Below are 527,637 nucleotides of genomic sequence, written 5' to 3' on the forward strand. Positions count from 1 at the left end.
TGGCAGGTCTAATTTTTTCCTATAGTTGTCTGTAATTTTTTGTTGTTGTTTTATGTTTTTTTTAATTTCTAATCTTTTTAAAAAAATATATTTATATGTGTGAGTGTCTGCTTATCCAAATGTGCACCATGTGCATGCAGGTGCTTGAGGCCAGAAAAGGGCAGTGGATTCCCTAGAGCTGGAGTTACAGGTAGTCGTGAGCTCCCATGTGTGGATTTGGGGAGCTGAACCCAGGTCCTTTGCAAGAGCAGTATGTCCTCTTAACCTCTGGTCCCATTCCTTCACCCCCTATTTTTTTTGTAAGTATAAATATGTGAATGTTACAGTGAGGCCCATTATTCTGTACAATTAACTAGAATCTTAAAAACCAGGAATCCCTTGAGACCTGCTTGATCTCTCCTACCACACAAGGACACAGGAGAAGACAAGATAGGAGCCCTCACCAAGGACTGGACTTGCCAATATTGAGGATTATTATTTTAAGGTATGTTAATTTTGTTTATGTTGCATTTGTTTTAACTCTGTGAAGCTGTGTTATTTTGCCTGTGTAAAACACCTGATGGTCTAATAAAGAACTGAACAGCCAATGGCAAGGCAGGAGAAAGGATAGGTGGGGCTGGCAGGTAGAGAGAGTATATAGAAGAAGAAGAAGAAGGAGGAGGAGGAGGAGGAGGAAGAGGAGGAGGAGGAGGAGGAGGAGGAGGAGGAGGAGGAGGAGGAAGAAGAAGAAGAAGAAGAAGAAGAAGAAGAAGAAGAAGAAGAAGAAGAAAGAAGAAGAAGAAAGAAGAAGTAGCTAGGGAAGGAGGAGTACTCCAGGGGCCAGCCACCCAGCTACACAGCAAGCCATGGAGTAAGGGTAAGATTTACAGAAGTAAGGGAACTTGAAAAAGCCCAGAGGTAAAAGGTAGATGGGATAATTTAAGTTAAGGAAAGCTGGCAAGAAACAAACCAAGCTAGGGTCAAACATTTATAATTAAGAATAAGCCTCTGTGTGTGATTTATCTGGGAGCTGCATGGTGGACTCCCCAAAGAGCAAAAACAAACAATAACATTCTGGTATACCAACATGGCACTTGGATTTCCATAGTGCCTGAGAAAGGGTTTTAAAAAATACGGCTCCTTTAAGAGTTTCTGCCAGACAGTGAGCTCTTGAGCACCTAGTATATTAAGTAGGAACAAAAAACTAAGTAAAAATACCTGCCACAGGGCAAGCATTGGCATTCTAGAACCCTAGGAAGGTTGAACACAGTCCTCGGTCATGAACCTTCAACCAGGCCATGAGCTTTAGGCCTGGCTTTCATGACCCAAGAAGAGGGCAGAGCCAGCCAAGAGAGCCACTCAGAGGATCCAGGTGTAGGTTAGCAGTTTAAAGGTTTTCCCACACAGTCAAAAAAACGCCTAAAAGATAGGCAGCAAAATAGGTCCAGATTGGAAAGCAACAACAAAAACCCTCTAAACAGATTCCAGTGTGTTTTACAATGTGTGTAGGCTTAAGAAAGAAAAGAAAATGGGTATAGGCAGTTATAGAAAGAGTTTTAAAAACTAAAGTCTTTAAAGAAATAGTAAAAGTAATATAAAAGAAAAAAAGCCATGTAAGATGGGAAATACACAGGAAGTCTGGATCCTGTATATTATTGTGCTGATTTTTATTTATTTATTTATTTATTTATTTATTTATTTATTTATTTATTTATTTATTTATTTATTTATTTATTTATTTATTTTGGTGTGTCAGGGGGTAGGGGATCAGTCCTTCTTGGATACCACCTTCCTCATGGCGGCCAGCACGTTGCTCAGCTCCTCCGCTTCCTCTTGGTGCAGATGTGCGTGCCCACCCTCTTCTTGACTTCTTGATGAACTTGAGCGCGCACTTGTCCTTGGACACCTTGAGCATGGCAGCTGCTCGTAGGGCGAGAAGCTGCACACCTCCCGAATCATGTCCCACATGAACTTGGTGTGCTTGATGAGGCACCCGCGGCGCCGGCTGTGTCTCGGCTTGCTGACATTCTTCATCACCTTGTGGCCCTTGTTGAGGCCCACGGCCATGGGGCAGTGTAGGCCATGGCTGCTGCTCTCCCATGGTGACCGCAACAGGAAGGCCAGCACCGCAAGGAACCCTGGGATATCTCAGGAGACATGGGATTGTGAACTGGACTGCTAAATTGAACCAATCTAGACACTTTAGAAATGCCTTAACTTTAAAAAGAAGTAAAAAATGTATTTGTCAAATGGGAGTCAAAAACGCTTTTGAGTTTTGTTTCTACAGGAGACAAGGGGTTGTGGATTCCTTCAGGAATGATATTGATCAGGTGTGATCAAGGGAGATTTCCTGAATCCTGACGGGTGTTATCTATCAGCAAAGGTTAATGCTGGTCTTCCCAGGACTTGACCATTATCTCAACATTTTCTCAGGGACTCTAAAGATGCTTCATCCAGAGACAGTGGGGAGCAGTTTGGAGAAAATGACGTCCACATTCCTAAGAGCTGGGGTGTGGGTGGTCTTTGGTTATTTGGTGGGTTATGAATGTTTGTTATCATTTAGGGGAATATAGAATATTGATACTAATTTAAAGTTATTTTTATTACACTGTGCATGTTTCTACTCTTGTTTTAAAGGATTTGTGGATATGTTGGGTATGCTTTCTAGATCATATAGAGATATATTTTGGATAGATGGTCTTCAAACCTTTCAAAGACCTACATAATATAGAAATTAAAATGTTTTTGTAGCTTAGGACTTTCCAATGACAATGAGATACATCTTCTCCTGGCAGCACTAATTTACTTCAGAGATGATGGACATTGAAGAAACTCCTTATGGAGTTTGCTTTCAATGTGGCAAGGCTAGCCATTTGGGCAAGAAGCTGCTCTTGTCTGGACTGATTGACAGTATTTTGTATAAACTGGACATGTAGGACCCACAGGAAAGTGACTGATGGACTTTGCCAAAACAAGGCAGGATGGTCCTTCAGGCTTCCTGCTTCACAGAAGAGTCTGTCAGACATTCAGCAGGACACAGAGGAAAGTGACTGACAAACTTTGCCAATATAGGTGGGACAGTCTTTCAGATTTCCTGCTTCACTGAAAAGTCTGCCAGATGCTGTGGCCTGTAGGCTGAAGATGGATGCCCCAACATTGCAGAGGAACTTTGGGTGACTGTCCAGGCAGTCAGGTGTCTCTGTCATTTCTAGAGTTTTTGGAAGTTGTTTACAATGCACTTTTTGTTACTCAAATAATATTATATCCTTCTGAGGCCTTTAATGAAGGTGAAGACTAGTTGCAGTTTTCCTTAGATATGATAGAAAGTAAATTAGATATAAAGTAAATTAGGTATAAAATTTTGTATTTACTAAGGTAAGATAGATTATGGAGTATTTCCTTTAAATTTACCAGACACAAATGAATTGGAATTCAGTACATTGTGAGTGTAATCTTTACTTGATAATTGTTCTTATTGTATACAGTCTTACTATGTTAAAGTTTAAATCTTTCATTTTTGTTTAGGAAAGAAGGAGGAAATATTGGGGAATATTATTTTAAGATGTGTTACTTTTGTTTATGTTGCATTTGTTTAGCTCTGTGAAGCTGTGTTACTGTGCCTGTCTAAAACACTGATGGTCTAATTAAGAGTTGAACGGCCATGGCAAGGCAGGAGAAAGGAAAGGTGGAGCTGGCAGGCAGAGAGAAGTATTAGAAAAACAAATCTGGGAGAAGAGAGAAGAAGAAACAAGATGGGAAGGAGGACTTCAGGAACCAGCCATCCAGCTACATAGCCAGACACAGAGTAAGAAGGAAAGAAGAGGTATACAGAAATAAAGGTAAAAGCCCAAAGTCAAAAGCTAGGATAACTTAAAATTAGGGAAAGCTAGTTAGCAATAAGCCAAGCTAAGGCCAGGCGTTTATAATTAAGAATAAGCCTCCATGTGTGATTTATTTGGGAGCTGGGTGGCAGGCCTGCAAAAGAGTAAGAAACAATCAACCACATGCCAATGCCTTGATTTTGGCTTCCTCCACTCTAGAGCTGTGAGACACGGGCGTCTGTGGCCTGTATGTACCCAGGTTTCAGTATTTCAGCACAACAGCTTGAACATAACAAGACCCATTCGGAACTATCTGCTTTAAGAGGCTTGGAGACAGCCAGCTCTGGTGGCATGTGTAGGTAATCCCACACCAGGCAGGCAGGGGCAGGAGGGCCACAAGTTCAAGCCTGAGCAACTGATATACTGTCTCAGAGTAACAAGTTAAAAGGGGGCTCAGGGGCAGCCCTAAGGGTGTGAGAGCAGGAAAGCTGACACTGCTCCCCCAACGCCACCCCTGTATATCCGTACAGCAACCAGGAGAGAGGACCCCACACCTCGCCTGAAATAGACAGTGGAGAGGGCGCTGGTGGTGTGCGTGTAGGTGAGCCAGACCCGAGGGCCCGAGAGCAGAACTGGCCCTGCTCCTTGCTGCGGGCTGCATTGGGTGAGCTAGCCCAGGCAGTGCTGGAGAGCTCACCAGGGTGGTAATGAAGGCAGAAAGCTGGTGGGCTGACCAGCCCAGGCCCAGAACCAGGGCTAAGAGTTACCCCACCCCAACATTCACCTCATCTGTGAACTGTTGGAGCACGTGAAGGGGATGAACCTACAGATCCAAAACTGCAGGATCTCCAGGTCACAGGACAACAGGATATTCAAGAGGAGCCCCAGGGAGGGCCTACTGTTGATGGTGTAGCAGAGGCCAGAGGCCTGGAACCAGACCAATGACTCATGGCCATGAACACTTGCAGGGGAAGATGAAAGGATTGAAGGGTGAACTGTGTGACTCAGCAGGCCACACCACAGCCTCCGCTATGAGATCCTTCTCTCTCTCTTTGTTGTTGTTGTTCTTGTTGTTTTTTGTCTGTTTTATTTTGTTTGCTTGCCTTGTTTGTTTTTTGTTTTTCTTTTAAATTTTGTTTCATTTTTTGGGGGGAGGTTGCAAGGGCAGAGGGCAGATTGGGGGGCGGGGCAGAGTTGGGTAGAATCGGGATACATGATGTGAAATCTGCAATGAATCAATAAAAGCTTGAAGAAGAATTTTAAAAAGAATAAATTATTTTTAATTTAACAAAAAGTTTTAAAAGGGCTAGCTCAGTGGCAGGGAGCTTCCTTAGCATGACTGAGAGCCTGGGTTTTGTCCCTAGCACAAGAAGAGAGATTTGGAGAGCAATGTGTACACACACCAGATCTTCATGCTGTATATTGTAAATATATGCAGTTTTTATCTGTCAGCTGACAGAGTGGGAGTGCATGAGGGACAGCCAACACCACTCCAAGTTCCTCTGACCTCTGTTCAGTCTGCCATCCAGGTGGACAATTGTCATTTCCGGCCCCTGTTGCCTCCACTGTTTACTTACACATAACATTCATCCAACTCCAGGGTTGTTTTTCTTTTCAAACTGTAAACTTCATAACCACAAAAGTGCCGCTAAGTGGCCTGGCCTTGATGTCTCCTCTGCTAAGCACCGTGCGCCCCGGCCCCGTGAAGTCTTTTGCAGGAAGAAGCCTGAGTGAACAGTTGGGGGCGCAGGTCTGGAGAGGCAGAGTGGGTGTTTGTCAGGCCAGGACCCCTCCTCCCCCCGAAACCCAAAGCCGAAGCAAACTGACCAAAGCCACAGAGCAGCTTCTGAGCCTCCATTTGCCTAGCTGAAAAATAGGCCAAATGGTCACAGCACCCTGCCTGGTGTGTGTGTGTTTGGGGGGGCGGGGCACGGTTCAGAGGCTGAAGATGAAGGGTGAGGGCTGGATTCCTGGCCCTGACTGGTCACGAGTGGAGGCTCCTTGACCTTGTCTGTGTCTGACTTGTCTCCCTCCTGTTCTCAGACACTATAACATGCCAGCTGTGTTCTTTCCATTTCTAGCTGGGAAGAGAGAAGACGGCTGGGTTTCTTGTCCTGGGCTAGGAGGGAGGGAAGCTGGAAGCCTGGAGAACAGAGTTCTCACCCTGTGTGGCCCCCAAACTCACGTGACCTTGTCCACACAGTGGCCTCTGCTGCAGGTTGGGGAGATGCTCTGGACTCTGCTGGAGTGAGAGGGTTGGGTGAGGGGCTGCTGAGCACTTACTAGAGTTCCCAAGCTGCCTGCGTTTCTGGCCCATAGCTCTCTCTGTGTCCCAGGGCTTTGGCCGATTGAGAAAGAGTGGGCTGTAGGCTGGCTTGGCTTCAAGCTGTTACTTTCCCTGTGGAAGAGGGAGAACATGGGCATAGTAGGACCGCACACGCTGCTGGCTGGTGTACTGAAAGCAGAAGCAGTGAGTGTCCATCCAGACAGGGCGTTGAACAGCCCAGTCTAGCACTGCCTGCTGGTGCCTGGGGAAACTTTACAGACAGGGTTTTCATCTGCATCTCTGGGGGAAGCTCACAGGCATCTTTGTGAAAAGATAAAAAGGAGGGGAAAAAAAGCTTTTTAAAAATTTAAGCCATCAAAATTGTGTGCATGTTCTCAATGTTACCACCGCAAAATCTTGCCTATCCTGAAGGAACCACATTCTCCTTTTCAGGTAATGGTTGTGAACATTCAGTTGAACTAGGGAGATAATAAATGCTCATTGAACGGTAACTGTGATTACTATGAAAGCATGTGTGTTAGCTTTCCATGACTGTAACAAAATACTGGATATAAACAACTTATAGAGAGGAAAGTTCGTTTTGAGTCACAGTTTCAGGAGACTCAGACTGTGATCAGTTGGTCGTGTTGCTTTTGGATGATGGAGAGAGACACGCTGCTCACCTCCAACAGCCAGGAAGCAAAGAAGATCCCTTTCAAAGGCTGACCTAACTCTTCCCACTAGGTCATACATCTCAAGGTTCTACCGTCTCCTGACAGCACGTTGGTGACCAAGCCTTCGACACGTGGGCCTTTGGGGGACGCTTATAAAAACACAACAGTGACAATTGCAAGAAGTGGGTGGGTTCAAATCTCAGCTTGATCTTGGCCCTCTGTGTGGCTTTGACCAGGCAATAAATAGCTCCTGTCCCCAGCCCCGGGTGTTCCATGAGGACCCCAGGAGAACAGAGGTGGTACTGCACTGTGGTGTGAGCCCCCATCATGCTGCCTGGCTTCAGGCATCTGCTCTATGGCCTTAAGGACATCACTTCATCACTGTACCACTGTTCCCCCCATCTGTCAAACGGCAAGGATAGAGGCCCCTATAGAAAGAGCTATTGGGAAAATCAATTGCTTAAAAGCCCATCTGACTTACAGCGAGCACAGAATTCCAATGTCATTGCTATTGCCCGCGGGGTGACCTGCAACAGTGTGTGGGAGCCAGATGTAAGCCCCAGCCTTGTGCTTCACCAGTCATGTGGCTGTGGGACTGTCAGTACTTCCTCAAGTCTCACTTTGCTCCTTCACTAAACAAGTACGATAATACCTGCGCATAGGTACTGCCGAGGTTAAGGAGGTTGGTATGAGGCACTGACAGCGTCTACGGAGCCAGCCACAGGGCCTCGGCCTTTAGCAAGGGCACAGTTCATGTCAACCATGATGATTGTGATAGCAATGAACAGCTCACACAGCCCAGGAGCTTGTTTTCGTCCATTCACCACTGCTGCACCAAAATCCCCGACACTGGGACTTGGCTCTGGGGAGGGCCCTTGACTCTCCTGTAACAAGCTGATCTCTCAGGACATAGCTCACTCCTGAGATCCTACCTCAGCCTATGGAACTAGCAGCACTTCGTTCATAATGGGGCACCCCCAATAACCTAACCACCTCCCAGCAGACCCCACCTCTCAAAATCTCTCCGCCTCAGCATCCCTCACTGGGGACCGAGCCTCCAGCGCCTGCACCTTTGACATGCTCAAACATAACTAGCTCATGGCAGTGTTCTAACAGTGTCTGTCCTCCACCACGTCACATCCTGCGCTCTCCTCCCCGCAGCTGTCACCACACCTACCCTCAGCCCCGGGACTGGTGTGAGGCAAGTGACGACGGGGGTCATCAAGACGCCACAGGCAAGGCTCTGTCCTCTGATCTGGTGTGACTGGTGGCTGTTGAATCCTCCTGTCACTTCCTACAATAGCAAAGGCTAGCCTGCTGGTCCCCACAGGCCCCCTGCACACACCCATGCTTTGTGTGGGACGTGAGCAGCAGCTGGGCTCCGTGGGCCAGGTGGCTGCGGGTACATCTCCCCTGGGCATTGCAGCCACTCTGATTACCCTCTTGAATTGCCCCTCCCCGACTGTATATTGGGTGGGTATTCGAGGCTGCTGGCTTCTCTCAGCCTTGGCTGCAGCTTGCTGCTCCGGACCTCTGGGGTGCCGCTGGAGTTGGATCCAGCCAGAACAAGCATGCAGAGAGACTGTCCCCAGAGAACCTGTTCCCAAAGGCCAAGATGGGGTTGTGAGACTCTGTCTTTGAGGAGGGAGCTGAAGTCTGGGAGCTGTCTGCAGCAGCCAGGTAGGAAGACCCAGTGGGCAGGTGAGCTGTCTTCCCCACCAGGGGCTTCTGCCAGGACCCGTGAGAAGGGCTGCTGGCTTCCACCTCTCTACCTAGCCGTGCTGAGGCTTGAACCCAGTGCAGGGTAGAGGCCTAAGAAGGAAAACAAGCAGTGCTAAGGTGTGTGTGTGGGGTGGGGTATTGGCAATCCTGTTTTTTAAAAGCAGTCCCCATCAAAGTGGACATGCGTTCTGTAACAGAAATGTATTAAGTTTGTATCGGGGTGGACACAGGTGACATCCATCAGGCTGGGAGCTTCCAATGCAGGCTAGAAGCTGCCAGAGGTGCTCCCTATGGCTGGCTCTAACTCGGAGATACCCACTGTCTCATAACGTCCTCACAGTCTTCTCTGTGCTAGCGGGGGAGTGGACTCGGGTGGCTCTCTGTGTATGGATGGAGACCTCACTCTGATGGCCTCTCTGAACTCTCAGTTCTTCCAAGTGTCTCCAGACAGCCACGTTGGGGCATGTGAAGGACAAACACTCGATCACAAACAGACACTAGAGTCACGTGTCAACATCATGGCTCACTTGCATATAGGAGCGAGCGTTCCTCCCTGGGTGTAAGTGTGCACAAGCACACTTGTCGGTAAGCAGTAAGCACACGGCTCATGGGCTACCTGGAGCCCACTCTCTGGTTCTCATGTCCTAGCAGGGTAGTTAAGGGTGCGAGTTCCAGAGTCTTCAGAGAACCTGGGCTCCATTACGGAGTTCGCCTCATCTGAGCTGTGTCCTTAGGCTTGTGGGAGGTGGGGATGGGGGAGGTTGTGCCTGTGCATATATGGGGGTCAGAGCAAGATGCCGGGGTCCTGCTCCATCATATTTATTGAGATAGGGTCTCTCTCTCTGAGCATGTAGCTAGACTGGAGGCCATTGAGACCCAGCAATTCTCCTGTCTCCACCCTGTAGGGCTGGGTCATAGGCAGGGGTGCAGCTGCATCTGGCTCTTTACCTGTGTCCTGAGGCCCAAATGCTCTTCCCATGGGACCATCCCTCTAGCCCTGACTCCACCTCTCTCTGTGTCAGCTTCCTTATGTGTTTAGTAGAACAACAATACATGCCACAGAAAGCGGCCGATGTAGCGGGAGGGGGGGGGGGCGGGGGGGGGGGGGAGGACAGGCTAGGGTCTGGAAGGCCCGGATTTGGGAAATAAGAGGGTTGTCATCTCCACTTGAGAACAAGGGTATACTGCTGGTCAAGACAGAAAGAATCTAGGCTGTGAGGGCAGACATTGGAAGGGCTTAGCCACGGGAGGTCCAGCTATGGAGTGAGGATGACCAGGGAGGTACCTGCCCCCCCGCACTATGCTTAGTTGAAAGTGTCAACACATGCCAACAGGCGGACCCTCAGCAGCCACCATGCCTCACTGCCCAGTGGAGAAGCTGGGTGCATGTCATCACAGTGACAGAGGCTCCGCCCAGCCTGGAGCCATGGGAGGGCAGAGCACTGGCTTACCCTAGCCCCAGCATGGGGAGTGTTTTCACAGTGGGCTTAGGACAGCTGCAGCCGAGGTAGCAGGGGGTTAAGGGACCCACACAGTCTGCAACAGTGAGGTTCAGTCATTGCGGAGTGAGCTGGGGGTTGGCTGGGTGGCTCATGGTCTCTCCAGTGTCCACTGCCCCTGCTGTGGCCGGCACTCATCCTCAGCACCAGGGCTAGACCAGTGAGTGAGATTCCTGCTCTTGGCAACTGAGTCCTGGCAGGCAAGCCGATGGCGAAGGAGTGCCTGAGCAAGTGTAGCGCAGGTGGGTGAGGGCTGAAACAGCTCGGAAGCAGAGTAAGGAGGGAGGGAGTGGGGTGGTGAACGGCCCGGTGGGGGGTGGGCATCTTACAGAGTTTTCTATGGTGATGACACCTGAGCATGGGCTGGAGAGATGCCAGGGGCTGAGCTAGGCTGAGTGTTCTGCATAGAGGCAACAGCAAACACTCTAAGGCGGGAACAGGACCTGCAAAGACCCAGGAGGCACGGCAAGGAGGCAGGCGGGACCCAGAGGGGAGAGGTGTGGCGCTCGGATTGAAGGAGCCGTGGGGGCTCACATAAGGATACGGATTTTCCTCTAGATGGGCAGCATTAGAGCAGGGCCAGCAGGAGAAAGACATGTTCCAACTGACCTTTCAAATGGACCTGCAGTAGAATAAACACACACACACACACACACACACACACACACACACACCCCTCTGATCTCCACACACTGTGAAAATGGAGCCTTGTTATAGGGAAAAGGAGTTCACGGAGAGGGAGAGAATCTTCTGGATACCCAGATGTGTCCACAGCTGGAATCACAGGTTTCATTCCAGGAACAACTCGGGGAAGTGACATCAGAATCGAGAAGTTCAATGCAGGGCTTCCTGAAGCCAGAGAAGGTGAGAGCTGGGACCTCTCCTCAGTTCTGGAAAGACCCAGCCCTCTGCCCACCTTCGTGTTAGCTCAGCAAAGCTGAACTGGTGTGCCTGGCCTCCAGGCCTGTAAGAGAATTAATATGTGTTGTTTTAAGCAACGGATGGGGGAAATTTGTTACTGCAGCAGTAGTATACCTATACTGACCCTTCCGGTTCTGCAGAGCACAGTGAACAGGGGGTCGCATTTAATCTATCCCCAGACAACGGGACCTGGGCCTGTGATGGCAGTGGTGAGAAGCAGCTGGAGTCTGGATACAGTTCGAAGATAGGGCAGAAGGGCAGGAGATGCCAAAGATGCTCCCAAGACTGTCAAAGTAGCTGAAGCTAAGGGTAGGGGTGGAGAGAGCAGGAGTGAGTTGGAGAGGGGGCAAAGTCAAGTCTGAATTTCGTCTGTTGTCAAGTGGAAGCTGATTGTGAACGACCCTCTAGGTGGTCCTCCAAGGTGACATGGGATGGCTCACGTGGGAGGGATGGGGTTGGAGCTGCTGCTAGTTAAGTATGGGGTCACCAACTCAAATCTTTCTAGCGCATCAGAGACCTCCCTACCGCAGGCCCTGTGTGCTTGACAGCTAGTGTCTCCAAGCCTTAGAGGCCTGATTATCTCTACAGATGACAGCAAAGAGGAAGTGAGACATGGACACCAGGAGCATGGAGCTGAACAGGATTTGAACCCAGGGCTGTAGGGCACTGGGAACTTTCAAGGGCTAATCTAGACACTGGCCTGTTAGACATCTTTCCACCCCAGCATCCTTAGAAGGGGTGGCCTCTTCCTGGCTATTCTTTCAAAGAGAGCCTGGTCTGCATTGGTCAGGAGCCAACAGGTGAGAGACAGAAGTCAGTGTCCATGAATTTACTCAAAGTTAGATCCTCTGCCTTAGGTATCATCACAGCCTGCTCACTAAATTCTACATCAGCAGTGACTCTCAAAAGCTGGGCCCAGGCCAGCTCCATCTCTCTTTCCTCCCATCCCTTCATTCACCGCCCTCACCCACGGGAGATGAAAGCATGGTGGGAGCAGGTATCCAAACTCTTGTCTTTTGTGCTCGGGTCCTTCCTTCCCTTTCCAGGCCTTGCCAACAGGCCTCTGACACCCTCCCATCTGAGCAGCCAGCCAGCAGAGCTTGGATGTGACTGCCACAAGGGCACGGAGGCCAGGATGCAATGAGAACTCTATCCATCTGATCTTGTCTGGGACAGATGTCCAAGCTGCTGCCTGTGTCCTCCTAAGAGAGGCGTGCTGCCCAGCAAACTAAAGGGCCTTTTGTTTCCTTTGTGGCCAGGGGAGTCCTGCTGCCGCCTGTCTGTTCAGCTAGTGGGCTCTGGCTGATGGCAGATCATTAACAAATGTATCTGCTTGTGTTTCACTAGTCCTCACTAGTGCATTTGAATTCTCATCTTCCATGGCATACCAGGACACAGTCAGTTAGCCACTCGCTGGACCAATACTGCCAGCCTGAGTGGTCGGGGCAAGTGCCTGGCATGCAGTGAGAACCTACTGTGAGTTGGGTGAGGTGGGCAGAGGCCTGCATGGCTGAAGACAGATCTGAGTTCTAAGCTGCTGACCAGCTGTACGGCTTTGGACAAGACCTTTGTCTTCCAGCTGTCAGTGTCCCCTGTGTGCCTGGCCAGTGCCAGGGATTATGTGGTCATCTCACTTACTCTTTGTTCTGGGTACAGGTGTGAGCTACCACTGCTTTGATGATAGCAACGTGAGATTCACAGAGGAAGGCGACTGCCCACAGCCCCTGACTAGGGATATTCTTCAGGCCTCCCAACTCACTGCTTGGGTGACACTGGGTGTCTCCCTAGGGACTAGAGAGAGGGGACTTGGCCCAGGTCTTCCTGCTGATGATGCTGGTGGCACATGCTGAGCTGCGGAGGGGATTGTATGGTCTTCCCTGTGAACTTCAGGCCTCTCCCACAGACAGGCTCAGGCCTGGGGATGGCTCCCCTTACCTTCCCTCACTGGCTTCTCTGGCTGGCTTGGTTCCCTGTATGAAGTATCTGTTTTCTTGGTTTCAGCAGCCAAGACCTCCTCCACACTCCCACCCCACCCCACCCCACCCCACCCCTGTGCCTCCCTGCCCTGAATCCCCGTGAATGTGAATTTCCTTGTAAGGACTCAAAGCGGCTAATCCCAGACCCCAGGCTGACTTTTTGCAAGTGGATGTCTTTGTTTTCCCCTCTCTCCCGCCTCCTGGAAGATAGCCCATTTGATTTTTATAGGCTGTCGTTGTGATTGTCCTCTGTTGCAGGTCTGTGTGGGGCTGGCTCCTGGCGGCAGGGAAGGAATAGGGAAGCCATGTTCCGTTTCTGCCTCTCACTGAAAGAAAAGCACAGCTCCTCTGAGGGGTTTCCTCTCCCTCAGCCTCAGTGTCCTCCTTGAGAGCATCGGTGAGATGCCCTTCCTTTCCAGGAAGACAAAGATGCCACACACTGGCTGTGGTAGTGTGGGCATGTCTTCAGGAGCATGTGGCAGGGCCAGGCAGCTCCTGCTTGGCTGGTGAGCCTGTCTATCTCTATGGTTCTGTTTAGTGCCGCATAGCCTGGGGAGGCAAGGAGATACCTCTGAGGCATGAAGTGTTTAATGAGGCCCATGCACTCAGGTAGCATGCTGTTCAGGAGTACAGGCATCTCATCAGTCCAGGGTGTACCGAGGGAGTGGGTACAGATATGGTGTCACCAGGGTTTGGGGATCACATAGATCGGGGGTCCTACTTGAGGACCGTGGCTTGTCATGGCTGGGATGCCTTGGGCAAGCTCTCAGCCTGTACCTCTGTTTCCATGTCTATAGAGAGGTAAATGGTGTTTGCAGCCTTGGGGTGTAGTACAAATGCTGGTCATTTCATTTAATAAGCTGGAGACTCGGCTTAGCGCACAGAGGCTGCCCCGCGCCCAGGGCCTGACTTCTAGGTCAGCTCTACCTGGGGTCTGCTGGAGCTGACACCGAGTGGGTTGGTGCATGTACTTTAACAGGGGCCTTTCAAACAGGCCTTAGAGCTGGGCATCAGGGAAGCTATTCAGCTGCTCACTGGGTTTGGGTTTGGGGTGCTGCTGGACCTGTCACCCCCAGGGCCTTCATGCTGGAGCCAATACAAAGGGTCTGGGATCAGACACAGTGGGGGCATAGGGGAGTGGGTGGACCCCAGTCCAGGTGACAGGGATGAAGCCCAGGCCAGCTCTCTCCTGGGCTCGACAGCTCCGGAGGTAGTGAATGTCCATCTGGGTGGAGCCACCTTGAGCTGGGCCTCTGCCATTGGCCACCCAAACTGCCCTGGCTCATGTCATCAAGTATGGAAGACAGCTAGGGCATGAAGTTATGGACCTGGGGAGGAGGGGCATCTCTGGGACGGGGGAGATGACACAGGGGCTGAAGGGTCCAGGGATGTAACTGAGAGATGGTGTGGGTACCTCTCTCCCATCAGGACTAGACTTGAGTCTACAGATAGCTGAGGGGTCTTGGCCCTGGCTGACTTCAGCCCCCCACATAACCTCTGGTGCACTGGCTCTGAGCACTGGGAGACATGGTCCTATCTTTCAGCTGTGGCAATGGCTTTCAAGGGGCTTTAGAGGTGTCATCGGGGTTTGGGGAGCACACAGAGCTGGGGGCCTACTTGAGAACCTTGCCTTGTCATGGCTGGAGTGCCTTGGGTGAACTCTCGGCCTGTACCTCCATTTCCATGTCTATGGAGGGGTAGATGGGGTTTGCAGCCTTAGGGGGCAGATCAAATGCTGGTGTTCACTTGACAAGCTGGAGACACGGTTTGGTGTAGGGAGGCTGGCCCCTTGCGGGGTCTCACCTCTAGGTCAGCTCTACCTGGGGCCTTCTGGATAATCTATGTGGCCTGTTCCCCAGGAACACGTGACTGCTCTCCAAGGAGCACACAGAGCAGAGAGCCTGTCCCCTCCCTCACACACTCAGGCTGATTTTCCCTTCTCTCTCTTGCCCTTCTCTGGCTGAGAAGATAGTGGGAGCCCTGTACTCAGGTTTGGCTGGGCCAACGGAAGTCAGTCAACTGGCTGCCTCCACCTTCAGGCCCATGGGCTGCCTGAGGAGAACCTTTCCCAACAAGCCAGTGCTTCTCTACACCTGTCAGCGTGTCCTGGGACAGGGGCATGAGGGGCAGGGTCAGTGTGCAGGGTCAGTCTTGCATCCTCAGCTCTGCTGAGCCAGGGTTAAGCTGATACACCGAAACCATAGGATCGGACACCAGGACCACCAAGCCCTGTGAGTCCTGTTCTGGGGGCTCCTCTTCCTCATGGTAGGGGATCTGCTGTGTGAGAGGAACTCAGAAGCTGGAAGGGCTGGCTGGTGACTTTGCCCAAGGGCCAGTCCCTTCAGGAGTGTTGGCAGGTACTGCCTGATGCTTAAGGGAGTCGGTGAATGTCATCTCAGAGTGGCACCTGTCCACACATAACCCAGCCTGGGAGGTATGATCCTGTGGCCTGGGGTTGGGGCTGAAGGCTGTCCAGAGAAGAAAGCCCTTGACTAAGCCTTGAGGAGTAAAAAGTCATGCAGATCCTACCAACCAACTTCATCAGCCTGGGTCCTGTTAGGGTGTACATTACCAGAGACCAGAGAGGTTGACCAACCTGCTCAAGGACACATAGCTTTCTGCATCTGGTCACTGCTCTACTACCTCCTGGTCATGGCAGCTGTACTGCAGGTCCCACAGGCCTCCTGGGGAGTTGATTCAGCCCAGAGTGTGTAAAACTCTGAGGCTACACTGACTTGCTGGTGAGTGGCTCAGTAGACCACATGTAAGCCAGCTCTGGAGGCTGAGCACACCCAGGAGCCCTCGCCCTTCAATAGAAAGCTTTCCTCTTCTAAACTACAGCTCCACATGCTACAGGCTCATTTCCAGACCCCACAGCCCAGGAGACAGGGTGTGCCACCTTCTCCTCTGTGGCCGGAAATCCCCACAATGTTTCCACCTCCATGGGGCCTCCAGGACTGATGGTTGTGTGGGAATAGAACAGTTTCTCCCAGCTACTTGCCCTCCCTAAGGAAAGAGAGCAGAGAGGAGCTTGGAGACCTGGGGGTGGGGCAGATGGAGGGGGACCATGCTCCGGACTCCTGTCTCTTCCTCTAGGCTTGAAATGTAGGGATAGTGATGCCCTGCAGCATGGACGGGGGCATCCTTCTGTCCATGTGACAGAGGCTCCAGAGACTTGTGCAGCTGAGACTGGAGACCATGGGGACACAGCCCTGACTTGCTGGCCCTGCCTGGTGGGACAGTTTCTCTGTCGAGGCTCTGGGGTAGTGGGGCCGGGTGGCTGAGCACAGTGCCTAGCTGGAGACGGCTTGGCATCTGGTCTGATCCAGCTGTTGGTTTTGGCTCCATATCCAAGACTCCTGTGCCCTAATTACTCACTGTCTTGGGAGCCTGGCTGGGAGCCTGAGAAGGGAGAAGCTGGGCTGGTTCTCATCTGATAAGGAGTCAGAGGTGGCAGAGCGGGACCCAGGGGCCTGGCTGGAAGGAGTCTTTTGCCTGATGTTGCCTTGACGGAGATAGAATCTGCATACAATAAAATTCACAGTTTGGATAAAACACCCATAAACCCGTAACCCATAAAACCACACTACAATCAAGATGCAAAACACTTCCAGTAAAGTCGGCTCCTGCCTGGATCTGCTGGCGCCCACCTGCCCGCCAGCTAGCAGCCTTCCCACACACTGCCTCCCTTCTGGGAACTTCAGTGAATGGGCTGGGTAGGTGGGACAGACTTCTGTGCCAGACAATTGTTGAGAGACCTATGAGAGTCATCTGTGTTGATGATGACTCTGAGGTCCATTCCTTTTCATTGTTGAGTTGTATTCCATTTGTGTGGAAGGGACACCACACATTTATCCACAAATTTGTCAATAACATGTTAGGTTGTCTAGGTCAGCATGATTTTCCCCTTCTCTCTGGTTGGTGGCAGGGAATAGAATCACTGGGGTTCATGGTAAGCATGTATTTAGTTGTATAAAGCAGAACAGGCACACCGACTTTCTTTCTCCTTGGCAATGTTGAGTGTGGTAGTTAGCACATCCAGGGTCACTGAGCTGTGCACAACAGTATCTCACTGTGGGTTCAATTTGTGCTTGTTAGGTGATTAAAAGTGCTGAACACTTTTTAATAGGCTGGTGCCTTTTATATGACTTTGAACTCAAGACGCAGGGGTCCTGGATGAGGTACTCAACCTTCCCTAGAGAAGATTGTGGACACTCTTGCAGACAGAGCTCAATAGGAACACAGAAACATCTTACAGAAGATTCTGGAAGCCCGTGTCCACACAGTGGGCTCCTCACAGGTCTTTCATCAGAACATTTCAGACAGGTGTCAATGGAAAACATGTCTCACAGACTGGTGTGACTCTCAGTCATTCTCCAGTGTGCCTTTTGAGGGACCAGGTTCTCCAAAGGTCTTTCTATGTCACCCTGTATGACTTAGCCTCATCCCTTACATGGCTTAGAGTCTCACTGTGAGGAAGAGCCATCCCTAGTGAATCCACTTCCCTGCTGATGCTGGGTATTAAGGGTGGCTTGCCACGTTTTGCCAGTGGTGTGGTCCAGTGAGCACGCTTGACTTTGTCATCTCCTCTGACTTGTGCTTCTCAAGGCGAGCTTCAGGGAGTAGACCCACCAATCTTCTGTATCAGTCATCCATCGCCATGGCGATGCTGCCTAGCAACCTGAGTCTTAAAGGCCTAAAGTATCAACCTGTTATTTGTTACCAGGCAACTGATATGGGGCTGGTCTACTGATACAGCTTGGTCAACCATGGGGTTGAGGTTGGCCTCTCGTCAGCTAGGGCTGGCCGGTCACAGCTCATTTCTCTTTTGCGTGGCCTTCCTTCCTCCATCAAATGGGCTTAGCTTATTCTGGTGTAGAGCTGGGGCTCAAGGAGAGGAGAGTCATACAGGTCTTGAAGCCTGGGCTCAGAACTTCACATTCTCATTGCTGCACCATTCTACTGGCCAAAGAGTCCCCAAGAGCAGCCAGGACCTGCAGACAGGGCGTCTTCACAGCACAGCAAGTCCCATCGTAAAGGGTGTGGTCACGGTGAGGAAGGACTGGGAACACACATATTTTATAGGCCGGCACAGTTTTAGAGTCTGCATGTTTCCCCCTGTTGTTGGGTATTGCCAGACTGTCTTCCTAAACAGGGTGCAGGCTGTGGTCCATGGCAGTAGCAGGAAGTCCATGGTCCTCCAGCCTCACCTGCTCAGAGCCAGGGTTCCAGCCGCCAGCCCCTGGGCCAGATATGGAATTTTCCAACACGATGCAACAAGAGAAACGAAGCACACCTTCCCAAAGTATCGATTCTAATCACTTTCTTGAGAGGCAAACACTTGTCCTCAAGACTGAAAGTGCTCACGGACGTGGTGTGTGACATCGCGTGACATCGCGTGACATCGCGTGATGCTTTAAGAAAGAGTGAGACTCAAAGAAGTGGCTGCCTGGCAAGGCGGCCTCCTCCAGACTCCATCGCGTGCCCTTGCAGTGTGGACATCAGTGCTCCACCGAGACCGAACATCCTCTGTGTGCTGGGCACAGCTCCCAGTGTGAGGACAGGATGGTGGAGGCAGGGTCCCTGCCTCTCAGAGCCGAACACTCAGGAAAGGAAAGGGACCATTGACGTAAACAATGCCACTTCAGAGACAATAAATACCAGGAAGGAAGTCGCACAGGGTAATGCCACAGAGACACTGTGACCCTAGACTGGGAGTTCTTCTAGGTGACAAGCTGAGTCCATGGTGACAGGAAGGAGATAACAAGGAAGCAGTGGGCCAATCCGACCGCTGAAGCCAAGGTCCCAGAGCAGAGGTGGGGTTGTCCAAATGAGAAGGTCAGGAAGGCCAGAAGAGACGGGCAGGGGCAGGGGCTGGCAGGCACCAGACATCTACTGCATGCCTACTGTGTGCCCAGCAGGGTGTTCTCCACCTCTGCCCCCTTCTGCCACCAAAACAGAGAAAGGTCTGGGCTCCCCCTGCTGGTCCTCCATGAGCTGTGACTTCAGTTACGAGGGCCAGTGGGCTGGGGGTGTCTCATGCTGGGGGAGTTGAGGATGCCAGCGGCTCCATGGGCACAGTGGGAGAGGGACAGCCTCAGGCCATGGTTTGGTCCAAGGAGCCGGAAGGAAAGGAGATGAGTTCAAGGTCAAGCAGGAGCAGAGGATGTTGGGAGCCTAGTTCCACACATCCAGTGCCAGTCAAAGTCACCAGCAAGTCAACGGTGGCCCATGCGTGACTTCACGGAAAACAGAAAGGAACCACCTGCCATGACAGGACATCCCTGTAAAGCAGCATCTCCAGGGAGGTCCCTGGGTACTGTTGCTAAGGGGGAGCCTCTGGAAGCCAGGCAAGTCAACCCAGTTCCTAGCCTTGAGTTCCTTGTAGTCCCAGCCTCAGAGAGGAACCAGAATGTCCCACTGCAGAGGAATTGAGTCCAATTCCCCTTGAGGTCTCTGCTCAAAGCTTGCCTAAGGCCAGCCAGTAAGTCCTGCTTTCTATCCAACCTCTTGTGACTTTAATGATTACTTTAGCAAATACTGAGTAACTTCCGGGAGTCCAGGAGCCATCAGGGTCTGGGAATGTGTGTGTGAACAGGACCAAGACCCCTGACCTGTGTGTACAGCTGCCGTCTGTGGGGCAGGAGGGCAGGCACAGGTGGCACCTTGAAGAGAATGTGTGGCTTCTTGGATGTCAGCTGGTGAGTGCTGAGAAAGGCAGGGGGACCAGCCCAAGACCGGGGCAGCAGTTGCTGGAAAAACAGATGGGCGCCCGAGGGCTCTTGACAGGCCCAGGAGCAGCTGTGGCAAAGGCCTTGAGGCAAGCTAGTGCTTAGTAGAGACGGCATTCAAGAGGAGGCCAGGTCCCGAGGGAGCAGGGTGTAGTCACCCTGGCAGGAAGAAGGTAATCTAGAGATGTTTGCACCCCTCCCTTGGCTATCAGAATACCGAAACTGGCCTCCAAAACGTTGGAATTTCCCAGGAGTCTCGGGCTGGAAGAAAGAAAAGGCCTGCCTGGTGCCAGCTGGAAGGGTGATTTCCTTCCAGAAAGACATTCCACGCCATTCTTACACCTTGTCAGACCATGTGGCAGGCAAGAGAAACTGGAGCTGAGACAATGACGATCAGTGATGGATGAGACCTCACCTTGACCAGGGCTGCTGAGCTGTACCTGCCTCTTGCCCTCTTTTTAAGCAAAAGCCTCGTATCAGGACCCGAAGGATGAACTTGGGGGTCCCTGGAGCTTCTCATTTGTTCTTCACAATGTGGCCACACTGACTAGACCTCGGCTTCTCACCATGTTTCGTTGGCCTATGGGTTGCCACGCCTAGCTTGTTAGGGCTTCCAGGGACCTAGATTCTTACCTGAACAATCTGGTTATGGGGGAGGGAAGAATGGGCAGCTGAGGTGGGGGTGGGTGGGCTCTTCTGGGCCATTCCAGAGCCTCAGCCCTCACTCTGCTTCTGTGGGGCCACTGCAGGCTTTGGAGCCAGGGAGGCTCAGGCTCTGGCTGCTGCTTCCCGAGGGTCCCTGTGGTGCTAGGTAGAGAAGAGACTTGAGGTCAGGGGATCTCAGGGAGACCAGTGGCCCGGGCGATAATTAATGGTGGCTCAGGTCAAGTTGCTGGTCACAGAGGCTCGAGAAGAGGCTAGGGCCTAGACTCCTCCTGTGTTAGCTCATTTGTTATTCCTATAACAAAATCACAGGGACTGGGTAACTTACAATGGAAAAGAGCCTTTTAAGCTTACAGTTTAGGATGAAAATCCAGGATCGGGCAACCCTCTCGGTTTGGCCTTCAGTGACGTCTCATGTTAGTGACATCATGACAAGAGGGAGAGGTAACATAACCAGACAGGAATCAGGACAATTCTAGGGTTAGGTGTACTAGGTCACAGCCCACTCTTGCAGGACTGAGATCACCTCACAAAGCCGGCACTATGCTCCTCAGAGGGCACATGCCTCCCATGAAGCTCCAGCTCCTGAAAGTCTTCTTAGTAGTGCCATAGGGGACCAGTGCCCTGATGTGTACAAACCACACCCCAAACTGTGCAGCATCCTGACTGAAGCCTGTTGCTGCCACTCAGTTCCCAGGAGTCGGGAGCATCTCCCCATCAGTGTCCTACCCTTCCCAGGATAGATAGGTGTTCAGGACAGGGATTCAGGATCCCAGGCTCGGGACAGACAGTAACTTGGATGGGAGGCTGATCTGCTGACGTGATGGCTTCCTGAAGGCGGGGTGTGTGTGTGTGTGTGTGTGTGTGTGTGTGTGACTAGCCAGGAGTGAGGAGAGAACACAGCCCTTAGCCTGACCCAGCTGCTCTCCTTGTGCTGAGTGGGCAGCCTGGCAGGCCCGGCTTCTTTCCTGAGCAGCTCTCATGGGCCTCCATATCCACGCATACCAAACTAGGGAACTTTTCATCTCCGACTTCCAGGGGGGCTAGCTCCCTTCCTAGCTCAATACAAGGACCTAGGGAGATGAAATGTCAGTCGGCTCCTCCACATCTCCTCAGGCAGCGCAGGGACATGTGGGCTGGGACAGAACCCACAGACAAGCATCCCTTGAGATCACAAACCAAGCAAGCAAAGTGGCCATACCTGCTTCATGCACAGCAGAGCAAGCTGGATTCCCCTTGAGTTTGTTCAGGGGCTGCCAGTCTGGAATGTGCCGTCCCTGCAAGGCAGAACCCGGGAGAACCCACATGTACCCCTTAAGTTAGCTGGACCCATTCCAAAACTCAAGTGGGGGACCGATAGGCACTGTGCCCAGAAGGGTGGCACATAAACACACAGGGACAGGCAAAACTCTGGTCCACGGTGTCAGACAGGCAAACGCTTGTTTGTTCAGGCACAGGCATTGCTGGGCACCTGCCGTGTGCCAGGGGCCTTCAGGTACAGCTTGTCATTCACCGCACAGCATGGGAGCCAGGAGCAGCCTGGCACAGCAGCCACTCTTGGTTTGTTTTACACTCCAGCCTGCGACCTGGCAGGGTCAGACCTTTCCTCCTTCAGTCCGTGAACCAGCTCCTCAAAGTGAGGGTTTTCAGCCCCACTACTGTATAAATGAGGGCACCAAAGCTCAGAGAGGTGAGGTGACTTTTCCAGAGTCACACAGCTAGTGAGAGGCAGAGCTGTGATCTTGCGGTTTTTGTCAGTCTGGGACAGCTGGGTGGCTCACAGCCATGGTGAGTGTGGAAATGGCACTGAGGGGGACTGTGTGGGGTGTCACATTGAGTGTCTGCGTGTTGACCAGGTGTCAATGCGGGCTCAATCTGGTCCTCGCCCATCCTCACCCTGAGGCTTTCTGTCTCACAACTCTGTAGGGAACACTCAGGAATATTGTCTAGAAACCAAGACTCCTGGTAAAGACCTAACTCTGGTGGAGAAGGCAGCTGGTTCTAGAGTGTTCAGAGATGCTAATGGCTGAGGTTGCTGTGACAAGTTCGTCTTGTCCCTTGGCATCCATGGCAGACTGGCTCCAGCCCCCACTGACATTGGAATCAAAGGTCAGAGATTTGCACGGCACACTCCGAGTCACAAGTCAGCTCTGGATGATGACATGTGGCAAAGGCAGTGTGGGTAGCTGTGCATGGCATGGACGCCTGTGCAGCTTGCAGAGGAGAGGGCACGGGTCTGTCGTGCCCTTCAGACACAACTGTAGGACACATTTTCCCTCTGTGTTTGGAACCTGCGGATCCAGACGGCTGATCCCACCAGAGTGAGCCACACATCAGCTTTGTCTTTTAGTCTCGCACTTCCAAAGACCAACAGACCAAGGACAAGGGTCTTGCTACATAGCCCAGGGTAACCCAGAACTCGTGATCAACTTCCTGTTTTAGCCTCCAGAGTGCTGGAGTTGTGGGTACACACCACTACGCTCTCCTCATCTTAAGCACCCCATTGTGTTAGATTGCAAGCCACTCTGGAGTGTGGGCACACATGTGTTTGTGTGGGGTAGGATGGGGGTGGGCATGCACATTTCACAGCATGCATGTGAGAGTCCTGTGGAGGTCAGAGGACAACTTCAGGTGGAGGTCCTTGATACACCCCTTGCTTGATACAGAGTCTCTGTCACTGGGCAGCACACTCTCACGACCTCATTTTAAGGTGGTCACTTCTGTCTGTATTGTTCAGAGAAGAGAAGCAGGAGAAAGGCACCCAGAGGCCAGGGAAGCTGTCTCTTCTTCCCAGTGGGCTGGGACGAGGCCAGCAGAGCTGCACAGGGGTGCTCCGTCTGCCAGCATCGGTACCTGGTCATGCATCTTTGGAAAGCTTGTAGAAAGGGCTAGCCAGGACCAGGCTTCCTGGAGTTAGTCTCCATCAATGGAATGCCTCAGCACCTGGAAGCTGATGGAGTGTTCGCTGGCATAGCTTGGCACAGGGCCTAGATGGAGGCAAAGGGTACCACCCTTCAAGTCCTTGTCTTATCTTTCCGTTACTGTATGTCTGGGGGCAAATTGCTTAACCTCTGTGAGCAAGCACACAACTGGTCGGCTCCATATCTACCTTTGAATGTCATTAGAAAGATCTGCCAAGAGGACGGATGTCTACGAGCCTCAGCTCTTAGACAGGGAGAGGTTCACAGCAACCACTCAGACCTGTGGATGATGATTGATTATTTGACTGTAGGGCTGGATGAAGGGAGTGGTTCTTAAATTGGTTGCTTTCCTGGACATTTGATCCTTTGAGGATCCACGGCATCATCTTTGGATTGTGTTGGCACCAGACCTAGATTCCAGCCCGATCATTTGTTAGATGCAGTGGTAAGCGAGTGCTCACAACAGGTACGAGCAAATTATCGTTATGTCTCAGCTTCAGGGGGAGAGTGGTCTGTCCTCTTTGTCATTACACAGATGTGGTGCTGAGGGCTCTCCCTGATGAACCTGGCACATGTTCTTGCTCAGGGCCTGCTGAGACTGAGGTGGAGGTGACCAACTACAGGGGAGCAGAGAGAATGCCTTCCTGAGCTGGCTCATGCTCCCTGCAGCACTTCCACGGGACAGGGGCAGATGCTACTGTTACAGACACATTAGTGCAAGATGGGCCTCACCAAGTCGCAGCTTCAACAAGGAAGGTGCCTGGAGGGGGGGCCTTCAGGGGTACTCTGAGCTGGTTTCTGCTGAGCTGTGGGGATGTGTGCCCTGTGAGCTCATGGTCAAGAGGCCTCCTCCCCCTCCTCACTTCCCATCCTGTTCTTTGTCCCTGTATGAGCCAAAGAGGTGGCTTCCACAGGCTCAGCCCCCAGGCCCCTTGCCCATGGTTGCTAGCTGGGTGCACTCCTGAGAGCCTGGCAGGGCCAGGACATGGCTTCCCTGGCACTGATCTGCTCCCTTCCTTGTCCCGGGGAATGATGGCTTCCTCAGAGATGTCTCTGTGGTCCCCTATGCCAGGTCTGTTTCCCCAACCCCGAACCCCCCTTCTCAGTTGCCCTGCTTGAACATACCTCCCTCCCTTCCCCTGCTCCCTTCCTTGTCCTCCTCTCTTCCTGCATCCTTCCTCTTTCCTCTCCCAAAGAGTAGAGGCCTCTCAGGAACTGTTTCGGGAAGCACCGTGGATGCTGAGTCCTTTCACGGAACAGCATGGAGGTACACGGACTGTATACATGGGGCACTCTGCCAGCCATACTGTCTCCCCAACACAAGTAAGTGCTGTGTGTATGGTGGCTGGACAATGGCACGAAAATAAAGCCTAGAGGTGATCAGTCAAGACCCAGCTCTCCCCCTCCCCCAGCCACTGTCTCCTCCACCTGATGTTCAAACGGAACACAGGCTGGAGACCTAATAATAAATGAACCCAATTCCAGAGAGTGTGAGCACTAAGAGTGAAACCCAGAGAGTGAAGTGGGACAGACAGGGCGAAGGGGGTAGGGCGGAGAGAGTCAGGGAAGGCCCCCTGGAGGCGGGGATGCAAGCTGGGCTGAGAAGTTTCCACAGACAACAGGAACAGGAACAGGAGGAAGGGCGTTCCAGGTCGGGGGAGGAGCAAGTGCAAAGGGTCTGAGGCAGGCTCAGCTCAGCTTGTCTGGGGACTGAAATAACATCCACGTGACTCTCATGAGGATCCATGCCACTTTCTCCTGAGTCTCAGCCAAGCTGTTCCTCTGCGGTCTCTTCTCCAGGCAAGTGGAATTGTTCAGGGGGCAGCTCAAAGGCTTGCTCTCCAGCCCCGCACCAGCAGGGTCTGAGTCTGTGGGCTCTTGTCTTCCTCCTCAGGAGGGGCCAGGAGCTGCTTCCAGATCAACCTATGACCAATCGCCTTCTAGCCCTTGAGCCTCATTCAGGGCCTGGCTGAGGGTAGATGCATAGTGAACCTTTATTGGGCTAAATGGATAGGTAGACGACAAATGTCTGGGTTTCAGAGGATGACACAGGCACGAAGCAACCAATGAGGGGTCCCTGGAGGAGGTGAGTGGGGCCTGGTCCCAAGAGAAAAGGCAGGCATGAAGGGCTTCCTACAGGCCAGGACTCAGATAGAGGATGCCGGCATGGGCCAGTGACCCACTGATGACTCTGCCAGACCCAGGGGATACAGTGAGAAGAAGTTCACTGGCCCTCATGGTCAGTGTCCCTGAATGGATATTAATGCTGCCTCCATAAACCACGAGGACTCAGGGACACTTGGTATAGCACAGGCCTGGCCCAGGTCCCTCAGCATGTGAAGGACCCAGCTCCTGAGTTCAACTATGACAACCCATTCTCAGCATCTCAAACCACTCCGCTTCTAAGAACACAATGAACTAAAGCCAGCCTTAGGCTCATCCACACTCCTCAAAACCCCAGCCCCCAAGAACACCCTGGTCCCAATAGGTTCCCCCCAAAGTGGCTAGCAGAAGATTCCCAGGTCGGCCTGCAATGTGAGCTTTCATGATTGTGTTAGAAGCATCAAGAGACCTGGGCTGAGGAACCCTCAAGGTACACGGTGCACTGCCAAGGCCCACCCCAGCCTGTGATGACCCATTAAATTTTCTCACGTCTTAGGAAATCACAAGAGAAAATTGACATAATATATACTGGTGTGTTTGCTTCTATTTCTACGATTATAAAATGCAGTCTCAATACATTTTATGGACTAGGGACCATAGGGACCAATGGCCGAGTGCACACCCAAGTCCTGATGTCACCTTGCTCACTGGGGAGAGGAAAACGGAAGTTCAGGCCTAGAGAGACCGAGGTTACACAGTCCTGGATGCCGAAAGTGGGGTTTGAATCCAGGACTAGCCGGCTTCTAAAGCTTAACTGGATGGTTGGAAGGCTTTCATAGGCTAGCCTACGAGGCTTTGATTCAGTGTCATCCTCTGGGCATCAGAGTTCCTAGCTCCAGCGGTCAAGGGTGTGGCAGCTATTCCTTCTCCGCATGTGCAGAGCAAGGCTGCAGCCCTTCAAGCGTGGAGAGGCAGGAGCATGCCTCCTTCAGCCTGTGTAGCACAGCTCGTGAGCCCAGGGTGCAGCGAGGGAGAGCCTGCCCGTGATTCGGGGCACCCCAGGCTGCAACCTCCTCGGAGCCCGACCTGACTCAAGAAAGACACACTATCCAAATGGAAAGGCACCGAGTTCTGCCTGAGAGGTACCTTGCTGGGGAGCTACTGGAGGCAGCTGTGCTCATGGCTCTCACATCTGCTTTCTCTCCTGCTTCCATGCTCCCCGACCCGTCTGCCAAAGCAGCCTGAGCCAGCCCAGGGGTCAGGGAGCCCCCCTTCCTCAAGGAGTCTTTGGTGCTTGAGCCAGGGTGGCTGTCTCCCTGCACCCTGACAGGAGACAGCCCCCTCTTGAGTGTCTGAATCCCACCAGCTGTGCGCCATCCTGAGCTGAAGCCTGTCACTGGGCATTCCCTTTAAAGGCAAAGACATTTCTGCCTTGGAAGCTGATAGAGGAGACTGAGTGGGGGAGTCAGGAGGGGTATCCCAGTGGAAGTTTTTGGGATACTATGAAAGAACAGTGATAAAGGCTGGGGGGTGGCCTTTGGTACCTATCATAGACGCTGCACCCACAGATTCAACCCCACAGAATATACTTGGGAATAATAAAAATAACAGTATAATGATAAAAAAAATCATAGAAATAAAATTACAGTAAACCAGCTGTTCACACAGTGTTTACACCACCCAAGACACCATAATCGTCTAGAGACGAAACAAAAGGCTGGCAGAGAGAACAGACCAGCATCACACTAGTTTACAACTCAGACCAACCGTGGCTGCTCACCAGGCTTTTACCCCCTGCAGAGATCCCTCCTGCATTTATAGAAAACGAGTCAGGTATAGGGGGCAGGCCTGCATGCCAACACACAAGAGGCCGCCCTGAGCTTCACTACAAGAACTCAGCTCAAAAAAGATAAAGGACAAACAACTGCACTGATAAGGCTTCCCTCTTAAAGACACGGCATTAAGAACAGTGGGTCGCAGTGGGGGCAGTCGCGCAGGATGCCCACTGCCGGTCTGCTCTGGGGCCTGCCTTCCTCTAGCTTCAACCTGGGGACAGGGCTAAGGGAAGAATGCAAGATGAGAAGCATGGGTGGGTGTAGAAAGATGCTGTGAGGACCCAGGGCAGGATGGGGCCAGCTGCCTGTGGCTGTGTGGCCTTTGAAGGGCAGTTGTTCTTGTGTGTGTGGGAGGGGGGAGAGGTAATTGCAGAAGAGGTCTGGGAGCTCTGGTTAGAAGTTGCTTTTCAGCTGCTTGAACACATGCATGCCAGGAGGCCTTTCTGGGGCATGGGCTTGAGGTTCTTGGACATTCTGGCCTAGGACCACAGTGAGGGAAGGAAGGAGGGTGGAGTCAGTCAGATCCATTGCCTGGCCAGCGCGGCCCTAGATAGGCCTCCCTGCGGGAGAATTTAGAATGTCCAGGATGGTTGTGACGTCTCTGGAAAGGGTAGTCATCCCCAGGCATGGTGGTAGTTCTCAGCAGGAGCAGAAAGCAGGCTCCTTTCTATCTCCCTTCAGAAGGTGCCGGGTCCCTTCCGATCAGCCACAATGCGGATCCTGATGGACGTGAGCTAGTTGGTTCAACCAGCAAGGACAGGAGCCAAGTCCTTGCTGACCCCAGTGGCTCACCAAAGAGGCTTTGCCCGGTTATGCCAGCGTGCTGCAGATGCCTCTCCAGGACCCTGGCCTCAGTTTCTTCTCCTGCTCTGCTACCTCCAACCATGTCCTCTCAGAATACACATCCACAACCCCACTGAGGGACAATAGTGGTCACCTGGTATTTGTAGGGCACCCTTGGGGAAGGGCTTTGTTTGGTTGTTCTTGGTCATGTGTCCATTCCTTAGCCCAGTCACATTCGCTGGGGACTGAGTATGTAAAGTGGCCAGAGGCATGAGGGGCTCTAGCTAAAGGCTCGAGAGCTGCCAAGCCTGCCCTTTCCAGCATAGCCTGGGATCCACCCCCCCATCCTTTCTCTGCACACCATCCTCCCTCACTGTGCCCACCCCTAACTGTGAGCTCCCCCAGGCTACCAACTCCACACATCTGCATCTTGGATGGCATTTGGGCTGCCAGCCTGGACACAGTACAAGGCAGTATACACAACTGCCTGTGCCCCAAGGCTCTTCTCCATTTCTTCCTCCTTCCCCTGCCTCCCCTCCCCCTCCCTGCTTCCTTCCTTCTCTCCTTCCTCCCCTCCCTTTCCTTCCCTCTCCTGCCCCGTGCTTTGCTGGTCCTCCAACAGATCCAGGGGACCGTCACAAAGGGGCTGGGCTGTTCCAGGTGCCCCCCACCTCTAACCCATCCCTGCATCCTGCCCCTCTCCCACCCTCCTGAGGGCCTGAGGCTACGGGTTTCCCAGTCCCTTTTCCCCCATAGTCCTGGAATGGGAAGATATCCTAGGGACGCTGGCTGATCAAAGGGCCCACTGACACCAGGCCCTTGCAGACACCTCCCTTCCCTGCCCAGGGGTTGGTACCTCCGTGCAAAGAGCCTTGTTCCTTCCCCCGCCCCCTCCTTTTGGTGCTGTTAAAAGAGTAATGTAACTCTCAGATCCCCTCTCATCATGTTAATGTTAAAGTGTAACTAAAAATAAACCTCAGGTTGCCATGGGAACCCCGACTGTTGCTAGGCTCAGTCTCTGGGGATTGGGAGTCCTGCTTTTTCTGGCCCTGCTGGAAGGTGGCCTTTGTGGCCTGCAAAGCACCTGGGAGGGGTCCCCAGGGACTGCCCCTCCCCCAACCCTCTGAAGGTGGGTTGAGAGTCACCTCTGGCTGAGAACTCTGGGCTCTGCCTGGGAGGTGGACTGGGTCTCTCCGAAGCCTCAGAATGAAGTCCCCAAGACTGGGGGCAAGAGGGGTGGGAAACAGAATGCCAAGTCAGTGAAGAGAGAGAAGGCAGGTTCCGGGAGAGGGAGGAGGGCAGACCCCATCTGTGTGTTGGGACACAGAGCTGATCCTGAGCTAGACAGTTCTGAGTCCCTTAATCAGAAAGTGTAGCAGCCTACAGAACCCGGCTTTCTGACCAGGCCTGAGCTGGGGCCTCAGCGCCCACCTTCTTCCCCTCCGCTGTCTTTGTACAGGCCCCCCGCGGATCCCACGCATACAGTGGGCAGGGCCAGGCCTATGTCCCCTACTGGATTCCCAACCTCTCTATGTGATTAGGGACCAGAAAGGACAGAGTCTACCAAGCCAGCGCGTTCACAGGCACTGTGGGAGGTGCCGGATGATCCCTTCTCCCGCACTGTTTGCTGAGCTTGGTGGCCAGGATCAGGGTTGAGTACCAGCCCCGCCCCCTGTGCCTGCCATGGGACTTTGAGCTGTAGCTTCCTTCCGGGCTTCCATCGCCTCCTCGGCAAGGTGGAGGTGCAGGCACCACCCTGAGGGGTCGCCGCCGCGAGAACGGGGTGAAGTTGCTGGCAGCCTTGTGCTACAGAAGGCACAGTGGTGAGCAGCAGCTGCTGCCCTGAGTTCCCTCAGAGCATAGCATCTGCCGCCTGCTGTGGACATGCAGCTGCTCCAGCTGCTGTCCCACGGGGGGACACTGCCCCCAGCCAGGAGGCCCAGTGATGCAAGGGAACACGTGTCCCCTGTGCCCAGCTGTGGAAGGGTGGGAGACACTATACTGGTCTAGCAATGTCGCCTCCCCAAGCGGGACCCCCAGCCCCAGGCGGTAACCCCCACATGTATCCTCAAACTCAAACACTTATGGGGCCCAATGGGTGCTATGTGCAGAGAAAGCCAACCTCAGCTGGCAGCCAAAAAGCCAGTCACCATGCAAAGTCATTGTTACCAGGAACTCCCCCTTCCTCGGCCTTTTCTTATAGGACCTGAGTGCCAGCCCAGGGCCAGCTCAGCACCAGTCCAGGGCTAGCTCAGTGCTGCTGCTCAAGCCATGAGCATTTATTGTCTTGTCAGTGACAGTAACATAAACAGAGAAAGAGGCCACTGGCAGGGGGATTCCAGAGACTCTTATACTCATCCCCAGGGACATCCAGAGAGCAAAGGAAAACAGCGGTTGTCACCACGGCTGAGACACAGACACAGTGTTCTGGATCCCGGACTGGAGCTCGTTATTTTCCAGGCTCAGTGACTGTAGGATCTCTGTGGGTCTTTGGTCAGTGCAGGGGGGGGGGGGGTGTCCACAAAACCAGCAGGGCAGGGCATGGAGAGAATGTTTACCTTCTGCAGAAGCCTCGAGAGGAGAACGTGATGGCAAGGATTCAGAGATCCCCAAGATCACGCAACTTGCTACGAAATCCCTAAGTCTGTGCTAATCCTGTTATACCTGGCCTAGGAAGAGTGCAAGAAAGATCTTGATGGGGGCATCAAGGAAAAGGGAAGCAAGCAGCATTCGCTGAACACTTGTGTTCTGTCCTCATTTAACAGACAGGGAAGGCAAACACTCAGAGAGGCAGAGCACTCGTGCCAAGGGGCAAAGACGTCTCGTTCAGCTCCGTCTCTAGCACCCACTTCAGTCTGGAGTGTGTCCTAGATGGCTAGTGTGTGCTTTCTGAACTGCGGGACTACAGTGAGTCTACTTCCTGGCCCTCGGCAGACTGGAACCTTCCTGGGATAGAGGAGAAAGCTGACGGCACGATACTGCAAGAAGACAGAAGTGGTAGTCCATGCAGAGGCACCCCCTCTCCGGAGGCCACTGCCCAGAGCCCAATGGTCCCGGGAAGGCAAGGAGGCAAAGCCTAGTCCCCACTCCCCCCCCCCCATCGCTGCCAGCTGCTACCCTCGGGACCACCCAGTGGGAAGGCACAGGTGACACCATGAAGTGGGGGGGTGGGGGTGGGCAAGAGACATGGGGAGACAAAGGCAGATGTCCAAGCCAGGCTTCTCATTGGTGGCCAAGGAGGAAGAGGTGGGATGATCAGACCTTGGTTTTCGCTTGACACAAATGGTAGAGGACAAACCAAACGGAGAATGTTTCCAACAACACTAAATTTATCCTTTATAGTAATGAATGCCCTTCATAAATAAACGAAGGGTGGCCAAGCCCAAAGCCTGCCCGGAAGTTAAGGGAGAACGTACTGGGTGCCAGGCAGCTGCGAGAAGCCCAGACTGCTCAGAGCAAGCCCAAGCCACCTCCCAGCCACCAAAGAAGCCTGCTTGCCTGGAGCTGCTGTCTAATTTTCGGTCATTTACATATCTTGAAACACAGTCTTGACCTCCAGTGTCCCAGAACAAGGTGAAAAGACTTAACGCAATCTCCTACCCGTGTTTTCAATATTTACTCTCGTCCCAGAACCTGTGCAAAGATCAGGGACTGTATATTAAACCACACTATAAAAGACGACAGCCTGGTGAGAGAGAGCTCCCACCCTGGACCAAGCAGAGGTCAGGAACGGGGCCCAGGAACAAGGGCTTCTCGGGGAGATCCCGAACCAGTGAGTTCCACTGAAGCAGATATATAGACTGTGGGGTGGGGGGTGGGGTCTCAGAGGGAGTGATTGTCACTGTCACCTCGTGACCCCTTTGGGTGGGGTCAAACGACCCTTTCACAGGGATTGCCCAAGACCATTGGAAAACACAGGTTTACATTATGACTCATTATAGTGGCAAAATTAGTTATGAAGTAGCAACAAAAATAGTTTTATGTTTGGGGGCAGGGTCACCACAACATAAGGAACTGTATTAAAAGGTCACAGCATTGGGAGGGTTGAGAATTCACTGCCTTAGACCAAGGCTGGACACATTTGGGTCCCCAAGAGCTTGCTGTGTGTTTTATCGGCTGTGAAGACTCGGCATTCATCAGGCCGGCCTGGGGGATCTAGAAGAATTGATAACAAAAGCTGCCGTTTGGAGACGGTGGTGAGCAAACAGAGGGAGATGGTAACCCCAAGAGAATCAGAGAAATGTGCAGAGGGACAGAGAGGCTGGCAAGATGGAGAAACATCGAGTGGCCATGCCTGCATCTGCTGACTGGCATCCTGAGTCCGGGAAGTCCCCTCCCTTCTAAGGTGCTCCCCACTTCCCGGCTACGGCTACTTCATTCATCTCCATTGGGCTTTGACGTGAGTAAGCCCTGACCAAACCAAGGTGCCTGCAAACCATGCTCTACCATGTGACTGTTTAACCAGGAAAAACAAAAGCTGTTGACGGAAACCCAACTTGAGGACAAACGCTTCTCTGCCTGGCTTCCCCTCACTGGCTGGACTTGGTCACTGCACCTCGTGGTTTTTGGTGTAGGAAAAGGAAAGAGGCGTGGAGAACAGAGAAGGGCCACCACATCTAAGAAGGAGGATCTGATTCTCATTGCTCTGCCAGGGCTGAGGGGAGACATCCAGCACTCATTAGTGGGGTCCCAGGGCACTTCCTGCCATTCTTCAAGGCTGAGAAGGTCACCAGAGGAACAAAAGACACCTGCTGCCTCTTCCCCTGGAGAGAGTTCTCCTCAGCTAAGAAGCCTGGACACATTCCAGCCCATCCCCCTCCACCTCTTGACCAAGAAATCTGAGCAGCTTGGAAGTGTAGGGAAGGTGAGCACACTAGTCTCGGACCTGAGGTGCTGGAGCATTGTGGGGGGCCTGACATGATGTCTCAATGCTGTGTAAGGGCTGAGGAGCTGGTGAAGACAGTTCAAGAACACGGAATGGTCTGAACCGTGTTCCAGGCCAACTGTGCTAGAAGCAGCCTAAAGGCGTTATCAATGACAGGATATAGCTTGGTCACAAGGACAAGAAGCTGGGCATGTGTGAAGGCCATGTCGATTCTGGTGTAATGGAGTGGTCGGTTCTGAGGACTGCTAACTCCCTGCCTACCTTCCTAGTGACAGCTTCAGTGCTAGGTGGTGGGGTGGTGAGCAAGCCATGCTGACTGGGAAGGTCGGTGGGGAGACGGAAGTAAAGATGGCTTCCAACCCAGGAGGGTGATTTGTTCAGGCAACAGCACTTTCTGTTCTGAACCTTAGCCTCAGGAGCCATCTCAAGCCCTCCCTAAGCTGGGCTTGGGGGTGTCTCTCCTCCCAGGCTCCTGTCAGAGGGCCCTTCTTCCCTCCTGCTCCTGTTCCCTTTTCTCAAATGTAAACTTGGGTTCTTTCTGGTATTCAAGTAAGACTCACTGTATTATCTTCCTGTGGTTCCCATGACTTTCAAAGACTGAGTGTCTTTATGCTTGGTTCTCGTGAGTGAGTGTGTGTGTGTGTGTGTGTGTGTGTGTGTGTGTGTGTGTGTGTGTGTGTATGTGTGTGTTCATCTTGTTTGACAACCTAATCAAGACCCAGGGCTTAGGATTCCAGCGGGAGGGGGGGGAGGGAATGATGAAAAATAACAGTGAGGGGATGAAAACAATGTTCAATTAAAAAACAAAACAACACATGAAAAACTTGCACCGCCCAGAGGATGCACTCTAAATGCTGAGGTGTCCTCTGTGCAAATCCCTGCTGTCTTTGGGACACCCCAGCCATTCAGTGCTCAGCCTGGGCGCCTGCTGACCCCACCTGCTCATGGCACAGTCCTGTTCCCTGGGCTCCACCCCGGCCCAGGCCTTCCCTGCTACACCCAGGAGCCCACCTACCAGCCCTTCTCGCTGTGGAAAGACGATGGTGATTGGGTGCCTGAGAGGTGGCTCGGTGGTGAGGCACTTGTCGCCAAACCTGACAGCCTAAGTTTGTCCCTGACACCCTAGAAAGAGAGCCAGCTGCTGCAAGTTGTCCTCTGACCTCTACACACATGTCATACAAAGCACATAAACACACACACACACACACACACACACACACACACACACACACACACGTGACTGCAATAAGTAAATGCAAGAAATTAACAACAACTTATAGTGATGAGTTGTAACTATGGCTTGGGGACCGTGTCACTGGCAGGGCAAGTCCCAGAACACACCACGTTCGTGTGCATATGCATATTATACCGCCCTGGGGCAAACAGTACTTTGGGCCCCACTTTGCAGTCAAGGGCATAGATTCAGGAGGGTCAAGTACCTTGCCCCAGGTCACACTGGCACACTTGAGGATCTGTACCCGAGCCTTTCTGTGGGCACAGTGCCTCTGTATTGACACTTGTCTCCTTTCATGGGACTGCCTAGGGAAGACTCACCTTCTGGGTCCTAATGGGCATGCACGAGAGAGAACTTCCAGAGGTAGAGGGGGCAGATGAGGCACAGATGGCCCACCCTGGATGCTGCAGTGTGAACATGAAGCAAGGTGTGTGGGGAGAGGCAAGAAAGGTCAGCAGGGTCCTTCAAGAGCCCAGACGTTTCCCAGAGAGCAACAGAGAGTCCCCAGACTAGGCCAGCAAGGAGGGAGCTTGTATTCTGGAGGGTTCATTTGGGCTGTGGGCAGAGAATGGCAGGTGGGTGAGGCTGCCCGGAGAGAGGGCAGGAAGCTGACTGACTTCTGAGGAAGCTGAAGTAGGAACCTGCCTGCCTTGAAGGGAGAGGAGGTATGGCGGGCATTGCTACAATGTTTCCTCTTTCTTGACAAGGCCCCTCCTGGTGTAAGCCCGGCTCCACACCAGGGTGAGCATAGGTAGAAATGGTGTGAGAATCCAGGGACCGACGGAGGAACTGACGGAGGGGGACTCTGCTGAGGGTGGGCCTTATGCAGGAAGGGTGGCCCAGGGAGAGGGCAGTGCCCTCCTCCTGGTGGGAAGCAGGCTGATTCTTGCCTTTGGCCCTTCTTCTCTGTACCCCAGATATGCCTCCTCCTACCAGGGACCTGCCTTGCGTCCGTGCCCAGTCTCACCGAGTCCACAGGGCAGAGACTGAAGTCCTGAGTATCTACCTGGGTGTGGGCTCTTGGTCTCTGGTTTAGATGGCTGAAAGAACAGAGCTATGACCCCACGGAAAACGGGGAGTCCACTCCAGCGGGCCAGCCCAGCCTAGCCCACAGCACTACTGAGTACAAGGAAGTTGGGGAGGGGGCATGATGTTCCCGGAAGCCACCAAGCTGACTGCTTGAGGAGTTGTGGCAGGCTGGGGATGGGGACACCAGCGCAAAGTTCCCCTCAGTGGACTCCGCGGCTCGCACCACCACCCTAGACAGACAACGGATGCCTTCCAAACTTCTAGGCTGGGTGGGTCCTCTGACTTAGGCTGCCAAGTGTCATTAAGAGCCAGAAGTATCTGAGGACAGGCAGCCCTGTCTCTCTGGTTCCTCCCCTGGCCGGCCTGGCCCTGTGCATGGTCTCTGGGGGACCCAGTCTTCCAAGAAGAGGAAAAAACAAGCATTGTTAGTCAGCTTCAGGGTCAGCTTAAGAAGTGTCTGCAGGAGGAAGGAGATGAACCCGAGGATTAGACCTGGATGGCCTGAAGCAGAAGGAGCAGGAGGGCACCACCATGGATAGGTGGACAGATTGGCAAACACACACACTGCACAAAACTGACCTGGTAGCCATTAGTAAGATGCAGTTCAGAGGCATTACATATTTGTATACTCCTCACTGTTTGGCGCTCGAACTTTCTATCAGCCCTGATAAAACCCCACAGACTGCCCTGATTGAAGATCTGCCATGTGTAAGGTGCTGTGCTGGGCACTTTACCCTCATCGGCCCAGGTAGCCTTCACCAGAGCTTTGAAGGGCTGGCACCTCACACACGAGTCGAGTTAGGCTTGTGTCTGGGTTTGTCCAGCTCCAGTCCATGGTGCTTGATGGGCAGCAGGAGACGGTCAGTGTGACAAACACCTGAGGGAATTGACTCCATAAAGCTTATGGTCTCAGAGGTGCCAGCCCATGGGTGTCATAGTCCATGTAAGGTTATGTCCTGCTGAGCCTGGGTGGCAGAGGGGACTTATTCCCATGGTGGCCAAGACACACGGAGAGAAGAATGCTAAAGACCCCACCATCCCCTTTAAGGGCAAGCCCCAGTCACCCAACTTCCTTTCACTGGGTCCTACCACCTCAAGGGTAAATTTCCCAGGCTCGTCACCGGACGTAAACACATAGGGCTTTGGGAAACACTCCTCCAAACTGTGGTGTGGAGGATGTTGGCCATCTGGGTGCTGATCCCAGCCATCCACTGCAGGGGCATCTGGGCCTACTCTCACACAGTCACAGAAGACATGGGTGGGTGTCATGAGGATGTCGGGTATACGGGGAGCCACCTGACTGACCAAAGGAGTCTGTGTGGAGACAGGGCACTACTGTCAGAGCCAAGGAAAGGCGGCATGGTGCCAGGCTCTCTGATTAAGGATATCCCTGATGAGGTGCTGACAAAGACCTCGTCCTTAGGGACAGTCCCAGCTGCAGCTCGGCAAAGGCCAAACAGGAATCCGGAAAACCTGCTGGCCAAGGGTGTGTAGTGGAAAGCTGGTGTCAGGAAGTCCTATGTGGTCAGCCAAGGGACCACTGATGGCTTCCAGGAGCCCCAGAAGAAGGCCAGGTCTAACCCTGCAGTCAGCCCCATTCTAGCTGGGCTCTGAGTCCAAGTGGGAAGTGTCCAGGGCCCTCTGTCTACGACAGCAGTGGACAGAAACAGGACTGCTGGGATGGCACCAGCAAGTCCTGTCCAGCAGGAAGGCAGGGACGCTCTTCCCTTTCCCACCACTCACATCTGTACAGCCCACGGCCATGTGGAACGGGAACCCTATACATCTGTCTCTGGCAGCTGTCTTCTCTTTGGCCTACTCAGAAACATGGCTGAAAGCTCTCACATCACTCCACACACCTCATCCTTCACACAGGGAACACAGCACTGCCTGTGTGTGGCTGTGTCTCTGTGGATGTGACCTAGTGGGTCTCATCTGGCAGAATCTGGTTACATTTTGATTTGTCTTGATCCAGGGAAGTAGAAGTTAGGTGTGCTGTAGGCGCCTAGTGAAGAATTTTCTAACTTATCAAATCCCCGACTATGTGTGGCATTCAGGCCATATCTAGTGACAAAACCTTTTTGTTATCATAAGGTTGCCACTGTGTTATGGCTAGTGTTAACTGTTGACCTGACAGAATCTAGAGTCACCCAAGAGACCGGACCTTTGGGCTTGCGTCTTGATTGTGTTAATTGATGTGAGAAGACCCATCCTGACTGTGGGTAGGACTATTCCCTGGGCTGGGATCCTGCATAGAAAGCCATGGAGAAAACGAGTGTGTGTCACGCTCTGCTCCTTGACCGTGGATGCAGTGTGGCCAGCTCCCTCAAGTTTCTGCACTCCGTAGAGTTGCTATGTGTATTGAGCTGGCACACAGCGGGAGTCCCACGAGCCGCTGGTCTTACCCACAGGTAACCTTAAGGCATGTGTATTTTAAGAGCTTATTCTGAGTCAGCGAAATGGCTCAGTGAGTAAAGACTCTGGTCATCCAAGCCTTATGACCTGGGTTCAGTCCCTGAAAAACCACAGTGGAAAGAGTGGACTGACTCCTGAAAAAAAATCTCCTCTGATTTCTACATGTACACATCATGGCGTGTGTGTCTAATCACACACACATAATAATAATAAAAATGTAAGAGTTCATTTAATGTAGGTGCTGGGTGCCTCCTTCTCTCTTTTCCTTTCTCCTTTCCTCCCTGCCCCCTTTCTTCCTTCATTTTCCCTTCTGTTTCCCCCCATTTCCTCCCCTTCCCTTTCTAAACAAGATCTCACTATCTAGTCTGGGTAGCCTGGAACCAGAGATCCCCTGCCTTAGCCTCCCCTGTGCTGGGACTCCAGGTATTTGCTCCCATACCTTTGAGATTTTCTCCTCAGAATGGCTGAGCTACAGTCACAGGTGAGGGCAGGTGAATGGGGTCCCTGACCCGTGAAGGGTGAATCTCAGGGCATCTTTCAGACATACTTCATGGCCACTTCAATCTAAAGCACTAGATAGATGCATTAGAATAAAGGTTCCTATTATTGTCCCTTCAAAATGGATTCATTTGAGAGAAGTGTTTTGCCTGCGTTTATTCTGGATGTTTTACCTGCTGGGGCTCCCTTGGCATCGACCTCTTCTTGTGGTCCAGTCTTCAATACATTATATGCATGACACAATCAGAATGTTCTCATTTTGTAACTGCTGTTTGTTGGTGATTTTGAGAGAGAGGGAGAGAGAGAGAGAGAGAGAGAGAGAGAGAGAGAGAGAGAGAGAGAGAGAGAGAGAGAGAGAGAGAGAGAGAGATTGAGTGTGTGCACACGAGCCTGGTCTACTCTGGCCAAATTTCAAAGCATTTGTATTGGGTTCCTGAGTCTATACAGCTTCTCTCCTGCCTATCAGGCAGTCCCGTGGTGCTGACAATAGCCCTGTGGCCCCAGACTTCTCAGTCTCCCTGGCTGAACGCCATGGTTTGCCATCCAGTTCCTTACTTTTCTCTGCTTATCTGCTGCCTGGAGCTCCGTCCATGCGCACCTGTGTGCTCAGCTGATGGCTTCTGTGAGGGAGAACTTCCTGGGTCTATGGTTGAAGCGGTTGCCAACAACAAATACAGTTCTCACAGAAGCCTGCTGTCCGGTTTTGACTGACAAGTAGGCAGTCTGGTGGCCCTGGCCAGTTCCTACAGGATCATTGCAGGTCTATCCCTGTAAAAAGCAGTCTCCCCAGGAACCTCTCTTGCATTTCCCCCATTTGCCAGATCAGCCTGGGCAGATTTTGAATTTGCAACCCCTGGTCTAGCTCTCCGTGTGCCAAGGTGTTCCCCACGTGTTCACGTGTTCCAGGGGATTGGCACAACTGAGCATGGCTTTGCACTGTCATCAGCCCGCCCCATGTCTGCTGTGGCTGGACTGCTTACGTTCTCTCCTCCAGTTTTCTACTGGTTGCCCACAGCACTCTTTATCCCTTTAAAGCTAGAAGAAGAGAGGAAGATGCTTTCCTGCTCAGAATCAGCCTGGTGTGGACAGAAGGCAACTGTGTACCAGCTCTTGCATTCTGGGAGGCTTCTGAAGTTGCATAAGCCCAGATTCAAGGGGCAGGAGTGACAGGTGGGCAGCCATTAGCCATACTTGGACAGGCCTTGGGCTAGAAAGGAGCCACAGTCTGAAAGCAGGATCCCAGGGAAGTGCTATTTTAGGCCACCCTCCTGTCCTTTGATGTGAGCGCCACTTTACAGCCAACGGAGACTTCTGCAGGCACAGAAAGCTGCAGGGCAAATGGATTTAGGTCTCCACCAAAGCTCTGTTAGCACATTGCTGTGTGCTGCTGGGTGGAGGACTTCACCTCTCTGAGCTTTCCCCCTCCTCCACATGGCTTCAGGATCTTCTGAATGCCAGCAGGACTGTGTACTTGTGGGTTCAAAAATGAAATGGGATCCCAGCAGTAAAGAGAGCCAGAGTGCTTGCCTAGACTGTGTGAAGCCTTGGGTTCAAGCCCCATCAGACAGAAGGAGGGAGGGGAGGGGAGGAGGTGGGAATAGAGAAGAGGACAGAGGAAGACTCAATACTGTGATTTAATCCCAACTATGACACTCCATGTCTCTGGTCCTTGGTTTCCCCATTTGGCATGAGGGGCTGAGATGATTCAGTCTATTAAGGATTCATCTCTGGCAGGGTGGGATTCAAAACACCCCCTACCGCTTTCCCCCACCGTGGTTAGCCAGTAACATGCTCATATGAATTTGGAGGGACTTACCACACTGAAACAGGGCCGCAGTGTCCTCGGGTTGCAAAGACACGAGCGTCAACGCATCGGAAGCTCTTGGCTAAGACAACGGGCCCTGGCCCCAGCATGGCAATTCACCAGCTTGCAGCCAGCAGGGAGCTTGCCTTCTTGGCACAACTTCCTGGTCTGCAGAATGAGAGTGATGATGTCTGTGTCCCTGATGCTTGGCATGTGCTGGGGACTCTGCTGTTCCCTCGGTGACGTGCTGGCTGGTGTGGAGAACTGGTCGGCAGTGGCTTCAAGACAGCTTGCAGAGGTCCTCACCTTGGTCCCAATTCCCTAGGCTGCAGTCCCTGGACTCTCCTTCTTTCTGTCCCCCAAACTGGATCCCTTCAGGGCACGCCTTCCTCTGTTATGGCTGTGTGACCCAGAGCAGTGCCCAGGGAGCTGTCCCTAATTTCTCAGACAGTGTTGTGGGTGGCTCTTACACACAATACGCACACACACACACACACACACACACACACACACACACACACACACACAGCCTCTAGTCAGCATCAAGCTCCACTTGAGGATGACACTGTGGCTCAGGGTGAGGTGATCTGTCCTCCTCTCTGCAGCAAGCTGGACCAGTCAGGACCACTGTGCGGCCTCTGGATGGAGGTAACGGGACTAAAGTCCAGCTCACACAGCTTCAGGCTGACAGGAGCATGCCATCAACACCAGTAGCACCAGGGCTTTCAGGCCAGGCCACTGTCCTCTCGCCTTGTCCTTAGACAAGAGGGTAGAGGCAGATGGTCTCCTCAAAGAAGAGGAGTCCTGGGGTCTGGGAAAGGAGTCACCTCAAGGACACTGCTGTTCTGAGCAGGGACCACATCTGGGGAGGCTGTAAAGGCCCTCCCCCCATGTCAGGTGCAGCTATAAGACATGTCACTCTCCACACACAAGCCCAGTCTCTGACCTGAGCCATCTCTCAACCTGTGCCCCAGCCCAGGCCCACACTGAGTCCTTCAAGGATGCTGAGTGGTGTATGGCTATGAGACAGAGAGATGAATGAGTCCCAATTGTGGGTGCTGTCTACAAGGGGGTCTCATTTGTCATTCTGAAGCGTGTGGGATATGGCTCCCACATTGTTTGTGTCCTCTGAGTGGGCTGGGTGTCCATATTGGCCAGACTTGGAGCATTTGGTGTGTGGGGACAACCATGTGTCACCTGCCCAGGCCCAGAAGCAAGTCCCCTCTTCTTGGTCATTTTTCTTTCTGGTTCTTCCCTAGGCTGAAGCTTCTCTAGACCCTCATGTGAGGGAAGAGGTTGGGAACAACAGGGATACAGCCTAGGAGAGGAAGCATGGGGGGGGGGGTCCTCATGTGTCGTTTACCAATCTGTGCTCTTCCTAGGGTCTGACTGTCCCCTAAGCTTACTTCTTGGAAGCGAATCCTCAGTGTGGTGGTGTTGGCATGTGGGGCTGTCAGGGTTAGTGGATCAAGAAGGACTGGGGACAAGTGGGAAGATGTGTCACTGTGTGTCTGTGTATGATTGTTGAGTGTGTGTGTGTGTGTGTGTGTGTGTCTGATGGTTCTGTGTGTGTGTGTATCTGTCTGTCTGTCTCTCTCTCCATGTGTTCTTTGTGTGTCTCTCTCTGTGTGTGCCTATGTATATTCTCTCTCTCTCTCTCTCTCTCTCTCTCTCTCTCTCTCTCTCTCTCTCTCTCTCTCGCTGATCTTGGCTATGCGCTAATACAGCAGGAGGAGCACATGGTCCCAAGGTTCTTCTCAGCCTCCAGAACTTTGGCACCTTTGTTACAGTACCACAGCACCAACTAAGGCAGTTGTCCTCAGAACCCCGTGAGGAAAGCCGGGGGAAGCAAAGGGACCCCAGAAGAGCCCTGAGCTGTAATCACAGGGAGCAGGTGCCCCCAGGGAAGGTAGGGAACAGTGCCAGGATGTGCCAGGCTGTCCTGGAGCCCAGGCTTCCTTTAACTACTACTAATGTTGCAGGGGGAGCTGAGACACCTCCTCCCCCTTCCCCCCTCACCCCTCCAGGCACCAATGACACATCCTGTTGATCAGCCTTCTCCTGCTCAGAGTGTTCAGAGGCCTGGATGATGCCATGGTGACCACGTCCCCTCAGGGCTCAGAGTGGGCTGGAGGAACGGGAGGAAGGGGGTCTGAAGGGTAAGCAGATGCTCTGGCAGTTATCAGCCTGTCCTTAGGAGGGAACACGGAGGCTGAGAAGAGCAAAGCCTGACACTCAAGGTCCCTAGAAGAGAGGCCAGGATGGAAGCCTTGGGCTAGAGGACTGGGCCCCCCCACTGAGAGTCCCTGGGCTGGTTGCTACCTTCCCTGAGTGTCCCGTCTCAGGATTTCAGGAGCAGAGGGGAGATCCCAGGACCAGAGTAGGGGCCTGTGGAAAGGTTGCAAGAACGATGTTTTGAATGCAGTTGCTGAGAGCCGGCGGCGGGGGAGAACTCAGGTAGTGACATGGGAAGGAAGGCAGAGAGTGGGAAAGAGCCCAGAGAAGTTCTGTGCTTGCCATAAAGTCACACAGTAGATCTGGACAGATCCTGGTCAGGGAGCCCTGTTGAGGGTAGAAGTCCCTCTGGCGTGTGCATGTATGTGTGCGTGTGCGTCTGTGTGCGTGTGCATGCGTTCGTGCGTTCGTGCGTGTGTGTGTGTGTGTGTGTGTGTGTGTGTGTGTGTGTGTGTGTGTGTGTTGCAGTCCAAGGCAGGATTAATGTACATTTCCATCAAAAAAGTGAGGGAACAGGGCACGCTTCTTAGTGGACTATGAGGGATGCACTCAAAAATCAAAATGGACCTCTGACAGAGAGCAGCCTCCAAGATAGTAAGTGCAGAGTCGGCCTGCTTGTTAAAAAGTGAGACACCGCTCTTCTTCAGCTGGGATGATCGTGGCCCAGAAGACAGAGGACAATCATGGGAGAGGAGTGAGAGAGAGGATGCTGAGCACGGCAAGTGAGGAAGCAGTGAGGCAGTCCCTCAGAAGCCCCACAACCAGCCAGTCCACTCCTAAGAGAAAGAAAAGGAAAAGAAAAATGTAAATGTAATTGTAAAGAATAATAGAAAAGTAAATGTCCACATAAAAGACGCTGATGCTCATAGACAGAATGTAGAACCCACTTAAACATCGTGACTGGAGAGAGGTAAATAAAGTGTGGTCTGTCCACACAACAGAATATTATTCAGCCATGAAAAGGAATGTAGTGTTGATACACAATAGAGCCCGGGAAGGTCCCAGAAAATGTTATGTCAAGTGAAGTCCATTTACCAATGGCCATGGGAGGCATGGTTGCTCTTGTGATATGTCTAGAAAAGGACTTCATAGAAACAGGAGGCAGGTGATTGGCAGCCTACAGGTGGAAATAAGGAAATAAGGGTGAGGGCAGATAGCTAAAATCGAGTTTTCATTTTGAGGTTCTAAGACTGATGCTGGCAACAGTTATGAAACCAATGAGACTGTCAGCCAACATGTTGTGAGCTTTGAATGGGTGGATTTATGATATGCAAATTGTCTATCAATAAATATGGTTTTAAAAAATAGAGCTGCACAAAGCCGGGTGCATGTTTGTGGATATGTGCAGAGCCTGGGACATCTGGGAAGCTGTCACTCACCCCTGTCTGCTGTGGTGCTCTGGGAAACTGCCTCGCACTATCAAGGGCAGTGGGCCAAGTTCTCACCCGTGGTTTCAGTACGGCAGAAAAGTTGCGTCTGCACGTAGATGTTACCCTGGGTTAGTCCTCCTTTAAGAGGCTCTGCTGCTGTGGGGCTGTGACACAAGAGTTCAGAAGCCCAGAAACTTGCAAACACAGCAATAGGTGTCTGAACACAACAACAAGGACAAGTCAGGGGCACAGGCTTCTGGAATCAGAAGCCAGCACTGCAGAGGGGCAGCCATGTTGCCTCCCTCCAGCTAGCGGTGTGGGAACTGACAGCATCATATACATGAGGAAAGAAGCTGAGAAAAGGGACGTGGCCACTGAGGCCACCATAGCTGAGGCTATTGCCTGGCCCTCCTACATTGCCTTTCAGTCACAGACTAGTGACGCAGAGTAGTGCTCGGTGAGGTAATGAAGTCTCCTGAGGCTGAAACAGGGAGTTCAAGCAGCCTGGGCTACACAGCAAGACCTTAATTAAACTAACAACCCAAGTTGGGCAAGCACAGGCATCAGGTGAGGCTGGATCAAGGTTCTGCTCCCCCTCACCCCCCACCCCACCCTCACCCCTGTCTTTAGCTGGGCTCGGGATGGCTCTCCTTCCTCTCTCTGCACCAAGTTTCCACATGTGGTCACATGGCTTCTGTCAAGGTATTGTGTTCTCAGTACCTCCAGAGGGAGAACAAGTGTGGCCACTTCAGTGCAGCAAGTAGACCTCAGACTTCATGACTGGGGAGGTTTGTGCCAGCCTTTAGAGAAAAGCACCATGGCCAGGGCTCAGGCCTGAAGACTCCAGAACCCAGCCCAGAGATGGGAGGACATTGGCCTTGGGTGTAGTGGGGGGTGACGTAATAGCGGTGGCTGGGTGCAGGGATATTGCAGCTACTCCAAGAGCAGCATAGCAGGATGGGATGTGGTGTCATGGAGTCCTGGCCAGCACCTGGGAGGGTGGGGCTGCCACCCTGCACCTGAGGGATGCAGCCTTCCCAAACCTCTCCTGCTCCTGGTGGATCGGGGACAGAGAATGGTCACCAGCCACGTGCTCAGCCTCACGTCCCTGTGGTCACAGAGTAGAGGGTAGGGACTCTGATGGGGTGGAGCTCCACTGTGCTCAGCTAACGTTTTCTCCTGCTCTCTCAGATCACTGCCTCCCCAACTAGATTTCACCATCCTGCCCCCATTCCACTCTGCCCAGAATCTCTTCACAGGCCAGGCCATCCCCAACAACCAGCCGAGCCTACAGAGCCAGGGGCTCCCACTCGAACCCAGGGGCTGTGAACCATCTCTGCCTGCAACCTGCCATTTCCTTAGGAACAGAGAACAGGGCACAGGGAGGGGACAGAGAGGCCAGGCAGGCAGTTTCCATGAGCGGCTCCCTTCTACTCCCCAAAATAACCACGGTGTATATATCCATGGCCTCATGCTGTAGACGCTTAGGATAAACCCTCGTAAATCTGTGTCCAGGACTGAAAACCAGAGGCCATGCCAAGGGCCAGACCCTCAGAGCGCTCTCTCTCTCTCTCTCTCTCTCTCTCTCTCTCTCTCTCTCTCTCTCTCTCTCTCTCTCTCATCTGCCTCCTCTATCTGTCTGTCTGCCTCCCTCCCCACCACATCTCCATGGAGCTTCCCCCATCATGGAGCTGTGAGGCCCCAGCCCAGCTCACGCCCACGGACCACATATTTTAATGCGCCTTCACAGTCTTCCAGAAAAACAGCTACAGCATCTACGACATTCTTCCGCCTCCTTGGAACAGCAGTGAGGGATGGGCCTGGGGGAGGAGGGCCTGGGAGACGTGGGGGAGGAAGAAGCAAGCTTCCTGCCCTCCTCCCCTGAGGAACCAGAGAGAGCAAGGCTCCTGCCTCCTCCCAGGTCCCAGACATCTAGAAAAGCACCTAGAGTGCAGAGACAGTGCAGAAACCTTGGGGACAACCTTTATGCAAACATTACAGTGGGAGCCTCAAGTTCAAGTCCGTGAACAAGCTTCCCGGTTCTGCTTTTCAGGTCTACGTGAACCCAGCAGCCTCCAGGCATTCTTTCACGGGAAACTCAACCACTCATTTAATGTGTGCCTAGGACTGGGAAAGGGGACACACCACAGAGGAAACAGTCACAGGCCACCAGGAAATGTGTAAAAGTGGCCCTCCCTCAGGTGACCCTTGGGGGCTAAGGCAGGTCTGTGTTGAAGGGCAGGAAGGACTTGGCTGAACAGAGATGGGAGGAAGGCTTGAGCTCCCATGTAGGTACTGCAGTGGACAGGAAGCTGGAGGTGCAGAGGACAGGATGACCCAGGAGGGTCACAGGTTAGGACCTTCAGCCAGAGTCCCCATGGCAAGCCTCTCATTCTCAGATGTAGAGTGTCCGGTGGACAACTGTCTTTCTAGCAACCCTGCTCACGACTCCTCCTTGGAGGGCGCATTAGCCAAATGTTGCCTTAGCTATTCAACAGATCCGTCTTCCAGCCACACTGAAGGCAGCCTGCTTACTAAATAGTGAGAGGAGCGCCTTGGGAAAGGTGCAAGACCAACTCTCCAGGCCGAGGGGAGTTCTCACTGAGTTTCTGGGTTATGGTAGGAGAGGGGATGAAAGGTGAACCCAGAGAGGTGGCCAGATCCTGAGGGGAAAGGGCACAGAAAGAAAGCTGAACTCCGTGTGCTGGTTAATTTTCTCGACATTAGCTTCCCTGGAAAATGTGTGGTTTCAAGTGACTATCATAGAGTTGAGAGCAGACCTGAGTCATCGGCTTGTTAAAAGGACGGATGTGTGAATGGACGGGTAAGATGGATGACTGGGTGGCAGACAGACAATGGGTGAATGAGTAGGGGACGGGTGGTAGACGCCTGGGTGATGGACAGTGCACAGGCGGGTGTTGGAGGGTGGTGGATGGGTGATGAGTGGGTGCTGGGTGGATGGGTGATAGAGGAATGGTGCTGGATCGGTGCTGGATGGATGAATGATGGATGGGTGATAGATAGTGCATCATGAATGAATGAGTAGAAGGCTATACGTTGAAAGCCCCAGGAAGCATCTCAGGCCAGGGTTACTGATTGGAGGAAGGACAGGAGGCAGGGGTCCCATCACAATGCTGTCCCCATGCACACAAGGCAGAAGGGACCAGAACATTGGAGAAAACCCCTAACTGTGCTCTGAGAAAGAATTGTTGTGTTTGCTCAAATGAAGGGTCTTCAGTGAGAGGTTCCATGGTGGCCAGGCCATTCTCACAAAAACTGTTTGGAGCTGGCTGTGTGAGGTCTGTGCTGACCACGCTGATCCACACGGTCAGGGGAGGGGAGACCTGGCAGATAAGGTGCAAGGGACCTGTGGCTCAGTACACTCCCACAGTGGGGCAGGGATGTGATGGATGCTGGTGGTTGTATACTGTCTTAGTTAGGGTTTTTATTGCTGTGAAAAGACACCATGACCATGACAACTCTTATAAAGGAAAACGTTTAAGTAGGGTGGCTCGCTTACAGTTTCAGAGGTTCCGTCCATTATCATCATGGCGGCGCGCAGGCAGATGTGGTGCTAGGGCTGAGAGTCCCACATCTTGTAGGCAACAGGAAGTCAACTGAAAGTCACACTGAGGGGAAGCTTGAGCAAAAGAGACCTCAGAGCCCGCCCCCACAGTGACACGCTTCCTCCAACAAGGCCACACCTCCTAATAGGGCCATTTTCTTTTGGACCCACTGAGCGCTAAGGCCCTGTGCCAATCTGGAAGCTTCCTTGTTCTCCCACGGGCTCTGCTGCCAGAGGTCCCACTTGTCCGATCTGTAAATGAAGGCAGATGATCTAACTTGTCCGAGGTCACACAGCTGCAGAGAGCAGACTGTCCTCCCCCATGCCACGTGGTACACATGCACACATGTGTGTACATGTTCACGTTGAAGTGTGCGGGTGTGAGGGCATGCCCGCATGCGGAGTTCAGAGGGCAGTGTCAGATGTCCTCTGTGACTCTCCAGCTCTCTGTTTTGTTTTGGAGACAGTCTCTCATTGCATCTCATTGCCTCTGCTAAGTTGACCAGCCCCTGAGCAATAGGAATCCTCCTGTCTCCACCACCCCCTCCACTACCCGCACGCGCGCTGGAGTTACAAATGCGTGTAGCCATGCTGGGCTGCTGGGAACTGTATGGATCCTGGGAATTCAAACTCGGGTCCTCATACTTCATGGCAAGGCTTTACTGACTGAACCGTATCCAGAGCCACTACCCCCCAGTTAGGCCCCTCCCACCCAGCTCTCAGACAGTGCCGTTTCCCACAGCATGCCAAGTGGCTGCAGTGGCAACGCCAGGTGGCTTTGCCTGAGATAAAGGTAGGAGGCTGGTGACGGCACAGAGGGTGGGGTGACCGTGACAATAAGGGTTTGAGCAACGCATCCAGGTGTCTTCTGGGAAAAGGCAGGCACTGTATGGGGAAAGAGCAGCTCTCCAGTTTGTTCTCATCAATGAGTGAAGCAGGGCTCCAAGCCAGGACTCCCAAATGGCTCCTGGACAGTGTGACCTCAGAACCTCCACCGACTGAAGGTTCCAGATGGCTTTTGTGCTGCGGCTTCAGCCTTGATGGTGTTTGTTCAGAGCAAATGAACAGAGCAAGCGGCTGCCACTGATGGAGGATGCAAAGGGAAACAGGCTCATTGGAGGGTGGGGCAGGACGAGCAGCTGCCATTCCCCCGGGCTGATGGTCTGATAGGTGATAATACCCTCTGAGGCTGGCTCTGCTCACGCAGCCTCCGGCTGTGTTACGTGGTAACATGCCAGCTTGCTGTGGGGAACTCATTCTAAGGGAAGGAAGACAACACACAGCGCCAGACAGCACCATGGGTGGGACTTGGTGTGTTGAAAGCCGCTCACCCAGACGAGCCAGGACCAAGCTCTATTGGGAACACGCTGGTGACGTGCAATCGGTACTGGTGTGGGCATGGACATGAGGAGCTCAGGAAGCCAGCGGATCTGGAGCCTGGTCATTTGTAACTAACCTCGCTGGATGGCCTTGACCACGGGTGACTAATCGAAAGACAAGTGTCCAGCAATCAGATACTGATGCCTGAAAGGGAGGTTCAAACCCAGCAGAGTGGCAGTGGCCAGGAAACGAGCTTGGTGCTGGTCAGCAGGCATGGGGCCGCAGTCCTGAGGGAGGCTGCAGGAAGAGAGGGTTTCCAAACACACAGCTGACAGCAAATCTGCCATCATGCGCACATACGCCTGGGTACTATGACAGTAGCATGGTGACATTGAGGTAGGGCCTGCAGGAGATAGGGTGAGGGCCCACCTCCTTGCCTCTGGCCATCCTTGCCTCTCTGGAGACTTTCCTATACTGTGCCTTCTGTATTTGAGATTAGCTCCTCAGACATGTCCCTCCCCAGCGTAGCTCCAGCATAGGAAAGACAGATACACAAAGCTGATGGTTGCACTTGGCCCCACTCAGCCTCAGCCATGCTTGTTCGTGGGCTGTCTTGGTTAGTGTTCCATTGCTGTGAAGGGACAACATGACCACGGCAACTCTTATAAAGGAAAACACTTCACTGGGGCTTTGCTTATGGTTCAGAGGTTCATTGCCATCATGGTGGGGAGCATGGCAGCGTGCAGACAGACAGGGTGCTGGAGAAGGAGCTGAGAGTTCTGCATCCAGATCTGCAGGCAGCAGGAAGAGAAAGAACCAGCCTGGCTTGAGGTTTTGAAACCCAAAGCCCACCCCCAGTTACGCACTTCCTCCAACAAAGCCACGCCTACTCCAAGTAGTGCCACTCCCTATGAGCCTATGGGGGCCGTTCTTACTCAAACCACCGCGTGAGCTGATTGGCTGACTGGGTTTTAGCTTTGCTTCGTTGCTTTTCTGGGCTCTCTGTGTGTGAGCTGCATCTTGTATTTGATTCATATGCTACATCCTTTTATGGAGCAAGGCAAAGGACTGTTTCAAAGAGAGACTCCAATTTTAAGAGGTGCTGAGTGTCACCCTTGCTGGGAGATGCTCTGAGAACCACATAAGCCGTCACTCCAGCTCTACAGAGGAAGAACGAGGCTAGGCAAGAGAACAAAGGGGTGCCTTGCCTCATCGGTGGCCTGTGTACGTCAAGAGCAGAAGGGCTATATGTGCACCGTTTCCTCCCAGAAGGCCAGAGGTCCGTGTGGTGGAGAAATGGCAGCCCTCTGTGCTGGCTGAGCACTGAACAGCTACACCACGGAGTCAGCCTGCATGCCTGTGGAATACAACGCTGCCCTGAAAACAAAGCAACACCCGCCATCAGCAACAACACAGAGGAGGCTGGAGGACATTATGTTAAGTGAAATAAACTAGACATGGAGAGACAGTTGTATGTATGGTTTCACGTGTGGAATCTGAACAGGCCAGAGGAATCAGTTTAGCAGACATGCTGCGTCTATTATACAGACAGTATGAAGTATGTTTAAAAAGGCTAAGAGGAGATTGTAAGTGTCCGTCACCAAATAAAAGAGTGTGTGAGACAACTGGCTGTGGGCTGTGTGCTTCTACTGTGCACATGTCCCTCAGAACAGCTGAGGTATGCCACACATGTATGCAGCATTTGAATTAATTTTGAAAATTAAAAATTTTAAAAACAAATGCCAACAGATGCCCTGCCCGCTCTGTCTAGAGAAGAAAGCTTCAATGTTCAAGACGCAGGAGGAAGGGTGCAGGACTGACCAGGGAGAAAGGCCTCTGGAGGCGGGGCGTAGTGCGGTGGGAGATCACGTGACAGGCTGAGCGGGTCCAAGCCCTAGGCTGGATCCCCAGTGCATCTCCACACGTGAATGACCTCAGAGACAGAGAAGCAGATATTATCCAAAATGAGACACAAAGATAAGTTTCATTTGTTTGCTGTGCTGGGCATTGAAGCCAGGGGAGCTCTGGTACTCTACCACTGAGCTACAGCCCAGCCCTCAAAGGTAATTTATAAGGATATCAATCTCAGTGACCTTCAAAGGGCTCAGCACGTGTAATCAGGAGGGCAGCAGGAGGAATGATAACGGAAGAAAAGGGGCCCCAAATTTCCACACCCACATAGACCATGATCCGAGCTTACCGGTCCCTCTGTGACATCCGCACCTCGACGCCATCCTTTCTTCCAGTGCTCAGGGTCCTTACAGGCCACTTGCTCTTCTTGCAGGTGTGGCTGTACTTGTGGCTTCCCTGGGAGATCCTGGGGCTGCTTCACAAGGGCGGGATTAGAAGGTAGAAGCCAAGAAACAAACTGCTCCAAGTCACCAGCCTCTAAAAAATGAAAGGTGTTTTGAACCCCTGGATCCAAGATGTCAGAAAGGGAACATGGGGGTGTCCCAAAGGGCCACAGCTGTGTGCAGCCTGTTCACTACCCAAAGTGCACCAGAGGCATGCCCAAGGCTGTAGTTGATATATTATGCACCCCATAAACTTATCTGGGGGTCAGAGAACAGAACAGCCACTATATTAAACATAGAGGTCAGGCAGTGGTAGCACACGCCTTTAATCCTAGCATTCTGGAGACAGAGATCCATCTGGATCTCTGTGAGTTCAAGGCCACACTGGAAATAGCCAGGCATGGTGACACACACCTTTAATCCCAGCACTTGAGATCTCATGTCTTGCTTGGGAAAGACACATGCCTTTAATCCCAGGAAATGATGGTAGGAAGCAGAAAGGTATATAAGGCAGGAGGACCAGGAACTTTAGCTTTTTAAACTTTTAGGCTTTTAGCAGCAGTTCAGCTGAGATCCATTTGGATGAGGACTCAGAGGCTTCCCGTTTGAGGAAACAAGATCAGCTGAGGATCTGGCAAGGTGAGGTTGGATGTGGCTTGTTTTGTTTCTCTGATCATTCATCGTTCATCCCAATACCTGGCTCCGGGTTTGTTTTTATTAATGAGACCTTTTAAGATTCCTGCTGCCCAAGGGAAGGCCATCAAGAGAAGTTCCACTGGGAACATAGTTGAGGCTGTGCCACCAGGGACGATCCTGAAGTGAGCATCTTCCTGACTCGGGAGCTTCTCTGTCTCTGTGTGAAGCAGGGTTACTTCATGAGCTGCGCCATTCACAGCAAGGTGGACAGGAATCCATCTTGTGAAGCCTGAAACAAGAGAACACCCATCAGAGTTTAGACCTGCTGGTGATGCTCCCACAACCTTCATCAAAGCCCACGTGGAGATCGAGATGGAAGGAAACCCAGCTTTGGGAGAAGTAAAGTAAAACAAAAAATTTAGAAAGAGGAGGACAGGGAAGACTAGAGATCACATCCCAACAAACATGTCCCCTCAGCCTTCCGCCATCTGTGACATAAACCTGGGCTTCTGGGGCGAGCAGGAAGGGACTGATATCATGCAGACCTGTCAAAGCAGCCATTCCCCAGTTTCAGCAGGCCGTGGCCCCTGGGGCAGGGCCTTCTTCCCTTCCCTGGTGTGTGGTTCAGCATAGGTCTGCTTGCTGTCCCCTCATCCACTCACCGTGTGTACAGAGAGAGGCTTCCACAGCTCACTGTTGTCCTCAAAGGATCCCCTGAGGGACAGCCAGAGCCCACACGCAGGGCTCCCTCCAGCCAGGTCCCACTCCCTCTCTGCAGGTTAGGTAAGTGATTTGTGACCATCTGTAGAGGACCACCCAGAGCAAGGCCAGCTGTTCCTTTTTCAATTGACCATTGGTAGACCACTTGCTACGTGTCAGGACGTATTCAGTTCACTGTGTCTCCACCTCTCCAGCAGCATCTGGATGTGGCCTGAGCTGTCTGGGGTCAAGTCATCCCTTAGCTAGAAAGTGTTTCCTCTTCAAACACCTGGACCACACAGCTGTGCATGGGCCCAGGAAGGGCTGGAGAGGGGGCAAGGGCTGCATACCATAATAGGTAGAACTGTAAGGGATGGGACAAGTAAAAAGGTCTGTCAGCCTAGGAGGGAGGGACTGTGTTCGATGGTGGCACAGGGTTGCTTATTTTGTCCCTACCTTGTGACTCACTACTAGACTGTCATTAACTGCCACTGCATGGGGCAACCACGGGGTCAGGATTGGCTCAAAGCAACCCTTTCAGTGTCCCACAGCAGAATCATCGGGCAGGGTGACATGAGGAGCTGGTCCTCCCTCAGACCTGTGGAATAAGAAGTTCCAAAGGCCCAGCCTCTCTGGCCCCTTATGATGCTCCTCACATCCACTGAAGTCCTAGACTCCCAGGGTATTCCATCTATGTCTCTGATGATTGGCAGGAGGGGATAAGCCTGCCCCTGATGCATTTGCAAGTCTGGTTCCCAGCAACACACAAGCGAGAGACCTATCTACAGAGCCAAGAGGGGAGGGCCGTGGCAGGGATGAATTAGCTACTGGGGAAGATGGACAGTACTTGGGCAGCTGAATGGAAGGTGGCAGTCCAGGTAGAGACCGCGGCACCAGGGAGGAGATGATGGGCAGTGTGGAAGCGATGACGTCACCATTGTAGCCCTCACTAAGCCCCTACATCTCAGTGCCCCGTTTCTAATTGAAGGTATGCCGTGGCTCATTTCTCTGAGGTTCGCTGGTCCTCATTGCCATGTGCCTGGAAGCAGGGTGGGCATCGTGGGGTGGCAGTGTTGTAGGCCACGGGTTTGGGACAGCAGGGGGAGGGAGGAATGGAAGGAGAGCGTCCATGGAAAGAGCTGCCTTCCGTGAAGCTGGTGAGAGTCCTGTTTCCCTCGGCTCCTGAGCCTTCATGGTGACAACGGTGCCCATCATCAACTGAATTTACAACAAACCAGAGAACTGCTAGTCAGTTAATGGCCTCGATGACACAATCTTATGGATGCCATTCCTGTCCCATTCTCTGTGGGCTACAACCAAACACCTGTCCTCACGGCACGGTGCCCAACGGCGGCTAATCAATGATGCTATTCAGCCTCTTCCTGACTGCTCTGCAAAGGGGTGTCCACCATATTCACAGAGGAGGGAAGGAGAGGGTGGGATCAGTGCTGGGGGCACTCCCAGCCCTGGCCTCACTTGGGAGGATCCCTACATACAGGCTGTGTGATGCTGGGCAAGCCACTAACCTTTCTAAGCTTCCGCTCCTTCATCTCTAAGGTAGGAAACAGCTTTGCTGGGAGCTGGGAGGGATTGCTCGTTCATTCATTCAGTGGGTATTGATGGAGCAGCTACTAAGGACGCATCAAAGAGTGGAGGTGAAAGGCCCACTCTTACATTGCTGGGTTCAGGGGGGAAGGAAGGTAGCTGGCAAGCCACCCTGTCGGTGTGACAGAGAGCCTGGTATGAAAGTGAAGCAGAGGGCGGAGAACACACCAGGCTCCGGAGAGGACGGAACAGGTTGCGTCAGCCTAATCAAGATGGTCAACTGCAGGACTTTCAGAGGAGACGACCCGAGCTAAGATCCCAGCCGTGAGGTGAAGCCCTGAGATTGGGGGAGGGGCACCCTTGGGGAGGGGGATAACAGGTGCAGTCGCCCCGATGCTACAGGAGGCCCAGTGTGCCTGCCGAGCCCAGCCATGGTGGTTGAGGTTATGGGACTCCTCAGGAGCCAGGTCAGGAGGAATCTGATGGGCAGGTGGGAAGGCGGGCTCCACCCACTGTGTAAGGTCACAGCAGAAGCTGTGGAGAGGGAGTCTGCCTGTGGGCCGAGGATCCAGGGACTGGATCACAGTGGCCTCCAGGCCTCCAGGCTTCCCTACAACTGCCTTCCCTGTCCAAAGATCAGGAGAATCTATCCCTGAGGCAGACCACCAGGACTGCACACAGCTCGCACATTCACTGAGCCCGCCCATCTCGCCCCCATATCCCGACACCCCAAACAGTGACTCACAGAACAAGATGGCAACCATGCACTCAGGTTAAAATTATGCAAGCCACGTGTGTGATATTAAAAACCCAGGGAGCGTGTGTTTCTAGTGCATGGGGGGTGGGGGGGATGCCAAAATGTAGCTGTTTTATTTAAGGAATTTATTGGGCTAGTGTGAACGGATGTTTGTTGGAGGTTTTTCTCCCAGTGGGGGAGAAGCAGGTACCTGCAGCTTGATTGCTAAAAATAGGGGGAACCTCAGCCTGCTCCATGAGTCCCAAAATACCACGTCTTCCCTTCTTCCCCAACAGCAGCTCCTCAGTGGCTGAGCCAGCTCTTGCAAAGCCTGGGCTGGGGACCATCTGAGACCCCAGGGCTTCACTTCAGAGCTCCTTCTACACTCCCTGAATCACAGGCGTGGTGTGTACCCATCCCAGATGCCTCAGGAGGCAAGCCAGGGTGTGTGGCATCGAATCCCCGGCTTGGCCCTGATTCTGTCTTTCTATGTAACCTTGACTTTGGATGCTGGAGCACAGACTGTAGTGCTCACTTTGGGGGCCCTTGAGGGGCTGCAAGCACGGCTGTGCAGAGAGGGGATGCATCTGTCAAGAGTGGGGCACAAGAAATGGTAATGGGGGCCGAATAATACGACCAAAACTTATCACAAAGATTACAAAGATGTCCTGGCCCGTGGGGTCTATTATTTCAGACAATATACACCTTTTTTTTTTTTTTTTTTTTTTTTTTAAAAAAAAAAAAAAAGAAAGGTCTGCAGAGCCTGGCCCTTCTTGGCTTTCTCTCGGCCTTCCCACTTCAGGCAACCTCCACCTGTCTGCCTAGGTGTCCCTCGGCTGTTCGGCTACTCCTCACATCTGCTCCTCCCTCACAAATATCCAGCAACTGTTCTCAGACCATTTTGCAGGCCTGATCTAGGATCTGTACTAGACCCTCATTGCAGGGGAGACTAGACCTGGGGATGGGGGGCTTTGCCCCTTAGATGGACCTGAGAAGGACCCAGAGTGACCAGGAGCTTCTCTGGGGTCCAGCTCAGGGCGGCTCTTGTCTGCACAGGAGATATGAGGATCGCCCCGTGGAGTGGCTGCTGAGCAAACGGCCCCTGCTCTCCAGGGCCATTCAACTCCTTTTGGGAAGGCACACCAGTCAGCCTGCTTTAGCTGGGACACCTCAGAGTCCAAGTCTTGAAGGTCAGAAGGACCAGCTGGAATCTCTTAGCCTGACCCCGGGCCCCTGTGTGGCCCTGAGCTGATTGATGTGCCTTTTTGAATCGTTCTCCTAGAAATGCCTGAGTGAGCCGGGCACGGTGGTACAAACAAAATAGGAAATGCCCATATGGCTCTCAGATACCCCCGTCCCCAGCAGCCCCTGTGAGCCCCCCAGCCAGGTCACACTTGATCAGACGTCCGCCTGCTTCCGTTCTTCCCAGAGCTCAGCCTTGCCTGTGTGCCTTGGAAGCTGTCTACCTGCATGCCATGTTGACATGGTTCCCTCACCCAGCTCACTGGCTTGGTGTTACATCACCCGCACCCAATTTTTCTGTCACCCACCAGCAGGGACCTCCCTTAGGAACTACAGCTGCCCTCACAGGAGGAGGTAGTGGCCAGTGTGCTCTCTCCTCCATCGTGGGACATAGTCAGTGTGTGTGGAGGGGACTCATAGTGTGTGTTGGGGGGGCGGGGCTCACACCATGGAGTGTCCTGTGCAATGAGGTTCAGAGAGGTAAGGAATCTGTCCACAGCAGCACAGCAGCGCTGAGATACACACCCCAGCTGTCTGTCAAACTCTGGCTCTTTTCTCTGGAACACACAGCCCGTGTGTGTGTGTGTGTGTGTGTGTGTGTGTGTGTGTGTGTGTGTGTGTGTGTGTGTGTGTGTGTGTGTACCTACTCCCCTTTGTACTGACAATTTTCTGAAGAGAGATATAAGGGACAGAGTGTCCCTCTCCTGCTGCACAAAATGTTCCTGCCAGTGTCTGTTCCCTGGCCAAGCGATGGGCTAGCCTTCCACCTCCCTCTTCTGCCCCTGACCTGATGAGGATAGACCTGTATCACTGTGGCAGGACAGACGTGGGCCTCTCAAGGCAGCTGCTGTGGAGGGAAGCTGCTTTGTCCGGTCTTTTCAAGAGGGTAGCTTCCCACAGTAAGTGACCTGGGGCACCTCTCTCTGCTTTCTGCCACACCCCTGGGCCACCTGTTCCTCAAAGGGCCCCTCCCCCTGACTCTAGGCCTCTGCTTCCGCTCCCAAGGTGGCCCCACAGCCCTGGCAGACCTGCTCTACTGTCCATAACAAGCATCGCTGCCACCTTTGCCAGGAGGGGTCCCATGGCCCCTGAGACTTGGGGACAGCACTCCTGACACGTATGGCTGTATAGCAGGATGTGAATGAACCCTTAGCATACATGTGAATTGTCTCCTGAGCTGCGTCAGAGGCGTGGGCTTCACACACATGCTGAGCTCCAGGGCTTGGATTCCGTTTCTTTACAGAAATGTCCTCTGCAGCACCCAAGCCCCCCTCCCCAGCTCTCCGCCCTGGCCGGAGGGTGCTGGCCAAGAGGACCATGCAGCTTGGGGCAGCTTTCCTCAGCCCCAGCTCTGACTCCGTGAGGCCACCTTGCACCTCTCTGGCGGCTGTCTGCCTTGGCTGCCAGGAGAACCTTTGCTTTTGGAATACTTTCACTGTGGAATTGATTGCTCAAAAAGATAACAAACTCCCACAAGCCCCCTTGGACTGACCTTGGTCACCATACCATGCCCAGGCAGCCACACCCGATGTCACTCTCCTCCTCACTCCACGCCGTCTGCTCTGTCTGCATGGCTTGACTCAGAGCGTGACCGTGTACATGGTCAGTGTGAATGCTGCATCGCGGGGTAGGCTTAGCTACAATAGATACTGCTAAATAGATATCTAAAAGATCTGGATAAATAGGGATGCATACTAAGTAGGTGTAAATAGGCACTAGATAGAAATAGTTCAATTTATAATAGATAAAATAGGTTTCTAAACTGTAAGATTCCCTGCTGTTCCACAATTTAGTCAACACTTAGTATTGTCAACATAATTTTAGCCAGTCAGTTGGGGTGCTGTGGCTATCTCTTTGTAACTTTTTTCTAATCATTGATGAGATTCAATACCTTCATGTTCATTGCCCACTAAAATACTCCTGTGAAATATCTGAATTTTGCCCACTTTTACCTTGCATTCATCTCCCCCCATCCCGTGTGTGTGTGTGTGTGTGTGTGTGTGTGTGTGTGTGTGTGTGTGTGTACCTCTTACACATTTTTGGAGTCCAGAGGTCAATGTTGGGTGTTGTTCCTCCATTTCTCCACTTCATTTTTTGAGGCAGGGTCTCTCATTGAACCTGAGTCTGTACCCCTGCACCCCACCCCAGTGCCGAGGTTACAAGCACCTGCTGCCATGCTCCCCTTTGCACACGGACTCTGGAAATCCAAACTCAGGTCCTCACGCTTGTGTGACAGTCAGTTTACACACTGAGCCATCCCCACAACTCTTGGGCAGTTTTTTGGGGGGTTTTGTTTTAAATGTCATATGAACAAGAAGACTCTCAGGAGTGGGTATTTTGAGACAAGGGCTCATGTAGCCTAGGCTGGCCTTGAACTTGGGGCAATCCTTCTGCTTCAGCCTCCCTAGTGCTTAGGTTAGAGGGCTGAGTCACTATGTCCAGCTACATTTTTCTTTTAAGGAGGAATTGTTTTGTTTGGTTTTACTATTATTGTTTTTGAACTCCTTATGTAATGGACTCCTGCTTCTGCCTGGTGAAGGTGGCTTGCAGGCGTGTGCCATGCTGACGTGAAGATACTGTGTTTGTGTCGGGGTTTTGTTATTGCAAGTGGGAGGGGTAGGGTCTCATGTAGCCCAGGCTGGTCTCCAAATCCATGTAATCAAGGATGACCTTGGACTTCTGACTCCCTTGCCTCCACCTCCCTAGTGCTGGCACTGGGATCACGGGTGTGCACCACCAAGCCGAATTTATGAGGTGTAAGGGATTGAGCCCGAAGCTTTGTGGAGCTAGGCGAGCAGGAACTGACCTGCACTCCATCTCCGAAGCTATTCCTCTGTGACATTCTCCTTTAATCTAGATCCTTCTGCCACCACTGTGGTGATGGCGTGGGGCAGCAGTCTGTTCCTGTACGGACGGCCAACTGGACCAACAAGAGTCATTAAAGACTGTCTTTACCCTGTGCTTGGTGTAAACCACATGTCTATTTGTGTCTGGCTTCTGTCTTATCCCAACAGGCCTGGCCATTTATCTACACACAATGCCACACTGTTTTAGTTAGTTTTATAATTGGCATTAATATCCAGTAAAGCTGGAGAGGGCGGGGTAGATGGAGAAGTGGGGGGAGGGGGATCAGGGAGAGACAGGGGAGACTCCACCAAAGAAAAGTAGGTATAGAAATTCTGTAATGAAACCTGTTACCTTGTATGCTAATTAAAAGAAAACTAAAATAGCACAAACCCAAAAGGTACCCACTAGAGGAACTTTTCCCACTTCATTCTTCCTCTTTTTCTTTGTAAACAGCTGTCTTTCATCCTGTAGTTTCTACAGTTTTTGTGAAAATTAGGATGTATTTCGCACGCATGCACTCATGCGTGCACACACACACACATACACACACACAGACACACACACACACATACCTCAGAACTTCGTTAGGGTTTGTATGCACTGGATCTGTCAATCACCTTGAAGCTGACTTCTTTAAAACACTGAGCCAACCAGGCGGTGAATAGCGTGTGCCCCTTCGTTTATTTTAGCCCATTTGGATTCCTCTTAGCATGTCGATAGAGTAGTTCTTGGGTGATCCACCATTTGATGAAGGGTGGGTCTTGCTGCAGGAACGCAGTGAAAGCCAATGCCTCCCTTTTCATAGGGATGTAGTCCTGGAGCCCTGGAATGACCTAGCCAATTGCCCAGCCAGAAGAGGGCAGAATGAGGCCTCAGACCATTTTGCTTGACCAATCTGGACCTCTCAATAGACGATGCTGCAGCAAGCAGGCACACAGTGACAGGTCCAGGGGTGGCTAGCATCCTGAGGACACACACTGGCTGCTTCTCATGCGGTGGCTCCTGTGCCTGGCTGATGACCCACTCCTCCAGTACCCAGAGGCCTGTGTACCTGGACATCTCCACTGCACAGACTCAGAAACAAGGCGGACAGGAGCACGTGACCCAGCCAGGTTCTGCCAGTCCCTAAGGGCAAAGCTGTGTTTGAAGCTGGGCTCTTGAGTGTTCTAGCTTTTCTTTAAAAGTCGGTAACTCTGGGGCCAGTTTTCTACACCTCCAGGAAGCCGTCAGGACTCTGGTTGCTCCAGATAGGACAGGCTGGTCCCTCTGCAAACTCCCAGTCACTTTCAAGGCCAAAAGAAAGAAAGCAAGGGCTCTGGGTCAGACTGAGCGGGCTTCTAGGTTTACTTGTGCCACAGCTGGCTGAGTGACCTTAGATAAGTTTCTCTCCCTCTCTGAGCCTCCTAACATAGAGCAGAAATAATAGTCCCTGCCTTGCTGTAGGAGATGAGGATCAAAGGGAGGGATGACTAAGGGGGGCTCAGAAGCAAGTCTCTCAATCCCTGGTTCCTTTTCTTACCTCACTGCAAGAGTTGCCCTGAGAATCAACAAACAAACAAACAAACAAACAAACAAACAAACAAAGCCCAGATGTTCACGGTCTCTTCCTGTATGACCACAAGCGCTACCCACATGTGCTGGTTTTTAACTTTCCTCATCTGGAAAGGGACTCCTTGGTAGAACTACCTCCTTGCATGATTGCGATCTTAGCCCATGCAAAGGGCCTTGGGGAGCCTGGTGCTCACTCAGTGTGGGCCGCCTTTGCATTGTAACTACCCCAGTAGTGACACAGCCAATGAAAGCCAGGGTCATGGGCTGACTCCAGTCCACTCTGCCTCAGGCTTCTGCCCTGTGCCCACAGTGAGTCAAATTACCTCCACTCTGACCTTGTATCATGGAAACATTGAGTCTAAGCACTCATGACCCAGGCTCCAGCAGAGCTACCCTGATTGGATTTTAGGTAAATTCCCACCTTGGTGTCTCCATCCATCTGAACATGGTTGATATGTCTTCGGATAAGAATGATCTTCTTGTGGGCCTTAGGTGAGCTCCCATTACAGCTGTCTTGAGGACCAAACGTGCATCCATAAACAAAACAAGGAAAACCATGGCACAGGCTTTCCCTTTTCACCTTGGCTGCCAGGTGTGCGGTTGATGGGTTCTGTGCCATGAGAAGCGGTTTGCTCAGAGGGCAGTACAGCAGGAGTGAATCCTGGAGCCAGAGAACTTCAGACCCCCTGGCTCCTCTGATTAGCGCTGTGGCAGGTGGCTTCATCCCTCCGAGCCTGCCTCCTCCTCTAGAGAGAAACGAGAACCCTCTGAATTCTACCTTCTCCTGACTGGGTCAGCCTGACAGCGACTCCACCTCATCTCTGAGGCTGTTTCCTTCCCTGAGAGGTTCCTGGTCACCTTGGCCGGTGGTGGTGAGGACTCACGGGGTTGCTGCCAGGTTCCTGCTCCCCAGCTGCTGGCACTTTGTAAACAGCAATTGATAAAGTGAGGGGTTATGACCCTGAGGTTAACTGAGGTCTTTTCTTCAGTGCTGAGGACCAAATCCAGGGCCTTGTGCTTGTCAGGTGCATCTCTGCCTTGGTGGTATGAGACACGGCTTTGCTCTGGAGCCCAAGCTGACCAGGAGCTCACAGGCCTCCTGCAGCCTCCCTGTGGCAAGTTTGAAGGAGCTTTGTAATCTAGCTGCAGCCTGGACTCTGGCTTCCTGAGCTGGTGGATGTGTCTGCGGTGGGCAACCCCAGCTCAGGTGAGTCTTGGCAGATGTTCCTACTGCTGCCAGGGCTGGACCTGTCAGAGCCGGCCCCCGCAGGAGCAGAGCCAGGGCCGCTGCTCTAGAGGCTCCCAGGGCCAGGCCTCCCACTGCCCACTGCTCTAGAGGCTCCTGACGTTGTGTAACTACAGTGCCGCTCACCCAGAGCCTACAGCCCATGTGATGCCTAAGGAGGACAGCAGTCCCTGTGCTGGGTGGGGCAGGCAGCTGCGTGATGAAGAATAGTTAGACTGACTGGAGGCGGTGGCCATAGCCCGATGGTATCCCATGTGCCCTGTCTCCTGGGCCCTGTGGGGATACTTCCGGCCCACCACTCATTCCTGTAAGCTCCAGTGCCTTGGCCCCTGGTAGAGCTGCCTTTCCTTACTTTCAAGGCACACTCTTTGGAGCCGTCTAAGTTGGGTAGTTATCCCCACTCCTCTTAGCAGCCGAATGCCTGAGGCAAGAGTCTCCTCTTTCTGAGGCGCTGCATCTAAGGCTGAATTTGCAAGCTGTCTTCTTTGGTGTGGTATGTATGATCCCTATGTCTGGAGAGGTGGGAAAGGGTCACAGGATGCATCTATGGTTACAGAGCCCCGGGCACAGCAGGGCCCCATGTTCTCCCCCTCCTTTCATGCTTCTGCCCCCAGGTCTGGTGCCCGGTCTCCTAACCCAAGGAGACAGAGGTCCTATGCTTTCTCAGCTGGCCCTGCTGAGGAGCTGGATTAGCAGGGCCACAGGAGATCAGCATGGACCTGCGGTTTTTCTAGAATGGCCCACCACAGTGCACCCCTGCCACTCAGTGAATTCTGGAAACCTGTGGAACCCAGAAGCCCTCACAGCAGACCTCCTCGCTGTTTCTCACCTCCTGCCACAGAGGTCTCCCCACCTGGCCACGCCTCGGGCCCGCCCTCATGCAACAGCCTAGGTTTCTTTCGGGGTGGGCTCCAGAGCCAAAGCAAGTCCTAGAATGAGCAAATCAGCCCATCCTAGAGTGGCCACACCCCTGGTGTGACTACATTTGAGTTTTACTGCATTGGGTTTGCTTCTTTTGCCCGCAGCTGTCACTCTAGATGAGGAGGCGGGACTACTGTCAGGGCAGCTCCCTCCTTTCCCACTCTTCTCTTCCTCGGCCTTCTTCTCTGTCTTCTCCCAGTCACAGCCAGGCCCCTCTGCAGATATTTTATTCAATGGGCACCGAGTGGGACCAGCTCTGTGTGGTGAGCCAGGGATGAATGTAGCTGAAGGTGCAGAGAGACCTCAGTGAATGAGCAATTACCGTATATACCCCAATATAAGTCAGTCTACATCTATCTGGACTCTAGATAGAGGGCCACCTCCATTTTCCCCCAAGAGCCCATGCATGTAAAGCTAAGTGGTTCAAAAAACAAGAGGGAAGAGGGACAGTCAGACGTCCCCTTAGAGGCTTACCGTCTTACTTACACATACGTATTTTAAGTTCATGGTATTTAACACACGGATTTGGAACTCTGGATCTTCAAGAAATTCTTTGATTCCCAATTCTTTTCCATGTGGTTTGTCGCTATGTCACCACCATGGGGGAGGGGGCAGCATTTTCCCAAAGCACATCTTCACGGAGAGGCTCGATCTCTGCCTTTCAAACCCACGATTCTCATGGGGGCACCTCCTGCACTACACCAGGACAGTAGGGTCTCGGTAGCTGCAGATGAGCATTCTCGAAAACAGCACAGCCTCTTGTTGGAGTGCTCTGAAAGTGGCCTTGGAAGGCCGGTGGACAGCAGCCCCGACCCGGCCATCACGAAGTCCTTCTGCCTCGAGTCTTTTTTTTTTTTTTTTTTTTTTTTTTTTTTTTTTTTTTTTGGGTTTTTTCGAGACAGGGTTTCTCTGTGTAGCTTTGCGCCTTTCCTGGAGCTCACTTGGTAGCCCAGGCTGGCCTCGAACTCACAGAGATCCGCCTGGCTCTGCCTCCCGAGTGCTGGGATTAAAGGCGTGCGCCACCAACGCCCGGCTCAAGTCTTTTTATCTGAGTGAAATTCCTCAATTCCTTTTATAGCAATGGCGACCTCGTTAAGTACCCCAGGCTCACAGAGAGTGAAGGCCCACCCAGCTAATGTACCTTGCCCCCATCAGAGTTTGGGGTGAAAAAATAAATTACCGAGAGCGAGCACTTGCAATTGAGAATTAGAAACTCAGTACAGAGTAGGTCTGGGCATAGCTTCCTGGAGGTGGAGGGTTTGAGGACACCTGAGAAGCCAAGGCAGGGGCTCTCCTCGGAGCACCCCGTTTTATTCACACGGCTTCAGAAGGAGCTCGCCCTCAGCAACTGGGAGATAGGTTTGGGCATCTCTTCCACTCACTGAGCCTCAGTTACCCTGTCTGTGACGTGGCGGTAACAACCCTGATAAATACCGCTATGGGAATGCAGCATATGGGAGCTAGAGTCTGCATGCCAAGGCTAGGGGCTGGGTCTCCTCACCCGATCACCACACCTCCTCCACCGTGGTGTTTCAGCCTGTGAGTCTGGACTAGGGAGGCCCAGGATAGCTGACTTCAGTATGGGAAAGCAGCCAAGGCTGAAAGGTTCTGAGAAAAGACCTATGGGGTGGGCTAATCCACGAGGAATGCTTGCCCCCCTCCCACACACACACATTCTCCACCTCATACACAACCCCGTTCTCCCCCAAGCCCCCAACCAGTGCTACCTGACACCCTCAATGTTGTTGCTGGCTTTGATCACTGTGATCTTGATTGCTAATCTTTCCTGTCTCGACCACTACTGTCCCTTCCTGGAGAGCAGGGACCTTAGAGTTCAGCACAGGGGCTGGTACATAGGGTGTAGCCAGTATTTTAATGAAGGAGGAATAGTGAGCTAATGACTGAGGTCCACCCCCCTCACCCCCCCTCCCCCTCCCTGCCACCCTTGCATACCACCGAAGTCTCTCCTCCTAGGTAAGTGGTCTAGGGAGTGGAGAAGTTCCCAGGCTCCCCAGCTCACCCTGGCTGGACTGCCATGGAGCCCTTGACCCTGTCCTGCGCGACCTGCCTGTGTGACCATCGCCCCTGGAGTCCGGGCACCGCCCAGAGTGGCCCAGCGCCTGGAGGAGGCCTCAGTGCCCCGTGGCCCCTCCCGATTGTCAGAAAGAACCCGCGCACCCCGCGCGGGAACGTCAAGGACAGGAGGCCAGCCCCGCCTCTCCCGCGCCCTGCCGGTGCAAACTTTCAAAAGACGCGGCGGTGGCGGCGGCCCCGCCCCGGCACGGTTGGCGGCGGGCGCGGGGGCGGGGCGGGCGCGCCCGGGCCGGTGGCTCCGCCTCCTCTCGCCGCCGCCCGCGCCGCCCATCTGCCGCCCGCCGGTCGCCCGTACAGCGGCAATGCCCCGCAGCCCGGCCGCGGCCCCCGGCCCGCCCAGCTAGCCCCGCGCCGCGACTCTCGGAGCAGCGATGGGCAACACGGTGCACCGGACCCTGCCAGGTACGCGCGGAGCCGCGCCCCGAGGTGGTGCGGAACGCTCGGTCCTCCCCGGGCAGCCCCAGGCGCGGAGCCCCGGGTGCACGCGGGAGTCTGGCTGCCTGAGCCTGATCCCCGGAGCCGCACCCCTGCCGGGCCGTGCAGCCCCTGCCTGGTTCTCCTGGCCTTGGCCGTGCGCCCTGCGCCTTTGTTCCAGCCCGAGGTCGCTAAGGAGCAAGCCCGGGGCCATCGGGGCTTCCCCCGGCCGGAGCCTCCAGGGGGGCTGCGGGGCGCGGGTGTCCCGGGTCCCCGCGCGCATCCCGCAGGCGCCCCCACCACACGTGCTACTTCTTGGCGGCGTTCCCACGCGCGCCGGGCTGCGCCCAGCTCGGGTGTCCGCTCAGCTGGGGGTTCTCCAGCCCCATCTGAGCCGCTGCTGCGGAGCGCATCGCCCCCTAGTTAAAAGCGCCCTAGAATTTCCCAGACCTGAGAAAGGCGGTGGGCGAGGGGCGTGGGGCGGGCGTGCGGAGGCCGGGGGGACACCACACCTCGTTGACAAAACGTACTGATGGTGGAACAGGTCAGCTCGCCGGGGCTCTGTGCCACTGCCTGTCTGCAAAGAAGCGTCCTCGTAAGGAAGGGCACCCCGATTTTACACACGAACAAGTTGAAGCTCAGATGAAGAGAAATGACCCGATACCGATACCAGGCAGTGGTGGGAGACTGCAAGGGCCCTGTCAGCCCGTTTGTCCCGCCCCCCACCCCCCACCCCCCGCCCCCACTGCCCCAAGTCTTCAGAAGTGTTTGGGCATAAAGCTGGACATTCGCAGCATTTTTGGGCAAAGGCTGAGTGTGTGTATTTGGTGGGGGAAAGCTCAAAGAAGCAGCAAGTTGGCTCTAGGTCAGATTTAGTGCAGTTCAGCTGACACCCGCCCTGCCCCCCCCCCCAGCCCTTCCTCCATCAGTTACCAGAAAAGAGTTGTCTCCTCGCCTAGGGCCAGCCTGAGGTCCAAAGGCTGCTGAGGAAGGAGACAGCCCCTTCTACTAATAAGCTTTCCCTGGATGGTTCCTACTGTCAGCCAAGTGGAGTCACAGGCTGCTCAAAACGCAGAGGTGGCATTAGAACCTGGGTCTGTACTAGAGGAACAACTGCTTCTTGTCACCTGGCTACTGCTAGGATGGGGAGACCCAGCCACCCATCCTGAGGGAGCTGAGGTGTCATCCGAGCTGGCAGTCACAGAAGACCGTGGGTGGGACACCACTCCACTGCTCCGTGCTCAATGGCTTCATCCAGGATGCCTGTGCTGGTCTGGTTAGTTTTTAAAAAGCCATCCTGCCACCTGTGGGTCACACTTGGAGTAAGGGAAGGGATAGGCCAGTCTCACCAGGTGGCCACACATTGCTGGAGACTAGTGCTGTGTCCACTCCCCTGGGGCCTGGTGCTGTGGGTGGGGCACTCTAGGCTGGGGGCTCAGGGTCAAGACAGGTCATCCCATGCTGTATGTAGGTGTGGGAGCCCCCTAGTGTCCGAGGGACCAAGTGAGGGGAAGAGAAGGCACATCAGATATAGCAGGTGCCAGAAATGTGAAGGGCTGTGTATTTTCTCCAGTCTCCCGGCCATCAGCTTCTTGAACCTCTACACCCAGCCCCTCACGCCTGGAATGTTCTTCCTTGTCCACTCCACGCCTCGACATCAAGCTCCGTGGTCACTGTTTCCAGGATCCCTTCTGCAGCCCCACTCTCGGCTCTAACGCCGGGACACCCCCCTGTGACCGTGCGGCACTGCCACTGCCTCTTGCTGTGACTCTGTGTGGGGTCCCATGAGGACAGGGCCCAGGCTGTGATCATCTCGTTCCCTTCCCCGGCTTGCCCATCCCAGAGCCTAGCGCCTGGCACAGGCTCAGCACCGGGTGGTGGAGCGCAAATGGAGCCTGCATCTTTGGCTGAAGGAGCTCTTGGCTCAGGCTTGCCCTGAAGAAGCTTGTGCTTCCCTTCTCAGGGAAGGGACACGTGCGTGGGGTTCATTCCACAGGCCTGGAAATAGAGAGCTGGCATTGGCTGAGCACCTGGGTTCCATGCCAGGCTCCCTACATGTGTGGCTGCAGTCACACACCAACACGATTCTTATCGGGCTGCCTGGGGGTCCCCCTCTGACCTCGTGCGGTTCCCCCTTCCCTCCCTCAGGCCCCTGCTCTAGACTGGGTCTAGACACTGTCATTCCTCCCAGCGGTTGGGGAGGGGGGAGGCTTTTCTTTCTGCCTTGTGGTTCTCCTGAGCATATGCCACTGTGTGACGTAACATGCGTGTGTTTGGTCACCGCTGTATGTTAAGTTCCTGGAGGAGGGCTAGGATGGTTAGTGAGTGAATGCATGGGCTTATTCTCCCAGCAACCCTGGACAGCACAGTCATCACTCCCATTTAATGGATGAAAAATCAAGGTTCAGAGAGGTCAAATGATGTGTCCTTGCCTACAGAGCTCCTCTAGCTTGGCAGCGCCAGAATTGAAATCCAGGTTTATTTAGCTCCAAAGTCCTCACTTCTCAGGCATTATCCTCTCAACCCAGGTCTAGATAACACTTATTAAGTGCCCCTGGTTCAGATAACATTTATTGGGTATTCCACCTTGCACATGACTTGTTACAGGGCACAATAAGGAAATGCCGAAGAAAGGGAAGTGCCCTTTGATTGGTGGTGGGAATCTCCTTGGCAGCTCATCCAAACTGCACCAGCATATTCCGATGTATACCCTTGACCCCGGAGTGAGCACGGGGCAGCAGGAGACCTTGCATCTGCTAAGCTCCTACTGTGTGCTTCCCCCCCCCCTTTCCAGATGCAGATCCACCCTGCAATGTAAGGTATCAGTCCCCTCCAGTTTAGAGGACACAGAGAGACTGGGTAAGTCCAGCTCACACAGGCTTCAACTAAGCTGGGACTTAGCTGCCTGAGATCCACCAGGTTCCTAATGCCATGCGGTGACTGTTCTTCACTTCACCAGCCTTTCTCTGGGTTTTATACGGGGAAAATCAATATATAACAGGTAGAAATGGAGGAGGGCAGCATTCCAGAATGGCGTGGGTAGAGGAAGAGTTCTCCCCTTTTCTCCTAACCATTCTAGACCCTTCCCTGTGCACCTCTGGGGTTCACCGAGCACTGGTTGGAGGAGATGCTGAATTCAAACAATAGGCCAAGCCAACAGCTTTCAGTGTCTGCTCAAATGGCCAGTTGTCTGGGAGTTTTAGTTCAGTTATACTGAGTCTATCTGGGCAGGCTGGACCAGACCTCCAGTGGGTGTGTTTGAAAGGGCCATCTTCGATTTCACAGGCAACAAATGGAGGCTCAGAGAGGTCAAGGGCAGCGGCACTACCGTAGGGAAGAGAGACTGACTCAGGCTTCCTAACTACCACATAGCTGGCGGCTGCTAAGTCTAGAAGGGGTGTACTCATACCTGCCTTAGACCACCCTTCCCACAGAGCCCCTCTCCCCATCCTCCTAGACTAGACTGCTTGGACCGGTGTGCCCAGACCAGGCCCTCCTAGACAGCGCAAACTAGTGAAGCCCTGTAGCTGCCTGGTCCTCTGTTGCCCAGAGCCCTGTCTGCTCACTGAGATGGTGTTCCTGAACTGTGACATTTTCAGCCCCTGGGAAGGTAGCAGTCTTGGTCACCATGCAGTAGCCAGCCAACAAGTGACAATGGCTTTTTCTTCACACCATCGGCCTCCTCTCAGCTGAAGTCTGGAGCTGCGTTGAGTGTCCTTTGTCCTCTTGGCCATATACATCGGCCATTAGGATTTCTTTTGTAGTGTAGCTGAGTCTCTCAGTCACAGCAGCCCCTTCAACTTCCCTGAGACCTCATGCTGCTGACTAATGCTCAGGAGGACTGAGCAAGACCCCTTGGTGAGGCCCTGTAAGGACGCTGGGGGCTGGGCTATGCAGACAGTGGATGTAGGAAGAGAAACGGGGGGTCTGTCCTGTGTGAGCGCGTGGTAGAGAAGTGGTCTGTGGTCTGGACAGAACAGGTGGCTTCTGCTTCGTCCTCTCTGGTTCCATTCTGGCCCTCCCCTACTGTGAGAGATCAGGAAGGCTTCCTGGAAGAGGTTACCTCTGAAAGGAAGTCAGCTGAGTATCTGCTTGCCCTTGGAGTCTTATGTGGCTTGGTGATTTGGTTACTCTGTGGCCACCAACACCTGTCATGTGCCAGGCATGGGGTACACTCTTGAATGTCACAGTCAGAAGGGACACATGCCCTCGTAGTGTAGAACCAGCTTAGTGCCACCCTATCCCCAAACCAAGCCCTATCCTCAAGCCAGGCTGGGCCACCCAAGTGCCTGTCCACTGTGGGTCAGCACCAGCTACTAAATGCTCTTTAACGATACAACGTGGAACAGGTACTGGCATGCACTCGTTATAAAATGATTGTTTTTTAAAGATACATCTTACTATTTTAATTATGTATTTGCATGTGTGTGAGATTGAACACAAGCGCAGGTGTCCTTGGAGGTCAGAGATGTCAGATTCACTGGAACTGGAATTACTATGCTTGTAAACTCCCTGATGTGGGTGCTGGGAACCAAACTCAGACCTCTTAGGAGAGCAGCATGTGCGCTTAAATGTTGAGCAGTTTTTCCAGCCCTAAAAGTTTGTTTTTATTTGTGTGTGTGTGTGTGTGTGTGTGTGTGTGTGTACCACATGTGTGCATTCCGATCCCTTGGAGCTAAAGTTATACAGACTTAATAAGCCACCTATTATGGGTACTAGGAACCAAACACTGGTCCTCTGCAAGAGTGGTATGGACTCTTAACCACACAGCCATCTCTACAGTCCAAGTGGATTCTTTCGAGACAGGGACTCGCTCTGTACAGTCTAGACTGGCCTTGAACTCAGCAGTCCTCCTTCCTCTGCTTCCTAAATGTTAGGGTGTCCCCACCACCTGCTAGGTTCATGCTCACGTCCATGTGACAGGTCAAATGTATCTCTCTGATGGGCACAACCTGTGTTGACAGAGGCTACTTGGCCCCAGGGGCGGTGAGGGCAGAGCCCAGACCTTAGGATAAGGCCACACTGCACCCCAGACCATGAGCAGGAAGCAGGAACGTAAGGAGCAGCTCCCAGGCTGGCGGGGTAAACCGAGTAGTATACTGGGAGCAGTAAGCAAGAAAGAGCATCATGGTCATGGTTGTCATTGGGGAAAGACCTTCCCAGTCCTGCTCCTGGGGGCCATAAGAACTGACTGGCAGGTGCCCAGGTGACCCTCAGCCTCATACCCAGGACTGGATTGGGGGACTCCCTTCAAGTGCCTTGGTCTCAGGTTCTCAGGCCCTTTCCAGAGCACCTGCTTTTCAGACAGAAAGCTGCCCATTGGGCAGTGGGCACACTCAGCGAGGGCAGGGACCGTAGCCTGGTTTTAAGGAGCTGGGTTTTAGTGGTAGAAACCAGCAAAGACACAGCAAGTGGTGGTGACAGAGGAGACCCGAGGAGGATGTGGGGAGGACTTCCTGGAGGAGGCACACGCTATCCAAGGAAAAAGACTTTGTTGGGAAAGTGGGAATGGCTGGCGAAGGCAGAATGCCTCCAAGTCCAAGACCCCAGGTTTGAGAGGAGGGTGGGAGCAGAGCTGCCGAGTTCTGGGAGTGCTCATGGGGTGACGGAAGGGTTGTGGCGGTAGGGGGGTCTGCAGATGGGGTGCAATCTGCTCTCTGGCTTCCCCGTCAGGGTCAGGCTGTTTAATCGTCCACAGGTGGGAAGAGGCGACTCTGTACCTCGCATCTGTATTTAGTGCTGTGCTCTGAGGGAGTAAAACAGAAGCGTGGGCTGGCAGTGGTAGTGTTTGAAGCCGAGGGTGAGGGGCAAGACAAGGAAACAGACCCAGAATGGTAAGGACACCTACCCTGGGTCAGGTGACTAAGAAGTGGCAGGTGACCAACCCAACCCCAGGCCTGCCCTCGGGAACCTTTGTCTCTCATCAAGTGGCTGCCCCTTGTCCTCATCCTAAGCATCCTGGGACACACCTTGTCTGTCACCTGGAGGTGATGTCCCTATCTCAGGTGCCTATGGTAAAAATGTCCCCTCCCAGCACCCTTGGCTCCGCATCCACAAAGGTGGGTGTGGCTCTGCACTGGTCTCTTAGAGGGTGTGTGTGCCTGCCTAGTGGAACTCGAACACCAGGGTGACTATGGCGGACACCACAGGCCCACATTTGCTCACCTGAGCTCCGTGAGCAAAGCTGAGAGCCTGGCTGCCACGCAAAGGCAGCCTGTCCCCACGCTGGCCATCACTGACACACAGGCCAGGGTCCTTGATTATCTCCTTGGATCTGTGACCTGCTTGTCCTTCAGCCAGCCAGGTAGTATAACCTTCCAAGCCTCAATCCCTTCCTGGCACACTGAAGTGATACTTCCATTCAGATGTGCCAAATTCTGGACCAGTAGAGTGCTCGCCTGGCTCCTTAAATTGTGAACCCGCCCAGGCAGCAGGCTGCTCCATGCTGAGCCTGGATCAGGTGAGGAGACAGACGCAGAGTAATAAGAACTGCTAATGTGTGTACCGCAGCCTGCCTGTCCAAACACTGTTCTAAGCTAGCACACTTGTTTAACCCTCTGCCCAGGCCCTAATACCCACTGTGGTTAGCCCCATGTAACTGGTGAGAAACAGGTACCAACAGGGACGGTCTCTTGCCCTGGGACACACACACAGCTTTTGCCAGTTGGCGTGCAGGCATGCTCTTCCAGGGACTGCCGGGTAGAGGAGGGCGCCCCCTGCAGGTGAACTCTCAGCAGCGCTCTGTTCTTTGGTTGGTTGTCCTGAATCCTGGCCCCCTCCTCCCCTGCAGGAATGATGGGTGGGCGGGCATGCTCTGGGTGGCCTGTGGGTTCACCACAGGGACCTGCCTGAGAATCCCTCAGGTCTTTGTACATATCTCCAGCCCTTGCCAAAGCCAGTCAGGGGACAGCCACTGCCCTGGGGCTTTCTGGAGAGCACAGCTGGGTGGAGGCCCACACCATCCTATGGAAGTACCGCCATTGGCAACTTGGGGCCTCCAAGACCTGTGAGCTGTTTTCAGACACGATGGGCAGGGCAGTGTGGGCAGAGAGAGGCCTGCTGTTCCAGAGAGACAGATTTTAGCACTGGAGGACTTCCTCATGTCAGGGCCTCCAGGGTGAGGGAGTGCTTGCCACAGGAGTAGCTTAGCAAAGCCGGACATCACAAGGACCCTAGGAAGACAGTCCACTCTCCAGTCCTGGGAAGAAATTCCCTGGTGAGCCAAGGAAGCCGCCTGTGCCCCCCTAATAGTCTACAGGGGTTAGACCCATTTTACAGATCTGGAGACTGAGGTAATGGGAAGCTGCCTGCTTCACCTAATCCAGCCAGCCTCTATGTAGTTCAGCTCAGTGGTTCAGGTGTTGGTGAGCATATCCTGGAACCTCCACCCAGGACAGCCGCCAAGCTTCCTAATCCTTCCTCATTCCTTCTTCTCACAGGGACTCCACTGGCCTAGTGATACCCTACCTCAGGCCTTTCCTCCCACTGGTGGGGAAAGCTCTTTAATGAGTAAGCCATTTGGGGAAGTGGATGGGCGGGGGCATCTGGCTGTGGGCTGGCAGAGTGCCCAGGGCATTTTGTTTACACCCTCAACACCACCCGGTTTATACCACAGTTATAGCCCTTGGGCATGTGTTTTTTTCCCCTTGGCCCCCCAGGATGATGGATTTATGAGATGGGTAGGCACACACTCCACCTTGTGCCTCTGAAGCTGGGCTCGGTAACTTTCCACTGTGGGCAGCAACTCCTTGGGCCTCGAGGGAGCTTCCTTTCCCTCAAGGTTCTTGGTGTTCAAGGGCAGGAGATGGCAGAGTGGAATTTCCATGTGTCTGGGGTATGGCATAGGGCTCCATCCTGGAAGGCAGAGGCTTTGTTCTCAGAACCAGGGAGTTCTGCGTCACATCGCCCCATCTCCCATTTGTCAGACTGGACCACTGAGGTCTGGAGCCTGGCCCAGGGTCTCAGAGCAATTACAGCTGCACTTTGGCTATAATCCCCAGAGAGATGTTTGAAAGAGCCCTGGTCTTAGAGGCAGTACTGAGTTCAAACCTCTGTCTGTGTGTCCTTGGGCAAGACAGTTGCCCACTCTGAGCCTCCATCCCCCCACCCCCCTTTATCTTTAGGGTGAGAATAATGATGGCACCGTCCTCCTTCTCAGGGTCTGGAAATGAATACTGCACACAGTAGGGCGCCATGAGTGTCCTTTATTCTTGGAGGCAAAGAATCTGCACTCCCAAAAATTTTGAGAGGAGGGGATTAAGACCAAGTTGCCCTGTCACACCCAACATCCCATGTCCTGTCCCATGGAAACAAGCGTAGTGTGTGATTTACCTGTGCCCTCGCCGTGGCCAGCCTCTCTCCATCTCCAGAAATGGGCTTTGAGCTATAGAGTGGCCACAGGGAGCCAAGACCCGGTAGGAAGGAGGCTTTCACAGGCCCAGCACATGCCATCACCTCCTAGGGCAGCAGGCTGTCCTCAGGGGCCTGTGAGACATGGGAAGAGCCAGGGTGGGGTGCAAAACCCGGGTGCGGTCAGGACATCTTGACTCCGGCTTCAGCTGGCTGCTCAGAACCTCACCGTCAGTCCGCCTCAGCCTGGCGGGCCTTAGGCAGTTCCTCTGCCTCTCCAAGCCCCTGTTCTTCAGGAGCAGGACTTCTAGCAGCCACCTGGGTCTCAGGGGCAGGTGGTGGGCCTCAGCTCCCAGGATCTGCCTTCCAGCAGGCTCCTCTCTACTTCTTTCCTGAGTCGTCGTCGGGGCTGCAGGCCCTTGGGACTCCCCTCCCCCACGGTCACCGCTTTCCCTTTTTAGAAACTTTGCCTTTGTTCATCCCAAGTTCCGCCAAACCGTGACCTTTTTTTGAGGCTGCGAACCAGCTGATTGATGGCTTCCACTGCCACCCTGCCTGCCCCAGCCAGAATCCCTTTCTGTGCCAAGCTCCACAATGGCCTCGCTTACATCTGCGGCGGTCTCCTCGCAGGCTGGGATGTTAGGGAGCCCTGGGGTGAGCATGCTGTGTGCAGTGTGAGTCTGGGGAGAGAGGCGGCAGCCTTGATGGAGATCCTGTTCCACCCTCTGCTCCGTTTCCACCCTGCACGGTGATGAGTGAGTGTTCCCGAGAACACCCGACTCTCAGAAGGACCTGCAGGTGCTCACCTGGTGCAGTTTCACCCGGGGTGGGGGAGTGGCTGTCTGCAAGGCAGAGGGAGAGGGAGAAGCACAGGCCTGGGCAGCTCTAGCCAGCTTATCAGTGAGCGCTGCCACGGCTGCCTGGAGAAGCGCCACTGGGGTGGGGGGTGGGAGGGCTGGACCAGGCAGGAGTGTGTGGCAGTTAGACCCGATGTTCAAAATCTTGGCTGCCTTTCTCATGCCTGTCCTACTGGGCCATTTTGATGGGCAGGGAAGAAAGGAAGGGTCACAGTTTGAATCTCCTTCTTCAGAGAGGTAGACCCACTGGGGGCGTTGTCCAGCTTCAAACTCCCCAGCAGCCCCAAGCTTTCTTGGAGACCTCCTTTGCCCGGCCTTTATGACCCTTTGTGATGCACCCCTTGACTCTCCCTGCATCCTCCTGCTCCCTTCTACCCCTGGAAGGCTCCCAGTGCAGGCTGCTCATCCTCCCCTCTAAACCTTCCCTGGTGCAGTTCCCCTACCTGAACATGCTTTCCTATCCTGTTCTGTGCCCCATCCCTTCTTCTGTCTGGGGTGGCTCTTTCCGACTTTTCCTGTGCGCTTTGTCTGTGTGTCCTTCCTGCTGCTTTCGGCTCTAAATCTACCTCCAGGGGGGAAAGGCATGGCAGGGGAGTCCCGAGTGTGACTCACTGGGACATGTACCCCACAACCCACACAGGCGCTGGCACAGAGCAGATGCGACAGAGCTGTCAGAATGAGGAGGAAGTGACACACTGGGGAAGGAATGAGGGACATTCCCTCTGGCCCTCACGGCCTTGGGGCCCTAACCCTGAAGCCGGCGCCTGTAAGGCTGGAGTTTCCTGGGTCCTTTCATCAAGCGGCAACCTGGCCAAAGGGCCCATGGAGTCAGAGGGACAGTGAGATGACACTCTGCCTGGGCTCCCATCTGGGTCAGCGCCGCTGAGGGGCTGCTACACTGAACAGTCCCCAGAGAACAGAAAAGACTTTCTCCCCAGCAGCCTGGAGGGACCCCCGGTCCCCACAGCTGTTGACTGTTGATAGTTGTTTGCAGAGCAAAGGGGAGGCGGCCAGTGGCGGTTTCCAGCGCGGGCTGGCCCTCATCCACCCCGGGTACTGGCCAGCCAGGGCTCTGAGGCCAAGAACAAAGTCCCTTGTGCGCCTGTTGCTGTGTTTGGCAGGGGAGCCTGGGAGGGTTTGTCTTTTTCTAGCCACTTCAAACCCACCAATGGAAAGGTCCCTTCTGCTGCCAAGGACACCCAAGTCCGTGCCCTTTTGGTATGGCGGGAAGCCTCGTTTTTCTTATCTCTGAAGCTTGCCCTATACACACCTACACACGCCAACACTCCATGTTTGGGGCTGCCTGCGAAGCTGGTTTGCATTTTGAACTTGAGCAAGTATTTCCTGAACCAGACGTTTCTCACTCAAGGTCTACAATCTAAGGATTGATGATCCAAGTCCAGGAAGCCTCAAAAGTTGAATGTCAGATTCTGTGCATGGGGGGTGGGTGTGTTCCTGGGGAGAGAAGGCTGTGCACTGTTTATTGCTCTCAGTAAGGCCTGTGACTCTGCCCTGCCCTTACCCGGTGTTTCAACCAGCTGCCCTGAGGAAGGCCAGGTGGGAGCAGGGCCCTGAGCCTGGCCTCACAGCCTCACTTTCTCTTCCCGGATGGAAATGGAAAGTAGTGAAAACAGACTCTGTTGGGGGCGGGGGTGTTTCCGGCTTAAGTCCTAGTATGGGGGCCAGTGTCCAGCACATTTTAGGAACCCAGCAGGGATTCCCAGCGAAGGGCAGGCTCTTGTCAAAGGTGGGTGAGCCCTGCCCCTGGCTGCAGCCAGAATGCAATCACTACCAGCACTGTGAAAACTCCCAGCATACCTGGCAGTGGGTGCTGTTTCCTCAATGTAGATCTAAGGCTCAATGGCATGAGGTTTGGGGCTGATTGACAGGACACCTGTGCCTGATATGGGATGGCTGCTTAAGAATAGGCCTCTGTCTGTGGACAGGAGAGGAGCTAACCCTAAGAGTTTGGGGTAGCATTTCGTGGTCAAAGCCATGGGCCCTCTGGAAGAAACTATGTCCCTGTACACCAATTAAAGAAAGAACAAAATGTTTTACAGACACCTACTGTGTGCTACACACTGCACATCACGTGAGCCTGTCCTGTCTGGGTCTACTTGAGGCTCAGAGGTGTTAAGCATGGAGTTTAAGGTCACACAGCAGACATACAACAGTCCCTGGTTTGAGCTGGGTGTGTATGGCTGCAGGCCTGTGCTCTGGAGCCCCAGGAGATCTAGTTGGAGGTGAGGCACTTGCCCACTGGTTGTACTTTGATGGCGGGCATGACTGCTTACTACCTTTCTGCTAAGTGCCAGAACTTTGGGAGGTATCTGGGTATGTTCTCATCATCCTTGCCAGCCACCTCAAAGTGGAGAGCTAAGGTCACTCACCATTTGCAGGTGACAGGGCCACATATTTGTCAGTCGAAGGGACTTGCTCAAGGGCCCTCAGGCAGATTAGTAGCAAAGCACAGCCTGAACCCAGAGTCACAGCAGGAGCCACCCAAGGAACGTTCACAGGCTTGCCTGGGACTGGGCAGTGGGGATGCCTATGCCTAGTGTGCCTTCCCCAGTCTCGAATCTGCATGCTTTAGTGTCAGGCGTTGTTGCTCCAGCTGAACTCTAGAAAGACCCCCACCACACCCCAGAGTGGCGCCCGAGCTACTGGCTGTGAGGTTCAGGCAGAGACTGTTCCTGTCCCTGCTGTCAACCACAAGGGTGACTTCGGAGATCCGCTCTGTTCCGCTTATCAGAAATCCCCTCCCCGACTGGGTCTCATAGTTCCTAGAAGGGCCTCACTAACCAGGAAGCTTGGCTGTGTGGGGGGGAGGAAAGGGACATGAATTTGTGCTTGGTGTGATTTGGGAACCTCATCCCAGCTGAATGCCCTTGTCTGATTCTGGTCCTGGTGTCGGCAGCTGTGACATTCCACAATGAAGTGCCAGGTAGGCCCGAGCCGGGGCAGCGTAGGATGTATGTCAACAGAGCCTTAGCGAAGGTGGTGAGTGACTGGGTCCTCTGGCTGCTGCAGAGAAGGGGTCGGCAAACTGGGTCTGTCTACCGGAAGTGGGGACGGTAAGGAGAGGATTCATCTTAAAGGCCAACTGCAGTCATGCTGAGATGCCTCCATCATGGGGCATGCAGAGTGGGGGACCTTGGCTTGCTGTGGGACCAGCACAGACATGAACTGTTCAGTGGGTATGGGGTTGCCAGGATTTGTCTCTCCCAATTTTCTTCTATTGACTGTCCCTGCTGAAGTGACTGAATTCAGTTTCCTGCTGACATGCCCAGAACCTTGGCTCTCTTGCTAACTCCAGTCCCCTGTGTCCCTGGCCCCGGCAAAGCAGGTGCTGGAGGTACATCAGGACACCCGTTGGCCTTTATTAAGTGTCTTCACTTGGTGTCATGAACACATCCGTCCTACCCACCACCGCTCTGGTGTTCTTTGCCTCTCATCAAGCCTCTGGCCTCAGTGGGGGGAAAGTGGAGTGGTTATCCCTCATTCTCTGAAGGGAGTTGGGTTGTGTAACCAAGATTAAACGACTGTGTCAGCCTGGGACCTATGGGTGAGTGCTATCCGAAAGCACAGTGGTGTCTGCAGAGAGCTTACCCTAAAGTCACAGAGGCTGGATCTCCCCATCTGCCTGCCCACCCACCTGCCCACGTGACCAGATTCGGCGCTGGAAGCACCTGCTGAGGCTCCTGGGCTGTTTGATGGGGAGATCTGATGAAGAGATAAGACGGGTGCCCAGAGCGGAGCAGGAGAGAAGTGGTCACCCAAGGTCACAGTACACTTGGGTGCTCTGGAGGCTTTGATCTGTGGTCCTATTAATGTTTCCTGGAGAATTCAGCAGATGCAGGGGACCTTGGTCTTTAGGCCCTGGAGGAAGCTGTAGCCCATGTTTATTGGCCTCCCCAAGGCTGTAGGTACGTGCTGCCCCTGCTCGTGGCCCACATTGGGCATCCTGCTTGCTTGGATTTCATCTTCTAAACTCCTACAGGTCTCTAATTGGTGGGTCTTCTTATTGCATTGGTTCCAAAGATGGCTGCCTCTCCAAAGCCAGCCCTCCCTGCAGGCAGTACTGGCTGGCCAAAGGCTGGTCTGTGTTTGCATAGCCCCTTTCCGCCTTGGGTCATGCCATCTGGTCTGAGTCTCCTGGCTTGGCACTTATGGCCGTCCATCTGAGCCCCAGGACATGGACAGCACATGTACCAACCCTTCACACAGTGGCTGCCCGGCCTTGGCACCCTGAGCCACCACTGCCGCAGCCCGCTGCTTTTCCCACCGCAGCCAACTCCCTGCTCTGCCCACAGCACTCCCCTCTGATCTTTAAGACCCATCTCTGTGGACATTACCGCCACCCACAGCTCCTGGGTGCTGGCGCATGTGCTGGCCCTCAACTGCTCCTTGTTGGAGTGAATCCAGCTGGGACGCTGGAGAGATGCCAGTCGCTCTGTGGGGTCTGCAGAGGGTATGAGCGGGTGAAGAAAAGAACGAGTGAGCAGCAGCGGACGGAACACTTTGTGTGCCGCTCTCTTGTGTCACTGCAGAGCCTCTTAGGAGCAATTCCCGCAGCCCTCCTGCCCGGGCCCCTGTTGCTTTATTGTGAGAATGGAAGTGGGGATACAGGGCAGGTATGACAGAGTAAGCGACCCCTGGATGTTGGCTGGATGTGTGGTAACTGCCCAGCTTGCAAGTAAAAGCCAACCCCAAGCAGAAAGGTCCGTATTGGCTAACCACCGGGGTTGCACCCCAGCTTCTGGATTTGAGGGCAGACACCCCAGGAGCTGGACACAGTGATGGAGAAGGAGGGACCCTTGTGGGCAGACAGAACAGCAGGTACATGTGACTGACTGCAGGTGTGTGGAGAGGGATGGGGTCTTACTGCAGCCCAGCCCTGGTGGCTGTGCCTGAACAACCCAAGGCAATAGTGGCCCTGACTCGTGTGCAGCGGCACTGGGTAGCTTAGTAGAGTCCACAGAAGGGGGTTACGCCCTGACTGACCTAAGCTGGCACCTTGCAGTCCCTCCATTGGCCCATGTCCCTATCTGTAAGCAGCCTGTGACAGAAGCTAGTCCCTAGAGGTAGCTAACATCTAGGCTAGCAGGCAGCGGCTAGCCTTTACCAAGGACCTGATTTGGCCAGGCCTTGGATGGGCATGGAAGGTGTGATCGAAGTCCTGCCCCTGGGTCCACACCTGGCACAGCCCTACCCTTCCTCTTCCCTCTGCTCCCCTTCAAACATACGCCACAGAACCAAAACGCCTTTAAAAAGCAGGTTCTAGTCATTGAGTGTTGTTTTAATGTTCAAAGCAAATATATCAAGTGTTTTTATTTCTGTGTGGAAAATTTCTTAGAATCTTTGTATCTCTTCTGCCTTCAAGACATACTTAGAATCTGACCCTTCTCGTCACCTACTGGCCTCTCTCCGATCTGAGCCTCGTGATCTGGCAGGCCTGTCCAAGCCCACAGCCCACCCTGCCCCCGTATCCAGGGTAGTCTTCCTCTCTCAGCACTGAGCTTTCCATAACGAAGCTCCCTCCGCATTGTTAAAGAAAAGGCAAAGCTCTATAACCCCCCACTCCCCCAGCTCCGGCTCACCCAGACCGGCCCCCCAGCTCAGGCTCACCCAGACCGGCCCCCCAGCTTGCCCACGCTGGCTCCTTGTTGCTCAGTCTTATCAGCACTTTCCTTTGGGGGGCGGGGGGTTTGCACTGTGTTCCTGCCTGGAGTTCTCCTTCCTAAACCCTCAGGGCTCATTCCTTCTCTTCCTCTGGTATTCTGTTCCAGTCCCCCACAGGGAAGCTCTCTATGCAAATCCCAGGGCAGGTTCTCAACTCATTGTTCTCTGCGGTGTGCCCCGCCCGCCAGCCAGCGCACCACACTTCATTAGTTGTCAGACTCCTCAGAGGGGGACCTTTGTCTGTCTCGGGACAGGTGTATGCCCACTGCCTAGCATGCTGGCCGACCATAGTAGACCTTTGCTTAACATTTGCTAAGCAACTGGTTGACAGCAGCCCCTGAAGGTTTTTTTTTTTTTTTTCTTTTTCCCTAACGAGGGACTCTGTCCTGCTCCTTGGCCTAGCATCATCTTCAGCAAGTAGGTACCTTCTGTCTGAAGAGGGTTGCTTCCCTTCTCAGCTTTTAGAGGGGCCATGATGTTTTTTTCCCCCTTGTTCTGCCACCCGTCAGCCTCAGGGTTAACCAAACCCTCCACCTCCATCCCCGAGAGGACCACAGCACGGTGCACGCTGGGTTGAGCGTGGGAGGAGTGTCCCCACAGTGGCCTGCCATTCTTCTCGGAATGTCCTGTGGTGGCCTGCTTTGAGAATGGCCTCTGCTGCTGTAGTAAGTGCAGGACTCCTCTCTGCAGTGGCCACCCACCTGCCACCTCCCTTGGAGTGGGAAGAGGAAGGAGGAGGGCAAGAAGACTCCCACTCCATTCTGGGCCACCTGGGTTCTGGCTGGGTTTCCTGAAAAGGCCCTCAGAGCAAATCTCCATAGAAATGAACTCCCAGAAGGTACATTCTAGAAAAGCTAACCACCTGACCTTCAGTGAAGGGGGGAAGCCAGAATCCTGGCTGAGACAGCTCTGGAGAGATCATGAGGTTACCAGTGGTCCATCACAGACCCTAGGTGTCTCGCCATATTTGGGCATTTGATCCACACGGCCTTCCAGCAGTGATGGGAGTTTACCGGACCCATTTGGAGACAAGGAAATCAGGTGGAGAGAGTGACAGGGTTACCCCCACTGTTGCTGGGAGCCTGGGGCTGCAGGCTGCTTTAGGGATCTCAGACGAATGTGTGCACCCCAGATCCCTAGCTCGCTGTGAACACAAATTTTGAGGAAAGCAGCCAGGCGTCCCCACGGTTCCTCACAGAATCCCAGCACTCTGCAGCTCAGATGTCATCCTGGGAGGAAGCTTCTTGACTTGGGGGTGGTTTGCTGGACATGAAGAGGTCATCTGACCCCCCAGGCCAGGTGGTGATAAGCTAGGTGTGGAAAGGGAGCTCTTCAGTGCACACTCAACATTAAACCTTGGGTTGCTGTGAAGTGTGTGCAGTGACCTGCCATGGTTGGGAACAGGGGTAGGGGAGCTCCTTAGGTCTAGGCCAGAACCTTCTAAAATGTATCCATGACCAGTCTAAAGTGGAATTTATGGAAATGGTTAATAAAATCCCCGGCGACAGGAGTACCAAGCGCTGACATGCTTTCCCTCTGCCCACAGACTCCAGCCCTCCCGCACGCCTCCTAGCCTCCCGGCCTTGTTACGGCCCTGGCCCCGAGAGGCGAGCGGTCCTGGGCGAGGCACCACGCTTCCACGCTCAGGCCAAGGGCAAGAACGTGCGGCTGGACGGCCACTCGCGCAGGGCTACGCGGCGCAACAGCTTCTGCAACGGCGTCACCTTCACGCAGAGGCCCATCCGCCTGTATGAGCAGGTGCGGCTGCGCCTGGTGGCCGTGCGTCCTGGCTGGAGCGGTGCCCTGCGCTTCGGCTTCACCGCGCATGACCCGTCACTCATGAGCGCTCAGGACATCCCCAAGTACGCCTGCCCCGACCTGGTCACACGACCTGGATACTGGGCTAAGGCGCTGCCTGAGAACTTGGCGCTGCGGGACACGGTGCTAGCCTACTGGGCCGACCGCCACGGCCGCGTCTTCTACAGCGTCAACGATGGTGAGCCGGTGCTTTTCCACTGCGGCGTGGCCGTGGGAGGCCCACTCTGGGCACTCATCGACGTCTACGGCATCACCGACGAGGTGCAGCTGCTGGGTAGGTCGGTTGGCACAGCCTGTGTGACCATAGCATTTACAGCCCCGGGGGCTCTGCTCACCTGTGGGCACCCAGCTGCCCAGTGTGCCCCCATGTGTCTTGATTCTCACAAAAGCAATGATGGTCAATTTCCGGAGGAGGAAACTGAGGCACAGCGTTACTGTTTTGTTACAGAACTGGGAGGGAACCCACGTGGGCTGGGCACCGAGCCCATGCCTTGGCCAGCCAGCTTGTCACTCTTAGACCACTACTCACTCGTTCATTCACTCCCTCTTTCACTCATTTGTTCATGTATCACCTCCTCCAATCCCGGCATGCATTTCTTCTGCTGGCTTTTATTCATCCAGTAGATGAACCTATGCCAGTGGGCAGTCAGGGGCAGCATCCAGAGCCAGGCTAACTGTGAAGAAGCCCAAGGTGCTTTGGGAAGGCCCGTGTAATGCTGAAATTCTGACTGTGGATGCTCCCAACGTAAAAGTTTTCTCCCATCATCTTGAGACACTGTATGTGGTCATATATATATACATATATATATATATATATATATGTGTGTGTGTGTGTGTGTGTGTGTGATGTATACATGTGTGTATAAACATATATATGGCCCACCCTACCACTGAGCATGAAGGAAAGACACACACACACACACACACACACACACACACACACACACACACCATCTCCTGAGCATCTCCAGGACTTCCCAGATATTTCTGTTTCAACCTGGTCACATGGCTATAAGGACCTGCCTAAGAACATTTGTGTGTGTGTTACTTTTAAAAAAATCGATGTAGAATTTGGCCAGGAGTAAGGTGGTACGTGCCTTTAATTCCAACACTTGGTTGGCAGAAGCAGGTGGGTCTTCATTTATGAGTTTGAGGCCAGCCTGTTCTACATAGTCAAGTTCCAAGCCAACCAGGCTGCGTATAAGATCCTGTTTCAAAAACAAAACAAAACAAAACAAAACAACAAATGATGTAGACAGCAAAGTGGTCATTTTAAAAGGCAAAGTTGAGTGGCCCTGAGTTGGTGCCCATGGCCTCTGGTTCCATCGTAGTTACTCTTCTCAAAGGGCACCAGACCTCTTGGCCAGTCTCTGTTCTCTCCTCCAATGAAGGGCAGACACTTCTGGGGCTGCAGCCTGCATTTGAAATAACCAGCCTAGATTTGGGAGGTATGAAGGGAGAGTAGGTTTCTCAGGGAAGCTGGACACAGCCCTGTGTGTAATTTACCTGCAAGGAAATACGCAAGGGTAAAGTGAGAAGGTGGACGGATAGACACCTTTACCCACCTGTCTGTAGCCTGAAGCTTCCCCCTCCTGAGGGGTTCTTCACTCTGATATTTCTGCATAGCCTGTTTCTTAATGCCCTGTGACTGGACTGGTGCATCGCCCTGGAGATCGATGCTGATTGCTTCTTTTTATGGGAAGATGGTTTATACACAGCTAAATGTTTGGGCTGTTTTTGGTTTGCTGCCCCCCCCCCCACGCATACCACTGGGCATGGGGGGCAGATTCAGTGTCCAGGAACTGACTCTCCTCCCTCCCAGAATAATGAGGCCGAAGAAGTTCTAAGTGGTTTGAGCAACTGGGGACATGAAAGTCACAGAGACGTGTGCCTAGACCCGGATCTCCACATGCCATCTATGTAGAATCTAGACCCGGATCTCCACATGCCATCTATGTAGAATCTAGACCTTGGATCTCCACATGCCATCTATGTAGAATCTAGACCCGGATCTCCACATGCCATCTATGTAGAATCGACACAGAGACAGGCCCTCTCTGAGCCTCGGTTCTTTTTATCTGTAAAGCAGATGCATGATGGCACCCACCTCATGGGATTATTGGCAAGGTTATAGGACATGGTGTCTAGAGGGATACATGGGCCTGAGACACTGGTGGCACTTGACCAGCAGCTGGGAAGCAAGGACTTCTGCTGGCTTGCTTGTGGGCAGGGCCTGTGTCCCAGTTTTGGGCAGATCAGACCGGACAGCACCACTCCGAGCTGGAGCTTCCCTTGGGCATTCTAAGCACACCCCTGCCCACCCTTACCCCTTAAAGGTTTTCCATGAAGGCTCCAGAAACTACAGCTTTCCTAAACCTCAAAAAACCTCCCACCACTTTATGCCTGTAGAGTAGGAAGCAATCACGCCTGTTTCCCCAGCCCCTGTCTCTGTGAGCAGACAGGAAGCCACAGCCACACATGAACAGTGCAAATGGGTTAGGAATGTTTAAAAATACAGATTGGAGGCTGGCCTTGATGACTAAGTGAGGCTGAAAACACCTAGGGAGCACACGGATCCCTCCTTTCATTTTCTCACTCAGCAAACTTGCATGGAAACTCCACCACCACCACCACCACCACCACCACCACCACCACCACACCATCACCACCACCACCACCACACCACACCATCACCACCACCACCACCACCACCACCACCACCACCACCACCACCACACCACACTATCACCACCACCACCACCACCACCACCACCACCACACCACACCACCACCACCACCACCACCACCACCACCACCACCACACCACCACACCATCACCACCACCACCACCACCACCACCACCACCACCACCACCACCACACCACCACCACCACCACCACCACCACCACCACCACCACCACACCATCACCACCACCACACCACCACCACCACCACCACACCATCACCACCACCACCACCACACCACCACCACCACCACACCACCACCACCACACCATCACCACCACCACCACACCATCACCACCACCACACCATCACCACCACCACCACCACACCACCACCACCACCACCACACCACACCACACCACACCACCACCATCACCACACCATCATCACCACCACCACCACCACCACACCACCACCACCGTGTTGTATGACCCTTGGGAGGAAGTGGGCAGAGCCCACCATGTAACGGAGCAAACCTGAGGCTGTCTCTTTATTTGCAGATCAATAGCACACCCAGAGCTGTGCTAGCTGATGGTACAGAACCGTGTTCACACAGACATATAACAGGGGCAGGAAGAGCAAGAGCTCTGTCTCTGGGTCATGGGGTCATGAGGTCATGGGTGAATGTCCCTTCCTCCTAAGAGTCGCCTAAAAGTATGTGTATGTGCACATGTGTAGTTAACTGTATTGCTTTTGTTCATATGTATGAGTGCATACCTGAGTGTGTGCATGTGGTGGAGGCCAGAGGAGGGTGTCAGATCACCAGGGACTGGGGTGACAGGAAGTTATGAGCCACTATGTGGGTACTGGGATCTGAACCAGTCCTCTGCAAGAACAGTGAGTGCTTTTAACCACTGAGCCATCTCTTCCAAAGTTAAAGTTTGGGGGTCTCTTGCAGGGCTGATTAAAAATAAAAAGAGAAGCCTGGTATGGTGGTGCACACCTTTAGCCCCAGCACTCAGGAGGTAGAGGCAGGTGGATCTCGGTAACTTTGAGGCCAGCCTAATCCATGTAGAAAGTTCCAGGCCAGCCAGAGCTACATAGTAAAACTCTGTCTCAGAAAAAGGGAAAGAGATTGTAGCTGTAGCCCAGCGAGAGAGCACTCACCCAGGATGTGAGGGTCCAGGTGTGATCGCCAGCACTGAATAAAAGGTTTTAAATAACAGCAAATAAATGGATGCTAAGCCACCTTGACTTAATATTAAGAATGGGCAGCGGGTAAGAGATGAAGTCATGTGCAACTCTGAGAGATCCCTGGGAAAACTTAGCTTAGGAAGAGAGGTACCCCAGGACCCACCAATGGCTACCTCACAGCAGCCAATGTCTGATTTACTCTGTGCACCCTAGACTTCTGAGGAGGCAATATAATTGCTTTAAAATTTTCGGCATTGAAATCCCAGAATAGAAAAAAACAAAACAAAAACCCAGGGCCCTTAATCGCCCCCTCACTTCTCATACCCCACTGAATAAAGCCTGCAAAGCAAAACCCAAAGATGACATCAGGGTAGAGCTACCAAGTGGAGCAATAAAAATACAGGACATCTAGTTAAATTTAAATTTAAGATAAACAAAACAAAAATTTAGTATGACTATGTCCTGTGGCAGTATTTGGAACATGCTCATACCAAAAAAAATTGTTTATCTAAAATTCAAATGAACCCAGGCTTTATTTCATCCAGCACCACAGGCCTGGGAAACACGGTCCTCGGCTTTAGGGACTGCCCCGGAACCTGAGCCAAGACAGAGTGGCCCCAGGCTGCATACGGCTTTTGGCCTGGTGGAAGTGTGTGCCCTTCTCTGCGTCTTCCTGACGTGGGTTCAGCTCCCACACTGGTGAGGCCAGGCCCAGGCTGCAGTTCCCTGCTTAGGTAAGAATCCGGGTTCTGGGAAGGAAGGTGACCAGCCCTTGAGCTCACAGTCGTTGAGGCTGGATTTGTCTGTATTTGGCTCAGCAGCTCTCAGCCCTGGCTGTACACAGAGTCCCCTGGGAGACCTGGAAAGTCTCTGCTCAGGCCGCGCCTAAGCCAGTGACAGCAGGTCTGGCTCCCAGCACCAGGCTTACCCAAGACTCTCAGGTGGTCCAGCCTGCAGCCAGGACTGTATTTCTGAGGAAGGCCTTTGCGTTGGGTGCCTGCCCCTCCCTTCCCCCTCCCTCCCCCTCCCTCCGAGCCACCCTGTCACTCTGAGACAGAATCCCTTTAGATCCCATTTCTCCCTACTTGTATTTGTGATCACGTCACATGTGCCAGGGCTGTCTCATCAATTAGTGCACCCCGGGACAGCTTGCAGATACGGAAAACGAGGCTCACATCTGCTAAGGCATTCCAGCTGTCCTCTTCCCCCAGAACACTGTACTGTCCCAGGGATGCTGGCTGAAGGAGATCCATCCCTCTTCCCAGCACAAAGGGTCTGGGTCCGAGAGGTCCCCATCCTTCCTCTACCCAGTGGCTGGTCAGATTAAACAAATACCACGCCAAGGCCATGGCACTGCAGTCTAGATAGTCTGAAATAGTTGGTTGCTTCAGTATCACTTTAGTGGAAAAAAGGACATAATAATGCCTTGCAGCCGCCTGGTGAAGGGCAGTGCCTGGGAGGCTCTTCACTTCTTTCTTTGCTGTCATTCTGTCAGCTCCCTCCTCAGCTTGACTGTCCTGTGGGGCAAACCAGGGGCCACCTGCAGATGACAGCCCCATGTCCTCACAACCTCTTTCCGGGGTCTCAAGGCTCACTGGCCTCATTAGGGTTCAAACCCCATCTCTTGACTTGTGGCCATAGGCAGGGGGTGGGGTAGTAGTGACTGGCCAGGTTGAAGGACCCCCGACTCCTCCGGTCACAGCTGTGAGGGTGGGTTGTTCTTTCCGAGGGAGACCTGGGTGTGGGTACAGAAGCCAGAGCAGCAGTCCTGCTGGGCCTTGCAAGGCATCCTGTACCTGACTGGAAAGGCTTCACACCGTCTGCTGAGACAGAAGGCCCTGGGTTCTATGCTAGCTGCACTCACTTTCTTAAAGTGTGTTACAGCGTACATAAAACACATGTAAAAACTACATGAGGGGCTCTTGAGCAGTTAAGAGCACCGGCTGCTCTTCCAGAGGACCCAGCCAGATTCTATTTCCATCACCCACATGGTGGTCCACCAACATCTGCAACTCCAGTTTCAGGGATCCAGTGCCCCCTTCTCACCTCTGCGGGCAGCAGGCACACAAGTGGTACACAGACATGTACGCAGGCAAACACACACATAAACATAAAAATAGCAAAAATGTTTTCAAAGTACACATAAACATATTTTAAATATTTATTCAACTCTTAGAGTCACCCAGAGTATGGAGATGTGTGTGTATGTATATATGACATCAAGATAGGTACGTATATACAGCTACAGACTTAAGCTCTCATTAAGACCATTTCTCCTTGAGAACATCAGCAGGCCTTGAATGCCATCTCTAAACTGTTGGCTTCCATGTTAGCCGCTCTTCTATCCGCTATAACAAAATAGCCGAGGCTTTGCCGTGAAGTCTGTTTGGCATGTTGTGTAGGTTGGAAGACCAGATTAGGCTGCCTCCCTGATCTGGCCTCTGGTGGGGCCCCTGGGAGCTGCCATCACGGGAGCTCAAGCGGAAGAGATCACATAGTGAGACCAGAAGCTGGAGAGCATCGGGGGTCAGGCCTGTCCTCACAGGACAGAGTTACTCCTCAGCCCAGCCTTCACCCTTGGGGACCAGCACTTCCAATAGCGTGCACTGAGCCCTGTCTTTCAGAACTTGTCCTACATCTGAGTCATCCGGGACCTAGTTCCCGGCACAGGAACCCCAGGAATCCCAGAAGCACACCCCACCCTGCCTGCTGCCTATCTGCTTCTTTCTGACACCTCAGCCTTACACTGAGCCTGCTAGATGGAACTCTTGACTCTCCCCGCCCCTTACTCTTCCAGGACCCTACTGTCAGCAAAAGGTACCTCCCACACCAGACACTGGCATCCACACTTCCTCTCCCACACCAGACACTGGCATCCACACTTCCTCTCCCACACCAGGCACTGGCATCCACACTTCCTCTCCCACACCAGACACTGGCATCCACACTTCCCCTCCCACACCAGGCACTGGCATCCACACTTCCTCTCCCACACCAGGCACTGGCATCCACACTTCCTCTCCCACACCAGACACTGGCATCCACACTTCCCCTCCCACACCAGGCACTGGCATCCACACTTCCTCTCCCACACCAGACACTGGCATCCACACTTTCTCTCCCACACCAGGCACTGGCATCCACACTTCCTCTCCCACACCAGGCACTGGCATCCACACTTCCTCTCCCACACCAGGCACTGGCATCCACACTTCCTCTCCCACACCAGACACTGGCATCCACACTTCCTCTCCCACACCAGACACTGGCATCCACACTTCCTCTTTCCTCACCATTCTGTCATTTCTGTTCCCACTGTCATCGTATTGAAGAGTCCTGACAAGACAGCTTGGGTTCTGTGCCAGGTCCTGCCCCCTACACCCAGTGCCTCAGCCTCCATCTTTGCCAAACGGCAGTAGTAATAGTTTGTACCGGTCAGTTGCAGTATTAAATGAGATACATGAGCTCGGGTTAACCTGCCACCTGCTGGGGCCCCATATAGGATTTGCTCTTTAGGTTGATGGTATGCACTGAACTAAGGAAACAGTAAAGGCTCTTTAAATGCCCAGACTTGCAAATGTAAGAAAACCTCTGGGGGATGGGAGAGAGAAAAGGACAAAGGAAGGAGGCAAGAAGTTGGGCTTGCTGCACAAACCCCAGGACTTGGGAGACTAAGACAGAAGATCACAAGTTCAAGAACAGCCTGGTCAGGGAGGGAGAAAAGAGGAAGCAAGGTGGAGGAAGAGACGGCCCTTTCAAAGCAGTAGGAGGTCAGGTACAGCAAGGATGGAGGACCAGGTAGAACTCAGTCCGGTCTGACCACCTGAAGCCCTAAGGTCGGGGGATCTGGGGCCCAGAGACAGAGGTCGGGAGGTTCTGGGGTGAGGTCCAAGGGAGTTTGGGGCCAGGCAAATCTGGGGTCCAGGGCACTAGGTCTAGGAGTTCAGGAGTGGGGTCTGAAGTCTGGGATGAGATCTGGAGGAGCTGGGGTCTAGAGTCTCATGTCTGAGATTGAGGTGTGGGGGTGCTATCCAAGGTTCAGGTTCTGAGGCTTGGGGTTTAGAGGAGTGTGGAGTCTGAGGTTGAGGAAACTTGGGGTTCAGAGTCTGAGGTTGGGGGTCTGGGGAAACTGGAGTCCAGGGCTCTAGGTCTTCAGGGACTGGGTCTGAGGTCTGGGGGTGGGGTGATGGGATCCAGGGTCTGGAGTCTGGGGTCCAGGGTGCCGGCAGGCCTCCTGATGCTTCCCCTCTGTCCCGCAGAAAGCACCTTTGCGGACACGCTGACACCCCTGCGCCTGGGCCAGGCCCGCCTCAGCGCCTGCCCCCCTCCCGGCAGCCACGACACCGCCAACTTCGACAACAATGAGCTGGAGAACAACCAGGTGGTGGCCAAGCTGGGTCACCTGGCGCTCGGCCGTCCGGACGCCACCGTCCCGTGCGTGGCCCGCGAACGCGCTCGGCCCGCGTCGTCACCCGCGCTGCTCGACGCCGAGCTGCGCTTCCACGCCACGCGCGGCCCCGACGTGAGCCTGTCTGCCGATCGCAGGCTGGCCTGCGCGCCCCGACCCGACGGCGGCCGCACCCTGGTGTTCTCCGAGCGGCCGCTGCGGCCGGGCGAGAGCCTGTGCGTGGAAGTGGGCCGGCCGGGGCTGGCAGCACCCGCGGCGGTGGCCTTCGGCATCACGTCGTGCGACCCCGGCGCGCTGCGGCCATCCGAGCTGCCCGCCGACCCCGCTGCGCTGCTGGACCGCAAGGAATACTGGGTGGTGGCGCGCGCCGGGCCGGTCCCCAGCGGCGGCGACGCGCTCAGCTTCACCCTGCGGCCGGGCGGCGACGTTCTGCTGGCGGTGAACGGGCGCCCGCGGGGACGCCTGCTGTGCGTGGACACCTCGCAGGCGCTCTGGGCCTTCTTCGCGGTGCGCGGCGGAGCGGCGGGCCAGCTGCGCCTTCTGGGTGAGTGACCCAAAGTCCCCAACAAGGGCTGGGAGGGCGGGTGTAGTTTTTATTTCCCGTATGATTAATTTTATTAGGGTCTTTTTTATGTAGAAAATGCACAATGCATATTAATTGTATGAGAGAGAAGGGGAAATCACTGACATGTGCAAGAGAAACAGCACCCCAACACGTCCAGAGAGTGGAGGGAAGGGTTGAACCATTCTGTTTTGAGATGATTCTTGCCTTGGCCCTTAGCAGAAAGACAGAGGCCAGAAGCTGTGGGCCTGGCCAGCAAAGGACAGGATACCCACCCACTGTGTGTGAGATGTGGACAGGGACAGCCGCACAGGGTGACATTTGCTGCAGCAGAGGGGGTACCTTTCAAGTTTGGGGGAGCGAATGGTCCAGAGAGCACAGTGCCACCCTCACAGCCCAGCTCATAGCAGCTCATAGTGGACACAGCCGCCATACCACCACGTTGCCCTCGATGCTCCAAGCAGCCTGTGGATCCACGTGATTATCCCCATCTACACACAGGACAAGAGAAAGGCAGATCTCACAGTCCAAGAGTCACACAGCCCTGAAGTGCTGAGCAGATACCATTCTCCTAGGTTTCGGTATCCTGGGTGGAAGAGAGTGCTGTGTACATGGTGAGGTTGCCATGGGGATGAAATGATGGACTAGCATGTCATAACTGTAGCTACAACCTGGGTGTCTGAAGGAGGGCAGAGGAGGAGCAGGGTGTCTGTGGTTGTTGCCTAGGATTACTTTGTTTTAATTCTTGTTGTTGTTGAACTACCTAATGTAATATTTCATTCTGAGACAAGGTGCCCAAGTTCCTGCATCGTTAGCTGACCTTCATCAAGCAGAGTAAAGGGGGCTTCGCTCTTCTTCCTAAGGAGGGACATATTTTCTGAATTAGCATTGAGCTTGGGCAGGGAGAAATATTCACCGCCCGGGATCCTGTGGCTGTGACAAAACCCCCTTCTAAGTGCCCCAAGCAACAAAGGGTAGTATAACTCACAAGTGCGGGGGTCTGTTGGGTAGATTCAGGAAAGCTAGGTCTAGGTGGTGAATGCGCATCATCAGGACAGCCCTGTGCGGGCTCCACTCTCAGTCAGTCAGGCCCTTGCCACAGAGGGGCTTCACCCGTGCCAGGCTTCCCTCACAGTGGCACGAGCCTTTCCTTTCCCGGCAGTTCTAATGGCGGCGGCAGGGTGGCCTTGCTTGGGCTATATGCTTTTCCTTGGCTCGCAATGGGACTGAAGAATGGAAGGTTCTCTGGACCTGGCCCGGCATCCTAAGGCTATTTCTGAGTTAGGAGTAGAGCGATAGCCATATTGGTGTCAATGCCCCCGAGGAGGAATGGAGGCTGGGCAGGCAAAACACAGGTGTCGCCACATTGTCAGAACCCTGACAGTCACTCCAGTCCACTCCCTAGACAGAAGGGGTGCAGAGCGATGAGGACTAGCAGGGCTTGTGCCAAAACCAGTAGCGTCTCTCTGGCTCCCAGGTACCCTGCAGTCCAGTCCTGAGACCACAACTCCATCGGGGTCCTTCAGCGGCTCCCAGGATGACAGTGATTCAGACGTGACCTTCGGTGTCAACCAGTCTTCCTCAGCATCAGAGTCATCTCTGGGTAAGGAAATAGAACCCCCCACCCCAGGGGACAGGGGTTCCTGATGGCATGGGGAACCCGGGGTGGCAGGGGTTCCTTTGGCTGTGCCAGTAGCCTTGGCCTTTGCGGGCTGAGCAGCCCTGCTGGGTTGTCCATGGCACCTGATCTTTCCTTCTGCTGTCCTCGGCGGGAACATAGATATGGAGACTGAGAGGCCCAAAGGCTGCTGAGGAAGGCAGTTTACCTTTGTGCTTTTGGGGGCAGCAATATCAAAAAACGGGTAAAACTCAGGAGGCAAACGAAGACGGGACTGTCCCCACCCTGTGCCCCATTTCCACCATGGGAGCACTGCGTTCTTGGGCTCGCCCAGCAGAGCCCTCCTGAGAGCCATGCCATTAATGGTGTCCCGTCTCCCTTCTGGCAGTGACAGCCCCCAGCTCCCCGCTGAGCCCCCCGGTGTCGCCAGCCTTCTCTGCACCTGAACCGGCAGCAGGCAGCAGGAACGGGGAGTGTACCGTGTGCTTCGACAGCGAGGTGGACACGGTCATCTATACGTGCGGACACATGTGCCTCTGCCACAGCTGCGGCCTGCGGCTCCGAAGGCAGGCACGGGCCTGCTGCCCCATCTGCCGGCGGCCCATCAAGGACGTCATCAAGATCTACAGGCCATAGCTCTGCAGCTGGCTGGGCCGCAGCGAGGTCACCTTTCTGAAGCCCCTGTGAGGTGGGCGACACCATGGCTACCAGGGAGCCCAAGGTCAGAAGCCATCTCTCATCTGCCACCCGCAGTGATGAGCAAGGCAGGACAGGTGTGGAGAGGAGGCCCCGGGGGTGGGGGCAGAGCCCAGGCAAGCATTGCTTCTGGCTCAAACACGTGTTGTCCCCAAAAGCCTGTCCCAAGATTCAGCTCAGGAACTGCCTGGCAGATCACCTGCCTTCTTGGTGACCTTCAGCTGGGAAAGGGTGCCCTCTGTCTGTGCAATGCTTCTTTGGGGTTGGGTTGAGTGTGTGTGTGTGTTGGGGTGGGGGGAGACAGCACAGAGAATGGGTGAGAGAGAATGAGTGAGAGAGTGTGTGTGGATGTGTCGTGTGCAGGGATCTGTCGTCTCCCGGAGGGTATTTAACACTAAGGAATGTGCAATCCGGGCCTAAATGTTAATGTGACGGTTGTCCACTTTCTGGGGATGTGGTTTTCTGCAATGAGCTAGCTTTGAACACACGAGGCCTGAACCTACACAGAACTCCTTCAATGGTATAGGAAGAGGCACTCACATTTTCTAAAGGAAAGCAAAAATAACTCACTGTTTACAGCTCCAGGCAGCAGCTCCTGCTGAGGGGGAAGGTGGGCGGAGAACAGCCCAGCACAGGTGGCTTTCACTGCTTACTCAGACTGGGAGGCGCCTTCCTTCCCATGGCAGCCGAGGACAGGTGCCCCAAGCTCCAGCATCTAGGATTCCTCCATCCCCAGTCTGAACAGTAAGCTCCTCGCCCCTCAGCCCCACGTGCTCAGGAGTTTTGTGATGCTCCTCCTGTTCTCCGGGGCGGCTCCATAACTCCCATTATGAATTAAGAAGAATTAAGGAGAGCTGTGGGCATGTCCCAGTGACCAGCTGGCAGAAGCCAGAAGACCCAGTCTCCCTATATGGACCTTGTCCTGGCCCTCTCATTTTCCTGTTGATTATTAAGGTGTTAACTAATACACTTGTTAGATACTTGTGAAGAGCTGACTGAAATGCCCCCCAGCTCCTGGGCCTGTTTGCTGGCATTTCCCAGGACCCTGGCCCTGCCCCCTCTCCCTGAGCCAGACCTGTTTCTGTAGGCTCCCAGACCTTCCCATTGCTGATGCTCTGGCCAGGCATGCTCCTCCCTTCCGAAGAGCTGCGGGCTCGGGATTACACCTACATTCTGTGAGCTGTACCTTTAGAAGAGTTCCTTGGCCTCTCTGTTTCTTGGTTCCTACTTGGAAGTCTGGTACCAGGGCACTAGGGAGACCCCCACACACTGAGAAAGCTTGGGACACCTTGTGAGCAGAAACTTTTCCTCACAGCTCCTAGTCTGTCCATCTCTAGCTGTGAGGGAGGAAGAGGGGGAAGAGAAGCATTCCAGAAGTGAGGTTCATGGAACAGGCTTTGACAGGAGCCATGGACCACTCGACAGCAGCCCAAGCCGGAGTCAGCGTGCCCGGGTAGCTGGAGGCCGTGGGCCTGCGCCGCCGATGCGTCTCTGGGAGTGTCTGGATCTGGCCCAATCACAGCTTCCCCATTCCTGTCCCCAGCAAGAGCCCCTGAGAGCTGGCTTTTCCTTAGGGACTGCAGGGCGCGTTCTCCACCCTTTCACTTTGCAGCTGTATCTTTTTCTTCTTCTTCTTTTTTTAGAGAGAGGGTTTCTCTTTGTAGCCCTGGCTGTCCTAGAACTTATCTGTAGACAAGGCTGGCCTCGAACTCAGAGAGATCTGCCTGTGTCTGCCTCCTGAGTGCTGGGATTAAAGGCGTGCGCCACCACTACCTGGATGCAGTTAAATCTTTCAAAGAGCCGCTGGAACCCTTGTTTGCCTGGAGGAGAGTGGGAGAATCAGGCGCATTGGGTACCCTGCTCAATTTACTCAGCCAAGCTTTCGGCTTCTCCATGTAGTGGGCATGGGAGAGCTACCTTGTCACCAGTGATGGTGACTGGGTTTCCCGGCAGCCATGGCCCTGCCTGGTCGTAGTCTCTAACTGCCACGGTCTCAGTGGCCTGGAAGAGCCCGCTCCACTTGGCCTCCTGCTTTCCCAGCTGGACCCTAGTGTTGAAGCGGGCGCCACCCACAGCCACCAATCAGTAGCTGAGGTCCTAGAGCCAGGCGTGAACCAGGCATGCTCCTGGTGACCTGCTAGCAGGGCAGAAAGGCATCACGGGCCTGTTTAACCTGCTCGGCAGCCACTATAAATAGCTCCCTTGTTCCCCACAGAGCAAAGGGACCGTTTCTGTTCTAAATGCCAGGTGTTTGCCAGTGCTCCGAAAGATGGAGTCAGGCCCTAGAGGCAGTGTATGGGTCTCATCTCAACAAGGGGCAGGAGGGGAGAGAAGCCGGTCACATTCCTTGCCACCTCTCACATGCCTGCACACTGAGTTAAAGAGACACCTCTGACGGGACCCGTGTACAGGTGTTAGTGCCCATCTTGAGTCCCATCTGAGACCTGGCTGGTTAGAAGGCACACCATCTTATGAGGAACTGCAGAAGCCACACACCCCTTAGCCACAGGATGCTGGGATGCAGCTTCCGGGTTCAAAGACATTCAGCTGCGGGGAAATGGGTACTCAGGATCTAGGAAACACAGTATTGTCCTCATTTGGCGGGTGAGACCTGAGATCCTGTGAGAATCTTAAGGTTCACACAACAGGAAGTGGCAGGGCTAGGATTCAAGCCCCCCACCCCCAGCCCCTGCATCTAGTCCTGGCCTGTCTGCCCCACTTCTCAGGAAGCTCTGTGCTACCGGAGTCTTCTTTCAGGCAGAGCCTGGGCACCTGCCTCTGTGCGGAAGGCCCTGGGCCACAGCCCCTCTGCTGCCCACACCCGAGCGGGGACGTGTGTTCTCTGAGGCTCATGCATTTGCCTCCCTTCTGCAACGGGGTGTCGGGTGGGGCTGCTTTGGAGAGGGACCTTAAGCCACCCCTTTCTGGGATCTTGTGGCCACTCCCCTCTCGGGCAGCACCCCACCCCCTTTTTCCAGGCTCACTGCCCATTTTTTGCCCTGTGAGCCTCAAAAGCTAAGAGGAGGAGGGGGGAGGCCAGGTGACCCCCCAATTCATGGCAGCCATATCCCTGCCCACTGGAACTTCCTGGAATATGGTTGTTTCCCGAGCAAAAGTGGGCATCTCCTCTTACCGCATCCCAGGAGCCTTGGGGTTGACTTCTTGGGCAGCTGTCCTTCCCGGGCTGTGACACATGTTTTCACTTGTTCAACATCCACTCACCAGCATGGCTCGTGATCAGGACACGAGGTTAAGGACGGGCACCAAAGGCAAAGCCTGTGAGCAGTTCTCAGACCGGAGGCCAGAAGCCAGATTATAAACTGATTTGATCACTCTGGAGTTGGATCGGGTGCTAGCACACAGTAGGTTCTTAGTGAAAAACTGCAGATTAGATCAGGAGCCAGGGGACACGTACCTGGGAGTTCAGCGAAACAGCATCACACATATGGACACAAAGTCATCTGACAATCATTTGCTGGGTGCCCTCAGGATGTGAAGAGGGAACATAGGGTGTGCCCAGCCCTGATGCCAGAGTGGTGCCATCAACAGGGTAAGACAGGGTGGAACACGTGGGCTTTCTTGACCGTTCTGTTGCCTTGGGTCCATTTAGTTAAATGCCCACAAATCTTCCCACGCCCACATTAGATATGTGGGGGTCCCTTGTAGTAAGTGAGCCCTTGCCAAACAGCCAGGACCCCACCAGTTAATGACCACCTTCAGGTCCAGCATGGAGTCTCTAGGGAGACATCTTCCTGCTACTTCCAGGCACTGGGGGCCACAAAGAGCCCCGAGTCCCAGCTGAGAGTGGCATTGTGCAGGCCTGGAGCATGGGAAGCAGTGACTGCCCTGCTCCATCCATCCCGCCCGCCCTGCCTGGGGACACGGCTCAGGACCACACGGCCTCCCAGCATTTCTCAGTACTTTAGTGTCTCACTGTCTCACCCGAGTCCCTGATGGAACCACCCATCCGACAATCTGTCTGTGCCTTATGGAAGTGTGTGTGCGCGTGCACTTTTTCTCCTTTAAATTTCAACCCTTCAAAGTGGACAAGAAGCTAGCAGATGCGGTAGGTCTCCAGCCGCCGGCGAGGAGTCTCTGAGACCCTCCTGCGGTTTGCTGTTGGACTGATAGTGTTCGTCCCCACCCTCCCCACTACCTGTGTACAGACCCTTTGAAACATGTCTGTCCTTTCTGATCCAATACTGTGACTGTCCGGTACTGTCTAGCCTTGGGGGACTGTACTAAAGGCCTGAGAGCCTGGGGAGTGAGCGGGGAAGGGTTAGCGCTGATCTTTGTGTGTTGTGTGTTCTGATATCTGTCTGTTTTTATCTGTTTTATATTAACATAACTTTCCTGTTTGAAAAACAAATACAACTCTGGCTTGATTTAAAAAAAAAAAAAGTCTCATCGGAATTCAGTTTTTGGTGTGTGTGCCGAATGTTGTGTGGGTGAGTGGAGGGGGGCTGTAAACCCTGCCAGCCTTTACACAGGTGACACCGTGTCCTAAGAGCCTCGACAGCCCTTGGTCCTTTCACCACGTCACTGCAAAGATTCTGCAAAGAAATCCTCTCGTTAAGGGTGAGCTCCGAGGGTGGTGATGTTGGTCGGCAGCAGCGTTGGTTAGCGCAGCAGGAAACCAAGACCCTGAAGTGTGCAGCAAACGGGGTGCCGCCTTAACTTTGGAAGGAGCACACTGCCTCAGGTGGGAAGAACAGCACACAGGCCCTGCTGCTGAGCAGATGGCTCTGCATCCTGCCCTCCTTCGCTCTCCCCTACCAGGGAGGTTCTCAGAACTGCCTGACTTCTCAGCCTGCATCCTGCCTTCCATCATGGCTTAGTGGACCAACATGTATGGTCGTGTATGGTGTCCCTTCCTGAACCTTAACACCAGGGCAATGTGGGCCCTGATTGGCCAGACCCAGGACATGCATTGGTCTTTTCCTGGGTCCTGAAGACCAGAAGTGTGGTATTCCCTTTTCCCGGAAATATCAGAGCTGTGAAGGAGTGCCTGGACAGACAAACTGACAGACATCTCTGTAGGAATGGCTGAGTGAACCATGAGGCGGTACTATGAAGCTATCGTGTGGAGACAGGGCAACCTGACTCTGGTACCTTGGTTAGGCCTCTGCACCTCAAGAGTCACTTGATTTCAGGGCGGGTGTGATTACTGTTGTGGTCATGCTTGGAGATGCTCTGTGCACTAGGGTCCAGCACTCACAACAGGAAATAGATGTTGGGGGTTACAACACAGGGACATGTGAATGTTAACAAGACATGGGGACAGAAGTCAGTTCAAGGCCACCCTGTTCTACATAACAAGTTCCAGGTCAGCCAGGGGAAAACGATATAAAACCACACACACAATCTGACCTGATGGATGTGAGGAAGCAGCCCAGAGGCCCCACAACTGACCATGCATCACAGCCACCACAGAAAAGTAGCCAGGGAGGGCCGCCCTGAGCAATCACTTCATGGTGGCTGCCTGCAGGGCCCACCTTTTTTTCTCATTTCTTTTTTTCCTATTCCTTTCCTTTTTCTGCTTCCCTCCCTCTTCCTTCCTTCCTTCCTTCCTTCCTTCCTTCCTTCCTTCCTTCCTTCCTTCCTTCCTTCCTTCCTTCCTTCCTTCTTTCCTTCCTTTCCTTCCTTCCTTCCTTCCTTTCCTTCTTTCTTATCTCACTATATAGACCAGGCTGGCCTCAAACTCAGAAATCCACCTACCTCTGCCTCCTGAGTGCTGGGATTAAAGGCAGGCGCCATCACCTCCCAGCTGGTTCTAACCTGTTCTATAGCAAGCAGGTATGGCTGTTCATTTAAGCTGGGAGTTAGAGCGAAAATTACCTCCCATTTCTGCAAAACCCACTAAGAGCAGTTGGCCACAGCTGGAATTTGTTGGAATTCCCAGGCAGCCAGTGTGAGTTTAGGATCTGCATTTAGTCATGGTGAGATAAGGCCAGACTGGCTGGCTTGCTTGGGTTTCCTTGTAGTCCAGGTTTAGGACCTGGATGATCGCGTGGGCTTGCAGCAGCACCAGGAACGGAAGGGAGGAGGTGAGGGAAGTCCAGAGGCCTGCTCTTCCCAACCTATCAGAACATCCCAGCTGGACCACTGTGTTAGGAACAATGGGGCAAGAGGAATGTGCCAGCCTTTAGCTAGCCACAGAAACCACAATATCCATAGGATGTCTGCAAGGCCTCTTTGAGGTTCTCATTAACAGCGGAAGAGACCAAGGACTCCCCAGAGGAAGAAGTCTATCTTGTCAAAGCAAAATCATTCACAGTTGTGTTTGCTTCCTTTCAGAACTCAGGCCCTCAATTCCCCCATGATACCACCTGTTTCTTAGGGGCTGGGGGACATTTTCATGAACACCAGGACTTTTTTAATAAAGAAAAATCAATCACATTAACCTGAGTTCTTTGGACCTGGAATACATTGTGAGATCTTGTAAAATAAATGAATGGAGATAGATAGATAGATAGATAGATAGATAGATAGATAGATAGATAGATAGATAGATAGATAGATAGACAGATAGACAGATAGAATAGATGATGGATGGATGGGGGAGAGGGGAGAAGGAAAGCCAACTTCAGAGCAAAAAGGAGGGAGGGAAATTTTATTAATTTAACACACTGAACCTGTCAGTTCTCGCTGGCTTCAGGGAGAGCTGGACTCAGGTATTCGTCTACATCTGCCTGCCTCTGTTTCTCTCTTCTGCTTTCTTCTAGGTTAGTGTCATGTTGGCAGGTTTGCCTGTGGCCATTAAGGTGGCCCCAGGGGCACCTAACACGCCATGCCAACTTAGTAAACATGTTAGAAGTCTGTTCTATTGTGGAGACAAATCCCTGTTAAAAGCAGCTTCAGAAGGAATGGTTTGTTTTAGCCCACAGTTTCTAGGGATGAACAGGATATGGTGGCAGGAACAAGAGAGCGCTGCTCAGACTACACCTGCGGTCAGGAAGCAGAGAGCAAGGAATGCTGGGACTCGGCTTGCTCTCCCATTTTTTATTCAGTGTGACAGTTAGGTGGGTCTTTCCACCTCAATTAACCTAATTAAAAAACCTCTCATAGACACATCCCAAGGTTTGTCTCCAAAGTGATCCTACATCCTGTCAAGTTGAAAGTCAACATTAACCATCCCGAACCCACCCCCTGTCAACTTGATACGCGAACATAACACGTTTACGCCTTGATCTTCAGCCCCATTGTACCTGCATGCTCATGGACATCTCATAACACAACACACATCCAGTCCAACTCCAGAAGTCCCGTAGTCTTTAATGGTACAGTACTATTTAAAAGCCCAAGTCTCATTTGAGACTCAAGGTAATCACTTCAATGTGAGCTCCTATAAAAATAAAAAGTAAATAAAACAAATTGCATACTTCCAACACACAACAGAACAGAGTACACATTCCCATCTCAAAGGGGGAAATTGAAACATAGCAAGGAATAACTGGACCCAAGCAAGACCCAGACCCATCATGGCAAACACCAAATCCCGCCGCCCCATCTCTGCCATCAGGGACTCGTGACGGAACCATCTGGCTTCCAAAGGGATTAGGGAGACACACTCCCGGCCTCGCCCCTTGCGTACACACACCCTCTCTCTTGAGCGGGCGCTGCTCCATGCCTTCAGGTTCTTCAGTGGACAGCGCATGGTTCCAGCATCTGCCCTATCCTGGAGCCTCCACAGCTGCTCAGGCTTCACCTCTGCAGCTTCACACGAAGGCTTCCTGGGGCCTCTTGGCAAGGATTCCAACCCTGACACACATTATCTGATCTCAGCATCTCTCTGGAACCACGGTACAAGACTCCACGATCCCCCTCCATCTTAAATCTTCCACATGTACAAAGCCATGCAGATGATGCTGCCAGAGTCTGCCGCTGGCTGGGGATGGAGTCTGGCCTTTTTGAACCACAGTTGCATCCTTTCTGTATGCTGACCCTGGGCAGCCTCTCCCATGGGCACTCACCTTCCAGGAGTAGGATTCTCCGTCAGCATATTTAGTTTAGACTTTCCCTCTCAAATGAAGTTGCATTTCACAGGAGAGGACATTTGGTAGGTGAGCCTAGTCATCAAAGCCCCTTTCCTAGTGTCCTGGTACAGCGAGAAATCCCCCTAACAGTGACAGCCTCTTCTGCAGTATGTGCCCTGGTTGTGACTTTAAACTTACTCAAGATCTTTTCTTCAACAAACTGGACTCTTAAATGTTTCTCCTTCCCCTTGTTGCCTTTTCCCCCTCACTGCAGACCTGGATAAGAACGCTGAGCAATAACCACACCACAGCCTGAGTGTTGTCCTGCTTTGGAATGGCCTTCGCCGAACAAATGACTCTTCACTCTTGTGTTCAGTCCCACTCAACCCATGCCGCACATAGAGATAAAACCAGACTCTCTGTCAGACTACCACATGAGTGACCCCCAGCCCAGCTGTCAATAAAGCCCGTGTTCCTCTCAGGCCTCGCGAGCAAGGCCTCCACTTTCAATATTTCTCTCAGTCTCCCAGTCTTCCAAACCCCCGCCAGAACAGCCCATCAAGTTCCGCTGACAGCGCCTGAGGGCTTTTCTAGATCAAATTCCAAATGCTTCCACACTGTTCCTAAAAACACTTCCAAAGGCCTAAGAGCCACATGGTCAGGTTCCTTACAGTAACAAGTCCCCTTCTTGGTACCAACGTTCTGTATTAGTGACTGGTCTCACCGTTGTGAAGAAATACTTGACAATGGAAGGGGGTGTCATTTTGGCTTACAGTTCCAGGGGACACAGTCCATCGTGTCAGGGGCAGTATGGTGGCAGGATCAGGAGGGCACTAGCCATACTGAGCCCACAGTCAGAGAGCAGAAAGAGATGAACGCTGGTACTCAGCCCATTTCCCTCTTTTTATTCCGTGTGTCAGGAGCTTCCCACTTCAGCAGCTAATCTAGAAAATCTCTCACTGGCTTATCTGGAGTTTTATCTCTAGAATTCTAAATCTCATCAAGCTGGCAGTTAATATTAACCATCACAGTGACTCTACAGAAGTTTCTGGAAAAAGCCTCAAAGCTTTCTTGTCTTTGACCCAATGGAACAAAAGCCCCGTCCCTGAACCAGTCTCTGTCACATGCCCACGCCTGGCACCAAGCCAGGGTCCTTTGCTCTCCAAAGCCCACCTCCCTGGAGGGGTGAGCGGACCCGTAAACAGACCAGTTTGGGCCAGTGTGTTATGGGCTGAGGGACAGGTCCATCCAGATACAAAGGCCATGGATCGTTTAGTGACATGCTGGTTGCTGTTGTTAACTTGACACAAGCCAGAGCCATCTGGAAGAAGGGAACTGCATTCTTCCAGCAGGATGGCCTGTAAGCAAGTCTTTGGGACATTTTCTTGATTAATGACTGATGTGGAAGGGTCCAGCCCACTTTGAGCAGCGCCAGCCCTGGACAGGTGGTCCTGGGGTCTATAAGAAAGCAGGCTGAGCAAGCCGTGATAGCAAGCCAGCAAGCAGTGTTCCTCCATTGTCTCTGGTTCGGTTCCTTCCTCCAGGTTTCAGCCTTGAGTTCCTGTCCTGATTTCCCTTCATTGTGAACTGTGAACTGTAAAATGAAATAAACGCTTTCCTCTTCAAGTTGTTTTTGGTCACAGTGGCTTCGTCACAGCAATACAAATAAGAAGCGGTCAGTGTCCCTCTTTCTCTCTGTCAGGCACACTTCTCGGTCTCCTCTCCTATTTCTCTTCGAGTGCTTGAATGTGCGAGGCCAGCACCCCGGCCCCACCTCCTGCAGCTGGAAACTGGGCCAACCTGGAGTTTGCCCATAGCACACGCACACAAGCTTCTCTTTGCCTCACCCCTCGGGTCCTACACACTGAGTACCACACAGAACTAATAATAAGGGGTCATTTAGTGAGCACTTCCTACATGTGAAAGACTTCCATTTCATCTGTAGGTCCTTACAAAAACTCTGGAGTAGGCCTCACTGTCACTTTGCATTTGACAGAAAAGAAAACCAAGAAAGACATGGTAACTCTATGCCTTTCTGCGAAGCCCAAAGGGTTCTTCTCTGGCGTCATAATTATGCCCCGGGATCTAGTCCCAGTGAGGCATCTTATCACAACACACACACACACACACACACACCCCTGCCTCCCAAGTGTTCTCATCTGTAGTACAGAGGAAGAAGAGGGGACTCACGGAGGGCAGAGCTGTGAGGAGAGATATGAGGCAGGCTTAAACAGGCTGGCTCTTTCACTGCATCCCAGCTGGCCTGTGGGTAACTCTCCAGGAGAGAGGAAGGGAGGGGGAGGGAGGGGAAAAGAACAGACTGACCCCAACCAGTCTAGAACACAGATGGGCATAGAGCAGCAGTAGACCATGTCTGGACCCCAGGGTACCACTGCATCTTCCCAGAGCCAGGGTCTCACCTAGGTTTCCTGTAGCTCAGCCTAGTCCTGGAAGTCGTTTTGGCTCCTATATGGGGGTGTGGAAAATATGAGTATTTCAGGCATCCAGTTCTGGGAACAGAATCTGACCTTGGCTATTAAATGTACCCAGGGAAAAGCTTCCAGAAATCTGAGGGAGGAGACACCAGCCATGGTCCCTTTCTCTTCCTGCTGTCCCAAATGTGGCCTGCCTAGGCCTAGACATCTTTCCCCAGACTGTGGGTGAGGCCCTTTCCCACACCCCCAGCTGCTTGGGCAACCCAGGTTCAGTTCCAGAGTCGCTAGCCAGGCCTGAAGCCTGTATACCTGCTCTACCCCCTAGGGTGGGAGGTCTCTGCAGGGGTCCCGGAAACCACTCTGTGTGTGTAACTGCACCCTAGAGCCATTCATGAAGAGGAGGCCCCTCACTAAAGTTCATCTTCTCACCTCTGGGTGGGCATGTAGCCTAGGTCTTGGTGGCCCGGCTAGCACTTGGGCTCTGAGCATGGAGGACTAGGGAGCAGAGACACACAAGCAGGTCCAGGCTGCTTCTGGGTGAGACCCTCCCTGGACAGGTTACTCCCCTCTCTAAGCCTGTTGGATCTCTGAGGAGGGAGGGGCACTTCCCACCTTGTGGGTTATGTCATGGTGATGTCATGTAGTCAATGCCAAGCACAGGGCTCTGTTTATTCTTTCTGTGGTTTCAGTTACCCACAGTCAACGCTGGTCTGAACACCAAATGGAACATCTGGTAATAAGTAACCCATATGTTTAAACTGTTCATTCTCCTAAGTGTCCACAATGTAACTGCCGCCCAGCCTGAAGTCACTGCAAAGTTGACAGGCTAGTCAGAGCCACTGTCCCAGTAGGGCAGGACTCAGGCTGAGTACACCCGACGGGCTTCATGATGGAACAAAGCAGAAGCAGTTAGGTGAAAGCAGTACCTGGGACAGGAACCAGGAGGGCAAGTGACTGCTGTCCCCGAGGCTGCAGGGCCGGGAGGAAGGGTTAGCGCAGCTCATGTGCCTGGATATGCATCCACGGGGTTGTCAGAAGACGTCTCTTGTGGATATAGGGGACGAGGCAGTTGCTTGCTCACCCAACCCTCTACCAGCGACAACCCTGCTGGGCTTCCCTTGTCTAGCTTTGTGGCTGCACTGCCCGGATGATGCGCAGCTGCGCTCCCAGCGGTCTTCCACAAGGTGGAGCTGTTGAGTTCCATCCCACCCCCACCCAACGGAGCCTCTGAATGTAGCCCAGCTCCTTCCCACGAAGAAGGGAAACTGGGTGCCGAGACAGGGGCTTACCAGGCCTGCTTCTGAGCTGGCCCTGGCCCCTTGCCCCCTGTTTGTTTTGGCTCCTGGTCAAGAATGCTGGTCCAGGCCTGGGAGGCTGACCTCCTGACTCCAGAGGGAAAGTCACACTTTCGCTCAACTCCCAGGAGCAGCACCGCATTCCAGGAGAGGCGTGGGAAGGGCCAGGCCTTCCCCAGCGAAGGCAACGGAGCTGCCTGCGCTCCAGCCATCGCTTCCAGCCTCTGTACTGCCCCCGGGGATAGCCAGCCCACCTCAGTGGGAAAGAGATGCCCATGCCCGGGGAGAGGCAGAGGGGGGCGGGATTCCTGAGCCAGCCCGGGACAGACATGGGAAGTCACTAGAAGGGAACCATCCAGACACTCCCCTTGCTTGCTCTCACCCTCCTCCCTCTCTGTGCCAATCTTGCCTCCACATGGGCCCCATTTGGCTGTCCCCTGACAAGTGGGCCTGTTCAAGGGATGCCTTTCCACGGGTGCCTTGTTTGAGCTGCTGTGGCGGCTGTACAGATGCCCGAACTTGCGGGGAGACTCCCCTGAGGCTTCAGAAAAGCCAGGCGCTGGAGGCAGGGCAGCCGCTGGCCAGCAGAGAGAGAGTCCTGACTCCCGCCCGCAGAAAGGGGATGCCAGGCCAAGGGGCAGAGGGCAGCAGGTTGGCGCGCCGCTGGGGCTGAGGCAACAGTCCAAGTTGACATTCTCCTGCCTCACCAGGCTCTTCTCCAAGACGTCCCCAGATGCCATTCCCTGGTGGCTTTCGAGCAGGCTTCCTCCCTGGGGCGACACAAGGGCCCCTCCTCGGGGACAGCCCGCACTTTGGCCTCGGGAAAGCCGTGAACCTTAAGTTGGAAGAGGCTTTGGGCCGTTGGAAGGGAAGGAACTGGGGCTCTCTTTTCGGAAGATGAGGCATTATCGCCCTCTTGCGGTCAGGATGAGATGTCGCACCTCCTCCCGCTGGCATAACAACCTGATGCTCCAATCAAATCCCGAGCAACTCTTCCCCGGCATCCAGCACACCCTCCAGGTGACACCCAGCAACCAGGAAAGCGAAAATCCCGTGACTGACTTCTCAGGTCTATGTTAACATGAGGTGGGAATGTCAGGGTGACATTGGGACTGGTTTTGGTTGGCCTAGCAATGGGGTGGGAGCCTACTGGAGGAACTGAGACCAGTGTAGGATCCCAGGATTACCATATCCTGAGGGACCAGGAAGTGATGCATGCACTTGATCTGGTCCTTGCATCAGGCCACCTGACTCCGGCTCACTTTAATTCACCCAGACAACCTATGCCAGGAAGCTTGAAGAACGGCAGTGGGAAACAGGGGCATAGACAGTCACGGGAAGGGTGCTAACACCATAGCTTTGGCTATGGGAATATGAATGTCTCAGAACTTGAGGAATTTGTCACCCAGGACCCAGAGGTCTGCTCTGGGTGTGTGGCAGGTCTCTGGGTAGCAAAACCAACTGCTTTTCAAGGCGGCAGTTCAAGCCCAGTGTGCATGGCTTGAATGTTGTTGACCTCTGCACATCCCTAGAACGGGACTGCAAAGCCCCTGAGGCAGGCTGGGTGGCCACAGCCATGACAGTGCCAGCCTGCTCTCTCAGGGACACAATGGCCTTTGGGCAGATAGGCCACATCCTCCAAACATCAGGCCACGGGCCCCTCTCTCCAACTTTACAGTGGCAAGTCTGAGATTCACTCTCATGGGACTAACTTTGGTATGACGTCACAAAACATCTGTGCAATATGATGTGATTAAAATAAATATTATATTCATAAAAAAATCAAAATAAAATAGATACACAAGAGGCTGGAGATGTAGCTCTAGGTGGGGGAGGGGGGCACACATGCTCAGCACACTGGAAGCCTCGAGTTCAATCCCCGGTACTGTAACAATAAAACAAAGAGATGTGTTCATAAAAACACATGAATAGTGAGTCATGGGGAGAAAGCTGAAGGCCGGCCAGCAAGATGACTTAGCAGGTAAAGGCACTCACTACCAAGGCTGAAGCCCTGAGTTCGATTCCTGAGACTGCGCGCGCACGCGCACAAGTATGTAGGTGTAGCCATCTTATTAAATAAGAAACACAGAGCCAATACAAAGATGAAAGGCCAAGAGGTCAGAGCAATAGCTAAGAGCTAAAAACCTTACCCTTCACTGTCGCTTCTGTCCTTCTCAGCAAGAGACCTACTTCCTGTTTGTTTGTCCTTTTTATAGACTTTCTATTCTGCTTTCTCATTAGTTGTAAACCCAACTTCCTTGTCACTGCCTGTCTGTACAGACCTCCAGGTCTTCTATGGTTGGTATTGAGATTAAAGGCGTGTGTCTCCATCCTGGCTGTATCCTTGAACACACAGAGATCCACCTAGCTCTGCCTCCCAAGAGCTGAGATTAAAGGTGTGCACCACCACCACCACCACCACCACCACCACCGCCCGGCTTCTGCTATGGCTTGCTATTAGCTCTGACCCCCAGACAACTTTATTTATTAACAGACAAATAAAATCACATCTCAGTACAATTAAAATATCACCATACAAGTAAACAAATGTAATAATGCTAAAGGTACTTATTGAAGTGTTAACCAAAGTGGTCTTGATAGAGGAATGGCGGAAGTAAGTGAGGAAATGTTTTATTTTCTTAATTTGTTTCTCTGCAGGATTTCAGCAACACATTCATAGTTGTATATGGATCAAATACTGTTGTCATATTATGAAAATGATGATTGTTTAATTCAAGACTGGATGAGGTACAGTCTGCCCTCGGGCCTCACTGTCCAGGGCAAGGATAGATGTGAAGCGGATACTACAAGAAGCCAGTGCTCTGGCTCAGGTAAGCCTAGGACATGAAGGGGCCCAGACCTAAGCTGAGTGGGTCACAAGAGCCTTCCAGAGCAGCCTTGAAGTGCTTCTTAAAGTATAAGAGGAATTGCTAAACAGTCTTATTAATAAAAACCCCGGAGCCAGGTATTGGGGTGAAAACCAAGAGATCAGAGGAATAGGACAAGCTACAGCCAACCTCACCTCACCAACACCTCCAGAGAGACCTACTTCCTGTATAACCCCCCCCCCCATATACCTTTCTGTTCTGCCATCTCACTTCCTCTCTCCGCCCAGCTACATCACTTCCTGTCTGTCTGTACAGACCTCCAGACCTCTATGGTTAGTGCTGGGATTAAAGGCATGTGCCACCATGCCTGGCTCTGTTCCCAGAGTGGCCTTGAACTCACAGAGATCTCAATGGATCTCTGCCTCCTGAATGCTAGGATTAAAGGTGTGTGCTACCATTGCCTGACCTCTATGTTTAATATAGTGGCTGGCTTTTTCCTCTGATCCTCAGATAAGCTTTATCAGGGTGCACAATATGTTGGGGGACACAATGTATCATCACATTAAAGTGTGAGCAGTTGGTCCTCAGAGAGAGACAAGCAGGAAGGGTGCCAGACACACAGCACAGCAGATGCAAAGGCCCGGAGGCAGCTTCCTCCTGCCTGGATCCATCCTTACCCCCTCCTTTGAAAAGGATTTGGAGAAAAGGTTGACCCTCTCGGGAACTGTTTTTAAATGCTTCATTTTAAATAGTCCCTTTTTATTACCCCCCTCTTTACCCTAAACAAGAAAAGGTTTGGACTCACCAATGAGGCCTCTCCCTTGAGCAGAGGCCTGCTAATGCTAAGACATTGTGTCAGATTGAAGGAGAGCGACTCCCTGAGGGCCACTCACCCATCCCCACTTGTCTGCAAGAGAAGAAGGAGCATGCCCTGGGGTGTGGGTAAGATATAGGCACTGGACTCTACATGGTGCCAGAACTCCTACCCTCGGATTCTCCAGCAGCAGAGTAGTAAGACACCCAGACCACCCAGACCACCATGCACCTCGATGCATGGTCTGGCCACAGTGAAATTGTAAGGGTCCCCAGTGGTGGGAAAGAACTGGGGTTGGAGCGTGAGAAGTCAGTACGCAGGGTTTTTTATGGCTTTCGGCCATTTTTTAAGTGTTGACAGCTACCTTTGGCGTCAAGATCAAATCCAGGCTCCCGTGCACAGGACACTGAGGTTCTGCAGCCTGATGCTCCGACTTCCCTTGTGCTCCTTTTTCTGCTTCCAGCACCTGGCTGCATCTCCCTGAGCCCATCTGGAATGAGCCCCACTGCATGCCGAAGGCTGTCACTTCCTCCTTGTCTGGAACAGAAAGATGCCCCAGGGCAGGAAGCAAATAGGAAATGGGGGGGCCACTAGTCTGGATTACCATGGCAACAGACAGAAATAGAAAATGGACTCTGGGTTTTCTGCCTATTTCTCATCAATACACTGGTACTATCCAAGCCCTGAGCTGTGACCTTGTGAAGGCGGAGAGAACCCCAGGGGGAGGGAGTTTCAGAATAGGAAGTAAGTTGAAGAAAGTTCATGTCATGCATGCCTGGGTTTGTGGATCGAGAGTCATACCTGTTGGTCACATGCTCCTCTCTGTCTGGAATGCACACACACACACACACACACTGCCTGGATCACCTCCACTCACTCACTTCTATTAACCCCATTTCTATATGACTTCTTCCAGAAGCTCTCTGCCCGCCAGGCTCCAGCCAACCCACTCCATCAGGCTGAGTTAATCTATAATCATTCAACATTCTGCTCCTCAGGAACAAGGCTGGTGTCTAATTTGCTACTGAAGCCCTACTGTGCAAACAGCACCTGGTTCTCAGTAGACACCACATAAACGTTCCCTCACTTCCCTAGCTGACTACCCAATGGGTGAGGGAGACAGAGATGGGGACGAAGTTCCAAGACGGACTTAGGTCTCATGGTCACAGACGCTGGCTTCAGCCTCGTGGTGTGAACGCGCAGCCTCTACCGCCTGCCTCTGGCCGGCTTCTCCCTCAACTCTGGAAGGGTTCTGGGGAGGAAAAGCAGGCAGGAATCGTGGAGCATGCCAGCTGTGCCCAGGGGAAAGATCTTTCTGAGTCTAGAAGCCTCTAAGGACAGGAGACAAGGTCAGGCCCTTCATGGTGACTGAGAAGTACGCCATTTCAACACTGCTTAGTTTCATCTGTGGGTCTGGCTCCTGATCCCACCATGGTGGGTTCTCAGAGTGGGTCATGTGGAGCACAGCTTCATAAGCATTCTAGCCTTGAGAACCCCTGGCAGACAGCTCCCTCCTCTTAGTGTATACCTTTCGAATCCAGAAAGGATTACTCTGTGTTAGCTCCCATTCAGTAAACACGCCAGTGTCCACAGCCCTTTTTATGTTCTCGGTCTGCAGAAGACAGACACCCCAGGATCCTGGAGGGAAAGTGGCACCAGGACCCTTGGGGATGCCCGAAAAGTCAGGATAGTGTTTACACACCTGCCTGCATCCCTGAGGTCATCCCTGGAATGCTTCAGTGGTTGTCCCTCCTTATCTACAGTTTGACTTCCCACACTTTCAGTTGCCCACAGTAGACACAAATTCAAAGCAGCACTCAGTGTTCTCAGGGGAGCTGCCTCCCAGTCCTGCCCAGCGGCTCATGCAGGCAGGTCCCATTCCCTGGACCAAGAGCTGAGCAGATGGCCTGATGCTTCCTGAGTCTCTTGAGTCCTTCCTAAGTCACTGTCCACCCAGCAGTGGAAGGAAATTACCTCAAATATAAACCAGATTATAGAATTGCTAGACTTGTAATTCTTCCCAGCTTCTCATACCAGACCAGAAGCTCTCAGGGCCTGAGAAGCCTGCACTATTTGTATTAATGCCTCAGTCTAGGCATAGCTGCTCCAGAGCCACCTCACGTGACCACACCAGCAGCCTCATGTCCCTTCACATTTACCTCGTGTAACTGGGTCTTTCAAACTTACCCCATTAAAAGAGAGAAGCAGGGACAGGTGGGTCTTATCTGCATTCTCTGCCCAGCACCTAGTCCCACAGGTGTCAGTCAGTCTTCGGAGAAGACTCTCATTGGGGTTCAAGGGCAGCCCTCAGGGGCCAGAGTCAAGAGACACAGTAGGCGGAGGAAATGGCAGTCACTTCTGGCTGATGTAGCAGAATAAGATGGCTCTCTTCTGTATTTGTGGTTCCACACCCAAGGGTTCAACCACCTGTGGGCTGGAAACATTTAGAAGAAAATCACATCTATGCTGAACATTTGAAGACCCCTCTTTTTTATTTTGTCAAGTTATTCCCTAAGAAAATATAGTCTGACAACTGTTGGCAACGCATTTGCTTTGTATTAGGGCGGATTCTGCAAAGATGCCCTGACATTCGGGAGGATGTATGTAGGCCACACACAAATCCTTCACTGTTTGTAAAAGGGACGTGAGTATCTAGGATGCTGGTGTCTTCCGGGGCCCTGGAATAATTCCCCGCAGGGACTAAGGAGTGAGTGTACTCTGACCTGCGTGGCTTACCAACAAGAGAAGTTATTTCTGGAGTTAGGAAATCCAAGACTGGGGTGCTGTAGACCCCTTGATGTGCCCTCATATGCCAGAGGGCATGGGGAACTCCCCCAGAAGCCCTTTAATAAAGCATTGATCCCACTCTCGAAGGCCCCATCTTCACAGCAGAAGCGGTCTACAAGGTCCCATGGCATAATATTCCCTTCCTTGAGAGGTTTGAATTTCAGCATGTGAGCTGTGGGGAGGGTACAGACACTCGGGTAATAGCTAGAAATTTGTGTTTTGCGGCAGAGATAACACAGAATATGCTGGGAGGACTAGATGGGGAAGGAATCAATTATGAGCCCTGGAGGCGGCAGAGAGACCTGAGATGCCCGTGAGACTCTCACTATTACTATGGGTCTGGAGCCAGGAGGAAAGTTCTAGAGACAAGATATAGAGGTGAGGGCAATGACACATGGGAGGTATTTAAAAAGTCATGGCTTGTGTGAGATCAAAGGCTAGAGTCAGCAGAGGGAAGGGGGCCTCGGGATTGAGAGATTAAGCAGACCGTGCGGCATCCAGGAGTCAGGAGAGAATGGCCTCTCGGAGTCGGGAAGCCTATAGCAAAGATGCCGTGGCGGAGGGAGGCGGGACTGTGGCACCAGCAAGGACAAGGGCTCCAGGGAGCTGCACAAGCGATGACTTGATACCCAAATGTCCTGCAGAGTGACTGGGGGAGCTGAGATGAAAACATGCATTCTCTCTCCTGGGTTGCTGAAAGGAAACTGGAGAAGCAGGTGATGACGGAGTCATACAGCCTTTGGAGGCTCTCGGTATGAATGGCTGATTGCCCTTCATGACATGAGAAGCTGGTGTTTGAGGTAAGGAGAGTCAGCACAGTGACCATCCGGGTAGTGTCAGGTATTTAAGATACACGGCTCCTCTCACACAGAGCCCTAAAAACAAAGACAGCCAGGAGTCACCCCCATCCACAAAGTCTGCTCATGAGCACTCTCAAAATGTCTCCAACAACTAATGCTCCAGTATAGAAGCCAGAAAGCTTTGGGTGTCCAGGGTCTGCTGTAGCCGAATTTCTAAGCGGTCTTATTAAATAAAAAACATGGAGCCAAATATAGGGGTGAAAGCCTTAGAGATCAGGGAAATAGTGAGAGCCACCAACCAACCTTAACTCACCAGCTCTGCAGCTTCCCAGTGCCATGACTTCCTGTCTGCCCAGGCTTTTGTTGCCTTGCTGTTCTACCCTCTCATTGGCTATCTTAGCCCAGCTACCTCACTTCCTTGTTACTGTCTGTCTGTACAGACCTCCAGGTCTCTATGGTTGGTACTGGGATTAAAGGCGTGTGTCACCACGCTTGGCTCTGTTCCCTAGTGTGGCCATGAACACAGAGACCCTTCCTGCCAAGTGATTGGATTAAGGGCATGTGCTACCACTGCCTGACTTTTGTGTTTACTTAAAACGGCTTGCTATTTCCTCTGATCTCTAGGTAAACTCTATTTATTAACATACAAATAAAATATCACCACAGTCTGCTGTTTTTGTTGACATCTAGGACCTGTATAGAGTGATGGGTTTCATTGTGACATCTTTACCTGTATATGTAGCATAGTTTGTGTTCACTTCCATCTCCATCCCTTATCCCTTACACACACACACACACACACACACACACACACACACACACACACACGTCCCTTTCCTCTTCCCAAATAACTCAGATCCTGCTTTCATCTCTTCCTCTTGATTCTGCATAAGAGAAAAAACAGCTTGCAGAATGGTGACTCTCCGTCCAGACTAGACTGGCTTTGAAATCACCTAGGAGACACACCTCTGGGTGTGTCTGTGAGAGTGTTATCCTGGAGGCTTAACTGAGTGGGGAGACCCGAGTGTGCAAGGCACCATCCCACAGGCTGGAGGCAGGAGGCTCAACTGAATAAAAAAGAAAGGGCAGCAGCATTTTTCTCTCTCTGCCAGCTGCAGAAAGAGTGACCAGCTGCCTCATGCTCCTGAGGCTAAGAGCGGATCTCATCCCCCCACTTTCCCCACCAGGATGGGCTGCACCCTCAAACTGTGAGCCAGAACAAACCCTTCCTCCATACTGTTGCTTCTGTCTGGTATTCTGTGGCAATGAGAAAAGTAACTAATGTATGTGATGTTCATCTTTTGGGGTCTGTCTCATTTGTCTTAACGTGATGTTCTCTAGTCCCACCCACTTGACTGTAGATGATGTGTTTTGTTATTATTGATCACGGAGTGAGACCCTCTGTGTCTTCTTTCTAGTTTTTATCTTTCTCTTTTTTTGTTGATTTTGGTTTGGTTGTCAGCTAATTGTTTTAGTTTGGTTGGTTTGGTTTGGGGTTTGGGTTTTTTTTTTTATACGTGTATAAGTGGTCTGTATGAAGGTAAGTACCCCACATGTGTGCCTGGTGCCTGAAGAGGCCAGAAGAGGGCACTGGACCCCTGGGAACTGCAGTTACAGAGAGTTGTGAGCCACTATGTGGGCACTGGGAACCAAGTCCCGGTCCTCTGCAAGAGCAGCAAGTGTACTTGACCTCTGAGACATCTCTTCAGTCCCTTGGTTTTTTTTTTTTTTTTGAGGCAAGATTTTACTCTGTAGCCCAGGCTGCCCTGGAACACACTATTTAGCCCAGACTAACTTTAAATTTGCAGCAATCCTCCTGCCTTAATACCCCCACCCCAGGGGCCGGGGTCACAGACCTGTCCACAGACAGGCACCTGTGCCAGGTCCATAACTCGATTGCTATGACTGCTACGGCAGCACCACGGGCATGGGGTTCTCTGCTGCAGTCTGACCTTGGTTCTTGAGGTTGTTCTCCCGAGTGGTACAGATGCATCACATGGGAACTCCAGCTTTAGCTTTGGAGCACATTTCTACACTGGTTCCCATAGTGGCTGAACTAAGTTACGTTTCTACAGGCAATGTGTAAGCCATACCTGAGCCCCGAAGCCTCACCAGCCTGTTCCTTTGTTTTCCTGGTGGCAGCCACTCTGATGCCTGGGAGCCGGGCTTTCGATGTAGACAGGCCTGCATTTCCTTGATGGCTAAAGATGCTGGATTTTTTTCTTCATGTTTTTGTTTGCCATCTGTATCTCTTCCTCCTCTTCCTTTATTTTCTTTCAAACAGGGTTTCTCTATACAGTCCCAGCTATCCTGGAACTGACTATGTAACCAGGCTGGCCTCAAATTCAAGAGATCTGCCTGTCTCTGCCTCTCAAGTGCTGGGATTAAAGGCGTGCGCCACCACACTTGGCTCTATTTCTTCTTTTTAAAGTGTCCGTTCAGTGTATTTGCCCATTTATTGGCTAGCTTATCTGTTCTTTTGTGTTTCATTTCTTTGTATTTTAGATATTAGATATTAGCTGCCAGATAAATAGCTAGGAAAGGCTTTCTCCATTTTACGTCCTGGCTCTTCCCTCTGGGCAAGCTGTACCAAAGCTTTTTATCTGATGCGATCTCATTTGCCAATCCTTGTTTTTCTCTGGCCGACTGGACAGGGTCATTGCTGTGACTGTGTGCTGGGGAGTTTCCTTCTAGGAGTTTCAAAGTTTCAGGTCTTATATTAAGGTTTTGGATCCACTTTGAATTGTTCTTTATATAAGGCAAGAGGAAGGGATCCTGGCTCATTCTTCTGCTTGTGGATATCCAGTTTTCCCACATCACCTGTGTGGGATTTTCCCCCCCCCCCCATAACATGTGTTTTGGGAAACTTTTTTAAAAAGACAATTTCAGCTGTGTGGGTTTATTTGTGAGGCTCTGCTCTACATGTCTGGTTTTTCTGCCCTACTGTGTTGTCTCTGTTACCATAGCCCTGTAGTATAATTCGAAATGAGGTATCATGACACACACAACATAGCACCCCCAACCACCCCAGATCATGTTGGCCGATCTGAGTCTTTCATGCTTCCATTTGCATTTTGGGATTATTTTTTCTAGTTCTGTGAATGGTGTCTTCATGATTTTGATGGAGAGTACAATGAATTTGTTGATGCCTTTAATTTTTTGAAAACCGTTTGAGACGGGGTTACATATGCTCATTTTTATCCATAGTGTACTTTATGTGTGTGTGTTCAGTTTAAGCACATACCCACCCCCAGGCCACTACCTCCTTCTCATCATCCCTGGCCCTCTCAATAGTTCCTCTTGTTGCTCAGGCAGTTTCCTGTTTTCCATACATCATCTTACGCATCTATGAACTCTAGGCCCCACAAATGAGAGAAAACATACACTATTTGTCTTGCTGAAACTGACCCAGTTCCCTTACCATGACTCTCTCCAATTGTATCTATTGTCCTACAAATGATACACATTCACCCTTCTTTTCATCTGGAAACATTTCATTATGAGACCGGGGGATGCCTCAGCTGGCAAAGTGTTTGCCACACAAGCATTATGGTCTGAGTCTGGATCCCCAGCACCCACACAACCAGGTACGGTGGCACACATCTGTAATCCCAGCTCTGAGAAGGCAGAGACTAAAGGGTACCTGGAGCTTGCAGGCCAGTCTAGCCAAATAGACAGGGTATAGGTTCAATGGTAGACCCCATCTCAAAACCAAAGACAGAGTGATTGAGAAAGGCTTGTGACATGAACCTCTTGCCTCTACACACACACACACACACACACACACACGCATATGAGCACCCATATATATACAAAAGATTCCACTGGGCTGGAGAGGTGGCTCAGAGGTTAAGAGCACTGGCTGTTCTTCCAGAGGTCCTGAGTTCAACTCCCAGCAACCACAAGGTGGCTCACAACCATCTGTAATGAGGTCTGGTGCCCTCTTCTGGTGTTCAGGTACATGCAAGCAAGCAGAACACTGTGTATAGATAATAAATAAATAAATCTTTTTAAAAAAAAAAAAAAAAGAAAAAAAAAAAAAGAAAAAACAAAAGATTCCACTATGTGTATACAACACTTTATCCATTTCTCTGTGGTGGGGCTTCTAGGTTCCTTCCATAACTGATCTGTTGTGAATGATGCAGCATCAACAGCTATGTCTCTGTGACATGTTGACGTGGGGTCCTGTGGAGTGTCATGTCTAGGTCATGGGGTAGGTCTGTTTGTAGGTCCTTGAGTTACCCTGTGCTGATTTCCTAGTGGAGGAACTGGCTTCCCTTCTCACCATCAATGGATGAAGGTTCTCTTTCGCCCCAGACAGCATTTGTTGTTGTAAGCTGAAGAGGACAATGTGGGTGAGCTCATCCAGCCTGAGGCTTTGCAGGTAAAGGAGATGGCAGAGGCCAGTGGAAGAGTGGGGGCCATGGACAGGGGAGCCGATGGGGAGGGCAGCAAGTGATGGAGGCAGGGTGGAATGAACTGTGGGAAGAGGCTGATGGGTGGTTGGAGGAGGAGAGTGTACTTCCTCAGCACATGGGCCGGGTAAGTGGGAAGTGATGGTAAATTCGGAGACAGTTGGAGTGAGGTGTCAAAGGTGAGGCAGTTTCTGAGGACAGGGTCCCTGTGTATGCAACAGAATAGCGGTGGCTGCTGACTTGGAAAGAACCAGAAGGTCATAGGGGAGGAGACCAATAAGAGGCAGAATTTTGTAAAGCCAGTTCTGGGTGAGGGAGAACTATCTTCCATTCTGAGAGATGGGGGATGCCATGTCTCCAAGGCAGCCATCAGAAGGCTAGCTCTCAAATGGACTTCTCAAAGGATCTACTTGGAGAAAGTGGGTTGCTGACTGCTTGCCTCTGAGAGCAGAAGGCACAAGGGAGAACCTGGGGATAAGAAAGGATCGAGGATGAATATGTGAAAGATGCAAATTATGGTAAGGGTGGGTAACGGTGTGGGAGTGGGGATGGAAGTTGGTTAACATTGCTGTGGGTGTGTAATTGAGGGTGAGTGTGTATGAGGCTTTTAAGTGAGTAAGGAGTGTGTCACAAAGGATACACTCATAAGTGTGGAGCATATATATATATGGGTATTCATAGAGTGTGTATGTGTGTGAGAGAATGGTGTCATTTAAGTGAGCAGAGAATTGTGAGAGTTACTCACACTTTATGAGTAAGTTTGGAATATGTCTGTATGTGATAAAGAGTGAGTGAGTGCATATGGAATGCATATGTGTGTGTAAGTAGAGTGTGACTACTGTGTGTATTTCTGTATGAGTGCCTGGGAGTGTAAGACGTGTGTATTCGTGTGACTGAGAGTATGTAAGTCAGCATGTAACTGACTTACATACTGTGTATAACTCAGTTACATACGTGTGTAACTGAGGGTGCATGTGTGATGAAGTTTATAGGTGAGAGAGTGAAGAGAGAGACGAGGACAGGAAGTACTGGGCAGGTCAGCTGAGTTTCCAGTACAGGGACATGCTAAAGACTCTGGAAGGCAGTGCAGCTAAGAGCTGAGATGAAATTCCCCCAGGTGTGAAGTGATTACTTATATTGTCTTATTATTAAATAAAACTTTGGAGTTGGATATTGGGGTAAAAACCTAATAGATCCAAAGAGCGACAGAGGAATCATCAGCTGACCCTGCCTCTCAACACTTCCAGGTCGAAAAGGCAGGGCATCATCCTAAGCCCCTCCCTACTACTTCCTGTGCCCTCCAATCTCAGTCCTCCAAAACCTCTATGGCTAATTCTGGCCAGCTGAACGTTGACTCCATCCTCTAATTCAATATTTAAATTTATTGGCAGTCTCAGAGTGTCAATGTGAACAAATCTCCCACAACACGGGTGTCTCCAGCAGGAAGGGCTTCAGCCATCTCTGCCACATGGACCACCACTACCTCCTCTATGACAATGGTATCCAGATTGCACAGCATTTCTGGGTTGCTGCTGTATCATTTTATCATTCACTTTAAGAAGTACACAGTAGTCCATCATCAAGCACCCCATAGCTCAGTCACCACCCCTGTTGGTAAGCGCTAGAGGTGCATACAAAATGTCTCAGCTGTCTAGAGTGCTCCTGTGCCTTAAAGCTGTCCTTTTAGCTCGGCTGTTTACATAGGTTAAAACCTGAAAGGAACTGTTAGTTCAAAAGAAACACAAAGATGCCCAGGCATGGTAGTGCAGGCCTGTAATTCTAGCGCTAGGGAGTCTTAGGCAGGATCATTATGGGTGCCAGGCCAGCCTGGGCTACAGGATGAGGCCATGTCTCAGAATTCCATACCTATATTATACACACACACACACACACACACACACACACACACAGACAGACACACACGATACAAAGGTCTAAGAAGTGAGATCTGTGTGCTGAACATTCCACAAATGACTGAAACAACTTATCATTTCTCCAGCAATGTAACATTGGCCACTCCTCCACATTCTCATTAGCTCTGGGTGTTAATTATTTTTTGAGCAATTAATGAACAGACACTTTACCGTCTGCTGCCTCATTGCCACTGCAATGCATCACTGGTCACTGGCCGACTAGTCCCTCCTACAGGCTGTGGTGGCTGCTGTGTTACTATGGATTCCTTCTCGCGGGCCTTTGCTGATGTTTTGGCAAGGTGCTATTGGCTGGTAAGAACATGATAATCAGTGGGTGCAAACACACACACACACACACACACACACACACACACACACACACACACACACACACACACACACACACACACTGGCTTTACTCTAGTCCTCCCCTAGATAAAATGGGTCTCAGAACCAGCCCTGGCTCATCGCTTCAGCGATTTCTCTCGTAGTGGGATCCTCACCTCTGCCACAACAGCCACCTTCACTAAAATGACTTTCAATCCTTTCCTGACCTGGGCCACTGCCTCTCTGGCAGCTCCTCCAGGTCACTGCTCAGGAACTGCAAATTGTCCCTCCCTTATGCATACCAGCCTCCTTCCCTGCCAGCGGTTACTTCATCTGCCCTATCCTGTTCTGTCCAGTTGCAACAGCTTTGGGAGTCACAGTGACAATACAAGCTCAGACCACCAGAAGGCGCTGTGTCACAGGAAAGCACCCAGCTGGTTTCCTTTTCAGTTCACCCTATCCAGGCAGGAGACCAAAACCTTCAATGAGTGGCTGCTGGAAACCCTTAACTGTACCAATGAGTTTACACTGCAAGCTGCCCTGTGCAGTTTCCCAGTGTGTATGCCTTTCTCATCCCTCCACACACTGTAGCCGGAACTTTTACAGTTCCTTCCTTTGAAAATTCACAGGCAGATTTGTTCTTGAGGAACCTTACCAACCTCATACTTTTCCTTACTGTGCAGGATTGCACCTTTTCGCTTGAAGGAAGCGCCCCACAGCTCCTCTGTGATGTTTTGAAGTTGCAGCCTCGTCTCTTCCCATTAAGTCTCCTGTAGCTGAAGTTTTCTCCAGTCCTGCTAAGACCGTTACATCTACAGTCTCCGAAGGGTCATTTAAAGCGAGCATCATCAGGATGCACAGTTGATCTGAAAACCAAGACAGTTACTCGGCAGCTGACAGCATAGCACCCAGCATGGAGCGTGGCCGAGGGATGAGTCTTATCCCAAGTGGGACAGAGTGGGCTAGTGTGAGGTTCCCTTGGGCTGCTCTTCCCTATCACCTGATGGAATATTCTACTGGATGTGTTAAGGCTATAGTAACTGTAGGTAAGGGATAGAGGCTGCTAGCGTTGAAGGGGTTCCTCACTCAGGAGGAGTAACTGGGTTCCTGGGGTCTCTTCCTTCAGGGCTAAGCACAGTTGGTTAACTAGAGACCAAGCCCTGGCTTGGCCCCTCCTGTACCACTTCCCATCCATGACCATAGGACCGTCTGTTCCTCAAGGCAGTGGAAAGATCCATTCTGTCCATAGGAACTGGAGCCTGAGGATGCCGGAGAAGAGACACAGTGCTTGCTCAGCAGACATTGGTGAAAAGAGCTAGGTGGTATGAGCGTCCTGACCCCTCGTGTGCCCTGCAGGCCTTACAACCATGACAGTAGGTAGCCTGCTGTTCACGTTCACAGATGAGAAGACAGCCCCAGCAGTATCCAGTAGAGGCAGTGGCCTTCAGCTCTTCTACCACTCACCTTGGACCTGGCTGCCTCCACACCAGTGATTCTCAAAGTATGGTCCCCAGAACAGCAGCAGCAGCAGCAGCACCTGGACTGGCCAGAGACTGGGACGTGGACCAAGCAATCCATGTCTCCCCACAATATGCCAGAGTGCTCTGATACGCTGAAAGCCAGGAGAACCACTGCTCTGTACCAGCCCTCTCTGGATGTGGGAAACACACTTGTGGGTGGAAAGATGAGGACAGTGGCATGGGATGGCAGCTGCAGAGTCCAAGGAAGGTTCTCCACCACCCACCCACCCCCAGACAGGGTTTCTCTGTGTAGTTTTGGTGCCTGTCCTGGATCTCACCCTGTAGACCAGGCTGGCCTCGAACTCACAGAGATCCTCCTGGCTCTGCCTCCCGAATGCTGGGATTAAAGGCATGCACCAACACCGCCCGGCCCAAGGAAGGTTCTTAACAAGTCAAGCTGCTGCAGGAGGGCCGGGCTGGTGGCCTTTGGATGAACAGAGCCCCATATAAATATTGAGACTTCTGTGTCAACTGGAGGTTATCAGGCAAACCATCCGGGCTGGGAAGGACTGGAGGGTGGTCAGACTCATCCCAGAAGACCACCAATGAATGGTACAGGTGCTTGGGCCAAAACCCTCACCTCCAGGGTGGGACCTGGGAAGCTGCCATTTGGACAGGACCTGCCACCCAGTGCAGGCTAACACTTGGGAAGCTCTGCATGGGAGGCATTAGACTAGACAGACCCATGGGGACTGGTTTTGTGACCTGGTGTAAGCCTTGCCCCTCTGTGCCCTGGAATTCCTCTCTACAAAAGGTAATCCTGGTAGAAAGAGTTGGATTCAGGGATCAGAATAGCTTGTTAAGTCTAAAGGGGAAACCAAGCTAGAGGTGAGGTAACAAAGATCAGGACATAGCATTTGAACCCGGGGTGGTAGGGAGCCATGGAGGAAGTTAGCCCCAAACAGGTGCCATCAAATTTGCATTTTCCAAGATTACAGCCTGAGGGGGCTGCGCTGAGGAGGAAGGAGAGGAGGTGGTACTGGTTAGCTTGGGACACCACATCCGGGCCACATTGCCTAAATTCAAATCTCTGTTCCACCCGAGCCCACAGCTGTGGGACCTGGGACAACTGACTTAACCTGTCAGTGTGTCAGTGGTCTAATCTGTCAAGGCATATGAAAGGCTCATGAGAAGAATTCCAGGGCCCATGTGAAGTCCATGGTCAGTGTGAGTGCGCCATCAGCTCCACGGGCTCCATCAGCTCCACGGGCAAAGCTCTGACCATTTCTTTGCGAGCAGAAGCAGGAAGCCAACTACCATGGGAATGTAAGTATTCTGAGGACCAAGACAGGTAGTGTGGTCACTGAAGGTCCTCTGAATAGCTCTGGGGACAGTCGGACCCTCTGTCACATTAGAACAGACCCCCCCTCACCTCCCAGGAGTGTAGGCCACCTGCTAGAAACAGAGCTCTGGCGGGAATGCTGACCCCGTCCTCCCAAGCCCTCAGCCCAGGCCTGCCCACATGACCCAGCTTCCTGTTTGTGATACCAACATTGGAGGGAGGAAATCAACACCCCACCCAGGGCTAGAGGGCAGGAATGTGGACCTGCTGACGTCAAAGCTTGTCCCAGTTCTGAGGCGATGGGATGGGAAGGGTTTCCTGCTGAGCCTCTGAGCCGGCCTGCTCTGCAGGGGTGAGCTGAGCTGGGGGAGCCCACTCAGAACTTTCTCTGTGGGGTGCTGCAGGGGTGAACGCAAGCCCTGCCCCAACACAGCTGTAGGACCTGGGCAAATTACCTGATGCTTGCAAGCCACAGTTTCCTCTTTTGTAGGATGGGAACACCAACACTAACGGAGCCAGCGTACCCATCTGGTATAAGAGAAACCCCCCACTACCGTGAACCGTGAACCTGCTCCTCACTGCAGGGGCCGTAGAGATTCTTGTCTTCAAGAAAGATGCAAGCCCCCCTGGCGTGGACCCTGCCCTGACTGTCATGGGCTCCTGTGCCAGTGTCTGCCTGACTGGCAAGGCAGGCAGAGGAAGCCAGTCACCTAGGTGTGAGGTATTTCCGGGGGTGGCTAGGAGGAGCTTTACCAGCATTTGGGCTGTGACTCAGGTTGAGGCCTGGTCTCAGGCACTTCCTGGCCCAAGTGACTCAGTTTCCCCAGCTCTCCAGAAGCATCACAACACAAGGCCTGCTCTTCAGCCTTGAAGAGGCATTGAGGCAAGGCTACTGAGTGTTGGTGGGACCCTCCAAATACCATGCGTGGAGGGCCTACTGTGTGCTTGTGGCTTTATGCGTGTTTGTACTTGAGTCTCATTTGAGCCTAATGAAGTTAGGGATACTATTGACCTCACTGTGTGGAGTGATAAACAGGCCAAGGACAGGAAAGAGATTGCCCAAGATCGTGACGCCAAGAAACGGCAGAGCCTGGAAAGGATGTGCCCTCCATTGAAGGTATTACCTGGTAGTAGTCGGCCGTGCCCTTGACCCCAGCTGGTGGTTGTTTCAGGGCCCCCCTCCCCACCTCTACCCAATAGAAGGTCTCCTGGTCCACTCTCCAACATGACCCCCTGTCTGCTCTCAAATCTGGTCACATAAGCTGTAGCAACTTGACTCAAGTCTGGCCTCCTTTCTCTAGATGACTGTTAGTGTGCCCAGGCACCAGGGCTGGGTCTGGAGTCCTGCTGTCCTCTGTCCCACGTGCCTGGAAAGGCACCATTTGGTTCTCCACCCTATGAGACTGGACTTCCCAGCTTGGTACTGGAGGGGAACTGGCTGGCATGGAGGACGGACACAGAGAAGGCGGGTCCACGGATGCCCCTAGGAGGGCAAAGCGCTCGGGAGGGGCCCACCTGGGGCCCCGCTGGGCCCTCACTGGGCTGTCTGCTCTCCTTCTCCATCCCCCTCCATCTTTCCCAGGACACCACTTAGCCCCACTTCGGAGCTAGAGATACCTGGATTAGGATCGGGTTTGGCTGTTCTCCAGACTTGCCACCTTGGCCATGCCCATCTATCCCCTGCGTTCCCTGGTACTGCTACACAGACACAGGAGCATCCCAGTTTCTGAGAAGACATCACGTCTTTAAAAACCCTAGTAGCCTGCTGTCCGACAGAGCATCCTCTTAATAAACTCTGGCCCTAGGTAGCTGGTATGTAAAGGCTTCTACCTGTAAGTATCCAGGCTCTGGGAGGGGCTCCATGGGTGACCGTAAGAGCCCCTTCCGCAGGTGCCCAGCAGGTGGCAGCATCCGCCCCTTGTTGGCGCACAGTCACGCTCTCTCAAAGAAATGTTTTGTAGATTTTGCATGATTTCCCCAAGTCTAGGGGTTGGCGCTCTACCCTCCCCATCCCCCTACCCCCTCGAGCTACACCGGCAGTCCCTACAGAGTTTCACGCCATTGGTGGTGAGGAAATAGGCTTAGGAGTCGAAGTCTCCTGGAGGATTTCCGGCCTGCTAATCCCACAGGCCCATGCTTCCTGCGCTCCCCTCGCAAGGCTGCCAGGTCTAGCTCTGTGGGAAGAAGCAGAGGAAGCTTCAACCTGGATACCCCTCCTCCTGCTACCCTGCCTGCCTCCCTGCAGCCCGGGCTCTCTCGCCTTCCCCACCCGCTTCCTCCCTCCCTTCTATTCTTCCTCTTTCATTCGGCTCCTGTGTGCGTCACATCTACGGTGCACAGGTTCTTTGCCAGGACAGGGCGTGCAGGGTGCAAGACGTGTCATTTGGAGCCTTCAAGCAAAAACTGCAAAACAGGCAGTACTGAGGGAAGAAGGGTGGCTCAGATCCTGGCAAGCATCTGTCTGTGGTGGTGTGACCTGACCCGGCGACCACTGGAAGCAAGGAGGAGATGGGGAAGTGGCCAGGGAAAGAGGAGCCAAGCAGAGGCGCCGTGTTCAAAGGCCCTTGGGCAGCCAGTGATGTCTTGGGGCTATAAGGAGGCTGGGGCCATGCTTTTCCAAGGTGCAGACTCAAGGGTGCATCACATCAGCTTGCAGCAACCCACATAGCCCCAGACACTGACGAGCACTCGCTTGCTTCCCGGAGGAAGAAACTGGGACCCCCGGGCAAAGCAGGCACAGGGGGTACCAGGAGAAAAAAGAAAGGAGAGTGGATAATTTCGCCCGTGCTGAGTGCCAGGTGTTCTGCTGTGCTGCAGCTGTAGATTATCACCACTCAAGAGGATTCCAGAGGTGACAAAACGGGGGTCTGAGAAGGAGGTGACCTACCCAAGGTCATAGTCAGGGAGTAGCAGACCTGAGGCTTGAACCTGAGGCTTCCCTGTGGAGGTGGGTAGCTGGTGCCCTGTGCCCGGGACACCTTCAAGCCATCAGGAGGACCTCTCCTTCTTGGGCCCTGCAAGTCACCTTGCAGAAGGTTCTCAGGGTCCCTGAAGTCACCCAACAAGGTCTGTTCTAATCCCACTACTTCCCTGTAGCAATGCTCCCCCATGCTGTCGCTGCCTCCACACCACAGCAGCCCTGTCGCCTCTCCCTGGATGGCTCCACTCTGTGACTAACAGCACGATGTCTGTCTCCCACCCCAGCCTGCACCTGAACCCCCGTGGAAGTCTCTAGAGTCACGAATCAACCCTACACCTGCCCCCTCACACTGATAACACTAATCTACTCCTACCCAGAGCTGAGCACTATGTGTATAGAGAAAGGCTCCATGGATGGAAGACCTTCACTTAAGCCTGTGCTAGGCTGTTGACCTTCAGGGAGAAGGTCAGAGAAACAGTGGCTGCAGTGACCCAGGCCAGTTCATCCAGTGTGGGGCCATCTGGGTCATGGGTAGGGTCAGTAGTAGGGATAGGACATCAGCAGTCCTAGTGATGTCGTGTGCACAGAATAGTGATGAGTGAACCCTAGGACGTGACCTAGAACATCTCCTAGGGTGTAGGGAGGGTGGAGTCCCCAAGGCTCAGAGCAGGATGGCGAAGTGTGTGAGGGTCTGACTCAGCCAGGAACTATGGGGGAGCATGGGAAACTGGGTACAGACACCATCCTTGCACAAGCAAGGCTTGAGCACAGCCATCCCTGAGCCTCACTGTGGTCCATGAAGCAGGTGGGACTCTACTATGGTGTAAACAAGGGAGCTGATGCTTCTAGAAGGAAAGATACTGGTCTAAGAGTTCAGAGCCAGAAAATAGCAGAGCTGGATTAAGGGACAGCTGTGGAATAGTCCTTCTGTACACTGTGAAGGTTTGTCACTCGGATGGGTTTCCTAAAAAGCTGACTGGCCGGTATCTAGGTGGGAATTATAGGCAGGACAACCAAACTAGGAGAATGATGGGAAGAAGAAGCACAGAGTCACAGGAGACGCCAGTCAGATACCAAGGAAGCAGGATGTGTAGAAAATGAGGCAACAAGCCATGAGCCACATGGCAAAGCATAGGTAAGAAATATGAGTTAATTTAAATGTAAGAGTTAGGTAGTAACAAGCCTGAGCTATTGGCTGATGATTTATAATTAATATTAAGTATCCAAGTCAGTTATTTGAGAAGCAGCTGATGGTTATCTAGAAGCAGGTGGCTAGGACAGGAAAACTCTGCCTACAGGGGACCAGATCAAGATGACCCAGTGACCCTGTCTTTGTTTAGTAACATGAACTCACAGGAGGTTCAGGGGTGAGTTAGTGATGTCAGAGTCTCTGAGGGGACGGAGGCTTGGAGTGCAGGGTCTATGGAGTGGAGCTAGCCTCAAAGGAGTACTCAGGAACATACTCCAGGACTGGCCCTCCAAGCAGCCCAGAGAGGTCAGTGACCTTCTCACATACAACCTGACATTACAGACTGTTCGCTATGACCTTTTAGCAGGTCCCATCCTAGGCTATGACTTGGCCCTTGAGTTCCTCTGCCCTTAGCAGACCTCTCCAGTCTTGTACCCCGCAACCCAAACCTTTCCTGACCCCCATATCCACAACCTGACAGTTTGCTGAGTGAACACCACACCTCCCTCTGAGGTCTATGCATCTTTACCCAGGCTGTGCCCTGTTGCTCTGTTGGGATGACTCCCAGAAGGCTCCTCAGATACTTCAAGAGCTGCCTCTGGCTCTGTGGCCTCTGACGATCCATTCACTGGGAGGTGGAGGGCACTCCACTCTGCTCTGACTCCAGCAGACTCTGCCCAGCTCTCCTCTCTGTGGGTGGTCCTGCTCTCCACCAGGCTATCAGAGCATCTCCTTAGTCAGCCTCAGCTAGATAGTCTGTCAGGGCCTGGCTTCACCTCTCCCTCGCTTGGGTGTCTATAGCGCTGGCAGCATCTAGCAGGCATCTCTGCCTTTGTTTGTAGAGGGAAGGAAGGAACACTTTGTAAATGGCCAAGTATTCTGCCATGGCAGTATTTGACTGAATGGCTGGGCAGCAGGGATGTTTTAGAGAAGAGGACAATACATGAAGCCTAGCCAGCAGCTTCATAGGCAGGACATCCACAGGGCAAATCAAAGAAGATCGTAGTGTAAGGCTGGGAAATGTGGATGTAGACATGCAGAGCAGATTATTCCAGGAGAAAGACCCACGTTCTCAACTCTGTGGGTGATAGAGTGAATGCCCCTGTATGGAAGATAAAGCCCCCACATCTCCCCAGCTTACACGATAACAGGGTTCATCGTCTGCTATATATGAACACTGAATGGGCAGCCTCGCCCTGGACTCTGTGCACATCCTCAGTGCCCATGTGGCCCCTCAGTCTTGCAGGGTGGGAGACAGATCCCAGCATCCATACGAAAGGCCACCGGATAGTTTCTCTGATTGGATTAGCCTTTATCATATGACCATCCCCCAAACTAACGTCTATAATATCGATTTGGACAATTTTGGGTCACGTGATCACCCCTAACCAATGCCTGTTAACTGGTTCTAGCCAGCAGAGCTCAAAAGCCTTGGCGTTTGTGGCACTGATGTCAACAGCTTCCTCTAGGCTCGCAAGCTGTGGAGGGAGCGGGCAGATGCTGGAAGGTCCCAGTGCCCCCAGCCCCTGTGTTTTAATTCTGTGTCTGCCTCCATTACCTCACTTGGGGCAGGACAAAGAGCATCTCTGAGCCATGGTATCACTGCTTGTAACGAGAGCACCGTGCTTCTACCAGAGTGGCTATGACGACCCTAGAGTACCAAGCAAAAGCCCTCAGGGTGGCATCTGAGAAGTGTTGAGATATGAGCGAAAATCCCCCCCCACACACCATGGGAGAGGCTGGGGAGCAGGTTATCCCAGCAAGGCTAGTCAAGCCACTCTGAGGCAAGAAGGGCATTTCACCCCACCCTGCCGTACTCAGCAGCACACTAGTCCCCATACTTAGTCACACTTAGGCTGATTAAATGCAGACCCCCTGGAGCCCTGCCCCACTCCTTTTTTGTCTGGGTCTCAGTATTTCCCTCTGCAAAATGGCCTGCCCACGACACAGGCTCTGGAGCCAGGCAAAGTGCATCCCAAGTGGGCAATTTGGGGCCAGTTAATGGCCTCTCTATACTTCAACCCTTCCTTAAAAAGAAGTAATATAACATTTCCTGCCTTGTAGGGCTGGTGCAAAAATCCAAGTCAAATTTGTATAAGGGACTTGGTGGCTGGAGGGGAAGGTATCTGAGGGGGGTGACGCTAGGCAGTGTCATTGCTGAAGCTCGGCTGGCGTCAGGGGGCTTTGCTAATCTTTGCTGCTACATCTGTGGGGGGCTTGCTTTACACTTAACTTTTGTTACTAATTGGGTCAGTGAAGCAAATGATTCTCAAAAGGATATGGTGCATCCCCACCCGGTGGAAAACTGGAATCACTTCCCATCCATGGACGTTGCCAAAATGTTAGGTCGGATAGCTGGCTCCGTGCTTAGGAGCATTGGCTGCTCTTGCAGAGGACCTGGGTCCAAGTCCCAGCACCCACATGGGAGTTTACAACCATCCTTAACTCCTGTTCCAGGGGATCTGACTCCCTCTTCTGAACTCCACAGGCGCCAGGCTTGCACATAATCACATAGATACATGAAGGCAAAACACCCCTGTTATACATAAAATAAAAAAAAATCTTACATTAATGACTATAGCCAGCACTCAGGCCTGATACTGATGTGAACTCCTGTGTCTTCATAAGAACCCTACTGAGTGGGTTGGTGGTGGCGCACGCCTTTGATCCCAGCACTTGGGAGGCAGAGGCAGGTGGATCTCTGTGAGTTTGAAGCCAGCCTGGTCTACAGCATGAGATCCAGGACAGTCAGGGTGGTTGCACAGAAAAAAAAAAAAACCTGTCTCCTAAAACCAAAATACAAAAACTAAAAAAAAAAAAAAAAAGAGCCTTGTTGATGAGCTTTATCTCGGTTTTACAGATAGGGAAACTGGGGTGCATCAACCTTAAATAATTTGCGCTGGCATCTTAATTTGAAGACAGCAGCATGACAATGCCATGTCTTCCATGTGGATATTGTTGGCTTCCAAAGACTCTGTGCCAGTGGTCACATCTCTTCATTAAAGAGTATTACCAGGGACTGGGGATGCGGGCTCAGCTGGTAGAGTACCTGCCTAGTATGTGCAAGACCCTGCATGTGATCCCCAGTACCACATAAACTGAAATTCCAGCACCCAGGAGGTGAAGGGTCAGCTTCTATGACCTAAGGAGACTGAGGCCAGCCTGGGCTATCAATCTACAAAGGGGAAAATCAGTAAGTATAAAAGGACATTAAAACCATGGTCTCAACAGCCTGATACTTTGTCCTTGAAATCATCTGTGGATGGGAAGAGACTCCGAGAAAGAATAGATTGCTCACAGTGGGATTTACCATTCTTTAATGAAGAGTCTAGTGTCAAAATGTCTCCGCTCATGCACAGCCCACGCTGTGGGAACCCGAAGCAGACACAGCCCAGACACACCGGCAGCACTCTATCTATCTATCTATCCCTCACTTGTAGCACAAAGCAGTGTCTCTGTGAAGCAGTGGTCCTCACCCTTCCTAACGCTGGGACCCTTTACTACTGCTCCCCATGTTGAGGTGACCTCAACCATAAAATTATGTTTGTTGCTACTTCATAACTGTCATTTTGCTACTGTTATCAATTGTAATGTAAATAGTTTTGGAGACAGAGGTTTGTCAAAAGGTTCACAACCCACAGGTTGAGAACCACTGCAGTTGAGGGAGGTGGGAGCCAAGAGGGGGATTAAGAAAGGTGTTAAACCCAATCAGCAAGAACAGACCAAGTCCCATGCCACATCCAGCCACACATCACTGTGCATGAGGCTCTGTCTGAAGAGACACATTTGGAGGAGGAGTGTCAGGGTCCACTGAGGCCAACTAAACTCACCATCACTGTCTAGATAAGCCTTCCATTTCGGCAATGAAGCATTTGAGAAAAGAGAGCTAAGGAAAGGAAGGATTTTGGCAGCTCGTGTTGGTTTGAGCCTGTGTTGACGTGGTGTCAGCTGTGGGCTTCCACACACACATCCACACAGGTGTATACACACCCCACGTACATATACGAGTGCCCACATACATGTGAAAATACATACATACATACACACACACCTATAACACACACACACACACAGAAACAAATATCTGGACATACATATGATATGTGTGTGTGTGTGTGTGTGTGTGTGTGTGTGAGAGAGAGAGAGAGAGAGAGAGAGAAAGAGAGAGAGAGAGAGTGACAGAGAGACAGAAAGAAAGAGACAGAGATTAAGACAGACAGAAAGACACATATGGACAGAGGCACAGAGAAACAGTCACATAGAGAGATAAAGTGACACAGAAACAGAGATACAGAGAAAGACAAAAAACATAGACATAGAACACACAGAAAGACAGAGATGGAGAGACAAAGAGAGAGTTCAGAAAGAAACAGAGACAGGGAGGGGGAGACATAGAAGAGATAGAGACAGAGACAGCGGGAGACAGGCAGAGATAACTGAGGCAGGCAGAGAGATAAGTGAGACAGGTAATGGTTTGGGGCGGGGCCTCTCAAGCTGTCACTCTTGTCACTTTGGCCCAGACAGTTCTCTGATGTGAGAATGATCGCCTCCCTTGCCTCTACCTACTAAGTGCCAGCCGCACCTCTGGCTGTAACAAAAGAGCCCTGGACATGTCCCAGAGGGGCCTGGCTGAGGGCCAGGTTCAAGGCGAAGGGCAGAAGCATAACTCTATCGGTGGTCTTGCAACTTTTAAGATTGAACCACATAAAACTTGAAGAAAGGATCCACCCCACCCCACAGGAAGCGGTTCTGAGTAATGACTGTGGATGAAAGGGGGGGATGTCCTCTGTCCCCCCAATGAGTTTATCGTGCCTGTGGCTACCTTTGAGGGCCGAGGGGCGTGCTGAACCGCAGCCATGTATGTTAGTTAGCGTTGGGCAAGTTGGCAACACCTGTGCCTGCACCTGGGCTCAATTAACGGACCATCGCGTGGACCATGTCACCAGCTGGCATGCCGACACCAAGAGTCAGCCAGGATGGGGAAGAAACCAGAAGGCCGGCCCTGAAGAGCAGCTTGGGGGAGGCAGCCTTAGGTCTGAGCAGAGAGATGGCAAGGGAGTTCAATGCCAGTGGCATGGGACCATAGCATGACCTGGAGGATAAGAGAACTCTCTGGGAAACGGGCTGCTCCTTAAGTACCAGATCCAATCTGATGGTGTCTGAGCACAACTTCAGCACAGAAGAGCAAAGCTGAGAGAGGAGCCAGCCTTGTCTGGAAAAGCCATTCAGGCAGAGGGAACAGCCAATGGGAAGCCTCAAAGCAGGACCTCGCCAGCACTGCCCAGGGGTGGGGCTGGGGAGCCGTGCGGCCTGAGAGGATGAGCAAGGGTCCATGGCAGGAGACATGTGACAGGGCAAGTGTGTTCTACCAGAGGCCACACAGGACTGTCCCTGCCCCTCAACGGTGATTGAGACACAGTAGTACCACCGTAGTACTACTGCAGTACGGAGGAGGCACTGAGAGCCAAACCAGGAAGGTGGTTCCTGCAGTGTGGTAGCCCTGAGTGAGGCTGACTTGGGGAAGATATTGTTGATTTGGATAACATTTGAAAGCCAAGAGTGCCGGCTAGTCTTAGGTCAAGTTGACACATCTAGAGTGATCTGAGCCTGAGCGGAGGAAACCTCAATTGAGAAAATGCCTCCATAAGATCTGAGTGTAAGGTATAGTGATTGATGGAGGGCCCAGCCCACTGTGGGTGGTGCCATCCTTTGGTTGGTTGTCCTGGGCTGCTGATGCTTCTTCTTCTTCTTCTTCTTCTTCTTCTTCTTCTTCTTCTTCTTCTTCTTCTTCTTCTTCTTCTTCTTCTTCTTCTTCTCCTCCTCCTCCTCCTCCTCCTCCTCCTCCTCCTCCTCCTCCTCCTCCTCCTCCTCCTCCTCCTCCTCCTCCTCCTCCTTCTTTTTGTGGCAAGGTTTCTCTCTGTAGCTTTGGAGTCTGTCCTGAAACTCACTCTGTAGACCAGGCTAACCTTGAACTCACAGAGATTCACCTGCCTCTGCCTTCCAAGTGCTTAAAGGCATGCGCCGGCGGCGCCGCCACCACCACCACCACCGCCCAGCTGTCCTGGGTTTCTATAAGAAAGCAGGCTGAGAAAATAATAGGAAGCAAGTCAGTGAGCAGCCCCCTCCATGGCCTCCGCATCAGCTCCTGCCTCCAGGTTCCTGCCATGTTTGAGTTCCTGTCCTGACTTCCTTTGATGATGAACTGTGATGTGGAAGTATAACCCTTTCCTCCCCAAGTTACTTTTTTGTTTGTGGTGTTTCATCACAGCAATAGAAATCCTAACTAAGATACCAAGCCAGCTAGACCCCCTGACAGATCACATTAGGGACAGACACCTCCAGGGTGCCGCTGAGGTGCCCATCTGAGCTACACTAGAACTGCCAGCTATTTTCAGAGAGGGAAACCAAGGCCGAGACAGTGGAGTAGCCTGCCCATGGTCACAACGCTTGTTGATTTGAATCCAGAACTCTGGCTTTGAAATCCAGTTCCGTCGTCAGCTCCCCGGTCTGCCATGCTGTTCTATTTGTCTCTTCCTTTGTCTTGTTTTATCTGTGACAGGATCTCGCCATGTAGCCCAGGCTAGCCTAGGACTCAGAAATCCATCCTCCTGCCTCAGCCTCCTGAATGCTAGGACAGCAGGCTGTTCCGTTACACCCAACTTCACTGAGCTTGGAAAGAAATGTTTGTCGGGAGTGACGGGAAGAATTATAGCCAGTCCCCTGACCTGAGGCTGGTTTCTGGGCCATGAGGAAAGTGTACCTGCAGAGTTCACAGTCCTGGGCTTACACAGTACCCATTACCCACCAGTCCACCAGCCCTGGAACATCCATGGTCCAACTCAAGAGAGTCAGGGGAGATGGCCGACCTAGGCTCGTTCCATCCAACCCATCTACTCCTCCTAGTCATATTGTAAGGCCAGGGTTGACATCGGTGTCCCACTGATAAAGAGCCTGGTCAGACAGGCCCACAGCTCCAAGCCAGCCACACCAGGGTCTGAGGCAGAAGAGCACATCCTTGGGGCCTGAGTATTAACTGTCATCTGTCCCCAGACAGACCCTGAGGACAGAACAGACAGCGGTATTCAGGAACCCTCCCCCCAGCAGTGCCTCTCCCTCCCACGTTCCCCACCCGTGGCCTGCTCACCTTGGCCTTTTACTTGGTGGTTTGGGCTTCACTAGGCCAGATGCTTCCCTCAGTCCCCCAGGGATAGATAGGGACAGCACCTCGGGATGTCTGGCACAGATCTGCTCCCTCGCCCCCATCCAGGTCGGAACGCTGTTGCCATGGAGAGACATCAACAGGCCTGCATAATGTTTGGGCAACACAAACTGGAAGATTGCTCTTCTTCCCGGAGCCCAGGCCCAGACATGCCAGGGTGTGGGCTGGGGGTGGGGCAGGGAAATTCTGGGGCACCGCATGACAGTCTTGGACTAGAGTAGAGCCAGGCAGCTCCCCCCTGCACCCCAGCACAGAACTTCTCTCACCCACCACACTGAGACTGGTGTTCTTGCCTCTACCACGGGTCTCCACTAAGCCCAACAAATGGCTTGGGTGTCCCATCCACAGCTCTCTACCCACTGTTCCCTGAGAACCTGAAGGCTCCTCACAGGTTTCATTCCAGGGCTTTTGTCAGGTCCCTGGCCTGGCCACTCACTATCAATGAGGTCCTGCCTCTCTGGGCATCCACTACTCTGTCCTCTGTAAGTGGGGTTGTGACCACACTTCTTTACCAGATCCACTGGGTACAAGTAACCATGGCTTAGGGAGCAGTATGTGTTTAACCAGCTTCCCAGGGGGTTCTAGGATATGCTTGGATTTGGTCATTGTTTTATGACATTTACCAAACCATGACACTTCTCTGCCTTCTTCCATGGCTCCCCATTGCCTTCTGGATAAAGTCAGAGCGTCTCAGTGAAGCTAAGTGAATTAGGAGTGGTGTTCACTCTTAATTCAGCGTGTTAATCTATGGAAGTGCCTCACTAAGTGTGTTAGATAATAAGTGAGTTAGACTTCTGAAACTCTGTCGCCCGGAGTTTGGGATAAGGGACTGTGACTCCCAGGAGTTTTCCGGGGTCCAGCCTGAGCGCTTTGACATGTGATCTAGTTTCAGCCACATGGCTGCCAAGCCAGATGCATGGCTATTCTCTCTGGAGAATGGAGGGCACAAGAGGGTCAGTGGGTTGAGGTTCCTTGAAGCATCTTGCTAGATCACCCAGCCAGAGTGAGGCCAGCCTTTGAACCCCTGACTGTCATAGTCTTTTGTGAATACAGTCTTCCCTGGATGCTGGCCTTGAGGGGGGGGGGTGCCAAGCAACAGGTCCAAGGCATGTGTCACAACACCGTCTTCCAGTAGCTGTCATCTGGTGAGAAAACAGACTGACGGCTCAAGTCACACAGGGCCGGAGGGGAAGGCCACTGAAGCTTGTCAGGATCCTTCAGCTTTATACAGGAATCCCTGAGAAAAGCCAAGATTGAACCCAGACACCAGGCCCACCGGAGTTCCCATGCAGCTGGACTGGAATAGGGCCCTGGGGGGACAGCGCTGCCGGTGATGCTTTGGGGACCATACTTAGAGAAATGACACTCAGGAAGGACCTCACAGCAGTGGGGAGCAGAGATGGGTACCCAGGCTGTCTGTGGCGTAAGAGCTACCACGGAATTGGGAGGCTGTGGGCCAAGGGCCTCTTCTGTCTTCTATGAACTACCCTGCCTCAGGCAAGTGGTCCTGAGTCTATGGGACAGAGGGTATTGCTATGTGCTCCTCACCCCTGCAGGGGACAGCCTGTCCTCACTCTCTGTCCCCAGCAGACTCAAGTGGATCTGACAGAGGAAGCATTGTCAGGACAAGTCCAGGGTCCTGTCCTGCCCCAGAGGCTGTATGTCAGGAGAAGCTGGATATCTCCCCCGGGGTTCACGTTCTCAACAGTCTCGTCCCTAACACTCCGTTAGAAGGACCCACCCCGGAAAGTCCTCTTCCCCCTGCACCTTGGAGAGGGACAGCTGCTGGAGCAGGAGAGCCAGGAGAAAGGGCTTCGGCCTCCACTGGCCACAGGAAGCTCCACACATCTGTCCCAGAGGTCAGGTTCTACCTCTCAAGGGCAGACAGACTGAAGTCTCCAAATGGCCTAGTGCCCGGAAGATCATCTCTGGCAACTATGGATAGACTGTCCCAAATGGCTCAGGGCCCAGGATGGCCTGTCCTCAGTTTCCACCTGGCCGAAGCCCTCCCTACCCCTCCCTCCTCCCTCCCTCCCTCCCTCCCTCCCTCCCTCCCTCCCTCCCTCCCTCCCTCCTTCCCTCCCTCCCTCCTTCTCTCAGAGCTTACACTTTACAGGGAAGGGCAGTGATTCATGCTTTATAAATAATTGGTTTATACATTTCATAAACAAGTTATAAGATCACTTCAGGTAGAGAGGAGCATGCTGAAGAGGAGCTAAGGAGAAAGGGGACTAAAGAGGAGATGCGGTGTGAAGAGGGAATTGGGGGCAGGGTCTCTCTAAGGCAGTGATCTCTGGGTAATGACCTGGAAGGGGAAGTGCAGGCCCTGGAAGCACACTGGGGAGGGCAGGGATTGGGTACAGCATCTCAGAGGTAGGCGGGGAGGCCTGAAGGGTGTAGGGAGGCTGGAGAAGGTCCTAGATGGTGGAGGCAGTGGGAGGGATGTTGTGGGTGGGGATAGGGGAGGGCAGGGGGTCCAGGGCAGCCCCTAGGTTTGGGACTGAGGGCTGAAGGGAGGGATAGCGAGGCTCTGATGAAGAGATGGAAGGGAATAGCTCTGTCCACCAAGACCAAGAGCTGAGTGTGGATTCCAGATACACAGAGCACCAGAGTTCAGAAGCAAAACTCAGCCCTGCTCTGGGACAGATCCCAGAGCATCAGAGCGGCTCCTGGTGAGTCTGAAGCAGGGAATTCTGGGACAAGAGATGCTGGGCCCCTCTGAAGAGCCACCTGCTGCAAGTAGCCTGTCTCTTACAAAGTTGCTTGTTGCAATCGTGACTCAGTTTCCCCAATATTTTTAATTCAAAAGATTTTGTTGTGAAAAAAAAAAAGATTTTATTGTGTGCCAAGTAGCAGGTCTATTTCTACACACTAGTGACAAGGATAGTCTAGTTACCAAGTACCAGGTCTGTTCCCACACACTAGTGACAAGGATGATCTAGTTACTATTTGGTTCTTTCAAAGAGAAGAGAGGAGTATTGTGTCTGAGATTACATAGCTGAGAATTTGGGACCTGGGAAGTCTGGCCCCAGAGTATATGAGTCTGACCACCATACTCAGTGTCTGAACATGCAAGTGCATGTACACACACACACACACACACACACACACACACACCACAGTGCATTTGGAGAAATGAAGTGGTGGTGCAGGATTCTGACCCAACTTGGTTTTACCTACAGGTTTGAATTCTATTGTCCTCTGGATAAGCAGGGGCCGGCACAATGAGGAGAGGCCTGGGAAACTACCCAGGCAGAACAGTCCGTGCCCGGAGAGCATGAAGCTGTACATGACATAATGTTCTGGCTACCCTCGATCCTGTGAGACCTCAAGCGAGTCGCCCCCCCAGCCTTCCTTCCTACCTCCCTATGGTGGGGACAATGACACCACCCCTGGGAACTGTCGTGGGAGCTCCATGAGAATCTTCACAGCATCCATCCATAATTGCTGACTTCTTTTTGTTAGTAGCTCTGCTACTACTCACTGAAGAAAACTCCTTCACTGTCTGGGAATACTGTCTCGAGTATCTGTTGATGGCTGACTGACTGACTGAACTCTGGGTCGTTCTTCGGCATCTCAGAGGTGCTGGGGAAGGAGGAAAAGCATGAAGTTGAGGGGGGTCCTTAGCTGCTTTGCACCCCAACCCAACCACCGTCACTGCAGAGACACCAGTCTTCACTTGACATAGAAGATCCAATCCCTGCCTTAGAACCTGTGCAGGGGTGGGCAGCCCCACCGTCCCCTGCCAGTGTTCACATCTGCTCCTCTGTGTGTACCCAGGCCAGAAAGCGGCCAGACAGGCTCAGCCCACCCTCTAGAAGCCTCGCTGTCACTGACTCTACCACTGCAGGCCACTCAGACAGACAGAAGGGTAAGGGAAGCTTCCTCCAGGAAGGAGGTACGCTGTTACAAAGCTGTTTTCTCCAGCTGAGCCCCAGACCCTTCCCACCGCATTACACACCCATAGACACCTGCATCTCCTAGAGAAAGGCATGATGTAGCCAACATCTGGGAGGCGTGGATGGAGAGACAGCAGCCTGGCACCTCCCGCCTCGAGCTAATTGTGTTTAGATTGATTTTTATAGATTTTCCCCCACTGGAGATGAATGCTCTCGAATCACAAGGAAGGAAGCTCCTGGCTTTGTTTATTTGAGGGTTATCTTTTTTTTTTTCCTGTTTTGTTTTCTTGAGACTGGGTCTAACTATGTATCTCTGGCTTGTCAGGAACTCAGTCTGTAGACCAGGCTGACCTTGAACTCAAGAGTCCTGCCTGCCTCTGCCTCCTGAGCGCTAGAATTAAAGGTATGTGTCCCAACACCTGGCCTCAAAATACCTTAGTTCTAACATTGAAAAGCAAAAGTAATTACATAAGTTTGCACACACACACACACACACACACACACACCCACACACACACACACGACCTAGATTATGATCTAGGTGGGACAGATCATGACTTGTGACTAAGAATCACACACATGTGTGTACAACACCTGTATTCAAATGAGAAATCATGAGTAAGTCAGCATGACATAGATAGGCTCCCAAATTGTCACTGATCCATCCAAAGATAAGGCTCTGATTCTCTTGGCGGACTGTCCTGGGACACTGTCAGGCCCTCTGTGTCCCTGTGTGAGGAGCTGGCACTTGGTAGAGGACACAAATGTTTCTGAATGGGCACATAAACAATGCCTTTAAAAGATAAAGATGTTACTGTAACTGTGAGCAGAGAGCATGCTGGAAGTAGCTGAGGGACGTGCCCCACAGGTGTGTTAACAAAAGCTACACTCTCATACAGGCCCCCAAGGGTGGCTCTGGCACCCATGGCATCCTGCCCTGAGTTGCAGTGGCTCTGTGCAGTGTCTGCCCACCAGGTCAAGGTGGATAAAACAACTTTGTTCATCTCTGAACTCTCGGCTCCCAGGTCCACTTGCACAGAACTCAGGAACTGTGGAACTGTGGGAAATAAGTCAACGAGAAAGGGCAGTGGACACAAGGCTTTTGATTCCAGAAGTAAGTCCTCAATATATAAAAGAGGGGAGTAAGGAACCCCAAGAACAAGCCTTGGAGGGGCCCCCAAGGTCCCCCCGAAGACACGATCTTTTCTCGTTTCTGTCCTGGGAATGAGAATTACATACGAGGTCTCCCGAGAAGGAAATGCCCAGGACAGGGGGAAATGATGCCATTACTTCCTCCTGTGTCGGAGTGCAAGGGTTTCACCTCTGTTTCCCCCTCTAGCCTGAGTTCCTGGTGTGTGGGGTGAGCGTGGAGCCTTCTCCAGCTGTGTCTAGGACACCCAAACAGCATCTAAGTACCTGCTGCAGTCTACTGCACTTACTGGATGAGTGAGTGAGTGAATGAATGAATGAACAAATGAATAAATGAGATCTGCTGTCACCACATGTCCACCTCTGGACCTTTTCTCTGAGGAAACGAGAAAGAGTTCGGGCCTTTGTTCACTGATCATCTAGCACGTTCCAGGCCCAGCTGTTGCTGCCATCCAGGTCACGTGTTCCAGCATAATTATGCCGGCATTTTAACCCACCCTGCACAGTGCGTGCTTTGACTCGGGGGCTTTATTTTTCCTTTTAAAAGAAGTTTAAAAGTTGATTCTACTAAGTGTGCAGCCAAGAGAAATAAGAACACAAAACCACACGAAGACTTGAACATGAATGATCATGGCAGCGTGATTCATCACAGCCCAAGTGGAAAACAGTGCAGGGCCGTCATCTGCCAGAGAACCAGTAAAGAGAATGTGGCACAGCCATGTAACAGAACATCATTTGGCTATGAAAATGAATAAGTACCGAAACATGCTACACCATGTATGAACCTTGAACACAAGAGTGAGATATGAGAAACCCACCCCCAAAGGCCACATACTATGAGAATCTGTTTCTACGAAATGTCCAGAATAGGCAAGCTACAGAGATGGAAGGTAGATTCCCACTGCCTAGGGCCAGGAGAGGGATGTGGGTGGGGGTGGGGTGGGGGAGCATAGTGAACACTAACAGACAGGCATGTACAGCTGTGATATACGGAAAACCACTGAAGCTTGTGTTTTAGGAGGGCAAATTGCGTGTCATGTGAATTTTTCAATGAAGTTGTTATAAAACCCAAAAGAAAGCAATTAGAGAATTCCCCTTTTCAAGCAGGCACACTCAGAGAAACCAGTTTCACAATCCAGTGGTAGCTCTGGTTTGCTGATGGCGTTTCTATTTTTCAACTATCTTGAGCCCACTCTGCAAGGCAGCTTTCCTCAAGACTCATATTGTCCCCACACGCCCCATGCTGCTGGCTGCCGCCCGTCCCCAGTCTGGGTAAACCCCATCTGTTGCCCTTGGCCCCCTGGCCCATGCCCACAGCTGCCCCTCCCGCAGCTCCCCTCTGCTCGGCAAAGCCAGCTCCAAATGCCAGGGCTGCCTCGGGAGCCTGGTGACGCGGGCCTGTTGTGGTGTGTTTGGGCACAGAGGCCTTCACTGCCAGCGTTGCCAGGCACAGAGGGTGACTAAGCCAGGCAGCGCGCTCAGGTTTCAGTGCCGACCCGGGAGCAGGGGGAGCTGAGGCTGTTCAGCTGCTTGGGGAGGGACAGGATTGCTTCCGTCCAGTTATGCATGCTGTACCCAGGCCGCCCTTACAGACACATGTGCCCGGCCAGCACTGTCAGCCACCTGCTGTGAGCCAGACAGCCAATGACATAGAAGTGCTGAGAAGGGGTTCTTGGGGAGATAGAATCAAAAAAACAAAACAAACAAACAAAACGCAAAAAGGGCTGGGGCTCCAGACCGATCAACATCGAAGTGATTGTCACAGCTCACTGCTGTGCCCGTGGGTTCCACATGCACAGGCCTAGCCAACTACAGATCAAAAATAGAGACTTTTAAGATTGTGTCTGAGTCAAGCGTGGTGGCACATGCCTACAATACCAGTGCTGGGGCGTAGAGGCAGAAAGGTGACAAGTTCGAGGCCAGCCTGGGCTCCAAGAATGAGAGAGGCTGCCTCCAAAAATAATTATGTCTGTTCTGCACACGTTTTTCTTACCATCATTCCATAAACAATACAGTACGGCAGTTGTCACACGAGTGTGCAGTGTGTTAGGTGTGACGTGTCATGCAAAGCCAGTATATAGGAGGGTGTGCTCAGGCTCTGTGCAGACCTGTGCTATATGGGTGAACTTGATCTCTGTGGCGCTGGAATGATTCTCCTGCTCCCATCCCCAGGATATCTGAACTCAGAACTTTCAGCCTAGCTAGGGATTAGTGTGAGGGTGGTCTCTGGGAGGGGCTTGACCATCTATATGTCAGTAAGGGTGACCACCAGCGCAAAGCAGGCTGGTCCTCAGCCTTGGGGGAGCTTCTGCAGGCAGGCTGGGTCCTCGTTATCGTCTGTGTAACAGAAGCCTGTGTAACAGGGCTCGCAGTGGGGCGGCGGGATCTGGTCTAGCTTCTATTTCTCAAAGCTTCTGGCTGCTAGATAGGGAATGGACAAGTTGAGGGGACCAAGAAAGTCTGCCATCCTCTTTCTACAAGAGGCCACAGGCTGGCAGGAAAGTCCCTCTCATGGGATAGGACATTCAACACCATCACTGTTGGCACTTGAAATTTAAATTTAAATCAAGCACTAATCATGTCAGTAAACTTTACCTATGTAATTTAAAACTTAAGGAAATAAACCCCAGGGGCTGGAGAGATGGCTCAGCAGTGACTTGCTGCTCTTGCCGAGGACCAGCACCCACATGGCAGCTCACGATCATCTGGCGGATTGGACACATTCTTCTGACCCCTGTTGACACCAGGCACACAGGTGGTCTGTATACATGCTTGCAGACAAAACACTCAAACACAAAAAATCAAATAAATAAATCTTTTCTTTTAAGTAAGAAAAGAAAGAATGACCCCAGCCAAAATGAACAGTTCCTTAGTTCCTTTTGCCTTTTTAAAAAAATCATATTAGTTAAAAAATAACTAATATAAAAAATTTGAGCGAGATTGGTGGTGCATGCCTTTAGTCTAGAGGCAGAGGCAGGTGGATCTCTGAGTTTAAGGTCAGCCTGATTCACATAGAGAGTTCCAGGCTAACCAGGACTGCATAGTGAGACCTTGTCTCAAAATAACAAAAATAAATAAGATAATAATTATTATAATAAAAGCTTTTGAAATGAATGAACAAATACAGACTTAAGACTAAAGAGGCACAGTGAAGTATAAATTGTAAAAATTTACCAGGAGCACATGGGTTTGCTGTGGCTTGTTTGTTTGCCTTTGTTTTTTAATAAATACTCAATTTTTAAAAATTAACCCCCAAACCAGTTCAAACTCTCCAGAAAGCAGGCGTCCAGCTGCTGACCACACTTCCTGGCTGTGAGCTTGAACAAGTTTTCACCTCTTGTCCCAGTTTGGTCTCTGTTGCTTTGACAAATTCCATGACCAAAAGCAAGGTTGGGAGGAGAAGGTTTATTGCATCTTACAGTCCGCGGAGGCGGGACCCTGGAGCAGGAACTGAAGCCACAGAGGAGTGCTCCCTTGATGCCCTGCTCTTCAGGGCTTGCTCAGCTTGCTTTCTTTACAACCAGGACCATATCTGCTCAGGAATGGGACCACCCACAGTGGGCTGGGCCCTCCCACATCAATCTTTAATCAAGAAAATCCCCCCCACAGACTTACCCACAAGGCAATCTGTTGGAGACATTTTCTCCATGATGTCCTGGCTTGAGTCCAGTTGACAACACACGAATCAACACACCTCTGGAAGGTTTGGTTGCTTTAGTAAGGTAGGAGGAATAAAGCCAGAACAGATCACAAATGCTTAAAACAGCTTCCACAAGGACTGTGTAGCTACGCCAATCAAAAAGCCTGGGGTTTAATTCTTCTAGGATTTCCTGACACCTAATGTGAGCTGGGCCTGAGTAAAGGCTGGAGTTCCAGGGATAGGCATAAACAGAGAAGCTTCCATGAATCACAACTTGGTAAAAAGGGGCCCCGTTGAAGACTGTTAAAATGGGTCTCGGTGGCCCAGAGGGAGGATGCGTAGTTTTGCTTAGGGCAAAGTCATGTCCAGCTTCTGTAGAAGATACTGTTTACGCTGGGTTTTAGTGGATGCATAGGAGTTTTCTAGGTAGACAGACAAAAACTAGAACATCCAAACTGAAGGAACAGTATTGGGGGAAAGTGCAGAGGCTTGAATTGGTAACCATCAGAACATCCAGTGCAAGGTTGACCAGAAGGACCTTTCTCTAGGTATTGCCTTTACTTTACACATAGAAGGTGCTTAAGCCAATGGGGCAGTAAGACTGGACCCCATCTCCTCATTCTCAGGAGCTGGCTACAAAATACTACACAGAGAGAACACTGACTTCTGCAGCCACTCCAATGAGTGAACTTACGGCCTTCTTGCCTGCAAACTGGACCTGGGGTTCTACCTGTAGCGCATCCCAAAAGTTCAAGGGGATAAAGGGGATGGTGGCCAGATACAGGATAGCAAGAGGTACTCAATGCCTATTTCCATGACCCTGCCCCACCCAACTAGCCTGTGGGAAGCCAACTAGCCAGGCTGGTGTGTCCGCACCCATCTGCTTCATGCCCCATGCACACCCAGCAAGCTCTTCTAGGCAGACTGGCTAAGCCTGACTTGCTCAGAGTGGGGAGGTATAGTGTCCAGGGATCCATATTTGTCCTTGGCAGGGACCCTTCTGTTAGATCTTATCACAACTCTTTTGTCTGATAAGGTCACTCAGCCAGTCAGAATGTCCCCAGAGACAGACCCCTCCTTAAAATTCTTCCTCCCCCTGACCCCTACCCAGTAAACTCTTACTGAGTCTGTTGGGCTCTGCCTAGCTGCCTCCTCCTCTGAGAAGTCTTCTTTGATTCTCAGCCCTGTCAGCCTGAACCACAGGTGCCTCTAAGTCACAGTGACTGAGAGCCACACAGAGGCACAAAACAGACTCTCAACTCTGACATCACCAGCATCTTTGGGTAACTTTGTAATAAGTGAATGAAAGAAAAATTGTATCAACCAACGAACTGCTTTAGTGCCCTGCTGTGGAGAGCAGTGATGTGGGCAAGAGTGGAGTGGACTCTCTCGGCCGATGCCACAGTAACCTCGCACACTGCCGGTGTAAGTGGCACCTCTAGAAGAGGCCACAGAACCATCCAGAACATCAGTGCTCGTACTGGGTGCTGGAGCTCAGAGGACACAGGCTTTGCGCTCCGACTCACTCGGCTCAAATCTTAGTTTTGCAACTACCAGCTATGCACCTCAGGAAGCACGTTAACCTCTCTGATCCTCTGTACTAAGATGAGAACAAGTCCCCGCCCCCTAGCACTGAGGTAATAGGAAATGCCTAGCATAGCACGGGCTTAAATAACTTCATTCACTTCCCTGGACATCAGGAATCCTCGTTGCTCTCCCTAACATCCAGGGGTGTTCACATCCGCACTTGTACCAAGAGCCTAGGCCAAGGTGTCTCCTGACTGGCTGTGAATTCTTGGTGTCCATGCTCCCAGGGCCAGCTCCAACCAATTCCCTGTGACACTGGGCCAGAAGAAACTCACGGGTACCCACATACTCGTGTGAGAATCCACACTGAAACGTGGCAGGTGGGGCCAACCCATCAGAAGCAGCAGGGCCGGCACCACTGAGCCCCAGCAAGAGCAGGGGCCAGCAGCGCCCAGCCACTCTGGATCAGGGACACATTTGGTGTCCCCACAGCAGGTGCATACTGTTTATGCTGTTTCCCAGGCAGCAGAATCCAGCAGCCTTGGCCAAGAGTTCTAATTTTAAACATTGGGTTCTGGGCAGGCAGAATTAAAGGTCAGATCGTGGAGGGCTACCCAAAAGATGCACACACTAAAAAAAGATTACCCTCAGTGCAAAAAGACACCCTGCCTCTGTCCCAGTGTCTACACTGCCTGATGTGACAAGGACACACCTGTCAGGACCACCTAAGAGGTCGCAGGAGGCATTACCAAGGCCAGTCCTCCCCTATCCTAAGCCAGGAGTCTCCAAACTGCTGGACTCCAAGAATCCCACTCGGGAACCCCAGTGACCGACTCCACACAGGGGATTCCTGAGGCTCCATGTAGGGTGTCTTAATGCTTTCATTAATTGAGCTTGTTTCTATCGGAGTCCTAATCGGGTCCCTTGCAGTGAATCTGTTGCACACGCTAGCTCCTTCCTGTAGTCCCACATCTGATGTCTTCTAACAGCGGCACATTTTGGTGGTGTCATTTGCCAAGGTCCTTTGTCTGGTGGCTCCTGCCTAGCGTTGGGAAATAGAAGGGTCTGGTGGATTCAGGTGTGATATGACAAACCCCCACCTTGTGAGAAGTATCTATGGTGTGAGATGGCTGTCCAGTGTTCCCTTCAAGTCATGGATTAGTAGAACAATGGGACTTGTATTTATCCATCCTTTCACATTTCTAAGCAGGACTGAGTCTAACAGAACTCCTGTCGCTCGCCATCCGGTTGCGTGTAAGCACTGTTCACACAACTGAAGAGGCACAGTAACTTAGGATCCCCCTTTATTTGGTGGCACACTCCTGTGTCTGAGCAGAAGCCTAGGCACAAGCATTCCAACGCACAGACCAGGGCCACAGATCTCTGTCCTGGACTCCACCCTCACCCTGGCCACAGTCCCTCAACGCAGCCCCCACCGCGGGGCTGGTGACTATTGTTCTGCGGCTTCCGACTCAAGACCGGTGGGAACTGGAGGCGCCTGCCCTTCCTGCTCGAGGCCGGAGGCCCTCGGGAGGAGCCTTGTTCCAGCGCTGGGCTGCATGTCCGGCTGCCAGATCGCCACTGCCCGGGGCCAATGGGGGGCGCTGGGCTGGAGGACGTGCCCCTCAGCAGCTAAGGAGTCTGAAAGCCACCTGATGGGGCCACCTCAGGACAACTGCAGGGGTTGAATCTCACGGCCAGATGCTCGCTTGCTATCCCCAAAGATGCAGGCATGACATCTCTTAGCAACAAGCCGGTCGAATAGGTACAAAGTGACTGAATTCAGACTTACCAAGGATGGAGGGCATTATTTTTCCACAGAGCAAAATGTGGCCCAGTGCCGGAACAGCCCAACAAGCTGCAAGCTTTCCCACTGCACAGCCATGGGTAAGCTGTAGCCTCTTTTTCCCTCAGTTTCCTTGTGAGATGGAGACAGCACCCACTACACCAGTTGTGAACATTGGAGAAAGCACAGATAGTTCAATCTTTGCTTTTCTAAAGTAACTTCTAAGACCCAGAGGGGCTGAAAGAGAGCCAGGGTGACCAGCCAACCCTACAGGGCTTCCTGGATGTGGATCTTTGGTACTAAACCCAGGACAGTCCTGGCACACTCATGAGATGGTTTCCATCACCAAACTGATCTGGTAAAGCCCCAGTTTTATGTTCAAGGCTATGGTTTCTCCCAGACACCCTTGGGTCTTTGATCCTGGTCTCTGCACCATGTCCTTGCTTAGCCACAGGAAGACCAGACGTTCTTAACATACAAAAATTTTCCACATCCTTCAGGGCAATCTTTTGATGCCAGAAATAGTCATCAGGATTTGGGAGTTAGCCCAGGCCACTAAAAATAGCTCCACTGCCCCCTGGAAGGCCTGTCCATTTGGGCCCCAGATGCCCTGAACCTAACGAGATGCCTGTCCCCAACCAGCACCTTACATGAAAAAAGAGTGCTGCTGGACTAGCTGGTTGGGTACTCACGAAGGTCAGCACCACTCAGCTTCCTCAGACCTGGACACGCCCTTCTCTCCACCCAGGAGAGCCCGACACAGTCACACTAGTTCATGCCTGGACAGTCACAAGGCAGCCTTACCCTCCTTGCCCAGCCGCACCGCCACAGACCTTAACACACTTTCATACATACATAACAGCACAGATGCACACCCACGCCGAGTGTCACGGAACCCAGCTCTCCTGTCTACATTCCCAAGGCTGTGTCTTCACTCTTGTTCCTCTCCAGTTTTCACCTGGCCTTCAAGAAGATGGCCTTTTTAATTAACTTACTTTTTATGTGTATATATGAGTGCCTGTGTGAATTTATGCAGACCGTATGCACGTAGGTGTCCTCCAATGCCAGGAGAAGGCATTGTATCTTCTGGAGCTCAAGTACAGGCAGTTTGTGAACTACCTAATGTGGGTGCTGGGCATCTGTCCCATATCTCCTGCAAGAACAGTCAGTGTTCTTAACTGCTGAGACATCTCTCCAGTCCCATGGTCTGTTTTTTTTCTGGCATCCAGGATTGAACCTAGAACCTCAAGTATGCTAAGTATGTGCTATACCACTAACCTATGTCCCCAACCCTCTTTTTACATTTTATTTTGAGACAGTCTCACTATTTTACCCCAGGCTGCCCAGAGCAGTGACTCTGGGGCTCCAGGTCACCTTGTGCTGTCCCTGGTCAGCAGGGTCTCTGCCACTGGAGGGGCTACAGCTTTTCCTGTGACCACCCTCTGGAGCTGGAGCCAGAGCCCTTATACTCCCTAGGGCAACCTGGTCTCTGAGAAGGACAAGGCAGAAGGGGACAGCTCTGGAAGGAAGTCACCTAGGAGCCAGGAGAGAGGATGTGGGTCTATTGTGCATTCGTCCCAGTTCACGGAAGTGGACACTAACATGAACTGTGGCCATTGGCAACAGATTCACCAATCTGTCAGACAGAGATGGTGGCAGCCTCTTTGGACCTTGGGACAGATGGGAACTCTCTGCACCCTCTTCAGTTTTAGTCTGAACCTAAAAGCACTCTAAAGACTAAGTCCATGGAATTAGTTTTAAAGATCTACTCAGACAAAGTGGTTAAACTAAAAAGTCAACTGTGGTGGAAAGAGTGAGGTGAGAGTGATTGCCTTAACAGAAAACTCTAGAAAACACTGCTTGGCTAAGGTGGGTGGGAAGGGTACAGAAAATGAGTGAGTGTGTGTGTGTGTGTGTGTGTGTGTGTGTGTGTGTGTGTGTGTGTGTGTGTACATCCTGTATTTAAAACATGTTGGCAGGAATAATACAATCTGTACTTTTCAGACTTCAAAAATATGTAAAACCAAGGCCTGGAAAGATGGCTCAGTGGCTAAGAGCACTTACTGCTCTTGCAGAGGACCAGAGTTCTGCTCCCACATCCACATCAGGAGTCTCAGGACTCCTGTGACTCCACATCCAGTGAGATGTGACACCTGTGGACACCTGCACTTTCCTATACACACCCACACACAAACACATATACAGTTATGAGCCAATTTTATTAAAAATAATAAACCCAAGTGTGGTGGTGCACCCCTTTAATCCAAGCACTCAGGAGACAGAGGCAGGCAGATCTCCGAGTTTGAGGCCAGCCTGGTCTACAGAGTGAGTTCCAGGACAGCCAGGGTTACACAGAGAAACCCTGTCTCCAAAAAAAAATTTCAAAATAAAATAATAAAAAGGTATCTTAAAAATACGTAAAACTTAGCCGGGCGGTGGTGGCTCATGCCTTTAATCCCAGCACTCGGGAGGCAGAGGCAGGCGGATCTCTGTGAGTTCGAGGCCAGCCTGGGCTACCAAGTGAGTTCCAGGAAAGGCGCAAAGCTATACAGAGAAACCCTGTCTTGAAAAACCAAAAAAAAAAAAAAAAAAAAAAAAAAAAAACGTAAAACTGTAAAAATTTGTCAGCACTCATTAAACTGCAAAGCTGAGACTAGATATGTTTGTTGCGATCAATTTTATGTCACCAGGTTACAGAGGGGGCTCACTAGGACTAGCGACAAGGACTCTACCTCATGGGGTAGAGTCTAACACACTTTGTCCCTGCTTGCAAACTGACGCCTGAGCCTGCCTTGGTTACTGACAGAAGACACAGCAAAGGACTTGACCACTTCACAGCACAGCGCAGGGCACATGCTCCGATTTTGTATAGGTTCTCTAGAACTCAATCTCCGTGGGGCCAGTGCAGAGGGCCAGGTGGATACTGCTTAGTCTGTGCTGGAGTCGAGGTACCAAACGGATACCTGGTCTGCAGCTGCATCAGTCCAGGGCATCCCCACTGTGTATGCCATCCACCAGCTAGCTGCTCTGTAGCTGCCATGGCTGCGGATGCCGTTCTCGGGGACCGCTGTGCTAAGTGATTACAGCGTCAGAACAAGGCTGCCACTGTCTCGGGACAGGCTGCGTGCAGACGGAGGCTGGTGTTGCCTCTGAGCAGCACAGTTATCTCATCTAAACACTAACCAGAACAAGCCCCAGCCGCGACCTTAGCGTGCTGTGGTCATGCCGCAGGGTTCCACATGTCAATGAGCAGACTGAGTGAGTTGTCACATCCTCCCCATAACCAGTCCCAAGGAGAAACAACTCACATTTCAAAACTTAGTCCTCAAAAAAGAGATGGGGTATCAGCGAGCTACTGTGAAAAAGCTTATCTGCCTTCCCGGCAGCCCGATCCCTTATCTGGGTGGCACTTGATTTCTGCTTGCTGGTTCTTGGTAGACTCTTTTGCACCTCCCACCTCTCCAGTCTGCTGCGTGCTTTCTTGCATGGTTCAGGTCTACTGCTGTGGTGTCCCCAGACTTGTGATAAGAACATCCCAAACTGAGCTCGGCGATGCTGCTGTCCATTCACACATGCCAGAGACGCTATCGTGGGTTTCCTGTAAGTGGGAAGGTGGACACTCACAGGTGCCTAAGAAAGACACAATTCAGAGCCAGAGAGACGGTCCTGTGGTTAAGAGCACTTGCTGCTCAATCATGAGGGTTGGAGTTTGGCCCCAGAACCCACATCGAGAGATCGAGAGGTTCACAGGGGAACCCACACATTCCTCTGGCCTCCACAGGTACCCACATTCTCTCTCTCTCTCTCTCTCTCTCTCTCTCTCTCTCTCTCTCTCTCTCTCTCTCTCTCACACACACACACACACACACACACACACACACACACACACACACACATAAATAGAATAATTTTTTAAATTTAGTCATATAGTACTTATACACTCCACAGCTTCACATACCACGATGGGGGGGGCATGGAATGCAACATCTATAGATGGGACTTAGTCTAAACTCAGCCCCTGCATATAAGGGTGAACTACTCTACCAGGCCATGGAACTCTTAATTTGAGGAGGAAAATCTATCCTGACTTATACTGGAGAAATCCTGATCCATTTTGTTTTGTTTTTGGAATAGAATCTTACTATGTAGCCCAGGCTGCCTTCCTAACTCTGCGTCCCAAATTCTGGGATTAAAGAGAAAGGCATTATCTTTATTACCCTGGTCAGGAAATCGATCTGCCTCTGTCCCGGGCTGTATACCTGCAAAACACCCTTGAAGAGATGGTTTCAGGAAGTGTCATGCCATATAAGAACTGTGGAGACTCACTCCTTCCCACACTTCACCGTGACCCATTCAGAGTCCTTCTGTCTTACTGTCCTGTTGTCATTCCCAATGTTACCTCATGGTTCACAGTTGCTGCTCCAGCTCCAGGCATTATCTGTTAGATGGAAACAACGTACCAACCCTCTTTATGGCGACTCCTTGCAAGTGAGACACATCTTTAGCTTGACCCATTCAAAGGGCTACAGGACAAGCTGTGGAATACAGGACATACCCTTGACTAAAATCTGTTACTAAGAAGAACAGAAGTAGAGAGAACTCAGCCAATAAGAGTTTTTACTGCTCTTGCTAAGGACCTGGGTTCAGTTCCCAGCACCCTCATCAGGCAGTCACAACCACCTATAATGAGTGGTGCACATAAACTTATGCAAGAACCCATAAATACACACAGATAAAGTCATTGGACATGGTGGCACACACCTTTAACCCCAGCACTCAGGAGGTAGAGGCCAGTAGATCTCTGTGAGTTCAAGGCTAGCCTGGTCTACATAGTGAGATCCAGGACAGCCAGGGCTATATAAAGAGACCATGGAGTGGGACGGGGAGGTGGGGATAGTGGGGAATTTCTGAGCACATGGTCAGCTTAACAATGGTCTGTGGAGCTACTGAGCAACAAGGACACAGAGTAGGGCTCTGGATAGTCAGAGGCTTTGCCGTCTAGGCTGAAAGAGGGAAGCTGAGTGTGTTACTTCCCACATGGCTGGGACAAAATATCCAGCAAGTGCAGCTTGACGAAGAGCCACTTCTGGCTACAGTGACTCAGAAGTCACAGCATCAAGGATGAGGCTGCTGATCATATTTTGTCCACAGTGAGGGAACAGAGATCGAGGATGCTCAGCTCACTTTCTCCTTGTTGTTCAGTCTGGCAGCTAGGGTGGCCCTCCTGCCTCAGTTAACCTAGAAAGTCCCTCAGAGACCCACCAAGATTTGTTTCCGATGTGACTCTAGATCCTGTCAGGCCGTCCATCAGTCCACACCATGGCACAAGCCAATCCTTGGCTGAGGGTAGGACTCATCCTTGACTGGTGTGTGGTTGGGAGACCCAGACAGACCCAGATGGACTCACAGGCTGTGTCCAGCACACACAAATACGTCTTCCACCCGCCAGGTCTCAGCACTGTACTCCTGGAGCCCTGGGTAGGATCACAAGGTCAGACAGGCTGAAGAAAACATTAAATAAAAGGTGTGTCAGGCCAACAGACACAGCTTCTCTTCCACTCTGCTAGACAGACTCTGGTTGGAGACACTGGAAACAAAAGTCCCAGCTCTTAGATACGACCCTAGACAAACAGTGTTGCTAGTGGGTCCCCAGGTCCTGTCTTGCTAAGGCTATGGGGCTCCTCTCCTCCCAGAGGACACATGGGAAGAATAAGCAAAGCCAGTCCCTGGAGCTATCAGGCAGTGTCAGGTCACAGCCAAGGCGTGAGGAGGCCCTACTGGTTCTCTTTGGGCTGGGGACAAGGCCATTCTAACTTGGATATTTTTCAGCCTCTGAAGATTTTAGGTCCATGGTGATTTCAGCCCATCTTCTCAATGCTTCAGGAATAAGAACCCGAAGCCCAGAGAAGTTACGTGATTTGCTGAGTGTCACACAGCAAGAAAATGGTGCACTTGGGGCTAGAACACAAGCCTCCTGGCTCTTCAGAAAGTGTTGATTGGTGAGGATGAGGACTTGTGTGTGTTGTGGGATATTCTGATTGTACTCTGACATCCCGAGACTGCCCAATAAAGTTATACCTTGAATCAGGGGGTGGAGCCAGTGACTAGCTGACAGGAATTGGCCATAGAGAAGCCAGCAATTTGGAAAGAGACGACACACAGGAAGGAAAGGGCAGGGACTAGTGTTTGATCTCTCTTGGTTCTGGGATGAGGGAAGAGTCGCCCTTGAGGTATTGCCCCCTAAAAAGCAAGGTCAGCTAGTTGGTACTCGAGCTCTCTGAGCTGGCAGGTTTTCACCTTTATCAATAAGACTTCTGAGTCTTATTGATAAATAGAACAACAGAGACTTAATTTAAACTTACATATCATGGTGGCAGAGTCAGGGCACTGGACTTGGAATCCCTGTCAGGCCTGAGTGGCTGGTGGGGCGCTGATTGAGGTACCATGGGGTGGCCAATAATAATTAAAATATCAGTAGATTCATGTGCAGCTGCTAAGCCGATTGAAAAACATCATTTGGTGCTCCAACGAGTGGTACAACCACACAGATGGAGAAGTCACACCAGCCAGCACCTCCACAGTCACTGTCTGGGCCTCTCCAAGATCCACTTGCAAGACTCCAGAAAGCCAGCTCAGGCTTGGAAATCTCAGGAGGGGCTCGAGCCCTCGGCTGATGGCACTGTTGCTACAGACAAACTGAGAAGTCAGCAGATTTGGTGAGATGCTTGGGAAGTTCTTAAGGAGAGAGATAAATAAAATTAAGAAAAAAAATTTGTCCCATGTTAAGAATCAGAACTTTAACAATGCAGTAAGTTAGGACTCTGTGCTACTATAGATGGCTTGAAAATGGAAAAAATAAAAGATGGGATAAACCACTTAGCTGGGATTGACATAATGCTGATTGTAATTACTATCAGTTTGGTAATTCATATTTTATTCTTAAAAAGTGGTATGATAACTGTGCCAAAAATAAAAATTTGATTAATAAGATATAATACTTACTAATGAAAATAATAAAAATTTGACTGATATGATATGTCTTAGAAGGACTTACTATTGACAAGATACAAGCTTTAAAAAGACCTACTAATGAAAATAAGAAAAATACTCAGACACAGACAGAGGAATTAAGAACCTACCACACCACACCATTGCATTATGAAACTGAAGAAGAGCAGCCTAAGGTTATTAGAAAATCAACCTTAATTTATCCAGTTACCATACAAGAACGACTACCAGATGATAGGTACACACACTCTCCCACTGCCCAAGGTTATACAGAAGTTAATTTGGATCCTGGAAATGTTAGGTTTGAAGAAATCTAAGGAAGCAGTTGTTTCATATTGTATGCATTCACCCTTTGTGAAGCAGATATTAAATTCATGGGTAACTCAGAACAGGATTATTCCAAAAGACTGGAAAGCTTTAGCTATAACAGTATTGGAAGCTGGTCCTCAGTTACAATGGAAAACATGGTGGAGGGAGAAAGCTAGGGTCATAGAACAACCAAACAGGGCTAGAAATATTGAAATTTCCCAAGACCAGCTTCTTGGTGAAGGCCAGTATGGTGATTTGCAGAGACAGTGTACATTTTATGATCATATGCTCTATGCCATATAGTAGCTTTAACTGCTTGGGACAGAGTTGAAGAATCAGGAAAGAGGACTGAGTCATTTACTAAAATTATACAAAGTTAGACAAATATTTGCCATAGGATATCTTTCTGTATGCTGTAAATATGTGTTGCTCTGATTGGTTGTAAATAAAGCTGTATTGGCCTATGGCAGGGCAGGATAAGATTAGGTGGTACATTCAAACTGAAGACAAAGAAGGGTGGAGTTGGGGGAAACACCAGCCCACTGCCAAAGGAGCCACATGCCAGTGGACCAGTAATGCCATGATCATGTGGCAACATATATAGATTAATACAGATGGGTTGAGTTAAGTTATAGGACCTAGCTAGCAAGAAGCCTGACCCATAGACCATACAGTTTGTAAGTAATATAAGCCTCTGTGTGTTTACTTGGGACCAAGCAGCTGCAGGACATGGATGGGAGAGATTCATCCTGACTGCATGGATCTGAAATAACAGTTGATATTGGATCTCACACATACAATGACACTTGGACAGGAAAAGTGATTTCTAAAAAATACAAGAAAAATCAAAATGTCAGATGTTTTAATTGTGGTAAACAAGGTTACTTGAAAAGGGATTGTAGGCAAGATGTTCCTAGAAACAATATTTTGGCCTCAACCTTCTGGAGTATGCAGAAGGTATGGCAAAGGTCAACACTGGACTAATGAATGCAGATTAACAAGGGACAGGCAAAGTAACCCTTTGCCAGAAGGGAAATGCCCTGAGGGGCTTCCTGCAGGTCCCAATATTAAATCTGATTCATTCATTCCCTATCAGCATTGGAGAAACTCATCCATGGAGCAATTAAATGACTTAATGCCTCTTTTTAAAAACCACACTGCTCTGGATGTGATCAAAAACAGAAAGGCTTCAATAGATACAATAGAAAGTTCAGGAGAGACCAGAAAACAAGTATTTTGGCAAAATGGTATAAATGATCAGAGACCAAAGCTAAAAACACAAATAAATGGCATTGAAATTGAGGGTTTGGTAGACACAGATACAGACATAACAATAATTTCACCAAAATCTTGGCATCCAGATTGGCCTCTTCAGAGGTAAATGTTCAGCTTCTAGGGATTAGGACTTTGTCTCAGAAAAAAACAAAGTGCAAGATGGGTGGAGCATATAGGGCCAGAAGTCGGATAGGAAAATTAAAACCATATGTGGCTAACAAGAATGGAAAACACAGATTAATATTCCTCCAATCTTAGGAACAAACCATAAAATAAAGAGGAATAGTAAAAGGTATTATCAAGAACAGTCACTATCTGTTCAAGTTGACATCAGAGAAATTACAGGCACCAGAACAGCTGGTTCAGGAGCAGCTAAATGCTTAGCATATTGAAGAATTGTCCAATTCTTGGAATTCTCCTATATTTGTCATTAAAAAGAGATCTGGAAAATGGAGAAAGTTAACAGATTTAAGAGTTATAAATAAAGTGATTTAGCCAGTGGGTTATTTACAGCTTGGAATTGTAGCTAGAGTTTTCCTGCCTGACCAATGGTCAGGACAAATCTCTCTCACCCACCATTCCCGCAGCCGCTCAGACCCAACCAAGTAAACACACAGAGACTTATATTGCTTACAAACTGTATGGCCGTGGCAGGCTTCTTGTTATCTACTTCTTCTATCTTAAATTAACCCATTTCTATTAATCTATTCTTTGCCACATGGCTCATGGCTTACTGGTACCTTACATCTCCCTTGTCATGGTGGCGGCTGGCAGGAAGGTGTATAAGGCATGAACACCAGAAACTAGAAGCTTTTAGCTGGTTAAGCTATTAGGTTTCTGAGTAACAGTTCAGTTGAGAGCCATTCGGATGAGGCTCTCAGTCAGAGGCTTCCAGTCTGAGGAAACAGGATCAGCTGAGGAATTGGCAAGGTGAGGTAGCTGTGGCTTGTTCTGCTTCTCTGATCTTCCAGCATTGACCCCGTACCTGGTTCCAGGTTTGATTTTATTAATAAGACCTGTTAAGGTTCCTGCTACATGGAATTCCTTGCCTTCTTTATTACCTAAGGGATGGTCTATCATAGTGATTGATTTAAAAGACTTTTTTTACTATAACTTTCCAAGAACAGGATAGAGAATAATTTGCCTTCACAATGACTAATAATAATTCCCAGCCAGTAAAAAGGTACCACTGGAAAGTTCTTCCATAAGAAATGTTAAACACTCCCACCTTATGTCAATATTTTGTACAACAACCATTATAACTAATTTTGTAAAGAGTTTCCTCAATCTATAATTTACCATTATATGGATGATATCTTATTGGCTGATTTGGACACAGATACTTTACAAAAAAATGTTTGATGAAGTAAAGAGAAGTTTGCCTTCTTGGGAATTATAAATTGCTCCTGAAAAAATACAAAGAAAAAAGTCTATTAATTACCTAGGATATAAGAAAGTACTAATCAGGAAATATCAATTATGAACTCTTAATGATTTTCACAAATTGCTGGGAGATATTAACTGGCTATGGCCTACAATTGTATTAACAACTCAAGAACTAAGTAATTTATTTCAAACTTCACAATTTACTATTTACTTAAATAGTCCAAGAAAACTGTCAGCTGAGACTGAGAGAGAATTGGCTCTGGTAGAAAAGAAATTACAGGATGCACATGTGGGTTTCTTGGATCCAGAGCTTGATTGTATTCTGGTTATTTTGCCTTCTATGCATTCTTCCACAGAAATTCTTATGCAGAGAGAAGATAATATCTCAGAATGGATTTTTTTTGCCACACAAATAGAGTAAAAAATTAAGACCTATGTAGAAAGGGTTTCTGAACTAATTCTGAAAGGAAAATTGAGACTTTGTCAATTACCAGGAATAGACCCAGCAGAAATTGTGATACCTTTTATTAATGCTGAAATTGCCTCATTGTGGGCAGAAAATAAACATTGGTAAAGAGCAGAGCTTACAATAAGTTCTTGGAGAGATTAGCAAAAAAAAAAAAAAAAAAAAAAATCCCAAAAGCAAGAGAATTCAGTTAAAAAAAAAAAAAACAAATGGATTCTCCTTCATATAATAAAGGGAATGCCAATTTCTGGGGTCCCTATATTCTATACTGATGCAAATAAATCAAGGAAGGCAGGTTATAAGTCAGGAAAATTAAGTAAAGTGGCTCAAAGCCCTTATGATTCAGTTCAGAAATCAGAATTATATGCTATTCTCATGGTATTATTAGATTTTCCAGAATCTCTTAATATACTGACTCTCAATATGCAGAAAGAGTCGTTTAACATATTGAAACTGCTGAACTTCTTCCAGATGATTCAGAATTAACCTTGTTATTTATTGAACTACAACAAGTAATCAGAAATAGAAATCATCCCTTGTATATAACACATATCAGATCCAATACAGGTCTAACAGGCCCTCTAGCACAAGGTAATATAATGATGAAATTCATCAGCTATTGGTAGGAAATGTACTAGAAGCCTCAGGATTTCATAAGAAACACCATGTTAACAGCAAATGTTTGAAGAACTTTTTTTTTTATCACTTGGAAACATAAGGAAATGTCCTACTTGTGCTTTGTATAAACAAACTTCATTACTTGCAGGAAATAACCCAAAAGGCACTCAAAGAAATGAAATTTGGCAAATGGACATGTTTCATTTTGTGAAGTTTGGAAAATCAAATTATGTGCACCATACCATAGATACATATTCAGGATTTCAATGGACAACTGCTTTAAGTTCTGAAAAGGCTGATTCTGTAATTACATATTTATTAGACATTATGGCTATTATGGGGATACCTGGACAAGTTAAGACTCATAATGCTCCAGCACATGTCTCTAGTAAAATGAAACAGTTTTTTGCATATTACAACATAAAGCATATTACAGGTATACCACACAATCCTATAGGGCAAGCAGATGTAGAAAGATCTAATCGCATTTTAAGAGACATGCTTAATAAACAGAAAGGGGTAACAAAGACACCTCAAGATAGATTGCACAATTCTTTATTAACTTTAATTTTTAATGCTAATGAGAAAGAAACCGCAGCTGTGCAGACATTGGATAGAAGAAAAAACTGCTGAATTAAATCAGCCTGTGTACCTTATTGGCTTCAGAATGGAAACCAGGATGTGTGTTACATTGGGGAAGAGGCTCTGCTTTTGTTTCAACAGTAGAAGAAAAGCTATGGATACCATCAAGATAGATAATAATTAGATTCAAACAGGAGAGATCTCTTGATTAGGAGAGGTGATAGTTCACCAAACAGTGTGGCCATTCAATTTAAACTAACTTGTAAGACTAACAAATGTCTTTCATTTGATCAGGTATGAAACTTTTTATTATTTTTTATTTATTAATTTTTTATTATTGAAAGATAATACTTTTTCTGATGCCAAAAGACATTTTTGTCTTAACAAAGATATAACCTGTCAGAAAAAAGGAACTCCCTAAAGTTAGGGTTGAGGCAGGGTTTTGTTTTTGTCTTTCCAGGAGAATAAAAGCATCCAACTAAGGAATCTGAAGGCCACAGGACAAATGAGACATTTGAAGAAGGACAAATCATCCAGAGAAAAATGTCCCAAGAAAGAAAGTAAAATTGGCCTAATGGTATAGCATATTTCCAACAGGATAAAATTTCATAAATCTTCCTAAATGTTTGTCTCTGCTGCTCTCTACAAATGTAAAAGGCAAATGGTCTCTTTATGGTCCCAGTTAAATTAAAAATCAAAGCTGGCTTTGGAGTTGGAGAGTGTATCTCTCCCTCTCTAAGCCCAAGCATGCTTTTTAAGAGAAAAATCCAAAATCCCTGTCTAATAACAGAAGAGCCACCTAATATGGGACAGAAGAAAACCAAAAGTAAGGGACTATTCTACTGTCACTATCTCATAATCCTTTGATTTTATTTTGACTCAAAACTTTTCTTAAGGTACAAATATTATCTCTAAATTTATAAAATTATTAAATATATATAAATATTTAAACTTTCTATCATGATATTAATGGTCATATAGAGTATTAACTAATTCTAGAAATAGGCTTCATCTAGCTTCCTGTATATAATTTCAGGCTTGAGTCTGAAGCAGATAAGTAGGAATTAAGTTTGTGTACCCCAGATGTATTTAATAGATTGTGGTCCTATAACCTCTCTAAGATCTGTTGCATATGATATTTAAAATATTGATGTTTTCTGCAGTGAACTGTGACCATTCCTAACAGTGACCTTTAAGTCTCAAAAAAAAGAAAATGATGGGCCCCACAACAATGCTTCCTCCTAGATTGTGATAATGTCAAAGCTAACAACCACCACCCAAATATCAGTGTTGGACTACAAATTGCTCAGGACAGTTTCAAAGCTACTGGCTGAGATGATCCAGCCTTACAGACTACTCTAGCAATGACTTCAGAAAAGCCCTGCACTTTCCCATTATACACAGACTGGGCAAGAAATGTTAACAGCTAGTTTTCCCAGGACTTGACCATTATCTCAATTTTCTCAGAGTCTCCTAAAGATTCTGTCACTCCCAGGCAACAGGAAGTAATTTTAAGAATATGATGCCCACATTCCCAAAAGATGAGGTGGGTAGCTTTTGGTTGTTTAGTAGTTTATGGATATTTGTCATCACTTAAGGGGTTAGTGGCAAATTGTTACTGGTCATGGTAAGAGAGGAAACTAAGAAAGGGAGGTTAAATTCAAGGATCTCTTTCTGAAAAGAAAAAATGGGATATAGGAATGATAGGATAAAAGGGTAGATTATTGAATCTGCTTTAAACTAAAAAGCAACTGTTAATCTCAAATATTTAACATTGATATAAATTTTCATATATTGATACAAACTTAAGGTTATTTTTGTTAGCAAATACTCTATACATGTTTCTACTCTCGTTTAAAATATTTTTGTGTACTGATACAAATTTAAGGTTATTTTTATTTATATATATATATATATATATATATGTATGTATGTATATGTTTCTACTTTTGTTTAAGGTATTATAACTAAGCAGTTCCTCTACAAATGTAATGTAAAGTTCTAGTCCTTGAAAGCTATTTAGGATAATAAAGAAACAATGGTTAGTAGTTAGTCATCTATAACAATCAAACTTATGGTCATGTTAGCTATGTTTTCAAGATCAGAGATATATTTTAAATAGATGAGCTTTTCATGACAGTGAGACATGCCTGCTCCTGACAGCACCAATCTACTTCACAAAAGGATGATGGGCATTGAAGAACCTCCATATGGAGTTTGCTTTCTTTGTCACAAAGTTAGCCACTGGGCAAGAAACTTCCCTTGCCTCAACTGCTGACAGTATTCTGTCCAAATTGGACAAGTAGGACACACACACACACAAAAAGCAACTGCTGAACTTTTCCAAGACAAGGTGGGACAGTCCTCAAAATTCCTGCTTCACAGAAAAGTCTGTCAGATATTCTAGGCCTGTAGGCCAAAGATGGATGCCACAACATTGCAGAGGACCCTCAGGGTGACTGTCCAGGCAGCCAGATGTCTCTGTCGTTTCTTAGTTTTGAAGGTTGCTTGGTCTGCACTTCCTATTTAATCAGGTAATATTATGTCCTTCTCGGGTATCTCATGAGGTTGAATGTAGTTGTTTTTTATTCTTTACTCTTTTGGGGGCCTGCCACCCAGTCCCCAAATAAATCATACATGGAGGCTTATTCTTTTTTTTTTTTTTTTGAGACAGGGTTTCTCTGTGTAGTTTTGCGCCTTTCCTGGAACTCACTTGGTAGCCCAGGCTGGCCTCAAACTCACAAAGATCCACCTGGCTCTGCCTCCCGAGTGCTGGGATTAAAGGCGTGCGCCACCACCGCCCGGCATAGGCTTATTCTTAATTATAAATGCCCGACCTTAGCTTGGTTTGTTGCTAACCAGCTTTTCTTAACTTAAATTGTCCTGTCTACCCTTTGCCTCTGGGCTTTTACCTTTCTCTTACTTCTGTATATCTTACTTTTACTCTTACTTCATGGCTGGCTGGGTGGCTGGGTGGCTGGCCCCTAGCATCCTCCTCTCCTTGTTCTCTTGCTCCTTGACCTTTTCCCAGATTTCTCCTTCCCATTTATTCACTCTACCTGCCAGCCCTGCCTATTCCTTTTTTCTGCCTTGCTGTTGGCCATTTAGCTTAGACCAACCAGGTGTTTTAGACAAGCAAAGTAACACATCTTCACAGTGTGTGTGTGTGTGTTAGACTGAACACAGTTTCTCAGAATTCGGGAAACACATCTTACAAGGCTTAGGAACCTCCAGAAACTCATTAGTCTCAAAGCTCCTTCCCAGGGTTATAGAGATGACAACAATTGTAGGGGAGAGGGAGACCTTCTGCCTTTCTAGCTGCCTGTCAGTTCCACGGATGTTGCTTTTCAGTGATGCAGCTGCCGAGGTATCACTCATGTGCTGTAAATAACCCTAAGCAATGCAGCAGTGGTACTTAGCCAGCTGTGTGTGAAAGCATTTCTTTGGTCTGTCATTGGTGCCCTGTCCAAGGTGAACAGACATTTGTTTAAGTATCCCCAGGGAAAGTCATGCAATGATATGCTAAAGGAGTCTATGTAGCAGAGCCAGGTGCAAACCCCTCCACCCCCACCCCCACCCCCCACTTATGGACAAAGCGGCATAAACTTCTAACAGCAGTACTGAGGGAGCAGAAGTCACAGTCTTAGCCAGCACTCAGCTTTCTCCTCTCTTCTCAGGACACCAGGTGCCCAATCTGTGAAGTGTTTCCAGTGTTGGAAACAAAAGCTCTGATCCACCCTTTCTGAGAGCTAAGCAGGTGCATGAGCCTCTTGGGACAGAGTTCTGAAGCAGGAGGGGCCAGGAGCAAGTCCGGGAACTCTTATTCCTTACATAAAACCAAGGCTTCAGAATCTGTCTGCTCTCCTCTAGCAACTCTCTGATCCTAATGACCCATCCACGCTCCCAAAGCACTGTGCTCTGGACATCCTGCCAGTCTCTGCCAACAGCGGAGAGGACCGGAAGTCAGGGCCATGGTGGATCTCCATCTTTGTTGTCTAACGTCGAGCAGAGGGCATGGCACTTCTTGTTTAGGAAGGGCTGGTGGTCATGGCAACAGAGTTCTTGTCAACCAATTATCTGCCCTGGTGTCTCCGGCAATACTCACAACAGGCCACCTTTACCCATCCTCCCACCACCCTATGAGCATGGAGCTCACTTTAGACCAAGATGCGTCCAGACTCTGCCAAGTGTTTCTTCATCCCTGGAGCCTGAGCGACATGCCAGTGTTCGGGTGGGGGCTTGGAGAAGTGGTCATTCTCACAACCCCCCCTCAGTCGCCCACACAGATCAACTCCCTTCTTTAATGAGCAACCGACATAGAACAATGCAGAGCCCTGAGTACCAGGAAGGTTGGTTAAGAGCTCTGTAGGAGGCCACAGGAGAATCCCCAATGGCCACTAGACAAAGGACATTTCCAAGAGAAGTCGTGAGACATTGTCTTCCTACCAGCTGAGAAGCTGTGAGTCAAAGCCAGGAACAGCCCCACTGACTTCCCGGTGAATCAGTCACTGCCCTCCACCTCAGCAGAGGCCCACAGTAAGGGAAATTCTCTCCTGAACAAGAGGGAGGAAATACGGAGAAGTGGTGGGAGGCAGGGTCTCTGAGTGGAGTCCCTAAGGCCAGTTTCTCACAGCATCCCTTCTCTTGGCCCAGCCCTGATCCCGGTGGGAGACCCCCAGCATGGCCAGGTCCTGGACGGCCAGGGAGCTGCCTGCTTCCTGCTCACCAGTACTTACGGATGCTTTGTTTTGTTTGCATGCCACTGGATGTTGTGAGAAGGTCTCCAAGGGAAATTGCCTCATGTGGAAGGGAAAGAGATGGCTGAGCAGAAAATAGTCACTTCCCCTTTGCTGGGGCCCAGGACTCACCCAGAGAGGAGGGGACAGGCTTGAGTTCCTCACTTCCCCGTGCGTGCATGAGGAGCATCCTTGGAATGCTGGGCTGTAGTCTACGACCAGCTGTCAGGCTGTAGTAAGACAGATGAGGCCACTGTCCTCATGGACACCTGAACCGCTAAACAAATGTCAGATGATGGGTACATGGGAAAAGGTAGAGATAAGGCAGAGACAGGGCCTGCCAGGGCTAGGAAGCAGCCTGGTGTAAATGGTGACAGCCAGGGAAGAGCCAATGTGTCCACAGAGAGCCGAAGGGACAGGGGATTGGCAGGAGTCCAGGTGTGGGTCCCTGGGGGAGGAGCAACTGGAGAGGTCAAGTCCTTGAATATGGGTGGGACAGAAGTTCGAATGTGTTCTGAGGAGTCAGTGACCTGATATGCTGGAAGTTTCTCTCTAGACTTGTATGCTTCTAATTTCTTTTCATTGATACATAAAGTATTGAAGTTATGTGTGTTGATGAGTACCATTTGATATTTTAATACATGTGCACAGTAATGTTTAAGTCAGATTGAATACGTCTGTCACCGCAGTCAATGACCATTTCTTCTTGGAAACCCTTCAAGCCCTTTATAGCATTCTGAAATGCACAGTGCTATGGTCGTCTCGAGTCCCCTGCCTGTGCAGTAGCAGCCCACATGCTCTTGCTCTGATCCATCTGTAATTCACCATCCTATCCCATCCCTCCTGGGTTTTGAGACTCACTTCCTTTCAGCTACGGCTTACTACAACCCCATTAATGATAAAGAAAACTAGATGAACTCTGATACTGGAGGCATCTGAAGACAGTATCTCCAAACTTTGAAATGTGAAAAATGAAAGAAAGGCTAAGAAGTCCAGCATGACTTTGTAAAGACTTGTGCATCAAGAAGACAAGAATTAGAGTCTAGAGTTCACCAAGGAGGAGCCTGGTGACCCCTCACCCCAAGCTTTCAGTTCATCTCCAACGGGTTTTAACTTTCTGGACTCCAACCAAGCCAATCACGGGCTCTAAAACCACCCCAGTTACCCAGGTCCTGTCAAGCTCGGATTGGATTAAGGTTACCCCTGTGCTAGTCCAAAAAGACAAAGTCAGCTGGCTTTTGAGACTCACCTTAAGCCGCAAGTGAGTGCCACTACTTTTCACACACCGTGTCCCATACTCAGCCCCAAATAACCAGACATACGAGAAATGAAGCATGACCAAAGCTCAGGTCTAGGGAATGGAGAGATGGCTCAGTGGAGTGAGGGGCAGGAGCGGGGCCTTGCTGCCCAGCCTGACTTACGTTCAACCGCTGGAAGGCATGTAAAGGTGGGAGAAGAGTTGGAAGCCATGTAAAGGTAAGAGAAGAGAACCAATCTACCAAGTTGTCTTTTGACCTCTACAAACGTGCACCCACTCTCTCTCTCTCCCTCCCCCCTACACCAATAGGAAATATTTTTAGAATATTTTTTTTCAAAGTCAGGTGAATGTAGTGGCGCACGCCTTTAATCCCAGCACTTGGAAGGCAGAAGCAGATAGATCTCTGTGAGTTCCAGGATGGCTACATAGAAAGACCCTGTCCAAAAAAAATTAAGCTGGGCTGAGACAGAAGAATACAAGCCTGGCAATTTAGTGAGACTCTATCTCAAAAATAATAATCAATTTTAAAAGGTAAAAACAAGGACTGGGGATTTAGCTCCGTGATAGAGCACTTGCCTAGCATGTACAAGGCCCTGAGTTAATTTCCAGAGAGAGAGAAACACAGCCAGATTCAGAGAGTTGTTGGTTACCCAGTAAGATGTTAGTATCTAAAGAATATAGAAAAACAGTAACAAGAATTTCCCAGACTAACAAACATCATTACGTTACAGACCTACAGACCCCAAAGCACAGCAAATCACAAGTGATATACATAGGAAGAAACCTGCAAAGACACATTATATCAAAACTTCTGACAGAGATAAATTCCTAACTCAGCAGGAGAAAAACAAACTGTTACCCTGAGCGGGCCAGCAGTGAGGTCATTAGTAGACTTCCCACCAGTGCCAGCTAAAGCCTGAAGACAGTAGGCTATATCTTCAATGTGTTCAAGAACCAAAGCAAAGCAAAACAAAATGAAATTCTTTGCTCAGTCAAACATTCTCGAGTGACGAAGATAAAGAAGACATTTGCAGGCCAACAGCGACCGGAAGAGTCGGTCCTCAGATGGGCACTAAAAGCAAAGGCCAGCTTAGCTTCTGGCCAGGAGTCTGCAGGCCAGCTGAACAGTCTGGGAGAGAGCTCAGGTTAGTGCAGAAACACAGACAAGGGGTGAGGGTGGCTGTGCCACCCGGGTCATTCTAGAAATGATGGGACTGGCTTATCCGGGAAACACATACGTTTTGAAGATAGCCCTGTCTCAGCTTGCCGTCGGATTACATGTATTGTGAGATGCTGTTAACTCAGGTGGACAGTCCTGCAGAAGGAGCCTGGGTCAGGGGCAAATCCCAGGTGTGCGTCTGGAGTTGCTAGACTTGGGTGCCTATTACACAGGACTATGTCTAGGGAGCTACTGGGTACTTCAATCTGCGTCTAGACAAACACCTAGAATGGATTTGAAAATCGGAGACTGTCAGTGTGTATTCCTGTATTCTTTTCCACCTTTGTCTTGTGAGTTGTTAGCAACAGGAATGGTCAAAGGAGCTAACTCGTGTTCTTATCAAGTGGCAAGTGCCTAGTCCATGTCTGGTTCACTTGGACACCTACCAGAAGCAAATCCTTGATTACTCTTATAGAGGTGTGGGGACTGAGACTTCCAGGTGAGACATGCTCCATGAACAGTCAGATACCAGCTGATAGGGCAATCCCAGAATTCCTTCTCATTTTTTAATCCTTTGAATGCTTAACAAGCCATCAGTACTTAATACAGACTTACTGAAGGGATGAATGAATGACTGACATCAGTTGTGGAGATTTATAATCCCATCTTTATGGTGTGGTCCAGGGCATGGAGAGGATAGGCCTGGGACTGTCTATAGACCCTTTGGGGGTCGGGGGGCTATTCTCAGAAGGACCAGTCCCATATCCATTACACTAACCCACCTTCCAACAGTCCTCCTCGCTGTACCTTCTCAGAAAGCATCCCACCTCCTAAGCTGTGTTTCTGCAGACAACCTGAACGAAGCCCAGGATTGCAGATTTCCTGACCTTGAGGATAAGAGGGCGCTTAGCACCAGGAAATGAACAGGAAAGGAAGCTGGATGACACTTCCGGTGCCTCTTATGGAGGAGGAAACTGAGGTTCTGAAAGGGAGGTACCTGGGCCCAGGTCAGTGGGGCAGGGCAGCGTGATCTCAGAGCAAGGCCACTTCTGCTTTGCAGGCTGGGAGACAGGCATGACGTTAATGCAGGCTGGTGTCAAGACAATGGCAGGACAGCTCACTCCTGTTCCCTCTGTCAGGGCACTCTGCTCAGGGAGGGGCATCAATGCTCAGTGACAGAATGGGGACCAGCTGACTCACCCTCGCCAGCCTTGCTGGTGTGCCTTTCATTAAACCAAAGTGCCTTTAGAAGTGAGGGGTGACTTGACCATATTACAGATGGGGAGACTGAGACTTCAAGAGTCTGACACTGTACTCTCCAAGTCTGAGACTCAAACACAGGTCTGACTGACTCAAGCGTTCTACCTCCTGTCCACAGAGGGTCCATTTAAACCTCCAGTTTCGCTGCCTTCTGGGCTAAAACCCTTTTTCCCGGCTCACCATTCAGGCCTCAGTGTGGCTGATGACTCCTCCGAGCAACCTGCACTTCAACAACCACACCTGGGGTGTCCTCTCTACCAACCAGGCTTCATAGCACCATCCATATTCCTTGTCTCTTTACTGAAACACGCACCCCTTCGGTTGCTGCTTATCAGCTATATTTTGTCTTGTACCAAACAGAGGGCCCACGGAGTCTTGGGCTACTCCTTGGCTGGCCGGCCAATGGATGAGGCAATGATTGAGTGGGCCGGCTCTTAGCTTTCAAAGCTCATTAGAAGACGGGAGTTTTTAGGTGCTTTCCTTAGCAGAAATTCTCTGTAAGTCAACACTGTGAGGCCAGCACCAGGAGGACCCTTTGTTCTCCCCTGGAAACAAAACCCAGACGTGAGCTGACACGGGAGAACCTAGGCTGGGCTAAACCGGGCTGTTCCTGAACAAACTTGCCCAGCACAGCCTCAGGGGAAAAAAAAGTCCACAGAGGTGGGCAGCCTTCCTACCTGCTCCCCAGAATGCAACCTTTAGTGACAAACAGCCCCAGGTGACCAGGTTCCACCCTCTAGGAGGTGTGGGAAAGCCAGCTCCATCGCGGCAGGCGGGGCCAGCAGGCTGACCTTGTTTGCCTCTGTATACAGCAACAGAAACCACGCAGCTAGCACTTCTCAGAGGCACCCCGCCCCCCCTCATTTTAATCTCCCAAACTGACTTGTCAGCAGCAGGAAGTGACATGACAGCTTTCCTCACAAAAGGGAAACTCCTCCACGTTACCATGGGGACGGAGGCCACTGAGGGATCACAGACTTATATAATCTTAAAGGTGTAGGCACCATGATGTCATCCTGCATAAGCTGAGAGGGGGAAAATGGATGCCAGAAGCTGCTAGTGCAAAACAAGGGAACTTCGATTTGCAGATTTGCAAGTTCCCCGGAAAGGAAAGGCGAGGGTGCTGTGGAGGCGGTGGGGGCTGGAGTCTCATCTGACGGATGCCTGGAAACCACAGAAAAGCACCTAGCAGGCATCCATGCCTTTTCCACAGCCTGGAATTAAAGAGCTGGGATGAAACCAGCCCTTCAGATCCAGGGCAAACTGGTCATTTCATAGGGTGGGAAAACCAGACGTCATTGGGAACAAGGGGATCTAATTGTTGCTCCAGTCCCCAGTCAGTCAACATGCCAGCCACTGAAGCAGCTTTTATTTGTCTTTGCTACATAGGGGAAGAAAGTGTGGCCTTGAGGGGTATAGTGTTTCCACCCAAAAATCCAAGGGTTAAACTATGAGGAACACCGATGGCTACAAAACTCTTAACAAGTTGGGTCGGTCTTCACTGAGACCCCAATCGCTGCAAGACTGCCTACTTACAAGTCTGCTGCCTTGCCTCTTTCTCTGGGAAACAGACATGATGTTAAAGGCAGGTAAAACACTCAGGGGACCTTGGGACTTAGTGGCAGCCCCCAAACTGAGAGCTGTCACTATTGCATGAGCCTTAAATAATTGTCTATGTAAACTCTCTATGGGAAACTAATGTCTTAATGGTTTCTATTCATCCCAAGAGACTGATTTTTGTCCCAAGCATGATGTTTTCTAGAGGACCTGAGCAAAGGTGACCTGAGAGGGGCAGCTTCTGGTCTGGGCTGTGAGGTGAGCGGCTAGAACGGGGAGAAGTGAATGAATTGTTTTCCCTGGCAGCTCCCTGAGGCAGCCTCTGTATTTTTCCATTGACTGGATCACACTGGAGATTAATTTGGGTTCAGCCAGTGACTGCCAAGTTGAAAGCAGAGGCCTGGGCCCACGGGAAAGGCTGTCCCCGCATCTGCCACGGAATTGCCATTGCTGGTACATTTCCACGAAGAGAACAATCCACAATAGCAAGTATCTAGGGCTTGATAAGAACACTGATTCTGGTTTGTTCTGAAGGCATGAATACACTCGCCCAAAACCCAGCCAAGGATATGAGCTTGCCATCCCAGGACAAGTCCTTCTGTCTTAGAACACATGGATCTTCAGACCTGGGTGCCAAGTGGCAGGTAGGGAGAGGTCAAGGGCAAGTTCTGTGTCAAGGCTTGAGCAATGGAGCTGCGTGAGGATCAATCCCAGAAAAGATGGATGGGACGCTTCCTTTCCCACTTCCAGCGACACTCAGTCCCAAAAGAGTGGCAGACAAGCAGGCACCCAGGGGCCAGGTTGGCTGTTACGTCATTTGACATTACAGACTGGGTTATGGGTTGGCAGTCCATTATACCTCTCAGCCTTAGCCTGCTTGGCAAGAGTGAAAATCCAGAGTCCTGCTCGGCACACAGCAGCAAGTCTGACGTAATTGCCTATAGTCTTCAACACAGTTGCACAGAGTAGCAAGTGACCTGCAGGAGGCAGTTGCCAAAAATGCTGTTTCTATGCCGAGATTGGTGTGCACACTCTCCAAAAACCAGCAGGGAGAGTGCAAGTGCACACCCTCCAAACTCCAGCAGGGAGAGTGAGTGCAAGTGCACACCCTCCAAACACCAGCAGGGAGAGTGCAAGTGCAACTGCACACCCTCCAAACACCAGCAGGGAGGTCCAAGTGCACACCCTCCAAACACCAGCAGGGAGGTGCAAGTGCACACCCTCCAAACACCAGCAGGGAGAGTGAGTGCAAGTGCACACCCCCCAAACACCAGCAGGGAGGTGCAAGTGCACACCCTCCACACACCAGCAGGGAGAGTGCAAGTGATTTCTTTCCTGTACACACATGTAGTACTTGGATTCCCTTTTTTCCATTTGATGCCTTACTTTTAAAGATAGAAAAGCCTTGTCTAAGGCAAGCTGACTACCCAACATAGACAAATGACGAAGTTCAAAGGCCATAGGATTCGAAAACAAAATGCAGTGCCCAAGCCCCTGCTCCAGCTGCCAGCTCCTCGGAGCCTCACATCTTCATCTGCACAGCGCAGGAGTCTCTCTGAGGGCACACTAATCCCATGCTTCCTATATAGTAACTCACCTGAAATCCAGGCATTCTGCAAATAGCTAAGGGAGGGGAGATCTTGTCCATGATTCCCAAAGACGTTAATGAAAAAAAGGTAATTCAGGCAAATGGTTCTGGAGACACGCTCCCTGGGTGACGCGGCAGTTAATATTGACTGTTAAAGGACACGGTTGTGCACCTTGACCCTATACTAAGATCTGGGTAATGGCCCCTGGTATTTCATATACTTCACCTGCGTGCCTCCCTGGCACCCTAGTCATCTCGTGGAACCCATGGGTCACCCAAGAGGTGCAGGATCAGAACCCACACATGTCCTGGACAGTGCTGGTCCGATGCTTTCCCTAGGACACTTGCTCAAGGGTGGGGTCGTCAAAGAAAGGAAGTGCCAAGAGCTCAATAGAAATGTCATAATTTATTCTGTTGTATAAAAAAAGTCATCCTAGTAACAAAATGTCTTCTTAGAAGAAGAAATATATTACTTCAGGTCATAAATAATCAGCAAACATACAACTGAAAACTACAAACCAGCACTGGTTTTGTCCACCAGTGCTGCAGCCAAGCCTGCCCTGGGTCTATTTACAAGACAGTACAGTACGCAAACATAAAAACTGAGGTATTTGGTTCTTCTATGAGTCGACGCTGACGTTCGTTCGTGAAGGCAGACCACCGACACAAAAATAAATAAGGTAAAATTCTCATACGTGTATGTCGTTGGGAATGGTTAATACTGGTAGGTATGTCAAGCATGAAGTTTTTTCTAGAAAAAAACGGGCCAGTGAAGAAACTGGCTCCGAGTCCTTTCTCTTCTGCCCTGCCTTGTCTGAGGGACTCGATGTACCCACAATATATTGGTCCCGAATGTGCTGAGTTCAGCAAATGTCCTGCGGTCAAGTCATTATTACGACTGCTTAGGAACTCAGGGGAACTCGGGAGGGATGGGGGTGGGGGGGTCAAATAAATAAGGACCAGCTCGAATGAGCCTCTCCCAGAGTTATTGCATTGCTCCTCCCACGGGAGGAGTGGCGTCCCGGTGGCACGTGAATCTCCACACCTCCCTTGGCCCTTCAGCAGCTGGGGGAGGTCGTGATGGGGCTCTGAAGGTAGCTCAGGGCACTGTTCGTGGGGTGGACAGGGATGGAGACAGGGAAGTTGAAGACGGTGGTAGTGGAAGTGCCCCGGTCCAGGACAGCCATGGCAGGACTCCCGGCCTCAGCAGAGCAGTGCGGGGCCAGCACCTGGGACTCGAACTGCAGCAGCTGGCCCATGAAGCTGAAGTTGGGGGAGATGATACTCCGCCTCTGCTTCACAAACTCAAAGGCCTCGTCCAGCTTCACTCGGTTAGTCCTCATGAGGTAAGCAAGACAGATGGTGGCTGACCGGGAGATGCCGGCCTGGCAATGGACAAATACTCTCCCTCCGGCATCCTTGATGGAGTCTGGAACACAAAGTGGTGGGTTACTCAAAAACTCAGGAAACCAGCCCAAGCCCAGGTCAAAGACAGCTAAGAAATGTCACGTGTGACCTGTCCAGAGATGGCTAGGGTCAGCCTCGTGTTATCATATGGACTTCATGTGTGCACTGTGCATGGGAGAGCAAGGGATTTAAACCCAGACTAGGTATTTCCATTTAATTCTGGGCAAGTCACTCAGTTCAACTACCTGAGACTCGATTTGCTACTCTTTGGGGAGGAAGGCTCAGGTGGGGATCACTCAAACCACCCCCTAAGAGGCTGGACTCAATGCTCCAGCAGGGACACAAGGCACAAGCCCCAGACATCTTCATTTACCTATGAAGTCAATTGCCTCGTTGAACCAGGAGCTGATGTCCGCCTTGTGGTTGTCCTCCACAGGGATGCTCTTGTACTGGTAGTGACCCTCAAAGTGGTTAGGACAATTGGCTGAGACGTTGATCAAGGCAGTGATACCTAAGGCATCCAGCATGTCCTTCCGGGAAGCATGATAGGCACTGCCCAGGTACAGGAAGGACAGGATCTCCACTGGGCCCCCCTGGAAGTCAAAACAGTCCAGCATTCATCAAGCTTGTTCAGAGTTAACACCAGTCCCCACGCCCACAAAAACTCCCTACTGAAAAAGGGAGTTTCAGACACTGGTGACCTCAGCACTGTTGACGGTGTGTTAAAATAATAATAAAGAATTAAGTCCTTTGGCTTGGACGGAGCCAGCAAGCTCTTATATGCCAGCCACTGGAGACTCAGCCCCATCCAATTACTTCACTGTGGAATAAAGATTTCCCGTGTCCCCTCAAGTATAAATAAAGCTGCAACCGCTCTCTGTATTCTCCCTGGCACAGCCCATCCAGACCTCTGCCAGCTCCGCCACCCCCTCCCACGCCGCAGAGACCCACACTCTTACTAACCTGATCGTAGAGAGGGGTGCTACAGGAGCTGCATCCGGATTCTGCGCTGTCAGGGACACTAGTACTCAGGGGGAGGCTGAGCCCCATGGGGGTGGACTGTTTGCTGCACAGCTCAGGGCAGGAAGCCGAAAACGCTTCATATCCTCCTGAGAATACAAAGGCACACATTTCCCATTAGCATCACCGACACGACCTGGAGACAAGTCACCCACCCACCAGGGGCTGCGAGTTTACATGGAAGGTTCAGGGAAGTCTTTGTTCCCGGAGCCAAACAAAGCCAGTGACAAGTCCCTGGAGACTGGACACAGGCACTCCAGGTGGGACATCCATTCCCTAGCTGATGGCAGAGGTCCTGCCAGAGCCAGCGCGTACCTTGGAGGAAGAAGACTTGAGTGGTGCGCGCTTCTCGGCAGAGTGCGCCCGCGGCCAGGGCCAGAGTGCCGTCGCGCTTGGCGCCGTCCAGGGAGACACTGCGCTCGTCCAGCAACACTACGGCGTGGTAGGCGCCGGCCAGCAGGCGGCCGCGCAGCTCGGCGTTGGGCACGATATGCTCCAGGCCCATGGCACCCTTGGCGCGGCGCCGAACGATGGTGCTGAAGCGCACGTTCACCGAGCCCGCGATGTGGCCAGCGTTGAAGGCGAAGAAGGAGCGGCAGTCCAGCAGCAGGCACTGCGCGGCGCGCTCTCGCAGCAGCGCGCGCAGCCCCCCAGCGTCCAGGATGCCCACCTCCATCACCATGGCCAGCCCCAGCGACCCCAGCGTGCCGTTCCAAAAAACAATCTGTCGGTTGATCCGGCAAGGTGTCCTGTGGCCCTAAGTCCCCAAGTGCTCGCTGCTCTGGGTCTGGTTTCACTGCTGCGTCCCGCCCGCTAGTCCTTCGCTGCGCGCTCAGCTCTGGGAGCGCGGTTTTATGTGGCCTCTCGGGGGCGGTCCTGGGCGCGGCGAGCGGGGGGAGGGGGAATGGTTTGTTTGTTTGAATGGCGGTCACGTGATATGTTGGTGACGTCAGTCGCCCTGCCGGGCTTGGCGCCGCCAAAGCCAAAGGCAAAGACGTCATCGGCTTGGGAGCGGGTAGGCTTTGAGCGCTGGCTCACGGCCCGGCCCCCACCCTGCTGTCCGCCCGGCCCGCAGGCAGCACAGCGCACTGCCAGCCCGGGTGGCCAGGACGCGCGGCCTGAGGACGCTCCCGGGGACTCTTGCCCGGTCCCCCTCCCCGGGTCTCTGTCGAGAGCGTAGGGGCACTGCTAGGACCACGATCTCAACTGGTCCCGCTCCTTGCCGCTGTTAGGGTAATGGCCCGGGCCGAGCCCAGCGGGAAAGGGGAGGGGGTGGAGAGAGATGACCAACTCAGTAAACCCTGTGGCTTTACCCAGGACAAACGGCGAGAGTCGAGGCGTCCTTCTCTAGTGTCACTTTAAAATATTTACGCTGAACAAGGGAAAGTACCTCCAGTCAGCCCCGTACCAGAGTGTTATCCCTGTCGCGGTGGTCCCTAGAGCACTTGGAGCCAAGAAAGGAGGGTCGCAAGATCGGGTGTGGAGTCCAGGTTTGGCATTTTGGAAAGACCTAGGCAGGACTCGACAGCGCCGCCCAGGGACCGCCAAGCACGTCGTGGCGTGGCACCAGAGGTTGCTGCTTCCCCCACCCCCTACACCACACACACACACACACACACACACACACACACACACACACACACACACACACACACACACACATTCTTTTGTTTTATTTTGTTTTGTTTGTTTTGAGACAAGGTCTTGCTTATGTAGCCCTGGCTGGCGTTGAACTCACAGAGATCCTCCAGCCCCTGCCTCGCCAGTGCTGAGATTAACGGTGTGCGCCTCCATGCCTGGCTCTTCATCTCTATTGAACAGAAGCTGGGCGCGCTAGCGACCCAGGGCTGAGGGCCTGGAATCCGTTCCTATGCGGGCCAAACTCTACCTGTCACACCCAGGTTCTGGCACTCCAGAGAGGCTGAACTCCTAATTCAATCCCAAGGCGCTTTAGGAGTATTGCCAAGACCTGTACCTTGGCACCTGGGGAGACCCCAATGGTGTCTGTGTCCTTCCCCCAAACCCCACGGAACAGCTACCCGGTAAAGCCGTGAGCCCCAACCGCGACACCACGGAGTTGGATACATAAACATAAACATTGCACCACTCTGCAGGGGTGCCGAGTCAGGAACATTCTGCGGTTTCTTCCTCTCTGCTAGGGGAGGTGTTATAGAGGCCACCATGTGTCGTTGCTTTGCAACGTCCGCTTTGCCCCCCCACCCCCAGCTCTTGCCTTCCGCCTAATTCTTTGTAAATTCGGGGTGCTTTGCTTTTGAAGGGTGGTCTACCTTCTTTTGAGCATTGATCTGAAAGGACAGCAAAGAAGGCTTCAGATAGCACCGCCCTCCCTGCATCTCAGCGACAGAAAGAAAAAAATTGTTTATTCTACTTATTCAGCTGAGGACCTCCACATAGTTTTTGTGTTGAGTCATAAAATGTTACAGCTGCTGCCTTTTCAAACTGCATACCAACTTCATTTTTTCCTTTTATTTATTTTTTATTTTATTTTGCAAGGCCATTCATTATATCTTTCTCTACCCCAACTTTTCAAAAAGGCCTTTTTGTACAAATGCAGTGGCATGGTCTGGCACTGAAGTTAAATGTCGGCTGGTCTCTGTGGAGTTCTGCTCTCTTCCCTCCCTGGAAGGAGCACAAGGAACGAGGCTGGAACCCAGCTGACCGTTGGAGAGCCAGCCATTCCCTGTTCTGTCCAGCCTTCATGGCACTATCTGTACAATGGGTACCGTGCAGCATGGCTCGGTGACATTCCCTTGTGAAGCGGGAGGGATAGGACACCCAGACCTTTCCCCTCCCAGGAGCCGCCAACTCCCAGTTTTCCCCTTCTCAGCAGTGACTCTTATATCATGAGGTCCCTGTGCTGTGTGTTTCTTAATCTGGCATCAGAACTTTAGATGGTCACTCCCCGAGTCTTGAGAGACACCATAAGCATTGGTTGATTGACTGGAGCTCCAGCCGAGAGAAAGCTCTCTCCTGTACCACAAGGGACTTATTCTATGGTCCACTTGTTCAGAGAGAGTTAGCAAAAGGAGAGCCTCCCAAGGTTCCAGCCCAGGCAGGGAGAATGCCCTGGTGACAGGAGGCAGAAGCGGAGAGGCTTCTGCTGAGTTGGAAGGGTGAGCGGCTGGCACCGTGGGCTTAGCTGCTGAGGGCCCAGAGCAGGGTGAGTCAGCAGATGTGAACTCTGGGAGAGGCTGGCCTCGCTGGCCTGAGCGCGCTTCCCGATTCCAGGTGTGCTTCGGAACAACTCTGGAGGCAGTGTGGGGTGGTTGGAATCAGCCAAGACTTAGCCTGCCTCCCCCTCTCTGTGTGTTGCCAGTCACGTCAGCGAGTCACTTCACTCAGTGCATTTCCCTGGGACTGTGGAGAAAAGCATCAGTTACTATGGGGGCCCCACGGGGACACTCAGGACACAGGGCTGGCACCAGCCTGTGAACCTGTCCGTTCCTTTCAGAGTTCGTCTTGGACCTGTCTTGGGGTCAGAGGGCAAAAAGGGGAGAAGCTCCCACTAATGGCGGAAAGCGCTCCCTGCTCACTGTCTCCTCTTAAGGTCAGGCAAGTGACCTACTATTTCTGAGCCTCAGTTTCCATTTTTATAAACTGGGGATAATGTCCACCTATAACTAAATTAAATGGTGGGAGGAAGGCCTGGTGGGATCCCTGCAGAAGAACTGTTCCCAGGGGAGGGGCGATATCCCACAATGCCCTTCTCCCTGCCCCCTTGTCTCCTGTCAGCTTGCTTTATTGACTTTTCTTTTATGTGCATTGGTGTTTTGCCGTGGGTGTCGGGTCCCCTGGAACTGGAATTACAGACAGTTGTGAGCTGCCATGTGGGTGCTGGGAATTGAACCCGGGTCCTCTGGAAGAGGAATTGGTGCTCTTAACCACTGAGCCATCTCGCCAACCCCTCCTGTCAGCTTTCTGCCACTGTGATAACACACCTGAGACAAACGACAGAGGAGGAGGGATGGAGGTGCCAGCCCACGGTCACGGAGCACCATCACAGTGGGCCTGTGATGAGGAAGAGTGTGGGAGGTTCAAAGCAGGGCCGAGAGGCGCACCTTCTGGCTAAGAATCAAAGAGGGGCCGCCAGGACCCACTCCCTTCACCGAGGCCTCCTCCTTTGGTTCCTCCCTCTGCCTGATAGTCCTTCATACTCTGAGCGCACTGTCACATCCATGGGTGAGATGAGCGTCACCTCCCCAAAGTTTCTCCCTGAGCACACTGCTGCAGCAGGGACCAGGCCTTCAACGCATGAGCCTTTGTGGGGGCATTCCAAATGCAAGCGACAAAGACTCTTCAGTGACCTTCTGCGACTCCCATTTCCCCCCAAAAATTCAACCACCCTCCAGCATGGGTCTCCCAGTCTCCTTTATTTATTAACATACAATCAAAATCACATTTCAGTGCAATTAGAATACCACCACATTTCCCCTTTTCTATCTTAATAAAAAGAAAAAAAAGCAAAAGGTTATAACTAACAAAAGAAAAACTATATACAAAAGTACAATAACTATATACAATATATACAAGTAATAAATACCTAAACAGGTATTTGACAAATCAGAGAAAATAATTCCATTCTCTATCCTATTTTGGTAAATCCAAGATGTATCTAATGCACTTTCTATCCTAATTAATTTTCAACTATAACTAACTAATCTTCAACCATAACTAACTAATCTTCAACTCCCTCAGAGACCCAAGAAGGGAATAATATTAGCTAACAAAAATAAAAACAGGAAGCTGGCTCCCACTCACTTTGATTTTGCTCTTGGGTTCCAAGAAAACTCAGTGAGCCTGTGGTCCCCAAATGTTCTAGGCCTTTCCCACCCCCACAGCTTTGCTCATTCTGCCCTGCCTGTCCCTGTCTTCTGAGCTCCCCAGCACTCTTCTCCCCTGCAGACCCAGCAAAGAGGCTGTCTAAGCAAATGGAGACTTTCTGGCTTCCCCCTCCCTCTCCCTCCCCTTCCTCCCCCATCCCAGGCTCTGGAAGACTGCTGCGGAGGAAGGCACTTCACTCCTGTCTTAGTCCACTGTACTTCGTACTTGCTGGCTCTGCAGGACTGTGCTTTTCTCTGTGCCCAGCACGTAGTAGGCCCGCAGTCTGCAACATAGCAGTGTCTTTAAGAATACTCAGTCTGCAACATAGCTGTGTCTTTAAGAATATTGGTGAGCGCTAAGCTCTCTTCAGTGCTGGGTGCTTTACAGGTGTGGCCTCCTGACCTCAGCCACAGTCCTGGAAAGGGGTGGTCGCTAAGCTCAGAGAAGGGACATGCCCAGGGTCACACAGCTGGGAGTTGTCAAGGCAGATCTGGCGCGTGGCCATCTCCACCTCCCTCTCCTGAGGCCGCACTTTCTGCAGGCACCATACTGGCAGGCAGTGCTGGCTGAGGCCTCTGGCTCCCGGATGGCCTGGAACTTTCCTCAAAGATCAAAGATCCTTGCAGCAGCCCTGAATAGAGTCTGAACCCACCTAGCCCTTCTGACCCAGCCCCTCCTGTCCCTGACCCCTTTCTGCACTGGCCCACCCTATAGATTGGTGAGGGTAGCCCATCACCCTCCAGACCCAGGCATGAGGACGGAGTCAGCCTCTATTGTGTAACTATTGCACACAGCTTTCTGGTCAGGCCTGTGCAGCTTCGTCTTCTCATTCAGCCTCCTCATTCGAGAGAAATGAGGCTCAGAGAGGTTAAGCAACTTGTCCAAAGTCACACCGTGTTCAGAACATTCTAGCGAGTCAGTGTGGTGCCAACTATGTGTTCAACTTAATACTGCCTGTCTCAAGAGACTGGCTGGCACCCCTGGCACTTTCTCCCTTAGAAATACAGACAATGGTGGGTTTTCCACTCAAATGTGTGAGATTTAGAAACAAGAAAACAAACACATTAAGAGGCAAGCATACAGAGGGCAGTGGCATTATTGTTACCACTGAGTTCAGTTGGACAGCCTGGGCCAGGAGCCCAGTTCTCTGGCTTCATGTTGGACAAATTGCATTACTTCTCTGCCACTGGGCATCACTTGGGAGCAGTGTGGGTTCTGTAGGGAGACAGAACAGCAGAGAGACAGGAAATGACACAGTCCAGCCCAGGAACCAGCCCTAGCTCTGCCTCTCTCTACAGAGCCTGCTGGGTGGTTCACAGAACCCAAAATATTTACTCCATTAAGGGGAAAAGTCGGCCAGCCCCTGACACGGGCTCATGGCTGGAAGGCCCAGGAACGTGTTCAGTTGACTTGCACCGTTGTTATTCTGTGGCTATTTATACGCTCTCCCCTGGGATGCATCATAGAGCAATGCTTGCCTTCCTCCTCTATTTCGGTGTGTAGGAAGCACATGTGTCCTTCAAGTGTGACTTAGGCAGACGCCTGTCCTATTTAACGGACATAGTGACAACCATCAGCAACTTCCTTTCTGATGTGCACATGCCTCAGTGAGGTGGGTATTAGAGTCCGAAACATTTAGGCCCAATAAAATAAGTAAGGCTTATTGTGAAAAAGAATTAAAATGTGTCATCACCCAGCCACAGACATCAGAGCAGGATATGGACTTGTTAACAAGCGGGGCGATCCTCAGGGGCTCATTGCTGTGACAGCCGAGGAGCCTTGGAGTGGGGCCTTAGTCTGGAAGGATGTCAGAGGAGTGGATGGTACCAGCTGGAAAAGCTCTAGATCAATGCGGGGTGGAAACACATTTGGCAGGTGGCTCCGCTAACCGCCGTCCCTGCTTGGCGCCTCCCCTTTTTCTCCCCTGTAATCTGGGAGCAGTGATAACCCCTCGGACCACTGCACAGAGATGTGTTTGTCTCTGGAACAGTAACTCCTAAAGGTGTGCTGGAGACGCACTCCCCCATGAGGACCATCCGCCCCACCTGCCACCTGCATACTTGGTCTGGGTCTTTAATCTTCTTGGTCCCCAGTACAAAGCTCAAAGCACTGTTTGTTGGGCAAACACATGGACCAATCCAGGAACCAGAAGAGGGGCAGAGGTAATGGGTCTCTGCCATTTCCACAGATCTTTTCTTGACCCAAGGACATAACCTGTCAATCACAGCTGGCCAAGTCGCTCCCTGCCGTATCCTGGTTGAAGGAACTGATGCCTGGGGGAGAGGTGACAGCTCTCTCCTGCCGTCCTTTCTTTTAACAGAGTATAAATGGAGGTATAATTTCCTCTTCATAATTAGGAAACAGTAATTAACATCACTGGGAGCAAATGAGGTCATGCTTTGTCTTTTCCAAAGTGTCCCCCGGGGAAAGGAGAATTGTCATACAAGGTAGGCAAAGAATCATAGATGGAGGCTTGGAAATAGTGAGTCCCAGTGTCCCACTTTTCCCTTTGTGAGGAACTTACGTGGAAGCAGTTCTTATTAATAACGATCTGTTTGTCCTGGGGGTGTTGCTGGGAGGCTGGCCCTCTGCCCAGAGCTTCATATTTGCATCCTGCCATGACTGTGATACAAACCCACAAGGTAGGGACCCTTACCACAGCCATGTGACTAGAAGAGGGAGCCAAGGCCAAGAGGGCTCAGTGAACTTTCCCAAAGATACACCCTAAGTGCGCTCTCTATCGTCTAGGAGTTCTGTCCTTATCTTCTGGAACACACAGAAGGTGCGGCACAAGGGTGGGTGTTCGCGCCGTTTTACTGTTCGTTTGTCAGGGGTGATAACTTGCAGGGGCCGCTTCTAGATGCTTCTGGGTTCCAGGAGAAAGGGGAAAGCGAATATGATGGCATCCCAGGCCTTCAGCAGGGCCTGACTGACTCACTGACCGCACTGGAAGGATGACTCATTCGCTAGCCTTGACTTCAGTGGGTTTGGCTACCCATCGAGAGTGAAGTCACACCTCCAGTGCCCTGATGCATTCATGCCTTTTCTCAGCCAACTCCAAAAGAAGGCGAGGAACGGGCTTGGGTGGGCCTGCTTGGAGTCAGAGACAGGAAGGCCCACACATGCCTCCATTGATCTGGACTAGGCTGCTCCCATGGGCCTGAGCCTTCCCTCAAGGGGCCTATTTAGTTGGCTATGGCCACAGAAGGAACACCACAAACCAAGTGCTTTCAAGAACAGAACTCGGTCAGCAATCAGCTTTGAAGGCCAGAAGTCTGGTCATAAGGTAACCACAGGGTGTGTCCTCAGGGGAGAATGTAATCCTCACTTCTTAGCAAGTTGGTGCTAATGTTTGCTGGGCCCCCTTGGGTTCCTGAAGATGACCACCCATCTCTGCCTTCATCTTTACATGGGGTTCTCAATGTGCACTTGACCCTGTCCAAAATTCCCTTCCCCACAAGGACAGCATTCTTGTTGGGTCAGGACCACTCTGCCCACCTCACTTTGGCTTGCTCATGTGTGTAACTGAGCCTGTTTCCAAAGGTCACAGTCTGAAATTTTGGGGGGAGTGTCAACTTCATGTTGTCTTTTACACTCTCCAAGAGACCCCTCCCTATAGATGTATTCACTTGACTAGTAGGCTACCCATTCAACATGAGTCACATGGAAAGACCAACAGTGAGTTGTTTTACTTGGTTTTGTTTCATTCCCCCCCCCCCCCCCCCCGCTGGAATTAAGCGCATTGATTTGAAATCATCGAAAGTAGCCAGGCAGGTGAGAGGGGAAAGAAAGGCAGCCGCATGGGAATTACACCCTACCTGATATGACAGTGTGCCACCAAGCCGCGGTAAGAGGCTGAGCTTGGAACCACCAAGAGGCAACAGAGCCATAGACACGGGAGCCCAGAAATGCACCCAAGGCCTCTCAGACACTGAAACTGAGCTGGGAAGATCTGTAGGATGAGGATGTAGCTGAGCAGAGCTGAAGCCAAGCAGCCCTGGCTTCAGACACTAGGTCTGAAACAGCTAGGGAACAAGAAGCGAATCTGGGCCTCACACTGAACACTGGAGTCCGATTTTAAAACGACACCTTACAAGATCTGCAACAAAGCATGGAGCGACTCCTCTGTGATCACACAGGTAGGAAATTTTGAGATAATATAGGGCTCAAAATTCAGAAAGAAAAGCTATATAAAAGTTAAAGACAAATTTTTAGCAAGATCTTCATGCAGTGAAGCTCTGTAGGCCGAGGGGTAAATAGAGGAAAGATTTCTAACCTGGAGACAAATGCTGATCTCATCAATAACAAATTCTCTCTCACTCTCTTGTTCTCTCTCTCATTTTTTTTTTTTGAGACAGAGTCTCTACCTTTGCCCCCCAGCACTGGGATTAAAGGTGCATGTCACTAAGCCCCAATTAATCAAGGTCTTGAAAGCAGAGGTGGGAAGCAAGACCTGGAAGTTCAAAGTGGACAGAAGGCTGGGTGGGTGTGGTGGTACACACCTGTAACTCTGGCTTTTGAGAGGCTGGAAGATCACCATTTCAAGGCCAGCCTAGGCTATAGAGTGAGATCTTGGCTCAAAGAAAGGTATGGGGGGAGGGCCAGGGCTGGTGAGGTGGCCCGGTAGTTAAGAGAACTTCTCGCTTGTCCCCAGAGTCTCTCAGCATCTGTGTCAGCAGCTCTCACAACACAGGCACCCGCACTCGTAAACACATACCCACACGCACACGTGCACATATCATCGAAAGAAAACTGATTTTTAAAAGGAGTAAAATCCATGAGTGGATAGTCTATGGACAAATAGCTGTGGTCCTTGTAAGCATGTAGAAAGATGCCCAACCTTTGTCATAAGGGACAGGAAGACATAACTCCCCCAGAGACATTTTCTCCCATCCCACTGGCAAGAGTACGAGAGCTTGGCGGCCCCCTCTGGGATGATATGATTCTGAATGCAGACTGGACCTTAGTGGTGTTGCAGAACCAGTGACTTTCATGATTGCTTAGAGAGCATCTTGTTAAGATATGTATGCTGGAGTATCTGACAATAAAGGATATTGAAACACCATGGCCAAAGCAACGTGGGGAGGAACTGCTTTATTTGGCTTACACTTTCACATTGATGTTCATCATCAGAGGAAGTCAGGACAGGAACTCAAACAGGGCAGGAACCTGGAGGCAGGAGCAGATGCAGAGGCCATGGAGGGGAGCTTCTTACTGGCTTGCTCCTTATGGCTTGCTCAGCCTGCTTTCTTATAGAACCCAGGACCACCAGCCCAAGGGTGCACTACCCATACTGGGCTGGGCCCTCCAACATTAATCACTAAGAGAATGCCCTATTGACTTGCTTGCAGCCTGATCTTATAGAGGAACTTTCTCAATTGAGGCTCCTTCCTCTCAAATGACTCTAGCCTGTGACAAGTTAATATAAAACTGGCCGCCACAAAGGCCATGTTTTGACAACTTGCTCTCAAATGATTGAGTCATCAGTGGTCTAGGTTTTGGAAAGAGCCCTGACCCCTTTTGCTTAAGAAAGCCACTTATACTGGGAAATGAGTGGTATTGGGGTGCATGATGTGATGTTGCCAAAGAATCAATGAAAAAATTACGTTAATAAAAAATTTAATTAAAAAAAGAAAGCCACTTTATGTGGTGGAGGCACAAAGATCAGAAATGTAAGGTCATCTTCAGCTACATAGTCACTTTGAGGCCAGCTTGGGCTATATGAGACCCTGTTCCAGGGGTGGGGGAGAAAATGATTGTGAATGTAGGTCAGTGGTAAAGAACTTGCTTAACATGTGCCAAGGCCCAGGTTTCATCCATCACTCCCTTCTTCTTTCTTTCCTTCCTTCCTTCTTTCTTTCTTTCTCTCTCTCTCTCTCTCTCTCTCTCTCTCTCTCTCTCTCTCTCTCACACACACACACACACACACACACACACACACACACACACACACACACACACACACGAGTTTATTTTCTTGCTAAACTGCCCAAAGATTTAACTCATCTTTCTTATACATCTGTCTTATTGTCACGGACAACTGGCAAGGATTAATAATATCTGTTCTCTTAGGCTCAGTGCTTTCAGATACTAATTAAGGATGGAGAACAACAAGCAGATTATAATAAAGCAATCGTGGATTCCACCCCAGGAATCACCTAGCAACCCACCTGCAGTCAATGAGACAGTGTGAGATGAGGGTCAGAAGAGGAGGACAGCCCAAGCGCAGGCCCAAGTTCTCACACTCGACTCTCAAACTATGTTCCCACTACAAGATTTAGGGGTGGGGTCTCCCACATTGAGCACACAGTGAACTCTGCAGAAAATTCCCAGCCAGCACCTTCTAATCCAGTGGTTCTCAACCTTCTTAAAGCTGTGCCCCTTTAATACAGTTCCTCATGGTGACTTCCAACCATAAAATTGTTTTCATTGCTGCTTCATAGCTGTAATTCTGCTACTGTTATGAATCATAACGTAAGTATCTGATATGCAGGACATCTGATGTATGACTCCAGAGGGATCATGACCCACATGTTGAGAACCACTGTAAATACAATTCAGTCTGGCAGTCTCCACCCAAACTGAGTTAGATCCCACAGGTCATGGACTCCGTGCCAAAGGCTGCCCTTCTCTCGTTGTAGATACTGGTTGCCAGCCCCAGGTTGTCCTGCCTGTGCTTGTGACTGTCATAGAAGCTGGTGTTGCCACAGCTTTTCCTGAGGCCCAGTGAGTTCACTGGAGCCAGCTCATGGGGCTCAGGAAACACATTTTCCCCTTCACTGAAGATGACATTAAAAGGGATACAGATGAGGTGAACAGCTCAGTGGAGGGTATGAGGAGGGAGAGGGAGATTCCACACCCACATAACAACCACCCCTAAGAGTCCCAGGTCTCCAGATGTCAGAATAGCTCTCCAGATCCTGTTCTGGATTTCCATGAAGACTTCACTGTATGAGTACGACCAAAGCATGAGCCAGGTGAAATGTGATTGGATAAAAAGGTCTGATCAGTTGATAGACTAGATGGGGAAAGCCAGCAAGGCTTATCCAGAGTCTTCCTGGCCGCTCTGTGCCGCCTTGCTCTCCCATTTGGTGCAGGATCCCCTCTGAAATGGGGGTCTTCGGACATACTACCTGCGAGAGAATTCTTAATGGCCCACTGTAAAGCAGAAAGTCAGGGAAGCGTATTCCTGCAGAACATGAACTTCTCTGGCTTGCCTTCGAGGTGGAGGCAGGAGCATCAGAGATCACAGATAAAATTCAAAATGAATGTGCTGTGAGGTCACATTTGACAGTCTGTAGGTTGGAAGGTGTAAATAAAGAACTGACAACTGAAGCAAAAGTCATTTCTGACCTGAATTTAAGGTTAAGGTGCTCCAAAAGATTAGAATGCAGACAGTTCCCAGTTAGAAGGGAGAGTGTGGCCCTGCCCCCACACCCCCAAAGGTCTGCTCTGTTAGCATCCTGAAAGGATGGCACCAGGAGGAACTAGTCTCAAAACAGGAACTACCCTCCCAGGGGCAAAGGAGCATCCCACTTAGAAGGAAGAGATAACCCGTCTTTAATCTCAGATAGCCTGGTCATGTAGGAAGGCCTAGAGAGTCTAAGAGAAGACACCATCAGAAGCAGAGCGGGGTGGTGCAGATACAGCTCGGGAGTTGAGAGCACTTGCTGTTCTTCCAGAGGACTCTTGTTCGGTCCCCAGTGGTCACCAGGTGATTCACGGCCAACTGTCTGGGACTCCAGTTCCAGGGGGGTCACTCTGGAACTTTGTCTTCTGGCCTCAGTGGCACAAGGCACACACACGGTGCACTGGCAGACATACAAAGCACCCACACAAATACCATAAATCTGAAAAAGAAGTTGGGCTGAGAGTGTGGTGTGCTGAAGGAGCGCCTGCCTTCTGTGCATGAGGCCCTGTATTCCATCCTCATCACCCACTAAACCAAACCAAAACCAAAACCAGAAGGCATAAGGCACAGGGAGGCCACGGGCTGTGGGAACAGTTACAGAAGTCACGTTTATGTAAAGATATTCGGGGAACAATCAGAGATGAAACTAAAACTGTAACTATTCACAGCAAAAGTTCACAGACCTTTGCTGAGAAAAAAAAAAGTAGGTAAGTGGAGTGGTCGCCCATGTTGTCAGATTAAAAGATGTAATGGTTTGTGACAATGTTCACTCTCCTCAAATTGGTGAAGAAGCCACAAAATTCCTCTCAAAGTTCCATGGACTTCTTTTCTAAATCTGACAAGCTTGATTCTAAAATTATAAGTAAATTAAAAACACCTACAATGACCAAGACAGTTTAGAAAAGAAACAAAATTTTGGGACTTTCACTTCCTGACTTCAGATGTTACCATATAGCCACAGCATCCAGGGCAGCATCAGTGTCCAGGGCAGCATCAGTGACCAGGGCAGCATCAGTGTCCAGGACAGCATCAGTGTCCAGGGCAGCATCAGTGACCAGGGCAGCATCAGTGACCAGGGCAGCATCAGTGTCCAGGGCAGCTTCAGTGACCAGGGCAGCATCAGTGTCCAGGGCAGCATCAGTGACCAGGGCAGCATCAGTGTCCAGGGCAGCATCAGTGACCAGGGCAGCATCAGTGACCAGGGCAGCTTCAGTGACCAGGGCAGCATCAGTGTCCAGGGCAGCATCAGTGACCAGGGCAGCTTCAGTGACCAGGGCAGCATCAGTGTCCAGGGCAGCATCAGTGACCAGGGCAGCATCAGTGTCCAGGGCAGCATCAGTGACCAGGGCAGCTTCAGTGACCAGGGCAGCATCAGTGTCCAGGGCAGCATGGTGCTGGCACGGGCTGGCAGACAGGCCACTGGGACAGGCCTGGACACCAAGACATGAGCCCTCACTTGTGTCCAGTGGATTTTTGACAAAGGTGTCAGACAATTCGCTAAGGGTAAGATATTCTGGTAAGGGCACTTGCCAGGGGCCAATATTCCACAAATGCCCTCCACCTGGTAAAGGCTTCATGCCAATCTTTTACTCTTCTCACCTGTTAAAACGATTATTCAGTTAAGGCCTCCAACCCCCAGCATCCCTGGCCTGAACTGGCCAACCCCTTTTCCCTTTCCTTCATGTCTTGTGTGCCAATTCTGTTAAAACTAGTCAATCGAACCCAGGTGTGGTGGCACACACCTTTAATCCCAGCACTCAGGAGGCAGAGGCAGGTGGATCTCTGTGAGTTCGAGGCCAGCCTGGTCTACAGAGCAAGATACAGGACAGCCAGAGCTGTTACACAGAGAAACCCTGTCTTGAAAATCTGAGGGTGGGGAGGAGACAGACAGACAATGGAAAGAAATTGCGAGGTGGGACCCCAGGCACCAGGAAAGACACAGTCTCTGCCTGCGTTAGAATAAACAGTGGGTGACCATCATGCCTGCTATCGTGGTTTGGGTCCTGGTGGTCCCTTATTGCTTTGCTGAATTACTTTCACTTTATTCGTGTTTTTCTTTGTGGGACACCAAGAATATTTGTTTCCAACACCGCAAAAAGCTTGATGACCCTGGTTAAATCCTGTCTCAGGGTTTCCGTTGCTGTGAGGAAATACTAAAACCAAAAGCAACTGGGGAGGAAAGGGTTGATTTTGTTACACTTCCACATCACAATCCATCATTAAGGAAAGTCAGGACAGGAACCTAGAGGCAGAAACTGAAAGAGACATAACTTACTGGCTCGCTCCCCATGGCTTGCTCAACCCGCTTTCTTGTAGAACCAAGGTTCACCCACCCAAGGTTGGTACCACCCATCATGGGCTAGGCCCTCCCTCATCAATCACTAATTAAGAAAATGCTCTATAGACTTGCCTACAGTCCAATTTTATGGGGGTGATTTCTCAACTGAGAGTCCCTCCTCTCAGAAGACTGTATTTTGTGTCAAGTTGACATAAAAACCAGCCAGCGCAGATCCCAGCACCCACAATGAGACCGTATTCCTCAAAGTTGTCCTCTGGCCTCCACACATGGACAGTGGCACATGTGTACACAGACATACACACAAGTTGAATATGCAATTTAAAAAGAATTGGCTGTCAATCCTCATGAAAATGGAAGACCTGAGACCCCTCACACACACCCCTCTCACACCGTAACAAAAAACTCAATGGGCTCACTAATTTAAATGTAACAATAAAACTTCTAGAAGCTGGGGGCTGGGGAAGCAGCTCATGTGCAGGCACACCTGTACACATGTACACACACACATAAACTTTTAGAAGAATACATGGAGGGGGATCTTCAAAATTCAAAGCCATGGGTAGGCAAGTGTCTTAGATACAACACCAAAAACATGATTTATAAAGGTAAAAAAGATTCAAAACTGTTGTACTTTAAAATCACCACTCCGTAGGTATGCTATCTACCTTGATTGTGGCCATCTGTTCATAATTTATACATATACCAAATTATCACATCATGCACATTTTATTTCTATAATTTTATGTTACCTGTCACTCATGGAACTAGGATGTGGTACAGCCATCATTAAGCCACCACACATGTATGCATGCCCCTCCCATATAATAAAAAACAATAAAAAAGTAAATTCTAGAATAGTTTTAAAGAAAGAAAATAGAAATAGCTAGGGGCAGGAGGGCTTGCTTGGTAGTCCTAGCGTTCAGGATGTTGAAACAGGAAGAGCGTCACGAATTTCAGACCAGCCTGGGCAGTATCATGAGACTATGTCAAAAACAAAACAAAACATAGAGACAGAGGCAGAAAAGATAAGAGGCAGAAGAGGAAGGACCAGTGAGATGATCAGAGTGTAAAAACACTAGCCACAGAAGCCTAAAGACCTGAGTTGGATCCATGGAACCTACAAGGAGAGAGAGAGAACAGACTCCACAAAATGGTCCTTTGACCTCCATATGTACAACATGGTGTGAGTGATCCCCATCATACATACAAAACAAAATAAACAAAATAATTAAAAAAAAACAGATTAGGAAAAAAAATTGTAAAACCAACTTTGAGAGATGACAAACAACCCAATGAAACACTGAGCAAATGATGTGCATCTCTTGGAGAAGATGTGCCCCTAGCTGGGGAGCATGGGAGCAGGACTCAGCTCACCACCATCAGGGACGTGCCCACGAAACCACTGAAGCCCGCATTAGGACAACAGCAATCACTAAGGCAGACAAGAACACGTGATGACCGGGATCCAGAGAAGCAGCAGCCTCCTGTACGGCAGGCCGAGAGTGTAATGTGGTCCAGCCTCTTTGGAAAACTGTTGGAGGTTTCCCAAAAAGTTAAGTATATGTATGAAATAAATATGTAAATTTAAGATGAGCACAGCAATTCTCCTAGGTGCCAACTAAGAGAAGTGAAAATACATCCACATAAAGACTTTCAAGCTAACGCTGATCAAGGCATTGTTCATAGTGACCCTATGGAAAAGTCCTCATTTCTTATCAGTTGACACATAATTTAAAGCAGCCAGGCACAGGAGACTATGAGCCAACATATCACATTCCCACTTACACATCCAGAAAAGGCAGATTTAGAGAGAGTGTAAACAGATGAATGGCTGACCTGGGCTGGGCTGGGCTAGGCACTCTGAGTCGTACACTTACACAGTGTGAAATTTGAAATTTACAATATTTAAAATGGATGAGAGGCCGGCCAGTGGTGGCACACACCAGTACTCGGGAGGCAGAGCCAGGTGGATCTCTGTGGGTTTGAGGCCAGCCTGGTGGACAGAGAGAGCTCTAGGACAGGCACCAAAACTAGACGGAGAAACCCTGTCTTGGAAAAATAAACAAACAGACAGACAGACAGACAAACGAATGAACGAATAAATAGATAGATAGATGATAGATAGATAGATAGATAGATAGATAGATAGATAGATAGATAGATAGATAGATAAAATGGATGAGGGGCTGGACATGGTGGTGCACAACTTTAACCCCAAGCAGAGACAGGTGGATCATTGTGAATTTGAAGCCAGCCTGTTCTACATAGCGAATTCCTGGCCAGCCAGAGCTACATAGTGAAACCCTGTCTCAAAATAAATAAATACATACATACTACAATGTGCCTTTTTATCTTTTTTTAAGTGTGTGTGTGTGTGTGTGTGTGTGTGTGTGTGTGTGTGTGTGTGTGTGATGCTGGAGCTCAAATTTCAGGGCCTGTGTGCTAGGCAAGCCATAAGTGATACAGCCTTAGCCACAAATCCATTTTTTCCCCAAAAGTATTCAGCTTAAGGTTGTTCTTCATGGTAGAATAGTATTTTATTTGTAAGTGGAAAGGTCCACTTATAGCTGCTATTTGAGGATATTTACCTATTAATGGAGCTTTAAGAGGAATTCAACTTAGAGGGTTTTTTGGTTTTTTGGTTTGTTTTGTTTTTGTATCTCAATACTGATGGTTAATTTTTTTAAAAGTTAAAAAAAATAACAACTGATCAAAATTACTGTGGAAAATTTACAAATAAATGCTTGATACTACTACGTCCCCAGTTGGCTTCAAGAAAGCCTTGGTTTATTTCAGTTGTGAGCAGCTCTCCGCCTAGATCAATTGTGAGCATCTCTTGACTTAGCTCAGTTGTGAGGATTTCTGAATCCCAGCCTCTTTGTCTTTCTTCACTGCTGTGCTGAGCACTGTCTTGTCTGAGTGGAGGTGAGTGGGCAGCTAAGTGCTTAACCAGTCACTAACGACATGGACAGGTGAGACAAGTCTTTGAGGGCAACAGGTAAAGTCCAAGGAGTTTAGCTGAGGGTTGGTAATAAAAGTCTATAGGAGCTTCCATGTCGGGGGAAACTGGTAGCTTAAAAAAGAGCAGAACCATTGATGGCTCTTTTCCTACGTTCCCAGTGATTTTAGATAAGGTTGGTGTGGAATTCTCTGCATGGACACTGACCAGGGAGCTGGCAGCCTTGGGGTGAGAGTCCAAGGTTCTGTTTGGAGTTTACTTTACACCTGAGCCACACCTCCAGTCCTTCCCCGTTTGTGATAGGCTGGGAGAGCTGCCACCTCTCTACAGCTGATGGCTCATGAAATGTCATAACAGCAGATCTGCCCCGAGGGACTGGTGTGCGCACAGCTCTCTTCACTTCCCAGTGGACTTTTTTTTTTTTTTTTTTTTAGAATACCAGAACAAAGTCCAGCTGCGTGGAACCTCATAAAGCTGGTGAGTTAATGAGAAATGTGGTTGGAAGGCCAGAGCCAAGAGCATAGACAAGCCACTCCCGGGTTTCATTGCTTTGAGATTTACATTCATGTGAAAATAAAAGAAACAAGAGTTTGACAAAGGATTGGACGCATAAAATGTGACTCTCCTACACCGTGAACGCAGGCAAGAGACACGGGAGGGTGGAGCTAGGTATCCACCCCTTCTCCCGAAAGGTTGGCCTAGGGGAGATACGAGAAATGACTGGAAACCTTGTTTGTACTCAAGAGAGGAGGGGTGGGAGGCAAGCGAGAAAGGGGAGGCCGACCAGGCCAGGGCAGGACCCAGGGTATGGGCCTCAAGGCCAGCAGGAGGTCTGGGGCTTCTCCTGGGGTCAGAACCTGGAGCCTGAGAGCAGAGCAGTGACCTGAGCCCAACCCCAGGACAATAGGACTCAATGAGGTGTGAGGAAAACAGTTCACAGAGCAGGGTGGTGACCTTTGGAAGGCACTGAGCCAACTAATTAGTGGTATGGTCAATGTTTTATCCCCGTCATATATGTGGGTTCTGAGAGTCAAGGTCACAGCTGCTTGTTTAGTGGCCCATGGGGAGCCAGGCTAAGCTCCTAGCCAACAGGGGAACTAGAGGAAAGCAGCCAAAGTTGGGGTGATAAGCCATCCCCCTACACCTCAGCTTCCCTGGCCTCTGACTCTGTTCCTTGCCTGGGGTGGTAGGGGAGGTGGCTATGGTACATCCTTCCTGTGGCACTGAGGTATCCAAAGACAGCCTGAAAAGTTTTAGTGAGGTGCCTGAAGTCTCCGGGTCTCATTCAGGTCCTAGACTGGGCAGGTGTTGATTGACACGTCTCAGGCCACAACTGGCCTAGACAATAAAGATATAAACTGGCAAGACATATTTCCCCAGAAGCAGACACAAACACAAACACACAGAGAGACGAAGATACACCGACACTCAGAAACACACTCAGACACAGACACGAATACACACAAACACACTCAGAAACAGACACATACACACATACATACATACATACACACATACACATAAATACAGACACACCTCCTATACACACAAACACACCCACAGGCACACCCCCACACACACACACACACAGAGTATATTCATGACCTACCCAATTGTAAAAACACTACATTCCAGATATGGGTGTTTATAGAAGTCTTTCTATAGAAATGGACAGAGGTGTGGCTTGGGCTGGATTGTTCCAGGAGACACAGTAGGCCATTCTGGGTCCCTGACTGTGGCACCTTCCAGCCCCCATTGACAGCTTCTGTGACTGACAAAGGGACCACGACAATTTGCCCCAGGAGAAAGAGAAGCTATGGCATTGTGAAGAAAGTTCAGAGATGAGGCCCTGGCTCTCACCCATGTGTCCAGACAGAAAACAGTGCTGTGAGGCTAGATCAGAACTGCTGGCCATGTTAAATTCCCTCCCAAATCTGTTCACTGCCATGGTTCCCATCGATCTTCCTATGGGTGCTTGGAGTGCTGCTTCCATCTGAAGGAACCTCCTTCTGTATGACTTGTTTTTCCTTTTGCAGACTGACGGAGGGCAGGGGTGCAGCCAATGCACAAGATACAAGTTTGTGCATGGATAAAGACCGTGGGGATTTTACAGCACCCGGGACATTTCACATCCCATAACGTAGGAACTGGGGCTCTACACCACGTGCTTCCCCTTAACTTTCCTCTCTCCTCTTTTGGAGAGGGATGGAGGAGATCCTTTGCAACTGGCATGCTCTCATTGAGAGGTGGGTCACCGCCAGGAAGCTTTCATGGACCTATAATCCCAGACACGCTTGGTCCTCCTGAGCACAGCTTCCTAAGCATGGAGTCCTGTAGCTGGCAGTGGTGCTTACCAAAACCTTGGCAACATGAGGAGGTTTCTGAATGTGCAGTGTGTCTGAGGTGTCTCTGGCAGCACTCACCCGTGAAGCCATGCGCTTCCTCTGCAGCCATGGTTCTGAACACACACATGCACACTTTGTCCAGCATGTGCCAGCTGGCCTTGCAACGCCATGAACACCGACTAAAACACCTTGGCTGAGTGTCAAGACTCCGGAGCAACAGGAGTCAATGGGTTTTTCTTGTTTTGTTTTTGGTTTTGTTTGTTTTTACATGCAAATCTTCTGCTCTTACAGAAACAGTGGTTTCATTAGGGAAACAAATAACTTCAATATTTTCCTACGACTATCTCTCAGCACATACATATCCACACCTACAAAATAGGCCGGCAACAGTGACCAGTTAGCCCCTGCTCCCAAATGCCACCTCTGCTCTTCAGCCTTGGCCACTCTTGTTACTGGCATCTTTGAATAAAATAGATCAACTGGGGGGCCGGGCGGTGGTGGCACACGCCTTTAATCCCAGCACTCGGGAGACAGAGGCAGGTGGATCTTTGTGAGTTCGAGGCCAGCCTAGTCTACAAAGCAAGATCCAAGAAAGGTGCAAAGCTACACAGAGAAACCCTGTCTAGAAAAACCAAAAAAAAAAAAAAAGCTGCAACAGGCTGGTTGGTAGTGGCGCACACCTTTAATCCCAGCACTCAGGAGGCAGAGGCAGGTGAATCTCTATGAGTTTGAGGCCAGCCTGGTCTACAGAGCGAGTCTCAGAACAGGCTCCCAAACTGCACAGAGAAACCTTGTCTCTCAAAAGACAAAAACAAACAAACAAACAACCCCCAAACAAACAAACAAACAAACAAACAAAAAACTGTAACAGTTTCTCAGGCTAAGGGCCCATGGAGGGGAAACTTTAATAAACCCTTTGACAGAGGGCGAGGGCCGGGTTCACACTTTCCTGCCGTTGTCTTAGCATTGGTCCTGTCTAACCCAGGATGCACTGTTCTTAAAATCGGTAATAATTAAAACGGTTCACTAACTATTCCAGAACCATGGCAGCATTCTTCCTTCACCTATCCAGGGACAGGAAATGCCCAGAACAACCTAGGGAAGGAAAGGCCAAAATGAGGCTAAGGAGGGAGCCAAAGTATCAAGCTCTTCAAAACCCATCTACAAGTCCCAGGGTCCCTTCTGGGCCCAGCTGACCAGAACTCCAAGTGGGCTGGGGTGACGGAGAACTGGGGTGTTACCAGAGCCAGCCTCTTTGGGGACTGAATGCGGAGGTTCAAGCTTCCTGAGACACCTGACCTTGCTGTTCCTTTGGGTCGTGGTCGTCAGGGAGGAGACATCACCTCAACCTGATGCAACCATCGGGTCCACCTCTGGCATTTCAGAGAGGAGAGAGCTCACCAGGAAGGTGTTGTCAAGTGCGGACGCCAGTGGTGCCCTGTGAAGATCCCGGCAGAATTCACCTGGCTGCCAGGGACAAAAGAGACGTAAGAGGCCCCAAGAGCTGGTCCTAAACCACCTAAGCACGGGATTTCAGTACTGCATGGGACCCGGGGGCTCAACCCCACCTACACTGTCTCTTGGTCTCTGTCTCTGGGCCTCCCCGTTAGACAGAGCATGAGGGCAGGTGATGAGTATGAACCAGGTGAGGCGCAGGAAGTACCCAGAACACCATCTGAGCACCTGCTCCCCGACTAGAAAGAAGCACAGAGTTCAGGGAAGCTGGACCTCACTACCCCAGGGGGATTACTTCCCTGTTATACACTAGGCCAGGAGCCCTTCGCTTGAATGGCCAGAATTCCCACAAAAAGGGCCATGCTAAGCCTCAAAACAGCCTCCACTGTGCTGCCAGTGTACTTGATGGGTAGAGACCCCAGAACTTTCTCAAAATCCTGGTCACTGCCTCTAGGCCTCAACCTCCTCCACCCTACCTCCCTGGGAAAGTCAAGAGAGATGGACCAGAGAATTATCTAGAAGGAAAAACACAGCAGAGGCTCAGTGATCTCATGCCTTGGCTGAGCCAAGCTGGGCTAGGGACCAAGCGCAAGGGCCAGCCTCCAGAGAGGCGGGAGCCAACCTGACCCCGGCCCTCCGGCCCTTTAGTCAGGACACACACAGCCCTGCTGTCTCCTTTTTTCTTAGAAGTCTTCTCTGCCCGTACTTCCTAGGTCTCTGCCCAGGGTCGGGCAGCCTCCTTAACCCCTCATCTCCCATTCTTTTTTTTTTTTTTTTTCCTTTTTGTTGGTTTTTCGAGACAGGGTTTCTCTGTGTAGCTTTGCACCTGTCCTGGAACTCAGTTGGTAGCCCAGGCAAGCCTTGAACTCACAGAGATCCGCCTGGCTCTGCCTCCCGAGTGCTGGGATTAAAGGCGTGTGCCACCAACGCCCGGCTCATCTCCCATTCTTCACCAGGTGAAATGTAGGACCCCAGTTCAAGGGGAAGAGACAGCACACTTGAGTGCTCATGGGATCTGTATGCACCCCACCCTTTATTCTGGGAGCCTCAGTTTCCTCCGCTGTCACATGGAATTGACGACAGTTTGGAAAGCCTTAATCCTACCTCCACTGTGACTTTTCAGGCAGCTGAGGCACGGAGCAGGGCTCGAACTGTCTGTTGAGAAAGCTGAATGCTAGGCACACGGCAAAGGCACATTGAGCCTCATAGGGCTGTGTATCCCATAGGACTATGAGGTCACAGAAGTGAAGTTGTGTGGATCTGTGAGGAGGATGACATAAGCAGGAAGAATTTCGGTGGCAAGCTGTTGTGGAAGGTCACAGATTCTGGGCCACACTCTCTAGATTTTAGTTATAGCCTCACTAGGAACGGTGGGGCCTTGGGAAAGACCCTCAACTTTTCAACCTCTGCTAGCAGATTCATGGAGCACCCACCCACAGGGCTACTGTGTAGGCTAGGGAAACACGTGAGCCTGGCGCGGTCCCTGGCATAGGTCAGTGCTCACCAGATGGGAGTCATCTCTATTGTCTAGTACAGTTGTCTCTGAGACACTCACTTACACACACACACAACACATGCGGTCCAGATAACTGGATATTCCCACAACAGAGCTGTCACCTTGACTCATGGGACAACGTTTACAGGAAGACACTGGCATTTCCCTGCTGTTGCTGTGACTCTCTGGATCCTTCCGGATGATCCGTGCCTTCTTATATCCAAACATTTCTGCCCTGGGTAGTCACGGCTGCTTTGTGATTTCTACAAGGAAAATCGAGGCTGGCGTGTCTCCCAGTCCACAAGGTGAAGAACCTAGGTGGGAAAACAGGAGCCTCTACCTCACCTTTAGCTTGTCCATAACCTCCATTTGGCTGGGCCTTTCCTCTCCCTGAGCATCCACACTCCCCTTAGAAATATAAGGAAATGAGTTATAATAAGAACCTGCCACTGTCTCTTTGATGGTTAAGACTGTGGCCCTATTTTTATATCAGCAGCATCATCACCCTCGTGAGAGAGCCTATTGAACACCTGCTACCAGAGATAGGCATCTGTGTCGCTGAATGCCACCTCCCCTGCACCCCGCCAGCCATCACCGGACTGTCCCATTGACCCTTGGCGGCCACCTGACAGGATGACTTCATTCTCCTGATCAGTAGCTGATGTGACCCAGGACACAGTCCCTGACACTAAGTAGGGTCTAAGTTACTAAGCCTTGTGAGGTAAGAATTACTATCTCCATTTTTATGGATAAAGAAATCTGTAGCCAGGAGAGGGGAAGTGAGTCAGCCCACGTCAGGCACCCTGCTTGAGATGATGTCCTCCAAGGATGCTCTACATCCATTCCCAACTTCCGTTATCCCCACACACCAGGTGAGGCATCAGGGAAGCATGCTTTAGCTCCATGACTCTGATTCATGGCTCAGCACCAGAGATGCCAAGGCCTCTTGTACACGCAAAGCAATCCTAGAGGCTCCCCCTTCGTGGGGACTCAGGAGGGGTGGATGTTACCCTCCCTGCTGCCCGGGATGACTTTGCCAAACCCCTAGGATGACTCTCATTTTGCGGCTGAAGAAATTGAGGTCATATGGTTTATCCACACTTTTTAAAATTCCTGCACCATGTGGAATTAGAGAATGTTTTTCCACTTTTGGCTAAGGAATTTGGACGCAGGCTGCAGGCCCCGCCTGGCCCGGCAGAGGAGAAGGCCATGAGGAGGGTGTAGTGGGGCCCCCAGGACCCTTCACTGAAGAGCCTGCCCCCCTTTTCTGGCTACCCTTCTCCTAGCTGTTGCTTGGTCATCCTTCCTAAACTAACCTGGCTTCCCCAGGAATAGAGTAAAGGAAGCTGAAGTTTGCTTCTGGGGAGGCCCATGCAACTCCAAAATCAGAGCCCTCGAGAGGAGGCCAGTGTGACTCATTCCTAGCCCAGGGGACAAGCCAGTTAGAGCAGAGGCTGCCTTGGGAAGGCCTGGGCTTTTGTTCCTTCAACGACCAAAATGAATCATCTACGCTACTAAGTCACCCCTGCCAGTCCCAAACTTTCCTGGGTAGAACCGATATATGTGCAAACATGAGATGGATCACTAGTGGGTGGGAAGGAGAGCAAGATGGGAGCTGGGACCTGAGGAGGGAGGTCCAGTGAGATGGCCAGCCAGAAGCGACCAGCCACCCATACCCCACATGAAGCGTGTGTCTTCTCAGTAGTCTGCTGCTTCAGGCAGCTGGTTCACAAGCATGGCTGGCATTGTCTGGGCACTGAGCACGCTGTCCCTTCCCCTGACCCTACCACAGAGCAGATGAGGGAATTAAGGTGTTTGTCAGGGCCCCCAAGCAGGACCAAGCTACCTTCATTCTGTCCTCAGAGACCTGCTCTTCACCAGCAGGATCAGAGGCTCATTTCGTGTCAGCACTAGGGTCAGGCTGAGGCAAAACAGCTGGGCCATTTCAAGGGGGTAAGCCAGCTACAAGAAGCAGCAGAAGCAGGGGCCCATCTTGGGGCCCAGCATTCCTGAAGCCAGATGTGCAAGCCTGACATCACCAGCATGACCCCAGTCAGGCTGCATTCACTGGCTCAGGCACTGCTGTCCCCTGTCCCCTGTCCCCGCTTCCTCAGCATGAAAGAGACTCAGGGGTGCTGGCAGCTGCTCACCAGCATCTGGCGGAACATTCTGCCCTAAAGCTGGGCTTTCCTCCCTCCCCAGGGATAGCTGGTGACTCATGTTTCCATTTTCAATGCAGAGCCAGGCACTGGATCTTTCCATGACCCCAAGGACTGCTGTGTAGTGTTGGGCCATGGATTGTGATGTCAGACATTATCTGAGTTCAAATCCCCTCCTTGATACTTGTTAAACATCTGTGTGGTTTTTTTTTTTATTGTTGTTGTTTTTGTTTTTGTTTTTCGAGACAGGGTTTCTCTGCGTAGCTTTGCGGCGCCTTTCCTGGAGCTCACTTGGTAGCCCAGGCTGGCCTCGAACTCACAGAGATCCGCCTGCCTCTGCCTCCCGAGTGCTGGGATTAAAGGCGTGTGCCGCCACCACCGCCCGGCACATCTGTGTGTTTTTAAGCAGCTGGTTTATCCTCTGTGACTCCCATTTGTAAATGAAGACCATAATTGTCGACTATGGTATCGTTTTGTTTTAGACAAGGTCTCCTCATGTAGCCAGGTCATGCTTCCAACTGTGTGTGTGTGTGTGTGTGTGTGTGTGTGTGTGTGTGTGTGTGTGTGTGTGCGCGCGCGCGCGCGCACGCATCTCGGCCTCCCAAGTGCTAAGTTTCTAGGCATGTGCTGCTACACCAAAGCTCAACTATGATACCTTTTATTGAAAAAGTCCCTTCTCTTCTACGCACAGCTCTGAAAGTGAGCTGTTCCCTTCAATGGTTTTCTCTTTTGTCTACTTAATTTTCATAATCCAAGCAAAGAGGAAGTTGAGAGTTTTTTGAGGTTTACCGTCCATGAGTTATATCGATCCCACTTACAACAGTGGTGGGAAGCACCTCCCAGATATCCACACTTCCGCCCCCACACTGTTCCCTCCCAGTGTTCAAGAAATCCCGCAAACTGTTCCTCACCCTGTCATAGCATCTGCTTGGTGCGGAGGGGCATTTTTTGCTGTTGTGATCATCCGAGCAGGTTTAGAGACTGGGCTGAGATGTGATGCTCTGTAGGTTAAGGGTATCAAGTGCATTTCGATTTAATGATATTTCCCATCACATCGTCAATTGAGGGACACCCATGTACTACTGTTTACTACTGCTACGGTGCTATTATTAAGTGCTGGCACAGTCTAAAGACAAAAACAAACAAACAAACCGAGGCCTAGGGAGGTAAAGTAACTTGTCCAAGGTCATACAGCCAGAAAGTGGCAGAGCTGAGATTCACACCTGGCTTGTCTGGCCTCACAGACCGGCACTTTGTCATGGTGCTTAGGAAAACAAGAGAGATGGAGGGGTGAAGCTGGGCCTGATGCTGGCCTGGAGTGGATACTGTGCTGGAGTTTGCTGCTGTCATTCCCACCGTCACCTCAGTTGCTTCCCATTACCAGGCCAGGTCTCCACTTTGCCCCTGAGGAAGAGCCAGAGAGGACAGTCGTCCTTCAGGCCAAAGTCAAGCGCCCCGAGCTGGGCAGAGTCAGGTGGTCTACCCAAATGCACTGCTAACCACATGCTGGTGAACGTTCTCTTCTGAGGCCTTGGGATACTGACTCCCCACCTCTGGGTCTCAATCACTGGTCTGCCAGGTGAGGGGTGCTCACCCTCAGCCCTAGGGCAGGAGCAGGTAGGGAGGGGCTGGATAAAGTCAGGGCCTGGGAAGCATCAGCGCCCTGACAGACTGCTCTTATCAAACGGCAAAGCGCATGCTCTGGGTCCCAGTCCCACAAGCCAATACCTGCTGTGGCAGAGGCACATGTGAGACCAAGCCAAGCCGGAAGGTTCCAGAAGAGCCACACAGGGTTATCAGGATCACAAACAAAATGCAGAAGAGCTAGCAATTTTGACAGGCACAGAGCACACTAAGACCGGCTGGCACAATAATCCTGGTAATTGGGAGGCTGAAGCAGGAGGATCACAGCAAGCTTGAGGTCATCCTGAGCTACAGAGTGAGAGATTCTGTCTCCAAAACAAAACAAAACAAAACAAAACAAAACAAAACAAAACAAAACAAAACAAAACAAACAGACAAGAAAGCAGAAGTCAGGACTAGAGCTAAAGGGGGCTGTGGCCACAACGGTGCCTCCACGTGCCACCCACGGCTGGTTTCCTGTCAACCTTCTCAGACCTTTTTATCTCACCTAACTCTGCTGTCTCATCCTGCTTCAAGCCTGTCCTCACCCTGCTCTGTGGCTGAGCCAGCCTCATCCATGCCCAGACTTCCTTGCTCTGGGGACCACTGTCCTCTCCCACCTGTTTCCCCAGAGACGCCAACCTTCCTGCCCCCAGGGAACTCAGGATCTTGCCTCCCAGAAGAGGTGAGAGGAGAACAGCACTCAGTTGCTTGCCAAGCTGCTCCAGCAGGAGTCTGGAGTACACACCTGTCCCCAGGGATACCCGTGAAATGTTTATGGAGCCCTTTGTCTCAAGGTTCTGCCGCTGGAGCCCAGAAAAAGGGCATGAGGAGTCTTCTGTGGCAACATTCACCTAGAGCAGCAGAGAATTTCTGAATTGAATCAGAGAATTTCCCTTATCGACTTCCCACCAGAACACATGGCTGTGGGGTCCTCCAGGCCATGCCAGAGAGTGCTCCACTCGGTGTGCAACAGATGAGATTGCTCCTGAGCACTTGAGAGAACAGGAGGAAAGCTTCGAAGCCCCCAAGTGGCTGTAGGAAAAGTCAAGAAAGGCCCCTTGAGTCGGTGTCTGCAGGACTGAAGCTACTTCCAGACACAGCGCAGGAGGTAACAGCCTAGGAGTTACAGTCTTTGGGGCTCATCTGATGCCACAACCCACCTTGCAACCAGAACACCCATGAACAGCTACTGTCCAGGTTCCGGCTGTGGAGCCTGGGGCAGGCTTCCGACCCTCACCTTTTCCTTTGTGTAACCTCAGCTAGGCTCAGTTTCACAGTCTGTAAAGTGGACATAATACTGTCTTCCTAAAGTCCTGGTGAGAACAAAATGAAATGACTCAGGGGCTGCATGGGATTTGTATCATTTTGCCTGTGATGACAACATCACAAACATTAGGGGAATGGTACAGGCGCCAGGCTGCTGTGGGTGTGGATGACCCATGGAGAAGCTAGTGATGGGGCTAAGTGCTGAAGGAGATTGAGTTTCTATACAAGGAAATGCAAAAAGTGAATCAGTCCAAAAGCAAAAACTGAATGATTCAGAAGGCCATTCCAGTACAGCAAACAAAGAATCCAAACCAAACGACTGGGTTCCTCAAAACGAGGACATCACTCTGCCAAGCCGGAGCATTAGTCAGGCGGGGGAGGTGGTTACTGGGAAATTTCGCCCTGTTCAGCATTATTGAGAAGTTGTGGGTTCCTGGAGACTTGGTGGTGTTGCACAGCCCTGCAGGGTTAAGATTACCCAAACCTTGGGCCAGGGAGCAAAAAGGAAGTGTTTAGGGCAGGATCTATATTAGAAGAAGAAGAAAAAAAAATTGCTCCTTAAAAGGCAGAATGGCCTCAAGGAAAGCAGTTAGATGTATTGAAGCACCTGGGGCAGCTGCACAGGCCAGCCAACATCTGCCAGGACCTGGCACAGCTGGGAAGCAGACATCGGGTACTCGTAGGGCCCAGGTCCGATGCAGTCTTTCTGTCCGTTTCAAAAACCTCTCCCGTTTCTTCCCACACTGAACTCCACATGCCAGAATGGGGACCCCAGCCCTGACACTTGCTTGTCGTGTGATCTCGGACAAGTCACCCCACTTCTCCGTGACTTTATCTGTCATTCACAAAACGGGCACCGCAGCCCCCACCCTGTCACTATGCTCTCAGCCAGCGTCGGTCTCAGCGCCTGGTCCCGTTTCCCCTCTGGTGACTTCTTGTTGGGAGTGGATACAGATTCTAGAGTCTACATCTCCACCCCTGTGTATCTACAATGTGATAAGCCTTGTCCTTAGAAAAGACGAAAGATACGACATCAGGAAAGACAGAGGAGGGGCCCACAAAATCTCAAAAAATAGGAAGGGAGAAGCCCTCCCCAACAGTGTCACCTCTGTGTGCTGCATGTGAAGGTGACCCCCCCACACACCACCCCCAGGTATAGATGCAGACAGGCAGATGGCTAGGGCTTTGCAGGGAACCAGGGCTCAGAGAGGCACCGCCATTCGAGATCGGCTCTAGTTCATTGTCTCAGGCAAACTGGGGAGGACCACTGGAGGTGGGTTTGAGGGAAGGACATTTGAAGTTGAGGAAGGACCCGTGAGGCAGGGAGGAACCTGCTGCCCCTGTGAGGTGACAAAATGCAATCTTTCCACCTAGACGCCAAGTGACAGCTCAGTGGCTCTCTGACAGGTAATTCAGTCCTTGATTGTCCCTAAACTTTCTCCTCCTGCCCCAGCTGGGAGCAGCCTCCCACGATGAAGACAAGTTCAAGGTCAGAAGAAGGGCAGAGCTGAACTTCAAACAGAAAGAGATTGTGGTGTGGCTCTCGCTCTGAGCTCACTTCCTGTTTTGTGAGGCCTGAGTGGGTTCCTCTCCTAGGGCTGAACGTTCTGTTCCCCTTCTCCACACAGAACGCCGAGGTCTAGCCTGCTGACCAGTGCTCATCTAATGGGAAAGTGGACCCAGCTGTACCCCAAGAAGTCAGCTCACCCCGAGCTGCCTTGGGGATTCCACCCAGTGTTTAGAGAAGTAGAGACCGCCCTGAGTCACAGGCCCTGTGTGTTCATTGCCTGTCAGAACTGTAAGGGGCAGCTGGATGGGGAAGAAGTGGATTGCAGCAACAAAAAGTAGAAGCTGGGCTTGGGGACAAGGCTGTCACCCCTGAGTTATTACCAGAAGATGGCTATGTCATCGGCTCCCGGGTGCTGCCAGCACCATTGAGTGCCTGTATGTCAGGCGGTGTTTCTCAGTTCTGGGGACACTGAGAAACAGGATAGATAATGCTCATCCACAGGTCTTCCTGCTTTAACTGAGTGATTACTGTATGCTGCTGAGTTCCATCCTGTGCTCTGGGCCAACATGATCTCCCATAGCCCTTCCTTCCGTCACTGTCCAGGACACTGCCTGCCCACTGTTACCCCATCTCACAGACATATTGTCCTGCCAGACTCCCCTCTCCTCCTTCAGGTTATGACCTCTAAAAAGGCAACGAGTGAGTCAAGGTAGGGTTCATGTGGTGACACCTCATCCAGCTCCCAGGGCTGGGTGACCTAACAAGTGAGGAATGAGGGGCTGTCCTCTTCCGATAAGGCCAGTCCCCGCCCCCTAACACCCTCCCCAACTTGAGAGGTCTCGTGCCTGGAGCCTCTAGCAGAGCCCTTTCCCAGCATCCCTTACTCATCCTTACTCGGACGGACGCAGGCATGCCTTTGCTCATCAGTTTCTCCATTCTCTCACAAAGAGAGAATTTGACTCTTTCTAGGCAAGAGCAGCCTTTGGACACACTGTAGTGTAGGTGAATATCCCTTCTGCTTCAAAACTGTCTTCTCCTGTTCATACCTCGGGACATGGTGTGTGCTCCGTGGGCGGAAGAAAAAGCAGCCATCTGAGAGCAGGTGCTGGGAGCCCAGAGGGAACGTAACCTTGGAAACGTGACAAAGATGCAGGTGTCCACGCTTCTGGCTGAGTCTTCCTGGCAAGCAGAAATCACTCAGGACGGGGGCTGTCTGGGCTGAGGCATGACAGAACAAATGGCTATTGGGCGGTCTGGACATCATCAGGGTGCACTATAGGTCGGGTGGATAAGGAGGGCCACAAGCAAAGAGGCCATCATAATCACCCAGGCAATGAAATGGCCAATTGACAAACGCCCCCTAAGCTGGGTTAAAGAATTCACTTTGTTTAGGAGATAACTGTAAAACTGTAGGTTGGTCCCGAGGACTGCTAGACATCGATCGGTGATATTGTATGGAGAAGGAAGGCCAAGCGGTCACATCTGCATCCTGGTGGGAAGAGTTGGAGCCACGTGACACCTGCTCTGAAAATAGTTGGTTCTATTTTTCAGAATGTTCATCTGTTCTGTGTCATGTTGGTAGATTAAAATCTGCCATGGTGGGACATTAACACTACAGAACGGTAAACATTATCAAGCTCTCCTGACCCTGACATCACCCCACACCCAAAGGCTGGTTATTAAAATACTTGCAGTACGTTGCTGGAAAGAGATAAGCTATTCTGGTGACCACAAAAGAATAGAAGGAAAAGCCAGCATCAGGGTAGGGAGGACTGTTGTCCCTATCCCAATTCCTTCTGTGGAGGCTCTGCATCTCCATACCTCAGTATGGGACCGCACATGGGCTAGAAAGGGCCACCGAGGGGACCCTAACCCAACCTGACCGCTGTCCTTACAAGAAGAGGAAGTTATGAAAGCATTAATTTGTTAGCAACAGTATTATTTGTTTATAATATCAATTACCTAATGATTTTTAAGATTTCTTTTTATTACGTGTGAATTTGTATTAGTATATGTGTACATGTGTGTGGGGTGCCCGAGAAAGCCAGAAGACGGCTACCGATCTGGAGAAGTTCCACAGACAGTTGTGAGTTGCCTAATGTGGATGCTGGGAACCAAACTCAAGTTCTATATAGTACATGCTCTTAACCTCTGAGCCATCTCTCCAGCCCCATCAACAATAATGCTTTTTTACAATGTTTTTTTTTCTTAGTTGACACACAACATCGTGAGTTTCATATGATAGTCTCACACACACCAGTGTCTGCTCGGAGTTGCCCCATGCCCTGACTCTTCACGGGTCCCTTTCCGACACCTGAGTAAGTCCCCTTCTGTTTTCATGGTGTGTGTGTGTGTGTGTGTGTTGTGTGTGTGTATGGTATGTGTGTGTATGTGTATGTAGTGTGTGTGTGTGTGTGTGTGTGTGGTGTGGGTGTGTAGGTGTGGTGTATATGGTGTGTGTATGTGTGTGTGTGTTGTGTGTGTGTATGGTATGTGTGTGTATGTGTATGTAGTGTGTGTGTGTGGTGTGTGTATGGTGTGGGTGTGGGTGTAGGTGTGTAGGTGTGGTGTATATGGTGTGTGTATGTGTGTGTGTGTGGTGTGTGTATGGTGTGTGTATGATGTGTGTGTGTGGTGTGTATGGTGTGTGTGTGTGTGGTGTGTGTGTGTGTGGTGTGTGTGTATGGTGTGTGTATGATGTGTGTGTGTGGTGTGTATGGTGTGTGTGGGGGTGTGTGTAGGTGTGGTGTATATGGTGTGTATATGTGTGTGTGTGCGTGGTGTGTGTGGTGTGTGCATGAATCTGAAAACAGCTGCAGAGTAGCAAGGTCCATCTGCCCCAAAGAAGAAGAAGACTCTAGGCCTGAATGCAGATGGGGGGGGTACAGAAAGAGAGAGAAGGTGAGCGGGGAGGGAGGGAAAGGTCCTATCAGCCCCTCCCCTGCCCTCCTCCGAACTCAAGTTAGTCTTGCTGTGCTACTACCAAATCACAGACCCAGCTCTGAAATCTGAGTTTCTTCATGGTGAAGCATACAAAGACTATAGTGACTTAGCCCGCCATATTGCAAGATACGGAAGTCTCAAGTGAGGTCAGTTTTACTGGGAGGTTCCTGCAGAGCCAGAGGCAGGTGTGACACACACTGGGCTTTGAAAGTCTCCTGGAAACTCCGTTCAACACCCTTGGTATTTTCTTAATCTTCCTTCTCTCCCGCACAGGCCTCCAACCCCCATCCTGTGACCACAATTAAGAGTCTGAGCATTTGACCCCAAAACAGTGGACTGAACCACCCCTACACACACACACACACACACACACACACACACACACACACACACACTCACTCACTCACACACACAGGCTTTCCTCACACTCAGAGAGAGGCAACAGCAAAACCTTTACAGAATTGCTAAGGTTTGGGTCGGGGCCTCCATTTGGGGTTGGCCCCCAAAGTGGCATTGTTTGAATGGGGCAGAACCTTTCAGGGATAGGACATTCTGAGAGGTCTTCTGGCCATTGGAAGTGTGCTCTTGCAGGTGATGCTGGGGCCGCAGCCATTTCCTTGTCCTCCTTTGGGTTCCCACTGCTGTGAGGTGAGCAGCTGTGCCCTACGCCGCTCTTCTGCGGTGATGGGCTGTGTTGCTACAGGACGAAGGCAATAGAACCAACCGTGCACGGACTGGGACTCCCAAAGCTGTCGCTCAAGCAAGCCTTTCCTATACCCTCCATATACACAAACTGCCATCCTTCCTGGCCCCAGGTCACAGCAAATCTATAGCCAGAATTCCTTCTTCAGAATACATCAGTATTGTTCCTTTTGAATAATCGGTACCTAGGTTCATCTTGCCAAGCCAGCTTTTCCATATGAGACAACGATTCTCAACCTATGGGTTGTGACCCCTCTGGGGGGTCACCTAAGACGATCAGAAAACACAGACGTTTACATTACAAGTCATAACAGTAGCAAAACTATAGTTATGAAGTATCCTCAAAAATAATTCCATGGTCAGGGTCACCACAACATGAGGGACTTTATTAAAGGGTCGCAGCATTAAGAAGGTTGAGAATCACTGTTATAAGAGGACAGGGGACTTAATGACAGACCAGGACTTAATGGTGGTAGGGACCAGGTACTGTCCCCCTGAGCTGCTCCTTAGAGGCACATTCTTTGATATGGTGACGGGCCTAATGACTGATTATAAGTCGGGGTTGTCTCCTTTGGGTAGGGGAATGGAGCCCAGTTGGATGTCTATCTTGGGAACAAAAATTAGCATAAACTTTCTCAGCAACCCTAAACTTCAATTTATGTTACACAGTTTCCTTTCTAACAGTTTCTAACAAGCCTAGCTAGTATCTTACAGATCATCTTCCAGTCTTATTGAAGCAGCTCCTTTAGCTAAATTCTACTTTGTGTAACTTACTATTTCCTAAGCAAATTAGTAAATCCTTTATAGCATCAAGTTTATTATTTCAACTTTCTTCTATACCAGTACAAAGAGTTTAAGATGCACTCAATTACAGTTTTCAGTACTTATTTCCTGGTCGTAATCACTTCCTCCATCCAGCTACGAGGCTACGTCATCCCGTCATCCTCTCTGCTTACCTCACTGCGTGCCCCACCCTGCCCCTCCCATGAGCCACATCACCAGCTCCTGGTCCCGGGAGTTCAGCCTTAGGTGAAAAGAGCCAGGGAGCCACACTTTCTCCCCCTCAGGCTGCTCTCCTAACTTTTGACCTTTCCCTGTCCAATTTCAGCCTCTGGTTTACTCCTGCGGAAGCTAAGTAAACCGGAATCGATGGGTCTACATTCTCCCCAGCAGTTTTATGTTAAGCTGAATCAGGTTTATACCTTGGTGAAGGGGGGCCAGGTGGGGGAATATAAAGCTCTGAACTTCCTGGCTGGGGGTGTCACTGATGAGTCATTTACTTCCCCGAGCCTCAGGGTCCTTACTGTCAAAAGCGTAGTTCTCACTCAGCAATTCTGTGCTGCAAATTACTGACGTGTATAACCCACGGAGTGGGAGCCGAGGCGGTGATAGTAATTAGTCAGGCCAGTTCATGCTGGGCCTGGAGAAGCAGACTAGTGAAGTTGGACTTCATCCTCCGGGCGCCACAGAGTCAAAGAAGGCTCTCTGCTGTCTCTATCACCAGAGAGTAGAACTGAGGTCGGGGGGCTTCTTGTTCAGGAGGCAAAATGGGGACCAGGGAACAGATGTGAAAAGTTTGAGCTCAGAATAGCTCAGAGTGGGAAGTAATAAGCAACAGCGGCTACCCGGAGGCAGCTTGTCTGGGATGGAGGGTCCTCACTCCCCACTCTCCGAAGCCCTCCACCCAGCACCAAAGTAAGCTGTGACAGCCTTTTAAGGAAAGTTATAATGATAAAAGTAGGTGACGTTGAATAAAATGTAAGTATCATGCATAGCGATGCATGGTATGTTTATGGACAAAAAAGGACACTTTATACAAATTATTTAGTCTATTCCAAACAAAAGCCCAATAGAGCTTTTCATATCATTCAATAAGCTGAATGCTCAATTTAGATGGACAGCAAAGAGTCAAGAACAGCTAAGATGCCCTTAAATCAGAATTCTGGGCAGAGAAGTGACCCAACAAATAACAATCCTTATTATAGAACCACAACTGAGATGCATGAAATTGGCACAGGAATTAACAAATGTTGACTAGAACAGAAAGCTCCCTAATGGATCACATATATTAGAAAATCTGATTTCTGATAAAGGATGCATGTCATGATTCTTTAACAAAAGCTGCCCAATCTCTCTCTCTCTCTCTCTCTCTCTCTCTCTCTCTCTCTCTCTCTCTCTCTCTCTCTCACACACACACACACACACACAGGACACATGCATACATATATGCATGCATACTCATATATGCACATTCACGCACACATGTGCACATACACACACATGCACACACAATTTCAGGTGACTCCAGGTTTTACATGTAAAAAAAAATCTTGAAATTCTTATAAGAAAATATAGAAAATCCTTATCATCTCAGGTAGAGACAAGTATTTTAAAACACAAAGAGCAACCACACAGGAAAGGATAGACACAATTAACAACATTGAACTAGTTTCTGCCTGTCAAAAAACATCACAAGGGATTAACTGAGAAGGAAAGAATGCAGAAGACGTTTGCAATGTATAATCAATCAATAATTAGGGTTCAAAATAGCTTAAAACTAAAGCAGACAATCCAAAAGAAACAAAGAAACCCAAGGATAGTTTCCATAAGATGAAACAAGCATGGCCAAGGGACATGTGCCAAGACGTTCAGTCTCATTACTTCGAGAAATACAAAACAAAACCACAATGAAACGTCATGTCACACCCGGCAAGCCAGTGGAAATTGAAAGTCTGGGCTGGGAATATGGCTCATTGGAGAGTTCTTGCCTCCACTGAGGCATGCTCGATGCCTCTTAGCTGAGCAGAGAACTGGCCCATCAAATATAAAAATGTATTATACCAACCACACAAAATAACATGAAATTGGCATAGGGATTAACAAACAGATGGATAGATCAGAACCACACACAGTAGACAAAAATAATCTGGCAGTGGCAAGTGCTCTGCCACTATTCCACTGCTGCCACAGCCACCTCTCTGTCTCCCGGATCACCACCTCCTCCCCACGAGCGCTTCTTGCCTAGCCCTGCACCCATCCATTCTCCACACCGGCTGCAGTGAGCTGGTGCAAAGCTAGTCTGAAAACCTGATGGCGGCGTAGTTGCCGCTACCACTGTGAAGATGCCACACATATCCCATCTCCCAGTGCTAACTACAGTTACTGGAACATTTTCACAGCTGTACAGATGTGCATCAGGGTATAAGTACATTAAGGAGCAAGAAGGACCATATCTATTTGTGTATTAAATATCCTAGAACCGAATCACCCATATGAGAGGTGGCAGCTGAAGAGGGAAAACAAAACAGGAAATAACAAGTGTTGGTAGCCCTATGGGAAAATTGGATTTCTTGGGCATCACTGCCCAGAAGGCAAACTAGTTCAGCTTCTCTGACAACAGTGTGGTGATTCTTCAAGAAGTCAAAATTAAAATAGCTGTGTAGCAATTCCACTATGGTGAGTTGAAAGTGGAGATTTGAATGTCTGCTATATTACAATTGACACTCACCAGAAAGCGAAGCAAACACCCAAGGCAGTGGTTCTCAACCTTCCTGATGCTACAACCCTTTAACACAGTTCCTCATGTTGTGGTGACCCCCAACCATAAAACTATTTCATTGCTATTTTATAACTGTCAATTTTCAACTGCCATGAATCATAATGTAAATACACGATATACAGGGTATCTGATATGTGACCCAAACAGGTTGCGACCCACAGGTTGAGAAACACTTACCTAAGTGTTTATCCAGGATGGATGGATAAGTAAAAGGGGTGTGTACAGGTGATTCCTGACTCCAATAGTTGGACTTAGCTGGCTTTTTTTTTTCAAGTGTATAACGGCATGAAAGCAGCACACAGCCAATAGAAACCATGCTTTCAATTTTGGCCTTTCCCTGGGCTTTCTCCTGGCTCTGGGCAGCAATGGTGAGCTGAAGTTTCCAGTCAGGAGGTGAAACATCAGACTACAGGGGCTGTGCTGCACTGCCAGGATGTGCTTGATGACCTGGGCTTGCCTTCTCAGGTGACATGTCTGTAGGGGTTGCTTTGGGGCAGCTTTACATACAATGGGACATATCTGCTTTATTCATGTTTTCCCCTGACTATGAAATCCAGAGTTCTAACTCAGACCTACTACTAATGAGTACAGCACAGTTTTAAACCGTAAGGTTAATACAAAATATCAACCATGGCAGACGAGGATGGGAAAGTTCGTCAGAGCCAGAGGGACAGGAAGTCGGCTGTGAGATTCCCCCTCCTAGAAATGTCAGAGAAGCTGCATCCATGAAGTCCCATAAACATGACTGCCTAAACATGAACTGGATGAGGACAACATCAACAGACATGATGACATGAAGGGGATGCTGAGAGTGGGGAAACAGTGGAGGAACCCCCAGATCGGCTACCCAACACCAAATGGCCAACCCCTAAATCATACACATACAAGTAATGTCACATGGACTGAACAGGTTGTATTTATATATGAATGTGTGTGTGTGTGTGTGTGTGTGTGTGTGTGTGTGTGTGTGTGTGTGTAAAACAACAATTAAAGAAATAGAGGCCATAAATTTGAGAGAGCAAAGATGGGTGCATGGGAAGTGTTGGAGGGAGGAAAGAGAAGGGGAAATTATGTAATTATGGGGAAAACACATAATTGCTTTTAATCTCAAAAAATAAAAAAACATTTTTAAAATGTCAATTGTTTATCTCTATTTTAGCACTAAACAGTCGGAAATATTTAATAAAGTACTTTAATAAAGATAAAAACTTTTACATAATACACATGATGGAATATTACTCAATCTTTAAAAGGAAATTAAGCTCTGCAGGCAGACAACTTGTATGAAATTTGGTGGTATTATGATAAATAAGGTAACACAGAGGGCATGCACCGTGGTTGTGCTATTTGAGGTCCCAAAGGCAGTCAGATCCACAGAAGCAGAAAGCAAGATGGTGGTTGGAGTGGAGGGTGGAAACAATGGCGAGTTATTGTTTACATTTATTTCTTTGTTTTGTTGGGGGGGGGAGGTGCCTGTGGAAGTCAGAGGACAGCTTGTGGGAGTTGGTTCTCTTTCCACCATGTGGGTCTCAGGGAGAGAACTCGGGTCACTAGGTTGACCGGAAGCACCTTTACCCACTGAGCTGTCTCAAAGACCTGAGGATCACCGTTTAATTGGCACCATTTCAGTTTCGGAAGTTGAAAAAGCCCTGGGGACGAGTCCTAGTCTGCTTCCCGTTGCTGTGATAAGCGCCATGACCAAAAGCAATGTGGGGAGAAAGTTGATTTCCGCTTACAGCTTACAGTCATCATAAGGGAAGTCAAGGCAGGAACTCAAGCAGAAGCCACCAAGGACTGCTGCTTATTGCTTTGCTCTCCATGGTTTGTTCAGCCTGCTGCGCTCTTACACAACATAAAACCACCTGCCTAGGGATGCTACCACCCACAGTGGGCTGGACCCTCCCATATCAATCATTAATCAAGAAAATGCCCCCATAGACACACGCCGCCTAAAGGCCAGTTTTATGGAGGCATTTTCTCAGTGGAGGTTCCCTCTTCCCAGATATGTCGAGCAGACAAAAAAAAAAAAAAACAGCCAGCACAAGGTGGAAAGTTGGTGATGGCTACCCAACAGGAGTGTGTAATATTTAATACATTGAAAATGATTATTTCAAAAGCCCCCAAAATAGTAAAATGGATATTATATATGTTTTTACAGGTTCCCTACAATAAAAGCATGTATTATTGAACTTAATAAAATGTTTTAAAGTTGAAAGAGAAAATCCTAGAAAATTTCCACATATACGTTAGTAGGAGCAGAGACAACCTGGGAAACAGTACACACATACACTGCATTGCTTGTTATATAGCAGCATACATGGACAAACAGGGCATGTGCCACACTCAGGAGTGAGGCGGGCAGGTTGCAAAATGCTACCCTCCAATTATTGAAAAGTCAAAAGCATGACATCTGGGGACTGGACAGACAGACAGACTTAAAATGCTAAAGCAAAGCATAGGGATGGGTCACCCCAAATTCAAGATAGTGGTTCTCTGTGGGCTGGGAAGGAGAAAAGTCTTCTGAGAAAGGCATGGGGGCTTCTGAGACACTAGCAATGGATATGTGGGTATTCATATTTTATGTGTATTACATATACATTGATAAATGTATAACATTGTGAAATCTTTAAAGTGCTTTATATTGAAGACAGATAGTGAAAACTCCATGATGATGTCTTGGTAATGAGACTAATATTTCACTTTCCATCTCTTCAAAGCACTCACAATACTTTCAGAGGAAATTGGCATTCATTTATATTAAGGAGAGGGAAAAGAAATCAAGAGAGTTTTTCCCTTTGATTTGTTCAGAGAAAAGAGAAGTGGGAGGAGATGGTAGAGTACTGGGCTTCCCCCAACTCTGCCAGGAACCAAAGACTTTGGGGCAAAGAGCTCCTTGGAGGTAATGCACTCTAACCATTATCTTGAGTGGGTGGCTGTTCCTTTAACACCATCTCCCCAGTTCCCCAGGAAATCCCTGCCAGTTTCAGGAGTGGGTAGAGGGTTCCAACGCCACTGGCCTTTTGAAATAACAAGATGTAGCCACAGGGCTCAGCCAGCTCTTGTGAGACCACAGACAACAGTCGTGGCACAAGTCCCTCTTCCACAGCCTGCAAGGCCAGCTGAAGGAGGTGGAAAGGGGACCGTTGGGCTGGGAGATGATTTGAGAAATGTGTGCCAATAGCCTCTGTACATCCGGGCCCTAGGACTGCCTTGGGTTTCTTGTACCAGCACTGCTTTCTTATGCCCCACTCTGAATCCCAGTAGCAGGGGAATGCCCCACCAAGACAGCACATCCAATCACTCATTCTGCTGAGGTGGTCAGTGTGTTTCACAAACACGTGTGCAACACCTGCAGCCCTGGGGGGCTTGAGACTCGGGCAAATGAGATAACTGCCTTGAAGGCACTCAAGGCATTGTGGACCACAGAGAGAGCCATCCGGCCCCGCCTTGTGCAATCAGAAGGAAGTATCGGGGTCAGATGAGTTGAGACTGGGAGCCAGTCTCCAGGCAAAGGGGGTGTGTGAGTTTGGCATGAGGAGAATCATAAGAGGTTTTTGTTTTGTTTTTCTAGAATTATGACTATAAAGCCGAGCCTGACTATGGCCAGGTGAGGCTGCAAAAACTAACAGAAGCCGTATCTCAAAAATTCTTTTCCACCAGGCAGAAGGACTCACTATATTATTTGGACACTGAGAACCATGGAAGCATTTTAAGGAAGGAGGAACAAATGGGTCCCTCTATTATGATCAGAGTGACTTGCCATTTAGTGATACCTCGGCCAAACAGATTCTCCAGGACCAAGCACAGGCAGATGAGGGAAGGGTGTTACGTTAGCTTTCCGCCACTGTGACAAAACACTAGAGAGAAACCACTTACAGGCTGGAAAGGTTTGCTTGGGATCCTGGGTTCAGTCCATGGTTGACTGGCCTTGATGCTTTCCATCTTTGGTAACAGAACACATCATGGTGGAAGTGGCCTGTTCGTCTCATGGTGCCCAGGAAGCAAAAACCTTGACAGTGAGTAGGTGTTGGGCCAGGATTAGCTCCCCTCTGCTTGCTCACACAGTAAAATCTGGTGTCTGCGCAGTCCTGTTTCCTAATTTGTCCTAATTCCAACTCAAGTCTAGGCCAGAGTTAGTTCTGGCCCATTGCAGTCTTTCAATAAATATTTGTAAAATCCCTTCTCTGGCAGGCTCAGAAGTAGCCTGAAGGGCTCTCGAAGTAGACCTCTCTTCCCAAGGCTGTGCCCCCACCTCCGGAGACCACCAGAGGTCTAAGCTGGGTTTTCATCCATCACCTTGACACAAACTGCTTCCCAAAGTTCTTCCTTGGTTTCTGGTCCAGAGTTTATTGGCTGAGCAAGCAAAGGCATGCCTACCTCCAGCCTCCATTGCCTGCCCCCAGCCTGCCTCCCAAAGCCCAGTGTAACAAGGGAAGCCATTAGCATTAGGAGCTTTGGCCGGAGCAGCATGGTTGCAGGGGACCACACTCACTTTTGTGAGGCCCTTTTTTCTGCTTGGCTACCTTTTCAAATAGGGTACTTTTGAAATTAAGCAAGTAGCATTCCTGTAATTAAATACTCGGTGAAATCAAACCTGAACTTTCCCAAAACAAATTCTCCTTTCTGAACTGTAGCTGAGGGCACCTGATTAGTGTGTGATTCTGAGAGGTGGAGCCGGAAGAACACTGGGCCCCTTCATTCCAGCAGGGAACAATGAGGGGCGTTACTCTTGGGGGGCAGGCAGGATACAGTTGATGTCTACATCCTGTCTATGCTACCCTAAAACACTTCCTGGGGCTGGGGGCCAGATTTCTTGAATTTAGCTTAAATCGGAAGCTGCATCAAGGCTCTGCTAAAAATGTAGCTGTTTGTAAAGGAGGAAAAATGTGGGAAGAGAATGGATTGAATATACAGGGCCGGGAGCGGCCTTTGATCACGGTCCCTGATCACTCAGTGAGGCTGTGACACCTGGGGAGAGCACAGGGCTCAAGATCCAGCCAGATGCAGATCCAAAGCAGTAATAGCAGAGCCCACCCTGAGCCTCACAGTCTCCTGAGAGTCAGGAAGAAACTGAGGCCAGAATGGGGACTGAGCAACCCCAACCGAGGTGACCTAAGGAGGCCTAGACTGGGTGCCTCCTAGGATTCTATACTCTGATCTGGAAGCTTTCTCTTCCGCCTTTGACCCTGTTTTGTGTCCATCGGTACTTAGGAGCGCTGTGAACTCCTTCCTCATAGGGGCCTCTTGACCTGCTGCCCCATCCCGCTGGCTTGAAGCACCGGGCACAGACTAGACTGCCTGTCTGTAGAACCAACCACAGCACAGAGGTGTGTGCAGTGCTTCTACATGGAGGGCAAAAGCTCGCTGGCTTCCTAGAAGGAAACGAAGGAGGAAGGGTGGAAGGGAGGGTGAAGGCTTTCCTCTCACCCAAAGCCTCAGTTTACACATGAAGAGACTTAGTGGAGCGGGCAGTGTGGTGACAGGCTTCAGAGTCACCCAGCCTCCCTTGCTTTCCTGTTTCCTGGAGCTCAGCCTGACACTCCCCCGGCATCACAGCCCACCCCGAGGAAGTACAGCAACCGTCAGCCAGAGAGGGCAGAGCCATCTGTCCCCGACATCACCATGGCCAGCGCAGCGCTACCCACACAGTGACACACAGTTAGGACACAGGAACCCAGACAGACTCCCCCTGTCTGGCTAAGGAGCAGGGGAAGCAGGGGGTATGGGGGCGGAGGTGGGTGGGCAGGCCCTGAACCTGAGGAGGAATGCAAGGAAGAACCTGCCCTACCCCCACCCAGCCACACTACTAACAACGGAGGAGGAAGGGCCAGGTGAGCTCCAGGTCACAGCAGAATGACTTGAAGGTGAACAGCTGGCGTTGAGTCACACAGGCTACGTGAGCCTTCTGACGCTGCAGGTGAGGTTAGCACTCCCTGGGTGGGACCTTGCAAGAGTAAGAGCTTCAGAGCCCTGAGAAATGTAGCGGGAATGCCCACGCCTCACAGACCAGAGGGTCACTGTGTGCTTGAAACAAACACGCCCCCACTGTGCAGCCTGGATGCTGCCATCAACAGTCCCCTGGGAGTCGCAGGCAGAGGACCAGGGATATTTCCTTGAGTGCATCCTGTGACACTGACCCCAGGTTAATATTGCACAAGCTTAGGCCCAGAGTGGCTCATTACCTACTCTGGGTCACACACCTTTAGAACAGGGGCAAGGGACAGGGATAGGATTGAATGTAGGTTCAGCATAGTCCAAAGCACATCATCTAGAGACAATGCAGCCAGTCACCAATGGACCCACCATGCCTTGGTTCTCAACCTGGAGGTCGCGACCCATTTGGGGTCAAATGATCTTTCACAGGGGTCACCTAAGACCCCATTGGAAAACAGATATTTACATTATGACTCATAACAGTAGCAAAATTATAGTTAAGTAGTAACAAAAATAGTTGTATGGTTGGGGTCGCCACAACGTGAGGAACTGTATTAAAGGGTTGCAGCTTTAGGAAGGTTGAGGACCACTGCCTTAATGTGTCATCAGAGAAGGGTCCCAAGCAAGAGTTGAGGCTGAGCTGTGCTTTGCAGCGGAAATCGACCTGGGTTCAGAGACCCAGTGGGCACTGTAAGTGAGGAAGGAGTCAGGGCTCAGAAAGCAGACCAAAGCACCCAGATCTTCCCACATGCATTGAACATGTTAGAACTTCACCTCTCAAGGGTGGGGGACCAAGGCAGGTTACTGTGTTGCTGTATGACAAACTGGAAACACCACATTCACACACACTCCTGTACATATAAATGTGTGATACAGAGCTTGCTGCTAAGGCAGGAGGATTTGCTTCTCCTCTCCTCATATAATTGAGGTGGGCTAGCTGATATTACGTGAGTACCTACTGTGTGGCTGGCGTTTTCCAGGTACATGTGGCACCTTCCAGGCTCCAGGCATGAAGGAATGACAGCTTAGATGGCATATTGCCTTTGGGAGGCCTTGGGTTGGGGAAGGTCCTCTAAACCTTCATGTCTCTTGGAGAGAGGAGACCAGAAGAATGCCTATTGGAGCAAATGAGCAAACTGCCCTCAACACTGCCTTTGTCCTTGAATGTCACCTGATGACTTATGCAGTGAGACAAGTGGGGTATAATTCTATCCTTTCCTTCTAGCTCATCCATTGGTACCCCGCTGTGAGGAAGAATTCCTCCTTTCCCATTTGTTTACCTATGTCTTTACTTTTAGCAATATATACACCACAGCTATTTTCTCCCATGTCAATCACCCATCATAATCATTATTGACTGTAGTGTTGGAATTGTCCCAATGTGGCTACTAGGAGTGCCTTCCTTCTGACTTGTGTCCTTTTGACATGCCCTCATTACACCTTGAACATGTCTGGTACTTCCCCATCCTAGGAGCCCTGTGCGCAGTGAGTGGAGTCCACTGCTTAGATTTAGACAGTGCGTGATTCTTCTAGCCCTTCCCAGCCAAGTGACAGAGGTAGGGAGCTTATGTATGCATCTATACACACATATACATCTGTCTGTCTATCAACCATCCATCCCCCATCCACCCACACATTTATCTATCTGCACACATACTAAAACCCATGAGTTCACATCCAAACCTCTGCCATGGTTTGAATCTTAAATGCCTCCCAAAGACCTGTGGGTTAAAGGCTGGTAGGTGGGACCTAGTGGGAGGCCTTTAGGTCATTAGGCATGTGTCGTCAAGTGGCCCCTGCCCTCTCCTTGTGCTTTGCTTCCTGCCATGAGATAAGAACTCTTACTCCATCCCAGACCTCCACGTCATAAGGTGATATTTGGCTGCAGGCATGAAACAAACAAGACCAGCTAGTTACACCATCCTGAAATCTCCAAAAACTGTGACCCCCAAATCAGTGTTTTCCCTTTACAAGTTGATCATCTTGGGTTTTCACTATCGCAGTGGAGAGCTATCAGAACCTCCGGTTCCATTTCTGAGCCACCTGCCTCTTCTAGGTCCCCTGCCCCTGTTTATAGCTTCCACCCCCTGCAGTGAAGACTTGACTCCCCTCATGTCCAGCATTCTGTAGCCACGGCCTCATGAATTTCAGGAGACAGCAGACAGTGTGTAAGACAGTGACCCCTGAGGAGGAGGATGAAGCTGACAGACTCTTGCAGGGATAGCAGAGTCAACATGGAAGTGTAACACACGCCTGCTGAGCTGTCAGCCCAGAGAAGTGTCGCACACTCACTCGTAGCCACTTGAGAAGAAGTGGCTACACTTCTGGCTCATGTATTCACATACTATGATTTCTAAAAGATTTTTTAAAATTATATGTATACGTGTGTTTGAGTGTGGATATGTGCACATGCATGCAGGTGCCTCTGGAGGCCAGAGGCATTGGGTCCCCTGGATATGGAGTTACACGTGGTTGTGAGCAATCCAGTGTGAGTGCTGAAAACTGAACGCAGGTCCTTCGAAAGGATAGCAGATGCTCTTAACCACTGAGCCATCTCTCCAGGCCCCATACTATCCTTTTTAAAATCTCTGTTTCAAAGATATGGAGAGCACTAGATAAGGGCAGCATTGCAAAGGCTCTGAGGCAGGGGCATGACTTCTGTGTTTGAGGCCTGCCAAACATTCACTGTAGCCAGAACAAAGCAAGCAGAGGAAGGAGTCGGGAAGTAGTGAGGTGTGACCCTGTAGGCTGTGGCCGTGGAAAGGTCTGGTCTTCTTACTGAGCGAGACAAGGAACTTTGGGGTTTTGCAGGTAGAGGAGGGGTGGGCCTGATTCACAAGGAACTTGGCTCTGGTCGCAAGCCCAGGAATAGGATGTCTTCAGCAAGAACAAGGGCAGGAATCTGTCTGCCACTGACGTTGGGTTTAGGTGAGAGATGACAGTGGCGGCTTGGATCAGTTAGTGGCTCTGTGATGTGACAGGATGGACTCACGTTCTGAATCAATCTTGAAGACCTAAGAAACAAATGTCAGTGTCCAGGTCTGCCATGGTTGGGGGACCCTGCTGAATTCCTTCTAACCTGGCTGTGGCCCTGAAGGGAGGTAGCTTCAGAGAAGAAAAGCTGCAGCTGGTTGCAGCCCGCATGCAGCCTCTTCACCCGACTCCCTTAAGAATCTCAAGTTCTAAACTTGAATAAGGCAATTCTTGTTTGCCCTAAGTGTCTGGAAAAGACAATAAAAACCTGCCCTGGGCCTGAAGTTCTTTTATACATTTTTTTTCCAAACAAAATTTTTAGTGCATAATCAAAGACCACTAGATTCATGGGATGTTAAGGCCTTATGAATAGAGGCAGATCTCTATGAGTTCAGGGCCAACCTAGTCTGCATAGCAAGTTCCAGAACAGCCAAGGACAACATAACAATAGCCTATCTCTATAAACCAACCAGCCAAACAAATGAACAAACAACCCCATGAGTTGCACATTCTCAGACACTGGCCATAATGTTATTATTGTTGTGGTCTAGAAGATAAAAACATCTGTGTCTGAAAATCCTGTAGAAGCAACTCAGTCTCCTGAGTTATACTGGGAGGACACAGTGTGAAGCTTAGGGAGGAATGTCACCTAAGGGTGCTTTTGATGGTGAAGAGAAAAGTATAGTAACCTACCTGGGACACGAAGAGCAGGGGCATGAGGCTAGCAGCACTGGCATGTTCTTCTTTCCCTGGGGTTGGAGGGGCAGAGAGGGTAGGTGTTTGCATGGAGACAGAAGCGTGACCTCTTGGGAACAGAGATGTCCACTGAGGGACAGACATAGCCAGGCTGGAGGACCATTCAGTGGAGAACTTAGAACTGCATACCCAAACTTCACAGTCCTCCTCCTTCCCGCCTATCATGGGTGCTCCCAATAGGGTGACTTCAACCAACATCAAAGGGGGTCATTGCTAAACCAATTTCCCAATACACGGGGAAAGCGGAGAGGCAGAACTGCCCTGGAGACATACATAGCCAGCATTGAACAGGGACACAGAATAGTTGAGAAAGAACCAAAGCGAATTCCTGAACTAAATACAATGATGAGAATGAGTAACTCGGGCTGGGGAGATGGCCCAGTCAGCACAGTGCTTGCTTTGCAGACACACGGACCTGAGTTTGAGCCCAAGAACCCTGGCCTGCTGTCCAGCCCACCTGGTAAGGTCTAATCCAGCAAGAGACCTTACTTTTTAAAAAATTGCCCCTGAGGAATGACACCCCAAAGCTGTTCTCATGTGCATGTGTATCTGTACACACACCAGCCCAAAGGTTCAGTAAGTTCAATCAATGTCAGTCCACACTTGTGGTTGTCATAGTAACCCTGCAAAGACAGAACTACAGCTGAGGGCAAGGACAATGAACAGCTGCAAGAGGATGGAGTTGCTGTCCATTAAGATGGGGAGACCGCCGGTGGTGGTGCACACCTTTAATCCCAACGCTCGGGAGGCAGAGACAGGTGGATCTCTGTGAGTTCGAGGCCAGCCTGGTCTACAGGGTGAGTTCCAGGAAAGGCTCCAAAGCTACACAAGAGAAAACCTGTCTTAAAAAAAAAAAAAAAAAAAAATTGGGAGACCGAGCCTGGGATGATCTTCCACATGACTGCTTCCAAACTATGGTCCACCTCCTACAGACTTGAGCCCATGCCTCTTCTCTTGCTTAGGGACTAAGTAGCTTTCTGTTTGGCCTCCATCTGCAGCCCCATCTCCATACTAACCACCAGGCAGGCATTGCGAATTGTCCAAGAGGGGTGTGCTTCCCTTTACCCTTTTGCTTTTCATGATGGGAATTTCCCTTTAGTATTCCAACTCCCCTTAACTCTATCAGGGTTGAGGGATGGATTCTTACTGTTGAATTGGGGTGTGGTGTGTTAGTTACTCTTCTATTTCTGTGGCAAAACACTGTGCCCAAGGTAACTTATAAAAGAAAGTGTTTCATTCAGCTTATGGTTTCAGAGGGTCAGAGTCCATAACAGTGGGGCAGAGGCATGGTGGCAGGAGCAGCCATCTTTTTGTTGTTGTTGTTGTTGTTTCTTGAGACAGAGTCTCTCTAGGTAGTCTTGGCTGGTCTGGAACTCACTATATAGATCAGGTTGGCCTTAAGCTCAGAGAGATTCACTTGCTTCTGCATCCTTAGTGCTGGGATTAAAGGCATGCACCACCACACCAGGTTTAAGAGTTCACATCTTGATCCACAAGCAGGAGGCAGAGAGTAAGATTGTCTAAAGCCTTTTGAAGTTTCAAAGCCTAACCCCAGTGACACACCTCCTCCAACAAAGCCACACCTCCTAATCCTTCCCAAATAGTTCTACCAACTGAGGACCAAGTATTCCAACATGAACATATGGGGGCCAGTCTCACTCAAACCACCACATTCCACTCCCTGGTCCCTATAGGCACACAGATATATCATAATGCAAAATGCATTTAGTCCAACTTCAAGTCCCCAAAGTCTTTCACAGCTTAACACAGTTTGAAAGCAAATCACATACTTCTGACATATAGTGATGGAATATGCATTACTATTCTGAAAAAGGAGGCATGGGATATGGTGGAGAAATACAAAGCCAAAGCAAGATTAAAACACAGCAGAGCTAAACTCAAACTCTTTAGCTCCATGTCTAGTATCATAGGGTTTAGAAGGCTCCACCCTTCTGGTTTTGTGGTCTGCAACATACGTCTCTCTCTTGGTCCTGGTACCACTGCCTATTGTGTGCAGCCACCTGGAGTGAAGTCAGAATACAGGTAGGAAAAAGAATGCTCTGTGTTGGGGTGTCTCAAATTCTAAAGTCAAATATTACAACCCATCCTGACCTAAAATGCTTCCAGGCCCCTAATTGCCTATAAAAACAGTTTTTAAAAATTAATATAGTGCTCTTAGGGCTTGGGCTTCCGATCCTGAGACATGGCTAAATGCACCAAGAAGGCTGGGATCGTGGGGAAATATGGGTCCCATTACAGTGCCTCCCTCTGGAAAATGGTGAAGAAAACTAAAATCAGTGAGCACACCAAACACACTTGCTCCTTCTGTGGCAAGACCAAGATGAAGAGATGCGCCGTTGCCATCTGGAACTGTGGTTCCTGCATGAAAACAGTAGCTGGCTGGGCCCTGGACCTCCAACACCACTTCTGCCCTCACAGTGAAGTCTGCCATCAGAAGACTGAGGCGCTGAAAGAGCAGTGAAAGCATATGGTTTGAGACCTGCCTAGCCTGTGATAAATGGGCTAGTTTACACAACAAAAATTTTATCCTGGCACTCTGCATCCTCTACTGTCCGGCTCCCGCCTAGTTAGCTCTACCAGCTGACATCAGCCCACCTGGCATTCTCCAACTCCTTACCCAGTAAGAGATTCTTCTGGCCATTGCTGTCACCAGACACCTGAACAACGTGACTAAAAGGCTTCTTTTGTCACAGTTTCAGAGGGTGAAAGGTCATCTCGGTGGGAGGGAGAATGGTAGGAACAGCTCAGCCTATGCTGTCAGAGCAGCAGGCAGAGAGCTTGGGGTCAGAACCAGCGGTGGGAATTGCCTTCAAAGGCCTTGAAAGACCTGCTTTTCCCAGCCAACCCTCAGCTTCTAAAGACCCTGCAACCTTCAGAACAGCACCACAGGCTGGGGGACAAGGGTTCAAATCATGAGCCTGTGGGGACACTTCAGATTCAAGTCATAGCAGAAACTGCTTTTGAAGAAAAATCAATCCCAGCCGCCTGGTGGTGTGCACACCTTTAATCCCAGCACTGGGGAGGCAGAGGCAGGTAGATCTCTGTGAGTTCGAGACCAGCCTGGTGTACAGAGTGAGTTCCAAGACAGCCAGGGCTACACAGAGAAAACCTGCCTCTAAACAAAACAAAACAAACAAATCAATCCCAATCTCCCCGGCCCTGCCCCTCACCATGTCATGAGCAATGTTCTACAGAGGTCCATGTGGGGGAACCCAGCCACCTGGTCCTCAGGCACTGAAACATATGTGGGGTTTATTTTTTTTATTATTTTTAATTTTTTTTTTAGTTTTTCGAGACAGGATTTCTCTGTGTAGCTTTGTGCCTTTCCTGGAACTCACTCTGTAGCCCAGGCTGGCCTCGAACTCACAGAGATCTACCTGCCTCTGCCTCCCTAGTGCTGGGATTAAAGGTGTGTGCCACCACTGCCCGGCCATATGTGGGGTTTAAAGTTCTAAGTCTGGGTTAACTTGTTACACAGCATTGAATCTTCCCATGAGTGATTCCTTCTTGTTCTTCCTGTCTTGGCTCAGACTCCTCCTCTTCCTGGAAGCCTTACCTAACTTCCTGCCCATGACATCAAATGTTTTAGCTTTCCAATGTCCTCTACATCTTCTCTAGCAATACCATCTGGATGTTGCCTTAGAGAGTGACTCCATTCCATCTGATTTGCTGTGTGTACACAGGATGAGGTTCACTCCACCCCAGTCCCACAAGTATCTCTCCTGTACCAGGCTTTTTCTTTTTGGGCCATCAACCAGCTCACAAATCATGACACAGAGACTTATTACTAGTTATGAATGCTCGGCCTAGCTTAGGCTTGTTTCTGGCTAACTCTTTTAACTTAAATTAATCTGTTTCCCTTTATCTATGTTTTGCCTTGGGAGGTTTTTTTTTTTTTTTTTTTTTTTTTTTTTTTAACCTACTTTCTGTACATGTTAATTTTACTGCTTCTCACATCTGCTGGCTGGCAGCTGCCTGGCTGGCCCTGGGCATCTCCCTGGTCTGCTCCTCTCTTCTTTTTCTCTCATTCTTCCTCTCTAGCCTAGATTTCTCCTCCTGTTTATTCTCTCTGCCTGTCCCGCTATCCCTCTCCTGCCTAGCTATTGATGGGTCAGCTCTTTATTAGACCAATCAGGTGCCTTTGGCAGGCAAGGTGAAACAAATGTAACACATCTTTATATAATTAAACACACATCCTTGTATCCTTAAACAAATACAAGAGAAACAAATGTAACACATCTTTACACAGTTAAAGTAATATTCCACAGCACGAAGAACAAATATAACACACTTTTACATAGTTAAAGTAATATTCCACAGCATGAACAAATGTAACACATCTTTACACAGTTAAAATATTATTCCACAACACTCTCCTCCCCTTCTCTCCTCTCCCGCTCCTCCCTTCCCCTCCCCTTTCCTCTCCCCTTCTCTCCTATTTCTCCTACTCCCTCACTTTCCCTTCCTCTCTCCCGACATGGACAGTTCACATTAATTTGAGATAATTTTTATCACCTTCAGCTGAAAGAGTTCAAAGACCCTCACCCCTATGGCATGGAGTTAGGGCTGGGGCTCCTGGCCCTCAGACCTTCCCTTCCTCTGTACTTACCCAGCAAAGTTGTACCTGACACTGGTACCCTGGCCCAGGTTATTGCCCCACGCTTTTGCTAACCTCCTCCCCGATTTCTTGAAATCAAAGCTCCGCCATGTTCATCTCTACAGGCAGACCTCATCCCATGAAGAGGCGCCAGTGAATAACCGCACAAGGAATGAGCAAGCACCTTCTGGCTGGTCAGAGGGCTTAAATGGAGCAAGAAAGCATGGCCACATTTTCAGAGACCTATTTTCTGAGATCTAATTCCTTTAAATCCTCGCTGAGTTTGACAGAGGGTTATTGTATTTTAATGTCTCTTCATCCAGACCAGGCTGAACCAGCCACTCCTATGGAACATGAACCAGTGTCTCATTACAGAAAACAAACCCAACCCAGATATCCCCTGCCTAAAACAACGAGCAGTGATGTTTCTGGCAGGGGTGGATAGAAGAGAGTGTGCACGTGGGGTCAAGGAAGTTTCTCCCTTCCGGACACTGTTTTGTATGGAGTGATCATTCAGCAAGCATTTAATGAGCACCTACTGCATGCCAGACACTACCGTGCTACTTCATTCTCACAGATGATCAAGCAACACATTTGTTACCTGCTGTTGTATCATGGATCAGGGAAAATTGGGAGCTTAATTTTTTTTTTTTTTTTTTTTTGCAGACCTGTGGGAATCTAGTAGGGGTCAAGTGGGTTGCCTCTGCTCAGGGCATCTCAGAGGTCCAGTCAAGCTATTCAGCAGGGCTGTAATGTCCCAAGATATAGCTGGAGCTGACCAATCCCAGTCCAATCACATGCACACGATCGTTGTTGATTCCTTTGCAATCTATCACGTGACATCCGTGGAGTGCACCTCCCTTCTTCAAGAGATCATGAGTTACTGTCTGAGACAGAAGTTGCTATATTTTGTAATGTAATTTCAGAACAGACATCGATATGTGATGTTCTGTTCATTTGGCACAAGTTAGTAAATCCAGCCATGCTCTGGGGGAAAGGGATGACCCATGATCCCAACACCTGGAGTCAGCCATCTGCCACGGGGAAGGATTTATTATTCCTTAGTTTCAGGTCTGTCCATAGCCATTTAAGCAATGCCTCCTGGTCAGCCACCCAGAGATTTCTCTGACTCTGAAAGTGGTCTCCTTGGCTGGCTGGGGTGAAATGGAGGCAGGGGAATGCCAGCGTGTATTTCTTGATTGCAATGTAAGCGGTTACTCACAATTCAGTGGCTTAAACACTTGGTATCATGTAGTTTCTAGGGGTCAGGATTTAGGAGTAGCTTAGCTGGGGAATTCTGGCTCAGGGTCTCCCCGAGAGATGGAGCTAAAGTGTAAGCCAGGCTGTAGCTCTGAGGCATGACCTGGGCTGAGGAGGCTTCCTGGAGGGCTTCCTCACCTGGCTGTGGCAGGAGGCCTCAGGTCTACTGTGTGGACTGCTCTAAGAGAGTGAAGCCTGAGCCTCCTTAGGGGATGGCACTGGGACTTCCCCCAGAAAAGTGATTCAGGAGAGACCTGACGAAGGCGTGATGCCTCTTGGAACCTAGCCTCAGGAGTCACACCTTCTGCAATATCCTGTTGCGTTACATAACGACCTATTCACTGTGGGAGGCGACTAAATAAGGACCTGGGGCTGTTGGTGGATGAAGACCACTGGAGGCTGAACACCACAGAATACCACAAGATCAGCAGTTCCCAAACTCAGCTGTTCCTAGCTGCCGCCATGTTCAAAGAGGTCCAGAGCATTCCCACACATGGTGGCACATGTCTGACTTCCTTTGCTCCACCCCCCACTGTCTCCTGGGCGGATTGACACATGGGATTGGCAACCTGCTTGGCTTTCAAAACTCAACAGTCCCCATAGAGTCTATTGGTGATGTGGCCACTCCATTCCCATCCTCTCTGTCCTATGGGAAGACCCTGGACTATTCTGCCTTAGACATGTGCCTCTCTATACACATGGAGACACTGGGTGGATGGTGGGACAGGGTGGTGGCCATCCAAGCTCCTTCAGGAAGCTTCCACTCAAGTTGGGGGTTTGAGTACTAGTTAATCCAATCATGAGTTGTACCAAACCCTCCCAAGGAAAATCACAGGACATTAGATATTAATGAATGGCCTCTTCTCTTTGCAGTATTTGAACAGTCAAGTGATTTAGGCAGGACAGGAGTTTACCATTAAGTTCCAATGTAAGTGTTCAGCAATCCAGAATAGTGGACCCAACAACATGGATGCTTATTTCTGTCTTGTAGAAAACCATGGAACTACTGAGTGACAAGAACTGGGCTCTTTCAATCCTGTCACTTTGTTCTATGTGGTTTCTAGTGCATGGTCCAACATTCTAGGCAGCCAGCTGGATAAAGGGACAGAGAGGACAAAGAGCATGCACCAATTATTCTTCCTTCCTTTCTCTCTCTCTCCCTCTTTCTTTTTTGTTTTTTTGAGACAGGGCTTTTCTGTGTAACAGTCCTGGTTGACCTGGAACTTGCTCTGTAAGTCAGGCTGGCCTTGAACTCAGAGATCTACCTGCCTCTGCCTCCCGAGTGCTGGGATCAAAGGCGTACACCACCACTGCCCAGCTGCACCCACTCTTCTTAAAGCCACATTATTCCTACACTTCAATAATCCGGTCACATAGACACAGTTAGCTGCAAGGGAAGCTGTAACATGCAAGTTTCTATGTGCCCATCTAACAGTTGAGAGCTTTCTTTCTGGGTAAAAAAAAAAAAAATATCCACACCAGTCAATCCTACTTTCATTTACTCTGCTGAGCATCGGTTGTCCTTGGTCATGCTAAAGTGCACATCTGAGATGCTTTAGGAGGTATGGGCTAAGGAGGAGGATGGTCCCGGAGATGCCCAAGTAGCTAGTCTCTGAACCACCTTCTGAAAAAGGGAAGACATGAGATCAAATGTCCACAATACACAACTTCTGTCTTGGGGTTATGCACCCAGAGATTACTGAAGGCCCCTTGATTCTTTGTGCTGTTCCCAGGTTCTGGGCCAGGCTCAGATTGTCTCATTTCCCATAAGAGCATGGGGTGCTTGTTGAGTGAATGAATGACTGGGAGTAGAATATGGGTTGTCAGAAGGAGAAGGAACTGGTGAGACCATGGTTCATGCACTTCTGATCTTGGATTTTGCTGCCCATTTTCTCCTTCAGGAAATCAAGCAGCTGTTTCCATCTGTTTTTAAGTCGGAAAACTGCCCACAGGTCCTGCTTTTTCAAACTTGGGCCCCCACTTTCCTACCTGAGTTGCTGTTGTCTTGGGTCACTACAACTTTGAAGAAGGCATCAGCAACAGAACCCAGGGAAATTCAGTGGTCAGATTTCTCCTACATCGGTGTTCTAGTTTGCTTTTCTTTGCCGTGACAAACTCTGACCAAAGCAACTTGGGGGCAAAGGGTTTATTTGGCACATGCATCCATACCACAGTCCTTCATTTACTCAAGGCAGGAACCATGAAGCAGAAACTGAAGCAGGGACCGGTGAAGGAAGGCTGCTGCCTGGCTCCCCTGCTCACATGTGGCTAAGCTTTCTGATCCTAAGCTTACCTGCCTAGGGATGGTGTTACCCACAGAGGGGTGGGCCTCCCTGTATCAATTAGGAACCAAGAAAACATCACAGACATGCCCCACAGGCTGATGTGATGGAGGTAATTCTTCAGCGGAGGTTCCCCCTTCCCAGGTATGTCAAGTTGACAACTAATATTGTCAGACCACAGGCTTGGAGTTCAACTCCTTCCCCCTCTGGCCCTGCAAGCTGAGGAAGCTGTTCTCCGCACTTCTGTGTTTCTGAGAACTGAGGCTCAGGGGGCAATCCGCTTTGCCATTTTTAACAGTGCAAACCCCAAACCTCTGGATAAATCTGCACAGACCTGACTTCAAGGTGGGTAGATGCTCAAAGAATATTAGTTGGCACCAACCCTAAATGGAAGACAATAAGAGCAGAGAGCTATAAGCCCAACCCTAACAGGTGGAGAAGCTCTCAGTAGAAGCCAGGCTGTTCAAATAACCAGGGTCCCAATGTCTCCTTTGATACCTAGGAAAAGCCAGGGTATATGCTGATGGAGAAAGGGGGTGGTGGCAGATCCCAGGAGGCAGATGGCTGTTCCTGCGAGGTAAAGGATACCCAGTGGACTTTCCCAATCCAGGACTGCGTTGCCCACCCACTAGTTTTAGCCCTCACCCTTGCGCCACGCAAGGATCCTAACTTGCAGCATTCTCTCTGATCTTCACAACGCAATGGCTTTATTTTACAAACACAAAACCCACTGCTAGAGGCAAAGGGATTTGCCCTGAGGCCCCACACAGACGAGGAAAGAAGATCAGAGGGCAAAAGGAACCAAAGCTTGACTCCTGAGATTTGGGCAATTGGGTTGGGGCAGCATCCCACTCCCAGCCCGCCCCAGCCCGCCGGCCCTTGGGCCCCTTTAACCGGGCAGCGGAAGGGGCGGCCGGGGAGGCGGCGGCGCCCAATGGGCTGCGCGGAGCGTCACTTCCCGGCGGCGGGAGGCGAGTGGCGAGTGTCGGGCCGGCTGGCGGGGGCGGGGCGGCCAAGGAGGCGTTGGCAGCGGGCTCGGACCCACGCGGCGCTGCGGCCCGCCTGGCCTGCAACGCTCCCACCGGCTCGGCGGCACGATGCCCTTTGACTTCAGGAGGTGAGTGAGGCACCGTCCCGAGGCCCTCTCTGCAGCCGGCGACGACCTCCGCTGCGTGCAAACGCGACCCCGGTGCACGCCTCGGCAGGCCCTGGGGGACCGCGGCCTTCCCCTGGGCTCGGAGCCCTACCCCCTCACCCCCTCGTGCAGCCCGGGCAAGCCCACGCAACTCTCTTTCCGCAGCGCGGGGTCCCCAGCTTGCATTCCCCTCCCCCAACCTGGGGACCAAATCTCCTCCCAACTCCCAAATAAAAGGAGCCATCATCCTCAGGCTCTCTCCCCAGCCCTTCCTAATGGACCCCACCCAGGCTGACAGGTGGGGCCGGGAGCCTGGCCTTGCCTCGTGGGATCCCAGGGCTGCAGCCCCATCCAATCTGGCAGCAGCTGAAGAAGCTTAGTTCTTTAGAACCCCAGAATCCCCTGCCCTCCAGATACAGAGAACTGTCCCTCCAGCCCTGGCCCTGTGCTCTGTGCGAAGAGGAGGAGGTTGGGGTCTTGGGGCTCTCTGCACAAGGGCCAGGCATTCTGCAGGACCTACAGTGCGTGCCTTTGTAGGGTTCTCTGCCTCCTGGAATGCTATTGTAGAGGGCCAGGCCTCCTGGAAGCCTGCCTGAGAAGGGCCTCCCCCCACCAGACATTCCCTTGAGATAAGAAGCACTGAGATGGCCTGGGCTGGTGGGATGCTTTGGAGGAACGTGATTCTGGCACTTGCCCCTCCACCCAGCTGCTTCGTATGGTCTAGAGGTCGGAAGCAAAGGCTTGGGGTGCAGCCCCTCACTGCTCAGCTGGCTGGCCCCAGCAGGTGTCTGGGTACGCTCAAATATCGGTTTCACCTCTTGCAAATTGGCACTAAAAATAAGGTCCCCACCTGGAAGGAGGAGGAGTATGAGGCACCCCTGTCTCCACAGGCTGGAACTCAGAAGTAGGGCATCCATGAATGAGGGGTTCTGTGAGCTAGTATTCTCCGCAGCTAGAAGACGATTATTCCCCCATCTGTCACAGTACCCACTCTTCCCCTTACTAGTGTGCATGAAGACAGAACAGAGTGACAGTCAGCCTAGAAAATGCTCAAGCTTGCTGTCACATCATGGCACATGGGCACCTGGGATCTAAGCCTAGAGAGGACATTGGCCTCAGACCACTTGACCAGCTGAAGTGGTTTTTAGCCCATCCTGGGCACTGGTACCATTTGGCAAACCAGCTCCTTTGAGGCAGCCCTGGGGTTGATACTTGGGCTTAGACAAATGCACACAGACATATGGCAGCTTTGAATCTGGAGAGCCTGTGGCAGCAGTCAGGATCAGTCCCAATGCCAGTGTATCTGTGCAGAAAGAAGGGCACCGGACACATCCAGGTCCCCCAAATCTCCCTTCCAGGGCTGACTAGAAAGGTTCCCGATCCTTTTCTGTCCCTGATGGTTCAGCGAGTTCTAGGGATTTTGGGTTTGTTGAAGAAATCACTGCTCTGGTCACTTGATCTTTTCAACTCTCTCCTCCTGCCTTCGTGCTAGAAGGGCAGGGCACACCTGGGTTCCAGTTGGAAGTTTGGGGGCAGGTGAGGTGAAAAAAAGGGAACCATCTGGAACCAGCCAGCTCGTGCTTTCGCCTTGGCTGTCTTGCCTGTCACCAGCCAGTTTAAACCATTGACGTTTAAAGAGTTCACAGCCCAGCTCTGAGCTGCTGCTGCTGCCCTGGGGCTTCCTGGACATGCTACAGTTGCCGTGGGGTCCCCACCAGTGGGGGTTCAGTAAGTTCCTGCATGCTTGGGCTCGCTGGAGAACAGTGAGAATGGACTCCCCCGCTGTGTGATCGCCTCATGCAGGGTGAGTGCGTGCCCAGCAAATGTGCCCTCTTTCACATTTGGACACAACAGTGCTCCGGGGCTCACTATGGAGGAAGGTTCCACTGCTCTACTGACCGCTCCCGCTTCCGGGGCCACTCATCCGTTTGCTGAGGGTCGCACCTAATGTTTAGCCCTTTGCCATTTGTTCCCCCATGGAGAGATGGGTGGCACATGGCACAGCCCTTGTAGCATTCCCAGAGGAGGAGACAGACAGACAGACAGACATGACTGGATTCCAGCAGCATCCACTGTACAAGCAGACTTGCCATCCATCCCTTTGTCATTGAAGAGAGTGTGTGAATCTTCCTTTTAAACCATGGGGAGACTCCTCTGGCAGAAGCACTTTGCATGTATACAGATAAAGCTGGAACTGGAGTTTGGGCTCTGCGGCACAAAGGGAATGTTGGAGGCCCAGCACCCTGTCAAATCCTTGAATAGTGGAGAGCCCAGAGGGCATGCAGTGATTAGAACAACCCCCACCTCAGTTCAAGACCAAAGGGAAACCAGTTTCTTAACTCTGGTGTGTTTTCCTGCCTCTGAAATGGGTGTGATCGGCATCCACACATGAGACCAGGTGGTGTGTGGGACAAGGCAGGCGGCGGGAAGTCCTGGCCTCTGCCTCTCATCATCATTATTGTACCCTTTCACTGAAGCACTGCTCTCTCCTGCCACTCCGTAATTAGTGAATTATTATGCGTATTCTCTTCCCCTTCATCCGTATCTGATCTCCTGAGGGCAAGGATTTATATCCCGTTTACACATGGTTATATCTGCAGTACCTAGAAGGGTGCTTGGCTGGAGATGCTCCTTGGGCATGACACACCTCTCCAGTTTGTCTAGAGAGCTGTAGGTATAGTGTGATTGCATATGCCAGCTGCTGGTGGAGAATTCCGCATCCTCATTTCCTGTCTTTGGTGCTTAGAGTGGAATCCAGGGCCTCACGCATGCTAAGCAAGCTCTCTACCACTGTGCTGTATCCCAAGGCCCTCTCTCTTCATCCTTGAATTGGCCCCTTCTGAGTTTTCGGGGTTAAGGGAGGAGGCTGAATGCAGTGGAGAGGGACTGGTGGCCTTAAATGATTAGTGTGTTTGCTTTGCTCCTGCTAAGCAGTTTAACTGATACTGATCGTTGAACTTACAGAACTGGCTTTGTAACCTAGGTCCGTGGGTGTTGTCCCCAGTTCCGGCTGGCAAATGGCACTTGCTCCTTGCCACTCCAGAGGCTTTGGCAGCTCCCCTCCCCCGGAGCCTGAGCCCCTCCTTCAGGAAAGAGATGCAATGGGCAGGCAGCTCTCGCCCTATGGCCGCCCCCAGGTGGAAACTCCATGGTCTAAGAGCGCTGCTCCCCTCCCTGGTTATCTGTGTGCTCACTTCGGGGGGGGGGGGGGGGGATGGACATGTGTGCTGCCTCACAGGGCCCCGGTATCGGATTCAGATTCTGACTCATGGGGCCCAGTACAAAACAAAAGTTCAGCTCTACTGAGAAAGGATAGAGAGTTTCAGGATGGGGACCTCTCTGAACTTGGAACCTTGTGTGACCGCACGGGTCATTTGCCTGTGGTGTTAGTCGCATGGTGGTGACTTGGTTGGGCCTCTGTCACAGCTTGCTCTGGCTTTCCAAAGGTCTCCCTCAGGGTGCTTGAGTGGACCTCTCGGAGGTTTTCTTTGCTCCCCTCCCCGCTTTTCCTGTTTGCAGTGCTGGGAATGGAACCCAGGGCCTTGCACATACTAGGCAAATGTTCTACCACTGAGCCACACGTGTCCCCAGCCTGGCCCTCTTGAAGTTGGCTTGAGTTTTTCCACATCCCACTTTCAGCCTCCAAATGAGTGACATTGGTCTGAGAAATCAAGCCTGGTTTCCTTAGTACCGGACGTGGCTTCCCCAGTGGGCCCTGCCGAAAGCTGAAGTCCCTTACACCCTAATAGGCTGAGGCCAGCTACCACTGATGCTCTGAGGTCAGAGTTAGCCATCAACCAAGGACGCAACCTGAATGCCTCCCTTTCTATCTCCACAGTCCAGAAAGAACTGGAGACTAAGGGAACACATACTTCACAGCATGTTTATAAAAATATAATGGAAATTCAGACTAGAGGTAGTATGACCTGCAAAAGCCAGGGATTCGAGTTTATTGAGCACGTACTAGTGCCAAGCACCATTGTGCAGACCCATGTGCAAGGCAGGCCCTGAAGGCATTCCCAGTCATTCCATCAGAGTGAGCCCGCTGAGGACCGAGGTCATGAACAAGGCGATTGCAGGAGCTGGCACCACACTGCTGTCTGCTTCTAGAGCTCCTGTGTCCTGTGGGCTGGAAGTGTGTTCCTCCCTGGCCCCTGAATTCAGAGAGAAGCAAATCCTCCTCTAATTGGATGCATCTCCTTCCTCCTCACTAATCCTGACCCAGCAGTGCCCATCATGAAGCTTCAAACCATCTATACACACCCACATTCCTCTCTTTCTTCCCCCTTTCCTCCCACTCCCTCTCTAAAACCTGATTCTAGAATTTTCTAAAATCAGTTTTTGCTAAAGTCCCCACACTGCCGACATCTGGAAGTTTGGGGGTCCATAGCTATGTTCACATGCTTGCCTGGAAAAGTCTCTCCTCTCAGGCCATTTGGATTCTTGACAGTGGTGAGGAAGGTGTTCTGGCTAAAGCTTGCCCTGCACCTCTAAATCAGTGAGCCAGCACCCTGGTTAACCATGGGCATTGTTTGAAATCAGGACAGAGCCAGCTGTGGGTCTCTGCGAACATGAATTTAAAAGGATTGCTCTAAATTGGAAGAGTCATGGGCAAGTGGGCTAGAGCCCTGAGGGGAGCAGGGGATTGGTGGAGCCCTGGTAGGCAGCCTGGGGAGAAGAGTTCTGGCCCTACTGTGTGACCTTAAATTGTCTGTTTTTCTATTTCTGCAGTGGCCAATAAAGAGAGTCAGTCTCAGAGTCTGCCCCCCCCCCCCCACACACACACAACTGGACATTAAACACAGGGCTGGACTGGTGTATTTCCACTGCGCGATACTGCCACCCTTTTTATTTTGTGATAGGACTTGCTAAGTTGCCCATACTGGCCTGGAATTTGAGATCCTCCTGCCTCAGCTCAAGTAGTGGTTTTCAGGCGTGTGCCACCTGTCCTTTCTGTTATCATCTTTGCTCTTCAAAGTGACGTCTGAAGACCAACAGCATCACGGTAAGCTTGTGGGGCATACAGGACCTCCGTGCCCAACCTGACTCTGAGCCTGCGCTTTGACAAGTCCCTTGGTGATTAGTCATGTTGGGGTCTACAGAGCCCCCTCCGTGCCACTAACTGGACCCCACAGCTCTGTGCTCTCCCTCTGACACTTGGCCGCCATTGGAAAGCCTCTGTGAAATCCTGCGGCGTGGAAGGAAGCAGGGTCCTGGTTCAGCCTAGCTGGTGCCAGATGTGTAGTCTAAGGAGACCAGTGAGTGCCTGGCACCATTTCTCAGAATATAGTTTGGGCAGCAAAGCTCTAATGAGGAAGGGGTAATTAGCCTAATCATCTATTGTCAGTAAAGCTTGTAGGTCTATTAACCTAATTGCATTGGTTATATATGTGGGGAAGTACAGGAGAGGCAGCCCTCCGGCACTCCTGTGTATTCGTTCTGAAAACTCATGGCCCACGGGGAAAGCAGGAGGAAGCAGGGTCATGGAAGAGGCTCTACAAAAGGCACCTCACCCACAGAACCTCAGTCGTAACCTTGTTTCCTAGCCATGGAGATCGGCCACCAGAAGTTCTGGGTCTCAAGGGGCCCCTAGCACCAGGTGCATTCTGGTGGCACACTCCTCCTGTCCAGGAACACCAGCCACTCTCCAGGAACCTGCCTGCAGCAGAGCTGGACAGGAGGCAAGGACTGTCTGAAATGGACCCAGTGTGCCGCTCCTCCACATAGTGGGAACCCTGCCCAAGAGGCGAGGCCTGGCAGTGGCTAACCTTAATAATGAAGTGAACCCAGAGACCTGATGTGTATGTGTGCATAATAATGTGCTTATATTTGGAACGCCACGTAACCCGATTTTAACAATGCACAAAGGACCTTAATATACAGCTTTCAGAGAGCAGACAGGTGGCCAGAGGGGACCCGAGAAGTTCACCATCAGCCCTGGGAAATGAAAATCGAAACCAGCTAGAGCTGACAGCTGTGTCTGCTGCCTGCCTGCCGCTGGAATCCCAGCAGCTCCTGCAGCCTCCCTTCTCGCTCCCATTCGAGGCTGGGTCTTGGCTGTTTTGGGGGTGGGGGGAGAGGATGTAATGCTGATGCTTCTTTAGCACTGATCCAGGCACGTCCCTGACAACCATGCCAGTCCTGTGAGGTAGTTGATAATACTTTATTGTCCTTGTTTTATTTATTTTAATTACCGCACTATAAAATTGACTTTTTTTTGGTGTACTTATAATGAAATTTAAGACCTGCTTATGAAGTCACAACCACCATCTGGATACAGAACAGGTCCAGCGCCCTAGCAGACTCTCAGGCTGTCACTTTATTGTCGGGTGCTATTAATTTGAGTTTTGAAATGCAGGACGAATATTCCTAAGAGACTGGTCTGCACAGTACAGCATTGTTAGCTGTGGGCACCATGTCTGCAGCAGCTCAGCAGAAGATATTCATCTCGTGTAACTGAAACCCTGGCCGCTGAACGGCTCCCTCCGTCCCTTCCCTAGTCCCGGGGAACTGCCCCTCTCTGCTGCTCCGGGCTTGCCTGTTTTTGAGTGTTCATAGAGAGGAGTCATTCTGTATTTGTCCTATGGCCGACTTTTATCATTTAACGCTGTCCTCTTACATCCATCTGTCCCATCACAAATGGCAGGTGTCCTCCTTTTTAAGACTGTGTGGTATTCTGCCGTGTACCCCTACCACCTTATTAACTGCTCGTCTTTCGATGGACATTGAGGTTGTTCCCACAGCGCGACTGTTGTGCTTAATCCTCAGCCAACAGGGTGTGCAAACATCTCTTTGAGATTCTGAACTCAATTTGTGGGGAGCGATAAATGCCAAGTAACAGGGTTGCTGGGTGGGTGGTTCCAATAGTGGTTATTCTGTCTTACAGTCCCAGCACCTTCCTGAGTCCCAACCCCCATGCCCTCACCAGCACTTAGTGTCTTGTTTTTGGATAATGTCATGCAAGGAGATGTGCGCTGAGGCTCCAGGTGGCCGCGTCCCTGGTGATTAGTCACATGGAATACCTTTTCATACCCACCGGTCACTTGTTTGCCTCGTAACGTCGACTGGGATCTTTGACTTGGGGTGACATATGCTTTTGCTCTTGAGTTGAAGGTTTTCCTGTATGCTTTGGATATTACCTGCTCGTCAGATCTGGGGTTTGAGAATGTTTTCTCCCAGCTCCCAGGTTCCCTTTTCTCTCCAGTAACTATTTCCCCTGCAGATTCCATTTTAGAATAGGGAGTTGGGGCCCAGAGCTGGGAAGTAACTGGCCAGGCGGCACACAGCTGCTGAGTTGTGTGTGCAAGACTAGAATTCCAGAGCCCGGCACCTCACTGCAAGGACATCCTGCATCTCAGACACCTTGAGCCTACTGGTTTTCATGAGTCCTGGCGAGGCCTCGTTTTCCCGCACAGTCCCACCAGAAGCCACTAGCATGTAGGAGTTAGTCAAAATGACCCCCGGGAACTTTTGGAGTGTTGATGTTGCTTGGCCTGCTCTGATGTTTTGCTGGGTCCCAGAGTCCGTTCATGGTAGACAGTGTCTCCAGATCTTCCAGGAATGTGACACATAATTTGGGTCAGGACATTTTTCTCCATTACAGATACCCCAAAGGATAACTGAGCTCTGGCTGCCCTGAGGATCAGCCCTCCCCATGTGGCAGACCTCTCATGACTGTTCTCACTGTTCACTAGATGGGGGACCTGGACAAAGTCCAGGTCTTAGTTTGCCTCATTTGTAGATTGGGGATTTGGAGAGGTGCTGGTCTAGCAGCCATTTAACCCCTCCATTCTCCCTGGAACTGGTGGATCACCGTGGCGGGCCAGTGGTGTGTGACCATGGGGAGGAAGGGTCCTGGCTCTGCAGGCCTGCACACTTGAGAGTTCCTGGGGCAGGTGGGATCTGGGCTGCCCTTTGCACCAATCATGGGTGAAGTCAGTGTACTCCCCTAAGAGGAAGTGTCACACTGAGATAATAAAAAAAACTGGCTATGGCTAGCTGGAGAGTGGTGCCCATGAGGAAAGGTGGCCTCAGTGGGTCTCTATGGCCTCCAGATCCCCTTGTCTTTTAAGAGATGATGAAAATCTTAAAACTAGGTACAAATGATTGGCAGTGGACTCCAGGCTTGTGTCTGTTAGCCACCATGATGGGCCAAACAAATCCCTGACTGGCACTGCCCAGTTCTGTGGCACACACACACACACACACACACACACACACACACACACACACACACACTGTTTGGCCAGGGTGATCAGCATATGCTCACTGGATGGACAGGACTTTGAGCAGAACCCCTGGGACTCTTGGCCTGTGGCCAGAGGGACATGTCAGGGTTCTGTTCCCCTGGGCTGGCCTGGCTGAGGGCTTGGACTGACACTTGAATTCCACTCTGAGCAGCACTGGAGGACATGACCATGGTTGGCCAGCTCTCCTGAGGGGTGTACCCTTCCTCCACTGCGAATACCATCAGCTCCTGGGCATCACCCTCAGGCCTCCCTGGGGCTGTGTTTCTCTGGCACCAAGTGTACCTAGTGGGCAGCCTGCATCTAGGGCTAGGCCAAAGGCTTGCCGTGGATCTCCTTGGTTCACAGTCGGGGAGGAACTTTATCCCCACTGCCTTGAGAAGGGACAGCTCTTGCCGCTGTGGCAGGTGACATAGCTGAGATTTTCATGCGTGTCTGTGACGTAAGCGCTGACTTTCTCAACAGTCATCTTCTGGAGGGTGTGTTGTCACTTTATTTTCTTGGGGTCATCCTACAGAACCCCCGGTGTTGGTTGTTATCTACTTAGTTGTGTTTATGGTTTGTTGCCATGGAGGCCAGGGGCGGGCAGTGGTAGGCCAGTGATGAAGCCTGAGCGACTGTTTCCTGTCACTGAGGGCATCTTTGGTCAGGAAGTTACCACTGAGCCTGTGCTAAGGAGCCGCAAAGAGGGTGCAGGACTTCCTGTGTGGCCCTGCAGGGCACCTCCCAGAGACTGGAGCTGCCGGATGCGGGGGTTTGCTCACTGCTCACCTGCTGTGTGCCAGGTATTCTGGGATCTGGGGCGCAGACAAGCCCCTGTCCCTGAGCCCTTGGATTTGGTTTTAGTTCTGACATTTTACTTCTTGTTTTTAAAAACTGAGTCAACTTTCAATTTTGAAGTGACTTTAGGCTGTCGAGAAGTTGTAGATAAGGCAGAGTTGCCCACTGTCCCCCCTGTGCACGTTGCCCATCGCCACGTGGCGTCATCCCAGCTCAGGAAGTGACGCTGGCATGTGCTTGCCAGAGCCAGACTTCCCTGGGGCCAGTGCCCCATCAGTGTTCAGTCTCCCATGCAGGCACGCACGTGCCTACACGCTGCAACTCCTGTGCCTGCTGGCTGGGGCCGTTGCGCAGGTCTTGGCTTTCGTGCCTTTGGCTGTCTTAAGAGCTCTCCAGGGGCCACGCAGCCTATCTCCCTCCTGAGTGGTCCGACCTTTCTCACCGGTAGACTGGAACAGCTACAGGAGTGGGCAGGCCCTTCTGGGTCACCCTCTCGGGACACCATGACACACTGGTGATTCTGATCTGTCACCTCTTTTCTGTCTCCTCCCTTGCTGCTAACAGACATTCTGTTGGGAAGTGGAGTACCAGGGACGCCTCGAAAGCCTTGTTCGAGTCCCATAGCAGAGGCCGCACCACAGTGGGCGGCTGGATCCCTTTCTGGCTGTGCTGATAAGATGGCACAGGTGAGGTGGGGTTGTGAGGTGCAGGCTCCCCCAGGACCTCACTTCCTTTCATCACAAACCTGCAGGGTGGGAGGTGCTATCAGGGCTTTGCGTGGGGGTGGGCAATAACAAGGGGTATAGGAACCGAGTCCAGAGAAACCTGGGAAGCTGGCAGTGGTGACTCTGGACCTGTGATCTTAGCATTTGGAAGGCTGAGTCAGGAGGATTGCCCCAAGTATGAGGTCAGCAGGGTAAGACCCTGTCTCGAAACAAAACAATCTGAAATTGGATCTCTCACTTAGCACTGACTAGTGTTTTAAGGGACAGGAGACTTGTCCCAGAGTCTTTTTTTTTCCCCTCGTGTATATTTAAGGCATATAGCATGATGTTTGGAGGTATTTACATCCATATACCTACCGTAAAATGGTTGTATAATGGGACATATTAGCCCGTTCATCATCTCCCATGCAGACTGTGTTAGTCTATTTTCTTTAGTTGTAGTAAAATACCTGAACCTGGGTCACTTCTAAGGAAGAGGAGGTTTATTTTGCTCACTTTTGGAGACTGAAATGCAGGCATCATTGGGCTGGTTCTGTGAGGGTTCCCCTAGCTATATTACGTCTTGATTCACAGTGTCATGGCTGGACATGCACAGTTGTGGAGAGGTCATATGGGTAAGATGTAAGGAAGGCTGGAGTGATAGGGAAGGCTCTTTTATAACTACCTCTCTTGTGGGCACTGACTGGGCTCTCACAAGATCCACACTCAGATCTTCTGAGGGCTACACATCTGTACCCCTGTCTGTACCATCGTCTGTACCCCTGTCTATACCCCCATGTCGTGGAATATTATTTTAACTAGGCAAAGATGTGTTACATTTGTTTATGCTGCAGAATATTTACTTTAACTGTGTAAAGGTGTGTTACTTTTGTTTATGCTGCCTTTGTTTAATTATGAAAAGATGTGTTACATTTGTTTCATTTTGCTTGCTTAAGGCACCTGATCTAATAAAAAGCTAAATGGCCATTAGCTAAGCAGGAGAGGGAGAGGTAGGGCTGCCAGGCAGAGAGAATAAATAGGAAGGGAAATATAAGCTCAAGAGATAAAGAAAAACACGAGGAGGAGGAGAGGATGAGGGACATACCTGGGGCCAGAAGCCAGGCAGCCTTCAGCCAGATAGACATAGAGACAGCCAGAAAGGAAGAAAAGGTAAGAAGCGCCAGGTGGTAGTGATGCACGCCCTTAATCCCAGCACTCGGGAGGTAGAGCCAGGAGGATCTCTGAGTTCGAGTGGAGGCTACCCTGGGCTTTAGAGTAAGTTCCAGGAAAGGTGCAAAGCTGTAGCTAGAGTTTTCCTGCCTTGCCCACAGTCAGGACAAATCTCTGTCACTCGCCAGTCCCATAGCCGCTCAGACCCAACCAAGTAAACACAGAGACTTATATTGCTTACAATCTGTATGGCTGTGGCAGGCTTCTTGCTAACTGTTTTTATGGCTTAAACTAATCCATTTCCATAAATCTATACCTTGCCATGTGGCTCGTGGCTTACTGGCATCTTCACATGTGGCTTGTCATGGCGGCGGCTGGCAGTGACTCCTTCTGCCTTCCCGTTCTCTCCATTCTCCTCTCTGTTAGTCCCACCTATACTTCCTGCCTGGCCACTGGCCAATCAGTGTTTTATTTATTGACCAATCAGAGCAATTTGACATACAGAACATCCCACAGCACAGAGAACAAAAACACAGAGAAACCCTGTCTTGAAAAAAAAAAAAAGTAAGAAGCCCCAAGGCAAAGGGTAGATAAAGAAGAACAGATTAAGTTTTTTTGTTTTTGTTTTTAAAGCTAGCCAGAAAAAAGCCTAAGCTAGGCCAAGCATTCAAAACTAATAAGAAGTCTCCGTGTCGTGTTTTGGGAGCTGGTTGGTGGCCCAAAAGAAAAAGCCTGGTATATTTTGGCACCCCACATGGGGCACCAAATGAAAGTTTAAATATATATACCACCCTGAACACGCCCGATCTCGTAAGCTAAACAGGGTTGGGACTGGTTAGTACTTGGATGGGAAACCGCCTGGGAATACTGGGTGCTGTAGGCTTTGCCAAATGAAGTGTTTATCTAGTTATTCTTTATCAATGAAAACCTGGGAGTCAGATATTGGGGTAAAAACCTGAACAATCAGAGAAGCAACCAGTGGCCTCCTCTCTTTCTCTCTTGTTCCTTGATCCCAAAGGGGCCAAGACCCTCTCTAAGCCCTGCCCTACTACTTCTTGTGTCTCTCTATATGTCCTTGGTCCTCCAAAAACACCTCTATGGTTAGTTTTGGTCAGCTAGTAGATAGCCCCACCCTCCAATTCAAAGCACATTTTATTGGCAGTCTCAAGAGTGTCAGGATGGGATCAAAATATCACACAACATCCCCGTCTGTACCCCTTCAGCTCTAAAAGGATCCACCACCTTGTAGCATCACCATGTAGGTACCCAGTTTCCTGCATCTGTTCTCTTTGGAAGCAAATCCATATTCAATCCATAGCCACAACAAAGAATAGCTGTGGCCTTGTGTAGGAAAACTCTCCGTGCAGGGTGCTGTTATTATGGACCTGGTGTATTTATCTGGTCTTTCCCAGATGTGCTTACCGCATTCTCTGCTTCGTATTCACTGACTTTCTCCTTCCCATTTCCCACCCTGACCCGACTCTGGTAACCACTCCTCTCTATATCCGGTTCTCCTCCCCTCCCCAGTCCACATAGTGTTCTTTTGTTTTATTTCACTTAGCAGAATGTTCCAGGTCCATTCTGGCATAAGATGGGGATCTCCTCTTTTTAGGGTGGAATAATATTCCATTATGTTGAGGAGTCACATTTTCTGTATCCCTCCATCAGAGGATAACTGCCCCAAATTCCAGCTGTAATGACTAGTGCTACAAGGGGGGTGCAGGTAGCCTTCTGGGGTTTCATTTCTTTTGGGTATACACCTAGAAGAGAGAATGGTGGGTCTGTGTTGCTCTGTATTTGGTTCTCTATTTTCACAGTAGCTCCATCAGTCTACATTCCCCACCCAGCTGTGTGCAAATAAATGTTCTCTTCCCTCCACACGGTTCCCCTCACTTGCCTTTTGGATTCAATGGCTGTGAGGTGGTTATCAGAGTATTTTGATTTGCATTTCCTTGATAGTTAATTGATACTGAGCACCTTTTTGTTGTGTGCTTGGCCGACTTGTTTGTTTTTGAAAAAGTGTCTTGAACACCCACCTACCTGCCTGCTTGCCTGCCTGCCTGCCTTTTAAGTCTTGGGTATTAACTCTTTAATCAGATATTATAGCTTGCAAATATTTCTCCCAGGTTACCAGCTCCCTTTTCATTTTGTTCTTTTGCCGTGTAGATGCTTGTCTTAGGGTTTCTGTTGCTGTGAAGAGACACCATGACCACAGCAACTCTTTTTTTTTTTTTTTTTTTTTTGAGACAGGGTTTCAATGTGTAGCTTTGGTGCCTTTCCTGGAACTCACTCTGTAGCCCAGGCTGGCCTGAACCCACAGAGATCCGCCTGCCTCTGCCTCCCACATGCTGGGATTAAAGGTGTGTGCCACCACCACCAGGCCACAGCAACTCTTTAAATAAAGGAAAACATTAATTGTGATGGCTTGCTTACAGTTCAGAGAGGTTTAATCCATTATCGTCATGGTGGGACATGACAGCATGCAGGCAGACATGGTACTGGAGAGGTAGCTCAGAGTTCTATCTACATCTTGTAGAGACAACAGGAAATGGTCTGAAACACTGGGCGTAGCTTGAACATATATGAGACCTCAAAACCCGCCTCCACAGTGGCACACGTCCTTAAACAAACAATACCTACTCCAACAAGGCCACACTTCTTTTTTTTTTTTTTTTTTTTTTTTTTGGTTTTTCGAGACAGGGTTTCACTGTTTAGCTTTGCGCCTTTCCTGGAACTCACTTGGTAGCCCAGGCTGGCCTCGAACTCACAGAGATCCGACTGCCTCTGCCTCCCAAGTGCTGGGATTAAAGGCGTGCGCCACCACCGCCCGGCAGGCCACACTTCTTAATAGTGCCACTCCTCTTGGGGCCATTTTCTTTCAAACCACCGCAATGCTCTTAGTTTGCTATAGTCTTATTTATGCATTTATGACTTATTTATTATTATCTTCTTCATTTGTTACTCTTGTAGCCAGATCTGCTGGTACACTATTCAGTAAATCATATTCCAAGCCAGCGATTCTTCCAGAAGTTTTGTGGCTTCTGGATTTTCATTTAGGTCTTATGATTTGTTTTTCTTTAATCCACGTTGAGCTGATTTTACATGTGGAATAAGAGGAGCATACGATTTTATTCTTTTACATGCAAAAGTGTAAGTTTTCTGGCACCAGTTACTAAAGAGACTGTCTTTATCCACTGTTTCCTCTTGATGCCCTTGTCAAAACGAGATGACCACGTATGATTGGACTTCTGCCCCACAGGTCTGTGTGTTGGTTTTTAAGTTAGTATTGTATTGATGTCATTACTATGGCTTTGTGGTCTAATTTTATATCGTGACATATGATGTCTCCATCCTTGTTCTAGCTGTTTGGAGTGTTTTGTGGCTCCACACAAATCTCAGACTTTCTTCTGATTCCTGTGCAGTCTCAGGGTTTGTGTTACGACATCATGCCGTCTATGGTTAGAGGGGGTTTTACTTTCAGATGTGAATGCCTTTGATTTCTGTTTCTTGCCTGATGCTTCTGCTGGTCCTAAGTGGAGGCAGTTCGAACAGCACTCGGCCTTCTGGGACATCTTAGGGGAAAGCTGTCCTTCTACGTGGATTATATCAGCTGTGGAGCTTTCATAGATGACTCTCATGTTGAAGACCTTTCCCTGTCTACATCTGAATTCCAAGAGTGCAGTCAAGGGTGGATGCTGTCCCGAGCTTGTTCTGCATCAGGATTGTGTGGTTCGCCTCTCTGTTGCCCTGATGCTTCCCTTTAGCTGCCGGGGCAGACCAGCCTCTCAGGCCATCGTTCTCCCTTGCAGTCAGGAGAGGCTGGCCAAGACTTTCCTGGGGATGTTTATGTCATCTGAATTCATCCTGCTTTCCTGTGGTCCCTTTGGCTTCGGTGTTAGGGTGACATCAGCCTCATAAAAGGTATTAGGAAGGGCTCCTCCTAGCCTTCCTTTCTGGAAGAGTTCAAGTATTGGTACTGATTCTTTTTGCAGAGGCTGTAGACTTTATCTGTGAAGTTGTCTGTCTCTTGTGGGCTTTTTCTTCATTGGGAGGTTTGTTTATTTCTCATTGCTTTCAGTGTCTTTTTTTTTTTTCCTGGATACTTATAGGTCCTTACTGTAGACAGGGTAGTGGGCTTGTCTGAGTTTATTCCTGAGGATTAAGAGGTAATGCTAGGCTCCAAGTAGGACAGCATCTCCCCACCTCCGCTGCCACCTCCTCCAGGAAGCCCACTCCTTGTTCTGCCAGGGTGGCCAGTGTTGCTTCCCAGCACTGTACAGCCCTGACCACAGTGGCCCTCCATCTCCTCAGCTCTCGGCCGTGTGCCTCATGGGCCTTGTCACCTCCACCCTAGTGGGCTTCCAGGGCTGTGGCAGTGTCGGGCCTGTGCTTCCTCAGCAGGACCTGGTCTAGAGCCTTGCACATAATCAGGTGGTGGCCCCCAGGCGATGTGCTCAGCAACGGCATGGGGCATCACGGGGCTGGGCATCTGCTCATGTCACAGAGTCACTGCACCTCACTGCCTCAGTGACAGCATTGAGAGATAGGCCTAATGCTACCGCATGCCTGCTCCCAGACTGCCGTGAGGATCAAGCAAGCACTCTGTAAGGCCCCGGAATGGGGCCTGGCTCCCTTGGGTGCTCAGATCCTGTCCATCGCAGCGGAAGCACCCACACACCAGGCTGGTGGAGAAGGTGGGGGAAGGGTGAACCCTTTGCGTCCGTCTGTCGGCTTCTTTGAGAAAGGACCCAAGAAGTTTGGTGTCTTTGTACTAGTCTAGCGTGTTTTCCCCTCACATGAAGTCCCAGTGGAGTGGATGCTCCGCTTCCATGGATACTCAGAGACCAGGTTCCCCTCATTCAGGGTAGGAAGCGGCCTTTGGGGTAGGTGAGATGTACCCCTGTCCATTCTGCTCACATGCTGTGCAGAACAGGTAGAGAGTGTGGTCTGGCCATGTGCCTAGAGGAGAAAAGACGCAGTCATCCCATATCCCCCCACCACCATGACTCCAGTCAGTGTTGTCCGCCTCTCCCTTCGCCTGCCATCTTCGTCATTTTGGGCACATTACTGAACAGATGTGTTACTTATAATATTCTTTAAGTCAGTCAGTGTTTGAAATTAACACTTTTACCAGGCGGTGGTGGTGCATGCCTTTGATCCCAGCACTTGGGAGGCAGAGGCAGGGGATCTCTGAGTTTAAGGCCAGCCTGGTCTGGCTTGAGTGAGTTCAGGACAGCCAGGACCACACAGAGAAACCCTGTCTTAAACTCCCCCCACCATGAAGAGATGAACACTTTCACTGCTGAAAGGTGAGTTTGATTGCTTCTGTATTGTTTTTCTACCAGTAGCTTGGTTTGTAACCTGATCAGTCATAGAGTTCTTCTCATGGTATAGACACTCAGATCCTTAGCTAAACCGCTTCATTAAATACCCCCTACTAGTCCTCATTACTATAATTATTTTAACCTCAGCTAATAACTTATTTCAATTATTTATGGGCTGAGAAGGTGTAGGAATTATACATCATAAAAGCGAAGAAGCAGAGTCATCTGCGTTCATGTGAGCCTAGCTGCAGCAGTGTTCATGTGCCTGCTGAATCTGCTGTTTACGAGGATCCAGTAGGTCCTCCTCAGCCACTGGATCCATACCAAGAACTCCCACCCCCTCACCCCCCACCCCCAATGCACATCTGAGCTGGCATAGTACCAAACCCCACACGCACTGTGTTCTAATACGTACACATATGTGATAGCTTAATTCATAAATTAGAGCCAAGAACTATAGCTAAAAATAGAATAATTGTGCTGTACTGTACTGGAAAGTTGAGCTTTGAGACCTTTATTGATAAAGCTAGGTGACTTGAGCACAGGCCATGTGGCTCTTCCACAGTTGGTCTGATAACTCAGATACGACTGGTGTGCTTGGCTGGCAGGGCAGGGGTCTAACCTCCTCTCCTGCTCCCAACTCCCCCCCTCTGGGGTCGTCCATCCCAACTTAGAACATCACCACCCCTGTCCATCGAAAGTCCACATGCCCAGCTCTGCTTAGCACATTGCTGGGCTGCAGGAAGCATTGGGATTCCCACTGTGGGCAAGAGGTGAGGAAGGTCCAGGGAATGCCTGCCTGCCTGCCCTCCTCCCTCTACCTCCCTCCACCCCGCCTCAGTGCTTCACTGGGGCTTCTGAGGTGCTAGGATTGCTACTGCCCCCCTGGCCATCAGCTGTTCTAGCTGCCAGGAGCATGGGTGGAGCCACAGTGTGAGTGGGTGTTTTCCACGCAAGTCCTGAAAAAGGAAGGAGCAGGTGGCGGTAAGAGAGAGCGAACAGTGACGTGGCTAACTAGGCCTGTTCCTGAGAAGAGCTCTCCCAGGCAGCTCTGTGGGCTCCTTTGGGCTGTTTGCTGTCCCTTCCCTGCTTGTGGCTTGCTCTCCCTCACCTTGCCAGGCTCTGTGGGTCATTGCGCTGTTACTTGGTGCAGAGCGATGGTCCACTTTTCTGTCCAGTTAACACCTGCCTGTCCCGATGGCGAGCATAGTCTGAGAACACAGCCATGTCCACCCACTCGTGGAGGGCCTGGCGCCGGATCTGGGCCCTGCACCTGCTAGCCCTGTCGGTGTGGAAGGGGAGTGGGGAGGGAAGACAAGCTGACAACACCCCATAATGTAGCAGTGAACCCCGAGGCCTCCACTGTGAGAGGGCCCCTCCCTCCTCCGGGATGGTTCGGTGCCTGTGGCTGTATCTCTCTGTGTTGAGGAAATATCCCTGGCTTTCTCCTAAGGGTGTAAGCTTTCTCCTAAGGGTGTGAGGGAAAGGACTCACAGCATGGTGTCCTGAGGAATAGAGAAGCTGGAGTTACTCAGGCCCCACACTCTACCTTCAGTCTACAGGCTCCCCCTGAAGTGCCCAGTGAGTCCCCAGCATCTGGATAAGGGAGGTCAGAAAAGAGAGGACCCCCTCACTTTCCACCCTCATCCCAGCCTGAGAAGAGGGCTTCCTTGTAACAGAAAGAAACCGAGGCTCAAAGAGGCCGAGAGCCTGGCCCAGAGGCACACAGCTGGCAAAGTCTCAGAGCCAAGCTGTAACGCGTGTTTTTGACCCCCAGCTTTTTGCTGTGTCGCTTGACCCAGAAAGCCATGTTGCTGGGTTGGGACCTGAGTAGTTGTATTCTCTAGTAATCTGGCCGTTCTCCCCAGATGCCTGGGGGGACATGCTGCCCCTGGAGGGTCCGCTTCAGTTGTCCTGGGAATCCACACCTTTTCCAAATGACTGTACAGGTTCTTAGTGTCAGGCAGGCTAGGAGCCATGAGCAAGATACGTAGCCCTGGAACTGGGTACCACCAGCCTTTCTGTACTCAGTATCAAAAGCAGCTAGCGAGACGAGAGTTTCCAAAGGCCTTCAGAGACAATACCGAGTGTTCACAGATAAGGACACTGAGTCCCCACGGGGGCCATTGAGTGGCAGCTTGGGGTCACACAGCTGGACAGGGTCACAGAAACACAGCGTTTCTTCCAGTCGATGATGTAGGAATCCTGCAGCCATGTTGCTGTGTACCGAGTTCCACTGTTTCATAAGCCATGCATCATAGCACGGGCTTTAAGGTGGCTGCCTTTGTGGAGCTGTGACCTTGTGAAGTGTCTGAACAGATGAAGGTGAGCTGTTGTATTCAGCAGGTGGTGAGTGTGTGTGTGTGTGTGTGTGTGTGTGTGTGTGTGTGTGTGTGTGTGTGTGTGTGTATGTAGAGGGAGAGAGAGACAGACAGAGACAAAGAGAGGTGTTAAAAGCACTTGGAGTTCATCTGGGTGTGCCATGTGTTAGTGATCTGCCCTTGTGTACTAACAGCACCCCTGGCTCATGGGTAAGGATATTGAGGTCCAGATGCAAAGCCAGCAAGTGGTAGAGCTGAGACTCTTCTCCCCTAGGCTCCTGCCAGAGCCCATGGTGAGCAGAAGCACCTGTGGGAGGCACTTACAGATGCTTGCCGAATGCTAGGTCCCCAGACTCCTGAGTGACAGGCTGTGGGTTTTGACTCCTTGTTTTGGGAAGACTGGGAGGGCAGCAGCATGGGGACAGCAGTGCCATCGTTCAGGGCACACTGAGTGGCTGGTAAGAGCGCTACCTCCATCCGTGCGCTTGGTATGGCTTGAAGGTGCCGTACGGGTGAGAGCACTGGGTGGAGAGTAGCCGTGCACAGGCCCTGCACTCATGAGAACCAGCAAGTACAGAAGCTGGAGATGGGCTGCACCAGCCAGCCCTTTGTTTTGTAGTGGAGGAGCTAAGTTCCTGGAAGCAGGTAGTTCTTGTCCAGATCCACCAGTAAGCAGGTGGCAGCAGCTGGCTCTGGCCTTCCACACCTGCAAAACTGGGTCACACTGGAGGCCGGGTGGTATGTCAGAGATGAGTTAAGCTTGAGTCAGGGAGGGTGTGAGAAGGTTCGCTACCACCCTGCCCTGGGCCAGGTCTCTTGCCATGGGGCACAGTGTACATCAGTCACCTCTGCCTGCCCCCACACTCCCCTGAGTATGACGAGTCAGCCATCAAGGACTCCGTGCTGGGACAGCCAGCCAGAAGGCTTGGGGAGAGTAAGGTGGGGCAGAGTGGAGGCTGGTGAGAACCCAGGCTTCTCATGGGCCTGGGTCCTATCTCTGCATCCCCACTCACATGTCCGAGGGCTTCACTGCACTCTCGGAGCCTGTGTACTGGGCGGCAGGAGGGGCTGCTTGCAGCATGCAGAAGCTGGCAGAGCCCAGGCTCCTGTGGCTCCTAATTCAGACTCGGCACTGTTGTCTTGCCTCTACGTTATGAAACTTCCAGATGGATTTTATCTTCTCTAGTGGACTGCGAACCAGGGCACACAATAAATGAAATAAGTGCAAGCACATGGGAATATTTTACATAAGAGTTTTGATTTCTCACACTTGTGGGAAAGTGAGTGAGCCTTTTGGCCACTGCCTATGGGACAGTCCCTAGCCAAGGCTGAGGCAAAGCCTGATCCTCCAGCTCCTACATGCTCTGGGTCCACCCCCTACCCTCCACCCCCGCTTCCTTGCTTCCTAATGGGCTGACTTTTGGAGGTGACAGGATCTAGGGGGAAATAGACACAGGCTGAGGTGAGACTGGGCAGAGCTCTAGCACTCTGAAAGTAGGGAGGTCTAGTGGCTGGGGACGGCCCAGGACTGAGACAGCAAAGCCTGTGGTCAATTCGCGGGCCTCAGTTGCTGCAAGGGTCTCTGGAATGTCAGAACTGTCATTGAATGAAATGGAATTGATGGTGTCATCAGAAGCCCAGATGCCCGAGGCAGACTCTAGGTAAAAGTGTTTGTTTTGCTCTATGACCCAAGGCAAGGTTCTAAAGCTCTCTGTGCCCAGTTTTTTTCTCATTTGCCAAATGAACATCATAGGTCATTAATGTGTGAGCTGGATGCATGGTAAGTGCTCTGAGTGTCAACAGCTACTATGACTTCACCCCTAGACAGAAGATTTGCCCAATACCCGCTCTGCTTCATTGCTAAGAATTAAATCTAGGTCCTCAGGCATGCTGGGAAAGCACTCTTCCACAGAGCCATAACCCCAGCCGGGGACCAAAAGGGTGCCCCCAAAGGTTCCTGGTGCAAGTGTCTGAAGCTCCAAGTAGAGCCTAGTGTGACAGTGAGCGCCTCCTCGTAGCTGAACCAATTGAAGAGGCATGGCCAAAATATCTGGTTATTGTCACCATTTGATGGCTGGGAATATGAACTTGAGGGTTGGATTTTTGTGCCTCTACTTTGAGCGCTGTGCTTAGAAATGCAGCAGTGGAAAAGAAAAAGAGGCAGAATGAGGGAGCAAGAGGAGATGGCTTCTGATTTTCCAGAACATAAGTGTGGTCTGCCCCGGTGGCCTCAGGCAGATGATTAACCTGCAGGTCCTGGTTTTTGTCGGCTGATATTAAATTAAATCGGTGACATGACCATTAAATTAATGGTGTCCCTTAGAAGGGACAGCAGGAGCTGTCAGGGTAGAGGTGTGTGTCTCTCTACGGAAGGAGCCCGTGGCTTGGGGGAGATAGTACAGACTAGGCATTAAGTCCCCAGTGTCAGGGACCACTCTGTCTTGATCCTTAGGTCCTTGGGGTCTACGGAAGTTCTGGGGGCACTGAAGACTCAGAAGAACATGTCATTGCTATGGAGTGAGTGTACAAGCCCTGTGTTGGCCTTGCTGAGGATGGTCCCTCCCTTCTGGGGACAGCGGAGTGTTGATGAGATAAGACATGGGAGTCTCTCAGCCTTGCACCCAGGTGTGACCTACAGGCAGCCCAGGGGTCTGGGTCATAGATTCGCCCAGTTATTTCTGTGTCTGCATCTTCATACAGACTTCTGTATGGTGCTCTGGTCTTGTGGGTAACAGGGTTCAGCTGTCCTTTTGGAATTTTCCCACTACCCTGTGGTAATGGCCTAAGAAGAGAGGTACATGGTTCAGTCTGAGGGAGGGGACCCCTAGACGGAGCCACCAAATGTCCTAGAAATACCTGTGTGTACATACGTGTATACATATGTATAAGAGTACGTACGTATGTGTACTTGTGCCTTGCTGCAGGCCTGCTTGTGCCCATCTGTGTCACTTTTGAGGCTTCCCAGTGTGGGACAGAGAACCCGGGCTTCATGTCTTCTTTCTCCAGGTGCCCAGTTGCTGTTACTCAGATCGGAATTGCACAGAAATCAGGTAGCGTGCTGTGTGCCACGGGGCCAGCTGTCATGGTTTGCTTCAGGGAGAAGCATCCAGAGGAGGCCTGGCCTCAGCCCCCCTGCTGTGTGGGCTGACTTTTGATGTCCCCCTCTGCTTCAGGGCTCCAGGGATCAGGGAAGAGCCAGGGGCATGTGCCTAGAGGCGTCTCCCATAATGAGTTTCAGGTTAGCCTGAACTAAAGAATAAGACCCTGTCTCAAAGGAGCCAAAACCAGCCAGCTAGACATGGCGGGGAAGGCCTGGAGTCACAGCATTTGGGAGGGTCAGGAGTTCAGGGTCACCCTAGGTTATATAGCAGGTTCCAGGCCAGCCTGGACTACATGAGACACTGTTCCCCTTGTATAGCACCCCCATGGGCTCCAGGCCCCATATGGGGGTGTGGCACCGTACTCTACCAGGTATCTGGGTTTTAAGCACCCAGTGAGAGTAGCACGCATGAACCCTGGATCCTCCAGAGCCTGGACGTCCCAGCCCTGCCGTCTACTGGGGCTTATTCCTTCACTGCTCTGTCTTTAACTTCCTGACTCGGAAACGGAGCAAGGCCTGGACCCTACCTCTCAGGGGTACTGACAGTTCCGTGCCGGGCTCACGTGTGCCTGGTGTGTTAGAAGCATGCAGCCATTGATTGTTGCTATGAGACCACATGGGACTCGCCTGAAAAGCAGTTTAAGAAACAGTAACCAAAGCCCAGGAGCGTGACGTCCAATATTTTCCTGCCTCCTTTAAATGACCATTGCAGGCGCTGTGCAATCAGACTTGATCAGTCCCCCTTAAAGAAAAGGAAACTTCTGAGGAGTCACTTGACCAGTGAACACTAGGCTACCAGGGCTCTGGAAATGAACCCTTTGCAAGCTGCCTGGGGCATTCCCATGATCGACAAGGCCACCATGGGGTTGGCTGCCCTTAGTGGGGCAGGCATAGTGTGAGTGTTACAGGTCACTGCATCACTTACCACCTCCCTTGAAGTGCTGTTTCCCAGATCACCGGGGCACATTGTGAGTAGAAACAGTAGGGGTAAGAGAGGTGTGCATCCACCTGCCTCTGTGACTGCAGCCTCCACCTGCCTCTGTGACTGCAGCATCCACCTGCCTCTGTGACTGCAGCCTCCATACTTCTCCCCGATTCCCCACGCTTCTGCACAGGTGGAGCAAATCTAAGTCAACCTAAGTCCTAGCCAATCCTTGTTGGCCTGTTTGCTCATTTACACAGTGACAGCTGCTTACTGAGTACTCTATGCCCCCGGCCAGGCAGAGGATTGATTGAAGGTCAAGCTGATCTCCATGGACACAGTGCCCACCCTTGTGAGGCTTGCTTTCCAACTGGCAATCCATGACCAAAAGTTTTCTAACAAGAATGCACAGAGAACTCTAAGGATGTCTGGCTTCAACTTTGTTCAGGATTCTAGAAGGTTCTCCCACGATCTTTATTCTGAGACCTTAATGATAAACAGACCTTGTTTGGTCTGTAGTGGGAGTTCCAGGCTGGTCTGGAGGCAAATGTAGTTATGAATGGGTCAACAGTGGGTAAGAAGGTCCCTGGCCTGGGAAGGAGTGTGCCCTCGGTGCTTCACATAGCCAGGACCAGCTTTCTGCGGGCAGTGGCTTCTCGGGGCCAGTGTCTGCACAGGCTCAGCTACAACACAAACCCATCAGCTGGGCAGCATTTGGCTCTGGCAGCAGCCAGTCTGTCTGCCAAGACCTCTCTTTGATTCACATTTTCCACATCAAGAGATGTTTTGAAAACATTGACCTTCAATTCATCAAATGTCACTTATTAAATCGTAAGTCACATCCAGCCAATTAATGAAAAGACAATGGGCCGGTGACTCAGTACATGGCATCTTGGCAGGAGCGTGCCCGAGTACTCCAGACACAGAAGACCTGGCCTAGTGATCCCTGTGTCCCAGGGCAGACTGCGGGTCACTGCCACGAGGGGCTGGGCTGGAGAGCGTGGCAAGGGTGGCAGCGAGGCTGGAGAAGCCAGGACACGCTGAGCACTCGGCCGGGCCCAGGCAGGTAACCTGGAGCCTGACTCACCAGAAGCAGAGCCCAGCTGGGGAGGTGAGGAGAGTCAAGGCTGGTGTGCACCTTTGCTTGGAAGAGAAGCACATGGTAGATGGGGGGGGGGGGGCAGTGAGCAGGGGACACCTAGATGAATGTCAGTGAGAATTAGAGAGGAAAGGAGAAGAGATGGCACTCTAGTGTCTACCCAGAGAGCCTTGGGAAGGGGCGAGATGACAGTGACAGATGAAAAGGACAGGTGAGGTGGATCTGCATGTGCTGTATCAGACAGTGGGGGCCGTAGAAGGTTCTAGAACAGATGTCATTCTGAGGAAGGTAGGAAGGGGCAGGTGCATGTAAACACCCCGTAGGTGTGAGGGAGAGGAGCTGAAGGCCTGGTGGCCTGGGTGAGCACAGTTCCCCAAGATGGCAGAGGGTGTGGTTCCGGGATGACTGTCCCTCACTTTAGCCTCGTTCATGGAGACAGGGCAGAGGTCTAAGACTGAATCCTAGCTCGCCTCCTTGTCCTCATGCGTCACTGCATCCACTTACCAGGAAAAGCATTCTTCCTGGGGGGCGGGGGGTGGGAGGAGAGAGCGAAGTGCTGTATACATGAAATGCCAGGAGGGCACCAGGCATGCACACAGCTCTAGGTGAGGGTTTCCAAGGCCACAGAGCCTACAGCAGGGATGCCTCAGCAGGGAAATTTTAAACTTCATTTGAAAAGCAGTGTTGGGGCCCCAAGGACTGTAGGGACACGTTGGCATATGTTTGTGTTCGTTCACACACTGTACATGTTGACTCTTGTGCTGGAGAGCCAGGGAACCTGTGGGGCCTTTAGTTTGCTCATTGTGAATGGGATGGAGGCCAGTGCCTGCTTCCTGGAGCTGTAGCGGAGATCAAGTGACTTGATGCTGGACAAGAGCTTGGCAATGGACTTAGCTGGGGTCAGTCCTCATTCACACCCTGGAGCAGTTCAGGCTGCTGCCACTTCCATAGTCAGTAGAAGCGGCAATGTTTCCTTTCTAGAACTTTCAGGAAGATGCCTCTCTGTTCATGTCACTTCCTTGTAGAGACTCTGAACCGGAGACCCCCACCCACGAGTCTTGAACTCTTGGCTAGACTCATGCGTAGCAGGGAATGGCCACAGCCTGGGCTCCACCCCTTCCTGGCTGTGGGAAGCTGGGTAGGTCCTTCATCACTATGGAATTGCTTTCTCTTCTGTAACAATGGGCTCCTAACGGTGTCCCTTGCTCCAAGCATTGTGTGAGGGCAAGAGAGGACAGCACACATGAACTGCTGTGTGACCCTCTCCAGGACCGGAATAGGGGGCCAGAACTGTCTTGTAGCATCTTCTGGGCAGAACAGGATCCTGGAGGAAAGAGTTCACAGAAGAGTCGCAGATGCAGGACTGGGTATCCTAGGATCTCGGGATAGAGAGGGCTGGAGGCATCTCAGCGGAGTATTCCCGGGTCATAGTGTATGATAATGCCAACCCAGCCCAGAAGCAGGAGCAGCTGTCCACACTGGCCCGGCCATATGTGCACTGGTCAAAGTTTGTTATCTTAGTCCTCTCAGCACGCAGCGAATGCAGGAACAGCAATCCCTGCCATCTAAGGGCAGAAGCTTCTGCAGGCCAGGTACTTGGGGCCAAAGCCCTGACGAGGGCACCTCTGTGTGCCCGAAGCCCTCCAGGTGGCAACCATCCAGAGAGAAATTTGTAGGCAGCCTGGAAGCATACCCAGGGAGTCTTCCTGTTCCTCTCGTCCATGCTTTCCCTTATAGCTAGCTTCCTGGGGCCCAGGGGCTAGGAGGGAGTACATGGCCTGCATGGCTCTCCATCATCATCCCTGTCATGTTTCCTCATCACACACCACAGAGAACCAGATTGTGGTTGGCACGGAGGCAGACCCTAAGTTCTCCTCTGTGCCCTGCATCCCCTCCAAACCCCGCTAGGGTCACAGCGAGGGCCCTTCCCTGTAAATACCAGTCTACTTACATGTGCATTTTTCCTCTATGATTTTCCTGTTTTGATGAGACACTGCCTTTGGCCACACAGGTTCCCTAGGGGACTGTGGTCCTGAGGCCCAGCCCTAGCCAGTCATTCAGGAATTCTGCTTCCTGGCGCCCCACACCCTGCACATTCCATCGGGGCTAGCGCCTCCTGCTCTGTGTGAATGGGGTCTGCCTCCCCCATTCCCACGGTTCCCATGGCCACTTCCTTATCACCCTCTCCAGCTGACTGAAAAAGGCCACATTCCAGGGCAAAATTAGACTCAGCCTCCTCCCTTTCTGTTCTCCTCAGGACTCAGTGGGGAGGTCATGGGCCTGGCGCTGGAGCCCTCTTGCCCAGAGACCTGACTTGCCATCTACCTGCTCTTCAGCCATATTCCCTGAATCTGTCACTTGGTTTCCTGAATCTTTTGAGGAATTCATGGGGCTCCTGCTGTGTGCCAGGCATAGCCCCGGTCACAGTCCCGGGCACTGGACTTTGAAACAGTGGGGGCTCTAAAGTGCACCATGGGTAGGGGCCGGCAGCTGGCAGGGGAGGTGAGGCTGTTTTCATCTGCCCCGTGTTGTAGATTCAGCTGGTTCCTGGCTGCTTCTGGCTGCCTCGGGGGCGGGCGGGGGGGTCACTTTTTGATGACTTTTCAAGGCAGTTGCTCGTTTGTACAGAGCTGGGAATGGAACCCAGAGCCTCTGTACATTGATCTACACTACATCTCCAGCAAGCAGAATGGGGGTTACTTTAAGAGGCCCCGTTCCTTCTTCTACCTTTAAGCTGAGGGAGCACAGGGCAGTGCCTGAGCACTGCTGCCATGCTCTCCAGATACCCTGGGCTTCAGAACCACAGGCCAGGTAAACCCCTCTTCAGAAGTTACCTACTTCTGTTGGAGCCACAAAAGTGAACTGAGACAGACACACACCTGATAACATCCAACAAACCCAGTCTGGGGACATTCCAGAAACTAACCAAGTACCCTTTAACAGTAGAACAAGGAAATGTCAGCGGTGGAAGGAACAGAGATACCGCTCCATGCTGTTGGCTGCAGCAGTCTGAGGGGTTCTCTTCAGAGACCTCCTCCGCTCAGGGAAACCTGTGATTCTTAGCTTCATTACAGAGAAGAGTTTCATGACGAGCCAGCATGAAGCTGAGTCGGAGTTTATTAAGTGAGATTTTAATGTAAGTTTTTTAGCACAAGTGCTAAGGGGAAGAGAGATGTTTGGGGAGAGAGCAAGACACCAGAGAGCCTGGGTGTGGCCTTCTCTAAGAGCCACATGCCTGTCTTTGTCTTTACAGTGGACAGGTATGAGATTCTGGTGGGTTTAAAATATTATTTTCAAAGGGTTGCCAAGAACCTGATTGAGATCTCTGGGTGGTTCCCGAGGCCACCTGACAGGGTCACACTTGATACGGTGGGTCACAGGCAGGTAGGAGATTTTCACTGTAAATAACATTAATAGTCTTGTTTCTGAGAGTCACAAAAGATATCTAGGAGGGAATGAGACCCTACCTAAGGGCCCCTATGCCTGGTTCGTTACCATTTTAACAAAATACCTATATTTGATCTATCATATTTACAATCAATCTATCACTTATTAGGCCTGTCATCCATCTGTCCATCTGTCTGTCCGTCCATCCGTTCATCCATCCATCCACCCACCCACCTGCTTATTCGTCCATCCGTCTATCCATCTGTTTGTCTGTCTATCTCCCTGTCTAACTACCTATCTATCATCTATCAGTTCTGGCTTCTCAGCTGCTTAGAGGCTTCAGCGAGACTCCAGAGAGTGAGGGGCACTTTTTCCTTCTCATGTCTCTATAATTCTCCCTGTCTTTCTTTCCTGGCTCAGAAAGGTTGAGGCCTGTCACAGACTGGAGGGGGTCTAACAACTGAATGCTGTGTGGTACCCAAGCCCAGCAAAAACAAACAAACAACCCAACCAGTTGCTCTTCCAGAGGACCCAGGCTCAATTCCCAGCACCCACATGGCCGCTAACAACTACCAATACTCCAGTCCCAGGGGATCTGACGCCTTTTGGCTTCCTCAGGCACCAGGCACACAAGTGGTACACAAATGTACACGCCAGCCAAACATCCACACACATAAAATAGCAAGACCGGGAAAGTTAGGAAAACCCCAGGGAAGTTGGCAGCCTAGCTGATGGGATCATGCCAAGGTTAGCTTCTTAGTTTTGAGAATTTCAGTTATGTGAGATGTTAGCCTCTCCGAACCCAGGAAGCTGGGTGGATGGTGGTGGGAACCTGGAGTCACTCACGTTTATCCCCTGGAGATAGAAATAGTCTGAAGTGTAAAGGTTATGCTGAGAACACAAGGGGAAGAAGAGAGAAGAGCAGAAGAGAAAAATGTGAGGGGCCTAGTAGCACAGGCCTGTCATCCCAGCTGTTTGGAGGCGGTAGGCTCACAAGTTCAAGGCCTCTCTGCGTTATAGAGCAAGTTTAGACCCAGCCTGTGCTATTAGTGAGGGAAAAAAAGGGGGGGCTGGTCATCTGACTCCGTGATAGAGTGCTTGCATTGGGCCTTCTGAACCCTCAGACTCCACACTCACAGATTCAGACAACCACAGGAAATATTCAGAAAAGCAGTGTCTGTCTGTACCAGGTACAAACTCCCTCTCTCGCTCTTGTGCCCTGAACGGTGCTGTTGCGTATACTCACCGGCTTTGTGTTGTCTCGGGGAAGTCAGTGAGAAGTGATTTCAAGGGTACGGGAGAGTGTGTGTTCTCTGCAGACCCTGCACGTTCTATACAACACCTCTGAGCATCCCTGGAGTTTCTGAGGAAGCCCTAAAGCCAGTCCTCCACGGATACCTGGGACAACTGTACACGTTTGGAGAAAGGCTTGGTGGATGGCGATGGGGAGGTAGACACTTTCCAACTGTAAATTGGTTTGCGTGACGAGTTCTCGCCAGCAGGTTGGCTGACCTTGTTATCTGAGCTAGGGTCTGAGCCTGGGCCCTGGAGCAACTGACAGCCAGGCCTGGCCATTACTCACAGTAGTCCCCATGGAGACCTACTCAGTGTGGCCACACTGGGGAGAGGGGCCAGTAAGGAGACCCAGTGACCCCCAGTCTATTTGATGGGGGGGTCTGGGTTCAAATGTAAGGTCGGGGTCCCACTGAGGTGTGAGCCCACCCTTCCTTCTCTAGGCTGCGGTCTCCTGCTAGGTGACTGACAGCCAGGACTCTGTGCAATGCCTTTCTGGCTGGTACTAGGCCTTGTTCAGCTCTTCCCTTCTCCCAGCATGAAGGAAATTTCAATCCCATGGGCTACATTGACTCAGTATTCCGATAGCCAAAGAGAGGGACACCAAGTGTCTCTTTAGAGCATCTTCATTCTTGCTAGGAATAACTTTTCTTGATGTGAGGGTCTGGGCCACCACCATCCCCACCCCCCGCAAAGGGGGGTGTGTGCCCCTTGCCGGCACCACTGACTCCATCCAGGCTAGGGGAAGGGATCTGTCCTCCGATCCCTTCTAGTCCTACCCACACGGCAGCCACTGTTGGCACCGTCACAGTGTCTGCTGTGTCTGTCACACATCCACCGCCCTGTGCACACAGCATGTTTTACTTAGGTAGACTCACTTTTAAAGCTCAGATGGATGGATTTTCAAAGGCAAACATTGATCTCATCCCCACAAATGGAAAACAGCCATCACCAGTGAATCCCGGGCATCCATAAGTGAGCAGCGAGAAGGTCTGAGGGAAGGACTATCCTTGGTAGAATGTTCTGTGCTGAAGCCTGCTTTTCATTTCACTAAGAAGTGAGGATTATTGATTGAGTTGGGAGTAGCTCAGTGTTTGAAGTCTTGGATTCAAGCGCTGTCATAACAGAACTTGTCTTTGTTTTACAAGGAGTACAGGAATGTATTTTAAAGATGCATGTTCAGGGGCTAGGAAAATGGCCTAGTAGATATGAACACCTGCTACATGGGTGTAAGGATCTGAGTTCAAATCCTTGGTACCTGCATGAAAAGCTGGGTGTGGCTGAGCCTGTCACTCCAGAGCTGGGGGTAGGGCTCAGAGACAGGAGGATCTCTGGGGTTCGCTGACCACCAGCCTATCTCTAGATTTAGCGAGAGACCCTGTCTCTGGGCAATCAGGTAAAGAGTGATAGGACAAGACACCCGATGTCTCCCTCTGACCTCTGCATACATGTGCCGCACACACGACACACATTCAAAATACAAAGGTGGACCTGGTAATGGAGTACTGCCTAGCATGCACTGGACCCTGGTCCCCTCCTCAGCACCTCTCCAGTGTGAGGTTATCAGACGTTCAAAGGCCTGCTGGCACCAGATGAGAGTCCCTTTTAAACTCAACGGGACAATTGAGGGAGAAATGGGAAGTATTTGCTGTCCTTTCTAGGCTTCCCCGTAACACCACCTTAGGCACAGGCAGTCGCCAGATCCACCTGCTCCTTCCCGAGAGACAGGAAGGCAAGGGCTCTTACACATAGGCATGACAGTTTCCTCCGTCAGGCTGGGGACTGTGGTCCTCATGTGGCCTGGCCTGCCTCTTCCAGGAATTCGACGCTGGTGGCTCTTGAAGGTCTCGTCTGAAGCCACTTCCTCTAGACAGCTGTCCTTCTCTTCCACAATTTCGTAGACTTCTTAAAAAGCCAAAAGTTAGAGATGTGTTCTTCTAGGAAGTATGGGGATTATTGTCCAGTGTGGTATTGTTCCTGCGTAATTCTGAGAACTAGACCTTGGCATATTGAGCTGATGCCATCTCTGTCACCATGCTTGTAATCCCAGTACTTGGGAGACTGAGACAGGACAGTCACAAGTTCACAGATAGCCTGGGCCACACAGTGAGACTATCTCAAAAAATCAAAATAAATAAAACAGTATTACACCTTTAAACATCAACATGGCAGAGCTTCCCTGATGTTAAGAAGGCTTATTTTCCTTTTCCTATTTGTTTGTTTGTTTGGTGTGTGTGTGTGTGTGTGTGTGTGTGTTGTGTGTGTGTGTGTCCATGCCATTTCCATGTAATCCACTAGCTTGATTTCTGACCCACTAATCATCAGAACTTGTGTTTGGGAAAGCATCCTTTCAGAAGGCTAAAGTCAGCACCACATTAACAGGTCCATTACAAAACAAAACAAAAAACAAAAAACTACCTGCTGTGTGCTCTACACAGTGCTGTACTCTGCCTCATTTAATCCCAGCCACATTTGCATATCAGGCCACTGGGTCTCAGAGAGGGACATCACTTTGCCCAGCTCACAAAGCAAGTGGTCAGATTCCAGAACCTGGGTCTTGCTGACTTCTGCCAGTGTTCTTGGGCGTTGGGGGACTTCCTCGGTGCACCTGCTGTGGCTCCTTGTTCTGGCTGCTCCTACAGGCGGTGGTCAGCATGTGTGTGAGTGGGAGGACCTAGTAGCAAGGTGGTGGGGAAAAACCTTCCCTGCTCTCGAACATGACCCTAAGCCAGGGCAAGGGAGTCCCAGGGCTGGCGGATGATTATCTGCCTTTTTCTTTTTAAATTAAGGTGTGACTCACCAAAAACTGTACATGAGTACAGGCCAGTGGTGGGTACCCTGGTCATGGGTAAGATCCTGCTCCCCCAGGCTCCCTCACACCCTTCTCCTAACTTCCTCCCTCTGTTAGTGTCTTGTGTCCTGGGCATCACATTCGTGAAATCACACTTTCCGACTGCCTGAGTTTGGGGGTTCTTTTACCTGCCACATCTGTGGATGTGACCTACTGGCTATCACAGAAATTCACTCTTCTTCTTGTCGCCATAGTGTCTGATATTCCGTGTGCTGTTGCAACTTCTAAAAAATGTCATACTATATATATTGGACACACAAAACCACCCAGAAAACAACATATATCCATCTTCTCCCTAGAAAGCAGCCCCATCCCCATGTTCCTCTGCCAGTTTCCACTGAGCGCGGCAGAGCCACTCTGATTGTGTTTGGATCCTACATGATTGACAGGAGTTTGAGCTCCCTAGAGGAGTCCTTAACAGATCCCTAATTTGCATGAGTGCATGTGTGGACAAGCTTACTTTTCTCCTTTGTTGCATCCGGTTAACTTTCATCAATGTGCGAGGTCTTGCTGGGGTCAGAACCTCAGCTCTGCTATCGAGGAGCAAGGCTGAGAAGGAAAGCCTTGGAGGGAACAGACTTGGCCTTGGCCGCACTGTGGGCTCTAACAGGGAGGGTTTGGGCCTCAGCTGTGCTCAAGTGTTTCCTGGCAAGGCCACTTTGTGCGGCAGTTGCCTTCCTTATTGAGGAAACTGAGTCCTGATAGTCCATGTCTCCCAAGGTCACTGGTTAGCAAAGAGATGCTACCAAACACTGAGTACAAAGGGTGATGGTCCTCCTCAGTGGCACATCTAGGTTGAGCAAGGCCAAGGATGTCTCATGAAAGCACTCAGGAGGCGGCTTGTTCAGCCTATCAGTCCCAAAGGTCTCTGTGGGACACTGTCAAGGTACTTGGTACTGCCAGAATCGCTGGCTGGCCTTGGCTATCTGTGGTGGCGTTGGTGTCCCCAATTCAAGCCTCTCCCCCACCGTCTCTCTGCTTTCAAAGCACACTCTTAGCCCTGGTTTTTCATCCTAACCCAAAGAGGGGCTCTTTAACTGGCAAGTAGACAACAGAGCCCCTCTCCTCTCAGGTACCTCGATCCCCTTTCCAGCCTGCACTCAGCTGTACAGTTTGCAGGGAATGCCAGGGGCCCCTTTCCATTCAGGACCCCTCCTTCTGTAGTGTTTACTGGGTGCCACAGGTTTGGGGTACCAGTGAATAAGATCACTCAACAAGAGAGACATGCCACCCTCATTTTGTGGGAAGTAAACTGAGGTCCAGAGAGATGTAGCCAGTTGCCTAAGCAGAGTGAGAACTTGAGCTCAAAGCCTGGGTTGCCTTCATTTCCCCTGATGCTGCTGTATGGAACAGAGAAAGCATGTGCAGGCCTCCTGCCGAAGCCACAATCACAGCACAGTGATGACGTCATGGCAGCTCTCAGCTGCCCCATGCTTCCTCTGGGCTGTGAACTTGTATATGCATTTCCACATTTCATCCTTTCTCCCATGAGTCAGGGTCTTTCACTCCATCTTACAGGTGAATACACCCCCCCCTCCCCCCTGGTTCAGAGAAAAGTGTTTCCAAGTCACTCAGCTAAGGCATGGGGTGGTGAACACTGGACCTGAAGGTCCGTCAGGATTCAAAAACCAGGCATATGGCTGTGTCCAGACAAATGGAGCATTATTTAGCACTGAAAAGCAGTGAGCTATAAAGGTGGGAGAAGACATGGAGGATCCTTCAGTACATGTCACTGAGTGAAAGAAGCCAGTCTACAAAGGCTACAGGGCCACTGATTCCACATGAACAACATTCCAGAAGAGTTAGTGCAATGTCACTACCCATCTGTACAAACATGGAATGCAGGAGAGACCCCTGATGTAAACCATGGCCTTTGGGAGACCTGTGCTGGGCCGGCTCACTGACTGTAGCAGATGACCCCTGGCTGAGGATGCTGTTGGGTAGTCTGTGCATGCATGGCAAACAGGTGTATATGAGGGCTCCCTACCTGCCACCCAGTTTTGCTGTGAACCCAAACTGGTTGCAGAACCCTGGTCTAGTGTGTGCAAGGCCCTGAGTTTGACCCCCACCACTGCCTCCTCCAAAATAATCTGTCTTGAAAAAAACAAGTCCATGATGTGCATGTTGGTTCTCGGGCTGCCAGCAGCTGCTCTTCCTGTACCCACAGCGCAGGCTCCATGACTCTGCAGAGACTGGGACCTCCCCAGTGGGATAAGCTGAGGCTCGTCTTGGCCAGCTCTCCTTCCAGGGCTGCTTTGTGGTGTCATCTGAAACCCAGTTCAGCCGTGGGTGTTGTGTTGGGGCTGGAGGGGGACAGACACTGGGTACTGGAGGTGATGGCTGGCAGAAGTGTCAGGGCTATGCCAGGGGAAGGATTGACTGATCCTCCAGTGAGGCGTGGGGAAGGATGCTGCGCTCTGTGGGCCCCCACTCCCCAGGACAGCGTGTGCTGGCGTCGGGGGCAGGGGAGAGGCTGACCTTCGTCCTGCCAGGGCATTGCAAAATACAAGCCGAGTTGAATCAATGTCTTTTGGAAAAGTACATTTTGCTCAAGAGCCAAGTTAAACTGGGGCTTGGGCAGCCAGCATGTTGAAGTCTTAGGCATGACTCATCCTAAGTGGGATGGGAGGGGCAGGCTGAGCCAGAGGTGGGCCATGAGCACTCGGTGGGCCCAGGCGCCCGATTGGCCAGCTCCTCAACTGGAGGACAGTTTATGCATGTAGGTGGTAGGAGCCAGTGGCTTCATCAAGGCTCAGATGCTCGCCCCTGTTTAGAGAAGATGTCTCTAAGAAGCCATGGATAAAATGAATCTCTACAAAAATTAAATTTTCTTACTTGCATTGTTGACTTAGAGGTGACTCCTCCCTGAGATGAGTCTAGAGAATTGGGGACATCTGGTTGTCCCTGGAAGAGCCTCAGATAGCACTCCAGTTTTTGTGACTTTGGGGTTTGGGGCAACTTTCTGGGCAGCTGGTCCCTCCCTTTAAAAGGGATCTGAGTAGAGCTTGCTGGTGCACAGCTGTAATCCCAGCACTAGGGAAGCTCAGGCGGGAGGATCGAGAGTTCAAGGCCAGCCTGGGTATAGAATGAATTTGGGGGCAGTACAGACTAGATAGTGAGCCCTTCCTCAAAAAAAAAAAAAAAAAAAAAAAAAAAATTAAATAAATCAACAAATGTATGTAGGAATGTGTGTGTATTGAATCAGCCTCAGTGAATAGTTGGAAGGTGTGAATCATGTTCCCATGCGTGTGTCCTTGGCAGACATTACTAATCCATCTCAGCATGCACAGGCTGGGGCAGGGCTCAGCCTCAGCAGCAGAGCCTTCAGACTTGTAGACCTGGGCCGTAATTTCTGGGCCATAGGGCAATCCTTGGTCTCAAAGTCCCCACTAAGCTCTGCAGCTTTCACGCAAGCCCCTGCCCTCTTGCCGTCTGTTCTGGTATAAGGATATTTCATTGTCAAGATCAAAGGCTGAGTCCACAAGTTGAGTGGTTGTCCTCAGGCCAAATCTGATGCATAGATATTTGCTTGGCCTGTCTTTTTATTATTTTAAAACAGTAGTTGGAAACCTTTTTCAAATTGGCAGTCTCACCTAAGACCTCCAGATTTCTGGGTTCCCCAGATCTGGTGATCCTGAGGCCCTTTGTTTTACCCATAAACCAGTTCTTTCTGGGGCCTCTCCAGCTATTGCAGGGCCTGCCTGGCCCATTCCCACTATTTCCAGGACCTGCTGAGCCTTATTCTGCATTCTCTACTTTGGAGACACATGAGATCTGGTTGGCTTGATGTTTCTAGAAGGAATATTACTCCCAACCTATAAATGCTTCTCTGGGCAATTGGCGCTAGGCTTCTATTTTCTCATGTGGTTTTCCTTAGAGCCAAGCCAGGTGTGCCAGGAGGTGTGGAGGTAAGTACCATGGTCCCCGACTTCCTGTTTACATCCATGCTATCTGTGACTCCCATCATCAATGGGGCAGGAAACTGCTTGACTCCCTTAAGGGACACATTGCACAGCTCCAACACTCTTATGACTCTCTGTACAGATCCAGGTGCCTGTGGCTCAGTTGGCCTTGGGCTGCTTCAAGACCATAGTAGTTCCACCTCAAGACTGCTGGGCCAAGCACTGGAGATCCCAAGATGGGTGAAACGGCTCCCCATCCTCGGAGAATTCATAGCTTTGAGATGCCGCTAGTGTAAATGAGACAGCATAGGCTGTACTGTTCATTCCGGAATACAACACATGAGTCTAACGTCAACCTAGCGGATGTGATGATGGGCTGCAGCTACATCAGACGGGATGGGCGGTTCAGCTGGCGTCAGCTGACAGGGAGGGAGGTGTGTGAGCCGAGTTTTGAAGAATTATCTTGGGCATCAGTCTGCTCCTCCCGCTCCACCTGAATTCGCCTCGACACATTCCAGGAACCTTCCAGCTGTGCGCTGGCCTCCAGGCCCTGGTACCTGCTGTCCTTGCTGCCTAGAATGTTCCCCTTAGATATCCCCTTGGCTGTGGTCTCGTTTAATTCAGGTCTGTTGCTTGGCTCCTTGTCATGTTACTCTTCTCAGGCTCTGCTCCCCTCACATCCTACCCAAGGTGGCCCCCACGATTTCCTTTTTCTTCAAATGCTTACATACGTTCATTCATTGGTCGTCGTCTTTCCCACCAGAGCATAAATGAAGCGAAGACAGAAGGGTTGGCATGTGACATTGCTGTGTTCCCAGCACCTAGGCCAGCGCCTGGTTCACAGGGGCTGCTCGATAATGTGGAATAAGGTGGTGCTGGGAGACGGGAGTGGGAGCAGATGAAGGGCACAGAGGGCCCAGCACGTGGAGAAGGGCCCAGAGCTGACACTCAGCTGGGACACAGCGGCCCTTTCAGAAACACAGGCATTGGTGGCACCATGGGGCAGAGAGACGGGCAGACCCAGCCCAGGCTGGCCACCCAGGCCTCCTGAGACCGAGCCCAGCTTGCTTCGTTTTCTCATAAATCACCAGCTCGTTACAGGGAACTGATAGTGCTAGGCATCCTCACAGGAAACAATCCTCCACAGCCTGCAGCCAGGTCTGCTGCGGCCTGCTTCATTCCTTCTTTCTCTGTGCGCCCCCACCCCGCTCCCAGGGGACTATGAGTTGTCCACGCTGTAATGGGATGGGCAAATTTCAGTTGCTCAAGTTCACAGTTGCCTGCCGGGCCCCTCTACCATCTCAGCTGTGAAGACTGACCAGGATAGAGGTTCCACCTTGACACCAGCTCATTGAGTAACCTTGAGCTTAGGCAACTGACCGTGAGCCTTTGCAGGAGATGCCCGTGGCTCTTCCCACCCTTTTCTCCAAACTAATTTCTGCTTGTTTTTCTAGAATCAGGGTCTCGATGAGTCACTGTTTCTCTGGGCTTTTCTGAGCCTTAGTTTTATTATCAAAATAGGGATAAAGCTGGGTGGTGATGGTGGCCCACGCCTTCAATCCCAGCACTCAGAGGCAGAGGCAGGTGGATCTCTGAGTTCAAAGCCAGCCTAGTCTACGGAGTGAGTTCTAGGACAGCCAGGGCTACACAATACAGTGAAACCCTGTCTCAAAAAACCAAAGTCCATAAATAAATAATTAAAAAATAGTCATAAATCTAATTGTCATGCCTAACTGTTATCCCACCCAGTTTTGATGATCAGAAGAGGCAATATGAGTTAGGACCCAGGCTCAGTAAATCTCTTTCATCTTCCTGGTCCTTTTACCCCAGTCCTAGCTAGAACCTGGCCTTGACTTCCTTCCCAAGGTCACAGGATGCTGTCCAAAGGGGTTCTCAGCTCTCAGCAGCACCGAGCCCAGCGACAGGCCCAGAGGACGTTTAGACTCCACTCAAGGGCGCTTTCCACAGCTATCTCCGCATGCTACCCTCCCCGGTGCCCTCCTGAGTGAGAAACACTGACCCCCCACAACCTACCGCCCCCGGTTTATTGCTTTAAACCTGTTGGAAGGCTGCCCCTGGCGGGAAGCCACGAGCATGAGAGCCCAGTCCAGGAATAGCTCTTGCCACTCAGCATTTAAACGCTGCCTGTATTTTTACCCCGTGATGGGTCACTTTTGAAAGCCCCTGCTCATGTTCTGCCCCTCTAAGAATACATTTCCATTTATAGCATCTGTCCGGGTGGTGTGGGGCCAGGCAGAGCATCCTGTTTCAGTGAGCTGGAAACACTCTGGGGGCTCCTGTTCACTAGCAGGAAACCTGAATCCAGGCCAAGTACCAAGTGCCTTTCTGCTTCCAGGGTCTGAGCTGATCTGACTGTTGTAGGCCTGGGGAGACAAGTGAGGGTGAAGGCCCCTTGCCGGCTAAGCACTGCCAGGGTCCCCAGGCAGCACAGCATTGCAGCTCTGTGTTTCTGGGGTACCTTCTCTCCTTCACTTACCCACCCAATCACCCTTCTGTTAGCACAGGGTCCTGTAAGGGTGCAGGAGGGCATGGCTGAGCATGGGCGTTGAAGGTCCCTGGAGGCGAACGTGGAATTTGGGCGTGGTCAAGGAGAACCATCAGGTGCTCCCCTTTGGTTCTTCACCAGGCTCCAATCCCAGCTCTTCCTGGTTCTGTGAGCCTAGGCAAGTGGTTCGCTCTCTTGGAACCTTGGTTTCTGCACTTGTTGATGGTGCTCCTGCATGGCGGGCAGGATTCAGCAGGATAGAAGTGGTCAGGTGTCTCAGAAGTACCTGGCCCAGGCCCCTTTCTCATCCCTCTGTTGACTCAGGGTGCCTCAGGTGGGTACTGAAGGTCTTACAAAAGATACTTGACATCAGAAACAGGTACATGCTGTAAGTTCCAAGGTGCCTAGGCCTCTCACAACACTTCTTAGGGATGCAGAACCTGCCCCAGTCCACCCTGGGTGCCTCATTCTACAGTCAAGCCCAGGGATCTGAGATGGCTTCCTGGAGGGTTTTGAGGGAGAGTATATGGACCCCACTCCGAGCTCCAAGTACCATCCCTCCACCCACCTTGCAAGTGTCGGTCGGGGCCTCTGTGTGGGGGTGGGGGTGGGGGGTGGCGGTACCCGAGGCTCTGGGGTAGCGTCAGGCAGTGTACAAGGACTTGTATACATGTAACTGTAAGCAGAGAGGAGTGGTGTAGAGCTCCAGGCTCCTCAGAAGGTGATATTTGAACACAGGCATAAGTGAAGGAGTAAGCCACACTGCCGAGGGAATGCACACTCCAGATATGGGAAGTTCTGTTTCCAAAAGGTCATTATTGGTTCATAAATATTGAATGGAAAATTCTAGTCATGGCTCATGTGTTTTAAACCTGTCCTAAATAACGTAATGAGATCTGTCACCCTGGAATATGAATATCCCTTTGTCTAGAGCATCCACCTTGTGGAGCTGACCCGCCCATTAGTCATTTGGTGGTCACCCTGGTCATCAGGCCCTCCATCACGGTACCACAGGGTTTATTTGAGTTAAGCTTTATTTTTCTTAATAATGGTCCTGAAACACATGAGTAATAACATTGGCAATTTTATTATAGTATAACATTGTAATCATTCTGTTTGTTGTTGCTGACGTCTTCCTGTGCCCACTTTCTATAAATTAAATTTCTCATAGATATGCTTAGGAAAAGGGTGTCGGTTTCAGGCACCCACAGCGTGTTCCCCACATGGGGGGGACACTGTTGAGGAGGGAACATGTGCCCAGGTTCTTCCACCGATGCAGGGTAAGAAATTAAGACTTCTTACTTCTTTATCTTTTACATTTTACCTCCAAGGGATGCTCTTGGCTGAAGGGTCAGAAAACCCAAATGGAAGTGGCTGAATAGGTTTTGTTTTTCTAACAAAACACGGAGATTGGAGGGGTAGACAGCTTCTGGTTTTGGTTCAGTAGCCCAAGGATGCCAACTTCTCCGTCTCTGCTATTAGCCAGATGTGTCCATTATGGTCCCCAGAAAGCTGCCTGGGTGTCACGTCTGCATCTAAGACGGAAGGATGGGAATGAGGAGAGTGGTTAGAGCCAGGAATGCCTGGCCCTTCGATCCTAAAATTTAAAGCTCACTGTGCCGTGCACATCATTGGCTGGGGGACTGGAGAGGTGGCCCAGTGGACAAAGTGCCCGTCATGCAAGCATGAGACTCTGAGTTTGGATCTCCAGCATCCATTTAAAAGCTGGGTGTGTAGCAGCATGTGGGAGTTAGGGTAGCGCAAAGAGGATCCCCGAGGCTCACTGGCCAGACATGGTGGCCGAGTAGATGAGCTCCAGGTTCAGTGAGAGACTGTGTCTCTCAAAAAAAGGTGGCAAGAGATCAACAAGGACACTGGTCACCTTTTTTCCCCATGTGCTCTTGATTTATGAGGGAGATGGGGTCACAATACAGATGTGGCTTTCCGAGTCCTCTGTAACTGGCAAGCTCAGGAGCCTTGAGTAGGTTCAAGGTTGGTTCTCTTGGCAAGAAATTTTTCTGGTAGTGCCGTGTGTTGGCATTGGTATGCCTGAGATGTGCAGTGATGTCTGAGCTGGGCACAGCAGCCTGGCCTGATTTTCAGAGGTTCCCATTCTCCATGGTTATCCCCTGGATGGAGCTCACGTGAGGGTGAGTCTTCTGATCCTAATTGGTCTGCACTTACTGTTGGAAATCCGTCTGTACGACAGGACTTTGCCCTCATCAACTGTTTGGTGACCTAGAAATAGATATTATAAAAAAGAGATTCAAAATAAGCGTTTTCCATATTTACCAATTTTCAGAATGACAAGCTGGTGGCCTAGCATGTTGAAAGATATTCAGCAGGGCTGTGGTTTTGGGGTGTTGTTTGAAAGGCCTGGATTATATTACGTTGTTTGATATGTTTCAGTCATGACTGTTATTAAATTTATTGACCCGTACATGACACACAGTTAAGTGTCACCTATTTAAAGTGTACAGTTTGATATGGACACACCATGACATCATCACAATCTAGATGATGAACATGTCTCTCATTCCCTGGTATTTTTTTCATCCCACCCGCAGTGATCTGCTGGACTCTAGAGGGGTCTGCACTTTCTGGAATCTAATGTGGATGAAATCACACTGCCTAAGCCTTGTTGTCTTTATTCAGCATGCTTTCTGAGAATCGGCCATGAGCACATGTCAGCACAGTGTCCCACTTCATGGATAGTCCATACGTCCATGTCCATGGATTTTTAGGTGGTTTTCCTCGTCTGGCCATTGTAAGTAAAGCTCCCGGAGTGCCATGTACACATCCCTGGTATGTATAGTTTTCCACACCTCCTTGGCACACACCTAGGGTGGCATGGCTGGGTCATACAGTGAATGTGTGCTTTGGTTTCCATACACTCTAACTGTACCATGGCTTGTGAGGCTCAGTTCCTCTGTGCAGACGTCAGAAGGACTGGCAGGTGACTAGGTCCACAGGTTCTCCGGTTAGTAATCAATGAGTGCTTCTCTGCAGAGTCGGTCAGTTCTTCCGTGACTCTCAGGTCCTGAGGCTCAGGCTGGTTTTATGGGAATTAGTTAAGGTCTTAAGGGACTGTATGAGTGACCAAGGGAGCATGTGATCAGAAAGGAATTTGCTCTTTCCGTCTGTCTTACACAAATGCTTCCTTCCTGGAAACTTCTCCTTACCATGTTTCCACCATGATATGATCTAGCACAAGGCCCTGTGATCATGGATAGAACTGTGCACTCCAGTATGCCTCTTCTCATAAATTACTCAGTATTTCTTTACAGTAACAGAAAGTAGACTAAGACAATAGATATTTAACTTTTTAAGAACTTGCTGAATTCTTCCCAAATGGCCACACAATTTTATGTTCTCGATGGCAGTGCATGAGAGTTCCAGCTGCTTGATTGGATCATAGTTCCAGCTATCAGGATAGGCGTAGTAACATCTCACTGTGGTTCCATTTTGATTTCTTCCAAGTGACTTTGACGCCAGCATCCCTTCAGGTGGTTTTTGACATCAGTAAATCTTTGAGGAAGTGTCTTATCAAATTCTTTGCCCAGTGTTCATAGTGCCCGCTTTCACTGACTGCATTTTCAGAGTTCTTTTAGCCTGGACCCCAGTCTTATCCGACATGTGATTGACGTGTGGTATTTGTTCTGTGCTGTCATTGATCTGTGTTCTTTTTAAGGACATCTCTTCTTCACAGAGCAGACATTTTAGTTTTGATGAAGCCTGATTCACCAACTCCTTCTTTCATGGAGTGTACCTTATGGTGTCTCATCTAGCAAGGTTCCACCTGATCTCAAATCACAAAGATTTGCTTACACCTACACAGGGCTGTGTATGTGAACACTCAGGGAGATTTATCTTAATGACTGAAAGAGGAGAACAACCTAGATGCCCATGGACACAGAAGTGTGTACGGAATATCCACAAAGCAGAATGCTATTCAGGTCAGAAGGGATGCGTGCTGACAGGTCCGACGTGGCGGTCTTACCGTGAGTCAGCCAAGACAGCGCAGCTCAGATGGTGTGTCCACGGCGGGACTTGCTGTAAACCTAGAAGAAAATAAGCAGATCTTTGTGATCTGAGGTCTTTTTGCTTGTTTGTTTGTTTTTGTTTTGTTTTGTTTTTTGGTGAGACACCAAAAAGTTTTTTTTTTTCTTTTTCAAAGCTGGAGCCTTGATTGTTGTATGATTTTTTTCCGTATTGGTGTGAATCTTAGAACCAGCCTGTCATTATCTGCAAATGTGCTTGTGGTGGTGCAGGTTGGGGGAGGAAGTGACCTTTGCTAACACTGACCCATTGCCTTAGTTTACATCCCCACCTTCTTAGTTTCTAATTCCCCTCAGCAATGCGCGCGCGTGCACACACACACACACACACACACACACACACACACACACACACACGCACATACACACTTGTCTTACACTTCTGTCACATTTGGCCTGAATATTTAACATTTCATGCATCTCTTAGGGATTGTGGGTGTAAACATTTGTGTGCGTTTCCGTGTCCCTGCACCCCACCATTTACCCCAGCTCCCACATAGCTTCACATAACCCAGTCCTCGCCTTTGGCCTTTTCCTTTTGTGCATTGGGGGGAGCCTGATGTTCCTGAGAGTCCTGTTTCCCTTGGCAACTTTGCCACCCTCCACTTTATGGGTGCTCTCTAGCCCGTGCTCTGTCCACTCCTGTGCCTGGGGCTTTGGCCTGGCTCCAGACATTCTCAGTTACGGCTGACACTATGGTGAGCAGCCTTGTACGGATGCCGCTTCACATCTTTACCTGGAAAATGCTGGCTGTCGTTAATGGGCCCGGCCTTGCAAGACCCAGGGAAGAGTCGGGGACAAAGCTAACCAGGCCCAGCATAGGTGGGTGGGAGGTTTGTAGGGAGGTGTGTGGCTGCCGCAGCTCCCTCTTCCTCTTCAGCCACGCTTGGTGTTTGTGGGACGGAGCAGGGGAAAGGCTGGGTGGGACTCTGTGCTCAAAAGGGTGCTCTGGGACCGGAGAAGTCACGTGTGGGATGATGGGGCGGAAGTGGAGAGTGCTAAAGCTGGAGGCCATGCAGAGGCTAGAGGGCGCTCAGGGTGGGTACCAGGTGTCGTGACAGCTCAAAGGCTAGGCTGCAGGGAGAAAGCCGTATCTGTATTAGTGACTCCATCATCACACAGCAGCATGTGTTGGCCATCACACCAGCCTTCCTCCTCCACCCTCAACCCATCCCCTCCTCCAGGCAGGTGTGTGGCAGCCTGGGGAGAAAACAGATGTCCTTCGGCAAACTGAGCTCAAATTCTCGCTCTGAATCAGGGACAAGATGGGAGGGGGGAGGCACATGACCTGCTACACAGGGTTAGGAAATTGATGAGCTAATGAGGGAAAGTGTAAGGCCTGGAGCACAGTGAGCCCTCATGGGGAGGCAGGGCATGGAGCACATTGAGCCCTCATCATGGGGGGAGGGGTGCCTAGAGCCGGGGGCCTGGAGCACAGTGAGCCCTCATCATGGGGAGGGGGGCGCTGGAGCCGGGGCCTAGAGCACAGTGAGCCCTCATCACGGGGGGTGGGGGGATGGAGGGGGTTCCTAGAGCACAGTGAGCCCTCATCATGGGGAGGGGGGGTCGCTGGAGTCGGGGCCTGGAGCACAGTGAGCCCTCATCATGGGGCGGGGGGATGGAGGGGGTTCCTAGAGCACAGAGTGGGGGGCGCTGGAGCCGGGGCCTGGAGCACAGTGAGCCCTCATCATGGCGGGGAGGGATGGAGGGGGTGCCTGGAGCACAGTGAGCCCTCATCATGGCAGGGGGTGGCCAGCACAGCTGTGACGATCCTTACTGCTGCTCCCCACTCAGCTCCTTGGCCGGGCCTGGAGACAGACAGGCTTCCGTTCCATCTGCAGGAGACCGTGGTAGAAGTATGTGTTAGCAGGTAGAGTGACCGTTCGGGTTCCCGTAGGGTGGGGGCCACAGTGGTTCCAAGGCTCACTCTCTGCCCCCACTAGGCCAAGGCATGCCCGTTTACCCAGCACCCCTGTGCACCTGTGTCCACACCCCCCTGCCCCGCTGATGCTCTGTGAGGCGAATGACTGGAAACAGACGAGTGTGCATATCCTACCTCACTTCCCGGTCCCACCCCGCGAGCTTTGCCAGGCCAGTGGGCAGGGCTGACCAGGCCAAAGGTCCACCTACGTGTCCTAACTGTTTTGGGGACAGATGACCCACCACTCGGTGACTTCCTCCTAAATGGCATCTAATTTCACAGGCCCCTGCCCTGGAGCCAGCCACATCCAGCGAAGCACAGAGCCATGGAGGTTCAGCTGCAGGAACAGGGACAGGGAGAAGCGAGGCCCCAGCACACGGTTAAAATAGCACAGCTGAGGCATTCTGCTGTGGAAGGAAGTCACAGATGAAGTCAGACCACCCTTCCAGCGCGCTTCCCTTGCCTGGGCGCAGGCAAGGCATGCGTGTTTATTTTGGGTTGGACTGCAGCCTCCCTCCCTCTATAGGCTGGAGGTGGATGACAGACTGAATTTCTGTGAAGTAAATCCTGTTTCCCACTGATTCCCAGTGCTGAGGTTGACGCACATTCCCAGGCGCTGTTATCTTCTCAGCACTGGGGTAGGGAGGGTGGTGAGGGGGATGGGGGCTGCTCAGTGCCCTGTGAAAGGGGGGCACGATGCTTACTATACCTTCATAGCAGGGCACAGGGTAGGCCCAGGCAGACTGACCTCTTTCTATAGATGACTTTGTCCAGTTTTTCCGCATAAACTTTGCTTCATCGGACACAGTGAAAAGACCAGAAAGAGTGCTTTATTCCAGAATCGTGGTGCCTGGGGGGTCTTCAGGGCCATGCCTATGACTTCACCAGCAGAAGCAGAGCCCCTGAGGCCTCTTGAAGACACAGGAGGGTTGGGGAAATGAGCCCCTTCTGTGATGCTCTGTTGCACAAGGTTTCCTCAGCTGCAGGCCTGTGGACACTGGGTGTAGTCATTCTCCCTCTGGGAGCTGTATGCGCAGCTAGGAGGCCAGTGGCATCTCCGGCCTCTGCCCACTTGGTGCCAATAACATCCCAGCCCCAACAGCAGTGACCAAACTGTCTCCGTGTCCCACATCTCCTGGGAGACACTGTTACTCCTGCCTGAGAATCCCTGGCATACATCCTTTCCAGGACACAAAAGCTGCCAAGGTGAGATGACCAGTCTTTGTTGTCAATTTGATGGGATTTAGCAACACCATGGAAACGTACGTCTGGGTGTGTCCGTGAAGATATTTCCGGAAAGGTTTAGCTGGACAGGGAAGACTCACTCAGATGTGGGCAGGTGGCACCATCCCGAAGGCCTGAGACCCTGAACTGAATAAAGAGGAGGAAGCGAGCTGAGCGCCAGTGTTCTCTCTCTGGTTCACGCTTTACCGCCACACCTTCCTTGGGTAATGGACTGTGAGCCGGAATAAAACCTGTCGCTCTTCTCATAGCAACAGGAAAAGTAACTCATACCTATGGACCCAGGGCTATGTGTTTTTAATTGGCCCTTTGCTGAGCCAAGCAATCCCCCTGCCTCAGCGTCCTGAGTAGCTAGGATTACAGGTGTATGCTGTCATGCCAGGCTCTGTTTTAAACACTTAAACTTGGCTCTTCTCAGGGCATCTAGTGTCTCTCCTGAGTTGAGCGGATGACATCGAGTACCTGTGGGGACAGGTGACACAGGGTAACTGTAGGACAGGTGACACAGGGTAACTGTAGACAGGTGACACAGGGTAACTGTAGGACAGGTGACACAGGGTAACTGTAGACAGGTGACACAGGGTAACTGTAGACAGGTGACAGGGTGACCACAGGGACACTTCTGAGCTCACAGTGTGGAGTGTTGACGGCAGGAGGCTTTCCCAGCCCGTGGTCAAGGTCTGCCTGTCCACTCCAGTCCTTGCTCCCATACTGGTGGCGTTTGCATTCTGCCTGGGCTTCCTTCCATCCAGGCTGTTCTCTTTCTTTAATTTCAGCTTAGTTTGTCTTACAAAAATCCTCAAATCTCCATCAAAATAGAATGTGTATATGTCACCCGGGGCCACCACTGTCCATTCCACCTGCCAATCATGGTTTAGGGGCTTAGGTGATTTATTTGGGGTTTTGGTTTATTTTGTTGTTGTTTGGTTAGTTGGTTTTTTGTTTTGTTATGTTTTGTTTTAGTGTGTGTGTGTGTTCAGTTTTGTGGGTGTCTGCAGAGGCCAGAGGTTGGCGGTGGGTGTTTCTCAATCACTTCACCCCTACCCCGTCCTCTTTTCTTCTTTCCACATGGTTGTGTGGTGGTGTGTATGCATATGCATGCATGTTCATGGTGTGTGTGTGTGTATATATATATATATATATATGTATATGTATATGTATATGTATATGTATATGTATATGTATATGTATATGCATGTGCGATGCAGAAGCCCAAGGTTGATGCTGGGCATCTTCATCTTTCTTTTGTCCTTATCTCTTGAAGCAGGGTCTGCAAATTTAGAGGCTAGGATGGCAGCCTTTTGATTGTGTGGTGAGCACTTTAACTGCTGGACCATCTCCACGGTCCACACTTATTTTATGAGACAAGATCTCTCATTGAACTTTGTTTTGGTTTTTCAAGATGGGATTTCTCTGTGCAGCTTTGCGCCTTTCCTGGAATTCATTCTGTAACCCAGGCTGGCCTCACAGAGAACTCACAGAGATCCACCTGCCTCTGCCTCCCAAGTGCTGGGATTAAAGGTGTGTGCCACCACTGCCCGGCTCTCATTGAACTTATAACTCTTGGTTTGGCTAGACTGGCCAGCCGGCACCAGGAACCATCTGCCTCTGTCCCTCGATGCTGGGGTTACAGATGTACGCTGCCATGCTCAACTTTCATGTGGATGCTAGGATTGAACTCGGGTCCTCCCGCTTGTGCAGCGGGTGCTTTACCCACTGAGCCAACTCCCCAGGTCTCACTGTTTTCTTTTTTGAGACAGGGTTTCGGTCTGTAGCCCAAATTGTCCTGGAATTTATGATCCTCCTGCCTTAGCCTCCCAAGTGCTGAGTGTGCAAGTGTGTTCCTTCCTCTGGGCTCCTAGGGCAGCTCTTTTTAGAAAAAAAAAAAAGGGTCCCATGTAGCCCATGTTGGCCTCAGACTTGCTATATAGCTGAAGGCAACCTTGGACTTTGGATCCTCCAGGTTAGGGGTATGCATCACACACTCGGTTCATATGGTGTTGGGGGACAAACCAAGAGCTTTGTTCATGCTAAGCAAGCACTCTGCCAACAAAGCAATATCCCTGCCCCTGGGCCATATCTACCTATCTGTCTGTCTATCTGTCTATCTATCTATCTATCATCATCATCATCTTCCATCCATCCATCCATCTATCTATCGGTCTGTCTGTCTATTTGTTTGAATCAGGGCCTTATTCTGTAGCCCTGGCTGTTCTGGAATTTGCTCAGTAGACCAGGCTGGCCTCGAACTCACAGAGATCCACCTGCTTCTGCCTCCCGAGTGCTGGGTCAAAGGTGTGTTCGGCCCTGCCTGGTGCTGGGTCTCATTCTTGTGTTGATCTGTTCACTGGCTGCAAGGCAAAGACTAAAACTCCTAGGCCGAGGGATGGGCAGGGGAGAAACGTTGGGTTTCAGTAGAGGGTCACAATGAATGTACTCCTCAGTGGTGTGAGGCTGAGCAGTGGCAGGTCGTGAGCCTTTCTTCCTAAGTGTTTCCCCCGGGATGACAGGCGTTGTCCTGAAAATGGAAGAATCCGTGAGAATGTGAGAGGCCTTCATGCAGAGCCCTGCTGAGGTGCTTTGTGTGTGACTTTAGCTAAACCACGCGCCTTTCTCATCTCCACATGTGAAATGAGACAAGACCGACCTCAGGTTGGTGCTGAGTCAGGTGAGAACGAAGGTAACCTCAGCACATGGGCTGCAGCAAGCATCCCGTTTCCCTCCCTCGCCCTTCACCCTTTCCTCCACATTCTCTGAGGCAGGATGGCCGAGACTGATCGCATCACCACTGCGAGGGCCTGACTAATTCAAGCCAGAGAGGATGCACAGCTCACTTCCTCGTCTGTCACATGCTTGGGCTTCTTTCTCACTAGCCTCCTGGTGGCCCAATTTCCCAGTGACAGTCACTCCTGACTCACTTGTCCTGTGGTCACCTCTGAAGCCAGGTTCCTTTTCTGTCCTCCCCTTACCCCATTACCACTCTCCAGCTTGGGTCTGTTGTGTGGGAACAGATCGCTGTCACACGTTGTGTTCAGGTGGCCGCTGCTGAGGACCCCGGAGCTTTACGAGGCCGGCAACTTTTTGATTTGAGGACAGGGCCCGTATTTGCCTTGATCAATTCCTTTCCCTCCCTTCTAAAACACTGCTGGATACAGTATGTGTCTACACGTTTTTACGTATTTGCTGAATGATCGATGGATTTCTGAGATTTCCCCCTGCCTACCAGGCAGCATCCTTCAAAGGGGAATGAACAAAGCCTTGGGACCTCAGTCTGATTTGCTAGTGAGAGAGCATGAGCCCGGTTCCCACTAGTGCGGGGTGGTGGGAAACGGTGGCTTGGGGACAAAGCACCAGGATCAATACCTTTTCCCAGGAGCTCAGTGACATTGGGTGGGTTCCCTCCACCTGAGCCTCCGATCTCCCCAGGAGAGTGGGATACCAGTGCCTGCCAGGGATACCATGACAAAGCTAAATATGTATGTTAAGGAGCCCAGCCTGGGCTGGAAATGGCCGTTTGGCATCACTCTTTCTAATGCTTTGCCTCCTGTGCTTTGGTCCAGGTTACACGTCCCTGTTACCGCTTAATTCAATACCTCCCTGTCCCTGGCGCTGCCCCAACAAGCCAGGAGTGCAGCTTGCCACCCAACACGCAGCAAGCATGTGCTGAGCCACACCTCTAATTCAGGTGCCCTCAGGGACCAAGCTTCTTCCCAAAACAGACTAAGTGGAATTTTAAGTGGTGGCTTCCTTTTAATTTTTTCCATTTGAATTTTAAAAATATCTTTATTCATTTTGAAATAATTTTGTACTTATCCTCAAGTTGCAAAAATAGCACAGAGTTCCCATGTGCCCTTTACCCAAGTGTCCCCAAAGGTCAACATCTTACATCATGTCCTAGTTGGATCTATAATGTCCCCAGAGGCCCTTTGCTTAAAGACTTGGTCCACAGGACAGCAGCGTTAGAGCAGATTGGATGTGAGGGCTCCAGTGTCATCCGGGGACTCACCCACTAGTGAGTTCATAGTTCAAAGGACTGTTGGGATTAAATGGAAACTCAGAGCTGGGGCTGAGCTCTTGAGGAAGTAAGTCGCTGGGGTGTGTCCTGGAAGGGAATCTTGTCTCTGGTCCCTTGTGTTCATTCTATCTAATATATCTATATCTAATCTAATCTATTCTATCTATCCGTTCATCCATCCATCCATCTATCACACATCTATCTATCTATCTATCTATCTATCTATCTATCTATCTATCTATCTATCTTCTATCCATCCATCCATCCATCCATCCATCCATCCATCCATCCATCCGATGACCATGAGGCAAGCACCTTCTGCCCTGCTTCCAACATTGAGATATTGTACTGCACCCTAGGGCTTAAGTGGCAGAACCAGCCAGACAAAGACCTCTGGAGCCCTGAACCAAAACCAGCCTTTCTTCCCTGAACTTGATTTTCTCTGGTACTTTGTCACAGCCAGGGAGAGCTGTCAGATGTAACCATAATGCCACTATCAAAACAAGATCAATCACATTATATGGTGCCACCAGCAACCCTGCAGAGCTTACTCCACTGACCTTTTTTTTTTTTCCAGAAGAAATCTAATGTGACCCCACACTAAGTTCAGTCATTATGCCCCATACGTCTCCTCTCCTTTGTGACAGTCCCCATGTTACTTGCCCTTTATAACTTCCCACTTGTGACACATGCTGGGCAGCTGTCACTCTGCAGCGGCTTCCTCAGGATCAGATTGAAATGTCCATGGTGGACGAGATACTGAGATACTGAGGTGATGGCGTGCGGAGCGTTATCAGGACTTGGTGTCTCCCTCCCGATGGTGCTAATGTTCTTTGCTCGGCATGATGTCTGCCAGGTTCCTCCCTGTTAATGCTGCTTCCCCCCACTTTCTAACTGGTGTTTTCTGGGGGAGGTGCTTTGAAGCAACACCAATATTCCCATTCCTCTCCTACTTCCGCCTTGTTCGTTTCTTCCTCTGAATCCACATGGATTCTTGACTTCCTGCTTCCCCAAGGCTGATCACTGACTGCCATTTTGAGTCTGGCATGGACTCACCTCTGGCCAGTAGGGGCCTCTTTACACCTTGTGTCTCTAACATCCCCCCCCCCACACACACACACCCCAACTTGTCAGAGTCAGTTCACTATCACATTAACTTTTCCTGGGAGACACAAACATCTGTTCACCCCAAATGGGACACTGACAACATACCAAATAAACAGCCCCTCCAGGCTTGGCTTGGTGAACCAGTAGGTTTAATTGGGTTACTTACAGGAGTGTGGGAGCATGGGTGAGGAATTACCTACACTTGCCTGTGGCTTCCCCTTTCCCAGCACCCCTTAATCACTTGTGCATCCTGAGGTGGGCCTCGGGTGACTGCTGCATGCCCCTGGAACTCCTCCCCTTGGAGCAGCTCAGGACCCACTGCCTGGGGAGCCCACCCTTCCCTCCATGATAGAACATGAATGGGATCAATGTATTGAGGATCCCCTCAGGTTATCACAGCTGATGTGATTTCAAGACAGCCGTGGCCACGTTCTACCCAGAGGACGGTGGTCCACAATACTGACCTAAGAAGGTGCCCCTGGCTTATCTTGCTTTCCCCAACCAGCTCAAAAACCAGCCGTTTCCGATTCCTTTGTATGAAGGGTTTTGGTTGTTGGCCACGACCTTGTGCCCTGTGGGCCCTGTCTGTGAAGAGCTAGGGAACGTTCATGTGTGTATGAGGAGTACACACATACATGTGTCCTTTTGCATGTGGCTGTGCATCCTGGGATGATGAGTTCGCACTCGTGCCTCCATTTCCAGTCAGCCGTCTGCGCTTTCACTTCCCTTCCCTAACGCTGCTCCCCCACCCCCGCATCAGTCTCCCTCCGTCTCCCTCACTCCCCTTCTGGCCCAGAGTGGACGATGATGCCTCATCCTCCACCACTTCTCACTTGTGTGAAGGCAGCCTCTAGCTAACTACAAACCCCTGGTTTTGAAACAGTAGTTCGCCTATTTCCAAATCATGAGGCTGTCTTTGCCCATGGGGCCCTGGTGGTGACATGGTGTGGTTGTATTGTGTTCACCAAAATATTGTACACCCTAATAAACTTATCTGGGGTCAGAGAACAGGACAGCCACTAGATACAGAGGCTAGAAAATGGTGGCACTCACACCTTTAATCCTAGCCTTCTGGAGGCATGGATCTCTGAGTTTAAGGCCACACTGGAAATAGCCAGGCATGGGGGGTGACTCACGCCTTTAATCCCAAGAAGTGAGCCTTTAATCCCAGGGAGTGATGGTAGATAGCGAAAGGTATATAAGGCATGAAGACCAGGAACTAGAAGCATTTGGCTGGTTAAGCTTTTAGGCTTCTAGCAGCAGTTCAGCTGAGATTCATTCTGGATAAGGACTCAGAGGCATCCAGTCTGAGGAAACAGGATCAGCTAAGGAAACAGGATCAGCTGAGGAATTGGCAAGGTGAGGTGGCTGTGGCTGGTTCTGTCTCTCTGATCACTCAGCGTTCACCCCAATACCTGGCCCTGGGTTTGTTTTTGTTAATAAGATTCTTTAAGATTCGTGCTACAACATGGCCAGGGATAGACTGGGTTGTAGCTCCCACAGGGCACTGCTGCCGTTTGTGCCTTCAGATCTGTGTACCTCCTCGCTTTTCATCCAGGGAAACGGAGGCCCAGCAATGGACAGGGATTTCCAAGACCACCTCCCTGCCTGCAGCTTGTCTGTCTGGCCATCTCAGGAGTCCCACAAGGCTTCCACTCTGCCCAGGTGGCCTTTTAAAGATAGGCTGCCCATGTCCTTCAGCTCTTCAGCCCACAGGGTCACATGCTGGGCTCCTGGGCCCTGTCTGTTTGTAAATGCCTCTTTGTCTTGCATTGCGTTGTTCAACATTTGAGAATTGGGGCATTCCACATACAATTCCAAATTCGGGGTCCTCTCTTGACCAGTCAGAACGTCTGGCCATCCGAAGCCCACACCTCCACCTGGGTGCTCCCTGACTCACACTTTTGTACGTGTATGAGTGGGAATGAAGGCCTGTGAGTTGCTTGTGCACTGCTCACCACTGAGGGAGATGACCAGCCAAGGGAAGGAGCAGAAGTAAAGGGTCCTTGACAAACGCATGTCACTTGCATGCCATTGGCAGGTTGAAAGATTGTATGGGACCCATTGTGAGTCAAAAACCACCTGCAATCAGCTGGGCTTTTCCCTCCCTGTTCTGCCTCCCAATGTCCAGTCCTCTGACAACCCCACAACAACAGCACCCCACCGGGGAGGCCTTGGCCATGGCCTGACAGTGGGAACCCCTCATGGGACCTCTCTGCCTCTTCTCATCCCCACTCCACTGCTCCCCAAAATAAAACATAGCATCCCAGTAACCCCGCTTGTGTCCTGTTCTTGGTCTTTGCCATCCTCACACCCTGGGAAGGCTTTCCCTCCCCAGTCTTCTCCTCTGTGCAGACATCATCTCCTGTAGAAAGCCTCACTGGGACCTAAGGACCCTGCTTCATGCCGTGGTGTCTCTAGCTGACCCACCTGAACACTATGACAGTGGTTCTCAACCTTCTTAACGCGGTGACCCTTTCATACAGTCCCTCATTGCGGTGATCCCCTAACCATAAAATTATTTAGTTGCTACTTCACAACTAATTTTGCTGTTGTTATGAATTGTAATGTAGATATCTGATATGCAGGATATCTGATATGCGACCCCCAGGTTGAGAACTGCTGCTCTATGAATTTTCTCACCCACTTTTCTTTGTCTCTGATGGCAAGCTGTATGTTTACAGGCCAGACTGATTGAGAGGGCTCAGTGTGTTGTAGTGACCTGATGGGTTGGTTAAGTGAGGGTTAATAAAAGGGCCAGCAAACCAAGCACCTGCAGAATGCCAGGCCTGGTTCTTAGAGCTTTATATGCATCTAATCACTGACCTTCCTACGTCTGCAAGGTAGGCACGGTCCAAATAAGTTAAGTGGCATGCCCACGATACAGTGCCGGGGCGATGGTTGAACATGTTTTCACCTCTCGTAGACCTCTCCAGGTTGAAGGTGTGTCGCTGAGAAGTGAGATGGTTGAATTGTGTAGACCTCCTGGCCACTAGGTCACACGCCAGCCCCAACAGCTGAGCACGGAGCAGACAGCAGAGAAAGTGGCAGCCTTTAGCCTGGCATCCCACAGGAGTTTTTCTCCCTTGAGGCCCTAGCAGACGGGTGGCTCGGGTGTAATTAGCAGAGTCGGGCACCATCCTTGACTCAGGCAAAGGTTTAGTGGGTGTGTTTGGTTTCCCAATCACCAAAGAGGAGCGGCATTGTGCACCAACCCCACCTGCGCCTTCTAGCTTGAGGGTGTGTGGATGGAGGGACCTGTTGACAGAGCAGTTAAGAGTAGCCTGGCTGCCTGCCGGGCATAGCCAAGGGAAGGGGGGCCAAGTGCGTGCAATCCCCGTGGGGACAGACGTTGCAGCAGATCCCTCACAGAGGGGTTTTCTCACTCCTCAGTTGCCTTCCAGGGTTTAGCAGGGGTAGACCTGCGTTTGTAGATTAGGAAACGGAGACCCCGAGAAGTAGTCACATGGCAGGAAAGCATTTATCAAGAATTAAGCCGGAGAAATCCAACCAGAGTCCTAACCCTTAATCGACCAAGGTCCAGACAGTGAGAGTTAAATCGGAGTCCACTGGAGTCCAAGGCTCCACGTTCCCCCATCATATCCCAGGGCTTCCCCGGCGCTGGGAAGGTGCTGGGGAAAGAAGAGCCTTGGGAAGACAGCTGGAGCTGGAGCCAGCCTTGGCTTCAGCTGACCCAGTCCCGTCCTGTAGGCAGGAGCTGGCAGGGGAGATGGGGACAGTGGACCAGGATGGGACGGTGGAGGCAGGAAAAGGGAGAAGGAATCATGAAAATGAGGCGCAGAACAAGAAGGCAGTGTGTGGCATAACTCAGAAGACACAGACTCCTGTGGTCCCCGGGACCCAGATGTTTGGTTCAGTGTACAGTCACTGCGCCAGTACTTACTACCTGTCAGGCCATGCTAGGGGACGAGACCTAACGAGGACTAAGTTACATTCTGAGAGAGGCAAGACCCACCGAGAAATGTGCACAAGTATAAACATATGAGTGGGTCAAATCGTGGGTGATGAGCTTGGGTCGTGTCCAGGAGATCTGATGATGGGATGCAGCAGAGGGATATGTAGGTGTGCTGGCTTGCTGACGAGATATGTCAGCTTGACCCAAACTGTCGTCATCTGAGAGGAGGGGACCTCAATTGAGAAAATGCCTCCATAAGACTGGGCTATAGGCAAACCTGTAGAGCATTTTCTTAATTAGTGATTGTGGGGGAGGGCCCAGCCCATTGTGTGTGGTGTCATCCCTGGGCTGCCGATCCTGGGTTCTGTAAGAAAGCAGGCTGAGCAAGTCATGAGGAGCAAGCCGGGGAGCAGCACCCCTCCATGGCTTCTGCATCAGCTCCTGCCTCCAAATTCCTGCCCTGTTTGAGTTCTTGTCTTGACTTCCTTTGATGGTGAACAGGAATGTGAAAGTGTAAGCAGAGTAAACCCCTTCCTCCCTGACTTGCTTTTTGGTCCCATGGTGTTTCATCACAGCATTAGAAACCCTAACTAAGACAGTAGGACTCTCACAAGGCCTCTCAGAGGAGGTTGGAAGGGACTCTTTGGTAAGAGCTGTGGTTGCTGAACCTGGTGGCATCCCCAGCCTCTGCCTCTAGGCCTGCACTCTCTACCTGTCTAATTCCTCTGTTTCTTCTCTCCAGGTTTGACATCTACAGGAAGGTACCCAAGGACCTCACGCAGCCGACGTATACCGGTGCCATTAGTGAGTAACTGCCCTTCCCACCATTGTCCCAGCCCTCTACCTGCTCCCCAGAAAGCCATCCTTCTGCTCTGTGCAGAACTCTGGAAGAAAGAAGGAAAGTCAGGTGGGAGAGAAGACGTGCCTAGCAGCCCACAGGCCTTTCGCCTCTTCCTACACAGCATCTCTATCCTTGCTATATGACCCCGCAAGGTAGAGCCATTGTCTGTGTCTAGAAGGATGCAAAAAATACCAGTGCAGGTTCAGGATCCCCGATCTCAAAATCCAAAGATTTTTCTCCTCTTTCCGTCTTACAGGGTTAGGGATTGACACTGTACCACTAGGCTGTGTCTCCTAGATCCCAAAACTATGTGCCTAAATCCCGAACTCTGAGCCCTGACATGCACTGTAAGTGGGAAGTCCACCCCTGACCCTGTGTGATAGGTGGTACTGAAGATGTGCGGCTACCTCCAGGCTGTATAGAGTACACTTGAAACATGAATCGCCTGTTCAGACTTGGTCCCCGTTCTCAAAATACCAGCTATCCTAAGGTCTAAAGACAGGGCCAATGCGACGGTTCAGCAGGTGAAGAATGCATGTGCCGTGCAAGCCTTGTGGCCTGAGTTAGAGCCCCAGAACCCATGGTGGAAGGAGAGACACACACAATCAGCATCATCAAACAATAGCAGCAGTAAATTAAATAAAAATTAAAAAAGTAAGAGCTGAAGGAAAAAAAATCCAAGCAAGCAGATCAGAGGTGGGAGGGAGGCTTGCTTTTACCTTCCTGCCTTTGAAATTAGTTGAATTGTTAATGATTTTAGTCACTAAAAGAATTCACAAACCCACTGACTTGGTTCAATCAAAGGAACCAGGGCATCTCAGACAGATGGCCATTTGCAGCCCCAGGCAGGGAAGGTATAACCTGAGCCTCGAAGTGTCTCAGCAGCACAGGGGACCCAAAGACCACAACTGGAGCATAAGACAAATAATGACTGTTGGTTTGGAACCCGAGGAATTAGATAGAGGACAGGCCTTTGAGCCTGTTGTAAAGGAATCGGGGAGAGGAGACAAACTCCCTCAGGAATTCTGGAAACCCCTGTGAATACTCCTCTCCTCTCCTCCTCAAGTGTGGGTTGGATGTAGCAACTCGCTGCCAGAGAGAAGAGAATAGACATGTAAAATAGTAACGTTCCTGTAGAGAAGCCTGGAGATGACGGCTCAGCCATTGAGGGAGTTTGGCATCACCGTGATGGGTCACACATGGATACCTGAGGGACGGGCAGGGGCACCTTGCCACTGAGGGGTCTTCCCCATTAAGCTACAACCCTGCTGCATGTGACAAAGCATCCCAGTCCCAGACTGGAGGTCTTCTGCCACATACCTAAGCAATACCCTGCCAGAGGGGCAAGGCATGAGAAGCTGAGGGAAGAGGGAAGGGCCCACAGATTATGGAAGGACTCAGGAGGAGTAAATGCATGGTAGGATCCAGGATCTGTTCCTGGAGCAGAAACAACATTCCTGGGAAATCCAGTGAAACCTGAGTAAAGGCTGTGGCGGAGCTACCGAACATGGCAACAGCGTGAATTCCTCCCCGCTGACGACAAAGTCGGTGCTATAGTTTCGTTAGGTGTGAACAGGGGTGTCCAGGAGAAGCTATGTGGGCACTGTCCTGCCTTTGTGTCCATTGCTGTTCCACAACAGAAAACGTCCCCCAAAAAATAGTACTCAGAACAAACCAAAGTCACCGTTGAGTAAGTGGGAACACTTTGGCCTCATGTCTCCGATGCCCAGAAAGGGGAAGTGACTCATCCAAAATGTCACTGTTTACAGAAGAGACAGTCAAGAGTAGGTCTTGAGTGACCAACCTCCCCAAATGCTTGGTATGGGACAGAGACTCTCACAACAGAGGCCAGGTGATCAGCCTGGAGTCCACTCTCAGGTAGATTGGTGGCCTTGGCGATCCCCACAACTCCAGTTAGCTCTGTTGGCCCTCCCTCTGGCTGGGTTTCTTAAAGCAGCGTGTATCTTCTCCAGTAGTGGAAAAGAGAGCACTGCCTGGGTGCCCACAGGCCTTCCTGTCAGGTAGAGCCGGCTTCATCCTCCCGTTTAGCATCTGTGTGTCCGTGGGCAAGTGGGTGGGGCACGTGAGCCCTCACTCCGTGCGTGAGCGACTCCTGGTAGCCCACAACTAACACCGAGTATGGGGCCCAAGAAGCCAAGTAGCTCCGTGCTTCCTTCCTCCGACTAGGAAAAAGACTTAGACTGTGAGGAACGGGGCTCCTGCCCCCTCCCTGCCACCCCACAGCAGCCCAGCCTCCCTGGAGATTTCTCCAGGCTTGCCTTATCCCACCTGTTGTGCAGTCAGGTGTGTGCCCTCTTAAAAGCCCAGCATGCACTTCACCACCGTCCTGCACACTGGGGCCAGCTCTGCTACCCCCCCCCCCCCCCCCCCGTCTCGGTTGCTGACTGCTGGACACCCCTTTCCCACCTCCATCGACAGCTTCTGCCTTCTCTCCAGCCACCTTCTATGTCACTGCCTGGCTGGCCTCTGTCACTGGGGGCAGCCAGCCTGATTCCAGCCCACTGTCACAGAATCTTCTGTGGCCATTACTGTGAGGTGGCTCTCAGGAGGAAGGAGCACCGAGCCAAGGGGGGGCGTACATTTTCAACTGTTTAGAAAGTTCTGCCTGGCAACCCTCAGGAACATGGTCTGCTGAGCCTTTCATCCAACGAGGAGAAGGTCTGAGACGTGGGAAGCCAGCCCTTAGCTACCATTAGTGCACAAATATTTATTAAGCTGGACCTAGGGCCAGGCCCCGCGCCAAGTGCCGGGACAGTGCTGATGAATGGCTTCGATCTTCGTCCTTGAGGCTCCTACCGCTGAGCCAGGCGGGCCAACTCAGGCATGCGCCGTTGCATACGCTGTGGGACGACTGCTATTAATAGCTGAAGGAGACGGCGAAATTCTGGGGCTTGAACGTCAGCCTTTGGATTTTGCCTCCCCCCCCCCTTACCCGGTTATGTGACCTTGGACGGACTCCTTGACTTTCTCGCAGACTTTAAGGTCTCAGGTCTTGCCCCCTTCAACTTGGCAGCACCCGGCTTACTACCAGCAAGCATCTGGAGTGACATTCCAACTGCCCAGGGCCTGAGTCAGTTTTAGAAGTCTGGAGTCAGAGAGCCTCCAACCAAGCCTTGCCCAAACATGGCTTGAAAGCCCTCATCCAGCCTTTGAGATCTGGAGGCCTTGGTTGGAATACTTGCTACCTGCCTTCCTGGTTTCTCACGGTGCCTGTTCTGAGTCTCACTGTGTTAGACCCTGAGGATACAGTGGCCCCAAGACCTCACCTCTGGTTCCCCAGTCTGAAACAGGTATCAGGTGGACTTCATAGGAAAGGACTTGTGGGACAGGGCCCTTGGGCCCAGCTGAGTTATCCTGTCTACCTGCTGGGTTAACCAGGCTTTGGGACAAGCCTTGAGTAAGCGCACAGGTCTCAGAGAAAGGCCTCCCCAACCTCTCCTTCCTCCCACCACAATGTGGGCAGTTAGGACTTGGAGGTGTGTCTGCAGGGAAGGCAGCTAGAAGACCACCCTAAAGTCAGCAGAACTTCAGAAAACCTCCAGTGTCATAGACTGCAGCACCCAGTGGCGCTGGTGTGGACAAAATGAGGCCAAGATGTGGGTTCTGGGTGGCACTGGGCAGAAAGGCACAAGGGTCCAGCTACAGGATACTTTGCCTGCTGGCAGATTCATCCCCAAGAGGCAGTAACCACCACTGTAGGGCAGAGACACCAGAAGCCAGGACCTGGGTTGGTGGCTGAGCCACTCCAGGAGGTTTAGTCCACAGCTGGAAAGGATATTTGAGCTTATCTCCATGCCATAAACAGGACAAAACAAGGCCGCTGTCTGAGCTGGGACCGTTTACAGGTTGCGGAGTGCGTGAAGCATGGCTGGAAAGGGGTGTCTGTCATACTGCTCTTGGTAAGATGGACAGGGGCTCCAAGTGTGTATATATATGTGGGTATATACTTTTTGTTTGGTTTGTGAGAGAGTGTCCTGGCTAGCCTGGAGCTTGCTGTGTAGTCTAGGCTAGCCTTGAAATTTGGGCAGTCCTTCTCACCTGAGTTCTGCTCCTGAATGCTGGGCTTATAGATGTGGGCTACCAGGCCTACCAACATATGCTTATTTGTGTGTGTGTGTGTGTGTGTGTGTGTGTGTGTGTGTGTGTGTGTGTGTGTGTGTACTATATAATATGTATAATATATGTAATTTATTAATATGTGATGTTTGTGTATATTAATATTTTCATGTGCTTATGTACCCAGTTGAAACTATTCCTTGCTTATAATATGCACATAGTCTCTATTTTGTCCCAAAGTGAAGCCTTTAAATGCCATGTCTGTACAGCTTCTTCAAAGTAGAGCAGAGGTTATGAATATTCCATCCCCCATCTCTGTGGCTACAGACTCATCAGGCAGTTTGGGGACGTTCCTTCTGTCGCTTGCAGCCCAGGTTCTCAAGAGTCTTTCTTAGTGCCTTGACCATAGAGGAATGGGGGGGGGGGTGTCCCAGTCCCTTCTCGCTCAGCCTGCATTTTTACACCAGAGCCCCCATCAGGCTGGTGCCATGGTGTCCTAGTGGGTGGTCTGTTAATGCATCACCATGGGTATGTAGTAAGTGCTCAATAAATGCTTGTCCTTCTTGAAGACAGATAGGAAGCTAGGTAGATAGCAGACAGACTGATGGACATGGATGGAGATGCTTCTGTACTGTTGCGTACAGGCTTGTGTCCCAGCAGTCCTTTGTAAGTTCAAAATAGCATAAATAGAAAGGGTCAACTCCAGTCTGTGGCACAATTCAGCTCAGCCTGGCAGCTTCTTTGGTGTGCTAGCCGTCCCTCTGGTGACTTCAGGTTGACCAGGAGCCATGACCCACTGCTCTGGCCAACACTGGGACAGGGCCGTGCATATCACTAACCTGGGAAGCAAGCCCAAACCGCCATATGGCTTCTGCTGAGTGATTCTGCTCTCATCCTGTTGTGATGTTGAAAAATCCCAGAGGGACAGACCAGTGGTAGGCTGTGCCTCAGTCTTTGGTTCACTGATGTGAGAGAGACAGCGAGCTCTGGTCTCAGGCCCAGTGTGGGCCATGGGCCATGTATTTCACGGCCGGAAATCTAGATGGCCACTTGGTATCCCAGCTGTTCATTGTGGACTCGGGATTGTAATGTGCATAGCGCTCAAGCCAGACAGAGCACCTTGTTATGCACCAGCAAGCAGCCCTCTTCCAGGCCAACCTCTGCATCAAAGGGATCTTGAGGAGTCGAACAGGGCCTGTTGCCTGTGTGAAGACGTCCACCCTGACCACAGGTCAGGCCAATGGAGACTCTCTGAGGAATCACACTGAGGCCATGAGTACGAAGGGGGGACACACTGAGGCCGTCAGTAAGAAGGGGCTCTATCAGTCCCTGGGAAGTCACCTCACCCTGTGTGTGTGCTGAGGCCTCTAAGCAGCTTTCCTCCGGGGTGAGGGAAGGGCAGGGAGAGCTGGCCTCCTGCCTGGAGCATCCTGCACCCCTAACGCTGACTCTGTGTTTCCCACAGTCTCCGTCTGCTGCTGCCTCTTCATCCTCTTCCTCTTCCTGTCAGAACTCACCGGATTCATCACGACAGAAGTGTAAGTCATTTTTCCCTGGGGCAGCTGGCCTTCTAGGGTCGAGATGAGGAGAGGGAGGCGTTTGGGGAAGAGACAGAAGCCTTGCGACTGGCTTGCTTCTAGTTCCACATATGTCACATCATAAAAAGGCTTTGAACCTAGAGTAAAATTGAGTCTCACTGTGTCAGAGTCCTTCGCCTTCCTTTGGGCCTGGGATTCCCAAGTCCACAGACTGAGAGGTCTCACACACACACACAAACACACACACACACCCCAGGCAGCTTCCTCACAGAGGGTGAGGTGCCCCTCAGCTTCCTCACAGAGGGTGAGGTGCCCCTCTGGTTTCTCAGGCCCATGCTCAGGAGGAGTCAGCATGGGTTTCCTGGCAGCTGACACCACTGTTGTCCATCCCTGACTCTAGGATTAGCTGTCCCCCACAGCCTGGTAACCCTCCTGCCTTGGGCCCTGGCCTCGGGCTTCAAAGCCTCTTTGTCTCTGTGTTTACACTTTGTGGAATTGTCATGAGGCTGGGCTCTGGCACCCCCTTCTCCTGCTCAGCCTTGGAATTTTCTTCTTCTACTCATGGAATGTCTTGGTTTCCTTTGCTTTCTTCTCGTCTACAAGACAATGGGAAGCCAAAAGCAGGCGTCATGGCTTCGGCTGGCTGCTGCTGTCTTTGCCACCAAAAGCTCCCATTTTATGAGAGAAACTGAGGCTATGAGATGTAGAGGTACTTGCCCACAGTGGCAAAGTGAGATGGCTTCCTGGCCCTGAGAAGCTGACCCCGCCTCCTCTTAGCTCCCATCTAGATGTAGCTTCCCACCTGCCACTTGTGTGGGAACATCTGCCTCCCTGTTACTCTGACCCTGTTTTTAACCCGGGGAGCTTCTTGGATCTGTGGAGAGAATACCAGATAAGGCATTAGGAGACACAGGACCAGGATACTGCTTTGCCGTGTGACCCTGGAAAAGTTACTGAGTCAAATGTGTAAGAGTAGATCAAATTCAGATTTCCCTTCCAGCCCTGGAAAAGCTTTGTGTGCTTTCCATGACAGGGCCATATAGAGGTCAGAGGAGGGGTTTGTCTCGCACAGTCCCTGACAGGTGACTGTGACCATGGGAAGCATCTTCTTTGTGTGTATTTGGGTTACTGTGTGTCCCAGGGATTACTCTGTCATGAGCTAGAGGTGAGAGCATGGGGGAGAATGAGACCCTGAAACACACCGACAGTGTGCCAGGCAGGCATCTGCTAGCCTCTGCAGGCTCTGCTCTCCTCTGGGGTGGAGGCCACGCTACAGGCTGAGTAGGTAGGTAACAGCTGTGCACCTGTGACAGCAGCCAGGTGCAGGTGCGCAGGCAGGTGGCTTCAGTGTTGTGGACAGCAGTGCACCTGTGACAGCAGCCAGGTGCAGGTGCGCAGGCAGGTGGCTCTGGTGTTATGTACAGCTGGGCACCTGTGACAGCAGCCAGGTGCAGGTGCGCAGGCAGGTGGCTTCAGTGTTGTGGACAGCAGTGCACCTGTGACAGCAGCCAGGTGCAGGTGCGCAGGCAGGTGGCTCTGGTGTTATGCACAGCTGAGCACCTGTGACAGCAGCCAGGTGCAGGTGCGCAGGCAGGTGGTTCTGGTGTTATGTACAGCTGGGCACCTGTGACAGCAGCCAGGTGCAGGTGCGCAGGCAGGTGGCTCTGGTGTTATGTACAGCTGGGCACCTGTGACAGCAGCCAGGTGCAGGTGTGCAGGCAGGTGGCTTCGGTGTTGTGGACAGAAGCAGCAGCAAGTTCTAAGGCCCTGAGGCAGGAATAGCTTGGGGTCTGTGACGAATGGAGAGGCTGGCATGGCTGCAGCAAAGTCTGCAAGCAGGGGCACAGAGGCCGGGGTAGGTTGAGCCACAGCCCTGTAATTACTTAGTTAACAGCATTTCCACTTCCATTGTGGGCTCCTAAAGCTGCTCTCTTCCTACTGTCATCCATGCCTGCTGGCTGTGGACCAAGCTGACCAGCTAGACTGTAAGTGTTCCCCCAGTGTCCTTGGAAGTTTGTTTCTGGGACCCTTACCACAGAAGCCTAACGTTCCACCCCTTCTGCACAGTTTGCATAAAATCTGCATGTCATTTGCATAAAAACCACTCATAATCTTCTTGGGTATATCTTTTTCTTTAAAGATTTGTTTTTATTTTACATGTATGAGCATTTGTCTGCACGTCTGTCTGTGCACTGTGTGCACGCACGGTGCCCTCGGAGGCCAGAAGAAAGCACCAGGTCTCTTAGAATGGGGGTTCCAGAGGCTTGTGAGCCACTCTGAGATGCTGGGAACCGAATCTGAGTCCTCTGCCAGAGCAGCCAGTGCTCTTAACAGCTGAGCCATCTCTCCAGCCCCTGGCTTTTGTTCTTGTTTTGTTTTCTTTCTGAGATGGGGGTCTTACAAGGTCTTACTATGTAGCCCAGGCTGTCCTCCTGAGTTCTGGGATCACTGTTGTATGTACCGTGCCCAGTCCTCCTGCCTGCTTTAAACTGTCTTCATGTTACTTGAGTATGTAATACAATAGAAATGCTATAAACCATTGCTAAACCATAAGTGAGTTGCGGGAGGTGCTCTGAGGAAACAGTGGTTCGGGGTAGAGCTAGTTAGTGAGGGGTGTGGTGGAGGTGGGACAGGTGGATGGATGGACCTGGTGTTTTCTGAAGACCGAGCAGTATGACCAAGGCCTACAGACATTGCCATCAGTCAGACCCTGTCTCTTGGTGAGTTTGTGTACCTTGTAACACTTGAGGAAGTGTTAGTCAGCTCAGCCTAGGGAGGGCGTGCCTGTGGCGCTGAGGTATGGCCACATACAAGTGACTTTTGATGTGAGTGCTTGGGCCTGTGAAAGCTGTGTAGCAGGCCGGGCCGCTCAAACAAGCCCTGACAGTGGACTTTGCCTACTGTTTACCTAGGGCAGGGCTGTCAGTGGCAGGGCACAGTGTGTTCCCCATGCCATCCGCTCCCCTGCTCAGGGACTTCCTCTTCCTGCCTCCTGGATGCTGTGGTCCCAGGAGGAAGGAAGAGGGCTGAGAAGGTTTGAACCTGGCCCACTGACTGCTCCCTGCTCTGAGTGGGAACTTAGAGTCCCTCCCTCCCCGTCCTTCCTCACTGTACCCACGTGTCAGGGGTCCAGGCGGGCCTAAGACTTCACACAGCAGCCTAGAAATGGTTGTGTTGCCCACATTGGGTTCCTTTCTTTATAGAAGCAGCCTGGCCCAGGAAGTTTTCCCCAGGTTGGGGAAAAACTAAAGGTGAATTCATCCTCTTTGGGGGAGGCCACTGGTCCTGTCTGATGGCTTTGTGACCACAGTGGGTCAGCGGATCCCTCTCGCCATGAGAATGTATATAACTCAAGGAAATGAGGTCACCACTGCCTAGGTCAACACTGCAGCCCTGGCCGGTGACTATCGGTGGTTTGAAGTGCTCATTCTGGCCCCACTGAGTGAGAGGGAGGCAAGTTTATGTGGGTGCTTGGCTTCCAACCTGGGCTTCGGCCAGGCTGTTGACCATAGTGAAAAAAGGTGCCCCATGAGATATTCACAAGTTTAGTGTATCCAGGGGTATACCCACCCCTCAGAAAGGGGCTGTGGAATGTTCCAGTCCTCGACTGCCAAGTTCCTACAGACTTTAATAGTTATTCACCTATTAGGGTTTATGACAGTAAAATGTACCTCAGACCCTCCACTAGTTGGTTTTAATATAATATAATATACCTTATGGTACTTTCTAGGTATTGTAAGTGGCCAAATGCTAGGCTCATATGCCCAGGTTAACATCTTACAATGATTGCCTCAAAATTTGTCACAAGACCCCTCGAAGTTTCGGGGGGAAACTGAGGCACCAGAAGGCTAAAAACCCATAAGATTAGTAAAAGGGGAGGGGAAGGGAAGCAGAGCCTAAGCCTTGTGGACATCCACAGCCCAGGCACCCCATCCCATCATCCCACCCATCTCTGTAGGGCATGTTTTAGAGCCTCAGCTACATGAAAACCATGGCGCTTTGATCAAAGTTATTGACAGTTAGGGCCAGATGCCTCAGTGGGCAGAAGCACGGGTCTATGCAAACCTCACAATCTGAGTTGGGTCCCTGGAACCAATCCACTCAACAAACTCGTCCCCTTACCTCCACGTGTGTACCCCACCCACCCCCACACACATACATCATACACAATAATGATAACAAAATAAATTTAAAACCTATTGACTGGAAGACTCAAGGCTCCCCTGTAGACTTAGGTAGCAAGCTGGAAGAGGCCACTCAGGAAGTAGGAGCTTAGAGGTTACCTTGAGCTGAGTCCTAACGTGTCTCTATACTGGGCCAAAATTGCGGAGACTAGGTGCTTAGCCAAGGGAAGAGTAGTGGGCTCTCTCCTGCCCAGCACCCCTGAACTGAACCTCGATTGTGGCCAGGACTGGTGGAACTAGGATGTCACATTGTAGAGCACCCAAGCCTCATCCTTAGCAACGGGAGACTGGAAGGCTTCTGGGTACAGAGCAACAGATTCATGGTTCAGAAAGTTCACCCCTGAAAGGTGGGTTTGGGGAAGAGAAAACATGAGCAACAGATCCCGGCAAGGAGTAGGATGATTGCCAGGGGGAGGAGCGGGGGGCAGCTGGCTGTGGAGGGCATCCATCTGGTAGGCAGTCGTTGGCTTTCACGACAGAAATCAGGATTTAAAAGCCAGGGTGCTGAGGCTTCCTGGTCAACCTACCCCACTTCCCCTCCCGCTCTCACCCTACCTCTTCCTGTGGCCTCCCCGCTGCATGGAAGTTTCCATTCGATCAGATTGTTAAGCATGGAGGCCAGCAACCTTGGGCAGGAATCCGAACTATTCAAGTGCTCTTCTAAAAGCAAATAAAATTGTTTTCCCTAGCTGTCATCGGACTCACGCCTCAGCCCAGAATCTCAAGGCCTTCGCCTGCATTCCACCTACATCCCCCCGCCAATACCTCCCAGCCCTTTCATCCTCTCTCCCTACAAGGCCAGTTCTCACCCACCTCCTCCCTGCGCACTCAGGCCATGCAGTGCTGCGCTAGCTGGCGTCCCCCACCTGGAATGTGCCCCCACTTCTCCACCAGCAGACACCCTTCCACTTCCTGGGACTCCTGTGCACCCCCAAGTGTGTATTCATTCCACAGAGCTCACTCAGGAGTCCTCATTCTGGGGGGTTGGAGGTTCAGACACTATTGCTTACTCCAGTGTGACAGGAGGGGGCCATGGAGGGAGGCTTGTAGCGCAGAAAGCCTTTGGACCTAAGGGCCTCCATATCCCATAGGCCCTGAGGCCCTAGGGTGGCCCACCTGAGGATTGTCAGAAAAGCAGTCACACCTGCATCATCCTCTCCCGACAGTATAACACAGTGGAAACCGCAGGACACTGAGTCCCTTGGTAGCAGCTTCCTCTGCCTCCTGCAGGCTGTGTGATCTCAGCCAGTCATTTGTGCTCCTCACTAAAGACACAGTAATCCTGTCCAGCACGGGCTTGCCGTGTTACAGGAGATGCCGCATGCAAAAGTTCAGAGTTGTCGCCAGCATGGCCTGGGGCTCAGCTGGGGCTTCTCCCGGGCATCCCCCCATTTTGTGGGGCAGCATACACTAGGCAAGGCTGTGCTGCACCTCCTGCATGCATCATGCACTTGACTTTCACCACACACTTTGCAATGGAGACAGTTAGTGTCCCTGTTATTTCAGCTCATTAAATGTTGGTATTAATGATAAAGATAATGGCTAGAGACTGAGCATCCAGTCTGTAGTAAGGACGATGCTCAACGCTCCTCTTGTTCTCATTGGCCACCTTAGCAGAATCACTGAGGGCTACTGGGAGCATAGAGAGGGTGGTATTCTCATGTGCCCTGTGCACCTCCTCCATCCACTCTAGATCCCCCTCCAAATGACTAATGTTACCCCACAGTGCGTGCTCTACACATAGTTGTGGCACCATATTATTTAAGGAACAAAGGAAGAAGTTGCATGTGTCCCACACAGACTCAGTTTCTGTTTCTGAGAAAAAAAGTGTTTTGGTGTTTTTTTTTGTTTTTGTTTTTGTTTTTGGTTTTTTTTTGATCTTCAACTAGTTGAACCCAAAGTAGAAACCCTTAGAAATGGAGGGTCAACTGTTGTGAAAGCCCCATTGTATTTCTAGGGAAACTGAGGCTGTTGAAGACAAAGCCTGTTGTCCAAGGTCAGTTAGCCAGGAGGTAAACCCTGGCAGCTTGGGCACTCCTTGGCATTGTATTCTGTCTGCCAAGCAGAGCCTGTGGTCAGCCCTGGATAGAAAATGAGACACGTGCCTGCTCTCTGTCATCTGTCTGTCTGTCTATCTATCTATCTATCTATCTATCTATCTATCTATCTATCTATCTATCTATCTATCTATCTATCTATCTATCTCTAACTCTACCTCCACCTCTCTCTCTCTCTCTCTCTCTCTCTCTCTCTCTCTCTCTCTCTCTCTCTCTCTCTCTCTCTCTCTCTCTCCTGGCCTGGACAGCCTGAAGCTTTAGCGTTTCCTCCTGTAGCCCTGAGAGCTGTTGGGAATTCTTGTCCATCTCCTTTCTCCTCCTTCCCCTTCTCCCACCTCCTGCCCTCACTGGTTTCTTGTTACTGAAGTGTGTGTGACTTGCAGCAGATGCACAAGTCCAAAAGCTGGGGTCAGTGAATCCCCACTTCATAGCCATCATCTTAGTGGAGCCATGACAGATTCCTGCCATCTAGAAGGTTCCTTCACACACACACACACACACACACACACACACACACACACACACACACACGACCCTTCTTCAGCCTTCTATTGTCATCCATTAATTTCCTTCTTTTAAACTTCACCTGGGGCTTCTCCAGTTATTCCGGTGAGGAAACTGAGGCTTGGAGAAGTGAAGCGCCTTGTCCCAGGTACCTCAGCTTCCAAGTGACAGAGGTCGGAGGATAGCCCACAGGCCTCATGTCCTGAGCTGGTTATGGGGTGTCGGGCCAGTAGGAGTCCCTAAACCATAGTGTACCCACAGAATGTTTCTTTTCTTTGAGGTGAGCTAATTGGTGGCAGCCTGTCGGCCTTCAAATCCGCTCAGTCCCAGCAGCGGAGCCAGTCAGCCTTGGCAGCCCTGCACGGGTGGCTGTGGGTGAGGCGGCACCTGGGGTGGCAGGAAACTAGCCGGCCTGGAACATTTGCCTTGGACACAGAAGGCAGGCTTGCTGACCTCATCAGTGGGCGGTGCAGGTGACTGAACCATATACATCTTACAGCCAGGGGGAACAGCCAGTGCTGGCCTTACGTAACCACCAGCCCAGATTGCCGCAGGCCATGCATTTATCCTGCCTTCAGGCACCTCAGCCCCTCTGTGCCCTGTGGCCCTTCAGCCCTGGCAGCTCCAGGTCTTCTGGCTAGAAGACAGGGATCCGTGTCTGGGAGAAGCCTCCCCAGGGGCAATGAGCTCACCTGAGCCACACCTGGGATTTGCCTCACTCTGCTGAGGTCATCCTCCTCCCAGGATTGCCAGGGAATGACCTCACCCCATAATCCCTCAGCAATGCACAGAGGTCTAGGTCTCACCAGCTGGGAAAGGTGAGCACTCATGGAGAAGTCTCCCTGGGAAGGGAAGCCCTCGCCCTTGGGCGCTGTTCAGTTAACCACACAGCAATTTCCTTACTAGACTGATAGTCCTTTGGAATTACGGCCATAGTAGAAGCAGGTGCTGAAGAGTCGGGAAGAAAATTCTGGCTGAAATGGATCCTCTGACTGAACCTCACGTGGCCTGTTCGCTCGTTGCCCACTGATTCTGTACAATACTTGTCAGTACTCTGAGTACTGCCTGGATAAGCCTCTGAGTCCCTCCCCACATCCCGTGCCCTGTCCCCGACCCTAGATACTGAGGAAGAGGAAGCTAGGTAGCCCTGGGAAGCTTGGGACTTGGACATGAGGCAGACCTCAGCTGGGATTCCAGCCCAGTCATTCTGCTGTGTGCTCTTGTGATGGAACACACCTCCTCTGAACCCTGGTTTCCTGGCTTTAAAATGGGAACGAGAACTTCACATAGGAGCAGATAGGACGGCATGAATGCATATGTTTGACTTCCTTGACTGGGGTACCCCTCTCCCCTGACGGGGGGACTCCTCTCCCCTGACTGGGGGACCCCTCGGTGTTCAGTGTCTGTGGCTGTGTCCCTGAGCCACAGTTCTTGTTGATTAAGCACTGACTGTATCACATTTGATGAAGTCTCAATAAAAACAAAATTCATTTGCTGGGCCTGATCTGTTCTTTCCCAACATGACAGCTGGCCATTCACAGGGCTCTCTGGGAGTCCTCTTCTAGTACAACCTGACCCAAGGGATCAAACGTGGGTTATTTCAAATGTTTGTTTTATGGCTTTTAAAAAAAAAAAAATTATCATTGTAAAGTGTGTGTGTGTGTGTGTGTGTGTGTGTGTGTGTTGCGCATGTGTGCATATGGGTATGTGTACGTGAGTGCAGGTGCTTGTAGAGGCCAGAAGAGGGCAGTAGTTTCCCTTGAGGTGCAGTTGCAGGCATTGTAAGCTGCCTAACACGGTTGCTGAAAACCAAACTTGGGTCTCTGGAGTTGTAAGTGCTGTTAACCACAGAGCCACCTCTTCAGCCCTATTTTATTTTATTTTTAATTGACAAAATGGGTACAAAGTGACATTTTGATAAACTGCCAAATTATAAATTCTTCTAGTCAGTATATCTATCACCTTAAACATTTATACTTTTTGTGAGAGAACATTTAAAAATCTTCTCTTGCCAAGAGGTGGTGGTGTATACCTTTAATCCCAGCACTAGAGGGGCAGAGGCAGGTAGATTTCTGAGTTCGAGACCAGACTGGTCTATAGAGCTTCCAGGGCAGCCAGGGCTACGCAGAGAAACTGTCTCAGACAACAACAACAACAACAACAACAACAACAAAATGCAATGTGTTGTTACTGTCGTCACCATGCCTGTACAGTAGAACAGCAAGACTTCCGTCACCTATAACTTCCTGTCTATTGACCAGCATCCCTGGTCCCCATCCATGAGTGTTCAGCATAGCCTAGCCCGCTTTCTCTGGCACTGCTCAGTTGAGCGGCCTTTGAGGCAGACCTAGAGATGTGGTCCCCCTCCCCATGGGGAATTGTCTGGGCAGCTAACCTCTAAACTCAGCCTGTCTCCCTCCCCACTGCTTCTGCTACATGCTCACGGACCCCTGGCTTAGTGTGGAAGGAAGCAAGTGGAACCATCCATTTACCGGCCTCCCTTGGCCCATCCCCGTGTGTGTCCAGCACGCCCTGCCTGCTCCCAGCAGCCGTGGTTTCTGGACCACTGTGGCCACCTACTATCTGGTCTCCTTGGTACATGGTGGCTCCTCCTCAAGCCTGCTGAGGCATAAGCTTGACCGTGTAGCTGTGCTCAGGATGAAGTCAGCTGCCTGAGCTGTGTCGCAGTACACACCGGGCTCTCACACCGCATCTGCTGTGACCCTCTTTCAGTCCCTCTATCCACCTAGTTCCTCTCTACTTGAGGCCTGGCTCATGCTGTGGTGAGGGGGCCTCCCTCTCCCTGCTGAGACCATGCCTTTTCATCATCTTAGAGACCTGCAGGCTTCTCTGTGGCACTTAGCTGGGAGGTGAGGAAGTCTGGTTCTGTCTGCGATGGACACAGAGACCGTTTCTGGAACCTGAAAGGCAGTAGATGCTCCCCGAACTGTTGAATAAATGTGTGTTGCTACTGTCCCTATCAGCGAGGTGGTGTGGCTGTCGGGGGCCACCTGCCCTGGAACTCTGGCAATGGAATAATGATCTCATTGCTCACCCCTGAAGTCTGTGGTTGTGCTACCCTACATGCCACAGCGAACATGACAGATGTGGTCACATGAAGGATCTTGAGACGGGAACAACTAGGGTAGCCAGCCGGGTCAGACAAAACCACAGGGGTCCTGTGTGAGGGTGCGAGAAGAGGGGAAGTGCTGTGCAAGTGTGTGGTGAGCCCTGGTTAAACCGTTAGCGTTGTGACACTTGATTACAGTAGCCCTTGGAGTCCAGTACAGCCGTCTGGTCCTGTGGGAGACCCGGACCTCACCCCTGGAACTTTATGGGGACTGGGGGCTCCCAAAGAGCAGGCAGTAGGTACAGTGTACCTGTTGGTGCCAGGCCCTGAGCCATAGCAAGACTCTGTTTCTCACCTTACGGTTCAGCCGTCTCTTTAGAAATGAGCAGTGCTATTCCCATTCAACAGATGGGTTTATAGAGGAGATTGTAGAAAGTGCTGGAGCCAGGATCTGAACTCAGATCTGAGCAGATGTCCTTCTTCCCAAGTAATTGTTTTCCTTCCTGATAAAGCTGTGTTGGAGGGTGGATTTGAACCTGGAGCCCTACCTCCTAGGACCTGGACTTGTGCATGCTATTGTACCCACAATGGATATCTGGATCATTGAGCACTGGCTACCAAGTGAGGTGGCTCCTGGCTGTCCATCCCCTCTGGGCAGTGGGCAGGATCAATGTTCTGTCTCAGTCCCAGCTTCTGTACTTGTCTGTCCCTCAGGGTGAATGAGCTCTACGTCGATGACCCAGACAAGGACAGTGGAGGCAAAATTGACGTCAGTCTCAACATCAGTTTACCCAATTTGCACTGTGAATGTGAGTATTCCAAAAAGCCTTCTTCTGTTTCAGCCAGCCTACCCTGTGGGTGATCTGTGTGCAGACATGGTGAGCCATCTGGGATGAGCTAAATGCATGCCACCAGCTGCAGATCACACGTGACCTATGACAGCCCCCACCTATTTTTTTAGATGAATGTAGATAAGCGTGTACCTGGAGGTTTTCTGGAATCAAAGACGCCTCAAATACCTCTCTAGAGGGACTACATTGGTGCAGGTGGTACATGGCGGTGGAGTCTCTCTGGTTTATTAAGCCTAAGATCCTTGAGCAGGCGGCTTATGGAGAGGAGGAAGCCATAAGGGAGAGAGGGATGGGGCCAGAGAAGGCAAGAGGATGAGCCCAGATGTGTGTGCAGCTGAGGTGTGGTCTGAGGCTGACATCCCACTTGCTCTGGAGTGTGGCAGCATCATAAAGTTGCCTCATCTGTCAGCAGTGGGCCAGGGCTGTTATTATCACTGCCGGTGGCTGATGGCCACAGGATGGTTCCTCTGGGAGTTACATGACCTCTTGAGCAGTTAAGGTGAGATGTCAGCTGACCCCGAGCCCCACTCTGCACAGCCCACAGCTGCAGAAGCTGGTGGGACACTCTCAGTGAGGGTTCCCTGGCGTTTTCCTTTTTAACTGCAGATCTCTTCTGTTTGCTGTTTTAATTAAGTCAGAATTACTTCTGTAAGACAAAACACAATGAAGGTCTGCTTTGGAGGTGGTTACTAGACGAACCTTGGCTATGGTCATCTCAGTTTCCCCTTTAGCTCCAGAGGTTCCCATGAGATGGTACCCAGCCGTACTGGTGCTGGGTTATTTCTCTGAGATGACGGTTCTAGCCATCCCTCAGCCCCACCAGGTCCATAGCCTGATGTAGCCTGCTCATCCTTCTCCCACCCCTCCCTTCCGATCACAGGACACGGCTCAGGCGCACAGCCCGTAAGGACAGAACATTGGGTGGGCCCAGACAGAGACAGGGAGACATTCAGCTCTGTTCCTGCTTTGGGTGAGAGTGACATCACAGCTTTGAGCCCACATCGGGCCCAGGGCCAGGGAACCTGTTGAAATAGGTCACTTTTATTTATTTTTATGTTTTCATTTTTTTCTCTCTCCTCTTCTTAGGAAAATAACTTATCTGGCAGCCTCTCCTTCAGGGGCTGGCTGTATCTGAAACAAGGAAATTCTTAGTCAGGCCAGAGGACTAGAGCAGCAGAGCAAGGGCTGGAGGGATGTGGATCTAGGCTCAGTCCCAGAGCCAGGCAGGGCGACTTCGGACAGGACAGGAGTCCTTGGCTGCTGGCTGTGCCAATTTTGTGCTCTGCTCCCCTTGGGACCTGCCAGCTCTGCCAGGCTGTGACTTGAACCCGCCAGAGCCAAGCACAATGGTCTTTCTTTCAAAGACCTTCAAGGCAGAGTGTATCTCAGTGGTTTTCCCAGCGTGCTCAAGCCCCTGGTTTCCTTTTCAAGACCACTCAACACACACACACACACACACACACACACACACACACACACACAAACGCACATCTATCTTTGTGTGTATGGAAAGCCCAGAGACACGGAGGAAATCACCCATAATTCCACCCCCATGACAGGGTCCATGGACATTCTGACATCATTCTGTCCCATTGGCCTCCCTCCTGTACATTTCTGAACATGGCTGAGGTCATACGACGGGTGTCATCTCATATCCTGCTTTCAAAAAAAAAAAAAATAGTCTGGGGTGGAGGGGGTAGAGCACTTGCCTGGCATGCCAAGGCCCCGGGTTCCATTCCCAGCATGGTTAAATGTCATAACAATGACACTACTGTTCATTACACGGTGAATGCAGGAGTTATTCTTCAAGGTACGGAGCTGTAGCTCAGTGGGAGAGTGCTGCTTCGCCTAAGTTAGAGTTCTGGCACAGAGGGAAATATAGCTGTTTTTATAACCACGAAAGTGCCCCTTCCTCTTCGTTGCCCCCGGTATGGCGTTGTCCCCAAAGCAGCCTGTGATGACAGAGGAGGCTTCTTTTCCCTCTTGGTGTGTGTGTCTATAAACATTGTCGCTCTGAGTCTGCAGCCTCTCACCCATAGATTCAGCAGCCACAGGACGAAAGCATTCAGAGAAAAAAATACATCTGACCTAAAAATACACAGACCTTTTCCTCATTGTTATTTCCTAAACAGTATGGCCCAGGAAGTCACTGTGTTACCATTTTGTTAGTGTAAAATGCCAGAGACCACCAACATCTGAAGAGAATAGGGCATAGGACCGGATGTTGCACCTTCCGGTCTGATTGGCTGATGCATTGTCGTATGGTGTGTCGAGAGCATGGGATGTACAGATCTGTTCTCCTCAAGCAAAAGAAGTAAACGAGAGAGGGCGAAGGGCAGTGACTTCACCGTCCCCTCCAGGAGTGCAGCCTAGTAACAGTAAGGATGTCCCGCTGAGTCCCGCTCTCCAAGGTTTGCCACCTTCCTGAAGCACCAGAGGCTCCATCACGCAGGCCTTTGAGAGCAACTGCAGTCCAAAGGATGGCAGCTACTTACATGGCATTTACCTTGTCCTGGGCTGTGAGAGTAACCCAGAGGATGCCAGGTCTGGAGTGAAAATACCCCTCCATTTTACAGGGGGGGCTTAAGCATCCCAAGACTTCAGTACCTGAGGATGCGTGCATGCCGGGATATGTATCCTGTTTGCTTTCTGTTTCTTCTCTAGCTGTTGTAGAACTTTTGTGAAGCCCCGCCACCCACCACCCGCCACCACACACACACACACACACACACACACACACACACACACACACACACACACACATCCAGCTTTTCTTAAGTTCCTTACACTATTGGTGAAATAAAAACCAGCTATTTTCCCACCCAGGCCTGTTCTGAATCAGAGCTGTGTTCCAGCCAGCCGCCTGCGGATAGACTCAGAACAAGACACTGACTCCTGTGCAAGCTCTGTTGCTTATCACTTGTGAGCTCTTTGTGCTTCAGTTTTCCCTGATGTTGACTGGATAGTTATAACATCGTCTTCCCCACAGAAATGTTTAGCTCCTGCATTCCTATACCAGAGTCTTTAGTGACGTGTCCAGCACATAGCAAGTGCCATCATGAGTTTCCCGGTCTCCACATCAAGCCTGTGGTAACTAAGTCACAGGAAGGTTAGGTAGCTTGCCTTCCAGGGACCCAAGGCCAGCCTCTCCATGTACGCCAGTTAGTGCATTCTCTACCTGCTGCTTCACATCACAGAGGAGACCTGATCCACCAGCCACCATCATTTTGATAGGCACATGGGTGGCTTCTAGTTGTCACAGTTTCCATCAAGGCTGACTGGAATTGCCTTTTGCACATGTCCGAGCATGAGTGTCTCTGCAAGCTGGCCTCAAGAGGAACCATTGAGTCAGGCGGGGATTGCTTGCGTTTCTGTAGCTTTCTCATTACAGACCAGTGGCATCATCTGCGATGGTCATGTCACGTGTCCTTCCACACTGGCTGGCACATAACTTCCCCTACACCCACTGAGGAACGTGGCTGTTCCCATTTTCCTTCTATGCCTTGTCTTTAAAATAGCTTGCTTTAAAAGATCTATTCTTTCTCTGTGTCAAGCTTCCTCTTCTGATATGCCTGCCAGGAAGCTTGCTACATTCCCAAGGTGGACATGAGCCCCTCCCCCTGCGCACACCGGGACCATGTCAGGGAACACAGTAGTGCAGCCTGCTCATTGTTACAGTGCAGAAGCTGAGCCACAGTGGGCCTACAGAGCCATGTTGGAGTCAAGACTGGTATTGGGGAGCACAGACCTCCCATGTGTGGGCTAAAGAACCTCCTGAAAGGGCCTATGCTCCTGGAGGGTGCAGCCTGACTCTTCCCATGATGCCACTCTGGTGCTTAGGTGGGTGCATGGAACTTGGTAGCTACAGACACTGAGTTAAGGAAGGTGTGAATGAAAGAGAGATAAAGAATGAATGAATGGGTGCCTGAACCTGTTCATCCACTGACCCCAGAGTGGGAGGTGCCCCAAGGGCTGGCACCGGTGAAGCATCTGTCACCTGCTGCCAGTCGGACCCTGTGCTGAGCGTTTGCCAAATCTAACTCTTGGATCCACATGCTCTTCCACTAAAAGTTCAATTCCTATCGCCCCGTCTTTCAAAAAGATAAACTGAGGCACCGAGGTTAATGAGCACCTGAGTTGTGTCACATGGGCGGAAGGACACAGTGAGGATCCAGATGGCAGACCGAGTGGCAGACCCCTGTGGTCCCTCTTACCCCACAGCCTTCCTTTGTCTTTGCATGTAGCTGAGTCACCCGGGACCCTGCATCCTTGGCTGATCTAGACCCTGCTTCCTCCTAGCTCCTCCTCCATCCTCACCAGCCTCAGGCAGTCGTAGGGGCACTGTGACTTTGGGGGGACTGTTTTGGATGCTGCTCCCTCTGAGCCAAGCAGCCACTTTCTCCTCTGCTGGCTGACTCCCTGTGTAGCCTTGGGTTCATGGAGTGCTAAATGGGGCATCTGCAGAAGTGGGCTGGTCCCCGCTCTGTGGGTGTGGGTGACTGCTCTCTTTGGCCCCCACAGTGGTCGGGCTTGACATCCAAGATGAGATGGGCAGGCATGAAGTGGGCCACATCGACAACTCCATGAAGATCCCACTGGACAACGGAGCAGGCTGCCGCTTCGAGGGCCAGTTCAGCATCAACAAGGTATGGAGACACTGCCTGGGCCCTTTTCCTCCCCACTACCCACTTGACCCCAACAGAGCCCCCAGCAAGCTGAGAATCAGCACATGGCTGCCTGATCATTCTCTCTGAGACTGGGTAGGCTTCGGACTCCCTGGGATTTCAAGCCCCTGATGGTGGGTTCAGAAAGGGCTACACCTTGTTGGAGTGGAGGACATTGAGAGAGGTGAGAAGACCTGCCTTCAAGTCCCAGTCCCTCCTCTCCAGCAAGCGGTAGCCCACAGGTCACCTGAGGTTATAGCGGTGATGCTAACAGTGCCACAGTGGCATCACCCATGTCACGGATCTCATGTTGGGTAAATGAGTGGACACCATCGTTCATTCCAGGTTTGTAATGCGCACCTTGTATCAGAGGCAGTGAACAGCTGAGTGAGGTTCCGTGGCAAGTGGCGATAGACAGTCAGGGCATGTCCGTCACTGCCTGACGTCTGTCTGCTGGTCAGCCTAGTAGATAGTCCCCTGGTGGGCTGCCTGGGGATGGGAGGTGGCCAAGAGCTAAGTGGAAGAGGACAGTCAACAGAACTGAGCTGTGAATTGGGCGTGACAGGTGAAGCACCCACAGACCCAAAGACCCTGCTAAGTTCCTGCTCCCAAGGCTGTTTTGCAGCGGAGGGAGCCTGCGCGGGAGCGCTTCTGTGGGAGGGGCTGGGAATCAGCCCTGCAATTCGGATATGTTCAATTCCCAGCAGGGAATCTCCTTATCTCCAGGGAGATGTGAAGCCGGAATTCGGAGGCGTGTTTCTGGGGTTGAAGGAGAGAGTTTTGGGCAACAGGCCTTCCTGTAGGAGTCAACAATGAACAGTGATGTGGGAAGTCGTAGGTTTAGGTTGGAGATGCTCTGAGTGAGCACCCCCAGCAGCATACAAGGGGGACCTATAAAGGGGAGGGGGAGTGTCATTATCTACCTCATATGACCAGATCAGACGTATTGGTGACTGGACGGGCATGGGCACACTTTTCTGCCCTGCCTTGTAACCCATCAGTAGACTATGGCTCTGCCTTGTAACCATCAGTAGCCTATTACCCTGCCTTGTAACCATCAGTAGCCTATTACCCTGCCTTGTAACCATCAGTAGACTATTACCCTGCCTTGTAACCATCAGTAGACTATTACCCTGCCTTGTAACCATCAGTAGACTATTACCCTGCCTTGTAACCATCAGTAGACTATTACCCTGCCTTGTAACCCATTGGTAGACTGTGGCCCTGCCCTTGTAACCCATCAGTAGACTATGGCCCTGACCTTGTAACCCATCAGTAGACTATGGCCCTGACCTTGTAACCCATCGGTAGACTATGGCCCTGACCTTGTAACCCATCAGTAGACTATGACCCTGCCTTGTAACCCATCAGTAGGCTATGGCCCTGCCCTTGTCAGCCTATGCTTGACATCATTTGGTGTGAGTGTGTTTGCACGCTGCACATGAACAGCAGACATGCAAGAAACTGGACTTCTCTGAGCCAGAGAAGGAGAACATGGTGGCCAGGGTGCCTGTGAAAAGACACTGCGGTCATTGTCTAGTGGATTCTTACCTGCTCCTTAACTGGAGCATGGGAGTCAAGTAGCATTTGAGGGACCACAGTGTCTGAACCCAGGCATCTGGCCACTGGGCCCTGAGCCCTGCCTGTGACTACTGCTTTTAACATCTGTGTTATACATACTATGACCAGAGTGGCCATGTTCTTCAGACCACTATCCACTCAACCCTTTGGAGAATACAGACTCCTAATCCTGCCCACTCCCATTCTGGTGTCTTGTGCCTCTGGAGCTGTTCTGAAGACAGACAGTATGAGCCGGGTGGTGGTGGCACACACCTTTAATCACAACACTCAGGAGGCAGAGGCAGGTGGATCTCTGAGTTTGAGGCCAGCCTGGTCTACAGAGTGAGTTCCAGGACAACCAGGGCTATGCAGAGAAACCCTGTCTCAAAACCCCCCTTCCAAAAAATAAAATAAAATAAAGCCAGTGTGACAGCCTGCTTTGAGGACAAGGAGAGTCCTTGCCCTCCCTGATCGCCATCATTAGACACAGACTTGTCCCCTTTATAGACCCTTTAATAGACGTGGCCCCTTTTTCCAGCCATCAGCAAGTCGACCAACAGCCGGATGCCAGAGTTCACCTGCAGGTGCCCCAGCAGTCCCCAGCAGCTCAGACTGAGCCTGCCTGGTAGCCCTGCTAATCATGGCTGCCTCTGGAAGGAAGGCAGAGGGAAGTGGGGAGGGGGGGGGGGGACCGAATCCAGTTATATATTTTTAAAATCCATCCAAGACACTGACGTAGGTGCCTAAGTCACAGGTTCCAAAAGCGTCCTCTTCTGTTTCTTGGGCTCAGTGTGTGCTTGTGTGACTCAGCCCCCTGTGATGGATTTGGTGTGGAGTGGAGGGGGTTACTGAGTCACAGCCTCGAAGGGCTGGCAGCGGGTGGCAGATACCCAGGAGCCAGTTTTCTCCATTCTCTTAACCCTGGGGACAGAGACCCCAAACCCAAGGCTGTCTGTGCCTGTGGCCTGGCCCACTGCCCAGAAAACCTGCCAGGACTCTGTCATTCTGAGGAGCTCTGATGGTATCGCGTAAAGGGCTTTTATTTCCCCCCGGGTGCTGGAATGGATCCCAAGGCCTTGTGTGTGTGTGGCAAGGTGCACTTCCTGACGTAGGCGCCTGGCTGCATCTCTGCTAAGCCTCACCTAGCCCTGTGCAGGTTTTGTAATGGAAATAAACTCAGGTATTGCTTACGCTGTGAAAGAAAGCGTGAAATTGTTCTCCAAGGCAGTGGTTTTTCCTCACACCCTGCTGCCTGCTCTGCCAGGGCCCCTTCTTTGTGAGGACTGAAGCGCGTTCATCTCACGTGCCTGAGCACTTCTGCCATTCTCAAAACCTCTGTGGTCATCGTCCCCACTTTCCCATGGGAAAACTGAGGCACAGGGTGACAAGCGGGCATGAGCCCACATGTGGAGAACCACTCGTGTTAGGTCTCTGAGGCAGGCCATGCTCATGCTCTGCTCATCCTAGGGACCTTCCTGAGCTGCCACCCCTGGCCCCCTGGGCTGCCCACTTCAGCCACTGCTGAAGACAGGCTGTCACCGATGAAGGCCCTCAGCCCAGTGCCTCAAACAGTTCTCGGACATAAGGCTCCCTGAGGGACCGTCACATGCCAGGATGTGGCCATGTTCCTCACTCCCTGGCAGTTGGAATAAGACAGACCCTGGGTTTGCAGTGTGGCAGCTGGGATTTTAGCTAAATGGCCTCACCCTCCTGCTTTTGCTGGCTGCCACTGCCCTTATCCTTGACCCCTTTCTGTTCAGGGATTTCCTCTCTCTCTCTCAGGCACGGCTTCCGCTTGCTCCTACTCTCTGCTCTGAGACCTTACCCTGTCTTCCTGAGAAACTCCGGCTTTCGGGCCTCTGCAAGAGGGAATCCTTCCCCCTGGGAAGCCCTCCCTGAACGTATCCCCAAAACAGAGCTGAGGGCCTCCCCCAGCCTGAGCATAGGACTATAGGGAGGTGGGGAAAGCTTGATGGACAAGCATTCCAGGGAGAAGTGAGAGGCACAAAGGCCCCAAGGTGGGGCTGTGCAGGACACTGTCCCCAGTGCCATCGGAAGGCTAGTGGGGTTGAGGAGTGAGCAGAGCAGAGAGCGGTGTTGATGAGGCATGGAGAGCAGGACTGAGTGTGTGGCCAGCGACCAGAATGCATTGCAGGAGGAGCATGCGGACTCAACTGGGTCACTCAGTTTTTCCATTGCCGTGGTCAAATACTGAGGCAATAATGGATAGAGAAAGGATATTTATTTAGCCCTAGAGGCTGAAAAATTTAGGACAAGGTACCCATCAGTTGGCCTCTGATGAGGTCCTCTCAGTGGACAATATCACAGTAGTGGACATGTGACAGACAGGATTCCAAAGGAAGGATGCCATGGTGGGACAGGAAGCAGAGAGAGGCCAGGCCAGCCTTGCTCTTTCAAAAACCAACCTAGGTCCCACAAAGAACCACTTCAATCCATTCTGAGAGCAGTGTCCCTTAGCAGCCTAAGGGAGACCACCCCCAACTAGACCCCACATCGTACAAGTCCTGCCTCTATGCTCATGGCCACAGTGAGGCCACACCCCCAGCACGTGAACTCTTGTGTGACAAACCACCTTCAAAAAGCAGGCTGACAGGGCTGGAGAGATGGCTCAGCAGTTAAGAGCTTTGGCTGTTCTTCCAGAGGCTCCAGGTTCAATTCCCAGCAACCACATGGTGGCTCACAACCATCTATAATGAGATCTGGTGCCCTCTCTGACATACGAGCATACATGCAGGCAGAACACTGTATACATAATAAATAATAATAATAAAAAAAAAAACTTAAAAAAAAAAAAGCAGGCTGCCCTTCAGAAGCCTTGGAGGGTTTAGGGCTGAGGTGTGGCAAAATCAAAGGTTAGGATTTAACACACTTTCTCTCACAGCCCTGGGGAAGAGTCTGTGTGGGGAGAGGCAAGGGTGAGCAGACACTGGGAACCGGGGCAGAAGCTGTTCTGAGATTCTCTGCAGGGATTGTGGGTAGGGAAGACAAAGGCCGCCACTGTAGTCGGTGTCTTGGGATTCCCTGTCAGTGGTGATGAGGCCGACTTGAGTAGTTGTGAGCTTGGTTTAGAGTTAAAGGAAGTCATTTGCTGGTCCAGAGTACACCCTCACCCACTGTGGAGCTAGCGGCCTCGAATCCACAGAGGTGGCTGGGGACTGCTGTTGATTTGAGTTCAGGCTCTGTCGGGTATCCACTGGATATACCTCACATGCACTCTTACCCTGGGTTATCCCTGGTTGTCCTCTTCCAATAGCTTCTGTGAGTGTACCAGTCATCCTCAAAGTCATGCAGTTGGAAATACGGAGCCAGAGCCCCAGTCCATAGGTAGACCAGACAGCCTTTGCAGTTAGCCCTCTTGGACAACCACCCAGATTCATGAAACCTGCCTTTCTCCCTCTAGGTCCCCGGCAACTTCCACGTGTCCACGCACAGTGCCACAGCCCAGCCACAGAACCCGGACATGACACATATCATCCACAAGCTCTCCTTTGGGGATACACTACAGGTGAGTGGGGGAGGGGAGACAAGAGTGAGCTGGTGTATCGGGGCTCCTCCCTAAGGGTCACCCACATGAGGCTCTGTTCCACTCTGCTCCTGGTTGTCACGTCTTCTGAGGATGTGGCTATGGTGTCACCAACCACACGGCAGACTCAGATGCTCAAGCTGGGAACTGGGGCTGGGAGGGAGGTGGACTCCAGAGCTCGGTTCCCTCCCCTCATAGCTGTCTCGGTCTATTTTCTGTTGCTCTCACTGGGCAGCACAGACTGGGTGGTGTTTAATGAACAACTCTGGAGTCTCAGAAATCAAGAGCATACTACCAGCATGGTACTAGGGAGAGGGCCTCCCTCTTGCTACGTCCAAACATGGCCAGGCCCATGATGGGCAGTGACACAAGATCCAGGCAGGGGATCATCAGACACATCACCCTCTCTCCGAAGGCCCATGCTATGCCATACCCAACCCTTTGTTTTTATATTAACAGACTCTCATGCTGACTTTCAGAAAAATTAATCAGCATGTATGTGTGACCCCAGAATGACACATACAGACATGAAGTGCCAAAGGCCTGAGTCACCCAAGAGGGCTCCTCTCAGTTGGCTGAAAGCCCAGAGAACGGAAGGGAGCAGGGAACTGGGTTTGTGTGGGGAAAGTCTGTGCTAGGTTGGTGAAGGGGATGCTAATGAGCGAGACCACTGCCTCACTAACATAGGGGATGCTGATCATGAGAGAGACCACTGCCACACTCACATAGGAGGGGATGCTGATGATGAGAGAGGCCACTGCCGCACTAACATAGGAGGGGATGCTGATGAGAGAGGCCACTGCCGCACTAACATAGGAGGGGATGCTGATGAGAGAGGCCACTGCCACACTAACATAGGAGGGGATGCTGATGAGAGAGGCCACTGCCACACTAACATAGGGGATGCTGATGATGAGAGAGGCCACTGCCACACTCACATAGGGGATGCTGATGATGAGAGAGGCCACTGCCGCACTAACATAGGGGATGCTGATGAGAGAGGCCACTGCTGCACTAACATAGGGGATGCTGATGAGAGAGGCCACTGCCACACTAACATAGGAGGGGATGCTGATGAGTGAGAAAGACCACTGCCACACATATAGGAGGGGATGCTGATGAGAGAGGCCACTGCCGCACTAACATAGGGGATGCTGATGAGAGAGGCCACTGCCACACTCACATAGGGGATGCTGATGATGAGAGAGGCCACTGCCGCACTAACATAGGAGGGGATGCTGATGAGTGAGAAAGACCACTGCCACACATATAGGAGGGGATGCTGATGAGAGAGGCCACTGCCGCACTCACATAGGAGGGGATGCTGATGAGAGAGGCCACTGCCACACTGAACATACATCTTTTATGAGGAAGAAGGGTCCATGAAGCAAGACTGTAGGCAAGAAGAGAAGGAAGGGATATGCCCTGGGCAAGGAGAACACGGACCCAGGCTAACTAAGGCAGGGGAGAAGGCGAGAGGACGGATTGGGCTGCGTGTAGGCACAAAACCAAAGGATTACAGCTATCCTCTGCTCCACAGGAATTGGAGTTTTTCTTAGCTTAGAGCCAATCCATGTCCATCTGTTCACATTTGTCAACCACCCACTGTGTGCCAAGTCTTGCACATGTTGGTCAGGCTGAGGGTGGTCCCTCTGGTGTGAGACTTCCAACACCATGACACCTCCATCCTTGGGGATCAGGAACCAAGTTGTTCACACTTGGGGTCCCAAGGCAGCAGATGGACACACTGCTGCCCTACACTGCCCTGGTCACATGCTGAAAGTGTACTTCTGTGACTGTCAGCAAGCATCAGCCTGTGAGGCCAGCCTGAGGGTCATGTCCCCCACCTGCTGCTCCTAAAGCGTTCTCTACAGGGGCCTATCCCACCTACGCCCTGTTCTCCCCCTTCCCTCTTCCCTGGGGTCCCATGGGTCTCTGTCTGGCCCGGTCTCCAGGCTCAGACCTTTGCAGGCTCTGCTTGCTTGGCCCACTCTGGGCCTTCCTCCAGATCAGTGTCAATGATCCCTCCTCCCAGAAGCCCTTGCTAACCGGACCTGGTGGCGGGCTCCATGTACAGGGCACACTTGTTCTGCAGCCGGCCTGGTTTTGTCCTGGAAGGAGAGGGGGAATGTGGTTCTTAGCCTGCTTCTCCGGCAGCCCCTGCCCGAGGACAGTCTGACCACTGCTGTGTGGAGGTGACTCTTCATAACTCTTGTGTGTCACCTACAGCTGACACAGTAGGACCCTAAGCTGGCTCTTCTCAGGACCTTTCACAGAGCTGGAAGGGTCATGGAAGGAGTGTGACAAGAATGGTCCTTTGAGTTTTCTCTGCAGATTCTTAGGGACACAGACTGAGTCCACTTTGGCTCAGTCACCAACTCAGATGTTTAACAAGTTGGGGTACTGCTCCAAGCCTTGCTTTGCTAGTCTGTAGAGTGGGCTAAGAAGTCTATTTTTAAGGGGGGATAAATGAGATGGCACAAAGTGGCCAGGACAGAGTAGGTGCTTAAAATGGCAAGCATGCTGCTGCCTACTGTATACCCAGCCTGCACTGTCCCTTGCCCCCCAAGCCTTTGTATAAACCAGTCCCTGCTGGATTGCCTGCCCTTCGTGACCTGGTGGTCCCTGGCCAGTCCCCACTGACAAGGCTAGGCTTGGAGGTGGCATCCTCCTGGGGACCTTCTCTCACTGTGCTTCTCTGCAGGTGCAGAATGTTCATGGAGCTTTCAATGCTCTCGGTGGAGCGGACAGACTCACCTCCAACCGTGAGTATCCCAGCATAAGCAACCCTCTCCCCCAGGTGTCCCCTCACAGTAGGTGGCACGGGAACATGGCAGCCAGAGGGACAGGAGTTAGTCAGGTGCTTGCTGTAAGCCGAGGTCATATCCTCCAACCATTCCTTCCTCACGACTGCCCCGTGAGGCATGCAGACTCATTCCTGTCTTACCGAAAAGGAAGAAAGTAGCCTGTCCCTAGAGAAGGTAGAGCGCAGCCCTGGAATATCGCCAAACTCTGACACCAGCTATACTATCACTATTGTTAATCACGGCTTTGCCATCATCCTGAGCGGAGGTAGTCACCTGGATCCCATAGAGTTGCGGCAGAGCCAGAATCCACTCTATGGAAACCAGCCAGGGCCCTCCCCTCCCCCATCTCCTGCCCAAACCATTCTTGTCAACCATTGGCTTCTTCCAGAGTTTTAGAGAGTGCTGTATCTCTCTACTCAGGGCCAAAGAGTGCACACACATAGACACACATATGTATCCATTTTTATACATGCCCATGTGTGCATGTGTGTGCATGCACACACACACTAAGCTAAGAAAAATAATGTCCACTGCGTCGCTTTGAAGAACCATATTAGTGTTACCCCTAGTGTGTGGTAGGGACCTGCGTCTTGGAATGTGGCAGCTGCTGGCCATGATGCCTCATGACTGTTTGGCAGTCAGATGCCCACTGCATATTGCTCAGGCACAGTACCGAGTTCTGGAAACAAGGAGGCGAAGCAAACAGTCTCTCCAGGCTTCCATTCGGTGTTGTTGAAAGATGTTCATGATACCTGGTCCTGAGGAGAAGCCCCAGTGTGATTCCATGAGGACATCTGACATGTTATACTTCAGTGGAAATGTGAACTGGGTTTCTGTACACAGTAGACATAAGGGTGACTTTCATTTGTGTGTGTGTGTGTGTGTGTGTGGTGTGTGTGTGTGTGTGTGTGAGAGAGAGAGAGAGAGAGAGAGAGAGAGAGAGGAGAGAGAGAGAGAGGAGAGAGAGAGAGAGAGAGAGAGAGAGAGAGAGAGACTACCTTTGTTTTGTGCAAATAAAAAAAATTACAGTTGTGACTTTTGCTAAGGTATTGATTACTTCACGCTTTATCCCTGGGTATGGAATTTGAGATATATACTTCAAGGTGGTCTTTGGCCTTCTGGTTTAGTTATAAATACTGAGTCCATCACATGGGAATCTCCAGGGGTAAGAACTAGGGTCTGCCTTTGATCCCAGGTGATCCTAGTGCTCAGAACTCTGAGAGCCATTGCAGGCATGAACAAGAGGTATGTGGTCCCCTGGGCTTAGCTTAAAGGCTAGAGGGCTTTCTCCAAGCTTCCTGGGGTGTCAACTTGATTTCAGAAGTCCTGTGCTTTCCTGGGGCCTCGTAAGGGTCAGGAAGAGTCAGGGAGTGAACTTGTCAGGGCTGGAAGATTCTCTCTATGCCCACCACTCTTATACATGAGTCTGAAAACAGGACTGACTTGTGGAGACCAAGATTAGGACCCAGGAAACCCAATTTCTATGTTATTTTAGCTCCATGGTTCCCAGCCTAAGGTTCTAGAAGGAATGAGAGGGATAGATGTTGGACCTCTATTGGCGTCCTAAAGGACCACAGGGTTCAGAAGTCCTTGCCCTAGGAGGCTGTGGCAGCTCTGGTTCCGGTGACCTCATGCCCGGGGAGGCTGTGGCAGCTCTGATTCCCGTTAACTCATGCTTATCAGTAGCTGATTGATCCATTCTCCATTCATGCCTTTGTCCAGTCATCCTTCTGTCCATTCATTCATTCAGCAAGATTTGCCACTGTCCACTCAGTACCAGGCTCTGTGCAGGGTTTGGGGGTAGGAATGTAAGGCTTAGTCCTTGTCCTCAACGTCTTCCCCCATCCAAGCTGGAGGAGGAGAGAGAGCTGGATAAGGGGATTATGTTGAAATATTGCAGAGCTGAACGATCAGATGTTTATTGAGAAAGAAGAGAGAAGTTGACCAGGTTTTTGGTTTTTTGTGTTTGCAGTGCTGGCATTGAGGCCAAGGCCACGTGTGTGCTAGGCAGGTGCTTGACCACTGAACACACCCCCATCCTTGGGGATTAATCAGTTCTTACGTAGTTCTTTCTGGGGGGTTCTTTTTGGTTTTCTCCCTGAAACCCAGAACAACCCAGTTTATTTTAAAAGGAAAGGCATGCAGACAATGCCCACAATGAAATGGGGTCTTTCGCGAATCCCACCTTTCCCCCAGGAAACTTTTGTGGGGAGTGGGCATGGTGAGGAGTGCCGTCCTGCCGGTCTCTCTAGGTAAAGGGGACACTGAAGCTGCTCCGTTTCCTGGAGCTCTTTCTAGATAATTCTGTGTGTTCACACATTGAAGAGACCGTGTCCCCTGGCCCCTGGTTCACAGAAGCATGCTGAGCCGTGGCGTGGCTCTTGGAGATCATGCCTTCTCAGCAGCCCTCTTTAATGGTTGCCCCATTTGTGAGTGTGTGACCCCGAATATTATGTTATGTAATGCAGATGTAAAGATCCCAGCAAATGGAATTAATTGCTCAGGCCCTGGCGTTCCGGAGAAGAGGGGAAAGCACTCTGGGATGCCAGGAGGACTTGAGCTTGGGGTGACACGTGGGGCCACCCCGCCAGCAGTGCCCATGTGCCCAACCCGTTTCATCTTGTTTTGTGCTCCCTGCAGCCCTGGCCTCCCATGACTACATCTTGAAGATTGTGCCCACAGTGTATGAGGACAAGAACGGCAAGCAGCGCTACTCCTACCAGTACACAGTGGCCAACAAGGTGAGTGGGCTGGAAATGGACTGAGCACCGCAGTTGCGCCCTCTGCTGGCCGAGAAGAGGCAATGCCTCCGTGCGTTCTGCTGAAAGGAATTAATGGGGTTGGGGAGTAGGTAGTCCTACCAGTCTCATTGTCTAGTCTAGGTAAAGATGAAGTACTCAGTCCTTGTCATTGTGGTGGCCTCAAGGTCTAGGGGAGAAACTAACAAAGAGATAAAATGTGATCTGTTTGAAATAGCAGGCAGAGGACTGTCCCTAAATGTCCCAAATCGTCTGGTCCTGATTTTTTCAGGCTCCTATGGATCAGCACATGGTAGATGCCCAAGGAATCATATCAGGGTGGCTGTGGATGTCCCAGGACCCCAACACTCCAAGAGACAGACAGACAGAGGGACATCAGATGAAATGAGATGACCCTGTAGTTAGTGGCTGGGGCCCTCCAGAAACCGCATTGCCAGTGGACACTAGTGCTCGGAGTAGGAGGAACCCCCGCCCCAGCCCAGCGGGTGGGTTTTCCTGTTTACCACCAGGGCTCTCCTGTCTCTGCTGTTGCAGGGCTACCCAAGTAAATGGTGGACTGTTTAGCTCAACTATAGTCATGATTGGGTGGTCATGTATTGAGTTCTTAGGAACTAGACACACCCAGCTGCCTGCCTCCATCACCAGTCATTTTCTCTTTCTTTCTTTCTTTCTTTCTTTCTTTCTTTCTTTCTTTCTTTCTTTCTTTCTTTCTTTCTTTCTTTCTTTCTTTCTTTCTTTCTTTCTTTTTCTTTCCTTTCTCTCTCTCCCTCCCTCCCTCCTTCTTTCCTTCCTTCCTTCCTTCCTTCCTTCCTTCCTTCCTTCCTTCCTTCCTTCCTTCCTTCCTTCCTTCCTTCCTTCCTTCCTTTCTTTCTTTCTTTCTTTCTTTCTTTCTTTCTTCCTTTCTTCCTTCCTTCCTTCCTGACAAGGTTTCACTGTGTAGCCCTGGCTGTCCTAGAATTCACTCTGTAGACCAGGCTGGCCTCGAACTCACAGAGATCCACCTACCTCTGCCTCCCAAGTGCTAAGATTAAAGGTGTGCGCCACCACCTGGCTTCCATCACCAATTCAGTCACCATGACTGCCCTGATATGGGAGCTGTTGTCCCCATTTTACAGATTTGGTCACCAAGCAACTGAGAGATAGTCACAGAGCTGTCTAGCTGCCATGTAGGGATTAGGACCAGGTTCCTTTTGGGCTCCAGAGCCCCCGATTGCTCACCCACTCCATCTGTCCAGTCTGTCCATCTGTCAAGGGGCTATCCAGGCTTACCCACTTGGGAAGCCTCTCAGTGATGGGTCCCTCTGCTCTGGTTTGCTTTGATCCATAACTCTCTGGGGAGGCTTATTCTCTCTTCCCTGGTGATGTAACAGACTCCAAAGACTAGGTAACAGATAAAGAATAGAAGTTGCTTTATCTCACGGAGCTGGAGAAGAGAAAGTCAAAAAGATTGTCCCCGGCCTGTGCTGAGCCTTTTTGCTGTATCACCACACAGTGGTGGACAGGCAGGGCATGGAGAGACACAAGCACACTAGCAGCCTAGGAGCGAGCATCTTCCTCCTCTCACAGAAGCACCAATGCTGCCGCTGGCACCCCACCCTCATGGTTTCATCTAACTTAATCACCTCCCAAAGGTCTCACCTCCAGTCACCACCAATGCATACTTCTGTATACGTGTGTATACTATACTCATCCATTGACCTACAGAACAGGGGACGATGTAAACTAAGATGGGGAAGAGAGCTAATGGCACTTGCCCAGCATGCACAGGCTCTGGTTTCAACCACCAGCACTACAACAAACAAATGTGTATGACTTTGAGGGGGTGGGACCTGTTTAAACCATTGTAACCCCCAGTGCTGGCTCATCTGAGCAGGAAGCCTGGGGGGCTCTGGACCGCACTCCCCCACCCCAGCTCAGTCATCATCGCCTGTTTGCTTGTTTATAATATGTCCGTGGTAGTTACTCCACAAGACTGCTGTCAAATGAAGCAATGTTTCCAGACGAGCGCTCAGCCTGCAAAGAAGGCTTGGGTAGTTGGTGTCCACGGCTGCTATTTTTCATTCTGTTTCTCATCCCTCATCTCTGGGCCGCAACCCAGACAGTCACCCTGCTCTCTCAGCTCTCCCCTGGGAAAGTGGAGTTTTCTCTGCCCCCGGGCTCCTGCCCTCAAGGCTTTGGCAAGGGCCCGGTGCCTGGAACAGCTCACTCAGCATTCTCCGTGGCTCTGGCCCCAGCCTGTCCTATGAATGGAAGTAGCTGTCCAGTGGGAGGTTAGGACTCAGGGGGGTCCGTGGAATCAGCCCAGCTGCAGTGCAGGGGACACAGGGGTGGGGCTTGGGGTACCCAGCATCCATCTCCATTTGTTGTAAACAAGAGAGACATGCTCAAAGCTTCTCAGTGCCCTGAAGTGCCCCAATAAGAGATCCTGTGGGTCATCGGCTCGATCCCCAGGGTTGTGGGAGAAACCAAGCCCTTCAGGAGAGGGTAAGGCTGGCCCAAAGACAGCCTGTCGCTTTAGCTCCTCGGGGGCCACACATTGCTGTGTGCTTCTTAGGAGCCATGGAGGGCTGGGCACTGCCCCTTTCCTGCTGGCCCTGCTTTGTGGGCAGACTCGCCCCTGGTTGGTCTTTGTACTCATCACATTCACACATCAGGCAGGATGTCTTCTTATCCATCGGCTGAGGCTTAGAATGTCCCCTCCTCAGTGAGCCTTCCAGATTCCCCTAAGGAGAATCAGCAGTTCATTTATGGCCCCCTGAGCACTGGAGTCCCTCCACCCTACATGAACACTGTTGGAAGTCAGTGATGCTGCGATGTCTGTGTCCTCACGCCTGGCAGTCCTGACTCTTCTAGGGAAGAGGACTTGTCACCCCAGGAATCCCAGAACAGCAGAGGTGCCCAACAGAATAAGTGACTAGATTTTATGTGGCCAGGTGATTCAAGGAGGAAATACTCAGACTGAGCGCAAAGCTTTCCTCTCACATCTCACCCTTCAGATCGGTGCTCAGTTCTGGCGCCACTTCTGAGTTACATGGTCCATTTCCTACAGCTGAGGGGATACAAAGCGCCCCACTGTGCTGCCTGTCCTGAGGCCTTGGGAGGAGGAGTGAGAGGAAGCTGTCTGGATGCCCTGCTGCAGTCCACACCCTCACCCTCCTGAGGCTGGCTGTGCTTGTAATTCTCCCACCACCCTCCTTTTCTCTCCTATAGGAGTACGTTGCCTACAGCCACACGGGCCGCATTATCCCCGCCATCTGGTTCCGCTATGACCTCAGCCCCATCACAGTCAAGTACACAGAGAGAAGGCAGCCACTCTACAGGTTCATCACCACAGTAAGTCACCAGGGCCCGGGGCCAGCTGTGCGTCTGCTGTGGGCCCCCTTGTCTGGGCAGCCCACACCTATTCTTGCTGGAACCGGACAGGGCCTGCCAGGCCCCAGTTGAACACGGTGACTTTGTCTCCCAGACCAGTGAAGTGTTACCAGAAGCAGGCTGGGATCACTGGCTCCACCCCTAGCTGACGTGTTCTGGGAGACGCCACCTAGCACATCTAATTCCTAAGTCTCCTGGCTCCAGGATGTTGGTGATTTTCTCTTTTTGGTGGTGTTCTGTGGAAATTATTTTCAGCATTTGTATTTGGGTTTTGTTTGTTTGTTTGAGAAAGGGTCTCGCTATGCCATCCTGGCTGTCCTGGAACACACTCTGTAGCCCAGGCTGGCCTCAAACTCACAGAGATCCGCCTGCCTCTGCCTCCTGAGTGCTGGGATTAAAGGCGTGCACCACCATTAACCACATGCCATGCCTTTTAACTTCTTCTCGTGTCTTCTCTCACAATCCGGCCATCCTGGGTTCAGCGTACTCTTTCTCTGCTCACTTTCCTGCCTTTGTTTCTCCTTCTGTCCACCTTGACTACTCCGGGCAGCATTGGGATGGCAGTTTAGTTTTACACGGACTATTTCTGTCACGTGAACTGCTTCCTGGCCTCCAATTCATCACCCTTGAACAGGGCAGGTGGGTCACGGTGCCTGCTCCACCCAAGAAACTCCAGAGGTCTGGGGTAAGCCAGGGTCAGCAGAGGTGAAAGACAGGACTGCTCTCTCTACCTGTCCGATTTGGCCACTGAGGCATAAAGATGCATATAATATTGGAAAGCCTTGTGCAGGGTGAGTTGGGTCTTGGTGTGTAGCCCAGGCTGGCCTGGAACTGGCAGGAATCCTCCTGGGTGCCATTGAGCCTCCTAAATAGCTAGGAATGTGACTTTGCCCAACTTCATACTTTTAATGATGTTTGAGATCGGGGTCTCAATCCTGGCTGGTTCGTTTCCTGCTGTAGCAGGGTCAGGAACAGACAGGATCTATGCAGCTGGCCTGAGTGGTATGTCGGCGTCTTCAGGCATGGCTGTATCTAGTCACGCACTGGGTGAGAAGTATCTCTCTCCATCTTTCAGTCTTTACATCTCTCTCTATCCTGGCCTTGTTCTAGGACAGAATTTACCAACAGAAGCTCTCTAGATCTCAGTAACTCCATGCCAAACCCTGGAAAGGTCCAAGCTCTTCTTGTCTCAGCTGAGGTCCCATGATGTCCTTCTGTCCTTGCTTAGAGAACGGAATTCTCTGCTTGCCCTGGGCTAGGTCTCTTGCCCTCTCTGGAACCAAAGGTTGTGAGGGATGGCATTCCTCAAGAGGAAAATCAAGACTAGTTACTGGGAGAGGGCCAGTGGGCACTGCAAGGCACATGGTCAGGGAGGTATCTGTGGCAAGGCCATTGCTTCTAACGAGCAACATAAGAATGATGGTCTTTGTTCTTGCTACCTCCGGGGCCTCTGAGGCTCAGAGAGCATCATGGAAGGAAAAACTCTGCATGTCAAAAGAGCAGGTGGATACAACGTGTGCCACAAGCCTGGGGCTTGGATAAGCCTCGGAACAGCTTTTTGCCGTTCTGTGAGCGCACAGGAATCCAAAGCTTCCCTTGAACCAACAGCTCCTACCTAGAGCTGAAGCACCACACACAGGCTGGAAAGGGCTTGCCACATGTGTGCGGAGGAACGGTCATCAACATCTGTATAGAAAGACCTCCCCGGTAGCAAGTGGCCAGAGGAGCTAGGCCAGGGCTAAGGACCACTCTGCCCCAAGCAGACCAGTGAACCCTGCTCCTTTCACTTGAACTTGAAAAAAGCGAGACTCAAAATGTTAAGAGCCGTCCAGTCCTACCTGCCCGGTGATATTCAAAGTCTGCTACTCACCACAAAGATGGAAAGGAGGTAAAATAGGCACCCACATATAGGAGGAGATTTATAAAACCTGTCACCTCCGAGTCAAGGGGTTTGTGAACAAATGCTTTTACCCAAGATGCCCCAGGCGAGCACATGCTAAGTGCATGTGGGTGTTGACTTGTCCCAGTCTGGTCCCACTGCATACCCAGAGTAAGCCAGACACTTAGATGGAAGCAGAAGTCCTCCATGCTTCCAGGCAGGTGTGGCCTGCTCCTCAGAGGCCCTGGAGGCTCTGTGCCAATGGTACCATTGACACACTGCGCTGCTAGGCCGAGAAGGCCCCTCCATGGTCCCCACCCCCCAGTTCCCATTTGTTCATGGGAAGCAGCTGAGCCCCTGAGCATCAAAAATCCCTTGGCAAGTGGCTGAGAAATGAAGCGGCTTTGGTTACTCCCTTACTGTTTTCTAGATTTTGCCATACCAGGCCTGAGTGAGCCTGACCCTCCCAGTGGTGTGGAACATTCGTGTCAAAACCCAGTGCTGTGCCACGAGAGCCCTGCTCCTGGGTTCCACAGTGGCAGAGAGGAGGCCCTCACACCTGTTCAGCAGGGTTCTGGGAAGAAGGGGAGAAGGCTGCCTTGGAAAGGGCCTCTTGTGTGCAGAGACATCAGTCCAGTGGCCTTTTGAAGGCCAAGCAGCTCTCTCCTTGGGATGGACTCCCTGTTCAGCCAAGGTGAACCATTGACATTCCAAGAACTGGAGTTTCCACAAAGCCACAGGAACAACGATCTTCCTAACCCAACACGACTCCTCCCCTTGTTCTTCTCCCTTCAGCCCCCAGCTTGTCAGCCATCTTGGTCGGGGCCACCTCTGCTGGGGTAAGACCCCATGAATCCCCAGGCTTGCTAACCTCACTGCTCCGTGGAACCTCCGGACCTTAGCTTGGTTTGTTTTCTGGGGGCCCAGGGCTGCCATCTTGGTTGCCATGGCAACCGGAGGGTCAGCTCATGAGCCAGCTGGCTCCCGGCAGATGGCGTCATTATGGAGCTTCAAAGCCCTTTGTCACGGGGCGGCAGATGCGAGGGTGATGCTGGCACTCAGACATGCCGCACAAAGACCCTGGAGCCTGCGGAGGGTGGGTGGGGCCGCAGCAGAGTGGAGACACCTGCCATGGGCTTCTCATCCTCTCCTTTTCCAACCAAACACTTGTGTGCGCAGCTCTCAACTCCAAGTGGATGTCCTCTGCAAATAGCCCCTCCGCGGGGGCTGCTGAAGAAGGGCTTAGGCTAAGAGGTCATGTGATGGCTTCAGAGGAGGGGAGCAGCTGGGGCTGGGCTGGGGTGAGGGGCAGAGCTTCCGAAAGAAGCGTTTTCACATACCTGGTACCTGGCTGATGCTAGGTTCTCGTCCGGGTCAGGTCTTCAGGGAACATGCCCTGCAGCTTCCAGCACCAGACTGCCCAAGGCTCCCCTCTCTGGGTCCTCACAGTACCTCTACCAAACCCACCTCACAGTACCTACCCCTCTTGCTCTACCAGAACATTCTTAACACCAAAAGAAGCGTTGCATTTGGCCATATGTACATGCCTATATCTCCCCCCACCCCTCCATGCCGGTCCCCTGCAGTTTGCTAAAACCCTTCTTTTGAGATGTAAGTGGGCCATGGTGACAGATTGAATGACTTGAGGTGTCAAATCTCTTTCTATGCATGGTTTATTTTGAGAGAAGGAATACCCAGAAGCCATTAAGTGCCATATTGGCCTTGGCATGACTGACAATTCTTGCCCACCAGAAAGTACCAGATACTGATGGTGTGCTCCCATTGAACATTATCATGGAGCCCTTTCAACGGAAGACACTTAGGGGCCTCGGGATGAGGGAGTTTGGCTGGAGTAAGCCTCACCCACCCATGTTCTTTCCATTGCCCCCCACACACTTTCCTTACCAGGAAAATAATGTTCCATGCTTAGATTGCACTTCCCAGTTGTCAGGTCCAATTTAGCCTCCAGGTGTCATGACTCATTTACCGTGGTGTCCCAGCATCCAGCATAGGCCTGGCCTGGCCTTGGGTGTTCACAGATGTGTAAAGAACAGCTGCTCACAGAAGTGATGGTGGCTGCCTTTACTCAGCACCCACTACAGGCAATTTTATAGTTATCCCCTTCCAGGGACCTCAGCCTGGTTCTACTGCTTCTGATTTAGATATGAATTTAACCAAGGCTTGGAGAGGCAAAGACACCCCCCAAGACCATACAGCTAGTGAGTGATGAAGCTGGGGCTCGACTCCCAGGCCTATCTTTGTAACATCTACTCCCTGCCACACAATGGCTCTCAAACAAGGGTGTTAGAGGAGCAAAGGCCCTAGAAGGCACAGAGCCCTTGGCATTGGTCACTGGTGTTGTCGGACAGGGGCTGTTACCCCGGCACTGAGATACTACAGCAGAAGGTAAACTGATATCACCACCGTGTAAGCATGTGCACAGCCACAAAAAGAAACCAGGTGTCCACCCGAGGCTGCAGGGCTAACAGTTTGCAAGTTTCTCGGCTGGGTGTTCGGTCCCTAGCACTGGGTTTGTTTTGTTTTGGGGGCCGCCGGGGTGGGAGTTGTTTGGTTGGTCGGTTTTGTCTGAGGCTTTAGCTTAGTTGGAAAAGGGTTGTGTTGTGCAAGTATGAAGACCTGTGTTCCTTCCTAGAATCCACGTAAAAAAGCTGGGCCATGGTGGCGTGCACTTGTAATCCCAGAGCTGGTACAAACAGCGGGCTCCTTCGGGCTCACTGGCCAGCCAGCTTAGCTTGCTTGGCAAGTTCCAAACCAGGGGGAAACTCTGTCTCCAAAGCCAAAGTAAATGGCACCTGGAGTTGACCTCTGGCATATATAGAAATGCATGACACACACACACACACACACACACACACACACACACACACACACGAGTTTTATACTCCTCTAAGGTTGTGTGGACTTTGCCACTTGGGCAGGGGGCAGCTTCGCAGCCTCCTGTGGATGGCCTGGATTCTCTCCTCTGCCTCCTCCTCTCCACTGAACCAAGAGCTAGAGGCGTGTGCCCGCCTCATTCCCCTCCGCCGCCACCACTGCGATGTGCCGGCTAGAACACAGCCCAGAATCCGTGATTCTGGGCTGGAATGTACAGAAGCCTTGGGATCAGATCCATCTAGGGCAACAGAGTGAAGTGAGGTCTTGCAGACAGCTGTGTGCAGGGGCAGGTGGAGGGAATGGGGCTGAATGAGATGGAGCTTCTCATACTATTGTCTCCTAGGTGGGCCCTGTGGGGTAAAAGGGATAGAAAAGGAAAGGACGGGGCACCGTGGTCCAGGGAGGTTTAGTCCCGGAGATGCATCGCTTCTCACTTCCCGACCTCTGCAAGCAGGGCTTTCGAATACCCCGATTCCAGGATATTTGCTGTGCGGATCTCTGCACACGGAGAAAGCGGGTGCCGTAGGGTAGGCTTACAAGGTCTCCATAAACGAGGAGGCGCACTGAGGGGTAGGGACAAGACAGAGAGACCCCTGGAGCCTCCCACACCCACGTTCTCGGTTGCTGTGTGACCTTGGACGAGCCTTCTCTTCTGTGGCACAGTCACAAGAACTGAATGAGAAGGCAGAAGAGAGCGCTGTCCCAGGGCAGGACAGAGGTGCTCAACCAAGCGGGAACTTTGGGGTAGGGTGGGAAGGGGAGTTTTCAGTTAAGCACACTTTCCCTCAGACCTTCCCTTGAATTAGGGGCTGAGAGTAGGGGGTCCAGAAGACATGACATGCTGAGTGGAGATCACCGTCCCTCTCTTCCTCCCATTCCCAATCTCTCCGGAGCCCCATCATCAGCTTCCCTTCCTGGTGCCCCCCCCCCCCTCCCTGCCTCTGCGACTTGGGTGTTCTCATCCGCGGCTCCAGCCTGTCTGCCTCCGGCAGCATATGATGAGACTTGGTTCATTATTTATTTCCTCTGACTGTGCCTTTTCCACAAGCTTTGAAACCGCACTGCCTGGATGAGGAAAGATGAGCAGTTCCTGGCATTTGTGGTCACAGAGGCCCCATAGCCACCCCAATCGTAGGTGAGAGAAACTGAGGCCCAGAGAATTAAACTGACCTTCTTGGCCCAAATCACAGAACTGGCTTCCACCCAGGAATGTTTGCCCGGCGCTTCCTTCCCTTCCCTCCCCAGAGTGGCGGTGGTGCAGACTTTTTCACAGCAAGCCACTGAGCAGTAAACATAGGCCCAGGAGGGGCAGGAAGATGTTAGTCCTGGTGGAACAAGAATTCAGCTGTCTAGCCCAGGCCTTCCATAGCATAAGGAATTGAAAGCCAGAGTTAACATGTAAAGAAATACATCATCTTTTGAAGTTATGCTGGGGTGTGAACTCCAGGACAGAACACTTGCCAGGCATGCTCGAGGCCCAAGTAATGTAAAAAAGAAAAACAAGAAACTAGACTTGATGGAATGATAGCTCAGCGTGTAAAGGCCCCTGCCACAAGGCTAAGCTTGACCCCACGTGGTAGATGGAGAGAACTGACTCCTCCTGCAAATTGTCTTCCGACCTCCACGCGGGCAACTGTGACCCTGTGTATATAAGTAAATGTAATTTAAAAATTAATTGCAAAGTGAAATATTCAAGTAAGCTGCCTTCATTCTGGTCCCCACGGAAGGTTGGGAAGCCGTAGGGCCTGGGAAGGAGGGGTTGGGTCAGAAAGGGGGGTGCTGTTGGTGATGTCTAGCTCATGACTGCTTCTCTTGGACACACTGGGGCCTAGGTGAGTGAGTTGTCCTGCTCTGTGTTTCTGGGGCTGCGGCTGCTGACCAGGGTAGGGAGGCAGGTGCTGGCCATCGTGTCCCTTCCTGGCTCAGCAGCTCTCCTCCCTAACCATCCCCCTGCAACAGGTAGGCCCCCTCACCCTAGTTGTCCCTCTGTCCTGAGGCCTGGTGGAAGCAAGGGTCAAGGTCATCGGCATTGGGGTGTGTGTGCTCACAGGTGCTCATTCCAAGACACACTAGTCTTAAGAAGTAGTCTTCCCGTTTTTTTTAAAGCAAAGAAACTGAGGTATGAACACTAGGAGGCAGACAGACAGCCACAGCAACAGGAAGACCTAAGCCTGGCTCTACAGACTCCAAGGCCAGGATGGCCTCAGCAACTGAGTATCTCACAGCCCCAGGCTGCACTGCCCAGGCTCAGAGATTGAGGGAGTCACAGTGGGGTGGGCCAGTCTGTTGCCTGTCCCCGCTTCACCAGCCCCCACCTTTCCACCCACCTTCGCACCAGCTCCCAGACACTGCTCAGAGCGGAACAAGGGGCCCGTCGTTCCTTTGCTCGATCAAACCCATTCAGCTACTCCTTGTTCATCCTTGTGTTCATTCGTGGTCTACTTATTTAGCAAATGTGTCTTGAACACCTGCTCTGTACCAGTGACTTATGTCTTCTCTCCCTTGGACGTGAACATAAGAGAGCAAGCGATAGGGTTGACACAGGCCAGACACCAGGGGCCCCCTGACTAGGGAAGTGAAGGGGATCTGACCCAAAGAGCCTAGCCCAGAGGGAGGCTCTTCATCATGAATGCTCCTAGACACGGCCCTAAGCCATGCCCCCCTTGGGCATCACACCTCTGTTAAGGTCAGGGCTGACTGCCCGGCCCCATGGCCAACATGAGTCTAGGCAGCTGCAGGGTCTTCAGAGAACCTTGCCGTACTGTTCTTCCATGATTGACTGTCCTCCTCTGAAAGTACCAGGAAGAGAAGGAATTGAGACAGGAAGCCTGGAGAGATGGCTCAGCGATAGAGAACACTTTCTGCTCTTCCAGAGGACCAGGGTTCAGTTCCCAGCAGCCACATGGCAGCTCACAACTGTCTGTAACTCCAGTTGCAAGGGATCCGACACCTTCACACAGACATACATGCAGGCAAAACACTAATACACATGAATTAAAAATAAATAATTGGTAGTATTTTACTCATTTTTTTTCTGACTAAAATGAGTCTCAAGTATAGAGATTACCACATTTAGCAACAAGGCTGGAGACTGAGAGATGAGATTAGGTGTCATTTACTGAACACGTACTGAATTCCAAGTACTCTAGAGGTGTTCTCTGCAGGAGGACTGTCAATTGGACGAGACTGCTTTTCTGGTCTTATAGATGGAAAAACTGAGACCCAGAAAAACAACTTCCATGGCAGCCACTGCCCAAGCCCCAAGGATGGGTTCTCTCTGCTTTCCAAGCAGCAAAGGCCATAGTCCTCACCTCCTGTCTGCCGTGGTCACTTGCAGTGAGGAGGTACATGCCTCCCCACCTCACCTCTGCACTCCCAGACAGGCTGCTAGCAACAGGGTGGAGGTTTAGTGTCTATGGTGCCGTCTGCTTTATCTACACATTTATTCATTTAGGTTGATCTTGGGCCCCTCCCTGCAGATCCGAGTGATGCTGAGTGTCCAGTGCCCTGCCCTCTGTTCAGGCCATTCTTAGCATCCTTCCTTCATCACCTCTAGCTTCATCTCACAACTGGTCCATTTGTTTTTCCCATACTGCTCAAGACCTATCAGTAGTGAGGCCTGTACTCCTGCCACCCTCTTGTGGAACTCACCTTGAAGGGCCATCACACTCTCATGCAGCTGGTGGCTTCATTTCCCATGTAAGAGCCCTGACCGTTTCAGGACAAGGGATGACCATAATTGACAGCTGGCCCGGTGAGTCCCAGAATGGTATCACCCTGGTGCTGGTGGTTGCCATGTCCCTGTGTATTGTCAACTCCAGAACACTCCATGCTTCAAGCCTCCTGGTTGTCCCTGTAACCCTAATCCACCTCATTCTAGTAGGTACCGAGGGTGGAGAGGGACTACTACAGTGTCCTTGTGGCTTGTTCATAGCCACGATGTGAAAATACTCGAAGGAATTTTTCAGAAACAAGGGGTTTGAAGATATTAAATAATATTACTAAATATAGTATTCTTATTTTATTATCATTAGTCTTTTATTGTGCCTAATTTTTAAGTTAAAAAATTAGTAGGTACTGTTTTGTTTTTGTTTGTTTATTTGTTTTTTGGTTTTTTGGTTTTTCAAGACAGGGTTTCTCTGTGTAACTTTTCACCTTTCCTGGAACTCACTTGGTAGCCCAGGCTGGCCTCGAACTCACAGAGATCTGCCTGGCTCTGCCTCCTGAGTGCTGGGATTAAAGGCGTGCGCTGTTGCTGCTGCTGCTGCTGCTGCCGACGCCGCCGCCACCGCCGCCCCCCCCCCCCCATGTTTTGTTTTATTTTTAAGTGTACATTAAGTATTGAGTTTGAAACTATCTTATCCCCTGAGAATGAGGGACCACTGGAATGAAAGCAAGGGTGGGCCATTAGAATCTTCTCAACTCTAGAGAAGCCCCCCAAAATGTATCAGAATTCCTTTCTTTCTTGCAGTCCACCAAAATCTACCCCCTTCAGTAGACATTGTAATGTATGCGTGGGTTGAGTGACATCAGCAGATACACACGGATGCTCACAGCAGCATCCCCCTTAGCCTTCAAGCTGGCAGTAACTTATCCTGTGATTGGACCTGTTGCTTAGCTTGCATGCTCCCTCAGTTTCCCCCAAAGGCTATATCTCCTGGTGGGCCTCAGTGCATATGTCTCCCTCTTCCCTGGGCCAGCCCAATGAAAGAAGATCTCAGACGGGTGCCAGGTGTGTGTGAGTCATAGGAATTCAGGCTTCAAGTTATGTGTGGATGAGGGCAGATGGAGGGGTTATTTTTTATTTTTTGCTCCATTGCACTTAAGTCACATTTTCCTACCCTCCGCTCCAAGCTCTAAAAGCATTTTGTGGTATAAAATCTGCCATCATCTGATCCACTCTACCGAAATAAACCAGCTCCCCTGCCGTCATCTTCCCTGAAAAGTGCCCCTGCGTCATGCACTGAGGCTGGTGGGGAGGGGCCTGGCCTGGTTAAAACACTTCATCATAATCCTCCCAGCGTCCCCATCCTCCCAGCTCCCTGGGGGGCTGCTCGGGTTTCTCGGGCTGTTATTACTGGAATGCCAGCCGCTCTCCTTACAGGCCATCCACACAGACCTGCTCTGTCTTAAACCTCGCACACCTCTGCTTAGCCGTCTCAGGAAAACACCGTATGAAAGATAAATGCCAATGTGCTGTGCGCTTCTCTCACCCTCACTGGCTTCTGCCTTCCCACCTCTTCGCATCAAATGGTCCACGAATGCACCACTGCCACCCAGAGTCCTATGACAGTTACATTTCAGTGGATGTCTGTCCACAGATGCAAATCCAGAGCTGTGCTTTAGTGTAAGAATAGTAATCAACATTAAAAAGCCTGTGTACCTTTAATCCCAGCACCTGGGAGGCAGAAGCAGGCAGATCTCTGTGAGTTTGAAGCCAGCTTAATCTACATACTGAGTTCCAGGAGAGCCAGGGCTATGCAGAGAAACCATGTCTCAAAAAAAAAAAAAAACCTAAATAAATTGTGTGTGTGTGTGTGTGTGTGTGTGTGTGTGTGTGTGTGTGTGTGTAAAGCCTAAGTCAGGTTAAGTTGCAAATGAGTTTTGACAACTTGTTAGTACAGATGCTCCTCCATGTATGTTGGACTTGCCTTCCACATTTTCATCATAAGCTGAAAATAGCAAAATCAAAAATATACTTAGGGGGCTGGGCATGGTGGCTCATGCCTTTAATCTTAACGGTGGAGAAGCAGAAGCAGGGGATTTCTGTGAGTTTGAGGCCAGCCTGGTCAACATAGTGAGTTCCAGGACAGCCAGAGCTATGTAGAGAGACCCTGTCTCTCGTGTGTGTGTGTGTGTGTGTGTGTGTGTGTGTGTGTGTGTGTGTGTGTGTGTGTGCAGCTCACAGATGGACAGCCACATTGGTCCTCCTACAGCCATCCTCAGCAATGGCAGTTTTCACCTCCAGGCGACACTGAGCAATGTTTAGTGACAGCAGGAGGAAGGGGACAGCTCGGACACCCGCCAGTGCACGGGACAACCCGCTAGGGTGAAGAACTGTCTGGACTCCAGTGTCAGGCATGCCACCAGGAGCCTCTTTGGTGGTACTTTCTGTGGTTGTGACCTTGCTCTTTGGAGTGGGTTTGCTTACTTCCTGGCTGCTCAAGGAAGGCCAGCTCCAAAGAGTAGGAATGTTTCCAATCCTAAGCATTCTGGCCATTTTTCCGAGTCAGTCACAGGCCGACACCATGGATCTGTCAGGCCCAGACTCCAGTCCCAGGTGACCTGCATATTATAAGACCTGGGGTTAGAGGCATCACATTTCAGACCCTCCATCATTTATCTGAAAATAGGATCATATGTAGTTGAGAAACCTACAGTGGAGGTTAATACTACAAGGCACCAAGGTCAAGACAGACCTGAGTTCAAATCACAGGTGTTTACTTGGTGAACTTTGGGAAGTGACCCAGGCAAGGCTCACTTTCCTCATCTATGAAATGGGTTAATAAATCCCTTCCTCATTCAGAGAGTTCATCTGGGAACTAAAGGAACCGATACAGGTGATAAGTGGTTTTCTTTGAGCCCTGACTACTGTTGGTGACAAGATGGCAAACAAAATGGGTATCATGGGAACTGTGTCCTCATGAGTGAGCTCACCCTCTTGTGATGCAGGAGAGGGCCAGCCTGGTGCCTCTTCGGCCCTGATCTCTGACACACTCCCTTCTCTTCCCTCTTACAGATCTGTGCCATCATTGGTGGGACCTTCACTGTCGCTGGCATTCTGGACTCCTGCATCTTCACAGCCTCCGAAGCGTGGAAGAAGATCCAGCTAGGCAAAATTCACTGACATCCTGCCCGGCCCAGCGACTGAGGACCAGTGACCCTGCTAGTCCACCTCCAGCGCCCTCTCTCCTTCTGCCTTCTTTGGCCCAGTGTGTGTGGGAGGAGGGGGGTGGTGATGGGTGGCACAAGGTTCTGCAGCTACCTCTTTCCCCATGTTTTAGATAAATTTACACTGCCTGGAGTCTTGGTGTTCCTTTCCCTACAGAGCCCCAAGACCAGAGTGAGGCATGGAGAGGTACTCCAGGGATGCTAGTGACCCCTCGTGGGAAGGCTGTAGTCTTTTCTCTGGTAGGGAATAGCCCAGAGTCCTCACAGAACAGCTCTCAGCCGGGTTTTGACAATCTTCAAGCCCCACCATTTGGACACACTAACAGCACGATTTCTCCCCTAGCAGCCAGCCTGAGCTCTCAGCCTTAGGACCAGGTTGCCCAAAGGTACTGCTGCCTGGCGCTTTCAACCTGGAATGGTACTTGGCAGGCAAGCCCCTAGACACGGCACTGTGGCTGGAACTTGCTTCTGCCCCATGGCTTCATGCCCAACCTAGAGCCCAGGTATTATCCCTTGCTCCACCCCTGCCTCCTTCTAGAAAGATGCCCAATTGTTTGGCAGAATGGTGGAGACTCGGATTTGCCCACCAGTCCTGAGGCGGCTCACGGGTGCCCCTTCCTCTCTCGTCTTTGCTCTTCTGAATCCCCACCAATGTGCCTCAGCCGCTGTGCTATGTGGCAATAGCATTTCTTGGTGACGGGGCTGGTTCCCACTGCGAAGTTCCCCTGACATACACCGTTACATTCTGCAGTGCCAAGGGTTCGGGCCATGTGACTGGAAGGTTATCCGTGGAGGACCACATAAGGCACACAGTCTGTGCACGTCTGTCCAATCCAGAAGCAGCCTTCCCTGCAAACCACCACTGATCTTGTCTTGACATCCACCTCTGGTCCCAAGGCCTTAGCTGGGGGAACGAAGCAGACCAGCTTCTTCTCTTTGCACCTCTACCTTGTAGGCCCCCAAGGGTGCCCAGCATTTGGGACCCACTTGCCATTGAGATCCCCTATTAGCTGAGCACACACCAATTCGTTTCCAGCCCCTGGGGGGCTCCAGTGTCTCCTCCACTTCCCCCTGAGGTGGATCCCTTCCCTGTTACCCTCTCATCCTCCTCTTTTTGTCCTAAAGGGAGGGGCAGTGGTCCAGGCATGAATTCCATGCGGAGAATTTTAGCTATGCTCTCACGTCCAGAGAGAGTCGCGTGCCTGGGCTGCATTTATAAGAGACTGCTTGCATACTTTTGTAATGAAGGGGAGCCTCCAGTAGGAAGTTTTTTTTGTTTTGTTTATCTTAAGTAATCTCTTATGGGTAGCTGGATTCTCTGCCATTTGTAATTTTTGCCTCTGAATTCCAATTCGAAAAAGTTCCCTTTTTCTATGAGTTGACTGTTGTTGTGTATGTAAACCGACCCTGATTTATTTCTGGTATCTGGCCACTTGGATGGATTTCTTTTCTTTTTTTAAACATTCTGTTCCCCAGTTACAGAAACCAGTCCCTTTGGTGTGTAAATCTGTCACCTGTGGAGGGTGGGGCAGGGTGGGACAGGGCGGGAAAATATGTGGCATGCATATGAGTTGAAATCCCACTTTTGTGAGGACACAGGGGATGTCGGTTTCCCATGGAAGAGACGCCTCTGGCCTGTTATTCTTGTAAAGGTATTCTCAGAGGGACATATGTTTTGATTCTTTCCCACTCACTGGGTTCAAATAGATTATTAAAAGGCTGCTTTTCAGAAATATTGCTGTGGCTCTGCCTGGGTTGTGGCTGGATGGCCGAGAGGCTAGGGTGGGACTGAGAGTAAAATTTAATTCTACAGGACAGAGGTTTAAAATGCTAAAGACAAATAGGCAGTGGTCCCAGCACTGGGGAGGCAGAGGCAGGTGGATCTCTGAGTTCAAGGCCAGCCTGGTCTACAGAACAAGTTCCAGGACAGCCATGACTGTATGGAGAAACCCTGTCTCAAAATAAAATATAAATATAAATAAATAAATAAAAAGAAGAGGATGAGGAGAAGAAGAAGAAAATGCTGAAGAAAAGATCTCTTGAGTACCAAGAGAATCTTGCAGGATACAGAACAGTTACAAACCATTGACCTTCAGTATTCTAGTTGGCTTTATCCCAACTAGATTGTGTCTGTAGAGGGTTATGGAAGCTTCTAGAAAGAGAGCTTTTTAACTATGGGCACCTTAGGAAGGGATTATCCTGGGAAAAAGGGATTTTGATGTTACTGAGGGCCCATAGGTGATGCAGACCATGCAGACTGCCAGTCCACTCACCCATAAGGCCCCTAGTTTTGCTAAAGTGATAAAAAAAAAAAAAAAGAAAGAACGAAAGAAGAGTCATTTCCTGTTCTTTCTCAAGCACTAGCATTACCAGAAATTTTGGGAGACCCACCTGGGGGTGCCACATGTCTGGGAAGCAGAACACGAAGTGGACTGTCTTCCTCCATGGATTCCTGGTTACAGGATTAATAGATTGGCAGAGGTTTCTGAAGTTGACATGCAACATTGAGGGATAAGTTGCTATTTTTATGATTTCTCCTTTTTGATGATCTCTACCCAAATGTAGATGAGGGGTACAGAGTAGACCCATAGAGAGCTGAATCATAGGCCATGGTGGAGGTGCATCACAAGGGAAAATTCAAGTGCTTGAGCAGTGGGTGGCACATCATGGCAGAAGCCTGGGAAGAAGTGGAATGTGGCAATGGGGCTCAGAATAAGGAGGGACAGTTAGGTTTTATTCCTTCATATCACAGTAAGGTGTTGGGGCTCAGAATAAGGAGGGACAGTTAGGTTTTATTCCTTCATATCACAGTAAGGTGTTGGGGCTCAGAATAAGGAGGGACAGTTAGGTTTTATTCCTTCATATCACAGTAAGGTGTTCTTATTTGCTAGAAACAATGGCAGGCCATTAGAATTTTCAGTTCCTTTTTAAGAAAAAACTTTAGGGGTGGGGGATGGCTTGACAGGTAAAGAAGCTTCCTCCCAAGCCCGATGACCTACACAATGGAAGGAAAATTAGCTCCTCATGTATCACGGGACATCCTGCATGAGTGTGTGTGCACACACAAGTAAATGAGTGTAATTGAAAAACATATTGTAAGAGCCAACAAGCTAGCTCAGTAGGTACCTGATGACCTGCGTGCAGTCCCAGAAAACATGTAAAGATAGAAGGGGAGAACAGTCTTCACAAAGTTTGTCCTTTGGCTTCTACATGCATGCCATGGCACGTGATGCCCACCCCACCCTCGCACACACACACATAATAATAAATAAAGTTTACATTATTTTAAAACTGGTTTCGGGGCTGGAGGTGTAGCTCAGTGTTAGAGGCCCTAGGCTTACTCCCCCAGCACCAAGACAACAATCAAAGAAGCCTGGTGTGCACTTCTAGAAGGTTCATTACCTGAAGATATATATGGTAGCGTGCAAATGTAAGGGGGATAGTTGTAAAAAAGAACATTCTCTGAAGACCCCTGTCCTCCCCACAGCTGTTTCCTGCCAGTGCTTTGCTGATGAGGTCATGCATTTTATTCTAACCCATCATTGGGAGGATTGGGCATTCTCAGCATGCCAGGAAGAAGCAGGCGTAATTGCATCCCGGTCACGCAGCTAGCAGGTGGTCCAGTTGAAATTCCAACTCAGACCTGCCTGAGTACAGGGTTATGAAGAAACACAGGAGTCCGCCTCAGCCCCAAGATCATCAGAGCTGTGTCAAAAGGGAAAGCCGGAAATGGAGGAGGAGGATCAGAGCGGGAGAGTCTGCTGTATTTCCCTTTTGTCTTTTTTTCCTTTTAAAGCAGTGATTCTCTACTTTCCTAATGCTGCGACCCTATAATACAGTTACTCATATTGTGCTGACTCCAACCATGAAGTTATTTTCATTGCTACTTCTTAACTGTAATTTTGCTACTGTTAGGAATCATAATGTAAATTTTTTTTTTTTAAATTCGGAGCTGAGGACTGAACCTAGGGCCTTGCACTTGCTAAGCAAGCACTCTACCACTGAGCTAAATCCGTAACCCCTTTTTTGGTTTTTCAAGACAGGGTTTCTCTGTGTAGCTTTAGTGCCTGTCCTGGATCTTGCTTTGTACACCAGGCTGGCCTCAAACTCACAGAGATCTGCCTGGCTTTGCCTCCCAAGTGCTGGGATTAAAGGCATATGCCACCACCGCCTGTCTCTGTAAATATTTTTGAGAGAGAGAAATTTGCCAAAGGGGTCATGACCCACAGGTTGAGAACCACTGCTTTAGCTCAACCTGTGAGAGACTGAGATTATAACAGTTAAAGTGCTCCCCACATCTCCCATCATTGCTCTGTACATGGCTTCGTGTAGGTGCCAGATAAATCAATAAGTGAATGAACATTTGAGGAAATGTGTGGGGAATGACCTCAGTGTGCAGAAGAATGAAAAGGGAGCCAGTGAATGAATGAGCTAACTTCCATGATTGCTATGAAGACGACCTCTGACCCTTTGTGGGCACAGTCATGCTGGCACCTGCCCCTGTGTTTCCACTGAAAGTGACTGACAGACACTGGACATGGTGGCACACACCATTAATCACAGTACTCGTTTGAGGTCACTGATGACCCTTTCCCAAACCCTGGCAACCCAGACACAGTGACAATGGATGGCATTGAAGTCACTATGGTCTCTACATCTTTTACTGCAGTAGCATACTTTGCCCAAGTGGAGCCTTCCTCCAAAAATTTCCAACACTGATTGCAGGGGCCTCTGAAATAAAGTCCTAAACAGGACCCTGCAATAGCCAAAGGTCCAGTAATACTGGTGTTGGACTTCCATAACCAACTCTAATAAGCTAGGAATGTGCACAGGATCAGCCTGAAGGTGACTTTTCGGCATCAGGCAAGACATCCTTTCTGCATCTTAGAGTCTGCCTCTGTTAAGTGAACATTGCAACCTCATAGCCAGCATCTGGCACAAAGTAGGTGTTCAGCAAATGTACAGTGAATGGATGAATGGGAGGGCTAGAGATGATAAATGAATAATACTTTACACAAAATAAGCACTTCGGTCTTCTAACTCGAAAACAGCGGGAGCTGGAAGCCTTTTCCTTCCCTCCTCGCCGGCCGCTACAGTGCTCAGGGAGGGGGGCCTTCACAGGGCAGGTGCTTCCTTCTCAGACTATGGCACAGCCAGGGCCAAGACTTCATGCCCATAGGATGAGCAGCGTGTCTTAATCTGACGAACCTGCAGGTGGCGCCCGCGCTACCAGCAATCTTCCAACAGAGGTGGAGCCAAGCTCGTTACTTGGCCGGGGAGGGGCCGGTCTAGGACTCGGAGGTGGGCGGGGCGACGGACTTTCACTATGGTGAGCTGGATCTTTCCCAAAGCTCTCTCAAGCAGTTAAAAAAAGTAAAGGATGCACACTTCACACTCTGGCCAGCGTGTTGCATCACACATGTTTTCATCACTCAGAAAGCTGACAGTTTGCATCACTGAGATTGATTTTAGGACTCTTGTGAGCTCTATATAGCGAAGTGTTAGACGACAAAGATACAGCTCACTATTAGAGCGCCAGTCCCCAGCATGCAAAGTCTAAATGTGAAGACTAGAGCAAATGCAAAGGCTGTCTTTCGATTATTCTGAGGGAGCCCCACACATCTGCTCTTCTTAGGAAGACTGATACCTGCTTTGTGCCAGGCGCTGTTCTGAACACTCGAGGAAACCCATTGAATTCTCGCATTCTCATTCTACAGATCAGAAAATTAAAACTATAAAGCAGGCAGTTCCCAGATCCAGCACGAAAGACACACTTGGGACCAGCTATGACTCTGTGATCCAAGAGATAAACAAATCACAGGTGTGTGTGTGTGTGTGTGTAACAAACAAACAAAACAACAACATTGCTACTCCTCAAAAACCTTTGGAAGGTGAGAGAATGCTTTAAAAGTTCAGATTTGAAGGACAGGCGAGTGTAAGTCAGCGTAGAGTGTGTGTTTAACGTGTTGAGTTACTGGACTCAATCCCCAGCACCAACAAATTAAATTCTAGTTTAATTTAAATCAATTCAGATATAACTCTGACCTTCCACCATGTGGGTTTTTTGTGTGTTTGTTTTGTTTTTGTTTTTTGAGACAGGGTTTCTCTGTGTAGCCCTGGCTGTCCTAGAACTCCCACTGTAACTAGGCTGACCTCAAACTCACAGAGATCCGCCTGCCTTTGCCTCTCAGGTGTTGGGATTAAAGGTGTTCACCACCACTGCCCAGCTCATCATGTGATTTTTTTTTTTTTTTTTTTTTTTTTGGTTTTTCGAGACAGGGTTTCTCTGTGTAGCGTTGCGCCTTTCCTGGGACTCACTTGGTAGCCCAGGCTGGCCTCAAACTCACAGAGATCCGCCTGGCTCTGCCTCCCGAGTGCTGGGATTAAAGGCGTGCGCCACCACCGCCCGGCTATCATGTGATTTTTTAAATTTTTAAAATTTATATTTTTTATATATGAGTGGCTCTACGTGTATGCCTGTAGGCCAGAAAAGGGCATCAGATCCCACTGTAGATGGTTGTGAGCCATCTATGTGGTTGCTGGGAACTGAACTCGGGACCTCTGGAAGAACAACCAGTGCTCTTAACTGCTGAGCCATCTCTCCAGCCCCCACCATGTGTTTTTATAGAATTGTCGTAGGGCCCAAAATTTCACATTTTGAGCTTAGTAATTCTGAAGAAGCCAGTCAGATGGCTTTTGAATGGTGTGTCATGGTGTTTAAAGAATGTGAACAATGTACAATCAGTCTGCCACATGGGCAGAGTTCACACAAATTGAGCCAGACACAGGCAGAAAATATTTAGACAAAAAAAAATGTTCATCTATATTGAACATGTACAGATTTTTCTTTTTCATTTCCTAAGCGATACAGTATAAGAATTCATATAGCCTTTACTTTGTACTAGATGTTATATCCAGACACGATTAAGTTGCCGGAGGACATTCATGGGGTATAGCAAGCATTATGATGGAATGGGCTGGAATATCCATGGAAGGAGGTGCTGTAACCAGGATGCTGAGAACAACTGTGCAGTACACACCCATGTGACTTCTGTTAGTATTCCTAGCCACTCCCCCAGCACATGCACGACTTAGCTGTAAGCCCATATGCACATGTGGTGTGTGTGTGTGGGGGGGGGGCTATAAAAGTGGGATCCACCTATTCCTTCTCTCTTTTCCTCCACACTCATTCCATAGGCCTATGCACATCTTTTCTATTCCCTTCCCTTAAACTCTTATAGTGGGTTTTGTTGTGCCTCGTGGCTTCTCTCATATGGTAAACTTAATGAATCACTTCTACAGACTCCTTTGTTGAGGGCAATGGGGGTGAGGGTGGAGTGTTTGAGAATGGTGAGAAACTAAAAGGACATGGAATTGGGGCTGCATATGGCTCAGTGATAGAAGCGTTATTGGGAAATAGGGAGTGGGTTTTAGTCTTACTGATAAAAAAAAATAATTAAAAAAAATGGACTCAGAATGAAGTTTTGAGAACCATCGCATGGGAATTTTAGGGAAACTAACAGGGCAGGCAAGCTGTAATCTCAGCTGCTACCAGGAGGAAATAGACAGAAGAATCCAAGAAAGAGTCCAAGAATATAGACAGGCTGGGCAGGGGAGGCCTGAAAGCATCTTGTAGGGTATGGGGGGGGGGTAAGAACTATCATGGCAACCAAGGTCGACATTTTAGCGGGCAAACCTTGAGGGGCAATTTGTGGTGCTTCCCTTCCTTAAAATTAGTGTGTTACGAAGGAAACAAGATATGGCAGGCCGAGCTGATCTGAAAGGAAAGCCCATCCTCAGTGGCCTCCGAGTCGGCTAATGCCTGTCTGTCTACCCAAAAGAATAGGTCCTGTTTCTTTTGTTTTTGAGAGAGGGTCTCATATAGTCTAGGCTAGCTCTGAACTTTTGATCCCCTGGGCAACTCCCCTCCAGTACTGGAATGATAGGAATGAGACACCAGGCCAGGCTAGAAAAGGTCCTAAAAGCCTGGATTCGGTCCCCAGTACAAAACCGGAAACTGAAGCCAGAGAAGCATCGATGAGTTTCTGTTGCAAGCCCTACAAAGCGGTCCCACCTCTTAGGCCCTAAGACTTAAGGGTTCGAGTCTGCTGCCCTGCCCGCTCTACTGCTGCTGGGCGGGACCAACGCCGAGACCCGACTCCAGCCGCAGGGGGCGCTGTCCCGTTTTCCTGCAGCAGGAAGCGGAGCCTCGCATACCTTCTGCGACTGCGCCGCGGGGAAACGTCATATCCGGCCCTGCGCGCACTGCACCGGAGCCGGAACTGGTGGGAGAGTGGTTTTCCCACGACCCCTTCTTGGATAGATAACTGGCTCTACCCTACATCCTGTGCTCTTACCAGGCGATCCCCGGGAAGTTCCACCTCTTGGAGACCTCGGACCGCAGCATAAGCCTCAAAAGCCACTTCAATGTCCCCTCTCACGTGCTCCGGAAGACCATGTCTTCCCGGCTGTCCAAGGAACTGCGGCAGAAGTACAACGTCCGCTCCCTGCCCATCCTCAAGGACGATGAGATCCAGGTACATCCAGGAGTCCTCGGGTTCTAGTTACCCAGGGGCGCATGGCTCAGTTACCCCCTTAGCATGAAATCCCGCAGTAGTCATGTACCCCAAGACCTCAGCAAGGCCACTTCAGTGCATTTGGTTCCTCGATAATAGTAATAATATGCCGAGACTGCAAACATCTGCTTTCTCAATTTAGCCCACTGACCTGTAGTTTGCCAAGTATAGCTAGCCATGATGGCTCCTTGAGCCAGTCTTTGAAGGAGAAAGTGCTACAGTATCTCATGAATTTAGCAGAATTGGACAGGGATTTGAGAGAGTCGACCATGTAACGATACTAGGTGCGACAGGGAAAATGAGTTGGTAGCAGCAAGTCAGAGGTGCAAAACTATCAAAGACCATGTGTTCCCAGTGACTGGAGCATAGGGTGTAACCGGACTGTGGGGGATGAAATCGGCAGAGATTAGATTGGTTGCTGGAAGGAGTACTATGCACTTAGCAGGCATTCGTTGTTCTGAACATTAGCTGTGAACAGGACTGAGGAAGCCTGGACTACATGGTGAGACTTGTGTGGTCCCCCCTCCTCCCCAAAAGAGTTGCCTACAACTGTGCTCCCATTCACTTGTGGATGGCCTCCAGTTTCACCCCTGCGGCCTTATAAAATCTGCTCTGAGCTGAGAGCACCTCTGTGGCTCAGTACAGTGGCCACATTTATAAACAGGTGGCACCACCACAGTTGAGTTCATGCTTTCAGTGGCTTGCAACTTCCCAGATTCCTCTTCTGATTGTTTTCCCCCCTCTGATCCCTACCTAACTCCTGGAGTTCATCAAGGCCTGCGTCTGGTCTAACATTCCTCCCGTTTAGTATTCTCTCCAAGCTTTCAGTGTGTGTTTTGTGATAGCAACTCCCCACTTTTTGAAATTAATCTGAGACAGGATGTCACTATTTAGCTAAGGCTGGGGTTTGTTGGTTGTGGTGGTGGTGGTGGTGGTTAACTGTGGTGGTGGTGGTTAACTGTGGTGGTTAACTGTGGTGGTAGGGAGCAAACCGGGGGCCTTAAACCTGCTAGGCAAGCACTCTGCTACTGGGACACAAGCTCAGACCCCTAGAGCGGTTTTGATCCTAACACTCCCACTTCTTCTAAAATCTGATTTTCCTCTCAGCTTCTGTATGTCCGTAGGTGACACATCTCACCAGATGTCTTGTGATTTTCCTTAGTGACCCTCGCAGTCCTCACGGAGCAGGGTCATCTCCCTGTAATCCCAACACTGTCGTCCTATTGTGACAAAAGCCGTTTCTATCAGTTGAGTCACTTCTCCTGTCTCCTTTCCTGATCAGCAGTGACATTTGTGTATTTACTTGTGAGCTGCTTATGGCCCCTCACACTTAAGGTCCATGTACCAGAGAGCGGTCCTGCTTGTTGCCTGGTCTCTTGGTCCAGAGCCTGGCTCCCAGCAGGGCTCAGTTAATAGTTGTTGACTAGGAAAAAAAATATGAACTAGATGAATAGGATAGGTAGGATAAAGGAGTTTTTAAAAGTACGTATGAGGTGTGGATTGTGTTTTCTTTTAGACATGAAGAAACTGAAACTCAAGCTAAATGGTACAGAGCATGGAGTGGAGGATGACCTTGATTCCTGAGTGCTGGAATTACAGGCAGGTGTTACTGTGCTAGACCTATGTAGTGCCAGGCCTGTGCATACTAAGCCTGTCCTCCGCCACTGACTCCACTCCCAGCCACAGGTTAGTTTTGTGTTTGTGGTGCTAGGTTTGAACCCAGGGCCTTGTACACACTAGGAAGTGCTCTTGCATCCCCAGGCCCACAATGTAGCTTTAAAATTGAGGGTTTCAAATGGTTGCATGATAGTCTTTGGAAATTTTCTTTTCTTTTCTTTTTGTTTTCTGAGGCAGGGTTTCTCTGTATAGACCTGGCTGTCCTGGAACTTGCTCTGTAGAGCTGGCCTCATACTCAGAGATCCTCCTGCCTCTGCCTCCCAAATGGTGGGATTAAAGGCGTGCATGCTCTGCTGCTGCCGCCGCTGCCGCCACTACTACCACCAACCAGCTATACAGTTTTCTTGACACCATTTTCTGTCAGGTGTTGAAAGCTAGAATGTGGCTTGGTGGGAGAACTTGCCCAATGTGCAAAACCCTGGCTTCTGTCTTCATTTAGAGAATGACTATATTCTCCTGTTTTTGAAAACGTCTATTGATTCACTTATTCGTGTTATGTGCCACAGTGCACTTGTGGAGGTCAGACGACAACTTGTGGGAATTCTCTCTCCTCTGTGGGTCCCGGTAATCGAACTCATGTCCTCAGGCTTGGTGGCGATGGTCTTTACTTGGTGAGCCATCTTGCCTGCCCTATATTTGTTAATCTCAAGACTACTTTTGTAATGACTATCCCTGGCTGAGGAAGATTTTTCTTCTTCCTTAGGTAAATAGTTAAAGGTGAAGAATCTCCACACAACCAGCCATAAGACAATTATGTAGCACAAAAATAGCCAGCTCTGACTGCCAAGTCTGTTTTCGTTCCGAAGTTTATATGTTTAGCCCATGTGTTCCTGACAGCTTCCCCCATGTGCTGTGCTGTCCTAGGTGGTTTGAGGACACTCCAAAGGTCAGCAGGTCAGCAAGGTAGTCCAAGTGTACAGAACTCAGCATGTCAGCTACATCAAGCAGGGACAGATGAGATGACTAACAGCACAACTGTCCACGTGAGCATCCACCCCAGCAAGGTAGGTTCCCTGGCTGAGCGTTGGCATGTCCCGACTGTCTGCGTAGGTGGCAGTAGTTGAGGCCTAGAGGTAGGCCAGGCAGGCTTAGTGGCCTCAACAAGAATCTAGAGCATTGGTTCTCAACCTGTGGGTCGCAACAGGGTCATAAAGCAGGTATCCTGCATATCAGATATTTACATTATGATTCATAACAGTACCAAAATTACAGTTATGAAGTACCAACAAATCACTTTATGGTTGGGGGTCACCACAGCATGAGGAACTGTATTAAAGGGTCGCAGCATTAGGAAGGTTGAGAAGCACTGGCTCTCTGTGTTGCCCTTCTTCATGCTGTATCCCCAAGCTGCTGGCAAGAGGGCTCAGGCGTTCTAAGCATCACTTGTCCGTTAGAAAAAGTCCTGAGGGAAAAGGGCAAAGCCCTCTTCCTGGGCATCCCACCCAGGTAAGCTGTGCGGTTCGCCTTTGAACTTGATTTTACACTGCTGGAGGGGTTTGCTTCTCTGAGTTTCAGATCCGTAACCCCGAGTGGTTAGTTAGGGTCCTGTCTTCATAGTTCCTGCATTATTACCCAGTAGCTGGTGAGAATCCAGATTTTTTCTAAGCAGTATATATTGCCAGCCAGGGATGTAAGAACAATTTTCAGCCATAACCAATACATTACTAAACGGCATAAATGTCTTGTAGGAGCCTCTGGGAATCTGAGGTCCTGAGGTTGGCTGGCAGGAGGAACCTAAGGGGGGCTCCACTGTCGGGGGGTTATGGAGATTATAAATTCCTTCCACTAAAACTCTGTTTTGTCTCTTAACAGGTGGTTATCACCAGGCTGGAACCAGACAAAGACAGGGAAAAAATTCTTGAATGCAGAGCCAAGTCTCGGCAACTTAGGAAAGAGAAAGGCCAATGCAGGGAGCTCACTGAGGATACAGGAGTGAACAGCCTGGCCTGCAGCCAGGGCTGACTGCAGAGGCCTTGTCTGGTGTCTGCTTCAAACTTTTCAAAGTGCGTCTGATGAGTTTCATTGTCCACCTGTTTTGCTACTGACCTGTCACTCTTGTAAATCTCCTTTTGCAGTTTTGATAATTTATGAATAAAAATTAGAGCTGTTTTCTAATGTCAAGTGGCATTTGCATTATTTTATAAATGAAAGCCTTCTCATCCACCCCGTCAGTCTCTCAGATGTTTATAGGTGGAGCAGCGCAGTAGCAGTGATAGGCCTTGCTCTTTGTGCCTGTGGAGGGAGAAGGGCGGGGCTCTGGTTTCTGAGGCAGGGGGTTGTCTGATTGGTATCAGGATACCAACTGGCACCCTCAGAGCCCACTGGGCTCGCACTGCTGTTCACCTGCACACCAGGCCTCATCGATGGTCCTCAGGCTTCCTCACTGCCATTCCCCAGATCCCTTCTTTCCCCCCAACCCTTTGGTTTTTCAAGACAGGGTTTCTCTGTATAATCCTTGGCTGCCCTGGAACTCGCTCTGTAGACCAGGCTGGCCTCAGACTCACAGAGATCCGCCTGCCTCTGCCTCCTGAGTACTGGGATTAAAGCTGTGCACCACCACCACTCAGCTCCTAGATCCCTTCTTAACCAGATAAACCAGGTCTCTTGCAGCTCCTTGCCCAGGCTCCCTTTTCCAAGGCCTAGTATGTTATCTAATTGAAGTGTTCCTCCGCTGGAGCCAACTCGGGAACTAGCAATCTGTGCTGAGATTTGACTCTGAGTTTGTTTGTCTTTATATTTTTGGTTTTAACCCAATTCTAGCATTTTTGATGTGAAAGTCCCATGAATGCCTGTTAGGCCTGGTTGCCTGGCATCCTCATTCCCCTCCTGCACGGGCTTGAACTGCCCGCTGCCTTTACTTGTCTGGCTCCCACTGGCATGTGGGTTTTAGACTCCATTAAACTTCAAGATTGATTCAGGCTGGAATACTCGCCACCCCTGGGAAATCAGCCTTTGGTTAGAATAGATTAAACAGCCTTTTTTCCTTTGCACGCTGACATGGAACACAAGGCCACACATATGTCAGAAACATGCTGTACCACCCAACTCCACTCCCTGCTCATTCTCCCTATATGAAAAGCTACAACAACAACCAGAAGCAAGAACTGTTCTTCCTTGTTTTAACTTTTAATCAATTACTGTCATTTTTCGGTAAGACCTCACTATGTAACCCAAGCTGGCTGGCCTTGAAGTCATGTTCCTCTTGCCTCCAGAACATCAGGGTCATAGGCAGGCAGTGCCCATCTTCAAGGCTGTGAAAATTAAAGTATCAGGTCACCAACCCTGCCTGACTGTAGGCGTCACATGCTTGTTTCTGTTAGTTTCCATCCTCGTGCTCCCATTCCTGGGCGTGATGTGTGTGTTTCACATCAACTTCAGCAATTCTTAAATCCACACAAACTTGATTTGTATCTGTAGAATACATACCCAGCTTACAAAGTGGTTGCTGACCACATCAGAGGTGTAACCTGCTAAGTGGAGTCAAGTGACTATAATGAGTAGCTTAACTAGGCAGTTCTGTGTGTGTGGGTTTTGTTATTTTGAGTATTTTGAGATTTGTCTATGTTTGTATAGGTGTTTTGCCTGCAGATCTGTGCACCATGTGCATGCAGTGCCTAAGGCCAGAAGAGGGCAGCACAAAACCTAAAAGGGTTGTGAGCCACTGTGTGTGCTGAGAATCAAACTGGAGTCCCCTGGAAGAGCAGCCAGTGCTCTCCAGTGCTGAGCCAGCTCTCCAGCCTCAGGTTGATACTGTCTATCAAAGTTTGTCTTCATTCTCAATCAGCTCAAGTTGAGGAGTCCAGAAGTTGAGTGAAAGTTAGAGGTCATATAGACTAAGTTTACAGTTGTGCAAGAGTTCACTAGAGGAACAGAACCTACAGAATGAATATATACGAGCAGGGCATTTATTAGATCGCTTACACAGTATGGCCTGGGTTCATCCAACAGTGGCTGTCTTCACACCACAGAAGCAAAGAACCCAGTAGCTGCTCAGTCCACAAGCTTTTCCCTTGGGCCTCATGTCTGGACTGCCACTCAAGGGTTCCACTCTCTTATGCTGGGTCCTCCCTCTTTGAATGACCTGGTCAAGAAAAGCCCTCCCTGCTGTGTCCAGCTGTCTTTCAGTTAATTCCAGATTCAGGCAGGCTGACAGCCAACACGAACCATCACACAGCCTGCAAACAGAGGAAACAACGGTGTTCACCGCTGCAGCTGCTGAGGGTATGGTGGCTGGAGTGTAACACGAGGCTGTGTTCCCCCATCACAGATTCACACACACAAGCACACGGAACCCAGCCTGTTCCATATCCCCCACCCTAACCTGGCCAGATGTGGTTTCTGGCCAGAAGACACACTGAAGCCAGAACAGGATTCAGCTCCTCAATGGGCATGCACCTGCAGCTGACCCCAACTGGGTCTCAAAGGCCAATGGGCATTATGGCTTTGTCTTAGTGTTTATTGCTGTGAAGAGTCACCATGACCATGTCATCTCGTATAAAGGAAAACATTTAACTGGCGCTGGCTTACAGTGTCAGAGGTCTAGTAAATTATCAGTATGGCGGGAGGCATGGCAGAATGCAGGCAGCCATGGCGCTGGAGAGGTAGCTGGGAGTTCTAAATCAGATCCACAGGCCGAAGGAAGGGTGAAAGACATTGGACCTGGCTTGGGCTTCTGAAACCTCAAAGCCCACCTCCAGTGACACACCTACTCCAACAAGGCCACACCTCCTAATCCTTTTAATAGTGCCAGTCCCCTGGTAACTAAGCATTCAAATATAGGAGTCTATGGCAGCCATTCTTATCCAACCACCACAGCTTCCTGGGAGGCCCGTAGGCTAACTTCTTGGTATGATTTGTGACCTTTGGAAAAACCACAATCTACAGGTTGCTGCCAAGGGATGCAGGAGCAACCTTGATGCAGGCAGGACAGACATGCAGGACTCCTGGGCTTCACTGTTAAAAAAAAAAAAACAAACAAAACAACAACAACAACAAAAAAAAAAAGCACCTTAAAAAGAAAGCAGAAGGGAGGGTGGAGAGTTAGCTCAGCAGTTACGAGCACTGGAGACTCTTGCAGAGGACACTGTCTCCACATCAGTTATGATGATCTCTGGCCTCTGCAGAGGTACACATCAATCTCTCACGGGTACATATACATACACATTTTTTTAAAAAAGTCTTTAAAAAATTATTTTAAAAAAGAAAACAGGCCAGGCGATGGTGACCCACACCTTTAATCCCAGCACTTGGGAGGCAGAGGCAGGCAGATCTCTGTGAGTTTGAGGCCAGCCTGGTCTGCAGAGCCAGTTCTAAGACATCCAGGGCCATATACAGAAACCCTGTCTCAAAACAAACGAAGAAACCCAAAATGTGTGATCTTGAAGAGACTGGAGATTAACGCTCCCTTCAGGCCCCAGTGTGGTCCGCCTTTGGGGGCAGATGTAGACAAGGACCACTTGTACTTTAGTTTTGGGGCTTATCTCTTATGTTGTCTTTTGGACATGTTTTGTAAGCCTGTCTCTCCCCCCCCCCCCCCCCCCCCCGCCCATTTTATTGGATTCGTACTTAAAATATGAAACTTCATGTCTAAAATACCCATCACAGAGGGAAGGGGCTGTAGGGAGGGCTCAGCTGTTAAGAGCATCTGCTCCTCTTGCAGAGGGCCTAGGTTTGGTTCGCAGCAACCCCCATAACAGCTCACAACTATCCATTACCCCAGTTCCAGGGTATCCAATATCCCCTTCTGACCTCCAAGGGCATCAGGCACACATGTGTTGCACAGACATACATACAGGCAAGCACACATATACATACAATAAGTTATTTTGTTGTTGTTGTGTTGTTGGTTTTTTTTTTTTTTTGAGACAGGGTGTCTCTGTGTAGCCCTGGCTGTCCTAAAACTTACTTCGTAGACTAGGCTTGCGTAGAACATCTGATTGCCTCTGCTTCTGGATTGCTGGGATTAAAGGTGTACGCCACCACTGCCCAGCCAAGCAGACTGTTTTAACAATGTACATTCAATGCAATATTAGCCTTAAAAATAGAGTTGTTTGTAGTCCCAGCATCCAGGAGCTGGAGACAGGAAAATCACAAGTTGAGGCAGTTCTAGGGCAGCCTAGCCTACATAGTTAAACTCTCTCTCTCTCTCTCTCTCTCTCTCTCTCTCTCTCTCTCTCTCTCTCTCTCACACACACACACACACACACACACACACACACACACACACACACATAAACCTTGAAGATATTGCGCTTAGTGAAATAAGCCCACTGTGAACTGCTGTGTGAACCTCTTTTAGGAGGTTCCTAGAACAGCCAAACCTGCTGAGACAGAAAGTAGAACAGTGGTTGCCAGGTGGGAGGGCTGGTGGGAGGCTGTTGTTTAACTTCCATGAGAAACTTCTAGAGAGCACAGGGCACTTGCCTGTAATCCTACCACTCGAGGGGCAACGCAGAGGGATCACCAGAGTGAGTCTATCCTGGGCTCTAGTATGAGTCCTAGAGATTGTTTGACAACAATGTAAACAATTGCTTCAAAGGGGTCTTAGGATACTCTGCATGTATCACAGCAGATTTTAAGGAAACAAAAAGTGATATGTGAGGGAGGCAGGAAATAGCTGCCTTCTCTTCTGGTTCTGGTGCTCTCACTCTCTCTTGTCTATTCGGTTCAGCTGCACAGTGGTTCCATGGGCGGTCTGTGTCTAGTATACACAATGGTTATGCCTAATATACTCCCAGAAACAGCAAGCAGCGAACGGTACCTGTTCTCCAGAAGCAACTTGTAGGCATGTCCAAACTTACAACATTGCAACGTGACATTGTCATCTAAAGGTCACACCTGAAACTCACATAATTAGTAAACCCCTCCCCCCCAAAACACAACAACAACAACAACAAAAATCTAGTAAGGTTTTAGTGTTAGGCCACATTGTGTAGCTGTCCTCAGGCGCAGGTTGGACACTCTGAAAGGTTTGAACAAGGTCCTACACAGACACAGACGTGCTAACAGTAGGAAATGGGCCTTGGTAGTGCTTCGCCTGGGACTTTAAAACATCATAATTTCTGCTGAGCTATATTATGCAGGAAAGCAGTATCAGCACAAAGCATAACAAATGATTCAAAATAAATGCTTCCTCCTTGAACAAAGAAGCAAAATACCTAGTGTGAAATTCTCAAAGAATAAATTGTTTTGTTTCTAAGAAGGCCAACTAGTTTTAACTGCCAAGTATGCTAGACAGGTAAAGTCTTAAAAATCATGTGAAGAGCTGGTACAGCTGTTGAAGATTCCAGCTGATTCAGGAATCTATTCTACTTGATGAAGAAATGAGGGGATGTGGCTGTTGCCAGGAACCTGGTCACAGCCCAGCATACTGGAGTCAGCTGACAGGTCTCCTTCCCCTCTTGTTCTGTCTGTGAGCGTCTTCAAAATCAACCTCAGCTCAACACGGCAGTTCACCTGCAATCCCAGCACTTGGGAGGCAGAGGCAGGAGGATTTTGACCTGGATGCCAGCCTGTTCCACATAACAAGACCCTGAACTAATGAAAAAAGAAAAAAACAAAGCAACCGTCCAAGAATTGTTTCGCTCCTTTGTACCTAAGACAGTACATAGCATGATGAGTCCACAATGCTGGCAAGCACAGCTTTAATATTTCATGCTAATTCCTACTCTCCTTGAAGCTGTTGTGACAATAGGCAGGAACGCGAAGTAGGACCCGGTCATCCTCAGCTGTCAGTCTGTCCTGGGGCCTATTTGTAGGTCCATCTGCTTCCCAGGATGTGACCTCTCAGAGGGCTGTCTGATATTCTTCTGTAACTCAGACCCTAGCATACTGTACAAGACATAGAGTAGCGCTAACAGTCAAGAGCCTGTGCCTTGAAAAGTCATGGTCAGAGGTTGAATCCTGATCCTTCCCACTTACTATGTGACTGTGGTCAAATTCCTCACCTGTAGCAGGGATGACAATTCTGAGCAGTTCATGGACTATAGAAGAATACAAAGCTTACAGTCAGAGCCAGGCACCCAGGACTCTGGAACTATAGTTTTTTTAAGCTTTTTACGTCTGCGCGTAAAATACAGCTAAAACTGTAAATAACACATCGCCGAAATAGGTCTAAATTCTTGCCAGAAAACTTCGTTGATCCTCTGGTGACTGGCACCTCACCTCTGACAAGCTCCAAGAAGCTGCAGCCTAGAGACAGGCTAGGTGAGGGCGGGGCTCCGGCCCAAGGGGCGGAGTCCGACGGGCGAGTCACGCTGAGCGCAAGGGGCGGGGCTTTCGTGCGCAGGTCACGTGAGCCGCTGTTGACACTTCCGGGTGGGACGAGAGTGAGGCGGCGGACTGGTTGGTCTGCTGAGGTACAGGCATGGCGTACCACGGCCTCACTGTGCCTCTCATCGTGATGAGTGTTTTCTGGGGCTTCGTGGGCCTTCTCGTGCCCTGGTTTATCCCCAAGGGTCCTAACCGGGGGTAAGTACGCCAGACCCGAGGCGGTGGGAGCGGAGGGGCGCGGCGGGAGGATCACGGAGGGAAGGGTCGCGCGTGGAGGACTACAGCGGGAGGATGAGTGGGGTGGACCACAGAGGGAAGGACCGCATGCGCTCCTGGGAGCCTGCCAATGTCCCTGACCGGAACGTGAGGTCACCTCTGGCAGCCCCTCCCGGAAGTGATTTTTAGGGAATGCTTTGTCTTGATGGACCGAAGGCGTGCGCATCGACTGCGGAGAAGTTAAGGTGTCTCCCCGAGCCAGTCTCACGGCCTTAGTCCTGTCTTTCACGCACTGGAGGCTTTTTGCCCAAACTTCAAAGAAAGGGGTCTGAGAAATCGCCCTCTCTGTCCCCGATGCTATCGCAGTTGCGGACTCTGACAAGCTTGCTTGTGTTGAGCTCAGCTTTTGCATCCAGTGAGCCCAACCCTGGAGAGGGTGAGCCTGATCTAAGCGAGGTTAAATCACCCAGAGCCAAAGGTATTGTTTAGAAACCTCTGCGTCATACCTTCCAGGGCGCTCCTGCAGTGGTTGGCCAAGATAGATTTGCATTCCCTCACCCAAGGTTTTGCTAAATATCGCTTTCTTTGTTTGGAAATCAACTTCTGTATTATAGTATAAAACAGACCTCTTCAGAGCAGCATGGGGACACCCTCTTTTCTAGTTCCTCTTTTGAATTTCAGTCATTTTTTTCCATTTCAACTCAAGATCATGTGGAGGTGACAAACTGAAGTCGTAGTTTGTCAGAAAGGTCCTTTGCGTTAATGGTGGCTGCATAGTGCATAGCTCCACAGCACTTCACAGAGTAGACAGTGTGTACTGAATGGGACATTTTGATTAAAGGAAATTTTACTGTGTCTTGTGTCATTGGCCTCTAATACTGTCTGGAAAATACTGACTTTTAGAAATAAAGTTCTTTCTATTAGCCTAAAAAACCCCACTTTTAAAGATTTATTTATCATTTATTTTATGTTTAGGTGTTTGCCTGCTTGTATGTAAGGGTACCATGTGCGTGCAGTGCCCGATTAGGGCTTTGGATCCCTTAGAACAGGAGCTACAGATGGTTATGAGCTGCCACGTGGGTGCTGGGATTCCAACCCAGGTCTCTGGAAGAGCAAGGGCTCTTAACCAAAGAGCCATCTTTCCAGCCCCCAAATAAACCACATTTTAAAGGGAAATGATAGGTCAGTTTCTATCATTTGCAAGCATCAAGTTCCACCTCTCACCAATAGTTTTACAGAATCATCTTCAGTTTATAGCAGTTGATGTGGTATCAGAATTTGTACTAACTGAATTCAAATTTTTTTTTTTTCATCCTGGAGTGAAAGACAACAAAATGCCTCTGATGTGTTTACACCAACCCTGTTTCATTCCATCACTGTCTGACTTTCTAGCCTTCATCCTCAGAAAAGCCCTTACTAACATTCAGAGTTAGAGCCACTCCTTTCTTAAAACCCTGCTCTCCCCATCCTCAGGATCAGGTGCCACCCCTGTTGTTTATAGCCAGATTCTATTTGATCTGCAGTGACATAGTATCTGGGTCCCATTGGCAGCCTCTCTGCAGTCCTGTGTTTCCTGCTCTTGGCAGGATTGAGCAGGTCTTAAAATGGTTCGTCCTAGGACCTAGAGGTTTACATTTTGAGAAACACTGCTCCAAGGTGATTGAGCTCTGTGACCTTGGGAGATTTTAGTTAGCTTTCCCATGTTCCTATTTTCTTTACTGAAACATGGACATTTTAGGATTAATTAATACCAGTTCCCTTTTAACCCCCAGAAAAATTTGCAAATCAAAATATCTTTTGAAATTTATGCAAGAACTGGCACTCTGGTGATTTTTTCCCCCCTCTGTGTGTGTGGTGGTAGGGCAGAGGGAGGGTTTCTGGGGTGTGAACCCAGAGCCTCCCACCTTCTAGGCAAGCACTCTACCGCTGAGCTGTATCCCCAGCCACCATGCTCTGATTTGATGGATTAGGACATTTTCATTAAGGAAAGAAGGAAGTGTGTAAGAGAGGAGTGGACAAAGTGGACATCTGTGTTGAATGCTTTCCCCAAGAGACCCTTGCATGGTGTTTTGAAAATGGTGTGTATAGGAGGTTATCAGGACCTGATGAGACAGCAAGAAGGTGGCTGGAGGGACAAGACCCTACTGACATGTGCGCAGCAGGGAACCAGCCCCTTTTCTTCTTTGGATTTTTCCTGCAGTGGGACATAGGCAGGACAAAATCCAGTCTGTGCCTGCTGTTTCCTGTCCTGATCATGCCTGTCCTTCGTGATCTCCCTCTTCTCTTTAGAAGCCACAGATTGTCCAGAAGCATCAAGCTTTTCTCAGGGCTCTCCTTGCCAGATTTGGAGGAGTGCCAGGGGTTATGTGTGGTGGTATTGTGTTCCCCAAAATATTGTGCACCCTAATAAACTTATCTGGGGTCAGAGACAGAACAGCCACTAGGTACAGAGGCTAGAAAATGGTGGCACTCACGCCTTTAATCCTAGCATTCCACAGGCAGAAATCCCTCTGGATCTCTGAGTTCAAGGCCACATTGGAAACACCCAGGCATGGTGACTCACACCTTTAATCCCAGAAAGTGAGCCTTTAATCCCAGGGAGTGATGGCAGAAAGCAGAAAGGTACATAAGGCGTGAAGACCAGAAACTAGAAGCATTTGGCTGGTTAAGCATTCAGGCTTTCGAGAAGCAGTTCAGCTGAGACTCAGAGGCTTCCAGTCTGAGGAAACAGGATCAGCTGAGGAATTGGTGAGGTGAGGAAGCTGTGGCTTGTTCTGCTTCTGTGATCTTCCAGCATTCACCCCCAATACCTGGCTCTGGGTTTGCTTTTATTAATAAGACGATTTAAGATTCATGCTGCAGTTATGTCCGCTCCAGTTTGTTTCAACATTTTGTTTGGAGCATGCAGAACATAGAAAGTCACATACCATGGGCTGCCTGGTGGCCTTGTGGGTAAAGGTGCTTGCTGCCATGTCTGATAACCCCACAAATTGTCCTCTGATTTCTCTCTGCACACCATGGTATGTTCAGAACGTTTAATGCTCTTCCAGAGGGTCTGAGTTCAAGTCCCAGCACATATGTGAGGTGGCTCAAAACTACTATTTTTAAAGCCCTGTGGTGGTGGCAGCCCATGCCTTTAATCCCAGCATGAGGAGGCAGAGGCAGGCAAATCTCTTGAGTTCAAGGCCAGCCTGGTCTACAAGAGTGAGTTCCAGGGCACCAGGGCTACACAGAGAAACCAAAACAACAACAACAACAAAAAAACACCAAACCCTATAACTCCAGCTCTAGGGAATCCAAGTTGAACTTCTGGTGTCTGTGATGAACACACACACACAAAATTAAAAATATGAAGTAACTCTTTTAAAAAAGACTACATGCCAAGGCCATATACCACAATAGATTTATACACGTTTGCTTTATGAATGCATATGAATGTGTGTATATAGATGTAAAAAGTTTTGCTGAGACATTTGAAAATGAATTGCAGCTTATGACTCCACTCCTGCATGATTGTGTGCAGCCCCTGTGGAGCAGCTATTTGAAGGGGAGCATGTTCGTGTGGCAGCTAATGTTAGGTGTGTAATGCAAAGGCTCCTCAGCTGATTCCATTCTCTGAGATATCTTTTGGAGAAGACAGAAGAGATTCTAAGTCTAAGCTAGGCTGAGGAACAGAAGATGAGCAGAAACTTGGAACCGGTGCTCATACACATATGAGCAGAAGGGTGGTGGGGTGGTGGTAAAGAGCCTGCCTTTAGGAGTAGAGGGTTGAAAACAAGAGTTGGAAGTTGGAAGGCTGGCCTTCCATCTGTCCATATTTGTGTAGCCTAGGTTAACTTCAAACTTTGCCATCCTCCTGCCTTGGCCTTCCAAGTGCTAGAATTACGGGTGTGCACTACCACAGCCAGTTGGGTGAAGGGCTTAGATTACAAATGATTGTGCAGGTGCTCACTTGATTGTACAACTGTCATGCTTCTTTGTCTTTAAAATGTGTTTAGAGGGGCTGGAGAGATGAGATGGCTCAGCAGCTAACCAGAGTTTGGCTCCCAGGACTCGCACCAGGCAGTTCATAACTACCTATAACTCCAGCTTCAGGCGATCCAAACTGCCTTCCTGAGCATCTGCACTCTCGTGACTCCCCACCCCAAACTCAAATAGTTAAAAATAAAATGCATCTAAAATCGGACCAACACTCGCTACCCACACTGCTCTAAGCCTTCTCCACTTGTTCTGAAGCCTCAGCCTCCATCCACACACTCACGATCAGTCTGCCTTTGTCTCTTTCCCCAGCCTATTTCAACCCAGATGAGAGATCGTGGGAGAAGTCACACCAGACTTTGTCATTTTTCTTCAGATCCTGCCTGATAACATTTTAGGCAGCATCCTTGTCAGGCTCTGAGATAAACCTCTTTGACTTCACCTCCTGCTCCCAAGCTGGCCTTGCTGGTCTGTTTCAGCCACCCAGACCTCCTTCCTCTGAACCTCAAAGTCCTGTCTCAGCTCCTGCCTGAGTTTGCTGTCCCACTGCTGGGCACTCTCACTCAGCCAGTCTGCAGGCAGACTCCATCACTTGCCAGACTCTTTGACATCACCGCAGCCCCTGCACATCTGTCTTCCCTCTCTGCTTTATTTTCTTAGGTCAGCACTTGCTGATCCCACAACATGCTAATTAATGATAGATAATTGTCTGTCTGTTGTTCATCTTATGTGTTGTCTGCTCTCGACCTCTCCCCCAGCCTGTAAACTTCACAGGGAAGGGCAGGATAGACTTTTTTTTAAAAAAAATTATTATTATTATTATTATTATTATTATTATTGCATTATGTGGATTTTTGTCTGCATATATGTCTGTGTAACACATGCATGTAGTTCCCCAAGATGCCAGAAGAGGGCACCAGATCTAGAACCGAAGTTACTGGAGTGCCAGGAACCAAATCTAAGTCCTCCTGAAGAGCAGCCAGTATTCTTAACCTCTGAGCCATCTCTCCAGCTACCAGTATAGACATTTTAAATCAGTTTTATTCATTGCTACTTCTCTAGAGCCTGATACACCCTGGGTGCTCAGGTACAATTGTGGAGTGAAGAAATGTACCAATAGATTAACCACAGGAAATGCATGCACAGAACTTCTTTCTAAAGGCTTAGCAAAATTAAGCTGACATTCTGACATTTGTCCTGTTTGCTCCAGGATGTGTCAGTCACCCCTGTGGGAAATAGGCTTCACTGAAGAGTGTAATGAAAGAATGTTTCTGAAAGGTTGACCTGATTGATTGTGGAGAGAATAAAAGGATTAGAAGAAAGTTTTGAATCTGTCTAAAATAAGTTAACCAAGCCAAACCAGTGAATTTTGTTGCTGGCAAGTGAATGGAAAAAAAGAAATCCACCAAAGAGGGAGTTGCTTCAAAGGCCGAATCCACAGCATGGGTGGGCATGCAGAGGGAGTTTGAGCAGGAGATGGCAGAGATAAAGTAGATTAGGGGAAATGACAGTGCTCATGAGTAGAGTCTGTATGTGGATTGGACTCACGGCATCCCCCATGCTCGCTCTGCCACTGAACCACATCCCAGCCTTGAGGACTAAGATTCCAAAGGGGAGAGCTTAGAGAGAGGATAATGAGTGTGGGTGTTATTGTTTTTAAATTAAGACTTTTAAAGAGTTGTTTTATTATTTTTAAATTTGTGTGTGTGTGTGTGTGTGTGTGTGTGTGTGTGTGTGTGTGTGTGTGTGTGTATCCATAGAGGCCAGAGGCATCAGATCCCCTGGAGTTGGAGTTCAGGGCAGTTGTGAGTGCTGGGAACTGAACCCTGGTCCTCTGTAAGAACAGGATGTGCTGAGCATGAGTTCTGTTTTAGAAATGCTGAAATTCTCCTGGCCAGAGACCCAACTTTAACTTTTCATAAATAAATAGAGCTGGGGAGAGGTCCAGCTAGTGAGCATGATTTTTGCAGTGTTAATTCATTGCCAAAAATACTGTCCAATACGGTAGTTCTGTCACAGTGAATTGTCAGTACAGACTTCTCGGTTTCCAATCAAATTGCGGCACCAACACATTCCTTTAAAGACAGATGTTTGATTTTGTACTTAAACGTGTACTCAGTGCACACTGCGATGTATTGGATGTTTGGATAAGTGCAGGTCCATTGTCTTGGTGTGCAATCCTGCATGCAGTCCAGGAGAGGGGAAGGGCTGTCAACCATTCTGCAAGGTCTGCATGTTCACAGATGTCTAGTAATGGCTTTTTCTTTCTTTCTTTTTTAGAGTTATTATCACCATGTTGGTGACCTGTTCAGTTTGTTGCTATCTCTTGTAAGTATTTTGTCTCTTATACATAATATGTCTTAAAAACAGTTATTCTTGGTATTTATAATGTGTTAATTGACACATCATGGGTCATTGGCACTTGGATTTGTTAAATATCTACAAACATTGTCGCCAAATTGAATATGCTGAGAATTTCACATTTTCAAGTGCTCAGTGTGTTAGGTAAGAGCTGGCAGATGGGAAAACAAATGTAATTTAATTGCTGCAAATGTTATAAATGCTTATAATTATCTAGAACTTGTAATTATACTACTTTATATCTTACTATTATGACATATTTATTTATCCATCTATTTATTTATTTGTTTATTTATTTATTTATGGTTTTTCTAGGCAGAGTTTCTCTGTGTATCACTGGTCACCCTGGAATTAGCTCTGTAGACAAGGCTAGCCTCAAACTCACAGAGACCTGCCTGCCTCCGTGCCCCGAGTGCTAGGATTAAAGGCGTGCTCCATTGCCACCTGGCATTAAATCTACTACTCATTTTACTTAGTATTTCACATGAATGCAATGTCTTTTTTAAATTAAAAACATTTTTTTATTATTGTCATTTATTTCGCACACGTGGGTGCTTTGCCTGCCTGTGTCTGTGCACCGTGTGAGTGCAGTGCCCATAAGGGCCAGAAAAGGGCTTCAGATCATCTGGGACTAGGGCTACAGATGGCTTTAAGCCACAGTGTGGGTGCTGGAAATCAAACCTGTGTCCTATAGAAGAGCAGCAGCAAGTTCTCTTTTTTACTTGTTTGTTTTCTTTTTGTTGTTGTTGCTTTACAAGACAGGGTTTTTCTGTGTAACCCTGTCTGTCCTGGAACTTGCTCTGTGTCCCTGGCTGGCTTCAAACTCAGAGATTTGCCTGCCTCTACCCCCCAGGTGCTGGGGTTAACGGCGTGCACCACCACACCCGGCTGTCATTGAGCTGCTTTAACGATGTTTCCCAAAGTTGTCCACACTCTACTCTCCTCTTTCCTGAATAACATGGAGCAAGCCAAGCTGCAGAGGAAAAAAACAAAACTGAGTAGTAATCTACTCTTGGAGCAAATAACTGCCACAAAGTGCTTGAAGGGCATACTCGATTTCTTCTTTATTAAACAACTGAAACAGGGCATACACCAGAAAGTTACCCTTTCAGGGAGTTCCTTGCTGGCTTTCTTTCTTGTCAGGATCTCACACTGTAGCCTAGGTAGTCTGGAGCTTACTATGTGTAACCCAGGCTGTCCTCACATTCACAGCAATCCTCCTGCCTCAACCTCTCTGTTCTGTCAACTTGACACATAATCAAGACTATCCTGGACCTAGAGTCTCAATGAGGAACTGTTTGGATTAGGTTGGCCAGTGAGCATGCCTGTGGGAGATATCTTTAATTGTGTCAATTGGCCCTGAAGGTAGGCTGCACAGTGGTTGGGCTTGAGCCCTGGACTAGATGAGAGTGGAGAAAGTGAGCTGAGGACGGAAGCACCGGCCCACACCAGCTGCTTTCAGGTCTTGACGCCCTGGCTTCCTGCTCTGCCGGACTACAACCTGCAATTGTGAGCTAACATAAACCCTTTCTCCCCTAGGTTGCTTGTAGTCAGGGTGTTTTATCACAGCAACAGAGATGACACTAGAGTGTCCCCAAATGCAGGGTTCCGGGCCTGAGCCACTGTGTCCAGCCAGAATGTAGACCCAGCGTGTTGTCTAGCTCCCTGAGTCTTAGCTGATGTAGTTGTAGGGTGTGTGTGAAAATGGTGCTGGCCACAGGATTGTTTATTGCCGCCACGAGCAGGAAACAGCAATTCCACCCATCCTGAGGTGAAAGGCCAGGACCCTCTGTGCCTCGGCACCCATGAATGTGTGGTATCCTGGGGCTTCTGCACCAAGGTTTGTGTAAATCAGGAGAGTTCCCTGCTGAGACGCTTGGCTTTCTGCACACACCTGCAGTGACTCCTAAGCAAGGCTTTAGATCTGTCTTACAGCTGCTAAGTGATCTCAGGGTGTCTGGCTGTGCTTAATGATGGGATTGGCTGAAGTTGACTTTTTTCACCTTTCTGTGTGTTTGGGCTAGAGAGTAAAAGAGGTTCCTTCAGCTGACAGCTTAGTCTCTATGGTGGCAGTCTGACGAGCACCGAGTGGAGTGTTGTCTCACAGTAGCTGAAGAGGAGGGAGCAAATTCACGTGTCATCAAGTTCAGTTTATTTGAGACAGGGTCTCCCTATAGCCCTGTCTGGCTTGGAGTTTACCATGTAGACCTCAACTCACAAGATTCACCTGCCTCTACCTTCCAAGCACTGGGATTAAAAAGCCGTGCCCGGCCTGATTTTGACTTTCTAAACCTACTGTATTCTCTTTCTCACTTTCCCACCTTTAAAAATTACCCACTCACAGGCAAGCCTGTTTCACCCCCTCACGTTCTCATCTACCTCAGACTATTCTGAAGCAAATCTAGTTCATCCTGTGTCTTAGAGGTAACCACCATTTCGGACATAACCACAATATGGCTGCCATGCTCTAAAATTAGCTCCTTATATCACCAGTAGCCTATTGCATTTCACTTCCCTGATTGATTTTAGAGTCTGTGTGGATAACGAGCCACATAAACACTGCACTTTGTAATTTTTGGATGTGCTCTTGGGGGCTGCTGCATTGGCACTCCTGTTGGCATCCTTGGGCAGAAACCAAGGTTGCTGACAAATAAAGGTTGTGTTCTGTCCGGGACACCTCTGCCTTGCTCCTGTCAGTAAGTTGGGATCCAAAATGTCAGTAGTGTCAGTGTCGAGAAACCCTGACCTCAAGGAAGGGATAGAGAGAAAAAGAGAAGTGAGCAGAGCCCAGCCTGAGCAGTGCCAACAGATGGAACAGAGTCTCCTCTCTTTCCTGGGCCTTCACCTGCCATAGCTCCAGTCATTGAAGATCAACCGCAGTCAGGAAGTACTAGTGTTTGTCTTGATTCTTCTGAGAAGATCACGTAACTTCATTGTGATGTGTTCTGTCTTGCTGATCTCTTTCTGTACCTGGTTTATGACTTCACTGTTCCCGTAGATGTGTGTGCATAGGAAGCTGTATGTGTTGAAGTTGGGGCTCTGATCCAGGGTCTACTGGATGTCTTGGAACAGGAACCACATAGGTGGGGTGGGATTACTGTTGAGATGAAAATGTGGCAGAGAAGGGTTGCCTGGAGCAGCCTCTGCAACAGGAGCTACACTGGGAAAGCCGAAGGCTTGGTAGGTGGAACACCATCTGCGTGCTCCTTAGAGAAGTCCCTTCGCACAAACAAGATGGAGGGGAACGGTCTGGTGGTAGCACAGGGGAAGCAAAGATGTCTCATTGCCCAAGAGCAGTCCCTTTCTGCTCCGGGGAGATTGAAGGGGCGGGGGAGGGGCAGCGTCACCTGGAAGCAGTGGGAAATACCAGGGAGTGGGGTTTGGGTCGTGATGGATGAACCTGGGAGGTCTGGGTTTCTGCTTTTGGGTGAGCAAAGGTAGGAGACCCACGGAACTTATTTCCTATAGACCTGTCAGGCAGCCTTGGATCTGCAGACTTCCCGCAGTTGCAGGCAGTGTCGGGTTTGGGCATTTAAGCCCTGCTGCTCCCCTGGGCTGCTGGCACTGAAAAGGTCAGGGCTGGCTGTGTTTTCCCAGTGAAGACAGGCAGTCACCACTGCCCAGGTTTCGTTTTTCTTTTCTTGTTTGGTGTGAGGGACTGAGTCCAGAGCCCTGCCCACTGCACTACTCAGCTCCGTTCCCAGCACTTGACCATTGCTTTGCTGCATCTGTGTTTTGAGAGGGTCTCGGTAGGTAGGCCAGGCAGGCTGTGAACTCCTGATCCTCCTGCCTCTGTCCTCTGCATGCTAGGATTACAGGCGTGCACTACCACTCGGTGCTTGTCAGATTTGTGAGAACTTCCTTGCTTCGTTCAGTGGTTTCAGCTTTTTTATTCAGAATAGCTTTGCTATGCATGTACGTGTTTCTTTCCTGTTCTTTGTGCCATTGAGCGCGCTCTCTTTTTTTTCTTCCTTTTCCTTTAGAGACAGGGTCTCGCTGTATAGCTTGGCTGGCCTGAAACTCACTCCGTTGACCTAGTCAGTGCTGAGGGTCTTTGCCTTTTAGTTTAATTTAGTTTTGGTTTGTTGAGACAAATCTGATTGCGTAGTCCAGGCTGCCTTGAACTAACAGCTTCAGCCTCCCGAGTATTAGGATTGCAGGCGTGTTTGCCTTGTATTTACAGACATGTGGCACGTGGCTCTATGTACCCAGCAGTCTTTATCGTTTAAATATATAAACTTAAGGCCAGGCGGTGGTGGCGCACGCCTTTAATCCCAGCACTCGGGAGGCAGAGGCAGGTGGATCTCTGTGAGTTCGAGGCCAGCCTGGTCTCCAAAGCAAGTTCCAGGAAAGGCGCAAAGCTACACAGAGAAACCCTGTCTCGAAAAACCAAATATATATATATATATATATATATATATATATATATATTTAATAGAATTACTAGCATGCTAACTCTAGGCTCTTTTATTGTTTTGATTATTTTCTCAGATTTTTGTTCCTCAGTACTTTTCCCGTCATGTCTTTTAAATAAGATTAACTGAATGTTAGTGATTTTTAAATTTTCTTTAAGACCATATTAGCTGCACTTTTTTAATTTAAAAATTTTTATTGTGTGTGCATGAATTTGTACACATGAGTGCATTGCCTGTGGAGAACAGAAGAGGGCATTGGATCCCCTGGATCCAGTGAGTTTCTTTCCTGGGCCTGGAGTTAACTGGAGGTTGTTAGCCACCCAGTGTGGGTGCTGGGAATTGAATTTGGATCCTCTGGGAGAGCAGCCAGTGCTTTTAACTGCTGAGCTGTCTCTCAGTAACTCCCCCCCACCCCCTCCTTTTCTTAATCCATTTTAAATGTATTTCTTGGGATGGGGCAGATGTGTGGAGGTCAGAAGACAATCTTCAAGGTCAGTTCTTTCTTTCTACCTGAAGCCATCTCATCAGTCCCCCTGTCTGATTCATTCAAAATCAAAGCCTTTGGGCTTCCAGCTTTCTTGAGTGATATATGTGGTTCCTCAGACTGTCTGCTCTGGGAGGACCCTGGGCTTTGGTGTTCCTCATCCTGGTAAAGTCTGCCAGTGAAAGCCCAGGCTCATCTGGTTTGGTGTCTGTACTGTCCAGCTGTGGAGAGCGCCTGCAGCCACCTCCCTCCCCTCCCTGGATAATTGCCATCATTTAATTTTCCATCTGAGAATTGCTTAAGTGCTCTCAGAGGTACATTTATGATGTTTATATATAGAGAAGGAGAGCGCACGGTGCCTAGCCCAGCATGTTATCGTCACCTGCTTTATGGAGACATATATTAGAGTCTTTTCTACTATAGTGTAGCAGATAAGAGGATTATGGGACTGGGGTTGTGCCCAGTGGTATTGTGAGGCCCCATTTTCAGTCCGTGGGACACACAACGGGCTCGGTAGGTACTTTGGTTTGAAAGACCTAGTTTAGAAAATGAGTAGTCTTGAAGTCCTGGGGGAAAAAAGGGAAGACATTTCAAGTTTAAAATTGGCAAAATTAGGGCGTATTCCTGTGGTAGCAAAGGGGCCACAGTGGTAAGGTTGGCAGCCAGTTAATAGAAAACATGTTTGCGTCTTCTCCTCTGGAGCTTGGGGTTCTCTGCCAAGCCCTCAGGCTGTGCCAGAATTTAGTTCTTTGTGGTAATAAGACTGAAGTCCCTATTTCCTCACTGGCTGTTAGCTAGCCACCACCCCGCCCTGGAGGCCACTCACATTCCGTTCGGCCCTCCATCTGGAAAGCCAGCAGCAGCAGCATCTCCTTTGTGTGCAATTCTTCACTCTTTAGAGTTTTCCCCACATTTATTTATTTATTTGCCGATAAATGAAGTCAGAGAACAACTTGTAGGAGTTGTTTCTGGTCCTGGGGGTCAAACTCAGGTTGTCAAGCTTGGCAGCAAGCACCTCACCGGAACATCTTCCTGCCCCCCTGTCTGTCCACCCTTTAGTAGTTACAGGGTTGTACCTAAGTGGTAGATAGAGCATTTGCCTAGCGTGCAAGAAGCCGTGGGCTCCATCCCCAGCACTCGGGGAACAGGGTGGAAGGAAGGAGACGAGCCAAGAAAGAAGCAGCTTAGGTGGGATTCAGATGTCGCTGGGGAAGGAATGGCTCAGCCTGCGAGGGGAGCACTTTTCACTGATCATGCCAGGGCCGCCCGAGTTGGTGTAAAGCTGAGGGGCAGTCAGGAGGGCAGATACTCCTGTGCTGGTCTCTGCCGCACATAGGCCACAGGGGCTCTGGCTCCATGTTCCTGCCAGGCCAAGGACTTCCAGTTCAGAGAGTCCCTACGAGCTTCTCACAGTGTTCTCCACCCACCCAGTGACCTCTAGCCTGTGTGGACAGTGTCCCCTCAGCTCTGTCTTCTGAGAAAGCAAAAAGTAGAACTCATTTTAAGGGACAGCACAAGAACTCCGTAGCGAATCCTTGCCACATACCGAAAGGCAGGGAGTTACTTGGTCATGTTTTTGACAGGCAGGCCTGTTCCTTTTCAGATTGCCTCAGGTCTGCCCAGGAACATACATCTCCCTTTCTCTGAGCCTGCTGTATGGCATGATGCGGTCCACAGGAGTGTCTGTCACATTAACTGTAGGGTGTGTATGTTGCAGGGGACCTGGGAGACATGGAGATACCTTAGAGATCTGCTGCTGTGCGGTGGGGTGGGTGTGAGCAGGGGCGGAGTGATAACGGCCCAGTGCCTCGTACTCTGAAGACTCCAAGGTAAATCTCTTGTGCCTCCTTCTGTGGCTTGGGTACATTTTTAGCTATCTCACAGATAAAGAAGAGCAAGGGACATGGGGTGATTTTGAACTTCTGCCTACCAGCCACTGCAAGGTCCCTTATTATCTCTAATTCCTAACACTGTGGAGCAAGTATTTACAAATAGAAACAGACTTTGGCTGTTAGGTCATTTGCCTAGAGCCAGTCCACCAGCATTTGGGATGCGTAGAGTTAAAACCCAGCTTTGGTACCAAAGCCCCCTGTTTTCTAGCAGCTTCCGTGTGGCTTCCCTGCCCTTCCAGGGTTTTGTGCCATTAGGTTGGAGAAAAGATTTTTTGTAGTCATGAAGTGAGCCAGGGCAAGGCACTTGCATATGATTCTGCTGTCACATAAGGCACCACCGGCAGAGGTCACTCCTGTTGAGGCCTGGGCTAAGAGGACTATGGATAGAGGAGCCATCCCTCGTTGGACTTCCCCATTCCAACAAGGAAGTTGAGAAGGTCCCATATGTGCTTCACCAGGAACTAGGCCACACCCATGTTCCCTGTTCTTCCTTCTGCCTGTGGAACAAAACCACTAAGCAGGATTTGAGAGCTGAACTGAGTTCTGCTTCCGGCTGGAGCCATGTAGTCTGTGCCTGGAGGACTCTCCCAGCTGCGCTGGGAGCCACTGGCCTGTCTGCGGGAGCACAGTCCTTTGCCATCCCCAGTAGCTCAGCCCTTCAGCCAGTGTCTTGGCATCCTCAGAGCCGGCCATGGCCATGACCCCTGAGAGTGACTGTGGAATAATTGGGCACCTTTAGACAGCTGGGCTACACAGTGAATTCAAGGGTATCCTGGATAATTTAGCAAGACCTTATCGCAAAATACTACTACTACTACTACTACTACTACTAATAATAATAATAATAATAATAATAATAATAGTAGTGATAGTAGGCTGGGAATGTGCTTCGGTGATAGAGTGCTTGCCCAGCATCTGCAGACCCTACTTTCAATCCAGTAACCCCTCAAAAAAGGAACGTGGGTTTGCCCTGGGTCCACCCCAGTTCCACAGTCCCCCAACTGCTGCTGTGCCACCGCTGTCCCGCAGAAGCCTCTCAGCTGATGGTTATTAGGCCTTTGGGCTGTGGAACCATGTGGAACAGTTTGGGCAAGCGGAAGGGTACAGTTCGTTCCTTCTGGTTACACAACCAGTCAGGGATCCGCCAGAGCACAGGCCCTTCCTCCACTCGCTTCCATCAGGTCACAGCAGGCTTCTTTCTTTCTTCCAGTGCTCTGGGTGTTTATCAGCCGAAGGGAAATTTTAAGTCTGTGGGTAGTCAGGAGGGCAGGCCCTGAGCCCGTTCAGCCGGTTAGAGAGGGAAAATTTTGCTAAAATTCCAAATGAAATAGCCTGTACTGTTTCTTGAGGCATTTTCCTAACAGGTTTTGTTTTGTGTGTGTGGTGTGTGTGTGTGTGTGTGTGTGTGTGTGTGTGTGTGTGTGTGTGTGTGTGTGTGTGTGTTGGGGGTGGTGATTGAGATTGACTTTTTGTTTCTTGATTTGAAACATTGGAGATAGTGTCGAGGGCAGTGACTGGCTGTGGCTTCGGCTCAGAATTTTAGTGCTTGTTTACCATGCACAAGGCCCTGGGCTCTATCTTTGAAACTGTTTGAAAAACAAAATGAAACAAATTATCCCATCATTACAAGCTGAATGGAGGGTGGATGGTGACTTAGTTTTGTTTTTGTTTTTGTTTTTTTGAGACAGGGTTTCTCCCTGTAGTTTGGTGCCTTTCCTGGATCTTGCTCTGTAGACCAGGCTGGCCTCGAACTCACAGAGATCTGCCTGGCTCTGCCTCCCAAGTGCTAGGATTAAAGGTGTGTGCCACCACTGCCCAGCAGTGACTTAGTCTTTACTCAGGAGGATCCCTTGAACCTAGGACTTTGAAACCAGCCTGGGCAACATTATGAGACCCCGCCCCCCAAATGCAGGATGGGGAGGGTCTGTAAATCTGGAAACTTCCAAAGACTGACATGAGAGATCAAAGTGGTTTTATTCGTTCTTACGTCTGATACTTATTCTTTTCCATGGGCAGACACCAAAGGCTGTGAATTTTCACTTCTGTAATTCTTGATTTTGACCTAGCTAAACTCACGCCCTCACTTAAAGCACCAAAAAGGCTAGGCGTTCACAGAGCAGCATTAGATTGGCCTAGTCACCTGCTGCCTGCTTCTGCCTACTTAGTATTGTGAACATCCACAAATCACTTAGCCTGCCTGCAGTTCAGGCTCCTTAACTGTGTGAGAACACCGTCATGACCTCTGCAGGAGACAGACACACAGCTACACGCCACCTCCTACAGGTGCCTGAAGAGTTCTTTCAGAGACCTCCACTTCCGTGTCATGTGTAACCAGGCCATTGTAAAGAATTTTAGGATCAACCGGGCAGATCCTAATCCCTGGGCACACACCTTTAATCCCAGCACTCAGGAGGCAGAGACAGGAGGATCTCTGTGAGTTCCAGGCCAGCCCAGTCTACAAGAATGAGTTCTAGGACAGCAAGAGCTACACGAGCTACACAGAGAAACCCTGTCTCGAATAAAAAAAAAAAAAAAAAAAAAAAAAAAAGGATTTTGGGATGAGTCATGTGAAGAAAAAGTTGGTGTTAATCAAGAAACAGGTTGTAACATAGATCTAAGCATGGCATTGAGAGAGACCTCTATAGGGACAGCACACACTCAACACATGGTGTAGAACTGCTCCTCTGGGGAGCAGCCCTGTCTGGTGGATGTGATAGTGCAGGATCCATGTAGTCCCTGCAGCTGTGGAGATGTGGGTCATCTTTGACGATGTAAAGGTGTTACAGGCCAGCCTGGGCTACTTGAGACCCTGTATCATGATTGTGTCTTAACAATAGCTATGTATTTTGAGGCACCATTTTTAGAGGATTCTTGCAGTAAATGAGACCCTAAGATGGGTCCTTAAACTCTGGGTCACAAGGGTAGAAGTAGCTCTAGGCACAGGGAAGTTAAGACATTTGTTTTGACTATAAGCAAACCTCCACATCTTGTTGGTGAGAGCCACAGGAAGTCACAGATTACAGTTAAGAAAGGGCTAAGATTAAAGGCATAGGCCAAAGGTCAAATATGCTTTGGCCTTAAGCATAGTTCACTCCTATTTTAATGTTCTTATTTGAAATAGCTCTGTATTGTCTTTCTGTAGGCAGTCTTCACAACACATTTTGTTAATTGTGCTACTAGTAACAGATTTCAACTAGCCTTTCCCTTACCATGGCACTCTGACTTTCCCTTTCTGTCCTTCCCCAAGGACTTTCAGAAAAGCTCCTGGGTGGCTGGTCTGTGCAGCTGAAAAGGCCCTCCACACTTCTTAAGTGCTGGTGTGTGTGTGTGTGTGTGTGTGTGTGTGTGTGTGTGTGTGTGTGTGTGTGTGTGTGTGTGTGTGTCTTGCAGAGACCAGAAGAGGGTCATCATATCTGGACTTGAAGTTACAGGCAGCACTGAGCTCTCCAGTGTGGATGCTGGGAACCAAGCCTGGGTCCTCGGGAAGAGCCGCATTTGCCCTTAACCACTGAACCTTGTGTCCAGCCCCTAGATGATATTTTTGTTTAACTACACACTCTTGGAGAGGAAAGGTCGTGGGGACAGTGTGGGGGCTAATGTATCTCTTTAATTTAATGTTTCTAAGGTTACCAGTTAGGTCTGGCTCTTACAGAGCACAGGACTGTTCCTGAAGGCAGCTTGTATCTCCTGCTGGGCTTGGGTGGAATTTTCCATGACTCTCTGGTCTCAGAGCTCTTCTGCAATGCAGTATCCGCCTGTGTTGTCCCCCCTCCACTCTGTGTGTGTGTGTGTGTGTGTGTGTGTGTGTGTGTGTGTGTGTGTGTGTGTGTGTGTGTGTGTGTGTGTAGCCTTACTGAAAGGCTTGTGTTGTGTTTATGTTTAATACCCCAGTTCTAAAGGCGATCAGGCAATCTCATTTGAATTAACTTTTTGTTTGTAAAGTGAGTCAGCTTAAGGTATCTGTTTTGGCCTGGTTTCTTCCTGTATCACATTTCTCATCACAAAACGACCTTTTGTGGGCTGGGAAGGCAGATACTGTGTGTCTGTGGGCACCAGCTCCTGATGCTGTGCTGGCTGCTTCTCTGCATTGGCCTTCAGAATCGGCCTTTGGTCTTGTGATTGGAAGGAAGGATTCCAAAAATGACAGCCAAAGGAGGAAGAGCCCCAACCAGTAATGGCCCAGTTGGGTTTGGCGGGTCCCTGTCCTGGAGAGGAGTTTAGAAAGAGGCTGTCATGGCCCTCTGTCTCCTTTTCTTCAGAAAGCAGCTCCCTAATGTCCATGCAAGAGGATCAATGGGGGATACCAGCGAAACTCACTCTTCGGTTGTCAGTACTCACTCCCCACATTTACCTCCTCTCCTACCCACCACAGAGACGATCTAATGGACTCCTGAGTTTTGAATAGGAACTAGAGACAGTGTGGATTTGGCATCATTCTGGTCTCTTCAGATACTTCTTCCTTTCCTGGCCACCTCTTCAGCCCCATTTCCATCCCTTTCCCCTGCTTTTCTTCTCTATGTAGCAGTTACGATCTGATATTACCTAAGATCTCTGAGGAGAGTGATATGGCATCTTTCCTGTATTACTGGGGCCTGGGACCTAGTAATTGCTCATTAAATATTTGTTCAGTAAGTAAAACAGAATGGTTGAATAGCCAGACACCTGCAAGCTGCTTTTCTTTTTCCTTGCTTTCGTACTTACTCAGTGGTTCTCAAATTTCGTCAAGCCCATGAATTACCTCATCGGAACTCTGTGACCAGCATGCGAAAACTTTAAAGCTAACCATGCTGCTTTAGTTTCTGGGATAAGCGAGAGGTTTGTACTTCCTCTGTAATTGATGTGTAATACAGAGGCACGCCTTGTGATTTAGACCAAAAGTAAATGCCCATTTGGTTCTATGTACTGGGGCCCACGAAACGCTTGTTGTGTTTTGTTGTGATGGTGATTAGGAATCCGCTGGGCTGTGCCCCTAAAATAGTGCCTTGATGTCTGCACACTAGAGAAGATAAAAGTTGTGATGGTGACACGTTGTGAGGAGGTGGACAGGCTTGGTGGTAAGGATGTCATGGATTTGGGAAAGCTCAGATACATGGCACATCATGAAGTCATTGAGGAAAGGCAGAGGCTCAGCTGTGATGGAGCCTCCTGCTTTGTGGATCATCTCAAATGAAGGCACAGTGCAACCTGGGAAATGGTCTCTGGTCAGCTGCCTCCAGGAGCACAATGTGAAGGCGTGGTCAGAATAGAATACACTGAAGTTGGACTAACATGGTTTTCCAGCGTGTATGAAAATGGTTATGTTCAAGCCAATTTCACCACTTTTTGCTCTTGTTCCTCCCCACCGAATTTTAGTTGGCTGATTGCAATTCTGGCCCAGCTCAATCCTCTCTTTGGACCACAGTTGAAAAATGAAACCATCTGGTATCTGAAGTACCACTGGCCTTGAGGATGAAGACATGTTCCATAGTACCCAGGCACTGAGGTGACTATGCCCTTGCCCTGTCACGTGACTGTTGTCAGACAGTCAGCTGGAGTGTTTGCTCTGGCTTTTTCCTCAGGACGTCATGGCTGTTCTAAGACAACTACAGACTGTAGTTTGAAAATAAGGTCTGAAGAACAAGGGCATGATTAGAACCAACTATTCTCTTTGCGTGTATCTTAGGGATTTATCCATAAGATTCTTTTAAAGTCTGTGATTACCCTGCCTTTTTAAAATGTAATTTAGGGCTGGTGAGATGGTACAGTAGGTGAAAGCACTTGATGCCAAGCTTGAAGACCTGAGTTCAAATCCTGGGACCCACCTGCTGAAAGAGAAAACCAAGCCCTACACATTTTCCTCAGATCTCTCTCTCTCTCTCTCTCTCTCTCTCTCTCTCTCTCTCTCTCTCTCTCTCTCTCTCTCGGGGGGGGGGGGGGGGTGGTTTATGAAATTAAACTTGCACGTAGGCTTCTGACACAGATTAGAAAGTGAGTATTCTTAGCTTTGTAACACTTAGCCACTGTAAGAAGTGGCTAAAATATTTCAAATTGATGTCTTAGATTGCTTTTGGGACAGGGAAAAAAGCACCTTTTGAAGGTTAGGAATGGTAGTGCATCCCTGTAATCAGTCCCAGCACTGATTTCAGAGGCAGGAGGATAATAAGTTCAAAGCCAGCCTGGTCTATATAGCAAGTTCTGGACCAGCCTAGGCTACAGAGTGATACCTTATCTCAAACAGTACAGAACGAAGAGAAAGCTGGTCTTAAAATGGCAGCTTTTATTTGATTCTGAGAATCCAAGTGGTAAACAGTGGCAGGGTGCAAAAGTTTATTTACAACTGAGTGGCAGGATACTTGTCTGATTTGTTCTTTTCTTTGTTACTTCATTAGATGGAAGTTAGTGTCAGGTGTTCAGAACAGAACTGAGCCATATCTCAGTCTGCGTATATATTTCTTATATATGTGTAAGTGTTTTGCCTGTATGTCTGTGCATCACATTTGTGGAGTGCCTGAGGCCAGAAGAGGGCATCAGATTCCCTGGAACTGGTGTTAGATGCAGTTGTGAGCGGCCATATGGGTGCTGGGAGCTGAACTCAGTCCTCTGTGAAAAGCAGCCAGTGTTCTTCAGAACAAAGCCATTCCTCCCGGTGCACATCTGGAGAAAGACCGTTGTAGACCTAGAAGCTTTAAGTAGTTCTGGGCTGTGGTGAGCTCAGCTTTTGTTGTTTTAACCTGAGGTGTCTAGTTTTAGTGGCAACACACCCCTTGAGATGTACTATAAAGATGTTAAGTTCATAGCTTTTGTCAGGGATCCAAAGATCCCTGAGTCCCAAAATCAGGAAAGTGAAGATGGGAGCATTGGTGTACAGGTTCAGAGCAGCTCTTCACCATGGCCCCAGGCCTGCCCTGGAAGCTCCTTTTCCTCCTTTCTTCCCGATCCTTTGCTCCTGACCTGGTGGTCCCAGGCCTGCTGTTTTCATGTCCTTACCTCATTAACACACTTAGCTCTTCTGCCTCTCACTGCCCCACTGTTCTGACTTCACTCAGAAGGCGGGTCAGCAAGTGGACTTCACTGGACGTGGTGCTAGCTTGGCCTCAGCTCTTGCCAGCTCTTAATGCTTCCTTCGGATGTTTCCAGCCTCAGCCTGCCAGTCATGTGCTTGCTTCCTTCTTGGCCACTGTTTCTTTCTCTTTTCTTTCTTTCTTTTTCTTTTCTTCCATATAGGGCTTCTCTGTGTAGCCCTGGCTATCCTGGTACTCACTCTGTAGACCAGGCCAGCCTCGAACTCACAGAGATCCGTCTGCCTCTGCCTCCCAAGTGCTGAGATTAAAAGCGTGCACTGCTACCACCACCTGGCCCTGGCCATTGTGTCTAAGTGAGTTCTTTCATCACTAGATGAATTTAGCTTTCTGATTTTTAGCCACTCATTTGTGCATTGCCTTGAGTAGTTCAATGCCTGCAGCTTTGACTGGCTTACCTCCTGTGGCTGAATAAGATTACCTTTGTATAGTAAAGAAGTAGTTCGAAAGTTATCAATTTTTTAAAAAAAAAATTAGAAACAAGAGACAGACACATTCATTCACATACCCTTTTGTGAATGGGTTTCTTCATTCTGGCCTTAGTATTTGGAAGTTATTTTCTCAGTCTCCCCCCACCCCCCACACCCCATCACCATTCTCAGTTTTATCTGTTAGTTACCTTAGTGATTCCTTTGTTTTACAAAACAACACTGTGAATTCTGGATTGATAGTTCTAGCTCCATCCACAGATAGTTATTTACTCATCATGGAGAGGATTCTGTACCTCCTAGTGAACTCATCCAACCACAGGGCCATGCCTTGTAGTACCACACTTAACTGTAGTTCAACTGTTGTCATTGAGGTTGAATAAAAAGTAGTTCTCGGTTGTGTGAAGGCCCACTTGGGAGGCAGAAGCAGGAGGATCTCTCTGATTTTGAGGCCAGCCTGGTCTACAGAGTGAGTTCCAGGATAGGCAAGGCTACCCAGAGAAACCCTGTCTTGAAAAACAACAACAAAAGTGAAGGCTTTTCTTTGTGGAAAAATGAAAAAAACAAAAAAACAAAAAACAAAAGAAGGGCTGGAGAGATCGTTCAGAGGTTAAGCGTGCACATTCTTACAGAGAACCCTAGTTCATATCCCAGCACCATACTGGCCTGCTCACAACCTCCCGCAATTCCAATTCAAGGAGATCTAGTGCCCTCTTCTGGACTGTGAGGGCACTTGCACTCACACGGGCACATACACTTTCCCTCCAACACACCCCCACTCCCCCACCCCCACAATTAAAAATAAAATAAATCTTGAAAAAGTCCAAAGACTGAGGAGGTCTGTCAGTGTGTTCTTCATGTTAGATTCTCAGGTCAGCTTGATCATTTGCCTGGACAGAGTTTCTACAGAGGAGCTGTTCTGCAGCCCGGGCAGGCTCAGAAAGTGATCGGAGATCACAAGGGACAGTCTTCTCTGGCAGTGGCCACCTCGACCTGGTGCTGTTCTCCTAGTGCACCATGAAAACAGTCCTTGAGTTAATCCACTTCCTCTGTGTTTTTCTGCTGTTGGGATTGAACTCAGGGTCCAGGGCATGTTGAGCATGCCCTCTGTCACGTTCTCTGTCAGGGAGCCACAGTCCCAGATCTGCCTCTTTCGAAATCTTGAGTTGAATGCATGTTGTCTGCAGTATCCTGCAGTGGAATTTAATGGGGCTCCAGAAGGCGGTTGTGAGCCTCCTGATGGAGTTGTCAGGAACCGAACTCAGGCCTGGAGGAGCAGCTGGCACGACTGTCTTTTGGGTTGTGAGCCTAGCTTAGCCACCTCTCCAGCCCGCCAGCATACACTCCAACCGCTGAGCCATCTGTGTAGCCCAGAGATGCCTGCTGTAAGGACACCCTCCCCTTGCTGAGCAGCCAGTGTGTGGAGATACTGAAATTAAACATTTGCTGTCTTCACATGGGTGGTGGTGTCATTGTCACCAGTGCCCGGGGTAGTCAGAATGAGGAACAGCCTGAAAGGCAGCCTGGAGTCCCAGGGAAAGACAAGGAGCTCGCTAGTCAGTGGGCCAACAAAGGCAGAGCACAGGGTGCCCGTACTGGCGGCCAGCCTCCTGCTCTGAGAGGGGAGCGAAGAGCACAGGAGCTCACTAAACTCCAGCTGCTTGTGTTAGTCAGCTTCGTGTTTCCTGCTTTGGGTAAGGCATACTGCTGTTGGTGCAGTTATATGATAGTGATGTCCTTGGTCATTGCACCTCCTCTAGAACCTGCCCAAACCTGTGTGATGAGGATGCCTGGTCTTCATCTGAGGTTTGATTGAGCACCTACCTCTTTCTAAAGTACTACCTGGCTAACTTTGTGTTGGGGGAACAGACGAGACAGCCTCAGTGTATTGACTGGCCTCACGCTCACCATCCTTTACTTCAGCCTCCTCAGTGCTTGGATTATGTGCACCATGCCTGGCTTTGCTTGAAATTTTTTTATACTAACTATATCCCTAATCTTCCTTTTTATTTTTTGTTGTTGTTGAGACAGGGTCTCACTATGTAGCTCTGGCTCACCTGGGACTCACTATGTAGACCAGGCTGACCTCCACCTCACAGAGATCCACCTGCCTCTGCCTCCTGAGTGCTAGGATTAAAGATGTGATCCACCACATCCTGCTCAGTTTTTATTTTGAGAGAGGGTCTCACGAAGTTGCTTAGGCCAGCCTTACGATTCCTTCCTCAGTCTCTGAAGCAGCTGGGGTTGCAGGCCTGGCTACTTTCCTACATTCTGCTCGCTCGGTCTCTCTCTCCGTCCCTCCATCCCTCCCTCCCTTTTTTCTATTTTTATGTGTACGTGGGGTTTGGTTGCATTATGCTGTAGCTCTGGCTACTTTTAGCTCCCCCATTTCTTAAATTTTCTATGTATGGGTGTTTGCCAACTTGTTTGTCTGGGCACCATGTGTTTGTAATGGCCAGAAAAGGGCATCAGGTCCCCTAGGACTGAAGTTACAGATGGTTGTAAGCCGCCCTGTGGGTGCTGAGAATTGAAGCCACGTCCTCTGGAAGAGCAGCCAGTATTCTTAACTGCTGAGCCATCTCTCCAGCCCCCTTTCTGCTCTTTTGAAGAAGGGTGAAGGACCTAGATGTTAGAGGATCTTAAGTCACTAGAACTGTTTTGTTTTGCAGGTCACAGAGAGAATGCCTTCTAGATGCAAAATCAGCTCTACACCCAGACCACCTTCTTTGATAGAAATGCCACTTTGGGCATTACCTGCCTTACACTTGAAGACCTTCCTCTACATGCAGTATTTTTTCCTTCACCTTTTTTACACTCTGAATTATGTGCCTACTTAGCAGACTCTGTGAGATGTGTCTGCACTCTGCTGAGAGAAGAGATGCTGTTCTGAGAAATCTGTTACCCTTGTCTTGGAGCCTGTGGCTTTGAAAATGGCTCTTGCCAGCTCACAACATGAAAGTCGGCGATGTGTTTAAAATTGCTGCAAGACAAATAAGACTCATTGGGGCAGTCAGAAGTGCCCGCTCAAGAGAAGCTCTACCCCAGCAGATGTACACCAAGCTCTATTTTCAGGATGAATTTCTTACTTCTACGTCTTTGGAATAAATTATTTTTCTTCTTTCTTTGGAAATCTGGCTCCAGTGTTTAAAAAGCTCGATTTTCTAAGCTCTTCTGTCTCTAGATAATGCCTTTTAAAAATGAGGTTGTTGTCTAACTTAGGTTGGATGTATAATCCGGCTGGCCTTGTAGTATGAGACGCCTGAAGAGACTGGTAAGTACTGTTCTTGATCATTCAGTAACCGTTTGAGAGCTTACTTCAGGCAGGGCACTGGAGGAAGCAGAAATGTTGGAATCGGGGCTCCTGCATGCTCAAGAGCTCACAGGCTGTTGGCAGAGAGATGGTTCCTATGCATAGAGATGTAACATAATGTCATGCTTGACCTTTGGAAGTGACGGTGAGATGCAGGTACATACAGCTTGGTCCCTGCTCTGTGAGCTGAGATAAGAGGGTCGCTTGAGATCAGGACTTGGCGGCCAGCCCAGGCAACACAGCGAGACTGTGTCTCTTTTTAAAAATAAGAAGATTGCCCATGGTAAGCGAGTTGAGGGCTATGTCCAGCCACAGGAACAAGACAGTAAATATGGCTGTGGGTAGAACTATCACATTCCCAGAAATAGGACAAAAGAGATCTAGGGTGATTAAAGGCTTGGGCCAGGGGATGTTTTAGTAGCAGGCGTCTAAATTGCTAAGCTAGGGGTTGTGTTAGTCTGTTTTGCGGTGCTGTAATAAACCAGGGTCTTGTACAGACTCTGAGTTTTAAGAAAGAAACTCAAAATTAAATAGATTGAATTTTCAGCAGGTCACAGTTCTCTGACAGCTAGCCAAGAGCTATTTCCTGTTTTGCAGTTTGTGCTTTTCTAGTCGTCCTGGACTGTCTGGACTCTTTGCTTCTAGTTGAAGTGTCTCTCCTGCTCTTTCTTACGTTGACACAAAGTTGAAGTTTGCAGACTGACCTTGAATCTGTGATCCTCCTGCCTTTTCACCCAGCAGCTTTCTTCTGCTTTCATTTCTTTATTTCAGTTTTAACTCTACCCTGCTTTCTACCCTCCCCATACACTGGAGAGTAAACCTAGGGCCTCACATATGGTAGGTGAGGGCTCCTACCCCTCAGATATATTTCCAGTCCTTTACTTTCATTTGAACTTAAAAGTTTTTCTAAAAGTTTAGCTGAGGGTGTAGCTCAGTGTAGATGGCCTAGCATGTGCAAAGCCCTAGGTTCCCCTTAACCCATCCTCTTGTCCCGTCCCCGCCCCCAGACAGGGTTCTTTTAGAATTAGGTACCTCCACACTTTATATTCCCAATCAAGGAACCTATTCTTTTCAATAAAAAATATTCTTTACTGCATTTATTTATTGGGGGAGTGGGTATGCATGTGGAGGTCACATGCAAAAGTTCGTGTTCTCTTTCCACCATGTCAGTCATGGGGATTGAACTCATGTTGTCAGGCTTAGCAGCACGTGCCTTTACCCATTGAGTCACCTCAGTGGCCTCCAAAGAACCTCCTTAGTTAATTTCATGGAATCTATAAAATGCTAAAGATCTGAAGTTGAAGTTACCATGGTCATGCATATGAGTGATTTGCCTCCATATATGTCTATGTACCATGTGCATGCCTAGTTCCCATGGAGGCCAGAAGAGAGCATTTGATCCCCTGAAAAGCTACAGATAGTTGTGAGCAGCCATGTGGATGCTGGGAACCAGACCAGGGTCCTCTACAAGAGCAGCCAAGTGCTCTTAACTGCTGAGCCAGCCCCAGGATCTATGCTTTAGAATCTCCACCCCAAAGCACTTTATCCCTGGCCACCCTGCCTCACTCAGACTGGCTAGTACCCTGCCCTGGATATCTAACTGGGGAATGAATCTGCCATTACAGATGACTACGCTGTCTTCCTCCAGAACAACTTGTGTGACCTTTAATGATGACTTGTCATCTAAGAAAGCGATGCTGGTGGTTACAGCAGGTGCACAGGTCTCTGTAGCCTGCCAACTCCAAGCACTCAGTAGTGTTCCTCTGCCTTAGCCATGCCTACGGATTCCCTGAGAAGCCTTACAGCCCATTATCACAGATAATCCATCTGAACCTGTTTCCCACTGTGTAAGTGCCCCCCCTTCCCTTCCAGCAGACTGAAGCATCTCTTAATTGTTTGCTGCAAAAGAGAGGACCTCCCTGTGTCACCAAGCCTAGCCCCCACTGACTTGGTTTCAGTGGCTTTGCAGCAGGGTTTTTCAAGCTGCATCACATTTGGCTCCGCCAGGGTAGCTGCACTCGGTCAGGTGGAGGAGAATGTTAGCTGTGGCATGCCTCGCAGTGATGGTGGAGGGCAGCTTTGGGGGCGCTTCTCATCAATGTCAGTGGCTTAATGGCAGCATAATTGAAGGCGCTCACAACGCTGGCTGATCTGTGTCTGTGGGTTGTTTTTACTGATCCACTTTTACCTTCTCCCTTGTTCTAATCAAATTACCCATCAGGAAGTGGCCTGAATGACATTGCTGATTTGCTTGTGATCTTGTTTTCAGTTTGGTGGGGTCGCTTCCTGCAGTCATCAGTAGGGATGGTTGGTGTGTCACTTGTGCTGACAACAGTGAGAAGGACAGATGTGCTGTGGAAGGCTCCAGGGCTGTGCCGTGCCAGCCAGCTGTTGATGGTTCTGCAGTAGACTGTCTTGCCCTGGAGCCCTCAAGGGCCATGAAAGGCCTGGACCTCCAGCTTTGTCTCTCAGCCCTCCTGTGACTTTCTCCCTTTGAGGCCCCATGGCACCTGTGTGAAGCAGGGCAGCAAGACACCTGGAGAAGAAAGGGATTCCTCTTGGCCAAGCTGGAGACAAAAGATTTCTCAGAAAGGTTGATTGCAAGCCTCTAAAGGTCACGTGCAGCTGTACCGTCACGTAGCTGTGTCAGTGGCTTTGAGATGAAGGGGTAATGAGATCGGTTCAGATTGAGGGAAGCTTGCTGAGTTCTGTTTGCCCAGGAAGTCAATGTATTCTTGAGGTCCAGTTCTTTAAGCTATTCCATTTCATCTGTCTGTTTAGTGGTGCCAGGGATGCCCTCTGCTCACCTCACACTTTCTGTTGCTGTTTCTGTTCAAGCTCACCTTGAACTCAGTATCAGACTAAGGCTTCAGTGTCCTGAGAGGTGGGATTATAGGTGTGAGCCAACGTAGCCAGCTCCTACATGCCTCTTCTGTTATGCAAAGCTATTACCAAATGATGGTGAGGCTGATTTGTAAATTATAATACACACAGGACATTTGCCCAGGAAGTGGCCCAATCCTGTGAGCATGGTTGGCTGTACTTCTTTATTAAAATAGGACCCAGAGGGACAGGTGACTGTTTTGTTTTTCCTATCCAGGTTTCCCTTTTGGATAGGCTATTTGACTTAGAGGGTTCCAGAAAAATCAGTAAAAGGCACCTGTGCCGGGCCTGAGCCCTGAGATCATGAGTGGTTGGACCTCTCCCTTCCTGCCTTGCAGGTATTAGTCTGTATGACACCAGGGAGGAAGTGTTTCTGGCATACTTTAGAAGAGTCTGCCAGTTGCTATGGATGGACCCCAGGGCCTTGCACATGTTCAGCAAGTATTTGCCCCCAAACTACACCCTCAGCCCCCTGAGTGCTGAGCTTACTTACAGGCATGGCTACCACACCTAGATTTGAAATTATTGCTGAGTCAGTAAATTACTGGATTTTTATCTTCCAAAACATGAGAGTCGGTGGTGGGCTGGAGAAGCAGCTCAGTGGTTAAGAGCATTTGCTGCTCTGCAGAGCACCCAAGCTTAAGTCCCAGCACCCACATGGTGCCTCACAGCTATCTGTAACTCTTCTCACTCTGCAGATGCTAGATTATGCACATAACGTATATGTAGGCAAACATTCATACACATAAAATAAAATTAAGTAAATCTTTCTTAAAAAGTCAATGCCTTCTTAGATCTAAGCATTTTAGAATGATTATAACCCACAACCCTATTTGGAGAACAGATGTATTTACAATGTAAATGAAGACTTATGCAACAAGTACATGTTATTTCCCCTGCTGCATCCCTTCTAGAGCTTTCTACTTAAGTGGATGAAGTTGTAGAAAATCCATAATTTTAAAAAGAAAATGACACAAAATACTACATTAATAATATTTATACCTGGAACAGCTGGAAACAGCATTGCTGTCCCAGACCAGAGGCTTATCAGGGAGGTGTGATGGTGCAATGGTCTCTCCCCCCGCCCCCCCCCCAGGGTTTCTCTGTGTAACAGCCAAGCTGGCTGTCCTGGAACTCAGTCTGTAGACCAGGCTGGCCTCAACTCACAAGAGATCTGCTGCCTCTGCCTCCTAAGTGCTGGGATTAAAGGCATGCACCACCAACTGCCTGGCAAGTGCATAGTTCTTACACATGAGGCAAGAGGATAGATAAATAGAAGCTGTCATTCCTGCCACCAAATTTAGTAACAGAAGATCATTTCTGTTTAAGATTGTATCTGGAGGAGATTGGAAAGAAAAACAACAAAACGAACATCTCCTTCTGTATTAGTTACTTTCCAATTACTGTCATAAGACACTATGACCAAGCCAACTTACAGAAGGAAGGGTATACTGGGGACTTACAGTTCAGAGGGGTATGAGTTCAGCACCATCACGGCAGGGAGCGTGGCAGCAGGCAGGCGGGCATGTTGCCAGAGCAGCAGCTGAGAGCTTACATCTTATCCACAAACAGGAAGGAAGCAGTTCACTGGGGATGGTGAGAAGCTTTTAAAGCTTCAAAGCCCATCCCTGACACACCTCCTCCAACAGGCCACCCTTCTACTCCTTCCCAAACAGCTCTACCAACCCGGGACCAAGTATTCAAACACAAGCCTACAGGAGCCATTCTCATTGACACCCCTGTACCTTTAAATGATTTCAAGTGATTTTCATTTATTTTTTACTTTTTCAGCACATTCTTCAGCAAAAATGTAATCTGTGAAAAGGCTTGTGTGGGGAACTAGAGAGATGGCTTGGAAATTAAAAGTGCTTCTTGCCAGAGGACCCAAGTTCGTTCTCAGAACCCACAGCAGTCAGTTCACAACTGCCCATGACCCCAGCCACAAGATCCGATACCCTCTTTTGACCTTTCAGGCACCTACATACAAGTGGTATATAGACATATGGATATATATATATATATATAAATTAAAATAAATCTTTATTTTTAACCTTTTAAAACTTTTTTTAAAATTGTGTGTATGGATGTTTTGCCTGCATGTATTTCTAGACACCATGTGTATGCAGTGCCCTCAGTGGCCAGATAGCATCAGATCCCTTGGGACTGGAGTCACAGATGGTTGTGGACTATCATGTGGGTGCTAGGAACCAAGCCCAAGTTCTCTGGAAGAGGAGCAGTGCTCTTAACCACTGAGCTGTCATTCTAGCCCCTAAAAAAATCAATATATATATACACCATATATACATACACATATGCAAGTGTGATGCATGCTTGTAAGCTTTTTGGAAATAGGAGGGTCTCGAATTTGGGACCATCCTGGGCTGCAGAGTGAATTCCAGACCAGCCTGTCTGGAACAAGAGCAAGACCCTGTCTCAACAAACACAAATGTAATAACTTAATAAAAAGAAACAATGGCAATTACTTTATTAACAAAAGGTAATGGAATATTAAAGAAAAATCCTTCCAGATTGTAAATGTCTGTCCACAGAAAAATGCATGGTAGAAAGTAGTCCATAGTATTATTGTGATTACTTCTTTGACAATTTTGTATAGTTTTTAAGTTGTCACAAAGCATGCATTACTTTTATGATTGGGGAGGGGGTTGTGTTTCTTATGGATTGTTGTCAAAAGTTAGTACTTCCTTCAAGCTGTATAAAAACATCCTCCCCCCCTCCCCCAAGCATTCAGGATCAGGGGAAGTGAAGTCAGATTTACTGAGACACAGAAACTATTCTGAGTGAGGAAAAAGCAGTCGATTCACAGAGAACTTGTGAACAGCGTTTGGCTGAGCTGGGCAGTTAAGACCCTTCAGGGTGTGAGGCCTCTCTCTGGCTTCCTTTTGTGGAGGTGTTCACAGTGACCTTGTGGGATGATGAAAAGGAGCATTGATGTTGATTTCTGCCTACGTAGAAAATAGAAATGTGGGGCCATGAATGTGCTGGGGTCCCACATGGGTTAAAGAAAGCCCCAGTGTTCTTCTAGCCAAACAAGAGCCCTTAGACTATCATCAGGATTTTGGCTTGGTTTCCAGAGTGTCTTCACGCTGACCAAAGAGTGCTACTACCATGGGCTGCCACCTCAAAATGGAACGAGCAGGGTAGATGTTTTGTAAAAGTAAGCTGGTGTTGAGGAATATGACTTAGGAAGCTGAGAATGACTCTCTAAGCCTTTTCAGCAGGTATTTCCAGCACCTACTTGTACAGAAGGAGCCTGCTTGCAAACCGTGTCTTGTAAACAAGATACTGCCCCTGCGCTGTGCCTTAAGGAAGACAAATAATAAGGATGGTTTATAGGGCTGGAGGGTACAGCGGTAGAGAGCTTGCCTAGCAAGCTTAGACTTGGTTTGGTCCCCGTTAACTCCCCCCTATTTTTTAAGAGCTATTAGGGCCAGGTGTTGGGAGTGGGCAGTGACTAGGTAGAGTGCAGCAGTTAGGAGTGCTTCCTGCTCTTCCAGAGAACCCAAGTTCAGTTCCCAGCACCCACATTGGGTGGCTCACAACTGCCTGTAACTCCACCTGCGGGAGATCTGACACCCTCTTCTGACCTCTGCTAGCACCCGTACATTATATACTCAGCCGTATACATGTACACATAACTGAAAATTTAAAATAAATCTTTTTACTTTGTGTTCACCCCCACTCTCACCCTATCCAGTGCTTCCTAGGAAAGTGCATTCACTAAGTAAGGGCACTAAAAACACTAAAATAACGTTGGGAGAAAGGATTTTGAAATAAAAAAAAAAATGGCCTTTAGTGGTAAACTCACAGAAGGGGGGAGCTTGAAGGACTCCAGGCTGACTGGGGAAGAGGATGCAGGGCCCAGGAGAGGGAAACATCCAGGGATGTGGCAAACTGAAATAAATGGAAGCTGAGAAGCAGCTACCTTGGCATGGCTGTCAGAACAACTGTGGTGATGGCTTGGATGCAGGGTAGGGATGGAGAGCACAGGGAGGTGTTAGAGAGTGCACCAGGTTCCCGATAGAGGAGAAGCTGCAGCATTTCCACTGAGATCAGGACACAGCGATCCAGTAGCCTTGGCACAGCCAAGTTCCGCAATGGACAGTTCATGTTGACCATCCCAGGTGTCTGCAGGGGATCGTGTCTGGGGCTGGTTGCCTAGGTCTGGAGGGCAAGAAGGACTAGCTAGAGATAAGAATGTAAGGGGCCAACACAGCTGAAGTTATGGATATTCATGATTGTGTGAGGAAAGGAGCTGTCTGGAGGCCTTCACTCTCACGAGTCCATCCTCAAGAGGCAGGACAAGGAAAGAGTCTGTAAGGAAGAGCCACCTGAAAGACCTCAGGTAGCTGTCAGCACCACTCTCCCCTCCGCCTTGCCAAAAAATTTATGTATATCATCCTATGAAGTAAATAGAACAGACATATATATATATATATATATATATATATATATATATATATATATATATATAGTCTCAGCAGACCCTGATGAATGTCTGAGAAATTCCCGCAGTGTAGCCACAGGCATCCAAGTACAAGGTGATATTGACCTCTGCAGCCATTCCTGAAGGGCAGAATCAGGATGAGACCTGCATGTGCCCTTAGAGTTGGGGGCGGGGGAGCATCATCCCTGTGCAGGAACACCTCCCTCCTCTCCACTTAGCTCTGTAGAGCCCAGGCTCTGGCCTGGAGCTACTCGGCCCCTCCGGGTTTTCACAGCAATCTTTGTTTATCTCTGTCAATACACTTATCATTTGTTTGTTTAGTTTGCTTGTTTTGAGACAAGGTGTTACTGTGTTAGCCCTGGCTGGCCTAGAACTCATGGTGTAGATGAATCTGGCCTTGAGTGCTTAGAAATCCTGCCTGGATTCCAGGAGTAAGCCACTACAGCAGGCCTGTTCCAGTATTTGATCCCCACAGTCTTGCACGAAGGAGCTATTTAATGATGCTCATTTACGTAGTTAGTATGGGGGAAAAAAAATCCCAAGGGAGATGACTTTTAGTAAATTCTGATCTTTGGGAATCAAGTTTACATGATGCAATGTCACAAGTGTCTAAAGTTACAAAGACTCTCTAGTGCTCTTCCCTGTGTTGAAACTTGTGATGATACCTTTTTTCTTTCTTTCCATTTTTATGGTGCTGAGTACAGAACCCAGAGCTTTGTGCATGTGTTTTGTAAGGCAACTGCTTAGCCACTGGGCTGTGCTCCCCACCCTCCCACCCTCACCTAGCCTTGAACTTGTACTCCTCCTGTCCCAGCATTTAGGCATGCATCACCTGGGACAGTCTCAATCTCTCAATCAGTGTTGAGCAAGGATTCCTTTTTTTTTTTTTTTTTTTTGTCATTTTTGTTTTGTTTTTCCATACAGGGTTTCTCTGTGTCTCCCTGGCTATCCTGGAACCCACTCTGTAGACCAGGCGGGCCTCAAACTCGTATCTAAGGTTCCTAACTGGGATCCACGTATTCTTATGTCTATGGCTTTCTTTAGGTCCCCAGAAATGTTTAGAACCATTTTTATTAGTAATAACAGCCAGATGTAATGGTGCATGCCTTACTCCTAGCTTCTCAGAAGGCCGTGGCAGGAAGAATACAAGTTCGAGGCTGGCTTGTGCAACTTAGTGAGACCCTGTTCCAAACTAAAAATAAAAAGGAGCTGGGAGGACTTGCCTAGCATAGCAGAGCCCTGGGATGGGGTCCAAGCCTTTGTACTTCAAAAAAATAATTACAATATTAGTAGCTAGCATTTAGGCAGTGTTTGCCATGTGCCAGGCCTGTTGTATATGTTGTTAGACTTTAACTGGATTGGAGCAGGGCATTTTGCTTCCTTTCTAATATTCCCAACTTTTCAGTTACGACCCTCAGAACAGAAGAAACCTCCCCCCCTCCCACTGGACCCTCCCTTGTCCCGTGGTGTTTTCAGGAGCCTAAGCCCTGTCCTTGCTGCCTTTGTTGAGAGGAGGGGTAACCGCTGTATACTTTGCTGTAATTCCCACGTCAATTCCATCATTAGTCCACTTTCGGAGAGGTGGCTTCCTCTTTTGCCAGGGTGGGAAGAGGGGACTCCCTCTGGCAGACGTTGCTAGCTGCAGCCCTAGCAGGTGCAGCTGGGGTGTTTGGAAAGGCAGGCTGTCCTTTGAGGACCTAGAGAGATGCCCTAGGGGGCTAAGCGCTGAGGAGGGGATCTGGCCTTTCCTCTGAGCATCACTTCTTGACAACATCTGCAACTACTATTGGGTCTGTTAATCATGCTTTGTGACCCACTGCTGCAGCTGTGTTAATTACACTGTCATGAGCCTAGGCTTTGTGGAAAACAGAATGAAAACTAAAACCGAAAACAAGCTAATGGGCATGTCCTGAGTTTTCCTATAGCTCAGGGAAATGTGTGGCTTCGTAAATTTGCATTAAATCAAACCTTTGGTTGAGGAGGACCCCGGCTCCACCCTCTCCTCTCAGCTTTGTGTGACTTCTTTCCCTTAGAAACCTTTCTGAATTGTTTACTTCCTGCCCTCGAGAAGCTGGCCTCGCAGTGTTCTACCAGTTTGGGTTTTTTTGGAACACACCTCCTCTCCTAGTTCAACAAGCTATTATGGCTTTGGGTCTGGGTTCCTGCCTCTTGCTTATCATCTATCCCTTTGCTTTTGGCTTTCATCCTCCCACTCTGGCCTTGCCAACAGAAGTCTTATTATACCTGTGTGTAGGGAGTCTCTCTACAACAAATGCTAGACTGTTCTCACTCCCTGGCCTCCTGGTTTGCTATCACTTACAGCCACTGATCCGAACACTGTATGTTCAGCTCAGCACTGATAAAACAGAATTAAAAAATCCAATTCATTGTCCCAGAAGTGTTCAGTCAGCAAAAGAGATGAAACAATTTTGACAAGAATGCTGTATTGGAAGATAAGAGAACAATTCCAGCTGCCTGCCACTGCCTCTCTGCCAGGAGACATTTTTCTTTTCTACTGGCTCTTGTCTAAGAAGTTTCTAGTCGCATTCCTCCCAGAGAGGCAGAAATGAGAGACCCTCTTATGCACCAGAGTCCTTCATTTGGTCCTTAAGGTCAACCTATGAGGCCAGGGAGAAGAGGGATGGACTATCAGATGGGTTAGCAATTTGCCCAAGGAAGCTAACATTGAGGCCTGTGTCCTGCTCTTTGAATCAGCATGAGGGTCCCTTCGCATGAATTCTCTCATTCTCCCTCACTAGGTTCTGAGGTCCTTCAGGGCGAGGACAGTGTCTCATGTGTATACATTCAGCACTTTCCAAGCATATCTACTTCTTTCCTTTCCCTCTTTTGTCAATAAAGATAGGCTTGGATGTGTATCTTGGCGGCATGCTAGCGTGTATGCCTACTTGAGTCACTGAAGAAGTGACACCAACAATCCAAGGCAGTTAAGTACTTGCCGTGCTTAGAGGAACAGAGAGGAGTGTGTTGGGTGGGGGGGACGTAGGCTGCACAGAGGAGAAAGGGGTCTTGAACTTTGGAAGATGGGATAGGGTTTGGATCTTAATCTGCTCATCAGATCCACAATCTTAATCTGCTCATAGGCAGATCCATCTGCCCTATACCATAGCAGGCCTGGTACTGAGTATGGGGTAGGCTGGGAAATCAGGATAGATAAATAACGGGGTATTTGGAGGCTGAACTTGGTGTATCCAGGGAAAAATAAGAAACTGAGGCTCAGAGCTATCACATAAGGACACTGTCCAGTTGAGAGATCTCAGTGAGAATAACATCTCCCCCCAACCCAAAGAATGCTTTTTAGATGAGATGAATGAGGGATGAGATCCAATTGCCAGCATCAATGAGTCTCTTTTACACCTCTCAGCAATACTGTCACCCGAGAGTCAGAGGGACACAGCTTTTCCTGGAGATTTTCCAGCTTTGAGTTAATTATTCTCACTTTTGAAGCTGCGACTTCTGACTGTATCCCACAGTCTCGAGTTGTCCAGAGAAAAAGCACTTAGTCCCAAAAGGTTGACACTTAAAAAGATGTGTGCAGAATCAGCAAGCAGGACCCAGTCTGCTCTAATGAGGATTCACACAGTGCACTCTTTAGGTCATAAGGCAATGCAGGACCTGGTGTGGGGTTGCCCATTGCTAATCCCAGCACTTGGGATGCAAAGGCAGGCAGATCAGGAGTCCAAGGCCAGGCTTAGCCACATAAGACCCTGTCTCCAAACGAACAAAAATAGTAAGAAAATGCAAAGCTTTTGACAACTTTTCTTAAAAACAATTTCTCTGTTTTTCACGTCATCTGAATTTTCAGTTGCTCTTGCCAGCACAGCTATGCATGGCTGGGCACTCTGCTAGAGCACACAGGATCATAAAGCATGATCTGCTGTGTCTAAATTTCTTATGGGGAACAATCTAGAACCCTGGTCACCTTAGATATCATAGCCCAAATTAGGGTCTTGGCCAAAGTTAGTTTGTTAGTTTGTTTTTGAGACAGTATCTCACTGTGTAGCCCTGGCTGGCCTGGTACTCACATAGATCCACCTATCTCTGCCTTCTGAGTGCTAGGATTAAAGGTGTGCACCTCCATTCCCTGAATCATTTTATTTTTGAAAGAGGGACACCCTGTGTTCCCCAGGCTGGCCTCAAAGCCCTAGAGTCAAGCACTTCACTTCAGCCCTCTGCACATTCAAGTTTAAAATGAGAGAGATGTCTGTGTATACCAGAACACCTGGGGAGGCTCCACAGAGCCCAGCGACTTCATTTTGTACTTTCATTTTTTGAGACAAGGTACATACTCACAATGTAGCCCAGACTGACTTACTGGAAAAGAGGCACAAGCAACCATGCCTGGAGCTTTTGGAGCTTTTGAATGTTATACCATATCTGAATGCTACCTATTGAACAATAAATTACTTTGAGGAATTTAGTGACGTCCTCTGTATCTCTTACTTTGTATCATTGTCTCATTTTTGTGTAAAGTCTTGTTTTTCTGATTCAGGCTGTTTTACTGCATGAGTTTTTCTGAGGAGCGTTGTTACACACTTTTGGAAGGGGCAATGCCAGCTGGCCACCACTTTGTGGCTAGAATAAAAGCCTCCCAACCCTCAAGCCAGCACTATCCCTGAGTCTTCCTGCCAACTGTGTGGTAGAATCTGGCTGCAGAAAGCCCAAAGAAACCCAGATCAATCAGGAGCCTGTGATTTCATTCAGTGCAGAGCAGGATACAGTCAGTAACAGACCTTGATGGAAAGTCTCCACTGGAAGAAACTCTGTTCCTTCCTAGACAACAGAAAACACAAAGGCTGAACAACAGTGTAACTTACCAGCAGGTGCCACTAATGGCAGAGCCTTGTGATAGGATATGAGTCTGCTGCCTGGTAGCTGTGCAAATGCCTATGTGTGGAAGGTGGTATAATAACAGAAGGGCTAGCCATCTGCTGGAAAACTTTCAAATATGGCACTCTGAGAGGATAAGCAAGTGGGAAACTTCTGGAAATTTAAAGCATGAACATCACATAAGTCCAGAGATGTGGCTCCAACTTCTCAAGCCAATTTTTTTCTATTTGATTTTCAATTTTCTATTCCACCTAACGGGGAAAGTTTGTCAGACTTAAGGTAATTATAATCTGTTTAGTTCCCATGTAGTAAACACTCGTTGAATCATTGGGTATTGGGGTCCTACTGTGTGCTTGGATTCTAGGGGAGAGATCTACTGCTTTACTTTCTTCCTATGCATCTACAGTTACCTATTAATCTGGGCTCCAAAAATTGCTTTAGCCTAATATGGTGGTATATGGTGGTTTATGCTTGTAATGCATGTACTCAGGAGGCAGAGGCAGGATTGCCACAAGTTTAAGGTTGGCCTGATCTAGTGGCTGTTAAATTGCTGAGTTGTTTAGAGCTATCCTTACTTGCTGTTTAGTCTACAGCTGGTCTTCTAAATGATGCCCTTGAGATAGTCTAATACTACTACTGTTCATTATGTGCTTACTGTATGCCAGGCACTCTGGTAAGTGCTATATATGACTTATTTTTTAAACAGTCTTTTTGTTTTATTGTATGGGTTTTATTTTATTGCATGTGGGTATACAATGTGTGTGTATGCATGCTTGCACTCGTGTGTGAATGTGGGCATGCACATTTGTCATGGTGTCCAGCCTTGGATGTCCATACATGCTTTCCACCCTGTTTGAGATAGGGTCTCATCGTCACTGTGTGTGCCAGGCTGGCTTGCCCATGAGTTTCTTGGGATTCTCCTGTCTCAGACTCCCATCTCCCTGCAGGAGTGCTGGGATTACCGATGTCCCTGATACACACCCAGCTTTTACATTCTTGGCATTCAAATTCAGGTCCTCACATTTGTGTGACATGTGCTTTACCCACTACGCCATTTTACCAACCCTATGTGAGTTATTTCACTCACTTCTCACACTAATTCCATTTTTACAAAGGTAGAAATTCAGATTCATCAAGTTTAGATAATTTGTGCTGGTTCACACGTGGTGAAACAAGGATTCCAATCCAGTTTGTTACTAAGTAACATAGTGACTGGCTATATATCTGGCATGGAGGGCAGAGGATGACTGACATTGCTAGGCCCACTCAGTCTCCTTCAGGCTCATGATCTAAGCAAATCTTATTCATTCCCAAGTTCATGGTTGCTTGCTATTGAAACAGGGAGCCTATCACAATGTAGCTCAGGCTTGCCTTGAAGATTCACCTGCCCCAGGCTTCCCAGTGCTGGAGTCACAGACGTGTGTCACCACATCCCATCCTAGTCCATGATTGTGACATTCGATACTTTGCCTGGATCTATGCGTTTGTGGGGGGTGGGGGGAGCGGGGCGGGGTTCTATTTTTAAGGGGTTGTAAGGATGGGTTGAGATCTGGTCTCATGAAGCTGTCCAGCAACTCAGTGTAGCTAAGAATAAACTCCACATCCTCCTGCCCCACCTCCTGAGTGGTGGCATCAAAAGGGTCAACCACTATGCCCAGCTCTGAAGCCATATTTTCAATGGAGGGTACTCCCAAGGGTACTGATATTTGGAGGGAATCTGTTGAAGTTTCTCTATCCTTTAATCTTCTTTCCTGTGCTTAAGAAAATACGTTTTCTGTGTTCATATGTGTGTGCTGGTGCAGACCTGTAACCCCACACCCAGAAGACTAAGGCAGGAAAATCCTGAGTATAAAGAGAATTCTGGAAACACAGGCTGTGATAACTAGGTACGTTATTTCCTCGAACAACAATTCCTCTGAGATTTTTTTTTTCCTTTTGAAAAATGGTTCTCTTATTGCAATGTATCTGTTGGGAGAACTATTTGAGATAATGAACCAACTACATACTACACATCCAACAAACTGTCAACAGGATTAAGAGTCCTAAGCAAATCACAGGATCACGGGTTAGACAGGCTTGTCTAGAGAGCATCTAGTAGCAGTTTGTACAGCTGAATACAGATCCTATCTCAAAGGTGCGAGCAGCTGATCCAAGGCCTGGGGATTCAGACTTAATAAATATTAGTTGACGAATTAGGCCAATTCTACCGGGGAACTGGGATGTCATTTACAAAACAGAATATCGATGCAGCCACCTACTAACTAGTATTCCTTTAGTCTCCCGTGGTTCAGTTAAAATGTAAAGTGAGCATTCGGACACCTCCGGCCTCATCTTAGTTCTGAGCCTACAGGCTGAATATGGAAGCCTCTGAAAAGAACATCACGCACGAACGCGAGCTTGCAGCTCGCCATTCCCGGCGGCCCACGCCCACGCTCAGCAGCAGTCTCGGGAGCCCCCGCTCCGCCCTCTCTTCCTGGTTTTCCCCAGCAACCCGCCCCTCTGGCACCACGTGACACAGCGCCGGCCGGACCGAGCCTCTGATTGGCCGGGTTTCAGGGCGCCTCGCGATTGGCCCCGGGCGGCGGGCCCCCGCCTCCCTCCTCCTCCTCGCCGCGGCCCACGTGAGGGGGGCGAGTCACGCGATTTCCGGGAACCCGTCAGGAAGGACATAAACAAAACAAACCCGAGGCAGCATGGAGAGGGGCCGCGGCTGCGGCAGCGCGGCCGAACCCCGCGCCTGAGCCACCCTCAGCCTCAGGTGAGTGCCGAGCGTCCGCACGGGAGGGCGGGGTGCGGCGACGGAGGGCTACGGGGCGCCGGTGCCTGGCTCCGGCCGAGCGGGGCGGGGGCCGCCGGGCCGAGAGCGCGCGGAGCGGGGCCGCCGGTGCGAGCTGGGCCAGGCTGCTTCCGCGGCCGACGGTTACATAAAAGGCGGGCGCGGGGACGGGCGCCCGTCCCCTCCCGGGTCCGGCCCTTGGCGCTCCCTGGAGCCGGGGGGCCGCGGCTGCCGGCAACCGGCCTGTCAGAGCGGCGAGCGGGTGGGAGGGGCCGGCAGGGAGGGGAGGAGAGGGGCGTGTGAGGGAGGCCGGCACGGCCAGCGCTCGGAGGGCTGGGGACAGAGTCTCGGGCCAGGCGAACTCCGGCCAGGGGCGTCGTAGGGCCACTGCTCCCCCCCACCGGCCCCTCCCCGGAGGCGGCGGGCGGCGGGGGCCTCCCTCTCGGGATTTGTTTATATGTCCTCTCTAAGCAGCTTGAACGGTCCGGAGGCGGGGCCCTCGCAAGCGAGTGGCGGCCGATGCTGTCCAATGGAGGAGGCGCGCGGAGGCACTTGCGCCAATGGGCGCAGGGAGGCGGTGCCGCGGGCCCCCAGTAAGTTAGGCTGTGCCGGGGGTGGGGCGGGCGGGGCGGCCATATTAGATGGGAGGGGACGGGGGTGGGGGGTCACTGAGCGGGGCGGAGACGGGGCGCAGGGCCGAGAGCCCGGCCGGGGGCGGGCCGGGTGTCGGCTGGAGTCCCAGCGGACCCGGAAGCCACCTGGAGGAGCCCGACCCGGCTCTGCTACTCCCGAGTGGAGGTGGCTGGGAAGTACCTAGGGCAGTCTAGCCTCCCAGGGGGCGGTTCCTGGGACTAGATGGAGCTTAGTCTCTGGCTTCTGTCTCTTGCTGGGCCCTCCGCTGCTTGACAAACCCTGCCGCCAAACCCTGTAATCGCCCTCCTCTAACCCAAGAAAGCAAGTCGTTCTGCTGTTTCTGAGCGGGCTTGAGTCTTACAACTCCCTTATGAGTGGGTATTTGGGTATCTAGCGGTCTGTTTTTGTACCAGGCCTCGGGTAGAGGCAGTCAGTCAGAGGAACTTCTGCATTTCTGGGTTTTGCAAAGAGAAAACCGACTCTGGAAAGTAGAGGGCTGGGCGGGGTTTTCTTTTTCTTTTTCTTTTTTTCTTCTTCTTCTTCATGTGGACGCCTTCCAAAGATCAGGCCCCTGTGCTTCTGAGTCTTAATTTGCCTCTCTTGCTCACATAAATTGGAAGCTGACATACATCAACTCCATGAGAAAACCGATCCGTGAGAAAAGTATTTAGGTTTGAAAGGCCTTTAGGACTTTTTGTCTTTCCAGTACCAGCAGGTGGGAAAGAGGATCAGGGTCTGACTTTTAGAGAGCAGAAAATAGGAGTTCTTTGTAAATCATGTGATCTCTGGTAAAATGATTGTCACTTGATTGTACTTTAAAATACTATTTTTCAGTGTTCTCTAATCTAAAATAATCGAGAGCTACATCCAAGGGGGAAATGGTGTGGATATGTAATTAGAAAATCACTTATTTGTGTTGTGATTGTTTTGGCACCATGTTAGCCTTGTTAAATGCTTATTTAAGCTTCTGTTAACGTGAGCTTATAGCCTGTGACCACATTCATATTGTCAAAGGTACCACGCTATCGATACATCTTTGTTTAAGCACTAAGGAGTAGGAACACACTGTAGATACATCATCTTCCAAGGTGCTCTTCAAGAGTTGAGCTGAAGAATAATCTTAACAGATGGTAAATAAATTACTCATTAATTTTGGTATTAGTTTTATATGACTGATGCTCAGTTTTGTTAAAACTCTGTAAAAATATAACCTCAGATTATTTGACATGTTTAAAAAATAAAGTATAATACTTATTTATTATTTGGTTTTTGGAGACAGGATTTCTTTATGTAGCCCTGACTGTCCAGGAACTCACTCTGTAGATCAGAATGGCCTTGAACTCAGAGATTTGCCTGCCTCTGCCTCCCAAGTGCTGGGATTAAAGTTGTGTGTCACCACTGCCCTACTAAGTATAATTTTTATAGCAAATAAAATATTAACCCTATATTTCATCACTTAATATTGTATTGCTAAGTCACAATTTGCTATAATGGCATAATCAGTTATAAAAGGGTATAGCTCAAGTTAAAAGCAAGCAAGAATTGTTTCACTGATACTACAATACTTATTCAAGGAAGTTTTCATTGCTTATGTAACAATTTCTTAAGAATGGCAAATAAATAACCAGAACTTATTTTGACTAAAATTCTTTTATATGCTTAGTATACTTTGGGGTTTAAAAAATTGTAAGTAAGTAAATCAGTAAGCTTTGGGGTTTAAAGAATTGTTGTTATTGTTGTTGAGACAGGGTTTTTCACTTTGTAGGCCAGTTAGTTGTGAACTCCAGGGACTCAAGTATTTCTTCCATGCTCGACTACAGACAAGTACCACTGACTAGCTCTGGAATTTTTAGTATAGTAAGAATAGAAAAAAGATATTCCAGGATTAATTTTGGAATCTCTATTTACTTTGTCATTTTGAATGTTGTATAACAAACTGAAAACAAACTTTGATGAAGAAAATAACCTATTTGAGTTCTAGAGCAAAAATCTGGCTTGAACTCATAGAGGTCTGTGTCTCTCTCCCTCCTGAGTGCTAGGATTTTAAAGATGTGAGCCACCACACTTGACAGAGTAGCAATTTTTAAAATAGTAAACAGAGTTCACTGTTAGCTTTTAAGCTTAATTTTTAGTCATCATCGACGATGAGATTTTTGAGGTTCATTAGTATAGGTTTGTTTTCAGTTAGGTTTGTACCTGGCCATTTGGGGAAAGGTCTCACTGACTTTTACCACATTCAGTAATGTCTCATCCCAAGGTAAACAGTCTTGGTCATAACTTTGTTGCACTGTTTTTGTTTGGTCCTGTGAGGTGGGGTCTTTCTGTGTTGCCCAAATTGGCTTTGAAGGCCATGATCTTCCTTCCTCAGCCTCTTGTTACTGGAATCATAGGGATATGCCACAGTGCACAGTTATTAGTTCTAAATTATCCCAGGACGGGAGTAGTTGAACTTCTTACTACATAAGATTAAATAGTAAAAATAATCTCTGTAATGACTGCTCAGCTCTGCAGTTTGTTTGGTGATGACCGATAAGAAGACAGCATAGCGAATGTGTGTTTTGTTTTGTTTTTTTTCAAGAGCAAGCTGTGCCCATTGATAACCTCTGTTTGAAGATATTGGCTGAGTTTGAAGTGCTCAGGTGGTAGGGAATTGCAGAGGATGTAAATACACACTTCAGATAGTATTGGCTCAATAGCCTAATGTTAGTATCTCCTGCCTTGAAAAGTTTCACTGTGGGAACATAGAGCACCATCCTATTTTAGAATTTTATATCCATGTAGATGTTTTGAAACTGTTTAAAGTAACTATTGGTATAGTTCTGTTTGTTTTAAAGGTGCTTTTTTTTTTCTTTTTGAGACTTATGACTTGGTATTTAGCCAGGCTAGCCTTGAACTCATTATTTTGCCCAACCTGGGCTATAACTTCTTTTGTTGCTGTTTTGTGGTGTTTGTTTTTTTGAGATAGGGTCTCATGTTGGCCAGGCCGACATCACATTCATTAAGTGGCCAGAAATATGACCCTGAATTCCGGATCTTCCTACCTGTCTTTTCCCAGTGGGGGATTATAGGCATTCACTACCATGCTGACAAGAGCCTTATATTTTATTGATTTGTGATAATCGGATTTTGGGGGGGACAGTGGGGGTTGAGACAGTGTCTCTACATAGCCCTGGCTGTCCTGGAACACTCTATGTAGACTAGACTGGCCTTGAATTCACAGAGATCTGCTTTCTTCTGCCTCCCAATTGCTGGTGTTAAAGGCATGTGCCACCATACCACATCTGGTTTGTGATAATTGTTCATTTTTATAGCAAGGTTTCTTTTCTTGGGGGAAGAGAAGTACAAAAATTCTTTTTCAAAAAATTTGTATTGCATTTGTTTGTGTGTACAGGCACACACGTGCTACAGCATGCATATGAAGATCAGACACCAACTTCAGGAGTCAATCCTTTCCTTTCACTGTGTGGGTCCTAAGGATTAAACTCAGGTTGTCATGTTTGGTGGCAAGTGCCTTTATTCACTGAGCCGTCTTGCCGTGTCTGCAAAATCATTCTTGCTGGCTACTCTGATTCATACTTGTGGGATAAAGTAAACTAGGAGAGATGCCGAGGACTTGCGTGATACTTCCTGACTGTAGTACTGTTTTGTTCCGTCACTAGCCGTGTCCTTTCTGCTTTTCACCAAATTCATGACCTTTCCCTCCAGAATCTGTAAGCAGTTCTCTAAGATCATGTTGAGCTACCAATTCCAGTTATTCAACTTTTTCTTCCCATCTGTCTCTTTTGTGATAGTCTCAGGCTAGGCTTGCGCTCTCTGTGTAGCTGAAACTGGCTTTGAACTGATAGTCCTGCCTCCACCTCTCAGGTGCTGTGATTACACACATAAGACACCATGTCCAACTATTTTGTCCTTTCAACACCAACAGTGCTTTGATACTTTGTGTTGTGTTTTCACTTAAATATCTTTTCTTTCTTAAGATAGGGTCTAACTATGTAACCGTGCCTGGCCTTGAACTCAAAAAGGTCCAACTGCCTCCACCTCCTGAATACTGGGATTAAAGGCTTGTGTCACAATACTTAGTCAACTAAGACTGCTGATCCTTTATTTATTCGAGACAGGGTTTTGATGTGTATCCCTGGCCGTCTTAGAACTCACTCTGTAGACCAGGCTGGCCTTAAACTCAGAGATCTGCCTGCCTGAGTGGTGGGCATGCACCACCATGCCCATCAGGCTTGCAGGTTTTACCCTTTGGGTTTCTTGGGTGTCTCCATGTACCTTCTTGAGTATAATACTGTGTCTGAGGGTTTGAGGTGCTGCTCTAAATAAACTCCTCCTTTGCTGCTGCTTGCTTTTCCTAATGGACCTCCAACCTTCTCTATCACAGACTTGCCATTCACTGAGGAATTTGAAACACTACAAGAATAACATTTTTAAAAAAGTTTTTATGGTTATAGGGGAGAACTAGGGATGTACTTCTGTTCATAAGATTCATGTAGAGGGCCTTGAAAGCACTGGCTATGCTTGGTGAGGAACCCCATATAGTTGCCAGCACCCACAATGACAGCTCACAACTATCTGTAACTCCAGTTCCAGGAGATTCCTACACCCTCTTCTGGCTGCTTCCTGCATGTGGAACACAGGCATACATCCAGGCAAAACACTCGTACACGTAAAAATAATAAATCTCTTTAAACTCAGAATACCTTAAAACAGCAAGACTTCTAGCATTCTGTCAGTGTTGTCAAATGAGGCTGAGGGAGCTGAGGACATGGGTCAGTGGGTAAAGATGCTTACCACCAAGGTTGATAACCTGAGGTCAGTTCACTAGTGGAAAGAGAACAGACTCCTACAAGATTTCCTCTGACTTATTTGTGCATTTACACATACAAAGAAATATTATAAAAAATTTTAAAGTCAGATGGACTTTTACAGTGTCACTATTGTCTGTCTGTCTGTGTCTCTCTCTGTCTCTCTGTCTCTCTGTCTCTCTCTCTCTCTCTCTCTCTCTCTCTCTCTCGTGTGTGTGTGTGTGTGTGTGTGTGTGTGTGTGTGTGTGTGTGTGATTTTTTTTGAGCCAGTGACCCCAGATGGGCAACAAACTTGTGCCATTTGTCCTCCTTCAGCCTCTCAGGTGCTAGGATTGTAGGCATGTTCTACTACATTTGTCTTCTTACCTAGTTTTTTAGTTTTTCTTTTAGTCTCTGACTAGGGTCTGACCCACTCACCTCTTTGCTTCTTTCTTGATTTATAGGTACCCAGATACCTGTGATTTTAACCATAACTTATCCTCATTTCTTCTACTCTTAAAAGGTTTTACTTTTACCCTTTCATTTCATTTTGCTTTTTAATTTTTTTCTGTTGCACTTATATTTTTTTACCCTTCTTTACTCTTATTTCTGTTGCATTTATTATGAATGTGTACCTGTGTGCACATATGCAATGGTGTGCTTGTGGAGGAAACTCAGGAGTCACTTCTTTTTCTACTATGTGGGTCTGGAATAATTAAACTCAGATCATCAAGCCTGGTGGCAAGTGCCCTTATCCACAGAGCTGTCTAGCCAGCCTCCATTTTTTTAACTTTAAATTTTTTTTTTGAGACTGGATCTTACTCTGTAGCCTTAGCTAGCCTTGCGGTCACTATGTAGACCACCTGTCTTCTGATTACTGGGATTAAAGAAGTAAACCACAACCACCTTATTTTGCTTTTTGAAACAGGATCTCATAATATAGCCCAGGTTGGTGTGAAACACTCTGTAACCCAAACTAACCTTGAACTCCTAGCAATCCACCTGCCTAAGTCTCTTGAGTGCTGAGGTTACAGGCATGTGCCACTATGCCCAGATAGATACCTTTTTAAAATCAGTATTATTAACAAATGTCACATAGGTGAAACTTAATTCAGATTCAGTATTGCCCATGTCAAAAAAAAAAAAAAGGAAAAAGAAGTTCACAGAATTTTGAGTTTTAATAAATACTACCATCTAGCTACTGCTGTGATTAAATCTGTAATATTCCTATCACTGTACAGTGCCTCCTTTGTGGTTAGCCCTCCTCCCTCACCACAGGTCCCAGGCATGAAATTGTCTTGTTATGGTCAGCAATGGAATTTTATATAAATGAAGTCATGCGCTACATTGTCTTTTGAGTCTGATCTCTCATACTCTTGAGATAACCTGTGTATTTGGTCCTGTCAGTTATTCTGTGGCTGTACCACAGTTATTTTCTGCTCACCAGTAGGTGGTTGTTGAATTGATTCAGGTTTTAGGCTGTTGTAAATGGTGGGTGAAAACATTTTTGTACTAGTCTTTTTAGTTTTCTGAGACAGGGTTTCTCTGTGTAGCCCTGGCTGTCCTAGAACTCACTCTGTAGACTAGGCTGGCCCCAAACTCAGAGATCCTCCTGCCTCTGCCCCCCACAAGTGCTGGGATCAAAGGTGTGTGCCACTATCACCACCCAGCTGTGCTAGTCTTTTAAATAGCTTTTCTAACATTAGTCACCTTTTACTTGGCATCCCTGCAGACCTACTGAGAGAAAATTCCTGGAGTTGGCTACCTTCATAAATACACTGTGTGTAAAATCTATAGTTTGGAGCATCTGTCAGCTTAGATGCCTATGTGTGAATGGTCTGTGTAGAGAGTACAGCAAACCAGGAAGCCTAGTTTGGAGGAAGTAGTCTCACCAAGGTTCAGTGGTCATCTTCTTGGGAGTATGTACCCAGTGTGGTTAGGTCTGATTTTTTTTTTTTACCTTGAAAAGAATGATAATAGGAATTAGAAATGTGATTGAGCTGGGCGGTGGTGGCGCACGCCTTTAATCCCAGCACTCGGGAGGCAGAGGCAGGTGGATCTCTGTGAGTTCGAGGCCAGCCTGGTCTACAGAGCGAGTTCCAGGAAAGGTAGGTGCAAAGCTACACAGAGAAACCCTGTCTCAAAAAACCAAAAAAGAAAGGAAAAAAAAAAGAAATGTGATTGAAATTTCCAAATTAAGTGCTGGCAGGTAAATTTTTAAAATGTTAAAAAAAAAAAAAAAAAAAAAAAACAACCAACCAACCAACCAAACAAAAACCCCTCCAAAACCAAACAACCCTTGAATGGGAGCTAAATAGAAGTGTTCTGTAGGAATTGAAATCTGGCTATGGTCCATTTTGAGATTTCTACTTTCAAACTTTGACTTCTGCTTTCATTTTTCTTTCTTTTCCAGAAAGGGTCTCACATGCATTAGGCCATCTTTGAACTCACGATGTAGTTGAGGCTGAACCTGGAACTCCTCCTGCCTGTATCTCCTTAGTGCTGGGATTACAGGCGTGCACTGCCATGTCTGGTTTATTTGGGTTTTATGTATGCTGTGCAAGCAGTCTGCCAGCAGAGCTACATTCCCACTGAGCTACATCTTCAGCCCAGTCTTCTGCTTTGAAATGTACTTTCTTTTGGTAGAATGCATTAGTTAGGTCACCCCCTCCCCCTTTTAAATAGCTGAGCATAATAACTTGCTTATTTTCCAAATCCAAAAGTTAACATTTTATTTATTTTATTTGCATGAGCTCATTTTGGCACATGTCTGGAGGTAAGACGACAACATGTAGGTTCTAGGGGTAGAACTCAGGTGGTGAGGTTTGGTGATAGGTGCCTTTACCTGCTGAGCCATCCTGCTGATGCCAGATCTTCAAGTTTAGAACTAACAAATTACTAAAAATAGATTTTATTCTTCTGGTTGTAGAGATATTACGAGTATTGAGTACCTGCTTGAAGGATGATTGGGACCGGGTTCTGGTTATTCTATGTTTTTTTTTCTTGGCTAACTGCTGATTCTGTTCAGTGCTATGTTTTCTTGACAGTTGGAATAGTCTGTTTCACTTCTTTGGTTTATTTGGACCCTTTTAGAGATAAGTATGGCATAGATCAAACTTTCCATTTATTAGAAACTATTTTAAGTATTATAGATTCGAGTTGCCCAGAATCTGTGGTGAAGCCGGTGTTAACTATAAGAAAAAGTTAGGACTTGTGCAGTTGTGAAGCAGTAATAATAGTGAAGAGGAAGCCGGGCGTGGTGGCGCACGCCTTTAATCCCAGCACTCGGGAGGCAGAGCCAGGCGGATCTTTGTGAGTTCGAGGCCAGCCTGGGCTACCAAGTGAGCTCCAGGAAAGGCGCAAAGCTACACAGAGAAACCCTGTCTCGAAAAAACCAAAAAAAAAAAAAAAATAGTGAAGAGGCTCTTTTCCTTTGTAATCTCCATGCTAATTCTTTGATATTACAGAAATGATTAGCTGGTAGGTTTGTGAACTGTTTTGTGAATCCCGAGCTCGTTTTGCTGATTTAGCCAGCATAATTCACAGTGACCCTCAGAAAGCTGAGACAAGAGTGGTAAATAACCTTGAATGGCCTGAGGAAATGTATTTTATTATATCTTTTGCAAACTGGGAATGCACCTGTGTCTCCTACATGCTAGCAAGTGCTCTGCTACTGAGTTATATATACCCTGAGCCCCTTTGTTAAACTTTTTGAGAGATACCTGGTTTGAGTGCCTAAGCTGAACTTGAAGTTGCAGTTCTCCTTTACCCATCCCCTAGAACAGTGTTTCTTTCTCAACCTTCCTAATGCTTCGACCTTTTAATACCCCAACCATAAAATTACTCTCATTGCTACTTCATAACTAATTCTGCTACTGATATGAATCGTAATATAAATACCTGATATGCAGAATATCTGCTATTCCATCCCTTCGAAAGGGCCCTTAAGACCTCTAAAGGGGTCATAACCCACATGTTGAGAACTTCTGCCCTAGAAGGTGGACTTGTACGCCTGTGCCACCAGTCTCAGCTCTGAGTACCCCTTACTCACTTTAATTCCAGGCAGCTGAGTTTTTGTGATAAGTTTGGGAATTAGATTTTGAACTCGGTTTGGGTTTATATCTTTATAACAGCAGAATCCCAGGAACTTGATTAAATACCAAAGAAGGAATCTGAAGAAATTGCCTGCATTTATTGATTGCCTATTTTGTATTCTGGCTATACACTTGAATCACAGAATCACAATATCCCTACAAAGTAAGAGAGCAATTCTTACATAAAAGGGCAAGTAAGTGTCTGGAATGATATTCCTAATATTTACTTAAGAAATAGAACCCTTTCCTCACATAGTGGTGCTTGTCTGTAATCACAACATTTTGGAGGCTGAAGCAGAAGGATCATTAGTTTGAGGCCAGATTGGGCTATGTAATAGTGAGGCTATGTTTTGAAAAAAGAACAGCAACAAGAAGAAAAATTATACAAAGGGGAAAGACTGGGCCAGACTGTTCTACATAGTGGGTAGAGAGACCCTGATTTAAAAAACCAAAAAGAAAAAAAACCTTTTGTGTGGTAGTTCTTAGGGTTGTCTTTGTTTGAGCTTTGCTTTGTTTTAGTTTTTAGTCCCAGAACTTACTGTGTAAGACTAACTTTCAACTTTGAGCAGTACTTCTGCCTCAGCCTCATGAGCTTTGGGATAGGCTTGAGTCACTATTTCTAGATTTTGTTGTTGCTGTTGTTTTAGGGTCTAAAAAATGTATATGTGTCTCTGTGTACATGTGTGTGCATGCGTGTGTATCATATATGTGCCATGTGCCCATACATGAGGCACAGAAGATGGGATGGGAACTGCTGTAGCTGGAGTTAGAAGTGGTTGTAAGGTTTCTGACATGGGTTCTGGGAACCAAACTCAGGTCCTCTATAAGAACAGATGACCACTGAACCACCTCACTGGCCCATTTTTTTTTCTGCAGATTTATTTTTACCTGTGTGTGTATTTTATCTGTGTGTGGGTTTGATGAAGGACAAAAGAGGCTGTTGGATTCCCTGGAGCTGAAGTTATAGGCAATTGTGAACCACTCAACGTGGATTCTGGAACCCAGACACAGGCCTCTGGTAGAGGCCCAGACTGTTTTGTTAAGCCAGACAGTGAAACTCAGTAGTAATCTAAGATGGCTTCAAATCATCATGCTGCTGCCTCTGCATCTGCTTCTCCCTAGTGCTGGAATGGCAAGTTTAGGCTACTATGTCCATCTTTGTGTGTGTGTGTGTGTACACGTGCATGCACATGCTTTTTCAAGACAGGATTTCTTCGTGTAACAGCCTTGGCTGTCCTAGAACTCACTCTGTACACAGGCTGGCCTCGAACTCCCAGAGATCCACCTGCCTCTGCCTCCTAAGTGCTGAGATTAAAGGTGTGCGCCAATACTGCCAGGTCATTATGTCCATCATAAGCAGAGTATTAGAATCTCCTTCTCATAGAAGTCTTTCTGGGCAATAAGCTAAAACAACACTTAGCTTTTGTGTTTGAGTTGAAGAGAGGTGTCTACAAATTTCACTCCATAGTTCCTCTAGCCTTGTGTCTATAACCTGTTACTGACCTTGTTCCTTAGTGTCATGCTTATGATACAGCCTGTTGCATCATTGAAGAGGTGTGAAATCCCAGACAGAAGGGCACAGTGAGTTTTGAAGAGCAGCCTCAGTTTCTGAGGACAGGAGTACTAGAGTTGGGAGGGTACCTTCAAGAGTTTCCTGATCTTGGTGCATACTCTGTATTCATTGCAGCTTGCACCAGCAAGTGTGGGGTTTCAAGCTGCTGCTCCTAATCATACTGTTTCTCTTCTTGTGTTTTATAGATTTCTGTGGAACAATTGAGAAAACTGTTAAGGGAGATGGATTCTTTTAAACATTTGAATAAATGACATTTATGTCAGTTCAAAGCCTGGATGAGTTGTTTTTTTTGGGTTTTTTGTTTGTTTGTTTGTTTTTTTCTGAGACAGGGTTTCTCTATGTTAGTCCTGGCTGTCCTGGAACTCACTTTGTAGACCAGGCTGGCCTCAGACTCACAAAGATCCACCTGCTTCTGCCTCCTGAGTGCTGGGATTAAAGGTATAGACCTTTACTTATCTTATTTATATTTTAAATTGTATTCCTTTATCCTCTCCTCCCTAAACAAGAATTATTGTAGGTCTCTAAAATCAACTCAAATTCATACAGAGTTTTCTGGGAAATAAAAAAAGAGTTCAACTTTTAATACTTTTAACTATCTGATATTAGTGTTTTTAAGACAAATTAGGAAGCTGTTGTAAGATACTTGGCACACATGGAGTGCTGTGCTTGGTAAGTAAGTATTGAATGTCAGACTTCTTTCTAATGACCTCATTGAGTACGAAGAGTGCTTTACTTCTGACTCATAGTCCCTAAGGATCTGTGGTCTTCAGAGATTTTTCATTCATTGTCAGCCAAGCTGCCCAATTCTGTCCCACAAAAAGCATTAGTTTTAGAACTATAGTGAAATAGACAAAGGAATATGATGATTAGTCTCAGAGACATCACTGTCAGTGAAAGCAAGGAAGAAGGAAAACGTGAGCAAAAATACACAAGCCAAAGTCTCACTGTTGGAGAGCCTTAGGGGAGTGAAATTTGTTGTAAGCACCTGGAGGGTGCCAGGGAACTGGTAAGATCAGTTTGATTACTTAAAGTGGAAGATAGGGTTGGGAAGATTGTTTCACTTGTTATCTTGAATATTTTAGACATTACAGAAGATTTAGGGGTACGGTACGAAGGTCTGGCAGGCAAGGGAGAATAACTTCAAAATGGGGCTTCATGCTAGGTGTAATTCTAGCATTCAACTGCCACAGGCTGAAGGATTGAGTTCAAGGCCAGCCTGAGTTTCTTTAGGGAAATAGGGCTGGGTGTGGAATCATATGCCTATAGTCCCAGAGAGGCAGAGGCAGGAGGATCTCTGTGAGTTGGCCAGCCTGATCAACATAGTGAGTTCCAGGCCAGTCAGGACTACACAATGAAACCATGTCTTAAAATAACAACAACAACAACAACAAAAAAAAAAGTGAAGCCTAAGACCTAGAGAGAGGAATGTATAGGCAAATGTTAGAATGATTCAGGGTAGTGAGGTTAAAAAGGCATATTTTGTGTGCAGTGTTAGGTAAGTGGTTGGTATATCTTTACTAATAATAAAATCCACAGCATAAATTAATAAAATGGTTAGGGAAGAGTTGAATCTGAGATCAGTCCTCCACATCTGACTGTCAGAGAGAGATGGTTCTATTTTGGAGTAGCAACATTTGAATGGAGTTGCTGGCATAGTGTCTGTGAGGTGGTAGGGTGTTAGCACAGTTAGCACAGATACCCTAGCTGAAGATAGTAGGTACATGCATGCATATTCGGAAGCTGAAGGAAATTTGGGGTTGAGTGTAGAGCGTCTATGGTGGTTGGTTTGTTGAGAGACATCATTTAGTTAATGACCTTAGGCAGATCTCTTCCTTTTGCTGAAGTGTTGTATTTTTTTTTTAAATTAGTGTAAAATAGATGGCAGAGGGACAATGATGAATTTGGATAATTTTACAAAAACACTGACTCCTGTTAAATCTCCAGAGTCTATCTTGTGCTTTGAATCTGTAAACAGCAGTACAAATATAAGGTGAATATTTTGCCCATAATGATTACTAAGAGTAGCTGAGTTAGAAAAACATTCTCTGCTTCTGTCAAGAATTTTTCCATGGCCCTATCCTCTGGAACAATTTAAATGCATAAACCCAGGCTAAAGAATGCCCCTAATGTCTTTTTTTTTAATTAAGAGATTTTCTATTCATTTTACATACTAACCACAGATTCTCCTCTCCTCCCTCTTCCTGCCCCCTAGCCTTCCCCCTCATCGCACCCCCCATTCCCACCTCCTCCAAGGCAAGGTCTCCCATGGGGAGTCAGCAGAGCCTGGTACATTCAGCTGAGGCAGGTCCAAGCCCCTCCTCCCTGCACCAAGGCTGTGCAAGGTGTCTTACCATAGGCACTAGGCTCCAAAAAGCTGGCTCATGCATAAGGGGCAGGTTCTGATCCCACTGCCTGGGGGCCCCCTAAACAGTTCAAGCTAAACAACTGTCTTGCTTATCCAGAGGGCCTAGTCCAGTACCATGGGGGCTCCTCAGCTATTGTTCATGTGTTTCCATTAGTTTGACTAGTTGTCTCTGTACTGCTTCCAGTCATGGTCTTGATATCTCTTACTCATAGAATCCCTCCTCTCTATCATCAATTGGACTTCTGGAGTTCCGCCTGGGACCTGGCTATGGATCTCTGCATCTGTTTCCATCAGTCTTTGCATGAGAGTTCTGTGATGACAGTTAGGGTATTCAGCCATCTGATCACCAGAGTAGGTCAGCTCAGGCACCCTTTCGACTATTGCCAGTAGTCTATGGTGGAGTCATCCTCGTGGGTTCCTGGGGACCTCCCTGTTCCCATGGTGTCTTCACTTATCATGGTTATCTCTTTCCTTGCTCTCCTACTCTTCCCATTCCAGCTCGAACCTCCTGCTCCCCTAAGCTCTCATCCCCCGTCCCTTGCCCTCCATTACCCCCCCCTTACCCCCAGTTTGCTCATGCAGATCTCATCCATTTCTCCATTGCTGGGCAATCCATGAGTCCTTCCTAGGGTCCTCCTTACTAGCTAGCCTCCCTGGAGCTTTGGGTTGCAGTCTGGTTATTTTGCTTTACATCTAGTATCCACTTATGAGTGAGTACATACCATGTCTGTCCTTCTGAGTCTAGGTTACCTCACTCATTTTCTAGTTCCATCCATTTACTTGCAAACCTCATGATGTCATTGTTTTCCTCTGCTGAGTAGTACTCCATTGTGTATACGTACCACATTTTCTTTTTTTCTTTTTTTTTTTTTTTAAGATTTATTTATTTATTCTGTTTACAGTGTTCGCTTGCATGTGTCCCTTCAGGCCAGAAGAGGGCACCAGATCTCATTACAGATGGTTGTGAGCCACCATGTGGTTGCTGGGAATTGAACTCAAAACCTCTGGAAGAACAGCCAGTGCTCTTAACCTCTGAGCCATCTCTCCAGCCCCATGTACCACATTTTCTTTATTCATTCTTCAGTTGAGGGGCATCTAGGTTGTTTCCAGGTTCTGGCTATTACAAATAATGCTGCTATGAACTTAGTTGAGCATGTGTCCTTGTAGTATGATGAGCATTCCTTGGGTATATGCCCAAGAGTGGTATAGCTGGATCTTGAGGAAGATTGACTCCCCATTTTCTGAGAAACCACCATACTGATTTCCAAAGTGGCTGTACAAGTTTGCATTCCCACCAACAGCAAAAGGAGTGTTCCCCCTGCTTCACATCCTCTCCAACATAAGCTGTCTTGGTCTTAGCCATTCTGATGGGTGTAAGATGGTATCTTATAGTTGTTTTTGATTTGCATTTCCCTGATGACTAAGGATGTTGAGCAATTCCTTAAATGCCTTTCGGCCATTTGAAATTCTTCTGTTGAGAATTCTCTGTTTAGCTCTGTAGCCCATTTTTTAATTGGACTGTTAGGTATTATGATGTCTAGTTTCTTGAGTTCTTTATATATTCTGGAGATCAGAAAAAGATCTTCACCAACTCCACATCTGACAGAGGGCCCCTAATGTCTTCTAGTCAATAGTTTTGAGAAATAAGTAGTCTTTCCATCTAACTTAGATTAATTTAGAGAGGTGTGCTAGTGTCTTCCCTATTGGTTAAAGGGGCTTTTTTTTTTTGCCCAGTCTTCCAAAGGAATTGAACAAAAGTATGAGAAGTCTTGTGTCTTTAAGACCTCAGTTCAAAGAGAGAGATCACTTTTTTTTAAAGATTATTTTATTTTATGTGTATGAGTGTTTTGCCTACATGTATGTAGGTCCGCGGTATGTGTGCCTGATGCCCACAGATGTCAAGTGAGGGATGATGCTGAGAATTGAACCTGTGTAATAACAAGTGCCCTTAACCAGTGAGCCATGTCTCCAGCCCCAAGAGAGAGCATTTTTGAAACTTAGATACTCTTAGGTCCTCAGAACTTTCAGCAGAACGTGACTTTCATTCTTCTTATTTAATTTTTGGTTGCAAACCTAGTTTTGCAACTTATATTTCAGCCCTTACATTTTTTTTTTTTTTTTTTTTTTTTTTTGGTTTTTCGAGACAGGGTTTCTCTGTGTAGCTTTGCGCCTTTCCTGGGACTCACTTGGTAGCCCAGGCTGGCCTCGAACTCACAGAGATCCGCCTGGCTCTGCCTCCCGAGTGCTGGGATTAAAGGCGTGCGCCACCACCGCCCGGCAGCCCTTACATTTTTAAAACTCTGTGACGCTAATAGAAGACTTGAATTGACTGTACAGTAGAGGGGTTTATGGGGCAGGAGTGCAGAAGGATCACAGTGGCTCAGTGCTGTTTGGGCTACTCTAATGACCTTTTGATCTTTATGTTTCTCATGTAGTTCCTAGCCTATAATGTGCATGTGTGTGCATATACACATAATGTACATATGAGTAAAGTATAACATGTAGAAAGGAGATCAAGAAAGGGCAAATATGTGATGAGGTGATGAGAAAGGATGGAATTTAAGTAATGGACACATGATTTATGAAAAAAGATATAAAGTTAATTGTCTTTCTAATTTTAACTTTGTCAGTGGATGTGTGTGTGTGTGTGTGTGTGTGTGTGTGTGTGTGTGTGTGTGTGTGTGGAGAGAGAGAGAGAGAGAGAGAGAGAGAGAGAGAGAGAGATTAGCATATAAAAATATAATGGATTGTGAAAGTGTAAATCCAAAGTAACCTCACAGCTTCAGCGTGGCTACTCTAACTTTAGAAGTTCATTGAGATGGATGGACTCTGGGTCTATCTAATCTTGCTTTGTGATAGCTTTTATTTGCATGTCCTTTACAGTAAAATTTTAATTAAAAAGCAACAGTTTAGAAACATAAAATATATATGAAAGCATTTGATTTTTGTTTGTTATGGGTTCTCACTGTGTGATTCTGACTGGTCTGTTACTTGCTGTGTAGTCAAGGCTCACCTCAAACTTGTGGCAATCCTCCTGCCTCAGCCTCATGAGTTTTAGGATTGCAGGCATGAGCCAGCATTCCTGGTACCATTTTACCATGTTTAAGTGTGTACATTAACAGTGTTGTGTAGCCATCACCACTAACTGTTTCCAAACATTTAGCCATCTCGAACAGAAACAATGTCCATTAAATTGCAACTCCCAGTCAGTGCCTCGTAACCTCTGTTCTACTTTCTGTCTTTATGAAATTTCTCTGTTCTAGGCACTTAATGTCAGTGGAATCATAAGTCATCCTTTTATATATCAGACTTATTTCACTTAACATAATGTTTTCAAGGTTTGTTGTAATGTCCGTTAGAACTGCATTCATTCTTATTCTGTTGTGTATACATGGATGGCTATTTCAGTTGTTTCCAACTCTTGGCTATTGTGTTTAATGCTGCTATGAATGTGGATGTTTTAAGTCAGGAATAGAGTCGCCGGATCATGTGATAATCCTTTAACTTACTGAGAAACTGCCAGGCTCTCCCTTACTATCTGTACTATTTTACATCTCTACCAGCAGTTCATGAGGGTTCTGATTATTCCTGTCCTCTTCAACATTTTTTAGATAATAGCTATTCCATTGGGTGTGTCAAAAATTTTAAACTTTGCTCTGGTGATGTTGGATGACTCAGAAGGCAGTTTACTACTGTGCGGAGCTATTTTCAAGTTACTAAAAGGAGTGAGTGGCCCAAACTACTGCAATAAAAAGGGATTCTGACTGTCATGTGTAGTATCTGCTTACTTATTCATAGGATACTTCATTTATAAAGAGGGTTGTGTGTGTATGTTTCTTCCTTTTGGGGGGGGGAGAGGGGGAGTTTCAAGACAGGATTTCTCTGTGTAGTTTTGGTGCCTGTCCTGGATCTCGCTCTGTAGACTAGGCTGGCCTCCAACTCACAGAGATCCATCTAGCTCTGCCCCCAAGGGCTGGGATTAAAGGTATGCACCACCACTGCCCAGCCAGTTTCTTTCCTTTTTTATGTTGAGAGATAGACTGAGACTGATTTATTATATAGCCCAGATTAGCCTGGAACTTGAGCAGTGATCCCCCTGCTTCAGCTACCCATGTGCTAGGATTGTTGGCATGAGCTACCATGGTTCAATTAGTCTATAAAGAGGCTTCTATGTTTCTTGATGTGACTAGGAAGTAAGCCAAAACTTTCAGGGGCAGAGGGGCTTGGAGCTCCTCAGTCAATTCTTAGGTTTTGCTTTTGAAGTCATTTATGATGAATGGTTTGCATGGAGCTAGGGATGAGCTTTTGTAAGCTGTCTTTTGACTGTGTGTACTGTCATTATCTGTTGCCCTGTCTGACATGCATAGTAAGCCTTAGCATGTGTTCAGAGAACCAAAAACCTGACAGCAAGACCTGGCAGGGCTGTTAAAGAAATTGGAGATAATCTTTTTCTTCAGGTACTGTTGCTGCTCATCATTTACTGATCCCACCTTCCTGCCTCACAGAGCTGACTTCTAGTGCATAATTGATTATGATACCTAGAAAATGTTGCTGAATATTTTTTTTAAAAGCCCGGGTACAGAAACTCTATTGGCAAATATGCTGATGGTCCAGTTTTGTCTCCCCTGTTAAATGCACACAACTTGCCTCAAAACTGGTGAGCCAGTGCTGTGAGCAAAAGGATTGACTGGGAAACTTCAACCACTTCTTTGTTTGCCTTTTATCTGGAAAAAGCAATCTTTGGGGCAGGGAGGAAGATTTAATGAACAACTTTGGGAAATGGCATGTGCTGTGTTCGGCTCTTGAGATTTACAGTGCACAGCAGCTCCTTAAAATTCAGCAATAATGAATTGTGGTTTTGTTAGTGTTTTCCAAACCCTAACAGTCCTTTGGTTGAGTGACTACTCCTTGTCACAAGGATTCCTTAATCACACTTTGGGGAATTACGACCCTTGCTTTTGTATAAAAAAATTTGAGCAAAATATAAATTTTTTGAGGTCAATAAAGTATAAAGGTTCCCTGAGTGCAAGTTGTTAGACCTTCCTCCTTAGTGTTATTCTATCTCTAAGTAACTGGGCTTTTTTGATACTCAACAGATACTAATGCCCTATTTGTATGTGCTACTCATTAGATGATACAGTTTTTAGAGCCCTGTCTCATTGTGGGAGATACTGTGTGATGATAATTGCTATATAATCTTCCACCCTTGTTACATAATTAAGGAAAAATAACCTGCATTGCAGATGTAATAGATAAGCCATAATTTTATTTTAAGACAAGGTCTGGCTGTGTAGCCTTGGCAGGCCTGGAACTCACTATGTAGATAGGCCGGCTTTGAACTCAAAGAGATCTGCCTACCTCTGTCTCCTCAGAGTTGATATTAAAGCTTTGTGCACCATGCTCTATTCTTGGCTTTCAATTTTTAAAACATTTCTTACTGTGTGTGTGTGTGTGTGTGTGTGTGTGTTTGCTTGCTTGTGTGTGTGTTTGCACTCATATGCACATGCTCCAAGGAATACATGTGGATGTTGGAGGACAACTTTTTTGGATTCATTTCTCTCCCTCCACCTTATATGGGTTCTGGGGATGCAACTCAGGCTTGAGAAGCAAGTGTCTTTGCCCACTGAACTATCTGGTCAGCCCTTTAATTAGTCTTTAAAGTTCACTTACAAAGAAATGAGTTTCATTAAACCACTTTTGTATATATGTGTAATTATACTTTATTTTTATCCATTTGTCCCAGTGTTCTATTCCATTCCTACATCTAAATACCCCCCCTTCTGCTTTTATGTCATGCATTCCATTGCCTTTTCTTCCTCCTTCTTTTCTTCCCTCCCTCTGAGCTAGAGTCTGTTGCTGTGTATGTCTCCCAAGCTGGCCTCTGCTTTAGGCTTTCTGGGTAGCTGGCATTACAGACATGACATTGTACCAATTATGTGTTTTCTTTTTCTTTCCTTTCCTTTTCATTTTTCCCCCCTTTAGAAATGACAAAACTGAGACCTAAAATTGTTATCATCACCCAGTGCTGTGTAATGTGCAAGTGAAAACTGTGACTAACAGAGCCTGCCCTTTTCTGGCTTCTCTGCTAGACCAGGCTATTAGGGTAGCATCATTAGTAGATACCAGTAAGTATGCATTGACTAGGATGTCATTCTTCCCACAGTTTCAAACCTTGGTGCTTGTAACAGTAAATTTCAGGTTTTAGAAAGTAACAGCCCCATAGTCAGGTTATGTAGACTGCCAAGATTTTACTAGTCCATTTAGTTGAATGGCATGGCATGAAGGAATTGCTAAATAATAGGTTTAGAAAAGATGACATGGTTTTCTTTTCACAGGAATCAGAGCAAGAGTAGGAATAGGCTGCTGCATACCTGTAGGGTTTCATCAGGTTACCTGAGCAAAAGCTTGTCTGTCAGGTGTGTGCATAATCTTTTACCTTTTTAGACCAGTGGTTCTCAACGTTCTCAATGCTGCGACCCTTTAATACAGTTCCTCATGTTGTAGTGACCCCCAAACCATAAAATTATTTTTAGTACTACTTCATAACTGTAATTTTGCTACTTTTATGAATCATAGTGTCAGTATTTATGGATATAGGGATTTGCCAAAGGCAAAGGAGTTGTGACCCACAGATTGAGAACTGCTGCCTTAGACTGTTGACTGGACTGAGAGGCATGGTTGACTGTTTCTGGGCCTTCGGTAGACGTTGCAAGTGTTTCCTCAGCTGGACCAGTATAAGTAGGAGTGAGAGCCAGCTATGGAAGGGCCAGCAGACATCCAGGATCTACAAATGGCTATCAGTTAATTAGCCTAATTAAGTAGAACAGTTAGTGTCCTCCTCCACTCTCACTTGTTGAGGCAATCAGTCTTTGAACAGTGTATCACTCTTGTCCTCTAATCTCCTGATTGTGAGAACTGCAGAAGGCAGTTCTGTTGAAGGAATGATACCTTTTTTTTTTTTTTTAAGAAGTGACATTATGTTTGAACTGAATGAGAGCAAGACCAGGACACTAATTCTTAACCTAGGGAGACCAGGAAGGCATATGAAAGTGCACTGATGAGCTCCACCCCTTCAGTTTATGTTCTAGTGGTAAGGTTAAGGCCCGTGATTCTGCATTTCTAATGCATGCAGGTTGATGTTGATAGTTCTAGGATCATACTTGGAGAATTACTTTTTGGAGAGGATGAAGGTGAATGTAGCTTTTCTTTTCTCTCCATTAAAGTCTTCATAAGCAAGGAAAGAAAACATCCACCTCTTCAAGATCCCGTGCCAGATGATTTTGGTCAGCTTTAACCAACCCTTGGAAATACTGTGCAAAGTAGTTCTTGTCCCTTTTACCACATACAAGCCATTAACAATGGAGTAACTTTTTCTTTCTTTGGAGCAATAGTTTGAGTATACTTACTTCATGGGGGCACTAGGCTGGGTAGTAACTAGAGAGCTCCTTGAAGCCTAGAACAGTAATTTTTAAAGGGCAGCTTTTTAAAAAAAATTTATTTGGTTTTTTGAGACAGGGTTTTCTCTGTGTAGTTTTGGTGCCTGTCCTGGATCTCACTCTGTAGACTAAGTTGGCCTTGAACTCACAGATATCCACCTGGCTCTGCCTCCGGAGTGCTGGGATTAAAGGCGTGTGCCACCATTGCCCAGCTTAAAGGGAAGCTTTTATGTATAAGTCAAAGATAATGTTCATGAACTTACAGATGTGATGTTTAATTCTCTTGTTTATTCATAACAGTTTTAGAGTTACAAGAGATATAAACTGTAGATCACTTTCACAGTCATTATAGTAAAATGTTAAGATGGGTTTCTTCACAAGATGATAAAGGCAATGAGGGCTTAACTTTAAAAATATCTCCCAAATTACAGAAAAGATAAGGATATATTAAAGTTTTTGTTTTTCGAGACAGGGTTTCTCTGTGTAGCTTTGTGCCTTTCCTGGGTCTCGCTCTGTAGACCAGGCTGGCCTCAAACTCACAGAGATCCACCTGCCTCTGCCTCCTCAGTGCTGGGATTAAAGGTGTGCAGCACCGACGCCAGGCTTTAAAGTGTATTTAAGAGTGTTACAGAGTTATTTATTTAGTTGCTTGCTTATTTGATACAGAGTCTTTCTGAGTAGCCTGGACTGACCTAAAACCTTGGTAGCTCAGGGTAGCCCAACCTTGTGATCTTCCTGTCTCATCTCCAGAATGCTGGGATTACAAGTGTATGCCATTGTTCAGCTGCTAATTGATTATTGACCAACCTTATTTCAGAAATAAACAATGTTAAAGGGTATATTTCAGAATAGTAGATAGTAGAAAGTGACTAAATTCTTGAAAATTCAACTATGAGACTTATTTAAAGCATAGTGTTCTTTATTAATGTTCTTTTGAAAGGTCAACTTGTTTTCAATGGAGCTCAGTGAAATTACTTTCTGTTATTTGACAGAACTACAAAATTATTTTTTTAAAAAAGTGGTGACCCAAGCAATTGAACTGAAGGCATTCTGGGAAAACCTGCTGTTTATTGTGAAAATCATCTTTGATCTTGGAATTAAAAGTAAAGCTGGAAAGGAATTTACAAACAAGAAAAAGAAGAAGTTTGGAATTGGACTCACAGGATCTGGGCTTGGAAATGCCTCAGGTAAATGACATGTGGAGTAGTGTGCGATTTGATTTTCTGTGTGGTAGAAAGGGCACAGTGTTGCCCTTTCTGCATCTTAACACAGCTTGACACACTAGCTTCAAAGACAGCTTATTTCTGTCCTCACCTAGATGTGAGTACATGCTCTCCTGTTCCTCGTTTGCTGTAGCCTTGAAGATTTCAATGAGCTTGACACAAGGAGCATGGTGAGTAAGTAGGTTAGTTGCTAAATCTGCTCTCTTTATGAGAACAAAATGAATTACCTAGAAATTTAATCTGCCACCCAAATCCCATTTTTGATATTCTTGTATTTCCTTCCCAATTCTTCCTTTCCATTTACAACAGTTCAGAAGCAGTGATTCTGTCTCACACATGGAAGCATACACATATATCCAAGAGTGGTATATATTCTCATTCTCTTCCTCCTCTCCCCTTCCTCCTTTCTCGTGTGTGTGTGTGTGTGTGTGTGTGTGTGTGTGTGTGTGTGTGTGTGTGTGTAGATCTTTCTGTCTCTTGACCTGGTCTTACTGTGAAACTGGCTTCAGTTTAGCAGCCTTCCTGCTTTGGCCCTGAAAATGCTGGAATCATAGGCACACAGTTCCACACCAGGCTGAGACAACTCCTTTTAATTGGTCTCCTTTTGAGTTTGAGGCAATCAGTGAAATAAAAACTGGAAGCTTATTCTTCTTATCCAAACTTTCCCCTGTCCCTTTTTATGGTTAATTTTCACCCCCCACCCCCAGTTTGAGTGCTGGAAAGAAATCTAGAAATACTGAGCAGTTAGGACTCCACGGAGGCCCTGTACAGGACTAGCCCTTGGGCACAGATATTAAAAAAAAATTGTTAGGATGGTTTGGTGACTTTGCAGCAGAGTCTAGAGAAAGGACTTGGTAACTGATACTTAAAAGACCAGAGGCCAGTGTCCAGAGGCGGCGTCCATCCCAAGGTCTGTGACAGAAGGACCACATGTCCCTTTTTAGAGTTTGTGTCCAAACAAGGTATGGTTTGCTGTTTATTGACTACTTGATTTAGGGCTCTAAAACTTGTTTTCTTAAACGAATTTTTTAAGGAAGAAGGACCCCAATGTTTTGGAAGGTCTGGGGAAACTAAAGCAAAGCAAACCAGCTGATATGGAAGTACCTAGGGGAACACAGAAAAGGCAGGTCAGGTGGGAGGTGTGTAAGGAGAAAGTAGGTGCATAGACTGCTACTGCCTTATAAAAAAAAACTCTGCTGCACCACCTCGTGGGAGAGTAAGAATGTTTCTAGTCTTTCTCACTTTCTTTATTGCAGTTCGAGTTCAGAGTGTGGCTTTTCTTTTATTTGAGCCAGGGGTGTACGGCTGAAGTGGTTTGGATAGATGATGAAATGTAAAAAGGAGAGAGAGAAACCAGGAGATGAAGCCCACATCTCCAGCTGTGTCTTAGAAAGTTTGGAGGCTATTACATTGTTCCTGTTGGTTGGACTGAAGATACCTAAATGGGGCTGGCAAGGTGGCTAATGGGTTAAAGGCTCTTGCCGGGGAGCCTGATTGGCTTGAGTTCAGTCTCCTAGTCCCACATGATAAAAAGAGAGAACTGACTTCAGCAGGTTATCCTCTGACCTCCACATGTCTCTCTCACCCCCAAAATAAAATTATAAAAACATACCAAAATTATCTTTGTTTGGGGTAGTAAGACATTGGACTCAGGAATATAGTTTAAGTCTGTCTTATTACTGCTTCAGCCCTAAGAAAACAGGAGAACATTCTCTACTTCAGGAAAATTAGAACAGTCTTGTTAGAGAAAGGATTTTAAGAAATGTTTATATAGCTTAAAAAATAAATAGCCCAATCTTGTATGCTGTCTCTAGTGACCAACCTTCAATTTTTAGAAGTTAAGAATTTCTCTTCTGATTTTTTTTCTATACATCTTGGCTGCTTTCCTTGTAGAGGTCCATGTTCAGTGCTAGTTAAAGCTCTTGGTGTGCGCTACAAAGGAGACAGAATTATTTACTGAAATAAATTATGTACTGGGATAAGGACAGGCATATGTGTAGTAAGTTGGACTTGAAGCTGCCTTTAACCTCCTAAAGTGAAAATGGTTTTATTGTAGCCCAGCGTAAGCGGAATGGACCCGCCTTTTGGGGATGCCTTTCGAAGCCACACCTTTTCAGAACAGACTCTGATGAGCACAGATCTCTTAGCCAACAGTTCTGATCCAGATTTCATGTATGAGCTGGTAAGCAACCTTTTCTTGGTTTTAGTTTTTAATTGATTTGGGATCAAAATGATGATGTAGAGGTTTTTTTTATAAATATCAGAAAAGAGAAAATAATGTACATGATATTGAGGATCACACAGGTAAAACCATTACCTGAGAGGCTGAGGAAGGATTGTGGGGGCCATACAGATCAGGTTTTAAGAAAAGGAAAAGGATGTGACTAGGGGGCCAGGTTTAATTCTTGTGACTTAGTCTAGTAATTTCTGAAAGATACCCAAATTGAATAAAGTAGCATGTGAAGAGGTTATCTGTCCTCAAGTCTAGTTGTTCATGAGTGGGAAAATAAGCTGTGTGTATAAGATATGCTAAACTGCTAAAGGGCTTTTTAGCTCACAAATTAAGGAATGATACATACACAAGATGCATGGTAAAGATGGTAAGACAGATAAGTAGCCCCAAACTACTCCAAGTTTCTGAGGTAGACACAAAATCTCCAAGAGGAAAAAATATTTTATGTCAGGAGGTACTTTGCACTACATGTATGCAGTGCCCGTAGAGGCCAGATTGTGAGCCACCATGTGGGTGCTGGGACTGAACCAAGGTCCTTTGCAAGAGCACCAAGTGCTCTTAACTGCAGCCATCTCTGCAGCCTGCCTCTTTCTTCTTCTTTTTCTTTTTCTTTTTTTTTTTTTTAAAGGCAGGATCTCTCTCACTTTGTATCTTTGGCTGGCCTGGAACTTTCTATGTAGACTAGGCTGGCCTCAAGCCTTACAAATACCTCTGCCTACTTTGGCCTCTTGAGGGCTGAGATCAAAGGCTTGTGCCATCATGTCTAGCCTAAGGGAGGAAAAATAACTTATATTTTAACTGTGCACATGAGGGAAGGTGCCCAAAGAGGCCAGAGGTGTCAGAATTCCCTGGAGCTGGGAGTTAAAAGTGGTTGTGAGCTTTCAGACAGCAGTTCTGGGAAACTAGCTTGGTTCCTTTAGAAAAACAGTAAATACTCTTAACTGCTGAGCCATTTTTCTAGCCTCAATATGATTTTAATTATATGTAACTTAAACAACACAGAAATGCAGAAAATTGTGAATTTGAGTGCACATATGTGAATTCATGAAGAACAATTGAATTCTATTCCTATAAAAGTGGGGTATGGTATATATAAATTACTTAAGTGAAGCTACTGAACACATACAGAGACACACACACAGTCCAACATAAAATAAATGCAAACTAAAAATTCAGTGGAACAAAGTACACTGGAAAACTGAAAATCCATTCCCTTTCTGAGCCTCTACTCTTCCGATTTTCCCAAAAAGGTGTAACTACTGCTAGCAGATACCATGAATATGTAAACATTTGAATATGCTTTTTACTGTGGATGGATAATATACTTGTATCCTTTAGTTTGCTTTCCCCCCACATTTATTTAGTCTGTGTGTATGTGTTTAGGTTAGAGGATAACTGAGGATAGTTCTCTCCTTGTATCATGTGGGTCCCAGGGGTTGGACTGAGGTGGTCAGGCTTGGCATCAAGCCTTTATTTACCCACTGAGCCTTCTCTTCAGCTGGAGTTTGCTTTTTCTAAAAATAAAAATGATAAGTAGCCTTTTGTGTTAGTGTACTAGGGCTCAACTTTTTCCATGACTGTAGAATGTAACTACATTTTATTTGTTTGTTTGTTTGTTTTTGAGACAGTTTTACCATGTAACCCTGGCTAGCCTGGAATTTGCTATGTAAACCAGGCTGGCCCCAAACCCATAGCAATAGTCCTGTTTCTCCCTTCTGAGTGGATGAATAGTGTGTGCTACCACTCCATGTATGCTTTTTTGCTACATTGTAAAGTCACATCTTTGTAGTACACCGAGGAATATCTGACTTCCCATACCAAGAATTGTTACCTAGGTTCTATACAAGGTTTTACAATTTTACAGTTACCTTTTGGCGCTCTCTGGTCTCTTTGCTTTCATATTTAATTTCTTCCTTAAGTTGAGGTATTCTGTGATAAAGGTAAGGTCTTCAGTACTTGTTTCTTGCTTGAAGTTAATTTCTAAAGAGAGCTTCTAAGATCACAGAGGCTTTGTTTGGACCCATACTTTAGTCTCTCAAAGAATGTATTTTCCTGCTTTTTCTTGCCCAGTGGAATGAAGGTGTATAGATGTAAGGGGAAGGTATCATGTCAGTAGACTTTATCTTAAAACAGACCAGAGGTAGAGTATTTGTTTTGATATTTGCAGGTATGGATGGAGGTGAATATTTTCTTCCTAAAGCATGGTATGTGATTTCCCGTTTTAAACCTTCCTTAGGATAGAGAGATGAACTATCAACAGAATCCTAGAGACAACTTCCTTTCTTTGGAAGACTGCAAAGACATTGAAAATCTGGAGTCTTTCACAGATGTCCTGGATAATGAGGATGCTTTAACCTCAAACTGGGAACAGTGGGATACATACTGTGAAGACTTAACTAAGTACACCAAACTAACCAGCTGTGACATCTGGGGGACAAAAGAAGTGGATTACCTGGGTCTTGATGACTTTTCTAGCCCTTACCAAGATGAAGAGGTCATAAGTAAAACTCCAACCTTGGCCCAGCTTAATAGTGAGGACTCTCAGTCTGTTTCTGATTCCCTTTATTATCCTGATTCACTCTTCAGTGTCAAACAAAATCCCTTGCCCCCTTCATTCCCTAGTAAAAAGATCTCAAGTAGAGCAGCTGCCCCTGTGTGTTCTTCAAAGACACTTCAGGCTGAGGTCCCATCGTCAGACTGTGTCCAAAAAGCAGGTAAACCTACTTCAAGCACACAGATCATGGTGAAGACCAACATGTATCATAATGAAAAGGTAAATTTTCATGTTGAATGTAAAGACTATGTAAAAAAAGCAAAGGTCAAGATCAACCCTGTGCAACAGGGCCGGCCCTTGCTGAGCCAGGCACACACAGATGCAGCCAAGGAGAACACTTGCTACTGTGGAGCTGTGGCTAAGAGACAGGAGAGAAGGGGAATGGAGCCTCGTCAGGGGCATGGCACACCTGCTTTGCCTTTCAGAGAAACCCAGGAACTATTACTTAGTCCTCTGCCCCAGGGTGGTCCTGGGTCAGTTGCCACAGCAGAGAGTGGCAGCCTTTCTGCCAGCACTTCTGTTTCAGATTCATCCCAGAAAAAAGAAGAGCACAATTACTCTCTTTTTGTCTCTGATGACATGAGAGAATACCCGACCAAATGCAGTCCTGAAGACGATGAGGATGACGAAGATGATATTGATGATGAAGACCATGATGAAGGGTTTGGCAGTGAGCATGAGCTTTCTGAAAATGATGAGGAGGAAGAAGAGGAAGAGGATTATGAGGATGACAGAGATGATGATATTAGCGACACGTTCTCTGAACCAGGTATAACTCTCGCAGCTTATTAAATTGACCTTTCTAGTCACTGTTTGAAATAGAACGCTTTGTGGATGGTTGCTTTATTTTAGTTTGGGAGTTAAGTAACTTCATGTCTTTATTTGCATCAAGGGTATCTTTTTCTATTCACACAGCTTTAAAGCTGCTGTTGATACTTATGATCATTTGTGCCTATGTCATAATTTGTATCTTGATTCTTTGAGGGCTTATTCTTAATTATTTTTTGTTAAATGACTGACTTTGCCACCCTCTTGAACACTTAAGTGAAGATTTGAAATACAGTGCCCTGTTTTGCTTGTGCCCCTCTATTGTGGCTAAGATAGGTGTATATAGAATAGTGAACCAAGGGATGTCAGCTCATATCCCTCATGCGTATAGCTAACAAAAGCCTACTTAGTGACAGTTTGAAGGCAAGCCTTTTCTTGTGTTTGCTGTATTTTAAGAAGAAAATATATGCTATACCAGGTGTGGTGCATGCCTATAATCTCAACACTTGAGGCAGAGGCAAGAAGATCCCTACAAGTTTGAGGTCAGCCTGGTCTACATAGTTGATTCCAGGCCAGTCAGGACTACATGGTGAGACCCTGTCTCTAAAAAACAAATAGAAAAAAAAAAGAAGAGAAAGTTCATGCTGCAGTTTGAAGAGCATGAAGGCGGATGCTTCATTTTGTGTACAGTGCATATAAATGAAAGAGAAAAAAAGCCAGACTCTGGGGAGCTGCTTCATTTTAGCATTTACATGTTTGTGCTGTAGCCACTATTGGTTGACACTATTTATAAAAGTGTTATGGCCAAGTGGCACACAGTTAAAAATTCACAAAGAAGTGAAGCTTTTCAAGTTTTAGCAAAAGTTACTTGCTTCAAAATTAGTTTTGATATTAATAATTCTGCATAAAAACCAGTTTAAATGAAACTTTGTAAGTTATCAAAGAGCCCTTTTGTTTAAAATGGTGATTGCTAGCATTTCAGGCACTCTGAATGTTGACATTATTCTGAAACTGGACAGTAACCATGTCATAGGTAGTGCAGTGCCTATAGGTGTGCGTGTGTGTTTGCACTTGCACAAGTGGGTGGATATGGGTGTGGCTGATGCAGTGTTGGGTTAAACCCTGGGCTTCGTATATGCTAGGTAAGCCTACCATTGAGCTACATCCTTCCAAAGTTCTCTTATCATGAAAGATTTTTTTCTTTTTCAATAATTTTTTAAATTTAAGTGCTTAGATTTATGCATTTGAAACAACAAGTTGTTTGATTTGGGTAGTTTTTAAGTAAGTAAAAAGTACTTCGAGTTTAAAATGGAGGAAAAGGGTTTATACCTTTTTCCCCCTTTGGTTTACTTTAGTTTTCTTTGGTTTACTTTATCTTTCCTCTTTGCCAGGATCATTTTTTTCATAGTACATTGATAAAATCGTCATTGAGATGTTTAAGGGACATTTGGCTGGGTCTATATAGTAGGAGTAGTTTCTGTAGCTCCATCCCCTGTTCAGGTGTGGCTCTTAATGTGTGGCAGATCAGATCTAAGCATGAGATTGTTGTATAGAATTAGGGTCAGTAGTAAGGGGAGTATAAACACAGAGAGGATAGATCAATAAGGGGAATGGAAATGTGGGGAAGGAAGTGCCTTCTCCAGTTGTGCTTCTGAGCAGGTGGATCCCAGGGTCAGTAAATGTCAGTGTCTCAAGGCAAGCAATGGCTGTGCTCTCATGCCATGTTGGTTGTGACTTTGTTTTTCCTTGACTCTGTTATCCTTGAGATATACTTAAGATACACAGCATGATATTCAGATGTATTTATTATATTGTGGTTATCACATGCTAATTAACATCTATCACTTGATATAATTGTTTTCTTTTTTGAGATCTACTCTTTTTTTGAGACAGGGTTTCTCTGTGTAGCTTTGCGCCTTTCCTGGAACTCACTTGGTAGCCCAGGCTGGCCTCAAACTCACAGAGATCCGCCTGGCTCTGCCTCCCGAGTGCTGGGATTAAAGGCGTGCGCCACCACCGCCTGGCGAGATCTACTCTGTTACGGAGTATAGTATTAACTACATTTGCTATCATGTCTGTATATTAGATCTCTAGACTTATTCTTCAAAACAGAAATTGCTTTTTGACCACCTCACATGCCCACTGGTCTCCAGCACCTGGTAACCATGCTTTCTGATTCTATATGTTTGACTTTAGATTCCATGTGTGAAGACTTTGCAATCTGTCTTTCTCTGTCTGTGCTGCTTTACTTGGCATAACAAGTAATTTACTTGTCATAAATGTAAACCTTAAAGGATAAGTAATATTGTGTGTATTTGCATACATAAGTTTTTGTATTTCTACATTTGCCTCGGATAGTGAGTGTTGTGGTGAATGTAGGAGTGCATGTAGCTTTCAAGAACTTTCTACTTTTTTATTAATTTTTTGAGACATGATCTTATTATGTATCCCTGGCTGTTCTGAACTCATTGTGCAAACTAGCCTGGCTCCACTTCACAAGAGATCTCTGTGCTTCTGCCTCCTGAGTACTGAAGTTAAAAGTATACATCTGGACTTTTAAAACAAACCAGAAAAAGATTTATTTTTATTATTTTAAATTATGTTTGTGTGAGGCTGGAGAGATGACTCAGGGGTTAGGAACACTTTCATTGCTCTTGCAGAGGATCCAGATTTAGTTCCCAGCACCCAAGCAGTGGCTCACAGCTATCTGTAACTCCAGTTCAGGAGGTCCAATGCCCTCTTCTGACCTCTTTGAGCACCAGGCACACATATGGTGTGTATATATACATGCAGGCAGAATACTCATGCATATAACATAGAAATCTTAAAATTGTTTTTGAATTTGTGTGTGTGTGTGTGTGTGTGTGTGTGTGTGTGTGTGTGTGTGTGTGTAAGTTCACCTGAGTTCAGGTGCTTTCAGAGGCCAGAGGTGTCACAGTACCTGGAGTAACTTGGAGTTACAGGCAGGCTGTGAGCCACCTGCCATGGATACTTAGAATCAGACTCAAGTCTTCTGAAAGAGCAGAAAGTGCTTTTGACCGCTGAGTCATTTCTTCAGGCATCTTTTCAGAGAAGTAGGGTTGTTGGATCATTTGGTATTTTTATTTTTATTTACCTATTTTAGATGCTGGTGCTCAGACTCGGGGCCTGTGTATTCTGTGCTGAGCAAGTATACTCTGAAGGCAACTATACTATGCCACTGAGCTGTATCTGTAGCCCTTGGTTTCTTTTTGTTTTTCTGTACGGGGCATCAAATCCTGGTCATTGCATGTGCTAGACAAGTCCTGTACCACTGAGCCATATCCCTAACCTCTGGCTTGCCTTTTCTGAGCAAGGGTCTGGCAATCTACTTTGTACTGGCACTGAAGTATGTAACCTTGCCTGGTCTCTTAACTTGGAGTCCTCTTGCCACACAGCCTCCTGAGCCCTGGGATTGCAGGTTTATGCTAACATGCCAGGTTATTTTCAATTTTTTTGAGGAACTTCAAACTGCTTTCTATAATGACTATATCAGTTTACATTTTCACTGACAATAAAACAAGGGTTCTCTCTTCCCCATCTCCTTGACAACAGTTGCTCTCCAACTTCTGATGAGTCATTGTGACCAGTATGGTATAGTGTCTCTCTGATTTTTGTGTTTTGTTGATGATTACTAGTATTGAGAATGTTTTCATATACTTGCTGGTCATTTGAATATCTTTTGAGACATATCTGTTTAGGTCCTTTATCCTGTTTGTAAGTTGGGTTCTTATTTGGGTAGTAACTCAATATTGGATATACTGTTAGCATATATTCTGTTTTATAGGCTGTCTCTTCGCTGTTTTGATTGGTTTTGTTGTTCCCAAGCTTTTTAGTTTGATAAAACCCCATTCCTCTGTTTCTCCTTACATTACATATGCTTGTGGAATCCACCCTCAGATCTTCATCTGCCAGAACAATATCAAGAAACTTTCCCCATGTTTTCTTATTTGGGGTGGATCTATGGCCTTCTCCATTCTGCTCTTTCTCTTTCTTGCTTTCTCCTCCTTCCTCCCCCTACTCTTTCTCCTATCTCCTCTTTTTTCCTTCTCTATATCACCTCCTCTTCTCCCTTATTTTCCTCCACATTAAACTTAAGGTACTTTTTACTCAAACTCTTCCTAAACCAAATAACATTTGTGTGTTAAATGTGCAATTCTCTACACTTGTGTAAAAACAATTAAAAGGAAAACTATCTTCAGTTGATCTGTGCTATTGTTCTATAGTACCTATCTGTTCCTCCCTCTCTCTCCTGTTTTCCCTTCCTCTCTCCTGCTTTCCCTCTTTCTGCAAGGTCTTGCTGTATTGTCCTGGCTGGCCTGGTACTTGCTATGCAGCACAGGTTTTTCTTAAGTTCATGTCAGACCTCCTGTCATACCCAGATGAATGCTGGGATTACAGACAAGAAGTATCATGATGCCTGGGAAAGAAATTCTTAAAACATTTTTGTTGTTGTTGTCTTGGGTTTTTGTGTGTATGTGTATTGTCAGAAGAAAAAAAAATGATATGTTTCATCATAAGTTTACGGGACTAGTTTAGTTTTGTAGTTTAACAGTTTGTCCTGGAGAATGCTTTGTATTCTGTAAATGAATGTATAGTTTGCTGCTGTGGGATGGAAGCTTCAGTGTATATCCATCTTGCTTTAATGTTGTTCAAGTCTGTTATATCCTTACTCATTCTTTCCCATCTATCCATTAGCAAAGATGGGGAGTATTTAAGCCCCTCACCACTAAATTACGCATTTTTTCTTGTCATTAATGTTACTATTTGCTTTATATAATTAGGTGTTTTGATGTGGGTAGATTTACAAGTTTTCTGTCTTCTTGATGAATTGACTCTTCTTATCAGTGTGCACAGCTCTTCTTTGTCTTTAGCAATAGCTTGTTGCTTAAAGTCTGTTCCAGGTCAAAGGACCACCTTCCCATCTCACTTGTACTTCAGTGTCTCTTTTGCCTGAAGTTTACTGTGTATATCAGTCTGGCATTGAACTTGTGTCCTCCTGCCTCACCCTCCCAAGTTATGAATTAAAGGCATTTCTATACCACACTTTACTTTGTATTTTCATTGAGTGTTGATAGGTAAGGATTTACTGAATTTGTTGGTTTTTGGATGTCTGAATGTAGTTTTGAGGTGCTGGAGAACAAACCTCTAGGGACTTACATATGCTAAAGAAATGTTCTACCACTGTGGTGCATTTGCAATCCTTATTTACAGTTCTTTGATATTCTTATTCATATTCTCCCTCTGTCTCCTACATATACACACAAGAATGGATACTGAATATAGTCCCTTCATACCCTACTACAGCGGTTCTCAACCTGAGTTGTGACCCCTTTGGGGATGGCATGTCTGATATTCTGCATATCAGATATTTAGATTATGATAACAGTAGCAAAATAACAGTTAATAAGTAGCAACAAAAATTTTTATGGTTAGTGTTCACCACATCATGAGGAACTATATTAGTTCCCCTTATTCACCTAGTATCACTTTTATTTTCATGTCATACATGATTCTATGTATCTTATGTAAAACCTAGGAAGCCCAAATGAGAGAAAACATATGTGTTCTTATAAGGCTGGCAGATCCCTCCATGGGATTTATCTTTCTCTTTAGTTTGGAGCATTCCTTCAGGTGTTTTCTGTAGAGCTAGTTTAGTGGTCATAAATTTCTTTAGCCTGTTTTTATCATAAGAAAACTAGCCAGCGTTCTTATCCTGTGTTGACTTTTTTTTTCATTTAGCTGTTTGTGTTCTCTTGGAATTCATTCAAGAATTTGTTTATATCCTCTTTGTTTCTTTAGCATACTTATAATTGTTCTCTGGAATTCTTTGTCTGGGATTTCATCTAATTCAAGGTCATTGGAGGACATTACTGTGGGATTGGAAATTTTGGAGGGATCATGTGGCCTTTTTTGTTTTCATATTCTTACATTGGGATTTATGCATCTGGGATTAGGTTGTTGGTTGTTTTTTTTTTTCTTTTTAAATCACTGATTCTTCCAGTAGACATGTTTAAAACATTTGAGTGAGATTAGGTTGAAATAGGATTGAGATGTCATTTTGCTCTGCTATACTGTTGTTTGGTGCACTTCTGAAAATAAAATACTGTTTACAGGAAAAAAAGCACTAGCAAAATATAGGCTCACTGTGAATTTACAGTAATAGCCAAGAAACAATCATCCCTTAAGCTCTAATTGTTTAGTAAACAAAGGAACACTGACAGCATGACAGATGAAGATGTTAGTTATTGTCAGGTGAGTAGAAATAGAAAAATAAGTGTTAGTGATTAGTATTGGGTTGATACAGAAAAAAATAGAGGAAGGAAAAGTAAATAGATAAGGTGAAATAAGGACATAGTGAGGCAGTTTATCTAAACGAGAATGAAAAGATAAAGAAATGCAGTCAGGGAAGCTGGAGAGATGGTTCATTGGTTAAGAGCCCTGGCTGCTCTTCCATAGGTCCTGAGTTCAGTTCCCAGCAACCATATGGTAGCTCACAATCATCTATAGTGGGATCTGATATGCCCTCTTCTGTCATGCAAGTATACATGCAGAGCACTCATATATAAAATATAAGTAAATTAAAAAGAAATGCAATCAGGGCCAGGTGGTGATAGCACACATCTTTAATCCCATCTCTTGGGAGGCAGAGGCAGACAGATCTCTGAGTTCCAGGCAAACCTGATCTACAGAGTGAGTTCCAGGACAGCCAGGGCTATACAGAGAAATCCTGTCTCGAAAAACCAAAAAAGAGAAGAAGGAGGAGGAGGAGAAGAAGAAGAAAAGCAATCAGATAATCTAAAAGATTCCTAGGTCTCAGGATGTTGAGATAAGGAGACCCTGCTAATCAGGCTAACCTATATTCTTTGGGAAAACCTACCAATTGGAAAATAAAAAGGCAAAGAATATAGGCTTGGGGGCGGGGAGAAAGGGGATTAGAGGAATAGGAGTAAGACAACAGAAGAGCAGAACTAACTTTGCTAAGTTGACACTGGGTATTGAATAAAGAAGTATTAAATGTAACAGGGAGAGCTTGGTGGGGTGTAGAGTCTGAATGCAGTCTCCCCTGGTTGCTGGCTGCAGTCTCAATGCTCAGTGGTTCTTCTTGCTCTCCCAGATGTCACCTTGAGTGGTCCTTCACAGATAGGGTCATAGGTCAATGGTCTGTCTTTAGATGGTTCTACCAGTATCTGAGGCTGCTTGGAACCTATGTCTATATTCCTTTGCCAACTCTGTCTCCAGCTATGTTTCTACCTTGTTGAGTACTTTGTGGTTCTGATACAGACTTTCTCACATTTTCAATCAGTGTGCTTTTCTGGTGTTAGTGTATAATCTGGTAACTCTTATCCTGTGTTTTACAAGAGTATGGTTCACCAAGGGTCTTGGGTTGGCAAGCTGTTTTTTTTTTTTTTTGTTTGTTTGTTTGTTTGTTTTTGGGGGTTTTTTTTTTACCTTGACACAAGGTCTTACTATGAAGCTCTGGCTGTCCTAGAACTCACTATGTAGACCAGGCTGGCCTCGAACTCACAGAGATCCGCCTGCCTCTATCTCAGTGCTGAGAGTAAAGGCATGTGCCAATGCTCCTGGCTAGGCAAGCTTTTGACTCTTCAGGGGTCTTTTAAAAATTATATCTTCCCCCACCAATCAATGCCTCAGGCAGATAGGAGAGCTATCCCCATTACTTATGTGTCATGTGGTGGCATGGGGCAGGGGGAATCCCTCCACCTCAGGTGAGAGAGCTGGCCCTGAGGTCATAAGAGCAGGAGAGCTGTCTTTGCCCCTCATCAACTAGAGCACTCAGAAGATTGGCCCCCCCTACACCTCAACTGGGCAACACAGTGGAGCTGGCCCTGTAGGTGTAGGTGTGGAAGAACTGACCCCACTCCTTACTCATCCTTGCAAGGGTGAACTAGCCAAGGCAATGCTGATCTGCTGGAGCACAGGTGTGTGTGGGCGGGGAGGTCCTGCAGACCCAGAGCTATAGAATCTCCATGACACAAGGCAGCAGTGTATGTCCAGGAAGAGTCCCACTGAGGGCCCACTGTTAATAGTGTAGCAGAGAAGTGACCTTGAACCAAAGCAATGATTCTCTGCAATGAACACCTGCATGTAAAGATTATGAATAAAGGGGTTTATTGCGTGACTCACTGTATCACACTGCAGCTTCCATGACACAATTTTCCCTTCCTTTTTTTCCCCATTTTTTTTACCTTAAATTTTAATTTTGTTTTATTTTGTGGGGGGAGGTTGCAAGGACAGAGGGCAGATGGGAGGGAATGGGGGATGGGTGGGATCGGGATGCATGATGTGAAAGAATAAATAAAAAAGAAAGTTTAAAAAATGCATCTTGTGGGGCTGGAGAGACTTTCTGCTCTTCAAACCAAGTTCAGTTCCCAGCATCCACATGGCAACTCACAACTGTCTGTAATGCCAGCTTCAGGGATGTCACCCTCACACAGACATACATACAGGCAAAACACCAATGCAGATAAAGTAAAAATAAATAAGAACTCTAAAAAATTGTGTCTTGCTGCTTTGGTCTTCTTAAGATGGTGTTGGGCTGTCCTGTTCAAGTAATGAATAAGAGAAGTTTTTCCTGGAAGTCTCTACTAGTTCCCCAGGTGGCATCAACCCCTCTAAAGTGGACTATATTTTTCCTGTTCTACTTTTTTGTTTTATTATCTCTTTAGCTCTCTCTGGTGAGGCAAATGCTCTGCCACTGAGCTACACTGTTAACCCCATCTTCTGCATTAAAAAAATAAATATATATTATATTATATATACACATATATATGGTATGTGTTTGCATATGTATGTAGGTATGTGTGCCTGGGTGCATATGTGGAGGTTAGAGGACAACTTTGTGGAATTGGTTTTCTTCCCCCAACGTGTAGGTTCCAGGGATCAAACTAAGGGAAGTTAGGCTTGGCAGCCAACTGCATGCACTGAGCAATCTATAATCTCCCCCACCTCATGCTTTGTCAGTTCTTTGTGTATTTAGCACTTGCCACAGTAGTGTCTGTCAAAGTGAATGGCCATGAGAACTCCAGAAGTACATTCATCCGAGGGGCATTCTCTTAGCAGATAATTTTGCCATTTCATCTACCCTATAATATTTCAGTAAGCCAGCTTAACCTTTTTTCTCTTATAGTCATTCTTTGTTGTTGTTTTTGGCTTTTCAAGGCAGAGTTTCTCTGTGTAGTCTTGGCTGTCCTGAAACTCACTCTGTAGACAAGGCTAGCTTCAAACCCCGGCCTCTGCCTCCTGAGTGCTTGGATTAAAGATGTGTGCCACCACTCAACTGGTTATTCTTGTTGAGAGTAGTATATGCTTCTTACTTCCCTTATTTTCTTAACACAAGATGAAGGTGGAATCCTTTGAATGTTGTAGTCAGACAAAGCACATCACTCTTGGAGTTGCTTACCAACAAAGATCAGCTTTTGTTGATTAGGAAGAATTCTTTTTTATCCTGGACTTTGGCTTTTATGGTTTCCATAATGTCTGGCTTTTATGGTTTCCATAATGTCTGAGGATTCAACCTCGAATGTGATGGCTTTCCCCATAAGGGTCTTTGCAGAAGGCTGCTTCTTGATACCAATTCCACTATGTCTGGAAGGTGAGAAAGGACCTCTTCTGCTTTTTAAGTTTCTGTGTTACTTCTCTGTTAGACTACAGATTTGCAGCCACTAGTCAGTGCTTCAGATAGCTGTCTTCTAGCTTTTCCCAATTTATCCCCTGGAGGTTCTAACAGACCATGCTGGTATGCTCACCATATTAGATTTACATTTTCAGTCTTTTGAGATCATATGGGTGAACCGATCACTCTCAATCCCTATACCATCATTTCCATTTTCTCAGAATTTTGATTCATACAGAGAATACAAGTTTAATAATTTGTATGGTCACATAGCATAACCCTTGGTTGTGAGATTGCTCTTTTTAAGCAGTTAGGCAGTGGCTTTGTGCATTAGCTGGCATTTAGTAGACATGTTCTCTTCTTGGATCTCAGTAATAACACTGCTAAGTGTCTGGATGAATATGGCATTTAGGTACATTCATTTTCAGTTGACTTGAAGTGATTCTTTTAGTTAGTATTGCTTGGGCAATGCTCCAGATGTTAGTGAATGACATACTCGAACCATAAAATTAACACAATTTTGTAGAAGATATTTGGGCTTTAAAACAATTTCTGGTGCAAATTATTTCTTTTCTTGAAAGAAAGATTTAAGCAGCAACTTGAGGGGTGCAAAAGTAAATTGTGGGTGAGAAATAGGATATTTTTCAATTAATAAAATAAGGCTAGTTATACTCTTGTCAGAGCACTAGTCTGGGGTTGGGTGATAGGTTTATAAAGGCCCTTTTGTGATGACTAGCTCCTGAGATGCTGTTTTTTGGCAAATGGCTGTGCAGTTGATGAGCCTGCAAAGTTCCAGGATAGGTGCAAAATAAGAGTTTCAGTCCCTCTTCTGGACTAGCTGCCTAATGATAATAGAGCCTATCCTGTAGACTGGCCATAACTATTTGGGGTTGTAAAATTACATGGTTCAGGAACAAGAACTCATTCTCTTAAAAGTGAGAGCTGATTTTGTAATTCTCACTGAGCATTTTTCACAGTTGACTCTACCTGTAGTCCATATGAACTGGAGATATGTGCTTTGAATTTTAGTAAATACGGTGTTTTTAACTTCCTTTTTGTTGTCATTGTTTTGTTTTTGAGACACAAATTACTATAGTCCAAGCTGACCTATAACTACAGGTGACTTTGAACTCCTGATCCTCTCACTTCCACTTCCCAAGTACAAAGATAAAGTGTACACCACCACTCCAAGCTAACTTCCTTTGTATCATATCAGCAAGGAGTGAGTTAGATCATTATGGTGATATATCAAAAAAAAAAAAAAAACAAGAGGGGTAGAGAAGAGAATCAAGAAATCATTTATCAAAACACATTTTAGTATCTGTTTTATGTTAGACATTGTGTGTATTAGGTATTAGTTATATGGAAATTAACACAATCCTTGCCTTAATGGAATTTACCATTGCAGTGCTGGGGATGGAACCTTGGGCATTCTGTATGGTATGCTGTGGCTAACTCTACCATGGAGCAGCCTCCCTAGAGTCTCCCTCTTTTATTATCATCTTTATTTTTTGAGACTGGGCCTCTCTATAGCCCTGACTATCCTGGAACTCACTATGTAGACCAGGGTGGCCTCAAACTCACAGGGATCTGCCTGCCTGAGTACTGTGATTAAAGAACTCCTGAGTACTGGAATTAAAGGTGTGCAATACTATACCAGGCTCTCTCAGAGTCTCTTCATATGTTTATGTGCTGTGTGGCTTGGCCAACTAGAGATGCAGTGTGGGAGGCCAGCTCCCACTTTATAAAAGGGTTCCTATGAGGAGGAGAGAGGGATGAGAAACTTTTAGATAGAAAGATAGCAAAGAGGAGACAGAAACACAGGATAGTTTTGGGAGGACCTGGATCAAAACCTAACAGTCCCTTCTGCCTCTTCAAAAGGACTTTTTATAACAATGCCAACAGGCAGGGCGAAAGACCTCTCCCTTGCTAGATCAAAGCACACCGCACAGCCAAGTATAGACCCTTCTAAATGCCTGGTAACCATATGTAGTCAAATCATCCCCTTATGCAGCCCTGCTGGATAAAGCAAGCTCAGATTCTCAGATCCTGAGTAAGTTCTCACTAAGAAACCTCTGTGGGTCTCTACAGTTCCCCCTTCCTAATATATTAAAAGGCCTAATATATTAAAGGGCCTCTCAGACCCCTCAGATAGATTGTATCTGCCTTTTTTAGATTTTAACAATATTTTATTTTTTAACTCCAGCATTGTAAAATTCAGTTACCACAGTCATGATTTATACAAGTCCCTATTCTACAATGCAGTCTTTTTGTTTATTTTTCTTTTTTCCCATTTTATTTATTTATTTATTTATTTGTTTGTTTGTTTATTTATTTATTTTTCTATTATCAGCTTGATACAGTATAAATTCTTATCCTAATAGTGAAATGTTTCACTGAGGCTTGCCCAGTAATTGAGTAAAACCAAAACTTATTATAAACCACAGTCATCCTAGGGTCCCCCTTGCTATTTGGCCTTCCTGGTTCTGTAGGTTGCAGTCTGATTGTTCTTTCCTTTATATCTAGAATCCACTTATGAGTGAGTACATACCATGTTTGTCCTTCTGGGTTTGGGTTACCTCAACTCAGGATGATATTTTCTAGTTCTATCCATTTGCCTGCAAATTTGTATCTGTCTTAAGTCATCCTTCTTCCCTAATCAGATTTACCCATCATGGAAATACACTTTCCATCAGTCAATCATACTCTGTCTTAGGTTGGCAGCTAGCAAGAAGAACTTTACCTGTCTCTGACTACCAGCCTCTGGCAGGGTACAGAGCTTAACTCAGCTCTGACTCAGGTCCCTACTAAGAGTTTGCAAGTAAGTTGGGACAACCACAGTAATCCCTAGAGCTGCCATACCTCCCAGCAAAGGAGTAGAGGATGACCAAGATGGAATGTCCTTTTAGGATGGGTCTAAGATGTCTATAACAGCCTTAGCTGTGCCAAGCCCTTTTTTAAAATCAATAAACTCCTGATGCAACTGCATAAAACTTAGACTCCTTAGCTTCACCAAAGCATGGTTCCGCAATATCAACAGATTAACATAATTCTAGTATGAGTATTACTAGACATATTTACAACTAGTATGAATTACTATACATGTTTACAATTCTTACAAACTTACATTCGAAAGCAAACTCTATAGGACTACTTTGTATACTTTAGCAAACATTCAAAAGAGATCTCTTAACAGAATTATTTACATTTTCTTCCAACAAGACAGAGGGTACATGAATCGTGAGTCAGCACAGTTAAAATTGTAGGTGAACTCAAAACTTCCATTTCTGAAGTTCGAAGTTCAAAAAGTCAGTTCTAATAACAGTCTTATAGTTCCCCTGAAAGTTTGAAATCAGAGCCTAATTCATCATTGGCTCTGGAATCTTTATATTCAACTCCCTTGGCCCCCGGGATTTGGTGAGTGTCAATGCCAGGAGCTGTAACACTCAAGGTGGTGCTGCCCCCCCTTCCTGAACCACTTTCCCCGTCAGGCCCTCCCAGCTATCATGGAGCCAGTTGTGGTGCACTGCCATGGTGGAAATATTCCCAGTAGCCAGTTGCCGGCCAGGGGGTGGTCCCTTTACCCAAATTTGCTGTAGCTCCCCTGAATACAACAATTCAACTAAGTTCAAACAAGGGTTGCTGAAACTTCACTCTCAGTTACAGCAGCACTTTCAGTTAGCATTCCCTAGGAGAGCTGCCCAAGGGTCAAGGTGGTTGTCAAGGTAACTGAGCTGCTACAGAGCTCTTTAGTAATTAGGAACCATCTCTTAAAGGAGCCATGCAGTGGTTTGCCACTAGAATCAGAAGTGGTGTGACTCCAGGCTCTGTTTCATTACAACTTACAGTCCCAGACCTTGAATACCAAATAGCAACCAAACTCTTTCTTGGCAGTCTAGGGGGGCCCCTTAGTCTCCTCATTTCCCCAGACTGCAGGATGGAACATCAATGTCAGGAATACCGGTTTGGTTGCTCTCACTCCAAATCCTCTGGGGGAGCGTAAGCAGCTACGGTGTCATCAGAGTTGACATTCCTCTGTTCCATGCACCATACCAGGTGCTCAGGCAGCCATTGAGCTTCATTTTCATCTTGTGAAAAAACACAAACATTCTCTTGACCCTATATTAAAACAGGGTCAGTACCCTTCCATAATCCCGTGCAAGGACCTTTCCATTTCACCTGAGCAAAAGTCACTGAGGTGCCATCATGCCAAAATCTATCCATGGCAGATTGCTCATGGACATTCACATTCAAAAAATTCAGAACGAAAAGCATGATTCAGTGTATTATGTGGTAACTGAGGGTACAATGCCCTCCTCTTAATTATTTGAAGCTGCATCTTGAGACTGCCATGAGCTCTTTCCACTATGCCTTGTCCTTGAGTATTATAAGGAATGCCTGTTTGGTGCTCAATTTGCCATTGGGAACAAAATTGCTGAAATGCTTTACTACTATATCCAGAACCATTATCAGTTTTAATAACTTTTGGTATCCCCATATAGGAGAAACACTTCAGGCTGTGAGCAATTACATGTTCTGTAGCTTCTCCATGTTGCACTCTAGCCATTAAAAATCCCAAATAAGTGTCAGTGGTTACATGTACATATTTTAACTTGCCAAATTCTACAATATGAGTGACATCCATTTGCCATAAATGATTAGGAAGAAGACCTCGAGGGTTTACCCCCAAGTGAGGTACAGGAAAATATTTTGGATACATCCCACATTGTTTATCGGTTGAGCAACTTCCCTGGTACAATTGAATTGCTTTCTTAGACTTTGCTATTTTGATCATGAAAAGCATGTGACTGTTGAGCTAATTCTACTTGGGATAACACAATTATCTATGTTAATTTGTCAGTTGTTGCATTACCATCAGCTAAAGGACCAGGAAGATTGGAATGAGCTCTAATGGCACCCACAAAGCATGGTAGCTTTCTTTGGTGAATAGCATCTTGAATTTGTTCAAACAGCATTCTAACTTGACTATTACTAGTCTCAATGCATGGAACAGTTTCTATAACTTGAAGAGCTCTATAAATATATTGACTATCTGTATATAAATTAAATGAATTGTCTACAAGAAACTGAAATACTATATTTGCCACTAGTAATTCTACTGTCTGTACTGAAGCTGGGGTTGTTTATACTACATAGCTTTTTCCATTGACAACATAAGCAGCCCTCCCATTGGAAGAACCATCAGTAAAAACTAGCATAACATCTTTTGTTTGTTTGTTTGTTTGTTTGAGACAGGATTTCTCTGTGTAGCTTTGTGCCTTTCCTGGATCTCACTCTTGAGACCAGGCTGGCCTCGAACTCACAGAGATCTGCCTGTCTCTGCCTCCCAAATGCTGGGATTAAAGGTTTTACAGGATCTTTCGTCACAATTTTAGGAAATATAAATGAATGCATTTGAACGGATTGTAACAATTGATCAGCTGGAAACTGATTATCAGTTTGACCTAGAAACTGAGAAAAGGCAATTGCCCAAGAATCATTATTTTGAGAAAGCCAATCCATTTGCTATTTTGTAAAAGGGACACTAATCACACTTGGTTCTTTGCCAAAATAACATCTAGGTTCAATCCTGCTTTTCTGTACCAAACAAGCTACCGCTTCATAATATTGACTTAATGCTTTAGCTGGTGAAACAAGAAGATGTGACCATAAAAGAGGACTGTTTTGCCATAATACTGCTGTAGGAGTATGTCTAGTGGACAACATATGTGTGTGCCAGGATAGATAATAATTAATATAATGTATTTGCTGATATTGAATAGCATTCTCAACCTGCAAAAGAACCTGTCTACCTTTTTCAGTTAACTGAGCAAATTAGGATCACTATCTCCTTTTAAAAATCATGTAAAAGTTCCAAATCACTGGCAGATAATTTTAAATAAGGTCACAACTATTGAATGTACCATAATAACTTTTGAAAATAATTTAAAGTTATTAATCCATTCTTTATTATTTCCAATTTTTGAGGCTTTATGGTATAATATATATGTTCCTTATGGTATAATATATATCTTAGATATTGAAAAAGTGGCTGTCCTTACACTTTCTGGAGTGATAATTAACCTTATGAGTAAGGCAATGTTAAAGCTGTCCAAAGGTGTCAAGCAAAATTTCTTCATCTTTATGTACAGGCAAAATATGATCCATATAATGAATAATATAAACTTGCTGAAATTGATCTCTAACTTTTTGGATAGCTTGAGCCACAAATTTCTGACACAGTGTTGGGCTATTGACTATTCCCTGGGGCAAAACCTTTCAATGAAATCTTTTCATGGGCTCTTTAAAGTTAACTGAGGGAACATTAAATGTAAATCTTTGACAATCTAGAGGAGCCAAAGGGTTAGTATGAAAACAATCCTTTAAATCCAAAATAATTTTATAAATATCTTCTGGTATGGCTGTAGGGGTAGGCAGTCCAGGCTTCAAGGCTCTCATTGACCGTATGGTCTCATTAATTTTCCTTAAATCCTGTAATAACCTCTATTTCCCTGACTTCTTTTTAATCAGGGAAATCAGAGAATTCCAGGGAGAATTAGAAGGTTCGATATGGCCACCATCCAACTGTTCCTGTAATAACTGCTAGACACCTTGTATTTTTTCTTCTTTTGAGGGGCCATTGATCTATCCACACAGGATAGTCAGATTTCCAAGTTACAGGATCTACATGGAGTACAGGCTGCTTAATAACCCTTCCTAAAAATACTCTAATCCATCCCTATTAGCCTTTTCTTTAGGGAGCAAAGACGACATTTGACGATCACTATTTTTTTTTTAACCAACTCCTGGTCAAGAACCTTTTGTTTAGTGATGACTGTATCAGGGCTATATAAATATACTCCCATATGGCTCATAACAGCTTGGCTCCACAAATTTACAGTCAAGTGAGGGACAATGTATGGCCAAAAAGTTTCTTCATGACCTTCCTTATCTTTCTGGGAGAGTTCATTGCTACTTTGCTCAGAACTCTGAGTTTGACCAGTCCCTTTCAACTGTGTGATAGTTTCCATCTTTGGCCACATGGAAGGCCATTGACTAGCAATGATAACAGACAGATCCACACCCATGTCTGAAAGACTGGAGAAACTTTTTCCGTTTATAACCAAAGTGAGTTCTGGATGCTATGGACCTATAGCTTGTAGCCAATAAGCATCTGATGAACCAATCCAGCTTCTCCTCTTTTATCCCCCCCCCTTTGTTTGTTTGTTTCTCGAGATAGGGTTTCTCTGCGTAGTTTTGGTGCCTATCCTGGATCTCACTCTGTAGACCAGGCTGGCCTTTGCACTCACAGAGATCCACCTGCCTCTGCCTCCCGAGTGCTGGGATTAAAGGCATGTGCCACTGCCGCCAGGCTCTCATCCCCTTTAACTGGATTTTTTGTTTGTATCTGAGGAACTAAAATTAACTCTGCAAATCTCTGTCCTGTCTTTGTTACAGAAATTCCCTTGGTTGAATGAATTATTACCTTAATTTCTCCCACATAATCATTGTCAATTACTCTAGGAGCAACAAAGACCCCCTGCATGTTGGTACTTCTTCTTCCCAGCAATAACCCTACAGTGTCTTCCAGCAAAGGCCCATAAACACCAGTAGGGAGTGCCTGCATCCTCATTTCAGAAGTCAAACTGTATAGATGGAAGAGCTGAAATCTAATTCAGCACTAACTGGGGTTGCTCTGTAGAAGTCCTGAATAAATTTCTTTGCTGGGAGACTGACTACAGAATTACCCCAAAGATCTACTTTGTCGAGGCCTGGGGCTGGCCCTTCCATCTGTTTCCTGAAATGGATTCCCCTGGGTATCTGTCCTTGATAGACCTCTGTTAGCCCAGTGCGTCCCTCTTTTGCATCTAAGGCACAACCCACATTCCTTATTGATATCCCTTAAGCTTTTTCCCCTTTTAGGACACCTCTTGACGTGTTGTCCCACCCGGTCTGCACCCAAAGCAACTTCACGATGATCTGACAGCTTTCCCTTGCCTAGAGCCATAATTTCTTTGCTGGTAAAGAACATCCATGACTGTTTTTCCCTGTAATGCCTCAGCCATGACTATCCCCTCATTGTACAAAGGCCCTATATCCAAGCAAAGTCAAATATAGTCAGAGAAGTTTCCTTTCTTTCTAAAAGGTCTTAAAGCGCCCTGACAAGTGGCATTAGCATTTTCATAGGTGAGCTGTTTAACAAGCAGAAGTCCAGCTTCTGAATTTCCAATTAACCTGCCTGCTGTTTGCATTAGCCTGGAAACAAAAATCCTGAAACAATTTATCAGGCCCTTGCCTTATCTTTGATAAATCCTCAGTCTGTCTTCCAGATGATAAAAGCTTATTCTGATAGACCCCAGACCTAGGGTACTACCTTCTCGAGGGGGCGCCCCAAGAACCCAGACTCCAGTCCGGTTGATGCAACAGCACGTTTTTATTGAAGCATTTGTACAGATGGGCAAACTCTTGTCCTGAGAGCAAGAGTCGCATCTTACTGCAGCGACATGGGAGTTTTTAAAGGAAAAACCCACAAAAGCCGTAAGATTACAATTTCCATACAATTTCGTTTCACAAGATCATGGTCTGGTTACAGAGTGATCACAGAGGGGGTAGAGTCATGTCCGCATGTACATTCTTCCTGAAACCTCAAGGGGGGTATCAGGGCGGGAGTGGAGTTTACACAAAGGTCACAGTGGTCCTTCCTGGAACACTTGCAACTATCCCAGTCACAGTTGAGCACATCTCTTAACAGAAATCTTTTTACATTGTTACATTGTGGCAGGGGTGGTTGAACAGTGGCTGAGTCAGCTTGCCCTTGGAACTAGATTTTTAGTTTCTCATTTCCTGGGGCTTGGGGGTGTAAGCCTGAAGGGTTAGGGTCTTTCAATTCCAGGCCTTTTTGGCAGCTGCATTAACCTGAGCATACACTGTCATATAAAAATTTTAACTGTTGACTTGTCTTCCAATAAGGGTCTTCTCTGGCAAGCATATCAAAAGTAATGGGAATCTTCTGGACCTTATTTATTTCAGCTTTGGCATGACATTGCTCCACAAACTTGCTTTTCCACGACAAATAATCTCCACCTGACAGGCAAACTCTGGTCATCTGTTTCCAGTCCCCAGGAGGCAGGGCTTCTAAAGCAAGGTTTTCTGACAACACTGTGTGAACAGAGCCGTTGGGCCATATTGATTAGAGGCCGTTTTTAAGTTATTTTAGGCCAAGCGGTGGTGGCGCACACCTTAATCCCAGCACTCGGGAGGCAGAGGCAGGCAGATCTCTGTGAGTTCGAGGCCATCCTGGTCTACAGAGCGAGATCCAGGAAAGGAGCAAAGCTACACAGAGAAACCCTGTTTGGAAAAACCAAAAAAAAAATTTTTTTTTAGTTGTTTAAAAGCAATTGGAACATGCACTCACACAATATTTCCCTTGACATCCTGCTGCTCAATTACGGGAACGTTTGAAAGCCTTGCACTTCCTTCCCTCTGCTAGCTGCTTCCCTAATACTAACTTGAAGGGAAATGCAGGATTAAGAGGAGGGTTTGCCATGTTCCAGGAGGTTTTTGCGCCAAGGCAATTATGGGCAACTTTGCCATTCTCATAAATGATCCCCCAGGTGAGTCTAATTCCCTAATTCCACCCCATAGAAGGAAGATGAGTGCCCTTCACAGAAGGAGAGATTACTAAGTCTCTCAAGCCCTTCAGTTTCTCCCTTGTTTCATCCTAAGACTTCTGTTCCTTAAACTTGGCTTCATGGACAAGAGAGAACTGACCCTGGTTGAATGATGTTGTAAAACTGTTCTCATCTTGTGGCAGCTCTGGCGGAGCAGAGGGTTTTGTTCCACTCGTGTCCACCTCAGGGAAAATTTCCCCCTGCCACTCGGGATTTAGATCTAAGCTGTCCTGAATTAATGCCCACAGGCCAAAAGTTTCCACGGCAATCTTTTCTGTCTCGTGTTCCTCATAATATTGTTGCATTTTGGCTCTGATTCTCCCCCAGGAGTCTGCATCCAAAGTCCCATAGTTGAAAACCAAGGACACAGCTCCTCTATGAACTCCAAGAGCCTCTGTACTTATTGCGGTTCTACTTTAACTCCCCTAGTTTTCAAACTCTCTACAAACAAATACTCAAACATCTGCTTACTAATTCCCTGTCCCATAGCGGCTTTTCTTTCTCAGACTGCTAAGTCTGCGGTGGCTGCTTGTTTCTGGACACTTGTCAGGTCCAGCACTAGGGAAATTCTACTCTTACCCTAAGTTTCTTCATAAACAGTATTCCTATACCTAAACCCTACAATTTTTCCTAATTTCATAGATAGAAATTGAGAGAGAGAGAGAGAGAGAGAGAGAGAGAGAGAAACCTAGATTGAGAGAGAGATACTTGCTGCAGCCTAACTTTTCTATATACAGTTTTTGCTCCCGAAGAATAAAATACCACTGCCTTAACACAAAACAGGATATGTCCAACTGCTTCCGTGGTGATTCCTCCCCCACTTACTTCCTCTGCACCCAAGTCCCTAGTTCTGGCACCATGTGTGGGAGGCCAGGTGCCACCTTTTAAAGGGTTCCTGTGAGGAGGAGAGAGGGATAAGAAACTTTTAGATAGAAAGATAGCAAAGAGGAGACAGAAACAGGATAGCTTTGGGAGGAACTGGATCAAAACCCAACAGTCCCTTCTGCCTCTTCAAAAGGATGTTTTATAACAATGTCAAGGGGTGGGGCAAAAGACCTCCCCCTTGCTAGATCAAAGCACATTGCACAGCCAAGTATAGACCCTTCCAAACACCTGGTAACCATGCCGGTAGCCAAATCATCCCCTTATGCAGCCCTGCTGGATAAAGCAAGCTCAGATTCTCAGACCCTGAGTAAGTTCTCACTAGGAAACCTCTGTGAGTCTCTCTAATGCAGAATCATGGTTTTGTACAACTTGGCCACAGATTCATTTGGAGAAGGGGGAGACTTCTGTTACAGAAATGTGTTCCTTAGAGTATATTTTGTGAGAAAAATAAATGGCCCTGAATGTTAGACCAGTGATGTGAGCATGTCATTTTATCTGCATTCTTCTTGGTCACTGTGGCCTTTATATTGAAAAGCATATGGCTGGAGACACTCTGTGAGTTGGGGGTGGCGTGGTGATAAATTTATGGGACGCATTAGTGGAAACGGTTGGGTCAGAAAGGACAAATCCTAAATGGTCTTTTAATATAAACCCAGAGCCAGATATCAGGGTGAAAGCTAAAATATCAGAAGAAACAAGCCACAGCCACTTCTCACCTTGCCAACTCCTTAGCCAATTGTGTCTCCACAAATCCTCAGACCAAATGCTCCTGTCCTCAGCCAAAAGGCCTAGTTCCTGTCTCCTTATGACTTATATGCCTTTCTCCGCCCAGCCATTTCATTTCCTATCTTAACCTTCCTAGTGCCAGGATTAATGGCATGTGTGCTTCCCAAATACTGGGGTTAAAGGTGTGTGCCACCACTGCCTGGTTCTTCTTTCTCTCCTAGACTGGATCAATCTTATGTAGCCCAGTGTGGCCTTGAACTCAAAGAGATTCAGATGGATCTCTGCCTCCCAAGTGATAGGATTAAGGGTGTGTGCCACCACTGCCCGACCTCTGTGTTTAATCTAGTGGGTGGCTCTGTCCTCTGATCTTCAGGCAAGTTTTATTAGAGTACAACAGAATATCACCACAGAAAGCTGGCATCCTAAAATGCTCCTTGGGAAAAGATTGTACACATAAGTAAATTGAATAATCCTTTGGTTTATGTGGGAGGAAGAAATAAACATTGTCATGACTGAGTGAAATGAGCAAGACTTTTAGATCACTCAATCTGTTAGTTAGGTAAGGGAGTGAGGCATGGACTCAGAGCTAGGCTCCTTGAATCATAAGACCTGATTCATCTTAATTCTGCTAATCATGCCAGACCTCTCCCATCATGTTAGCTTGTGCAACTGAGGCAATCTCTTCCTCATGGGTTCTTGGAGATGTCAAATGAATTGCATGAGTGTTGAGTAAATTAAAGGGCCTTGTAGGAGGCAGACTGGCCATGGTTGATGCTGTCTAAGGGAACATACTGAAATATGGAGGGAAAGGGGGATTGCTTGAGGAAGTGAAATCAAATCTGCCCCTATGCTTTGGACTAGAGTAAAATTCTGTAAAACACTGCTTATGGATGGTGCTAGTAGGCAGACAGGATTGTCTGTTTGGCAGGGATGTGATCTCTGTGAGTCAGTAATTTTTTGTGTAGCTACTGTGAAGCAAATGCCAGTTAAAAATGCTTCTTTTGGTAGCACAATGTGACCCTTGCCTCTTTTTCAAAGCTGGATTGATAACTAAAGCAAGGTAAAATCCTTTAATCTGAAATAAAATATATACATAAGTAAATATGTCAACACACTTAGCTTGTGCACCATTTAAAAATTTGTATTACATTTATTGTGTATGTGGGGCATGCCACAGCACATATGTAGAGGTCAGAGGACAATTTGTAGGAGCCAGCTCTCTACCTACCATATGGTTCTTGGAGATCAAACACAGGTTTGACAGCAAGTGCCTTTACCACTGATCCATCTTACTTGCCCATGCACCTTTTTTTTAAAAAGAGAAGAACCTAAGGTTCATTGTCACACCGTGTTCTTCATTGCTTTTGAAGAAACAGATATTCTATAATGGTTGTGACATATTTTGGTCAGGGGTGAAGTGAAGCCCATGCAGCATATACAGCAGCATATACATTATACCCTGCTGTCTAGATGTCTACACTCTGGAGGGTCAGAAAAGGAAAAAAACCTAACATTACATTCTCTATGTTGTTGAGCCACATAGGAATGTTCTATAAATGTGAGGAATAAAGCACAAGGTTTATCTGCACCACTGCTCAGATACATTCTACTCTTTGAATTTATCTTTTTTAATCTTTGAATTCATCTTTTTTAAAATTCATCTTTTTTTTCTTGGAGTACAAACCCTCAGCCTCACACATGCCAAACAAGTGCCCAACCACTGTGTTACAATCTTGACTTCTTTTTAAAATCTTGTTTGTTGAGCCGGGCAGTGGTGGCGCACGCCTTTAATCCCAGCACTCGGGAGGCAGAGCCAGGCGGATCTCTGTGAGTTCGAGGCCAGCCTGGGCTACCAAGTGAGTTCCAGGAAAGGCACAAAGCTACACAGAGAAACCCTGTCTTGAAAAATCAAAAAAAAAAAATCTTGTTTGTTAAGGTACATTTTTTTATACAGCAAAACTGACTGTTTATGGTGTGCCCTGTAAGAGTACCTTGTTTAGGTGTATGGGTTTTGACAAATGCATGTAGTCATTCGTGTAACAACCCCTGCAAACAAGATACAGAAAGTATTTTGATTACCCCCTAAATCCCTTCATGTTCCTTTATAGTCATACCCTTACTCCACACGAACCCCCAAGAGCCAGTATGTCTCCTTACTGCTGCCTTTATGTAAATAGAATCATACTCTCCTGATTGTGACTCTGAAGAAACCTTGATAAAATTCTAACATTCAAAGCTTTCACTCAATGAACAGGTGTCATCACTTTCTAGGGATAGTTCCAGAGTCATGTTTCAGAAGGAAGATGTGGTCATTTTTCTTGGCACCCACCTCCACTGCCTTGTGGAGTTCATCTATGATAATCATTCTCTGAAGGCATTTTAGGTTACTAGACATCCTATACTAACTTTGATCAATAGTTCCAGCAGCTCAGAATTAAGTGTTTTCTGGAACTTCTCATTAGTAAGGGAAATATACCCTTCACTGACTGTAGAAGAAGTACCAAGTCTACTAAAGAGTGACTGAGTGGATCTGTACATTTATTTGCTAGCCTGGTTGAGGACTGTCATTTCTACTTTTTCAAAAGGAGTAAAATGAAAGTAGGTGGAAAATCACTGTTGCTTATGAAACTGGGACGCCACTGTAGCAGTGTGCACAGCTGTTTGTGGGCAGACATTCAGAAATCACAGTGCAGTATCTAAGTACCATTCTGTAATAATGACACCTTTATATTTACAGACTATTAGTTTCTATAACCAACCTCATATAGATATGACCTTACATAATTAATACACTGCATTGCTCTTGTACACATGGAATAAATGTACTTGAACTCTTCCAGGCCAGTTTTGTCTAACCCCAAATCAACGTGGTAAACTGGGGTACTTTTTTTCCATTGGTGACAGCGTCATTAAACTTTCCAAAAATTTAAATTATACACATATATGTGAATACTTCTGTGGAAAGGTCAATGTGTATCACAAGTGGTGGCATTTCTTCCAGGTTTTGCATCATCTGAACAGATTTATAGAGACATCCAGTGTACTTGATTGTTAAAAAGCCAGACATCAGTGAAGTTACATTTCTATTGTGGTGCCTGGTACCATTTTTTTTTTATTAGTTCTTAGTATAATGGCACTTTGATTCCTACATTTGTATTTAATTGTCTTCTTACTCATGTGAAGATACTGCAGTATCTCATGCTAACTTCAAAAAATCGAAGGGAAACCCATGTCAGATAGCTGTGTAGTTATATGTTTATTAATTTCTAGATATTTATGTGTTTGAGATTTACATACTGGACTTTATAAACCTGATGTAGTATTTTTGACATGTTAGATGATGCTTCCGATGAAAGAAAATGCCTCAAGTTACAGATAGAAGGATCTTTTTGTTTTTTCTGAGAGACTTTTGAATGTATGGAGCTTGACGGTTGTGGGACCATTTTTTTTTTGTTTGTTTTTAAGGTTATGAAAACGACTCTGTAGAGGACTTGAAGGAGATGGCTTCTGTATCTTCTCGGAAGAGAGGGAAAAGAAGATACTTCTGGGAGTACAGTGAGCAACTTACACCATCACAGCAAGAGAGGATTCTGAGGCCATCTGAGTGGAACCGAGACACCTTGCCAAGTAATATGTACCAGAAAAATGGCTTACATCATGGTAAGAGGAGTTCAAAAATATTTAGTACCCGTTTCTCTTTTTTAGTAGATGGAGGTATTTTTTGAGCCTTTGAGATGGGGTCTTCATATGTAGCCTAGATTTGCCTCTAACTGTGTAGCCCAGTATGACCTTGAACTTTGAATCCCTGTGCCTCATTCTTCCAGATTCTAGGACTATAGGTATATGCCACCATACCTGTCTAGTGTCACTGTAAACATAGATAATTAACCATAATGCTTGGTGTGCTTGGGTTTTCAGCCCTTTATAGTTAACTGGAGAGGGCATTGAAGAGAACTTTTTCTTACATATAGCTTCCATCAGTGTCGAGAGCCATCATTTCTGATTCCCTCTTCCTTCACTTACTCCATGAAATGGCCAAGAGACTGCTGGTTCTTGACCTGTCAAAAAAAAAAAAAAACAAGCAACACACTGGGGAGAAAGCAGAAGACCTCCCTCATCACTCTCTTCCATTTTCATCCACCCCAGTCTTAATTTAATGGGGAGATTGAATTGTAAAATGTGATGGGGAGAAAAGCAGAGGGGGAGAAAGGACACATGGTTGTGGAAAAAGAGTGGAGAAGGGGAGTTTATAGGAATCAGGAGAAGCTTATGGTTTAGGTAGCTATCTTAGGGTTTCTACTGCTGAGACAAAACACCATGACCAAAAGGCAAGCTGGGGAGGAAAGGGTTACATTTCCACATTGCTGTTCATCACTGAAGGAAGTCAGGACAGAAATTCAAATGGCAGGATTCTGAAGGCAGGAGCTGGTGCAGAGGCCATGGAGGGGAGCTGCTAACTGGCTTGCCTCCCATGGCTTGCTCAGCCTGCTTTCTTATAGAACCCAGGACCACCAACCAGGGATGACACTGCCCATCATGGGCTGGACCCTCCACCATTGATCACTAATTGAGTAAATGCCTTACAGCTGGATCTTAAGAGGCATTTCCTCGACTGAAGATCCTTCCTCTCTAATGACTCTAGCTTGGACAAAGCCACCGAAGACAGTAAATCAAGACTGGAATTGTGAATCCAGAAAGCTGTGATTAAATAGAATTTCTTCTGTTGTTTTCACATTACTACCAAGTAGGCTGCCAAAAAGGCAGAGGGAAGGTCTGAACGACTCAGTAAAGAGTGCACACTCACGCCATAAACTTCACTTGCTGAGCATTTTGGAAGACAAGAATTGGCCCCCAGTGTCTGTTACTCAGGCTTTGTTTTCCTAGTCCCAGATCTATACTCTACCACCTCTCAGGAAATTTTTATATTCAAACTTTTTTTAAAAAAACAGAACTGAAAAAATAAAGTCCAGTAAATATTTCCAGGTAGCTTGTGATGAGTCTTAGGAAAGCCATTGGGTGTACTGTAATACTTGAAAGTAATGGGCTGGGACTGGGTGTGGTTCAGTGGTCATGTTTACCTAGTATGTATGAGGCCCTGGGGTTCATTGGGTTGAGGCGATTAGGAGATGGGAAGGAGAGAGGGGAGGGAGGAAGAGAGGGAGCTGAAGAAGAGCTTTTAAAACAGCATGATCCCCTTTTTGTCTGAAAACTTATTTGTTCCCAGAATCACAACTTGGTTTAGGTAATTTGCCTGGATTTTTGTGTACAGTTGAACTCTTGTTCCAGCCAGAGATGTCAGATACTTAGTCCTGGTGTGCAGACTTAGGACTGTTATCCTGGGGTTCAGACCTAGAGGAGAGCAGCACTGAGACAGTATTTAATCCAGGCTTCGTGCTTGTTAGCCAGTTACTCTGCCACTCACTGAGCTGTATCCCTAGGGCCCTTTCATTTTTCTAGTAGCAGGACTAGACAGAGGGAGAGCTAGCCCTTCTAAGTTAGGAAGTTAAACATTCTGTGTCTCCTGAAATGTGCCAGGGCACCTCAACTGAAAAGTGGCTGGTAGTGGTGGCTATAGAAATTGCATGTCTTGTTCACTTAAAAGGATCTAACTTAAATTCCCTTCAAATGACCTATAGGGAAATATGCAGTTAAGAAGTCACGGAGAACTGATGTGGAAGACCTGACTCCAAACCCTAAAAAACTACTCCAGATTGGTAATGAATTACGAAAGCTGAATAAGGTGATTAGTGACCTGACTCCAGTCAGTGAGCTTCCCTTAACAGCCCGGCCAAGGTCAAGGAAAGAGAAAAATAAGCTGGCTTCCAGGTAAATTCTAATGATGTTCACCCATGTGAGTAGTCTCTAGGGGGTAAGATTAGACCTTGAGATTTTGTAGAAGAGGTGACTTCCAGAAATTATTTACTAAATAGCTCTTGGAGAGAGGGTTGTTGTTTTAAGTGAAGATGGCATTTATGCTTTTAGGAAAAAGTATTGGGGGTGAGGCAAACAGAGTTACTGCATTGTATTACAGTATAACTGAAAAGTCTAAAAGGTTTGCTTTTTTTTGATAAGTCAGGTTGAATGAAGTATATGAACAGTAAAAATCATCCATTTTAAGTATGCTATTATGACCTTGAGAAACATACCCAGCTATATAACCACCAACATGGTCAACATGAGATATATTAACATTTTCATCACCTTAGAAAATTGTAAGAACAAGTCCCTCACCCTAGGCCTTTCACACCATTGATCTATTTTATTTTGTGTGTATGGGTGTTTTGCCTACACATACATTACTTGCAGGCCTGGTGCTCCTAGAAGCCAGAAGAGGGTATTGGATCCATTGATACTGTGTGGGTGCTGGGAATTGAACCCAAGGACCTCTGGAAGAGCAGCCAGTGCTCTGAACTGCTGAGCCATATCTCAAGACCCCATTGATCTTCCTCCCATTGATCTTCCTCCTCCTCCTCTTCCTCCTCCTCTTTTTTTTATTATTATTAACAGTGTCTCATAGTGATCTGTCCTTTTCCAGAATGTCATATGGAATGTACTATAGTTGTCTGAGTCTGTCTGGCTGATGGGCTACTTCTTTCTTTTATTACTGTATACTCAGTCTTTATAGGAATATTATACAATTTTTCTCCTTTCCAGCTGTGAAGGACCTTTGAGTTCCTTCCAATTTTTAGCATTTTTGAATAAAGCTGCTGTAACATTGACTTACAGGTATTTGTGTGGGTATGAGTTTACATTTCTTTTGGATAAATACCCAGGTCTATATAGTTTCTCTTTGAAAAAACTATCCACCTTGCTGTCTTCCAGAGTAGTTGAGAACTGTTCTCCACCTACCATGACAGGCGGGACTCTACTTGCTTCGCATCTCCAACAGTTGGGGTGTTGTCTGTTGCTGCTTGCTTAATTTTTTAAAAGTCACTTTAATAAGCAGCTTTAGTTTTTTAATAACAACTTTAGTTTTTGAATGTGTGCTTAATTTTTTAAAAGTTGATTTGGATAAATGTTGATGTGTGCTTTATAATTGAGTTCTGTGATAGACATCAGTAAATAAGTCACTTAGAGTTACTATTAGAAACATTTAGGGGCTGGAGAAATGGCTCAGAGGTTAAGAACACTTGCTCTTCCAGGGGACCTAAGTTCTGTTCCTAGTACCCACATGGTGCTCACAACTTCTAAGTCCAGCTCCACAAGGATCCAATGACCTATTCTGGCTTCTGCAGGCACCTGCATACATTTGGCTTTATTCTCATACAGACATACATGTAAATAAAAATAAACCAAAAAAAAAAAAAAAAGGAAAAGAAAAAAATGCCTTATGGGTGCCAGTGAGATGGCTTCAGCAGGTAAAAGTAACTTGTCTAACAAGCCTCATGAACCGTACAGGTTCAGTCCCAAGATCCCACAGTAGGAGAGAACCAACTTTTAAAACCTGTCCTCTGACCTCCACACATGCGCTGTAGCATGTACCTGAACACACACACATTCTCCCTCTCTCTCCTCTCTCCCTTTCTCTCTCGTATACTCATGCACACTCTCGCTCTCTAACACACACACAAGAAGAAAAAGAAGAAAATTTCAAAGAAAGAAAGTGTTTGATAGTAGCAACTTTTTGCTACTATCTACTATCATTTTTTAATTTTTTTTTCTTATTTAAGGAAATCGGTTCTGACGTCTCTTAAAAGGAAAATGAACTAATAGTAGCTCTTGCTTTCACAGAGCTTGCAGGCTAAAGAAGAAAGCCCAGTATGAAGCTAATAAAGTGAAGTTGTGGGGCCTCAACACTGAATACGGTAAACCCCAGCCTGCAGCTTTGCTTTGTCTCCTTGGCTTGCACAGTCTCCTTCCTGAGCTCCACACACGTTTGGCTCTCTGTTGGTGGAAATATTAAGGCAACTCCACGTAGTTAAAAGGGAGGTTTATTTGGGGGTTTTACTTACAACAAGTAAAGGGATAGGTTACAGGGTCCAGGAGAGGTGAAGTGCAGTCCAGTGGTGTTCTCCAGAGAACTCTGCTTGTCTGCCATCCAACATCCAGGATTACCAGGAACCAAGAGAGCCAGCACATCCGGATCTTGGGTCTTAAGGGCTCCTGTCTCGGCCCCGCCTCAGGGGCAGGCCCTAGGCAGGCATGACAGTTACCTGAAGCCTCAATGGTGGTAGTACTTTCCAGGTCAAAGCTGGAACAGCTACTCACTACAACTGTCCTCTTTTGTTGTTTTATTTATTTATTTATTTATTTATTTATTTATTTATTTATTTATTTATTTATTTATTTTTTGGTGGGGGGAAAGGGTTTGAGACAACACAGCCCCAGCTGCCCTGGAACTCACTGTGTAGACCAGACTGGCCTGGAACTCACAGAGATCCTCTTGCCTTCGCCTCCTGAATCCTGGGATTAAAAGTGTGAGCCGCCACCACCACCACCACCACCACCACCACCACCACCACCACCACCACCACCACCACCACCGGGTTGGCTCTCCTCATTTGTATTTATCTATTCAGAAAGCCACATGCCCACTTAAAACAAGAAATCCACGGAAGTCTGTTTAAGGAGTCTTAGGAATTTATTAGTATATAAATTGAGGAAATTTACTCATGAACACAGAACCCAGTAAACAGCTGAAGTCATCCTCTGTTCTGACTGGGAACTAATCTACCTGGCCGTCCTATCATACCAGGAAGCAGCAAGCGGGGGCCTCTCTTCCTTTCTTTTTAAGAGGTCACTTATGGAGCAAGAAGCACCACCTCCTTCCGACCATGTAGCCCAAGGTCATAGGCAGAGCAAATACCACTACAGCCACTGTCAGTCATTCTTGTCTATGAGCGTTACTGTCTAGATCTGTGGTCCCTTAGACAAATGACACCACTGTTGACATGCACTAATTCATGGTCAGGTCTTGCTTGTTGTAATGTGTTTCTAGGTTAGCCAGTGTGGTTGACTGACTTGACTGTTTCCCTTCACTTATATTTTGTGCACAGTGTAGATCTGTGTTTTTCACATTGGTTACACATTGAAATCCCTCTGTACCTATAAAAATACAAATTCCTGGACTTTCTTAGATCTTCTGAATTGTTATGACAGCCTAGGAGTCTACTTTTTCTTTTCTTTCTTTTTCTATTGTTGTTGAGTGTCTCAACTCTGTAGCCTTAGCTAGCCTAGAACTTGCTATATAGATCAGGCTAGCCACAAACTTACAGAGATCCTCCTGCTTCTGTTTTGTGAGTGTTGGGTTAAAGGTCCATACCACCATATCCAAGAGAACCCATATTTTTGACACTCCTCATGTTCTGGGTTATTTTGTTGTTTTCTTTCTTATTTTTTTCTTACATGTTTTGAAATCTACCCCAGGGTTTTGTGCATGCCAGTCAGGTGAGTGTGTGACCCTTGAGCCATGTGCACAGCCCTTCCATTCTTAATCTAATAGAGTTTATTACACAATTAAAGCAAATTCTTCTATGTTAGTGACATATTCTATGTTGGTTTTTGTCTTCTAGACAACTTATTGTTTGTAATCAACTCCATCAAACAAGACATTGTAAACCGAGTTCAGAATCCAAGAGAAGAGAGAGGACCCAGCATGGGGCAGAAACTTGAAATCCTCATTAAAGACACACTCGGTAAGGAGAACATTATTAGATAACCACAGCTTGTGATGTGTGGTGCCAGAGTCAAAGAGGAGTTCTTTCATTTTAAGGAAACTCTGATGTTCTCAGTGCTCTCCCCCTTCATTCCTGCCCCATCCACTCCCCTATCCCCACCTCCTGCTAGGGATTTGTCACCCTCAGTATTTTTACAGGGTTCTAACAAATTGCACATCTGGCTTCTCATCCCTGACCAGGTTGTACACTGTGGAGAGGAGCAGAGAGGCCAGGATGGTTGGTGGCTTGTGGGAGGAATGGCTAGGACATAAATTTGAGATGCTACAGGGCCAGGAGCTGAGCTGCAGTAAGAATGAATCACCATGAGATCACACTTCCTGAGGGCTGCACAGTGTATTGCTGTCCTAGAAAACCCCAAACATGTCACAGTAAAAGGCTGGTGCTCATCTTGAGTATAATCAAAAAACGGTCTCAGATGAAAAGCAGGTCCCAAAACAAGTACTGTCCTAGACAGTCACTGCTGCTTGTGAAATTGCACGCAGGAAGCAGTAAGTCAGTTTACTTGACCTAAGTAGACGGACGATTTTATGTATTTGTTCAAAGAACTTCCAGTATTATTTTTCTTTAAAGCATCCCAGTTTTTATGTGTTAGTTTGAGGGAGAATTTGATATCATAAAATATCATACTTTTTACTTTTTGGTTTTTAATTTAAAAGCTTTTGCATATCCATAAGTGTGTGTTCCCTTACACTAGACAGACAATATGACCTGTTACAAAGTGCTTGGCACACATTTTCTTTCCTTGACTATCCTAATGATATTTCTCCTTCTCTTCTGGCATAAAATATTTTTGTTAAAGAGCTGATCCCTGAATTAGTGTTTCTTGGTGGGTGGTTTGTTACTGTTTACTAGATGCGTAAGATTCCTCGGTTTCTGGGTTACTTGGCTTTGCCCTGCCTCTTTCTTCTGGGGACGCCTGAGCACCTGTATGTCAGATCTCCCTTGCTCATCTCTGCTCTTTGTCACTTCTTGAACCTTTTTATCTCATTTTGTTTTTTTCATTTTCACTTTCTTTTAGTACTCATGTCATATTGTGTGTGTAGGGGGTTGTGTGTGTGTGTGTGTGTGTGTGTGTGTGTGTGTGTGTGTGTGTGTGTGCAGTTGTTGTTGGTTTTTCATTCTTTTGGGGAGTCTGCCACCCAGCTCCCAAATAAATCACACACAGAGGCTTTTTCTTACTTATGAATGTCTGGCCTTATCTTGAATTAGTTTCTAGCCAGCTTTCCTTAACTTTACTTGTTCTGTCTACCTTTTGCCTATGGGCTTTTTCTGTTCTTTTACTTCTGTAAATCTTACTCTTCTTTCGTGGCTTGCTGGTTTAGCTGGGTGGCTGGCCCCTGGAGTCCTCCTCCTTCACTGGCTCCTTTTAGGATTCCTTTTCCAGATTTCTCCCTCTATGTATCCTCTCTGCCTGCCAGCTCCGCCTATCCTTTCTCCTGCCTTGCTATTGGCCGTTCATTTCTTTATTAGACCATCAGGTATTTTAGACACTAACACAGCTTCACAGAGTTAAAACAAATGCAACATAAACAAAAGTAGCACACCTTAATATTCTACTACAGTGCACGCATGCAAGTTCTGGACATGGAAGTCAGGGTCTCAAATAATGCTCAGCAAGACTACCACCCCTAAGGCTTAGCCTCACCTCTTCTTGCTTTTATTTTATTTTTTTAACTTAAGGAATTTTCCTTTTATTTTCTGTGTTCTGTGTTTACCAGGACAGAGGACAACTTGGAGGAGTGACTCCTATTATGTGGGTCCTAGGGATCAAATTCAGATTGTCAGACTTGGCAATGAACACCTTTACCCACTGAACCATCTTACCATCTCCCTTCCATTTTTTGAGGGTCTTTCTATGTAGTCCACGCTGGCCTCAAACTCAGATAGTCCTCCCTTCATCATGTCTTCTGTTGTTGTTTTTATAATTATCTATTTGTATATATTTGTGTCCCATGACATGACATGAGTATGGTGGTCAGAGGACAACTGGCACCATGTGGCTTCCATAAATGGAACCCAGGTTTTTAGTCTTGGTGGCAAGTAACTTTATACACTGAGCCATCTTATCTTTCATGTCTTACATCATTTTCTTTTTTGTTGTTGTTGTTGTTTGGTTTTTTTTCAAGACAGAGTTTCTCTATGTAGTTTTGGTACCTGCCCTGGAACTCCCCCTGTAGCCCAGGCTAGCCTTGAACTCACAGAGATCTGCCTGCCTCTGCCTCCCGAGTGCTGGAATTAAAAGCGTGCACCACCACTGCCCAGCCTGAAAATTTTTTATTTAAATAATTAATTAGCGCTGGGTGGTGGTGGCAAACACCTTTAATCTCAGCATTTGGGAGGCAGAGGCAGGCGGATCTCGGTGAGTTCGAGGCCAGCCTGGTCTACAGAGCGTGATCCAGGACAGCCTCCAAAGCTACATAGAGAAACCCTGTCTCGAAAAACCAAAAAAATAAATAAAATAAATAATAATAATAATATAATAAAAATTAATTAGCGCAAACAACATACTAGGTTTTGTTAGGGCATTTTCAAACAGATTTGTTGTTGTTGATTCTCCTCCATCCTCCTCTTTCACATTCCCCTTGTACTCACTGCTCATGGCTCCTTTTCCATTTTCATGTTGTTTGTGTCCTGTTGTCCTTTCCCGAATCCTAAACTTCTTTTTTCCTACTCTCAGTTTCAGAGCCTGTACCTCCACTCACCCCGACTCCCATACATTCATGTAGACATAATCTAGGATTAACATGCAGTCATGAAAGCTTTGGCTTTCTGAGTTACCTTGTTTAACAGTGCTCAACAGATCCATTTTCCTATGGTTATCATGATTTCAGTTTTCTTTACAACTGGACAAATTTAACTGTGTACATTCAACACTTTTCAGTGTCCATTTGGCTTGGTTCAGACTAGCTTTTCTGGCTTCATTGGGCCGCCCTTTTCAGTGAATGCCAGCTTGCTGTCTGCAATCTCTGTGCTGTTTTGTCTAGTCCATCTCGTTCTTTCTTACGTTTCCAACATTCTTGTCAGTTTCATTCCCAGCCCTTCCTTCTAGTACCAGTGCTTCCTGCTACCAGCAGCTACCTGGCAGAGTTCTGACTGGGCAATTTTTTAAAATGTTCTTTACATCTTTCTTTTATTCAATGCTTACAGCTTAATTGAATAAAATCCCTATGGCTTCATCTCCAGATCTTGTTGACCTCCTGTGCTTTCCATGAAATTACCTATTAACTACTTCAGATTTTTTATTCTCAAGTCATTGGTTCCTTTTGGTTTGTCTCACGTATAAACTGTGGATGCTGATACCATGCAGGTCTTACAGATCTGGGTAGCTTGTTCACACCCTCTTGATCGTTAGGGATGCAGAAGAGTTCGGAGCTCATTGATCCCTTTTTCCCTATTTCCTTGGACTGGTTATTTTAAGAAACAGGGTTTCTACTGAATGCTGTGCTCCATGCCTGTAATTCCAGCATTTGGGGTGCTAGTGCAGAAAAAGCCCAATTATGAGTCAACTAGAATTTCATAAGGAGACCTCTTTTCAAAGAGAGGAAGTTGACAGAGGTGTCTCCACCAGGGGCCAAAGCGATCCCCTTTTTTTCAACTTCCTGAGTAGCTCAGCTTTCCAGCGGTAGACTTTATGGAGTTTATTTTGTTCTTTTGAGAACAGGATCTTGCTTTGTAGTCATGGAGGGCTGAGATTTCAGGTGTGCACCATACCTGGCTCCTTGTAGTTTTATGTGAAGAAATGGAAATAAGTCTCTACTACCACAAACGTGGAGGTCAGAATTACTTGAGTTCATGTGTTCAAGACCATCCTGATCAAATACAAGGAAAAGTCATCATAAAAAAATTAAGATGAGTAAATAAACAATTGCCTCACAACTATCATCCCAGAATCTCTATAAAGTTAGATGTGTTTGGAGTTTCTTTGTATTAATTACTTCGTTATTAATTCCTTGTATTAATTGTTATTATTCTTTATATTAATTCTTTGCTTAGAACACTTGGAAAAGCTCTTTGGCTAATGACATTTTCTTCTGGAAGTCTTGTACCTCTTTTATGGAAAGCTGTACATTGCAGCCTCTTCTGAGTCAGTTTGATCATTTATATAGTCTAGAAAATTCTCCTTCCTCCAGAACCTTAAATTTACTAAATTTGAGCAAAAGTAGTAGTTTACCCATGGTAGGTGCTCCATTTTCATTCATACATACATACATGGATTCGTACATGTATGTGTGTTGTGCTGTTCTTTGTTTCTTGGATCATTTGGTTATATATTGTATGCATTTTTCCTGGAGAGACATGAAATAACACCTATTCAAGCTAGATGGGCACCAATAACAGAACAAAGGAATAATTTCCCACAAATCCATCTTGGTGAACCAATAAGTTTATTTGGTTTAGAGAGGATGAGTTAGGGGTTGCTTGCAGAAACATTGGTTGCTTCTAGACAGCTGTTATCATCACAGAATCCCACTCCATTATGGTGTTTACCTCCTGGAAGCTGCATCATAGAGGCAGAAGTGGAGGCAAGATGATCAGAAGTTCAAGGTCATCCTTAGCTACATTGAGAGTTCAGGGCAGCCTGAGCTACACAAGACCCTGTCTCAAAAAAAAAAGAATAAAATAAAATTCCTTCAGAGATAGGAAGTACTTTGGTTTTACTAGATCTTCTGGTTTATTACTAGTATTATTATTTGTTGAGATTTTAACTGCCAAAATATATTATTACAGTTTGGTGTTTTGTGGGCATCTGAAAAATGTGTTTTCTGTTCTCTGTCAAGATTCCCAAATATGTTGTGTTGACTCGTGTTCTTAATCAAGTCGTCTCTCCTTTTTATGTTGTCTTCCTCTTTGCCTTTGGGGATGTACATTCTGAATAAATCTGAGAAAGGTTCTCATAAATGTGTTTTGAGTTTAACCTCCTGTTTTGTTTTTGCTTTTAAATGCTGTATGTTTGAATAGGAGTTAGTACTACTAGATCTTCATTTGCTTTTAGGATTCGAATCCTACAGTGGAAGAGTAGCAAGAAATAGTACAGTGTATGCCTGTGTTTCATTGACCTCATTCTACCAGTGGCTGATATTTTACTCTGTTTTATTTCTGTTCCTTTGTGTACTTGGGGGAATATTTGGAGTTAACTTGCAAGTATCAAGATTTTTTGTTCCTATTTCAGCATACGTCTCTTAAAAAAACAAGTATTTTTGTTTGTTTGTTTTATTTATTTGAGATGGGTCTTTCTATGTAGCTCTGGCTGACATAGAACTTGTTATGTAGACCAGGCTGGCCTCTGACTCATAGGTGCTGGAATTAAATTTGTACACCACTACATCCAGCAAGTATGTCTTCTTAGCCACAGTTCCAGCAGTATATCTAAATGTATGAGCACTGCTGTGATCTCCAATATGGAACCCAAACTTACATGCCTCTGCCTGCTCAGTTATCCTTTTACATCGTGTGTGTGTGTGTGTGTGTGTGTGTGTGTGTGTGTGTGTGTGTGTGTGTGTTCTATTTGAGAGTGACTCATTGGATTTAATTACATCTCTTTTTGTCTCTATTAATTTCTCAGCCTTTTTTCTTTTTAAATGAAAATTCTAAGTAATTGGTTCTCTTAATTGCCTCAACATTTGAATTTGTTTCTTCATGTAAGGTGAAGTGAAATTGTGTGTGTGTGTGTGTGTGTTTAGGTGCACACATATGCACAGTGCACATGCATATGTTGTAGGGGCTGTGTGGAGGTCAGAGGTCAACCTCAAGATATATTTCCTTGGGAGTCATCCACCTTGGTTTTTTTTTTTTTTTTATTTTTTGTCACTATGGTCTGGTTTCACGGATTAGGCTAAACTGGATGGTCAGCAAGCCCCAGGGATCCTCCTATCTCCACCTCTGTAGCTCTGCGATATACAAACACCTGCCACCAAGCCCATCTTTTTACATGGTTGCAGTCTAACTCAGGTCCTCATGGTTGTGCAGTAAGTGATTCACTGGTTGAACCTAAGATAGAGTTACATTTTTGGCAAGAATTTACATAACTCTCCCATTCCATTAGTCAAGAGCATGGTGTGAGTTTGTCCTATTAGTGGTCATCTTGACCTTGACTGAATAGTTAAGGTGGCATTGATATCTTTATAATTTGTTATATGTCTTATAATCAGGGATTAAGTCAATGTTTTCTGTTTCCATTCCATTTTATTTTTCTTGTGTATGTTTCTACTCCCCCATTTCACCCTCAGACAAGGTCTCACTATGTAGCTCAGGCTAGCCTCAAGCACATGATCTTCCTGCCTTAACCACTTGAGTTATGGGATATCCAGCATGTGCCACCGTGCCTAGTTTCATTTTCTTTCATACTTAAAAAAAAATTCTTATACCTGCTTAAGGATTAACATTAAATATTTCCCTGGCTATCCAAGATGAATAGGATGAAGAAGTCAGCATACTTGGGCTGTTCCTAATTTCTTTCCCTCTACTATTCTACCTTTTCTTATTCATTCATTTTTATTTAAAATAAAGAAAAAGGAATTTAAATTATATACAGTCATTTTAGAAATTAGATGTATCTTTCATACTTGTAGTTGTGTGTGTGTATCCACCACAGAACACAGTGAGGTCCAAACAGTTGAAGGACATAGGAGGCAAACTCATAGGCTCAGGAAACAGTACCTGCCAGTGGGCCTAGGGTTCCTTTGGGTATTGCTGCATGTCACCTACCACTTTACAATGCTTCACGACTCTTGGTGTGGGTCTCCTTAGGAGATAAAGTCTGCCATGTAGGATGGTTTTCTGGGCGTCAGCAGCAAGTAGTGGAGCCCTTGTTTGGGGCCAGTCTCATTGTTTCAGACTTCTTCCCTGTCCTTTATGCCCTCTCCATATTTGTATTTTAAAGTGTGCCTTTTATTCTCTTCAGGTCTCCCAGTCGCTGGGCAAACCTCAGAATTTGTTAACCAAGTGTTAGGGAAGACTGCTGAAGGCAACCCCACTGGAGGCCTTGTAGGACTAAGGATACCAGCATCAAAAGTGTAATCAGCCTCATTGGACCACTGGTCAGAAATGTCTGTTTTTGTCACGTTATCCATTGTAAATTTTCATTCTGTTTTGCATGTCAATTAGCATTATGTAAACATTTATAATTAGGTTACATTGTTTTAAGAACTTGTAGCATAAGTGAAGCATGATCCAAAATACTTGATTATTGCATTTTCAGAGCATAAACCAGTGACCTTGCTGTTGGCATTGGAAAGGAAGCTCACATGTTAAGTAAATGTGAGGTACAGATTGTAAACATCTATTAAAGCAAAACATTTTGGAGGAGTGAATATATTAGTATAATGCTAAGTATTAAGGTGGGTTTATGCTCTGAACCACACAGAAATACCGAGGAAGCATTTTTTTCCAAGTCCATTTAGATTGTTTTTAGAATGACTGCTTTTTTGTTCTAATTTTTCACAGCCATTAATCTCACTTGTACATGGCACACCTAGCACTCATGTGTGTACCATGTTTAGATGTTTATTTTTAGAGCTCAATATGATATATATAAATACATATATATATATATATAATTGTCTGTGCAAGTAAGAAAAAAAGCATATTCTTTGTGCCTTGTATTTTGGGGAAACTCTAAAACTGGTAATATTTTGTATGATGAAAACCCTAATGAGGAAAAACAAGATATATAGATGAGAAAATTATGGGGTTTAAATGTCTTTTTGTTCCAACTCTTTTTCAGATTTTTTGAATGTATATAGGACTATGTTGAAATGTAGATATATGCCACAGAGTCTGTGTATTGTATAAAAAAAAAAAAAAACAAAAAACAAACAAAAAAAGATGGCTCTAGAAAACTCCTATTTCGGTACTTGACCGGAAGAAAATACTTGCACATTATTGCGATTGTTTTATTTTTTCTACCAAAGACAAATGCAACTGGTGTGGCAGACTGCCAGTCTAAGTAAAGTTTTGCACAGCTTACATGATACTGTATGAATGTATTTAAAAAAAAGAGAACACATTTAAAAGGTCAGGGTTAGGGATCTTACTCAACTGTGAATTTTATTTCTGTTTGGGTCCAATTATCTACAGAAGGAGCATCCATACATACAAATATTATTTTGCTGTTCCTCTAGTTTGCTTCCATAGTAGATAAGTTGGTGGCCATTTAGGTGTCTTTTATTTCTGCACTTATTGTAGGAAATTTTAATATATTTCATATTAGTAAGCTATTGATAAAATAGTTTTTGACTTTGAAGATTAAAGTTTATTTAGCTTATTGTAGTATACTTCCACCAAACAACCAAAATACAGATTATTTTTATTGTATTATGTATATATATATATAAAAAGAAAAAAGCTAAAAATATCTAATACTTTAGTTGCCACTTTTCCAATTGATGTATTATTGTGCATGTAATATTTTCAAAGATCAACACAAGCTTAAAACAAATTTATAAATTTTTATATTTTTGTACAGGTATTTTCTTCAGACTTACATGTGACTTATCTTCTGTAGTTTCTAGACTTGAGAAACATGAACACGTTTAGTTTTAGGTGCTCTTCTTTGCTCACGTAAGCGGCTGTATTAGTCAGTTTTTAACTGTGCTCAAGCTTTACCTCTTGGTGAGAAACTCCTATGTCAAGGCAGCACTATAACCTCCCACAGGTCCTGCCATCTGTCTTTCTTGATGGTTTTATCTCAGATCTTGTTTGGAACTATGAAGACTGGTGGCTTAGAAAGTAAAAGCAAGCATATCTAGAAGAAAAACCTGAAATTGCAGACATAGTTGCTGTTTCTCCCTTACCCATTGATAGAACTAAAGTAGTTGTCCTTGGTCCTCACAGTAGTTTCTTTTCCTCTCTCCCTCTCCCCATTTGTAAGCTATAGCACATGAAGGTTCAATTCTAGAACACAGTAACAATCCAAAAATGTGTCTTACTTGCCTCTTTGACATCATGAAACATAAGAATCCAAGAATTGTCTTGACATGTTAGCTGAACTGTGACAAGGCTCCCATATGTTTGGTGGAAATGTACCTGTTAGTGCACTCACCCTAAGAGACAATGAGCTCACATCTCATGCTTAGTAGAATTCAGGTTTTTACTTTTTAGATGGGAGAAACAAAGCATAGATTCACAAATGGAAGTATATGAAGTCTTGACAGTGTATATCTGGTAAATTGAAAGTGTTCCAGAATATGGCAGTTTTGCAGTCAAGTGAACATCGCTTCATAGTATCGATTCAGTTGCTGAAGTTTATAAAATTGCCCCTTTATAGCTGCCCTGTTAGGAATTCTGGTTTTTTGATACCCTTTTCTTGTCTGCAAACCAGAATTTGATTTTTTGGTCTTGCATTTCAAAAGACTTTGAATCTGTTTGGTAGGTTCCATACCCATGCATTTCAGTGTTTGATATGTACTACTTAAGTTAAATAGTTGAAAGCCTTTAAATAGTTGAGCTTTTTAATGTTGACACTTTATTTTGTACCTATTTATATATGTATGTATATCTTAGAAAAGCACTTTGTTATAAAATTGCATTTTATATGATTCCTGCCATTTGCTGCTAAACCTGGGCTGGTCAGAACGCTGCAGCGATACTTGATCTAAATAAAAACCTGGCAGTAAAATGTAGAGTGCAAGTTAAATCCTCTTGCTGTTTAAGATGACATAGGCAAGCTGTGCAGCTTTACATTTTAACCAGGGGACTCTGTGGCATTTAAAACCGTCTAGAAATGGTTGTACTTTTAATGCCAGTAATGATCTGCTTCCTCTATTGTTGTTAAAATACCTACACCTAGTGTATCACAGACAGTTCTCATGAGTACGTAAAATCCCCAGCAGTTGTACATGTTCTGTTTTTTAAAATCGTGGCATGTATTTTTGGGTGGAAATCATTAGAGTGAGAGCTGTCTAAAGGTTTTCTGTGTTCATACATGGTATACAGATAGCTCATGACGTCCAGAACCTTCCCTTAAGTGAAGGCATTGTGAATTCTCCTCAGATAAATCCATTGTTCCAAAAGCAACCATAAACTGACTCTAGTACTACTACAGTAAAAAAGTAACAACGAACCTTCTGCTTCCTGGTTTCAGATACACTGGATTCTTTAGTCTGTGCCCACATGCGAGCATGCTGCCGGGCTGCTCCTGTTCAGGTCGTGTGTGAGTTTTCTGTCAGTGTGGTTGCCTGCTGTGCTGTACCATGTGTGGGTTCTTGTCCTTTCCACGTCTTTCATGAGAGATTTGGGTGTGGCTTGATCTTGTGCCTTACTTGTACACTTAAATGAAACATCTTCATTCCCTCCTGCTTCCCAAACCTTAACTTTGTCCTTTTTGTAAGAGAATCAGAACTATTCCAGAAGCATCATGAAGGATTTCAGATGGGCGTGGTTCCATAGTTCCCTCTCTTTGTAGTTATTTTATACTTGTATGAGAGACCACTTTTGAATGATCTTTGAATAATCTTGCTACATCCCTTCTCTGGCTTTTGTGAAGTTGTCATGCATCTCTCTGATGCTTGACTTCATTTGCTTCTTAGCAAGAGTCTGCATTACAGAAAGGTGTGTTTATTTCATCTGCTTGAAAGTGACTATTTTGTTTTCCAGAACTTTTTGGGAGAAGAGTACCCATTTTGTTTGTTTTTTACAACAGATGACAAGTCTCTTTAAAAGAAACAGAAGTACAGTACTTTTGAAATACAATGCTATTGGTATGAATTTCTCTTTTATATACAATATTCATACAGTTATCTGATGTTTGCCTTCATTAATAAAGCTGTTAGTTTATTCACCAAAATGTCAAGAATGGATGTGCTTTTCTTTATTCCATACATTTAAATAATACTTTAGCTGCTAAGATTTAGTTAACTTCCTAAGAAATTAATTCAAGTTGCCTTCAGCAAGAATTAAAAAAACTCATGTTCCTTTTCTTTATATAGTCTTCCTAAAACTCTGTTCATCTACTTTCTAATTAATTATGTGACAGAATGTTAGCATCTCTCCAAATCTTGAAACTTGAATTTTGAGAATGCATTGAATTTCAGTGTTAATGGAAAAGGTCTCAACTATGTTTCTAGTGGAGTCTTTTGTGGAATACCATTTCCCATGGAACTGCGACCACTTGCACAACTTTGCACAGAACTGCAGTCTTGTTCTTCCCTGGATCGTGACAAATGAGTCTCACACAGTGCCGTAATACTTGTGGATTCTTTCGTGATCTTTGTCATCTTAATAAGGGCATTATGAGAAGATGACTTCATGGTTTTTGTTTTTGTCTTTTTTAATATTTCAAATACAGTGGGATGTAACAATGAATGTCAGCTGTAGGGATGGTGGTTTCGTTTTAAGGAATAAGCATGTTGGGGGAATGTGATGAAAATGTACTACTGAGAGTTCCACACTTCCATAGGCAGGTGGGATTATGTGTTGAAGCATAGTCCCCATGCTTAGTAAACAGAATAGAAATGACACCTAGGAACTGTACTATGCCAAATTGCCATTTTGTTTTCAAGAGACTTTTGGAGGTGGTAACAAGGTAACAGAACCTCAAAGCTACTTCCAGATAGTATTTTGGAATGGAAGAGTCAGTGGCTAGTGAAGAGCACCCAGGTTTATGTCTCCGTGTGCCAAGTGGGAACCGGGCTTGCCTCTTCCATGACAGTGTAAACACCTGCTGAAGTTGACTCAGTTCCGGGTGCCGGGAGTGGGACTGATTCTGTGTCTTGCCCTTTGCCCTTTGTTTTTCCAGAACTTAATATCAAAACTGTGTATGTGTACTGTATCAGCCTTTCCACCACATGTTTGATGACACTGTATTCCATTGCCTGCTATTGTCTTGCCCTAGAGTCTGTCCTATAGCGTAGCATTTGTGGTTCAGTGACTCCGGAGCTGCCAACACAGAAGGGCAAGAATACCAAGTGTTTGTTCCTATGGTTTGGCAGCCTCTTCAAATAGTTGCGCTTAGGATCCTGTCTGTGATATGATCATAAATACTCCGTAGTTTTGTTTATTCCCCACCCCCAGCTGGAGCTGTGACACTTTATTGGATTCAGTCTTGTCTCTTGTCTAGAAAGAATTGTATCTTGTTCACGCATGAGCTGTTTAAAAATGACTCAACGTTGGTTAATAGTTGTGCAGTTTTCCTTTCAGGAGAAGGCCATGCACAAGTCGCTTTGTTTTCTGTCACCCTCTAACCTGTCAGCACTTGTAGTCAGACACAGAATCATCAGTGTATGCAGCACCCTTTGTAATTTAAAATAAAAAAATATGAAAAGAAAAGGTTTTGAATCGTTTGCCTCATATTTTGTCTTTTCTCCTTTCTGTTGCCTGCAACACAGCAGCCACCCGTTCCTCAAGACAAACTGCCCCTCAGAAGTCTCCAGCTGCACAGAGCAGGGGAGCCAGCTGTGCTGCCTCTTCGGGGCACAGAGAGCTAAGGGTTATTGACACTGGAAGCTGGGCTTTTAGTATTTCAGTGAAATTTAGCTGTATCATAAATTTATGTGATAGAGACATTTGCTTTCTTTGTAAACTATAGTTTATATTTAATTTGTCCTTTGATAATTTGGATAAGAGATTTCTTCAAAGAAAACAAAGTATCAAAACAGTCTTCAGGCTAAGGGAGCTGTGTGCCTAAGGCCTATACCAGGGAGACCTGACTGGGTGAGGGGCATAGGAGTGGATGTTCTTTGGCAGCAAGCATCTGTTGAGAACCTACTCTGCCAGGACATGTGGGTAGGTGCTGGTTACAGAGTGATTGAAAGAGGTCACTGCAGAATCAGTCCACCAAGGGGAGTGGCATGTGAGCAGGATGGCAGAAAAGTGGAAGGTAGGGCATCCTGCAACAGTGTTAAAGAAGGGATGAGGGCCGTGGAGGTGCAGGTGTGTTAAAGTGCCAGGCAGGTGTGAGGACCTTGGTTCAAACCCCAGCAGTCAGATGAACAGCAAGGTCTAGTGTGGATACTTGTATCCTCAGCAGGAAGGCGGAGATAGATCGATCCCTGGGCGCCCACAGCCTAGCATGCCTAAACTAATGAGAGACACCATCTGTCAAACAGGACAGCACCTAAGGGATGACAGTCAAAGTTGACCTCTGGCCTACACACAGACACATAAGACTTGATTTTTCCTTTCTCTATTTGAGTGATACTGAGGCCATTTTTTTAAAGGGCAAAGTTAGATGTGTTTTCCTGTTGGCCGATTGTTGTTCAAGATTTACCTCTCACAGTGTTGGGAATTCTGAGGAGCCAGGGGAGCTGGGTCTTCCACAATATCAATGAGATATATCAACTGGTGAATTCTTAAGCTGTAGTGCAATGAAGAATTTGAAGGAAAAACATTAGTTTGGAAGTGCTCTCCTAATTCAGCTAAAAGATTGAGAATTAGAAAGTAGTAGATGTCCTTAGGTATAGAGGTGGCACCCTGTAAGCCTTGCTAGTTGTTGTCCTGTTAGAGGACCTGGCTACTACTGTCATGCCCAGTGAGGCTACAGAGGAGTCCAACAGTGCTCAGATGAAGGGACTAGCCCCACATCCAGCTTATGGTAATAGAGGTTCAGTTCACACTCCAGTCTGCTTGATGTACTCTGAGAACAATTCCTACTCATGTCAGATGAACCAGGCCAAATCATGAACAATATTTAGAACATCCACGTCGAAGGGAAATAACATGCTTAGAATCTGAAGGTAAAAAAGATCCAAAGCCCATTCAGTGTAGTCAACAAAGACATGAATGAAAGGAGCAAAATGGGGTTGGAACAATCATGAGAGGGTGTGTGGGTACCAGGCTGTGCACCTGCCTCTTCAGGATAGCCTCTTGCTCAAGGTGCAGAGCTGTGCTGTGTTATTGGAACAAAGTATCATGGAAAGTAAATACATAGGGAGCTGCTTGCTCTGGCTGCTAGAGGCTGCTTGATTACATAGGAATTTTCAGCAAGAAGGATGGTAGGTGAGGGTCCAAAGGCTGAAAATCTGCCCAGTACTGCCTTTGGGGGATTCTCCAGTGTCCTAAATGGAGAGCTATACTCAGAACATTACAGTGATTTGAATGTCAAATCTATTTATTTAAATGTTTTTAATTTTAAAATGGTGCTTGGAATAAAGAACAGAAAATGTACAAAATTGAAAGAAGAGATTACAGTGAAGAGCACAGAAGAAACTTGAATGAATTAGAATACACACCAGGCTTCAGAAACAGGACCTGCCAGCTGCAAGTTTAACAGATGCTGAGTCACATTAAAAATGTGATACCATCTTAACAAAATAAACCAAGAGTGTGTTAAAATTGGGAGAAAAAATAGCTGAAACATGTTGGGGTTGGGAGAGGATAAATCAAATATTTAATCCTATCAGAAGACTCCATATAAAGACTGCCATTTAGTGCATGAATGGACAGGCAAGTAGATTAAAATAATGAGTTTAGAAATAGACTCAAATATATGAAAAAACAGCAATCAGTGTGGTATCCAGAACCAAGGTTAAAAAGTTGGGCCCTTGTCTAGTGTTGGAGCTACTGAGTAACCTAGAAAATGTCAAGTTGGTTCTGCATCTCACACTGTGAGCCAATGTATATTTCAAAATCAGTAAAGATACAGGTATTTTTTAAAAAAAAAAGCATAAGCACTAGAAGGGAATATGGACAATCTTAAATCCTTGGGGAGTAGAAGGATTTTTTTTAAACATAGACCCAAGTCCAGGAGTCATAAATAAAGAGGAACTGAAATTTTAAATCATCTTTGAGGTAAAAAGTACCATAGGCAAAGTTCAGAATTCTGCAAATTTTGCAACGAGAATACTATTAACAGAAAGGGCTCCTGGAAACTAATACAGAATAGATTGATGACCAGTAGAAAAATGAGCAAAGCAAATGTGATAGCTTGAAACATTTCTCAGTCTTCTTCATTATGAGAGATGCAAATAAAGACATTTTTGAGAAACAGACTGGATGGTAAGACTCCCTGTGTTAGTACACCATGCTGGTGGGCTAAAGGAGATGGGCATTTCTGTCATTTTGCTGGAGCAATGTAAAGTAATACAACCACTATGAAGAGCATTTTTTTTCTATTTTGTTTTTTTGAGACAAAGCCTCAAACTCTAGTCCTGGCTACCCTGGAACTCACCGTGTAGACCAGGCTGACCTGGAACTCACAAAGATCTGCCTGCCTCTATCTCCTGAGTGCTGGGATAAAGGCCCACACCAACACACCCAGAAAGAAAAGAATTAGGAAAGCTGTGTGAAGTTAAAATGCATGTCTGACAGCTTCAGTGATGAACACCTGTAATTCCAGTACTTGGGAGTTTGAGTCAAGAGGATCAAGAGTTCAAGGTTGTCTTTGTCTACATAGGCAGTTGGAAACCAGCATGGGCTACATGAGACCCTGCCTCTGAAAAGCAAAGATAAAATACACATACCCTTCCCCTGTTCCGTTTGTTCTGTCCTCTTCCCACTTCTGTAGTGGAACTAATGAAATGTGACCATGCAAGTGAAGCACCGAGTGGAAATGCCTGCACATACAGACTTTCAGAGTGTTGCTTGGTACTACGTGAATAGCAGCTAGCAGGCATTGAGGTCACCACATTATCAACCCTCCAGGAAGCCTTAGGTGTGATGCTACTGATGATCATGTTAGCTTCTGAGAACACAGGCAGGGTTGATGATGTACAAGCCTGGAATCCAGGCCTTTGTTACTTGCAGTGAGGTGTTGAGCACCTCTTAGGAAGTGGTGCAGGGTGCGGTAGGAACACAGGCAAGTGTGGAGACCGGCTTGGACTACACCTCCTAAGGGGCTGTGTGTACAGTTTGAGAAAAACATGTTAAAAAGAGGGAACCCCACATCCTAAGGCTCCAGAGCCTGGAGAGCCCCTCAGGGTGAGAGAAAGGAAGGGAAAGTAGCCAGTGGTCTTGAGGACTTACTAAGAAATAATTTTTAAAAGTGCTGCCCTTCTTTGAGGTTTGCACTGACATTGTTTCTATCAAAACCACATGACACAATCAAAACCACTCCTGCTAGATACTTGTAATCCAGTTGTACACAAAGGGCAACATCAGAGCCATAGAAATGTGTAAGGAAGGCAATGTAGGCTCTGTATATGAATCGTGGTTGTATTGATGGAGGTGTCCTAGTGATCTGCATTGAATTCTACACCTGGACACATTTTGTGTCTTACTCCATAATTCATACTTACCGTACAAATTTTATTTTAAATTTTAAAGAAAAAAAATGCAACTTTGGTGGCATCCTCATTGGTACTTTTTGTTCCTATACAAAAAGTCACTAGAGTAGCTGGTGCCTGAAAAATGGAAATGACCACTGTTGAACGGATTTTGTTGTTGTTTCTCTAGTAATGGGGACAGAACCCAAGGTCACGTGGTATGCCAGGAAGGCCCATCGCCAAATGAGCTGTGTCCTCCAGCCCTAATGGTTCTTCATAATCACTTTCACTTTTCCATTTAGTAGGAGCCGACGAGAGAGGCTGTGCGTGTTCCACGTGTCAAGGAAAAAGCCAGGTGTGGGCTGGCAACCTGGTTTGCTTTGCACGGGATCTCCCGGTGCCACATTCGGAAAAGTACGGAAAGAAGGCAGGCCGGCGCCACGCGAACGCGCTCAAGTTTGGCCGCTGTCGCTCGCCATAGCCGCGTCTCCAACATGGCGGCTCCCCAGGACGTCCACGTCCGGATCTGTAACCAGGAGATTGTCAAATTCGACCTGGAGGTGAAGGCGCTTATCCAGGTACAGATTCTTAGGCCTCCGCCGGCCTCTAGCTAGCCGCCTTGAACTTTCGCGCACGGCCCAGCTTTCCAGGCAGGCGGCCCTGCTCCAGGCCGGTTCCTTGGGCGCCGTTCGGTCGGGTCCCCGGGATCACTGGGGACAGGCTCTTTTCTTGTGCATTCTGTTAGTTCGCCCTCTTCTCGGGCGAACTATCCCCTCTATCCCCATACTGTCTCCTGTCCCCTGGCAATTCAGCAAAGGTCCGGGGCTAGCCTGTTCACCCGCTGTCTCGGCGGTAGCCCTGCCCTGCCCCCTCCCCTGTCGCCCTCCCATACCCACTTTCCTGTGTCAGGGGCCTGGAGGTACCCAAGGCCGCCTGGCGCGGGAGTCATTGAACGAAGCTAACGTAACCTGGACCGTGGTTGTAACTTTTTGAATGAAGAAATCAAATAGAATGCCAAGTCCTGGGTCAGAAGGCAGGCAGTGCCGATATTAGGACCTGGACGGGGAAAGCCAGCCTAGGAAAAGCATTTTAGAGCGTCCATACCCGGTTTAACAGACGCGGAAGTGAGGCGCTTGTCTGGAAGCAGGTGTAAGTAGGAGGCAGTAGTGCAAGAAAGTTAACATAGGCAAGAGTAGGGAGTTTAGCAAAAAACTCAAGAGACTCGGAATACAATCTGACAGCAAGTGAAGAGGGGATGGGGGTGTGGCTCTGCCAGTGAATGCTTGCCTAGCTTGTGCTGGCTTCCATCCGCAGTGCTGCATAAATGGGCTGTGGTTGCTGGGATACATGAGCCCATGTCAAAAACAGGCTGGGGAGTAGTGCTGTCAGATAAACTAGACCAACACCATACCACATTAGTAGTTTATCCTATGCCGCGAGGAAGTGTGATTTTATGCTGGAGAATAAGTGAAGAAACTTGATGCAAATTTTAAATCGCTCAAACTTCACTCCTGGGATGTGTAAACAACAAAATGTCTGGCCCAATTCTAGAAAAATAAACAAGATTGGGTTTATACAAATGAGATTACCAGGGGATGAGGGGTCTACGTAGCTCAGTGTAGAGGTAAAGTGTAGCCATGCTCAAGGCCCTGATTTCAGTCCTCAGATGCATCAATAAATACATATGCATACATACAACTAAGTTGGGAGAATCATGTGTTTGAGGTAAGCCTGGACTACACAGTGATCCTATCTCAAAAACAAAAAAACAGATCACACCCAAAATTTAAAAAAAGAAAAGTTATTTTTCATATTATCCAATTTTCTAGGTCTTTTTTGTGATCCATGGTTTTTGAGTTCTTGTGGTTACTGTTAAGTAAGCATAACCCCATGTGTTGCATTCTTATGGTCTTCCAGCTAGTCTAAGCATTTTATGCAGAGAAATATGACTTTGAGGTAGGTCAGATGAAGAATTGGAGGCACCGAGAACTTAGGTTTTTCAAGATTGCACTAGTAAGTTGATGTAACCAGAATTTGAATACAGAAGCCTAAGTCTAGAGCCTGCTCTAAATCTTGGCTCTAGTGACTCTGAATTTCTTTCCAGAAGCAAATTCTCAGTATCTTTAAACATTATGAGTTGCAACAGATAGATGGTTTGTAAAATCAGACTAAGTTAATTTTGTTACATGTTACCAGAGATTTAGGCATTGGGATTTTAGAGTTGAAGGATCTGAAGTCACAGTATCTCTTAGATGTCCATTCTTGTTGAACATGTAAGCTGCTTAAGCCTTTCATAGTGGCTGGATAGCACGTTGTTAGACTTTTCAGTCAAGGTTGAGTTTATCTAGCTACTTATTTATCTACACACATATAATACACACCGTGCCTGCGTGAGTGCGTGTGTGTGCGTGTGTGTGTGTGTGTGTGTGTGTGTGTGTGTGTGTGTGTGTGTTGCTGACGATGAAACCCAGGGCCTCAAGCATGCTATGCAAGTGCTGTACCACTGGACTGCATGGCCAGCCTGCTTTTATATATTCTGCTCAGTGTTAGTCTTAAGAGGGATGAAGAAAGTGATGTTTTCGCTTTTGTACAGAGGAGAGCAGTGAGCAGGACGAAGTAGAGCTAGGCCAACCTCAGTTGTGGGCTAAATCAGCTTTTCCCCTGTGCACATCACTGACTGGAGAAAGGCCCCTCATCTCTTCATTGTCTTCTAGGATATTCGAGATTGTTCTGGACCCTTGAGCGAGCTCACTGAACTGAACACCAGGGTGAAAGAAAAGTTTCAACAGTTACGGCACAGGATACAGGTAATTGAGGCTCCAAACCTCTGTTAGCTAAGGGTGGGTAGCCAGGATGAGAGCTCAGACCTAGACTAGCCTTGGCTTGAGAGTTGACCAGGCTTTTAACCTGGAGGCAGTAGTAAACATTGTTACATCGAGGGTGACTGGACTAACAAAGACTGGTACCTATGCACCTGTTCCCTGCCTGCTCATTATCACACCAGACTTTCACTATGATATGAGTGCTCTCTCAAAGTGAGAAGGAACCGTATGAGTAGCAGAACCATCCACTGCTGTGCCCTCAGGGACAGGTGCTACAAATCTGCCCATTGCTGGGTGGGGCTAGAACCACCTGGTTTTGCTGTGTGTGTGGTAAATGACAATGTCCCAAAACTATCATTCAACTCTTAGGTTGCTTAGCAGATGGTCTCTTCCAAAACTGGTGGAAAGTTAGCAGGTTGGACAGCTTCCAGAGCGCTTCTTGGTGTTCCCTTCCTAAGGCACTTTCTGATAAGGTGATTTCTGCCTTTGCAGCTGACTTTAGGATTTCAGCACTGTTGCTGTGCCTAGGTGATTGCCCTCTCCAGCACTGCTTCCTCCATCTGAACTTTGGAAAACTATGGCTTCCTATGTGTTATATTTGTGTGTGTGTACGTGTGTGTCCACAGCTGTTCATCTCAGTTATGTGTCTTGGCGATGGCCTTTTTTTTTTCTCAGTGTTCTCTTTTCTTTTCTTTTTTTTAAAATGCCAAATGTCATTTATTGAAGGAGGGAGGAGGTCTTAAATACAGGCTTACAGCACAATGGGAGAACCTCGGAGGGCAGAAGTTCGCTACTGATGTTTTACAATCTTGCATCTAAGCTGTTAACACCCATTATTCAGGATACACAGACAAGGATCTTCCCTTAAGCATTCAGGAGGGTGGAACCCAGCAGGGAATTAGCATAGGGAGGATATCAAGGTCAAGGTCCGCAAGCAAGGCAACAGTTACCCAAAACGGGGGTCAGGGACCTACAGGTCCCCCTTTTATTAAAAAATGAGCTTCTGACTTGGGTTGCATGGGACATCAGCAGGTCACCTTACCCGTCATGGAGACATCTGCCCAGGCCACACAGGTACTCTGTCTTAGGTTGGTGAGTGCCCCCCAGGTATTTACCCGTCTCTGAAAACTCATTATCATACAAGCTCAATCGTGTGTGAGCTGCAGAGTTAACTGCTGCCAAAGATCTCAAAGTGGCACTGGGCTTGCAATATGTGTGTTCGACACAGAAAAGACCAACAGAGGTCCTATCTCACCCATAGCCAGTAGGCTAAAGGCAACTGAGCCCCCTTCCTTAATGAGCAGTACTGTACATTGGAGTCCTTGTAAGATAGTATCCCAAAAGCAACTGGAACTTGAGTTTATAAATTTATAATTTTCAAAGCCAATCGAGATGTATATAACTACTGAATTAAATTTATTATGCCCAATAGAATGGAAGATTAACTAACTGTGGTAGCTACTTTTGTTGCCAGGGTCTCCACTGTGCTAGCTGTAGTAAGCAATTATGGAATGGTAATCCCAGAAACAGTAGCAGCGGTGGCCGCCATTGCTATAACAGCAACAGCGGCACCAGCAATGTCAAATTCTCTTCTGGAGTGTGTGGACATCAACTGGCATGGATACAACTCCAGTAACACCAACCGCCAAGGCCCATTTTTCTTGATCCCAGCATAACTTTAACTGGCAGCTCTTCTGGAGAATCCAATCTCATGGCTACAGTTCCTAGGCTTACATTAATGCTTGCCAAAGCTGGCGATATTGGGCTCTCAGTCTCCATTGGCATCAGAAGGGTAGATTTTTTTCCATGAAGACCCATTAGGTCTCTGTCATGTTGGGCTTCAGCAGCAGTCACAGGGCGCGTTCAGTGAGGAACCTCATTGTCCTGAGGAAAGACATAAACTGAACCCTGGGGCCACACCAACACTAAATCGGGTCTCCTCCACGTGCTAGTAGAAAGATCCTTCCATCGCTCCAGAGGGTGATTTGCAACAGGAACCCTCCAGTGCTTATCTGCAGGTGATGGCCTTTATTTGTTCTCTGTGCTACTCTTTCTGATTTGTTAGTTACACGTCTTCTCAGAGTTTGTCTTCTGCAAGATTACAGATAGTTTTTGCAGTGTCTTCTCCTTCTGGGAGTGGACATGCCACAGCATTGAGTCTCTAAGCCTACCTGTGTCTGGAGGACCTGCACTTGAGCAGCCTCCTAGCCTTCTTATCTAGCTGTAATTTTTTCTAGCCATTTCTCTACCAACAGCCATTCATTTGGGCCACTTCCTGTTTTGATTCTTAGAGCTAATTTGTTTTCTTAAAATGCCTTTCTTCAGCTCTCCAACTCCTGACTGCCACTGTTGCATAAGTACCTGCATGTGTACCTTTTCTAATTTTAGGTAAATATCCTCGCCAATATATTTGCATATTTACTATGCTCTTACCCCTGGTTACAGCCTCTCCTTAAGCATAGATGTGTTGCTGGCATCTAGCAAGGTGATAGGCCAGTGCATGACTAGCCCCGTCCTAGGCCCCATCTGCATTTCCTCAGCATTTGCACACTGTACACCTGAAAACACAGAAAGCACTTCAGCGAACGTCTCTTGAGTATTTCAGCACGGTTGTGTGTGAGTAGAAGAGAGCTGGCCTGCGGCTTCTGAGTATGCTATTTCCTGCATCGTTGGTGCTGGGCGTGGCCGTGTGGGAACGTCTGTCTTTGCATCTGTGTCTCCTGAGCTGGATTGGAGAGGAACAGTACACCCTTCAGTTCTCCAGAGAGGTCAGCTTCTCTGTGACAACTCCCAAGCAGCCTCTTCTAAGGAAACTGTACATTTCACCTTCTCTCTGTCTCCCTTCTTCCTATTCACCCATTCTTCCTCTGAGATCAGTGTAGCAAAAAACAGAACACAAGGCTCTTTGTGCAGTGACTGCACTGTAGGAAATGGGAATTCCAAACAATTTCGTTCTTATAACTGGTGACATTTGCACTCCCCCCCTCCACATTTTTTTTTCCTCTTGCGACAGAGTCTCACTATGAAGCTCTGGCTATCCTGAAAGTCACTATGTAGACCAGGTTGGCCTTGAACTCACAGAGATCCAACTGCCTCTGCCTCAAGTGCTGGGATTAAAGGTGTGCATCACCATGCCCAGTTATATGTATTTTTTCAATTCACAGTTAGTTATTCATTTTTCTTCTTCTTTAGCAATTTTGGGAGGCATAAACTTGGAAGTAATTTCTGAGCTATTGAAATGACACATGCTTGTTCTAAACCAGCATATGCAAATTTATGTAGGAATGAGTAGATTGTTATCTGGATAAACTAATGTGTTGATGTTTTAGCTGTACGGCTTGCTTGAAAATGGAACTTGTGATTTGTAAACTAAAAATAGGACTTGAGGCATGAGGTGGTGTGGCATCTTTACAGTGTGTGTATGACAGTTCCATTATCTTAGGTCTGATGTTGTTGGTCACGTCTGCTGTCCTTTGCTCATGGTAAACTCTTGCCTTGGTATTTGGTTATTCTGAATCATGTGCGCTCATCTTCTGCACGTCTCTCCTGGAGCCTCTGCAGCCTGGGCCAGAGCACATCTCTCAGTCTCCAAGGATTATCACAAGTCTGGGGACACTGTTTATGTTCATTTCTCTTCTGCTCGGTTTTCAAACCACTCAGGAAAGATAAATCATCCCTCTACCCAAAGTCCATCACTCACCCCCTCAAAACCAAAACAAAATAAAGACAACTGTCCATGCTTGTGCTCTGCTGGTGAGTGGATACCCCAGACTGTTTTAATGCTGCTAGAAGTGTCTGTGGGTCCTGGGTTTGTGATGCTTTCAGTTCAGGGTCAGTCTCAGGGGCCCTTAGGCTCAGCATTACGTTCACAAACCCCCAAAACTCTGTTGGAGTAGGTACAGAAGTGGGCAGTTTTGGAAACACATAATAGTGTGGTATCCTTCTGGTATTGCATTGGGATCAGTGGGCTCCTGTGTTTGTGTTTTTTATTTTAGGCAGTCTCAAGGCTGTAGGAGTGGTAACGCCTGCTCCTGCCAGGGCAGCCATGCCAGAGCTGACCACTCCAGCACCGTTTCCTGCTCACCTTTGTGCTGCTCATATTTCCTTCTCTTTCTTGCACATTTGCCTGTATGTTTTAAAAGGGTATTTGATTGTTTTGGACTTGCTCCCTCCACTCCCAAGTGTCTGTTGTAAAGGATGCTTCAGTTGTCTTTGTGTGTCCCTGCTAGAAACAGAAGCACTCTGGCTTACAGCTGTTTTCCCCTCCAGGAGCTTGAGCAATCAGCAAGGGAGCAAGACAAGGAGTCGGAGAAGCAGCTTCTACTCCAGGAAGTGGAGAATCACAAAAAGCAGATGCTCAGGTAGGCAGGGTAACCTCCAGCCCTCTCTGCTGGGTCACTCCTGGCTGAGAGGCTTACACATGTATTTCTCTAATAAGCCTGGCTTACTGGTGATGTGGTGGTGTCGTTAACACACACAAACTAAAAGTTCTTTGGATCAGTAAGTTTCAAATGTAGGAGGGAAGGGAGATAAGTAGAGTCTGCGTGGACATTTGGAGCTGTGTGTGTCTATAGTGCTCATGGTGTTTATGTTTGCAGAGTTAACCTTATACTGCACTGTATATACTCAAGTATTTTAAAATTTTGTAGGTGTGGATGCTGTGTGTGGAGTTGGTTCTTTCTTGATGTTTTAATCTTTTTTTCTTTCGAGACAGGGTTTCTCTGTGTAGTTTTGGTGCCTGTCCTGGATCTCACTCATGTAGACCAGGCTGGCCTCGAACTCACAGAGATCCGCCTGGCTCTGCCTCCCAAGTGCTGGGATTAAAGGTGTGCGCCGCCGCCGCCGCCGCCACCACCACCTGGCTCTTTCTTGATGTTTTATGAGACCAGGGGTTGGAACTCTGCTTATCAGGCCTGCAGACAATCACCTCTACCCTCTAAGCCATCCCGATGGCCCTGGTTCTGTTGTTTATTTTTGAGACAGGGTCTCTTGTATTCCAAGTTGGCCTCAAACTCAACATGTAGCTGAGGATAACCTTAGATTCTGATCCTCATGTTTCTACTTCCCAGGTGCTGGGGTTACAGGCATGTGCCACCATATGTTTATGTGGTACTTAGAATCAAAACCAGGGTTTTGTGCATGCTAGACAAGCACTGCTCCAATGCAGCTACACCCCCACACCCACTTTTTATATATTTGAAAGCAAAGATGTAATTACTTTTGGGGGCTAGAGAGATGGCTCAGCAGTTTCAAATGTGTACTGCTCTTCTAGAGGACCAGAGTTCAGTTCCTAGCACCCGGGTCAGGTGGCCTACAACTGCCTGTAACTCTTAACTCCAGTGGGATCTGATGCCCCTCACCTCCATAGGCAGTTATGTGCGCACGCGCGCACACACACACACACACACACACACACACACACACACACACACACACACAATTCAAATAATAAAAAGTAAACTTTTAAAAACACGATTATATTACAGGGTATTTTTGTAATACAGGGTAAATTTTATTCAAGAATAATTGGTATGAGGAAAGCTCACAGGAATTGAGCCTACTCAAGATGGACCAAAATTTAACTTTCAGTGTGGTGTTATATCAGTGATGCATTAAAATGTAAATAAGTTTATGTTAGAATTGAGATCTTCATGACATTGCAGCTGTATGCTAATCTTTGATTATAAAGCAGTATGTGACATTTCTTAGTCTCTAAATCAGGGAATACAACTTTTTTAACAATGTCTGGCAACAGGAATCATTGTTTCTCCCTTCAGGTTGGACTTTTGTACTATAACCCAAAAGGGTCTTGTTATTGCAAACACCTTTCTAGCCCCATTGTGTTCAAGGCCACCTCAGTAGTCTCTGCTGCATCAGAATTCCCATAGGTTTTCCTTTGTCACAACTATTGGCTTGTGGTCTCCTTTCTGAGATGCGTTACTCTGCAGTAGCAGGTTCATTAACAGCAGCTGTGTGACTGCCACTCAGCTGTTAAGAGACTGACAAAGACGTGGGAGTGGATGGTGCAGTGTGCCTGGCGCATTGGCGATGGCTCTCTAAGCCACCAAGTGTTCTCAGATTGTGAGCCTGAACTCACTGGGACTGCGTGGGTGCAGTGGAGTAAGTTGCTCCAAACACTGTCAGCTTAGTGTGGGTGTAAAACAAGGCACGGCTGTTCCTGGTGTGGCATTGGTGGTTTGAGGAAAGAGAGCAGGGAATGACCGTTGAAGCAGTAGTTATGGTTATCGGGTTATCAGGTTTGTCATACTGTGTAATATTGCCTTACTTTCCTCCCTAATAAAAGTGAGCTCCTTGAAGACAGGCACTCAGCTCTGCACCCCTGGGCCTTGCAGAACACTGTTGTGAACAGTTTGAAGATGTAACTGATTGTTTGAAATGGCAGGTGTGGAATGGGCTGGTCGGTGCTGTGCAGACATCTGAGAGCCTATCTCAAAACTGCCTTTAGTCCCAGCCCTAAGGAGGCAGAGGCAGGAGGAGCTCTGTGAGTTCAAGACCCCACTGGTCTACAAAGTGGGTTCCAGGACAGAGAAATCCTATCTTTAAAAAAAAAAAAAAAAAATGAAAGGAGAAAGTTAGCTCCAAAAATTGTCCTCTGACCTCCACACATGTACTATGGCATGCACCCCCTACCCCAATCATACACCCATAATTTTTTTTTTAATTTAAAGAAAGCCACCCTATTAGTTAAGTACTCCATCCAGGCCTTAGCATAGTTGCTTTGAGCTAGCGTGTGAGAGTTCCAGAGCATGGGTTTGATTGTCCAAGGGATGTGGTTGGCTTTTTCTGTTTGTCAGTGAAGAATGGATGGCTAATCTCAAGTGCTGCTTACATTTGAGCTATGGCTTGCAAAGAAGTAGGTGAAGAGTGTGAGTCAATCAGGCCAGTCACGGTGCCCTGTGACATTTGTAGTGCCTACGACTGGTTCAAATAGACCGAAAAGAGCAATCGTGGAGGAATGTTGGTTCTTGGGATTTTAAGCCCTCTAACAGCACTGGGATAAATGGTGGTTCCAGTGTAGGGACAGAGGAGGAATGCTAGTCGTGGTTCTCAAGGACGGCACCCAGACTCTTGCCAGGCACGAAAGCCATTGTGGGTCTGTGTCTAGTAGAGTGCCATGTCCTTGGTCTCCCAGCTGCCTAGCAGGAGAGGGATAGTGACAGAATATTCTGGAGACATCTTCCAGAGATTCAGAGGAAATGTCAAGACCTATGCTAAAGTAGTTACCAGGGCTACCAAGAAGAAGAAGTGGAGGCAGGTAAGGTTGAACTCTGAGTCACACCTGGGAGGGCGACTGGTTAGGCCCAGCAGCCTAATGGAGCCACCAGGACCTCATGTGTGACCCTTCTTCTTCCAGCAACCAGACCTCATGGCGGAAAGCCAACCTTACCTGCAAAATTGCCATCGACAACCTGGAGAAAGCAGAACTTCTGCAGGGAGGAGACCCCTTAAGACAAAGGTATCTTCCCTTTGTCCCATAACATCTAAGCACCATGTGAGGCGGCCTTTTGTTTTCATAACATTTTATGTTATTGCAGAAGTATTTTTTTCTTTTTTGAGACTGGGTCTCATACATCCCAGTCTGCCTCAAACTTGCTGTGTAGCTGAGGATAGCCTTGAACTTCGGATCTCACAGGTGTGCACCTCCACACCAAGTTTATGCTGTTCTGAAAACGCACCCAAGGGCTTCGTGCATACTAGGCAAGCACTTTACCAACTGAGTCCCCAGCCCTGACTCAATTTGACTAAAATTGGTTTGGGATTTTGTTTGTTTGTTTGTTTGTCGTAATGGGGGTTGAACCTAGGGCCTCATGCATGAAGGGCAAATGCTCTACCACTGAGCTAACTCCAAGTCCTCCCTGACAATTTTTTTTAAAGATTTATTTATTATGTATACAGTGTTCTGCCTGCATGCTAGAAGAAGACGCCAGATCTCATTACAGATGGCTGTGAGCCACTGTGTGGTTGCTGGGAATTGAACTCAGGATCTCTGGAAGAGCATCCAATGCTCTTAACCTCTGAGCCATCTCTCCAGCCCTCTCCCTGACAATTTTAAGCCTCTTCTTTTAACTGCACATGCATAGTATCTATGTTATTAACCAGTCCTTTGGTGTGTTTGCATTTCCACCTTTTCAGTATCATATGAGGCATCAAGGCAGGTTTTGGTCCGGTTTCTTTGAACAAGTTCTCTGGGCTTGAATGAACATTTCTGAGTCTTTTCATACTTAGTTCAAACTGGTTTACAGACAGCAGCGTGGTTTCCCTTCCTTCCAGCAGGGCTAGAGAATGTAGATTTAACGTATATCCTTAGCCTCACTGACTGATGTTTTAGAAATGTGCAAGCCGAGCAGTAGTGGTCCATGCCTTTAATCCCAGCTTTTGGGAGGCAGAGGCACGTGGATCCTTGTGAGTCAAGTAGAGCCTGGTCTACAGAGCCAGTTCCAGGACAGCCAGGGCTACACAGTAAGACCCTATCTTGAAAAACCAAAAAGGAAGAAAGAAATGTATACTAGCTGGCTGTGTGGTACTTACCTATAATCCTAACACTCACGGGTGGGAGGTGGGCTGAGGTGAGGACATTCTACTCTCTGGACCAGGCTGAGCTACATTTTGAGACCCTGTATCAAAGCACAAATAGAAAAAGCACTAATGTGATGGGTTAAAAATGGTGCTTTTGTAGCAAGCTAGGTTTTTGTTGCTTCTGCTCCTTCCTCTGGACTTTCAGGAAAACTACCAAAGAGAGTTTGGCGCAGACATCCAGCACCATCACAGAGAGCCTCATGGGGATCAGCAGGATGATGTCACAGCAGGTGCAGCAGAGCGAAGAGGCTATGCAGACTCTAGGTAAGAGGTAGAAGCTGCTCCAGAATGCATACCCTGGCACCTCTGCGCAGCCCTCCAGCTCTCCTCACCTGAAGTGTGCCTCAGGACACGATGAGACGGTTTGGTCTTTCCCAGGGAGGGCCATGCTGCTCTTCCTCTCCTGCAGCTGTGCAGCTGTGCTAGACACAGCTGTGCCGTCAGTGCCTCCCAGAGGAAGCATTGCTAGGCTCGTGTGAAAAGCAGAAATGGCCAGCCTCTCTGGAGACGGTGTCTGTCAGCAGTGCTCGCAAGGGGTCCGGGAGTCTGGTTTTCAGCATGGGCTCATGGGCTTAGTATTGCCAGGCAGGTTTGGGAATTAGGACCACTGGCAAGATGATTACTGTGAGCTCCTTTTAAATGTACCAGCCAGAGGCCACAGAGGAGGCTGTTTGAGACCACCACATTCTTGCCAAGTGCCTTCCCACGATGGCTCCTTTGCAGAGAATTTGTCCCTCTGGGACCCGCCCCTCAGCTGTAGGAAACAGGAAAGGAGTTTGCTCTCTGTAAGACTTCACAGGTCAACCAAAGTAGACAGCAAGGTTTGGTAAATTCTTGAACCTACCACCTTGCTTTCATGGCTGTCACAGCCACCTTGTTTCATTTCTACCCTTCTTTGTCCTCTAGTCCAGACATCATCCATGAAGATAGCTCAACACATCTAAAAGCTGATGATAAGTGGGCGGGAAAGACGGCTCAGTGGTTAAAGCAAGTACTGCTCCTGAAGCGGACCCACACCAGGCAGCAGCCAACTGTCATGTGCCTAGACCCACACAGATATGCACATAACTAACAATAACAAAAGGAAATCTTACCCGCCTGGCCCAGGCACTCAGACAGACAGACAGACAGACAGCATAGTGAGCTCTTCCTTGTTCAGGTGGCACAGTCTGAATCAGTCTCCTTCCCCTTCTGTTGCAGTCAGCTCTTCACGAACTCTCCTGGATGCAAATGAAGAGTTTAAGTCCATGTCGGGGACCATCCAGCTGGGCCGTAAGCTCATCACAAAGTACAACCGCCGTGAACTGACGGACAAACTTCTCATCTTCCTTGCCCTGGCCCTGTTCCTTGCTACCGTCCTCTATATTGTGAAGAAGCGCCTCTTCCCATTCTTGTGAGCAGGAGCTGCCGGCCATGGCCCTTTGCACTCTGATTCAGGACGAGGCTCAAGACTGGCCCGGCCGCCAGACTGGGCTGCTCCTCCCTGGGCACCCGAAGGAGGGGAACCCAGCAGCCCGGTTTCCTTCAAGAAGCTGCTTGGGAAGGGCAAGTGGAGTAGAGGACAAGGAAGCCTTCGGGACAGACGCAGTCCACGTCCACTCAGCTGCCAAGCACTGTGGCTGCCACAGGGAACATTTCAACTCCGGGATTTGATGCACCTCCTCCCTCAGGTCCTGAGGCGTAAATGCTAGATCTGGTGGAGAGAAGAGCCTTTGGGGGCGGGGGAGGTGATGACAGCTCATGACTGTTCCCCAAATAAACCTCATTTATTTAATGGAGTGAGAAATGTTTGATTTTACAAGACATCTCTCTGAGAACGTCTGTGCTTCATCGTGTCCTGACTCCTAGGACATGAGCTTAGACTATTCATTCAACAAGGAATTACTGAGGTCAGAAAGAGGGCTCGGCGTTTACGAACACTTGCTGCTCTTTTAGAAGACCAGTTCAATTTCCAGTACCCACTTGGTGCTCACAGCCACCTCTAACTCCAGTTCCAGGGGAGCTGATGCTCTCTCTAGGCCCCAGGCAGGCACATAGTGCACTTATAAACATCCGAGCAAACACTCCTACACATTCATGTTTTTAATTTATCGAGGGCATTGAGATAGCTCAGCTGGTAGAGGCACTTCCCACTAAGTCTGACGACCTGCATCTGTCCACAGGCCCCACAGGTGGAAGGGGAACACCAGATCTGGGAAGTTAGGCAGTGTGGCGTATGTGTGCCCCCGCATACACACAAATAAATACAAGACGAAAATGAAAGAAGCGTGGAACAGCTGTCACAGGCTGGCTCCTAGACATTGCCAGACATTACACACTCGCTTGTAAAGCTGACGCTCCCTCCCACAACAACATAAGGGAGATGTCAGCATGAGGGACTACACACAGCCTCCATTGGAGCAGCCCACACCAGCATCTGAAAGAGCTCAGACGGTCTTTCTCCCACCAGCCTGGCAGGGCCTGGGCCATCATGGTGACTGAGGAGCTTGCTGGCTCCTTTCTCTCGGAGGTCGAGATTAAATGTGACAGAGGGAGAAGCCAGTACTGCTGATGCCCAACTCTGTCCATGCCAGGTGCAGGCTCCCAGCTAGACCAGCCCTGGAGGTACCAATGCCCCATGCTGTCAGCTTGGCCGGTCTTGTTCTTCTTCCTGCCTGAGAGGCAGAGAGCAAGTGGAGGGCACAGGCCTGGAACTGGCTCTCAGAACGTGCAAACCACACAGCCCCAAGCAGATTGCCTTACGTTTCTGTGTCAGTGTCCCCAGCCGCATGGTGGAAGAGGTAGTCCACACAGGGCCAGTTTGAATGAAAGGGAAAGGCCTAGTAGCGGCACAGCTCCCTCGTTAGGAGCCTTCACCCAGCTTCACAAATGCTGGGAACTCTGAACCCTGAGGGGTCCAGCAGCAGCAGCAGCAGCAACAGCAGCAGCAGCAGCAGGCCTTCCTCAGAAGCCTCCAGGGAAGGGCAGTTCTGTTTAGACCTGTTTGAGCAGCGGATACCAAGAGTTAAAGCTTCTGCTGATGAAGGGACAGATCATCTTGGGACCAGGTATGTGGCATTGGCTGTATGCATCAGACTGACTTTCTGAGTACACTGTAAATGGGAAGGTGTCGGGGGGTGTGGCACAGTGGATGATGGAAACTACTGCCCATGGTACTGAGTCCTACACTGAGCAGTCAGTCTAGTGACTGGGAAGGCTCCTAAGGCAGTGGCGGCTTGGTTGCCTGTGCAGAGAGCATATGCTGGGAAGAATATGCTGGGAAGGCTGTTGGTTCCATCATTGGCAGTGTGGAGCAGAACAGCATGAGGTTTCTGCTAAGGATGGTGTGCAACCAAAAACCTGTGAGCTGTTCCATTCTGGAATTTTCCATTTTGTATTTTCATCTGTGGTTGGCCATGGGTAGCTAAAGTCATGAGAAGCAAAATCATAGATAAGGCATGTATAGGAGGGATTACTTCTCTCTCTCTCTCTCTCTCTCTCTCTCTCTCTCTCTCTCTCTCTCTCTCTCTCTCTCTCTCTCTCTAATAGTTCTTGGCCTCCAAAGGCACTTGATACAAATCATACACACAAATTATAGTCAAATGAAGCTGAGCATGCAGCACTGACAGGCAATTCCTGCTGGGATTCCAGATGTAAGTGCAGCAGATGGATATTATCAAGTGGGGATTTTCTTGTCTGAACATTGCTCTTTACTCTTCCCACTAATTGTCGACATCCTCACAATATGGAAACGTGGGCTCTGCATTCCCTAAAAAGTCTCCCTTAGACACTCTATTCCTTTTACTTGCCTCCTGAAAACAGCCTGATTTGGCCTATTTATGGAGTCGTCAGGCATGCATCTTGATCCCCCACCAGCCCCCTAAGTCTTCCTCACCCACTTAGCTGTGCAGAAAGCGGCCTTCCACACTCAGCCATGAGGGGGCAGTGTCCACACTCACTGCACTCCTGTAGACATTGTGATGTCTCCATAGACTGAAATATTCTAATCTCTCCCCATCCCCACTTAAAAAGGGGGAGGGGTGAATAAAACTAAATGTGTAAGGCCTCCCTGTGTTTTGATTGGGATATGTTCCATAAGTTCCTTTAATAATTGATTAAACAATAAGACAAGCTCATATACTACATTTTGATTGGCAGATGGTAATGGTGTTAAAAATCCAGAGCAGAATATTCCAGGGAATATTCATTCAAGAGGCATTTGCTGATCACATGCTCTATGCCATATAATGTGTCGTGGAGCTGTAGTATGTGGTGAGGGTGAACAGATGATAAGTGATGTGTACACTAAATATGTAATTTATTATGTCAGAAAATGAAGCAGGCTTTCTAAATCCTTGGGTTCCCCATCTGCAGATTTGGCCAACTTTATACTTAAAAAAGAAAACTTGTATGTATAGACTACTTGTCATTATCCCCTGGAGAGTGCAGTGTAACAAGTATTTTTCTAGCATTTACACTGCTTAGGGTACCAAGGAAGAACCGTGAGTGCACAGGGTCCTGAAAGTGGCTCAGCCTGAGGAGTGTCTGGGCTGGAGGGGAGAGGGCAGGTTTGCAGTGGTCAGGGCCGGGTGTGGTGGCACACACTTTTAATCTCAGCACTCAGGAAGCAGAGGCAGGTCAGTCTGGTCTACATGCTGAGTTCCCTGCCAGGCCGGGCTCCATGGTGAAGATCTGTCTTTAAAATAAAACAAAAGTGTGCAGCTGGCAGAAGGGGGCCAGTCACCCAGCCACCCAGCCACCCAGCCACCCAGCCACCCAGCCACCCAGCCACCCAGCCACCCGGGAAGCCTAACCAACCCTCAGATGGCACACCACCGTCTTGGTTTTCTCACCTCTCTGGCAGCTCTCACTCTTTTTGTTGTTCATTTTCTGAACACCCAAAATGCCCACTTAGATCTCACGGCCTCTGCTTTCTCCTGCACTGTCTCAGAGCCGAGGTCCACAGACCCACAGCCTTAGTCATTTATTGGAGGAGCATCAGCAGTCCAGAGTTCTAGGACAGCTCGGCCTACTTCTCAGAGGAGCTCAAGCCCCTGCAGGCGTCTCTGTTCCTGTGTCTCCCTCCCGCCCCACACCCAGCCCTTTTCCCAGCTCTGTCTTCCCTAACACTTCTTCTGGACCGTGTTAGCACTAAGGCTTTGCCATCCCAAATGTGCATGTGTGAGGCCAGAATATGCTGCTCAAGACAGACTTTTCTGGAGCTGAAGAGATGACTCAGTGTAGCTCTTGCAAAGGACCTATGTTCAGTTCCCAACACCCACAGCTCCTCACAGCTATCTGTAACTCCAGTTCTAAGGAGTCTGAAGGTCTCTTCTGACCTCTATGGGCTCAGGCACATACATACATAAATCTTTAATTTTTTTTCTTTGGTTTGAGACAGGGGTTTCTCTATGTAGCACTGGCTATCCTGGAACTTTTTCTGTAAACCAGGTTGGCTTTGAGCTCAGAGATCTACCTGCCTCTGCTTCCTGAGTGCTGGAATTAAAGGCATGTGCTATTATGCCTGGCACTCTTAAGAAATTTAAAGATTGACTTTTAGGGCATATGTTGAGCTGATCATGCTGAGAAGTCACTGACTCGGGAGGCCCTGAAGGCTGCTTTTCACAAGACATACATCCACCTCTATAAAGGAAAAGGACTTCAGTCCATATCCGTGTTGGCAGAAGGTCATTCCGGACACCTTGCTCCCTGAATGGCGCTATCTATACAAACTAACCAAAATCACCATCCGTTTCCACCTTCCCCTGCATAACCTTTCAGATGCTGGAGAAACGTCAATTGCTGTCTCATTTTGCAGGACTTGAGTGTGCATGTGCATGTGCATAAGTAGGTGTGGTTTTTCTCCTCTGAACCTATTCTAATTTAATTTATAGCCTGGCCCGAGATCCTGGAAGCATGGAGGACATTCTCCTTCATCGCTGTCTCTTTTTCCTTCATCCACCCCATCTTCTCCAAACCAGGAGTTCTGTTGCTATTGATCCCTTTCTGGGTCCATTGTATTGCCAGGTGTAGAGACCTCAAATGCCCAGAGGAGGATTCTGCAATGGAATTCAATGTAGAGGTGATTTAAGAAACGAAAATATTTTTAAAGGATTTTTGGTGGGGCTTAGGGGGCATTGAGACAGGGTTTCTGTGTAGTCCTGGCTGCCCTGGAACTCACTCCTTAAACGAAGCTGGCCTTGAACTCAGAGATCTGCCTGCCTCTGCTTCCCGAGTGCTGGGATTAAAGGTGTGCGCCATCATGCCCGGCTTAAAGGTTTTTGTTTTTGTTTTTGTTTTTGTTTTAGACAGCAATACAAATTATTTTTTCTTCCTGAGTTAACAATGGTCTTCCCTGGGCCAATGGTGGTCTTCCCTGGGCCTCTACTCACAGCTTCACCCAAGCTGTGCTTGAGCAAGGACAGAATAAAAATAGCTGTAGCTATCTAAGAGATAGACGGTCTGGCGGTGCTGTCAGGGATGAAGGGCTGCAGCCTGGGGCTGGGGGGTGTTATCACCCCATTGTCTCTGCAGCCTCCAGCAGCGGGCTCAGGCTGCACAAGACATCCAGGGGCCCAGAGCACTGGGCATGATGTTTATGCACTTGGCTCTTTAAATGGGCATGGTAACATGGTCAGGGAGACTTGAGTCCTAACTGTACTCTCCCTGGCTTGTGTCCCCAGAGCTAAGACATCACCCTCCGTGCTGTGGTGTCCTTGTCTGTGACTAGAGCACCTCTGGACAGTACAGTGTCTGGGGGTCCCGGAGGATCACAGGATAAACTTAGCAGCCGCTCATATGCCAGCCAAGTGTGTCACTTGTATACCTCTAAGCAAAAGCAAGTGGCCTCGTTCTCCTTTCTCGTTTGGAAGAAAATGTGCTTAGATAAAGAGGAAGATGCTGGAATTGGAGAGGCATCAGGACCAGTTGTGATGGTCTTAATCTTGGCGGTCGACTTGACTGCATCTGGGATCAGCTAAGATGCCTCTGGGTGAGTCTATGAGGGGAATTCCTGGGAAAGGATTAACTGAGGCAGAGGCACAGTATGGGCAGAACCTTCTAGGAATCACTCAGATAGGAAGAAATCTCAGGAAAATACTGTGCTTTTTTGCCTACCCACTTTCTTCCTTGCTGGTGAGTGCATCTGCCCTGCTGCTGCTGCTGCTGCTGGTGCTGTTGGTGCTGCTGGTGCTGGTGCTGGTGCTGGTGCTATTACTGCTGCAGTCTGTCACTGGCATCAGAACCCAGTTTCTTCAGCTTCCAACATAGACTCCATGTGGCTCTCTGGGAATCCTCCAGACCCTCAGCACCAGATTGTGGACTGAGCCACTACCAGATTGTCAGCCTCTCCAGTGTGCAGGCAGCCTGTATTATAGAATCCAATCTAATAAAGGCCCTTTAGAGTATGCATTCGACCTACTGCTTCTGTTCCTCTAGAGACCCTGACTGATATAACTGGAGTAGACCTTTTTAAGTGAAAGGGCCCAAACAGAGCAGCCCAATGTATGCCAGCTTTCTCATTGTGTGAGAGGTGAAGGGTAAAAATTATAATGCCATTTGTGAAGTTCTTTTCTCCTTCCCTGGTGATCTTACTTGCTGCCAGGGTATCCCTAAATAAAGTGAGTGGACTTGCTACTGATGGGAAAGCGAGCAGGCAAAGAGCAAAAGCTCCCTTCTTCTGTGTCCTTACATAGGCTTCCAGCAGAAAGTGTGACCCAGATTAGAGGTGGGTCTTCCCACCTCAAAGATCTGAATTAGGAGTGGATCTCCCCCCTTCAAATTAAGGGAAAATCTCTCACAGGTGAGATTTTTGAGTTTTAGTTAAGTCTAGATTAGTCAACTTGACAACCAAGAATAGATGTCACCTGCCAGGTGGTGGTGACATGCACCTTTAATCCCAGCACTCCAGAGGCAGAGGCAGGTGAATCTCTGAGTTCCAGGCCAGTTGGTCTACAAAACCAAAAAAAAAAAAAAAAAAAAAAAAGAATAAAAGAATATGTCTTTTCAGCTGGGCAGTGGTGGCACATGACTTTAATCCCAGTACTTGGGAGGCAGAGGCAGGTGAATCTCTGAGTTCAAGGTCTACAGTGTGAGTTCCAGGAAAGCCAGGACTACACCGAGAAAGCCCAATCTTGGAAAAACAAGCAAACAAACAAACAAAGACAAGAGTCCTTCAAGGTGTCAGCCATGTCTGTCTTGGATCAACCCTACACTCTGTAGTCATCAATATTGCCGCTGTAAAAACAAACAAAAAGAATAGCCACCACCTCTGGCCACTCTGCCTCCGCCCTGAGGGTGGAGATGATGGGTTGGTTGGAGGACCAAGTGTGACTGCAGACTTGTGAGCTCCTGAGTGGCTCCTCTCATTCCATGCTGCTGCTCCTCCTAGTCCATCCCGCTCTTGGTGGGTGTGCAGCTGGGACACTTCCTGAAGACAGAAGAGGACCAGGATGGTCACACTTGCTTTTCAGGACCAACAGCCTAGCTGACTTTTAAGACAGACAAATACATTAGGAGGTAGGAAGTGCTCTACAGGGGGTCCCAGGACCCTGTGAGTCCCCAAGGGATAGCTTTGTGCTACTTAGAAATGCGAAGTGGGAGTCAAAATGAATGAGCAGCCATGAGCCAGCAGAAAATTATGAAAATGTCTATATTGCTGAAAGTAGTCTCCAGATTCAACAAAACCCCGTCAGAATTCCAGGGACATTTTTCACAGAGCTAGAAACAAAAATCCTAAAGTTCATATGGAAACACAAAAGACAACCCCCAAATAGCCAAGGGAATGGAAACTGAGTCATATCTCTCACCTGCCACAAAAAATAATTTAAAATGGACCAAGGCCTTTAATTAATTCAAATGGGGGTTGGGGATTTAGCTCAGATGTAGAGCACTTGCCTAGCAAGCACAAGGCCCTGGGTTCGGTCCTCAGCTCCGGAAGAAAAAAAAAAAAGACTTCAAAAGCAAAAACTGCTTGGAGAAAGCATTTCAAGACACAGGCAAGAACTCTCTGGAGGACTCCAGCAGCATGGAAACTCCTGGGGCTGGCAGGTGAGAGCACATGAAGTCAGAGAACGTTTGGGCGGCAGAGGAGACAATTGGCAGGTGAAGACACAGCCTGCAGAGCCACGGAAAGCCTCTGCCGATAATGCTCCACACAGCAGTGAATATCCAGAATATGCAAAGAGCTTCCAAAATCAAGTATCAGAAAACCCCCGAATCAGCCAGCCAGTGCCTGATCTAATGACCTGAACGGACAATTCTCAAAAGAAGAATCACAGATGGTGTCTTAGTCAGGGTTTCTACTGCTGTGAGGAGACACCCTGAGCATCTCTTATAAAGGAAACACATTGAATTGGGGAGGATTTACAGTTCAGAGGTTTAGTCCATTATCCTCATGGCAGGACGTGGAGGTGTGCGGGCAGGCATGGTGCTGGAGAAGGAGCTGAGAGTTCTACATCTTGACTGGCAGGCATCGGGAAGTGGTCTGAGACACTGGGCAGGGCTTCAGCATATATGAGACCTCCAAGCTCATCGCCCACGTGACACACTTCCTCCAACAAGGCCACACCTACTCAACAAGGTCACACCTCCTAATAGTGCCACTCTCTATGAGCTTATGGGGGCAAATTACATTCAAACTAACACACTCCACGCCCTTGTCCCCATAAGCTTGTAACCATATCATAACGCATAAATGCATTCAGTCCAACTTCAAAAGTCCCCATAGTCTATAATAGTCTCCAACTTACTTAAAAGTCCAAAATTCAAATTCTATTCTGAAATCAATGTATTCTTTTAACTGTAATCCCCTATAAAATAAAAAAAAATAGATCATGTACTTCTAACATATAATGACACAGGATATACATTACCTTTCCAAAATGGAGGAAAGAGAGTATAGTGAGGAAATACTGAACCAAGGCAAGACTGAAAACCAACTGGGCAAATTCCAAGCTCTGCATCGTCATGTCTGATGTCAAAAATGCTCTTCAGATCTCCAACTCCTTTCAGCTTTGTTGACTGCAACACATTTCTTTCTCTTGGACTGGTTCCACTCCCTGTTAGCGCCTTTCCTTAGCTGGTATTCCACGACTCTGGCATCTACAACATCTTGGGGTCACCAAGGCAATCCAGGCTTCAATTTCAGCTTCGTGAAATGGCTTCTCTAGACTTCCATTCAGGGACACCCTGACACATGACTGGCCTCAGTGGCTTTCCTTTGTCCCAGAGGAAGATTCCATAGCCCCTTTCGTCCATCCTGAACTCCAGAACCACATGGCTGAAGCTGCCAAGTTCTGCTGCTTGCTGGGGCTAGAACATGGCCGCTTCATTCAATTACATCTTCACTGGTTTTGATGGTTTCCATCACTGCCTAAGCTTGACTGTCCTGAAACTGGGTCTGTAGACCAGGCTGGCTTCGAACTCAGAGATCTTCCAGCCTCTGCCTTCTGAGTGCTGGGATACAAGGCTCGCACCACCACACCGGCTCTAAGCTTTTCTTTAATTCCTTTTTACAGGTTGGAAACTTAGCTGGTGGGATCCTGCCCTGAGGTCACCACTCCCTGTACTGCATTTCTTAATCTGTTTATCTCCTTAAACACAGAACTTAGCTTCATTCTACCTCCTGGTGTGCCTTTTCTCCTCAAATTTTACATTTTGTATTTTTATTTTCTCAACTTGCTCCTTTTCATTATAAATCTTCATTAGAGTTAACAATAATAACTACACAACAGAGTCTATACTAGGCTGTTTTGAGATTTCCTCTGCCAGCACAATTAATCCAGAACTCTTCACTTTAGCCTCAAGCAGACTTTTCAGACAAGGGCAAAAAGCAGCCACATTCTTCACCAAAATATCACAAGAATGATCTCTAGGCAACATGCTAAATTCTCCTCTTCTCAAACTCTCAAGCCAGGCCCCCACAATTAATCAGATCACACTCAGCGCCACTGTCTTCCCCGTTCCTACTAGTATGGCCCATTAAGCAGCACTTCAGGCATTCAACTGCTTTTCTAATCCACAGTCCAAGGTCCATATTCCTTCAAACAAAAGCATGGTCAGGCCTATCACAGCAATACCCCACTCCTGGGTACCAACTTCTGTCTTAGATAGGGTTTCTATTGCTGTGAAGAGACATCATGACCACAGCAACTCTTCTAAAGGAAAAACATTTGGTTGGGATGGCTTGCATTTTCAGAGGTTGAGTCCATGATCATCATGGTGCAATATGGGAGTCCTACATCTTGACTCACAGGCAACAGATAGTAGTCTGATTCTATACTGAGAAAAGCTTGAGAAAAGGAGAAGCCTGTCCCCACAGTGACACACTTCCTTCTACAAGGCCATACCTACTCCAACAAGGTCACACCTCCTAATAATGCCACTCCCTATGAGCTTAATGGGGGCCAATTGCATCCAAACTTCCACAGATGGCCAATAAAGATTATTTACAGTGCTCAACATCCTTAGCCATCAGGGAGATACAGAAAAAGTAACACTCTGAGATTCCATCTCATCCCAGTCAGAATGACTAACATCAAGAAAACTAATTGATAACTGGAGAGAGAGAGGGGTAGCTCAGGAGTTAGAGGCAAGGGCTGCTCTTCCAGAGGTCCTGCATTCAATTCCCAGCACCACACAGCAGCTCACAAACATCTGTAACTCTAACTCCATTTTATAAAATTTAAATTTAAAAAGGAGAGAAAGAAAAATAAAACTAATGCTGGCAAAGATGCGGAGGAGGAGGAGTGCTTATTCATTGCTGGGGGAGTGGGAACGGTCATTATACAAATCAATGTGGAGGTCTCTCAAAAAAAAAAAAAACTAAAAATATTCCTGGTGGTGGTGGTGGATGGGTTTAATCCCAGCAGATCCCAGGTAGAAGCAGGAAGATCTCTTAGCTCCAGGCCTGATCTACAGAGCAAGTTCCAGAACAGCCAGGACTACACAGAGAAACCCTGTCTCAAAAACTAAAATAAATAAATAAATAAATAAATAAATAAATAAGCTAAAAACAGAATGACCTGGAACTGAAGAGATGGCTCGGTGATTAGAAGCACTTGCTGCTCTTGCAGGGACCCCAACCTAGTTCCTAGTGTCTCTATAAAGTGGCTCACAACAGCCTATAACTCCAGCTCCAATAGATCTGGCCCCCTCTTTTGGCTTCCCTTGGCATCTGACATGTGGCATGCATTCACACAAACACACATACGTAAGAATAAAAATAAATAAAAGTGGAATGGCCATATGACCCAGCTAGACCTCTCCTGGATAGTCACCCAAAGGATGTTGAATCCTACCACAGAGAGGGCTTGTTTATTGCTACACTGTTCACCATGGCCAGTAAATGGAACTCACTAAGATGTCCATCAATAGATGAATAGACAAGAAAATGTGGTGATATATACAATGGAATTTTATTTATCCACATGGAAAAATGAAAGAAAACGGACAGAGCCAGAAGTTGTTGTGTTAAGCAAAATAAACCAGACTCAGTCAGATATTGCATGCTTTCTCTCAGATGCAGGTCCTAGATTTTAACTTATGTGTGTGGTAGGGGGAGGGGAAATAGGTCATAACACTGGAGAGGGCACCATGAAAGAATAGGCTCGTATATTTGAATGCTTAGTCACCAGGGAGTAGAAATATTTGGAAGGATTAGGAGGTGTGGCCTTGTTGGAGGTTGTATGTCAGGAGGGTTGGGCCTTGAGGTTTCAAAAGCTCACACCAGGCCCAGTCTCTTTCTCCCTCCCTCCCTCCCTCCCCCCACCCCTCTGCTTGCTGCTTGCAGATCAGGTTGTCAAGCTCTCAGCTACTGCTCCAGCGCCATGCCTGTCTGCTTCCCTCCATGAAGACCATGGACTCACCCTCTGGAACTGTAAGCCAGCCCCCAATTAAATGCTTCCTTTTATAGGAGCTGCCTTGCTCATGGTGGCTCCTCACAGCAACAGAACAGTGACTAAGACAATGACTCTATATATACCACTGAGGGAGTCTGGGTAAAGAACACAAACTCCTATGAGCTGATTTTGCAACTTGCTATGAGTCTGCAGTCGTTTTTAAGTAAAATGGTTTTTTTTGGGGGGAGGGGTGGAAAGATTGCTCAGTGGTCAAGAGCACGTACTGCTTCTCCAGGTGAGCTCTTGTCACCTGGACACGAACTGGAGTCACCTGGAAGAGAGATCCTCAGCTGAGGCTTTGTCCCCATCCGACCAGCCTGTGGGCACGTCTATGGGACATTTTCAAGATTGATCATTGTGGGGGTGCTCCACCCACTGTATGCAGGTGCCCCTGGGTTATATAAGGAAGGTAACTGAGTGACTTACAGAGAGCAAGCCAAAAAGGAGATTCCTCTGTGGTCTCTGCTTCAGTTTCTGCCTCTAGGTTCTCTGGGTTCCTGCCTTGAGCCCCTGCCCTGGCTTCCTCGATGGTGAACTATAAGCTGTAAGCCAATAAACTGCTTCCTCTACTAAGTTGTTCTTGGTCATAGTGTTTATCAGAAAGTAAACTGGAATGATGTTCTTGCCGAGGACCAGACTTTAATCCCCAGTACCTGCATCTGTCACAGCCACCATAACTCCAGCTCCCAGGGGATCTGCTAGCTCACATGCATATACCCCACCCCCCACATACATAATTAAAAATAAAAAATCTTTAAAAACCCTTTTTATTAACATTTTTCATAGAATATACTTCGATCATGTTTCCCCGCTCCCCTAATTCTCCCAGATACTCCCCACTTCCCTACCCACCCAACTTCGTTTTTTTCTCTCTTTAAAACAAACAAAAATGAAACAACAAAAAAGAAATACAAAAACACAAAAATGAAAATAAAAGTAATAAGTAAAAGACTGATAAGACAAAAATTGTCCAGACAAAACATCTACAAAACTGCCATTGAGTTCATTTTGTGTTTGTTAACTACTTCTGGGTATGGGGCCTGCCCTGAGATGTGGCATATATACCCAGTAAGATTCCATTGGAGAAAAATGATTTTTTCCCTCTGCATATAGCTTCTTGATTAGGGGTGGGAACCTGGTGCACTTGCCCCTCTCAGTGCTGGGACCGCATCTGGCTTGATCCTCTGCAGGCTTTGTGCAGGCTGCCACCGTCTCTCTGAGTTCATTAGTGATTCCATCCCGTTGTGTCTGGAAGACCCTGTTTCCTCGGAGCCATCCATCACCCCTGGCTCTTAACACTCCTTCTGCCTCCTCTTCTGCATGGATCCTGCCATGAGGGGAGGGGTTTGATGAAGAGACCTCCCACTTGGGACTGAGCGCTCCAAAGTCTCCCACTCTCTACACCAGCTGTAGGTTTCTGTGTTAGTTCTGATCCATTGCAAGGAGAAGCTTCTCTGGTGATGGCTGAGCCAGACACTGACCTATGGGCACAGCAGTATGTCATTAGGAGTCATTTTATTGCAGGAGTCACTTCAGATGATTATGAATTTTAAAAATAGGGGGCTGAAGAGATGGCTCAGTGGTTGGGAGCACTGGCTGCTCTTCCAGAGGACCCAGGTTCAATTCCCAGCACCCACATGGCAGCTCACACCTGTCTGTAACTCCCATTCCAGGGGACCTGACACCCTTGCACAGACATACATGCAGACAAAACACCAATGCACATAGAAAATATTTTCAAGTAAAATTATCAGCTGGATGCTGGCATTTGCTTCCTCAGGCAGGTCGACTATGTGCTGGTCAGGGCACATGCCCAAATGCAGACAAGTGTCACATGACTTAAATGCTGAGGATGTGATGTTTCACCCTCTTAGAATTTATTCTTGTCCAGGAGCCCAAAGGCCTTTGACAGTACCCCACAGGTGGCCCTTAAAGATGGGGGTAGATGAGTGTAGCTCTGTGTCTTCACGCTTCAGGGCCCCATTTAGAAATCCATTAAGAGTAGCCTTGCGGGCTGGAGAGATGGCTCAGAGGTTAAGAGCACCGACTGCTCTTCCAGAGGTCCTGAGTTCAATTCCCAGCACCCACATGGTGGCTCACAACCATCTATAATGAGATCTGGCGCCCTCTTCTGTATACATAATAAATAAATAAATCTTAAAAAAAAAAAAAAAGAGTAGCCTTGCTTCCAACAGAAAGGCCTTTCCTGAAGCCCTGTCCTGTCGAAGGCTAGACGTGGCACCAACCATCCCCCGCTAGCTCATGTGCCTGAGCTGTCCCAAGTTCACTCCGTAGGAAGGTGGGCTGTCTAGCCCAGTGTGTTAGTTGGCTAGGTTCCTTAACAGATTGGCACAAAGTGGCCAAGTGTATGTGCCCCCAGCTCTGGAGGCAGGAGGTGGGAAGGTATGTTCACAGCTGTGCTGCAGCCACAGAATCTGAGGGAGGGGCCTTCCTGCCCCTTCCAGCTGCTGGTGGCTGCCTCGCTGTCTCTGTGTCATCACAGTCTCCTCTGAGCAGCTCCTGCCTCACAGCTCCCTCTGTGGACCCTTCATAAGGACACTGGACACTGGCTTTAGAGTCCCTGGGGAGGGCAGGAGGACCTCATCTCAGCGTTCCTTTTATATATACATATATATATATATATATATATATATATATATATATATATATATATATATATATAGTATGAGTGCTCTACATGCATACCTGTAGGCCAGAAGGGGGCACCAGATCCTATTATAGATGGTTGTGAGCCACCATGTGTTTGCTGGGATTTGAACCTGGGTCCTCTGGAAGAGCAACCAGTGCTCTTAACTGCTAAGCCATCTCTCCAGTCCCTCATCTCAAAAGAAGGACACATTCACAGGCTCTAGGAACTTGACATGGACAGTATTTGGGGAGCACAATTCCCCCCTCCCGGCACTGGGCTTGCTAAGGCAGGATGTGAACTCAGGCTGGTCTGATGGTCTGCAGAGGGAGGAGGGATGGTGGAGTTCTGTACCAGTCACCCAGAACCTGAGAGCAGAGCCAGCAGAGCCAGTGGGGGCCCTCCACTGGTTGCTTTCTTTCTTTTCTTTTAAGATAGGGTCTCTAATAGCCCGGGCTAGCCTCTAAGTTTCTGTGTAGCTGAGGATGACCTTGGCTTTCTGATCCTCCTGCCTCTACTCCTGAGTGCTCACCTGGTAGCTATGAACCAGGTTTTATGGGTGTGGGATTGAACCCAGGGCTTCATGCATACCAGATAGATACACTGTCAGCTGAGCCGCATCCCCAGCCCCCCACGAATCCTTTTTGACCGAAAGCACAATAAAGGAGTGGTGAGGAGAGGGCTGCAGCCCGTCGGCTGCAATGAAAAGGGCTTTGTTCCTGGACCTTTGTTCTCTGGCCCAGTCTTCTGGACCCACAGCCATGCGTTTTGGTGGGGAGCCAAGGTCCTTGGCCAGCAGAAGTGTGGCTTTCTCGTTGCTTCTGTCTTCTTCTTAGTGCTGAGCTTGGATCCTTTTCATGGAATCTGCCAAGATCTCCTCTGCTCCCTGATCCTGAGATCTTCAAAGTCCTACCACAGCCTTCAAAGGCAGCCCTTTCAAGGGAGCCTTGTGGTCCATTGCTGAGATCTGTGAGGAGTTACCATTGGGCTGGACCCATCTTCCATCTGAGCAGAGTTTAGGGAGGGATGACAGATGGTGGGGTGGTCTGCAGAGGACCAGGGAGCATCCTTCAGCTTGAGTATGGTCTGCAGAGGACCAAGGAGCATCCTTCATCTTGAGTATGGTCTGCAAAGGACCAGGGAGCATCCTTCAGCTTGAGTATGGTCTGCAGAGGACCAAGGAGCATCCTTCATCTTGAGTATGGTCTGCAGAGGACCAGGGAGCATCCTTCATCTTGAGTATGGTCTGCAGAGGACCAAGGAGCATCCTTCATCTTGAGTATGGTCTGCAGAGGACCAAGGAGCATCCTTCATCTTGAGTATGGTCTGCAGAGGACCAAGGAGCATCCTTCAGCTTGAGTATGGTCTGCAGAGGACCAAGGAGCATCCTTCAGCTTGAGTATGATCTGCAAAGGACCAGAGAGCATCCTTCATCTTGAGTATGGTCTGCAGAGGACCAAGGAACATCCTTCAGCTTGGGGAGTTTCTGCAGAGGACCAGGGGGGCACCCTTCAGCTTGAGGAGTGTCTGCAATGGACCAGGGAGCATTCTTCAGCTCGGAGAGGGTCTGCAGTGGCTTCTGGGGGAGGTATGAGTTCTTGAAGAATAATCCTAGGATGTCTCATCATGGGACTAGTAGTAACACCTTTTTCACAGTATTTGACAACTTTGTGGGGAAAGTTCAGAGAACCAAGGAATGGTTTGAGAGTGGCTTGAGTGGAGGAATTTCTCAGAAAGCCCCTCTGAGCCACAGTGGAGGGACAGAGGCCAAGGTGAGGGACCACAGTGGAGGGACAGAGGCCAAGGTGAGGGGACCACAGTGGAGGGACAGAGGCCAAGGTGAGGGACCACAGTGGAGGGACAGAGGCCAAGGGGAGGGGACCACAGTGGAGGGACAGAGGCCACGGTGAGGGACCACAGTGGAGGGACAGAGGCCACGGTGAGGGGACCACAGTGGAGGGGCGGAGACCAGCATGAGAGGGACCAGGGAGAAGACTGCTGGGCATAGGCTGTCACATAGAAAACATTTGAAGTCTGATTTGTGGACGTTCCAACCTGAAAGCAGAATGCCGCTTGAGCCTTGCTGGGAGATAAGGCGTCCAGCCCCGTGATAACGATGCCCTGGGAGCCAGTCAGGCGCTGGACAGGGATCAGATGGACCAGTAGTGGTAAATATAGAACATAAAAGCCACAGTGAGGCCCCAGCCCCCTTCCAGCGTATGGCACTCACATGACAAACCTGGGTCTGCCACCTGTACTCCTTCCAGCCCACGCTGGTCCACTACACCTTTCAGGTGTGTTAAATGTGGCCAAGGCACCCAGGGGTGTCGATAGAGGGGTGAACAGAAAGGCAGGCCTCACTGTAAGAATTGATCACACCGGCCAATTGCTGGCCAGAAGCAGCTGTGGAGTCTATGACCTCATCATTCTGATCAGATGCTGTAATGTGGGACCTATTTGGTGGTTTTCTAGTTCTTGCACAGCCACTGTGGACCTGCTTCTGGGCCTCAGGTGTCCACTAGCAGCCCTGTAGAGGGGGTGGGGAGCTGACTCCCAAGGGTCTTGATCAAGGTGACACATCTGGGAAGCAGGGCTGAGGGCTGCCTGAATGGGCAGTGATCACTCTACCATCCTGTGGAGGTTTGAGGAAACATGGCCCCATAGAGAGTGGTGCTATTAGGAGGTGTGGCCTTGTTGAAGGATGTGTGTCACTGTGGGGGTGGATTTAGAGGTCTTCTATGCTCAGGCTTTGCTCAGTGTGGCACAGAGTTGCTTCTTGTCTGCAGATCAAGATGGAGCATGATGGGATTCACTAGCCTTAGTTCATACTCCAGGAAATAAAGGCTCAGAAGTGGAAGAATTTGCTTAAGGATTCTTTTGACAGCGTCACGATCAGGGCTCACCAGTGGATGGCAAAGCCAGTGATTTCCCAGCATCCAGTGGTCTCTTCTGGATGAATACCTCCTGCATGCCACCCTCAGCTCTCCCAAGAAATCAAGTTCCCATCTGTCATACCAAGGGTTCTTGCTCTAGGCATGGTCAGTCTGGGCCAGTCCTGCCTCAGGACTCCCTCTTTGGGCATCATGCCTGAAGCCCTAGGTTCAATTCCTCCCTACACTAAAAATAAACACTAAAAACAATGGAGTTTTAACCAATAAGGAATTCAATTACATCATAGAAGGGAACTGGAGATGACCACGGTGTTCAGAGATGGAAACAGTCTTTGAGAACCTAATGGCTCTTATGGGTCACCTGGTATTTGAAGTGGGACAATTCTCTAACCAGTGAAGATGGAGAAGGCACAAAGATGAGCATTCTTAGTGTGTATCTTTGAGCACTAATGGGGAAATTATTGTCTGGGACCTCCTCATTCACAAAATGTTAGCTTACACTGAGACCAGGAGGAGGGGGGAGAAGAAGAGGAAGGCAGAGTTTAGAAGCAGGAATTCTAAGGGGACACAACCTGGTTTATAATCTCACACCTCTATTGTTACTGTAGCATTGGCCCTGTCTTATTATACTTGCTTATTTATAATTCTTTCTGTATCAGTTAGCAAAGTCATGATAATGCCACGTAACAAAGTATACCAAGTAATCTCAGCGTCATAGCAGCAAGCATGAAATGAGTTGTGTGGTTTCGGCAAGCCATCTGGGGACTAGATGAGCTTGGCCAACCCAGAGACACTGACTCCACTTGGGCATGCCTTGCTGTCTCCCAGAACTGACAGCTCCCTGCCCCTTTCACAGAAAGGCGGTAATGCAAGCTCAAGTGCGCACTCAGTTCCGCAGCACACACACTAAAACTGGAACGATATAGAGATTAGCATGCCCCTGCACAGAGAGATGCATGCCTGGGCATGCACCTGCTGATATAGCCTCTGCCGCTGTGTTATTGGCTAACACTCCATTGGTGCCTCTGTTTCCATGGCCAGTGTCTTAGGTAGGGTTTTTAATTGCTGTGAAGGCACACCATGACCACAGCAACTCTTATAAAGGAAAACGTTTTATTGGGTGGCTTACATTTTCAGAGGTTTAGTCCATTGTCATTATAGTGTGACATGATGGTGTGCAGACAGACACGGCACTGGAGAAGGAGCTGAGAGTGGAGAAGGAGCTAATTCTTGATCTGCAGGCAACAGGAAGTGGTCTGAACTAGGCATCGCTTCGGAGAGCTCAAAGCCCGCCCCACAGTGACGTACTTCCTCCAATGAGGCCACACCTACTTCAACAAGGCCACACTCCCTAATAGTGTCACACCCTATGAGCTTGTGAGGGCCAGTTAGGTTCACAGTACCACAGCCAGTGATGTGTTTTATGCCTGTGGAAGCTAAGGGGCGAGGGTGGCAAGCTGGCCTGGCAGGTAGAGGTGCTGCGCCCCCCCCCCCCCCCCCCCCCGCCTCCCCCGACTTGATGCAGTTTTGCAGGTGACCACAGTTGCTATGAGTTCCTGTGTGCAGGGAACAGTCATGTACAGAGAACAGCAGTTCACAGCACCCCTTGCAACCTCACCTCGAGGTGACACACGCAGGGCAGAGGTTCCCTCACCAGAACTAGCACCATGTTGTTCAGCCTTTAAAACATGAGCAAATAAATCTTTCAAAACTTACCAGCCACGGGTATTTCGTTATGGTAACAAAAAGCAGATGAACACAAGCCACAGACACGGCTCTCAGGCTAAGCTTACATTTTGGGGGTGTCTATTTTGAAGCTAACTAGTTATGGTGTAGTGATAACATTCAGACAACAGAACACAAATAAGAATCCTGGGGTGTGTTCTTAAAGGAACAAGAGCACCCCACCCTGCTTTCACCCATCCCACTGGCTGGAATGTGGTGATGCTGAAGCCATCTTAGACCATGAATCTGCTGCTGCACACTGACATGAACTTCAACGTGAAATATGAAGAATCTGATTCCCATCAGGCCACGAGTCATAATGAACTCCAGGACTGATGATGTAGCTCTGTGGTAGAGCACTTCCCATGCAAGCACGTGACCTTGGGTTTGATTCCCAACACCACAAAATAAAACAATAAGAGGAAGGAACAAGCCTGATGTGGAAACCACAAGATTCTGCTCTGTGACCTGTGCAGTAGCATGCTGCCTTCATCCTGAACACTGGATCACATGGCTGTGTCATGCCACAGAGGACTGTACTTTACCCTGAGGGAGTGCCACACCTTCCAAGGGCTGGGCACAAAGACAGCCATGTGATCGAAGAAGGCCAATCGGGTGTTTTGTTCTCCCCAAAAAATATATTCCTGGAGCAGGGGAAGGGAGAGAGGGGAAACTTCGGTCCAGATGTAAAATAAATGAATAAATTTCATCAATAATAATAATAATAATAATAAACAACCAGGTGGTTACATAATTTCCCCAGCCTTGTGGGACACGGCCACGAGGAATGTTTCTGTTCTCAGCTGGACCACAGAAGCGGCAGCTGATTGTTGGAGACCCTGTCAGTTCTGTGACTGTAGCCAACACCAGGGTGACCCAGACCTTGTTTCAGCCCACAGTGCACAGCTGCAGACTGTGGCCACTGATCCTGTTGCTTTGGGTGAGGCAGAGCATGGCATCGTGGTGGTGGGTGGCACATGGCAGAGCAAAACCGCTGAGCACATGCTGGAAAGTGACCAAGAGGAAGAGAAACTCCGGTGACAGGAAGCTTCCTACTAGGTGTCACCTCCGGGCTGGAGAGATGGCTCAGAGGTTAAGAGCACTGGTTGCTCTTCCAGAGGTCCTGAGTTCAATTCCCAGCAACCACATGGTGGCTCACAGCCATCTGTAATGAGATCTGGTGCCCTCTTCTGGCAGGCAGGCAGACATACAGGCAGAACACTGTATACATAACAAATAAATCTTAAAAAAAAAAAAAAAGATCCTCACCACCTCCTGACAACACCACGCTGTGCTGCGGAACACTCAGGACCCAAACTCCCTAAGAAAACAACAGGGAGTGGCAGTGGCTGTGGCAGATCAGAGTGTGGATGCCCCAGTCAAGCTGCTGCTCAGCTTCTCCAGGTCTTGTCACATAGACAAGATCACCCTCCTTGGCCTGCTGTCCTAACTTTTCAATTCTCAATTCTGGATTTGTGTGTGGAGGTCAAAGGACAACTCCTGGGAGTCAATTCTAAACTGCCACCTTATGGGAGCTGGGATTCAAACTCATCAGGCCTGTATGTGAGTTTCTCTACCCACTGAACCAGCTCACTGGCCCCAAATCTGATTTTAAATTCAGCATGCTTACGTACACAGGGAGCCCAGATGCTCCTGGTAGAGCCCAGGGTCCAGGCCTGCCTGCTGGCCTGCAGCCCCTGCGATGGCACAGGAGAAACAAGATGATGGGAGAAGAGGAGCCAGTCTGACTGGCAGAGCCCACCTCCCTGAGCTGAGCATCACTGGCATCAGCAATGATCTGCTTCCTGCATTCCCAGAAGACTGTGGACAGTGTTACATGAGCAACCAGACAAGCCACATGCCCAGGTACAGCCTTGGGTTACATACCGAGGTGTAGAGCCTTGGCTCTAGTGACCTGAAGCCTTGGCAGTTTGAATGAGACCATCATGGGGACTATGTTTTCAAAATAGTGTCGAGAATGGATTAGAGGGGTGTCTTAGGTTTTTTATTGCTGTGAAGAGACACCATGACTATGGCAACTCTTATAAAGCATACATTTAATTGGGGGGAGGCTCACTTACAGTTTCAGAGGTTCAGTCCATTATCATTATGGCAGAGAGCATGTTGGCACGCAGGTAGATGTGGTGCTGGAGCTGAGAGTCCTACATCTTGCAGGCAACAGGAAGTCAGCTGGCTCACTGGCAGTATCCTGAGCATAGGAAACCTCAAAGCCTGCCCCCCAGTGACACACTTCCTCCAACAAGGCCACACCCACTCCAACAAAGCCACACCTCCCAATAATGCCACTCCCTTATGAAATTGTGGAGGTCAGTTACATTCAAACTACCACAAAGACAGAGGTAGGGCTGATGTTCCAGCTGGTGGGATGTCATGGACTGACTGTGGTACTGACCAACAGAAGTGACCACACAGCTACAGTGAACCAGAGGCCAGGGTGCAGACAACAGCCATGGAGTGGACTGGCTCCTGCTGGGTTGTACTTGGTTGAGTTTGGGGGAGGTGCCTAGGGGGGACAGAAGGGCTCTGCCTCCCACAGACAGTCATCCCTGTCCATCCAGAAATGAGTGCACAAGCAAGATCCCTGGCCAACTCACACATCCCTACTTAAAAACAACTCTTTCATACCTAGGAAGCTGCCCCGCTGCCTAGTTCAAGGCCAAGTGTCTGGGCTGTTACTGGGTGAATCCCATTCAACTATTGATGAGTTATTCCTGGCTGCTTTGTGATGCTGGAGACCAGCAAGGTGCTTTACACTCACCAAGTCACATACAGCTTTGCCCAAGAAGTCTTTCTATCCATCTAAGAATGAGAAACTGAAGGGTGGGGACCTGACTGGCCAGGATCCTACTCTAAGGTAGCATGTGGCTGTTAGGGACAGAGTGATACATTCAGGGTCCATTCTGGACCAGGTCCTGACTGATGGGAGCACTTGGCAGAGCTGTTCTGAGGATCTGTGGGGTGATAATCAGACGTGTGGTCCGGTCCAATGCATGATCACCCTCCCCTGCCTGGATTGTGGTCCAATGCACGATCCTCTCACCCCCTTTTGATCACAACAACCATCTTCCCATCTTCTGGTACCCAGTCAAGTTGCTTTGTGAACTTCAGACACTTTCCAGGGGTCAGGAGTTCCCTTCACTGCAGAATGTTCTGGTACCCAGCATTGCGTTTGCTTCCACGTGCCTGGGCCTGCCCACAGGGTCCCTTATGAATCACTAACACCAGAGAGGATTGAGAGTGGGGGCCGTAGTCAGCAGGAACCTTGCTTTTGAAAAGGCTCCACTTCGGGTCCTTTAGAGAGACCAATGCTCCCCGCTAGCACAGCTCGAGGAAGACAGCAAGGCTGCCGCTTAAACGATTAGGGACAGAAAGAGGAGCGAGCAGCAGGGCACAGAGGCTAATTGCTTGCCTCACCTGCCACAGTCTCAGCGGCTCAACCTGCACTTGACTCCAGACCGCAGACCCCAGAGGCTGTGGATGAAAGAGCGGGTGAATTCCAGGTCTTGCTTTCAGCCCACAGCTTAGACAGCTGCATGGGACAGGCCCCTTGTCTCACAAGAGAATGGGCAGTCCAGCCATCTGGTCGGGGCTCCATCAGCCATTCTTCACGTGTGCTTAAACTCAGCTCTCTGGCTTTGAAGATGATTCCTGCGGGGCCAGGGCGCTAATTTCCTGAGGGTGACTGTCAGGGTTAAAACCCTCCTTCTCCAGGTGGCTCTGCCCTGTCTGGGAACATCACCACTCAGGGACTCGGTTTCAGTTGCAGCAAGATGAGACTCCTCAGGCTTTGCACTTAATGAAGACAAAGTGGCATGGGGCAGGCAGTCGGGCCACAGGTGGCTCCACATAGTTTGGGGCTGTTATCTTCGGAGCTTTGCTAGGCATTTCATTTCCATGGGCTCTGCTGCTATTTCCATGCCTGCTCAGTCTTCCTTTCTCCACAGAACATGTCAGATTCTCAACTTCCAGCCAGGCAGTGGTGGCACACACCTTTAATCCCAGCACTCGGTAGGCAGAGGCAGGCAAATCTGTGAGTTTGAGGCCAGCCTGGTCTACAAAGCACCTTTTTTTTTTTTTCATCCATTGTTTGTTAGGGTAAAGAAATCCCACAGGTTGAGCCAGATGTGACCGCACAAGTTTTTAATCCCAACACTCAAGAGGCAGAGGCAGGCAGATATGTGAGTTCAAGGCTAGCCTCTTCTACATAAAAAGTTCCAGGCTAGCCAGGGCTGCACAACGAGACCCTGTCTCAAAACAAACAACATAGTTGGTCAATTTATAAAGAAAATAGGTTTATTTGTCTAATGCTTTTAGAGACTGAAAGCCCAAGGCACGTGGCACAGCCCTGGTGAGGCTTCCCCTGGTTATATCGTGTCATGGCAGATGCAAGAGCTTGATCATGCAGTGAGGCTGGATGCCAGCAGGCAACTGGGGTCCCGTATCACTATGTTATTCCCTTCCAAATGTGTGTCTCCAGTGACCCCCAAACCTCCCTCTCTGTAGGCTCCATTCTCTAAAGGTACCACACCACTGCCTCTTAATATTGCTACAGTGGCACCAGGACTTTGGCACTTGGAGTTCACACAGACTACATCCAAACCACAGGACACCTCTAGATCACATCCTTGTATGTGCTGCATATTTATTGTGCAACTACTGTCTGCCCAACAACAGTGAACACTCAGAGGCCATGGGCCTGTATGCAAAAATGCGTGGGCTCTGGAGACAGCCCACTCAGATCCCTGCTGGCTCTGCTTCTTCTCTGTGTTCTGTGGGCTGAGACTCAAGCCACAGCTGTAAAAAAAACTGAACAGGGTGACAGCGTCTATGTGCAGGGTGACTGTGAGTGCACACGGCAGTATGGCCGGTGCAGCCTGGTCCTTTGTAACTGCAAATAGCGTGGGCTCTGATGACACAGTCCCTGCTGTCCCCACGCCTGCTGCTGAAACAGCACTCAGGCAGCAGATCTCAGAACCCAGTCAGACAGGGCTCAGGCACATTCCTTCTGAGAAAGTGGCATTTGAGTCCTGAAGGAACACAGGCCAAGTGGGAAGGCATGTTATGAACAAAAGGATCTCTGAGGTGTGGCTAAGGTGATGGCCAGGAGTGATCAATGGGACCTGCCAGTGGGAGGCAGGGCTGGGGATGGAGGTGGGCATGGGGGGGTCGGGGGTGGGCAGGCTGGGGTCCTCCCTCGTGCAGGGAGTGAGATGTGGGGCTGTCACTCTTTGACTTGGTTTGGTTTTCTGAGGCAGGGCCCAGGATAGTGATTTTCTTGCCTTGGCCACCCAAGCACCAGAAGACATTTGGCTGATGTTGGCTTTGAACAGATCACCCGGGCTGCCCTGCGAACAGACCAGAAAGGGGAGGATTCGCTTTCTCCTACTGCAAACTGTCATGATGCATCAGGCAAATTCATGACCCTAACAGTCCCGGAAGCCAGAAGCCCAAACCCAGGTGTCACAAGCTGCCTGCCCTTTCCTACTTTCTGGACTCTGTGAGGTCATGGCTCCCAGCTGTGCGACTCCAACCACAGCGGCTGTAGTCACGCCCTACCTCTGACTCAAAACTTTCTCCCTCTTATGAAGTCCCTGGTGAAGTCCAGGAAGTCCGTGTTGAACAAATTCCAGGACAGAGGGAGGGAGGCAATTTGCAAAGCAGGATGAGCAAACTGTATAGTTTAAAAATTTAAAAATCCCAGCACTTGGGGGGCTGGAGAGATGGCTCAGAGGTTAAGAGCACTGAATGCTCTTCCACAGGTCCCGAGTTCAATTCCCAGCACCTACATGGTGGCTCACAACCACCTGCAATGAGATCTGGCGCCCTCTTCTGTATACATAATAAATAAATAAATCTTTTTTTAAAAATGCTGGAAGAGATCAGCTGGAAATTAATGACTCTGACAGAAGGCAAGCCTGTGGCCTGGCATTATTAGTGGCCCTTTGCACCCACACTGATCTCTTCTGTTAAAAAAAAAAAATCCCAGCACTTGGGAGCAGAGACAGGCGGATCTCTGTGAGTTCCAGGCCAGCCAGGGTTACACAGAGAAACCCTGTCTCAAAAAAAAACAAAACAAACAAAACAAAACAAACAAAACAAAACAAATCAAATATATATATATATATATATATATATATATATATATATATATATATATATAGAGAGAGAGAGAGAGAGAGAGAGAGAGAGAGAGAGAGAGAGAAGTGCTAGAGAGGTAGATCAGCTTGGGCTAAGAGCACTTACTGCCCTTGCTGGGGGCCTGAGTTCTGTTCCCAGCACCCACATCGGGTAGCTTACAAACACCCGTAACTCAAGCTGTAGAGGTTCCAATGTTCTCTGGCCTTCGTAGGCACCTGTGCCCATTTGTGCATACCTGTACACAGGTACACATACATACACATACTAAAACAAAAAATCTTTTTTTAAAAAACCCATTTCCAGAGGGGGTCCTCCCTGATTCACCTTTCTCTTTGAGACAGAGGTTCACCATGTAGCTCAGGCTGGCCTTGAACTTATAATATTTTTGCCTCCTCAGTCTTAGGATTACCACCAACTAGAAGTATGTTTCTTTTACTTTGAAAATCAGAGTAAAGAATCCATTCTTGGCCAGTAAAGTGGCTTAGCAGATAAAGTGCTGCCCCAAGAGCCTGAGCCTGATCCCCAGAACTCACGTAAAGGTAGAAGGAGAGAATGGACTCCACAAAATTATTCCCAAAGTACACCAGGCACATGTGTGCCCACAGCACACATCATGGACATGCAGTAATAATAATAAATTGAAACATTTTTAGGTAGGGTGGTGGTGGTGCACACCTTTATTCCCAGCACTCAGGAGGCAGAGGCAGGCAGATCTCTGTGAGTCTGAGGCCAGCCTGGGCTACAGAGTGAGTTCCAGGACAGCCAGAGCTATATAATAGAGAGACACTGTCTGAAAACAAAATAAATGGAATACCCAGGATGGACCTTCTGATAAGAAAACATTGGAGTAAAGATGTGAAAGGGGGAGACATTCAGCAGGCAGTTCTCTAGGGAAGGGCATCCTAGTCAAGGGGCAGCTGGGACAAGGTCCTGAGGCAGGAGTGTGCCAGGCTCATGGGGCTAATGTCAGGGAAGCCGGTGACTAGACTCCAGTGACAGGGAAGAGTTACAGAATTTTACTATGTATTCAGGGTGTTAATTCTGTTTTTGATTTTATATATATCTGACCAAGTTCTTCCGACTGCAGCTTGTGTCTCCCACTCTGTGGGTGGTGTCTTGGGGAGTTCCGGTTTAAATGCTGTGGTCAGTCTTTCAGGCATTCTTTTCCTACTCTGAGGTCTTAAAAACATTTTCTAACATTATCTGTAAATGTTCAGTAGGCTTATTCTGCACAGGTTCTATTTAATCAGCCCTGATGTGTTTGTGAGTGGTATGAGGTAGGGACCTGTTTTCATTTGGTTCGAGTCTTATGGAGACTTCTAGTCACATGATTCTGAAGTAACCATTCTCAGAGGCTTAGTGGGGCTGGGCTGGGCTGGTTCTTGGATGTGAGAATCATTTATAGAAAATCCACACTTTCCCCACTGACCTTCAAAAACATACCCGTCTCAGATTCTGGGTACTCTTTTCTGTTTCACTGGTCTATCTGCCCTGGCATCACACTGTGACATTCATTACCTGCACTTTTGTCTCATAGGGATCTCCCCACATCACTTATTAAGAATATCTTGTGTTGTGGAATATCTGTTTAACTAGGCAAAGATGTGTTACATTTGTTTATGCTGCAGAATATTGCTTTAACTGTGTAAAGGTGTGTTTAATTATGTAAAGATGTGTTGCATTTGTTTTACCTTGCCTGCCTAAGGCACCTGATTGGTCTAATAAAGAGCTGAACATCCAATAGCTAGGCAGAGAAAGGATAGGCAGGCCTGGTGGGCAGAGAGAATAAGTAGGAGGAGAAATGTAGGCTAAAGAGGAGACGAGAACAAGGAAGACACAGGAGCTAGAAGCCAGGTAACTGCCAGTCACCCAGACATAGAGATAGCAAGAAAGTAAGAAAAGGTAAGAAGCCCTGAGGCAAAATGTAGATAAAGAGAAACAGGTTAAGTTAATAGAGTTGGCTAGAAAGGAACCTAAACTAAGCAGAGCATTCATAACTAATAAGGAGTCTCCATGTCATGATTTGGGAGCTGGTTGGTGGCTCAAAAGAAAAAGCCTGGTGTAGGCAGAAGTTTTCCTGTGTCCTGCCTGGTCCCACAGCCACTCAGACCCAAGTAAACACACAGAGGCTTTTATTAATTATAAACTGTATGGCCATGCTATGGCTCAAGCTTCTTGCTAGCTAGCTCTTATAACTAAATTCAGCCTACTTCTATTAATCTATATGTTGCTGTGTATTCCGTGGCTTTACCTATGTGTCATTACATGCTTCTCCCTGAATGGCATGGGATAGTGTCTCTCTCCCCTCTGCCCTTCTTTTTCCTGTCTCTCTCTTCAATTTCCTGCCTAGCTATAACCTGACTTGCCTTAGGCCAAACCCACCTGCCTCTGCCTCTTCAGTGCTGGGATTAAAGGTGTGTGCCACCACTGGCTACCTGGACAGTCATCCAAAGTTCCTCTGTAACATTGGGGTATCCATCTTCAGCCAATAGGTCTAGAGTTTTTTAGTCACTTCTCCCTGTGTTCTGTAGAATATTTGACAGTCTCCTTTATGAAGCAGGAAACTGAAGGAGCATTTTGCCTTGTTTTGGCAAATTCAGTGGTCGTTTTTCCATGGGTCCTGCATGTCCAGTTGATACAACATTTTGTCAAGCAGTCCAGGCAAGGGCAATTTCTTGCCCAAATGGCCATTCTGCCAAGAAGATAAACTCCATATGGAGTGTCTTTGATGCCCATCTTCCTCTTTGAAGTAAATTGGTTCTGCCAGGAGCAGATATGTCTCGTTGTCCAGGAAAGTCTAAGTTTTTAAAACATTTAAAATGTCATATTCTGTAGGTCTTTAAAGTGTTTGAAGATTACCTATCTATCTGAAATATATCTTTGTATACCTAAAAAACAACTAATATGATTATAAGTTTGATTATCATAGATGATTAACTATTAATCTGTATTTCTTAATTATATAATAAAATTTTTTTTTTTTTTTTTTTTTTTGGTTTTTCGAGACAGGGTTTCTCTGTGTAGCTTTGTGCCGTTCCTGGAGCTCACTTGGTAGCCCAGGCTGGCCTCGAACTCACAGAGATCCGCCTGGCTCTGCCTCCCGAGTGCTGGGATTAAAGGCGTGCGCCACCAACACCCGGCTTAATTATATAATAAAATTTAAATGAGTTACATAAACATAAAACCTTAAACAAGAGTAGAAATATATATACAGTATAACAAAATTAATTTAAATTTGTAATAAACTAAAATCTAAAACAATATAAAACTTTTAAACAAGTTGTTGCCCTTTAAAAGTAGGTTCAATAATCTACTCTTTTATTCTATCATATCTATATTATCCTCTTTTCTTTTTTAGAAAGAGATTGTATTTATAATCAACCCCTTTTAAATAAAAATAAACATTTATAAACAATATTTAGGGAATTTGGGAGTAGCTTCTCATACTACTTCCTGCTGGTTGGGAGTGCTGGTAATCTTATGAGGATGCTGAGAAAATTAAGAATTATGGTCAAGTCCTGACTGGAGTAGTCTGTGAGGCTGCATTGTCTCAGTCAGTTGCTCTGAAGCTGTTTTGGATGTTGGATCATCTGGGCCATGGCTGTCACTGGAGACCTTTCAGGGGTTCTTGGTTGATCAAACCATATTAGCTTGGAAGCAATCCATAGGTTCTCATCTTCTGTGGAAACAAAAGCAGAACCTCTTTTCCAAAGCAACGTATCCTTAGACATAAATTTTGAAGTCAAGATACCTTTAAAAAATATATATATAGGCTTAACTCAGCAGCCTTTACAATCAAATGTCTTTCTGTAGTTAAAAATCCCAAAGACAATATATTCCAGACTCTATGTGTGATTTCCATCTTTATGTGACTTATTTTTTATATTACTTTTACTGTCTCTTTAAGAGATTTTATTTTTTTAAAACTAATTCTTTATATAACTGTCTATATTCACTTTCCTCTCTCTTATAAGCCTACATACATGTTTACATACACTGTAAACTGTTTAGGGTTTATTCCACCTGAATCTGACTTATTGTGAATCTATTGCTTTAAACTACAGTGCCTAGTACTGAAGCAGCAGCTTTGACTCCCAATTCTGTCCACCTCAGCTTCCCAACATGGCTGAGGTAATTCACCACCAGCTCTGGGAGCCATGCTCTCTGCCAACTCTGGGAGGCAGTGGGTCCATGCCTCCATCCAGCAGCCTGTAGCACAGAAATCCTTCCTTCCTTCCTTCCTTCCTTCCTTCCTTCCTTTCTTTTTTATTTTTTTCTGTACTAGCAAAAGCTAAATCCACCATGCAGTGTGTTGTGCAGCTTGGAGACACCACGGTGTTCTGCTGTGAGAATCCACCATACTGCTTAGCTCCTGGTGGCTGGCAGTCAGCTCCATCTCATAGGCAGCTGTTGGGAGACGAGTCTCTATGCTACTGCTAGCATGAGACTGTGAGACTAGAAAGCCTAGTGTGGCTCTGTTTCTGTGTGTTCAGAATCTTTAAGCTTTTTTATGTCTATGTGGGTCAATGCCCAATGGCAAACACCAAATGTAGTTGGAAGTTTTCCTGTGTCCTGCCCAGTCCCACAGCTGCTCAGACCCAAGTAAACACACAGAAGCTTATATTAATTATAAACTGTATGGCCATGCTATGGCTCAAGCTTCTTGCTAGCTAGCTGTTATAACTAAACCCAGCCCACTTCTATTAATCTATATGTTGCCACGTATTCTGTGGCATTACCTATGTGCCATTACATGCTCTTCCCTGGATGGTGGGATGGCGTCTCTCTCTCTCCCCTCTGCCTTTTTTCTTCCTGTCTCTCTCTTCAATTTCCTGCCTAGCTATAAGCTGACTTGCCATAGGCCAAATGGCTTTATTTATCTACCAATCAGAGCAACACATATTCACAGTGTACAGAAAGACATCCCACGGCAGCCTGGTACAATTTTGGCTAGTCTTAGACTTGTATACTTCCTCTGAATTGTCCTAAAAATTTCAAATCTCTTCTTTGCTCGTATTTTATGTATCCAAGTGTTTCGCCTGCATGTTTGCCTGTGTAACACCTGAGTGCATTCCTCCCCTCCCCCACCCAAAGGCTGGGAGAAGGCATCACTGGAACTGGAGTTACAAACAGTTGTGAGCCTCCATGTAGGTGCTGGAAACCAAACCCAGGTCTTCTGCAAGGGCAGTCAGTGCCCTAACCGTCGTCCAGCCTCCTCTCTCGAGTCTAAACTTCTGAAGTTACAGAAAGTATGCTGACATCATGAGTACTTTGGGATTACCAGGGATCCGCAGCCATCATAATGCACCAAGTGTTCATGTATTACAAACTTTGCATCTCTCCAAAGGCTTTTGTAGGTGCTTGTACTAGTCAGAAAACTGGATGATGGGAAGGAGTCATATAGTCACCAGTGAGGCCAGATAAGGTGACACTTGTCATGTTTGATGGCTTTGGGAGAAAATGGGGAAAAATTATTTTATGAATTGGGAGTGTGCACTATCTGCATGCAGTCTATGTATTGCCTGAGAAGACCAAACAAGGGCATCATCCACTGAAACTGAAGTGACAGGTAGCTATGAACCATGTGGGTGCTGGGAACTGAACCTGGATCCTGTGCAAGAACACCAAGTGCTCTTAACCACCAAACCATCTCTCCAGCTCCAAGCTCTTCAATTGCAAGGAGGTGTCTACAGTAAGACCACCAGGAGCCAAGTTTCCCATGTGAGGTTGGGCAAGGCTTCCAAGGGCCTCCCTGGCAACGAGAGCCTCCCTTCACCCCACTACCGGTGTAGAAACTCCCTAACAGTAGGAGCAGCAGAGCCAACCTGCGCCAGGTGTGGTTCTCACCAAGTTGGAGTTCAGTCAGGCCTAGCTGGAGGCTGGCTGGTGTGCCAGGAAGCAAAGGGCTTGTCATGTCAGCCCTCGGCTTAGCTACTTCCTGAATGCAGGGCCAGGGCCAGAGACAAGACCTTTGAAATCCTTACTTTCTTCCACTGTACATGAAGCCACAAGGAGTGAGTGGCCTTGCAACACCGATACAGTGCGCCCCCACGGGCTGGGTCTCCCTCCTCTTCCTCCAGGGTGCCAAGGCGCAGTGGATCTGGGCAAAGATAATGTCTCTGATGCGGGAGGTGGGCTGCACAGACCACAGGGCCAGCTTTGTCTTCTGGGTCAAGGCAAGTGGGTCCCTTCCATTCTCCCTCTCTCTCTCTCTCTCTCTCTCTCTCTCTCTCTCTCTCTCTCTCTCTCTCTCTCTCTCTCTCTCCAGGATGTCATTGTGAAGCCATGAGACTCCCTAGGGTCCTGAGGGCTACCAGGCTGTGTCTCTGACCTGGAGCCCACCTCCAGGGTACCTGGTCATCAACCTGGCCTAGGGATCCATTGTGAAGCTGAGCAGGCAGGAACTCCAGGGCAGTGTGTGTCTTCTGGAGAGATGGAGGACTGCTGAGGAGTGCCTATGGAGCTGGTTCTCCTGGAACCTTCTGGATTTCAAACCTGAGTGGCCTTAGGCAGTGATGTCTTTAATTTGTCTGGGTGTCAATTTCCTCCTTGGAAGATGACAACAGAGATGTACAGTTAGCACCACCACCCCACCCCACCCCCAGCCTGTACCAGAGGATGTAAGGCCAGGGAGCAGGGGCAGAGCTTGGGGGCATTGTGCTAGCTCTGGGTTACCAGCTTGTGAGGTCTCTTGACAGCTCACAAGACTCTGGGGACAAACTCTCCCTTGAAAAGCAGCGGAAGGGAGCAAGATGGTTAGGCTGCCAGTCCAGCAATCTGGGAGCCTAAGCATCATGCCCTCCCCTTGAGATGCTTCCCAGGTGTGTAGGAGCCCAAGAGGAAATTTCCCACCAAGTGGGAGCTAATCTCATCACTGTTGTTTAACTGACTAAACGACTTTTTTGGTGTTTGCATTTTACCAGCCCTGAGCAGTGCATGAACGAGTGCCAGACTCCTGGGCCCTGGAGCTGGGCTGCTGGGATTTGGAACCAAGCTCTAGCTGTGTGCCCTTGGGCAAGTCCCTGCTCCTTCTCGGGAGGGAGTAAGATGACTTTCACCTGTTTCCCCAGCACTACGAAGAGGGCTAATAGTCTTCTCTGTGACTAAATGACATTAGGTCACAGGCTCCTTTCTCCGGGAGCCCAGTCTACAAGACATGGGGACCATGGGCTGCTGTCTCCAGTCAAGACCTGCTGGGGGTGAGGAGAGTTTGGGGAGAAATACTTTGGAAAGCAGGGAAGGGTGTGCTCTTGTAGACCCAAGGGGCCACATGTGGGTGCTTCTTGGGTCTGGGACTGATGGACCCCTTTCTTTGTCTAAATACTGGTATTCAGATACACAACCAGGTGTCGGCTTCTGGAGCAATTGAAGCAGAAAGAGAAGCAGGGTCAGGAGGGCAAGGCCCAGGACCTGAGCTGCACCCTGGAACCCAGGGTTCCACATGTGTGTGGTGACATCTGCATGGCCGCACTCAAACAACATCACAAGCAAACATACAAAACAATAATGATAATGTTAATAAAGAGGTGGGGCTATTCTAATTAAGACAGAGGGTGTTCCCATCTGGCCAAACCTTGGGACTGGTGTGCAGGGGAGCAGTGGCCTGGTTTCACCTGCTGGAGCCCAATTCCAGGAGCTCACCTCCTCCACTGCCACTGTTTTTCTCAGAATGTTTTTAAACTGTGCACAGTCTGTTTGAGTGTGTGTGTGTGTGTGTGTGTGTGTGTGTGTGTGTGTGTGTGTGTGTCACAAGATGGATGGCATTCCGGAGCCTCCCCATGCCTGAGCTCTGTCTCTTCACAGGCCCCTCCTGCTTCCCAGGTTTTCTGTCCTGGTTAAATTTTCTTATCCTGCTCACACAACAATTGAGAAACAAGACAACTAATGCCTACTTGAATGTGGGGGGTGTGTACGGTATGTGAGTTTGGCACACTCCTGACGCAGGAGTGCCTTGAAGCTGAGACTGAAAACCCAGTGCTTCTCCACTGGGCTCAGAAAACTGGTTTGCTGGCCAGTGAGAGTAAGAAGCCTGCTGGCGAGGCCTGGGATTCGCTTGTGCTAGGTTTGTGAGCCTCAGGAACCGCCCAGCTGTATCTTTACTAGATAACAGCCCCTCAAGCTCCGAATCAGGGCTCTGGGCCATTTGCAGTTTCTCCTTTAGAGAAGATGTGACCTTGACCATTGAACGCAAGGGAAAACGGGTTAGGCTGCAGAACGTCTAGGAAGCGTTCTTGCCTGCACTCCCACCCCAGAGTCTGGTTTTGGACAACTCTGTCTTTGGCGTCAGCTAGCCACAGGTCTCTTGAGCTCCTGGTGGTTTGCATATGCCTTTAACCCCTGCAAGCAGGTGGGTCTTTGAGTTCGAGGCTAGCTGGTTTATGAAGAGGTTCCCGGACAGCCAGGGCTACTCAGAGAAACCCTGTCTCCAAAAACAAACAAACAAAAAGGTGTCCTTCTGCCGACTCCTGAAAGAGGAGTTGCAAAGGAGAAGACGTCCTGGAAAACTCCCCAGGGCTGGGGATGTGGCTCCGCAGCACAGCTTGCCCAGTGTGTGAAGGGCTCTGGGTACCGCCTCTGGCAGTGCGGGGTGGGGGTGGGGAAAGCAGGGGTGATATATAATGTTAAATGAAAAAAAAATCTTGTTCCGAAGTTATTGCGCATAAATATAAGATGAAAGAGACCGCAGAGGTCGGAGGCTCTGCAGGAACCAGAGGCAAAACCTAATCTTTGTAAAAGTGAGAATGTGGGTGATTTCTGAAGGATTTTCCAGGCTGTGTGTTAGACTGTGTGTTAGGCCCCCCGGGCTGATCAGTGGCGAGTGCTGCCCTACCTGAGCTGGCACAAGCCTCAGCGCATTCCTTTTGAGAGATGGAACCGCACTACCTAGCACGCAGCAGCAGGTGTATGTGCACATGGCAGGTGTGTCCAGCTTTTGACACTGTGACAGAAGGTTGTCACCTACAAAGTTCACACTTGATAGCCTCACTGACGAGTTACAAAGAGAATAGGAAAAGCAATCATGGGTCAAGTCAATTTAGTTGGTGGGATCCACAACTGTATCCTGGAGTGCGAGCAGTGGCCGCTGAAGTTTGGATTAGTTTAGACCCAGGAAATGGAATGCTGAGCAGAATACATCCACCTGTCTACAGGCTGTGATGGCCTGTCTCGGGTGTGGGAGAAGGCACACACTCTGTGTACCCTTTTTTCTTCACCCAGCCCAGAGCCCTGCCATGGGCAACTGTCTGCTTGCAATTGCATCGCATTCTCTAGGACCCTAAGAGGCAGCGTGTACAGTCGTCCCCTCCACTATGGGGTTAGAAGGCGAGACTGGCAAGCAAGCCACTTGGTTTCCACAGCTGCAAAGTGCTGGTTCCTGACCCAACCTCTCTAGGCTGGGAATCAAGGGCTCACTGCAGGGTTCTGGTCCTAAACTCCACAAGCAAGGTTGAGACTGCAAATAGGGGCGCTGGGCTTGGCCTTTAGCCAAAAAGCCACTGCTCCAGAGCAGTGAGAGGACAAAGCCAGGACCCCATCCTGATTTCGAAGATGAGGTTAGTTATCTGGCCCTTAGCGCTGGGGACAGAGAAGCTGAAGTCTGAGCCCTGGCATAAAAAGTTGAGGCGCAGTGGGTAAGCCCCGCAGCTGTCAGCTTTCACCCCATTTCACCAAACCTGTTTTCTCGCCTGGAAAGAGCAGCAGAGCGGTTACATTGGTCAATCACAGTTGTGTTAACTACAGTAAAAACAGCGGCATTCTGAGGGAAGGTGCCGACCAGGTTGTAGGGTTTCCCCCTGGAGGCACCACACTCACAGCCATCTCCCACCGTTTTGGGTTCGCTCTCTGTGCTCAGCTTTGCTGGGAAGCTCTTGAAGCTGACAGGGGACCCCCAGGGGCTTCCATGAGGAGTAGAGTCAAGGGGAACCTAGACAAGGGTCCTTGGCTCTTTCATCTGTAAAACGGGCTGTGACGTTTTCCTCGATGTCCAGCAACAGTGCTGGTCGCGATTAGAGTTTAAGGATGAGGTTGTGCTCCCTAGGCGCCCTCCCGCTCTGAAGGGAGAAGAAACTGACCGGTTAAGCTACATCTATTTGCTCACAGGCAAGTTATAAAACCCATCGCGCCCTCCGCAGCTAACCTTGAAAACAGGTTGCCCTCAGAAAATGCCTAGCGAGGGGTTCTGGGTGTGTTAACTTTCATCGGTAGAGGATCTATGAATTTGTCCAGTGAAAGCCTACGCCTGAGACCTGGAGGCGATCTCTGCGCTAGGAAATCCTAAAAGAAGCACGCGTGGGGCGTCAGCGCACTCATTTTAATGGGAAGAGGGTTCTCATTTCTTACAGCAACAGGTAAAAACATAAATACGGGTGGGTGGGAGGCGGCAAGGCAGCCAGGGCCCGGGCGCCGGGCCCAGGCTCCGGGATTCTAGGCCCGCGCACCCGGGCTCTGGGTCCCAGTGTGGAATCCGTCGGGGGTGCCTGTGGCCCTGAAAGAGCACTCCCGGGGCCCGAGACACCAGGCTGCGTCAGCGCACCGGGGAACAAAGGGGATGGAGCGGAGAAAGTTCCCAGGCCAGCACCGGGGTGCTTGTGAAATCCGAGGGACAGGTCATAGTTGGGAGGAGCCCTTCCTTCCCCGGAGCCGTCGCCCTTCTAAAAGTGGGAGTAGGTCCGGGGCGCCCCAGGCAGGTCCCTTTCCTACCAGGCTCGGATGCCATGCAGCGTGGACACGCCCGAATTGCCCTGCGCCATCCCGGGACTCTGCACGGCGTTCAAGTCCCCAACGCTGAAGTTCACGAAGTTGCCGTTGGCGGTGGGGGCGGGCTGCGCGGCGGGTGGCGCGGCGGGGTAGGCGGCACAGCTGTAGCCCGGGCTGCAGGCCGCGCCTCCGTAGCCGGGGTAGGGGTAGGCGTTGTAGCCGTAGGCGTTGAGGCCTACACCGTATGCGGGCGCGTAGGCCGCCGAGTCCCCGAGGCAGGGCTTCCCGTCGCGCACCAGCACGGGCACCGCGATCCTGCGCGCCGGCGGCGGCGGCGGCCCCAGCAGCTCCAGAGTCTGGTCCTGCCGCTGCCGCTTGCACTTGTAGCGCCGGTTCTGGAACCAGATCTTGACCTGCGTGGACGTGAGCTTCAGCACGCTGGCCAGCTGGTCGCGCTCGGGCGCGGACAGGTACCGCTGTTGCTTGAAGCGCCGCTCCAGCTCGTAGACTTGCGCCTGCGAGAAGAGCACGCGTGGCTTCCGCCGCCGCCGCGCGCGTGGTCGCTCGGCGCCGTCCGTCTCGGCCTTGTCCAGCTCCACCGCCTTCTGCAGCGCGCACAGCTCTGAAGGGGAGGGGAGGCAGAGAGATAGTCGGTTTGAGCCGCCAGCCAGGAGCTCAGGGCTCTGATGGGGATGCCACCCTGTCCTGCGTGGGGCGCCCAGCTTGGTTTCGGCTCACCGCGGAGTGCGCGGGGTTCGTACGGTTCGATGTTGGCGCAATTGCGCATCTGGAGAAAGCCTAAGTGTCGTAGACACCCTACAAGCTGCAGGACAAAACGAAACAAGAGAAATCTTGCCCCTTCCCCCGCCCCGGGTAGTTGGCGTTCTAAAGGCAGTCTGTGACTTAGCTTTTCTGGATGCAAAGAAAATACAATCATAACGATGCTCGGGGATGAATGACATCAGGGACACTTAGGTTTGACTCTCGGTGGTCAGCTTGTCTTTAACCAAACCATTAAAGATCTAGAAGACCCAAAGGTGTGAGTTTGGAGGTTCCCAGTGGGGCTGCCAGCTGCTGTTTGTGCGACTTCCTGACCTCCCAGTAACCGTGGCGGGGACTGAGGCAGAGGCCTCTACACAGGTCCTGTAGGATCCGAGTCGGTGGCAGTCCATGCTAGTGCTCCTCAGATGTTCCCGGACCTTCTCTCTGCCCCTAGAAAAACCTACGAATGCTTTGCTAGCTCAGGGAAGCCATTGGGCGCCTCTGCCTTTTGCCCCAAGTGCCGCTGCCCTCTGCAAGCAGGCTAGACACTCTCCCCTGCTTTAAAACTTTTTGTATACAGCCACCTTTGGGAATCTTCTCCCCGCTCCCCAGCGTCTTCGTTCCTTACATGTTTTCTAATATTTCCCGGAAGAGAATTTCTGCCGGGCCCTGCCTGGAAATTGTGCTGGAAAAAACAAAGCCACATCCAACTCCTGAGGTCTCCAGCATCGCATCTCAAAACCACGACCCTGTTCCCAGACTCCGTTTCTGGCACAAAGGGGCACCGCAAGGCCCAGGACCTGCGGGCTAAACTTTCTGTTTAGCAATTCTCAATCTCAAAATACCCGTAAGTCCAAAGGAGATTTTTAACCCTCCGATACGAAGAATTGTTCTACCGCAAATTGTTAGATAGCTTAACTTGGTAACAGATCCAAGAGCAAGGCCCAAACCTACTGGGGCTCTGTAGGCCAAAAACATTTTTAAGTCTCCCTCTCTCTGTGTTTTTCCTAACCCCCTAACTCCGGCGTTTCCTCTAAACTTGGCTGTGGAGCCAGAAGATAGGGACAGCCTGGACTCTTAGACTCCAAATTCCCCGCGCCCAGCCTTCAGCCCAGATGTGCTTCTGCCAGGCCAGGGTTTCTTGGCCCAGGGAGCTGGGCATGAAAGCGATTCCAGAGAGGAAGGACTTGGGTTCTCCTTACCTTTCTTATCTGCTCGAGGGTCCTTGGCCGGGTCAGGGTCGCCGTAAGCACGAGGATAAAAGGTGGGGGCGGCTGGGAAGGCAGGAGCGCACTTGGGGGGCGAAGGCGCGGGGCCCAGCTCCGCGCGCAGCTCTGCTAGGCCGGGCGCTGCGGCCTCGGGCCCCGAGTAGGCCTCGGGCTTGAAGGCGGCCAGCATGCAGGAGGCGGGCGCCAGGGTGGCCTCGAGGCGCGCGGACAGGTCCCCAGCGGCCAGGCTGCGCTGCTGCTGCTCCAGGTTCAGGATGTCTTTGACTGAGAAGGGCGTGGGTGTGAGCGCAGGGCTGGGGAACATGGTGGCGGCGCCGGTCTCACAGCGCCAGGTGGGCGGCAGAGAGTGGCGCTGCCCACCCCCGGGGACAGCCTCCCCGCATGGTGCCCGCCGCCCGCCCGCGCACCCGCCTCTCTGCCCTGGATGTGGCGGGGCAGCAGGTAGCGCGGAGCACCAGGGGCAGAAGAGGCGGGAGCAGGACGGAGCAGGGGGACTCAGCCTGCCATTGGGCCAGGGGCCTCGATGACAGGAGCGACGGGCAGTTCTGCGTCACCTAATATAGACATAGGGTTGGGGAAAAAAATCCTGCCCAGCTTTTTAAAGGGGCCGTGACACATTTGGAAGAGTCTCTGGCCCCTGCAGGAGATTGCTGCTCATTAGCCTGAAAAGCCCAGCGAGACTCACTCAAAGAAAATACCCTACTCTTTTGAGCTGGGTCTAAGCGCAGGGTTGGGTGGGTCTGAGGTTTGAAAAATATTCCTCTGCACCCATCACCGAGTGGGCTAGTGAAGATGGGGTGGGAAGCCAGGAGAGGGGGGTGATTGACGGGGATCAAGACTGTTACTAAAATGCGGATTACTGAAGTCTGACGGAGCATAGGAAGAGAAGCTAGCTCCAAGGAGACAGTTGTCCTGGGATGAAGATAGCAGACCAGTTTAGGAATTTGGGGGTGGGGGTATTTAATTTGACCTGCAGGACCAATCTCAACCCAGGAGTCCAGGCAGGCCCTAAGGGGTTCTGAGCAAGTCGGGCTGAATGGAAAGGTGAAGTGGCTCTTGCGGGTGGGAGTGGCCACCTGAAGTAGACCGCCTTGGGTAAGCGCCTCTCCAGGGAGAACCATTCACCAGGGAACTGACTCTTCAGCAAGGGAGCCAACCCAGGTTCGGCTCAGCTCCCAGAAGGGCTGTCTTCTGATGTCTGTCCCTCTTCTCCAGCAGCTTCCTTTCCCATTCCTCCTGGGCCACCAACAAGATCCCCGGACCTTTTCTAGCTCCAGGCCCCTGGGGGCCCACCAAGGCTTCCACTCCACAGCGCAGGTGGAGGGGCATTTTCAGTCCCACGGTGCTTCTGTCTGAAAACTGTCAGGGCTTAAGGAGTCCAAGTCTTGTCCTAAGAGAACAGCTTGGATCTAAGGAACACTGGGGTCTTCCCAGACCCCTGCACACAGCAGACTGGATCTTCATGCAGCTATAATCTCAGCAAGAGAAGGCACAGGGTCTCCAGGCAAACGCTACCCCATCAAAAGTATGGGGAGGCTTGGTACTGTAGAAGCTTGGGCAGGGAAGGTGAAGGATGTGGAGGGCTAGTTGGCCACCCCAGAAGATGCTCTTAGAATAGAAAAGGTAGTGGGGGGTGTAGGGTCAAAGGTTAGCTAAACAAGCCACTCCCAAGTCATGAGCCCAAAGCCCAGAGGGGTAAAATTGTGTCAGTACAGAATGGAAACTGTCCTCCCTGCAGGACAGTGAACCGGTGGAGAGCAGGACACCATCTGGGCGGTACCAAAGCCAGCATAGGCCTGATTTCCCCTGCCTTTCATCAGACCCAAACGCCCAGGCCTTGGGCCTTCAGCTGAGGGGAAAGGAGGGCCCAGCTCCAGGCAGACTGTGAAGCAGGCGGCCCAGGAAACCCAATTCCAGGCTCCAGCCTTTAGCGCCAGACTGAGCAGTCATCATGAGATCTCAACCCAAGGGCTGCATAGTTTTCAGAAACTGCTAGCTCCAACTTCAGAGGAAGCCTTTCCAAAGATGTGGGGGCCCCAAAACCACCAACTTCTGTCCCCCCACCCCCCACCCCAGTTCTCCTTGGTCAATCTGCAACTTTGCTGGGGTTTTTTGTTTTGTGTTTTCATCTTGCTGCGGGGCACTGGTCACTTTACAGTTACTGCCCTGAGAAACCTAGCTGGGGACCCTCTTTGCTTTTGGTTTTTGTGGGTTAGATGGGATGCCTATCACCCAGGCGGTGATGTCTGGCAAACGAGCCACATCCGATTCAATTAAATGTCTTGCTGAAAACAGCTTCGGGCGAGGGTCCTGGGAGCCCTGTTAAGTGAATCGGCTGGCCCTGCGGATCGCGATGACAGTTTGAAAGATTAGTGCGAGCCGACGCCTGAAATATTACCATTTAATGGGGGGGGGGGTGTTACACATCGGGGCTGCATCCGGGGATCCCTGTTTTAAGTTTCTTTTCTTTTTTTTAAAGATAGTTCTGAAGAAGAGGGGCATTTCCTTTGCAAATCAAGATGGTGAGGATTTGTCACCTATTTTTGGATATAAGGGCTCCTAGAGCTGACAGATCTGTGGGTCATGTGTCAAGAAAAAGGAAGAAAACCCTTCTAATTTGAACAAAATTAGTGACTTTCCCACCCCCTACAACCTTGGTGAAAAGACTCTGGCCTTTCTCTCTGGAGAGGAAGTGGAACAGAGTGAGATAAATAGACAAAATAGAATTGGGGTGACCCGTGGGGGTTTCCACAGAGAGCTGTCCAGAGCACTTTCCAAACTTGGCTTCAGTCCTGGCTGTCTTCAAGCCAGTACCAAAGGAATATATGTATGTATATTAATATATATAAAATGTTATATATATATATATTAGAAGTTACAATGGTTGGGACCCTAGGGGCGCATCTTTCTCCCCAAGGGCGGCTGGCTCAACCTAGTCGCTGTGAAGCACTTGGCCAAACACACAATTTTCAGCAGAGAGGGGCAGAGACAAAAAGGAGCCTGGAGGAGACAGCGGAAAAATCTGCGGGGCTATTTCTTTGCCTTTTAAAGACTTGGTGCTTTAGGATTAGTCAAATTCCGGGGTAACTCCAGCGCATTCTGCATAAATAAATTATTATTGATTGAAAAGCGATCGGCCAGCCCAAGCTGCGCCCCCCCTCTTCCCTGCATTCAGCAGCGCCGGCCGCGAAAGGTATATATGATTAATTGAAAGATAAGCTGCAACTATCACCCGGAATGTCATTAATGCGCCGGGGAGACGTCCATTGGAGACAGGCGGCGTTATCCGTGGCTTTATCTTCAACAACGCCTCGCTCTCTTGGCCCGCGCCGGAGAAACAGATGGGGGTTTCTGTCTGGGACGCTCGCCCCGTGTTTATATTTTGGGAAGAATCGCAACTCTAGGGAGTCCCCGGCGGGCCCCCTGATAAATGAACATTAGCACTTTTTCGGACTACTGTATCAACAAAGGGGCCGCGGCGCAGCAATAATTGGCGAGAAAGCAAACAGAGGGCCGGGCCGAGAGCGCGACTCTGCTCTTCGTCCGGCTGATGGATGAGCAGCGGCCGCCTCCCGGCCTGGCCGGGGCTTCCTTCCCGCAGGTCGCGCAGGCCCGCCGGGCTCTGCATCGAGGGAAGCCCCGGGCAGCAAGTACCCAGCCCTCCCTGCTGCTGTAGCCAGCACCCGCAGAGGTGCATCGCGGGTCCTCTTACCAGACTACCTGGCTAAGAGAATGAGGTCACAGGAGGGAGTGACGTGCTCCAGGCTACTTAGACTAGAAGCGTCGATGGCCATTGGGGTTACTTCGCTGACTCTAGAGCTGGGCATGTTTTCCTGTTTGTCAATGGGGAAAAAATTAAATAAATAAAATAAAAAAATAAATAAATAAAAGTCGCCTGCTCACACTGCCACACTGTCCTATAGAAGGAGAATGCACAAAGTTGAGAGAGAGAGAGAGAGAGGATTTGAGGTGTAACTACGTCCTTTTCTCCTCTCTGCCTTATTGAGATTTAATTCACTCACCATACACCACAATCAGTTTGGGAACATTTTCATCACCCTCTAAAGAAACCTGCAACCTTCCTCCTCCCCCCTTCTCTCCCCAGCCACCACTAATCTACTTTGCCCCTCTAAGGATCTGCCTCTCCTGAGTGGTTCATACAAACAAAATCATATAATATGTGACCTCTTCTGTCTGGTACCTCTCACTTGGCAGAATGTTACCCAGGTTCCTCCACTCTCTGACATTAATCAGCACTTTCTTCTTTGTAGCAGCTAAATACTATTCAGTTGCGTAGATATGCTGTTTTTGTTTACTAAGTCATTAGTGAAAACACTCTTGGGTGTTTTCGCCTTTTTCCTTTCTCCAGTCCACTCCTGCCTGCACAGACGGGGGAAAACCTTCCTCTTTACCCTCTGTTTTCAATCCTGTCCTTCCCCAGTGGGAACTGAGTTTCCTGTAATATTCTGTTCTTGCTGTAGCCCAGTTCTTGATTTTTAAAAAAGTTGCCAGATTTTCCTTTCCTACTAAGCTCACAGTGTCTGCTTTCCGGTCATCAGGGATTACTAACTCCACATAGTCCAGGTCCTGATTGCTAGCCTGGTTTTTGACTTCCATTGCCCCAAGGTACAAGGCTGTGGGCCAGTGGAGCCAGGCAGAGAGCCTTCCCTCCTGGGTGCTGTTTTCAGGCGTCTGTGCAAAGTTATCCCATTACCAGGAAGAATCGAAAGCCAGAGAAGGGAGGCACAGTCCACCTGGTAAAGGACTGTGTGTCTGTCTAAGAGAAGTCAGGACTCCAACCTGCCTCCAGATTGACCCAGAGTCAACTCCCTTGGAGGTATTTGTTCTGACTTTCTCTACCCCTTCGCTCACACTGACCAGGTGGGTAAAAGTGCTCCCCGAGCAAGCCTGAGTGTGATTCTCAGAAACCCGTGGTGTCATCTGACCTCCACAAGTGTGCCGTGGCACCTGAACTTGCACACAACAGACACATGATGATTTCTAAGTGGTATTCATGATAAGGATAATCATTTGGAATGTTTGCTTATTTTTGAGGGTGAATGAGGCATTAAAAACATTGCCCAAAATACCATAAATAGAATCAAAGAAAAAATAATCCAGACAGAAAATGCTAGAAATACGTGACAAAATTATGAATTTTAATAATATACACAGAAAGAGTTCTGGTAAATCAATAAGAAAATTGGAACACTTGGAAAATTGGCCAAGAGTAGTAGGAACTTACTGGAAAAAAGGGAAGAAAGTAAATAAAAAGGAAAAAAGTAAACAAATGTTAACTATATCAGAGAGGTAAATACTTTATATATCAGATTGACAAATGTAAAAAATTTGGCATCCCTAGCTTCCCAACTAATGATGAAGTTGAGCAAAATTAGAAAAAAAAAGTGCACACTGATCTGTACTGTGGACATAGTTGAATGGAAGAGGGCTTGCTCGCTTAGCATTCCTGAGGCCTGGGCTTGATACTCCGGTTTGATGGCCTCTGCCCAGGGACCGACCGACCGACCGTCTGTGTGGTTCAGTGGAAGAATAATTGAAAACCCTCTCCGGAGCAGTCTGGTTCTGTCAACACGTAAAATGCACAAGCCCTTCGAAGGAATGGTTTCACTTCCAGTATCTATTTGCAGATACACACGTGTATGCAAATAAAATGCTTTCTTTGCACTTTATTTTTTTAAGAATGAAAATATTTAAAAAACAACCCAGTATATTTATCTTGGAGACAGGTTAAAAATCATGTTATACCAATAGAACTGCAGACATAAGGGAGAAAGAGTTCCATTTGTACCTGTCAGTATGGGTACATTTTGTGATACATCACATACCTAAACAAGCTGCAGGTGGACTCTTTCCCTTCCTGAGCCCTGTGTGTGCAGGCAAGCCCTCCACCACGGAGCTACACTGACAGTTTGGATCTTATTTATTTATTTAACTTATATGTATGTGTGTGTTCATGGGGGGGGGTATCAGAAGACAACTTACCGGAGCTAGCTAGCTCTCACCTTGCATGAACGCAGATCCTCAGGCACGTTAGCAACTAGCCACCTTTTACCCACCAAGACCAATCACCAGCACTTTTTTTTTTTTTTTTTTTTTTTTTTTTTTTTTTTTTTTTTTTGGTTTTTTGAGACAGGGTTTCTCTGTGTAGCTTTGCGCCTTTTCTGGAACTGGCTTTGGAGACCAGGCTGGCCTCGAACTCACAGAGATCCGCCTGCCTCTGCCTCCCGTGTGCTGGGATTAAAGGCGTGCGCCACCACCGCCCAGCCACCAGCACTTATTAATTAATCATTAATTTTGAGACAGAGTCTCACGAGGCTGGCCTTGAGCTCTGGATCTCCTGTCAAGTCCTGAGATTGCATGTGTCCTCCACCATCACTACCCATTTTTTATTGCTGTTTGGTGTTCTGTAGCCAAGCTTGGTCTTGAACTCACAGCAGTCCTCCAGCCCCAGCCTCCTAAATGCTGGGGTGACAGGTGTGAGCCACTACACCCCTGTTGTACTTTATGGATTTTTTTTTTAATTAAGGATCAACAAACTGTTAAAGGAAGCTTCGAAGGAAGAAGACTGGGGGAAGCATCTGGAATTAAACATCGCATTGGACTACAGCAACTCCAGGAAAGCAGGGTTTTGTTTGTACTTTTAGGGCTGTGGAAATATCTGGACCAGAATCTTAGAAGGCACCGGTTAAAAATGTAAATTGATGTGTTTTTCCTCTCCTGGAATTTTTACAATCAAACGTGAGTGCAGTTTTCGGCAGAGAGCCCAAGTGGCTGTCCAGTGAACTTTTCTTGGTGGATCAGAAAGGATTCCGAAGGGTGTGTGTGTTGGGGGGGGGGGTTGTCCAGCAGGATCTGATCCCAGCCACCCTCCAGCAAAGCTGCCCTCTAGCTTTTCCCTGAAGTGGTCTTCGGTCCCAAGAGCCCACCTGAAGGCACACTGGAGTGCAGGGTCACTGACAGACAACCGCCAACACCTATCAGCGCACCTGAGGGTGCTGTGGTGGCCTTCCACTACTGAGAGGGAAGGAGGTTGGCCAGAAGGGTGTGGTTACCTGCCCCCCTCCCTCCGCACCCAGGTACTGCCCCGACTGGAAGAGGAGTTTGGAAGCCTCTAGCTTAGGCCTGTTTGTCCCGTCAGTCCCTGGGTGGGTGGGTGGGTAGCGCTAGGCACCTGATAAGCCACAGCTAGACCTAGAGTCTTAATAACAAGACTGAACTGACTCAAGCTGGAGAGATGGCTCAGAGGTTAAGAGCACCGACTGCTCTTCCAGAGGTCCTGAGTTCAATTCCCAGCACCCACATGGTGGCTCACAACCATCTGTAATCTGGCACCCTCTTCTGTATACATAATAAATAAATGTTAAAAAAAAAAAAAAGATTGAACTGACTCTCCCCTATCTTGGGGTACAGGAAGTAGAAATGTATCATGCGTGGTCCCCCTTATTTATGGTGGAAACTAGTCCTAGATTCTTCTACCTGTCATGTTTCTTCAGAGGCTACTCACTTTGGGCTTCTTGAACCCACAGGAACACCACTTTCAGATTCTACTTTCTCACCGGCTCCCTCTTTGCCTTTGCTTAGAGCCGGATTGAGCTGCAGAAGCCAGGACACAGTGTTTGCAAGCCTTCTGCTGCTTGGCACCATTGTCCTAGGCTCCCAGAGGAGATATGCTCACCACACAGAACCACCAAAAAAAACTTAGGTCCTTCTCCTTATGGTTAAACATATGAGAAAAAAGAAAAGAAAAGAAAAGAAAAATATCCAGACGAAGAAACCAAAGTGGAATGTTAACATCTCTCTTTCCAAAGAATTTTGTGAGCGAGAACAATCTGGGCTGTTTCCTACACCCGCAGAGGAAGCCTGTACCATGTTCCTGCTGGGTTGGTTTCCTTAGCAATAGATAAAACAAACAGTCGGACCGGTGACTATCTTTATTTTAAAAATAGTTACCGCATCTTAAAAACCAAACAACAAATGTGAAAAGAGAGGAATTAGTATGCCAGTCGCCTCACTCAAGGCTTTTTTATTTTTTAAAGTCGACTTGTTTCTGTCCAGTGCTGGGAACTGGACTCAGGGGCCTTGTATGCCGGTCAAGTGTTGACCGTGATCCATTTAATTGAGACATGATAATTGGAATTCAATCAACAGGGTGGTAAGTATACTGTCCCGTGAGTCTGGGCACGTGGAAAAGCTCGTGGAAGGCCCCAGTAATATAGAAAACGCTGACGTTTTTAATGAACCCTTCCGGTTAGTCGGTCCAGGTCTGCCACAGACTTGAAGCAGTGCATCCTCTGCAGATTTTATTCGTTTGTATGCTTATAGAAAATGTGTCAAATTGTAGGATGTGCGTTTTTTTTTTTCCCTCGAAATTCTGCAGGCTCCTTTATATTTTTGCCGGCACTCAAAATTTGTTATATCTTTCTGTGCGCACTTTTTCTCGCGCATTTGGCGGGGATATTTCCAAAGCGAAGTTTCTCTTTGGTCACTCACTCGCTGTGATTTCAACTTGATGGATCTGATGGGAGCCGCTTCCCGACCTCTGCAGCGGTTTTCCTTATCTTAGTCCTCTTTCTCCTCAGCTCCAAGCTCCTGTAACACTGTTTTCCACCTGCCCTGACCGCTACAAACTGCTACAGCATCAACAGCGCGCAGCGGTGGAGCTCTGGAGATCCCTCAGGATCCCGTCTCAGGAGGTGATAATTTGAAAAATCAGGTGACATTGGAGTGGGGCAATGATTCAAGATGCGGCGAGGAGAAAACGGTGCTTTTTAGAGCCAACCCAGGCTAGTGCGGCGGCTTGGAGCTCCCGGAGGCGTCTCTGCAGACTTCTTGGGCTTGAGCGCTCAGATCAAGGACTCGTAGCTGCAGGAAACGCGTGGGTTTTCACTTCTAGCGCCGCCGGCGAGCCCGGCCTCCAAGGGCGCCGCGGGCTGTGGTCGGAGTTGAAGAATTTGTGCCGGCTCGTTGCCGTTGAAACCCAGACAGCAACTCCGGAGCCTCCGCCTCCCTCAGGGACTGCTGGGGGTCTCCCGTGGGCGGGAATCAGGCTGTAAGTGACCGGTCACCACATGTTCGATGCTTCCTAGGATCGTAGCCCTTTCTCTTCCGCATCGTCCTTTCCTTACAGGTCGTGTCTTAAGATTCTTAAAGTACGCTGGTGTCCCGCAGGAAACGCCGCTTTCTCCCACGCGGGCCGAGCGGATTATAAACCGGTAGATGGCTAAGTGTCGCACGGGAAAAACCCTGACTGCGGACGGTTGAGTCCCATCAGTGTCCACCCTGAGCGTCCGCAGGCGGCCGGGGGCTCGGAACTTCAGGCTTCAGCAGCAACTGGGCACCGGCGGAGAGTGCGCCACAGCATTCTGCCCGCCCGCGAGTTGGCGAGAAGCGGGATGGAGACGCTAAACGAATGCAGTGTCACACGCCACGCTTTCAGGATGCACATGACGCTGCAGACATTCAAGCCCTTAAAAGGAGCCTGTAAACTTGGGAGGAGAACGAGCGGGACTCAGAGGCACACCGGTTAGTGTGCACAACATGCACGGGGACTTTTGCAGAACTTACAGGGACTGTGAGGTGGCCCCGCTGCCCCTCGCTCCTTCTACCTCCAGCCTAGCTGTGTGGGACACCCAGAGTCATTTTCCGACCGGTGTAAACGCATCTTTGCGCTCTCAGAGCTCTACTTGCACGTCGCCTGTGCAAACCCTCTGCTGTGTGGCCTTGTATCTTTAGGTAGGGACATCTTTTGTCTCTCGGCAAGAAGCTTTCCTCCAGGGAAGATAAAGTAATCGATAGGGTCTTTTAAATAGCTCCAAGTTTCCTGTCGGGCCAGGAGTATCAGCGCACACACCAAATCTGCTCTGGTATGTCATCTTATCTCCCTTCCCCGCTGTTGTCCCCAAACGCTGCCTGTCAAGAGAGACGCCACCCGCATTAGGACCCAGACGGGGGCCCTTCCGCTCGAGGTCACGCGCTGCCCCCTCGGCTCCGTTGTCCTTCGAGGTCCGGGAGGATAGGGAGGAGATGCTGCTGAAGGAGATGCGGGTGAAGGTTCTGGGACGGGGAGGTGTGCACTGTCACTCAGAAGGGGGCATCTGGTCTGTTTTCTAACCAAGAACACGGGGAATCTGGCCTAAGAGCTAGTCCCGAAACAGCAGAACAGCGTGTTGGCTGTTGGTCTGTGTGGAGCAAAATCAATCCGGCTCATCCTTCGAAGTGGCCGCCGGACTTGAGAGAGTGCCAGTCGGGTGAATTTGGTTGGGCAGAGGACAGTTCCTGAGCCCCAAGATTCAGGGGATCCTCAAAACCCGGCCATTCTCCTTCGCTCCAACTGCTCCACTTGCAGCCTGCAGAGAAAGGAGTGGGACTACTTTCTGACCTTAGCAAACAAAGGAAGGCCAGCCTTGGAAACAAGTGACCACCTTGACCAGTAGCAACAGCTTGGCCATTTTTTTTCTTAAAGTAGTAAGTCCTAGTGGAATCTTTGGGCCAGGTCTCTGCAGCCATTGACCTGTGCCCCAGTGTTTCTAGGCATCCTGATCGGATGGTAGGCCCAAATCCTCCTTGGGTATCTAAGCACCCTTAATGTTCCCTTCCTTCATCCCCTCCCCCATATTCAGCCAGCTGTTATCGCCCCCTTTTTTTTAATAAAGAAAAATAAAATTAGAAAAATAAAAGTTCTCAGATGTCCTGTCAGTACTGGTGTCCACCAGCCTTGTCCACCTCAGGTATATATCCAACCTCCTTTATTTCACATCCATACACACTGCCCAGGAAATCACTTCTTGGCTTCAGTACAGGCTTGCTCCCTTCCAATTGCCCAGGATCATTCTGGATTACTCCAACTGCTGAAAGAGGACCACCCACCAAAACACAGCCTGAGGATAATCTAGGCCTTGGGAAAATTTGGCTCGTCATTTATCAGGGTTTATTTACCTAAGATAGCCCGTTTCTGTAAGGAAACAAAGTCGGGGCAAACACCACCCGTCTCCCTCCTGCCGAGGTAGAGGCCTTTCTGAATCTTTATGTTGGCCGGCTCCCCGTGGGCCTGCGCATATTATCCCAGCCCCAGCTGACCTTGATTCTTAGCAAGAGCAAAAGATTGGTGCAGTCCCGAGCCCTTTGTGCTGTGTGGAAACCCCACCGACTGAGACTTGAGCACCTCAAGCTGATTTGGGACCCATGACCTTCATCTCTGACCTCTGGTGTTATTCTGATGGACTGGTCCTTCTCTTCTGGACAGACCTGCAGACGGCCATTTCCCCAGGTAGACAGAGTGCTCGGTTAGGTAGGACAGTGTTTGAAGAAACACTTGCTTGAAGGGCATCTTTCCTCCTAACAAAATATGGGAAGTAGGAGATTGGGAACAGCTCTCTGGATGGGAGGAGAGTTGGGGTAGGGGACCCTGGGAAGAACTCTGAGTAACATCTCTGGGAGATGGAGGCATAAGAACGTTGGCTCCTCACCCCTGTGACCCACTCTTCCACCTCTTCCACCCCCAGAACATTCCCAGGCCCAGCAGTTCTGCCCCTCTCTTCTCTGAACGCAGAAGTGTGGCTGTGCAGTCTGGTAGTTCTCGGGAAGCTTTTTTTTTTTTTTATTTTTTATTACAACACAATGTGCATAAAGTAAAAATGAACCGATTTGTGAATTTTCCCAAACTGAACACAGGTGATGAACACGTGATTTTTTGTTTTTGTTTGCTCGTTTTTTTGTTTTTTGATATAGGGTTTCTCTGTGTAACTGCCCTGGCTGTTCTGGAACTTGCTTTATAGACCAGGCTGACCTCAAACTCACAGAGATCCACCTGCCTCTGCTTCCAGGCATGCCTTTAATCCACCTGGCTGACTTAAGAAACAGAACACTCAGAACCGTTCCTCAAGTAGTCACAATTCTCTCTCTCTCTCTCTCTCTCTCTCTCTCTCTCTCTCTCTCTCTCTCTCTCTCTCTCTCTCTCTCTCAACCTAGATTACTCTCATCTGTTTTTGAGATTCATTGTATACCCAAGCACACAGGATGGAGACTACGTGTCTCACAACATGTATGCAATGTCTGCTCACGAGATCTTAGCCAGGCTGTACTATCAACTCCCTTCTGCTCTCATTGTATTAATATATTCCAGGCTGAACATCCCTGACTGAAATTCCAAAATCCCAAATGCCCTCCGTCTGAAACAGCCCCTGCACCCACACACCTGAGCTCATGTGTGCCAGTCATATCAAAAGGACAATAATAGACAGCGTAAAATGACTTTGAGGCTGTGCGTATGGGAAGCAAACAGATTCTGTTTGACGCTGGAGTTCTGGCCCTGAGATGTCTCACTATTAACCCGTACTTAGGCAAGTATCCCGAAATCAAGTATCCAGGCAACCAAGCCCTGTGTCACTCTGGTGGGAAGCATTTCAGATGAGGGACATTTCGTGAACTGTGCCATTCATGTTCTGCTGGGTCTCTTGCATGTCACAAAACTGTGGTGCTTGTTTTGCGGAATCTAGCACCTACCTTCCACGCACATTTCTATTGTGTAAACATCCGTGAGTAGCATTGCCGGGGCATAGCATGTCCACAGACTCAGCTTGAGTTGATTTTCAACAGTTTCCCCCCTCACACAGCTGAACGGAACTCTGTTCATTCGGACAGCATTCAAGGCTTGCAGCTTCCCGCCCGCCCAGCAACGCTATGAGTACACTATGAGTTTCTAAAGTTGAAGCCGGTTTTGGCAGGGGTGAGGTTGTCTTGAGTGACTAGAGAGAATGGAGGACTTTTTTCAAAGGCTTATTGACTTTTTTGAATATATTTGTCCAAGTGCCTGTCTAAACCTTTTATCTTTTATTTTCATTAGTGTGTTTTTATTTAATTCATAAAATTGTCCATTTTAACTTTTTAAAAATCTGATACAGTAATTATAACAGTTGTGTATATTATGTAATGCTTTAATACGCAGTTTGTCAAATGCTTAAATCATGTTCAGCGTACGTATTTCCTCAAATACTGTTCTTCCAGCTTTCTGGATTCTGTACCATCATGCATAACCGCCCCGCTGTGACCCGGCACTGTATCACATCACAGTTGCTTGCTGGCCGCCTGCTGCCTGCGCTGCCTGCCGGGTGTCAGCTTCTTTTCCCTGCTCCTCCCTACCCTTTTTACTGTTGTTTGGTTTTTGTTTTCTTGTTTTCGAGACAGGCCTTACTATAACTCTGACTGGCATGGAACTGGCATGTAGACCAGGCTTGCCTCAAATTTGTAGGCGTGTGCCACCCCACGTAGCCTGGCTCCTTTTTTTTTTTTTTTAACTCTCTTAATAGCATTGGACACCCCCACCCTACCCCTTTAAAAAAAAAAAAACAACTCTCTGGTCCAGCGACCATGCTTCTTCTGGCCTTGAAGTTGTGACCCTACTAGCCATGTGTCTGGGGTGTCTGTGGCTGTGATATCTTCTTGGACTCTGGACAATGGCCTGCAACCCAAGAAAGTCCTGAAGACAGAACCCAGGACTAGCTCTGTTTGCTTTCCTCAGAGTTGCTAAAACATCTTCCCTCTGTCTTAAATGGGGGGCGGGGTGCTGTTCAACCATCTGTTAAATTTATTACCTTGCGTCCTTCTTTTTGGTATAGATGATGGGTCAAATCCTACCAAGCAATTTAAGCAGATTTCAAATCCCAAGGCTGGATTTTTTGGTTTTGTTATTGTTGTTGTTGTTTTTGTTTTTTGTTTTCCTTGTGATTGGTAGTAAGGCAGGATGGAAGGCCTGCCTCCCCAGCAACAGTCCACCTAGCCATGCCCTGCTCCTAAATTCCATGAGTTCTTAATTTTTAAAATTAAAATGTATTTGTTTTGTGTGTGCATGCCATGGCAGCGCACGGATGGGGGTCAGAAGACAAGGTACAGGAATTGGATCTCTCCCCTTGTGGACCCAGGAATCAAACTCAGGTAGCCAGGCTTAGCAGCAAGTGCCTTCTTCACACTCTGAGAGCTGAGCTGTCTTAGACGTTCTCATGCATTTAAAAAAATCTGTGATGGCTGCAGGTCAGAAAAAAAAAAAAAAAAGCAGAAACTCTCAACCCCTTCTCTTGGAATATGAGTGAAATATGAGCATAGTTTAATAAGTCTTTCTGCAAGTTGGTAGTTCTTAAACACTTTTTTTTCAAATATTAGGCAAAAACAGCATATGATTTTTCTAAGTTATTATTAATTATTATTATTATTTTTTCTTTTTTAAGACAGGGTTTCTCTGTGTATCTCTGACTGTCCTGGAACTTGCTTTGTAGGCCAGGCTGGCCTTGAACTCAGAAATCCACTTGCCTCTGCATCCTGAGATTAAAGGCATGCACCACTACACGGGTTTTATTTTGATAATTTTGTATTATTATTATTATTATTATTATTATTATTTTCTTTTATTTTTGAGACAGGGTTTCTCTGTGTATCCCTGGCTGTCCTGGAACTCACACTGTAGACCAGCCTGGCCTCGAACTCAGAGATCCTCCTGCCTCTGGGATTAAAGGTGTGCACCCCCACTGCCAAGCTATTTTGATCATTTTTTAAGTGTCTGTAACCCATTGATATTTTTATTTGCATCTTCTAACTGTTAGGCTCGTTACTTCTTTTCTTGCTGACGTTTGAAATCTGTTTTTCTATTAGCTAGTGACCCTCTGACATTTTATTTTATGCTGTTATTATTATTATTACTTTACCACTTTCCTGTTTGTCTTTTTAAAGGTTTTATGGTACTTTATAATTTATAAAAGGAATATTCACACACAGTAGGGCTTTGGTTCCTAGTTAGTACTTACCATGGGCCATGGGGAATGCAGACTGTGACTGGACACAGGTCATGTGCTTCTTCACCTGCTTTGAGCACCAGGAACCCATGATAGGTGTCCTTAGAGACTAGCCCAATCTTCGTATTTCTATCCCAGGCATCACATCTGAGAAGACAGAAGAGGGAGTGTCAGTGGATTCTCCAAGGTCAGAAAAAAACTTCTAGAAGGCAAATCAACCTGAGAGGAGGGAGGATGAGGTCTGGGAATGACAGGCAGAAATGTCTGGTGGGTACACCCATACTCAGGCAGAAATGTCTTGTGGGTACTCTCATACTCAGGCAGAAATGTCTTGTGGGGAGTACAGCTGTTTGCCCTTCCAGGGCCTTGATGTTCTCATCTGTAAAATGAGACAATAGCCACACTTTTTCAGAAGACTATGAGCATTAACGGAAGGGCATCCTGGATAGCAGGGTTTTCTGTGAGTATTCTCCCTGATGGCAGAAAAGCTTGGAGGCTTGCTGCAGGATGTGACCCCAGGTGATCTGTCTTTCTACTTGGAATGTCTTCATTTGACCTGAGTATTTGTTTCTCTTTCCCATCTCCAGAGCTCCGAACAGCAAGTCGCCACAGAAAAGTGGTCAGAGGCCCTGTTGAACCTTTGTGCCCTCTTTCTTTTTTATGATTAATTTCATTTTTAATTATGTGTGCACATGAGTGTAGGGGGTCACAGAAGCCCACAGAGGAGGGGGTTAGATTCCCTGCAGCTGGAGTTACAGGTGATTATGAGCCGCCCGAATGTGGGTGCTGGGAACAGTACTTGCTCTAAACCTCTGAGCCATCTCTCCACATCCTTCTTTAGACTTTCCGGAGTGGTGCCTGAGATGACTTCGGGCTGAAATAGAGCTGGAGATGTGGGCGGGGAGCAGAGGAGGGATCAGGAGCCATTTTGTCTCTACAACACTGCTGAGTCCTTGGCATCAGAGGGTAGATACCCCTGCTCAGTTGACACAGTTCTGGGAAGGTTTCCGGTGCTCAGTAAATGCTGCTGACTGACTGGGGAGCCTAACAGCGGCTCAACAGCGGAGGACCTGATTCTGTGCAGAGGCCTCGATGTGTGGTCTAGCTTGGACCTAATCCCCCTGCCCCAGTCTCCTGGAAGCCAGGCTGTGGAAGTGTGTGTGTGTGTGTGTGTGTGTGTGTGTGTGTGTGTGTGTGTGTGTGTGTGTGTGTTCCTGATTTAGGCTTTGATCCATGCATCTTCCCTCACTGCTCCTCTGTCTTTCCCAGGGGCTCAGAGAAGGGACGGATCAGGAGACAGGGCTATTGTACCTGGGGGCTCAGACCTGCACAAGAGGAAGACGTGGCTTTGGCGGCGCTCTAGCGCCTGAGCTGCCCTCTTGCTTTCTCGGCTTCAGCATCCTGGGGCTGGGTCCTCATGGGCATCTCCTCCTGTTTCCATGGCTGTGACAGCCACCTTTCCTCAGCTCCCAAAGGTCCTGGAAGAGCAGCAGGCAGAGCGGCACCAACAGATTTTCCTCAATGGGAGGTCGCGGGGCCTTGCGCTAGCCAGAGCGTTCTCTTTGCTTGGCCTTTCGCTCTCCGCTCTCCGGCTCTCTAGGCTAATAAAGGGCCGCCCCGGGGAGCAGATGCTCCGACCCTGCTGCGGGGTTGCTGGTCCCAGAGCACCCGGGGAGCCGCGGAGCCGGGGCCGGAGTGGGGTGGTGGTGGCGGGGAAGGAGATGGTAAAATGGAGAGGCAGAAAGGAAGGGAGAGAGAAAATTGAGCGAGAAGAGAGAGTGGAGAGCAGCGGTGAGGAGAGGGGTCGGGAGAGGGAACTTCTAGGGAGCCGAACTTTCTAACTTTGGAGGAATTCTTCCGCCAGCCCCAGGTGAAGGCAGGTTCCAAACACTGCAAGGAAACCCTTCCTCTCCGCCCCCACCTAGACTGACGGGCGGGGTGTCTAGGAAGGGGATTCTTAGAGGACGTTCCCTCTTGAAGAATCCGTCCGTCCTCTGCTGATCCGCTGCGGAAGTGAGCCTCCAGCCTGACTTGACCGGCGCTTTGGGTCTTGTGGGGAACTAAACAGCCGGGAGGAGGCGGTCGGGAACCTGCCCCGTGAGCCGTGTGCACCCCATCCGCTTCTCCCCCCTGCGAAACTCCGCACTGAGAACTATTTTCTAACCTCCGGTTTCAGACAGAAAGCGGGGCGGGTCTGGGTCGGACCTGGCTGTGTTTGGATGGGAGAGGGGAGGAATGCATTTTGAGATCTGCTGCATAGCCGTGTGAATGTGGCTCAGTGTACAGCATTAATAATCACGAGTGTATTATGGGTTATATGGCAATGCACAATGTTTTTACACAAATCAAATATGTTATAATTAAGGAGTGATGTATTAAATTTTTCAAAATAAGAGTCAATCTCAAATGTCCCAATATAAGAGATCAGAGTTAGGCAGACTAGTGGGGATGTTAATTAGCTTAATCTAAAGGTTCCTCCATGTACACACTTATCAAAGCATCACATGGTACCCTTGTACTCTCTACATATATGAAATTATGATTTGCCAATTAAAATAATGCTACTGAAAATGAGAAAAGTATGAATGGCCCTTGTCAATGGCTGGGAAAATCACTCGTTGATGTCCTGGACGACCACTCAGGTTAGGGTAAACGTGAATGTTTCATCCTAGAATGTCCGAGGGATCGATGCATATGAAATGCGTTATACACGTGCAAATAAAAACCTTCACCGCTGAGAACACCCCTTTGAAGAGTCTGTCCTGTTTCCTTTATTTCATGGAGGTGCTGGGGATGGAGGTTCCCCCCTTGCATAGGCTAGGAGAGTGCTCTACCACTGAGCCACAGGACACCCAGCCTAGCTACTCCTTAAAACTGCAAATTGCACCCTTGTCTTATTGAAGAAGAAGAAGAAGAAGAAGAAGAAGAAGAAGAAGAAGAAGAAGAAGAAGAAGAAGAAGAAGAAGAAGAAGAAGAACCCAAAACAAAACAAAACAAAACAAAAAAAAAAAAAAAAAAAACAACCCATGCAAGACCAAACAGATCTCACTTGAAAGGAAGAAGGCTCCACCTCAGCTCCGTCAGCTCCGAAACACTGGAGTTAGAAGTCAGTGGGGCTTGCTCCACCAACCTGGGCTTTCTCTGATCTGGGGCCTCACTGGCAGAGACCTGACAAGGCCTTGGGGATGAAGTGACCAAGATTTCAGCAGTGGGCTGTTTAAGCATGGATAGCTGCAGCCCAGGTCTCTTCTGTGTGTTAGGGAAGCGTCAGCCCCGGCCCTCTATAAGTTTTCACCAGAGGATGCTGTCGTCTTCTAGGTAGGAAAGGGGCTTTGGAGAGTTTAGATTTCAAATCTTCTCTAGTTTGGTCAGCAGGACTGGGCAGGGAATCTGAGTCCAGCGGGAGGTGGGGGGGAGGGGGGAGGGAAGGGATCCTCAGTGCTGAAACAAAACGTGGCCCTTTGCAGCCTTTAATCCCAGCACTTGGGAGGCAGAGCAAGGAGGATCTCTGTGAGTTCAAGGCCAGCCTGGTCTACAGAGTGAGATCCAGGACAGGCACCAAAACTACAGAGAAACCCTGTCTTGAAAAAAACAAAACAAAAAGAGCCACCCAGAATTCTAGGTCACTGCAGACTCTTACTCCCCCTTTCAGAAAGTTCACAACACCAGGGCAGGCCGCTTCCTGGTACCAGGTTCTGATAGCTGCAGCCTGTGGAGAACTTGCCCTTCTGTTTTTCTGAGGCTCCTCCTGGAGTCCCCCTTTCTGTAGGTTGCCCTCCGGAAGGAAGCTTGCTGTC

At 48.8% G+C, this 527,637-nt stretch overlaps 8 protein-coding genes, 1 long non-coding RNA gene and 1 pseudogene across 22 annotated transcripts; 7 read left to right on the forward strand and 3 right to left on the reverse strand.

The window, feature by feature from the left end:
• The first annotated feature begins 64,327 nt into the window (after nucleotides 1-64,327).
• Nucleotides 64,328-99,919, forward strand: Neurl1b (neuralized E3 ubiquitin protein ligase 1B). Its single transcript, XM_006978872.4, has 5 exons — nucleotides 64,328-64,462; nucleotides 80,909-81,454; nucleotides 89,319-90,011; nucleotides 91,507-91,632; nucleotides 92,036-99,919. The coding sequence occupies exons 1-5, from the start codon at nucleotides 64,432-64,434 to the stop codon at nucleotides 92,281-92,283; spliced, it is 1,644 nt and encodes a 547-aa protein (XP_006978934.1). The 5' UTR covers nucleotides 64,328-64,431; the 3' UTR covers nucleotides 92,284-99,919.
• A 67,734-nt stretch (nucleotides 99,920-167,653) lies between these two features.
• Dusp1 (dual specificity phosphatase 1) lies at nucleotides 167,654-170,700 on the reverse strand. Its single transcript, XM_006978871.4, has 4 exons — nucleotides 170,009-170,700; nucleotides 169,637-169,782; nucleotides 169,047-169,266; nucleotides 167,654-168,695 (listed from the first exon to the last, which is right to left on the reverse strand). Exons 1-4 carry the CDS (start codon nucleotides 170,373-170,375, stop codon nucleotides 168,325-168,327), a joined length of 1,104 nt encoding a protein of 367 aa, XP_006978933.1. The 5' UTR covers nucleotides 170,376-170,700; the 3' UTR covers nucleotides 167,654-168,324.
• Nucleotides 170,701-218,130: 47,430 nt separating this feature from the next.
• LOC107401412 (large ribosomal subunit protein eL43 pseudogene) lies at nucleotides 218,131-218,580 on the forward strand (annotated as a pseudogene).
• Nucleotides 218,581-224,993: 6,413 nt separating this feature from the next.
• Ergic1 (endoplasmic reticulum-golgi intermediate compartment 1) lies at nucleotides 224,994-328,312 on the forward strand. 2 transcript variants are annotated; one of them, XM_006978870.4, is made up of 10 exons: nucleotides 224,994-225,204; nucleotides 279,829-279,890; nucleotides 285,470-285,542; nucleotides 296,072-296,166; nucleotides 300,730-300,854; nucleotides 305,854-305,958; nucleotides 308,681-308,741; nucleotides 311,424-311,524; nucleotides 314,753-314,875; nucleotides 326,428-328,312. In XM_006978870.4, exons 1-10 carry the CDS (start codon nucleotides 225,185-225,187, stop codon nucleotides 326,533-326,535), a joined length of 873 nt encoding a protein of 290 aa, XP_006978932.1. In that variant the 5' UTR covers nucleotides 224,994-225,184; the 3' UTR covers nucleotides 326,536-328,312. The 2 variants fall into 2 exon arrangements, with proteins under 2 accessions (XP_006978932.1, XP_076434188.1); XM_076578073.1 differs by lacking the exon at nucleotides 224,994-225,204 and adding an exon at nucleotides 251,972-252,024.
• A 6,026-nt stretch (nucleotides 328,313-334,338) lies between these two features.
• Rpl26l1 (ribosomal protein L26 like 1) lies at nucleotides 334,339-338,953 on the forward strand. The gene is given in 7 exon segments (XM_076577800.1): nucleotides 334,339-334,393; nucleotides 334,676-334,864; nucleotides 334,908-335,116; nucleotides 337,697-337,784; nucleotides 337,787-337,836; nucleotides 338,645-338,776; nucleotides 338,779-338,953. Coding segments are annotated over 7 exon segments (822 nt in total). The 3' UTR covers nucleotides 338,878-338,953.
• A 6,164-nt stretch (nucleotides 338,954-345,117) lies between these two features.
• On the forward strand, nucleotides 345,118-369,065 carry Atp6v0e1 (ATPase H+ transporting V0 subunit e1). Its single transcript, XM_006978869.4, has 4 exons — nucleotides 345,118-345,301; nucleotides 351,578-351,625; nucleotides 363,802-363,931; nucleotides 368,605-369,065. The coding sequence occupies exons 1-3, from the start codon at nucleotides 345,198-345,200 to the stop codon at nucleotides 363,893-363,895; spliced, it is 246 nt and encodes an 81-aa protein (XP_006978931.1). The 5' UTR covers nucleotides 345,118-345,197; the 3' UTR covers nucleotides 363,896-363,931; nucleotides 368,605-369,065.
• Nucleotides 369,066-384,043: 14,978 nt separating this feature from the next.
• On the forward strand, nucleotides 384,044-459,114 carry Crebrf (CREB3 regulatory factor). Of its 10 annotated transcripts, none has more exons than XM_076578077.1 (10): nucleotides 384,044-384,199; nucleotides 406,098-406,292; nucleotides 406,424-406,498; nucleotides 408,385-408,510; nucleotides 410,729-411,884; nucleotides 436,286-436,480; nucleotides 438,457-438,646; nucleotides 440,552-440,625; nucleotides 442,333-442,455; nucleotides 458,936-459,114. In XM_076578077.1, the coding sequence occupies exons 5-10, from the start codon at nucleotides 410,807-410,809 to the stop codon at nucleotides 459,112-459,114; spliced, it is 1,839 nt and encodes a 612-aa protein (XP_076434192.1). In that variant the 5' UTR covers nucleotides 384,044-384,199; nucleotides 406,098-406,292; nucleotides 406,424-406,498; nucleotides 408,385-408,510; nucleotides 410,729-410,806. The 10 variants fall into 10 exon arrangements, with proteins under 10 accessions (XP_076434192.1, XP_076434190.1, XP_042139663.1 ...); XM_076578075.1 differs by having other exon boundaries at nucleotides 410,798-411,884; XM_042283729.2 differs by lacking the exon at nucleotides 406,424-406,498 and adding an exon at nucleotides 449,399-449,534 and having other exon boundaries at nucleotides 410,798-411,884; nucleotides 458,939-459,076.
• On the forward strand, nucleotides 459,076-471,827 carry Bnip1 (BCL2 interacting protein 1). Of its 2 annotated transcripts, XM_006978866.4 has the most exons (6): nucleotides 459,076-459,211; nucleotides 461,348-461,440; nucleotides 465,725-465,816; nucleotides 468,831-468,932; nucleotides 470,199-470,317; nucleotides 471,254-471,827. In XM_006978866.4, exons 1-6 carry the CDS (start codon nucleotides 459,128-459,130, stop codon nucleotides 471,448-471,450), a joined length of 687 nt encoding a protein of 228 aa, XP_006978928.1. In that variant the 5' UTR covers nucleotides 459,076-459,127; the 3' UTR covers nucleotides 471,451-471,827. The 2 variants fall into 2 exon arrangements, with proteins under 2 accessions (XP_006978928.1, XP_076434193.1); XM_076578078.1 differs by lacking the exons at nucleotides 459,076-459,211; nucleotides 461,348-461,440 and adding an exon at nucleotides 461,475-464,223.
• A 34,821-nt stretch (nucleotides 471,828-506,648) lies between these two features.
• Nucleotides 506,649-509,556, reverse strand: Nkx2-5 (NK2 homeobox 5). Of its 3 annotated transcripts, none has more exons than XM_006978865.3 (2): nucleotides 509,013-509,556; nucleotides 506,649-507,670 (listed from the first exon to the last, which is right to left on the reverse strand). In XM_006978865.3, exons 1-2 carry the CDS (start codon nucleotides 509,341-509,343, stop codon nucleotides 507,048-507,050), a joined length of 954 nt encoding a protein of 317 aa, XP_006978927.1. In that variant the 5' UTR covers nucleotides 509,344-509,556; the 3' UTR covers nucleotides 506,649-507,047. The 3 variants fall into 3 exon arrangements, with proteins under 3 accessions (XP_006978927.1, XP_076434194.1, XP_042139355.1); XM_076578079.1 differs by lacking the exon at nucleotides 506,649-507,670 and adding an exon at nucleotides 507,677-508,191; XM_042283421.2 differs by lacking the exon at nucleotides 506,649-507,670 and adding an exon at nucleotides 507,677-508,260.
• A 10,161-nt stretch (nucleotides 509,557-519,717) lies between these two features.
• On the reverse strand, nucleotides 519,718-524,117 carry LOC121831733 (uncharacterized). Its single transcript, XR_006075279.2, has 2 exons — nucleotides 523,853-524,117; nucleotides 519,718-520,394 (listed from the first exon to the last, which is right to left on the reverse strand). It is a non-coding gene; the product is annotated as an uncharacterized LOC121831733 (long non-coding RNA).
• Nucleotides 524,118-527,637: the final 3,520 nt, after the last annotated feature.

The sequence above is a fragment of the Peromyscus maniculatus genome, chromosome 8, assembly GCF_049852395.1.
Source record: "Peromyscus maniculatus bairdii isolate BWxNUB_F1_BW_parent chromosome 8, HU_Pman_BW_mat_3.1, whole genome shotgun sequence".
NCBI lineage: Eukaryota > Metazoa > Chordata > Mammalia > Rodentia > Cricetidae > Peromyscus > Peromyscus maniculatus.

Bases quoted from the DNA above. Each gene is read 5' to 3' on its own strand.
- Crebrf (XM_076578074.1), top strand. The intron at 438,647-440,551 runs GTAAATTCTAAT...TTGCTTTCACAG, and splicing joins AAAAATAAGCTGGCTTCCAG to AGCTTGCAGGCTAAAGAAGA. The intron at 440,626-442,332 runs GTAAACCCCAGC...TTTGTCTTCTAG, and splicing joins GGGCCTCAACACTGAATACG to ACAACTTATTGTTTGTAATC.
- Nkx2-5 (XM_006978865.3), bottom strand. From the start codon at position 509,343: ATGTTCCCCAGCCCTGCGCTCACACCCACGCCCTTCTCAGTCAAAGAC. The intron at 507,671-509,012 runs GTAAGGAGAACC...CCTCCCCTTCAG, and splicing joins CCCTCGAGCAGATAAGAAAG to AGCTGTGCGCGCTGCAGAAG.
- Bnip1 (XM_006978866.4), top strand. From the start codon at position 459,128: ATGGCGGCTCCCCAGGACGTCCACGTCCGGATCTGTAACCAGGAGATT. The intron at 459,212-461,347 runs GTACAGATTCTT...ATTGTCTTCTAG, and splicing joins AGGTGAAGGCGCTTATCCAG to GATATTCGAGATTGTTCTGG. The intron at 468,933-470,198 runs GTATCTTCCCTT...CTGGACTTTCAG, and splicing joins GGAGACCCCTTAAGACAAAG to GAAAACTACCAAAGAGAGTT.
- Ergic1 (XM_076578073.1), top strand. From the start codon at position 251,987: ATGAAGCTGAGTCGGAGTTTATTAAGTGAGATTTTAAT. The intron at 285,543-296,071 runs GTAAGTCATTTT...TCTGTCCCTCAG, and splicing joins GGATTCATCACGACAGAAGT to GGTGAATGAGCTCTACGTCG. The intron at 296,167-300,729 runs GTGAGTATTCCA...TGGCCCCCACAG, and splicing joins ACCCAATTTGCACTGTGAAT to TGGTCGGGCTTGACATCCAA.
- Atp6v0e1 (XM_006978869.4), top strand. From the start codon at position 345,198: ATGGCGTACCACGGCCTCACTGTGCCTCTCATCGTGATGAGTGTTTTC. The intron at 345,302-351,577 runs GTAAGTACGCCA...TTTCTTTTTTAG, and splicing joins CCCAAGGGTCCTAACCGGGG to AGTTATTATCACCATGTTGG. The intron at 351,626-363,801 runs GTAAGTATTTTG...ACCGAATTTTAG, and splicing joins TCAGTTTGTTGCTATCTCTT to TTGGCTGATTGCAATTCTGG.
- Dusp1 (XM_006978871.4), bottom strand. From the start codon at position 170,375: ATGGTGATGGAGGTGGGCATCCTGGACGCTGGGGGGCTGCGCGCGCTG. The intron at 169,783-170,008 runs GTACGCGCTGGC...TTGTATTCTCAG, and splicing joins TCAAGTCTTCTTCCTCCAAG to GAGGATATGAAGCGTTTTCG. The intron at 168,696-169,046 runs GTAAATGAAGAT...TTTGTGTTCCAG, and splicing joins CGAGGCAATTGACTTCATAG to ACTCCATCAAGGATGCCGGA.
- Neurl1b (XM_006978872.4), top strand. From the start codon at position 64,432: ATGGGCAACACGGTGCACCGGACCCTGCCAG. The intron at 64,463-80,908 runs GTACGCGCGGAG...CTCTGCCCACAG, and splicing joins GGTGCACCGGACCCTGCCAG to ACTCCAGCCCTCCCGCACGC. The intron at 90,012-91,506 runs GTGAGTGACCCA...TCTGGCTCCCAG, and splicing joins GGGCCAGCTGCGCCTTCTGG to GTACCCTGCAGTCCAGTCCT.